The sequence below is a fragment of the Agelaius phoeniceus genome, chromosome 11, assembly GCF_051311805.1.
Source record: "Agelaius phoeniceus isolate bAgePho1 chromosome 11, bAgePho1.hap1, whole genome shotgun sequence".
In the NCBI taxonomy this organism is placed as follows: Eukaryota; Metazoa; Chordata; class Aves; order Passeriformes; family Icteridae; genus Agelaius; species Agelaius phoeniceus.
The window spans coordinates 10,268,096-10,724,686 of NC_135275.1; the positions used below are offsets into that span (position 1 = coordinate 10,268,096).

Genomic DNA, 456,591 nt, shown 5'->3' on the forward strand with positions numbered 1-456,591 from the left:
CAGAGCCCTCTGCTAAAACTGCAAATAGGAACAGGATTGGGCCAGCATTGCCACATCCACATTTTTGTATTCTTGCCTCAATTTTCCTCACCCTATTTTCAGAAAGAAAACCATGATTCATTTCTAATAGGTGCCCTAGTAAATAATTAAAAAGTGATAATGTAAAACAACCTCCCCCTATAAACACTGGTAAACAACAGTTTGCTCACTGCTGTAGTTCCTTACCATCCCAGGCAGCTGTAGAGGGGGAACTATTCAATATTCTTTCCTGTAGATTTTAAGGTCACTTTTTTCAGGAATCATGTGATTCATCAGCAGACCAGAAGTGTACCTGCAGGGACCACTGGAGCAAGTTTGCTTCTCCCAGGATAATTTATCTATTAAAAAAAAATAAATTAATAAAACTTACCCTCTGGGATCCTAGTCTATTCCCATCAACACAAGCCAAGTGAATTGCATCAGGATATTCCCACCATGGGATGGAGCTGAGAGAGGAGAGCTCCTACTGATTTTCTCCCTGTGGACTCCTAGAGCAGAATCACCTCCCTGGCAAACAGTCCCAGCCCCGAGCCTGCCCTGATGGACAGGGGGCTTTGATTAACACCATGAGCTGCTGACCCAGAACATCAGTGCCTCGAGGAGGATTCCAGCAAACATCTGGTACCATTAAAGATCTACACCCTGAGAGGGCCAGGGCTGAGGGATTGCATAGTTCCTCTCCTTGGCTGGAACAGCACACAGATTTGAATGTTAGTGGAGCAACATTTAAGGAAATCGACATCAGAATAAGGAATGAGGAATGTGAAGTTATTCATTTAGTGGTTTCTCTAATGCTTCTCCATTTAATATTTGCAAATTTAATATTTACACATGCAGGTCTTACAAAAATTATGTTACAAGAAACAGCTTCTGTACTTCTTATAATAAACAACCAACAAAAAATACACGGTATGCATAGCAGGGGGTTACAGCTGGGATCCTATATTACTTCTTAGAGTCACTTATCTAAGATCTAGTATCTATAAAAAGCCTCTCTGTTTGCTATTTACACAGGTGTCCTGGAGCATTATATAATCATGTAGCAGATCAACATAGCCTTAGGATCTCAAAGTATAATAAAAGTACATTAGGATCGTGACATAGAGGGAAAGAGTCGGCTACCATTTGACACTGGTCTTTTATTCCTCCCAGAAGTTCACCTGGGATGTCTTTAGTTCTTCATGAGAATAAGACAAAGGAAACATATCTTTTTGTAATCTTGCTTGCCTAGATTTTTAAAATATACAGTCAAGCTGGCTCCTCACATAAATGTTTAAATTTTGCCACTCTTATTTACACTATGTGGTTCCACTAAACTTGGCAAGAGATCTCCTACAGTAAGGTCCACAAGCCAGGGGTCTGGTAAGATCTCTACCTTCAAGAGTCAGACTGTAAAGAAGTAAAGCATAGTGACTTAAAGTATTCAAAATATACACCACCAAGGAGGACAACAAGACATGAGAGATGACAGAATCTACACAAGGCAAAGATGTTTCCATATATTCTCTAACCACAGGAAGGATCAGAAAATATATTACAAATTAAAGCAGATTCTATGATTAATTTAAAATGCCCTCCAGGAAAGGCATCTATCATCCCTTAAAAAAAAAAAAGAAAAAATAATGTGATGTATTATCCATAAAATCCTCCACAATAACTAATTTATCATTTTAGTCAGCAAAATCCTGAAGACAAGGTTTGAATCCTAACAAGATAACAACAAAATCCACTAGAATGTAAGAACAAGGGACATATTCAATCTAGAATGTAAGAACAAGGGACATATTCAATTCCTATTACATCTGGCTTCATTAGAGCTTATTCTGCTTTTAATCTGCTGTAATAAAGTCCTTAAGTTTGAGCAAAGATCTTAGACTTTGACATGCTCATATAGAAGTATACATTGCATGCAAATGACATGGCAAAGGCAACACAAGTACATCAGACCTTGTACTTGCTATGAATGAATTATGTCCTCCATTCATGAAGTCCTGCTCTCATTCTTGTCCAGAGCATCTGCTGTGCAGGATCAACACTGGCTCTTTACAAAAGACAACATCAGGAGGAATAAACTTCCACCTTCCATTCTCTAGGCTGTGTACAGCTGCTGCTGATGCCAAGACATTGCACCCTCACCCAGGATTTTTATCAGATATTCAGATTCACATATATATTAGAAGACTGTAGCAAAAAACCCCAAAAAATTAAAAATCCATTCATATATATAATTCAATGCAAATTGTCACACTTTTACAAACTTTTTAGAAAATCTTATCACCTATTTGCAAGTACAAGCATGTCATCATGCCTACTGAGGATTGCAGAGGTCACAAGGAACAAGCATTCCATATAATGCATGTAACTATCAAGGAATTGCTCCCAGACTCCTGCCATTGGATTTTGCCCACTTGAACATATATAAATCAACTGGCACTGTGGCTTAAAATGGACATCCTGTCCTTGACACCAGCAACCATTTCCTTGCTTGACAGCTCTGCAACACCAGCTCTTAAAACAAAGCATTTGTTTGCTGCATCTTGCACTGCTATTTTTCTCCATAGTGTTTTTTGGAGCTGATTCCTAGGTGATGGTTTTACTTCTAGTTCTTAAAGTCCTCAAACTTCATTTTTTTACAGGCCCTTTACCCACAAATGTACTATGCAAGATGAAAACATCAAGGAATTACTTTGATCCAGAAAACATAGACGCAGAAACACAGATATTCTCAATTTTATATGAATGGCAATCAACACCAATGGAGACTGCTAACTAAGTCAATGAATTTGCACACCATAAATTGGTCTTTTCCCCATTTTCTTCAAGTATTACTAGGTCACATCTCACTGAGTAGCAGCTTTCTTTTTCATGGTGTGAACCCTTTTGCCCAAAGAAAAGCACAAAAATACATCTGAACAGTATTTTATAGCATTAGTGACCTCAACCTCCCTGCCCCAGGTAATGGCCAGTTCAAGTTTGCTCAGGGATTACCCTTCACTCCTCCAAGGCTGCTGATTTACAAAGCAAAGAGATACTTGAGAAGCACTAGCACTATTTGCCTACTAAGCATTAGCTCTTCTGAGATCAATAGTCATGGAAAGTAAATCCCAGCCCAAACTTGGGAAAAGCTACGTAAAGTTGCAATGTTCTGTATGACAAACAACAGGAAAACCTACCAGGAGATAGGCTTGCTTGAGTGGGCAGAAAAAGAGACAGAAAGCAGCAGCAGAAAACAGCAGCCAAGACTTTTAATCATCTTTTAAGACTAACAGCTGCTGCACTCTGCTAACAACTGCCCAGGAGAAGCAGGAGGAAACCCTGAGGGATGGGTGGTTTCTGGAAGTGGTTCTTGCCATGGAACCTGTCACTGAGGTCTGTGAGTCACTGGAGGAATGGCACAGAAAGTGTCACCTTCTATTGAGGGAACCATATCCTTTGCTCAGGGTGTTCAAGAAAATTACTGGGGAAAAAAAAACAACAAACAAAACAAAAAAAACCAACAAAACAAAAAACCACCACTTTAAAAGAGATGGACGGTTGGTATGGAGTGCTTTATGAAAACAGAACAAAACCAAAAAAGAGCTGTGAGCCATGCTATGAACTCTAGTGTAGAGTTTGCATTTTTAAAATTCCTCGCAATGGATCTGGAATAAATCAGCAATGGGTCAAACTGGTTCAGAAAGTGTTTGAATAACTGCCCATGGAGTGGCCAGAGGTTCTCCGACAGCAGAGTATTTTGACTGCTGCTGTTCAATTACCATTTGAGAAAGCAGGACTGCTGGGAAAGACAACACAAGGTAAACCAACACTGGCTACAAAAGCAATCAGTGCACCAATATCCACAGTGCACAGCCTGGCCCTCAGAGACCTTCCCAAAGCAGCTTCACCTCGTGCTGCTCCGAGCCAGCAGCGCTCCACACAGCCAAGGTAAGGGGCTGTCAACAAATCACGGGAGCCCGAAATATCTCATTTTATCTCTATAATAGAAACTGTAATTGACAAATCATTATTTTACATTTATAAAATATATGATGAGGAACATACCACATGCATTCTAGACTTTCTGTCTGCACTGGAAATCAGCTGGGAAATTAGGAGGTATGGCGTAGAAACATCACTACGAATATACCGTATTACTGCTTTTGCAGCTGCAGCCCCAGAATTTGTTTCACAATAATTCAGTTACCCATGTTTAAACAACCAGCTAGCAGAAGAAAGGCTGATATATTTCATATGCATTCTCTTTGAGCAGGGGGGCCTTCACGTCTGGTCGAAAAATGTCAGGCTCATATGACACCAGCAGAGTCAGGAGAGATGCCTAACCATAACTAAAAGCAGAATTTGGCCAACACAATTGGAAAATACCAGCAGCGTATATACAAATGCACACACGCAATCTCATATAGGAGCAGAGCATGACAGATTGGATTTTTTAATCACACCTTTAAAGAAAACAACATTTCATGTACAAACCTCTCACTGCACTCCTACGTGGATCCTTTATCCCACTGCAACATAAACAGACATACCAGAGTCTGGAGTAGGGAAGAAAGATTTTTCTTTTTTTTCCCATTGAGGATTTTAAACACAATTTAAAAAGCAAAAGAACAGATCTGGCCTGCCTTCCAAACTGACTTCAATAATAGATAAACAGTTTTAAGACTACTACAGTCAGCAAGTACATACATAAGCTTTACATTAATACACTTACCTATATGTTTAGGTATACTATATATTATATTTCATTTTTCCTCATTGTTCTTGGTTTCCTCTAGCATATAGCCCACAAGAAAAAAAACTAGACATTTTTCCTGATTCACCAAAACCATGCTTTTACAATAAATAGCCTAATGGTTTAAATATTATTCCTCAAAACTTCTTATCCAAAGGAAAGCAGCCTTTCTGTCAGCTTCCATACCAATTCCTACAAGTTTTGTATCATCTTTCTAAGATCATTCAATCAAACTAATCCTTCAGAAAGGAAGGATTTTAGCTTGCATCCTGCATGCCGTGCCTGACTTGAAGCTGCCATTCTCTTCTTCAAGTCTCTTATCTCTGATGCACTTATTGGTAACACCTGAGGGCTTTGGTACTTTGCAAAAACAAAGTGGATCTCAGTACTGGCAAAGACATAACCAAACACAAACATTTGAAGTTATTACTAAAAAAACCAAGATTCTGAAACAGCATTTTTAACAAAATTAAACAGATAAACTTTGGTGCAAATTAAAAACAACTCTCTTGTATCTGAGCCCATAATGACTATTTTGAATACAGATTATTTACTGCTGGCAATAAAGAAGTTTTTTGGTAACTTTTCTGTTATTGGGAAAAGCTTGAATATAATCCAGTCAAAAAAAATGCTGACTTTCCTAAATAGGGGCTGTGTTTTTGCAATAAAGAATACTGGTCAATATACAAGTGGAGGAAAACTGAACCAGATGTCAGTAATAGGACCACAGAACGTTGCATTTGCCCAGAATTGCTATTTTAAACACATGATGTTGGTCTACTGGTTTGTGGGATAATACATTCTTGGCAGCCAGAAAGAGTTTCGATATGTTAGAAGGTTATCCTTCAGCAACAAAAAAAAAAAAAAAAAAAAGAAGAAGAAAAAAGGAGGAGGAGAAGTGAGGTAAAGAAAGGCCACTAATCCATCAAGGTACCTATAGCAAAAATAAATCATGACTTAAGAAATCAATTCAAAGACAAAAAGACAAGCCAGTGGGAAAACAGAAAGCTTGGGGTTCATAATAATTTTTGTTTTTTGCTTTACCTCCTTAATAGGAATACTTCATCCATCCTTCATTGCACTTTGCCTTCCTGGGTTTTTTTAAAGACTCTTCCCTTCATTTGTACTCAGTTTCTGGTGAGCTTCCACCTTGCAGCTCCATCCAGGGTGGTCACAGCGACGTGGGGAACCCAGCCCCATCCAGAGCACACAAACCCAGCACCGAGGGCTTTTTGGCTTTTCCTCCTGGAACCTTTGCTCACCCCAGGGTCCTGCTGCCCTCACTGGCATTGCTGAAGGCAGCTGCCCCAAAACCCCTGAAGGCAGCCCTGCAAGCCATAAGCACACAAGTAACAACCCAGGTCCCTGCCCACTGGCAATTTAGTAGTTGCCCATCTCTAAAATGCTGCCTAGCTCAGAGTCACAGTTTCTGAGTGGATTTTTGACATGTTTTTTGGTTTTGGGCTTTTTCCCCTTCTCCTGAAGAAGTCTTCCTCTTCTATCTGTAAGTCTTCTTAATATTGAAATAAAACTTCAACATGTACTTTGTATGTTTGGCCAACAAACACATCCCTGTTTTACCATGCAATAAATTTAAAAATCAACTCTGCTCATTGTCTTAACAAACCCTTCTCTGAAAGATAATTAAAACCACTTCCCAATATACAACCAAAGTTTTATTTTTATAGTCTATCTTCAATTATGGCATAATCCTTTCTTTTTTTTTAACCAGTGAAATATACAAATCACACAAGACAGAAATATGTACATTAAATGTACAGAACAGAGGAAAGGACATAGAAGTTTTACATATCTGAATGACAGGTAAAATATTTTACATTAAATAGGGTTTTAATAGCTAGGATCATGAGATTCAATTCTGCTCAGACAGAAGTCACTAAAAAGGAACATGAGGTGATTCAGCAAATGAAAAAAAAAAGATCATGGTTTTTGTACAATAAAAACCAAAGTGACATATTCAATGAATTAGTGCTTTATTTATTTCTCTTACTTTAAAGATATTCTTTTCAAACATCTGAAGATGAGGGGTAAATATGTCCTTGTACAATAAATTAAGAGCAATAAAGCGCCATTAAGAAGCTGATAAATGATCAAGATGAATTTAATGATACAGCTTAAAGGCTTGTGAAAAGTCAAGGCTTTAGTACAACTAGGCTAAAGTGAAAGGTTTTCTTCACTTGGTATCTTCAAAACCATTTTCTTTAACTTGTAGGATGGGACTGAGTTGGAAAGTGGCATCTGAACCCAAGATGAAATCCTGTGTAACTACACAGCATGGGGGGAACACATATTGTTTGACAAATAACAATTCTCTGTTCAAAAACTGAAAAGCAAGGGCTGAATGCAGCACATTTTGGAGTTGGAAGGTGTCTCCTTTCAGCAATAATCAATAATGCCCTTAATGTGAGAGTGGAGTAGAAGTGATCTCCAGACTGGTATCAATTCAAGTGCAGGGTGCTGCCTCTACCAACCACCCAAGGAAGTCCTGAAATTGGGAAGAGGCTTACTTCTTTGTGATTATCCTTAAAACTTCTGAACGTTACAAGTTCTTAAAAAAATAATAATTAAAAATAAAAACCCACCAAAAGCTTAGAATCAATCTAAACACCTGAAGAGATCTGAAAAAGAAAATAAGGGATGAACTGCCCCTTTAATTTAGATGTTTTATTTTTTTCTAAATCATTAAAATATATATGTACAAAAAGCTTTGAAGTATCAGACACCAGAGACCACAGCTCTCCCATATATATGTAACTGCTCGAGTATAGTCTGAACAGTTGTATAGTGTATATCTGCAGTATATTATCTAAAGCATGTGTATTAAAGACATAGGATGATAAATTTGGTATTGCTGCAACGTTTCATTGAACTATAATAGTCAGTTAATGTTATTAAAATATGAAACTACTGTCTCCTTGAGTGAAAGCGTTCCCAAAATCTGCGAAAAAAATAAAAATCAGTCATTCCAAGAGCGGATATCTAATGATTTATTTTCTCACATAAAATTAGAGGAGTTATTTGTCAAGCTGTGTTTTGAAAGACAGCCAGCTATTACACCATTTTAAGGCATTTTCAAATTTGGGGAACTCTCCTTTCAATGGGCTTTGCAGGCTGGGAAAGCAGAGCTGTCTGTGAGCATTGCCCAGCCCCAGTGCTGCGGGCAGCCTGCCCCGGGCTGCTCCACGCCCGCCAGGGAAGGGCGGCTGCGGCACACGAGACACTCGAATGTCACAATTAGCTATGAGGCCAAGCTCTGCCTTGAAGAATATCTTTATTATTCACCAAGGCAGATTTTTTTTTTTTTCCTGGGTTTTTTTTCCTGTCTTGCTCGGTTCTGGAACCAGCCCCGGTGACTCGGGGGTAGCGCAGTTGAAGCCTTTCTGATCCTTTGCTCTTTGCCCTCCGGTGACCCTTGGTGGGCAACCTACACCGCTCCTTGTGATGAACATACCCCTTATTTACAGAGCCCTACATGCACTGAACAGCTTTATACACCCTACTCTAGGAACTTCTAGTGTCTGAACCTAAAAGTCATGGACAGCTCTGTGTGTTCCTCACATCCATAAGGATGGTTCTAACATCCCAAGCACATTACGTGGTTGCTCTGTCTACTGCACGTGTATTACGTTCCATGGATCTAAATTAGGATATGTCGGCTTTTCCCCTCAAACTACTCTATTGTTTGTAAGAAAAGTCAATTATTTTTTTTAACTTTGTAAAATAAATATTCTCAGATTCTCCCCCATTATTGCCAAAAATATAAGCCTCACACAGTTCTGGGATGGACGCAGAGAGGGTTTCCAGGCACTTCTCTTTGCAACCTTTATATTTTTCTTTTTTCTTTCTTTTTTTTCCTTCCCCGCCCTTTTTTTTTATTTTCTTTTTTTTTTTTTTTTTTAATTTTCTTAAAAGAAGACGAAAACTCCTTGGACTCTATAAATAAAGTGGAGATAGTCCTGCGGAAAGGAAGAGGGGCCTGCACCCCTTGCTGGCAGGCGGCTGCAGTTCCTCCCACCTCGTCCGTGCCCTATTTGCACACAAACTGGTCCACGATCTCTGTGCACAACTTGCATTTCACGTAGCAGCACCAGTGGAACTTGCAGTGGCAGCGCTCCCGCTGCACCGTCTTGAACTGGTCGTAGCCCCGGCCGCAGCACATGAGTTCACAGCCGTCCATGCCCTCCGAGGTCTTATTGCACAGGCGGCCCTGGGTGCCCAGGGAGCCGGTGCTCTCGTTGCGCACGCAGTAGTCGGGGCTGGGGTCGATGTACACCAGGTCGTGGATGGTGGGGGCGTTGAAGCGGCTGTTCACCTGCACCAGCTTCCCCCGGCTGTTGAGCTTCATGGCGGCGGCGCTGTCGTATTTCTCCTTCAGGGCGTCGCCCACCTTGCGGAAGTCGGCGAGCTGCAGCCAGCAGGTCTTCAGGCTGCAGGAGCCGGAGACGCCGTGGCACTTACAGGCCACGTCAGCCAGGTTGTACACTGTCTGCAGAGTCAGGGAGAGAAGCAGGAACCGTGATCAAAGACTGTGAGAGTGTTTATACCCCTCATCTCCTGCCCTCTGTCCTAGCCCCTCCACAGTATTCACCTTAGCATCCTCTCCCCCCTCCTATTCAGTGAGAAGGACGAGTCAGCTGACACACCCATGCACTCCCAGCACCCCAAAGAGCCAGGAGGAGGAGGAGGAGGAGGAGAGGAGACTCTCACCAGCCTCTCCCCACAGCAGAGACAGCCACAACAGCACACACAGCCCAGACAGCAGCATCACTCAGGCTGCGCTCAAATTTTAGGAATTTGCTCTCACGCCAGCAAAGGATTTTGCTGTTTCATTGAGAAATGTAAAACATCTCCTTATTTTCTATCTGAGTTACTGTCCCTATTGATCTCTGCTTGAGGCTGCAATTAGGGAAAGAGTTAAGATTCCTCTTGCTCCTGGCTCAGCTGCAGCTGATTGTCTACTCTTGGCTCGGCATCCTCCTCCTATCCCAAACACTGCTCTGGAAGAGAGACTTCATCCAAGAAGAAACCCCCAAACACCTATGGGTGGGAGTCAGAGCTACATAGCAATATCCTCTTTACAAAGCTTTGGCAGGGAAACCTCAGTCATTTGCCCTGTACAAATAAAATAAGAGTCAGTGTTGACACTGCCCCAAAAATCCTGGGGTCTGACACATTAGATGATACTGTAGACAGCTTCCACCCAGCAGTTACAGAGTCTTAACACTGCCAAATGGCACTGCACAGATGAGGCTGAGGAAGGAAAAAACTCCTCAAGTCTCCGTAAGCAACTGTGAAAGTGTCATTTTTCTTCTTACTAATAGTAATTGGCCTGTCCATTGCTCTCAGACACCCTCCTCTTACATTTAAATACTATTAATTTTCAATTATCTTTCATCCTTCTTCACCTTAGAGCACAAGTGCAAAGTCTCAGCTGACTATTGCTGGCACTTCAAGCTCTAGGCAAATAATGATTTTGGCTCTTCATATTCAGACTATTAAAAAAAGTTTACACCCATTCATTTAAAGCATTTTTGAGATTAAAGAAACCATGAAAACATGTTCAACCACAGAAGGCCATGTTTTCTAATAGCAAAGAGAAGCTTTTCACATACTCTTAAACCAGGCAAAGAAAAAAAGTCAGAACAATCTTGTGGCACAATTCCAGCCTGGGAAGCCCAGCACACCCCTCTTCCTTCCAACACACACTGTCCTGGTTGGAAATACCAACTAATAAAATTCTGTTCTACAGAGAACCCACAGCGAGCCGGGCACTTTTCATGAAACAATACAGAGGGAAACTCAACACGCTTTGGTCCCAGCCTCCCCCGTGAGGAAAGCAACAGGACTGTCAGACAACCAAAGGCAACACCAACCCATGCACTCTCCACCCACCCACACCCCATGTTTGCCGTTTTCTCGTTTTGCGCGTCAACCAAAGACAAGCCACGGTAGCTGCTCTTTTCCCCCCTGAACCATGTTTTCCCCAAGAAGAAGGGATGAGGAGGAGCGTGGAGGGACACACGGTGGTGCAGACACTCACTCTTCTGCCGGCCTCGTTGTTGTGCAGGTTCATCATGATGCGGGCGCTCTCGTAGGAGCCTCGCTGGTAAACCCGCTCGCGCTCGCGCGCGTCCACGAACTCCTTGGCGAAGCGGTACCCGTACTCGATGTTGTCCCCGCAGCCGCCCCACAGCCAGTCCCGGGGCAGGTCCTTGGGCCGCGCGGCGCGGCTGCAGCCGCACGAGGACAGCTCGCCCTCCCGGCACGCGCGGCTCATGGCGTTGACCACGCCGGCCGCGCTCACCGCGTAGGTGAACGCCGTCTCCCGGCTGCCTGCACGGAGACACAAGCGAGGTTAGGGGACAGCACCATTCCCTCCCTTGTCCTCCCAGCCTGCTGCTGGGCCGGGAGGACCAAGGCTCTCCAGAGCCAACAAGTTCACTCGCATGGTAAAAGGGTAACCCTGAACCACGCTGCCCAAAACATTCTCACTCTGAAAGAACCAAGCCAACCCAAGCCATGTGAGCACACACAGTTTGTCAAGAGCAGAAATCACTTCTCTTTCATGCTGGTGAATGCCTGGATGAAAGTGCAGAGTGGAGGTGGGTCAGGGCCATGAGGCCAGCAGGGCCAAAGCAGCCATGCCAGCATGTGAGGGGAGGGAAGGCTCCCTGTCCTTCAGAAGAAAGAGATGTTAAATACAACTTTTTAAAGTCTGGTTCTTAAATTACTACTTTTCAAACGTGATTGATGCACTTCACCCACTTATTCCAATTTATTTAAAGTTCAGGCAATTTATGAAGTCTCCTAGTATCAAAAGAAACGCGCAGCAGAATAACACACAACTTTTCACCCTACACATTAGCCAGACACTTCTGGAGGAGACTATTTAAAACTAACAACAACCTGTGCTGGTTATTATCCACCACTTCAGCTCTTGTGAATATGGCAAGGAAGCCCATGGACAATCATTTTTACAAATTACAGGGAAGAAAAAACCCTTGGCACGAGGTGGCCTTGAAGGTTTTCTCCTGCATCTGGTGCCCTTAAATGGAAATGGAAAACCTCAAGTTTCCAGCTTTCGTTAAGAGAAAGTTACAATACCCATAATGTAAGACATGGCCACATACCATCCTATTGACAGTATCAGATCCCACCTCATTAAGTGTCTGACTTCCCCAATCACTTTTCCAAGGGTGCCACAAGCTCTGAGTACAACTAGCAAAGCTTGCACATAAACAAACACAAAACTTGCACCAGAAAGCAACACTTGAAGTTTGTTTTTCTCCTTAAGAGACAGCATCCCAATGGGTCATTTCCAAGAAAGATTCTTGGAATGACTAAGAATAGACTAAATATTTTTTTTTTCTGTTTATATGATTTAAGTTTTATTCCTAATCTTTAGTCTAATCAATAGATCAAGCTAGTTTTTAGTCTTGGTTTTACGTAATTTTTCTTAGGGAACATCATGGCCTTTGAAAAACTAAGATGTTAAGAGGCTTTGTTTTGGGCAAGTCACATATATTTAGACAGCAACATTTTAGGCAAAATCTCTTTGTACAAGATGTATCATGACAGGTCAAATCTAATAGGAGCTTTCAAGCACTTCTGAAACATAAATAATTTGAAGTCTGGTTCATATTTAACATCAAGATGACACCATGATCAGAGCAGCTTTGTTAATACAACAGCTGTCATCCACTGGATTAATTTTAGTAATAGATGCTAGGTTTAAATGGGAAAAATCAGAAATCTTATGTTAGGAAAGATGAGACTTAAGAAAGATCAGAAGCACTTTGCTACTTTACAATGGTCTATACTCACAGACACCTGCTCTTGGAAGTATCCACATGAATTGTGGGTATAAAGGGTTACAGGAGTAGCATTTTCAGTTAAAAAAACATTGGCTTTATGTGGTGACTTAAGCCTTGCATCTACTGCAAACTATAGCAGGGGGAACCTCATACAGATTTTAATGTTCCCATTTGCTCTGTAACACACATTTTTGGATTAATTCCTTAAGCAAAATTTCCACTATATTGAGAGGAAAGAAACGTGGTCTGCTTTGGACCACAGGACTCGCCTCCTCCATTCCATTTTTGTTCTTTTGCATGTTTAGTTAACTCATGCTTTCTCATGGTTAACTCTGCCCCTTACTGCGGGATTTAAACTCATAAAGCTGACTATTTTTGACTCGTTTTCATTATTAACCTGGAACAAATTTTAAAGAACTTACTCTCAGTGGGAAGGAGAAGGAAAGGCTTGGGTACAGGAAGGAGAGTTGCCCTGCAAGTTCCCTCCTTGAACATTTAGGCAAATTATAAAATAGCATCAGCTGCTGAAGTACACTTCAAGCCAACACTGCCTCAAGTCATTGACCCCAGGAACACATTAAGAGTGATGGCTCCACACGGATGAGTTACTCTGAGTTTTCTTTTTTTCCCTTCTTTTTTCAGTCTTTAGGCACAACTGTGCTTTCCTTCACTGTCAAACATATCTGTCTTTTCCCACAGTCCAGGATTTCTCTCTATTGTAGCCATGGCAAGCAAACACACATTCCAAACACGTTCGAGTCCCCTCTCTCCCATATATATAAAACATAGAAATGGAACTGTTCAATATACACACACTGTAGGAAGCCACCCACAGAGCAAGGCGCTGAGCTTTACACTCGATCTGAATAAGTCTGCAAGAACAGAACCTTTTTTTTTTTTTATACCTGAACATAAGATACAAAATGTTCTTTGTCTTGCATTTTAAAAGCATTCAACATCAGGCTGAAGGCAGAATAAGCTGGACCCCAACCACACGGAGCTGTAGGGGGAGGATCCAGCGATTTTGTTTCCTGTTAGCACTTAGCTGTGTGTGCAAAGCCCATGTGCAGCCTGCACAGGGCTGGCCACAAAGCCAGGAGATGGCAGCGAGCACCGTGGCCTGACCTGGGAACCAGCACCCAAGGAGAGCAGTGCAGAACACAGGCCCTAAAACTTTACAGTTCAATAAGCCACAGAGCAAGTTTCCAAACCCAAGGGCAGGTTTATTTGTACAGCTTTAGCTAACTGCAGGGTAAATCCTGGAAGAAAGACTGTCCATTGACACACGGGGCCGTGGCTGTGCCGGCGGGCAGTGCCATGCCCGGAACTCTCTGGGGCGCAACCAAGGGCACGTGGCAAAGCCTCCCAAACAATGTGCACTCAGAGCCTGCACCCTGCACAGCAAGGGGCATCTGACAGCCCATCACACACACCACGGCAGGCTGAAGCCAATGGAATCAGGCTCTGAAAATGTCCACTTTTCCCTCCACACAGAGGAACACCAACTGGTCATTATTAAGGGTCAGCGTGAAATTCTACAACTGCTACACCTCCTTCCTTGCTCTCACTGAATACACTCTTCATGCTCTAACTCCTGAATATGGCTATTAACCTTGCTTCCATCTGCAATTAGAATAAGTGGCTTAATTACATGATGAATTGCTGTGTAGACATCAGCTAATACAGTCATATTCAGCAAAAGGGTGCGGCAAAGTTATTTAACTTGAAAGGAACCACCTTTAAATAGATCTGTCATTCTTGGGGAGGGCAGAAATATCGATTCCAGAGACAGACACCACAAATCACGGGCCCCATCCTGTACACTCCTTCACACCAACAGTCCCCCTGAGCTAATTTTCACTTGCTTGGATAATAAATAAGGGCTGAAGGATGAAGGCCTAAATTTTAAACAGATTAATTTTCTGAGTTTTTTTTTATATTACTAGAACAGAGAGGTGTACAGAATAAGCTTGCTTTCATGTTTTTAGACTTTTGCTTGGGTAAGGAAAAAACCCCAATGGAGGGTTAATACTGTGCTTTAAAAAGCCTAAGGAAGGTTGTTTATCTAAAATCGAATGTTCCAACATGCAATAGATTTTTTTCTATTTGTCTGACAATCTCCAAATAAAAACTTCTTTTAACAAAAACTGAGACTAAATGTGAATTGATGCATTCCTTCAACTTTAACTGGAGTCAGCCCATTTACAGACGAACCCAGACTGAAACCAATTTTAAAACTTTTTCTTTTTCTAAAGCAGGACAGAAAAACACTGCCATAAAAGCTTTGCTTTACAACCCCAACTAAAAAGCAGTGCTGCATTTGCCAGTGTACTGCTCACTACTTAAAGCATCACAAGTGTCACCCAGAAAAGTAGGCATTTTCAGTTGATTACACAAAATCAGCAATCTGCCTTGAGAAAGTCAGAGGAAGGTTTCACCATGGACCCCATTCAACAACACTGGTTAAAATTTTGCCAAGGACTTTAAAATACTATGAGGTCCTTAAATGCTAATAAAGTCAGGCAGCACATGAGCAATGGAGAAGGCCAGAAGGCCATTTCAGAGAGGATCTGACAGGGGAAGGGCTGGGTGTCCACCAAATTGTGATAAGATGTTAAACAAGAATCTGTCTCTCACCATGGACGTGATTCCATTAAATGTCAGTTACAAGGACAATCACACACTTTACCATGATAGAACTGATCTCATGAAAATTACCCTGCTACAGTAATTTAAAAATAAATCTGTTTTCCTTAAAAAGAGAGAAAAAACCACTGTATCTGGAAATAAGCAAGGAGGAATTGCCTATAAACACTAATCGACAGAGCAGCAATTTTCAGTTAACGTCTGGACCAAGAGCGATTTATTATCCAGCTGCTAACTTTGGAACTAGACATGGACATCTTTAATTTTACAAGACGCTGCTGGTTTTAATTCTTGTAGGTTGCCTTCGTTTTGTCTCAGGTTTTCTAAAAAAGAGATTTCAGGGCCTCATTTTCCTTTCTCCCCTATTCCCATATGCAAATATATATTCCTACTTTGTTTTCCAAGACATATGGCTGGACAGTGGTGGGAAATCACCTCCAGCTAAAAATAATCCAGCTCCTTTGCCAACTTTTAGAAACACTTGATTGTATACAGTACTCAGTAAGAACCTGGCAAGAGATTCAAGTGCAGAACAGTGTGTGCCATACATATCCTCAGACAAGAGTTTAATCATAAAGATGTTGCTTCCTACCTATCTGCATGACTCTGCCAAAAACAGAGTTGTTGTCCACAGTGCTGCAATTCCATCTTCTATGTCTGAATTGATACTGGCACTCCTTAATGCCCGTCTTTGCACCCTCTCCAATGAACTGCATATGGTCCTGATACAACTGGCAGAGTTTCTTCTGTCCTTGGGAAAGCCCTGCTAGCTGGCTACATAGTGGCTGGGCTCCTATAATGTACACCTCTGACATCTGAACAGGGTTCATGGGGTTCATGGGATTCATCCCTAAAGACCTGCACAAAGAAAGATTTGCATTAATAAACAGAAGACTTCAAAATAAAATAAAGCAATTTTTAAAAATATCTATAAATCCCAGACACGTATCTTATACACGAGTATACAACTCCTGTTTTTGTTAACAAGTGAGGAAAAGCCCCAGACACTTAAATATGAAACTTTGTTTTAAGAACAGGACAGAAGTTACTAGTTTCCACCCATGTGGTTATCACCACACATTAGAGACTGAAGTACGACACAGACTTGGAAGACTTGCATCTAGGCAGTCTTTGACCAGCTTAAATTGACACAGTAAAAAAATCAGAAGCTCCAAACAATTGAAAGGCCAGGAAAATAAATAAAGCAAAAATGAAAAAAGCTCTCCAAATCCCAATTTATCTTAACACATATTTTATACTTAAGGCTGGGTTTTTCAATCTGATCTCTTATAAACAAATAGGGAAACCTTTAGCAAGCCAGAAGTTAGAAACTTGCAACAGACTACGTCTAGCTTCTTCCAAATGACAACACAGAGACATACAGGCAAGTATATTCATTCTAAACAAAATCAACTTTGTTTTCTTAATTTTTAAAGTGCTCTTCACATCATAGTTTTCAATTAAAAAGTAGCTATTAATCCAAAAGGCATCACTGGAAAGAGCAGAGAAACACCTATTTCAAGAACTCTCAACATTGTACACTATACAGATAATTTGCCAAAGCAGGAATTTAAACGTACTCCTTTGTAACTAAACATATTTGTAAACATTTCAGTTACAGAAAACTTCAAACTGAAACGTTAAGTTTTTCCTTGCAAATCAGCATTTTCTCTTGTACATGCAAAACTTCTAACGTAAGGGAGTTGAAACATGTCTTTTAAAAGAAAAACAATTATAGTGATTTAAAGATGATAAAACTCATAGACAATCCACCAGACAGCATTCTAAAAGCTGTGTTTTACAAGACGAGATGTTGCACATTTACCCTCACTCGACAGACCCGTTCCTTCTCCTACCCAACCTATTCCAACCAGCACACTTCTCCCCTGCTGCCTCGCTCCGGCCGCACTCCCGCAGAAACAAAGTACAGAAGAAGCACAGAGACATTGAAGCAAGCAAATCTTGACACCCCCTTTCGAAACCAAGTCGATACGAGATGCTTACCACCAAGAGCTGGCTTCTATTACAACCTGGGTAAAAGAGGAGAAAACGGCCAGAGCCACTACGAGGTACTGAGAAGCCATTGTACTGCCAACTGTCCCCACAGCACCTCCGTGGATTAATACTGCACTGGATTTCTAGAGGGGGGAGAAAAAGGATCAGATTGTTTATTGCTTCTCAGACCATTTTCGAGCATTCAAGTTTAAACAACGGAAGTCTCCGGGCCCCTTTTAACTTGACTCTGACTCGCCGGCCCTTCTCCCCGCCGCGGCTCTGGTGCCAGACACAGGCACGTCGCGGCTCCCGCTGCACCGGGCAGAGCCCACCCCGCCAGCCCCCACCCCCCCGCGGACGCCGCCTTCCCGGGGCGCCCGCCCGTCCCTCTGCCCCGGCCCCGCCGCTCCCGCACCCCGCCCGCCGCCGGACGGGACGGCACCAGGCGCAAGAGCCGCTCCGGACGCCGGACCCATCCCCGCTGCCCCGGGGCTGCAGCGACCCGCGGGCATTACCCCATCGCTGCCCGCGCCGGGGACACGAAAGGCTCACGGCTGGCTAAAGGCGGCTGCAGGTTTGCAAAGGGAGCCCGACAGGGAGGGGGCCGGTGCCTCGAGGGGTCGGTTCCGCAGGGGGCCCGAGGGCTCCCGCCCCGGGATGATGCGGCCGGTCCTTGCCCTTCTCCGTCGTCCCCTAAAACATCGCGGCGCAGCCTCGGGGCTCCCGCCCGCCGCGATCCCTGAGGCAGCCCCGAGCTCCGCGCTGGCACCGCGGTGACTGCCCCGACGGCAACCCCGGGGCCGGTACCAGTCCGGGGAGGTACCAGGAGCGACCCGGACCCTGCAACAACCGGGCTGCCGTCCTGGAAGTCAAACGCTTCCCCCGACAGGTCCCGCGATCACCGTCTGGTCCTCACACGGGACTCTCTCACTCCCTCCCTAGAGCCATTCCTGGGGTTGATTTCCCCTCCCCTCGGAAGGGAAAAAAAAAAAAAAAAAAAAAGAAGAAGAAAAAAAAAGGACATTTCGACACTTGGGGGCTCCCTATTCCCTATTCATTCTCCAAAGGCCCTTAACGCTGAATTGAAGGTGTTCTTAATTCTAATTTATTTCTGTTTGCGAAGGGCCGGGAGGAGCGGAGCGCTGGCAGCGGGGCCGGACACGGAACCTGCCCGGGCACATGCGGGGGAGCTGCCGCACCTCGGGGACCCCCGTGGGCCGCTCCCGACACTGCTCGGGGGCTGCAGCCCGGGGGCGAAGCCTCCCCGCGCCGTGCGGGTTAAACATCCATCCCCTGCCGCGGGAGATGAGCCCCTCACCTCCCCACTGCTGGGGGTGGGTAAACGGGGGCCGGTCTCCTGCAGCACAAAGAGCCCGCCCGTCCCACGGGGGCTCAGTCCCGCCAAAGGTGCGAACGCCGAGGGCGCGTTGAGCGAGGGACGAGGCGAAGCGAGGAGTGCGCGGGGCAAGCCGCGACACCCGACAGCGCGCAACGCGCTGGGCTCTTTTCATCTCGTAACTTCTTGAAACAATGACAGTAACAAAGGAGCGCCACGAAAGTGCCCGAGCCCAGCCTGAGGAGGTCGGAGACGCCGGTGCCCATGCGGGACGCCGACAGCTGCGCAGCTGCCCGGCCCAGCAGCCAGCCCGGGCACGCCGAGCTGCCCGGCGGGGCGGGCGGCCGCGGAGGGAGCGGGGCAGAGCCGGGAGCGGGGCGCTGTCCCCGCTGCAAGACGCGGCCGGCAGGGTCAAAGCGTTCTGTCCCCACAAGGCCCGGGCGCCCCCCGAGCTCGGAGCCCCCGGGCCGGCGGGCGGGGAGCGGTGGCGGCTCGCTCCCAACAGGGGGCGGCCTCGCTCGGCGCCTCTGCCCTTCCGACGGCACCTCCGCGCCGCTGCCATCGCCCCTGCGCTGCGCGCACTGCGCCGGGCTGCGAGGCTGCGGAGACACCTGCGCCCGGGGCCGCGGACAGCCCGGCCCTGACAGCCCGGCCCTTCTGCACGCAGCAGCCGACAAGGTACCACCAGAAACAACACACAATAAAAAGCCCACAGTAAAAAAAAAAAAAAAAAAAAAAAAAAAGAAAAAAAAAAAGAAAGAAAAAAAGAAAAAAAAAATAGACTGCCCAGCAGCACTGGAGATCGGGAGTGTGAGGCACCGTATTCAACTTTGTAGGGCCGCGGAGATTGGGTTTTGGTATTTAACGCACCCCATGCGGAGCCCGCGCTCCTTGCCGAGATGAAAAGAGAGGCTTTTACAGATCCTGCACCGCGGGATCGCCTCTGATCCTGTTTTACACGGGGTGTCTGGAAAGCCTGCGAAGGCATCTGGTTTTCTAGGAGCACTACCAGCGGGCAGGCGGCATCCAGAGCCCGGCTCCGGGGGGCTGTAAACCGCGGGAGGCGCAGCGGCTCCGCGGGGACCCCCCGGCCGCCTCCTGCTCCCCGCTGCGTCTTCACAGCCATTTGGAGGAGCCAGACCACGTCTCACGTTTGCAGGGAAAGGCACTGGTCGGGTCCCGGCCCAGCTCTCCCCACCGGAGGCGCAGAGGGGTTGTTTTCCCGGGGGTGAAGGCACATCGTGTCCTTCCCTCGGCGCCCGGGGACAGCCTCGCTCCTCGGCCCCGCTGAACTCCCCGTGACCCTCCGAGCGCAGCCCATTTACCATACAATTGACAATTAAAAACAAACAAACAACAAAAAGCCAACAGCCTTTCCAACATGGAGTCCTCGCAGCGCCAAGGGGACCCCGAGGAGCCGCGCTCCTCCGCGCTGACCCAGGCGGGACCCGCTGCAGATGCAGAGTGATAATCTCCAGAAACTGAGAATAAAATTAAATGGGGGGTGGGGGGGGGCTGACTCCGGGTCCTCTGCTGGCCCCCAGCCAGTTCTCCTTAAAGGTACAGGCCACCATTAGCGCCGACGTTGGGCTCCTCCATAGCGATCCTCCTCGGGAAACTTTGGGAAGTTTGGAAAGATGTCTTTAAACTCGCGTTAGGAGCCGCTGCCAGAAAGATGCACCGGGACGCGGCGGGCAGAGCGAGCCTAGCAAGTGTCCCTGCGGCGGGCAGCCTCTCTTCGGGGGGAAATTTAAAAAGAGAAGGGAAAGCAGAAAATACAAGAGCTTTTCCCAAGTGGGGAGCAGAACTCTCCGCGGTGGGTGAGAGCGGAGAGGCAGGAGCACCCGGCGCTAGCCGAGGAGGGCAGGAGAGGCCGCCCCGCGCCGGGGCCCCGCACCTCGCCGAGCGCAGCCCACCCTGCGCGCCCGCGGCCCCTGCGGCGCGGAGCCCCCGCGCCCCGCGCGGACTCACCTCCATCGCACGGGATCACTGAGCGGGAGCAGCCAAGTAATCCAAGCGGAGCGGGAGGAGAAACGGCGAGACGAAAGTAAAATCCTGGCTCGCAGGAGCCGGGCGGTATCGTCCCGAGCCGCGGCCGGGGGAGCGCGGGGGCCCGCGGAGCTGGCGGGGGGCGGCGGGCGAGCGGCCGCCCTGTCCGGCGCAAACCGAGCGTGTCCGACTGCGGAGCGGGGCACCAGTGCAGCCTTCTTTCCAAGGTCCATCAGCAATCGCAGTAATTAGGGCTTTCCACCAGCAGAAGAAGAAGGAGGTAAAAAAAAAAAAAAAAGCCAAAAAAAAAAAAGCCAAAAAAAAAAAAAAGCCAACCCAACACACGCACACAGCGCCCGTGGGCGTGATTGTGCGGAAGCAAATAAAAATCTTCACAAGCGGCAGCGAAAGCGCCGCGGGCGACGATCCGTCCCACCAGCCCAGGTGGTGCCGCCGCGGGGCTCCCCGCGCTCCCACCCGGCTCCGCCGGCGCTCGGGCCGCCGACCGCCCCCTCCGCAGCTCGGCGCGGACCGGCCCGCGAGAGGGGGACGATGGAGCCGAGCGGGTGCAGGGCTCCCCCCTGCCCGCCCCCCTTCACTTGCTTAAAGGCTGGGCGGTGCAGAGCCGGGGGTCCGCCGCTGCAGAGCCATCCCGGGGCCGGCTCCCTCCATTTTACACTGAGAAGAAAAAGCCCAAACAGAAGAAGAAGTTTCTGCACAAGCGGGAAGGGGGAGGGGGGCTGTGCACGCGTTTGCCTGTCTTACGGGGCGACTGATCCTGCAAGGCGAGCAGGGCCAGGGGGAGGGGAGCAGTCCGGGCTTCAGGAGCTGCGGCTCCCCCAATCCATCGGTGCCAGAGGCGCCCAGCGCCGGGGAGCGGGATACGCGGGAGAAGAGCCGGGAGAGCAAGCCGGGGCAGGCGGCGTCGCGGCAGCCGACCCTTCCTCCGTGGGGCTCTGCCCCCGCCCGCTGCAGCCGGCCCCGCTCCCCCCGCGTCTCTCCCTCGCTCCTCTTCACCCCGCTGCTTAAAACTGCGAAAGAGGGAGAAAAAAAAAAAAAAAAAAAGAAGGAAAAGGAAAAAAAAAGTTAAGAGAGCCAACGGCAGCTGGAAAACTTTCTCGGCAGCGCATGCGCCCAGGGCCGGCCTATTGCAGACGGGGCTGGATTTTAAAGCTGTACGGCAGCGAGCGGGACCCCGCGCGGCCCCGGGGCGGGCGGCGAGCGGGGAGCGCCCCCCGTGCGTGTGCCCGGCCCGGCCGCCGCGCTGGGTCCCGCATCACCGGGCCGGTCTCGCTGGGCAAGCTCGGGGTGAAGCCCCGTGAGGGCAAACTCCTCCTGCAAAGCAGTGCCCCGTGCGCCCATCCCGGCCGGCGGGGTGCGTGCGGGGGTGCACGGCCCCTCCAGCGCCGCCGGCTGCTCATCCCGGGCCGGGATGGGGGCACACCTACACCCTCGCAAACCCGTGTGCACCCACATACGCACATGTACACCCATGCACACCCCTACACACACCCGGGCTGTGCCGGGCCGGCCCCGCGGCGCTCCCCCTCGCACACATGTGCACACAATGTGCGGCGCACATGGCCGCGCCGAGCGGCTGCCCAGCATCCCTGCCGGCGGCCGGGGACGAGCCCTGCTTGTCGCATGCTCCGAGGCGCGGAGGCAGCCGCGTGTGCCGCCTGCCAGAGGGGGAACCGAGCGAGCTCGACGAGTTCCTCGTCCTGCAGCGGCTTTTTGGCGCTGTAAATTTGGCAAGTTGTTGACAAAACTGTTTGGATTAAATGAAGTAAGACCCAGTGAGAGCTACAGGGAAGAGGGGCTTCGCGGACCCTTTGCACCTCCCCGCTCTTTCCCTGCTCTGCAGCCCTCGGGTTTTTATTGCACCTCTCCCGTCCCGTGTACACCCAAGCACAGGAAATGGGAGCGTTCCCCCAGCCACGCCGTAACTCCGCAGTGTTTCCCCTGTATCCCTTCGGAGCTGCGGGTCCACGAGGGGATGCGGGGGAGGGGGCACATTATCAAAGCAGCCCTGGGAAATCCAGCCAGGCTGCGAGAACAGCTCCGCTATCAATAAATGCATTCACTCCCTCAAAGCCATTCCAGTGCTAACAAAATCCCTTCAGGAGGCCGATGGGGGACAAGTCACATCCCGGCCGGCCCGAGCCGCTGCCCACCTGCTCCCGAGCCAAGAGCTCGTCCGCCCCGCCGGGGCGCTGCCCGCCAGGTAAGCGCAGCTCGGGCGGCACCGGCCGGACGGGCCGCGATGGCCACGGCTCCCCCTCGGCCCTGCGCCCCCCGGGCCAACCCCTCTGCAGCTCTGGCGGGCCCCCGAGCCCGGCCGGGGGGAGCCGCGCTGCAGGGGCCGCCGAGAGGGGCGCGGCGCTGGGGCAGCGGCGGCAGCGCGGGGCGCGGAACGGGAGCGGAGCCCCTCGGGGCGGCAGGAACGGGAGCGGAGCCCCCTCAGGGCGGCTGGAACGGGAGCGGAGCCCCTCGGGCCGGCTGGAACGGGAGCGGAGCCCCCTCGGGGCGGCAGGAACGGGAGCGGAGCCCCCTCGGGGCACGGCGGGCAGGGGATCAGCCCCGCACTCTGCGACACCTGAGCGCCCCGGCGGGGCCCGAGGCCGCAGCATCGCTCCCGGCCGCTTTCTGTACTCTCTAATATCCAAAGAGCCTTTCCATTAGGAATCCTCACTGCCCGGGCTGCTGTTCATTCCTCGGGACGCCTGGTGAGGAATTTATAAATTAGGTGTAGCACCAGGTCCGGGGAGGGGGAAGGAATAAGGGGGCTGTTCGTTTCTTTAAGAAGACCAACCTTAGTTTTATGCCTAGTAAATAATATTTTATTGCCTTTGGTTTACTGTGGCATTTCAATTATCCCCTTTAGGAGTCTGCAAACTGCGCAGGTTAAAGGTCATTTCTCAAATCACTAGAATTAGTAAAGAATAGCAGAAAACTGTAAAAGGGGGAGGAGCTGCGCAGTAAAACAAGAAAGATCGCCTGGAATAAACTAATAAAAAGCCCCGAGCTGTTTACCTCTCGCATTTGTATTCCCGAACGATGTTTATCATCGTGTAATTGCATAATGTCATCGGGCACAGGAAAACGCCAAGCCCGGGATGATCCACACGGGCAGGGCTGAGCAGCAGCTTGGCAGTGGGGGAAGCCAACACCAGATCATTTTCTTTGCCGGGATTCCCAGTCGCTGCCTTTAAAAAGAGAACTGAAGAGGGAATTTATAAATCACAGGCAAATTTTCAAGCTGTGGCGCATATAAGTGGAAATAAAGGGCAGAAATCCAAACATCCTGCAAGGCTTTAAGAATTTTAATTTCTCCTCACTATTTAAAACAGCTGGGTGAAGCTAGAGGGGGCAGGAGGGAGAAGTACTGACAGTGTTACAGGCAATCATGCTGCCCAAGGTTTTGTTTTCCAGGTTTGTTAGTGATGGAGCTCTAAAGGTAACCAGACAGTTGATCTGTCTGGCTTTACTGCCAACACCGAAGAGTCTTCTGGAGAAAAAAAATTAAATTCTCAGAGTAATGTCATAAGAAATGTGATGATATCGTTGAATGCCTAAACAGCAAAACCTCAGAAAACAGCACTGCAGGATTTTAGAGATTTAGGTCTGTTAGAGCTGTGCAATTCTCTGTAGGGCAGAAGTAAATAATTTCTGGTCTTTTCAAAGTGTTTCTGCCATTTTTCTGCAGGGTAATGCATTTTAACAAAGGAGCGGTCACATCAAAACCTTGCACGCCTGTGTGGTGCTGTGTGATTTACATCTTCCCACCCTGGCCAATGGCAGGGTGTTCCTCATGAAGAACCCGCTTGGGAAACAGAACTTTCAAGGAAAGGAGGTGTTTTCCTATGTGTCTTTTTAGCTCATGATGGAATTTGAGTATATGGTGTGGGAATGATGACACATCTCACACTGAGCCATTGTGAAGGCACAGCCCATGTGCAGCTGCTTTGGTATCATTACAGTGAAGCTGCTTTTTTAGGTGAGGGTTGTACCCTAATGCTCATTCCACAGAGCAAAAATGTCACATCACAGTGAACATGTAACCTGCTCTCTGCCCACCAGACCATCTGCTCCAGGGATGACTTTACTTTAAACTCCCAGGGATTTAGATGTAACTGCCTTGAAATCACATACGTACTTTCTTTCCCAAAAACATGCTGTTGCTTTTTTTCTACAGACCACCCTGTCATCCAAAAGATGGCTAAACTACAAAAGAAATGCCAAAGATGATAATTTTATGCCAAATCTTGCAGTAAGTGTTATTTTCCTAATCCTCATCCAGTAGAGGCAAGAAACAGCATTTGAAACTCTTTTTAGACAATAATTCTGTATTTCTAGCTTGCCTAAATTCTGAACAGACTTTGACAAGTTGAGAGAAAAAGAAAAAGTATGGATGTTTGTCCATGTATGGATGTACCACCACCCTGTTCCTTTCCCATCTCTCAAATCCCAAATTCATGATGTTGAAAGATGCCAGCATATTTGGGAGCAGCAATAAACCACTATAGAGGAAGAAATAAGAGTCTAGATTAGCATTCATCTTTACCAGATGAAGACATAATTTAGATGCAGTGAGATGCAAATAAGAGGCAAGAGAGGGAAGTTTACAGGGTAATGAAGTGTGACAAATTCAGGTGAATACACCAAACCTGCAAAGGCTGTAGAAAAAAATATACTGCTTTACATTTAAATTGATGATAACTATAACAATTTATTATTACTAGTAATAAACTGCATGGCAAACAGCCCCAATTTGTCTGCATTATCAGCTGGAGAGAGACAGCTGTGGACTCATTTTTCATGTGCAAAACTCAGGTGGGTTCTTTCCATTTCCTTCTTATGAGGTCTAATAAACCCCAGTGCCACTGCAGAAACCACAGCCCAGGTACAAGACGTGTGCTGGGTCATGGAGGAAAATAAAGAGATGAGAAAATAATTTAAAAAAAAACCAAACCAGAAGTAACAAAAAGCTATTGAACCAGGATGCCAAGGGGAAGAATATCTATTGCAGCATGGGGCTCCACTGCTGTGAGCTCAGCCAGGTGGAAGATGGTCAGAAAATGCCCTCTCCCAAGAGCAGGGAAGGCTGTGTTTTGGTGCCCCACAGCAGTGAGTGCTGCCCTGGCAGACTGGTGCCACAGGCAGCAGCTTGTGCCCTGCCCTGGCTCTGGCACACTGAGCTCAGTGAGCTGAGGGGCAGGTGCTGGTGGCAGTGAAGGTGTCTGGAGGTGTCCAAGGAGGACATGAGTCCCCTGCAGGACGTGGGAAAGGTGTCTGGACCTCTGGAATTAGAGAGGCTGTGGGAGGGTTCTGACATTTTCAAATTTGATCTCTGGAGCAGCAAGGTTGCTGAAGGTAACTATCAAAGGATAAATTTACACCCCTAGAAGCATGTGCTGTTTTCTCTCCTGCCCCACCTCGTACCTTTGTCTCTGTGTGTGGGTCTTTATCTCGGGGATACCTCGCCCATCCACATCTCGGCCATCCCCCTGCTGCCACCATATGTCATTGGAATGTTTCAAGTAGTGAGTCTGGTTTACTTAAAGAATAGTGCTTTTAGAGGAATAATACTTTGCTTTGTTTCCATTAGGACCTTAAAAAAAAACGTTTATGGGAGGAAAAATAAACAATCCCACCACCGCTCCTTAACAACAGAGTACTTACCCTCTCCTAATGCTACCAGTTCCTTCTTTCACTGAGGCCAAAGGCACCTCCCATAAACTCTGGAGGGCTCTTACATGTTTCTTCTGAGTGCCCTGAACATAACTTTGCCCAGTACACACACACAAAGGCACACAGAGACTTCATTTTCCCGAGATGACCAGGCAGGGAGTTTTGTCACACACTGACTACAGCCCAGGTGTCCTGGTTCCTCCCCAGAGAGCTGCACAGGAGGTGGCACATGGAAGGCCATGGCTGCAGAGGGGTCAGCATGGGAGACAGTGGGACAAGGACAGCACAAGGCTCTTTCCCAGGGCCCATCTGCATCCATGGAACAGGCAGTCCTGCTCTCCATGCAGGTCTCTGCCTCGGGGCTGTGCTGCAGTTCCCAAGTGCAGAGGGCTGGAGGAGCAGCCCAGCAGGAGCTGTAGGGGTGAGGGATCACACTGGGATCTCTGCCCTTTGAACACACCCCCTTGGGCCTTAGGAGGAAGGACTCCTACCTTAGGAGGCTTTTAAATCCACTTTTTGCTGGCATATTTTGGTGGTGTTGGTGTGACTGCTGTGCTGCACTCATTCTCAGGATTCTCAGGAGATTGATTTTACTGACAGCAGAGGAGCAGACCATGAACTGGGAAGAAGGAGAAGAGAGGAAAGGGCTCCACAGACTTTTTATAGGCATGGAGCAGTCTGATACCCACTCCTGACATGGTCACAACCATGTGTCATTGCCTGGGGCCACACCTGCTCCTGAATAGCACTCCTTACCTCTGAGAAGATTAGAAGATTAGGCTGGAGTTTATAATTGTAGCAATATTAGATCCTCAAATTCCACATAGCTCAAGGAGGAATGTAGGTGGATGTTGTTTGAAGCTCTCACCTGAAATATCTCCAAGGATTTCTTTAGTGTATGTACACACACATGTCATCAGTAAAGTGTGTTTAAGAGTGAGAGAAGGGATCTTGGTTAGCCCCTATATGACACTTATCTTAAAGAGTACTTAGCTAATTCATCATTTCCTTAGGACTAAAGATATGTCATAACAGCTAAGCCAATGCATATTTGTCCATGACTGCTTAAAGCCAGTACCATTCTGAAGATAGCTAATAATCTAGGCACCATGAGCAAAACATCTGATGAATTTAACCCTATCTTTCAAGCTCCTTAGTAGTCTGTCAAATGACCTTGATTCTTCCAGTTTATTTAGAATATGACATTATTTAAAACTCATTTTAAAAGATATTTAAGGTTAAGATTAGTTTTGAGCTCTTCATTTTAAGCACTCGATCAGGCAAACCTTGTGACTTGTTGCCCTGGTGATATTATTGTCTTTACTTTTCATGATCAAGGTACTATTTCAGCTCTACATTATTTTCCTCAATTTAAATAAAAAATATGAAGACTTTTGAAAATGCTACTGACAGTGTGAATGTTTGCTCACAGTGAAGAACACAAGGATACACTGACAGCAGAGACATGGGACCAGGCAGAGGAATACGAACTAAGATTCTTTACAGAACAGGGGGAAAGGGCACTTGGTTCTTCTGCTAAAATCAGTAACTTGGAAATTGGTGTATTATGAACCACTTCTTATTCTCCTCTGCTCTTTAGAGCTTGTAGAGTGTCACCTTTTGAGGTGCAACCTGACAAAATACGTTTATGGTATAATCTTGGAAGAAACAAGGACCACAGCGGGGAAAAGTGCATTGTCCTTGCAGGCAGGACCTGGTGATGAGCTGAGGCCTTCACTGCCCTCCAAGCTCTCTTGGTCCAGGTGTCCAAGTCACAGCCTGAGTGTGTGTGACTCCTCTTGTTCTGCTCCTTCACCCAAAGGCAGAGAAGCTCCCTCTGAGCAGCTCCTGGGGCTGACAGTCCCATGGGGATGGAAGATGATCTTCTGTCCTTTATAAAGCCACAGAACACTGTAAGCATTTTCATCAAGTAGCTGCATTTTGCTTCTGGGAGAGCATGACAGGTACTCATTACTGCCCAGTGTGATGGTAATTGCCCAGCCCTGCCTTGCTGGCACCTGTCCTGGTGGCAGCATTTCTTCCACCCAGCCAGTAATAACCTGTAATTCAAAGCAGAGTGGTGACTCCATGATATCACTTTCAACAAAGCAGCCAAGCAAAGGAACAGCTACAGGAGTAGCCAGTTAATTGCTTGATAATAGTCATTGCACTTCAGTTTATCTAGTAGTCTTTATTACAGGTTGCCAGTTTTGCATTTTTTCCTTATTTAGTCAGTTGTTTTGCCAATATTTTCATGAAACGCTTCCTTCCAGATTATCTGAGGCATACAGGGGAGCTTACCCAGAGCAGAGGTGGATGTACTGATTGATCCTCTCCTGCTTGTGGTGAACTTCAGAGGAAAGCCAAACCTCATTCCTTTCTGTAAGGTTTTATACAGCACATCTATTCCATTCTCATGATCAGTTAGGTGTATTTCTACCACCTTTTTTTTTGACAATATGGTTATGATGTTACTGTGGAGGCTGCATTATCATGGGTAAGATATTCTGAGATATTTCCATAGAATCTGATAGCATTTCTTCACTATCCCACAGCATCAGCTTGTATTTGTTCAGAAAATATTCCCAAGATTTTCAGTATTTTCTTTGTGTATTTGTATTTTCCTCTGTGTCAAAAAGGTGCCTTAGTTGTAAGTCCCAGCTAGACTCTGTAAGAGAGTATAGAATATACATTGTAAAAGTCACTTAAATAGTTAAATGTATGTCACAGCAGGGCTTTTTGCCACTAAATGGGCAGGGCACTCCCCTTCCAAATGCTGGACTTTATACTTGCCATTTGCACTGCAATGCATATTGACAGTCCTGTCCCTGAGAGCAGAGCACTTTTGGGGAAAGCATTCCTTGTCTGAAGCACAATTTGAGCAGTATTTTATTATACTGTGACCCTGTGAGCATATATTCAGGAGGGACTTTTGGGGTTTATTTCAGCTGATTATGGAACACAGAGCAGAATACAGGCAGTGACCTCTGTAAATGATCACATATTTGACTTTTGGATAAGAAGTCATCTAGTCATAAATGATTTATCTAAAAGATTCTATCTGATCTGAGACTAAGCTTCACCCAGCTGCTTTAGGAAAGGAAAGCATGTAACAATTTATAAGTTTCACATACTGTAGTACTTTAGAAAATATATTTACGTTCTATATTCTTTACATATATCTGGACTGGATTTTGAAAGCTAACTCAAAGTAAAATCAGATTTTTGAAATGTTTGTTACAAAGCCCTTCCTAAAAGTCTGGTATTCATTTCAAGATGATATCCTGTATTTAATAAGAATTGTTAATATTGTCTGTGTAGCATAATTACAAAACTGTACTAAGATGTGGCACTCAAAAGAAGTGTCCTTTTCATCTTCATTCCTGCGGTGCAAGTAGGATGTGCATCACATCAAAACTATCTCTTCAATTGCCATTTTGTTTATAATACAGTCTTAGGCAGTGACTTTGAAATGAATATGCAAATAGGAAGAAATTTAGAAAAATAAAAACATCTGATTTTTTAAATTTGTCCTATTCCTCTGGTGCTTGACCTTCCTGGAAGTACTGGGCTATCACACATGAAGGCACCATTCCTTTCATATGAATTACTCAACTCAAATACATTTACTTTATTTTCAGGCTGCAGTTTAGTCTCTGTGTTGGTAAGTAATCTAAATTCTTCTCCAAACTTGCTCTGGTAGTAAGGCCAAAGAAACCAGGTGCAGAAAATGCCCCCCTAATGCAATTTCTCTCTAATCCCTCAGAGTTTACCAAATGTACATGCATCACAATTTGTATTTGGAATTTCAGATTTGAGAGGGAAAAATAATTGAGCCAGACTAGACAGATGAATTCTGAAAAAACATTTCTAAACAACCAATTTTGATATTTCCTGGTTCACCTGATTCCTTGGGACACTGATGATGGCAACGTAATATATATCAAGAAAGTTTTAGAATTTTTTTTTTGTATTTCAGTCTCTGTTGTGCCAGATGCTGATTATATTCAAATCCCACAGCAATCAAAGGGAGAAGGGTGTTTCACACTGCACAGGACACATGGGTGATCCAAGGCTGAAGCTTGTGTTTAATTTCAGCCAGTCTTACCTTAGGTGCCCCATGCCAAGTTCCCTGTGCACCCCCAGAGAAGATGGCAAAGCAGCTGAACAATCACAGGGCTCCTTCATGAAGAAGTTTTCAAAGACTGCATCTGGAACTTCTGTGTGAGGGAATTTAGAGCTAAAAAATGTGCAAAGCAGCGCAGGAAGTAGAAAAAGCATTGGAGAAGAGCAGCAATGCATAAACATTTCAACCCAAATCTTTCCCTTTCCCTATGTAAGGAACAGATGTGGACAAGGATTGCTGTGAAGAGGTACCAGTTTGACCACGAGCATTCACATTAACCCAAATGCATTTATAATTGATTTCAGGCTCTAAGTCCTGTAAAAATTTGCTCACATGAGTACTTGTATTCTTCTGTAAGCTATCTGACCAATTATAGCCCCAAATACCAACACTGATATCCCTCACTCACTGGAGAAGGACTGAGGGTAATTCCTTCTGACTCCAGTAGCGTGGGAACAAGGTGCCTCTCCTGCTTCCTGATTTTAAACTTGTAACCTGCTTCACAGACACTACTGAATATAATAACATTTATAGCCAGCTTAGGAAATGGTTCTCTGTATTTTAGCAGAATAACTATATCCAGTCTGCTATGCTTCACAGAGAAGGAAGATTGTAAGATATTTCAGTTATTTTAGCTATGAATTGCATTAACTGATGGTAAACTTGAAGAAAAATTAAAAATATCTGAAAAATAATCAGGTCTGAGGAAGAGGCTTCCTCTGAAATATTAATTTTCTTTTAACCAAGAAAAAAATTCTTATCATATGAGCTGGACAGGTCTTTTCCTGTAGTTTTCAGACTCTGATGTTTTATTGACCAAACTCCTTGCTTTAGACTTGAGCTCATGTTCTCTGAGGAAGTACAAGTGGTAATTATGCAAGTCTTTCCTTCCCTGTCATGGGCAACATTCACAGGGGAGATTTACAACCTCCAGCTTTCAGATCCAGAGACTGGGTGTTTAACTTCAGAGAGAACAACTCTGACATGGTGAATGGCATCAGAATGGGAACAAATCCTCTAGAAACTACATGGACAGTCCTGGGAGTTAATAATTTTGGAGGGGGGGGTTGCCTCTTCTTTCTCCTGAAGATCGCTCAGAATTTAATTTGTTTTAGAAAATGGACTCCTAAAAATGCATTTCACTCCTCTAGTCAATAGCAGACCTACCTTTAGCAATACCAAAGTAACCAATGGACTGAATAATATTTGTTAAATTGAAACAAATTCAATGAGATAAGTGATCATAATGTGAAGACACCACAAGGAAAGATTGTGTTAAGAGTTGGTAGGAGTTAAGTGCTGGCCTAGATACACAGGACAACTATAGACAAAATACACTGTAAATGAACTTCAGTAATGAGACCTAAGATCTATTTTCTTATCACAAAGCATTCAAAAAGTCAGGCAGTCTGTTCATCTGACTTACATTTAGCTGGAATTTTGATATCTAGAGGAAACAGTTTGGCCCTATGCTCCTGTAAATGTACACATTTGCTTCAGAAAGAAGAAAGTGGGTTATAATCAGAAATTTACTTTTAATCAATGGACTTTCATTTCACTTCAGTAAAGTTTGGATTAGCCCCTTAATGCACACGCTTATCATGACTGACAACAGTCCTGCCTTCACACATTTGGTTGATCTGAGCCTGGAGAAGGTGCAGAGGGCAGGAGAGCTGCACAAGGAATATGCCTGGTCTGTAATGGCTGCATTTTTGTGACCCTTTGTGGATTGTAATAAGGATTTTTTATTAAAACAAAACAAAACTGCCAGAGCTTGGGGGCAGAGCTGTGTTCTCTTTTGGCCTGTGTTAACCTCTAACCAAAATCTGGCCATTTAAAAAAAAAAAAAGTACTTCAGCTGTTTTTCTTTATTTTTGGAAGTTTAAAATTAAATATAAAGCCCATAATAAAATGCACATGAGGACATGAATCAATAGACATGAGAACTATGTTAAGAACTATGCAACCATAGAGATCTTCATTAACAAGGGTGTTCTACTTGTGAAATTCAGAAAATGCCCTTATTCACTTTTATGCATGTTGTTGTTTGTGTCATTATTTATTTCTATGGTAACCAAAACAGTAAAGCAGCAATATTAGACAACAATCAAGAGAAAAAAATACAACTTCATTGCAAAAGGAGACTACTAAGAGCCAAAACAGAGGTGTTTAGAGGATGGTGTAATTTGCTATAATAACTGTTTAACCACATATTTGGCAAGCCCTGGATAACTCACTTATGAGTAATGCATTTGTCCAAATTACATTCAAATAAAAAGTAGTTACCATGCTCCATTATCATGTGCTCTGCACAGATATTTCCTCCCTATCGATTTTCCCACGGCAAGAAGGCTTCTCACTGAGCCCAGGTTAGCTGTGCAGTGGTGCTGATTTCTCTTGTGCAGCCTCTGCCAAGCTGCTTAGGTGCTCTGGAGCCACATATCATCAGTCCAGTGCTATCTGGAGCTATCTGACTTCCTTGAGCAGCCTCCCACTCGCCTCTTCCCTGTCTGCTCCATCTGGAGGGAGCTTGGCTGCTCTCCTCCAGCCCCAGCTCCCCGAGTGCACGGCAGCTGCAGCTGCCAGAACATCTGCTGTCTCCTGGCCTTGCTGGGGTGAGCACCAAAAGCACAGCCCTTTGAAAGTTGGACACTGGCCTCCACTTGAAACTGGATGAGTTCAAAGTTCTCCTGTTAGTCCTGAGACTCAGAGCTTCGTGGGAATAGACAACTGTCTGTAACACAAATTCGAGCACGTGTTTCAAAGGGATGCAAGGCTTTGTCTTTAGGATGCACTGGCATTGTGCCTGCTCTTCCCCTGCATTTGTGGAGATTTGGGGTTAGAACTGTCTCATTCTGAAGGAAGAGTCACTTTCAAGAGCAAAGAGGGGAAGGAATGCAAACCCTAACAAAATTAGTCCTTGATTCTGCAACTGCATCCATCAAGGGTGGGCTTCCAGTGCACCAGTGCCTGCAGCCTCATACGAAAGCTGAAACAATGTGCCTGGGCTCTTCCTGATGAAGGCAGAGGTTGCCTCTTGTTTGAAAAGGTGCATTTGAAAAAGAGATACCTTATTTGGAAAGTTATGAGCATGAAATAACATCACAGTACTCTCACAGGAGGAAAGTCTGCACAGCAGCCCCTCATCAGCTCTACTTTTCATCTGTCAGGGTCAAATCATGCCCTGGCGACGTGCAGAGCTCCCACTGCCTTCATAATGGGAAATGCATTACTTACTTAGAGCTCACTTGGCTTTATGTAGAATGATTTAATACTTTGGTTATTAAAAGTTTCATGGTTTGGACAAGGAATATCAACAGGTGACACACCCTTCTTTGCCACTCTGTTCTGTACTTCCTGACAGGTTTCTGCACGGGCCAGACCCAGTGTGTGCTGGTGAGTGAGGCTCTTCCAGGAACAAATCCTGGACCTTGAGCACAGTGTGAACAACCTGGGATGCAGTAGGAGTTCAGCTTTGTCCAACTCCTGCTGGCATGGAGCTTTTGGGACTCTCAAAATGTGTCTTTATTGAGATGTTGGCTTGAAATGCAAGCTGACACAGCTTCATCCCCTGAGTGTCCCCCACTGCTTATACTTCAGCTTGCTCAAACCTGGAGCTACTCTGGCTCAAGTGAACAAACAGCCTCTCTGAGGAGGCAACCTCAAGCTCAGAAAAGCCTGATCCTTAATCAGATCCTTAATCAGGCTCTCTCAGAGCTGGAGGAGCTCTTGACTGTATGAACTCAAACTTCAACATTAGTGTGGATGCTCCTGCACCCAGAGTTGCCCTCTGGGGAGCTCCCCACCTCTGCAGCACCCACAGACACAAAAATGCTGGTCCTGCCCCTCCCCTGGGGCCCTCACAGCTGCTTTTTACAGAGGAAAGATGCTTACTGAAAACCATATTTCAGAAAATGGGCTGTAAGGGCCTTTGACAGTTTCCCCAAAGCCACTGTGGTCCCCTCCAGCTCCTCAGTAAGACACATTGGCATGTGCTGTCCTTGTCACCAGGTGGGGAAGCAGGAGCTGCCTTTAAAGTGATCAGTACTGAAAACAGAGTCAAAAATATGTCTCCAATGGGATGGGCAGCACCCTGATACAGACACCAGCAGAACACAGAACAAGCTGCACCAAATAATTGTGCAGGTCTGGAAAGAAGATAGAAGCTACTGCTAATCAATTTGTACCATTGCAGCTCAAAGCTAAGCAGGCATAAATAGAATACACAATAAATGTATATTTAGCTGTAGTTAAAAGTGAAACTTAATATCCTATGTTAGTGCATAGTAGTCTCTTACGAAAGAAAACTAATTTATAGGTAAAGAAACAGAGCTTAAAACTAAGAGACTGTGTGGTTTAAATAAGCTAAGTAAAATGCATACTTACTTACCTTTTATTCTCCTGCTGTGTGTGCCCTGAGCTGGTCCAGGGACTTCTATGAGGTAAGAAATTCCTGGTCAACAAAAGTTCCTTTTCTAAAAAAAGTGAACATAATGGAAACGGGGAACCACTTACCAGGCAGCTGAAAAAGGAGCTGACTGTGCAGAGAATTTCACACCTTATGGCTTTTGGTCAGTAAAGCACATAAACAAAATGTAATTTTCTATGCAATTACACAGGGTCACACAAGAATATTATGTTTTAGAAACCCACTCAAAAGCATATTGCTCTGTAAGAGCCCCATCCAGAAAATGGTTCCTCACTTTAGTAAAGTTGCTCATAAGCATTTCTGGGAGTGGGGCCTACGAGACATTTTCCTTTTTATGCTTTCTTAAACAGTTTATGTGATAGTAACAACAGGAAGATAAATTACTTTGAATGGTAGCAATTAGAGAAATAAGGAGTGTGATAGATTTACCATGTGGAAAACATCTCTCACACGTTTTCCTACAGTCATTAAACCTGCTTTTAATGACACAACACTGATTTCAGAAAGAAACAAAGTTTATTTGATGAAAATAAACAAGCTGATCAACACTAAATACTTCCCATACACATGATAACAATGTTATGAACTCTAAATACCTTGGTACTTTACACTTCTACAAGACATTAAATTACAATGACTGTCTAATACATGCCCACTGGTAATTTCTAGGAATTCCTTAGTTTCATATCAATGTCCTTAACCATATATCAATATCACAATCCAGAACATGCCACTCACTTGAAAAAATTATTACAAGAAGCACTATCAAATGAGGATCTAAGGTAAATAGGGGATACTGACCCATTGCTGCAGAACATCACATTCAAACGTCACCCTACACACACAAAAGAAACATTGCGGATATAGTTTGTGTCAACACATCTGAGGTCTTTTCATAAACACTGTTTAAAAAGGAAATTGAAACCCACTTTCAAATGAAAGTCAATGTGCAGGTACGTGCATACTGGATACACAAAATTCATTAAATACAAAATTCATACTGTACATTTAAATGAAAGAAAGAATGTGCAGTATAAGACTGATCTCACATTAAAATAATAACCATTATCTTAAATGTTAAGCAAAAGTTGGTTTGCTTCATTACACTCAGAGGAGGGGGGGAAAAAAATCTACCAAACATTGCTCAAATAAAATATTTTCCAACATCACAGTGTTTATTGTAAACCCCGAGATTCTATTTTAGGATATGAAAAGATTTTCTCCAAACATCATAGAATATCACATGAAATGAAAAGAAGGAGGGAAAAAAACCAACAAAAACAAAGCAAGAAGAAAAAAATCAATGTTAGACAAAATTTTCCTCTTTAGGGGCTAACTTTTAGGCCCTGATAAAAGTTTAGATCAATACTCATACCAACATGAGTGGAGCAAAAATGCCCCTAAAATAATATCTGTGACAAAATTGGCACATACATATAAATATCTAACTATACAGCTTTGTATCTGTGACCCTATTTCCCCCTAGTTTATATCCTACTTCAAGTATTCGGTTGCAGAGTTAAGGTAAAGACCTGATTGTAAGAGACACAGACGATTGTCCCCTACTGCGACAACAAATCTGTCATCAGAAACCTGTTTTGTTGTCTGAGTTTCCAAGTGCAACATTTGTCATATGTGCTAAATATACTCCCAAAAGCTTTGCTGTTTCAAAAACAAAGATCTAAAATGCCATTGATAGTTAAAGGACAAACTTTTTAAACATGAATGAAATTGGGATTATCTACGCTATGCTAATTCCATACATTTTATTCTATTTACTGAAGACAGTCACATCCAGCAGGACTCCTGCTCAAATAAATTGCTCCTTGATTGCACCGAGAATCATGGTACAAATAAATAAAATATCATTTCTAGACAATAATTTTCAGGGGATTACTATGTATGGCTCATGTAGGATGTTTAGGGTTAATCGCACCAGAGGTTCAAAAAATAATTTTTCTAAATTCAGTGCAAGACTTTAGGAGTATCCATTTAGATTTCTTTTTTTTTCTTTTTTTTTCTTTTTTTTTTTTTTAACAGCAGCAAAGAAAAACTACTAAGGATTAAGGCCACCCATGCTTAAATTTATTGTTTGTCCTTTAAAAATGCAGATATTCTATTTCCACTGCCATCAGCATGGAAGCATTTCTTCCATGGACAAAAAGATGCCTCAACAAAACAGCCAAACATTTGCACATGTTTGCCAGACTGACTGAAAATGTTTGTGGAGTCAGAAGGAACCTCTCCTTGAGAAGTGGTAGAGATCTGACTGTCAGTTAAGAGTCTCTCACTGAATGGAACGATTTCACATTTCTATTTTTCCTTGCATGTGCTTTAAATTTATTTTACTAGACGCATTTTGTTGACACAAACAGCCTTCAAGTGCTGTTTGTTCATTGGTATTTTCTTGAACATCTAAGATTCATTGGGGTCTGTGTTGGAGACTGTTTTTCAATGCAGAGAACAATAACAAACAGTTCCACATTTACAGGAGACCTAGTGCATATACTGTATTCACAGCAATCTTATCTTAATTTTTGTTTTTGTTTGTTTCTTTAAGAGTCCCAGCTTTTATTGTTGAAAACATGTATGCATTTGGATGGTAAAAGGTTGATACATCCTTGTGTACATGTCCATATATACACACACATATGTATTTATATACACTTCAAGCTTTTACCATCCAGGAATAGATACATCTTGTATATAATCATATATTTATGTTCAAATTAGATGTCCTATGCATTGTCAGAGACACACACCATATTTTCATAAAACTAAGCTTTGTCATCAGTTATTAGTACCAAAAATTGATTTCATTTCCAACCTGGCCCAGAGCTTAATACCAGTTATAGTATCAATATTTGGTTTTGGTTTGTTTTTAATTTATGTTATTTTATCAGTAGAGAAAAGAAAACAGAGGAGGGTAAAGGCTTGTTTTTATTTTTTGGAAAAGCCTGTATCTAACTGGGGGTAAAGTTAATGCCAACACCCTTATATAGCATTTTACTAATACCTCTTTGATAATCTAGTGCAATAGAAGTGATACTTTAGAATAGACTAGGTAAAATCAGCAAATGCAGATGCCACATCTAGGGAATCTGAATTACCTATTAAAATCAATATTAATTTACCAAAACTTTGCTAAATAACCTGTTTAACTGAACTTCATGAAACAACTATATTCTGAACAGATGGTTTCTTTGTAAAAACAGTAACTCACAAGACCCATTAAAGACAGAAATGAAGCTGTTATAATTTCTGCTTGAGTCTCCTTCATTACTTTCCAAAGTATCTAATTTCACAATAGACTACAAGAAATAATGGAGAAAATGCTAATTAATGCAGCATTTCATTAGATATCAACCTTAACATTCATTTTCTGCATCTGTGATCTTCTCCAGGATATCATGGTCATGTTTGGAGATCCAATGCAATAGATTATCATTGTTACCTTCCAGTGCTACAGTTTTTTCTTCCTTTTTCACTAGTCCTCTGACAACTGTAACAAGGGAAAAAAAATTCCAATTAACAACATGACTGAAGCATCCACAGCATCCTGGTTCTCATCTAATCAAGATTCTCATACGTATGAGTGGAGATAATGCTTTTCTAGGGACTGAGGATTAAGTAAGGCATTTAAATTCAATTTGAACCCACTTATGTTCATAGGGTGGCAATTAGTTTTATTGCTAATTTGTATGACACGCCTCCCCCTACATGGGAAATATTTTAAATTCCTAAGATGTCAAATTTTGTTGTGCTTGTGATTCTGTAAAGAGTGAGTTTTATGATCTTGTCTATAAGCACAGTAGCTTTGAAAGGGAAATGCTATTAATAAAATAAAATATTTTTCTGTGGGAACCATTGGTTTATTTCCACCCAGTTCCATGGCAGGTGGGAATGTGCAGCACCTCTACCAGCCTTCCAAAACTGAAGCACCATTTTCCTGTCATATTTTAAGCACTTTGAACTCACTTTAATTTGCAGAACAGCGGAGAAAGGTTTTATGGACCCAAGAAGCTCAGAGTTGCAGAAGTTAGAACACACAGCAATGTGTTAGGAGGTTTTCAGCCACACACCCACTAATCACAGGTGCCCTGCCTGGCTTGGCTGGCCCTGCTGAAACCCAGGGGACTGCAAGAGGGAGCTGCTGTCAGCACAGCTCAGCCAGTGGGAAGAATCTTCCTGCCTTCCACCAGCTTTGGATGAGACTCTGGCTGACTGGGACTACAGAGAGAGGCCTCAGTGATTTCTGTTGGTACTTTAGCTGTGCTGCAAGCAAACAGCAGGGTATGCTTGAGCAGAGAGCAGTGAATTGGTCTTATTCACATTATCTGTATATCAGATGAGTGGGAGGAATCAGATTATTCCTTTAGAGGGCAGTTGTTCATTTTTTCACCGACTTTGTTCCTAGAAAATTTGAAAGCATTATGCAGGGGATTCTCCATTACTGCCATTCCATTTATGTAACCCTAAAAGTTTCCAAAACATCCCATTTTTCAAAAAATAATTTGCCATACAATGCTTAGGGGTTTGTATACAGCTGAAAAGTTGGGGTTTTTTTTAAATAGAACTATTTGATTAAATTTCCCTTTTAAAAATTCAGAATCTAATATTTATCAGAAAAAATATTCTGTGAGTAAAGTGAAACACTGTTTACAGAATAAATTACCGTATTATTCTAAATCCCTATTTTCAACTTCACATCTTGCTGGAAAGCACACATAACAGTTTATGTCATACAAATGTAGATGAATTTTACTTCTGCAGTGAGGAGTTGGTACAATTCTTTTGGTCAGAACACTCAGGGATTAATCCAAAGCCCACTGAAACATGGAAAGGTTCCCACCGATTTTAACAAGTTTTGGATCTGGCCCTTGAACAGTCTAAAAATGACTTCTGCAGAGCTGGAAAGCCAGGGAGTTCCTAAAGTAGATCATGTTACTAGTTCTGGCACATAAAATCGTTGCAAACTTTTTATGAAAACTGTAAGTCAGCGTATGCATTACGTTGGTGAACTGTGCATAGCTCCCATTCTTTTGTGTGCTGAGAATTTCTTAATCATCATTCAAAGAGATACTGGGGCAGAGGAAGCACACCTGTAAATGAATGAGGAGAGCACATTCCAGAAACTGCAGCACAATAATGTCTAGGTTTTTAAAACTACAATGTAATCACAGCAAATCTTTAATGTAGTTGCTATTTTCCAAGCTGAAATTCCTCTGCAATTAACACTTTTATGCTTGGAAAAAATAAGAACCCAGAATAAAGTGTCCAATCTGAGGAACAGCAGCAAAGCACAAAATGCACTCCCTCTCCAGCCTTCTCCTCAGATTTTCATTGGGGTTTTACTGCAGAATGAAAGCCCCCAAATAAACCTCACCCACTTAATCAATCCATCCATTCATCAGGAAACCATATATGTATTGGAAGTGTAACAAAAACTTGTTGGCCACAGGTAGGAAATGCAAAGTATTTCTCAAGTAAGTCAAATAAATATATAAAAGGATATTGCTGTCAAATACCAACTGAGGTTGAGTAAATTAAATTTATATTTGTTTCTTCAATGCTGCACTTGGTAAAAGTCACTGAACCTCTAAAACAGAAATAAAGTTTGGTAACATGCATTGGGCCTGAATTCAGCAGTGCTCCAGCTGAAATTAATGTCATATGAGTTTGGCACCTCTGTCAGTCCATTAGATACTGGTCAATGAAAACAGCAGAAGGATGTGAAGATATAAAAGTGTAGTAGCCCACAAATATTTGTTCAGATTGTTTTTCCTTTGGATAAAGACACCTGCCTGATTAGTACTTTTTACCTCCAATCCTTTCCTCTCAGCAGTGATTTGCAGAAACAAGCTGGAGAGGGTGGGTAAACACAAAGGGGTTAAAGGGGAAACTGTTTAATAACAGTAGTAAAATGCAGGCTATTTTTGACATCTGGGTTAATGTCCATTATGCTCCATATGCTTTCCAAATGTTTGCAACAAGCACCCAGATACAAAAACAGATACCCATTCACATAGGCTTAAATTGCCCTCTCCTAACCTGTTACACATGGTACCTACATAAAAGGCCAACAACTGATATGGTAATTAGTGAGTAAGAAAGAGAGGGAATAGATACTTTATTGCAGGGAACTGGTATCTGACCAAATGTTAGCAGAGAAGGATATCATTAATGAAAACCTGTGAGGGCTATTTCTGTTCCCTAATCTACGACAAGGCCTCTGCACTATAATGTGACATCCTTGAAAAAGCTGTCAGGATGAATTCCTCAGTTTCCTTCTCCAGACTCATTCATCATTACTGCAATCAGAGTACCAACAAATGATGGGAAATTATTTCATTTTCTGGAAACAAATAATGAGACTGGAATAAGGCTATAACTCATAAAGTCTTTCTCAAGTGATGTCCTGGAATTTGCCTATGCCTCTTGCAACAACATCATGTAAATTATAGGAGGGAGAAAAAAAAAGCATTCTCAATTTTTACCTTTGTGCAAAACCATGAAAAGAATGACTCTATTAATTAAGAAAAAGCCCTGACACTCTAAATTCTGCCCCTGCTGCCAGTCTATTATGGGACTAAGGAAAAAGTAATATCATTTTTCTGTGCTTAACTTGCTCTCTGCTACAGCAGGCACAACATCAGGCTCCTCACAGGAATTTGCAAGGCTTAATGTTTGTAATGCGCCTAAAAAGTCTTGGATGAGTGCTAAGTATTATTATTTTTCAGTTCCTGCATTTGATTAAAACTGAAATAACACAGTAAAAATTAAATTAATATATTAAGTTACAAGTAAAGAGCAAGCATGTGGTTTGTGGAGCTACTTGTAACACTTTTAATACGAACATGTATTACAGAGTAGGTGATTCCCAAGGTCTGTACTGACATGTACCATGTGGGCATAACTTAACAACTGAAAAACCCCCCAGAAGTTTGATTCAGCCAAAAATCTGTTCGTGGCTTCTGTGTGAGCTCAGAGCTGGGGCCAGGGGGAGCCCTGTGGGCTGCTTTCCCTGCCCCTGAAGTGCAGTTGCAAACACAATCACAGCCCAGATATTTGCCACTCAGCACAAGCAACAAAACTGGGTAGCACAGATCTGCTGCAGGGCTCGCCGCTGCAGAGGTCCCTTAACACAGGATGTGACAATGGCACGACGTGAGCTGTTTGAACCTCCCTGTCACTACAGCCCAGCAATAAATGCTGGTTTTGCTACTTCCTCCTGGCCTAACTCTTGAGGAGAGAAAGAAAACCCACCTCTCACTTTCTAAAGAATACAGTAACCTGTTAAAGCCTGTTATATCGACATGGAAATCTCTAGTGAGGAGGGCCAAGAAGAAAAATAATTAAGGCATAAATTTGTATCCAATCTACGTAGAAAATTTTCAATGCTGAGATGCCAAAGACACCTAAGACACTTGTTGAGCAGAGTGAAAAGGTAAAATCTAGTTTAAATTTATAGCATTCCTTCAGTGTCCCTCTAGGAGTTTGGCTTTTTGCCAGTGTTCCTTGTTAAAAATTTGTTAAACGTGTTTGGCATTAATGCAAACACAAAGTGCTCATTTGTTACAAATTCTATTGGAATGCATTCATTTAAGGCAATGAAGTAGTTACCAGAAAAGAAAAAATGTTCATTAAGTACATTTTAAAAATACAATGATGTATGCGGTGCATAACTATGGCGCCCCAGTGGCTATATAAATATCTGACAGAATAACCACAAGTTGTGTTTGGTTTGAAATTGGAATCTCTTAAACAGAACCGATAGAACAAAAACTGGTTTTGTTTGTTGTCAAAACTGATGTTAGTCTTTCTTGTTTAGATCTAGTTATAATAACCAAAGTTTTGCCATACAATTATTTTTTTTTGCATCTCAAATCAATAAAGCCCACAAGTTAAAGTAATGCTCAAGGAAGTTCCTTGATTCTAAAGGTAAGTGCAGCACTGCACATTATCTGGAGAACACTGGACACAGAAAGTAAACACCCTGCTTGGAGGAGAACAAATTTTAGTCATTCTTAAAAACTCCACTTGAGGAAATGTTACCTGGGAGATCTGCAACTGTCTGACAACATTCAGGTTCACCTCAGCCAAAGGTGCTCTACATCTTTCCGAAAATAAAGAGCTCAGACCTAGTTAACAACATCCCAATACCAAATCCCTCTTTTATAATAATGTGAGATATCCCTGGTAATGATAACTCTTGATATTGAATAAGCAACTCTGAGGTCTGTTTCTTAGATGTTAGAAAATATCATCTTAGCTACACTGTAAAACTAAAACCATTTTTCTCTTTAGTTTTTCAGCTACTTACAAAAAAGTTTAAAAATGATAAACACATAAGTAGAACATATTCAAAAGAAAGATCCAGAAACTGTGTGATTTAATTAAATATTGAAGGATTCACAAAAAAACATCAGCATAAAAAGTTATTTATAAAGACAGAATTAACTTTGCTTCAATTCTGGCAAAGAAATTATTTATCCCATTTGTTGCTATTTATGTTTTAAATTCATTACCCAGTAAACTTCAGAAGGATCTGCAGCTGGTGGTAGAATCACTGCACGAATGTGATGAACTTTCCATATTGCTATAATGCCAGAATTGTTAATCTTAGTTAGGGATAAAAGCAGATACCATTGGGATGAATAAAATCAAATGGATTCAAGCCCTCTAGACAGTAAGAGTCCTTGAAAACTACTGTACAATTATATCATAAAATTAGATGAAGTTTATGAACCTTGAGACTATTTGGACAAGGATGCCTTCTCTACTGGGAATGTTTATAAATCAATATTAGACAAGTGCTATATGAGTTAAAAGACAGCTATTTCTTCTTAGAACCTTTTTCTTTTCATAAAACAAGTCCAGTCCAAATCAAAACTCTTCAGAAATAAGAGAAAACTCAATACATATCCTTCAATCTGTCACTTGGACACTGAATTAAAAAGGGGGAGTGTTAAGGATGGCTTCAGAGCAGGACTTTTCAAGGGGCTGAGCTGGAGTGAAGATGATGGAAGAGTTTCCATCGATTCCAGGAGACCCCGCAGCCGCCCAGGGAGGCGGCCGGAATTCAGCAGCGCGGGGCACCGGGCGCTTTGTCAAGACGTTTATGACTTCCTAAAGATAGAGCACATTAAGATCATTGTTACTTTTTGTTGTTGTTGTTATTTAAATCGAATTGAAGTGACAAGAAAAGAAGAATTCTTGGGTTTAAGTGCCTCAAACAGCGACGCTCCCATCGTGCTCCTGAAAGCGATCGATAGCAGGGATCACTCTACGAAATTGGAAGGTGCCTTTTCCATCGTGGCTGATGTGGAATGCCATTTATTCTCCTGCGCGGGATTAATTAGGGGCCTTTCTTTGGGTTTTTTTGAAGATCAAGGTTTCGCGCTCGCTGCTGCCTAATAACACGGTGTGCCTGCCCGCCACCTGGCCCGGCGCGGCTCGCCCGGCTCCGGCGGCGGCACCGCCTCGGGCCACGGCAAGTGCGGGCAGGAAACGCCGCCACGGCCGCGCTTAACCCGCGCTCTGCCGGCCCCGAGCCGGCCCCGCGACCGAGCGGCGACAGTGGTGCCGCCCGGAGCCAGGCCATGCCCCGGCGGGGGGACAGAGCTGCCCCGGGGCCGCGCCCCGCTCGGGGCCGCGCTCGGAGCGCGCTCCGCGGCCAACCCGCGCAGCGCCGGGAGCCCCGAGCGCGCACAGCGCCCGCGCCTGCAGCCTGGGAAAAGAAGTGGTTAAATAAACGCTGTGTCAAGCCCCCAATCTAATAAGTCATCTTATTAGGAAGTTGTGATGCCCTGTTTGCCCTCGCCTGTGGCTTGTCTGCTCCACTGAAAGGTCTCCTGCTGGGACCTTTGTGGCATTATACGAGGTAGAGAGGGCTGCTGCAATATATGAGCCTTGGTTTGGAGCAGCCAAAACAGCAGGAGAACTAAGCTGCAAAGAATTAAACATGTAACAACTTTGTAAAAGCACAGACAGTGATTGAGGTTGGCCCTTTTGCTGTTGACACATTCTGGCCCCTGTAGGTTGTGGTCACTAAGCCCATTAGAGCTGCAGTGTGGCAACATCTAGTTCAGCAAGTTCAATGTGTTTCTGGTTTATTTCTAAATACTGGATGCAAGCTGGCAGCGATAGGAGAGTGGAATATGGCACCAGAAATATGTCATAAACACAGTCGTCATTGTCAGGGATGTGAAATTACTTTTCAAACTATTTATTTTTGGCAGATGGAGGGCGGGTGTATTTTTGCACTTTGTTAACTGAAATTTAATTGCAACTTGCTGCATGTTTTGTTTAATCAAGAAAAAAAAAAAAAGAGACAGGAAACCTCAAGATACTGTTTTCTCTTAAGAGAGAAATTTTCTCTTACTGTTTTCTCTTAAAAGAGAAAATTTTCACTGGAGAGAGAAATCTTTGTTGCTAGAAATTCACTGCAAAGTAAAACCAGAAAAAAACAAACCAAATAAAATCTCAGCTTGGTTAAGTTTCACTTATGAGCATCCACTTATTTAAATAACTACTCCCCATTGTACTTTCCTTTCCATTTTTTAAAGATAAAATATACATTTAACTCAGATTTTAAAAATTAGGTTGTGAAATGGACAAGAAAGATTAATTAAATTAATGAAAGGAGGTATTACAGACATAATGAGGGGTAGATTTAAGTTCTAAACCCTAATATGCAGAATAGAATGCACCTTCCCATCTGCTTGTGGACCACACTTTTTCAGGGAACACTGCAAGGTTTCTGCTGCACATTGATGAGGATGCTCGTGGTCCCTCAGCTCTGAGGGCTCTGTTTGCCTCTCCAAACTGTGTTGTGGTCCCAGGTTTTAGGAGTCCCTGCAGATTCATCTCTGCCAAGAGCTACCAGCCTGTGGATAGGGAGCAAAGGATGAGTTGGGCTGAACACTCGTGCATGTGAAACATTTGTCTGTCCCTGGAGCCTGTTAGTGCTGCCCCTGCCCTCCTCCCCAGATGAGGCAAAGCTCATGTAAGAGGTGAAATGTGAAGAGAGGGATAAAAACAGGTCACAGCTGAAGGAGGAGGGGAGGGTTTGGCAATCTTCTGTTCTTTGTGTCTGCAGCACAGGCATTTCCCTGGTGCTGTCCCTGTTTTCTCCAGGGGCTTTTGCTCAGGTGTGGTCGCCCTTTGGGTGCCCCCAGCTCTGGCAGCACAGCTGAGCTCCAGCTTCTGCTGAGCCACAGAAATGACTGCCACTCCTTTTGGAGGGATGAAAATTATGTCAGGGGCAAAGCACATTCTTTCTTTGGCCACCAGTAATGAAGGAGCACTTCTTTTCTGTTCTTAAGAGTTTGCCTGAGCCAAACAAGGTCAGAGCTGTGGCTTTTCTCTGGATAAGGGAAATTTCTAGAATTTGTAGGAGGTGGGGTTTTTTTTCTGCCATCTTTTGAGATTTGCTGATAATTTGTGACTAGAAGGAAATTCTTAAAATCTCATACATATTTGTCTGGTTGTAGGGAGTATGATTGGGTTTTTACTTCATGCATCCTACCAGAGTCAGTCAATATTTAATAGCTAAAATTGGCTGGCTGTTGTGCTTGGATAACTCTAGTTACTGTGGCTGCTACCACACTGTTGTTAGAAGCATATTGGTTACTAGAATTTGTACCAGAGTAAATACTAACAAATTTGGTGGTTGTGGAGAGGAAGTTTAATCCAAAAGCATCCCAGCCAGTGAGGAGGCACACAAGGGCTGTACTCCTTCTTTTGATGCACCCAAAGGCTGGATGGAGTTGGGCAGAAGTGGTGAGGGCTGAGTGCAGTTTTGAGGTGTTTTCTGTGTGTACCTATTTCTGCCTTTAGGAAAGGGGTGGATCCTTGGCCAGGCCTGAAAAGTCTTCTTAGAAATGCTGGACATAAGCGTGGTGTCCTTCAGGCACATGACCAGTAGGTTATTGAAAGTTTGCTGGGGTTATTTTTTCCTTAACCAAGCAATAACAAGAAATTAAATAAAGATGCATTTCATGGCTTATACTTGCTTTCCCAATCACCTCACATTTCTCATCTTCTAAAGCTGAGAATAAACTTAAGAGCTTCAGGGTATTGCTGTGAATATCCTGGATCTGAATATCTGTACCAACAGCTGTATGTCCCACCTATACTTCATAATTTGGATAAACCATTAACATTCCATTTCCTTAGTTTGTTCTGCTAGTTAGTAACCCAATACTCACTGAAGTTATCCTATCAGGTATATCTAAATACTGATTGTTCTGTGGAAAGCGTTGTGAGGTATGCTTATTGTATTAATAATAACTATATAAAAGAAATCAATATGTCAATATAGTCAGAGTTCTATTGTACACAAAAAGTCTGTTTTACAGAACATGAAATATACTCACCTTCTTCCCCTCCAAAGGGTCCTAAATATATATTTTTTATTTTGCATAGCTCATGATACAAAACTGCTGATACAAATGGTGCCTGATAGTACAGTTGCATCTTTTAATGTTAAGAAGAAAGAGATACAACTAAGGCAAGTGTTAGTAGGTTTGGTCTGTTTGAAGACCAATGCTGGATCCATTTAAACTCCTTCAAATTGCTAAAGCATTACAATGACTGTGTGTGGCACTGGGAACAGGACCATACATGCTCAACAGCTACTTATTTTTTAAATACCCATCCAAGTAACACGCAGCATTTTGAAATCTAACTTGTGTGGTCTAATTATGCAATAATTTTTATAATTTAGGCCCCAATATTATGAGCTTCTCCACAATTATGGCTCTGCCCACGCATTTCTCAGTGCATGATAGGGAAGACATAGGGGCCAGCTCTGTTAAACATACAAACATATGCTTCAATTTTTAAATTTTTACTCTATGTGAGACTTAAAAATGCACTTAATATTAAGAAAAGGCTTAAGGTCCTGAAGGGGACCTTAGTGTCTTTCATTCAATTAAAGGCATACATATATAATTCCATGCAGACTGAGGACCCACATTTATCAGCATTCCAATGATAATGAGCATCACATAAAGGGAAATGATAAAATAGCAGTAAGGAAAAATTTGCTCCCTCCCAATCTTCAAACACCACCTTTATAATCACTGTACACTCAAAAACATATATGTGTGCAAGAGTTGGAGAGATCAGAAGCTTAGACTGCAAGATTTCCAAAGATACTCAAACCATCCATGCAAGTGTCAAATGACAGGTAAACTTGTACAACTAAAAATATGAACTTCATTATGAAATCATATAAAACTACAATGGTGACATTTGCTACTTGATGCTATTATAAAAAAAAATTATGTATTGCAATTAAACTGTTTAGCAAAACAAGACAAGGAAATTAATGAGCAAGAATAATCACCACAATCCATTGCTAAATACAATTTACACTGAGCAGTATTTTTTTCCAGACAACACCTATTTCTCTATGCCCATTTTCTTTCTCCTCTCAATCTCCCATTCCAGACCTTGTCTGAACTTCTCTATTTTTCTACTTGCTTAAACTTGATTTCTCCCTACTTTTTCTATTCCATTCTCTGCAGCAGAGCTCTTTCTGCCCTGTCACCAACCTCTGCCCAACTCTCTGCTGAGAGGTGGCACTGGACAACAGCTGGAAATGGTGTGACAGCACCACCCTCTATTTTCCCTGCAGTTCTTGCAGAGCAAGATAAAACATGACAAGAGTAGTTCATAAAAAGCAGGTTTGAGGACAGTAATTTGCTAATTAGAAACAGAAGATACTCTTGATGTGCATGCACAATTGTGTCAACCCCACTGAGGTAAAGGTAAAGCCCAGAGTGGAACTTAATTAATGGAAACAACTTGGAAAATAAGAACCATGATGGCAATGCATAAATTGTTCATTCCTCCATTAATTTTAGGGAGAGCAACAACTAAACAGATACTTATAAAAAAACTCTTCACACTAAAACAACTAGAAGAAAGACAAAATAGTTTTAGGGCTACTTTCCAAAAACTTTGTTCTTACCAACTCTCTAATTCAAGAGTGTAAAACCATATTTGACAGCATATCCTAATTTCTCATTAAACACTCTAAATGCAAACAAAATTATCTAACCCATTTAATTCTAATTTTCTGGATTTTTCTTTTCTTACACTTGCATATCCTGCCTCAATTTCTATAGGAACTTCAAGATATAATATATAGGTCACCACTTCCAGGTACACCTCTACATTCATATTTTTAAAGTCTGTAAATGAGACACAGTGGCCTGCAGAAAAAGCACAGCTGGATCATTATTTCATATCTGAATGCAGCATGTTGTATTATGAAAATGTGAGGATTAAGTCAAAGAATGCAGTTTCACTGCATTTTTTATGAGGAAATCTTGTTTTTACAAACATTTCCAGAGATCAAGCTAACTTTTTATTAATTTATCTAAGCTACTCGTTCTTTTGAACAAGTGAACAAGTGTTGGTTTTTTTTTTTTAGACTATACCTCAACTGTAATTTATCAATTCTTTTATCATCACAAGTCACTGTTTAATCCAGGAATAGCTTTTTAGCAGAGCTCAATGGTTAATCCTGCAAAAAACAAAACAAAGAAAAAACAAAACCCAAAAAAACCCAGTAATTTCTCATTCAAGTCACAAGTTCACAAACAGGGGATGTGAAAAAGGAGCAGAGGAGGAAGAGGGTCACCTGTGTCCTTTGCAGGTTTTTTTTTTCCAATAGAATATTTGGGGATATTTCATTTCATTAAATGAAATCTTACTTTGAATTCCCCAAGGTATGCACCTCCCATCATCAGGCATTATCACAGTAATGACCAGAAAATATTTTATAGGCTCATTGTAGAAAATGCAGTTTGTTCCAGCAATAATTTCTAATTTATCTGCCTTCCAAATTTCCAAGTGTGGGTCAGGAACAGTTCACACCTTCCAGTGTCCCTGTGCAGAAGGAAAGGGAATGAACCCTCCAGGCTCCCTGCAATGCAGGTGGCCCTGGGAGCTCAGGGCTCCTGCCAAACCCAGAACATGGCATTTAATGGTCCTCAGGAGGCCAATACCATCCAAAAACCACTTAGCACAGCTCCAGTTTCATTCATCCTCGTGGTCTCTGCAGCTGGCATGGCAAGCCTGGCCAACAGCTCCCTGATACCCAAGTCAGCATTGCTTGTGTTCTATCCAGAGCCAATGCCAGCCTGTTGCACCCAGTGTCCATATTGCAGGAAAATTTACCACTCAATTCATCTTCACCCCCTTTGGATTATTAATGATTTTACAGATTTATAATTTTTCTATTTCTTTCCCAAACTGAGTATTTGTATTGCAATAGTTTCTCTTTACATAGAAACAATTTTAAATCGCCTTTTTAAAATTTTTTTTTGCCTTTATTGTGCTCACTGCTCTTTCTCAGTGGCTTATCAAAAATGGGTAGAATAGCAAAGATGTGGGCAAGCCTTGAACAGGTAGAGGGGTTAAAATGGCTCTGTGTTTAAGTGACTTTTTCTTTTCTAACTATTTATTACATTGTTTTCCTTTCTTATTACTGCTGCAAATAAAGGTAAGCTTTTAGAGGACTGTGCACAGGAATTCCAACATCCCATCCTGAAGAGTAATTGCTAATATTATATTCTGATAATTACTATACAGTCTTGGGATTGCTTTTCTTCCATATGGTTCATTTTACATTTATCTAAAGGTAATTACATCTACCCAGTCCCTCAAGTCACTGCAACCTAGATTTTGCATTTTCAGAATTCCTTTAGTCCTGCAGAACAACAAAATAGATTTCAAAGCCATTTTGTGGGAAATTCCCATTAAATATATCTGGTTTCTCAAAAGAATGAGCTGAAACCTGCAGGGCAGCTGGGATGGAGGGAAGGCAACAGACACAGCTCCACTCTGTGCATAATTCAACAAAGTGCCAAGCCATGCTTGTGGAATCCTTTGCTGTGCTGGTGCTGCTGGCTGACACAGTGTCAGCATTTTTCAGCATTACACCACCATCAGCCTGCACTGGGACCCTTTAAAACAGCTGAAATAAAAGAACTCTTTCTGCATATTTATGCCATCCTGCTTTGAGCACTTCCTGTTGGCCCCAGTAAATCTCTGCTAAATTTCAATCGACTCTCGTGGTGTTCCAGCTGTTAGATAAACTTCCAAGGGTATTTTTGTGACAGGTACAAACCTAGACAGGAAATCTCAAGAAGAAATCCTAAATTAATTATATGTCAACATTCAAGCCACAAGAAGGAGCAATTGTCATAAATTTTGGGAAGTTAGAATCCAATTTTAGGTGTAAGTGCAAAAAAGTTCACTGACTCATTTGTGATTCAGTGCCAATAAAATAATATATTTTATATTCACTTTTACTAAACGTAGAAGGGAAGCTAAGAACAGTGAGCTGTATATTTAAATAACATAAAAAAATTCAGATGCAAACTAATAACAAATTGTAGATCGACAATTTATAATTCAGAATTTCTTAATCTTATCCCACCTTTTTGAAAACATATACTACATATAAACTAATTCTGTATTAAATAAAAACATCTTCACTACCTAAAAACCTGATAATGGTACCAAGAACATCTTTCTGCAATTCCCAACAGCACAGACTGCATCTCTCTTCTCTCTTCCAAACATTTTGGTTTTGTAAATGATGGGAAGGACAAGTAAGGAAGGGGTTGAGAGAGCAGAGGGTGCTCTAACAGTGCTAATCCAGAGCATTGCCCATGTTTCCTGGACTTTAGCATTGCTATGGAATTCCTGAGAGCTTTTCCCATCCCTCTGCAATGTGTCCCTGGAGAACCTCAGTGGTGTCTGGGGCACACATGGGTGAGGGAGCTCAGCAGCAGCACGGGCAGCGAAGCTGGCAGAGCTCCCACATCCACATCCAATATCCCAAACATTTTCCTGCAATGCCCTTGGGGTCCTTAACCCTTGCTGTGCTTTGCAGACGTGCTGCCCTAGCAGCAGTGTGGGTTCCTCTCCAGGTCCACCCCTGTTGCAGCCAGGGCAGAGCTCCCAACCCCAAGCAGCTGAAAAAGCCAAAAGCTGTGCACTGAGTCAGCTGCTCCAAAGCGACCTTGTGCTTGAACCTGGCAGGGGGCCCTTCCCAAACCTGTCTGCCTGAAAACAAAAGGGACAGTTTTGAGACACCTGTTGTCTCAGTACAGAGAAAAATGTGTCATGGCAGGGGGAGAGAGGGAGCAGGAGAAAATCCCATGAAGCTCTGCAGGCTGCACTGCTGGATGCAGCTTTGTGGCACATGTGGGAGATGCTTGTGGTCCTCGTCCTGGCACCAGGTCTGTCCCAAGCTCTGGCAAGCAGCCGAGCACAGGGCGCTCTTCCAAACCCTGCAGCCACTGCTCTGGCCCTCAGCAGAGCTCCTTGCATAGGGAGTGCAGGCAAGAATCTTTGCTCCACCTTCCCTAGGCAGAGGCAGGAGGAAGCAAGCAAGGCAGGGGATCTGCTTTGCAGCAGGGAGAGCTGCAGGTCGGAGGGAGAGCAGGATAGTTCAGGCTATTGACAGGAGAGGCAAGGAAACAGCGATCGCACACCATGGGCACGAGGCCACGGCTGAGTATTCTCCTCACAAACAATCTTCTTCCACACAATGCAGCTAACAGTCCCTGTGCTTTACTGAGTACTTTCTCTTCCCAGACACTAAAAGGATCCATCTTACAAATTATTTCAGTGGAGATACATCAAGTAGTCCCAGGTAGCAAACATTCAGAGCCCCATCTGCAGCCAAAACTGGGCCCACAGCACAAACACAAACACATCAGAAATCCTGCAAGGAACCAGCAGAAACATACTGCACTTAGCTGACCACCTTGATTCTGTGTCTCTCAAATACCGTGGATAAATAACTACTTATGTCACCCTGGGAGAAAAGGAATGTATGATATGGCTATGAAACCACCTGGATTTTTTATATATAAAAAGTGTTTTCACTACTTATGGAAAGCCAGACATGTAAATTACACTGCCCTTAGCAGGAAAAAATATGTGCCAAAGACCATGCCTAGGAGCAGAACTCGGGAAGAATGGGGGTATGGTCATGCCAGCTTTGCAATGTTTTCTTTTACAAGCCTGTTTTACTGCTGAGGTGGGGAAGACTAGTGTTATTGCTTCCTCAGAAAGCTGTTCTCACAGCTTTGACTATAGGTCATGAAAATCTTATAAGGTCAGACAATCCTGCAAGATTTTAACAAATTGAAGGTTTAAACGTGTTCCCAAGATTTTGGTTATGTCCGTTTCTAAGATGGAAAGTAATCCCCTTAACAATGTGCATCGCCTGGGAAACAAGAATTAAATAAAAGCAAATCTGGAGATCTGAATTCAGTACCTTTGAAAGTTTACACAAATTTGTTGTCAAATAATTTATCTACTTTCAGCCTTTCCACATGGACAGATAGAGGTGGCACTACCAGCAAAACTACACCTGCATGTTCAGTATATGGCAGTAAATGGACTTTGCCTGCTCCCTTGGTGCTGATTCTGTGAAGGTCATTCTGCAAGAGCAAGAAGATACAGCCACAGCAACCTATGCCATTAGAGGTCCCTTCAAGGCTGATTGTTAGCATTAGAACATTAGCACTCTGGGTATTTATCAAAATGTGGACACCAGAGTGGCTTGAAGTAGTTTCACTTCCTCTTAAATGATAATAAATTGGCAGTGTGAGTGTTGACTGCCTGCAATGCAACTTCATTACTTCAGAGGTTAATGGAGCAACCTCTCTCTGTTGATCTTCCTGTCACCATTGGCTACAAAAGACTCTCTGACACAGTGCAGTTTTCAGGAGAGGCACAAGTACAACAGAGATTAACCACATCAAAAAGAATACTGTCCCACTCCATTATATTCTGCAAAGCTGGTGTGCAGCAAATTGCAGTGGCCAGCAGTGTCATCTGCCTTGTCTGACAATGAAATCAGCATAAAAAAAGGTGATGATGCTGTATTAGAGACAAACACCTTTCAAACATCTTAAAAAATAAAAAAAGGGAAAAGAAAGAAAAAAAAAGGTGAAATAAAGTAAAAAGAAGGAAAAAATATATAGGAAAAAAGAAAAACAAAGAAATGAGGAGAGGATAAAATAAAATTTAAAAAAAAGAAAATTAAAAAGAAGATAATACTTTCATCATAATGTAAATTTTGGAGACGCTGACCTTGAGCTATTTTGCGCTAATTCTATAAAATTCCTCTTGTATTTCTTACAGAAAGCTACACAGTGAATTAACCTAGCTATTATCCTTTTGAATGCTGGATTTGTGATTTTGCAGGAGATGAAAACTGACAGGAATGGAGCAGGAGGTGGCCATGAGATTCAAAGAGGAGTACATTTAATGCTGGCTAAGTGAATAACCCTGTGAATGAAAATGTATTCATTTAGGGAAATGTGCCTCTTCTTGTTACAGGTTACTGCTCTGAAATGCCTGGCAGGCATGTTAACTTTCAATAATTCATATCTCCTGTTGTCACTAGCACAATGAACATGTCCCTCACAGCTCTGAACAGAGACCATTGCCCAGGGAAGCTGAACATTCTGTACATCCTATACACAAACACCTGGGAGTCACTTCCCAGAAGGGAGCTTACTCCTGTCCTCCCAGCAGCATCCACTCTGTCAGGAGCACAAACCCAAATTCACAGCACACCCAGGTTAGTTTTCTTTTTGTGACCATGTGCATGAAATACAATGGCTCACTGGAAATGTTACATTTTGTTCAATGTTTCTGTTCTCTTCAGCAGATTAGCAGATGAACAGGTAACTGAAAGTGCATCAGACATGCAATTACAGCACTGCAAATGCATGCACACATCCAGTAATTACATGTGTGGTTGTGCAAACCATTCAGGGGTGTTCCAGGTCACTCGTCTCCACTCTCCACTTTTCAACCCCACCAGTGTCTGGGATGGGACTTAGCCAGTCTGACAACAGCTCTACAGCAAATACATCAAATTCTTGTTGAACTCTTATCTTTTGGAAGTCTCAATTAGAAGTGAATACTTTTGAGCATGAAACTCATCAGCCTGAATGAAAGCATCAACTTTCTACACACACACAGTGGCAGGTACTTCTTGTTAGAAGAAACACTGATAATAAAGAGTGTCTGCTGATAGCAGAAGGGAGGAAGACCCTACTGGAAATTATAGGAGATAAGGAAGATTGAGATTTCTTGCTGGAGAAGCAAACAGAGGATCAGATTCCAGGATGGAACTCCTCCAAACACTAGGGCAAGTGTACCTTCTTCCCAGCCTGTCAACTAAATGTTGTGAACAAGACAGGATTCAGTGTTCAGCTCTGATTGTGTCAGTGGCTCCTTTTGAGACCCTGGGCAAGTTGCTTAATCTCCATCAAGATTTTCTCAATTGTAAAAACCAAAAAGCTGCTACTAAACCTGGAGAAGTCCCTTTCAAATTACAAATCAAAGCAGAATATCAATTCTACACTTATTTCTGCACTATTACACCATTTTCAGTTTCTTTAGGTTGATAAACATATGCAGTATTATCTGAATTCAGGCTGATAAGGAAACATGGCTTATATTTTAAAAGCATAAATTGTGGATCTGGATGGAAAATTTGAAAAAAAGTTAAACGTTTTACTTTCACAAAGTATTCAGTCTCTCCTTAACATCCTGAGATCTACCAGTTTGAAGTCAGGTTTTGAATAGCTGCTATGCAGCTGTAGAAAGACAACCCTTTACTGAAGGATTTATGTAAGAATTAGAAAGACACCTCATCCTTGGAAGTGTTCAAGGCCAGGTTGGATAGGGGCTTTGAGCCACTGGCCTAGTGGAAAGAGTCCCTGCCCATGGCAGGGGGTGGAACTGGATCAACTTTAAGGTCCCTTCTGACCCAAACCATTCTATGAGTCTATGAATTGCAAAAACCAAAAATTGGTAGTTCAGGGCCATGTTGGCTCCATGAATGTTAGAGCTGAGAGCATCTCTCCCATAAATATGCCAAAATCAAACCAGGCATTTAAGATTGTCATCTTAAATGTGCTGCAGTTCTGCAGCTTCTAAAAGTTCCCATTTCTAATAAATACCTCAAAAAGATAACTGTTCTACTGGAAAGAGTTTGAGAAATTACACAATGGCATACCAATATTAATTGAATATGAGAGTGTAAAACAACTCTTAAATATGGGAAAACTCCACCTCTGCATGCAAAGAATACCAGATGCAGCAATATACACTTCAAAGCTACATTGCTGCAGCCACAGCTTTCTTTGTAGACTTTCCTTTGAAGAAGGAACTTTATGGGTAAGTGGGTGCATAACCACTCACAGCTACACAAAGCTGTTCATCCTTACACCATAACCCTTCATTTTTGCTCCAGTCAAAAACAGCAGCTAAAGAGTGGCTGGTCTGTAAGTTAAGAAAATATTTTTGGATATCAGTGAGAATTTAATTCCAGCTTTTCTTCAATAACCACAGATTTTTTTTTTTTTGGTACTTATTTTTTTAAATCTCTAAATCAAGTTCAGCTCTACTGAAATGTTGTTGCTGCAATGCCAATATATATTATAATGCACTGCTAACATAATGTTCAAAATTGCATAATTCCATCCTGCATCACAATGAATACTGCTGTGGATACCTTTATATAAAAGCACTTCACCTGAGCAACCCAGAGGAAGAAAAAGCCAATTAGGTATTTCAGAATCTCTTCAGTACCACCACCTAACAAAACATGTGACCTTGGACAAAGGTAAGTTTTAAGAAATAAAAACTTGTATCAAAAATCCCAATACAACAGCAAGTTTTATGTTTTCTGACAAAGGAGATTATTACTGATATCAGGTGTCAGTTTTTATTGATGTTGTGATAAGATTCCTTATCCCCCAAAACTGAAGCACATCAGGCACTTTTATCTGAGAGGGTGCAGTTCCCATTCTCAGCACATCACTGGAGTTAAAACAACATCCTCAACTGCAGAAGTAACTGAGTATAGAGAGATTATAAAACAACTACTGTTAACTACACTTTAATTACATGTATGGTTCAAAAAATGTGTATGATTGGTAAAATAATTCTAAGTATTTTAAATATTTCACAGTAAGGAAATATTCTGGATCTTTAGAACAGACTCTGACTTTGCATTCTCAACTTTTTTCTCTAAAAACACTTCAGTTTTTTCTTAATTAGAATTTTTAACCACCAAAGGCAGGAAACTCAGAGGGAAATCTGTACTAATGTATTTTTCAATGAGAGGCAGACTGTGGAAGGATTTTCTTTGTAAAAAAGCAACACTTTTTTGATCTTTATCTCCATTTGCATGGTAGAAGTATTCAAAGGAGTGAAGTATTACAGTCATTAGTAAGTAAAAGAGATATCAAGTGTACTAAACTCCAAGATTATCCATCAGAAATGAAACAAAACCAAGACCATACAAGTATAAGATAGGCTCTTTTTCTGCTGGCTGAAATCTTTCATATGATATATAATGCTGGCAAAACAGAATTTTTCTATTCACCTTTTCCCTATTGAAAAGCAACTCACTCTTTATCTAACCTTTTCTAAACCACCATTGAAAATTATATTTTCTGACTCAAACAAAACATTGTTTTTCTTTCTGCCTCATATGGCTAATAATAAAGACTTGAGGTAAATCTCCCTACAGCTGCTTTCAGTTCATTTTAAGTCAATGAAACCTATATAATCCTGTAATACAGTCAATTGTTTCTTTTCCACTAGGCCTGAAGGGCTGCAAGCTTAGAAAGGGAAGAATTACTGTTTTGCTTTTAAGCACCTATTAATATTTTGCCCCTCCAGCAGTTCTTTTTTTCCCCTTTGAAGCCTTTTTCCCACTAAATTAATGTTTAACAATTAAATCAAGCTGAAGGAGATCTTAAAAGATCTAGACAATTACTGATTGGGTAGAAGAACAGGCCTTTAATTTAAATGGGAAACATCTCTGAAACGATGGTATGAGACCCCACAACTAATTACATAATTTTCTGCATCTGAGAAAACATGGGCTGAAAGAATTCAAATAGAGACACACATGGAATACCAGGAAGAAAAGCTGGAACTCTAACATCTTCCTATCATCTTTGAGAAGAGAGCAACTTGTAGAAAAACAAGCTTTGAGCTACTAGATGGAGTAAAAATATAACTTGAAAAAAAATATTCAAGGGATGGCATCTCTTTTTCAGGCAAATATTGCCAATACACCCAGAATGGCAATCCTAAGTCTCTATGTAAACATCACAAGCAGGCCTAAGAGCCCTTTCAAAAGTGTGTATTCTTTGTATATATAATATACTTTTGTGCACTTGTGAGATAGAAGTGTTCTGCGTTTCCTGCTTTCCTCCATAGCAATGTGTACGTTACCTTAAAAATATACCCACAGTAAGGTATGATAATGGAGGATTTCTCTTAGGCCTGGATAAACAGAGTTTGTTCTGAATGAAAATCCTTCAGCTGAACTCAAGAGCTGGCTAGTGGCCAACTCCTTTGTCAGAGCCCCAGAGCAGAGACCTGTCCTGCCCCTTGGTCCAGGCAGTTCTGTGGGCACTGAGACCTGCTCAGACCTCACAAGTCAATCCATGGGTGCTATGACCACAAACACTGCTCTTTTTCCCTCCTAGCCCAAGGAGAATACTGTGATTATCTTGCTTCTTAAAAGAGGCCAGACTGAACTATGGCCAGGGAGTGTTTGGACCAAATGTGCATTGCTGAGACCTAATTAACGTCAGTGACATTATCCTACATCCAACAGTGGTGCAGAAGCACCTAAGGGCACCTGCTGGGACATCCAAGAAAATGATGGATCGTGCCAGCAGGAACTGGATATGTCCATGGTGTGAAACTTCCCACACTGGATATGTGCCTTTTAAGTTTGTCCATCACACCAGCATTAGGGACAGACATTCAATGAACTGGACACCTAATTTCCCAACAGACCCTCTAAAGTATTTCCAAAGGAATCTGGCTCTCACTGATTCCAAATATACAAGAAAACAGCAGTTTTAAAGAGAGATACTTTATGTTGGTTCCAGTTAAAACAGAACAGCTGAACTCTCAGAGAACTTGAAGGTTTTGTTTGCAGTTTCAATGTTGACCAAACTATAGCTATTCTTTAAACATTTCAGAAATTGCACATTTTTCTCTGATGATCTCAAGTACTTCTTACTACAAGACAAGGCACAGACAAATGAATTAATAAAAATCCCAACAGATTTTCATGATTCAAATACGTGCTTAATATTTCAGATAGAGTTTTCTCTAATTTTACTCATCCCTAGATAGAATCAAAACATGATTTGAGGCAAAAAGTGTTATTCAGTTTTATGATTCATCAAATAATTTTGAAGCACTGAGCACATTTTAGCTCACCATCTGTTACATAACCTCAATACAAAGTAAAAAATATTCCGGTTTTGGCTACAAACCTGAATTCCATTTTCAGAAAAAGGTTGGGATGACAAACAGACACTATGAAGGACACATTCAGCCAACAAAAAAACTCTAGCACTTCCAGGAATTAAGCCTCTCATTCCTATAACAAAAACCATCACTAACATAAGAAGGTCATGTCCTTTCCCGCTTTTAATATTTTTTTTAATATAAATTCTTTAGTATCTTTCTATTACCCATTGTAAATGTTTCATTTCACCAAGCCAATTATATTCACAATATATTTCCCAATACAGACTGTAACTGATTCATGAATGTGTGTGTAGCAGAGGCATGTGCACTGAAAAGCAATCTCCAGTCAAATGCCTTCTTTTTGTCCACAGAAAGAACAACTAGGTGACCTCACATGTGTAATATACACAGCACACTGTTAAAAATCAACAAAACTGAGAATCACGTATATTATGCAAAACCACCAAAACCACGCACCCACACACACGCTCAGGAAGTTCTACAGTAACATTTCATTTACGTTCCTGAAAGGGATTGACTCTCTCAAGGAAATATAAACACTAAGGGCCACCACGAGCACCAGCCCCTCACAGACAGCTCAGCACAGGCCCTGCTCACAGCTTTGTCCCACTTGTCCCTGTCTGAAATCCTCTGTGTGAGAGGGGCTGGCATGGGTGACACCTCTGGGGCTGTGAGCAGCAGGAGGAGAAGACACAGTCAGGGAAATCAGGCTGGAGCTCAGGGCTCCCACCACCGCTGGCATCGGCTGGGTGCAGAATGTGTTGGCAGTAGCTCTGAAATGACAAATCTGGGGTGTGGCTGTAGGGCTCTTACTGAGCAACCAGCACTGATTTACCTGCTGCTGCTTCTTTCCCTTCTGAGTCAGGGTGCGTGCTGCCAGGAGCAGCTGTCCCACACAGGCAGCAGCCCAGCCCCAGGGTCTGCAGGGCTGCCCAAGCGCTGCTTCCCTGCCTGGGCTGCACACAGTCCCTGGGGGCAAAGCCAGCCTCAGGAAGGGTCACACAGGACAGAAGGTGCCAGGAAAAATGGCAATGCCAGCTCCCACCGAGCCTCAGACAGGCAGTGGCAAACCTGCGCTGTGCCCTCATGTCCTCACTCCTCTCCATTCCACGCCCCACGTAAATCTGATGAGGACACTGTCCTCTGACACCTCTGTTCCAGAGAAACTACAGAACAAGCAAAGATGTTGCTAACACTCCAAGAATGTGCTGAGCTGGGCAGCAAGTTTGCTAAGGATTGCCTGAGAAGGCAGAACCACCCTCCTGGGGCAATCTGAAGGGAGCACAGTATTAAACACTGTTTTTAAATCCATGAAGATAGGGTGGGTCAAGAAGACAGATGATGCAAAAGGCAGGAGAGGGATGAACAAAGGCACAGGCTTTGGGCCAAAGAATAAACCCTCCTTACTGAGTAATGGCAGAGGTGAAGGGGAGCTGGCTGGCAGCAAGAAACACAACAGGGGGACCGAAAGCTGTTCCTGACACAGGGAGAAAATAATGCAAGGACACCGAGATGTTTCTGTATTTTGGATTCAGCGTATTCTGAGCAATGTCAAAAGTTCAGTGCGAAAATTTCCATCTCAGCCTGAAGAAGAGCAGTGCAAATATTTGAGTTTTGTGCAAGCAGGGGGCTGTTCCTGGAGATGCTGTGTGCGTGCAGGCCCCGGCGGCAGCGGGAGCAGGCCCGAGCAGCCGGCGCAGCGAGCGGGGAAGGCCCCGAGCCAAAGGCAGCGCCGGGCCCTGCCCTGAGCCAGGGACACCGAGCCAGCACAGCCCTGGCCTGGTGGGACTGAGCTGGGGAGCCTATCCAGACACCTAGTAACAAATAAACAGCAAACAAAGATGTGCCGGCGACAACAATCGGCTTTAGAAGTTAACAGGAGAAACCTGGAAAGTGTAAAACGTATCTGTGTTGCTAGGCAAAGGCACTGAAACTAATTCTAGAGTAATGCTGTGTCAAGTAGAGTTTTGCACAGATGAATTCAAAGACCAGAAAACAAGGAAGATTAATTGTTATTTAAATTTCCAGACTTGGATCACTCCCATAAGCTTGACAATGAAAAATTAATAATACAGATTCATGAAGTTTGCAATAAAAAGAAAGAGGCCAATGTTATGTTCTTAACAGGCATTAGCTAAGGGGCATGGAAAGGTTTAAACTGTTACCATTCAGAGCAGTGATGATGAGTGAAAAGTGACACAGGAAACTTAAGGACTGTTTTTAATCACTCTTGCATAGCTGTTAAAGGCACAATAAAATGGCAACACGACATTATAAATAGAGCATGTAAAAGAGCCTTCTGTGACAGGCAGAACTGTGACAGACACCCTTATTAGACAGGTTGGCTTAAGCATTCACTCTGTCACCCTCCCCAGCTGCTCAAATGCTCTGCCCCATCTCAAAGCAAACTCAGCTTGTTCAGCTTTGCTTGGCCCATCTTTAGGTTAATATGAAAAGGGTGATTTATCAGACAGTTTAAAAAGCAAAGCAAGCACCAGCACAAATGTGTTAAGACTTTTTCAATTTCACAGGAAGGATGTCAGCTTTTTGTAAAAGCCTCATATGATGTGAAATACAATTTAAACAATCTGGGATGCTTGGAAGTAGATTTGTAGAAAAGAGACCATCTTCCCACGAAAACACTGGGAGAGGCTGGAGTTTCCTGGAGATTTCTGGTTGTGTCAGAACTGAATTTTGCACATCTGTCTGCAAACCACCCCACAAAAAGCATTTCACAACATTGTCTTTGCCCTGGTTTTCAAAGAATCGTAGTACCAATAATTCCCACTACAGTCATCAGGAACATGCAACCAGTGAAAGGAATCTGAACATTTATGTAATTTATGAAGAATAAATTATCATCAATCCATTTAGTCTTGAAATGTGGCCTGCAACCATATTAAATTCTAGATGTTATTCATAATTTACAGCAAGAATTTCAGCACAGAGCCTGAAAGCTAAAAAAAAAAAGGCAACTATTTCTGGTTTTTATAATTCATTTTGGGTTCTTATTTCCCTGCCAGATATGAACTGTAATATTGAACATAAAAAACAACTATCATTCAGAGTGAGCACTGAAGAATGACAAAGTTATTTCCAGCTGTTATTTCCTTTAGCTATTACATCACAGATGTGCACACATTTATTTTGCTAAAAACTTAATGCATTTAAGGCCACAGTTAAAGAAAATGGGGTCTCCTTCTAATGACTTGTTAGCAATACCTGCTCTTCATAATCACAGAAGAATATATAGCATGAAGCCCATAAAAAGGAATATTGGTGCTCATGCTATTTAAATCTTATTCTTCCTTCCTTTCCCCAAATGTGTACTGTATTCACCTAATCTCACTTGTCATTCTCAGAAATGTTTAAAATAATGAAAAGAAACTCCTTAAAGAAAAAGATGATTTCCCTTAAGGCTAGGCATAACTGAAGTATTCCAAGGAAATAATATCTATAGTGCTCAAACATGAAGGATCTTTCACAGGACCTACAGTTTTGGACATTTTTATTTACATTCTTCTTCCAAAGTGAGGAAGAATATCAATGATTAAGAACAATGAATTTTTGGTAGATCACCCAACGGAATTAAAAAAACCCCAAAACCAACAAATAATAAAAAGCTCACTAAAACCCTGAAAAGGAAATCAAACAGCAATTAAATAAATATGATTATATTTAAGTGTGCACTTAATACATGTAGTAAATCCTGCCAGTTTTTGTGAACAAATCAGAGTGCAAAGAAGAAGTTCACATACAAGTCACCTACCCTGCACTTCTGCAAACAGACTTGCCCCACCTCACCAGGAGGCAGCTGTGTGCACAGTAGACAAAACCTTTTATGTGTCATCTCCTAAGATTAAAAAGGAACACACAGCAGTATCTTACTTTTCTTATTATCTTTACTTTTTCAAGCTGTACATTTTTGTTCTGTTGCAAACTACCCCATTCTCATGGCTTAGAGGAGCTGCAGACAAGCCATAAAATTATGCCACTACTTCCCCGCCTTTTCCATTTTATTGTATTCAACTATTTTTAAAGGAAATACATTTTAAAGTCTTTTTTCCTCAACAAATATCTCCTCATATAAAGATTGTCTGTGAAATAATTAAGATTGTTTAGTGCTAACCTAGAAAAGGATTGCACAACACTGACAAATAACCCCCTAGACATAAGGACATGGCAAATGACAGGATGTCAAAAGCAAAAGGAGGGAGACACCTGCAAATTAATTCTGTCATCTTCTCCCTGCTCACCCACTCACATCACGTGGGGCTGAAGAATAAGAGACCTCACCTCAGCAGGGTGGTGAAAGGATCAGAAGAAAGAACAAAGCAGCAGCTGATCATAACAGTTACAATAGAAAATTGGAAAGAAAAAGCACAGGGAAAATTGAAAAACTCAATTTAAATACAGAGATGGAGGAAGAGAGAACAAATAAAACACCCCAGGCAATGAAAGAGGGAAGACTGCATTAGAAGAAAAGCAGGGGTTAGCCCAGCAGCAGACTTACACCTGAGGAACCCTCTGTGCCAGGGCACACTGAGGGGACTGAGGGGTGGCACTGCTGCTTCTGAGCCTGCAGAGCCATTCCCCAGTTCTGGAAGAGGAAGAAGGCAGGTACAGGCATGAGTGATATCCACCACCCCTGCTGAACTCCACTGGAAGGCTGCCAAGAAGTGAACACAGTTGAGGATTAATTAAACTATGAGCAAACTACCATTGCTGAGCAAATCCTTCCCTCCTCCCTGTGCCTGAGAAACTGGAAGAGGGAAGGAAGAGTGAAGTGCAGAGGTTGTGCAGGAGCACCCATCACCCTGAGCATGGCTTTGTGACTCTGAAGGATCCCCTGGGACATTTGCTGCTGCCTTCATGCAGGCAAACCACACTGCTCCTGCTGCACTGCAGGCTAAAACATCCAAAAATGGAGCAACTAGCAGGGAAATTGTCTGCATTTCTGGTAGGCTTTTTCCCATTAGTGTTAGAGCAGGTCCTAACTTCAGGACCTGGCTGAAAATGTGCAAAATTTACCTGACAGCATGCCTTTAAGGAAATATTTGTGTGGAGAAGGGCTACATTTGTGGGAACCTACCTTAGGGTATCCTTATCAATGCGCATTTGCTTTCCCTCCTTGGGAGCAGGTACCACTATCAGTGTAAAATGATAGCTTAATTGTTGGAGTACTTACATGGTTTTAATGAGTAGCTGCTTAAATGGTCCAGCAATTCCACACACAAATATTTGACCCCAGGGCTACAGTAATTTATGGACCTCCCAATTACAGAAAGTCCTCTTTTGTCTTTTGCTTTGCACTTGGACTGTTCCTTTTATTACTTACTCTACATCCTTTCCCACTGTTCCCCTATGGAGCTTCAGGTGATTGTGGGAAATGACAGAGGGAGATGTACATTACCCACACATCTGAGGGAAAAGGGTCTATTTATCTACAAACCTGGCAAACAAAATACAGAAATTGTGGAGAAGTTTATGTGTAAAAGTTCAAGGTAACTTTTTTCCCTCGAACAGGGCAAAAAGAGATATGAGCTAAAAAATGGGATCCAGAGCTAGAGGTTTAGTATAATATACGGATTTGCCCATAGCTACATGTTGAAATCCTGACCTTTTAGGTGTCAATAACTGCTGTAAATGTTTATGAGGGGAAAATGGAAATTCTCATCTAATTCAAGTCATGCCAGAAACATATTTTCATTGTCTACAGTGATACAGAAACTGTATCAAGCACAGCCTGATCATATTAAAATTTTTAATTACAAAATCCTATGCAACTATGAACAAAGTCTTTGGATGTTTCTTCATGAAGTCCAACTTAAGACACACATTCCAGTACTTAAAAACTCTTGCTGTTTATGGTAAGGGATTCATTAAAGTACTTTCAAAATATAAATTATGTATCTTTCATATAATATTTGCAAAATCTGCTTTAAATGTGTGTTTCTCAGTGCTGATAATACTAGAATAGAATTGGAAAAGAAGAAAGCCAAAAGTAATCTCTGTCTAATGAATAACAACATTTTCAACTATTTTGACGAGCTAAAAATACACAGCTTGGATGAGGAAGGATAGCTTTGAGCTAAAAATAGCAGAAGCAAAAATTATTTAAGACAAAACAAAAAAATCCCAAATCATTCTTAAGAATTTGTGCAGAGCTTTAATATTTATAACCTCTTTTCCCAAGCAGAGCTTCAAAACACAAAGAGGACGTGAAATTGATAACAAAGGAAAGACGCCAAGAATGTATAAAATAGAAAGAATTTCTGCATTCCTTCTGTGAACATGGAAGTCCTCCCTCTGAAGCAATTTATCTTGGCTGATGAGGGATTGGTGGGTGTGCCCAAGACAAAACTCGTCAGACAAAGACATGTTTGTTTGCTTTTCATTTATCTTGAAGTCAAAAGCACAATATGTGTCAGTGCCAATGTGGGCCTTTCCAGATCTTCACTCTGCAGTGGGATATGAGATGAAGAGAAATTTTCTTCCAAAGGGAGTATAGGCCCGTAACTAACTCCATGGTTATCATAAATTTGTATAATAAGTAGCCTTTGGAATGGCTGTACAAGCATAGTGAAAAGCATTCTAAACAGATAAGACAAATAAAGCCTGAACGCAGCATCAAAGACAGAGGTGACACAGTCTGTTCCACCTCCTACAGTAGAATAATCGCCCACTCATTGCTACAACTGTTGGACTACAGGGCCTTGCTCCCTGCAGTGATGTTCCACCCCAAAGAAATGTAGATCCTTAAATTAGCATAAATTAGTCACTCAGAACCCACTCCAGCTAAAAACTCAGGCCTAACTGGTAGACAAACGTCCTTATTTTATGTTTTTGATTCCAGTCTTGAACACACTAAAAATCTGTCTTTGAAAGTAAATCATTATCCAAAATCAATAGATTTGGGAACTTCTGCTGTCTTTCTGACAGCAGAAGTTGTTGCTTAGGAAGATGGAATGGGGGAACTGATAGACATAGTTTTTATAGTTTTTGATTTCAATTGTCCATGTTTCCATGTGGATAAAAAGTGACCTCAAAGGCTGCACTCCCAGTAAGATCAAATAGAGCACAATTAACTTTCTGTTTAGAACAAGATTAAAGATCTCTGGAAGACAGAGAGTCAATAACTTCCTTCAAAGACAGGTATGCAAATTTATTCTGACAAAAAAAACCCAATATAAACTGAAAAGTCATAAAAAATTGTCTTGGATCTCTACTAGCCAATATTGCTTTTCTCAAAATGGAAGTCAAGAGATCCATCATCAGAAATTCTTTGTAGATGAGCTACATGTTAAGTGACCAGTTCAAATTAATTTATCAATGCCACATCTGGATTTTCATGCATTACATCTGATATTATTTTATATTTTTAATTGCACCTTGTTTTAAGATGCAAATAGCATAGGATTAATGCACTGAACATTGATCTTCATTTTGCTTTGTACACAATCGCAAAGCAGAATTTCTGGAAATTGGGAAGTTTTGAAATCCTGAATTGTTGCTACACCACTCAGGGTTAAATTCTGCCTTGTCAGCTTTTGACCAATTGAAAACAAGAATAAAAATAGTACCATAATAATCTCTTCTCTTCGTGAAATTTGACTAATTCTAGTTACTTTTGTACCCTTATTAATCTCTTGGGATTACTAGTTTTAAGCTACGCAAAATAAAATGTATTATCTGATGTAATCATTTGATGAAATTAATGGGCTGAGTTATTACTACAGAAAATGAGTGTTCAGTACCCCAGGGAATGAGGGCCTAACAAGGGAATAGCAAAGCATTGCTTTTTTGTCCAAAATTGAATAGTTACATATTATTTACTGTTACCCACCCATGTATTAAGACACATAATGCAGTTGGTATTTAACTCGAATTTGTCTCATTCTCAGAATAGCCCACGGAGATTTTATTTACTTCCAAAGACAGTGAAGAAAGAAGATATCCACTGCCCTTGCATAATTCCTGGTCAAGACCCAGGGCTGGCTTTTAGGCTGTATGAGCTTTAGAGGACTCTCAGTCTCCCTGTTGGAATGTGCCAAATCCTACCAAAGCCTGAATTTTAGCCCTGCTATCCTCAATCCTGGATAGAATTCTATTGCAGTTTTTCAGTAAGAAAATCAGAGGGAATCCCTCTAACTCTGTGGCAATAAATGGCATTTGATAGTTTATCCATGGCCTATTTACCACAGGAAGAGCCCAAGAAGAGGGGTGAGGTCTGTGCCTTCCAGAAGCAAGGAGGGGAGAAAGGCTTCTGCCTAAAAAAGATGGTACAAGGCATTTATCATGAGTTTCAGAAGAAACAACAATACAGCTGGTTTTGTTACAATCCCTTTCTTCCTGCAATCAACCAGTTCTATCTCACATGCCTGTTACTCTAATATTCAAAGACCACTATAATGCCCCACACCACTACAAGAAGCATTTCTGTTTTCAGAGGAAGGTGAGCAACAGAACATTGTATATGAAATGTGGACTCTGTTACAATTTCTGACATTTATCTTTTAAGCAGACAGTGACTGCATGGCACAAAATAAATGCAATGAAGTGGCAAAACCCAGCAACAACAGGGTTAGAAAGGTTTGAACTGACTGCAGGGCAGCAAGTTATCTTTTTATACAGGTTTTACTCCTCAAGTACAGAAACCCTGGAAAAGTTATATCTTTTCATAAGATTAATATAAAATGCAAAACATTCATAAATATGGTTTTAAGCTACTTCAAATATAATGCTGTAAATCTTATTACAGACTTCAGATGTAATTGTTCTGCTGTTTGTCTCCTAACGCTGTGCCTCTTAACTTTATATGGTTACAAAGGGGATTAATTTTGCTTTAGTCCTTTGTTTTCTTTTGCTAATAAAGACCAGACTTGTTTACTCATTTTCTTTCAAGTACTTCTGTTTCTTATAGCATGAGCTCATACAGATGTAATATAGAAAATCAGTATAAAAGTCTAGATGGTTCAGGTAAAGTACAAAAATTTGGACAACTGAAGAATCATCAGAAGATCTGGGGATCATTCATTCTTTTTTTATTTCCTCTTATATTTCTCATATTTCCTCTTATATTTATCTATGTCTATATTTTCCTTTTATTTCAAACTAATAGAAACTTTTTTTCTCTCCTCCTAACTTCATATGCTTTTCCTCTCAGAATCCAATTTTCTCTTTCCAAAATATCCCCTACAACTGTGAGTACCTTGCTATTAAGGGCTTATAAGTCCATCTCCTTTAAAGGTCATCTTGACAAGAAGGATGTACATTTCCAGAAAAGCCCATCTGATCCTCCTGCCAGCTGAAAGCCCCTGTGGATGTGTAGATCTGGTATGAATGTGTAGGTGTATGGCAGATTTCCCATATGGCATATCTAGATCAGGTCTAACAATAATAACTTTATAGACTTTGAAAAAAAATTAAAAGACATTTTGTAAAGTAATAGAGTAAAAATGCCTTCAAAGTTTGAAAACAACATAAATATTAATTGAAATGATTTTGTATTGTGTGCCCCTAGCCTGTGCTATAAAACCTGAATAAAAAAGAATTATGAACTAAAAAAACAGCTTAGGTAATTGCCAAAATGAAATGAAAATGTGCAACTGAACTAAGTGTTACAATCACTACAGACTTTGGTACTCTCTTCTGTTGCAGAATTCCAAAATATTACAAATAGGAGCTACACAGTTTACCTTGACAACATCCCTTTATATTCTCTAGCTATAGTTCTATTTTAAGGAAGAAATACTGTTTTAAATAAAAGAATGATGAAAACAAGTCTTTTCATTGTATTCTTCTGACAACAGAGACGCCTCTGACCTGTAATTTCCTGGACTACAGCTTATGTGCCTATTAATGAAGCTCTCACTTATTACTGGCAAAAATTTTCCCTAACTTAATGAGAGATAAGCTCTTAGAATGCAAATACCAGAAATACCAGAAGGTTTACTTATGGATTTTTTTTTTTTTACCCATCTCATGCAGTTGTCTAAGGCAGGATGAACAAAACCCAAACATTGCTATGCTGCTTATCCAGACCTCCATACAGACTCTGTGACTTCATCTCGCCTTCCCCTCTAAATGCACCATGTCCTAAGCACTGTACATGCACTTGGTACTAACAAGTTTAAAGTAGGAAGTGATGGTGATGTGATAGCAAATGAATGTTGGCAAAATGTCAAATGTCCGGTGTAAAATTTTATGAGCATGCACATTCCAAATTAATGTGGACACAAGCCATCCACTGTAGTTCGTTTTGGCCAAAATATTGCAAAAATATGTAATTTTAGCATATATTACAATTCACTTGCAGATACTTAAAAACACATCCATCAGCCTCCCTAGGAAGGTCAAAGGAGCACATGGGCAGAGCACATACAAGAGGAACTGGTGCATCTGAAGACACTGTTGAAAACCAACACACAGACAGATGAATCACAGCTTTTGCACAGGTTCCTCAGAGCTGACTAGAAGGAAAAACACATCTAACATCAGGGAAATGTAGGTGAGCAGGGCTTTGCTGGTGCTACTGATGTTACTGCCAGCAGGCTGTGCACAGTCAGGGACTTCTGAACCAAATCTCTGCACCAGAGACTACATTACAGACACTCAAACACACCTCTGAAACATCTTTAGAAATATACTCAAGTCTACTCTGTGTAACATAGGCAACAAATAGTGGACACATATTGGGAAAAAAGCACAATAGATTTGAAAACTTTGTTAAATCATTTGAGCTAGTAGGTTTTGAAAAGAAGAAATCATTATATTACCTAATTTTATACTTCTAAATACACAGTCATTGGCAATTAGCAGTTTTCAGAATAGATGGAAATATACATCCAAAGAGTTATTACATTAACTCTTATTTATATAATCAATTCCAGCTCAGAAAAGGAAATGTGATATTTGCCACACCTGTGGTGTGCAGTGTTTCTTCATGTCCCAAAAATTAAATTCTTTAGTTGGCAGAAAACATCTGATACCTGGAAGAATTGACCTCTTGGAATATTCATCTCTAGACATTATTTAATCACAAAGCAATATAATATCTGTGAAAAAAGGGGAACCTAGCCAAGGCTTTGAGATCCTCTGCTATAACTTTCAAACCCACTAACTGTCAGACAAAATTCTTCTTATAAAAAATATTTCCCTCAAAGCTCTATCTGTCCAAGGCTCATTAGCAGTAAGTGATAAAAGACATTAACAAGGGAGATATTTTTAATGAGCTTGCACATTGTGTGTCTGCAGGCAGCCTGACTCCTTCTTGTGGCCCTTGGGCTCCTGTCTTACCAAAATACATTTGCCCTCGTGCAATTCTGCTCCTTTGGCTTTTGTCAGCACTTTACAAGCTTTTATGGAACAAGTAAACTAAAACCCAAATAAAATCCTGCTAAGTACCAGCTAAAGCATTTATTCTGGCTGCACAAGAGTGTCCAAACCCATCAAATTCAGGTCCCCCAGATAACAACAGGTAAAGTTGCTTGCACAGCAGAGGTCGTACCTCATGTGCAGAGAGTGTCCAACACCTGCTGCTAGTGACTGATCAATGGCAGGCAAAACCAGCCAATGGCCTTTACCAGCCTTTGTGTGGCCAGGATTATTCCCCAGCAGTGGGATCCTTAATAGTTGTGACTATAGAGGCCATGAGAAGTTAAGGAATGCCCTGCTGGATCACACACCCACAAAATGCCTTTCATAGGCTTTGGCTGGTCCATAGGGTCAGCTTCAGGCAGAAGCTAATGGAGAAGACCTCTAACTCTAGAGTGGAAATGGGAAAGTAACAGTGATTGTCAAAGGTGCCTTGGGAACACTGCCCAAGACACTTAAGAACCACCTCAATGACTTTTTCATTTGTCTCCAGAGTTTCCAGAAGTCTAGACTTACTATCTTAGAAATGTCAGTATCAGACAAATTTATGGTGAGAAGCAAAGTTCATGAGATAATGTGGGCAGGGAAAAGAGGATGTTGAGGGGAGAGAGAGGGAAGAGAGAGAGATAGTAAGTCTAGACTTTATTTTTCATATATCTTCCATTTTGTGACATCATCTTGACTTCTAAGGATCTGGTTGATCTTGAGCTCATGGGGAAATAAATCCAGTTCATAGACAATGGCATCAGTTCATTTGATTATGATACAAATTGATAAAAACATCAAGCCTTGATTTATCCAGTTTGAGCATCTAATGACCAGGGATTCATTGTGATGCACATACAGCTAATGCTGACTCAAAAAGTATCAATTCAGAGTTGCAGAGAAAGACTGCAAGCCAGGGTCACACAGAAATGCATAAAGATGATACTAAACTACCAGGATTTCCTTCAGTGAGTCCTTCAGTCAAAGCTGGGACTAAAGGTAATGTAGATGACAGCACTGCCCAAGGTTCCTTCCATTCTTAGCATTCATCAGTCGTTAATTCATGGTTGTGTTGAACTTCAGTTGCCCTGTACATATTGTACATATTCCTATTCAGCCTGAAAGCAATTAATGCTTAAAAATGTGCCCATTTCACCTGATGAACAGGCTGACCAGAATGAGTTCCCAACCTGTCTGGTTAAACAAAGAAGAAAGGCAAACCTGAAAACATTAAAGGCCTTAAACATTCCCTTTGATTGTCCTTAACTGATTTACATCTGGAAAAGGCATCAGAGAACATAATGTGACAAAACTAATAGGTTAAGATGTTTGCAGAACAAGAATAATCCTTATGCTATAGACAGGAAATATTCAACTCAGAATAAAGTTTAATGAGGGCAAAAAAAGCCTAGGCATGTGGAAATGCTCCTCTTTGAGGATATTCTTTATACCAATTGCTCTTCAAAGCTAATGCGTTAATGTTTTTGGCAAAAGATTACAATTAAATCACATGAATAGTTGCCAATGTTTTTGCATCTAATATGCTCAAAAATGTTCTTTTGCTCATATTATGAATCTGTCATCCTTGTATTTTATTTTGGTAATACATGTATATACTGATTTCAATTTTGTCAAGAATTTAAAAACTTGGCAGCCTATGAATCTAATTTTTATATGACAAATAAATAATTTGTTTTCATTATTGTTTTTTGTTTTCCAAGAATATCACATGGGGAGAAAAACTGCCAGTTAATTCCTACATAAGTGCTGTGTTCAGAATTAGTGTCAGGAGCCAATGTCCTGATGCTCCTACTCCCTTTTCCCATCACAGTCTTCAGCACTGAGGAGCCCTCCTTCATCCCTGGGCTTTAAAGTGCATCCTCAGCCAGAGATCCACACCCTATCACACACCCTTGAGGAATCTGATGTCATTTACCTTCTTAACTACTATACTCCTGTATAAGAGTAGAACAGAATTATAAATAGCTGTAGACATTTCAAACACTCAGGTCTTCTAGTAAAATTGCTGTAAATTTAGAAGAGGTTATTGGATGAAATGGCTTTAAAACATTTCTTCAGTGCCTGTTGCTGCTCTTCACCCCTTTTTGCTACAAAGTCTTTTGGACATTGCTGCAGTTCTTTGCTTTTACCTAAGGCAGAGGAGCCTACATTCCTGTTTAACCACTGTGGCCTGATGTGCCCAGCATTGTTTCCTGGGATATGGGGTGACCAAAAGCCTGAGGGTCACAGGTTAAACTTTCTGGGATACGTGCATACATTTCCAGCATTAATCCCGATTTTGATTTACAGGATATTCAAGAACTTGGAGGCTCAGCTGAAAGAAGTGTATTGTCCCATTATAGAAAAGGGGGGATGGGAGGGGGAAGGGTATAGAAAACAGTTTTCTGAAAGGCAGCCTCTTTTCTGCCAGAATAATTTCAAAATACCAGTTGAATTGCAAGTACAATTTCTGTTCCTTGCACCTCTAAGTGGACTTGACTGTGGATTCAAAAAAAATGTACCTGTTTATTCTCTAAGGGAAGACTATTTAGAATAAGTGTATGCTTACAATTATGGTAATGCTTAGAAACCTCAGTTATGAAAGGATTTGGTTTGGGTTTTTTTTTTTTGTATATAAGTTGCAGTGAAATCTAATGAATTGCATTGAAAATGCATGATTTTTGCATTCACATCACATTGCTCCTTCTCTGTTCACAAAGTCTCATAAATGTAACTAAGACAGATCAAGTTTCACTGAGAAAATTAGCCTAAGAAAAAAAGCAGAATTCCCTTCCACTACCACCCTTTCTGCTTCCCTCATACACTCATAAGAGAAAGACTAATATCAGCTGCACAGAGAAGGAAGAAGTTAGGTCCAAACTTGACATTTCATGCTACCTGTAGACTATGTATTTATGAGAGCTTTACATGTGCTCATATTTGTCAATAAAAATATGGCTCTACCTAAATTCACAGAAACTGTGAAACACACTGAACATTGCCTTTACTTTTTACTTATCCTCCAGATTTTGTCTCCATATGCAGAAGAATGAAGATTACCTGTCAAAATAAAATGCTGCAAGAATGAAATATACAGCATGTACTGTGGGAAAGTACTTGGTTTCCCTACAGATGCAGCAGCTGGTGTGCACTGCTTACAAGTGCTTATTTTATTCAGCCAGAAAAATAAAATAGTTTATGGCATATTTCAGTGAAGACATCTTGAATTTTTCACATGCTTAGTATTCACTATTTTTACTTTACTATTCATAGGTCTTCACCGAAAATTAGCACTCTTTGTACTATAAAAGGTTAATTTTTAACTCTTTTTCCCATTCAATGTAATATACTGTTACACAGGAAGGAAATCAAGATTCTTTTAAATCCAGCTTCAAGTATCTATACACTTCATATTAAGCTGCAATGCTTAATTTAATATCTGTACAGGACTGGTAAACATTTTACACAATGGATTATGTAGCCTAAGGGACAAAGCCACAGCATTCAGAAGGTGGTATAATAAGTTTGAAGGATGACTGTACACTTGAGAGGAGGCAGAAAAACCCAAAGCAAGGAAATCTTTACCACAATTGCCAGAAAATAATGTAGTCACTATGTGAGCACACCCTCTGGCACTCTCTTCTGTTAGGACAGGAGAGAAGTCTACAGTACTGTCATGGTCCACAGGCTACAAATGTTCCCAATGTAGCTTTGTATTCAAAGCTTTTGACAAAAAAGGTCAACAGCTGTGGTTCACTGAAAGTCTGGGGGCAATAATTCTGTGTTTTAATGACATAAATGACAATAGTTTTTCAACAAGAGAAAGAGCAGAGAGAGAGGAGAGACAGCAAAAATGGAAAATAAAATTAGTCTTATTTCATTTCCTTTCTACATTACTAGTTGGAATAAAACAGAAAATATTGTTCCAACTTCCCTCAAGTGCTTGAACTCATTCTTCAAAATGAAAAGCATTAATTACCTGCAGCAGTTATGTTCATCCAATGCTACAAGACTTCATTTAGCCTGTCCAACCTCAGAGCTGCTATTGGACTTTCATTTGGGCAGTGAAGGGAGGGCTTGCATGTTATTATGAAAAGACTCAATCCCAAATATGCAAATGAAAATTCCTCAAGGATCAAAGGAAATTAGATCATTAATATCATACTTGCACATGCATTTAAAATTTTATTGCTAAATATTGGCAGATAACAAAAGATTCTATAACTACTGCACATGACTCTGAAAATGCATACAGCAATTCCAGAAGTGATGTAAAAAAATAAGTGTCTGGGGAAGATAAAATGTTTCCTACATTATATTAATGTTATCATTTAGGATGAGCCAAAAAACATCCTTCTGCAGGTTCAATTAAACTGCTTGGGAAACTCAGGGATCAAAATATTTACTAGATACAGATGTTATGAATATAAAAACTAAAAAAACCCCAAACCTTTATAATCCTTCCTTCTACACTTCTACTGTTTTCCTGCCATTCCTACCATTTCGTGATGTGCTTGTGATTTTTCACAGGAGCTCAAAAGGTTCAGCTCAGCCAGGGAAGAAGCAATGGAGTAACTTTCAGCTCTCCTGTTCTCATAATCTCCTTTATCCCCAGAACACACCTCCCACCACTGGCCATGCGTGTCGGCTGTGTGATCCCTTTCTCCTTCACTGACACCAGCAGCCTGAGTGCCACAGTTTTGTCTCCAGTCTGATCCCTAGGAGCTAAATTCTCTGCTCCTAGTGCAGATTGTTGGGTTTGGCTTTTTTTTTTCCCTTCCTGCTCTGAGATTCATAACAAAGCCAATAAAAATGGAGGGTCTGCTCACAGAATCGGTTCCACACATACTTGTCTTATGGAGGTGAATAATCCTGATGATTTCAAAAGAATGACAAATGTGCATGAAGTTCAACATAAGTGTAACTGATTGCAGGCTCGTGGCCTGGATGCTGATCCCAGGATTTGGCTCCAGCAGCACAACCTTATGCAGCTTGTGCTGATAAGCCTTATTTTAATATTAGTAAAGGGGGTATGGCACAGAACGTGTCTGTTAAAAGGTTTAAAATACATATGTATTTTATTTAAGAAACGTTGAATTTCTGGGCAACCTCCCTAAATTCCTTTAGTTTGCTGAACAATTAGAATCAGCTTTGGCATTCTTGTGTAATGACGCAGCGGAGAATTAAATGACAGACCATATGTATATGAAATGTATGTAAATTCATACAAACAGGCAGTAAAGTTAGACATATTATAAGAGAAAAAAATGCAAAAGTATATGCTGGTTTGTGCACACAAGGTTTAACACTCTGGTAAAAAAACCTGCTGTGCTTGTCTATGAATTTATCTTAACTTGCCTCATCTATAGAACAAAACAAATGTTTAAAACTTTTCAAAAAACTCCCTTTTTCAGAGAAAGTGCACATCTGTTCACCAAGTCTGACCTGAATTTGCACACTGTATAGCATCCTTCAAAACTTTTCTTTGGAAACAAATTTCAATTTTTTCAACAAAAATGTTCCTAATTATCTCCACGTAAAGATAATTTTTATACACTACAAGACACTGAGGCCCAAACTAGCAACAAATACCAAGTCCTAGGAAAAAGAAGCAGATTTCTCTCTTATCTCTGTGCCCAGGCACTTTTCCACAAGAGTCTGAAAGCCACACACACACAGAGGTACTTGTGCAGGCAATCAGGGGCAGTGCTGAGGTACAACATTTTAGTCATGGTGTCACCCACACAGAACTCTTGGCTTACAGAATGTCACAAGTATTCTAACACCCACAGCAAGATGTCACACTGCTTACAAAGCAATCTCTCAGAAGCACAGGCCAACCTGATGATTAGCTTTCCATGGCTGCACTGGTGTTGCTTTTCTGACACTCCCGTGGGACACAGCCCTGCCTCACTCTCAGGGGAGCTGCCAGGGAAAGGGGAACCTGCATTTTCCTGCTGCTGCTCCATGGGCAAAAGGCAGCTCCAGCAACTGTGCAGCTCCTCCCGTGTCAGGACCCAGCACATCCCTCTGGCTGTCCTGAGCAGCCATGACCCCTGCCAGGGGTCTCAGAGACCCTGGCACAGAGCCCAAAATGCCTGTGGGTTTGATTATGACCCGTGGAGCAAATTACCAACCTTAGAAGAAGATCTGCAAGCCACAACAGTTTAGGTAGAATAATAGTGAAGTTATCACGGGGTGGAAAAGTAGATTTTAGGGTTTCTGGTGTGGGAGTTCAGGAGGCAAGATGGAGGGATCTGGGCCTGTCCAGCCTTTCTCCTTCTTCTTCTCGGCCTCCATCTTCTGCTGTGATGTTGGCACTTTTGGATTGGTTTAGAGTAGAAGCTCACTGTCTAACATAGGTGATGGGTATTGGAAAGTAACTGCAAACATTGTTTTTAGTATAAAGACATAACATCACCCCAAGGGCAGGCAGAGTGCCTCTGTCTGTCCTGCTGGGCAGACCTGGGCAGGACAGGAAAAAGAATTTTATAGATAAGATACACTAAACAACCTTGAGATCAAGAAACAAAGAGCTCTGACTCCTTCTTCAAGCACCAGGCTGGGAAAAGGGACTTTCCAACTTTTCTTGGGCTCACTCTGACCAGCTAGAGATCCCAACACTCCTGAGCACAGCAGCCTGAAGGAACCCTGCACTTCAGCAGGGCTGATGCTGCTGGGAAACAGAGGTGGAGAGAGGGGCTGTCACTGCACAGCCAGAGCACAGGGAGTGGCAGCTCCCACCATCAGGGGACAGCAGAGAAGGGACCAAGAGTGATCACCCAGAGCAGGCACCTCCTGGGCTCCCAGAAAAGCTGGAGCCCTGCAGCCCTGCTGCCCTGGAGTCTGCAGTTTGCACCTCACATGAGGGTCTCTGACACTGGTACCATACACCTTTTGTATGGGTAACTGCTGTTGGAAACAGGAATGGCACTATGGCATTTGTAATCTCATGGCTTAGTTGTTATGTTTTTACACAAATAATTTATAAAAGCTTTGCTTTCATGCACAGTGAATTTTGAAGTACATCAGTAGTTTAGCATAGAACTGGGAAAAAGAATCAGAAAGTTAACTTGAATTCTGAGAGAAACCACTAATCTGGAAGAAGAAAAGAGCACAGCAGATTTTGGAAACATTTCCCAAAATACTTCAGGCCAGAATTTCCACAGGGTTTCTGAACCACGATCACAGCATTTATGATGTATGTATGATGACTTATTACAGATTTCCATCTAGCCTAAGGCACTTACTTTCCTAATTTGTTACATATCATAACAAGAAGAAAGTGAAAATAGTTTGTAATGACCACCAATAAAGAAAGATTTGTAAAATACAGACCACATTGATCCAGGACAATAAGGAACAAGTTGAAAGTAATTCTCCCTCAAAGTGCTCAAATAACCCTTTCCTAATGCAGCATTGATTTATCATTCAAGAATAGGGAAATTTTAAAATAAAACCCCATCTCTATTCATCCATCCATCTGCTTTATACATCAATTAGGAAAAGAATACATCTGTATGGTCCATAACCTAGATATAAGCACCTGCTAAAATAGTTTTGTTAACAATTCTATAGTCATTTACTACACTTGTTATTTCAATTAAATTAATTGCTAATTACCTTTGCAACAGAAGAAATTCCTAACCAAGAAAAAAACCCAAGCAACCCAAATCCAGATATTAACACTGGCTGAACCCACTAGCCAAAACAGTCACACTTTTCACACTGTGAAAAATCCCTCATCGCTGTAGACAATCCTAACTGAGCAAGGAACATTTCCTTACTTGGTTAACTAAGGTAATCTCAAACTAATGTGTTTGTCCTTTGCATACCTTATTTCCCCATAAGCCAGTCCAAGCTCTCATCTGCTACTGCAGTTTCCAGCTGCTCTCAGAATTAGAACAGACTCCCTGAATTTATGAGTGTCTGTTCGGAAGCTGGACAACTTCCAGGACACAGGAGATGAACGTGACCCTCTGATCAGCACTCAGCAGTTCAATACTGCTCAAGGAAAGAACTTTCAGTGTTCAGTGGAAACAAAAACTTACTTACACTGAACACAGCCCTCTGTGCCCCCAAAATTCTGCCCAAAACAGTAGAGTTTGTGACCATACTTTCACACAGGGACTGGGAAATAGAGCTGACATCTGAAAATTACCTGGTAATAATACAAAGAATTTATAAGAATGGACATGGTTCCTGCTTCAGAGAATTTTATATCCATTAAAATGAAAGCTGAATCATAGAGATAAAAGAAATCACACTCCTATTCAAGCTAGAACACTAGGAATTCAGTAATTTTTCTGGCAATTACTTATGTCATATACACAGCAGTAATTTTTCTTCAAAATAAACTTGTTCTATGTTCATACAGGGATTGTTCTATCTTTGCTGCATGGATTGGTGATGACGAAACTAACGCTGGTCACAGATTTTTGCTGTAAAACTATTCAGTTTACCAAAAAGATAGGCAAAACTAACAATTTTGCTGTTTCACAGCATTTCCTAAACCAAAATAGAGCTTTTTTTTTTTTTACTTTCATAAAAAATGCCAAGTGGATTTTAAGCATGGAGCTTTATTCTTCAGCCAGATGCTATAGGTATACAGATGATCACTACAGAAAAACTCCACTGATGGCAGATCCCTTCATCACAGATATCGGTCCCTGCAAATTTACCAGTTTAATTATAGCATCCAAGAATGCTTGTGCAGTTGTTTTTGTCACTAACTACATATCCTGAGGTGGTGCTGAGTTAAAAGCTCTTGAAGGAACATCCTTTACTCACAGCTACCTGTCCAGCAGCTCCATCCCCACAGCACAGCAGAGCTGGTCATGCCTTTGGCACAGTGCTCATGGGGTCATACATGACTGGGCTTTGATAGTCATGCTGTGCCCTTCTACCCTGAAAGAAGGAATGCAACTCATGTACCAGTTAATTTCCTGTATTTTATAATTTAGATATTCTCTTAATGCTCAGTTTCATGCTGTAATATTAATAATTACTAACTGATTTATGAGGAATTAAAAAAATCAATCTGTAAGCTTCAAGAAACTTCAGATTTGCCATTGGATATTTCCAGACCTTCTATATCCAAACTGAGGGTATAGAGCAGGAATGCAGACTAGAAATTGAAAACAGATAATAAGTGCTTTCCTTGTGAAGGACACAAAAGCAGGGAAGGATTTAGATGGCTCTGTGATTGGCATTGTTTCAGTGCTACAATAAATCATTCCTGGTCTCATCCAAATTTAAAGTTGCCAAATGCTGTTTTTTATTTTTTAACTAGTATAGTATATTCTTAAGTCATGTTGGGAATGGATTTAGTAAATAATTAAGTGTAACTAAGGAATTCAGCAACTTCAGCCACCTTCAATTTTTTTTCTTTTCTGGTTGAAAGAAAAAACAATTACTATACTCTGTATAACTCCTGAATCTTAAAATTAATGTAATCTAAATTACTCAATGCTAAATAAATATAAATGCATTTCATGCATAGGCATTTTGTAGCAAATACATTTATAAACATTAAGTAACAATTATATTTCAAGTTTTTCATTGGTGATAAGTTCTAATTAATTGATGAAACAGTTACTCTAGAGAGCCCTTTAAATTTCCATTCATATTTCTTTATTAAAAGATGTGAAATACTTGGAATCTTGTAAGAGGCTTTTATCAAATCTCATGTACAGTGGGGGAGAAGGTCATATAAAATGGACCTTCTTTCAGCTATCAGCAAGATTCACTTTTTATTAACTATTTTATTTAAGGTATGCAAGTGAAAAGGCTTAAGTCTGACTGATGAAACATTTCTGTACATTCTGTATTGAATAAAGACTCATTACTGAAAACGTTGCCTGAAATTACACACATTGATTTTGTATGTTGGGTAGTGAGGAGTTGTCAGGAAGATGCAAGGCTTCAGTGATCAGAGAAATTCCTATAAGGGTGTATACGTGTAAAATGATTCTAAATTCTCTACAGGAACAGTAAATCTCTCAATATGAGGATAAGGGGAGGTGCTGAAGTTCTGACTGGCATAAATAACAGAAAGCAAAAACTGGAAAAAAACCCCTAAAAAATCCAGTAAAAATAAACGAGGGAAAAAAGATATTAAACACTAGGAAATATGAATATCTGACAAAAATCACGACAGGGCAAGCTTTGGATTAGACTTCTAGAAAGCCCAATTCAATCAAACAACAGTTGTCAAACTGGAAGCTGACACATCAGCCATGTCCTGTCCAATGCTGTCCATCATGGGAACGACTTTACCATTTTATAAAGCAGTGTGAAAAATTCCCTCAGTAAGGAACCATAGTGGAAATCTTGGCCCTCTCCTTTCCCCCCCATTTGTTATTTACATTAAAATAATGCCCAGAGGCTGTAAACAGGATTGGAACCTGGAAACGAGTTCTGACAGCTCTTTGCATGGTGTTGTCTAAGCTTGCTGAACTGGCATGTGTACACAAATGAACATGTTTGTGTACACACACCAACACAGCAGCCCTGCTCCCTGCACATGCTAACACACAGGCCTTCTTTGCATACCCATGACTTTACACTACCAACATCACAGAGAAAGACATTTTTTTGTATCCTATAAAATGCAATGACCTCTTGGTCCGTAGGTGGGCTGAGCAGACAATTATTTTATTTAAAAAGCAACCTAGCACAAAATCATCTGAAGCACTCTAGTTTTGTAAGCAAAGTCCACAGTACTCACAGGAATAGATATCACATACATTTTAGCATTAATTATTTTCCTCACTCTTCTCCATTTTATAAATTCATTATATATAAAGACAATATCAAATTACACTTCTTTGCTTATTATCTGACCAGTATTTTGAACATGGGATAAATTAGACATATTTTTCTGCTACTTTCTCATTGCTGAGCCCCCTGTAGCAAATACTTGATAAAGACTAAGGTAAAAATCCGATAAATAGGATTTTTTACTTACACCTCATGTGAGAAGACATGAATTCCCAGCAGCTCTGTTAACTAGGCACATAAGAATTCCCTCAGTTCTGTCCAGAATTACAGAGCATTATCTTCTGCTGTGGCTATCAAATCCATGGATATTCTTAGCCTGGACACACACTCCCTCTGTAAATCACTTTGCACCTTGTGACAATTTAAGTTTTATATCTGTGTCTGCAATCTGAAGGGGAGGGAAGGCAAAAAGATAAATCTATATTATATCTATCTTAGTTCCATGATGAGACCTCTGCTAATTAGGTCTTCCCCAATCATCACCTCCCTAATTGGCATTTTTCTAGTATCAGGAAGAGACACCCAAGATTTAGATGCCTGATGCTGCATAAAAAGGCCACCAATAATGCACAGCCCTGTGCCAGCAGGGCAGCATCTATTAACAGAATTTCCTCTTGTTTTAAAAACAATGTCTAAGCAATGAAGTACTTATAGTTTCAGAAGTGAAAAAAAATTGGGGGAAGAAAAGAAGCAGAAAAATTGTTACAGGTATTTTCTAAAAAGATAAATGTTCTCCAGTCAAATGGATGTCAGATTAGGAAGACAGAAAAATAAGTTTTGTACCAAGGGAAAACTCTGAGCCCAGACAACAAACACTTGTTATTCCATAGGCAGAATATTCCAAGATAATTTCTAGTTTAAGATGTATAGATTAAGATTTCAGAGTTACAATATACTTCAGCTTTCTGTAGGGTTTTTATTTTGGGGTGTCTTGGTTCTACAAGGACTAGGAAAATACATTTAAAACACTTCAGCATCTCTTTCCTTCTTTCTGTCTCTTGTTCTCTGCAATTTTTTTTCTAATCCTGTAATATTTGCCTCATGCTCCTTTTTCATTCTCTATGGAGCCATATCTTCTGGAAGAGCTTACCTGCTCGACCATTATTAAAAAAAATACTACAGAATTCAAAACAATATTTTTCAACTAGGTACTAATAGATTTATTTATGCATTCCTTCATTCCTTTCAAGCAAAATCTGATTTGGCCCTACATCTTATGTTTCTTAAAGATAAACAGGGCATTATTAAAAAAAGTTCTTGTTTAGGCATAAGCCAAATGCACCTTGGTGAATATGACAACAGTTCTTATTTATGCACAAGTAAATCAAGGCTGTATTTGCACTATACACTTTTAAAGGTTTTCTGACATCATGAGTTAAACTGATACTGTTAATTGTTTAGGAAAGATAAGAAATTTTCAGCTCTTTGATAATATTTTATGGTGAATGACATTAACTTACTGACTTTGATGGTTGTACCTCTTGTTCAAGATAAACATTTCTAAATATTTTTACTGAGAATGTGTTCTAAATAAATTTATCTAGCACTACATTTTATTCATCAATAGAAGTGTTAGGGATTAGAAGCTCATGATGTAGCCAATAGAACTGTTTGTCTAAAAATCTACCCATCTTGAATAGAGAAAGAAAGAATGAGGGCAGGATGGAACACTTTTTTGGTTATCTAGAACTGGATATATTTAAACTAAAGGGTTTTTTAATAGCTTCTCAGGCTTTGATTTATTTCACATTTAAGGGTTTTTTTCCCATACCAAATATGTCTGTTAAAGAAAAAGAAAGATTCTTGAAACCCTCCCCTGCAAGCTTTGGCTGAACACAATTTTCAATTTAGGAGCAGGTGACAGTGAGGTATCTCCCAAGGGCAGAGTATTTAGACTTCTACAGAACTAAACAACCCTGTTGTGATGAAAGCTGGACATTCCTCAGTGCTGGGATCAAATGAAAACATTGGTGTTTCACTAAACTTTGTGACTGACAATGTAAGAGTTTCACAAGAACCATTAAACATTTATCATCACATCCTGAAAATTACATTTAGACAAGGGAAAGAGTTACATAAAGCAAACAATCTTGCATAGAGTAAAAAAAAAAAAAAAAGCAGAAACTTCTTAAAAATGGATGGATATTAAAGAATGATGCCTCTTTGCAATAACCTGTCAGCAATAATGGGTTTCCATAAACAGGAAATGGTATTTTAAAAATAGGAACAGATTATTATCATTTCTGATGACAGAAACTGCATACTTTTTTTTCTTCTGATTATGTTCAGTGCAAAGTCCATCAAGCTGAGCACTTTCACAGACCAAATAACAGGAAACTGTAAGGTCAGAAGAGAACAGTGGAAGTTTCTGTAACACAACTGTGGCAGAAGTTGTGGCCACTGGAGATCGGTAGGAAAAGGCTGAAGAGGCAAGAGAAATGATGTAATCTGAGAGAGTGAGGTTTCAAGTTTGGAAAAAGAGGGTTTGAAGAGCCTGCAGTTACTAATGAGGAAAGAAGGGAAAAGATTGAAAAGAAACCAAATGAGCCTGAAACTCTGGAAGGAATATTGCAACTGGAATAGGCAGTCGAGGGAAAGGAGCTAAGAGAATGAAGAGTCACTAGAGGCTCTAAGAAAAGAGACACTGAAATCCTGAATACAAAATTTTAAAAGGGCAAATCTGGGAAAATAAGGATAAGGTGCTTCCTTGAATTAGGAAGACAAAGTTGAATATGAGCCATGTCCATGCAAGTGTTGAGATATTAGTAACTGGAATATTGGAACACTTTTCATTTAGAAAATTTCTCTTAATGACATGAGGCTGATTGCCTTTGACAGGAGGGGCTGGCAGACAAAAAGCTCTCGGTACTCAAGAGGAAAACTAGAAGACAAATTTGGGAGAGATAGCACAGCTCATGATTACTTGGATTTCAAGAGTGTAGAAATGATGAAAAAGAAAATAGAAAGTGATATACTTGTTCTCTAGACTTTCCTATAAAGTCTAGAACAGGAAGCTACTATATTTTAGAACAATGTCTTACACATCTTAGAGGTACTAAGCAATATGAAAATTAGCTAAAACAGATCAATTTTAGGAACATATGCCACTTTTTAAATTTGCATTTAACTGCCTAGAGAAACCCTTGCTATAAGAGGAATTGCCCTCATCTGTTTTGCAAAACACCTTTTCCAGAAGTGAAGCTTGGTCTCATTGAAACATAGATAAATATTTGTGTTCAGATGATGAATTCACTTGCTTGTTCAAAAGATTCATTATTTGATTTTGCATCTCTAAGAAAAACAAATTTGCACAAAGGTTTATCACTACTCCATTTCAATAGTGCACAGGAAACTGAAACTGTTGGAAATGCACAACTGTGCTTTATGCAACAAAAGCCTATTTATAAATTATGACTCTATACACAATATGCCTTGGGGATTGTTCCTGTTCTAATCAAATACTTTTGCAAATTTCTTGCCAAGAACTGAAAAAGTATTTACTTGTAATAGTAAGGTGAAAAAATGATACTATCAGGTAAAATTTGTTTTCACATACACTGTGGATGTTTTATTCACTCACTAGCCAGCTTCTAAAGGTTCCACAAAAAATTAAATCACATAGCTTAAATATTTGTCTGCAAATAACACTGGTTAAATAACTCTGCAACATCTGGTTTCCTTTTCTGTTTGCTATTTGAGAGCTTTTTCTGAGTATAATTAATCCTTATAAAATGGGAATAAAGCAAGTTATTGTCTTTTGGAAACTGATGAAGTACATTACAACTACAGAGAAAGGGACTGTACTTCATTCTGCACAGCAGAGTTAAGATGCCCACAAAGAGGAAAAAAAAGTTTATGTTCATGTGAAAATGGTACTTGGAGCTTAGAAGTCTAGATTCACTTAACAAATTTAGTAAAATGAAGTACTTAAAGTAACCACAAAGCTGAAGTGGAGAATTTCAGCAGAAGGACAGTTTGAAGAGTTGGAAAATAAAAGCACAGACACACATGACAGGACAGTTTCTGTCTGCCTTGATTTTCCAGGGCTCTGTGCCAACACAGACTGAATTTGTGGGCCAGTACAGATAATCAAAGTGGGAGAAAAAACCCAACATGTGAATGGTGCTTCTATGGGAGCTCTGGTAACGTACACAAGTATTTGCATGTTCATGACAGTATTGATCTAAGATCAAAAAAAAAAGGTTTTGTCCTCCCTGTATCTGTCTGTCTGCACAGGAGAACAAAGCCACACTCCTAAGAAATCATCTTTGAATTGAGGATTCATTACTGTAACACTTCAACCAGCAGACCTTGACAGGGCAGCTCCAAACCAAGCTGTTTAAAAAAAAATCTACATCAAAAAAAGTCTTTATTATGTTAATTACAGTAGGCAAAACTAACATATCCCAATCTTTCTTTTAGAAATCAAAAAAACTCTTGCCTTTGTTCTCCATAAACATAGGTTTTACACAAAAAGGTCAACCAGAGGCAGTGAATCTTGTTGAAAATACTGGTCTACCTCCTGTTCCTGTTACACATGAAAAAGAAAACCACTAAAGAAAAATTAGAAGCAAAATTAAATTTAGTAAAACAATCTTTCCTACTTGTGCAGTTGAGGCACTTGGTCCACACATAAAAATAAATTAATGAGTGGATTTTTTTCTCCCCTTTCAAATCAATTCTCTCACCTCATCAAAATCACCAAAGGAGATTCATATTAATCAGCTACTTACATATTCATAATGCATAATAAAATATTATCTACTTTACATTTCTGTTTTGGGGCTTGTTCTGATTTTGCTTTGTAAAAACAAAGTCCTACATTCATAACTTTCTTTGTGACCTTTTATAATCAAAGCTTATTTTACATTTCAACAAGATATTACCTACAAAAGGATTCAGACTTTATGGAAGAGGCTGGTCCAACCCCTTTGCCATCTACACAAGCAACAGCTTGAACCTCAGACTCCAAAACATAACAAAGAGCATGACCTTTTCAAGAAAACCTCAGCAGGACTCAGGATGTAACCTTGATATCGCTCAGCACCTCTGACTGTACACTGTACATGAAAGAAGAGTGGGTAAAGCACGTAGGAGTCACACAGTCATAACAGACAAAGCACAAATATTCACTGTTCATTGTATTCAGTCTAATAAAACTCTTATTTTGCAACACTCTTCATTGTATCTTTAGAATAGGATCTAGGCCTGCTGCATACCTAGACATGTATTGGACTTTGCTTGCTGGATCAAATTAAAACCATGAATTGGCATCACCAGTTTGGCCAAAATGTATTAACTACTCTAGGTACGCCACATTACACCGTTCCCAAGAATCAGTTTGCTAAAGGAAATCTTCCCAGTGAAAATGTGGGGTTTTTTCAATATGCTTCAAATTTCTGCATTTTTCTGCCTCAATTTGTTATGGAACTATCTTTCATATTATCCCTGCTTTTATTTTCCTTGGTGTTTGTTTTTAAGCAGAGTCATAAATGTATTTCCATTTCATGCTATTTCCAGTTAGGAATAAAATGACGGTACTTCCAAGAAAGAAAATTACCCGGGAATCTGTTCTGCATTTGTAGACAGGAGAGAGGCACTTTGAATGGAGAAGAAGAATTAAATTAGCCCCAGATATAGGGGCTGAATACTAGCCATGTGTTTTTGAAGTGAGTATCTGCAAACCCTTTCCTACAGATCCTTTATAGTCTGAACTTTATAACAATAAAGGTATAATCTGGTAAAAAGTTCGCTGCCCTACAGCAAGCACAAAACACTTTTTTTTTTTCCCCCTTCATCCAAAGGAACCGCTGATCTTTGAATAAAATATTTTTACCTTCCCCCACAGCCACCAGTTTAGAATGAAAGCATATTCCATGTTTAAGATTCTATATTTACTCAGTTTAAATATTTATGGGTGAGATGTATATACAGTATTGAATAAAACAGAAACCAGATTCATTCCTTAATGAGTGAGAAAGAATAAACTTCATATGGGGCAAAAAGTAGTGCTAGAAATTGTCACTGCTTTCAAGTCAGCAGCCACAAGAAATGCTGTCTTCTCAACTACTGTACAAAATAACAAAACCAAAAGCAAGCTTTAGCTTTCCTTCTACATTATCAGATTTTTATGACAAAGGTTAGAATGTTCAAAAATGTGTTTAAATTTATTCAGCTGTTCTCATAGTTTCGTGTTTCACTAGGCTGCTACACTGCATTATGTTCCCATATGACTAGATTAAAGCTATCTAACTTTATTAGAAGTTATTAGTCCAGCATCTGAATACTTGTTCAGAATTTTCTTCAGAAAGTATTGACAAGCTGAAAAAGTCAGACTGATTTTATTTGGGTTTTTTTCCAACAGGACATCCATAGTATTTGTCAGATCAGCACTTCTAAAGAGTGCTCTTCCTCCAAAGACTAAAAGTGGTGTTAAACCCAGTTGTAGGAAGACTGGGCAGCCCAAGGCAGAGGTAATGGGATACAGAGACTCTAACCTTTAGGTCATCAATTTAAATTCAGCTCAAGTTGATCATGACCAACACTTCCACATGATGAATGTTTGCTAGCCTGTGTAAAGAAATAGACACAATAAATATTGGTGGACACATTACCAAGGTAACTGATCCCTTTTGGTAATCTCAGAAGAATACCTACACTCTGACAGGCCACCAAACAGCCCTGATTCCTCTGGTTTCATGGAATCCCTCACCACTGCAGGCTCCAAAACAATGTCCTAACCACCATCAAATTACTTCCAACATGTTTTGGAATTTTTTTTTTCTTTCAATAAGTGGATATTTCAACCAGAAGTATCTTCAGCAGTGATCACAGAGTTAGCTTACCATAATAAAGTTGAATGTGCAAAGAATACAAAAGGCTATATTGAAAAATGGTGTTAAATTCATTGTTATAACCCAAGTGCTACTTTCAGGCAGATTTGGTTGAACTGTTAAAAGAATGGATATAGGAAAACCAGAAAAACCCAAGACAGCTGACAGGAATAACCAGAGGCATGGAAAGACAGTTCTATATGGAGTCTGAGATTGAGATTTAGTTTAGAGTCCAGATTAACAAATGTTGCCTGGTATGAACATATAAAATAATGATTATTACAGGCACTTCTTCAGAGCCTGGGGGTTATGAATAAAGCTAAGCACAAAGGTTCTTTACCAGCCTATAAGAATTCTGAAGATTCCAGAAAGGTCTTGTTAGTATTAGGACAAATCCTTTCACAATTTTCACAAAAGCAGAGATACCCAACCTATTACAGACAATAGTCCAGTAGTAAAGACAGTTGCCTTGGATGCATTAGATATTCAGCTGGATTTAAGTCTCTATTCAGCTGGATTCAGAAAAGGAAATTGAACCAAAGTCGCATGTCTTAAAGGATAATGCCCTAACTATTAGGCTCTGGGCATTGTAATGCAGATTTCTCTCAAGGTTTCTTTTTGAGCAGTTCAATTTCCAATAAATTATTTATTTGCTATTTGAAATTAAAGCTTTCTAAAGGAATTTTTTTTAAACTACCCTAGACATGAGAAAGGTTTTAGGTTTGATAAAGAAGCAATTTCTATCAAAAACTCTGTTAACTTGGAAAAATCCCTATTAGTTTAGTATTTCCAAGAGCAGATGCAAAAAATTTCAGACATTTGTACACAATCTTTTTCCTTTGTGGCAACACTAAAAAGAGGATAGCAAGACCATGCCATGAGATCTTTTCCTCACATATCAAGTGATTTAAGGCTGAGGAATCATTGCTACTAGTATACACAAATCAACCTCTCCCATTAAAAAAAAAACAAACAACAAAACCAAAGTATGTAATAAAATTAAAAATGTTTTCATGTAAAATTGATCAAGGGAAAACACAACAGCATTCACACTACTTTTTTTTTTTTTTTTACCTAACTCAGAACAAAGTTGACTATTTTTATAGCTGGGAGGATAAAGTCTTTAATGTGGGCTTTCACTAACATATGAGTCATATTTACAGTGATTTACTTTTACCCTTCCAATCTATAATCTTAGAAGAATGCTGTTCCCAAATGGAATAGCAATTTTCATGTGATTGGAACTATAAGTCTGTTTTTCTTAGCTTGTTCTTCTACAGCTGATCTTGCATTTGACTATTGCCTCCATCAAGATGCTTATTGATTACAACTTTCAGTTATTGTAGCTGCCTTATGCAGGGCTTCCCAAATTACAGTGATTGAAATCAACCAAAGTCATGTAATATAGTTTATCCATAGTTATGCAAAAATTTATTCATTTTTGAAGACCTCTACTCATCTCCCAAGTTTACCACTCCACAAATTCTGTGGCAATGTTTTTTCCTCCCCCCTCCTTCTCAGTTTTCCCATTCTGGCTTTCATCCAGTCCTCTCTACCTTTCTCTGTCATCATGTGGGTTACTGCAGTGTGTTTTTTAGCTATTTATCCCAAATTCATAACAGCAGTACCTAAAGATCCCCTTTAACACACCAACTCACACCCACTTTAAAGCAATTAACTCAACACCATGCTAAGCAGTTCCCTGCACCAATGCACACAGAGTCATTAGTATGATTACAGTCTTTATCAAATTAACTTCTGTTCACTGGGAAAGGAGAGACATTAATGTTACACTGAGCAAATGGTAGCCCTGCTAAAGCCAGATTATGGGACAGTGAAAGTCCTGTGTGTGGAACCAGAAATGCTGCCAAAGGAACTGCAGCTAAACCATGAACAACGGGGTACAGACTGCATCCTTCCTACTTCAGTGTTCTCCTACTACATAAAAAGTTCCCTTGCAATGAAAATAGACACTAGCACAGCAGAAAAAGACTTGTCTTTAAAACCAACCACCTGTCATGAATATAAGTTCCTATTCCCACCTCCACCATCCCTCTTTGTAATAGTATTACAAAGCAGAAATAGATCACGTTTGGATACTAAACTACATGATACATCTACTACCAGGAAAGTAATGTGTAATGAATCACATTATTTCTCCAGAGTTTTAAACAGGTAGAAACAACCATAGAGAAACTGCCAAGGAAATCTACAGCTCCAATTTTATAGTATCTGTAGATCTTCAGAGTAAAAATAACGCACAGATGTAATTTTCAAAATTAGCATTCCTATAAAAAGAAAACCAGACTCATCCTAGTTGATCTTAGACATTGACTTATTCACCAGAATAATTCCACTGAGGCAGATAAATACATTTGCATGAGTAAGGGCCCGCACTGCAGGATTTAATAAAAACATACATATGGGACAAAAAAAGAGCCTAGGAATTAAGTCAATAATTTTGACAAACTTTTGTTTCATAACTGCAATGCAGTCAACTTAGTTGGCTATTCCTAAGTTCAGATCTAATACACACTGCTCTGAACAGCATTAATGTCTTCAAAGCAATTTCACTTTTTAAGCTTCAAAACACACTGTTTGTCTCTGGCTCACAACTGTTGATGCACTTCTGAACCACAAATTCTTCTTGTCATCTTGCCTAATTATAACACATTCTTTAAAACTTAACTTTTGTTTGAAAAACAGGTTCATAAAATCTCTCAGTTCTACATTCAAAACAGCTGTTAAATTAAACTAATTAAAAGCCCAAAAATGTTGGAATTCAATGAGGAGAATTTAGACATGTGTAGCCAAAATGATGATCCTGGAGATGTTCCAAACTGGAGATGTCCTACCCCATCCTGGAGATGTTTCTGATGGCCATAAAGGTTTTGATGGTAACACAGGCCAGACCCAGCAGCTGCATCTCTGTTTCAGGCCAGAGTTTACCTGCTCAGCCAGGGTGCATCATCTCATGGCTCAGCTTGTGCCCAGTCCTGTGAGGAGCTGCACAGCTGATCTGAGTTTGACCCACCAGGCACTCTCAAAGCCAGACTAATAAACACCAACCAGGTGGGCTCCCTACAAAATGCTTCAGGTGCTATTTCTTTCCAAAACAGCACATGAGCACCAGTCATTCCCAGCCTGGCAGCAGCTCTGCTCATCCCAGGAGCCAAATCCCCTGGTCCCATTCCTTCCCCACCTCAAGACCCAGCAATGTCCTTTATCGGGATGGACAATTCTGCTCAATTTCAGATCAATCAGCTGGCTACAGGCTGCAGTAAATGCTAGGACAAGGAGAGGGAGATATCAAAGTTCTACCACTGAAGCTCTCTCATTGTACAGAAAATAATTCAAGATTCATTGGGCTGGAGAAAGAACACAAGAGGGAGCAAGAGTCTGTAGCCTAGTGATTTGGGCACTCAGCTGGGAAAAGGAGTCCTGGGCTCCTGGCCTGTGCTCTGTAGAAGGTTCATGCAATTTATCTAACAGCCTTTCAACAATCTAAGTCTTAGCTTAAATCTGGCCATGTTTTCCTTCCTGATCCAAGTCTATAAATAACACTTTGTTTGCAAACATCAACATATCTCCTGTATGCCCCTAATGATAAATTTTAAATAGGAAACATCAATAAAACTGAAATGTGCCAAAATCTGAAAGCTTATTTCATATTCACTTTCCTTTATAATACTTAAAATACAAACAAGAACTTATTTGTGATCAGGTTAAAAATACTATTAAAAATGCAAATACATGGTTTTACCTGTGTCAATAATGCTGCTTTGAACCACTAAATTGGAAGTTATTTTTTCATCTCATCTTTCTCAGGATGAGGTAAGATTTTTAAGAAGTTATAAAAATAGTAATAGCTTTCTAACATCTTTATTCTGCTCAGTTTCTGATTCTCACTTAACAGTATTTTCATTTGCTGGTTCTCATTCCCTAGAACAACAGTGCAATGTCATGCAGGCGACTTTAAATCCAAGCAAGGTTACCCTGAAATTCCCACTCCAACAATTTCATGGACATATTTCTGGTTTTGCTAAACATTCTTTTCATAATAGCTTCATTTTGGGCCTAAGCCTACATAACAGGGTCCCTTTAAATAATATTCCATGCCTTGAAACATATTACAAAAACTGTTATATCAAGGCGAGTTATGCAAGGGCTCTCTATGGTTTTAGCATATTTACTCTGTCACGCCATGTGTGAGACTGCAGCCTCCACAACAAAACCTTTACACACTGAAGTCATTATCTCTGTGAAGTCTGCAACTGGCATTTAAAACTTATTGATGGCCTGGGTATTGGTGGCTCAGTAGGCAGCACTCTTGCCGGAGGCCCAGGAGGTCAGGGGTTCACATTCTGCTCAGAGAACAAGTTGGACATGTTCCAGGTTTGTGTGTGGGCTGCGCTACGCTCCTGAAGGGGCAGTCCTTAGGACAGTAAGCGAAACCTTGGCTTTTTGGGGATATCAAAGTTCTCCCACAAAGGGAGGAGGAAGAGTAAGAAGAAAGTTTAACAAGTGAATGAACACGATCGCGCTGGCTGGGGACCTGGATTTGGTTGTGTGCTAAACACAGAACGGTCCAGCTAGAGTACACTGAACAGCTTTAAAGAAGCTGCCACATTTCAGTCTCTGTGGTCAGCACATGTTCAAGGGAGAGGTACAGACTCCAGGCATGCTCAGTATTAGCCAACTTCTCAACAGCAAACTGACTTTGGGTTCAATTTCACACCACAGAACTATGAAAAATGCATGTGCAGTTCAGCGAGTGAGCAGTCCAAACAAAAACACTTGAACACTGCAGCAACTTCCACCCATACTATACAATCACTGAAAAAATATCCAGCCAAATACCCAAGTCAAAACCAGCAACACATTTAGAGAATAATATAAATCAAGATTCGACCTGCTCTGGTGTTAAACTTTGATACTTGAATATCCCAGATGTCTCCCTCCTCCTCTTCTTCTTTATAGACAGGTAAAGATGGATCTCTTGAAGGAACTGGGGATCACACTCTAGGCAAAGGTTGGACAGGTGATCAATGTACAGCATGAGATTGTGCCGTGGCTATGTGCCTCCAACAGTGACTGGATCATCTGGTTTAGAAAAACAATTCAAAATTGTAATATTTTCTAAAGCACTTATAAGGGAAAAATTAGCAAAAGGGAGAACATGTAATTTTTATAACATGGAATATATCACAGAACATCTTTCCATAATTATATATTTAATTTCAAAAATCCATTTATTTCCTATTTAACATTTAGTTCATAAAATTTTCAATTCCTTAGAAGTCAGTCTTGAGAGGACTGTATCCCATTTCCACTGGCAGAATATGTCCAAAAGTTACCAGTGTGATACAAAGTTACTCTTATAAGTGTCAATATATATATTTTTGGCATCTAGATTTAGTCACAACCCTACAAAGTGCCAGGGCCAGGCCCAGCCCATTCCTTAATCAGGTTTTGGGGCAAGCCAGTATTTATCAGCCAACTGGGATTCTACTCTGCAGTGCTCTTCAGGAGGTAAGCACAGACGTTAATGTTTTGTTAATGAAGAGACATCTCCCAACACTCCCTTCTATGTCAATAGAATGAAAGAGCATTTTCTAAAGGACCATTCAGAGAATTTGAATGATACCTTTTCTTCCAGCATTTAGGAACACCATCTTTTATCTACCTATCTTTTACATGGTGCCTTTTTTCCTTTTTTTTTACCATCATGGAAAAACAAATACTGCCCTCCTTCCCAGAAATATCCATTAGTATAATGGATCTTTAGGTTTACATTTGGTGAAATCAACCTGTATTTACACACAGTAAAAGAGATAATTAATTACAAGCATCATGACATCTTTAGGCTGTCACACAATTGATGCATAAGCAACGAGCTGCTTAAATGAAACATATTGATGGCATTATTTCAAGTTCAGAAACAGAGGAACTCCTAATATAATCCCAGTGCAAATTTGCAAGGAACTATGTGTTCATTTTGTCACTAAAATATGAAAAGGAGCTATTTCAAGGAACGAAGGATGTCCTCTTAACCTGCAACAACAAATTTGTTTGGTTTTTTCTCTTCTCAGTAAGAAAGCAATTAGGATTTTTTCCAATAAAAATATCCTTGTCCATATATAAACACTCCTGGTAATCATGTAATTACCTTACCCAATCAGATTAAATTGCTGTCAGTTGAGTTCCCACTGTTGATTAACTTTTGTGTACTCTGAACCTAAATGAAGTCTTTGGTAAAGTTACTTAGTCATTTACAAAGGTGTCTCTATGATCCCAAAAAGGGTAACAGCAGTATATTATTTACTATAATCATCAAATATCCAAGGTCAAAGATAGATCACAGTGGACCCCTTTTTTAAAACCCAAAGAAACACAGAATTAAACTATGTTGCTTATTTTTGTGTTTCTTGCCATGACTTCTAAATGTAATAGTAACCTTTAACCCCCCCATATTAAACACCATAATTATGTAATTAAAACTAATTATGCAATTTAACATACATATTTTTGTCCTACAACAGGCAGGTCAATTACCTCACTCATTGACCTTGGAAGCTTTCACAGTTTAAACAAAACAATGAGGCTTTCAATTAATTTTAAAGTACAAACAGAGAAGGAGCAGCAGAACCGCAGGTCCTTGCACTGATACTGCTTGGAGGGATCACTTACAAACCTCTTCATTTTGGATTCCACAGATTAAATCCCTTGATAAAAGCTGTTAAACACCTTTCTTCCATGTTGCTATCATTAGAAATGTTAACACATTTGTGAACAAATCATAAATGCACATTATTTGCCAAATGCAGGAAAGGAGACCAAGTAATATGTTTGCTTTGTCCCACTTCTTTTCTTCAGTATTGTTTCCTCCGCTTCCTCCCATTCCCTGTATCCCTGTTTCACCACCTCTTTCTGAAGTCTCTTTCTTTCCCCTGTTTTCTTCATTATCTTCTCTGTTCCATTTCTAGCTGTAAAGTTTATCATTATATCAAACTGCTGTAGCTGTTGTCTTCTCCAGTTTCCATCCACATCCCTGACCCCATTCACAGGGTTTCTCAGCAGGTCTTGGCACCAGGTGCCTTCTGATGATGATGATGATGATCCAGCTGAGAGGGAACTAAAATTTAGCATTAAAAGCTACAGCTGAAGCAAACATGGTACATGCTCTAAAATGAATTTTCCAGAGAGGGAAGTTTGGTACAAGTGAGAGACAATTTATGAAAATGTTGAAATATGTTTCACCTCGATAATATCTTTTTTTCTCTTTAAACACTTAGGTAATCTCTATATACTGCGCTGAAGGTTTTCAAATTGTACAAGAGAGACTCATGTAATATTACATTGTGTCCAAAGAACTTGTTCAAAGAATAAAATTAGCATTATCATTTAACCACATGTTTATTCTTCAGTAAAGTAAATTCCATTCTCTAAAGAATAATTCTTAAAGCAAGTACAGGCCCAGGAGCTCGACATTAAAAAGGATCAAGTTCAGCTATCCTGCTTTTTCCAGTTGCTATATTGACCACAAATAGATCCAGCAGAGTTAATAAGCTTAGGTGTGAAGTAAAGGGACAGACCACAAATATATAAATACCCCCTATATATATATATATACACACCCTATGAAAATATATATATATATATATATATATCTATATATGCATACATACATACATACACCAATCATGCTTTAAGTTGTTTTCTCTAAGCCTTGTTTCATGTGGGGATCAGAAAATAGCTACTGGAAAAAACACATGAAAATCTTTCCTGACTTCTTGAAAGTATGGCAAAAATACCTAAAGTGCACTTTGTGCTTTGGTGTCGTTTCTAACACCATTTTTGGAGTCCTTTCAGTTCTCTGCTTTAATTAGGCCTGACTTGCACAAGGAGCTTGAAAAGATTTCAGTAAACCCTTGACATAATGGAAACAAGGAGCACTGAACTCTGAATGAGGAGTTACAACAGGAAAGAAACAATTTAAGATGGTAGCAGGCCTTATTGCAACATTAAACCTCAAATTGGATCTGATTTACACAAAGTAAACCAATATATTGAAATAGTGCCCCAAACTTCTGGACAAAAGTTTGAAGAAAAATAATACAGTGCATGTGTAGAAATTCTGTCCAAGGGACTGGAGGAGATTATTCCTTATATTCTCATTTAACAAAAAGGTTCCTTCTGTTTTGAACGGAACATTAAAATTCTAATTCAGCTCACAGAGCATCCCAAACACAGCAGCAAAAGAATCTGTGAAGGAGCCCAAATATGGTGCTATTGAAACAGAGTGGATTAGAGGAATTGGGATAGAATCCTACAAGTGGCTAAGCAGCAGCAGGAGGTCAGCTTCACAAACAGCAGGATGCTGCTCTTGCCAGACGTGAGTGACATAATACAGGCAAAACAATCAAGATTTCAGCTGATAAATGTATGCCTGAGGAAAAGGCCTCGCTGTAGAACTTTCATAAGCAACAAATATTTAAGCAAATTCTGTAGACCTAATTTACACAGGAGAGCATTTTTTTCTTATACAAACATGTCATGTTAACCACATAGACCAGAATTCTTTATAACATAAAGACAATAATTTTAAGAGCCTAAATGTAGAAAATATAGGGGTCTTTGCTCAATTATTCAGTCAATGGATTAAACAAAGAGCTTTCACAGGTTGATGCAGCTGCAAATGTGTCCCAAGCAATTCTGTGTGCATTAGGATAATACACATGAAAACATTAGCTCCAAATATCTAGGATACCCAGAAAGAATAACAGAATCCATGTAGCCCCATTGGTTATCTATAAATTGCATATATCAGTAGTGTTAGACAAGTTTCAAGTCTCTGAAGGGAACAGTGGCATTTATAAGGAGACATTGATATACTAAAGTAAGATGACCAATAAATCATTTTGGTTTCTAAATGTTATGGTATTATATTAAATCATACTTTAAACATCTATTTTTCACTTCTACTATTTTTAAAATATATTCTAAAAGGCTGAGATACCACTTATTTTCCATTTTATGCTATGAGCAATAAAAAGAAAATTTATTCAATTGCTTTTGCGCAAGGGAAGTGCAAAACATCACACATAAAACATTAATCTGTCTACCCCAAATTCTTCTCTGTCCTCCACAAAATATCCTTTTGGGCTAAATACTTTTGCAAGTCTGAAATAAATTGTAATTCTGAGGTCAGATTCCAGCCTGGAGCAGACACCAAACTTCCCCTAGACTCTTAGGACATTGCAAAATAAGAATTTCTACATGGTGCAGTTGATGGTTTTCATTCAGAAATCAGATTAAGAGGCAGTGGGGCCTTTGAGAACAGGAGCTACATGAGTGTTTAAGGAAGCAGGACAGAGAGAAGCCAACCAGGAGCACAAGGACACAGAGCTGCCCTGCCATGGCTTGAGGAATCACATAAGGCCACCATGGCACTGGCAGACAACACCTGAGGACACTGAACTTTCTCCACATGGCCAGAGCTCTCCTGTGATCTGACCACAAAGGGGGCATTTCATACCCCAGGGACCATGACAGAGCATGTCTGTATTTGTATTTTGCTAACTTGGTGGACATGGGAACAATCTATGGTCATTTCTGCTGGAGAAAGATCAGACTGCAGGGCAGGCCAAGCTTGTGCTCCCGGGCTCCAGTCTGTGGCTCTTGGAACAGGCTGGCCATCTGTGATCTCAAGGTGCTTGATTTCTGCACATCTTTCATAAAACCATACAATCAGGAGTTTGAAATGACCTGGAGGCTGGCCATCTGTGATCTCAAGGTGCTTGATTTCTGCACATCTTTCATAAAACCATACAATCAGGAGTTTGAAATGACCTGGAGGCAGCCGTGGCATTCAGCAGCTGCTGCTCAGCTGGAAAGGGAGGTGCTGCTGCTCCTCCCTCTCCCTCAGCTGTACCTGAAGCCCAGAGCCATCCTGTTCCCATCACCACAGGCAGGGGGACTTTGTTACATGCAGGGTGTGCTGCACATCCAAACCTGCTCGGCATGGAGCAGGGCAGCTCAGTAAAAGCTGATTAAGACGTGGTGCTGAGCTAAAAGCTTGGTGAATATCTGTGTTTTGGCCTTTCCCCAAATGTCTCCCTCCAACAAGTGAGAGAGGACAGCTGGAGCAGACAAACTTTCTGTATCCAAGAGATTGTTTTTCTTTCCTTTGAAGGTATTACTTGCCTGTTATTACATTTACATAAAGGACCTTTATTCTTTCCCATATATAGTGAATTGCACTCCTGTATGTGAACATTGTGTAGCCATTTCCGCCCAGATACAAAACAGAATTATCTTCACTGTCATTCAAGCCTTTCTTTTTCCCCCATTACAAAGAATTGATGCAAATCTATTTTTGTTTGGTCTGGTTTATGCTGACAGCAATTAATTCTAAAGCCTCAGCATAAAGACATACAAGAATCACATACGTTTTTAATCTACAAGCAAGTTATCCAATTATTTTAGGTAAACTTTATGATCACAACCATTCTTACCAACTCTGATATGATAGGCTATTTTCTTCTTAATGGCTTAAGACTAATATACACTGCTACAGGGAACATACTCTTCAACATTCCTCATGTTTTACCTCCTGATCTTGAAATAATAATATAGTCAATGACCACATTTTGTTTATACTTGTTAGTAAAAAGTCACTAAAAGCATTCTGGGAAATAATATTCCATGCCTTAGGACTCAAACAATTTCTCTTTATAAATAGAGCTTGTGTAAATCACAGACAAAGTTGACAAATTTCATGGATTAGTCATGGTGAAAATATCAGATTTAAAACAGATTAACAGGAAAATCATGTTACAATTCTGATTACCCAAATTCTGCATCTTGTTGAAGAATGAAATGAAAAAGCAGTGATAATTCTGGAGCCAATTCACTAAATTACACTTGCACTGAGTTGCATACAGAGGGTAAAGATTCCTCATTAACCTTGTAAAACCTCTGAAATCTATATTTAGCTACATTGGAATGAGAACATCACAATTTATAGAGATTATGGCACATTGAAGCTATTTCAGTGCATTTTTCCATCAAATTATGCTAGCATGAAATTATTTTGTCACCTCAGAGAAAAAGAAATTAAGGAAGAAACTGATTTGAAGTTAAAGCTCCTGTTTTCACAATTATCTGTATTTGGTGCATCCACTTAAAAATGAGGGAAATGATATTTGAAAGAAGTCCCACTTCAACAGAATATCCCATTATTCCTGGAAAAATATAAAATTCATAACTGTGAAGAACAACATTTGGAGTTAAGCAAAACGATCAGCTTTCACACAGAACTTCACGGCTTTTAAGTCTTTCATGATGATGTAATTTAAATTGAGGCCTTATTTAAAAGAGAGGTTACACACAACCATGTGATTCAAAGAGACTTGTTGACTACATAACAATTTGGCTTGATGCCTCCATGTCCTCCATTGAGCTGCACAGACCACTTGTCATCCTTGCATCTGAAGACAGCCAATTTGTCAGACATTTGCTTTAATTCTTTTTCTTTGTCTTCTTTACAGTATCCTTCATATGCATCCTGGTCATCAATATCATATATCTGACTGGAGGATGGAAATTCATCTGTGTTTCCGTCTTATTTTCTTTGCATGCAATCCTCCTGGGTCTTTTAGGATGTGCTTAATAAGAACCACATTATTCTGCTAAAGCAAGTCCTTTAGCAGACTTTGAGGAGCAGTACAGCAAATTAGTTTCAGAACGTGGAAGGTCAGGTTGGAAATAAAAAGCTGCAGTTATCTACTGTGTTTTCTGCAGTTCAGAAAGTAAGAAAAAGAGGCCTAACCTTCAAGAAAGGATTTGTTTAATGTTTTTCCTTCAGAAAGCTAGACTAATTTATGCCCAAACAATAAAGTGTTGAACATTAGCTGTAACTAATTAAAATTAGCTTTCAGTTAAATTCACATTTGTAAGAAATGAACAACCACACTTCTCTTCCAACTGCATTTAAATGTTTTTGTTTCCATAAACACAATGTTGTTTGCAACAAATTCTACACCATTCAAATATTTAAATTTAAAAGCGTGCTTGAGTTTGAACTTAAATAGCCCTCTGCTTGGGAATGCCAGGTTTATGGGTGTCCTTGCAACCTTAATTCTGCCCCCTGGTGTCTGTAAATTATGGCTATTTCTAACTAATGATCGCAGGTTATTTTTCACTCCAGGGTCTGTGTCACTCTGTCCACAGGACAAATGTTCCTCACACAGTGCAGCTGCTTTCAGCACTACCAAAGTTTTTAAAATGCAGCTTTTGCTAAGCATCTCCCTGGAGCTCTAGTGCTGCTGGCTTCCTGGGCTTGCCTGTGCTGCTCATCACCATATCTGGATCTCTCTAGAGCACTAAGAAGGCACTTTCTTCTTTGTGATAGGAGGAGAGCATTATTATCTGTGTGGGAAAAGACAGTGCACAGACACTGGGCACAGGTTCAAAAGTCTTTGTTGCAGATGTCTTGGTCATTTGCTCTGATGTATTAGGCTTGCTAGTGTAAAGTTCTTCAGTTTTTATAGCCCTTTTCATTTTTAAAACAGTTGCATAGACTTCAAGATGTTATATTCGACACATCTCTATAAAATAAAATTGTATTTTTTATTTTCCTCACTTTGTAGATGTGAAAAAATTGGTTTTTTCCTGGCAGGTCAGAAAACTGTCAGAGATGGCCTAAAGCTCAGAACCACTTCTGCTTCAGCTCTTGTTCTGCTTCTGATGACTCTTCCTGTCACCATGGCAGAGTTTTTATCACCCTGAAGTTGCTGAGGGTGCTCTCTGCATCTCAGACAGGCCCTGACTGAATTAAATAGGAGTCCACACCATACCCATTTTTTGGTCTACACAATTTTTTAGCACATAAGGAATCTGAAGAAAGAGCATGGGTAGGGCTAAGTTGCCCAATACCATAACTGCTTGTCTGTCCCACAGTTACTGTCCCAGTGAAAATACAGCTCAAGAATGGAGCCAGCAATGGGGAGCAAGCATGGACCAGCAGTGAGTGCTACAGAAAAGGCAGTAAATGGCTGAGCAACTGAAAAGTGCTGCAACATGTAACCAAAAGGACACCTAAAAAAATAATTATATGAGCTACTTTAAATCTGGCACTTGCCAATTTCCAGGTTTTCAATTTACACATGAATATCCATTTAATTAAAACATTGTCTTCCAATATGTATTTGCTACATTAAAAGATGAAAGTTACAGACAACTTTCATGATGGCTTGTGAGTATCAGAAGTAAAGCTTGAGTTTTTAACAGAGTTGAAATACATGTACACACCATTTAAAATAGACCTGCTGCTATTGGGGATCACCTTAAATCAGTGTTGTGCGCTGAAAGAAATTCTAACTTATATAGACCTGAGCAAATGAAGGCATTTTAAATTGCTTTGCTTATTGTTAAGGCACACTGCAGCATAAATCCATCACTTGCTCTCTGAACAAAATCTGAGTGCCCTCTGGAGCTGTCATGCAAACCAAAATATAGTGAAAATAGCACTTCTGATTCTTTAAATCTACCAGTTTTCCTTTCCTACTTTGAAAGAGATCTGACCCAAAAACCAGCTGGACTTCCAAGGAGCCTTTTTGCTGATTCCCCAGTGCAGATTGGAGCGATGCATTTGGTCAGGTTAAAATTTGCTTTTACCCTCTGGCTCTCAATCACACTCACAGACCTCAATGGATTTCTCATGATCTAACATCAGTAAATTAAAATCAGCTACAAAATTTAACTAAATAAATTTATTCATAGAAGCAATGAATGCATCACTAAGGTGCAATAATAGTCTCAGTCACATCTATCAAAAACTTTCTATTTTCTTTGGCAAGACCAGATTAAAACTGAAATGCTATGAAAAATCCAATTTACTCTCCAGTAGTGAGCTTATATGTCTTGTGTTTGTACTTCATTCTCCTCAGTCATGAACAATATTACAGTCAGGTTTTGGTTCTTAATACTTTGGGGTGCAAGAACTGCAAAAGACATGTTTGATTTTCTATTGACCCTGAAATGAGAAAAAAACCCCCAATGTTTACTTACAATTCTAAACCAACCAACCCCCCTCCAAAATAACAACAAAGAAAAATCCAAACAGAAAAAACAAAACAAAAAACAAAACCAAAACAACTTTGGACTACATTTGGTCAAAACTTTGACATAATAATCTATTTCCCACCTTCTCATATACTGGAAGAAATAAGTAATGCATGTTTGTGAAGTGTTTTAATGACCTCAGACAAAAATTACAGAAATGCAAAGCAAGAACGATTGTTGTTGTGATGATGAAAATGTCTTATTCTACTCACCATGTTCATTGCCTAAAGTAACACAGTGGGTAGCCTGTTATTACTAAGGAATAAACCTTTTCATCAAACACTCTTTATAAAAATATTTCCCTGGAAATGTAACACAGCATGTAGCAAGACTACTACAATTTTCCATCAACTATGAGTACAAGCAGCATAGGTACTGTTTTTAGATAATTTCACCCAAGCTTTTTGGCAATAGTTCCTCTCAAGGAAACCTACATTAACCAGAAATTTAGAGTCTGTTATCCCCAGGCCAGCTTCACTGGAATTTTTAATATGGCACTGTCTATTCAAGAGTTGTGTGTAAAATGCCAATAAAGTGGCCAGAAAAGAGCTGAAGGGCTAATTGCCTTTTAACTCCACTGTGATGATAAAGTCACGTAGAAAGAAAGGAAAAACTCCCACTGCTTTAACAAGTTTATCTGACTGCCACTTTAACATTCTCTGTCTGCATGCACTTTAGTGCATTCACCAATAAAAGGATAAAAGCATTCAAAATCCTGTACCCTCAGTAACTAAGAAGTCCAGATTCAAAACGTCTGCTCTGCTGGAATCAGCCCATTAGGTCAGCCAGCTTTTTGCCTGGTTCTTGATTTCAACTATACAGTATGTACCAGCAAAAACATTTCCTTTTGATGCAAAAGATTATAAATCCTTAGGAAACTGGAGTGAGAGAAGAAAAGGAAGGACACCATTTTGAAATAGTAATAAAAAGCAGAAACTGCTTCTCACAGATGAAGGGTGAAATAGTACCAATCAAGACAGTGGTGAAAATCCCATTGACCTTAAAAGGTCAAGGAATTAACTTTAAAAAATAAAATACAGGAAAATATAGCATAATCTATAAGCTGGATAAACATATAATTTTCAATTCTTCCCTGTTCCCTCAAATACATTTTATATTATTCCCTTCAATACTTTCCTTTTCAAAAATCCAGTTTTATAAATATGATTTGTTACATCTGAACAAGATTTTCTACCTAACTCTGCCTTTCTGCATTTCTTCATGGTGTAAGTGCTTATTAACCCATAATCAAAAGTAGACATTGAATAACATCACTTATGGAAGTCAGTGCTATAGACAAAAGGTGCATTTTCCTTTGCCAGCTGAGTGATGACCATCCTTGTGCCCCTTGATTCCACAAAATGAGACAGTTGCTAAAAAGACATTTCACAGAAAGATAGAAAAGAAGAAACTAGTGGTCATTTAATTTTTTGCTAGACCTGTGTTTTGACTTTCACCAGAGAGGGAACACAGTCAGCTCTGATAGTGAATTGACCTGTTCCACTTAATAAAGTAAGAGCAGCAGCAGGGGCATTGTGATTGCCAGCTGCAAACCACCGAGTGTTGGTTTTTTCTATTAAAAATCTCTTCCATGTTTTTCTTATTGTAACCTGGAAAGAGTACAAAATCCAAAATCCAATGGAATTTCTATCCAAAAGAATACTGTTAACACTGAAAGTTCCTCAAGAACTCACCCAAGCAAATGTTGTATCAGATTACAGTAAAATTTAAAAGCAGAAGTTCAAACTAAAATGAAGTGTCCTTCAAAACAGACTCATGTGCATCAGAGCTTATGCATTAATGCACTTATTTCCATACAGCTCTGCATTTCCCTTCTCCATCACTTTGTAATTTGTTCCAGATTTTGTTATTTCTTTCAAATTTGAAGGTACATTGTTCCACATTTGAGTGATGAAAGACTGAACTGGATGGAAGTACACTGAAATGTTAGAGGGAGAATGAAAACAAAAATGAAGTTAAATTTTTAATTCATAAGGTAGTAACAAGTGAAAGAAATAAAACAAAGAAACAAAGAAATATCTCCTAACAAATAAAGAAAATGTAGTGCTCAGGGAGACCCAGAGTGGTCATGTTCACAGTACAAAATAAATAACTTTGCTATCCTTACAAATTTAAAATGCCAATACCTAAGGGAAGCAATGAATTTCTCCCTAACAATACACTGCTTTTAGGTTGTCACTGCAGTTCAGGGGTATTCTTAAAGCTTAGATCTTTCTTACTAGATTAGAAGGCAGAGTAAACTAAAAGATCAAGCTAATCTAGGATAAACTTCTTTTCCACAGTTCAAAGGCATTGGCCTTTCCACAGGCTCAATTGCAGGTTTCTTTGAAGATGTGCCCCAAAGTTCATTAAAGAAATTTCACTGACTTGAACTGATTTCAACATTAAAAAGATAATGTGAGAGCTTCATTGCCATAAAGAACCTGACAGACTGACTTTGAAGCTTTTTTAGGTGGCATTACTTCTTCTATTCCTGGACTAAAAGCCTTATTTAAACATATCTTTATGTTTAAATCCTCATAAATACTTACAAAATTAATAGAAAAAAAAAACCCTTGGAAGCACAGATTTTTTTAAAATCCAGTTTAAAAAATCAGTAATTAATTATTTCAACTGAATTCAAAGTCACCATCACTGATGTTTTTCCCCCTCACTGACTGTACTTAATAACATTTCCAGTTGGTGCTGCACACAGTGCTAAGCAGCATCTAATCTGTGCAGAGAAGTTTGAAAATAATCATATGGCAAGAAGAACTGCAGGCTTTAACAATAGAAGATTTAGACAGATGTACTTAGCTTTAAAGCAGGTCCTACACAGCCTGTGACAACAGCAATGGGAAAAGGAAAACATTGCTGAAGGTTTTCTCAACCTCTGCTGAAATTCAGAGAGACACATTTCCTGATTTTAACTCCAGAATTATAGCTCCTGCTTAAGATAAACCTTTGGTTTCTTACATAAGGATAAATGCTCATCTCCTTATTCAGAAAAAAACCAAAAACAAAAAACCACAAAAACAACCCTACAAACATAACTTGCAGATTTATGAAATAGCTTGCAGTGTATTACACTTTATACCTCTTTTAGTGCACAACACTGCACTGATGACATGAAATTAATATTTCTGGGAATACACAGATTTCCCAAAGCAAGTGCAAGCACCTTGGCATCAGTTTTCTGAACAACCAGATACTCTCTAACTTTGCAGATGAGAAGCTGTGGTTCCTGGTTACTACAGATTTCAGACTTCTGCACCAGACTCCCAAAAAGGATTCTTGAATTCCCTTCCATTCCATCATGTTTACTCTATGCACCACCTTACTGACCAGATTCTGTCAAATAAAAACCCCATTGTGGAGTCTGACATCCACTGTTTTGTAAACATTGCTCATGCATGGACCTTGTCTTCTTGGACAATAAATTCTACATATTTAGATAAACTAAATACTTCCATCGCCTCAAAAAGTTGTCTACAGGAAAAGTCAGATATTCTGGCAGTACTCTATTCCATCTTTAAGTTTTTATACCTTGAACCTTTATGAGAAAATCCTAAACAGAGAACTGTCATATGTACTAAGGTTTATTTGCAGCACGTCATCCTCAGCTTTCTGATTTATCCCCTGTTACTGTTTCTCTTCACAAAAGCACACAGCTGTCTCTTTTAGCCTATTTGTTTTATTTACTTTGCTTTTCTGAGTTCAGGATTTTATGCTGTAGATATAAAAAAAAAAAGTGACAGAACAGTTTGCCAATGTTGACACATTTAGGTTCTGTAGAAAAAGCTGTCAGGCCATGCAGCTCACTGAAGGAAACTCTCTTAGCAGAACAGTGCAACTGATTACTAAATAATTATTAAAAATATTAGAAGCTGACTGATACAGAGATACATACTGAAGATGAAACACATTACAGCTTTTGTTAATTAGCAGATCTCTTGTTGTATATTTAACCTCTTGCAGGGATGAACAAGTGAATATTTTAACAATTAAAAAGATGTTGAAAAGTTGATCTTCCTTTCTACTGCCTACTTAATGTTAACTGCATAATACAATTAAAGCCTAGGCATTCATCACATTTTTCCATCTTGCATACAATCTACTTCATGTGTTCTCCCCACACAAGAAAAACTGCTATGGTATAACTACATTGTCAGCTTATGACTTGGAAAAAGCAAAATGTAAAAAATTTCCAGAACTGAGATAATCTCTTCAGTTTGAATTTTGAACCTTATTAGATATTAGTTATGATACAGCCATTAATTCTGCATGTTTTGTTTTTCCCCAGGACTCCTGCCTCAGTCAGTACACAGAAGAAACATCAGGCCTATGGCCAACTAGCCAAGATGTTTGATCCATGGTTTCTTCAAAGTGGTTAACTGAATGTTACCCAGAAACAAATGTCAAACACATCAATTTATTCATTCAGGCTTTTCTAGGGCATCCTTACTGTGACATTATTGAATCCATTTATCTGACTCACAATGTCCACTGTTTGGTCCACTTGCACTCATCCTCATCTCTCCAGACCCTTCAGTTTCTCCCATTAGGGATTTTGCTCTGTCAGTTCCAATGTTCCCTCCATCTTCAATCATTTTTTCCTCCAATTCCATCTCCCCACCCTCTCCTGCAGAGTTTAGCAGCTTCCTCCTTGTCTCCTGAAGGCCCAACCATTATTCCCACCTGTTTGCACAGGTACCTCAGCTCTAGCTCACCCCAAAGCTGAATTATCCTTTCATTCATATGCAGATGAATTCCCTAAGAATCTCACAGAAAGCCCAATTCTTCTAGAGTAATCAAATTTAACAAACATTTTCTTGGACAACAGAAAATATAACCATGAAATTAGTACCATGCAAGTGCTAACACTCAGGGCATAGTGTTGAAGCAACTGGATCAATCAATCCTTTAAAACAAGCATTATTTACAAGTCTGTTGGGGTCTTTTTTGTTTTTTGGTTTTTTTTTTTCCTTTATTCTCTGGGTTGGAAATAGCTGAGACTTTCCAGCTCAGCACCTGGAACCATTTGTGTAGAGTATAAACTCTTCAGACAGATACCTCACTTGGCAAGTGTCCCAAGTAATTTTATAAAATTATCAGCTAAAAGAAAGGATTTCTTTATGGGAAAGGTCAGACAACCTTTAAAAGAAGAAAGGATAACTAGGCAGGACTGTAAACTGGGAATATATAATGCAGACAAATAAACTTCATACTACTGCTTTACTGTAATGACTTATTTAATTTCTTTCTTTCTGCTGTCAGAAAGGAAATTCTGAAGTGCTGCAATTATAAAATAAAAAAGATGTGGAAAATCTTGTTTAGTAATGATGTCAAAGTAGCAGAAAAACTCTTCTAAAACTCAGCAGAACAATAAATATAGTTAAAATTCTTATTAACAAATTGTATTGATTATTAGGGTTTTTATATATTTTTCACATATTGATTTAAATTGCCATGTATTTATACAATTTTGATATTCTTCTTCCTAAGAATGATAGAAATAAAAAATTATTGCATCCTTCTATTCAGTAAAAGAAAAAAAAAAATAACACTTTCAAGCTACAGTATTGGCAGCTCATTAAATACCTCTAAATCTATCATAACAATGTTTTTTCTTCTAATATCTTGTACTAGATTAGTGTCCACGGTGAAATTAGGGACACAATTTGTCACAGACCAGGACAATACAAATAAATCAATAAATAAATACCAGATAACTTATATACAGGTCTTCATAATTCAATTTAAAAATTGAAATATAATTGCTCTTCCTTACAATTTATTATGTGAAGTTTAAATTTATTGAAAAGAGAACAAATTAATAGCAGCAATTAACACCAGATACTGATTCTGATTGAAGAAGCAATCAAAGTCCTCACAGAGGAACATAATGCATAAACTATCCCCCTAACACCTAAAAAGAATGGGCTGCTTGAACAACTTCAGCAGAGAAGGTAAAACTTGCTTTTATGGTTTGATGGAAAAGGTAATGGTTGACTCTCAGCTGACACTGATGGATTGGACAGGACACCCTCAAAGCCAGCTGGAGGAATTCCAGTTTTCATAGGTATATCACCTAGTGATATCACTATCACTGCCACACTCAAATAATTGACCAGTGACATCACACCCAAATTGTAACATTTTATTTGGAGGCCATGGGCTGCCATGTGTTTAATACTACAGTGGACCACGAGGGCCCTTAAAGCATTTCCTTTCCATTTTTTTCCCTCTGTTAGGTGGGTTATTAACTGTATTAGCAGCATTTCCTACTCTGCATCTAGGAAATACCTGCTCCTACCAGTAATACCTTGTCAAACTGTAAAAAAACTCGAAGGAAACTACCCACTATCCTACACTCCATAAATACATCAGGCTCTTAGGCACATAAAAGTGAGACCCTGCAATCCCTAGTTAATACCAGACAGATCTCTGTTACAGTAGTTTGGCTCCTTCTACACACACCCCCACCATTAAATTTGATTCAAATTAATCCTGCCTAAAATTAAAGTAATGCTATTATTTACTATATTGAATGTGAATTCTTACTATAAGAGAAAAACAACTAAGTAGAAGAAGTGACAGGAATTAGAGACATTTGAAATATAAATAGTTGTCATTTTTCAACATGTGATTTTAAGATTAAAATACAAGATATTTAAAAATCAGATTTATTTGCTAACAAAAAAAATGGTTGCGCACAATGTCTGTTGAACTCAGTAAGTGTATAATCTAATCTCTTATGACAAAGACAATTCACAAAAATACAAATATATTTCATCTTCCTTGGACTCCATTTTTTGTAAATTGCTTAGGCACAAGAGTTTTTCTAACTCCATGAATGAAGTAAAAACACAAAAGCCTTGGGTTTTCTCACTTCCAAGGTAAAAAGTCCAAGCTACATTTTAACCCATTTAGTTACACCTTGAGATCAACAGAGTCTGAAAGCCCAGCTAAGTCCACTGATATTCTGTATTTATTCAGTATTTGAAAGCTATGTCCTTATTTCTAAAAAGGTTACTTTTAAACAATAACAACTTTGAGAATTACTGTAGATATTGAGTTATATTTAGATTGTAAAGAACTTTCTCTTTTCTTTTTAGAGGACCATGGAGAACCACATACAGATAAAAACATTTTTATTTATTAAAATTTAGTCATCTCATTTCTGGTTTTTTGTACCACAAACAGATGCAGAAATGTATAATATTCAGTGTGTCTGAAAATGAAAGGCACCAGAGTATAAGCCAGAGTCAAATTCTTTCCCAGCATTAATTCCACCTTTTTTTTCTTCCACCATGCATTCTTGCCCCATCTACAACAAGCCTTGAAGTTTAGCAGCTTGAAATCATATGTCTGTCTGTTAAGCTGCTGGTATGTGGAAACAAAGTTTTTAGGAGACCCATAAAATCAAACAAGATCAGACTAAATTATCTGCTGCTGATCTGCACTGATACATTGCTGCTAGTCACTAAACCAGTAACTTAGGGTCCTCAAAAAAATTCAAGGGCGATGAACCATGATGTGCAACTTCATTGAAAGCTAGTTAAGCACATTATCAGACAGAAAAAGCATTTTGGACCCCCTCTGTTGTCACCCTGGCAAGCAGTAACAGTGATAATTACCTCCTCAGCTCTGGTGGGGACCAGCTGAAATATTACACCACCAAAGCCCCTTCATTCCACAAACTGATCTCCTACTGACTAGGAATGCATTCAACTATTTTTTAATTCTGGGACAGAAGTTATGCTCCCAAACTTGTGCAGAGGTCTACCTGGAGAAGAGAAGGCTGCACTTCAGTCCCCTTCTTCACAGTCATACCTGTGCAGGTCCCTTATCCTACACACCAAGGAGCTGAGATCAGATCAGATGGGGCTGCTGGGCTTCCACCACTGCTCCTTCTCCTTTGGGAGGCACGAGGCCAGACCTTCTCCACCTCCCACTGCAAAGCTGCAGCTGGGCAATGGAGTTTCCTCCTCACTCCTCTGCTCTTGCTCCTGTTTCACACACACAGAGTTTGTTTTGCTCTCAGGTTTATAATTTTTAAGATGAAAAAGGGACTGCATCAGTCATCTAAACATGGTGTTATGAACATTTTCAGATCACCTGCTGATTATAACTGAAATTAGAACTAACCATAAGTGTAAAATTGATCACATCTCCCTTATACTGGTATTAAAAACATGTATACCATGTTTTTATGAACAGGTATATAAAAACTAAGTATTGAGTATGTGTTTGTGCATGAGCTTCCAGAGGAAAGTCTTGATCCTGGAGGACAGCAGTGTGTGGGTGGCGAGCAAGCTCAATCCACTGTTCTTATAGCAAAATTAACACTTCTCCAGGTCCTGTGCCTCTGTGTAATTACCCTCATGGCTAAAGCCATGAGAAAAGCACTGATAAAGAATCTCCATGACATCATGCATCACATGTCTTCAAGTGATTCCTTCAACAGACACAGAATTTTTAGCTGGAACAGTCTATCTTAAGTGAAAGTTTCAGAATCCACTACAATTGTTTGATGCTCGATTCTTTCCTGTTGCAGATTTCTCTCTTATCTGCCCCAATAATTTTGTGTGTGTGTGAAATACATGCTGCAATCAGCTCCACTGCAGTTTTCCAGTCATCCTAAGTGGCAATTTTCAGTCCATGAATGTCATGACAGTGCTTCTGAGCATTTCATCCCCTATTTTCTTCTACAGACATGACTGATAGTTTTGTCTGATTTCTACTCTTCCTTCACTCCTCAGACTCCTTTAAATTCTGCTTCCTGCATGAGTGCATTTCTGATTTCCACATTCTCTGTTCCTGCTCTCACTTTGCAAAATATCACCGGAAAAAGCCCCCTGCCCCCTCCTGCCCCTGTAGCTTCCTCTGTTATAGTGCAGCAAAGAACAAAAAGGCCACTGGCATGCCCTGGTTATGTAGGGCTTATAATTTAAAATATGACAGTTTGTAGGTTAAAGGTATAGCTATGGTAGTTTTTAACCACATACCTAAACATGAATCTTGCAATCTGCCATCTCTCCTAATATTGAAATATCCACCCTTGTTATTAATATCCCAGCCTTTTTATGGACTCAGTTTAATTACCAACATTTGAAAAATGTTTTGGCTCCAATAAAATTAAATTTCTTTATTGTTGTTCCAAGAGATATATCCTCAAAGATTCCAAAACCATTGGCTATGAAAATAAGCATCTAAGTCTTTGATTCTTTGGATACTTATCTACTCTGAACACATCAAGGAAAATAAGCAAATAAATAAATAAATAAGCCAACTTTGAACTGGTATGTCTGAGACCTTCAGGCAGCAAACAACAATACTTGACTGAGGTATGTAAGAACACAAATATCACAGATAGGATACCATGGAAGTGCTTAGAACAGGGGAAATGAAAGCCACTATACACAGCAATACCATGTTTTTTAATTCTCTCTAAACACATGAAGCATCTTTTAAGTCAATATGATGCACATTAGATATATGCCCTCTTTTCTCATTCTGCTTTTGATCATTGGAATATCTTTTTTATTATTACTTCTAAATATAGGGTGAAAGCAAAAGCAACAATCACAGATTGGTTTACAAAGAAAATCATCAGCCAAGATCTGTGGAACCCTTTCATGAACTAACTTTCCCAAGGCCTTGTACTTGCTTGGTTAGTCCTCTGTATTTTCAGTGTTATTGTCAGCAGTTGTGAGGCAGGCATATACAAATTGGAAAAAAAAAATCAATTCCACTTCTTAATTCTAAATTCACTCCTAAATTCACTCCTAAGTGATGTGGGAGACATCACTTAGAGCAGGCACAAAATGATCCGGGACTAAGCAACATAATCTAATCTACACATTTACAGCTCTGCTAGGACTGCACAGGATTTACCTACAGGGCACACAGCAAAGCCAAGGCCTCATTAAATTGGGAATCTCAACTGACCAAGCTCAGCCTCTTGTTTCAAAAGCCCTTTCCTGAGTCCATGTTTTGCACTGAGAGGAATTATTCACCTACCTGTAAAAAGGACAGCTATGATTATAGTATTCCTCTGACATTTCAAAAATTAGTAGTCCTTCTATGGTTTATTAGATAAGAACTGACTTATCTTTTGTTGTGAGCAAACATTTAGGGTGCCCTACAATATACAAACTACAATGAACAAGTGAAAAAACTATCCCTCAGAGACAAAAGGCCTAAACAGCAAAACTAAGTGACTCCTAGCAAATTACACTTTTAGAAATACTACTATTTCTACACATGCATACAAAAAAATCAAGAAAACAAAAAAGGTGAAGTCCATTGGGTAATCATGGCTTCTGGAAGGGATATTCAGATGAAGCTTCTATTTGCCTCATGCAGCCAGAAGTAATAATTAAAACGCTTTAAGGAAGGTGGGAAATCATCTGCTTCAGAGCAGGAGAATGCAATGGCTCTAAGGGTGAGGATTAGCTTTCCCAGCTCTCCAAAGACTGTCACAGTCCTAAGATATTGTGGGGTAAAATTTCCCCTACCCTCTCTCCCCCCCACAAAAGGATCCACACAACAATGGGCAAGAACTGCTATTTTGTAGAATTACTTTCAATAAACTTCCCTGAGTGCACATCTCCTGATTTGTGCTGCCCTTTGATTTACTGAAAGTGAAAATTCAAAATCACACAGATCATAACATTCAGAATTAGTCATTTCCATTACAATTGTACCTATTATCCATTCAAGGACTTCAGTCCCTTTTGTCCACATTTTTACAACTTCAGATAAAATTATAAAGAAACAAAAAAGGTGAGATAAATAGGAGATACAGCCCTGATCTGAATATTTATCAGCTTTGCTCATCACCTGAGTCGCTTCAGTCAGACAGAAGTGAATAGCCTTTAAGGATAATTATTAGGGATTTAAAGGGAGACATGGTGGTGAGTTTACAGATTTGTACAGAGCTTCCCCTCACCTTGAAGAAATATGAGAGATAAAATGATGGTGTAATCTGCTAAACCATGGGGAATAAATGCTGACAAAACCAGGAGAGGACACCAAACAGATACAGCACTTCTACTTTCTTTCTCCTGCACTCAGGAAGCCAAGTTGTGTATATTAGAATACAGATAGGGGTCTGTAACAGAGGCAGGTCCCTATAAACTGTCTCTGTTCCCAGACTAGAGTGCATCAGGCCCCAAACATGAATAAGCTAAAAGTGAGTCATTGCATTAAACAGATTGGATATTCATAGCATCTCACTTTGAGGGAGATGGAAGAGCCATTGATATTGGAAGAGATCACCTCTTAAAGTTGTGGTAACAGGAGAAAATACCTTTGAAGAAGAAAAGCAGCTGCTTGTACTGCTGTGAAACCTTACATGCACATCTGGACTTTCATACCAAAATATTTTAATTGTATTTCACATGAAATATATTTTATTCCAAATTATTTACCTAATTTAGTAGGGACATGTATTCAATTATTATTTTGATTAAAGAAGTAATGAGGTGACTTAAAAGTATCAATTTAAAATTACACAGTTTGATTTTTGTAACATTTTTAAAAACACAGCTTGGACAAATGCACATGTAAGCAGCCTCCAAGCACATCCCAGTAACAGTCTCTGCCAAGTCTTATGTGCTAAACATGAAATTCATTCTTTTGACCTTGTCTCATGCTCTCCGGCTGCAAGGGCTCAAGCATTTACTGCACGGTGCTGCTTCTTCTCTCCAAGAAGGTTATGGTTATCCCCATAACCCGATGTGCTGCAGGAACTGTCAGCCAAGTTCATGCAGTGGGACATTGATGGCAGTGGGGAAGTGACAGGGGCAGCTCAGGCAGCTGAAAAAGCAAGGGCCTGCTGGGCTGGGCTGTGTCTGTCGTGGGAGAAACCCCCATCTCCCACTCACATGGCTCACGTGCTGGGATCCCAATAAACTGAGAGGACTGGGGCATGTAGGAGGGATTGACATGTGGAAAATCAAATATGGAGGGGAAACACTTCTTTTATGATGCACAAAACCCATTGGTGTGGTCAACAGATGGAATGCAGCCAGATGCTCATTACAGCAATGCTATTGACATTGCTACAATTAAGGTAAGAGTCACTGTTTCCACTGTAAACTCCTGTTTGCAAGACCTTATAAATTGGCCGTAAAACTTCACTTCAGGCAGAACCTTAACACACAAGGTCTCAGCATTAAAGTATGTTTCACATATATTAAAAAAAATGGTGTGCCTTTCAGATTACATGGTAGCTCAAAACAGGTTTCTCATTCTTGTTCTAGTATTCTCTGCACTCCTTGCACTCAGAAAAACCTTTGTGTCTACTGAGTAGAATGATGGAATTTTCCATTCTAATTACAATTTTCCATAGTTGGGAGCAGTTCCATTTCTTATTTTACTGTCGCATTAATAAGCTAAGTCGTTAGCACTGGAAAACTGGTTATCATCTTTTGAAACAGTATTTGTAATTCACAACAGCTCCTATATATGCATTTAACATAATCAAAAGGATGCATTATAGTTTTTGAGTCTATTTTCCTCACATAAACACTCTCCCTCAATGTAAAAAAAATCCTCTAGTTAATACAGTATGTTATCCTTTGTCCCTGAAGTAAGAGGGGAAAAATTTCCTTGGATTTCAACAGGAGCAGATCCAAGCTTTCAAAATACATGGGTGCATTACACTATAATTACTTCTTATTTATGGAGTGCTGACAGTAGGCTCAGGGCTGTGCAAACAAAAGAAGACATGGTCCCTGCCCCTTGGGGCTTGCAATCTGAAAACACAACAATTGAGGCACATAAAACATCAAGTGGTGATACAGTCCACAGTGGAACAGTAACGTGTTTGTTTTCCCATAAATAAATTGCTTTTGGGAGTGGAGGGAAAAGGGGCAGATAGTCTTCTTCAATTTGCTCTTTAAGAGAGGATTTGAAAGAATTAATTTTCCTAGCATCCTGACTTCCAAATTCCCCATCAAGCACGACTGTGAGAAAAACAATATATAATATGTAAGGACTTAGTAGGCGTTATCACAGAAAAAAATAAAGTTTGCATTCCCTTTAGAATGCAACTGCATGTTTGCACTGAAGAGCACACATCACCCTATTTGTGCACAGCATGGACCTGCCTTATTCACACACACACTGCACAACCTATCATGGCTGGGAGTCAGAGCAGACGAGGGACTTCTCAGTAGAGATTTTGTGCTCGTAAACTTGGATTGAGATACACAAACCCAGTGTACTTTGTCTTTAAAGAACAACTGCAGGCAGGTTTTCTAAAGCTCACGAATGACCCTGGTCTAAGTGCTCCAAGATAGGGCCCATTTCAGCAGCCCTCCAGGAGACAGAGAACATTTCATTCCATTCCTTCCAAGGCACATTCCAGGGACGTTCCCAGCAGACACAGACTCACCCTGTACTACAGAGCAAGTTCTTGGTTTAGAACAGTCATTTTAAACTTAACTTAATCAGACCAGCTTTAATTCAAACATTAGTGGAAGGCTAACCACTTCTTTCTCCTGATTTCGTCTCCTCTGGCCAGTGACAGCGATACCATGGGCCCTGTATGTCTTCCCACTGCCAAACTAAAATTAAAAATGTTGGAAACAGGAAGACATTTTGGCACATGCAACACAATCCCAACTAAAGTGCTGATGTTAATGCTTCTGGAGCACTCCCCAGTTGTGTATATAACAAAATCCAGTCAAAACTTTGTAAGAGCAAGATCCTGCAGCTTGTAAGCTCCACAGTGCAAGTGCCTGAGACTACGGCTTTGCATTCTTCACATAAACTTCTTATGACCTGTGGCTTATGGCTGGATCCAGTTTTTAAATTAATCCAGCCTTGGTTATTTATCATACTGGGTCAGTGACAAGTTTTTAAAAAACTATTTGTTAAATAAACATTTACACTGTTAACTTGTTAGACTGTAATGTCTTCACAGAATTATAGGGAGGTGGTTTTGTTGTTTTGTTGTGGGTTTGTTTTTTTTAAGACCGAGGGCTAAAATTTGACCTATCCTAGAAGTGATCCTCCTTTCCATTTATTTATTTTTTCTACCTGTCTGTCACTGGTGAAATCGAATTAATGAAAGGCAAGTGATATTAGTAACAAAAGAATTAATGTCTAGGGAGTAGCACAAGAAACCAAACATAAGAAGTAACAACTATAAAACAATATGAAATAATATGTAAGGTTATTTGTTTACTGAAATGACCCCCCCAAGAGGAATCCAGGAGCTTGGAAAATGAGCACGTGCAACTGAAGGGAAGGAGGTTGGTGGAGGGGAGATGACATCCCTGCCCATGGCAGAGGGACAAGGAATGACAAGGCCTTTGAGGGTTCCTTCCAACCCAAACCATCCTATGGTTCTGTGATGAAGCAGCTATAGCAGACTAACTCAAATTTGCAGGCTTTCTCATCCAAATAACAAAATAGTGTACGAAATAAACTTCAGTGTAATTACAGGAGGGATGAATATTTTACAAGACACAGTGGAAAATCAAGGGGGAGAAAAAGAAAATGAAGCAGCATTTAAATTTTGATCTCCCAACCACAGTGAAGTAGAATTTGTGCTGACTGCATTTTGCAAATAGAAATGTGAAAGAAAATGTAAGTGAACACTGTCCCTACATCTGCACTATAACACGTTTCTGAGAGTTCTTCCTCTGCTATCCCCCAATATTATGATTAAACCCACTTATGCTACTTAAGACATCCTTGCACTGTTACTACATTCAGAGGCAATGAAGAGTGTTATTTACACACTGATTGGAGGTGGATGTACATGGTGTCTAGAAATATAAACTGTCATGAGGGACTCTTAAGGATAAAAAATGAGATTTAAGTCAACACAGATAAGACTCTATCCAGACTTAACTACAACCCATTCACAAAGAAGTATTTGCAAGGTAGGTATGGATTGATTTTTACCTTGAAAATATTACAGAATACTTAAAGAGCTCAAACAGCAAAGAAAGAATGGGAAAGTACATGGTGGGACTGAAGGCACAGAAGATGCTTTGTGCCTTTTGAGTGCCTCTGCTATGGCTGGGCACACACTGCAACCCACAGCCAGGCACAGGAGCCACATGTGAGCCCTGCCCTGCCCCTGCTGGCCACTGTGCCCTGCTGGACAGAACCTGCCTCCTCCTGCTCCTCTGTGCTGGGGATGGAGGTCACTGCATTCTGCTGACCTTCTATGTTGTGATTTTTTCTTCCTCTACAAAAATTCTGTCTCTGTTGCATTCCTTGCAGACACTCCCTGTTAAAAACAGTTATTCATACATGCAATATACATAAATACAATTTAATACAAGCACTGGGGAAAGATTCATTAGCAAGCAAACAATGACTAAATCAAACCACTTGAAAAGAAAACCACAACAACCATTTGGTCATCTCTTGTAAGAACACATGTGATAATCTCATGCAAAATTCATGCCTACAGACTTGCCAAATACCATGAGCTGAGTGTTGGTTTCACACATCTAAGCAAAACAATTTAACTGCAATTCTCAAGACTATTTTTAAACCTCTAACATCAGACTAAATTCTGTCACATTAAGATAAAAGAATCAGTAAATAAAGAAATCTGTGTAAACTGCATTTTTTCCTAAAACATTTTTTATTATTTGGAAGACCTATAAAATTCAGTGTTGTAATGAAGCACTTGTGAGTTTTCATCATCTCAGATGTCTTTTTCTCTTCCATGTTAGGGGACTGTCATGGCAAGCTAGGGAGTTTGCTGTAAGCTCTATTGTTTGTATTGAGTTCTGCAGGACCAAGGCTTTAAACAGTAGGTCACCTTTTGGAATGTAAATTAGAGCAGACCAATGGCTGTCACTCATTTATATATTTTTAGCTTGTTTAAGTTTCAAATCCTCTTTTCTACAATTGGAATGGCCCATTATGTAGAACTAATTCTATTTCCCTCTACTTTGACACTTCACTCATTGTGTTGCTCAGTTCTCCCTGAAAAGTCTGTACATATTTATGATTGTGAAAACCAAAAAACTTCCTCTGTGTTTAAAATAATGGATACTTAAATCCAATCCTAGTTCAAGTGTAAGCATCTTTAATACATTTAAACTTTAAAATATTGAATGCATTTCTACTAAAGACATCTGTTGCCAGGGATTAATCTACCACTGAAAGAAATGTTTTATTAATGCCAACTGAAAAGCAATTGACTTAACTACCTGGAACAGGATACAAAACTCTCTTACAGAACTCCCCTTTTTGCTCCTTGCTGGGGTTGGCTCAGTCACAGGGAAAGGAGGAATCTTATCTTTTCTTTGATAAAAGGCTATTGCAGATACCCTTCTGATATCCAGGAAATATCATGTCTAATGAATAGGCACTTTGTTACTGAAGTTCAACTTCTGGTTAGAAATAATTTTTCAAGTGCTATATATAAGAAATGACAACTGAAATCTATCCAAAGAGAGACTAGTCTGAATGATTTACAGCTGGCAATGATGGGAAAAAGCCATTTTTGTTATGCTGAATCAGTAAAGACATGACAGGGTAAATTTGTATTTGACCTTTAAAGAATGGGTTATGTAGGTAAAATCCAAAGACCTAATGTTAGTGGACTGTTTACAGGAAACAAAACCCTCCTGACTGGTTGAACACATTAGAAATCCAAACTCCTTGGACTATTTTTTGTTTGTTTTAGCAGCATCTTCCTAAACCAGCACCAACATGCAGTAACTCTGAATATTTCACTGGATGCCAGTGGACACAGTTTTATAATTGCCTTCAGTTTATCTGCTCTTCTGCACAAGTGGACACCCTGCCTTCCTATGCCCCCTCCCCCTGAGCCTCCCATGCACAGACTGCAGTTCTCATCATTGACCTTTTTTGGCTTCAATGTACTTTTTGCAGCTGGTGAGCTGGATAAACTCATTGATTCAACACAGCAATCTTTTTAATTTTTTTGGTAAGGGTTATGTTCAGCCAGATCTGCAGGCTGAGCATGAGTACTAATAATGGCAAAAAGGACCCAGGAGTCAAGGAAAGGGCAGGAGCATCCTCCACAGAAGCACCAGTACACTTAGACCAGTTTGTACTTCCCATATACTATTCTGTTTCTCCTTTCTCATGCAAAATTTCTGCTTTTTTAGAGGCATTTTTTGGTTATTTATATCACATGGCTATAAAATAACAAGCTAAGATTAATTGGAATGTCTTACTCTCCTATAAAATATTAAAGAACCTTGCAAGTTCCTTTGATTTCTGTGGTATGAAGGTAGGAAAAGGGACAAGGCAGGCTATTGATTAAGGAATGTAAAGCTCTTCTTTAGGTAACAGATTCCAGTTGATAATTACTGCAAAATTGCTACAGCCCAATAACAGCCTTATAGCTGGATAACACTGAATTAGTTACTATCATCTGTGATCTGAGATCTTAGCAGACACTAAGGAGTCCTACAGAGTTGGTCAGTACAGTGTTATTAGAAATCTAAAGGGAAAAATCAAGGAGAGAAGACAAAATTCAGGGTTTGCAAATAGAGAAAAGAGGTTCATTCATGGGGTTCTTCTGACTTCTCTAATAAATTCACATCCCAGAGTGTATTAGCACTTGTGGCGTCACCAGGAAGTTCTGCGCAAAATTCCCTTCACAGCAGCTCAGTGTCACCTAGAAAAAGGGCATTTAATGATCTGTAGATATGCAAGATATACAGGTAAGAGTGATTCTTAAATTCCCTGTTCCTGACTGACTGCTGATGAACTAAAGTCTCTTTGATACAAGCCCCAAGTTCTCCTGCTGAGAAGACTCATTTAAATTTAACTTGTGATGCCAGCAAAGACCTTTCAGCTACATCTGGTACTTTATTATAACTTCTGAAACTTTGCTTCACCTTTGCTGGAATAGGCAGATAGAAAAATGCATAAAGTATTCCTACTTCTGTACTACCTGTCTATATGTGTCTATAAATTTAATTCACCATATACTCCGAGTTCTTGGTAAAATATCTCAGTCCAAACAAGCCTAATCTAACTCTGAAGTCAGCACTGCTTCAAGCAGGAATGTCATCTTAAGTAAAAATCTATTTATGCTAACATATAGTGGAAAATTTATACAAAAATATTAATTTCTGAGTTTTACATAAGATTTTGATTTATCCATGAAATCTGTCTGAATAGGAGTGAGTGCCACAGCACTACAGACATGAATCAAGTCTGGCTCAGGAAACATTTATTCCCCTTTGCCCATCAATGAACATGCTGTTAAAAGTGATCTGAGCTGCCACTTGGTTTTGAAGCACCCAGACATGAGGGTGGTTTATACACAACTGCCTATTCTCTGAGAACATAAACCAGCTGCAATTTTCTGATATTACTCTCTATGCACACATGCACAGTTCAAGAACATTATCTGAGGAATTCCCTGGAGCTGCTTTCTACCTGAGTGTAGTCAGCTTTCCCCCTGGAGCAGAGCTCCTCCTTTCCTGCAGCACCACCTGAACCATGCCTGCTCAAAACTGTCACTCCCATGTAACCTAATCCCAGCTAAAACTCCCATGCAAGATGTAATCTCAGCAAGCCCCTTGGAATCATCTCTGCCATGAGTAAAAGCCTGCATTCTTCCAAGGGAAGGAATCAATATGATAACAGTGTCTCAGATGGATGCCTAATCTGTCCACATGAGAACCTGCCAGGAGAACACTCACTCACAGTGTAAGATTAAACCACCTTTATAATCTGTCATTAGAAGGAAGAGGAATTCATTCATTTTCCAAAGCTTCTCTACGACTCTCAGTTAAACCTTTCACGTTTTCACGACTGTATGAAACTCCGAAAACAAAATGCATTGTAAAAAGTAAATAAAAAATCCAATTTTGCTCACAAATTTCTGTTTAGTTTTGTCTCTAAAAATCTACTTCCATTCATATCCTTCCTCTAGAACAAGTATGTAAGGTTTAACCACTAAAACAAGATATCAAAAGCTCCATTGTCTTTAAATTGTGACTACTTTTTCTTTTAAACTAACAAACACATATCTGAAAATACAACAGTCACCTTTGTGAACTAACACTGATCGTATGTCCAACTAATTATTGATATTAATACAGAAAACATTATATTTCCAAGACAAACTTCAGATCAGGAATTATTTTAAGGCAGGCCAGTTAAAGTTTCACATGAAACAGCACAAACTAACCAAATAGCCAACCATATCTTTAATCACTAAAAAGCAAGTGTTTCCAAGAAAATACTTCTACAGGTCAGTGTATCCAAAATTTTTATTTCATAATTTCTTCTGTAATAATTTTTTATCCAATTTTACTTTAGGAAATCCTTTGCACTGACATTTTTCTCATTACTCTTCTTTAAAGGTAAAGAATTTATGCCTTAAAAACTACCCTCAAAAACTACCTCCTGGGAAGCAGAGATCTCTACTTTGTCTCCCCATGGGAATAGGAGAGGTTACCAGTTAAGAATTAAAGAAAGACAAGTCAGTGGCTAAAAAAGGCTTTCTAGAGGAACTAAATATAAGCCAATTCTGACAGCTCTGCTAATCATTTGATTAATCACCTTCAGAAACAATATTAGGGCACATGACAGTAGTTTATCTTTGTAACATCTGTCATCCAGACAGGTATCCACCCACCCTTCAAACCAAGTATATATGAACCAAGACACAAGCCACACCTCATTTTGGGTAAAATCAACAAAAGTTAAATAAAACTATCAATGTGATTGAATAGTTAAGGAAAAAAAAATATTAAAACATAGTGACTCCAGCAAAAAATACAATGGAGACTTCTAAGTGAAGCAGAATATCAAGAAAATGACTGCCTTAGTTAGATTTGACCCTGAGGAGCAATACCTTCCTGAAAAACTGAAAATGGTGACATACTCAGTATGAGAGCAAACAACCTAACATATTATTTTGTCAGAAGCAGGGTTATCATCATGATTTCACAATGACTAAAGCAACATATTGGCATAAAAAGGAGCTGGCTTGAGCTCTCCATGGTCAGACCAGAGCAGCAGTAACCAGGCTGTCTCTCTCATCTCATGCATCCTTTACAGCACTGTGCAACCCTGGTGCTGTTTTACCATCACTGAACCCATAAAGGCAGCATTTTTTTGACTCACTAGGAAGCATCAAACTTTTCCTTTTATCTGTGACTCTTGCAGTCTGCACAGTACAGAAGTAGTGTCCCCTAGAATGCAATTCGGAAATTCCCTATCAAGGCGTGGGCTGCTGTAGGTATATAAGCATGGAGCTCTAATCCCCCAGAAACAATCTCTCCCCCAAACTATCTATGCCTTCTTCCAGCACAAAATACCATCCCCAGCTTCCACTCTGAGCCAAAGGCACACCCATGCAACATAAGGTAATGCCTTGCTTAATAAGGTATTAACCTACACCTGAATGTTTGGGCACCAGAAGCAGCACAGCTTTGCAACCTGACAAACATTTCAGGACAACTTGTCACAAAGTTTTGTCTCCATAAAGCATGAAATCCTTGAAATCCTTCATTAAATTCTGCTTTTGTTATGGAATCATAGTTTGTGAGCACTAACCTTGAGAATTACATAAATTCCATTCCAGTAAGAAGACAGAAATCAGTAACTTACTAGAAGAACAAATTGCTGTCACTCACTCCACCTTGGGGTAATTTTTTTCTGGTCATTATTTTCGGCAGCACAACAAAGCACACAGTAAGCATCTTTCCTTGCTCCAAGAAACACACTGAAATATCAGCACAATTTCATTAAGATTGAGTCTATGGGCATAGTGCAGATCCCCATGGCAGAGCCTACCTGGGAAAGTGGGCTCCAGGTAATACTTAAAGATGTCTCACTTATTCCAACAGAATGGGGACCAGTCCACAGTCTGCAGTCTGTGCAGCTGTATCAACTCCTAAATAAAATCCAGCAGGATGCTTTTTCTAAACCCTAAAATCAACAGTGTATCACTTTCCTCTAAGGATGCCTGTTATAACTTATCCATGATACATAAGGTTTCTTGTATTCTGACACACATCTGCTTCTAAGTTTTTTATCAGTCACTCCTCCATACTGTGCACTTTGTTAAATCATCAAAGAATCCCTGATTTGTGTTTCAAAGGAAGCACCATACTGCTTAAAAATTATGCTAAAAAATGAACATCATAGATGATCCTCCTAGAACGAACATATGCCTTTTTGATTCCCTGGACTTTTATTTTCACAGTTTAAGATGCAAATATTTTTGACCAGGGAAAAAGCAAATAGAAGGAAAGCAAATGAATATGATATCAGTGCTACTGAGAATAATTCTTTTTAAAAAGCACCACTATTACTTACAGTTTGGAAAATAAAAACCAGAGACCAACTGAGGTGTCAGTTTTTTAATTCACAGTATGACAAAATGATTACCAGGTGTCAATCCAAGTATGCAGTTGATGGGCTGCATTCAGAAATCAGGTGGGAATTTTTGCAAACTGTTTTCAGAAATTGAGATGGATTACTTTATCCCCATGAAGTGAAGTCCCACCAGAAAATGCTGCCCAGCCATAAATGCAACAAGGACGTGAAAATTGAGCCTTTCAAGACCAGGGTCACACCTAGGAGCAAAGCAGGGGCATGGGCCTAAACTGGGTGCAAAGTTACATACACAAAATTTCAAAATCACATTTCAACCTTAAATTCTAATACTGACTCAGCTTTGGAAATAGAAAATCAAACAGATATTTCTTAAAATAAGGTATGAATGCTACCAATAATAATATGAATTGCTTTTTACACTAAAATATGCAAAAATGTTATGGGACTTTTTTACTTACTTGGATAGAAAAATAGTAATTAAAAAACTTGATACCTTCTTTCCACCATACAATGGATTTAGGTACTCAGCCTAGCAATCTCCTTTCAATATTTGTAATTATTGGTATTATTTAATATTGAAATTTGAAAGAGAATTATTTATTATTGAAGAAGATTCAAACTCATTCAAATTTAATTTTTGCTTAAGAAAACTAAAAGGGGCACTTGCTCCATCTTAGCCCCCCACCTAGTAAATAAATAAATAAATAGAATTTTTATGTTTATGGCAAGTTGCCAATGCTTAAATTGGCCTCCTTGAGAGGCTGATAGAGCTGTTTAGTCACTACCACTTTGTTTGAAAAACTGAATGAAAACCAGGGAGGCTAAAAATGTCTTGGTTTACATTCACTAATACAAAAGAGAAAAGAAGAGTGATAATGGATACAGTGAGGGTAGCTATGCCTAAATACTTTAGAGTCAGTCTCCTTAAAAACAATGCAGGAGGGAAAAAAGAGTCTAAAACCTCATTGTTCTAATTGCTTTTCATGGGGCTAATTGGTTGGAAGTGACACTGGTGCTTCTCAAAAATGAACTACAGTCTCATTAAAATTGTAAAGGATTTAAAATAAAGCTTTTTTTTTTTATTTCATCCAAATTCATTGCAAATTCTTTGCTTTCCTGTAATGACCTCACACAGTATTTCACCAAACAACTCAGGATTTTCCCACTATGGGGACTCCAGTTCACTCCATCTTTTCATTCCCCTTAAAGCCTCTGCATAATATAAAGTTGTTTAATGATAACAGGCTCTGGGAGCCCCAGAAAGGAGCAGAAGGAAGAGCCTAGTGTAGAATGCTTGCTTCAGATCTCTTGTTTACTCCGTGCGGCTACTCACATTCTTGAGTGTACCGCAAATTTAAAATACCAAAAAATTATATATTTCTTATTTTAATTGCAATACAAAGATTAGAAACAGATCATCATGGAGAGAAACTAAACCCTACTGAAAACTAGTTTGTTGGTTTTTTTTAACTTTGACTGCAACTGAATATTAAGTTTTGTTATTTTGAAAATGTTTTCACATGTGTTGAATTAAAGCTGAAACAAAATTTCTAATGCAGTAAAACCTCATCTAGAGATGAATTGAAAAATTTACTGGTTCAATGCCATGGCAAGAAAATTTGGCAATGATACATATTTTCTGAAGTCATTAAAAAGCTGGGAGATTATTTTTTCACTCAATGTATTGTGTGGAAATGCACCTTACCAGAACCATTTATTCTTAATGCAATTTAAATGACATCCAGTGGATTTAAGCAGACACTAAAAGCAGTACTCCATATTTAAAAGAATGCTGTACACCATTGTATACAACCAAAAATCAAATGAGATCTGAAAAAAACAGTTCTAACCATTTCTTCAGTCCTACTTATATCCTAAAAATCCTCAGTATCTGCCAGAGCACTTTGGGGACATATCACCAAGAGATTATTGGCCACTCTACTTCAGAGCATTTAAAATTAAGAGACAAAGTTTCCTGTAAATTTTCGTGTTCCTTATCTTCATTAGTATTTCCTATCAGCAAAGCTTACATCCCATTGTGCAGAATACAGAGGCAAACTTGCTGTAAGTAATTGTTAATTACAAGTATCACAAAGTACAAAATGGTCTGTGAAAGAAGGGCTCCTTGGCAGCAACTGTGAAAACTGAACCAAGGTATTTGAGAATTAATCTGCTGCTGAATGTGGTCCTACAAGTGCAGCTTTGGAAATGAAGTTAAAAGAGGCTACTGCTGGCCAACCACAAATGACTTCAAATATAAAAATAAAGACCAATAAATCATCCAAAAGGCAAATCATAATCCTAAGGAATGACAAGAAAAAATCCTATTACTACCAAGGGTCAGATGAGGTCCCCTTATTCCATGCCTTTTATTTCACAATGACATGGGTGTATTTTGTCTCAAGCAGAGCTAAGTGAAGAAAAATTTCTTGAGGTTTACATGACTTACAAGATTTTAATTTAAACCAAGTACAAAGCTCAGTTTCAGCATCCCTTATTAGCAGCCATGTTACAAAGACCAGCAAATTGGGAGGTAAAGCTGCTTTAGCAGTGATGCTTATCTGACTTCAACACATCTTTCTTCATGTTTCAATCAAAGAACAGCTGCTGTCATCCTCCTGAGAAAACAGTGATAACAGAACATGGAGCCAGCCCTAAAACCTGCTAACACAGGAGCCTTTGTGGAAATAACTCATCTGCCCTTAAACTTCACACACAGCAAAGCTTGTGACGGAGGTGAAAGGATGGAGGAACTGGAACATTCTTTCAAAGCCCTGTTCTCCCTTTCCAGAAGGACTCAGATCCAAGACCTTGCTCTCCAGCTGCTGCACCTTGATCTCCAGATAACCACAGGGATGGTCTGTCAGCAGCCAGCCTGTCAGAATGATCACAAACTACCAAATCCATCAGAGCCCCAGCAAAAACCTTTAGGACAAAGCATGGGGTGTCTTAACATTGACAATCATATTAGCAAAAAGTTATTTTTTAAATAAACTATTAAACTGCTATTTGGAGGTTTTTTGTTTGTTTTGACTGATAACAGTTTGATGAGTTTGGGGATTTTTAATAGGTGTAGATATTAATTCTACTGTTCAGTGAATAATTTGGAGAAACATCTCCTTAAGAAAAGATTTAAACCCTAGTAGTTTCAGTAAAAATAACATTCTACAACAAATGCAGTAGTGAAAAGAAATCATTTTAATGGTAGGACAGTGCATTGAGACATCATGTCCTGGAGAAGGGAGGGAATTCCTTGGACTTACTGCCTTTAATAAGGATCATCTGTAGGTTTTTATTTGGTGCAGACAAGAAGAAAGTGAAAGTTTCATAAACATAACACTTCAATTGATCTAATTTTATTCAGTTCTTATATGAACGAGATCTGTGTACTTCTTACAACACAGTCCCACATCTTCCTTAATAAATGCAAAATATTAAAGTCCTCAAAAATTTTATAAAATTTACAACTAAGGAATGAATTAATTTTAGGAGGCTGAGTAACATTCTCCTCTCAAAGGAAGATAGGGAAAATGAAAAGTGAAAATCCTTCTAGGATTTCACATCATTCCTATAACTTCCAGGAAATAACTGCGAATACATAAAATCTCTAAAGATTTAAACAACAAACCACAAGCACCACCATATCGACCTTCAACCTAAAATAACTTTTACTGTATATTGACCTTCCTCATACAGTTGTTTCTTTGCCTTGATAAATAAAACAGCATATTAAGCACGCTGCATACTGTACCTTTGTTAACACAAGAAATTCCCACGAAGAAATGTGTGTGAGGAACACCTCAGAGCTGGATGTGCTCACCTTGCCAGTTGCTGACCACTTTGGTAAGTAAAACTTCCTGCCAATATGAACAACTGGATCCTTTGGGAGGGAAGGCTGGCGTGCTCTGCCTCACCAGCCACCCAGCAGCTAAAGGGACATTGAGCAGCACCTCCCCAGCACACACATGCACTGCCTGAGCCTGGGGGGAACCTGAGCTGGGGCTCTGCTCCTCACTGTGGCCTTTACAAGCCCTTCCTTCTTCCCCTGCCTCACAGAGGATGCTACTGGTCAAGCTGGTCTCACGAAATAATAAACACCATTTGACTGCGCCTGCAAGAAACATGCAACCCATACAGCTCAAAATGCAAATTTAATGGGATGGGTAAATGCCAGATGGATTTGCATTCATGTGGGTTCAGCTCAGGTATGAGTGATTGGAATGATTGACTCTGAAAGCTTCCAGTCACTCTGTGTAAATAAGGATGGATAAAAAAAAATTGGCATCACTGCTCAGTCCCTGAGAGAAGAGTCAAGCCAACTGGCCAAAGGAATTTAGATCTGGACTTCCTTGAACATGTTAGGATAATAAAATAGTCCATTAAAAATGTATCTTAATCACTAAAGAAAGAGCCATGACATGCATTCTTTCAATCTCAAATGTTGATAGATTTGTTTTTCAGTGCATGTCAAATTTTCAAGCTTTCAGAAAATAAAATAATTAGGAAATTGCTAATCTAATTGGTACAATATATGTACAATTTGGGCTTATAGTGTGCTTGCAAAAATAAGATAAACCAACAAAACACAGCACACACATCCAGGCAATTAATGTTTTCTTTGAAGTTGTTGTAAATAGGAATCAAATGCAAATATATCCCTATAGAACCAGGAAGTCATGCCAGGGGGCACCTTGTAATTTTTGAAATATTGTTTTAAATAAGCAGATTGACCAGTTGATTAATTTCCAGTGATGACACTGCAGGTATCTTGGGGTTTTTTTAGCTCAATGGCCATATTGTAATTTATTGAGTGCTAGATAACCTACCAGATTCCTACCTGGAAACTCAATAAACAGCACTGTTCTAACCACAAAACCAAAATAGCTGAGTTTATACTTTTAAGACTTCTGCTCAACAAGCTGCCTTTTTACTAAGTGGCAAACCCTTGGGAAAACACTACAGACCTGATCTGGAATCTGGTAGAGCTGATTTCTGCCCGGACATAAAGACAGCTTAAATCTGGTGAATCAAACCCACTCACAGTTTTTAGCATTGGGAATTCTTTGATGGTGCATGGGCATTTTGGTCATGTTCTTTACCATGATACAGCTCTTTCACCGCAGTAATGCAAATAGTGCACAATTCTGAGAAAATCAGAAGAAAAGGGAAATTTAGTAGATGTCAAATGGTAAAAAAGCAGCTATTAAAAGAGTATATAGGTTTTTACATAAGCATGAGATCCCTTCATCTGAGGTCAATGACAGTTTGTAAAAATAGCATTATAATAAATGTAAATGTACATGCTATAGTAATTTAAGGAAATCAATATTTTCAAACACAGATATAAAATTATGTTCACCAAATGTATTGATGCTTAACATACATTTGATTCCTTATTTCAATCTCCATGTGTGTACTGGCCTTTGTTCAGACAAGGGGGGAAAAAGGATTTGGACATGGAAGCCTTGGTGCACTACATCACACTGCACTCCAGTTTCACATTGAGATTTTTTATGACATGTTAATTTTGTTTTAAAATGGAATTCTTTCTGCTAAACCTGTAAAGCTTTTGATTATTGACTCCAAGCACAGAGATTTCACATTGTAAAGTTATTTCAACTATGTGCACACCCTACAGATTAGTAAGTGCCAAATTCTTCCATTGTTTCCAAATTTTTGTCCTGCTTGGATATCATACAAGCTGTCCTATACAATATAACATCTCTGCCAGAAATTGCTAAAGTGAGAACAAGTGTTCAGGACTCATTGCAGCAGTTGCCTTGGAAATTGGCAATAAGGATCCAAAATTCTTTCTCTACCACACACCCAAAGTTTTTACTCCTGATTTCATAGGAGTAAATTTATACTGTGCACTCTGTATTCACAGATTCTTTCCAAAATCTTTTCTTCGTGTTCTACAGGAAAACAGACAAAGAGAAATTAGGATGCATTGTTTGGAGGGAGAACGGTGAGATGGATTCCTATGGCTCAGCTGCCTTTGGAGTGGACTGGAAAGGCTCCAAGCAGCAGCCCTTGACTGTCTCTGGAGAGTGAAGAGTCCAGCAGACAAAGCCCTGGCCCTCAGAAATGAAAAGCAGAGTGTCAATGATGCTCCATCCACACTGAGGAGAAAAGTAATTTACTTTACCTTCTATACAACTTCCTACACCATTCCTGATTATTCTTGGCTCCTGAAAATTATTTAGAATATGCTAAATTCTGTGAAGGCCTTTCAAACTTTATTCTAACAATTGGAAAACAGGAGACAGGGTACTATTAACCTTAAAAGTTGAGGGGTTTAATTCAAAAACTCATTAAGTAATAAAAGTGAATCTCTAATGTCATTATGTTATATTTTATGTTGTATATCTAACTGTATTGTACATGTGTGTTTCTAAATCCATTATATATGTCAGAATTCTCCATCCATTAATGGACAATTCTTAAAAAAAAAAAAAACAAATTCAAAATCTAAATGCAGCCTGGCTATCTTATTGAATTTAGACATCTGACAAGAAAAATCAGTTAAGATGTTTTTTACAGTATAGTTTCAGTTAGATGTGGAGAACACAAGAACAATTTTTTAAACTTTCCTAAAGGGAGTAGAGCTTTTGCAAGAATTGACAAAAAGCCACAATGAAAGAAGAAAACTTCTAACTGCTCGTGTTATTGGTAGCTCACAAGAGCAAATAAAATCAGGAAATAAAATCATCTGAAACAAATAATATCAGTTACAATATTATTAATTCAATAGTTTGTTGTGGGTTTTTTGACTTAAAACTTGACCTGATCTTCAGCTATTTTTTTATATGCTCTGCTGTGTATGTGATTGAAGATAATTTAACTCACTGTGCCAATTATGACTCTTTCTTACTGCCCAAATGCTTTACCGTAGTAATGTAATCCATATAAATTGTCTAACTCAGCTGGAAGAGCCTTTCAGAAGATTTGTCTTTGGGCTGGCAAGATGCTGTGTATGCTACATCTCCATCCATACTAAATCCCAGGCAGTTTATTTTGTATTAAAGCTTCTGTGGAGAGTGACTCACCTAGAGTAGCAGACAGTTTATATGTGTTAGTTATTACCTTAAGCAATGAATAAAACAACAGTTTTCTATTCTGAAGTCAGTTTTCTAAAGGGGCTTTCATATTCATAGCCTGAAGTAATCACCAAAACAAAAGCTGCCTGAGCACAACACAGCCAAAATCAAAGGCAGAAGGAAAACCTCCTACTCCTTTGTGTTCTAGACCTCACCTCCTTCTCCTTTCCTGCCTTTAGCTTTCAGCTGTGTGCTGTTCATTCTACATACCTGCAAAAGTAAATTACAAACTGCAGTAATTTGACTATTTGGGGAATCTAACCAAATTAATTAAAACAAAAATTTGAAAAGTTAAATTATGAAATAAGGAAGCAGAAGCAAAAGGTAGATGATCTATTTTACATATATTTCCTTGAGTTATTTCCCTAATACCAAATATATAATAATATATATTTCCCTAATACCAAAGGTTGCAGTAGCCATGATTTTAATTTGGAGCAAACAAGCTGGATCTGGGGTAGGAATGCAGATTAAGAACTGTAGCAAAGCCACAGTAAATAAATTGTACTGTCAAGTGAGATTAGCCAAAGACAAGAGGGAAAAAACATAAGAAAAGGAAAATAGGAGAAAATGGAAACAAAAGGAATTCAAAAGAATGATGGAGAAAATCCACCAAAGAACAACTTGAAGAGTTGAAAGAAATTATGACTATTTTTCTCTCAGTCCTTTGCTGTTCTCCTTGTATCCTAATTCTACCCCTAATGCTCTTAGCACAGTTTACCTACCCCTCTCATTGGACAGAACCCAAATAACCTGTTTTGCCATTCACCTTTTCACTCCATCTCAGAAGTTCAATCCTGCCAAAACAAACTACGCCCTGCCCTCATGCTAAAGCTAACCCAGTCCTCCAGCTCCTTCCTGCCTCCCCCTGCTGAAAACACACCCGGGGCTGCAGCTCTGCCATTAATCACACACAACAATCACAGCTTTGGAGAGGGCTCTCTTCCTCATCTGCACTCCCACAAAGCCCATTCCCAACTTCACAACCCATCTCTTCCTTCTCGCTCCCATCTCACCAAGCCAAATCTTTCCTCCTCACCACTGGCAGTGGGAATGAAAAAGCAGCAGAAGAAAGCCAGGATATTATTTAGCCAAAATTGCTAAATCTGATCCAAGTACAACTGTATAGTTTTTTGATGAAGTTTCAGTTCCTTTATAAGAATGGCAAAACCAAAAAGAAATTATTATTCTATAAGGCAGGAAGAATATTTTCTGTCACCTCATCATTCTTCCTTTCAGTTCCTGGGAATAGCAGTGTCTTCCTGCAGTAATTTTCATTTAATGTCCACTACCTTACACAAGCTGTACCCTTGTCATAGGCATTGAAACATTTAATAATTTTGCAGAATCCACACAATTTTTCAGGACATTAATTACTACTAAGTTTTAAAAGATCATCTACTACCAGAAACTACATCTTACTATGTTACTCATATGGTCACCCTAGGAGCTAAATTAGCAAAATAAGCCAAAAAGTCAAACACCCAAAACAAGCAAAAAACCACAAACCATAAAGGGGGACAAAATTTTTTAAAATTAAAATGCAGATTCAATACCATATTGTAAAATAAATTTGAACACATCCCATATAAAAAAAGCACCAGTTGTAACAAGATACTCGGATCCTTCCTGTTTGTGGTTTAAAACTTTTTCCCCCTCCCCATTTTCATTCAGTATTTCAAAGCAGCATCTGGGTGAAACATGTTCTAAATATTGTGATTTATTTATTGCCTGCAACAATACTTGGCAATAGGAATATGCATGCAACAACCCAGACAACACTTGCAAAGACACTGAGAAAAGCAAGCTCTTGTAAAAGACAATTAGTTCCCTGAGCGAGTGGGCAAGCAGTGACATGCATCTTGAATGACACCTCTAAGTTTCGACAGCAGCTTGCAGGAAACATTTACATTTGAAAAATCCCTACTTTGACCTCTTTTTGCAGTTTGCTTGCTGGCAGATAGGAGTACATGACAAATGAAGCTAATTGAAATGGGCTGGATGCCAGAGAGCACCTGATGGTGCTTTAGGTGAGAGGTCAGCGACACTGAACACCAGCAGGTGTAATAACAACCTCGGGCTCTCTGTAAAGGAAATGCAAACAAGAACTCAGCCCCGGGATATTCAGGACAGAGCCGACCTGCGACTGGCAGCCAGGCAGCCTCAGGAGATGGGTGATGCTTTGTCATGACTGTATCGTGACATGGCTTTGAGCAGTGTGTCATCAAGTATGGAGTCTTGAGCTAAAATCATGAAGCAACATAAAAATGGGCTCTGAAGAAGAAAGCAGTTTTTCTACTATTAAAAAAAAAAGCCCCCAAAGACACAGAATAAGTTGTTCTGATGCTCAGCACATGTTTTTACCTTTATCTGTCAGCATTTAAAAATCACAGTGCTGGAACCTGACCATCAGTGTTGGAAATACTTGACAAGAGAGTAACCTGTTCTTGCAAATTCTGCACACTCTACCCACCACTTCTGGGAAGAATATAGAAAAACAATATGTAAATAACATTTTAAACTTATGTTCTTCCATCTTACTAAATTGGATTATTTCGTCAAACACCTCTCCTGCAGATTTGGAGGTTTTAAATTCCAGCTATTGCTTTTGATCTAAGGAAAAGTGATTGGCTGATAAACAATATTATTCCTGCTAAAGGCTTGCTAAAATTGCATTATAATACCAATAGCAATGCAAACAATTTGGACCAACCACAGTGCAGTCTTGCAACAAAGCCAATAACCAGCGCAGCTTTCATAGATTTTATATTATTTTCTAGAATACCATATTCACATTTGATTTTTTTTTAATATTTGCATCTTCTTTTGATTTTAGATGTATATATTCCATGTTGGTTTAGAATCTGGCAATGGATCTCTGTCCATTTCAAAAAAATTCCATCATGGCATTAAAAGAATGTAGGAGTTTTTGGGCAACAGGATAAATAAATAATTAGTGTTTGCAGGATCCCAGTAATAATTGTCTGTGTCATATGTGTACCTATATTTGATCTCACATGATAAAACTATGGAAAAAAAATACTGGGCTTCGTAATTAGCTGAGTGGTCTCTGAATGATGATATGTGGTAGATCCTGCTTGGTGAGACAGATGCTTTGATTTTCTTTCATATAAAAAATATCTATACTACAATTAATTATTAATACATTTTGTCCTAAGATGATAGTCCATCAGGCAATTCAAGTGCAGCCACTTATTAAAAAGACTCATTGATCAGATTTTTATATCATACCTGGAGTAGAATACAGCAAAGGTGTGTTATATTTAGATTTTGGTCACTGCATTCTGATTTATACCGCAAAGAGAATCAAAATCATAAAAATGAGAGTAGCATAGCTGACATTCTCTCCAACAATTCTGGTGTGAAATCTTGCCCTCAAAAAGTCATGGGACAATGACAGAATTTACTGACACCAATGTGCTGCTGTGTTGTAAATCCTCCAGGACAGTGGAAGCTTCATGTGCTATATTCTTCCTCTTCTACAAACATGTATTCAGCACTTAATAAATAAAATATGATGAAACCATGAGAAAATAAAGATTTCTAAACCCAGTATTATAGTTTCAGAAAAAAAAAAAAGAAAATTGAAACACCCACTGTCATTACTTTTGAAGTAAAAACAGTCTGTGGCTTTCAGATCTTCCAGCTGGTCAAGTCTGTTTCTGAGCAGCTTTTATGTATAAAACCATGTACCACCACACCCTGCAGGGCTGTTGCACCATACCCCAAATCCATGGTGCAGTTGACTATTGATGAATTTTTCTAAATATAGAAAGCATACACACATGAAAAATATATAACCACTTCCATGTGCAAAGAGCTTTTTTTTTCTGAAAATCAAAATGCAGTTTCATAAGGTGCTTAGCAATTCTTCCTTTAGAGAAGTTCCTATTCTAAGACAATTTAGTTGCACTTACATGCATCAGATCACATAAAACCATGAAACTGAATGCACAAAGACAGCATTTGAAATATTTCTAACATCAGTCATTAACTGAAGGTTGCTTTATGGGTGCTAAGCAGACACTCAGCTTTGTCCCTCCACCCAGTTGGGGGAGAATGTACTTACGTGTTAATCACCTGCTGGGTGGTGGTGGGGAATCTATCCTTTGATCAAAGGAGACATACTGGTTTTGCTTTACATCCTGTCTCTCTCGCTCTCAACTGGCCCATAGCTGGAGGGATTCATTTCAGGATTTTTCTTTATTCCAAGTATTCTGTTACTGGCTGCATACCACCACTCAAGGCATCAGGGCTAAAACCAAACACTCTCTGTGGTACACCCGTATGACAGACTTCAAAATGGAAACAATATTGAAGTTAAATCTGTAAGATCAAGTTCGCTGAAACCCTGCAACGCATGAGCTTTTGAACGCTTCAGCATCAGAGCATCAGATCAAAGTTTGACAGACTCAAGGAGAGAATCAGTACATTTAAACCTATCAATCCTCAAGGAAAAACAGAGCACATTGGTAAAAGTACAGCTGACAGTACTCATTTGGTCTTGGTGCTAACAGCAGTCAAATATAGCCAGAGAGCTCATGGGTTTTTCTCTGTACTGTATCTTTTTCTGTAACTAAGGCAAAGTTTTCTCACTCTGCTTGTTTAAAGTATATTTTGGAGCTACACTGCTTTTAAGAGGGAAAAACAGGGTATATTTCTCTTGAAGAATCACTTCCAGATAAAACTTTTCAAACTTCATTCAAGCAATAAGACTATCTGTGAAGGATTCATATACAAGTTCAGCAGTTTTCATACCAAGACCTCTCTTCCCCACAAAACCAAAAGAAAAGGTATCCTAAGACACTGCAGTTTTTAATAAGTTGTCTTCACTTGTTCTAATTAAACATTAGAAACTTACTAAGTAAAAGAGATAAATTAAAAAAAAAAAGGAATCAGTACTCTGAGCTCTTTTCTCACTTGCAATCAGTTGCAGGCTTTTTTGGTTGACAGGTTCAATTCAAAGAACTACTACTACTAGCAGATATTTTTGAGGATTATTCATTTTCCTAAAAATGAAGAGTCATTCTAATTCTAAACATGCTTCCACCTATTAATTACTCAATGGAAATAGATTATAGGCCTCAAGGTAAAGAGATTTGCAACACTGAAACAGTAAAATAGCTCATTTCAATTATAAAAGAGTTAACAATACAACAGTTTCTTATTAAAGTTTCTGCCACCGACTTTAGAAATTAGGAAAATTGACAAATGGAGAATAAGATCTCTTAGAAGATGAGTTGTGTAATAGATGGATTAAAAGCTGAATGTGGTCTGGTAAAGAAATCTGGCAAAGAAAAGCAGCTAGCAAACTTCAAGCAGTTTTACAAGTTCTTTTAAAAAATGTCCTATCATTCATAAATATATTACAAATGAATGCTGCAGGATCTACATAAATTTCTCAACAATTTTGTCAATCTCAACATAGTATGACTGTGGGTAAGTTAAATAAGGATGCTTTCATTAAATCTAACTACAGCTGCAACATAGAGTAAAGCACACAAGGGAATTTAGAAACTTGGTAAAAACACTCCTTCCAGCAGTAGAACATTGAAGGTAAGAAAACTTTATAATTTTTTTGCCCTGCAATTAATGTAAGTAAGGATATAATACTCAATTACTTAAAAAAAAAACAAACATAAAGGCAATCTTAGAGCACTTCCAATGCAAAAGGCTTGAACAGAGTTCAATCAGAATGTTGGGATCTGTTATTACTTACTCAGGTATAAATTCCTATTGGCCTGTAGAACCGAAGTCAGACCTAAAACCTCTAACTGCCATAATCAAAATCATCCTAACAGAATCCCTGAATCATTAAAAACTTACCTCAGGGTTTACATTCAACCCTCACCATATTCTTGGAGCTAAAATGAATGCTCATGAGAAGTTCACAAGCAGGCCAGTGCAGCAGATGGAAGACACAACACAAAGAATGCAACTGTGCTGCTTTGATGGCCCCAGCAAACTCAGACTGAGGCCTCAGCCATGTTGGGAACAGTAGCCAATTATAAGCTTCCAGATTTGTTTGAGATTTATCATCTAATTTCAAGGTCCTAGAACCACGTGTGACAAAATTAATCATATTATTAATATAATTGGCTCAGAAAAAGCTTGTTGCAAGATCTATCAAAAAATCCCAACAAAAAAAAATTTAGAAGAACTTGCTTTCCTAAAACGTGACACAGATTTACTCTCCAAAATTACAGCTCCATGGAAAATATCATTTATTACTGATCTCCATGCTTGCATCTGGTAGAAATATGTCTATCTGCAGAATGAACAAAGAGTTTCTGATTCTGATTAGTTAAACAAGAAAACTTCACTGGATAAATTTCTATTATTTTAATAACCTGATTACCTAAATTGGTGCTATAGCCTTTGAAGATAAAGTGATTTCCAGAAGGGTCCTTTTGTTTTTAAGTGATGGATATAATTCTCTTCCAGACTAAGCTTTTCCACTTGAAGATGTTAGTGCCAGTGGCTGCTGTGCCCCAGCATCAGCTGGATGTTATCACTGCTCCTCTGCTCCCTTATCCACACCAGGAGAGGACAGCCAGGCTGGCCTGGTGAATGGGCACTCACCACTACTGATGCTAACCTGGCTTCAAGTTGATAAGGGATTGATAAGGGATTGATTCCTTCTGCTGATGGATCTGGGGAGTTACAATCCCAGCAGAAAAAGAGCAGCAAGTGGATAATGGAGGATGGCAATAATCAATAATGTCCTCAGCTGGCACAGCTGCATGGCTTAGGCTGGGGACAGAGCTCCTCATTCATTCAGGTGTGCTGTGGAAGAATCCAGCTTCTCATCCCTCTCCCCTAGGGAACTGTGACCTCTTCAAACCCTTCAGGAACACTGTTCAAGTGAGTAGCTTGCTCATTTTAGTAAAAAAAGTTCTGGTTCAAAGTAAAGCTAGTACATAAACTGTGTAGCTAGCTTGGCTGGCTTTGGTAGAACTCAGAGCCAAGCTGAACAACAGCTCATGGCCTGGCCAGCCAGATGTGCTGAAAGGCTCCAGGAGGGAACCAGTGAAATCATCACAGCTCTCTGGAAAACAGATCTATACATATTTACATATTATACATGGTTAATTGTCGGTAAAGTAAAGCTCAATACAGGAACAAAATGAAACTGCAAGGTTCTGCCATTTCTGACATGCAGGGACATTCCATCACCACTGGAAATGAGCAATTAGCCCAAGAGATTTTGTGAACAAATAAAAACATTGATGCCAAAGCAGATGACTAATTAGAGTGGGACAGCATAGTGAAATCAGAAATATTAACAGGCATTTCTTAGCTATTTCTAATTCATCACATTGGTATTTACTACGAGAGCAAAATTATACAAATAGCTTAATATTGTCAAAACAATCCCAAGATGCAAATACTGAACTTAATTAAATCACACAAACCAGTATTTTCCATATCTTTCTGTGTTTTTACTCTCTGTTGTAGAATTATTTATAAATTATCATGCTTCAGCCACTGATTTGAGGCTCATTCTCAAGACAATCCTACCCTGCCCAAAGCCTTTACTCTGTCAGAAAAAGGACAGGAGTCTGCAAGGACTCCTGCTGGAACAGCCAAATCCTTTCATTTGTTTCTTTGTGCCTACACCACCCTCAGCTCAGCCTGAGCTCCAGCCACCACTCCCTGAAGATGTGCTCCATTATTGAAGGTGTATGATCTGAAAACCTGCTCCCATACAGAGCCAGGGCCAGAGGAGCAGAAAGCACAACAGAGAGTGTGGATGTGACTCCAAACTGGCCCCAGCCTCGTGGCTGGGGGCACTGGCTATCTCTGACAGCACTCAGCACCTCGCAGAGCCCTTCCTTGAGAAAACCAAGAGACAAATGCAATGACCACTGGTATTTCATTCATGTTAAGTAGGTCAGCACAGGGAGGTTTTCTTACTTTTTTTCTTATTTTTAAGATGGCATTACAGTATTGTAACTAAGAGAATATTAAAAATAGATATTAGAAGATTTTAATTAGGTATAAATTTTCCATCCTTTGATGAACATTTTCTCTTGTATTTTTTCATAAACTTCCTAGAAGAATTTATACAAATCTTGTTTATTCAATTTTTTTTTCATCTTTTAGTGTTCAATTGTAAAATCTTACATACAAAAGTTTATGTCATATGACCTTTGATTAGATGAGGAGGTACTTTTGCTTCCAAACAAACCAGAACCTTCCAATCAGAATGATCTGCAGGCAGTCCCACATTCACATACCCTAATATTCACCTAACAACCTTTGGAACTGTTTTCAAGACAAAGAAAAGAACAGTAATTTCACACATTTTCATGATAATTTGTAGATGTGAAATCCAACACAATGCAATTCATCACTGAAATCATATCTTTAAAGCAGATTTTTGCTACTTTTTTCAAGATGTCAACAGCTTCAGATTTGAAATAACAGCCAGATGATTTTATTACTTGTATGAAATCAGTAATTAACCATTCCATTTTACAGCAACTATAGCATTTCAAAACAAAGATGAAAGCTGTGAAAACACATACAGCCTTTTCTCACTTTCTAAAGTGTTTAAAGCTGCTCTAGTATGTTATTTATTTTTACTGTGGAAGATTATAAAAGAGCATGACTGATGATGATGGTAGGCCCCATGATTCTTGTCATCAGACTGACTACATCAAAAGCTTTCAAGTTCAGTTCATCAGCTACATTTTCTCTTTTTTGTACACCTTCTGCACCTGCAGTGAAAAAGCTGAGGCCAAAGTTCAGGCAGAATGGCCTGGCTCACACAGCTAAAATACAAGGAAGAGACAAAAAAACCTATTGAATTTATATCATTCATTTCTGCAGTTACACATGAGGGTGATTTGGTGCTTCATAAATACAATGCTTAAGATTAGATAAATGCCTGTCAAAGAACATCTAGTTCATACAAATAATTTTGAGAATACATTTGTGTATATGCACAGGTGCAATGAATACTCTGTATATGTGTGCTATGAATAGAACAATCAAAAGGAAGAAACTGCTCTGAGTAAAAACTGAACAGTACTAAAAGAAAATAATACAAATAACAGGGCTTTCATTAACTCCAATAGGCCCAGGGTTTCAACTTCCAGCCTTAACTCTCATGTCAAGTGATTGACATATTGCCAGTATATAATCAGTAAAAAATAACCAAATCCATACACCTAAACAAATCCCCACTTTTAATGAAAACCCTCTGTCTCCAGCAGTGAGCAATTAATATTTAAAAATACCAGCAGTAGTATTCTAATCTTTAAGAATAAAAGAAAGGTAACTTTTTAACTAATATAAAATGTCCCAATAAAAAGAAAAGCTATAAATGTCTTTCATTAAGAACAAGAGTACTTTAACAGGAATAAAGACTAGTCACAAATCTGTCTATGGTTTGGAAAACAAACAATTGCTTGGGAGGTTCCTCCTTTTGTTTAGTAAAAACTAAGTTACAGTAAAACAACAGTCATGCCTAAAAATTCACAAATCCAAAATGCCCTTCAGCTCCAGTCAATGTAGCAACACCCATTTATCTAATTAAGCATAGAGCTGGTATTCACACAATCAATGAGAAAATTAAAATGAACACTGCAAACAGTCATGCTCCTTATTTTTCCCTTGCCTTGCATGCTACTGATGCACATTTCAAAGCTAGCATGTTTTTTTCCAAAACAAGCCAAACAAAAAGAAAAATAAATTATTTACAAAAGTCCTAACTTGAAATAATGAAAACAAAAAGCAGAACAATAGCTAATAGTTAATGCCTTTAAACACATCCTTATATAGCAACATGACCAAATTCTGTTCTGCTTTGTACTGCTAGTTTTAGCAAGCACATCTTGCAAGAGAACTGTTCACCACATCTCAGCAAAGACAAATCTAGACACCACATTTGTTTTATGACAGTCTTCTCCTCCTTCTCCCTCAAGCATATGAAACACATCCAATAGTTTGAAGTGAACAGTGAATATTTGCCTGAGCAATATTCACTCATCCACATTGCAGACAATTTCTGTTTTGAAGGAGTTTTTTACTGCATGGCATTGATGCCTTGTGAAGAATGCCTACACAGTGTCTACCAAGGCTAAATTTTAAATTTACAGACTTTATGGGCTGCTCCTAAAACCAAATTTAGCAGTCTAGCTGTATGATCCTATTTCCAAAAGCATTAGCTATCAGCTGCTGCCAGGCACAGGCTTCAGTCACTCCCTGTTTCACGTGTGAAGGGAACCCTGAGGATGTCACAGACAATAAATTTGTCCAAACATCCGATCTACTTCACATCTGACACAGAGCAGAGTCTACAGTACTGTACAAACAAAGTACTGTACAAACAGGTTTTGTGCTGAGCTCTCTCTCACACATGGACAGCTTGTGGCAAAGCCTGAACTGTTTTTCCAGTGTCTGCTGCACTTCAGTGCTTGGAGCTGGAAAGGGAAAACAAGCACTTGTGTTCTACCTGCACCACAAAACATTTTCTGAGGGTCACATGGCTTCAGTTACCCATGACAGATTGCTATATAGGCTTAATTCTGAAAACTTATCATCACCTCATGATTTTCTTTCTTTTTTTTTTCCGCTGTAAGGGTGAGGAGAGGGGAAGAGATCCTGTTTCTAACAAGACTTGAGCACTGCAGCTGCATTGGCTACTAAATGGGCTGGCCAGGGAGATTTCCCTGAGCACTCTGCCAGCTCTCTACAACCTTACAGCACTTGCTCATCCTCAAGTTTAAAGGGACTGCACATTTTTTAAAACTAACTATGTTTTAAACATAATTAGAGGCCCAGCCTGCATTATCTTTACTGAGGCAGAGTCCCACCTCAGGGCCTCCAGAAAAGCTTTGATTGCATAAATCAATCATAACCATTAGTCTTGGAACAAAACAAGATCAGAAGTTAAATGTTTTGGTATATCAGGCACTTATGGTTTTGGTAGGGGAAAAAAATCCTCTTGAAGAAAAATCAACTACAATTCAAAAGCATACAATCTATTTTACACTGCTCTAATAGATGCTAAATAAATATTCCCTCAGTCTCTTGTCAGCCAACTTTCAAAATCATTGTATTCTTTATACACAGGTTTTCTTAAACCAAATCAAATGTGGTTTTAAGTCTCTAAAAGGGGAAAAAAAATGTTCCATGTTGCAATGGAAATGCAGTCACAGTTTAAATAATTTAAACTGTATAACTAAAAATTATGACAAATATACAAAGTACAAAATAGTAAGTTGAAGATTTTTTTCTAGAAACCCACATTCTTGCAGCTCAAATACTTTTAAAATTAAATTGTTTCTATTCTATTTTCCTCTCCAACATAAAATATATTCCTCGTGTTCATTCTCTAGTTTTCTTCATGTTCACAATTAGCTTTTGATAGATGTCTGCAGTAACAAAAAAAAATACATAGAAGCCTTTCTAAATAAGGTGGATATACACCCAATTTAATTTTATTAATGTTGTGTTTTAATATACATTCAGTTGACTGAGAGATTTGATTTCCCTCAGTCATACTACTTGTTATGAAAATCAGCAGAGTGTAAGAGGCAGAATGGTAAAATGCCAAAGGCAATGTAATGTGTGGAAGCTTTAATAAAACATTAATCTTTGCTTATGTGAGTAGATTTTACTCCTCTGAACAGACCCATTGAAGTAAATAAAATTGTTCCTGTAAGAAGTAGTGAGCAACATTTTCTACAAGCAATCCACCAAAGCCCGGTGTCCTCAGCAATGTTGAGACCACGGTGATTTTGAGCTACAAATTACCCACAGCTTCAAAGGCAAGCCCCAAACAAGTGGATATGCATCAACCAATACCTGACACACAATAATAGTACAATTTGAACATCATTTGGGAAACAAGCAATTCAAGCTGCACTTTGTACTCTGGAATATCACAAGGAAATTATTGTATGGATGTTATTCTATGATAATATTTCAGGCAAAGAGCATGTATTGCACAGAGAGATTATACTTCCCTTACTAAATATCTGCTGCTTGTTTTAAAGTTTCACTAAAACATTTCAGCTGAAGAGGTAGTCTCATGTTTTCCCATGCATATCATTAATTCTACTCTAGTAAAACTGCGTGCTTCATCTGTGGCAAAACTTCTTAAGTATCAAACTTTCATACACATTCTGCAAAGATATTACAGTGCTCTTACAGGGATTTTAGAAATGGTACAGCAAATTAATACAAGTTTAAAGAACTTACCTACTGAAAAAAAGGAATTTGTTTAGACAGATACAAATACATGCCTTTTAAAGTTCTGTACCCACCTACACCTTTAGCCACAATAATTTATGAAAAAACCAGAACCACTATACCATTGAACCATAAGACACAGTTTCTCATTTTTCACTGCATAGGAGAAAACATCCTTACAGCATTCACAAACACACTTGTCAAGCAACACACAGCTCCATGCAGTGTAAACGAAAACACAACAATTAGACTGCAACATAGCAAAGAGAGAAAAGAGAGTTTCTCACCCCTCAAAACAAAACTGGAACTTTGGTTTATAGGAACGGCTATGCCCATATACCCTCCTCATCATCCTGTGTGCCAGACATGAGGAGATGCACAGAGAAGGTGATGGCATTGGAATGAAAGAAAGAAAGAAAGGTTAGTTACTTTGGTGCATGTGAAATACAATTTTCTTGGCTTTTAACAACATGATTTTTTTTCTAATGAAATCCAGTGAACACACATGAACAAGCTTGTATTACATATACAAGAATCTGCATCTATAGCAACCAAAAAACAACAACAGTGATGTAAAATTTTTTCCTCCCCATTAAAACAGTGTGTAGGAAGATGATTATAAGATTAAATATTAAAAGATTACCTATTTTTTAATTGCACGCAATTCAAGCCAACATTGAGAGCAATGAAAAGGTCAAAACTTTAGGTAAGCAAAAAAATTAATCAAATTGTCTTACATTTTGTTAAAAGATACAAAACTGCTGAATAACCAAAAAATTTATCATTGGCAAAGTAAAAGTACACTTTTCTAAAATGCTATCAATTAAATTTATCTTTTCAACACATGTTAAACACTGCACATTTTTGGATGCTATTAAATAGTTCTTCCCGTTTTTTCCAGTTTTGAACCATTAGGTTTATTCATTTTGAGTTTTAGGGATAAATAACATTAATTACAAATACAAAAATTCATAACAATTTCTTAGTTTGTTTTTAAAGGGGATTAATTTACGGTAGATAAGTTGAAAGCAAAAAGTCTTTCTTCACATTTACTATAAACTTGAATTTAAGAATAAAATAAATTTGAATAAAATCTAAAAAATAAACATGAACTAAACCAGGAGATTGAAATGTTGTACCCCAGATACACTAAGATGGCAATTTTACAATGAATCTTTATCTACACACACACACACACACAGATGTGCTCGTGCACAGCTATCTCTAAACACAGTTCTACTGTGCCCAATGATGTGACACTCAGCTGCTAGAACTTAGAGGTGCACAGCACAATGTTTTTAATTTAACTCAGGATTTCAAAATCAAATAAAATCTTATTTTACTATCCTTAAAATCCAACCATTAATATCTTAGAAACATTAAAAAAACCCATTCAAAACCTTGAAAGTTAGCTTGTGTAACATATTGCTGGCACTTAATTAAATCCAAAAATCTAATAAAATGAATGGTAATTAATTATGATTGAAATGGACAGGAATTTTAGCCTGAAAGTATACACTGCCAGTATCACTACTGTTCCTAACCCATTCTTGGAATAAAAAAGAGCTCCCAGATGTCAACTGTTATTAAAAACCAGATGTTAAGATAGATGTCTTGCATGTTGCTGAATTAAGTAAAGAAATCTGACAGTCCACTATAAACTTAGCTATCATTTAACACAGAAGAAATGTGGGTAAATTTTTTACAGTTAACTTGGAACACATCTGAGTTATAATGTCTGCACAAATACACCACAAAGCAAAGGCAGAGTAAAGCCTGAATATCCTTATTTATTTTTGAAACAAAGGCACAGGTTCTGTAAAGCTTCCAATGAGCTGAGTTTGCCTCTGAAAACACAAGTTATTCCTCTGGATTCTGCAGGAGCCACTCCTGGTCCGGCCCACCAATGCTAATTGAACTGACTTCCAAGCTGACAAGAATTTTTGCCAGAGTAAAGGATGAAGAAAGAATGAAGGATTTCTTTTCCACTGAGTAGTTTGATCCTATTTCACTAACATAATGCATTAGGTTAATCTTTGGTGATATCCTTAAAAACAGCAAGAAATCAACAAAATGGACAAGACAACGGGTTTGCAAGTGACTCCTCCCCTAACTACACACAGCTGGTTTGCTGTTCAGAGTATTGCAATTCTTCAAACAGGCAGACATTCATTTTTACTTCAATTATTTGCGCCATCTCCTTTTGGCAGAATTCTAGAAGAGTTGAAAAATCAAATATTGTCAAATATTTGTAGAGAGTTTTATGGGAAATTAAAGACAAATATAGTTTGACACTGATCCCGATATACAAAAAGCAATAAATTAAAAGCTGGAGCTCAGTTAATGTCAATCAACATGGTTTTATTGAGCACCAGTACTGTCAAAATATAACTTTCTATCTTTACCAATTACAGAGGGACTCTTTTTTATAAGGTAAGTGCTTTGAAATAATATGCTGAGATTTCTGTAAGGCATTTGATTATGTGCCACATGACACAGTGTCAGAACAATTAGCTCTGTACTAAATGAATGTTTGCTGGAGAAGGAAGGGAACCCATAGATATCCTTCTCATCCCAAACTTGCTCCACATTCCCACGATCTGAAAGAAAAGCCTGACAGTCTTCTTGGAAAAGTGAACAGATGTGGAATTATCTGAATTAATGTTATCAGACATAGACACATATGCCTGAAATCAGGAATCCGCCATCATAATTGGAAAACATATAGGGCAGGCCCATAAGAAAGGGAACTGTTTCTGAAATCAAGGACATCAAAAAGGTCTTCACAGGTCATGGTTGAAATGAACACGTGGTACAATGTTGGATTTACCAAGACAAATACAGGCAGAGAAAGAAAACCCAGAACTTTTGCTACATCTCTAGACAGTAGCATAAGACCATTAAGAGAATTTCACATCTGGTCCTCATGTCACACTCTTGTGAATATTTGAAAGACTCTAAACAGCTCAGGAAACAGCTAGAAAATTATTGAAAAATAAACTTGGCAGTGAGAAACAGGAGACTCGACCTAAATGATTAAAAGATTTTCTGATCATTATTAAGTAACATAGAGAAAAGGAGACAGATCTTTTCTCTAGTAAAGACCATCTAGATAGAGATTTAGAGAATGTAGTTAAACTGCAAATACAGGACATATTTTTCAGTAATTTATCATTTCTGGATGATTTGAAGATTTCATGTCAAGTCTTAGACACTTTCTAAAAGATACAGTTAATTACATTCAAACCAATTTTTAAATTATAGATTTGATGAAGAAATTATTAAGTAGTCCACATTATGATCACAGTCCACTTAACCTTCAACAGCTACAATTAATAAAAATCCATCATTTTTTCCTCACATCTGTTTCAATGAAAATGTGTTCCATGATCCATCTTATCCTGTATATAAAAATTTACCACATATTTTGCAATTTTTTGATTAGCAATTTCATAAAATTAAGCACAGTGTTCTGTTTTGACATGAAACTGAATAAAAATAATTTTAAAAATCAAAAAAAACACCAAACAATAACATCACTGTATTTTAATCTTTTAATACTAAGAACAACCTCAAAACCAGTCTCAACTGGTATAAATCCTAACTTACAGTTACAAATTTTTCTGTATGGATAGGAACAAGTACCCAAAAACACTGGATAAAAAGCACATAAGAATCAGGACTGTAATTTTGACAGGTTCCATGAATAAAGTATTGTATCAAGAAGCTAAGGTTTGGTGCCTCACTGCAAACAGAAAATAAAATTCCCTACTTATTTCTGCATTCTTGACACACAGTGAAGCAAAATAAAAGCTGCAGTAATGCCTTATCATTTATTAATATTGGAACAGAGGATTCCAGAAGTAAGCTTAGTTTTTCCTATCAGTGTGTGTATCCTACAGAATCATTAATCTATGGCTCTTTCAAACAATAAACTGCAATCAAGCAATTTTTCATTAATGTTTGTGTACATTAACTGCTTTTTAAACTTGGATCTTTCATTGGTTTATAAGGTCAAGAATAGCAATTCAATGACAAAAACTGCAAAGCAAAATCTCAGTTACTGACAAGTGAAACAGGAAAACACCCAAAATTTGAGAGATACCATTTGACTTGAGAAATTAGTGTACACACTTGTCATAAAATTGTTAACAATTCCAAGTGTTTAAAATATTGAATGCCTTGTATTTTTAGGACAGACATCCCAGTACCTAATTTGGACCTGTATTTATAGTAAAGTGGAATAATCTCAAATACTATTGAGGCTTTTTACAAATCATTGATTTTATTTCATACTTTTTTTTTTTAAATTTCTGTGCTGCTGTTTACTATAATTGCCTACTGTCTTAAAAACAAGTATCTGCTATAACAAAAAGTGATTTACTGCTCTGATCCAATTGCCACAAAACCTCACATATGGCTTCAAAGTATCAAAATGAGGAAGCTAAAAAACAGTGCTTGGAAAACATTACACACAGATGTAGAAATGTACAGAGACATTTTCTGTTTTGCTGCTGGAGTATATCTCAATGCAAGCTTTGCAGGCAGATTTCTTAGCCATCAATTCTCTAAGGCTCATCAGGGTCAGCAGTAAATTGGAGACAGTGGCCTTCAGGTAACCTCACACAGCAGGTTAGAAACAGAGAACTCTAATTATGGTCTGCACAATTAGGTCTAGCTACAAAATTTTAATAATCAGATGCCAGAAATTGTCAGCCCAGTCATTGCCATTCTGCATGTAGCAAATTCTTGCTCACTGGTGAACATGGAGTAGCTGCAGGAGGTAATATTTGTGTCCAACAGCAACAAATCTACAGCTTCTACAATGGTCCTGAGAGTCACCTCTGTACAATACACCTGTCTTGGGGGGTATTCTGAATTAATCGTGCCCAGGACTGTCCCCTTTAGCAATCACACAGTGTTGGAGGACCTCCTGCAATGTATGTTTCATTTAAATTGAATCAAACAGGAACTTGGGGTGCCCAATCCAGCACCACATCTGGATATGAACCATATGCAAGAAGTGGGAACGACCAGGAGGATTTGATTTGAATCTGCATTCTTGATGAGAGCTAAAACCCTAAGGTAGGTGCACTCAAAGACAGCAAAAGACTGCATTTCAATGTGGCCACCTCATGAAAATATGTGTTAGAGCACAATCCCTTGCACTCCTGTGGCATGAAAGTATCTTTATAAAACTTATTGTTAAAGAAAAAAAAAAGTCCTGATCTCCTTCTAGCTTTCGCAATACAGGCAACATTAAAAACTTGATGACTTAAGCTTTTCTGGCTCTCTTCCCACAATAGGAGACCCTTCCTGACAAGGCTCATCACATTTCCCTTTCATGTTCTGCATGCTAAGAATTAATGTCTTAACTTGGGTTAAATAAATCTAGCAATAACCTGCTCATCTCTGCAACTAACTTTCTGATGACTGATTTACACTGCTCTCCTTATTATCTACGGCCTCTAATGGGTCATTAAACATGTAACTGCTGGCTCTGAACTGTGAAATTGTCCTACTTACAGCAAATACTCACATCTACAAATATTAATTTCCCCTTTTTACAAAGAAATCTACCTGCTATGCAATGGCATTTCTTTCAAATCAAGAACTTAGCCTAAAAATTAGGATCTTTTAGAGCTTAGAGAGACTTTCATCTGCTGCTCAGTTTCTGGGAGCAAACATAGCTGAGGACTAATCACATGAACTCTCCATGCACAGAACAATTGACTACAGAAGAGTTTTGTGCATGAATGATTTGAAGAACTGAGCCTTTAGCTAAAAAGTGGAAAGACTAAGAGTGGATTCATTAAAGTGTTTGGGGCATAGAGCTTTAAAAGGTCTTTATTTTATGTTTCATTTGTATATTCAAAAAGATGAATAAATCTTAAAAATTGCTTCAGCAATATGTATTTATGTCAGAGGTCTATTTTCAAAGTTATCCATAACAGAAGGGGTCACAAGTGACCATGCATCACCCAGTTATGAAAATGGCCTTAAATCCCATCTCACCATTTGTTCTATTTGTATATAGTTGGGTTAAAATCAATCACAAATACAGCCATGGGGGAAAGTGAAATGTTGTTTCTGACCATTTACTTTACAGCACCCAGACCAGTGTTCACATGAATAAGATGTTTCAGCAGATACTCATGCATTCTGAAGTTTTATCACTAGATGAAGCGGAAACTCAATGCTTCTTACAAGAACCGGTCCGTGAAATCAGATTTGCAATGCAAAAATTTATGGTCCCCTTTTTAGTGAAAGCCTGTGACATGTTATCTCACTTAAGTAACCAGTGCCAGATATGCAACTTTTGTTATCAAGTTACTGTCTCTCAGAAATGCATTTTTGGCTCTCTCAGTTGGTCTAAAGACCTATTTTAGACTATGATGGTGGCAGATAATTTTTCTGCTAAGAAATGTAAGATAAATGTAAACGTCTATATAAGTGTTGTATATTATAACACACACATTCAGGGGAAATGAAGGGGAGAGATTTCTATAGCTAAACATGATCTCAAAAAATTCTTCCATATGTGGAAAAGACTGGAAAGCTAACATATAAATATAGATATATATAAATATACACACTGCTCAGTGTGTATACATTTATATCACATTCATTAAACCTCAAAATATAAAATAAATTAATTTCTGTAAGCAAAGGAGAGGTATAACTTTTCAATGTGCAAAATATATCTCCCAAAGTATCAAAGACAGCAAAACCTATTTCCTACTTCTTGTTTTTAATAAAACTCCAGTTTAGATGGTCTTTTTGTAAATTAAAAATTTAATATCATTAAAAGATATTTAAAAAGCAGCCTGGCTACAGTATAATTGCAATTAAGAGGCAGGAATAACAAAAGCATTTATAAATATTCCAAATTTCCATTGGCTTTTATTTTCAAGTGAGAACTCTTGAGTAGCTCACAATGTTTTTAACTGCAAAATGTCAGCAAATCAAAACCAAGAACCAGAGTATTCTGAAAGACAAATTCAGATTCAGAGATACTCTTCCAAATTTCAAGGCTCTTTCTTTTCTTCCATCACAAGTACAACGTAACTCACAATGACCCCTAGGTTTGAAGCCAAACCTCAAAATGTGGGCAAGCCTCTGTGGAAAGCTATTTCAGTTTTCTTCTTAGCACAAAGTGGACAGAAATACCTAGATAGATGTCAGGCAAAATTTTCTATATCTACTGAAATAAGCACTTGATAAAACTCAAGTTTTGGGAAATGCTTAGACAGAAGTTACTTCCTCATTACAGGAGATTTGTCATTCAGTAGCTGCTTATAATAAACAATATCGCTATGAAAACTGCATGCAACTTAATTGGAAAATTGGTGTTTTCAAGGTGATCATGATACAAATAGGATTTTACTGCATTCAGTTCAACAAGTCTGAACAATGTGTGATATGAATCACAAGTTCTTTGTTCCAGAAGAATAATATGTGCAGCAAAGATGAAAAATTAGATGAAAGATTAAAAATCTGAAAGCATTTATCTGACTAATTTGCACTGCACTTCTGAGTTCTCAAAACACTAATTCAGCACAATACTAGTTATTTACAGTGGATATGTCTGAGATTGTTTATACTGAATGTACTGACAAGCAAACCTTGCCCTGCCCAAATTCCTAAATTAAATAAATCCATGTGACTCCGATGAGCTTAGTGCAGGCTCAACTCGGTGCTAATGCAATTGCGTGCTGCCCTGCAGCTTGAGGCACCAGCAGAACAAGTTCACATCCATTTGGGGAACAGACAAGAGCAAGCTCACACCTGCCTAAAAACAATGTGTAAACATACAGGATAAAGAAACACACAGAATATTAAACAAAATCTGGGTCAGGGAGGAAGGCAGTCATTCCAACTTAGTGCATTAGGCAGCTATATCATATCACTCCTTTTATATAGGACAATGTCATTGGTTTTCTCCTTCTTTTCTCTTTTCTTCTTTTTTCCTGAACAACTAAAAGACAAAGTTTCAATGATGCAGAAAAATCCCAAACAAGAGATTTCATTTTTCCAGGTACTAAACATCTGCTCTGACTGACATTTCTACTCACAGTCTAAAGAAATTTGAAGAATTTTATGCTTTTCAAATAACCATGGTTATTTGCATTAGCTGAACCACTCTGTTTTGTTTTATGTTTTTATGGCTGTTAGGTTTTGTTGTTTGGTTTTGTGTTGATTTTTTTTAAAGGAAAAATCTCAGTTTTGATATTCCTGAGGCCTGTTCAGGAGTTTGAGGTTGGCAATTTTCCAGGGTGGCCACAGAATACAAGGCATTATGCTAACGACCAGGACTGCCAAAATACACAAAGCAGCATGCTCTCCCTTCCCCTAAAATTACATATGGATCAATACAGTGATTTGTAGATCAGGATCCAGACACTAAAATAATAATCGTTGTTTGACTGTCCTGTGGTTCTGATTTCCAAGTCATCCACCTCAAACAAAATCCCATCTGACCTGTTCGGAGTTTTTCACATATCGTCTTTCAGCAACTCCAAGGATATTTAGCAGTTCCAGCTCATGAATAAAGACCTGTTGCCAAGACCAGTCACCACTTTACAAATCAATAAACACTTTTTTTTCAGAGCACATGGTCTTCTTCAAAAAGTTCGTTTTTAGTGGCACACACCTACTTGGCGACAGTCAGTTTGTTGTCAAGTTTCACACATCACTGCATGTGATTTCTTTTCTCAAAAGGAGAAAAGAATGCTGGAGTATGCTGGAGTTTACCAGCATACTTTTAAAAAGCCTCTTTAAAATGAGGCACATTTAATAGTAAGACAGTTACAGGCTCATTCTGGAACAGCTGGCCTTGTGACTGGAAGAAGGGAAGCTCCAGAGATGCACCCTGCCCCATTCTCTGTCCTGATAAGGAGGACTTTTCCTTTAGATAGGAGGATAGTGAAGAAACCTTGAACTACCTTTTAGGCCTCCTTGCTGAGATCTCAGAGGAACAGAAAACTTGTTGGTGAGTTTGTAACAAATTACTTCTAAACACTAAATCTTGTAGAAGAGCCATCAGAAATGTTTTAAGTAGGAAAAAAAATCTCTATGTAGTCAGACAGGATTAAAAGATGTAAAAGGACATCTTTTTACATGCTTAGGCACCATGTGACATTCCATCCTCAATTATAGCTTCTAAGAATAGGGCCAACTTTTTGGAAAGCATCCAATTCCTAAAGCACGCCCTGTGATATTCACATTTTTCTAAAAATCTGATTATTTTCTATGAGCACATAATCTTTCATAAAACAAAAATCAAAGTATATTTGTAGCCCTGGTGACCACAGAGTAAAGCATTCAGCTTTGAATCCACTACAGCTCAGGTATTCAGAAAACTCTTAGGAGATTAAGAACACTGTACATTTTATTTCTTTAAAAATCTCCAGTACTATGGGAAGTAAGAAGATTTGACAGTTGTTATAATCATCAGGATTGGCAATAAAATCTAAAGTATGAAAATTATTCAGATATTATACCTCCAGTCTTGCACTGTGCTAATGCAGAATCAAGTTCTTCCCTATGACCTCTCAAATAGCCTGATTTCCTATTAAGAATGCCATCAGACTAACTTAATCTGAGACATACTCGTGTCAGATTACCTACACTTCTTTTTTCCTGTAGAAATGCCACTTTTAATTTCATAATCAATTAAAAATTTTTACTAAGTAGTCCATAAGCAGAATCTTGAACTTAGAACCCTCAACCACATCTTAATGCTCTCAGAACCCTCCACCACATCTTAATGCTCTCATGAAGTTAAAGAAGACCTGGGTGATAAGCAAAGATTGCTGTTCATTATGTGGAGACCATCCTGGAGTTAGAGATTGGTCATACAAGTTGAGGACTGTAAGGACTTTGAACAGAGAGTGAAAAATGCCCAGAGAAATGAACAGTAAGTGAAGATGAGCCTCAAATTCAGAATAGGGAACAGACAGGGGGGGACTGAGAGGCTCCTGAGATTAGAAAACCAAAGGGAAGGAGAGGTCACAAACTGACCAGAATTGTGGCTAGCAGGGCAGAATTCTCTGCTGGCTGCTAACTCACAGGCCTGCTCCCATACTGAAAGGACAGAACTGACAGAAGGAGGGTGCCCAGTGAGGCACCTGTGGCAGGGAATACAAATGTGCTGCTTCCTAACAACTTCCAACAACAGCAATTTGCTTCAAGAGCACACAGTCACTGGTGTGACACAAAAACATTTTCCATAAAGGGAAAAAACTGAAAGATGATGTGGGCAACTGAGGCCAAGACAAAAGAGTTTTAAGGAAAAACAGTAAGGATGTAGAGGTGAGAATACAAGAGGCAGGGAGCTGGACAGCTGGGTTTGGGGGACATCTGTGCTGTGGGGCAAGATAGCTGTTAAATCTGGAAGTTCAAATTTATTCAGCCATGGGGGTTTTTGTTCCAGATAACTCCTGGATGCAACAATCCAGCGTAGATTACTGTAATGCACTCTACAAGGGACTACATACTACAACTCCTTGGAAACTGAAGGTAGAGCAAAATGCTTATTCAGCTCATTTTCATTCTAGGAGTATTACCCCCGCACTTCAGGATACACACTGACTGCCAAAATGTTTCCAGGTGGAAATTAAGAAAGATTGCCAACTCTCAAGCCAAAACTGAAGAGAATAAATTTAAGTTTTTGTGCAAAGCTGCAAAATTATCTTTTTTTTCCCTGTTTTTTTTAAAGACTAGTAAAAAATTGTTAATACATGTTACTGACATGGCAGCACTCAATCTCCTGAAATTTATTTGTGTCCAATAAAAATCAGATGTACAAAAATAACCAGAGATCACACCATGACCAACTGTAAAAAACCATGTCTATGGGAGATGAGAGAGTCTTCCTACTCTTTATGAAGTTTCCTTACAACTGGACCAGAGTTAGGTCTAGACAAGGATGGCAAAAAAAGGTCACCCATCTATGCCTCTCCCTAGAGAGCAAAAAAGAGGGAATAAAGGCTAAAAGTGTCTGGAAATTTGTCTTTGTTCTCTAGCAGCAGCCAGAAGACCAAAACACATCCATTGTATCTAAAAAAAGGTGCTCAACTAGTTCCTTCAAGAGAAGTCAGACATCCTGTTCTTCACTAAGACTGGAGTCATTCTGCTACATGCTGCCCGCAGCAGAATAGGAAATCAGGTAAGAGTTATAACAAAAACATAATCATTAAAAAAATCTCAGTGCCTGAAGAGGAAAGCTTCTCATAAATATTATGCCTATTTCAAACAGGATGTGCATCTTCCAAGGTCCTCCAAGAACCTCTGGGACACCTTTCTCTTTACAAAGGGTACAGAAATGTCTTATTCTTTGTTGCAAAAATGTACTCCACTGCCCAGGTACATACTTTACAGGCATAAAATAGCATGCATTTCTCTATATAAATGTGGCATGTGGATTAGAAAATCCAGTATTATCTACAGAAATGAAGAATGTTTCAAATTAACACTGTTCAACTGTCTCTGCCTCTCAAGAAGTCAGGAGAAAACTTTTAAAATCCCTCCCTAGCATTCACCAAACTAAAGAATATTTATGATACAACATGCACAACTTCTTCATCTCCTTAAAAAACTAAAAATTCCCTCTGATGATTTGCAGGCTTATTATTTTCCCACTTTATTCTGTGCTTTTAAACCACATGTTGGGTTACAGTCACATACCTAGAATCTGTGTGTAATGTTGAATGGGAAATGCAGGTTTCTATGGCACACAGCAATCAAATTGCTGCACAAATGAATGCTGTAAAGAGGGGTAAATAACAACACAAAAAGTAAAGAAAAAATTATTATCCATGATTGAAAAATGTAAGATAAAGCAATGTCTAGAGTTCACTCATTATTACCCTTGACTGTGCTGTTCTCAAAGGCTATTTCAGCAAGGATTTTGCTATGAATCTCCTATTTGCTTTCTTAACAAGTAAACATATGCTGGGCTAATCCATTGTTCACAGTGTGTGGAAATTTTGGGATGACAGCACTTCAGGAGAACACCTATTCTGAGTCCAACACAAGCTGAAACAAAGCTCTATTCATCTAACCTGTTCTTAGAAACCTCCAAGAAAGGACCTTCCATTACATGTATATGAAAGAATGTCCACATTTTGTTTCCACTTACAGATTCATTAGACTCACAGTGAAAGAGTTTTCTTTTTAAAAACTAACCTAGTTATTCCTGGCAAAATTAAATTTACTGCTCCTAGCCTTTCTCCATTGGGCACTGGAATATAATTGATCATCGTCTTTTTTACAACAACATTTTATGTATTAGAAGACTTATGTCTCCCCTTTGGTACTTTCTAGACTAAACAAACCATGTTCTTTAAGCCTTCCCCACAGGTCATGTTCTCTAAAACTTCTATCACTCTTGTTGCTCTCCTTCTGTCCCTTTCTACTTTGTCTATGTTTCCTAAAGCATGGAGATCAAAACTGTAAACAGCTTTTCAGATGAGCTCTCACCAGTGCTCCAAGGAACAGAATAATTGCTTCCTGCTTCTTCTTCAATATTATATCTATCCTGGAATTAGATCCAACTTCATTGCAATGGTATTCCACTGAGCAATTTAGATTCCTTTTTCCATGCAATTACCTCAATAGCATATGTGACTTCTCCCCTGTAAACAGACTTGCCTTTACCAAATTTCAAATTCCTTATTCTAGACTCTCTCCAGGTTATCAAGATTGGAGCAACTTATTGAGCAGTTTGACTGCTCCTGCTGTGCTTGGAGCTTCTTACACCTTTATTCATGATCAACAATAATAATAGCATTTCTATTTCACCACTGAAATAATCTCTACTCATCAGAATCAGATAAAGGACAGACCTCTTTGGAACCCTGCTGTAACTGGCCCTCCTGACTGAAAATATGCAATGGAAAATTTGTCTATTGGTTGCACACCCATCTCATGGCAATCTCATAATTATTTAAATTAAAAAATATATTTTTAATTAAAGCTTTTATTGTTGCAATTCATTTTACATTAGTTATTCATTACATTACAAAATTATGTATTTATTTGCATATTAAAAATTTCTGGTGGCCCAGTGTAAAACACCAGATGAATTAAGAGCTACCACTTTCTGCTTTAACCACAAAACCAGTTACCCTATCAAAGGAAATTAGAATTTGCTTGACTTAATTTTCCTTGGCAAATTCAAGCAGACTAGATAGGATGGGTATGCTAGACCTGCATTCTTCTTTAGAGAATGGCCCAAAACAATCACCTAGGAAAAAAGCTGAGTACAAGTACTAATAAATACTAGTAAATTAGCTACAATTTTATGTGCTCTGTCTTTAATCATGCACCTATTTCCACTATTCATATAACATCTTGATGTTCTTGAATATATTTTGATATTGACTTTCATTATGCTTCTTATCCGTTCTCCTCCCTGAATAAGCTGTTACCATGCATTGAAAAGCACTTGACTAAATGTTAGCTCTCTTACATTGTATTGTGCCTCAAATTTCTTTCACAGGTTCAGGCTTCTTAAATAAGTTGAAAACAGTGTCTGGGTTTCAGTAACACTGTGGTGGTTATTACCTGTTTTTTCACATCTCTTGCCTTCATTTTGGCTTTTTTTTCCTTCCGTTCCTTGCATAAAGCCAATTTTTTTTTTTATTTTACAGATATTTCCATACAAATTTTCCTTCTTTTATAAACTCAGCCAACTTATCTCTGTTAATCAGAAACAGAACCAAACCAAGACAGCAAGTCCTTAATTCCCTTCTCCTCTTTCTGACAGAAAAAGTTGTTCTTAACATGCTCCAAGAATTCAAAGGATTATGTATTATGTTGTTCACATTTATAGTTTGTGGTTTGGGGTTTTTTAATTTGCGTTAGTATCCAAGAAATCGTGTTTTCTCATTCTTACCTGCTCCTGACTAACACAATTCCATTGGTCACTGTGTAAAAAAAGTGTAATTTGCCTCTTAGCCTCCTTCTCCCAATTAAGTAGTCTATTATACATCCCCATTATATTTTCATCCCTGTTTTTCCCTTTTATTTCTACCCAGACATTATGAACTTATAACCTAGTTTAGTATCAAAAAATTATTTTTCATATAAAAGCAATGTTAAATTTTTCCTCAGGCTCCTTCATCTGAAAATAAGTTACTTGTTTCTACAGACTGTTTTTCTACTCCAGAAAAATAAGGCTCCCGACAAAAAGCCAAAATTTTAAACTATTTCAGGATGGAAATAAATACCAGGGCTATTAGCTTCAGTTCAAAGAACGCATCATGGCTTATTAGATCTTTGGAAAATTTATTTTATTCTGAAATAGCAAAATAACAAAGTTATAAAACTGAGGGTGAAGAAAGAGGTGACCAACCTGATCTGGAGAGGGTCTGTGGTTGTGTTGTGTCCTCCCAGGAGACCGATGGTGGTGGTGGTGGTGATGGTGGTGGTAGTGGTGATGGTCATCATCGTAGTTATCTGCCATCAGCTTCATTCTGTTTTGTGTCTGTTTAAAATGTAAAGCAAGACAATTTTATTGCATGTTGGAATGTATTATTCCGACAGTGTTTTAGGAATCTCTTGGCTCTGAGGGCTTTTCAGGAGTTTTTTTTTTTTGAGCTGAAGGATCTAAGAATAGAAATCCAGACTGCTGGCTCACAGAAAAGGAAAGAGAAATAGAGAAATCAAGTATGTGAACACATCCTCTGTTTCAGCTTTCACATCCATAGAATGACATGAAGAAGTCCGAAAAGTAAATGATGACAGATGATGTGTTTGAAGGGCAAAAGGCATTCAGCTTTTCTAAATGTATTATTTTAGAGCTCTTTCCTATTTTTCCAGTCTAACATTATGTCTTAGCAATCGACTTCTTAAATCTCACTGAAAGGAATATTAAGTGTACTTCAAACATTTACAGTTGGCTACCAAGGCATGTCAGCAACAACCATGAATAGCTCTAATAGTTCAGTTTTGGGTAATTTATTTCTAATTGTACACCAGGATCACCCTGCAAAACAATAAGTAAAACGAATCTGAAAACAAAGTGATAGAGACACAGGCACTTAGAGAAATAAGTGATTATGGAACTTGACACATTACTGAATGGAAGTAAGTTTAAGATATAGATCTTGAAAAAGAGATCAACACTTCAGCTACAGCTGTGTACAGATAATAAAATCTATGTCACCATGGGATAACAAGATACAATGCTGCTCCTTATCACTATTACAATTATTCCATACCATGAAATACATAGACTTGAATAATTCAAACCTTGCTCATAACACCAAAAATATCTTACTACCAATAGTCTGACACCAATAGATAGAGTCATTATTTTTTTGTGGTACCAGGAGTGAAGACTCTCTCAGGCAAACCTGTTAAACTGCAATCAAGTTTTAATTAATTTTGCACTTAAAAAAACCCAGAAAAAAATGGTGTCAACTCCTAAAGATCTCTTCCAAAATTAAAATAATCAGTTAGAGGCATATGCAATCAATACCACACAGATGACTGAAGGAAAGATAGCAGTCTTAGCTACCTTGATGTTTTGCTCCAAGGCAGCAGGATTCATGGTAACCCCCTTGAGGATGGGAGCTAAACACATTGCCCAGGACTGTGTCCAGATTAATGAGTTCCAAAGGACCAACATAAGCAGATGAATTTGAACACAACTCATTTGTTCAGTATGTTCCCATATTAACTGGTCTAACTGCCTTCCAATGCCAAGTGCCCATGAGATGTCATGTCCCATAGCTAGGATGTAGAAATTTACTTCCAGGACTGCTGTAATTTGATTTTCCTTCAACAACAATTCTATATGAAAGTGTCTGTTTGGAAAATTTCACTGGCAAGTATATTTTCATGTAAAACCCAGAGACTGCTATTAAATTCCCCAACTTTAATGTTTTTTGCTGAAGTTGAAAAGGGATTTGAAAAAAAACAAGCAAACTAAATATTCCTATTACATAATATTTCAAGTATAACACAGTCTAATGCCAGGACAACAGCCACAGAATCCCAGGAAGTCCTGATGTACCTTTTCAGCAATTAATTTTTTTCAGGTGTCACAATGTTTCTCAAGCACTTCAAATGATGTTCAATAGAAGATCAGAGAAAACTGATTTACAGGAGGAGAGCTGTAATCAGTTTCAGTAGAAACAACAACTAACCCAACCAAATCCTCAAGGTATTCACAACAAAAAAATAGAGAAAACATCAGAGGTCAGATGTGCACTGTCAGACTTTCTGAGCATCTCCATAGCACCGTAAGAGCATTTTCTCAGTATAGAGTGAGAAGAACCTGCACAATTGGAAATATTTTTTTCTCCCACCAAAATACAAAGATGGAAGCAAACAACTGAATGAATTTCAGTTGTGACTTTGTACTAATTTTGATAAAAAGATCATCTCAGTATGAATCATTATGGTTGTCTGTCTTTAGATTCAAAGAGGAAGGGCTTTTGAACAAAAGAGTGGAAAAGATGGAGAATTAATAGACAAATAATAAACCACTTACTATAAACACTGTCATACCCTGCCTCTTTGGGGAAGCTCCTAAAATTTTATTAGTTTATTTTCTTATCAATGAACAGCCTTAAATTTCCTACCTTTCAACTGTATTCCATAAAGAATGCAAAAGTTAAACAAGATGAGATATGCAATCCTAAAAGTGTCCTTTGTAATGAGGTGTTGGGGATTAGGCGTGTCATGGGATAAGAACTGTAAATGAATGATGTCATCTTTCTAATTTGGTGCTGAAATATAAATAAACTACTTCTTATGTTTCTTCCTTTTGCATGCCAGATTGCAGTAAAATGTGCACAAAGAAATGTTAATGCTCTAGTAGCCTTCCTTTAGTGTGCCTTTCTGGGAGCAAAATATACAAGAAATATGAAATGAGAATTTCTTTTCCATTCAAGTAACCATCAAACCATCTAAACTTCATCATGACTTGTAACTGCCATCAATTTCTTAAAATGATGCAACTTACCTGGCAAAAGAATACTTTTAAAAGCTTTTTGTTTTTATTTGTTAGCTCTTCAACTGATAGCAGACACAGTTTTAATGTTATATTTGTCTTTGCTTTAGCTAGTCCTAGTGCTGCACTTCCACACTGAAAATACCTGTATTTTCCAGGTATGCTTAGCTTTGGCTTAACAAGTACAAACACCTTATGATTTCAAACTTCTAAAAGCAAGATTTTTGAGGAGGACAAGCAGGAGGATTTCTGGAGAAGAACCAAAGTAAAGCTATCCTGAGGAACAACACAATCCTTGTCACATCCTTCTAAACAAAAATGTGTAACATCACTTCTGTTTTCTCCCTTTGCCAGCTTTTGATATTTAGCAGGCTTTGAAATGCCAACTATATTTTTATTTGAGGAAGGAATTAATAAACCACATTGGAATTTGTTCAGGACCCCAGGGCTTCACACCCCTACACCTACATCCAGGCACACAGCAAGGTGTGTACGTGTTGGGACACTGCTTTATCAGTCAGAGGAAAATCCTCATGGTCTGGGTGCCAGAGCAGCACATTCAGGGACTGCTCCAGGGCTGCCTGAGAGGGAAAATAGCACACAGTGACCTGGCAATGCCATCACTTCCTGCAACATCTTCAGCATCCCTGAAAAGTTCCTATTCAAGGACAGCCAAGACCTTTTCTTACATTTTTTTTAGAAAGCACAGGACATTACTCAATACTGACATTTCAGGATGATCAAGAAATTGAATTTTGAAATACACAATAAATGAAAATTAGAGTGGTGCTCACACATGCATTTAAACTGTGTAATATCTAATGTGCACCACTGGTTACTCTGCACCTTATCTGAAATTGTTATATTGCACAGGTCAAACTTGTATTCACATTCTCCTCTCAAACCTGAAAATGGGGCTTCAAAAAATTTACAGAACCACAGCTCAGCCAACAGTTCTTTTTGAATATGTCTAGAGAACAACAGGCCCACACCTGAGAAGGAACATGTTTTAATTTGGATTTATACTAGAAAAGAAAGACGTGAACTTGTAAAATGCAACAATTAATTAACTCTATCTCCTAAAGACTGTGTATGGCCTTATTAGTTCTAGCCTAAACAGTGTCCTCAGATGTTTTTTGCTCTTAATTTATTGACTAGATTCAAAAAGTACTGCGTCCATTTTGAAATAAAGGAATGATCAAGGAATTAAAAGCAGCTTAGATCTACTTGCACAGGTATATTAACCCTTAGGGCTTGAAACAGTTGTCTTTGATCATTCAATATCACTATTTGCTAAGCTGTCAAGGTCATGAATGGTATGTGGAACTGAATTTTTAACCCACTTACCAAAGAATTTATGACCTAGCACTGCAAGAAAACTGACAGATATTTCTTGTCCTCCTAAAAGTCTGTTGAGTTTAAGGAAGGATATACCAAAGTGAAATGAAAGTCTTTGATTGACTGGTAACAGACTAAATAGCTTAACAGCAATCTGTAACTGTAAAACTGTAATATTAAAACTGTCTTTTACAAAATATTTTAGCAAGGTGGCAATAGGGAACTATGCTTTCATCTGTCATCTGGATCAAGTTAACAACAAAACTCTCATGAATGAGGTTCAAATGAGGAAAAAAAGTAAGATTTGTTGCTCTGGGATATAGGTGTAATACAATTCAATAGCTATTACTTTCCTTTGGATTTTCTTCTCAGTCTCTCTTCATTTAATGGAATTTGAAATATTTCCAGAATATTCACTTTCAATAAGGTAGGATTTTTCCCTATATGAGAAGGAGGCAGATAAAAGGCCTGCAGGCTGTCCTGGAGCTATCCTGGGGTCTAATTCTTAAAGCACAAAATTTAAAATCTAGGGACCCACATTCTAGTTTTGATCCTGCAATGGCCTCTTGTTGTCTTCAATTACACAGAAACTCTTTTTCTTGCAATCTCACTGTTTGACAATAATTCCACATTCTAATTCCATTCTAATAATTCCACAAAAAAACTCTGAAAACTTTATGATGCAGGCATTTAGTTCTAGTCTTCATAATTTTTAATAACAGGTGATTTTATCCAAGCTTTTTTTCTCTGAGACAATATTTTAGAAAATGGCAATGATCTTAAAAACTTGCATTCTCCAGACTACAGAGTTCACCAAGTTTATCCAGAAGCTGCAGGAAGGAATTATTGGAAAGAATCTAGATTTAATGAAAGCATGTGCAACTGCAATTGATTTTCCTGTATGAATCTAGTGCTTCAAACCTGAGTTTCATTAACAGAGAATTAACAAAATGTTTGCTAATTAAGCCAGCTCTGGCTTTATGCTCTCAATAAAATCAGTTTTCACATTAGAACAATATTTTTGCACATTCTTTGAAAATTGCTGTCATCTGAATACAAGGGAAGAATTTCTTACCATTTCTACTGCTGCACAACTCAGAAATCACAAACTGCCATGGAATACAATTTATATTGGATTTGTTATGTGGCAAGTTACAATTCATTAAATTTTGGACAGCAAATGTTGTACTTGCACTCACACACCCCTAAAGTTCAAGAAATTATACTTGTCACTCACAATCTTTTAAGTGACTATAAAAGTTTACATAAAATCTTGACTTTATAAATATGGTGAATTTCCTTATTTAAAAAAATAAAATATTACAATAAAACAATGTAGATTACCACAGAGGAAGACAGTCTTGGAAAGTAGCAACAAAAGGCATTTGAGAAAGCACCACAGAATCCTGTGCTTGTAAGGAGCCCTTATAGTGACTTTTGATAACAAGAGTCATCACAAGAATTTCTTACAAAGAATTTTCCTACAAAGAAAACTAAAATTCCATGTAAAGCCTGTATTTTCAGAACTTAATAAAGTTCACTAATCCTTTTTTACTTTTTTTAAAAACCACCTTCAGCAAGTTTTCCTTTATTCCACTTCTGTTGTCTCATCTTAACTAAATATTTTTCTGAAATCAAAAATAACAAGTTCAACTTCCAACCTTGGAGCCTCTAAAAATCATCTTCAACTTCACTGTCATTGTTCCACCTGCTTTTAGCAGTTCAAGCCTATAGAGATACCTGCATCCTGCACAACTGATGTGAAAAGAAGCCAAAGAGTGAGATTAATTTGCCATCTAGAAAAGATACTTAGCAGAGATTCCTTTGCAATGTTTCAGTTTAAGCTTTTGATATACTTTGGGGCACTGTTTCACTCACTATCCAGCTGTAGAAGAAAAGAAAATTCCAAGGCTATTGCTAGAAAGCCAAACCTTGAGACTGCTTCATTTTTAAGGGCAGCACTTTTCTTGAATCCACACAATGAAATGAGACAAATTGTTAAAACACACCCACCAAGTATGGTTTTGACAGAAGGGTCCTTTTTCCACAAGCCAGAGGATCTGTTAACCTGTTATTGCTCTGAAGGATCTTGTGCCAGTATTAGAGCGGCATGGAAGAAGTGGACTTCATAGACTTCCAGAAATTGTGTTACTTTATGCTAATTATTCAGGCCACTTTTAACAGTGTAGTACTAACAACATCATGCTAATTATTTCCAAAATAAATTATACTCTCGTCTTCAATGAGTATAAATATACAATATTATTCCATTCAGGATTCTTTGTTGCTTATGCAGGGAGGTTTTAGACACCAAGAAAACTCCAGTGGAAAAAAATGATGTTAAGACTCTAAGGTTTGCAAGCACTCATCAGTAAGTGAAAGATAACAAAAACACTGCAGTATGTTAACAAACCAGCAACTGCAAATGCTAAATAAGTATGATAATCATAACCGTATGGGTGTTGGAATGCATCACCATGGGCCAGTGTTATGTTTTACTGAGTGCTTTAATTATGCATTTGCTTTTTATAACATCCCTGTAATGTAATCTGTTCTTATATTCTTACTCTTAACTACATTTTAACATGGGTTTGCTGCTTTGTTTCCTGCCTCCATTGAAGAACACAGATTTTTCCCTGTTAAAATTCCAAATGGGCTAATAAGCATGTTTTTCTTTTCCTGTTAGAGTGTATGACTTGTCTTGGAAAGTGTGAAAGACAGGATGCATGCAGGCTCAGAGTGTGCATGATAGCACACTGCAGAAAAGCTTGGCTACTCTGCATTTAACTCTTTTTAGGTTTTACTTCATTAAGAATAAGACTGTTCCATACAATGTAAGGAACACAGTCAAGTTTCCATGCTAAGAAAGTACACATATTTTTCTTCTTCACATCTATATTTACTTAACTCACATGATGGTTTTACATTTAAAACTTAGAATTCTTATAATCTGTAACATGTAACCCAGAGCAGTTGATGTTCAGGCCCTGTCTGCCCTCACAGGACAGAAAATAGGGATTAAGAGAAGGTACTGACTATTTTCCAAGTTTTCATTATATCCAAAATTCCACCCAGGGAAAATACAAAATCAATTGCCAGACAAATTAATACTCAGACTCTTCTGCAGCAGTGTAAAGCAATTTCTGTGTAAATCTTTTCAGAGACTCAGGTCTGGTACTTTAGTGTTGAACATGAGCACAGAAGCCTTAGAAACACTTCAGTTCTTTTTTTAATTAGAGCACTATTCAACTAGTATGAACAACCATTACACCTGCTGCTTTGCAAGATGACAAAATGTCACTGACTTACCCTGAAAGGAGCTAAAGCTCAGAGTAAGCCTCCCTCTTCACAAGCTGAAGGACAACAGCCTCCCAAACACCAGCTGGGATATTGGACACTTGGCAGACAGAGACAGGCAGCACTTCCAAGTGCCAAGCAGACACTTATCCAAAGTACTGAGGCCAAATTTCAACTTTTCTGACACTTGTGATTAAACAAAGCTACGCTGAATAGAACATGGACTGTCTGAATTTTTTTGTGCATTTAGAATTTGTGGTTTTGAAGTCTTTTAAAGCGCTGAGAATTAAAAGTATGGCTTGAAGCGCAGGAAATATCTTGTAATAATACAGCATACTCAGTAATGTATAGGCTCAAGTCATGCTAAAGGTATTTGTCTGAGTCCTACTACTAACCTGGGTAATTACATAGAAGTATGTAAGAACATAGACACAAAGAAGTGGGTTAAAAAGCATAATTAAAGCTCTGAAACTGTAGCTGCCTGAGGACATCTCAGGCCAGGTCCTACTAAAAACAGACAAGCAACGGAAGAAGGAAGGTTCTCTTTTTCCCTTTTTACAACAGGAAATAACTCATTACAAAGATGCTTCCCCATAATAATTATTTAAAACCAGACATGAATCAGAAACTTCAGCAGCTAAATAAGACCTTAGAAACTGCAAATCTCTGGTTAGTAGCGCTGGTCATTTTTCACCATCTCTAATGTCTGATTAGTGACTTTCAGCTGTAATTTTTACAATTTCAATACCAAGTCCAGGACTCCCATTTGTATCATATAGAAAATATAGCTTAAGTTGAAATTGCTGCATTCATTCCATTGTATGTAACAAAAATTGCTAAATAAAACCTACACTTTAATACACAGGTTGTATATTTCAGTATGGACTGAAATGGTGATAGCATCACATCACTGTCTCGATATGCTTAATAGAGACACCTTACATATAGCTAATTTCTTTTTGATGCTGGATTGTAAGAATTACCAGTTTTATCCACAATTACAGCATCAGAAATATCTGACACCCAGTTTTTACAGTTTTTTTACTATTTTTTTTTTAAATAGCTAATAGCTGGCTACTTAGCACTGCATTTGAGATCAAGTGTTAACTATATTTAGTCTTATTATCATGGGGTACATTACAGTAGAACATAAGGATTTGTTTAAAACATGTCACATGGAGAAAAATCCTTTTGGCTTGGGAGTTCAGACTGTTATAACAGAGATATTCACTATTCTTATTTGAGGTACTTAATAACCATTTTCACCTACCAAGCAAGCCAGATCCAGAATTACAAAAGTTCCAGTGTTAATATATATATTATTTTAGATCTGCATTACCTATTTTTTCCATTTAAGATTTTTCAGGCTCAGTGAAGTTAAAGCATTTGTCTGAATAAAATTGTAGGATAAGTTCAAGACCAGATTATCACCAGTGAAAAAAGGCTTAGGTTGTGACACAGATCCTTCAAGAATCAAAAAACTCTGAACAGAGAACAAACAGAAACAAATTTTAAAGGAGGAAAGGGCTCGTGTACCAAGCCTGTGGTGCTTTCAGAAGCTGACTGCTAAAGGCAAAAGAAGCCACTCTCATTGAGAAGGTTTGTGTAAAAATACCATGCAAAAGACTTTGGATTCCTGAGAGCATAAGGAGGAAAAAGTGATACCATATCCAGCTATGACCCAAGTCCATCAAATTTTATAATATAAATTGTCAAGTCTTGCTGAGAATATGTGAAAAGTGTTATGAGAGCACTGCCAAGATATTCAATATTTTTTCAAGTTGTTCAGGCAAATGCTTTTAGCTCCACTCACACATTGCCTTGCCTACCCTGTGCCCCTCCTGTATTAAGCTGCAGGGAAAAGTGGAGTCTGCACTTCCACCCCCACAGGAATCTCCACTGGGCAAAACTGGGATTCAATCCACTTGCAATGACTGTCAGGACCCATGTGCAAAAACACAGACTCAAAAATCAGGTTAAAAATTAGGAGAATAAAGCCAACGTTAAGACATGCAGAAATATTACTTTAGATATTTCTAATTAATAGAAAAGTATAAACAAAAAAGGTTTTTAGGACAGTAAGGCCACTGAATGCTTTGTATTGACATAAATGTGATCTGAATAGCGACATTTAAAATCAGAGAGTAAAAGTCGTTTTACTCTTTTAAGGAAAAAAAATAACCAGGCTGATTATAAAATTATTAGGACATCTATTCTAACCTGTCCAAAATAAACAAAGAACCTGTGTACCATAAGTGCAACAAAAATAAAACTATAACTTGAGGGTCTCAGACTTCTCTTTTGTTCACAATTAGGTGCTTAAAGCTTGAACAAGATCAATATTATGACTAATGGTAAACAACATAAACTGAAGAGGTAAAAAAGCAGCAGAGTGATCAATGATGTCTGCAGTAGCCATGTGAATGGCCCCCTAACATGGATTCTACTCGCTGTGCAGTAATGCTGCACAATTCAAGTGCACAATAAATGTCTGTCTGAAGCAGATCTGTGCAAAGAACAGCAGCAATACAATAACAACAGCAATAGCAACAAGAAGAGGAATAATAAAATTATGTGGTCCTATAATAGTCAACCTTGGAAATTCAAGGCAATCAGAAAATTAAATTGGTATAGCATCAGAAACTGAAGCAACAGTGCTTAGGAACCAACCCTAGAGTTGCTGCTGCTCACAAGTGCTGCAGATAACCCTGTCTGTAGTAACACTGTGAAAAAACTGCATGACTTTTCTGCTCCCACGCTTGTTGGACACATAGAGAGCTTAAATGCAATTAATTAATTAATTCCAAGTGCTGCAGAAAAATATTTTGGGCTGCCAGAATAATCACAATCGCAACAACTTCTAGTAATATTATTTTTCTCATACAGTAAAATAAACCCTTTCAATATCATAAAATACACAGTGCAATTAAGCTGGATTTCTCTATTAGGGAAAATGCAACTTGGGGTATTTTGTTGTTCTTGAATGCTTGATGTCACCACCATAATATCAGAGTAGCAAGGTTGCTGAAGTATTTAACTGGAACAGTATCTGTAATGCAACATGCTGCCTACAATTCCACTTTACTCTTTGCTGCTGAAAGATTTTTTAAATATTTACAAGGTAATTAGTAAGAATTAATTCTGTGTATTACATGCAAGAGAAAATATTGCTAGCTGTTAGTTTGCTGAGGAAGTGTGATTACACACATTTTTTAAATTCCATGATGGTTTCTCACCCTTTTTGCTGCATTAGCAATATGTTGATGTGATGAAATATAGAGCAGTGAACTAAAAAACTCTGCCAAACACCAGCTTTGCCTCTGGCCAGAGTATTCTGTACACCTGCAGCCCTGAAAGCACTGGAAAGGTTTCTAATTTCATGTTTTGAGAAGAAAAATAAAATGCTCTCAAGGAGTTAGAAGACCTTGCATTTTGGCCAACTGCACTTACATTTTTGGCACTATATCCTACAAGTGAAAAGAGACAACTGGGACATTTTCTCTCAGTATCCATGTTCAGGATGAATCAGTGACATACCAGTGTCTTCTGCTCTTCCCAAAATCTCTTGAGATGTTCTAAAAATTGACTTTTTAGCTAATCATTTCATGAAGGATTGCATCACTGTACAAATTTATCTAAAAATACCTTCTCAGAATTCTCAAAAGGAATCTTGGCCAGGGTGATTATGCACATTATGTAATCACTCAGCCAAACCCACATGGTAATTTTGTTTAATACTGTATTACTGAAAGGTTTATTTAAGGCCTACTACAAAGTTCTACAGCTCTCAAAATATAGCATTTGGTGTATGAATCAAAGGAATTCCAGTGGTTTTGCTTTGATGGGAGTGTATTACTATGTTTCCCAATTATTTAAGCAGTAAACAATAAATATTTAACTGACAGATTGCAGCTGCTAAATTGTATTTAAATCATTACAATTAAATGTTTGTTTCTTGTGAGAAAATGTGTTTGCAACACAGAGGTCAGAATTATTACAACTAATTTTACAGCTGAATACACTGTGGTACAAATAATTTTTCTAGGTTATCTAGGTTTTGACATAAAAACAATTCTCTTCTTCCAGCTTAAAAATAACAGAACTTTTACTTAAACTCACACAGTCACAAGCCATAAAAAGATGGCTCAACTCATTCATATAAATAACATTTTAATCTTTACAATATGATATGCCTATCTGTAGCTTTATTAAAATAAATCATAAATATTCCCATTTCCTGACAAAGGCAGAATATTTCATTTCTCTAAGATGCCTCTTTTTATTTTGCAGTGGGAAAAATTGTGACAAATTATTTTAAAATCAATGTCTTAATAGGGGTTTCCAATGTATTTGACATTCACAAAGGCCAGAAAATGTGGATATATATGAGAGGAATACAGATTTTATTTTTTTTTTATCATGGACCAGCATGCTATTTTGCCTCTCAAAGCAAAAATTCCTCTTACAATATAGAACAGGGATGAATTTAGGGCTTTCTGTTAATGTTTAGCATTATTTACTGATTCATCTTCTAATATTTATAAATATTTCTCCTTTGATGATCACATTAGGCTGGAGAAGTTGGGCTTTATTGAATTCTCTCTTTCAGCAGTGTAACAGCTGTGGAAATGGAGGATGGGACACATAAGAGCAGAAGAAAACAAGCAGTGCTGCAGCTGAACATTGACTGCGGCTCTCGAGAATCAGGAACAGCTCGAGAGGGAGCATCTCCCAAGGAAAGAGAGGAACTGAACCACACAGGGCAATCTGCCCCTGCCCAGCACAGGCAGAGCAAGCCTTTGTGCTGGATGCACACCAGAAACCTCTGGGGTAGGCAGTGGCTCTCCCCAGAGGGATTAAAGAAGTATGAGTGAAGTCTACAACCGCTATTATCAGATAATTCTTAGGTGTAATAAAGGGGTGACCTAGTTAAACCACATTCCTGTTCCTGGTGATTCTTTTTTTGTGGTGTCTGAGATAACAGGGAGATTATTTTGGCATCAATTTAATCTAGTTAAATAGCTTTACTGAAGATCTTTATCGCTATAAATAATGGAGGTATTTGAAGTATTTGGTTACAATTCTAACTGAAGTTCTCCAACACAATGCTTCTCTAGCAATCCTCTTCCTTCTCTCTGTCTGAAGACACCTATCAATGTTTTGAACACTTTCCAGCAATAGCTTAAAGGTACAACAGCAAAAACAAAACTAGCACAACAACAAAACAGTGGCTCAGATCTCTGATGAACATTTTTTAAAAATCCTTGATATTTAAAGGTATCATGGAACATGGCAAAGGGGTGTATTCATTTAGTCTTCAGTGACCTAAGATGAAGGTAAAAAAGGGAGGTGTCTAAAAAAGAAAATAAGCACCCTCTCTTTTCCAAAGCAAACAAAAACAAAAATCCCCAAAATCATTTGGAACTCAACATCATCTGCTCTGGTGCAGCCCAGTAGGATGATGTGATAAAAAGCATGAAGCATACCTGCCTATTTATCATATAGATTTTGATGAAAAGTATCCTGAGCAGCCGACTGACCTGGTGACAGTTGCATCATGGCCAGAACATATGTGATAATATCTGTTTCTAGAGGGTTTTTTAACTCAGTGCTTTTATTTAAACTTCAAATTACTTAGAGTGTTGGAGACACAGTGATGTTTACCCATTTGAGAATTATTTTATGGATAATCACAATTTCTAGATAACCTCTCAGAAAGCCTGAAACCTTCTGAAAAGACAATTATTTTACAACAGATAAGCAAATAACTGAACAAGAGTAGGTTAAAATGAGTCAAGAGAATGGACAGATCTTCCTTTAGGCAAAGAGCACCTGCTGTCCTCTTTCACAGAATTAAGAAGGCTGGAAACTGTATGAAGAGGCAAAACAAAATGCATTGGCTGCATATAATGTGAGCCAAGTAAATGTGCAGCTAATTCTTAACAACTCCAGAGAAGCAATAAACACTTAAATGGAGCACATCCTACCTTGTGCAACTGCTGACACAGGTCAGACCTGGCTCGAACACTTCCAAAAGGACATCAGCATAGAACAGTACAAATGAAAATAGTGCCAGTTGTCTGTGGCCATGAAAGTATGAAAAGTAAAGTCTCCCCACCTGCTGTTTTAACTGATGTACTAATCTGTCCTTCTCTCGTTTTAGAGCCATTACTTCATCTTGAGTCTTCTTTTTCTTTGAAGCAGACAGCTCAAGCAAGGCAATATTTGCATCTTTTTCACTAATTGCAGCAAGCAAAGCTTCCTGTCTGATAAAATAAATAAAATTAAAATTGTTAAATTCTCATTTAAAACAGAACATAAACTGCTATACCACACTATGTGAGATGTTTCTTTCAATCACTAGGAGAACAATCATCTACCTTCTGAACACTTTAAATAGCAAACACTGTCACATCTAACCAAATAATGAAATAAACTAATTAGCCAAAAATTTCTCTTTATAGACTTCCCATTATTTGCTTCATCAACCATTTATCTCAGTCTATTTTACTACAATATGATATCTGGCAATAGTTCTGTAAAATGCTTGCTTTTAAAAATCTTTGATTTTTTTTTTTGTAATTCACTTTCATGAATTCTAGAATACCTTACACAAATCTCTTTTGACTTATGCAGATCACAGAGATTGAATAAAAGAAAGCAAAGTGATAGAGATAAAACCAATTTTTTTATTATCCTGTTAACTTGGTACTCAAGGGCTCTCAGTGCAGGAATCTCTGGATGCCTTCCTCATATTACTTATATGTTTTCCTATGGATTTATTATTATTTGCTGTGTCAACACAAAAATACATTTCTAAAAGTAAAATTCTAGGTTTTTGATCTGATTGTTCATGAGAAATAATTTCCTTTGTAATCTTGACCTCTCAGTTTTAGAGAGCAAACAGAATCTTATAGCACTCAAATATGGGATAACACAGACACTCACAGGGGTGCATCACAAATAGTTTGTGAGGAGATAAGACAGAGGCAATTTTTTACAACATGCAGTTGAAAGCACAGATCTTGCAGTGTCTTATACCCTAAAATGCTCATGCTCTGGCAAGGCCATAATCTGTCCTTTAATTTCATAAATAAAAGAAATATATTCACCTTCTGCAATGTATTCGGGGACAGACTATCACTTATCAGCCAAAAAAGAGCACATAATACCTAATAGCTTTTAGAAAAGAATATGTTATGGCCTGTGCCTTTTCCCAGAACTATATAAGATCAATCATTAAAAAATAAACATGGATAAATGAATCATAAATTAACCTTAGGCTCCAACTGCTAATAAATGTAAGAATACGGCTCATGAACTTCATACAGTCAAGGTGAGCTAAAAGTTTGGAATTCTCACAGTCCTTTGCTTGCCAGCAAAAATGTCAAGAAAGTTATTTCACTTTTATTTCAAAGTTCCTAATGTATTAATATAAATATTTATAGGACAATATTTCTGATGGAGTCAAAGAAAAACAACCCATTTATTTAAGGTGAAGTTATGCGACATGGATCAATTTTAGATAAACAGTTGCATTTTATTCATACACTTTAATAGTCTCATTTATTATTCTGTCTTGTTCATTCAAATCCCAGTTAAATGATGTTTAAAAGAGAATGCTGTAAGACTCCAACAGTCTTAATTTAAATTACAGTTATTAATTATTTTAAATAATCAATATTACACAAAAAATATATATCCGAGCGCTGCATATCCATAATGCTAATTTGAAATGAAATATAGGTACATTGCTTTTCTATAAATCTCATAATAATGCATAAAAATTGCTGTGTAGTAATTTATAAAAGACTCTCAGTTTGTTTATGTGTTGTGTTCAAGTACCTATTCCATAACATTTTCATTAAAATATTAGATTTTTAATGCATCAAAATAGAAAGAAAAGGTGCTTTGCTACTCCATTTCCTCTGAACTTGTAGAAAGCAAGTAATTTATCATAAAATCATGGAATGGTTTGGAAGGACCTTAAAGCCCAGCCAGTGCCACCCCTGCCATGGCAGGGACACCTTCCACTGTCCCAGGGTGCCCCAAGCCCCAGAGTTCAACCTGGCCTTGGGCACTGCCAAGGATCCAAGGGCAGCCAGAGCTGCTCTGGGCACCCTGTGCCAGGGCCTCACCTTCCCCACAGATGTCAGGCAGGATAACACAAGTTCCCTGGCAGAAATAAAGGGATCCTGTGACTTTAAAGCCAAAGAAAAGGAACAGCATTTTGCATATAGGCATAGAATATGTTCCTCCAAATTAAATAAGGTTCACTCCTCTGAGAGCGAGTTTTCTGAGAGCATGCTGTCATAAAATTACTAAGAAAAGTTAGTTAGAAGTGTAACAATGTTCCAGTTATAACATCTCAATTCAACATTAATGCTACCATCACAAACCTACCTATTTTCATTGTGAATGTGTTAAAGAAACCTACATCTCAGAATTTCCAAGGTTTTAGAATATATTTAGGTTCATTCTTAAGTTGTATAGGTTAACTCCATGCCAGCCAACCCCAATATAATGTCTGCCCTCTAACAGCAAATTCCACAGTAAATACTTGTCACCCGTGAGGTTTTTAATGATATATATTTATTTCACACATATTACAACTGTAAAAAGCCAAAAATTGAATAAAAGGATTAAATTAAAGGTTGAAAAGGACATGAAGCTATATTGAAATTTTACTTCTTTGAGGTTTAGATCATGTCACTGCCTCTAAATTGGCAGTAAAAGCACAAACCTGACTAGTGAGGAAGAAGAAGAAGAATTACTGAATTATTTGCTATCATTTCAACATCTGATAATAGGATTCAGTCACATCCATATTTTCTGTACTGCCAGCCAAAATGATCACACATTCTTGGGACCTTAACTGCTCAGCTGTGCAACATTCTCCACTCCACTTTAAAGTAACAGATGAGGTGAAAGCTTTCATGGGAGAGGAGAGCCACTCAACATGCTTTAAAAAATATGCACTCTGGATTCTGCAGCCCCAAACCCACAAAATTTTGCAGACCCTAGCATGTATTTTCTCAGCTGATGGGGATTTTCCTATCTTGGGAAAATGCTTGGGAAAATATGTAACCAAACACTTGATTCCAGGAAATAATGACTCATATCAAGCACTTCCAGGAAATGATGGTTCATAGTCATGTGAAATAGCTGCTGTCAAATGACACCACAAGTGGTCCACTGAGACACTCCAAGATTTGAATCAAACCCACAGCACATATATGTTTAAACTTCCCCCCCTAAAATTATTGCCAACATATTTTTTAAATCTTTGTAGTTAATTTAAGTGGAGCTGGGAGGAGACGAGTGCGCGACACAAGGGTGGGGATTTCTGGGGAAGTGCTTCCCCAGCCACATGGAATGATGAACACAGCAAAAGCAAACTCACACTGCCAGCATTCTTGGAGCCACCCAAATTATTATTACTATTATTATACCCAAATATGTGCCAGCCTCTGTTGAGAAGCTGCAAAGCCTCAGCTATCAGAAGAGAAAAGGTGTTTCAGCTAGGGCACGGTGCCACACAAAGTGCTGATGGCTCCCAGACTGGGGCTGGCTCACATGGCCTGCCCAGGGTGGGCACCACACCTGTCTGCACTGACACATTCCTGGATGTGGCAGCAGATTATCCATGTTTATTATCATGGATAATCTCAACAGCAATAGCCTCAAATATAAGTGGCATTTGAGCAGGCATCCGGGTTAACAAGAGGTTGGCATAGCTGGTCTATCCTACCAAATGATAGGTCAGTTGCTTTAATTCTGGTTAATTAACTACTTCTCTTCAGAGGGAAGACAGAGAAGCCCAAATATTTCATTATTATTATTCTTCAGAGTACAAAATAAAGATGCAGGTTGTGACAGAGCACCTGAGGAAAGCCATGTCCTCCTTTACTCCTGCATGGCCTAGGATCCAGCCCCCACTAAGTCCCTGGAAGACAGAGGTGGAAAAAGATCTTGCCCACACTTCTGAGGCCCTGGAAGTGAAGAGATCCAAGCACTTATGAAGCTGCCTCTCAGAACAGATCAGGATGTCTATGTTATCATATCCTATTGATTACATATTGCACTCTAGTTCACCCACATCTCTGAAAGTTGTTATGCTGTCATCATACTTCAAGTTTCCAATGGAAGAACAAAACCTCATGGGCAGAAGCAATTTATTTTAGCTATTCAGTGACCTTTCTAAAAAATTAACTTCACTGTTTTTGCAGCAAACACTTGAAATGAGATTATCTGGCCACTAGGAACAAGGTTAAGATGCCAGCAAAGTGGCTGACCATAATGATTTTCTCACCTACAAACACAATGTAACTTCATTCAAAAATGTAAACTGGTGGCAAGGTCTTTACCTAAATCTCAGGTAAGTCATGCACTTCTACTTTGCTGCTAGAAAATGAAACTCATCATGAGTTTGAGTGCTAGAATTTTTGAAAATCAGGATCTGATTTGGCACCAAGAACAACATACAGTCTGATACACTCTCAGCTAACGTGCCTAAGAGTGTAAGCATAATTTATAATTCCTAATTATCTACTGTGTCAGGAAAAAAATGACTATCCAAACACAGTTCTACAAAGATGTTATCACTATTTGCAGCCAAAATGTCTCCTTATTGTTTAATAAATTATAGCAATAAAATACATTTTAAAATAATTTATTAGAGCAGTGGATTAAATGACATTCTTTAACAGTAATATTTATAAAGAGTAATCCCTTTTGTTATTAGTAGTTTTTCCTCTCTTTTTTTGGCAAACTAATCTGTTATATAAATAACAGGCTAGTATTTTTAACACCAAAAAAACCCACAAAACAAAGAGTCTAACTTTTTACAGTAAAAGTAAACCCTCAAATTAAAACAGATATATTAAACCTAACAGCAAATGCTCCACATTGGTAATTATTCTGTGCAATTTTCTTTCACCTGCATAAAGTAACTCCTAGGATTCCCAACTTCTATCTTCCACTATAATATGCTGCTTATTGCAAGGAGAGGATGGAAAACTTTTCCCTGGAAAAGCAAAACTTATGAAATGAAATTCTCCTCCCTGGCAAAGGCAGACTGCAACAACCCACAGCAACCTCAGGCCAAGTCTCCTTTACCCAGAGCCAGTGAATACAAGAGTCTCTAAATAAGCACACTCACAGCTAGGGGCTCTGGGCTGACAGTCCAAGTGCTTCCACTAAGAGGTACCAAGGAAATTTGCACAAAAATCTGATTATACCTAATGTCACTTCATATACAATACAAAAGAACAGAAGAAACACTATCACTCTGATGGTCAGGAATTTACACAAGTTCTGTTCTATCCGAAATTCCAGTTTGTATAATGGTTCCATTAACTAATGAGGAATGGACTAGGAAATCTATTTGTCACATTTCAATGAGGCTTCAGAATGGGGGGATTTTCATGTGCCATGAAGACAGGAATAAAATTGGTCTTTACAAACCAAAGATGCTGTCTAGAAGAGTAAGGAGAAACTCTGTCTTGGTGATCTGTTGTGAATAAGGCAAGTGTATTAAGAAGTAAAAAGAAAAATAGATTGTAAGGCAGAAGTGAGTCTTTTCATCTACAGAAAAAGTCTTTGCTGAAATACTGAATCCAGTACTCTGAAAAATGTGGGAAAAGGCAGAGAAATGACTGATGAGAAAACATCAGGAAAAACTACAATAAATAGTCTTTGAGTGACAACATGGTAATGAGAACCTAAAATGCTATATCAAATTGAAATAGAAATACTTTTTTCTATATTCATGGCACACAGAACAAGAAGAAATGTCCATAAATTGCAGAAGAAAGCAGCAAATTTTTTCCTCCTAATATCTAGCCAAGGTGTAACAATAATGGTCATTCCTCAGTGACAGTCAAATACAAAGAGTCCTTTCCTTGGAGGAATGATCAATTATTAGTCTGATAATAGAGATAGATTTCAAACAAACAGAAAGTATAAAATAATATAAATCTTTTAGTAAAGTCACTGGAAGTAGTGTCAAAGAAAAATCTGAATTAAAAAAAATACCTTACTTAGGATTAGAGAAAGCAGGTGATAGCAAAGTAACTCAATTATAAATGTTACGTAACACCTGAAAAATGCAATCTTAGGGATCTCTAGCAATACACATACAGAGTTTGCATTTGTGAAAGCATCTGTCCTGGAGTGAAAAAATTACTTAATATGAAAAGGAAGTCTTAGCATACTAGAAGGGAAGATAAGATAATGCAAGAAGAAATAAATCCATGAAAGTCTCTGTTGAATGCCAAACTGAAAAAGTATATTGTATACAGTATTTTATCAAACTTCAGTCTAAACAAATGTCAAATGGAATAATTTTTTTAACAAATATGGGCAACAACTGAGAAAAAAGGGTTGCTCACTAGCATATATTTAGTCAAGATTAACTAAGGATAAAAAAATGTACTAAGAACAGATTTAATAACCCTAAACTGTCATTCAGCTAGTAGGAGGTATTCAAGATACAGCTAATAAAACACAAAAAAATGGTTCTAACCACCCACAAAAAAATCTCAGTAGTATAAAACACTGAAGGATGACCACTAAGATAAATGCTTTCTTTTGAGAGCTGCCTTGCAGTTAACCTTCTTAAAGAGTCTCCCAGAAACCTCTAATCATAATACATTGCATTGCCACTTATCACAGTCAATTTAGAAGTGAGTTCTGTAAACACTCCTGCCTTACTCCCCACCTCTGTTAGTCTAAGAATAATTTTTTGAGCTTTAATAAAAGAACCCATGACAACTTTTTGGGAGGTGGGGTGAGTTCTTAGAAACAGTCCAACTGTAATCTAGCAGAATTCCAAGATTAAGATTTATAGAAATGAGACCTTCTAATGAGAACTTTTACTGCCTTTACTACTTAAGCTGTTCTCCACAAAATACAGAAATGCAATTTAAAAACTCACTATTAAAGCTAAATCAAGTCAGAAATGTTTGAACTAATGATATACAGTACAATACTCAGCCAGCTTCTTACATGCTAATCATGCTGAAGGACAAAAAAAAAAAAAACCAGTTCAATCAACTTTTTCACTTTAATTATTGTTTTCTTTCCCTCGTGACCCCCGGTATTCAACCTTAAGTTCAGTAGGAGGTGACTAGAGATAGACGGTGATGAGAGATCCTGTTTGAAACAGCTTCTCTCTGTCACTCCCAAAGCAAATAAATGGTTTGTTAAAACATGCTGTTAATCCATTATGGATGTGCATGCATCTTAGAAAATAAACTTCAGAATATTATTGGTATTTTAAAGCTTTTTCTGACAGAAAATTTATCTCTCCAGTTGCTTGACAAAAGCACATTTATGGATTACTCCTTTTAAATGAACAATTATCTTGCACTGTATTCAAAGAACAAACCCCTTTAAAATACTTTCAGAAGACAAAGACAGCATGAAATTGCATTTTGGTTGTCCTGGCTCCCTTAACAGCAAACACAGACAACTATTGATGCTCCACAGCCCAAACACACCAAGAAAGGGCTACTCCATTAAGCGTGGGACAGAAAATGGGGGACCTGCTCTTACATACCCATTCCACACTCCAACCCACCAAACATTTCCTCACATGATCCAAGTATCAAATCTTGAATTTTCCATCTGATCGAGTCTTCTGCTGGAAGCAGGTGTGAGCAATAAGTATCAGTGCTTACACTATGTGAGATGGACAACAAAGAGCCTCCATATGACGCCTGTATTCATTTTATATTAGATGTAGATTAGACTAAAATCAGGAAGAAAAGGGAAGATTCATCTGTTCCTAATATGAAATTTCAGAGTAAAAGGAAAAAAGCAAAAAGATGACCTGATTCTGAATAACCTCAAGGAGCTTGTTGACAAAGCAGCTTCCTTATCCATCTGTCCTTCTCCTCCATTCTACATCCCCAGAGCCACAGTTCATTACTCCCATTATCATACCTCTACTTACATCTCCCACATTGCCTTTAAATCAGCAATTTCAAATTATTATCACTTTTCTCCTCCTTAATGGCAACTTGAAATGTGCATATAGGTCCTTTGTCAAGAAAACAAAACTAATCCAGATTTTAAAAGGCAAAGAAGGAACTTCATGCCCATCTTTTGGGACTAGTTTTCAAGAAAGAAGTTGGGCACTCAACTGCCCTTTAAATTCTTGGAACTTTTTCAAGCCCTATAACACCGTACTCCTGATGTCTCCATAACTTACATTTTAGAAATGATAAGTAAAACAGATAAGTAAAGAACAGATAAGTTAAACAGATGGCCTAGAAAAGACATTGTGAAAGCAATTACATCAGAGTTTCACAGATCATGCTTCCTTAACTACTGCATTATCAATTCATTCAAACAGGTAGCTCACACAGAAGCAGACGTAACAACCTTCAAATTGTGTGAGAAACACAGAGGAAAAAAATAATTCACAGTCCTGTAAAGCATAGCAGAAGAAATGAGATGACAATTATTCCTGAGTTCTGCAGCTTTTTACTGGAACTGACTCCTGTTGCTCATTTGGCTTTGTTTGATTCTCCGCAGGAATGACACCAACACTTGGATGAAATCCCTCTGCCTGCTCTGTGCCACAGCCAAAGAAATGCAAAAATGGGGATTGCAGGGAAGAGCAATGGGATCTGAGCACATGGGATTGTGTTACAGCACAACATGGCACTGCACAGGGTCCACCTAAGTTAAACAGGAAAACAAAGCTACAGGTAATCTGTCATTGTCAGCCCCCTCATCCTTCAACACTGCTTTTTTTGTTTATAGAAGACAAAGATAAAAGTGCTTTGGAGGAGGAATGGTTTGATCTTTAGAATATAGTTCTTGGTAATGTTTTTGAACTGCCAAATAAAGGTTTAAGCAGGGAAAAATGTTACTATTAAGAGCTATTATGGTTTTAATGAATTTGCAGAGAACTCAAAATATTTGAGTCAAAGACATATAAAACTGAGATGCAGAAATGTGATATTAAAAAAAAAACAACCTTTGTTTTTTAATTGTAATCTGTCCTTAATATTGAGTTGAAAACACATTCCAAATAACCATTTGTTACAAAGTAGATGGTTATATTAAAGAATCAGTGGGGCTTTTTTCAGCTTTTAATAAATGTTGATCAAGAAAATTATCCATACAAACACAAAATACACAAAACTCCATTTCCTTCCTTTCCACTGGAAATTAAACAAAAATATTAATCTGGTTTTAAAAGAAGTCTTCCTTCTTAAGGTCTTCTTTCTAATTTTCACAATTCTACAAAGAACTGCCCTATGAACAACAAACATAAAACTCACAAAATCCAATGTAGATCACATTGAACTTTTCACATTGAAAATATGTCACAAACTGGCTCCATTTTGGAACAAAATATAGAAATCAGTATGAATATATTAGAATTCATGCCTTGAGTTTTACAGTGCATTAGAAAGCAATTTTGATAAATAAAACTGCCTGGGACCTAGAGAACTAACAGAATGCACTCTTTTGGCAGCATGATTCATATTTGATAACTGATCTCAGGGCACAGCTGAAATGCTCACTCACTAAACAGGGCATCAGACCAATGTAAACCAGCACCATGTAAATCCACCACTCACAAATACATGTCAGAGTGCACTCTGTATGTGAACCTGAAACCAAGAAACCCCTCAGATGCTTGAACACACACACCTGACACACACACACCCCAAGAAGGCTGATATTTTCCTATTTTAACTATTTAAATTTAGATCTGTAAAGTCGGAAACAAAATCTCTACTAACATGATGACCTCCATCACTTATTTCTACAAGTATGTGTGTTAAAAGTTACATAGCTTAACTTGATTGATACAGAAAATTCTACCAATTATTATAACTCAACATTTTTATTTTGTAAAATTATGTTTCTGTTAAACTTGCCTGGTTGATAAGGTATTGCTAGGCACAGAAGAAACTTTAACATATCATTTCTGACAATTACATTATATTTGAAACTACTCGAACAAGCCACAGAAAGCAAGTATTAACACCAATAATTACTGGAGCTAATATTAAAAAAAGTAAACAACTGGATAAAGAAGATAAGTTATTTTTATTTCTTCTCTAACTAGCAGGCCACAATTTCTTTAGGTGCATGATGTCTAAAGACCTAACTGCCTAAAAATGTTGTATCAGAGAATATTTATTCAAACCCTGCCCCATTACTTTATCTCAGTGCAAAAAAAAAAACCAAATTTAATTTTTAATAAAACACTGCACACCCAAAATACAGCATATGAAATGAATAACTATAAAATAGAAAAGTATTAGTAAAGACAATGAAAGCCTGGATTAGGAGCAAGATATTTTATTTATAAGGAGAGAGGAAATTAGGCAACAGCACACAAATATTTCTCTAATTAGTATCTTAAAAGATTGAGAATGAAAGAGATAGGATACCACATGATGTTATTTAATTATATGACTTCCCTGCTAATGGAGCTGTTCACAAGCATTGCCAGAAGCATGAAGACCTCACATGATTCAACTTTGCATAAAGAAGTTTCCTCATTGATCTTCTTTGGTGGGTTAACTGTTTGAAAATCTGTTTCTGACTAAGGAGACATTTTAGAAAATGCATATGTAGAGTCTTGGGGCTCTAAAACAACCCACCCTGGCTCACAGTGAAGACACTGTGTGCTGGCTTTCTCAAAGCAGACTAAAGAGGAATAAACCATGTCTGACCAGGTTTAGAGCCACAGGATGGATGTGGGAATGGCATTAAGGAGTCAGCACAGTAGAAATAACAGAACTGAGATAGCTTAAGTTCCATAAAGAATTGTAGGATGTTTAGTCTTCATAAAAAACTTCTTACTAAACTAACACATGAAGTCCCTCCATGAAGCTGATTTCAGTAACATTTCTGACAGTCTTTAGCAAAACTTCTTAACCTGAAGGACCTTTATTCCAGGAAAAAAGGCTCTGCTTTTGTGCTAAGATCAAGTTGGTTCAAATTCTACTACAAAAATGGATAATAAAATCACTTAATCCATAAACTACACTAGTTACTGAAAATCAGTACTAGATTATACCTTTGAAATTAAAATCAGTGAACTAGAATTAAAAAACTATATGGCTCTTAATGTTTGTTGGTTGGTCAAGCAAACTGGTGGTTTTTTCTTGTCAATATTTTATCTATCATCTCTCTCCATTGTTAGAACACTTCCTTCTCAAGCTATTAGCCAGGTATGTTTCAGAAACTGACTGGTCTAGTTGGGGTATTCTCTTTATATGTTAAAATAACCTAGGGGAATCTTCCTGGGAGGGTATTGAGATTGTTTCAGAAGCAGCTACCAAACACAGGTCAGATAGCAAAATCAGGTTTCCCCAGGGATAGTCCTACAAGAGGTATGCTTGCAAGAACATTTGAATTAATAAAAAATGCTGAATTTCTACAGTGGCTATGGTACAAAAATCTAGGAATTCCTTCCAAAACATAAGACATGGACTGTCCATCTAACAAAAATCAATAGTGCTTTTGAAATGAAAACCAAATTCAGCAATTAAAAAAAAAAAAAACCAAAAAAACCCCTCTTTAGAATCTTTAGAATCAAATAGAGGACATGTTCTGGAAGCTCTGTATGCCCATGATTAATTTTTTTTTTAACTATGTACAAATTCGCACTTACTGCAACCATGGATAAGCTCTAGAATCCATGACCAAAAGAAAAAAAATATATTTCTGAGCAGGATTTTGAACATTACCTGAATCAACAGCACATCTGGAAAGAATTGTGGCAGAATCAGCCTAAGAAGCAGTTGCTATGGAAAATGCAGGCTGAAATTGCTATCCGGGTGGCCTTGTGACTCACACAAATAATGTGATCCATTTTCAGATGAGCTGTCACTAGAAGGAGGAATGCTAATAGAAGTGCCATTGCCATGAGAAATAAAACAGCAGCTGTTAATTTCTGCAATGAGCCCAGATTCAGTACAGGTGGGAGGAAATAATGGCACCTCAGCTGCTCAAAGAAGCCAGAAGGAACCAAATCAAAGCCTAGGTACAATGGTAGGTGTAGGATTTTTTTCCTGCTGCACCAAAGGGATCTCCTTAGTCACTACAACTCAATTCTGCAGGCACCTCTGCTGCTGAATGTGCACTCCACTACAACAGAAAATGCATACTCTCAGAAATATTCTAGACATTACTTTAAAGCATATGAGAACCATGCTAGCTGGCTCCAACAATTCTTCCCCAAATAAGAAAGTAGCATAAAAACTTGCCAAAAAGACAATGAAAGAAAGAATGCAGCATTATCCTTTCTGGACTGGAAAATTAACCAAAAAACCAAAAATTTACATCAGGATTCAAAAAAAAAAGAGGAAAGCATGCAGGTTACTATTGTACTCATTACAAAACCCTGTGATTTAACAACAGAAAACAAAGTTCTAGTTAACAAAGAACTGAGGTATTTTTAAATCTAGGAAACACTATGTAAAATAAAAATATTTAAAACATTTAAACTATATTCAAGTATTAAAAACTTGGCAAAGACCTAGTTGGTTTGTTTCTTCTATTCATTTTAAAGCTACCTTTTCAACACTGCCCATGGTTCTACAGTTGACTTCAGCTTATCCTTAAGGCAGAGATTGGTAATATACAGAGTACAAAGGAACAAAGTATGTTTCTCCCCAAATTACTTCCATGCTTCTGAACATTAGTGGAAGTTACTCTGTAATGAACAATTACTAACAGCTACAATTGTTTGGGAGGAACAGAGTCCATATGATGTTTATAAAGGCTGACATATTCAGTTCACATTCACAGGAAGCAGAGTAGCTTGAAGCAAGAGAGCTGAGCAAGGAACTCATCACATCAGTGCTGACTACCTAAGTGAAAAGCAAATCAGCAAAGTGCATGGGAACACAGTTTCACGGGTGCTGAAAATACCTCCAAATATGTGTTCTGAGAAAACACTGTTTCAGACACTCATATAATAAAGAAAATTATTTTTATTTCTCTGTAATCACTACAGTGAATAAGGGACATGCAGAATATAATAAAAGGAGGAACTGCTAATAGGTATTTCCTCAATAGCTATTTTTTCAACAGGTAGAATAACTCTTACTGGTTATAATCAAATGCTGGTGTTAGCCAGTGAAATTTTGATGGATATATAGAGAATAATTTTTAAAATAGAGAATAATTTTTTAGTTCTTTCCATTTGCCTGTAAGCAGTGTCACTAGTTGCCAACCGTTTGCACCTGAAAATCTCTTAAGGAGCAATGTCCCACTGAGTGACCCAACTCGATGCCCTGCCTGTTCACAGCCCCATGCTGCACCCACCTCTCTTCTGTCTTAGCAGGTCCTGCTGCCTCTTCCACTTCATCTGAGTCCCAACAGCTCCTCTGCTCCCTGCAGCTGTGCCAGCACTGTCCCTTGGCCAGGAACGTGGCTGGCTTGGCATCTCTGCCCCATGCACCCCAACAGCCCCAGCTCCAGCCAGCTGATATACAGACAATTGGTGGACAAACTGCATAAAACTAAAACCTACCTGGCAGAACTTATCAGAGCAGTTTACTCTCTGTAGTGCCTCATCATTAAGTTTGTGTCATTATCTGTAACTAAACCAGCAGTCATAATGCAGTAAAATGAATAAATCAGAGCACTATCAAAATCTGCTGAAAACAATACCCAGAGTTTAAGAGTGTATTTAAAAATGATCAAGTCTTGAACTGAGAGATGGACAGAACCACAACTGTCTCCCCAACTCCTTTCCAGAAACACCTTAAATTCCTCCAAGAACACAAGCATATGTTTTGATTGTGGAGAGAGGCCTTAGCTTTTCAAGTAACAGAACAGACTCAGGAACTATTTCCAAGTCCACAAAGAAATGATTACTGACAATGACTACTGCCCCTCACTGGAAATTTGCTAAAGATCTTGATAAAAGTTAAAAAGATGTGGCATTCATTTTCTTAAGATCAATCTAATACAAATCACCTTAAATTAATATTCCAGCACTGAAACCCCAGTTGCTGCAGGAGAGGAGAGAAGCTACCAAAACAAAAAAGAGCATTTCCCAACATTTAATGACTCACAGATCAATTTTCAATTGTCACCTTCAAGGTGATCTACTGTTCTTTAATATACAATTGCAAACCCACCAATCTGAAATTGTTTCATAATGTACCTAGCAAAATATGTGCCTACATATTCTTAAAAAAACCTGTAACTTCAGCCTAATTGATTAAAGAAAAATTAAGTTATTGAAAAATATTCAATATATCCCACAGATCCTTTTTGCACAGAAACTGCATGGTGAGAAATCTACAAAGGACTATAAAACTCTTGGACTGAGTTTATTGTTGTTTATTCCAATCAGGTAAGACCACAGTTCAGGAAATCCTAATCAAGAAAATATTTAAGTAAATCTCATTAGTCATAGGCTGTGTCAGTGTCGAGCACAAAGTCACTGCCTCCAGGTATTGTGTGATTATATCCCAATAATGAACAAAACCATCTCTCTCAGGAGCCAGACCAGCTCACCTGAGCAGAATGTGCACACTGAAATGGAACAGGAGAGCTTGCTGGCAGGTTTTAGAGCAACAGGTAACACTCAAACACATTCACACATGAGAAACACAAGTCCTTTGCTCCTTGCTTGATGTATCAGTGGCCCATGGACCTGTGAAAATGCTCTCCTGCACCTTCATGAACCCTAATGTTCAGTAATGCACAAGCTACTCTAGTACTGCAGAACTTGAAGTAAGGATTCAGTTTCATGTTGCTCCTGCCAGGAATCCCCAGAAAAAATTAGCAGAATGTGTCTTCTGAGTATAATAAAATAGAGATATTGAGAATTCCAGGCATGGGGTTTTTTCCTATTCAATACAGACAAGCAATAGTATAGCTTACTAAACCACAGCAACCCTCCAGAGTAAAAACATCCAGCTGCTAGATTTGGTCCAAGTCTAACTCTGAAAAGGGACCCCAAGGACTCTAGTCCTCATAAGGTCACCATGTGGTATCAATTGGCCTAAAGTGCCTTTCCAAGCACCTTTTTTTGTCAAAGATTCCTGGTTCCCCATGCTCCATGCAGCCTGCACAGCTGGGGCACATTATTCTTCAGCTCATCCAGACTGGAGGCCTGGTTTTAACAAGGTCACAGGATCAGAGGGCACAGAAACTCTCTCCTATCCCATATATTCTAGAGTTTCCTTCCTGTGGAAGTTAAATGTAAAGGTGAGTTTATGGGATTACTTGCAGATCTCCTCCTGCCATCCTTCAGAGAATCTCCATTCACAGACTTTCAGCACTGTCCATCAACAAGAGATGCTCTTGGAGGAGTCCAAAGCTCTGTTTTAAGAAAACATGAATTGCCAGGTGCCAAGGAAATGCCCACATGTGTCCAATTCATCCCAGTTCTGGCTTTGTCCTTTCCTTGCAGACTCTCCATAGAAGGTGCACCTCCTGTGAAACTGGGAATTAGCAGTGTGTCCACCAACAGATCCTCTCCTACCAAGAGGTTCTCACTCTGGACAAGGTGAGTTTAAATAAAAAACACAGCCAGCCTATGGAGGACATCCGAGTGCATAAAGCCTAGGGACGGTGGAGATTTTGGCAATACAGCAGCAGAGGTGCCAGGGTCAGGGCTTAACTGTGAATCAAAGCAGCCCTAAGTCAAGCAGCTGCTTCAGATTAGCATCACCATGGGCATTATGTTATTTCAGAGTCCTTCCCTGATTTCTTTTGCATGGTGGGATGACATGGCCTAAATGATACATGTGAATAACCAGAACAACTCTATTATATTCATCAGGAAAAAGTGAACCCTATATTTAAAGGAAGAAATCCTTAGCTGTCCCAGCTACTAAAGACATTTGTTTAAAAATTAAATGTATTACACATAGAACAAATAGATATTTTCATTGAACCTCTCAGTAGTTTTACTTTCCAAATACCGCTTCCATTGTAGTCCCACTAGCAAATGTTTACACACCATATCTCAATCCAGAAAAACAACAGAGATTACAAAGAATTTCTCAGACATGGCTGCTATTCTCTCCCAATGTAGATTTGGCCAAACTTTCTGTATAAACTTGGTGTTATTCAGTTTTATTTCTTTCTAATTTTTTAAAAATTTTGAATCTGAGGAAGATTAAGTAATAATATTTATAGGCATTTATAAAATATGCAAATCCACATAAATTTAAAATGAGTGTGTAGGCTTTGATGACAATTATATTGAAAGAGTTAATTACAGCCCAAACCAAGGACTTCTGTAAGCTGCAAATTTACAGTTCCTTAGAAATGATGAGACTTACAACTGCAGTAGTGAAAATATTATTGCTTCTGTAAACTCCATGCTCAAGTATAAAGTAGATATGTAATCTTCAACTCCCTAAACACTCCAATTTGGCCACTAAAGATGCTGTTTTACATTTCCAAACATTTTCCCCTGTCACTACTTTTTATACTTCAGTTCTCAGGTTGTAAGTATTTGTTACTTGCAAAGCAACTCCTTTTGAACGCAGAATCATGGGAGGCATTTGTTACTAACTGCTAATGCAGCCTGCCAAACAAAAACTCCCTGCTGGTGACATGACCACCTAGTGACCTCTAAAAATGTTTTAACAATGTGAAAAATATCTCCCTCTTGTAGGAAACAGCAATTTTTTAAATTAAATGTACATTGAATGTTCGCTTACATACAGATAAATGGTATTCAGAGTCACCTTCTCTGTTTCCAATTTCAATCTTTTGAAACCCAGCCCAAACCTAAATAAATAAACGTTGATACTAAGAGGAAACTAAGAGCTCAAGAGCCTTGTGATTTCACAAACAGCTTTTTTCCATTTTCTAAAATCTAAACTTCGAGCCAGACATAGAACAGGTAATGAAAAGAAACAAGTTTGGCAGCTCCTATGTGGGTCTAAGCTGAAAATATGTCAGGCAAAAATAAGTGGCTATAATTTGGCAGATTTAAAGTCTTTAAAAGTTTGCAGCTTGCTGAACTGATTTTTTTTTAGTATGTAAAATTTGCAAATTGAAACACTATAACTGTGTTGAAAAGTGACTGTTACATAATGCCACCATAATCAAGATTTTAAACATCACTTTACCACTACCTATTCCTCACACAATAGCATCACAAAGATTAAAAACAAATTAGGATATCCACTAAAATGATAATGAACACCTAATGTTTAAATATGCTCTATTTCTTTAATATTCATTGAAGGTGTTTTTTTCAAGTTACCAGGACACTGACAGCTTTCAAGGAAGTACTTTTTAGATAGTTATGTGACCAAAGTCACAGCTCCTTCCAGGGCTTTGCCACAACTGCACCCAACTTCAAGGGTGACACAGAAATTCAAACCCTGTTTAAAAAAAAATTATCACCTTCTCCTATATTAAGAATGAAAAGTCAGAAAAGCTGAGGCACTAGAGCTGAACAGCTGAAATACTGTTAATAATACCTCAAATAATCCAGAGGAACTTCCCACAGATTTTGAGCACACGGAGTAAAGTCCCCGTTACACCAACAAGTTCCATCAGTGCACAAGGGCATCCATTTCCTGATGTGTGGCTTTCAAGAACCTGATACTGCACTAATTAGCAGTAACACCCATAAAGCATGGATAATTTGAATGCAGTCAGGAAGGACACTCTTTCTAGTACACTAAGAGAACTTTTTATCTAGATAAAACTCTCATTCTGCATACAACATAATCAGCAACCAAGACAAGTTTTACATGAAGCTAAAGTGTGCAGCTACTAACAGCTTTTAGGGGAAGAACTCCTATAAGGAGTTACTAAAACTTTTACTCCTAAACCTTATTCATAAGCTACAGTGTATGTCAGCTTGATTCTCCCTCTGTTCCAAAGGAAAAAGTGTAATTTACTCCTCTAGAATTGCAGGAACTGCCAAAAAGTAAAAGGATATGTTTCAGGTTCTGAGTACTAGCACAGAATGCTCATCACTAGAATAAGACCCAAGGCACTGAATTATTTCTCATCTTTCACCCTGACCAAATGCTGCTGTTATTTGGGAAGCCTTACACTGGTTCCACATGTGCCTGGCAGTGATCTGGAACAAGGTATTCTCCATTCTCAGCCAATATTCACTAACAGACATCTGATATAGACAGCAAGATAACTACACCTCATCTCCTGCAAATCTGATGCAAGACACACATGTGAAAAAAATCATAACCTAATTAAAAAAAGAAAGATAATCTTTGTATTTCATTACTTTTGCACCAATACAGAATCTTCTGATGTATGTCAAGTGATGCCCTTTTGATCCTCATACAAGAACACATTCCCAGAGCTAATTCTCACTTGTAATTTTGGTTAAAAACCTGTTATTGCTTTTGTAGGCAATGTGCAGAGGTTTCCATAACGTTCCTTGAATCAGATCTCCAGCTGGTACACATTTTGCACATTTCACTAAAAACACAGGGAATGTCCTAGTTCAAACTTATTGATCCAGTACAGAAACCTTGCACTGAGTCAAACTACCTTACATTAAAATTATAAACATGTTATGATGATTGTTGGGATTGTATTTATTGATGCAAAATTATAAAAATAAAGCATATTTGGATGGTTTTTTGTACTTACTAATATGTTTTATGCTTTTTTTTTCTCTTCAGTGTTTCTTTATGGGTTTCATAACAAACTGGGGGCAAGACATGTCTCAAATTCCATCTCCAAGTAACAGATTACTGACTCTCTGCTTAATACATTATACGGTTTTATTCAGCCTGCTACAACTACTGCACAGGAAAAGCTACTCAAAGTTTTCTTTCTTCTTTTTTCTTTTTTTTTTTTCCACAACAGTGGGAGACATGCCAGCTGGGACATTTTAAGTCTCTTTCATTAAAAAAAGGTTAAGGTCAAAATAAGTATGATAAACATGGTAGTTCATCTTCTCAAAACTCAAGATGAAAGACTAAACAGAAGAGAATATTTTAACCTCACTAACTGTAAAATGTATTTTTTTTCCTTAATGCATAATTAGAAGGAAAAAAACTTATTTTTTGCTGTGAACTTTTGTCTTTAAATGTATTCAGTAGTTAATTTAACAACTATATATTATATTTATTATGTGTTTTCAATTATCTAGATGACTGACATTTTCAAGTTTTATGGAGGATTATGAAGAATAAAATACTTAAAAAGAAATGCATTTTCCCATGGTAAATGGAAAAAAATTAAAAGAGAATCCACATTGTGTTTTAGTTAAATTTGTTGTCCACTGTGTAAAAATTTCTAAATGCTATGTCTTTGAGATCCTTTCTTGTAAGACTATATCAAAATAAAGTAAAACTATATCAAAATACAGTAAATCCATATACTTTGGTTTCTTCAACTAAACTACTTTGTTACAAGAACACTAAAATATGTTTTCACTCACTTTCTCAAAGAAAAAAACAGCCCAAAGGTTATCAGATGAATGGGGACAATAGATTAACTTCCAAAGAACTATATTCTGTTTCTTGTAAAAGAAAAGTAAATTTATAGCACACAAGCTTTTATTCCCAAGAGAATATAATAACTGGAATGTGAAAGTCTAAAACTGGCAACAAGTAAAGCTGGTCAAAGTATAAGTAATGAAACTTGAAACGAGGCAAAGAGATTTGAGAGGTTAAAGGGAGATAGGGTGGAAAGCTCACAAGGCAGACCTGTTCTCCCTCAAAACCTTAAGAAAAATCTTGAGTACAGCAAAAGCAGCATGGGTTGCATAAATTTGAAGTGACAGAGCCTTTTGGATTGTGGTGTTATTTAAAGAGGAAGAATCTTTTGGGGGTGGCAGGGACCCATGGAACACTACAGAGGGGCAGCTTTCTGCCCAGCATTAAGGGTTAAAATGAAAGGAGAAATGTCAAAAAGACCATATTAAAATAACTTTACCTCAAGGGCTGGTGCAGTGAATTACCCATGGAGAGACAGGGAGGAAAAAAGGCTCAACTTGCTATTTTCCAAAAGCACACTGCCACACAACTCCTCAGTTAACCCAACGTAGATTTTTCTTGGTACTTCTTTAAATCATTAAAAAAAATTGAAATCACAGAAGCTTTAACAGATCTACTGATTATTCTTAGTGGATAACACAAGTCATATGGCATCAGTGGGTACAATGTCCCAAACAGTTTATTTAAGAGGGGAAGGTGTCTAGTTAGTAGTTATAGAAAACAAGCAGCTCACAATGGTGCCAGCTCAACAACTAATATCTGATTTAGATACCAGATACCCTGGGATGGCTGGCACTGTAGAAAGTGTGAAGTCAGGTAAGAATTTAGTCTGAAGTGCCCTCTTGGGCTAATTCCTGTGATGGGCTCAACATGAGGCGGCTCCAGGGCTGATGCAAGGGGAGGGCTGAGCAAGTGCAGAAGCAGCAATCTATGTAGAAAATCATGTATTTTAGAAAAAGATCCTTACACCAATACTCTGTGACCTGTACTGGCTTCTGTTAACATCTGGGTGAAACTGAAAGTTCTGGTTTTGATCCACGAGGTCTTAAATGGCACTGCTCCCTTGGAAGATTCCCTCTGTCCCTTCCTTTGTGCTGGGCAGCTTCAGAGACCTGCTGTGAGTGCCCTGCCAATGGAAGTGTGAGGGCCTGGAGGCAGCAGGGAAAAAAGAGGAATAGGGACAAAGAAAGGAGGGAAAAACTGCACATCTTGATGTGAACCAGGCCATGAGGTTATACTGTGAGGACCATCACTTCACCTGAGTGCCTGATTTCCTAGTCATGACTGCTCAATGAACACTCTAACTACTGGCAAAAATTCAGCCTTTGACTTCATAAGTGTTGAAATTATTCTGAGGTTTTCTTTATTCCTTGGCTTCACTTACGGCATTTCCTTAAAAAATGATAAAAAAGGACTTTGAGTGGTGTGTAATTTTTTAAGCCATCATTACACAGCTAAATAACAAAAAATAATATCAAGGCCTTATATTTTCACATGGTGTCTTAAATCCATAGTAGAAGTCAAATGTATGTTATTAAAAATCCATATTTTAATCAGTGCTTAAAGCACACCTTACACCCAGTCCATTAAAGTCTCTGCATTTGGTGGTGCTGCTCTGAATTTGCTGCTCTAGGGCTGAAGCATTTAGTGTAAAGACAGACATTCAGATATAAAATAAATTACATAGCAACAATTTCCAGAGAAAGGCCATGTTCACAACAGCAATAAAAAAGGCTTACAGATTTTTGTAACAGAATGTTTGGAATGGTCAATGAGTAGAACACTGACGTTATGACTATTTGAAAGACACACATCCCATAATGCTTTTGCACTCTTGGCATTCAGCTTTTCCCTTGGCACAGAACAGTTCAAAGGTACCAAATCAGGATAAAGAAAATCAGCCATAAAATTCAGTAGTTATTCAGTATATGACTGTACTGTTTGCACATATTCCCTGAAGTAAACGAGAGCAGAACCCCGAGCTGTGCAGTCAGTACCCAGTCATGAGACTACTGCACTCGAGCAGGGGCCAAAGCCTGGGAGATGTCCCTCAGGAAACCCCTACTAAACACTCCTCTGTGATTTAATCTAGTTAGCCACAGGGTGTCAACACTGGTCCACACAGAGGCAGGCTCACTAAATTTGTATTTGCCAGTTCAAAAATAAATCTTAAATAAAACAATCTAGAAATAACAGTTTGAACAATTTGACACGTACAATAAACATATGGAATGACTTACAAGAGAGGGAGACTGAAGCACAGAGCAAAAGTGAGTTCAGGAGACACCCAGTCCTGTTACTTAAGCAAGCAGTGAAAAAGAAAACAATTCATTTTGCTTAATGCCAATGGGACCAGGTACATGTCTCAGACAAACAGGGCTTAGATAACAGGGGAAAAGGAAGATCAGGATAAATGGAAAAGAACATCAGGCATTTTCTTTCCCACTTATACTGGTGTTCTCCAGATTCTTTCCCCAATGACATCAAGAGCCCAGCTTTTTTTCTTTTTCAAAGCTGATCATGCTATTAAAATTGTACTGGCACAGCCTGTGTGCAGCTAATTAACCTGCAATGCAAAATCATCCAAAACAAAAGTTCTGTTTTACTGATCTCACACATGTAAGATGGCAGTACCCTCTTTACGCTTACCCTTTATTGAGCAAAACATCTACATTTAGCCAAATGCACTAAAAATAGCTGTTCACCTCCAAAGCTTATTAAATCTTCAGGTTTGCTTTATATACAGAACCTTTTTTCAAATCTATTGATTCTGTGCTATGAATTCATAATGCATTAACAAAGTATATATTTGCATATTCTACTTTAATGATAGAGAACAACTGTGATAAGCAAAAGTGCATTAGATAAAATGCAATCTTTATCACAAAAGTTATACTAACAACTTTTCTACTTCAAATGAATATTTTAAAATCAGTAATTCTAAGAAAGAAATTAAACATCACACAACTGAAACAGAATTAAGAGGTCCATCTAAAACCTGCGAACTATAAAAATGACTGCACTGATCAGGGGTTTTTCACCATGATCAAAGCTGCCAAAGTAATTTTCCTATCCAGAATTTCAACCCGTATGCAGAATTTCCATCACTTCCCTATTCTAGATTTTCTGGGTTATGGTTATTTCCTTGTGTAATATATTTGAAATACACTGATTAAACATGGTTTTCTCTACACCCCAAAAGTGAAGTCCCTCCCATACCCACTGTTAAACAAACAATGAAAATTTTCCATACAGTGGCACTGAGTTACAACAGAGCAAAAGAAATGCTTCAAATTCCTGAAGACACAGTTTATAAGGAAAGTGAGAATCACTGTAAAAGAGATACACACAAACAGAAGTCTGAACAGGAACAAGTGACTCGGAGTTCATTCAGCCAGGGGGTACAAAGATGAGGGCAAAATCCTGGACTCACCATTAGGGATTCTACTTCAAGTCTACAGAATACCTTTGAGAATTTTTTTATTGACTACTTGAAAGCCACAGAGTGATCTGCTCCTGTTCACTAAAGCATGTCAGGGCATGCTTTCTCACAAGCAAATCAGATGTGGATTCAGGAGAACTACCCACATGCTTCAGCTGAGGAAGTGCTTAAGTGCTTTGCTAGTCAGGAACAGCAAGATTGCTACTTGTAAGATCCTCCCTTAAATCCCATCCATTTGTGGTTGTAGGAGTTGGTAAAGGGTCACAAATATTCTTCAACAGTCTTCGTATTCCTCAGAATCTTATTTAATCCTCAGATAAGAACAACTATCAACTCTCTTAGCATCCTGATATCTCTATTCTGCTCCCTGACTAAAAAGTATATATCCAAAAAAAAAAAAATTTACCAGACTCTTTAAAAGAATAAACCTGTTCTTTTTAAAAGCTTAGTGGTCAAAAAATGGAATGAAGCAGCAGGTAAAGGAAAGGATACTTTAGAAAATTAAAATCCTTTGTAATCCTCCCTACTTCCATTGGCAAACGTCAACATTGGCAGGTAGACATGGCACTTCTGCCTTTTCCATAGTGGATGTTAATTCAGACCCATACAAGAGTCAGTCACTTGTCTGTGCTGCCCCCAGGAGAAAGGATCACTATCACTTTCAAAAATATGAGCAGACAGGAAGAGAAATATTGTTCCAAACTAGAATCATGGTGGTAGTGTTTGTAAGAGGTGATGAACACACACACTTAACACTGGTGATGCCTGACTGCTCTAAAAGGCAAGACACCTAAAGAAAACCAATTTTATATTTAAAAAAAGGCACCTTTTGATGTTGTGGCCAAAAGTTGATTTCAAGGAGTTTGGGATTTATTGGTACCTTAGACCAGTTACACTGCACTGGTCCTCACCTGGGCTTCACTTTATGTCCATCTTTAAAGACCAATACAAATCTACAATCCTAGCACCTTTAGAAACTTCTTTAGGTTACAGTAATTCCCTTTATTTCAATAGTTTTTAAATCTAGCAAGCTTTACACTAAGACCATTAATTCTAGACTGGAACAACACAACTGATTATTTGAAAGTGTCATCTTTCCAGGCTCCTTAAGCAACTGCACTTTATGCAAAACCTTCCTGCAAGAATGATCACCCAGTCTATGTGTCAGAGATCAGTATTTCCCTGCAGAGAGAATTTACAGAGAAGCAGTGAATCAATTTTAAGATCTTCTGCTAACAGACAGTGCTCTGCATGACCTTGCTCTTTGCTCTATCATGTTTACATTTTCTACTACAGTATGTCTCTAATCCCCAAAGTGTCCCTAAGGGAACTTCACTGTTTTTTAAGTCATGCTCGACTGCTGAACTTTGCAAAACACAGACAGGGAACCAAAAAAAAAAAAAAAAAAAAAGCCAAAACAAAACAAAAATTACATGAACTAGCAAAAAACTTGTTGTCTATCTTAATTTCCTCACAATTAAATATTAGAGGGTGGTTGTTTCTTAATTTAAAATATCTAGAATTCTGATAGTCGTTTGTTCTGTCTTTTCCTCTCAGGAAAAACTGCTTTCAAAAATATTCAGTGTCCTGTTATTTATAAATTCCTCACTATTATAAGTCATAAAGAACTGTGGCATAAAATTTGAGAAATAATTTTAATGCACAGTAGTAAGATGAAACATTTAGCTGTAGCTCACCACTTTTGGGACACAAATTTGACTAACTGGCCTGTAAGTATTTTGAATTTCAATAAACTCCTCCAAGCTGACTGTGGGATAGACTACTCTCATTAACATATGTATCTTGAAATGATCCCACATGAACTAACTCTTAAGGCAGTTTCATTATTAATATCTTAACACACCGCAAGGAAATTTTGTACTGATACCAGTGAAAATTTTAAAAATTAATACTCTCTCCATGTTGCAATTATAAAAATAATTCCACAAAAATCTGCCTAATATCTCTCATCTCCAATATTGCTGCATAAGTGAATGCTGTGTGAATAATTTGACATTATATAAGATTATATAGTTTTATACTTCTATGTTCTTATATCCCTGCCAACATATGCAAAAGAAATCTAGGCTACAATTATTGTCAACAGGCAATGCATTAGGCACTTCTGAAGGCAGATGATGAAAACAGGAAGATAATTCAGCACCTCTTGCCGTGCAGACATGGAATGCTGGAGAGGAGGTAATGAATCTTTGTTACTGCAAGCAGGGCTCTCCGAGAAAGATGAACTGCTAGCATAACATGCACAATATAATGGAGCTGCTATGTGCCTGTGGACACAAGGACTGAATATTGTCATACACCTTTGATGTCCTTACCTGCTCACAGCACTCTTAACAATCTCTCCAGACACAGCTTCACATTTTCGTGTCTAGTACTGACTAGTCCAGAACTAACATGCCCAGTACTAAGAGCCCAGTACAGTTACAGACTAGGCATGAGATAATGATGTGCCTTTTGCCTCTGTTCTAGGTTCTACAAATCACCTGGGTAAAGTTACTGAAAGAAAAAAAAGAGGAAAAAATACTTAATTTTTTTAAGGAAAAAAAAAATTGTATATAAATATTTAAAGGTATAGATAGAAACTCAACAGCATTTCTGAAAAATATACCCTGGTAAGTAGTAACCAATCCATGGCAAACAGAAGTTGCTACTTACATCTCAAATCTTCACCATCAGGGGAGCTGGAAACTCATGGGCTTTCAACACAGTGCTACACCTTGTTTGCACCTTTTCTACCAAACATTGCTGAGAGTTTGAATAATAAAGACACTTCTGTTCCAAAGGAAAGAAAAGAAGGCTACCTACTTCATGAAGCTCTCTTTTATATCTAGTGATAGATCTCCTATAGGAACTTGCTTACTACAGGTGACCCCAGGCATGAATGACAGAAGCTACTGCTCATCATACTTCTAGATCATGCCATGAAAAAGATTTCTATCACTGACCCTCTCATTTTAGAAAATACTGGAGATCTGTTTCTTAATTCTGTAGATATATACACAATTGTTCAAATCTGCTTATCTACTTCTACATCAATTTTAATCTACCTAATAAGAAATGCATTAGGAACATCACGAGTTACCTACACTGATGTTGTTATGACACTTAAATGTAAGCACAGCTGGGGGATATATGTATATAAAATAGAGATATTATGCCACCTAAAGCCTTTTTTTTCCTAAGGAAACACACCTTTAGTCCTCCCCCTATATCCAAAATATCCTGAGTTAAAAGTTGCACAAAGAGACTGAGTAATTTAGACTGCAATCTTTTCATGCTTACATGTGGTTCTGTAACTCAGCTTCAGCCCATTAAAGTCAGTGTTGGCTCCTCATACAGCAAAACCAGAAATATCAGACCTTGGCACTAAACATTATGCAACTGCAAAAACTTTATCATACTTGGAGAGCTTAGAAAATCTGGCTTTCACAAACCCCTACAAAGAAGGACTGATTGCAATGTAAGGCATTCAGATATCAAGGGATGCAAAAATATCCAAGTGCAAGTTCTTCTCTGTTTGCAGTTCTAGCTTAAGTGCTTGATTTTTTACACCACCTGGAATGAGCAATGGTAAGTTATGGTAACTTCTGCCAAAAGGCATGTAAAATCAGCATACATGTACACAGATCCACAGCATTTGGCTATATTCTGATACAAGGCATGGTGATGGCTTTGGGAGTTACAGTTGAGGAATGGGTGTTTTTATAAGCGATAAATGAATCCCTAGTGCCATTCTACTGATCTACCAGAAAAAAAAAACAGGGATTAATCTGGCCCAGGACACCAACTGTAATAGTAAAATTATTTTGTGGCTGCTTTTCCATGTAAATTTATTATCCCTCACTGTGCAGACATATATTGTCAATAAATAATGTCCCTGTTCACCTAGGAAAAGGCCTTTCCTCCTAAAAAGCTATATATGGCGTTTCTGTGTTTGAGCAGTTTCAATTTTTACAACATCATCTTCAACAGAGATTTCAAAGCTTCCTCTAGTAGCTTCACGAAACTCTGAACTGTGCTTTTCTTCTCAGAGACATATTAAACATAATTTTCTGCATTAATAATGAAGTTTAGAGCTCTCATTTGGGAACATCCAGAAGCTTTGATTCTGGCAGTGGTTACAAGTGTACATGACAAAAATCAGGGAAAGTATTTGCAACCTAAAAATCAAGCAATACTTAAACATTGGAAGGGGTGGATCATAATTTCATTCCATTAAAATTTTAAAAGAAAACCCAAAGGTATTTACTTACAACTATTTCTTAAGCACTTTCTTCTCTCACTTCTTTTTTTAGAGGAATGTAACGCAAAGGGAGAATAGAAAAATTAACTGATCTTTACTCAGGAGTACACTAACAGAATCTTTTCTCAGTTTCTACATGAATACGTATAGTATAACTTGATTTTGTTTGTTGGAGAAACAACAGTTCAAAGTTAATTTTGTACATGAAAAAGAAGCCACAATAAAATATTGGACAAAATCTTGAAATCATAAAAGCAGTGGTTTTAACATCAGGTAAGGAAGAATTTCTACTTTCAATATTTCAGATTTATTTTGATCACTATTTTTTTTCCCCAGGGATCAAAAAATTTGGAAAAAGTGCAATAGAGAATTTATACTGGGATGCCATAATTTTACTAAACAAACTTTCTCAAGAGGGATGTTATTTTCACTGCAGTTTGTCAAGTTTTCCTTTTCAGTCATCAATATATAATCATTTTTAAAAAAGGATATATTGTCCAGCTCCCAAGGAAAGTATAATCACATTACATTGCCCCGGAACATTGCCCTCAGCTTGATCTTGAAATGACTGCAAAGGAAGATAAATGATATTTCCATTGCAAAATCTCCAGAAATAGTTGTGTTTTAATAGTATATTCACCAGATATGCTTTTTCCTTAGCCTTTCAAAAGCTATAGAGTCAGGCAATATGATAAACACAGCAATATAAAGGTGAAATTGATTCTGTCAGTCAATATCCACAGGTAATGCAGGTAAAAAATAAGGCAAAGGCAAGAACAGCAGTGAGATCTGTCTTGCCTCACATGAGGTTGGCTGGCTCAAACAGCTTGTGTGCAGCCCTGACACAGCAGAAATTAAATAACTCCAAATATGAGGACTCCAGCTCCACTGGCTCAGAGCTGCATCCCAGCTAACGAGACCTGACAAGGTTAATTGCTTCAGATGCTGATGTACTGCTGCAGTTTCTAGAATTCCTAGAATTCAAACTCACACTGCTCTGTAGAACAGGAAGATCATCCTCAGTTAATAAGGGTGTTTCTGACACTGCATTCCTGCTAACCTTTCTAACAGCTTTCCATTAAAATTGAGTCAGCATTTGTAAAAATCACACACATCCATCTTCCACACCAGACTGCATAAAGCAAAATTTCTCAGGAGAAGATTGGTCTGAATTATTCATTATTATGTCAACTACCTTAATTCAAAAACCCCACCCTACAGAACCACCTACTTACAGGCCCTTTTTGTTGTTCCATATTAGCAATATTTCAACCCCATAGCAGAAGGCCCTTTCTGTACAGAATGAAATTTATTCTGCAGACTAAAACATTTTATGATATTTACTTGATAGCATTCAATGGACCTTGGATGGATGGTCCCAAAAGGCACAGCACTGTTTTCAAGGTCTGTCTCTTGATGGCCATGGACTTCTCAGAAAGGAACCAGGTGGACAAGCACACCTCCAGTCCTCCCCCACAGTTCCACACTCACAGCTGCTCATCTGTGGTGGTGGACAGGAAAGCAGCCAAATTCTCAAATATATCAAACAGCCAAAGGATGCCCACAGTAACACTAAAATCAGATTCCCTACACAGAATCTCACCTGTGCTGTTTTCCAGCATTTCTAGAGGGGCACATGTCAGAAAAGCAGAACCAAGGCAAGACAATGCAAGTTTCCCAATTCCCCCTATGAACTCCACTGAATTGGAAGCTGTCTTTGGACAGATTGCTTCCTCGTTTTGAACTTGTTTCTGGAATTTTCTTTCTTGTTGTTTATTCCTCTATCATCTTTGACAAAATGGCAAGGATTGCCCTGTCACCTCAGTTAAAACTTTAACAAACCCTGAGGATTATACTTCCTCCACTAGAAGTCAATTTTTTTTTTTATTTAATCTTCTTATATACATCTCAAAGAAAGCAATGATTAGCTTCAGCTCTGCTTTGAAACATGAGGGGTCCATAACAACAGCATTTTGCCCTTGACTTCCTTTATAAACCATGAAGTAAAAGGAAGCCAAATGTGGAAAAATAAAAGACAGAAATAATGTACAAGAATTTCTAGACACAGTAGTTTAGCTTTAATCTTTCTCTATTTAACAACAAAGATCAATCTGCTGAAAACTTTTTGCTTTCTAAAACGTATGTATTATTACAATTTCCAAATAAGTACAATTTAATCTGCATGGTATCATAAATCATATCTAAAATTAAGAGAACTCCATATGCTCATATAGTTGTTCACTAATCTTTTTTAGTAACAGAAAGAAAAACTGAGGTGTAGAATAGGATGCCAATCATCAGTACACTCTGTAGAATGATTTTTTCACTGAACACAATAGTTGTGTGCCAGGGGAATAGGAGATATATTTTTAAATTTTATTTATTTATGGGGTTTTTTTATGTTTTAGACTTGCCAAGCAAAATACAATAAAAGCATTATGGACAGCTTTATTTTCTGCTTCTTACCATTTATTAAGGTTTCTACACCCGTCAAGGGATGACAAAACATCAGAAAAAAACAGGAATGTGTTTTTATGCAACAACCACTATTATTAGCACTTAAAGTGCTGTACTTTCTCTCAAGACCCTCACCCACGATTGTGTATCTTATGTATCCATGCACATGGAAGCCATAAAATATATGTCAAACAAAATAAAGCAAGTTATTAAGTCAAAATAGACCCTAAATCTTAGTGGAAGTCAACAGATAAACATACTACAGGTCTAGCATAGCCTAAGTACACAATGCATAATTCAGAGCTGAACTAAGTTTATAACTTATTGCAATATTTCTTACTCAGAGAGAGGTCTGGTGTGTTAAAGTACTGTTCACTCACTAATTCAGCAAAACTCATGAGAAACGTCCTCTTTTTTTTAAGCCTCTACAATGTTATCTCTCCCATGGATAGGCATGCCTGGGAAGAAAAAAATGTGGTCTGAATCTGTGTATAATTAAACACAGAAATTTATTGCTGAATTATTTGTGCCCTGCTCTCACTGCCACATTCCTACATACATCGCTTTATGTCATTCCACTACGATTGTTTGCAAAGGCTTTTTCCCTTATCATTGGCTTTCCCAGGCATGCATCCTGCTGGGCACTGCCAGCTGAAATACAAACATCTTTATAAAAAAAGACCCATTCATCTCCAGAGGGCACAATATGAATACATCATGCAGAGTGCAAGGAGGTGACCAAGGTGTTAGGAGCCTACGAAGGAACAGTAGGATGTGGGAATCCAGTGAGAGGGACGAGGATGGTTGGGGTGGGGACAGAAGACTGCAATGTATTTCACACTCATCTCCAAATCTAAGCCAGGGGCTGTGGCTCCTGAGCAGTTCAAGCTTCTGCTGTCCAGCCAACATTCAGGGTTCAGCTCAGTTCAGGTACTTGCACCACGAATGCTTTGTGGGATGAAGAATTTGCTGCCAGTTGTGACAATTCCTCTATCTTCATAGGCCACACATTTAAAAGGAACTAAAATGACATTATTTTTAGATCATAACAATAGGATCACATGAGAAACAGTGACCTCACATATGATTCTTTATTGGTGACCCAAAGCTGTGAACTATGTTAAGACCCTGCAGTGAAACAACTTCCATGAGTATTTAACTGGTAAAATGCCACTCCATCAGTCCAGAGCACTGATGGGAAAAGACATGATTGTTACTTACAAAGTGTCCCTGAGGTGAAATTATCTGGTTTTAAAACATTTTACGTTAAAATAAGCACTTAGATCAAAACAGTGCTGCTCTTTAGTACTGACTCTCCTAATTGTTTTCCAGCATCTCTGTACTAACCTTGTTTTCTCTCCAGTATTTCCTCCCTGGTTCAGCTATATAATTAGTACTTCCATTTTCCATACAAATCACCAAGAATTTACTCACCCTAATCTTTTGCTTCTCTTCTCATTTTCTAACATTCTAAAACCACAGACTTATCAAAGAGCTATAGAATGGTTTGGACTAGAAGAGACCTTAAACACCTTGCTACTACCCTGCCACAGACAGGGACATGGTCCCCTAGCTACCTTTTTCCCAAAATTTACTCCACTTCCTAAATAAACTTAAATATTTTTAGTCATAAAACTTACAAAAATTCATTAGGTAAATTTTTTTATACAATTCTTGCCTCCTCAATTAATTATTGTGTGATAGAACTACTTCAGGTGTTCCAGCCATTTAAATTGAACAGCAGTGGTATTTCAATTGAATCATGAAATGCTTTGCATGTTTCTATATTTCTTCCAGCCTGTTTTTCAGAGTTCTGCTCATGAGCATAAAGTCAAGTACAGTTGCTTAGGATGATAAACACATGCTGTAAAGTACCTTTTATGAACTAAATTAAAGGATTTATAAAAGAAATATTTTCCTGGTTTTTTCCATTTTTAACATCTGAGATTCAGGATACAGGGAGCAGTTTCTAATCAAGCATCTCAAAAAGGATGCTACTTATTCATGCACACTTAAAGTTAATATTCCATTCTAAACTTCAGTTTAAAAAGCTGAAATTGAAAGAAGTACTAGTCTTCCTCTCCTTTAGTGTCATATTTCTTAATAAAAATTCCATGTTAAAAGAAAAAAAAGATTAATAAATGCATCACTCACAAGGCAAACCCAGGATATGACAAATTATGGAACAATACTTAATTTCATGCCAGTGCCCAAATGGCATATTTTCAGTGACAGGCTTGTCATCATTATTAAGAACTTCCCCTGTCCCCCAGTGATGAAGAAACACATTACAGACAAACACATTAATCTTTCCACACAGTACAATGTAAAACCTTAATTACAACCTCATGCTTCCCCCCACAAACACACAACACACCACAGACCCAAACCATACATATGTCAACCCTGAACATCTGCTGATATTCTTAAAATGGCAGCTAAGGCTTCATGTTGAACTGCGAGGGACATCACTATTATTGAGCACAGTATGCTTTTCCTCAATTAAAAGTTTAGAAAAGAACCCAGGAAATCCAGCCTGTCCTCATCAATTTGGGGCTGCAGGTTTGTGCACACATGCAGACTCCTAAAACAGAGAGGTTTCCAGCAGTAGACTAAATTCTCTTTTAAGTTAAAGGCAGGGCTCAACACAAAAGTGCAGTTCAGTGACAAAACCACAAAATTATAAAAGCAATGCACTCAAATGCCACTTGTGACCTGATTAGAGGCAACACCTTGTAGCAGCAACTAAACTCAGAACCTGAGTATCCCTGTTTTCCCAGCATCTTAGTCCAGTAGAAAGAAACTGGGACAAAAACTGACCGCAAATCAATCCAAAGAAAACAAAATAATATTTTTCATGAAAATAAAACAATTAGAGTAACTGAAAGATTAAAGTTAAATGGTTTGGGGTTTTTCTTTAAATTCACTGGTACAAGGATTGGAATCCAGGTGTCCCATAAACAGAGTGATATTTCTTTCTCTTTCCAAATGATTATTGCAAATGTATCAAGAGTGACTGACTGCCAGTCACCAGGTTAGAGCATTTTCCAGGCAGATGGAACATGTAGATTCAACCAGAAACTATAAATTAAAATTAAATCAGTACACTTCTTTGAGAACCTAAGCACTACCATTCTCTCTGCTACAACAACTGAAGGAGTGGAACAAAAAAATTCTTGCTTGTTTTGAGAAGAAATAAACCCCTTCCTCCCATCACTGGACAAACTGCAAAACAATTCTATAGATATAAATATGAAAGCTTATTTGATTAGTAAAATGTGGTCACACACTGACACTTCTATAAAAGAACTTTGATTCCTGCCTTTTGCTGAATTTGCTTGCACTTTACGACTCATTTTCCATTACTGCAAGCTTGTATTAGCCTTCTGCTGCTGAAAAATTGCAGGTCATCACTCCATTTGACCTCCATCCTGTATTATTGCAATGCTACGATTAAGGATTACCCAGGAGATCACTAAGACATGTCAGTCAGCACACTTCAACAGGGCAAGCAAGGATTCCCATGGTTTTGCTCACAAAAGTACAACTTAATAAATGAGACAATGGGCAAGGATTGGATAACAAAATTTGTCTGCACAATGTTCAATAGATGTAACAGGATATGCCTTTCACATACAAAATTGTAGCAGAGAACTCAGGGCATTACTTTATTCCCACTTGAGTGGGACTCATGCAGCTTGACTTTTTCTGCCTGTGTTCCTAATGTAACTACAAGATACAGTGCAAACACTGAAGTTTCTCAAGTCAGACAGAGACTGTCAGAACAAAGAAATGTTGATTTCTCAACTACCAAACACAGGTAAACACAGACTTCTCTACTAGCTCACACAGGTTTTAAAGAACAGCTGTAGATCATGCTGCAGCAGAACTTACTGCTTCTGTTTTATGGATACATGGCTATGAAAGGCAAAATACAGATCTTTATTAAATTTTCTAAAGTATTTTAAAATATTATAAGGGGACAGTAAAAAACCTGCTGGCCACAGTGCTATGCTGAGATTTCATGGTTTATCAAAACTTTCCAAAGAATGAATTAATTTCTTAGAAGAAATATATTCCCTCAAAACAATTCCAAGGCTTTATGGAATAAATGCAAAGTATAGATGTGTATCTGTGACTGCCCTTCAGCAAAACCATGTCCTGCAGGTCTTCTTCAGCACATCAGCCTCTATGAGATGAGACTGTGCTATCAGGTTCTGGTCATTTTTACAGGGTCTTAGGAAGACAGAGATCAAAAGAAATGTCTCTGGTCCTCTGTAGATTTACATCAGTTGAACTGCCAATATTTCTTAATTCGCAATGAAACTGCACAGGGCTCCCTTCATAAATATTTATCCAAAATGTTAGACAACTGAATTTTAGTAGTGTGCCAAGCTATAAAGTAACTGAAAGACTATTTGTTCTTCCAGGGAACAGACGTCAAGGTAGCCAACTTCCTCTTTGTGTAGCAAATCTACAGGCATATCACTTCCATATTTTTTTAGTAACTCATTACTTAGCTGAATGGTGATTATTTAGACTACTAAATGTGCTGGAATTCAGATTTTGTGGTAGACCCACTATTTGTATTGTTATAGGATAGACCTCAGTCTCTTCTTATACTTGCAAATTACATGTAATGAGTCATTTCCTTAATGGAAGATTGCTTTATAGAGCTATTTATCCATTATAGTAAGTTATTTTTAGTGATTATCTTAAGTGAAATAAAATTCCAAAAGAAACAGGAAAAATGCATATTCTACAATAGTTTATTTCCTTAAATATTCTGTAAGCATCATGCATTCAATAAAACCTGTCTTATTATCATAATCTACTTTGTGTCATATGAAATACCTAATCTTTAGTTCTCAGTTTATACTAAGCTCAAAGGTGAGTAATTCCAAATTAGGAAAAATGTCACTAATAGACTCTGTACACGTGTAAATGGTATTAAAAAGGTCAAAGAGACCAAAGTCTGGCTTTCATGAGGTCTCACAGCTACAAGGCATTTGTCTTTGTTGTTGGTGCCAGTTAAGGCATGTCTGGCTTATTTGATCCCCCAGATTAATACAAAGAAGATATCTGAACTGTGAAAAAAAAAACACAACAGGAAGCTTAAATGCAGCCATATGGACCATCTGATTCTTTCAACCTCTTAACAGATGAGGGTTGAAATAACTTCCTTTGCTTATTAGCTAATTAAATCATCCTAACAGTGTATAAAATGGCTATAATAAAAGTGAGTTTAACCATAACCTCCAGCAATGTTCCATTAAGTCTCACATTCTAGGTCATCTAACTGTACAGTGTACAACATACTGCTAAATGAAGTATGAATATATTTTTCTCAGCTTAAAGAAAACTCTCATTTTAAAAATAATACAGTTCACAAGAAGACAAGAAATATAAAATAATTTAGAATATCCATTAATATATATTTAAGATTTTTACCAAGATTAAATAATTACCTTTACATGGCCTTCAATAAAAGTCACTTATGTTTTTTCTCCTATTGAACATTCTATTTACAGTAGAACAGTTCTATTAAAATATCTGTAGTAACTAAAACAGTTTGTTCAGTTGGGGGGTTTTAATGTTTTCTTAACACAAGGAATACAGTGGACTCCACCATAGCAGGATTGAAATCTCTTTTAAAATAAAATGTGATTCAATATTGTGCATTACATGCATGCAGATACATTAACTCTTCTTGCTTTTCTAGTATGAAGTCTACTGCCCTTTTTATGATACACCTTTAAATGACTACATAAAAAACATGTCAGTGATTCTAATGCCTATGTATCACCATGAATCTTCCTTCTTCAGTTCTTCCTTTATCAAGTTCTGATGAATTTTAATTCATGCAGCTGGAAGGACTCTACAGAATTTATTTTCAGAACTAGAGCAAAGCCTATGACTCTTTCCAGAATGACTGAAAGCTCCTTTATATTCTCTTATCTCCAAATGATAACTGCACCTTTCAATGTATATTTATTTCTCCCAGATAGGAATAGCTAAAGTACATTTCCACAACATATGACTTCCATTAGAAGATGTGATGAATGACCCGCTCTCAACAGCCCAAGGAAAAGCTCATCTGTGCATACTGAAGTAATGAGACTACAATGAAATTTTTCCACACATTTCACCATATATTATCAATTGACATGCACTGTAATATTGCTAGAGATAGCTAGAGATACCATCCTGCCTAACAAGTAAAATTAATCTCCAAACTGCAGTTTTCAAGGGTGCTAAGTTTTTTATTGATGCTTTGAAACTCCTCATCTTTAGCATTTGAATGGCTTACATGCTTAATGCTGCCAAAAGTGTCCAGTAGCCTATGAACCAATTATCATTTGAAAGAAGAAAATTTTCCTTGTAATTGTCTAGAAAAGTTACATATTTTTTTCTCAGCTACACAGACTGATAGACACTGAGACATGAAGAATCAATTCAAAGCACCCTGGCTCACTTAGGCTTGCACTAACTTGCATTGACAAAGCTTCCATTTGGAAACTAGAGGGAGGTGCTTCCATATTTATTGCATGTCAGTGACTTAGGAGAATGTGGATGGAGCAAGGAGGTGCTATTTGAAAAAACATGAGCCTTTTGTGATCATGCCAAAAGAAACAAGACAGACAGTTGGTTATGGTAAATGAGGAAGTCATATCCCAGGGTTCAGGGAAAACTACTCTGGCTTAAAGTATTCCTGCAAATAAATAATCATCTAAAAATTACCAATTGCTCCCCTTCCTAGTGTGTGCCTCCTTCATCCTGCTAATCTATCCAAAACCCTAACCATCTTCTAACACTCTTCTGTATGCAGGAGGAAAAGATGAGTCCATCTGTGCTGCTGATGGTTGCCCACATTTTGTATTGGCAGAGCAGTCAGTATAAATAAATAATCAGCAAATACAGCGGTTTATCAGCTCATGGTTTTGTAACTCCAACCATAACTTCATTTCAAACATTCACATGAACACAGGCAGACCCACATATTGCAATAAATCCCTATTTTCTGCCAACTTTCACAGGTAGCTTCACTTGAGACAGCACTGAAGATCTTACAAAATGGAACTGCTCAATGGAACTGCTCCATTTTTCTAAACCTTAACTGCACAACTTCCCATAAGTATCATGTGGGGGAACATCCCCACCTCCTCAGATTTCACAGCAAAACAAGAAATGTAACTGTAAAGCTGTTTCTACCAAAACTATCTGGTTTAGGAAAATCATTCATTATTAAAGAATTTAACATAACTTTGATTATTTTGACAGAACTAGGATAGAAAGCAATTATAAGGACAAAGGATCACCACCACTAGCAGTGTATAAGCATGCAGTGCTGAACTCGAGGAGGCAATTCCATAACCAGATTCAGCTGCTGCCAGAACAGGGTGTATGAATGGAAGCTAAGACACACAGGATGCTTTAATCAATCATGAAAATTTACCAGCATTTTTACTCCACCCACTGAGATTACAGTACAAAGTTAAAAATGAAATCCATTGACTACTGCATTTTCAGACTAACTTAAAAACAAGCTACATTAAAAATAAACAAACCCCAACATGGATAAGATAAGCCATCTCTAAGAAAAAACACCAGTAAGTGTGTCCCTCTACTCCATTTTGGCAGTTTTATCATAATAATATTTCAGTTCTACTCCTCTGTTAGTACAAGGCTGTGCTGTCAACAAGTTGGAATTTATTCTGGGACAAATGTATAAAGAAACAGTAATGAAAAAACTATGCTATGGCCAGGAGGAGATTCCAGTGATGAAATAAGACTTCAGGAAATCAGCAAGAAAATTCTAAGCTGCAGTGACTTACTGTGACAGCCTGCAAGCAGCAGGATTGCACAAACTTTGTATTACTTGAATGAATTACGCTTCAGGGTTATCAATATAACATAGAAGAACATAAGAATAGTGAGTTTTCAACATCCAATCAAGTAATTTACTTCTTAGGTTACTATTTCCACGTTGCTGAGGTGCCATGTGCCCACAGGACAAAGTACCCACAGTCCCTAGTTCAAGGACCTTTCATTGCCAATCACCCAACACAAAGCTTAAGCAATTCTATTTGCAGTAGAGTCCAACGTAAACATCAGCAGCACCGTCTAAACAACCCTAACACAGAAGTTACATAATAATACTAAAAAGAATGAAATTTAATGAGATTAACTGAGCTATGTCCACAGTGACTACAGCACACACCTTTTCCAGTCCAAGCTACCTTTCCCCTTCACTCTCCTCCCTGACTTTTCCTTTTACCTTTGTGTCCCTGGTATGAAGTTGGTCTGTTCCAGTCAGGAGTCAAACTTAACCAACAGGATGGCAGAGTGGAGAAAAAATAATGCTTTGACTCCAACTGTCAAGATGACAAACCTTAAAAATCAAGATTAGAACCTTTAAAAGTCTCTACTAATCTAGTTGCCTCCTTTTTTGAGTACCCAACTTTACCTGCAGCTGCACACAATCAGCAGATGATAATATTTTTCTACTGAAAACCTCGGGTTGAAAAATTGTTATTAAACTGTGACTTCAAAATCTTGAGAAAGTTGTAGAAAAGTAGAGAACAGAACAAAAATATTCTAATCTTTATTCCAGTATCATAAATACTGTGTCAAGTTTTTGCTGTTCTTTTTTAGTCTTTTACCTTGGGCTAACTAATAACATTAGAAATGTACTCACACTTTAGATATTATTGAATTTAGAATACCACATGTACTGGTTAAAAATTTGGGGCACTGGCTAGTGTATATAACACCTAACCCCCCCAAGCAAAGCATTTTGTTCTTCACTGTTTATTATGCTCTTGTTACCATTCCCAGCTATTTCTAAATATACAATAATTTATACCAAGTTGTTTTGTGAAATACAGATGTAGCATAAATTCTATATAACAGAAGCCATATTCAGTGCTCACTTTATAATGTAAATACATACTACATCACAGCTATATACATTGTGAAATTCATACACATACAAAACAAAATCATTTAAGTGCAGATCTTCAAGTTTAAAAGTTATGAGAGTAGAGGGCACAAGTGTATACACACAGATCTGCTAAATCACAAGTATTTCAATTACAGATCAGCATTGTATTTCAGCATATTATATTTTTCTCCCTTTAACTCTGTTTTCCATGTTGACTCAAATTTTTTTTTTATTTGCTTGGTATATTGAACCCTGGCTTGGAATAAATGGATTCAAATAAACACAATTCAGTGCCAGAATTGCCACAGGCACATTTTTTTCTTTCAGTGGCCCTGGGAAGTGGTTTGTTAAGCTATTGTTCTCAATTAAAAACTCATGTGTTTGTTCAGTACAATATGGGTCGCTGCTTTGAGTGAAAGATTCCCTTGACATGGCAAAACCTCTAATTGTAACAAGTCCATGCCAAGTATGTTTAACCAGATGCAGCCCCGGGTTTGATTAGCAGCCACTGGCTTCCATGTACAATCAGATAATGATGGTTTTGCTTCTCTGCTGAGCAAACATCCTCAGCTTTTAATCAAATATGTCTGTGTATCTATAATGTATGGATGTATATGTGTATATATCTAAAAACCTCTATACACACAATTATGAGTGGCACAACTATTTTAAAACTACAGCTCATCTCAACTTATTTGACCTTTGACTGTTTAATCTTAGAAGGACCTGTGCAATACCAACTGCAAATAAATGGAATAAAATATTTATTTTGGCAGACACCATATAGATATAGTGAAGAGACATGTGGTGCATGGAAATTTTTTACCACACATGTAGACAGCAGAAAAGGCTCTGGAACACATTTTTGTTTTCCCACTTGTGGGATAGCATCTATTGGATAATGATGATATTAGAACTGCAAAGACACGTGCCATTTTGGAACAACATTCCAATACTTCTTAACTATGCCTGAGGGAAGGTGGTGAAGCTTGGTGTTTATTTTATATAAGAGAGGGTATTAGTTAAGTTTGCTAATATGACTTGAGGAATACTTTGGATTCTGCTATTTGCATTTTTTTAACTTGCATGTATTCAGTAAGGGTTTTTAGTGGAAGCTCATAAAACAAATTTCTATCCCCTTTTTAAAGCCTGGACATCTTTTATTTCAGAAATAAACACAGTATTATCTCAAATACCCAAAACAATCAACATAGTTTTTCACATAAAGAAATAAACGTCCTTTTTCCATACACTACACGCACAACCATCTTGAATTTTACCCCGCCCTGCACTGGTTTCTTTTTGTTCAAAAGTACAGAATTGAGTTCAAAGAAAAAGGCAGAAGAGAATTAAAAATAATAATAATGGCCAGTCTAAAAGTAAAACAAATTTAAAAAAAAACTAAATGAAGTGTATAAACTTTTGTTTTTCAAGTATTTTTCTTCCACAAACACCAACACATATTCTGCAGTTTTGTTAAATATATTTCCCTTTATGCTAACATATAAAAGCTTATTTATTTCTATATAAACTAGCAGTTACACTAAGAAGAATGTGTGCAAACTTAGCTACATGAAGTACATAAAAGTATTTAAAGAAACAAAACACTACATAACTACCTAAAAAAAAGGCATTATTTTTAAACTGACTTTCTGAAATTAATATATCTCAATTAGTCATCATTTCAAGGGTGTTGCATGTAAGTGTATTGGTGACCTGGCCTCTGTCACTCCCATTCATAACCAGTTGAGAGAGATAAGAAAAGTTACTTGCATGTACTTTCTACCACAGCCTTCAAACCACGGCTGGTTAAAATAGCACAGAAGACATTTCTAATTCTCCTCACTTAAGATTTTCCTTTTGCATTTTCACAGTGAAAACCAATGCAATGCACTATTCTAGACTACAGTTTCACATCAAGTTTTACAGGCATTTTAAGAGTAGCAGCATCTCCTTATCACAGGCTTCACAATGAATTTTCATCATGTAGATAAGCAGCTAAAAGGTGGTGGAAAACCACTCAAAAGTGAATACACATATTTTATCTTCTCCAGCTAAACTTCTTTCTTATGTTTACTTAGCAAAGTAGAAGATTTGGGGGCAGCAAGGAGGAATTGTCCTGCTTTGTATCTACATTACAGCACTTAGTACTGTGTTACACTCCTCTGTCATGCTACATCATAATCCTATGGATATGTATTAATTCCTCCATCACAGTTTTCTTCATTCACATTGAGTGTTGAGTACTGGTTCCTCTGTGTGGTCTTAATTTCCTAACACCCTGAAATAAACCATGACGTGAAATAAGTCATGTTATGTTTGATTTAGGAGCTCATGAATTGAAATATGTATAATAGTAGCAAATAAATGATGGCTATTGCAGATTTCACCTGGTCCTAAAAGAAACACTCAACTTTTTAGGAAAAAAGTTTCCAGAGACAACCTAGGAGAACAGTAACCCCTCCTCCATGAGGTTTGACAACAGGCTATAGCTGCAAGATAAATTCAGTCTTCTCTTTGCTGCTGCAACTGGTTGCTTGTAGTAGCTTGGTTATTTTTTTTTACAGTAACCTCAAGCGTTTTTGAAATGTTATCTTTAACACAGACATATTATATGGGTGTGGTACAGATGGGGAAAAGCATTGCAGAGCCATACCTGCAGAACAAAAATGAAGTCTTCCCATGTTTGGGAGATTAATTAAAGAAGCACCCTGGGAAATTGGGCAGTTGAACATAAGCTCTAGAATGCAGAACAGGAGAGCACATACATCCTGACATCCTAGGTCTCAGCAGTGTACAGCTCCTATGCAAAACTGAGATAATGTGCAACAATGACAAATTCCCATGGAAGAATAAGAGAAATCCTGACATTGCACTCCCTCAAGGGCTCTGTTAGTTGTGGGGAGCTGGCAAGACTGGCTGTACCCTCCTCATCCTCTGGCAAGACTGGCTGTACCCCTCCAGGACAACTCTTGTGATGCAGCACTGCATGCCAGTGGAACCATCAGCAAATGCTGCTGCCTGGGAAAGGAAATCGCCTGACACCATACCCTGAGGATAAAAAAACTTTGGCTTTGTTAAGCCATGTATGTGTCTGTGTAAGAGAATTCCACAGGCAACAGACCTCCAGTGAGAAAGCCCTGCCACCAGATGTTTAAATTGTTAGTGCACCAGCTGATCCCAATTGCTGCTGGTGGTAGTGGAGGCGCTTTTGGCTCTGTCCTTTGAATTGGGCTGTTGTCTCCCTAGGTGGGGCTGTCATTTTAATAATAGATCATTGTATTTCCCAGTAGGAGAGCTACTGTCATGGTCCCAAGGAGGATGGGGAGAATTAAGCTCCTGTTTAATATTTTGTTGTTATGTCATATCTCACAAATAGCATTGTTTAACTCTGTAGTCCACAGAGAGATCTCATGCTCAGGACTTATATGGAAGAAACAGCATTTTCAGATTTGCTTACACAGAAGAGTTAGCTTATGAGCCTGTGCATGCAAAACACAGAGCATTTAGGAACACTGCCAGAGATATGACATGTTACCAAAAAAAAAAAATAATAAAAATCAGTGCAGTGTATGTGTGGTCTAATGAACTGAATGAAGGTCTGGTAGCCAGGAACAATTCAATTCCTCTGCACTCAGCTCTACTGTGGGGCTAAATAAAACACTTGGGTCACAAGGCAGCTCTAATCCAAGAATCTTATCACCTATTTAATGGAGCTGAGAAAATCTCATTTATCTAAACAAATGTGTGATGAACACAGATGCAGATTTGCATTCCCAACACTGAGGTGTATTTCTGAAGAAATGCACAGGCAGCAATATAGGAAATGCACAGCCTGAAGCAATTTGCAATTAGTGCATTGCCTAATGCTCTCACTGAAAAAAACTCCAATAAAAAGTTTAATTTACATGAAAAAGAAGAAGCTTTATACCTCCAGTTATCTGTAGAGTAGAAACTGCAGAAGCACTACCCTCTACCATACCAGGATGCTTCAAGAATATGTCTATTATAGATCATTGGTGAACTATAAAAATATGCTCTATAAATAGGTAGGTGATGTTGCCTCAGATTCAGTGCTGCTCAATTCCCACAGATTGCTATTTTTAAACACAACCTTACCTGCAAAACATGACATTTTCAGGAATTTATAACATTAGCATGCGTTCCCTTCTGATATGTTGCCTCTACCTGTTCACCCATATTGACACCTCCAATGTAAATTGCAGCTGTCAGGGAACTCCATCATATGAACCATGTGCTGCAATGTTCCTGCTACACTTGGAGCACACAGTGCAAATTATGTAATTTTCAGGAATCAGGAACTAAGATTCTACCATAATGAAATCAAAGTTTAAAAAGTATGAATACCCTCACAACCAAAATGTTTTCAAATATTGGACAGTGATTAAAACATAACTCAATTTTTTTCTTCTATTAAGCATTGATAATCATTAATTCTATATTTATATATATAACTTGTTTTGCTCCATATTTGTTTAACATTCTTCATACACATATTTTTAGCTCACAAGTCAAAAGACAATAGAATTAAACAAATGAATGTATTATTTACAACACTTAGAAAACACTATTCATGGATTAAAATAAAGTATAACTTGTCCAAGAGGACTTAATCCATTAAAGACACAGGAAACCAGCTTAATTTGTCAGAATGGCAGCCATTAACTCTGCAAGGTTATGCAAATACAGCAGATGATTGAGAAAGTGCAGGCCCATCCCTACTGTGTCAAACATAAACAAACTCTGTATGAAACTGGCAGCCAACATCTTTGTTGTGCAGAAAAGGCAGGTAAGGAAACACAAATGCTTTTGTCCTTAAATAGGAATAATTTCAGTAATTCCATAGATGCTGTAAAGTTTGTGAAATTATACAACCACTTTTGTTCCAATTGGCCAATATGTTTCTTGGTCTCTGAGGCTCCCTAGAGGGAGCAAAGCTTTAGAATCTCTTGACACTTTATCTGCATGGAACTGGCATGTCAGCTGGTAATTACAGACCTATAGGAAGTACTTAAGCACAGGCTAAGGATAAATTTAGATAAATGAACAATTTTGCTAATGAATAATATGCCTGACATAGAAAACCTTGCATTTGAGAAGTATGTGATTTTCCTGACTCCATCAGGTCAATAAGTGCTTTTAAAAGCAGTAATTCCTGAACCTATTAGAGAGCAGAAGGAGGTTAAAGGGTCTTTCACATCACTGACAAACACAAAATGTATGTGTGTGCATGTATGTGTTTTATAGATGTAGACGAGCACGGAAAAATTGACAAAGATCTTGTAAAACTGAGTTAACAAAATTCAAAAGTGAATCATCCACGTTCACAAGTCAGTACATCACTGTAATAACTTCAAATGTGCCTCATTGCTTTCTATTGTTGTTGTCATCTGGGTCTTTCATGCCTGGAGGTCCTCTCCTCTAAACATGGCTGTGGATAAATACACAACCAAAGAACTTGGGAAGGGGCAATGTGTCTAGCTAGGAAAGGACAAGAAAACCTCTATAAGAGCTGCTGATAAGCATAAACTAGGTCATTAAAAGAAATACAGAAATATGCAAGTCCACAGGATTAGTCTTTATGAGGCAGAGGAGAAAAGGAGAGAAAGAAGCACCCAAATCAATTTGAACAAGAGTGCAACAGTCAGATAACCCAGACACACAGAAGATTACATTGTACAGAAATAAGATCATCATGATCTATTATGTAGCATTAGGGAAAGAGTCAGACATAAATTTCACTACACTAAACACATGTGCAACCAGTTTTACAATTCTGCTTTTTGGTTGTTTTGCCTGGAACAATTTTTATTCTAGCTTTTCAAAAAAAGCAGTTCATGTAACCAGCCTCATGATCCCAAATGATGACTACAAATAGCTTTGAGGTAATTGCTATATATTAGGGAGCATATGCAAACAAAAGGTCAAAGAAAAGATAAATTGTGAGAGAGTGCTTGGAGCAAACTCTAGCTTTCACTGGGCAATTTCAGAAGGAAGACAGAGGGAACAAAGTTGTTTACATCCTCTGGGGTTTTTCAGTGCTAGAAACCCCCTTAGCTAACTTTATCACTTCCAGTTATCACTACAATTGAACAACCCCTAATGTACCTCTTGACCAGTGACCTCCTCTTTCTACTTGTCCATCACACTTTTTTTTTCCACAACTACAGGAAAAGGAATCATTCTAAACCTGAATACTGGTGGATTTTTTTTCCTCAGCCTTCTCTACCCTTTTTTCTATTTTCAGCCTCTGGAAAGGGCATTTCCTCCCACCCCAACTGGCAACTTTGTTTTTCTTTCAACATTAAACACACAACTTACAGTTCATGAACTTTTCCATGCTGTCAGGAAAAGACATCCTTGGATCACCACTCCTTAGGTTGGCCCTAGCTGTGCATAACAGGAGAATTTGCTACCCTAATAGCTCAGAATGACCAGAATATCACATTATCTACTAATAGTGCTCTTAATGGGCTACAATAAAAATATGGTTTACCATACAAGACAGTCCATATCCAGTATACAAAAACCATTTATCAAATCTATTAATATCTTTTTCATCATTAAAACACTTAAATATACTGTTTACCAAAATAATTCAAGATAAACTCTTCTTTTTATTGATTTATTCCACTACTCTCTCTTCCCCTGCCACAAGAACTCAGTCTTCATACTTCTGACTAACAACTTTGCTTAAAAGGCAGAAAAAGATACAGAGCTATAGGAAATGCTTCTCTGAAGTTTCACTAATGAGGAAGCAGATCTTAAGGCTCTTGCTGCTATTGGGCTCATTTGTATTTTTTATGAGCTGATGTACTAGTGGGTAGAAAAGAGACAGACTCTCTCCTGGCAGATTAACCAGCCCCCTAAAGGTGCCTGCCATTAATTTCAGTTATTCATCTGCACATCTGTCTCTGCCCAACTGTGTCATGACTATTGCTTCTTGCAACTCACTTCATTTAACCAGGAGCTTTTCCCCACTGAAATCTGTCAGCCTGATTTGTTGCATTGCAAAATCTAAATTCTAGTTATAAATTAGCTGAAGATCAGATCCCTCATTTCCACTAGTGGAAAATAAAATCTAAAAAAAAATAATCTCTGATACCAGGAATTTTAGGGTAACAGTTAACAACCATGTTTATTCACTACACGTTACTGACATGACGGCTCCTAACAACAGCTGGTACCTCTATTATTTTCCTAAGAAAACATGCTTTGCTACCATCAGACTGTCCCAGCTCTGACTCTGAGGGAGCCAGCCACACTTTCAAAATCTCTGAAGGTCACACAGCTTAAACCCTTCAGAGCATTGAAATGACCTAGGCCATTCCCCTACCTTCCAATAGAGGAAAAACTAGCTTGTTCCAGATTTGAGACAAACATTTTTTCCTCACTGGAATGTGTTTCCTTTTGTTTTACCAAAGCTTTTCCCTCTTATACATCTTAATTTGTTAATGTTTTTACCTTCCTTTTCTTGACTTTCACTTCAACAACTGATTTTGACTGTTACTGCCACCTGCTTACAAAGTGCAGTTCATTAATGTTTCAGAAAGAATAAACAGTATATTACTATGCAGTTCATTGGAGTTCAGCTCTTGCCCCAATAGTCCTTCCTTAACTTAAGGAACTATAGAGTTTCCCAGGGTTTCCACAGATTTGGCAAGCAGAACTCTGGAACCTGCTCTTCTTCACCTGGAGCTTGCCTGTACAAACACAGGACTGATAACACATTCTCTGTTACCAATGCCTGCTTTGTTTTTTGGAGACCCCAAGCTGATTGCTTTGTGGTTCAACTGATTCAGAAACAAGTGCTGCTGCAGCACTGGGATTAGAACACATTAAATAGTCTCTGTATGCATTTATGTTGTTTTCATGTAAATTCTACATAGAAGAATTTATGGCGTTTCTCATCTACAAAATATGCTCCAACCACAATGGTTAGTGTCAAAAGAACCACTTGGTACAGAAATTAGTTCATTCCTTCATGAGGCAAGATATTTGCCCTCAACATGAATCTTTTACCTGGTAGTCAATTAATCTGCCACTGTTCTTACCAGTTTGAGGTTTAGTCACCTGAAGGAATATAAATGAAGAATATTTTCTTCCTCTCATAGTCTTAGCAGATTTACCACCATACTGAGTCTTTCAAATCAGGCTATTTTCCTTACACTTTCTTTAAAACAACTCCCTGCTTGCTTTATGATAACAGAATAACACAGAAAAAACCCACAACCATTGCTAGATTTTGCCTGTGGATTACCATGTATCTAACCTTTCAATATGTTTTTTCAATATATTTTTGTAATACCTAATAACTACTCAGTCAAATTTGATTATTTGCGCAGACCTGAATTCATCTACCCTAGGCAGAAGCAGGCACACTGGAAAGCTCTAACCATTAGCAGATTCCCACAAATCCTACCACACCACAGCTCTTCTGTGCCACAGCAAAAGGAGCCACTTTATTCTGAACAAGAGGTAAAACTGTCATTCTGCCCGGATGCACTGGATCACTCATAGGGCTGACTCACACAGGATCAAAGAAAATAAGCCACCATAGGTACACTTCTATTATCTCAAAACCTGCTTCTTCTAAAAAATGCAGGGTAGGAAAAAAGCTGTTTCTTATAAAAGTTGGCCTGGCTATCACCTGTGTCTGGGGTTTTTACATGCCTTTCCAGAGACTGGGGAGGACAACTTTAATAATCAAATTTCAGTCAAGGATGCACACATACATACAGTCACAGTATTTAAAACAAGCTAAAAATTTAGTGGGTCACTGAACACTTCCACAAGCAAACTCTTCTTACACTACTTATAGAAGGCAAACTCAAAGGTAACTGCAGATCAGCTGAGACAAATTTAGTGTAGACTGTTGCAAGTGTCTTATTTTAGTGAATATTAATTTAATTCTGAAGGTCTCAACAGATTCACTGCAACAAGATGTTAATATGAACAATCTTTCTGGAAAATATTTTTTCCCCTCCTAGTGTCTCTACTTGATTCAATAGCGATTACTGCAAACTGTGTGACGTGTGCAAGTGTTCAAGAGATCATTATTGCTTCATTTCCTTTGGTTTATTGGGCTTTTTAACCTGTTCAAACTCTACCTTCTGCTGAGTCAAAACATGTGATAAAGTATCACTTTCCAGTGGAAGAACAAACATCTGTAATTTTTCTAGGAAAGCCCCAGCTGGCACAGCTGTCACAGGAACTATCCTACTGACAGAGGATGCAGAGAACATTCTGGAGGCACACAGGAAATATTTTGGCTGCCTTGTGTTTCATCGATCACAGCTGCTACAGAATCCATCTGAAGATGTTACAAGATGCCCAAGCAATGGCAACCCAAGAGGGGTTTGAGTCAGGATTGCACCAGAAGTAACTCCAGACCTGGGAGCTTCTGGTAAAATCCTCAACTTAGGAGACAGCTCTGTGCTAAAGGAACAACATCCAAGTGTCACAGGTAGCTCATACTGGAACTCTCCTTTTACAGGGATGTTCTTTATATTACATTTCTGACAAATAAGTTAAAATCATGATAATAAATGAAAAATAAGCAGTTTCAGGCAATGCTGTATGACTACATTAATTACATGTATTTAGCTTGAAATAAAAATTAAATGGAATTCATATCATAGTCCAGTTTAGAATTCCTAGGGTAAGCATGCCTGGCCTTCACAGAATTCTTTATATATCCCTACATACTTTTGCAAATTCAAGTAGTGGCACTATGCCTTTCTAGGGTATCACATGGCCACAGGATGATAACAGTCCCCCCACTACATTTTCAGAAATCTAGAATAACAGAAGTGATGGGGTTCATTTTCTGACCAAAGCAAACTACTCTTGACATGTTTAATGGACATATATTGCCAGTCTGTATTTTCAAATGTGTAAAGAAGTTGTAAAATCTCAGAGAGATTAAAGCAGTTTTCATTAAAACAGCTTTAATTCACAAACCACCAACGATTGTGTGGAGCTAGTAAAAAGGTAAAAGAAGACAAATATTTCTCTTAGGGGAAAAGTCAGTAATACTGCTGCAACTTTTCTTCAATAAAAGCAATCATGGTTGCATTTCTAATTATAAAGCTTGCTATTTTCTAAAGATGGATAGACTTTCAATGTTAAAATAGGTATTGTTCAAAATCTCAGGGAAAAAATCCAGTGCTAACTCCAAAAGAATAAGTCATTTTTCTTTCTCACATGCTGACTGTGATCCACATGCACTTTGTCAGAATTTATCCTCACAAAACAGTAAAATCAATTTAAATACTGCAGTGAAATCACCTGCAATGGAGCAAAGAATGAATGCTGCTAATCTAAAGAAAATAAAAGATGGACTGGTTTTAGGAAGAAAAATCATCTTACATTTAAGTTAGCATTTTCTTAAGCTTATTTGTGTACAATTCTTGAAATTCAGTACACCATTTGTGTTCTAATACATTGAACAGAAATAAAGTCACTGTAATTTGGCTCTTGACAGCTAAATCCACCACATAATTTGAAGTCAGTAAATATGAAAGGCTATCACCTTAAGTAAAATGTGAGGTTGTGACATTACTACTGATTACTCCCTTCAGTACTTTTGAAAAAATTATTCTCAGAGTACTTGATATTGGTACCTATCTTTCTGCTTTGACTTTCCATAGCACCACTGAACCATTTGAGAGGCAATGAAATAACCAACATTTATTTTGATCAGTGAAATTCTACCCTTCACATTCATTTTATGATGGGCTCCTTAGATGCCCACATCAAGGGTTACGATAGATATTGTGCACACTTTCCCCAAAATGCCAAAATGTTGCATGTTCTCCATCAAATTCCTAAGCAACTCAGAAATAGCTCAAAAATATGCCTAAATTTTTATCATCAGACCTTCCTTCCCCAGAGCAATGACTACTGTGAAAAAAACAACTTTAATTCTTCTTACATTTAAAAAAACAGCCCTTTCCAAACAAAATCAACAACAACAAAAAGCACAGCTCCCCAGGGCTGCACTTCTGCAGCAGGGGGAATCAGCATGCATTACTTCACAGCAATATGTTCTGCCTGCTTAGCTCTTTAGTATATAAAGTCACTTCATCAACCCAATTATTTCTTTTTTTCCCTGTTTTTCCCCCAAAGTAACTCTAAACTACTTTAAAACACCTTCATTAGAGAAATGATTCAACAAGCACTGCTGCAAACCATGGAAATGTAAAAGCTGTTAAAAATGTATTAAATGCTGTCCATGCCACAAGGGTACTAGTGTAAAATGACCTTAAGTTTAAAGGCTCCCTATGAAGGCAGAACAGTATCTGCTCTGCTTCTCCTAATGAATAACAAATGGGCCTTCACAATTCATTTAGTTCAGTACAAGCTGCCATTACAACCCATTCTGTTTTTTTAACTTTGTGGTAATGTATCATCTTGCCTGACTCTATGTCATCTTCTTGAGGGTCACCAAAGGTATGTAACTCCACTCTCAATAATGAAAAAAAGGAGGAAGGAAAGAGAGATATGACAAATTTTGACAAAGCACCGACCAGTCCGTTCTGATATACAGTATCACACAGTGAGGCTCATACTTCCTACACAAAAATGCTTCCTGAACTGTAAAGAAAGTCAGAATTTCACTGACTTTTTGAAGTCTTCAAAAGAATACTGTTTTTCAATTAATAACTAAAATAAAACAATACCTGGAAAATAATTCTTTGGCCTTCTATTTACTTTCCCTTGATTTTTGTTATGCCCCAAAATATAATCTGAATCTGAGCATTTAAAAAGGAATTACAAGGCCACGAATATTTATCTTTATTTCACAGATATTTAGAAACACTCACTATGTTGCTATGGACAATTAGCCTTTTATCCAATTTTAGCTGGTAGTTTAACTCACTCACCCTAAGGTTTTAATTATCCCCTTACTCTGCATGCTCAGGCCTCAATTCATGCAGCTGGAAATCTGCCTCAGTGATGTTATAACCTTGTTAATGTAACAAAAGAGGAGTTTACTTAAAACTGTACTGACTGTGGACTTAAGCCAAATTTACTTGAAAGAGGAAAGAGACTGTCAAAAATCCTACAATAAACACAGAAATGCAGTTCTTTCATAACCTTCACCTTAATTCATACAGACAAGCAATTTACATGTAAGTGGATTCATATGGCCTGTGAGGGGCCTCCTCTCTGGAGCTGGACTATTCTCCATACCCTACCCTCCTCTTGAACAAAAAAAGCTCCAACAACTCACTTTACAAAAATGGCAGAGTATCTGCAATCTTTTTTAATCACAATAAAACATAATTAGGATAAACATTTATAAAGCTAGTCAGTATCAATAAAGGCAGCATAATTTCACAAAGCAAATTTCACATAAGTTCATCTAGTCCTTCGTTAAATACATATTTAAATCAATAAAGGTTTTATTTGAAAAGTGGAAACTTGTACTAATGAGGTAATAGCTACATTAACCTTAAGTGGAACTTGGTTGTCAGATACTGATATCCCCTATTAATTTAGTTGCTAAATTGCAGGAGGGATTTCCTATAGTCATCTGTTAATTAGATTCATTTTTAGACTAGATATTACCAAAAACCTACATTAGACTAAACAAAACATTACAGTATTGAAGTGTTGAAGGGAGATTATTCTGCGAGAAAAAATTTTAAATTCTATTTCTTAACAGAAGTGTGAAAATCCTGTAGGTAAATTTCCTTCCTGACTGGATCCTTGTAGTACTTTTATAAGAGAGCAGTGGGTACCTGGGTGGGATGCACAGACTCGAGAACAGGAACACTGGTTTCATTGCAGCAGTTGTCAGTTGTTGACAAAATAATCCAGGTGGGCATAAAGAGTAATGGGCACCCAAAACAAAACTGGAAAGCAATCAGGTTTGTTTCATGCCTGCTGCAAGTTTCAATATTTTTCATTAGGTTCCAAGTCTTTTCCTTTAAGCTCCTGAATGTCAGAGCACTTTCCACTCTGCTAGGAGGGTATCAGGTTGCTGCATGTTAGATGATGATCCACCCTGCTTCTTGGGCTGCTACTCTTTAGGTGTTAGACAGTAATCCCTGCTTTTTGCTACTGAATTCACACTAGTCCCAACACCAGCTCCTTTAAACCTCATCTGCTTAACTTTATTTACTGACCACACGGGAAACTTCTCAAGGTAGGCATGGAAGAGATGGATGAAGTTGTCCAGCTCATAAAAAAAAAAAAATACACAAGTTAACAAAATGACAGTATTCCCTATTTTGGGACTTTTAGAATGGGGGTAAAAGCTCCTTTTAGTTTAAAAGCTCTCCCTATCAACTGTGCTTAACCAGCCTCTGGGACACAGGTTACCATAACATGCAGACAGGTGACCACAACTACCACAAAGTCCCCTCACAAAAAAACCCCTTCCTTTGGCATTTTAGACTCAGTAACTATCTCTATTCCCTAACCATAATAAAGGCAAGGAGGTTGGAAACCAAAAGAACAAAGTAACACATTTAGACCAATCTACATTTCACCCTCCCACCTAGAAGATGAGAATCACGGAAGCTGGTTTTCAAACTATGCAAGAAGTTTTTTGGGAAGGAGAGAAGAATAATCCATCATAACTAGAATGATTTTAGCAATATGGTCATCGTCAGAGTCCTGTGTGGCCTAATTTTGGTCAGAGCTGAATGCAACAATGATAAACTACATGTTTGAGGTAGGAGTGGTTAGAAACTGGGAAGAATTTAACCACAAAAAAGTATTTTACATTTCTAATCTAAGCCGATAATTCATCACTTCCTCTTCGGTATCTGAACATTTACAAAACTGAAACTAGATGGATTTTGAGAAAATCATTATTTAATATGAGGGAAAAAATATATCAAACCTTTCATTTGCATCCCCCAATAAAACTTTTAGTATTAAAATATAACAAGATAAGCATAGTACTCCTACTAAAATTATGCAAGCTCCTCTACAAAAGTAACATTTCTATTTACCAACAACCATAAAATCTCTCACTAAAGATATTCTGTGTATGTTTGTACTGTCACCCAGCTTTTGTTTCACTGAAAAGTTTGTCTATTCAGTGGAAGCCACTTGACCCCAAGGAAGCAAGCCAAGGCATCCTTTTAAGGTGATGTTTATGCTGAACAAAACATCTTGACTACAGGACTTAGCACAGACTCATATAATGTACTCTCTTAAACAGGGGTTTTCTTTGCTGAGATACCTTGATACACTGCACAACAGCGTGGACTTAGCTTGTTCACAATCAGAGAAAATTGAGATGAGCTCATCCTGATTTTCACTGTCATCACATAATTCATGATCTGTTAGTCTCTGCTAAACAGCAACACAGCACTGAAAGGAGAGGTGCTGCTCCTTGAAAAGGTAGTGCTTTAGCATATTTTTGTGTGCTATGTCATATTTTACCAATTATATTTGAAAAATTCTCTTTTTGCTGCAATGTTTCTATATTCACATTGTTCAGATAGCGTTGACAGTCATAACGTCATGCATGCTTTTATTATTATCTTGTTTATTACTGATGGATGGGAACCCCTAATACCTGGCCCTGTATTGATAAAGGGCATGGATCAGCCTTGTCAGAGTCACAATCAGTAATCTAGACACAGTCCAGAGGGAGGGCACAAACACCACCACCACAAGTGTGTCTCCTCCTCCAAAAGGCAAATTTTTTACTCATTTCAAGAGAGAAGTACAGACCTCTAGGAGGATACAGTCTTACAGGTGTCACTATATATGTTAAATAAAAGAGTAAAAGTTACTAATGGCCTTGCAGGCAGAAGGGCTGCCCTGTGAGCTCACACCTTACAAAGCACAAGAGAAGAACTATCAGTGAACCCTCTTGGACAAGACAGCACAAAACTTCATGCACACCTTGCACCTTACTACACAAGAGAACACAACTAGAGGGAACTAAGGAATGGGAATTTAGATGGTTTTCCACAGCACAGAGAGAAGTACTTGATTTGCGGGGGGCATGGGGAGGACTGAGGAAGCACAGGAAGAAGGGAGCAGTGGATTTACTCCACAGCACCTTAGGCAGAGAAAGCCAATCAAACCTTTCCCTTCTGCTAATAGGAAAACTGCTCCTGTTTGATTGCTTCTGACTCTGCTCTCTCCTGACCTTATAAGACCTTTTACTTCTAGCAGAAAACATGCATTTCTAAGCACATTATCTATTTTGCATTTTTATACAATATTAAAGAATAATCCACCAGTTTAGTTTAAATGATCCAAACCTTTAATATTTCTTTGCTTCTCCATCTTCAAAGATCTGAGTTTACATTAAGTTCAGCATTATCCCACTGGGGACACCTTCAGCTCATAATTCCTATCATTGAATTGCATGGCCTGCATCTCAAGTATGCAAGATTTGCCACTTGAAAAAGAGAAAAAAAAACCACCAAAACCCTGACCCATCATATTTTGAGGTTTAAAATGCAGAAACATCTGCTAGAATCACACTGAGCTGGCCGAGGTTAGGACTATGGGAGCCTGCAGTTGATCAGTGCTGCCCTAGGTGTCACGGAGGCCAATGGGAATTACACTAAGAGGGTTTCAGTAGACAAGGGCGTAATTCAGTCAGCTTTAAAAAAATCCATGAAACAGAAGCCTAACTTCTTCTTACTTTTTTTTTTTTTACTTTCAGCCTCCTACTCCTTCCTTTCTGACTTTTGAGCCATTTGCTCTTTTGAGTGTATTATCAGAGGTGGAGGCCTCTACATTCCCATGCTGGCTGAACTTCCAAACAAATGCCATCCTATCTAATAATTTTTACCATCATTATTGTTTTACCTAAGAAAAGTATTTTTAAGGCCAGTTTAAAACACAGAATACACAGCTTTGTCAAGATCACTAATTACAGGGTACCATCTTTTCTATTCCTTATACTTTCTAGCATTGCAAATAAAGAAATTATGCAATACAAACCAGACAAAAAGTGTTTAATACTTAGTAGATAGCATATTCACGTTATCTTCTTTATCTAGAAGACTGCTAAACTGCTCAGTAATTTAAATTCAGATAAAAATAACAAGCTTCCTTAGAAAACTTTAACCCCTAACATACTTAAACATAAAAAAAAGTATTTTAAAGAGATTGATTTAAAAGGAAAAATAATGGGAGAAGAAAAGGTAATGATTTTCAACTGCAATTGTTTCTTCACATTTTCATTCACATTACAGAAGGCTAGAATACTCTGCATCTCCACATCCTTCAAGCAGTTTGAAACACCTGTAAACCTAAAACACTGTTAATCCTGGCTGTCTTCTAAGTGGTTAAATCACTAGAGAATGTCATGCAACTGTCATATCTCACTTATAACCTGTGCTTTAAACCAATCATTTTGTCACTTACATAATCTTGTAAATCCACTTATCCACTATACGGTAACAGAAGACGCAAAAAGCCATTCAAAGTGCGGCCATTGATTTTTCCATATTCTATTAGTGGCCTCAATATAACCCATTCTTAAAAGTTAAAATTAAAAGGGTTTCAAAATATTCTTATCACTGTGTGTGTTTCAGTGGAAGTGAGCAATGTGGGAGGAAAGAGCTGATACTGCAGATAGAAAATAAATTTTAGGAACAGAGGTCAAGAACAACAACCAAAGAGTATAAAGAAGTCCATAAAGAGCCAGCTCTTGTCTATGAATTTGTCTAGCCCCTTTTGGGATCAGCTGATGTCTCTGTGGAAGCAAGTTCCAGAAGGTCACCAAGCAACCACTCCACAAAGCAGAACTTCTCCCCTTCAAATCAATCACTGATTCACTTCAGCAAGTGCCTGATACTCCTCATGCTGGGAGATCTGGCTAAACTCTACACTGAGTTTATGCCTTCCTTTCTGACTCTTCAAACTTCAAACATATCCTCCCCCTGCTTTACCCTCCCCAGACTTAAAAGTCTTTTAAGTACCTCCCTCATAAAGCAGCTGCAGGATCCCCATGCTCCCTTTACCATTCAGGTCCTGTGGAAAGTACTAAACCAAAAGAAAAGTACTGTAAAATACTTTATTTTGGAAAATTGGATAAGTATTGTAGAATTTCCAATATAAAATGTTTGCTGGAGCACTGACTGCTAATTTTCTATTGAAGCAAGGTACCAGAATGGGTAAAGAACAACGGCAACACAACTGGAAAACAAAGTGCACTCCTAGGATATAGATTGGGAATGACTGCCAAATTCTCCTTCTGCCTGGCAGGTGCCTCAAATCATCTGGATCAAAGGAACCCAGAAGATCACTTGTACAACTAGAGACAAAATCCTTATGAAATGAAGAAAACAAGCCAGACTTATTGTCTAGCTCAGAAAACCATGCTTAATCATTAAAGCCATAATATGCATTGTCTGGAATATGTCTGAACTCCTGGTTTTCCCTCAGACAATGCCTCTGTGTCATAAGCACTGCTACCTTTCCATAAAAGAGAGGAAGACATTGTCTCCCTGGAAACACTTGGAAAATGTTGCTACTGCCCTCTCCCACTGTCTAAATGGGACAAGAAACAATGGGAAAGGATCCAACTTCCTTTATTTGAATATTGATATAAAAGGAGACAAAACATAGCATCTCATACTAGAGTTTGTAGAAATCCTAAACTGATCTTACTAACCTAGCAGGTGACAACCTATTTTGAAAGTAAATTATGACCTTAAAAAGAATAAAATTAAGAAAATAAATTTGTTTCCCATGCTGATGAAATTTCTAACATTTTGAATCGTGTAGAATAAAATCAAAGTATACTATCCCTTAATCTGAACATAGGAACCTAAGTAGGAACTTGGTGACACTCAGATGTCTTTATCAGAAGCACTGACAAGTTAACAGCTCACTCATTCTATTCTCACAGAGAGAAACATTTTACTGCTTCGAGCCCCTTCGTTGTTTACAAAAGAAAAACATCTTTTCATTTTAGTCAAGAAAGCTTCTGTTCCAGAGAACAAAGCCTTCATTTGGCCTTCTCTAATCTTTATGGTGTTTGCAAGTTGGTGTCAGAAATGTTAGTCAAGGCATGCTGTGTTACAGGTCTGTGGGGCAAAAACAGTCACAAGAGACTTTCCACCCAAGTTAGGAGACCACATTACCATTCTAACTACTTCCTATGGAAGTCACAGTTGTATCAACATCCTGCTGGTTTGTTTGTATTTAACTTGGGATATGACTCTCTACACTCTCAGCATGAATCCTACAATTAAATTGAAGCAGTCCACAGGTTACTAAAAAACAGCCTAGTGTTCTGCATTTGAAATGGCACAATTTTTGAGACAGTCAACTTGCTATCTGAACATGTTTATAGGATACATGACCACAGCTGCAACAAGTCAAAATAATCTTTCTAATAAAATTATTTTTAAAAGTCCATTTCTTCCTGAAAATTATTTTTTTACAGCTATTTATACACATTCTGTTATCTAACCTACTGAGTAAAGATATGTTAAAGAATTCACATTGAAGAATTTATCAGAGATATCCTTCTCTATATAGAAGCTGAAATACAGCGGGAAAAGTAGGAAAAAAAATTCTTCTTCCAAAATAATTCTTTATTAATGATATAAGAAATCTGAACCTTGTTGTGTTTGCTTGAGCTTCAAAAAGACTCATTTAATGTTCTGTAGCAACTACTGCTCATTCAGCCTGGAATTATTCCCAAGGTGTGTACTGGCTGGTTTTAGAATATACCAGCATTTCAAAAGGAGCAGAAACTAAGCAACTCTGCCCACATCTTTTAGTGAAACGCCTCAGGTTCTAGTGTAGGGAAAAGAACTGATTATCTTCCTTTCTGCTTTTCTTTTGGAAAGATGGGTGCAGGGGAATGTTCTGCCTGGCTGTAACAGAGAAAGCAGGCAGGTCTGTAGGGAAGCCATCCTTTCAAGTGGTTTAAAGAAGTGAGTTCCACACATTTCAAAGAGCAGCTCCAACTCAAAATCACTTTGCCAATTTCTCCTACCTTGCTATAGTCCTTTGCTCCTCTTTCATGTTGTATGGAAGAACCAAAAAAAAACGAAATTAACTTAAGGACTACATGCAAGTAGAGTCCATGCAATTTCATCAGGGATTTCCCTGTCAATGAGTGTCATGCCTCTGGCCTGTGCTTGCCCTGAACAGGTGAATTGCATACATAATTACTCTGAAACATTCCAGATGCACTGGATTTACTACTCACACAGAGATTTCAGAAGCCCTTTTCACTATTGCTGTACCCACAGCAATGAGGAAGAAACCACGCTCCTGTGGGTGTCAGAACCTCTCAGGGTTGAGCAATTAGGACATAAATAAAGGCAAACATGTTGAGTTCCCTCCCCAGGTGTCAGGTTCAGACGGTGATGGATGGAAATAGTAATTGGATAATGTAAGGCAGGGACATGAGCTGATTTGTCCAGGTGCTGGAAACACATCTAGATAGATTCTCTGGACATCCAAGGGCTCTTGTCAGAGCTGAAACTCCTGCTGAGCTGCTACACAGATGTGAAATCCTCAACTTCTACTCCAGTAAAATTTATAGATGGAAAAAAGGAGTATGTCTGCAGAGAACCAGATGGATGGTAAACTTCCTTATACTTCTGCCACAAGTACTTCATAAAGCATTTTGACTTCTGTACAAATTCTGACGTTTTAGTTTTACATTTTACACAGTCTTCCCCTTAGGCTGTGACCCCTGACTTCCAGAATCCCTTCAAAGACCCTCTTCATGCCTGCAATACCCTGAAAAGTCCACTTGAAGCCATTTGTGTGCTTTTCCATGCCTGAAGCTCTTGCTCTACCAGGCAGGAGGGCACCAGTCGGCCCTGGTGACAGACAAGGGGACAAAGCACATTCTCCTCCCGGCAGGACAAGCTCCCTCCTCACCCTGAGGAGCTGCTCCTACCCAAACCATGGTCCTGCACCCAAGACTGGCATCTAGTGGCAAATCCAAGTGTCCTCTCCTTCTCTGGCAGAGCAGCTGAACCACTGACCCAGCAGGCAAAGGGCACTGTGTGCTCAGCACCTGTGCTCAGAGTGGCAGCTGCTGGGACTGAATGCTTGGTGGAAAAAACATTTAATCCCCTTCTTCCCACAACTATTTCATCCCTGACTATACACAGGTGCTTTTAAATGAGTAAATCTATTGAAAACTAAAGATAAGCAATTTCCTTCTATTATTTTCAGTGAAAGAAATGGTGGCCATACTTAAAGGAAGGGATGTTTAATTTTATACTGTCACTGTAAGAAATTTTACTGCAAAATCTAATTTAAAGTATATTTTTTGGACAGCACAGTAATGTTCTGTTTTTGTTACTGAATAAAATAACTAGTAGCTGGGTTTTTCTTAGGAGCTCTTTAATGCTCCATTACTAACCATCCAATTTACTTCACATAAGGGAAAATACATTTTCTTCTGGAAATTTGTAGTGAATTTCAGGGCAAAGTCAATTCCAACAAAACTGATTTAGCAATACCCACAGGTGATGGCATGAACTCTATTTAAGGCAAGGAAATTGCCTTTCAAACTCTTGGCAAGAATTCTGAAAGTTTCAGAGCAGTGAGTATGCTGAGTTAACAGAGGAAATACTCAGTAATTAACAACTAAATCTCAAAAATTAAGACTTGTCAGATCTTCAGGTCAAAACATGAAGTTCTGTCTTTTGGGGGATTAATCACACGGCCACTCACCGAGTGCAGTGTTTGCCACATGTAACAAAGTCACTGAAAGATCATCAAATTAATGCAGAACCACAATGAAATATTTTCTAACCTTGTACTTAAACAATAAATAGAGTAAACATCACAGAAAGTTAACTTAAAGATTTTCAATCAAGAAAACACTTAATTTTGATAACAAAGGGGGGAGCTTGGGTGTTAGAGTTTTGTATTTTCTTTTTAACTTTAGAGGTTGCAGTTGAAGATAAAATGCATATAGTTTAAAACTTGAACTTACAAAAAGAGTGACAATCATTTTTATATCTTTTCCACCACATGTCATTAGACTTTCTTTTATGACTTTTGGCTCTCCAGGTCAAACTTTATATCTTCCAAAGGGAAAATAATTTCAACCATTTCTAAAAAGATGATCTGTCCCATGGAGCAAAACCCACTTTCCATGAGGGCAGGCATTTATTTCGCATACATATACATATAAGGCAATTTTAATATTATGTAAATACTCATTTATCTATCTATACAGCTACCTAATTTTGTTACAAGCAGGTTTATGAGTTTTGGAAGGAACCACCACACAGGAAAGGAGATCTGTATGAAAGCACTGTGGTCATGAAAGTATGCTCCACAAATATGGCATTTCTGAAACATCTGACAAACCTCCACCACATCATAGCACTCAAACTTCTCCTACCCTCAAGCTCTTCATGTTACAAAATGAATAAGCTTTTCTAGGCAAGCCTTGTGAAGTTCTCAGGAGGTTGTGCTCCTACTTGTGGACTCTCAGAAAACAAAAACAATGTCTGGAAAAAGCAGTCTTAGGATATATTTCTAACTACCATATTTAAAGCTCAGGCCAACTGAAATATTTCTATGGATGATAAATACATTTCTCTAAAAAAACATTACCATGGATATTGTCACACTATGTAACAGAGACTTTTTTGAAGTATCATTTACTAAAAAATAAAAAGTGCATTGATTTTTGCTTTATGCTCAGACATAGAAAGAGCACAAAGCAACAAGACAATTAGACAAAATGATGGATTTGAACACATGCTGCATTTTACTGTTAACATGTATGCATAACTTCCATTAATGTCACTATGAGTTATGTGTGCACTGCTAAAATAATATGACCATAGCAAAAATATTTCCTCCAGAACTAATATAGTAATATTTTTAATAGACATTTCAAAAAAAAAAAAGATTTGGAAATTAACATGCAACTGCAACTCCTTCTTACAACTTATACTTTCAAATTCTTTAAAATAAAATTTAAAATAAAAAAAAACTTAATTTTTTTTCACAAATTGGCATCAAGTTAAGAAAGAATTGATTTTATCAAACTACCTTTCATTTAATGGGTACTTAAGTTGTTTCCAGTTCATAAAAACCAACCAGATATAAACAAGATTAGGCTATTCCCCATTTTTATTCTAAACTTCCATAAATAACCAAATTTATTTGGGAACAAGAAATGACAAAAATTTGAAGAAGTTTTCTAAAACTGACAACTGATTGTGGCCAGTAAATTAAGATGGATCTTGACAATGACAGCCAGATGGGCCTAGAATGCAGAGTTATGGTTGGAACTTGAACATAACATAAGCATAGGAAATCATCATGAATGCTCTTAAACACACACTTCATGCCTATTTAACTGGAAACTCATAGCCAAAAACTGCAATCAGTCAAAACTGAATTTTTTAAACAATAAATAGAAATTATGGTCAATGCTTCCAATTAATAAGTTACCTTAAAAAAACTAGGATCTTTGCTGCTGAGTCTTTCACTTCTAATACCACTCACCCAGCCCTTCAGTCATAAAATAGAACAGCTTCTGTCAAAATGAGTTCTACCTCACCAGTTTTTGCCAATCTTATTTTCCAGATTGTTCTGTGAGGCTTTGCGTACCAAATTTAAAAATTTACATTAACAGAATTAGAGATTTTTCCTCTATTTTGATCAGCAATTGTTAATTGTGATTTAAAGAAAAATCTTATGATTAGGGCAAAAAAAAGGCACTTGAGGAAACAGACCAAAGCACTACACAGAAAATAAATAACTGGCACTGAGCATCTGAGTTATGATGGGGCAACTTAATATTTAAAAAAAACTTTTAAAATGTATCTATTAGAAAATATAATGCCCCATAGTATTCTAATATGTGATTCCATTTTTTGTATGGATGTAGACCTCATTAAAGTCAAAACCAGAAATTCTTTAGATATCTCTGGAAACCTTTGTGCTTCCATTACAGCATTTCTGCACCTGTATTACCTGGCAGACATTATTAAAATACACTTTTATAAAACCCTGCTGACTAAGTGACTCCATTTCAACTTTGCCTTATTTACAATAACATTATGAAAATCATTTTTTCTGATTATTTTCCTTCCTCTAAAATCAAGGATAACTGTAAAAATTGACCTGAAGTTATATATGGCTTCCTCCCTCAAAACAACTGTTCCAAAATTACAACTGCGATTTTTCTTTGTTGAATGTTAACCACATAATTATCAGCCTAGCCAAGTCATAGCAGGTTCACCCTTTTTGCCAGTTTTAAAGATCATTTCAGAGCTTTAATGTCCCATAATTATAGACACTTAGATTTAAATTATATGTCTATCTTCCTTTTTCATTCTGAACACATACACAGTGGTAGTGTATGCAAAAATTTTTTGTTAGTTTGGGGGTGTTTTTAAGCAATTCAAAGCAATAAGCTTTGCACCATCAACAGCAAGTCAATGACTTCCTTTCCTTGCATGTGGCACTGGCAGAGATTCCAGCACTGCACTCCCATTTTCAGTTTCTCACAGAAGTTATATAGTACTGATACTTTTACTTGCATGCAACAAAGGACAACTTACAAAAACTGTTGTGTACTTCTAAAATGAAGACTTTTGCACTCTGTGCTTTCAAAGGAATTTAAGTGTCTTAAAACTATTAGAAGTCCTTAGATTGAGACTTAAATATATGCAGAGAAAAACCAGAACACCAAAAGAAACTCATCAAAACTTTCTCCTATGGCAAAAGCAGTTATTTTCTTTTTTTTTTTTCCCTAGAAATTAGAGAAATCAAGGTACTTACTTCATTTCTAGAATTTCTTCAAGCTGTTTCCTTCGCTCTATTCTCAGGTTAGCCAGATGTGCTTCTTTTTCAGCCAAAGACTGCTGTGTTGAGGCAAGACGGGCTTTGGTAGAATCTAATTCTTGTCTGGTCTTCTCCAGTGCATTCATCAGCTCTTCTACCTGAGAGAGAGGACATTTTCAACTCCATATTCTTTACAACAAGAAAATATTAAATTAATATAAATACAGGGAGGAGAAAAACACAGTAAAGGAATTATTTTCTGTAAACGGCTGCTCAAATCGCTTTCTATCATAACTGTTTTAAAAACTGACAGTAGTGTTTCAAAACCAAAAGAAAACCCCTCAAAGTTTCTGTGAATCCATAAGCAATAAACAATATTTATACAAAATAGAGCTAAAACCAGAAACTTATTTAACCTGGGCCACTTCCACATACAGATACAATTTATAACTATGTCCTGCACCATTTTTATTATTTAAATTCAGGGCAGTGGTAACTCATCATAGAAGTTATTTCAAAAATTTTGAATGCAGCTATAGATGCATGTTTTGATATAAAAGTGTTAATGAAAACCCAACATTTTTCATGAAGAATGCACACCTTTGCAAAACAGGTTGCCCAGGGAAATTGTAAACGCTCCAGTCCTTCAGCATTTTAAGATTTTGATTGAATGAAGCCTAGAGAATCTGATCCAACTTTGAAGTTATTTCTGCTTTGAGTACAGTTTACAGTGCATTGCCTCTAGTGGTCCCTTCTAATCAAATTATTCTATCATCCTTAACTTTAAAGCTCTGTAACTGCTCCAATAACAACCAAGTTATTTTCCTCCTGATAACTGTGAGAAGCTCTGAAGCATGAAGTGTAGGAAAGTTGTGGCGATCCCATTTTGTCCTTAGTGTGGAGAAATGTCATGGGGAAACTTAAAGAATGGAGACAATATAATGACACCTGTCTGACAACAGAAGCTTTATTTGTGGGGTGAAGCATTTTCCATGAATGGCCTCCAGTAATCAGTATGACAGTGGGATTTCCCCTCTTCAAATGATACAGTTTACATAAAGTGAAATATGGGGTTTTTTTAGTGAGATATAGTGACTTGACTAATGAATGTCCTATTTCCTGTATGTTCTTTCTCACCTCCTTTGTCTAAATATAATTATTTTATAAACTAGAAAACACTTCAGGAAGAACCTCTAAATGAAATAAAATGGGAAAGAGGATATATTCCATTCATCCATGTTATGCAAAGCATTGAAAGGAGTTCAATTTTGCTGTGACTTGACAAGTCTGACCAAATTCCACAGTGCTCATATAATCAGTGTGGCTGCTTCTCCCAAGCTCATGCTTAACTGTTGCTCTCTAAAGCCTCCTAGCAGGCAATCAGTTCTTCTAAGCCATTTTTGTTTCAATTCCAATATAGATGGGCTTCCACATAAAAAGTTCAATAAATAATACAAATAAATAATAGTGTTGCCATGAATTATAATGAGGACTCACAGCCCATTTGCTAATGACACACTGATTACCCCTTCCACACCACCTCTACAAACACTCTAATCAGATCAATTAAATACTAGAACGTGTCTGATATGAATGCAGATCAGAATTACCAACAGTATTGAAACTACTCATGTTCAACCTTCCACTCAGAAAGTAAAAGCAGTGTAATGGTGATATCAATGAAATAGCAAGGAGTGCAACTCAGGAGTCTCTGCAGATGCAAGATTCCACTGAAGAAAGCAAGATGATGACTTGAGATACCTTGTAAAATGACTGTCTAGTTAATGTTCTTAGAATCAGCAAAGAGAACATGTACTTGAGGGAAATAAAGAAATAAAAAAGTTGGAATTGCACTTAAATCCCATGAAAAAAAGAATTAACAGGCCAGAAGGAAAGAGATCATATTTCTTTAAAAACAGATTCAATTTCTAATATAACACCAGGTACTTTATATTCTGCCTTAGTGCAAGAACATAAACCCATGCTGTCTACAACAATGACAAGACTCAACCACTAAAACATAGGATATTTCTAACTGTTTTCTGGGTGATTTCTTAGGCTTTTCCTTGTACCTTTTAAAAACTGCATCTAGTTTCTGCTGAGCATCCACTCTATCACTTAATTCCAGACAATAGGGCTTAATGGAAACTGTAGTAAGAATCAGAACAGGAAAGTCATTAATCCACACAGAATCCAGCTTTGAGACAGTATCTTTAAACACCAAGACATTCCCCACTTGCAGATTTGTTGGGCAAATGAGAAAGTAAAAAAGTAGAATTCTTGAACTTCTGTATTTTTAGTATCATTGTGCTCCCTTTCGATGTTCTCAATTTGGTACCCAACCTGATGAATGACCGAATCTTCACCCAACTTCATATCACATATATTATATAATTTACTTTTTAAAATATTTAAGAGAATTAAAGACTCATGGAAAGCAAAGCTGTGGATTTGTTAATGTCTATTAGTAGCATACTCTTACATTGCCAGACAAAAGAGATCAAAGTTTAAAACAAAAGGGAAAAAAACCTTCAAAACTTAAATCTGAAAACTTTTTCAAACCACAAATCATTAACATGTGTTGACTTGAAAGTTTTATTTGCATTTACACTTTCAACACAGTATTTGCCAGCTAGTTCTTCCTTCATTTTTCAAATATGACCTAAGTTTGTGGCTGCACGTTTTCCTAGTTAACTGTCCTACCAACACCTACAGCCAAATTCAACTGGCAGGCATGTGCACAAGAAACTGATTTTTTTTTTTTAAATCAACTCCTATCAAATGTAAACGTGTATGTTGCACAAACAGTCATCTTACCACACTAATTATATAGCTGCAGCAGATGTGTTACAATGGAAAATTAACTTTAACCACTGAAGGCAGTATTTTAGATGAAAATTTTGGTTTCAGGCAATCCCTGCCCCAGCCCAGCAGCACCACCTGGCAGGGGCAGAGGCACTGAGGGCAGTTCCCACCTGGAAGCTGCTCCCTTTTCCCAGCCCTATCCCTCAGTGTAAATGCTCCCAATCACAAACTCTGCATGTTTTGAATTCCCAGGAATACAAGTTTTGAAAGAGTTTATGGTGAGAACCTCAGCTCATGCATTTAGCTCAGGAATATTCTATGCCCTGAATATGTTATTAGCTGGGTTTTCTTCCCTTTTGCAAGACAATGGCCTCATTTTATCCTTTGCATTTTGTAATAAAAGCCCTTTTTTTTTTCATACTTTCAGAAAGAGCTTAACAGACCTCAGCACTCTGAGGATTTTATTAAAATCTGCACTAGAATTAAGTTTGCATTTCAGAATGGCAGAAACCCAGCAAACTAAACTACAGGAATTGTTTCTTAGTTTTGAGTCTCTTTCAGTGAACACTTTCTACTTGTTCTGCAGCTTCACATTTTTAAGTGCTATCAGCAGTGTTTCACACCAAGATAAGAAAAGAAAAAAATGAATGTGGCTGAAGAATACATCTGCGCTACCAGATTCTGCAAATTAAAGGAGGTTAGAGTTCAAATGAATGACAGTTTATTAAAAATGCCCTGGAGCATTCTTAATTCCAGATTGGATTCGGCTCAGTACAGCTCAGGCTAACATAATACTGCTCCAGTTTGTGGGAATGAAGAGGGGGAGGGACAGTTGCATGTTTTCTCAGTTCTAGTATAATATATTTCTGCAGGATGGCGAAGAGCTGGCAACATTCCAGCAGTCAAGGTTAGTATGGTTAGCACTACTACCTTGAAAGGGTTGGCACTTCATTTTGGCTACAATATTGGTGGTAAATACAAAAGAGTTTTGGATTTCCTTGACTTTTTCAAGTATCAGTAGCTACATAAGAATTTCATACCTATTTTATTTTAAAACCTAATCTTGTTTTAGCACACAGATCATTTATGAATTTTACATATTAAAAGGAAATAAAGAAATCTATCTATTTAGAGATTCTTTTACTTTAATATTAAAATATTAACCATTACATTTTTTTAAAAGTTTAACAAACAATTATATTCATTCAATAAAACTGGATGCATTTTGATAATAGGTCATTCAATGAAAGAATCCATCCAGTTGTTTTGAAAGGGTTTTTTTTTTCCATTTCCTAAGGAAATGCCTTTTTTTCTCTGCACCAAGTTACACACTATATAAATTTCAGTTATCTCCAGCTCTGTGAAGATTAATTTAATAAAAATTATATTTGGGGGTTTTCCCCTTAGATTAAGCATGAGATTGTAAAAAAGGAAAGACTATAATCCTCGAACTTTCTCTTTGTGGCTTTCCTACAGTTTTATTCTGTCACTGGCCTAAGAGGGCATAGAAAACACATTCACAGAGATGAGGGAAAAAGGAGGAAAGCTGGAGTTTGTACACACCAAATATCCACCTACCAGCTCTTTTGACTCTCAGCCTTTGCCATGAACACATTGCCTGTGCCTCACACAGTGAAGGTGAGTGCCAGGATGCTGTGCCAGCAGCTGCTGGCCATGCAGGGAACTACTTTATCTCATGGCTAATTCAATTATACACCTCCAGGAGGGCCAGCACCAGCCATGAGACCTACTGCTTTTAAAACTGCCCGTGCTGTCCTGCAGGTTGGTTTGTAAATACCTTGTTCCTTCCTGTTTCTAATACAAACTTCCCCAGTGGGCAACTGCCTCAACAGTTTCATTACAAAGGTGTTTTTCACAAAAGCAAACAGACATAGCAAAGTGTCATCCTGAGCTTTGCAAGACATGGAAATAAACTCTTTGTCACCCTCCCCTCTACTCTCTTCCCATCCCATTTGTCATCCATAGACAAATTCCTCACCTCTGACTTCCATCACAGTGCTTAACTTTGTTAGACCAGGAAACAGGTCTAACAAAACCAGGACAGTTATGGAGGCTGATGCTCCAGAGCCTTGCCAAACAAAGAAATTAGACACATGCTGTGTCTCACAACTTTGGAAATTGTCAGAGAAGAGAAAAGAAACCATACCGTAGAATACATAAAAGCTTTAAAATAAACATAATAAGTGAAGGATTTGACAGAATATTAAGCAGTATTTATAAGTTCCAGGTTGGTTTTCCAACTCATAAAAGACTAGACACATAGGGCCCAGTGACATCAGCCAGCAATGCAGTGGCAGTTCAACACAAGCACCAGAAGCACTGCAGCAGCCGTCCCCAGGGCAGGGCCATGTCCTTAGGAACACCACAGCACAATTCCCAAATGGGATGCTATGCTGCAGAATTTGACATGAAAAACCTCACTGAGATTACTTCATTACCAAAAGTAGGATTTCAAGTATTTTAATCCTCCTGCTAAAAGCTGTGTTAAGAACACACAAGGTTTTTGTTTCAATCAGGTAAAGAAGACACACAGCATAGAGAGGGCACATATTTCCCTTCCAGACCTGCAGGGACCACAGGCAGGGAGAGAAGGTTCTTGACTTTCCTATTACCTTGCTGGCTGTCACATGGTGGTTACCAGCCCTGTTAATTCATACAAGCACAGTGTTATGACAGAGACATACATCCATCTCTACACAGAATTATTCTGAAATGCAGTGGCTTCCCACAGCTCAAAGTAAATAGATATCTTAAGTGAAAGCATTACTACTGCTGTGGCCTTTATTAAGTTAATTTAAGATTTTGAAAGAAAGTTTTGGGAACTGTATAAAAGTGGTTTATTTTTCTGGTACAGGCAGTTAGAACATCAATCATCTTATTCTAAGCCTCAGTAATTCAAAAAAATATAGAACCACAACATCATTCTTTGATTCATTATCTGTGATTTGGTTTCCCAATTAATATGGTGATTTCACCTATAACTGAAAAACATAATGAAATAATTTTGGAAAATACTGGTCATAATTACTTAAATAGAGTGAATTTTTGAACCAGCTCAAAATGCTAAACCAAACCAAACAAACAACTAAAAGCAACACTTTTTTTTATTAAATCAAACAAAATTATGATCTAAATAATGGCAACCTCTGTGCTCTAGGGTCATGCTCTCAGACAGATGAAAACAAAAGCTATTCTCAAGTACAAAGAAAAAGGATGCTTCCCCTGCTGTCCCAGGAATACTCTCATCTATTTAAACACTTCATCTTGTGAAACATAACTAGCCCCCAGTTACAGTATTCAGCTAAAGTACACTGTACAACAACCCACTGAAAAAGTGTGAATGTGACCTCTAGGAAACCTGAACAGGATGGGCAAGAGAACAGACTACTACTCTCAGATGCAATGGGAATGTTTTGTCCCAAACAGAAGCTCCTTCATCAACAGCAAAACACTATTTTATATATGATGAAGTAAATAACATTACATTCTGATATTTCAAGGCTATATGTAAGAATCAGTCAAAAAACCAGTTTTTTTCCAAGGCAAATTTCATGCTGACAAGGCCTAGTTCTAATTCACACTTGGCCCCCTTCAACTCATTCACCCAGACATGCACCGTGATGGAAACAAGACCAAGCACCTGAGAAACTCTGCAAGTCCATTCTTAAAGAGAAGGAAAATAAGCATCTTTTCATTTTTGCTTTTACTTCGAAAATTAGTTATTTCACTGATATGCCTTGTTAATTTTCTCCCTTTTTCCACTGAGCTTCATCCAAGGAAGTCCATGATCTTTTTAATCAGCTGGTAGCCTTAGCTCTGCTCTTACACTTGCTTGATACTGACCAAACCTAATAACAAAGGTAGCATGAAAAATGTTTTAGAGCTGTGCAAGTGAAAGCAAATTTGATATAATGTATTGATAAATTACAGAGCTCAATCTAATGTTTTCAGAAGAATAAAAGTAAAGTAAATCAAGTTGGCTATTGAACATATGCCGATTTCAGTAGGACACTCAATTGTCCTGCAGGATATTGTATCTGGAAGAGAACCCTTATGGGCTGAAAACAATTAGGCTGTGTGATTTTGGTGTTGAGTCCTTTCAGATAAACCATGCAAGCAGAGCAGAGCAACTCTCTAGCTGGTGTTAGAGCCCAGCGCTGTCAGAGCGGCCTCCCTGGTTAATGTCAATAGCACTGCGTATAAAAGTGACTAAAGTGTGTACAAATGTTGATCTTTGGAGAAGGCATGCCTAGAATCATGCACACATCTACTATTTCATCCACCAGGTCAACTTCTGGGAGAGAGGGCAAATTGGGAGTTTTCTTGCCAAGAAAGTTGATTCGTAGCACGCTTGTTAGGTTACAGTGCACAAAAGCTGTTTCCCCACTGCTTTTAATCCATAATCCCAGTATATTATTAAAGTTAGAAATGCTTCCTTAGAATGTATCCAAACACAGCAGGGTTCACATGCTGTGTGTAAAGTCTTACTGCAAACATGTAGTTTATGTAAGTAAGAGATTTTCCAAAACCCTGAATCACTCTTACATATTGTGAAATAGCAAATAAAACTTATTAAAGTGAAAATATTATTGTATGAAAATACTTGAATAATTTTATGTGAGGAATCTCAGAAAAAACAATTTCCTAACAAGGCTTGACACAAGAAAAAGTAATAAATAATATTAACAGAGAACAATATAAAGATTCAGGTAACTGATTGGAAGATATAGCTTCTACAGCAAGAACTTCATGCCATCTTTAAAAGTTCCTGTGACTACTGAATGCCCAAGAAAGACACATCTGTGGTCTTCTCTTAAGACAGATAATATTGCTCTGTTTACTTAATCCTAGGGCATTTTTGCTATAAAATTATTTATGTAATCCTTTATTGGCTTGGCACACATAAAGAAGTCAGTGGCATGGACACGCTATCTCCTTAAAAACTAAAATTATCTCCTATTGTTTATAGTGCAATATCAACTACATCAATAACTTTAGGACAAGTCAAGTATGTCTGTCATGAAAGAGCCAAGTTTTAGCTCTGGCACACCCAGTTACAGGTAATTCTTAATAAGAAAAAATTTAATACTTGGTATATCAATTGATAGTTATAACCTGACTCAAATTTATTCAGAGCAATGGGGAAAGTACTGGAGAACACATGGAGCAGAAGTACAAACAGTTGACTAATCTAATTTTTTCAGATACAGAAAGAACACAAGCAACACAAGTTTACTCATAGGGTAATATAATAACTAAAAATTAAGCAATTAAAAACAGCTTTAGAGAGTCACTTCAGGAAGAGACCAGTCAATAGAAACAGAACTGAAGTGCTTGTGAGGCTGTGCAGGGTAGGGCAGCCCATGGGACAGTCAGGGAGGCCTGAGGGGACAACAAAATGTCTGACAACTGGACTCCATTATTAACACATGATAAGCCAGGAATGATCACGATGGAGCAAAAATATCAACCCAGAATTTGTCAACAGGAATTCCTCCATGAAGGCAGTTCACAATCAGCATGTCAATTTTTCAGAGCACTAAAGCGAAATCTTGCTCAAACTGTAGCTCCCTGTCCATGAAACTCTCTCCACAGCTACTGCACAGGAAAAATCTCTCAGGGTACATCAGTGCCAGACCACAGTGCCTCCCTCAACCAACATGGGAGAGAAAAATTCCCTGCAGGTGGGAGAAGCAGGGCTCCAGGGGCAGGATGCTGAGCTGAATTCAACAACAGCCCCAGCAAACAGAGCTTGTGTGAGAAGGGAGCTGGATGGGAGGTGGTGGCACAGGCTCAGCTGCCTCTGGAAGCAGCACTGCCAGCAATTGGCAAAAGCCACGGGCAGGAACAGAGCCCTTCGATGCCTCCACAGCACTGCAGCCACACCAGCTCAGGAGGAAACTGTGCAGCAACTGCTCAGGTCCTTACACACAACTGCACAGCCACACGAGTGCTGCAGAGGTGCAGAGAGACCCACTGTGCACAATTCTGCACACATGCATCACACAGAATAGAAACTCTGTAAGAATGGTTTGCTCTGATTACAGAGGTGGGAGAAGAAAATCAGGTGGGGGAGAGAACACTGACAAGTGTGGGAAGATAGCCCAAGAAATGCCATCCTTCCAAAACTGAACAAGAACTATTGGAAGCAAAAGGAAGTAAAAGATTTCAGAACAATGGTTTTACACCAGGTTAGCTACTGGAAAGTTCATCTCCATCTCTTTGGGAAAGCTGAGCAGTAGTTCACATTTTTGGGAAAAACAAAGATGCTGAATTATAGAACTTGCACTTTTCCAAGCCACACTGTCTAACTATTACTAAATCAAAACAAATTTCAGTGAGTATACCCCAGTGAAGAAAAATAACTACCATTTAAAACTTTGTCTCATCTACAAAGAAAACAAATATTTCAATTCTGCCACATAAGTTTGTGAGAATTTGGAGCAAGCATAAAAATGCAATACTGCAACTCAATGTTGTAAAAACTAAGTGGTTTTTGTCTCCTAGCTAATGATATACCAGCCAAATACACTTCCACTGAGTGATAGATTTTGTTTTGCTAGACTGTAAAAGGGGAGTGGAACTTCTCTTCACCTTATTACTGGGCTCTTCCATAGGATCTACCAGGTACAAGAAAATACCAGAAAGAGGCAGCAGGAAATGGTACTTCATTCTCTGAAAGTTGAAATATTCTAACAGATCTTTGTCACAGCAGGTGCAGCAGTCGAGAGGGCCACCATACACAGAGTATCTCCACACAATTTCAGAAGGCTTTAAGCATCCATCCATACACAGTCACACCTCACCTCATCAGAAGGCTTCAGGCATCTGCCCATGCAGAGTAAAATCCTACCAGTTCAGGAGGCTGCAGGGGTCTGCCCTCCTTGTTCTTCAGCCCAGCCTTTTATCCCCTCCTGTTGATGCCCTGCACCTGTGTGCCCTCTGCTCCCTTTGGTGGTTGGGCAGTGCCCCTGGGCACTCCATGGCTCATTGCTGGCAGTGCTGCTCACAGCTGTAGCTCATTGGGGATGATGAGGCTCAGCCCCACTGCCAATTACCACAAACTGTGTGCCTACAGATCTTCCCTATGGAAGTTCATTGATTTCCCACATCTTATGAAGCAGTTATTGCTCAGCCTGGGTTATATGCTCTAAACCTTGGGCAAGGCAGCTTTCCTCAGTGATTACAAGCATTTTTTGCAATGTGCTAGAGCAAATAGTGAAGAGGAGCAGTTATCAGTATGTAGGTTGAGCATTTGTGCTTCCTAAATTGCACTTTACAATACATTAGAAAGGGAAGCCTTATGAAAGGCAATCTTATAAGATGCAGGAATTCCTTATGAATAAATTTTCTTTAGAAATAAATTATGATTCAGTTAATAAGAAGAAACCCAAGAGAAATTGTATTCTAAAGCCTTGGCCTGAACCATAATAATTCTTCTGTGGAATTTACTAAAGGTTTTACTATTGTAACTCCTCTTGTATGGGCATTATTTAGACACCAAATTAATGGGCTTTATAAGTAAGGCTTATATAAAAATGTAAGTTTTATACAGCTATGTATTTTTTAGGCAAAATATATTAAACAAACTTTGATGAGAATAGTATTTCTCACCAGATGTAAAAAGGAAAAGTAGTCACAGAATCTAACTAACATAAACTGCCTTTTTTTCCTCATCTAAGTTTTGTTTTCCTTTTAAGTCTCTCAAGTCTCTTCCCACATGAAGCAAAATTCAGGAGAGTATAAACAGAAAACATACAGATCTACAAGTTGATATTATTCACTTGGTTTTGAGGCAAAATATTCAGACTGCAAGCTAAGTGGCAGGACTTACAAAATTGACAGATGGGAGGATTAAACTGGCCTTGATGAGAGCTTTATTTTGGATCTGTCTGGCCTTTCTTCTAAACTAACTCACTTTTCACTACTCATAGGCTGTATAATAACTCTCATCAGGACATATATTTTATTATTTTTATATCCCTCTCTAACAAAGGCAGGCTTGGTTTTGGAGAACAGAGATGACTACATACACATCAAGTTGTGCATTTGAAGGATTTTTTAAGATCTAGAGTCTTTATCCATGGAGCACACAATCCCACAAGTGAGGATACATTCTAACTACATTAGAGTGCATTTGCAAACATTCAAATTTAAACTGTATTTATAAACTAATGCTTCTTTTCTTTTCCAACTTTGTACAGGTCTTTGTCCCACAGAAAAGCTTTATTACAGAAGGCTCTGCTATACCCAGCAGTCCTTAAAGGACTCACATTCATATTTCACTTGTGCAAGCACAACTTCAAATAGAAACCCAAAAGATTCTTAGATTTATAATGCATTAAATAAGTAGCTATGCAGTATGAACTAAGATGTCAGTTTTTAAAGGCAGAGAAGCCTTTCCATCTATTTCAAGATGCCTGACACTGCATATATTCCATTTCAGATGGGCTATTCAGTCCCTCAAATTTGCCCCAGTACCCGCTACAGTAAACTAAATTTACATTGTACTGATGTGTTTGAAAAAATATTGTCTCCAAACTGTTCAGCAAAGAAAAGGTTATTCTTTCATCTACAGCCCAACAAAAGCAGTAACCCAAATAATATAACTGTGTGCTCACAACATACACTTTCAGTTAGAAAACTGCCTACAATGGCTGAAATTAAGCACACAGCACTATTAGAAGCATGTCATATAGTTATTTATTTTATTCTTTGTATTTCCAATCAGGCACAAATATTTTTAAAATTTTTGGGAATGAGGATAGTCTAAATATAATATATTTCTAGTGGAAATAACATTTGTTCCATTTAGGCCTCAGATACTGCAGATGGCAGAACAAGATTGGAATGTGTAGATAATTATCTTTCAGGCTAGTCAACAGCTAGAAGGCCTTCATAATATCACCTTTAAGATCAAGCCAAGACATTCCAGTCTGAATCAAGGTTTATTTATTAAAGGATTTAGCACTTTTAGATCCAATATTGGCTGGAAGACCACCAATTTCCATTTCCAAATATCTAATTTCTCCAGTTTCTTGGTGCATGCACAAGAGCTTCAAAAATCACTTCAGTGAGCACACACATATGCACATAAAGGACATCTAAATTCTTTCCCCTCTCTAAGATGAATTCCACAGGAAACACCTACTAAGCAAAATCTCCACAGAGAAAGAGCTATAGGAGCTTTCAATAATTCTCATTCCTTTAGGCAACACAGCTTAGACAACTGCAGGGTTATTTTAGTGAAAGATTTTGGATTTTTCTTGATCTTGATTGGTATAAGGGATACTAAGAAAAATAATGTTGCAAACATATAAGATATACTTTGAATATTTTCTTATCTAGGAAAAGAGCTTGACACTTAAAACTTAAGTATTTACTTCTTTTTCCTTTTAAGAAACACTGTTTACAATGAGTAAATAAAATTATTTTTCAAAAGTAAAGATCAGCAATTCTCTTGTTTTAAGTTGGCTTTTTCAGTCTGGGGTCTTTTTCTGCACTGGTGCCACTTATCTAAAATCTACTGTTCATGACAAGATCAAAAGTTACAGTTTATAATACAACATCTGTTCTGCAAATTCATAGCATAATCTTACAGAGGGTCTCTATAAATGAACAAAAAAGATATATAGCCTTTCTACATATAACAGATTTGGTCAACAAAAAGCCTAAATAATCACAGTATGATCCTGGTTATCCAAACTTCCCTGCTGTTCATGTCTTCCTGTCCAACAGTGACTCCTCATAATACAAACCCTGAGTCCCCCGGATAAATGGGGTGTGATACAAGTTGTTTGAATAAGTGCTCTCCTACTGTACTGCATTATGAATATAGTTTAATCTGTCCTGGTACTTGATGTAATGTTACACAACATTCCAACTCAAGAGCAGGGAAAATTAGCCATCACCAAAGAGCAACCCTCAGTGCTATAAATGCAAATTAACATGAGATAATAGAAATAATAATGCTATTGACTTACTATGTTATTCTAATACTACAAATCAGCTACTATTTCAGAGTCAAAAAGCCAAACTACTGGCAAAGAATGCTTAAAGAAGTTTGCTTTGGTTTGTTTTTTGAAGAAAGAAAAAATAAGAGCATCTACTTTTCAAAGACAGTATTTTTTGTATGTCTCTCCTTCACTTTAATTAAGCAGAGTTAGTAATTTAGCTGCCAAAGGGAGGCCCAGAAGATAAAAGACTTCCCAAACCAAATAACATAAGTTTCCTAAACATAGGAAAGAAGATTCAAGTTCCTTATCTAAAAGCAACCTTCCTCCCTGTCCCCTGCCTTCTCCAAACAGCATTTCCATTTTTCAAAAAGAAAAAATGACAATTAGATGCTCTGTGGGGAGGATATATTCTTCTCACTACCCGTTGCTTCAGCAGGACAGAAGCAGTAGGGTTAATAAGGACAGCAATTCACTATTATTTTTACTTCACACTTATTTTTACTATTATTTTTCATTGTAATTATAAACTAAAACCATTTTCCTACTCCCAGCACAAGCTTATGGTTAAAAGCCCACATGGTCCCATATACACTGTAATATCTAAAATGAAAGTCTTGAAAAAACAAAGAACTGAACCAAAGCTAAACCCATTGCTGTCTTTACCAGAGAAGTCAACTCAGAAATAAACACAACTGTTCATGAGAAAGATATTAGAAGCAATAAATTTTCTAGTGATGAGTGTTTTTAGGTGTATAATTTATGTGTGCACTCACTGGTGGCATGACCAGAAACACAGATACCACAGAACGAAAAGGAGAAAAAATATGGGAAAGTAGAAGATAGGGATATATGCTCTACTAGGCTGCTAAAAAAATAGCCAACTTATATGAAAGTCTAGATTGTGACATATTTTCACAAAAGCAAAAACGAGCGTTGTTGACTCAAGAATGAACGTTGGCAGGAAGCTGCCATTAGGTCTTCTATAGTTTACACTATATTTTTTCCTTCCAGACGCTGCCAGTGGGAGGTTTTAAAGCATAATGATATACTGAGAAACTTATGACAAGCATGTCCAAACAAAGTAAAACATATTTTTCACAAAACAGTAAACTCTGATAGCTTTAAATCCATGGAGCCAGAGGTAGCCTGAAGACTAATTACAGCAGAATTGTTAACTTGTAAAACCTGTTTAAGGTATTTAGGTACCCTTGACTTTTTTCCACAAAATACTCTTGTAGAGGAAGTTACTTATAAAAAAACAAAGTTGAAATAGGAAAGATGTTTTTCATATCCAAAAAAGCTTAATAGTAATAGGTTTAATAGCTTGATAGTAGCAAAAATAGCATCAATTAAAAATGTATCAGACATTACAGTAAAAAGAATTTTAAAGGATGGAGCAGGTGTAAAACTTGAATAGTTTTTTATTCCTGGAATCTGTCTTTTCTAAGTCATACTTAGAGTTTGTCATGTACCGATATCTGAGCATATTTAAATGTGTTGTGTAAATGGAGGTCACACATGCAGTCAGTGCCATAATTTTCATTGTACAACCACATGACTAAGCACCATAAAACTCTAAGAAGAGGAAAAACACTTTTCACATATTAAAACAAATTTATCTGAGCCTGCATAGAATAAAAAGATTGCTGAAGAAGAACCAAAAGTATGTTAAAATAATATGCGTGAGAAAGACAAATTTTTTCTTTCTTTTATTCCTATTAAAACACAAACTGGACCCCAGGAAAATAAGGTCAAATCAGTATCTTAAAAGTATCCTGACACTTTCAGACAGAGAAGATGAAGTATCAAACATTTCTCTGGATATATCATCCAGTCCCAAATCTATGCCATAGACTCTTAGCCACAACCATTGGTGCATGAGGAGGAGTGCTGACTATGTGCATTATGGTGATTTTCCCCCTTATTTCCTAATATAAGGAATTAATATTTCTTTAATTCTTATAGACCCCAAGAGGGAATTAAATAAGTCATAGGAATCATGATGTGGCTTTTTTTTTTTAGAGCTGTAATTCAATTCCCAGCAGCATCATGTGAGAACAAAGACAATGTCTGGGCATATTTACATGGCACTTGTAGTCACAAGCAGAAATTTAGTTGATTGTTCATGTTCTTCAGTGATCCTAAGGAAATAATGAACAGGTTCAGCAATACTCAGACACAACACATCTACTTTGCCTAATATCTAGTGCATAACTTCTCTCAGAAATAAAGGGGCATAGTAGAAGCCAGGGCCTTGAGATGGCTGGTTAAGGGATCAGGGGCACAAGTGGCTTGCTCCAGGGCTCCATATCAGTGCCAGTTCCATCAATGAACACGGTGAGGGGATCCAGGGCACCCTCAGTACATTCACAGATGGCTCCAAGCTGGGTGGGAGTGTTGATCTGCTGAGGGTAGCAGGGCTCTGCAGAGGGATCTGGACAGGCTGGATCCATGGGCCAAGGCCAGTGGTGTGAGGTTCAACAAGGTAAAATGATGGGTCCTGCACTTGGGTCACAACAGCCCCACACAGCACTCCAGGCTTGGGGACAGAGTGACTGGAAAGCTGCTCAGTGGAAAAGGACCTGGGGGTTTTGGTCAACAGCAGCTGAACATGAGCCCAGGTGAGCCCAGGTGGCCAAGAAGGCCAGTGGCATCCTGGCTGTATCAGCAGTAGTGTGGCCAGCAGGACCAGGGCAGTGATTGTCCCCCTGTTCTGGGCACTGCTGAGGCCACAGCTCAAATCCTGGGTTCAGTTTTGGGCCCCTCATTACACAAAGACATTGAGGGGCTGGAGTGTGTCCAGAGAAGGGCGAGGGAGCTGGGGAAGGGCTGGAGCACAAGTCTGATGAGGAGCAGCTGAGGGAGCTGGGGGTGTTTAGACTGGAGAAAAGAAGGCAAAAGGGAACCTTTTCACTCTACAACACCTGAAAGAAGATTGTAGTGAGGTGGGTCGGTCTCTCCTTTGAGTTAACAAGTGACAGGACAAGAGGAAACAGGAAAGGTTTCAACTGGATATTAGGAAGAAATTCTTCACCAAAAGCACTGTCAAGCACTGGGATGGGCTGCCCAGTGCAGTGGTGGAGTCACCCTCCCTGAGGGGTTTAAAACCATGTAGCTGTGGGGGCATGGGTCAGTGATGGCCTTGGCAGTGCTGGATACAGAGGTCTTTTCCAACCTAAATGATATTATGATTCTCTGATATTATATTCTCTGATATAGTCTTGATATGACAGCTGTAAAAGAATACCAGGATCAGCCATTGTTTTAGGTAATTAACTGTATTTTTCAGCTACTCCTCTCACACGTAGTCCTAAATGTACTGATGGCATAACACTCACATTCCACATGTATAATTCAGAGTTTAGTCCGTAAATTCCTCTGAAGTCATTCTTCTGCTATTACTGAAGTACTTTTTAAATACATATTGACTAATCTATGGTTTCATACATCAAGTAGACTATTTTTCATATACAGACTTAAATCTGGCTTTAAAAACTGTACGATGAATTGTAAAAACAGTTTAAAGTTATGATTGGCTGATAAAGTGAAACTCTACTCCATTTCACTTGGATTAGTGTGCAGCTGCAAGATATAAATTCTGTGTGAGAAACAGTACATTTTTTAATGCTCTTTGAATTATCATGTTTTTGCAAAATGAAAGACAACTGGTTTCATATGCAGGTAAGAAATATTGGCATAAGGAATCTTATTTGATTTTAACTGAGTCATGTTGCCAGAATGCATGAAACAGCTGCATGAGCTGTGTATCTGCCTGAGGCTACAACTATATTTCCCCCATCTTTTACCACCTGTCTGTGCAAAAGTTACTGGATGCTGGTAGATATCAAACTCCACTGGGATCATTAACTATCATAATTATGAAATGGATTCTCCACTATCCTATTCCCTTTTCATGTCCAAGTATTTTTTACTAGATGAGACAGTGTTATCCCTTTTATTTGAAAACTTTTAAAAGAATTTTGTGAATAAACTCACAAACAAAATTACTAAAGCTATAAGGAAAGGCTTGCCTCTATTAGGTTTACTCTCTTTGGCACATCTGTAAATTTATTAAATGATTATGCCAAGACCACCAAAAGGCTCTTCTACATCATTCTTTAGCCAAGGACAGCACTGATCCAATAGTACAATTAACACTGGGATGTTTTCATACTAGCTAGATATAAGCAATTTTGCCCTAGGAGTAGAAATGACTGACATAATCTCAGAGCTGTTGAAAACAAAAGTGCTTTTGAGAAGTCTTGGAGAACAATTGTGATACCAAAACACCAGGGAATGGAAAATATAATTTTGATTAAAAAAAAAAAAAAGTAAGACTGCAGAATTATGGATAAGTCAGTTTTGATTCTGAGACTCACAGGAACAAGTCATCTGCTTCAGACTGCTTTCAGACACCTAGAAGAATGAATATGGAGTTCCCAGGCAGCCATATCAAATTAATTTTTTTCATATGACAGAGATATTGATTTAATTGAGGAACAGGAATAGCAGTTACATGTGGTAAAAAATTTCAAGATATTCATATAACCGAACTAAAGAAAAATATAAGCCAAATGAAAACCACATAACATGGATGCCAAACTTGTTTGGAAGTTGTGGTGAGTCATCAACAGTTCACTGTTAAAAGAGAAAGACATTAAATAAAATGGAATTCTGCAGGACCATAATATTCGGGGTTATTTAGGAACTGAATATCCTAAGACTACAAAGTTGCAGTGAGAAAAAAAAACAAAGGGATCTTAAAGATAGAACTAAACAGGAGAAAAAAATCTGCTATTTAATAGGGAAAAAAGCAAGGTCATTCACTTCAGCAGAATTGATCAATTCCACAAATCCAGGAAGAGGAATAACTGATTAAGAATTTGTCATTTTCTACTAAAGAAAAGGATCAAGAGACACTAAGGTGGCAAGGCAACAGTGTCATGTTGTTGCAAAACACACACTATGGAGAGATGTCTATTTAGTAATAATCTTTCTATTTTCTTTGGCACTGACAAGATCTCAGCAGGAGAACTGGATCAAATTTTATCCACACAAAGATGTGAACAAACTGGAAAGACTACAAAGAAAAGCAACAAGGATAATAAGAAAATTAGAAAACAAAACCTCTATGGTAAGACTGAAAGAATTAGGGTCTATCAACTTCAAGAAGAGAAAACTAAGGAACAGGATATGCATTTGCACTTACAGGCCATCACAAAGGATGAGGGGAGTCAATTTATTACATCCAGTGTGGATAAAGCAAGAAATAACTGCTTGAAATTACAGAAAAAGAGACTAATGTAAGATAATAGAGAATCCTTTTTCATACCTGTGGAGTAAGAATAATAAACAAAGTTAATATATATGTCACTAAAACCAAGACAAACATCTCAGAAACAACAGTGGTATAACATACTCAGTACTATGGATGCACTAAAAGATACTGTCTCATCCCTTCTGGACTTGTTTTCTATGAAATTTCAATTTAAAATGTATACAAAGCCTGTTTATCTTATTTCCTAGAATGAAATACACAAAAGAATCACTAGACAAAACACTCCAGACCTGCCAAAAGTAATCTTAGAAGAATCTACTCTCCCAGTTAAGAAAGACAAAGCCATCTACAATGGGGAAAGGCAGACTGTCAACAGGACTTTTCACCATGGAAAATGCACTACTGAAAAAAGAAGCAAGAGACTATAAAATGCTATGGAAAAGGTGAACTGGGAACTATTGTTCACTGCTTCTCACAACTGAAGAATTATGGGCACCTAAGGACATCACTAGGCAACAGGCTTAAAAACCACATAAAAGGCAGAACTCTTAATATGACATTTTATATTGTTACAACTCAAGGATCTGGGGTGATTCTCAGCTCCAAAATAAGTGCCCAAAAGTTTTAAATGCTTTACTGATCCTAAGTCCTTTGGCTTCTAACCATGGCAATGTATGTGCTATTTCCAGCTCAAAAGGTCCCTAAAGCTACCCACTGGTAAACCTGAAACAGGATACTGAGGAAAAAACACTCTACCTAATCTTACTTTTTCTTATGCACCAATTCATGGATTTTTTTTTTTTCTGCTAACCAGGACAAAATAATTAAGCAGATGTATCTCTTATCGGATCCAGTTCTTATGCTGATGATTGCTTCTTTGAAATCACTGCTCCAACCAACACATTCCCAGTTCATCAGGAAGGCATATTTATCTAATACCCCCAGGGGTAGCTGTTATGCAAAATTACAGAACGAGTTTCCAAGCAGTGGGGACTGATCACAAAAACTGCAGATGTTAATTAAAATTACTGCTGTGCATGGCTTGGAGTCTAAGAGTCATTCTGGGGAAACACCTAAAACCACTCAGGTTTGTGACACAGGTTACATTATTCGGCCTCAGAGCCTTAGTAATATAATGTATGACCTTATATGGAATCAGGTTTAAAAATACATAAATAAAAAACCCACAAATGAACCCAAAACCACCCTGGGTAAAAAGTGCTTAGAGAAATACAAAAATATTCATATCTTGAAGAAAATCTTCACTCAATTTTTGCATGGAGTGAAGAAAACACTTTTGGCAAGACCATTACAGATCTTAATCAACTAAGTTTCCAAAACAGAAAAATAAGTGAAATCCCTTTATGTTTCTACCTAAAAATCAAGAAAGTATATCAAAGAGTTAATGATAGTAACTAGAATAAAAGTACAAAAAGTACTTTAGTTTCATGAAAAAAAATTAGGAAAGGACAGAATATATCATACATTTAAAAGGACTCACAAGTATGGAGAATAAAGTGGTTGGTACTGAACACCAACAGGCACAACAGGAGCTGGACGTTGGTGATCTCCCCACTAACCTGAAGAATGACATTTCTCCTACCCTTCAGGAAAACTTCACTTCTCAGTGGCCAACTTTGTCTATAAATCAAGTTGTTTATAGAAACGTGTATTAGTTGCTTAAATACAGCTGTGAGCAGATAGATAAGACCCAACAGATCCTCTTGGCCCTCTGGTATTCAGTAATGTGGATAGAAGTGCCCTACTGTAAATCACAGTATGTTACACTAATGCAATGCACATTTTTCCCTGACAACACTGGAATTTAAAATGTATATATACCATATCATTACATACACTATGACTTACTGAAGTGTAATGATTGTATGAAAATCTCAGGAAACCATTTTTCTCCAAAAGACTCTGTACCACAGCTCAGATGACTCATGAAACAGGGTCATTTGAGCTGCCATTTTGGATTCCTTCCTTGGAAAGTCAGACACCAGCTGGATTGATTATGGGCCTTGATGTCTAGAGTTTATTCTGGGATTTTACAAGCAATTGCTGATTTACATAATGCAGTTTTTTTCATGTTCAGGATATGGTTGGGGGGGTGGGGGAGAAAACCAGAAAATTACATCAATTCTTCTTGATGTTCAAAATGTAAGGCCTTTTGTTCAGATTTAAAAGTTTAAATAAAAAAATTTAAAAGCTCTATGAAAACTCAAGTTCTTTCACAGACTCTGAAAATTATTCAAGCATAATATTTTTAGGTTTTTCCTGCAGTCACAGATTTTCTAAAACATTTTTGTATGTATTTCCATAGTGTTTTAGACAGTATAGTGCTAACTGGTAGTATGCTCAAAGTTATAAAACAGGGGTCTTACATTTATTATATTAATCTTCTACTACCTAAGTCTGAAGTAATTGAGCAACAGACTCAATGTACTCATGAAGCAATTAAAGCAAATCCTCCTTACTTAGGCATTACCTGGGCACTGAACACCCCAGAAGTTCTGGGACAGGGCAGTACCATGTGCCTCCATTTCACTTTTGCAGCCTAAGAACACCTTTCCTTACATATTCCAATTCCTTTCCACATTTATAGCTTTTGCCTGATAATTCCCCTGCCTTCAACCAGTATCAATTTTAGGGTCCTGCAGAAAGAAATGGAACATCTTTTCAGTCTTGGGGTCATTCTATAAACAATCATTTTCCTGAATTTCATTAAAAAAGTTAATTTTACCTTTCTTACAGGTTATGAAAAATTCTCAACAATTATTTTGATGCAGATTTCCCCAAAATGCTGTATAAGAGTACCATTCCTTCTAGATCAGTTTTACTGCTGCTTCTTTTGTCACCAGATAATTTTTCATGTTAACATATTTCCTAGATGTTGCTATTTTGCGCAATAAAGGACCAATGAAATCAGTGTGTTGTGTTTTCATTTTAAAAGGAAAATTGCAATGGGTTCAAACATAGCTCAGCTAAGGTTCAGGTCCAAATGTGTGCTCATTGAGAGCAGGAGATGTTTAATTCTTTAGTTATAAGAGTTTCCTTGTTTGAGTTGACTGTCTTTAAAAGATTTATACATGCTTATTTTTTTTAACCTAAGGCAGATTTTGGCTGTATGTGAAACAGGTCTCCTGACTTTGACTCGAGCCACATCTATAGTGGATAGGTCAAATAAAGTTCCTGTGACCAGGTTTCATTACACAACTGATAACAGTACTTTGCAGTAGGAACACAGCTGGATAACCTGAATCCCTGGCTGGCAAGGAAAAGAACCAGTTAAAATGATGAGATTTAACTACATGCCTGTTCCATGGATAAAGCAGATTCATTCAGAGAACCCCTAGAGATGGAGTAATTTCCTAATTGGTAAACAAAACCAAAAGCCCATCTTCTACCTCCTCACTTTTGATATTCCAAGGTGTAAGTCATGTGGCTCTCATGCATATAATTTTTTGGTCCAAAGGTTTTGAGATTAAGGAATCCAGTCAGGTCTGGTATACAGTCTCACCCACCCCACAGACAAACATCTATCTCCTTTCTAACATACTATTGTAACTTTTACTAATAAGTACAATGAGAAAAAGTAAATAAATAATTGGAGAATTCTCTATGTTGGTAGCCTGATATTTCGTATCGCTCCCATGTATTTCTAGTATTCCATCTCTCCAGAAACTTTTATGCCACTTCCCCCAAAGCTACAGTACGACATGTCTGACTCTTTTTTTCCTGGGCAGTTTTCAGGGAGTGCCCTCACTGATGAAATGTCTATTAACAGGACCAAAAACTGTCCAAACACCCAAAGTGTCAGTACAAGAGTGCAGAAGCTTTTCACATGTTTATGAATCTACATAAAGGCCACATGCAGACAGAACCTTCTCTCTGCTGCCTGTCCATGGAGAAAAGGATGCTGTAAACAACATAAAATAAGGGGGAATACAATTTTTTACACACATTACACCTTCTAGAAGAATCTGTAACATCTTCATGGAAAGAAATAACTATACATACCACAAGTAACAAGCTTTACCCAGCCCTATTCTTGTTGCTTACAAACTGCACACAACTCACAATGAAAAATTATTCTAGAAAATAAAAGAGAGAGAGACATAGGGAACATAATTCCAGGTTTTTTATTCTTAGTTATAACAGAAACCTACTGAGCCATCCTGTACACACCCCCAAAATAAAAGAAAACAACAAAACAAGTGGGGGAAATCTGCAGTAAATACAGTTTTCAACCACAGACATTTAGCATGAAAGAGTCTCTACCCCTAACCTGTTTCAGTTATTGATTTATCATGGGAAGACAACACAAAAGTAGCTGCACTCTGATGCAGTCAGGACACAGTCCTGCTTTCCAAGTAGCACAAGGCTGATTATGCAGCATTAAGAGGAACAAAATCTCTTTCTCCCTCCCTGCGATTCCTGACACACTTTTCAAGAAGCTTTGTTTTCTAGTTCCTCCCCTCTTACCCACAGGTTCCTATTGCCATATTTTACTATGGTAAAGCTGCTTTTCCAATTTCTGTTTAATGAATTGAAGGTAAATTGTTGCTTAAGAAATAGAGTTCCAAGATTAATTGCAAACCTAATGTAAATTCACATTTCTTCGACAAACTACAGTTTTGGGAAACTCTTCAATAGAATAACTAATTTCAATCTTCTTTCTTTAAAGATGAAAATATTTTGCCATCTGAAAGTAAGTGAAAGATGTACAAAATTTATAATTTTTAAGATAAACATTTGATAGCTCAGCTGAGGATAATAAGTTGTTCCAGTCAAAAAGCCAAGACAAAAAAAGAAACTATCATGAAAGTGCACATATAGTCACCACACTGTCAGGTCTGAAACTATTTTTCCCAGATAACACCTTCACAATACACACAATAAAATTCTGGAAAACTAAGTTTTCAAAGTCAACCTTAAGCTCAGCTGTTTTGAGCTGTAATATTTGGCTAAGGTTACATGTGAACTTTTCAAAAGTGTAATTCAAAAATTGGCCGGACTCTGCAAGCTTCACAAACACTACCCACCCCCTTTCTTTTCTTTTTTTTAAATGACAACCTGAGTGTAACCAGGAAAATTTCTAGGCCAAAGAAAAGCTTAAAGCATGATCAGTTTTGTAACCTTATAAATGGGGCCACAAACATAACCCCTTAATAATGTGAAGAATAATATGTTTTTGATTCAACCATACAATGTAAAAAAAAATAACGGGATAGGAATTCGATAGTCTTAACTTCCCAAATCCCATATGGTATGTTTATCATTTACCATATGTGTAGTGTCTGATGTGCATATAAAGACTATGGATTTGAGACACTTCTCAGATCAGCAGCTTGAACGTATCGTATCCCACAGCTTCACGAGATCCAAATGAGATGCAGAACAGGCACCATTTACTGCACAGGCGTGTCTGTCTTCATGGAAAGCAGTATTTACATGACCAGATTTAAGAGATACTTGTTAATAAGTCATAAAAAGAAACAAAACTATATCCTTTTCTTAAACCCTTTAGTGTTTTGGATGTCTTAATTATGTCATTTTGTAATCTGAAACACACACAAGGAAGGCTAAGTATCTAACATTATCACTTCCACTAAAAAATATTCCCAAATGGATATGAGGACATCTTATCATTTCAGGTGTAACATTTTTGTTCAAATTCTGCTGTAATACAAAAAGAGAGACAAAACCTTCTGAGTTCTCCCTTCTCATCTCCTTATACATGGACTGTAAAAAGGCTTTTACTGGATACAGAGATTCCTATCCATTGAGACTCGGAAACAGAAAAGCAGCTCTAGAAAAAAGTGTAAAGAAACAAAGAAAAGGGAAAAAGGAAAATCAGAGTCGTGTGAAACTTGGCTGTTATGGAATGTATGGTTCATCCAAACCTTTTCTTTGGCATTGGTTCACATCCCAAATGTTTCTTTGACTTCTGGGCTTGAAGAAAGCCAAAACTCCAAGTGAAACATTGCCAAATCCAACATATTTTTGCAGGTTTAAGGTCAAAACCATGCAAACCCACAGAATTCCTCCTACCATCATAAATCAGCCTGAGTTTGCCAAAATGTTCTTTTCTTAAGAAAACCTTTTTCACTAAACTTTTCCCAGTGACATTTAAAATTTTAGCCATCAGTACTGCATTTAGTAACATGATTACATAGCTTCATATCATATTGTCTTTCTTATTCTATAACAGTTGTCATATTTGTTTTAACTTTCTCTTATGGGGTTTGTTTTTTAGATACGATCCAGTGCCCTGAGTTTGCAAGGAAGTACAACTAAAGAAGCGATCCTTGGTCTTCAAGTCAATGATGCTTTATTTCTTTAAACTATTCATTCTTTTCCAGGCATTTTAAAAACATGACAAAGTCTCAATGTCTATTCCTATGGGACTTCTGAAAAACCTAACGACTTGCAAACTTATGAGGAGGAATGACTTAATTTTTTTTTTGGAAAAGCACTGGGCTTCTCTACCAACATATTATATAGGTAAATTAGTTGGTCAAATGCCCACTAATTCTATTTTTTAAAAAACAATTTTTCTTGATTCTTCCAATAAGGATATCATATGTGGAGGTAGTTTTCCAAAACTAATATGGAACTCTTTTTAGAAAGAGATGTCACATTAGTCCAGTTCTTAGGCAAGTTAGAAATCCCCATATTTCACCTTTAAATTTCGAGGTTAGCATGAAAACTGCTTGGTATTGAAAGGAACTTGGCCTGACTGCAAACTTACCCTACATTTAATAAGAGTTTGAACTTGGAGGTACACCTTTGAACCTGAATTATCCTCAGATCCTATGATGACAGCATTGTTAATTTTAGTAATTGTTGTGCAGCGTCTTCTGCTGTCACCTCACTCTGAGATAGATCTTCCAATACTTCACCTGTAAAAAGAAGCTCTAGAAGCAGAACCTACCAAGTTCTTTTTATCTGAACAAAAGAAGAAGAAATATCTTTCATTTTTTTGACCTCATGACCCCATTTTCTGAAAGCACTCTTTATATGCCTCGATTATCTTTGGCTCTAGAGATTCTCTGGCTGGCTTCTGCCTTCTGGCATATTTGAAAATGACCAGTTTGAGTGCATTTCATTACTTATTCCTTATTGTTCTTCATGCATTTCATGGTCAGCCTATTTGGGCTTTTTTTACTTGCCAGGTTTTATGATTCTGTTTTTTTCAACTAGACAAATTTCAGTTTTGAGAAAGTTGGTTTTGTTTTTGTTTTTTGATAGCTTCCTTTATCCTGCTGTTTAATTGTGCTGGTTTCCGTTTGGTCTTATTAAAGCAGTTTATGATAGGTGGTATCCATTTCCTCTGAGCCAATATAATTTTCTTTAAATAGCCTTCATGATGCCTGTAAAGATTTTATTCCTTTGACTGTCTTTTTTAAACACTTTTTGACATGTAACAGCAATATGGATGCTGAACGTGACTGAGACTAAAAGTCTCAGAAAATGCATGTTCTCTTAAGCAGACTTCCATTGGTTCATATTTCAAATATTAATCCTGTGAAGTAGAGATACTTTCCAGAAACACACACACACTTTTACATTAACAGTAGTCTACATAATTTGTAAAATTCCTTCTGGATTCATAGTATAGCTGACATATTCATATTATGGCTAGATTTTGTTCAATTGTATTAAAAAAAGGTAGTGGAAAAGGGTTGTTTTTCTCCCTTGGGAATACATAATAGATGAATACATATTCAGTGTTAAATATCTCAAATTTTCATGCAAATACCAAGCTATATTACAGCATCCTAAAATTTCAAAAAACATTTACTCGCTCACTGAGTTTATTAGTGATTACACTTTCCTTTAAAGCACAAATGCTATAGTTACATTCTGCCTGATTTACTGGCTTTCAATCACTACTTGAAACATCTGGCCACCTGTTTTATACTCGAGAACTAGTTTGGGGAACAATAAAATTGAGGGGGAAAAATTAAGAAAACAGAAGACGAAACAGAACACAAACTCTATCAGACACACCAGGACCTTCAGAACCTTGCTAGATAACACAGGTTTATACTTGCTTTATCCATAACATAGAGAACAAATGAAGAAATGGTCACTGCATTTATGTTCTTCAAAAATCTTCACATGTCTCTTACCATGTCCTGGCTTCTCAAAGTACCGCAGCACAAAGTACAGGAGAATTACAATTTGTGAAATTATCCAGGACAACAATTACATGAAACTTTCCCTTTTAAGACACATTTTCAGGATGCAGGATACATTACTTGACTGTCCACTGTATAATTTGGGTTTTAATTTAACAGGTACTTCATAAACATTTCAATTACAGAATCACACAATCCCAAATATGCTGAGTTGGAAGGGACCCATAAGTATTGTCCAAACACCTCATGAACTCTGACAGCCTTGGGGCTGTGACCAGTGCCCTGAGGAGCCTGTTCAGCTCACAGCCAAGAACCTTTTTCTAATATCCAACTTAAACCTTCCCTGCCCATTCCCTCACATCCTGTCACTGCCCACCAGACAATACATAAGTTAGGTTATGTTACCCAGCTAAGCATAGCTTATCATTCATATCCACCAGAATGGATTTAGGATACCTGCATCCAGGTATCCATTTAATGTCTTCACAGCAAAGGTTTCAATGCAGGAATCTACTAGGTGATGTTTTATATGATAGATTTCTAGTATTCTTGTGGTGCACTTAGTTCAAACTGAGAAAAAAAGAGACCAAAGAGGAGTTCAAGTTGCTCGTTATCCTGCTTATGACACTAATTATTTTAGTGTTTATCAGTTTCATAAGAAAAAGGTTAACAAAGCCATCATGTATAAAAGATCAAAGCCTATGTTGAAAGCACAAGAGCCAGACAGCAACCTCTGAGCAATCTTTTCTAATGTCTGTATTAAGAGAAATAATTATATTTGCTTGGATTTGGCAGCCAAATGTTCTTATAAAAGAACACCCAGACAGAAAAGCCAATTTTGACAAGCCTTACAGCTGAAGGACTTTCTCACAAATTACAATTCCCATCAACAGATCAGATGCAAATGATGAATGACAATGGACTGTTTCCATTTTTACTTGAGATCTGCTTTCTCAATGACCTTTTAAGTTTATTTTTTGTCTGTACAGGGTTTTTTTAATTATTTTTTCTTCATGTGAGAAATCTTTGTCTGACAAGGCAGTGGCAAAAATTGCATTAACTTTAGTAGAGCAAGGAATTCACCCCATATGCAGGAACACACAAAATTCTTTCTTCAAAATGAAGAGACTATAGCACTCATGTGACACACTATTCACATTGTTATAATGTCCCTTTGAAGTCTAAAAAAACAAAGAGGAGGAGGGGATCACAAACACCTGGCTTTTATCTCTGAAGGAACTTCTAGATGGCTAAATTATGGTAGTTCTCAATATGACAAAGGTATGTGACAGTTAAAGAGGAGGTGTAAAATGCTTCTTTCATTATGCCAATATGCAACTGTGAAAAGAAACGTAAGTACCTAATGCCAAATAATACTGCTCAAAAAAACTTTACTCCACTAAAGAACAAATGAATTAGAAAAAGCATTTCTAATTCATGTCACTAAAATGTCATAGAAATACAAAGAATAACTCAAAATATACATTTTTAAAAGGCAATATGAAAAAAAATCTGTATTCTGTGCATAGTTGTGACTTTTCAGATCCAAAGTAACATTTTTATAGCTCATCTACCTTGGACTAATACTTTAAAATAAGTTCATTTTTTCCCTAGTTATAATTTTTAAAGGTGTCGTATGAAAAAAGCTCTAATTGTATTAAAACATTTATTTAGTGAAAAGATTAGTATTCAACAATCCCAAATCTGTCAAGCTTTATCCAAGGTGTTTGTAGAGGAATCTTTGTCAGATGCAGAAAACTGAACAGACTTTCCCAAGGAAAGGGATAAATGGAAAAATATAAACAGAAGTAATGGATCAAAGAAATGCTTGTTAAGGACCCTAGTTGTAACTTGAAAGAAAAACCTTCTATAAAATTTAATACACTGAACTGCAGTGTTTGTTGCTGAATTATCTGATTATCTTGACAATTCTGCTTAAAAAGATATCTGCCTCTAAACTGCAAGTATCAGTACTCTTCTATTTCTTCATGTGCAGCTGTTATTCACCATCCTCTGAGAATCAAGAGACTATTAAATTGCAAAATAACTAATATGGTATGTGGTTTTCCTTGTCTTTCATGTCCTAAACACAAACTTTTGATCTCTCACTGGACTAAAAACTATATTAACTTCACCTGCACTAAGTACCTCCATCAGGAACAATTCATTAGTAACATTTTTAGTATCATGAGTAAAATATTCTGAGTCAACAGTTCAGACAAGTAAAGGGAATATTGGACAGACAAAGTCTGTGCTCCTTAATTGTTCCATCACCCATCTGGGACACTTTGCACACAACCTTTATTTCTTATGCCTCAGTTTCATTCAATATACTACTGACAAGTCTATTCTTCAAGATGCTCTAAGATCCATTAATAAAGCTTTTTTTGTCAAGTTTGGAAGTTCTTAATTTAACATCAATATTTTTTTCTCTTTTTGTTTTTACCTCACAATGATATTTGGCCCTGGATTTTTCTACTGAGAGATTTTTCATCTCTCACAAAAAAGCTTCTCAGAGAAAAGAGGGGGTTACAATAAATAATAATAATTTCCAAGGTAGGACAAGACTGTATATGAAGGTGTTTTGCCTTCCTTCTCTTTCCAGTCTGTAGAGAGAGTCTGTAAGTAATAATGTATAAGGTTATTACAGAATACTTATAATGAGAGATAAATATAAATATCTGGCTTATTAACAACCAGCCAAAACAGTTCTACTTAGACTCACTCAAGCAGAACTTTTGTTGCTGACCAAATAGCAGACTTCAAAATTATCCATGGAGAGTGACAAACAGCAGCAGCTCGCACTGGTTACTAAGCAGGTAAATTCAAAACCAAATTATGGAACTAGGTAGAAATCTGAGCCTAATGCAGACCACAAGAAGGTTTTTGAAAACCTTTTTATATTTTCATCCAGCCTATCAAGCTTTCAGCAAAAATGTTATAGCTTGTGGTAAGCTACAAATATAAGGAAGTATGTGGAGGGAATTTGCACAGAAGTTAGATAATTGGTTGTACTTTTAGAACATATTTACCTTTTTTGGTTCTTTATATACAGGAAAACAGCTTTCTCTATAAATCTATAGGTAGCATTTTTAAACAATGCCTAAATTGGAAAATCTGTGCTAATACTAATTGCCATTACACTTCTCTTATATTACAGGGTTAAACATCCTATATTCATCTTATATTGAAAGCAGCTACACAAATAGGGTCAGACATTTTATTGCAATTTCACTTTGTAGAATTTCAATCTAAATCATTGCTTTTGTCATTGATTATAATTTATGTCATATAGAGTGTTTAAATACATAATTTAGTAACATATTAGATGAGCTGTAACTCAATGTAAAAGCTAAAAATGAGCTATATGTGGAATGTTATATTGGACAGTCATGTGCTGAAATACTAACATCTAATATAATGAGGTTATTGATGTAGAGTTGACATATAACTTGATTTGCAGATGCCCTACTGACTAACCTTTTGCAACTATATCTCAGTGTAAACCTGTGGTAATTATTGCTGGGTAGGGAGAGTTGGTTTAACTGAACTATTTCTTTTGATGCATGTGAATGCAATTGCCCCCTGGAGACTACAGGAGTCCTGCATGTGTGAGTTATTACATATTGAGGGGGAGAAAAGAAAGTCGTATCACATTAAATTTTTTCTGTTTCCTATTGTTGCAGTTTTGTTTTTTCCAACAACAACATTCCCTTCCAGTGCCTTGCCATATATGCCCTTTTCAACTAACAAAACATATTAAAGCACATAGTAGAAATAACTGATTTAATTTAAACATAAAGTACTTGTCAATAGTTGCAAGTTTCTAAGATTCTAACTGCAAATCAGGAAGTCCAGGTTTTATTCCTGGGTAACTAAAGCCAGGAAATTAACATTACATAGACAATACTGAAAAACATTAAGTTTCTGACTTAACTGTAGAAAGTGAGAAAAATGAGAAGGTCAGTATTCAGACTGATATGAGATGTCCTCTCTTTTTACAAAGATTACAAGTCTTAGTAATAATGCAAAAAATGTATTAAAAATTATACATAATATTCTATTATACTGTGTGCTTGCATAAAACCCCAAAATTAATAGATTGTGATATTTCTAAGAATAAAAATTATGTTCTTTTATACTTACTCATATAATGGAATACACTAGTCAAAAGACAGGATATGACAACTGCATAGAACAGTTTTGCTGATAATGCTTTGCCCACTACATTTTTTTTCGTATTATATGTGGTTAGATCAACACAGCACAGAACACTGCAGGATTTCTGTCAACCCACCACTTCTGACAACTCACCAATTATGACAAAGGGAAAAAAAAAGTTAAGAGGCTCTGATTCTAGTAGAAATTGGCCTGCAAGTGAGATTTTCACTTATTGTCTACAGGGACATTTTATAACAGGAGTGGTTTTGGCTTCTGAGGATTATACTGCACAATGAACACAAATGTCAAAGTAAATCCCCCCAAAAAACCCACTTCTGGTATTGATCCTCAGACCTACCAATCAACCTTCCTGCCCTCTGTACATTCTCAAGTATCATTCTTCATCTGAAGCCTTTTAGAAATATTTTCTTCAACATAATCTTAAACTACTGGCTGAAGTTCAACACACGTTTCAGCAACACATATGGAATTTATCCACAGCATAAGGAACTTCCACAGGCCAAGGAAGGAAAATTCCTAAATGTCCATCCATGTTTACAAATCTGAATTTATATTTATATTATGTTGGAAATCTAAAGATAAGCACGCTAGCTGTGTCTTCAATAGTCTTACATGTGTTTGAGTGGATTATCCTGAGATGTCTAAGCATACATTTCTAATCTGGTAATAATTTTTTAATACATTGTACTACAGCATCACAGCTTTACTCACTTTTTTCCTATTGCCTATCTCCATTACTACACTTGTGGGGTTTTTATAGATTCATTATCAATGAGTACAGAAAAGACTTTTGTTAAATGTCTATTAAATAAGTATGTTCAGCTCCACAAAAACAACCACTTCAAGAAAACGCAATTCCTGCCTTTTTCCTATATATTTACTAGGAAAAGAAAAAGGTTCCCTGAATTGTGTGAAGTTCATAATATGCTATATATTTTGCTGAAGGCTTGACATCTTAGTAGTTTCTACTACACTCTACCTGGGCAAAATCCACCAACAATTAAAGAAGCAGAGAATGCTGAAGTACCCATGAACACATCACCACTGCTCACAATTGTGCACTTGGCTGAGTTCTCCCTGTTTTCTAGTACAAAACTCTTCCTCTGTAAGGGTGAAGCTGATACATACATGAGCACTAATTTTCCTACGAACTGACTAAACTTCAGCTTAACCACTCAAATACAAAATGTTACAGTCCCCAAAGAAATTGAAGTTTAAAACATATATACAAGAGCATACAATACCACATGCTAGTTTTAAGGCTTTCTAATGAAGAGAAATACGTAGCTAAGTTAGAGAAAACAGGCATAATATACTGACTCACCTTGTTCCCCTCATCCTCTGCCCACAACAGAATGAGAGGTACCCAGTAATACTGCAATTCTACACATCAGAGCTAGACCACAACTTACAATTCACACATGGACATCACGGAAATCACAGGAGTGATGTAAACAGGTAAAATCCCTATCTTATCTCTGTTTGCCCCCCACAAAAATTACCAGCTTTTTAAAGACAGAAACATACAGAACCCTGAGAATTATTAAACACTGAGAATTATTAAAGCTGTCCAGAGAGGTATTGGTCCACCTTAAGACAGATGCTTAAATTAGAATTTACTTCTCATACAATAGCTCATGATTTTAACCTCTTTAAAGGTTCTGTTTTGTCACTGCATATGAATTTCAGTGGTAGTAATACAAAGCTGTGTGTTTATGCAATGAATTCTCTCCTGCCTTGTGTCAGCTCCATACACTAATGCCTGTCTGCATAGCAGTCAGGACTGCTTCCTCTGTCTCTGAGCTGATTACACTGCTCTGCTCATTTCTGTTTGCAAGGCTTCATCTCACTCCCTAGCTTCCTCTTTTTATTTATATTACAGTATCAAAGCTTTTGAGACAATGCAGTAGGAAATACACTGCATTAAGAGAAGTCATAGCAAATTCATAGTAAAGTCAGATATACCCCTTGTTTAGGCCATGCTGTTTTACATGACACAGAAATTACATACAGCATTGTGCAATGTCTTGGGTAAATTTTGTATTTTTAGAGCTGTTATGGAACTGAGGATTATATGGTAAAGCACACAGTGACAAATAAAGAAACAAATCCAGGGTTAAGGATTCATGCTGACTAGCTGTGAAACCTCTTGGGAGCTATTTTCAGTGATTAAGACATCATAGATATTCACATGGCAAGAATCAGAAAGCAGTAATATTAACTAGCCAGTTTTTTTATCTCTTTTGACAGGACTTCCTCCTGATCATGTTTTATTCATTACCTAAGACTAAATTTCCAGCCAGTACAGAGCTATTGGAAAATTGGAATGCTTGCCTTGCCTCACTACATCCCATGAAAAAGCATGACTGACAAGCTGAACTCTGCTTAAAAAGTGAGGTATTTACACCTGGAAAATGTACATGTGTACACAATCTGTTCTACAGTACTGCAGGCATAAACCATTGATCAAGCTGCCTGTATATGATATTTGAAATCAATGAGAACTACACATTGTCTCACTCAAAAACAATTCTGGTAGTGAAATATCTCTTTTCCGCATGTGGATTTCCAGCCAAAAAAAACCCAAGCTACCTCAAAGAGAATTGTGACAAATTAGCCAAACATTTAAAACATAAGGAGAGTCAAGAACTTTTTCCAGCAGATGAACTGGAAGAAACGGGGGAAACACCCAGAAGCTGCAGATCAGGGCAGAATAGGGTATTAAAATTATTAAACTTCTTCTCAGGTTCATCCCTGCACCTTTTTTTGTGACACATATGTATTGGAAAGTTTGCATAGAATTTCCACAAAGAAGTGTTTCTAGACTTAGATCACTTATTGATATATTACATCTATGAGAAGCACAACTAGACAACAGTGTATATTCAATTCCCTTTGAGGCTATGAGACACATGGGAATATTCTTATTGCACCCTTATTGCTTACTCTAGAGAAACAACAAGACTTTGTTGTTGTTATTACAGCAGATTTGAAAATCAGAATGAAAACCAAATGCATTTAAGTTCTCAATGTTATGCAAATGTTTCCTTTCCCAATCCTGCTGAGGTACCAGTGTTACTGGAAGAAACATGTTCCACACAAGAATCAAGAAAAAATTAATCTCAGGGAATAAACAAGTCTCACATCTCTAAGGTTTCAAGATCCTGTAGAGACTTGAAGAATTATGCACAAATCTACAACATGATATCTGTATATTTCTTAGCTCAGTGTTTCTCAAAAAGGCTTATCATTTTTTAGACAGACCAAAAAAAGAGAGAAAAATGAAGGCATGTTAGATACACCATTCTGAAAGAAATTCATGATAAAGTGTTCAAGGTCCAGCTCTCCTGCTGTGATGCTTTGTGTAATATATGACCATCATGTCTGGCAAGATTTGCAAAGGTCTGCCCTTGATTTGTGTTAGGGAAAAAACAGAAAACCTCATAACTATTCTTCATTCCCAAGAATTAATCTGGCCTCCTGATGTTTCCAATTTTACAGTGATCCAAAGAGCCCCTCAAAACCACACCTGAAGCATCACTCACAATTACAGGTGATAGCTGAGGCAGACAAAAGTGAATTCCCTCCCCAGGCATCCCAGAGCACTCTCCATCACAGCAAGTGATGTGGAGTGCTGTGAGATGGGGCCACAGAGACTCAAACTTGCCCTGCAAGCACTGACACTGGCACATGAACCAGCTCTGAGAGGCTTTTACCTGACAAGGTTGCTAAGAGTGTCACCAATGGTTACACATGGTGCTACAAGCCTCAGGAACGAGCACACACCATTGAAGCTTCCAAGAAGCTCCAGCCTCCTGAACCTCAGCAGAGCCATCAGAAAGAGCTGGATGGGTACAGCTCCAGCCCCTGTGGGAGCTGCACAGAAAGGGGACACATGATCACCTCAGTTTGCCCTGGGCATCCCCTGGATAGTCCATGGACAACCCTGCTCACCCTCTTATTTCATCTTTTCCACTACTTCTGCAAAAGGGACTGAGACTTGGCTGCAGTAAATGTAATTTGACCAGTCTGACTGCTCTTCAATTCTCAACTGAGCTTATCACAGCCAGCCAACAGCCAGCTTATCACAGCTAGCCAACAAATACAGTCATTACATCAGGCCAGAGAATTTTAGGATACACTTTTCCCCTAACAGCTCAATACATCATTCACAAATGTAACAAGTACACTGTAGACACAAGCACTTTGTGTTATAAATGCATATAAATGCAGAGTGTTTCCACTAAAAGCAGTAGAAGTTATTAAGAGCAGTAAGAAAAGGTGGTCCGGCCCCTATGGTTTACTAAGATGTTAATTAAACTGTTTTTAATTAGCAGATGCATAGTACTCCTAAAATTTTTTGTCAAAGTATATGTCACAGCATTTGTCTCCCCAAAAATGGCTGCCTCATTTAAATCCTTAGATCACTGCTGTTACTTTTTTACACAAGCAAGCTCCATGAAGGAGGAAAGGTTTTCTTAAATCATGAAAAAAATTTCCTTTCTATACCAAGGCTAAGTGATTGAAGCATGAGAATTTGTTTGGCTTTTCAACAAGCCAATCACCTACTTATCAGATTCATATAAGACTTGATGCTCTCACCTAGCATTTGTAATTACCTTACACATATAAAACAAATAAACTGTAGCAGTGAAAATACTTTCCTATCAGCAGAATAAGTGTACATAGGTCATGTCACCTGCACTGTGACTTGATTATTCAATGTCACAGCATTTACTTTATTTGCAAGACTCACTATATTTTTTTTTGTAGAGCAGCAAAACCTTGCAAAATCTTACAATCCCAGGGAAACTCAAGCTTCCATGCACTCTTCAGCACTTAACAATTTCAGTTAAAGAAATGCTTGAGAAGAAATAAGCCAAGGAAATTGGAAATCTTTGAGAAAATACAACTGTTTGTAGCAGCAAACTGATAACAGCAGCTGATGGCCTGTATGGCAGAGAAGGCAGGATTATCCCTACCAGCAATCCAGCAGCACAGACAACCAAGGCTCCTTTTTTCCTGCTGTTCTTGCAGCTACAGGGAATGTAATATATAACCTAATACATACATTACTGAAAGTATTATGCTGAAGGACATAATTTTAAAATATGGACATTTTAAAGCATAGCAACAAGAAATAAATGTTCTTGGTTAACTGGTTTTCAGAAACTGTTCCTAGTGTATAGATGCTTTACAGGAAGTGAATGGAACAGAAGAACTGTTCCAAACAGGTATTTTCTTTCTAAATTCAAGCCATTCAGCCACATCACCTCCATTTGCTAGACCCCATCTCATCTCACGAGTAGAAACCTCCAAGTATAGCAGTTACATCAAGGATCCTGAGAATGGCTTCTATTCTCCAGTCATCACCCCACTGAAATAGATTTCCAAAATACTGAAAAATAAGCTTAATTTATTCTCTTTACTGAACCACTAAAATTACAAGTAGCTGCTCAACACTGAAATTTAATTTTGATGTATCATATTGGCAGACCAAACCCTTCACAAGCTTTTATTGCTCTATCCTGTGCACTGGAATGCATGGTGATGCAATCAGTATGTAATGACCAAGGCTGTAAAGTAAACATAACACTGCACAGATGCATAAATAATGTATCATTTCCTGAACTTGATTCTGACATAAAGCTTCACCAACACAAGCCTAAAGAGAGATGTGGTGTTAATTTTTCCATTTTGCATATAGGAACACATGAGAAATACAACCATATGAAGCACGAGAGGGTCAAATTCCATCCACTGGAAATTTTCCAGAAACACATTATATTAACCAGATCAAGGCAAAATTGATATTTTGCACTGTAAATTGCCTATAAACACTGGGCATGGAGACATTGATGTTGTCAACAGAAATCAGCACTTCTCTTCGTGGTTTTTCACACTCAGATCTCAGAGAATACTTCTTAAGTCAAGCATCAAATTTGTGGCCTTGAATACAAGTTGCCTGGTATGTAATGTATCACTTAAACAGATCAGTTGAAGAACATTTATTTCTCAACCACCAAACTCAGTAACTTACAAACTGTAGAAATTCTCCAGATATAAGGCTCAAAGTCTATCTGAAACATAGAAGCTATATACTTGAACCTTTTCTTTCCAACTGTAAGAAAGAACAGTTGCTGATGTAGCAACTGTGCAGAGGTCCTCAAATTCTATTGGTTCTTTCCTTACCCTAAATAGTAAATATTTCACAGATACAACTGAGGTGAGCAGTGCATCCTCTGGTAGAAAAGGAAGGAACCATCAGCTCTTTGTGGGAACAGATTCATTACACACTGGAACACACACACTGGAACAGAAGCGTATTTTCTTAGATAGCTTTAAAAAAAAATTGAACAATAAACTCACTTGTAAATGTTGAGAGTTGTCAGTCATATTGTCCTCTCGCCTACGAACTTCTTCCAACAACTGTGCATTCTTCTTTTTCTCCAATTGCTGATTGTGCTTCAGATTGGCAACCTTCTTGTTTTGGTCCTTCATATGTCTAAGAATTGCACACACACACCCATTAGTGTTAATGACTGCAACCACTTCTTTTGCAATAGAGATTCATTTTGTGACTACAACACAGGGCATCAATTCTCCAACAGACACAAGTTTTCCAAGCATCAGTTGTAACAATAAAACTTCATCTTGTTTTCAAGATGGCATATCAAAACAGCTTTCAATTATAGAGTGGTAGAGCAATTATTTGGGCCGACAAGATTTCCCCCTTTTTATAATTTCCTTGCAAAAACACATAGATGTTCTGAGCTCTATGCAGAAAAATTGTTGAAAGAGGGAGGTTATCCAACAGTTCTTACACACCCTGCATTCAGAAACAATTTTAATAGGTGCTTCAAGTATTCATTTCAAAGGAAGCAGAAGGTGAAGGTGATGACTATTGTACGTTGTGAAATTATATTTTTTTAAACTTGGACTACAAATACAGTGTTTAGGTGGATTAAAGTGTGATGGAGTAGGTCAGGTCATAAATATGCCATGAAGAATAAAGGATGCCTTTACAAATAGCTTTGTACATGACAAAAACCTTTCTATCACTTTTATAATGGGAATTCTTTTTAAAAACAGTAATCAACAAACCAATTTATGAGCCATTCCTAAGGAAATTAAACAATCTTTGCCACCCTTACATGTTCTCTTTTGTTAAAATTGTATTAATAAAAAAGAATTGTTTCAATTTTAATTATCTTTTATTGTAGATTTTATTCATCAAGTTCCCAGAAGCATTTCTGAGACTTAGCATACACTTTTTTAAGAAAGGCAAACTAATTTTGTCTGTCAGATAATGAAAACATATCCTTGCAGTAATACTTCCTACCTCCTTGAATTCCTAGATATTATTTTCCAGGCTTTCTTTAACATGAAGGAATTTGCTCCCTTTTATCTATAAAAAAATAAAAGTCACGTGCAAATTCCTAATGAGATCTACTCACTAATCCTATTGTGGCAAATGAAGAGAATATTATTCAATGCCCAAAAGGATCACTGAAAATCCCTCCTTTGCCTCCACATCAGAAGCAGTGAAAAAAGTTATAGAATACATTTCTTGTATTACATGTATTACATTTTATTATGCTATAGAAACTGGGTCATTCAATATTTCCTTCTATCACTGGTTTCTTTGTTCTACCAGTGGTTTTTTCACTATTTATTAATGATCAAAAATTAACAATTAATTTGCAATCAATAAACGTGCCATGGTATTAAAAATTCTTAAAAGACACTTCATGTAAAAGTTTGTAAGTACAGCACATTAGAGAAAATCAATCAATTATAACTAAAAAAAAAGTACCATAAACTTTCCCAGGAAAAAAAAAATTGTGGACAACTAGTTCAAATATAGGTAATTTGCTTGCAGCTCCAAGGGAAAATCAGTTCCCTGCCATGAGTCTTCTGTCTCATAATTCTAAGCACAGACTTGCTCAGCATAAAACCAAAATGAATATTGGAAAAAAAACCACTTCCACAACTTCATATATAAATGCATTTGGCAGAAATTTTGGTGGTGCAATATGGCTTTGTGCTGTTAAAACATAAATTGGTTTCCAATCATGTTGAGTAAATGATAAATTCATTTGCATTTAATCTCTATGAGAAGTTCAATTTTATGCCAAGGCTAGCTGCTTCTTTCATCACCCATGCCTCACACAACTTCCCATTTCAGCTTCTCTAATACCACACTGAAAAGCAGAACATGGTAAAGCTGAAAAGGAAAAACATCTGGTGCCTGTGATAGGCAAAATCTTGAAGAGAGGGAAATAAAAGAAAGCTGTGTGGTAGACTCTCTTTATGCCACAACTGGCTACACACCTATGGAAATGAACAGAAAATGCTGCTGTTAAAAAGCCCAGCTGAGGATTTTTCTTCAGGTCTGCATTAAAAGTACTGGGGGAGTTCAATGCAGCGAATAAGTACAAAAACATATTTCCCACCAGCTTTTTTTTTTGTTTTTTTATAGCAAATATCAAATACAATCATTGGTTCAGTAGAATTTTTGACTTGCTTGCTCTGGTATGTTTTCATGTGGCTCTACTGTTTCTAAAATGCTTTTGAATAAAGTAGAAGATTAGGATAAGTGAAAAGTATGCATGAGAAATAGAAAAATATTTGGGAACAGTACTCAATCAGCATAAAATAGATGCCATGACCATAGAGGACATAGGATAAAAATATTCACGTAGCTTACTAGTAACAATGCTGATATGCACAGTTATGTCTACATTACTCTTTATCATATGGAATTCATTTCATTTGTTCTGCTACACTGCTTGAATTTAAAGCTCTAAGACCACAAAATTCATTAGACAAAATAAAATAAAGACTACTGCTAAAGACAGGTCTTATAAATCTGAAGTGTACATTTCATGGGTCTGCTCAGTAGAATTCCTCCCACCATCACAAGTTAATAATTTTCTGCTTATGGAGCATTTTCTGATAGTGTAATTGCCTCAGTGCAGGAAGATGAAATGCACAGCTCTCTCATTGTCCACATTGTTATACTTCATTTTGAGATTAGGCGTCTACTCTCTTTTAGTGTTAATTTTATTATTATTATTTATCTATTCTCTTTTAGTTTAATTCTTTAACCTCTGAGCCAGACATTACAGTCATCCCAAGCTAGTTAAAATCCACCATTCTGCTGCATTTGTGATTTTACAAACTTCACAGAACTGGAAAGCCAGGCTACAAACCAGTTCTGAAGCACTCAAGCCCACAGCACACTGAAATAGTGCCAACACTACACTTGGCTTAAAGAAATGATGTTCTGAGCTCATAAACATTTAAGAAACAAAGCAGACTTAAAAAGCAGCAGAGATGACTAACTCTCTGCACAGATGCTTAATCTTGGCCAAACATTAAAAAGTAGGATTGATGACAGTTTTTCAGATAACAAATATACATTTGTTTGTGTTCCTACGGTTAAAGCCAGTCAGCAACTGTTATAGAATATCTAGCAGCTTAGGAACAGAAAATAATTCAGAGTGAAACTAAACTGTCTTGAAAACAGAGCTAGAATATAAACATACCTTGAATAGTGTAAAATAATTTTTAAAAAAATTAAAAAAGGAAATTCTGTTCTGTTCCAGAATTATAAACTAAAGGATGATATCCTAGGCATCTCCTGACTCTTTTGATAATTCAGCATCAGAGATATGAGGATATGCAGTATCCAGCAAACACCCCATGCCACATAAATACAAGATACCCATAATAGTGAGAGTTAATAAATAAGAGATGAACACCAGGAAAAAGAAAATATTCTAAATAAAATCTTATTTTTTTTAGTACATTAGACTTGTCTCACTCCTAAAGAAGAGAAAAATATAACTCTTTTAGAAGCTACCTTACTACTCATTAAGTTTATTAATTTGTTATACCTAGTTTAACTGAATTAGATTACTTAGATTAACATTAGATTACCTAGATTGCCATTGATTAACATTCCAAATCTAGAATACCTACATTAACATTGCTCTTAACTGAATATTCATTCTCCTTAGATATGAGACTCCATAAAAATCAGCCTCTTCCTGAATCTTTCTGACTTGGGATAATTTTTATAATCTTTCTTAATCCACAGAATGCTCCACAGTAATCAACTTGCACCTCAACTGGGCACTAGATTTAAAATCAGGTATCTAAATGACACCAACGCCAACATCTCTGTTTTTCTCAGCATCCAACAATTTTTTGAGCAAAGTGGCCTCAGAATGCCAGTGCTGGAGTCAAGAGACTGCAGCAGGTCTGACTTCTCTGCTGCTGAAGAACCATCCTCTATGACTGTTAAATATTTAGATACACTCAGTGTATCACACATCCAAGCACGACAGGAGAAGACAAAACATCCTCAAAAAGCCCTTCAGCTTTATCTCTTATGACATCCAATCCAAAGGACTTAGAGCCCATCAATCTTCCTGAGCAAACAGCAAGATGCCCTTACCTCAAATGCACTTTTCATTCTATTTAATCTTTTAACTGAAATGCCTCTGGAGCAAACAGACATCAGTGCCATGGAGACCCAGACCCTGGGCCAGCAGGAAGTTAAACAGCAAACCAGGAGCACTACTGAGTTCCTGCTGGTATCAATAGAACTGTAATGACTACACTGAACCATGCTTGGGGCTTTTTCTTCTTCTGGAGTAGCACACAAATTGATCTCACAGTCTAACTACAGGACATTTAATTCCTTCAATTCAATTTTTTAAGACAAATATTAAACACTAAGCTTCTCCATATTCATGAGTAGCATTCAGATTTTATTTTACAGTAGTGTGTGTTGTCGAACCTCCAATGCTTTCATCTCTGATAGCTATAGAAAATCACACTATTTCATTAAATTCCCTGCTTTAATTAGCCACCTGGGTACCTTGGCCACAAAGCTGCTAATGTCAGCCAAAAATAAGTGTTACATGTTAGTATAGCCTCTACTCTATTTCATAAAGGTTTTTTCCTTCAAAGCATCCAAAAAATGCAGACATGCAAAATACTCCCAAGAGCAAAATCTGTAACATTTTCTAAAGGAATATGTCTCTGCAATAATTTTAATCACTTTAAACAGCATTGCAATGGGACCAGCTGTCTGCAAGTCAATCAAAATATTCTCCAGTGTGTTAGGAAGCTGCGCTCCTCAGCAAATAAAAGATTAAAAAATCAGAGTGCAATGAATGTTTTCAGGGAAACAACCAAAAAAAAAATCAACTCCAAACCAAGCAGATCTATTTTATGAAATACAATTTAGTCAAAACAATTAATCTATATAAAATAAGAAATTGTCCAAAATGTGTTTTAAAATTCAATATAGTACACTTATTTTAATTCAACAAACATCACCCAATGTTCTCAGCAGGCACTGGGTAGAATATTACCATCATTATTACCTGAAATTATCTCTTTCTCCTTTATAAATAGTCCACACTTTTACAAAGAATCATGAATGTGACCAATGAAACAAATCTTAACATGTTACTGGGCACTGTGGGTCTCAGCAGCTAGTCATGCAGAAGACCTGATCCTGTAAATCCCAACCATGTGAATGCCCATTCCAAATTACATTACTTCAGTAAGACTCAGTAGAAATATTCCTGGCAGTTCAGTTCTCACTGTCTTAAGAGTGAGAGTTTAGGCAGGTGCTTCACTGAGTCATGACTAAACCAGCATAAGGGTAAAGCTTCAAAATTTCTAATTTCACTGAAATCCAAAAGCTAGAATTTTATTAAGATATAAGCAACTTTAGTGTTGTTTCTAGCATTTCCATGGAATACAAATGCATTTGCTACTATCTATCTCTAAACCTGAGAAACAAAGCTGGGTTGGACTTGAGAGACCAAAATCACCACAAGAGGTGTTAAGAGGGGCACTGGCAGATGCATTCCTGACACAAATAAGGACACTGTTTATTCACTTACAGCCCAGAGATGGATTTTTCTGTAGAAAATAGATATTATCAGGACAAGAAAATCTCTACCTGTGACAGCATGAATTTTTGATATAACAAAGAAAACAAATCTCAAACAAAAGCAATTCTTTCTAAAAGAAAGCCCTCATGCTTGACTGCTGAATTGAGTTCATAAGCTAGACATAATCAGTAAGTTTTATAATATGATAATAAAAAACTAAGCAGTGCTAAAACTAACTCTGTGCTGTCATTTGCATTTAAAACTTTCATGTTGGTTTTTTTTAATCAAGATCGTGTAACCTAAAGAATTATTAGTGTCCAAGACATCTTTTAAAATCTTGGGTTTTTTTTGTTAACTAATACAATTATCACACTGATAGCAAATTAAATACCTTAAATGAATAAACAAAAGCAACTATCCCAACCATTAAGAAATTAATTTGTCTATCAAATTTAAACATTAAAATCAGAAATACTCCTAAAATACTCATTTAAAAAGCTGAAAGTTTAATACAGATCACTACATTGGCATGGGGGAGTGAAGTGTTTTGAATGGAAACTTCTTAAGGGAGAAATAAGTAATAAATAAATAAGTATTCCTTGGTTTTGTTAAACACACTCAAAAGGAAACAAGCAAAATTAAGAATGTTTTACATGTCTGTTGTCACTTTGGAGGAATACTTCATCCCAAATCTCAAGGAATTCCTTTCTTTGCATATCTGACTAATCTACTGCCATCCTATAAAAAAAAATCTAGCAGACCTTATTCCCTTCTCTTTTCTTTTTCTCCTTAAAAGAACTACATCTTCCCCTCTCTCTTTCCCACTGCAAAGGAGCAGGAGCAAGACTTCAACTCCCTTTACAATTGCTTAAACTCCTAACCTGTGTGACAACATAATCTATAACCCCACAAAATTTCATTTTTAAAATTGTGCTATTTGATCCTGCAACTAAAAAAAATCTATTCTACAGTGACATAAAGGGAAGTAGCTCAGCTTCCTTAGCAGATCTTTTATCATTTGGGATGAGAAAGCAAGCTCAAGTCGATGCCCCCTGGAGAGACAGAAAAATGTTATCAGCCTGTGCCTGGATCTCCCCTGCTGCCAGGAAGGCTAACGGGACATTAAGACTTTCCCATAGAAAAGAAGATTATGAAAACTGAATAAAATTTTGGTGCCTTTTGAGCATGAGAATTTGGAGGCAGGTAATTCTCTCTGGTTAACCTTGGCCAAACTGACTTTAGGCAATAAAGGCCACTATTTTCCACATGCCTGAGAAAATACTATCACAAGAAATTAATATTATCTCTGACTGCAGAAGGATGCTTGCTCTTCTTTCTGCCATTCACCTGATGCTGGGACTATGGCAAACTCCACATCACAGTTCATCTGCTCATCAGAACTGGCAGGTACCCCTCTGTGTTCTCTCCACAACTCTTTGATAGAAAGAACTGGAAACAAAATGACCAACACAAACATGGGACAAAAAAAAATCACCTAAACCAAGTAATATTAAAATAATTTTAAAATATCTAAAAAAAAAATTAATTCCTATATCCCTAATTCTCCAGTTGAATGCATCACAACCAGAATTAGGAGCTAAATAAGTGAATTTTAGTATATTCCATGTGTTCATTACATTCCCAGCTCCTGTTACAGACAGGTTACATAGCTATTTCAGTTCCACCCAAAGGAGCAGGCTTGTAGCCCGCAGAGACCTGTAGGTCTCAATAAAAACCAAAAAACCTTCTTCCCATCCCCTTACACTCCCCCCACTTTTAAATCTCATCATTTCAATTGCCTGAAGGCTGGCTTCAGGTTTCTTAATACTCATATCATGACAATTTTTCAGTGAGACATTGTTTTGCCCCCAAATGCACCACAAACCATTATTGTCCTGGGACAACCGAGAACTCTGCCTGGTAGAAATCAAGCAAGCGTCACAGAAGTCACTGAAACATTTCTCACCTCACAGGCAAAAATGTGGGAGGAAGGGTCTACCTAACACACACTCTGGGAAGTTTTCCAAAATCTTTATTTAAGAAGTGTTTAGTCTGACACAGTTCCCTCCAAAGCCCTGGAGAGATGCTGGAAATATCCACGTGAGGATAACGCATGAATGAAAGAGACGCACTAAAACCCTGTTCCAAACTACGGTTCATGTCACTCTGTTTCAAGGCAGATCTGCACTGCAACCACGGAAACTCCGACCCAGCACTGCTGTCTTCCTCAGCACATTCCTGCTGGATGACACTTTACATGAACATGTGTGAAATTCGTACCAGAAGACTCATCTGTCACACATCTCTCTCCTACACCCAGGATTGTCGTGCATTTTCTTCTGATGTTCTTCTTTAAAAAAAACCAAAAAGCACTGCTGATGACAGCACGCTAGATGAGAAGGATATTTGATCTGATTTAATATGGCAATTGCTTGCTCAGCTATTTTATTAATTGAGACCATTAGCAATAACTGTAACCAGTTACTGGAAATAATTTGTTGCCTGAAATTTGCAACCAAGAAGTTGCAGCCCTGCTACTGGTCCATCAGGTCTTTCCCAGCTGTAGTCCAGAAAAGTTTTTTTCTTCAAATTACCAAACTAACAAAGTATCTCCAGACAAACAAACAAACAAAACCAGAAAAAGCAGTTCTTGACTCTTTCCAGTTTTTCTCTGCATCCAACTGCTCGGCAGCATGTCCAGCCCAGCCTGACAGCAATCAGGATCACACCTCCTCTGCAGCACTCCACGTTTCACTGCAATTTCCTTCTGGATCAAATCTTTTGACTGCAACTCCTGGCTCACCCTAGAAGTTCTCAGGATCAATCCAGCCATTATCAACCAATGCATAAATCAAGCTTTCCATGCTTTTGTAGTAACTTCTTCAGACCTCCAAATAAATCAGGTACCCCTTGTATGATTCTTGTTTAGACATACAAATTTCCCCTTATTATAAATTCAGATCAGAGCACCATCACACTGCCCAGGCATGTTGCTCTTGCACTGGGAAAGCAAACAATATGAGTGGAAGGAGTGGTTCCACCAACAGCCCAATTCCTAAATTTAGTACCCCTGTCTCTTTTCAGTAACAGCTTTTTAAGGGCAAGCTGTGCTATGTCACAAAGATTCTTCACCACACACCCTCCACCGTGCACAGGGAATCCTGACAGCACGGAGCCCAGCAGTCACCAATATCCTCAGGGAGTGCTCTGGGGCTACTTCATGCACAGGTTAAAGTGGTAGAGAAATCTGCCCTCTGGATCTTGCCTCTGAGGAAAACTAATAGAGGCAGCAGGTCCGGAGAAGCATAGGAAATATTGATGTCTTAAATCAGTAATCATGCAAGGGAAGGGTAACAGCTCCTCCTGTTCTCTCTTTCCCAACATAGAGTTGTGATGTCACATGCACCCAAACCCAAAGTTGGTATTTTTCCTTCAGTGAGGTAGAGCTGTTTCCTCCTCATATCCACTTCATTCTGCATAACCATTTACTCTATGGAGTATTTACCCTCCAAATCAAATCTCAAAAAAAGCAAATCAAATTACAAAATATCCTTGCTTATTTAAATAATTCCTTTCTAATTTGACCTTTTCATGGCTTTCAGCAAACAGAAAGGAAAAGTCCAGAACAAGGCTAACAAGTTCAGTAGTGAGTGGGATGAAATTGAACAACAGTGCATCATCTTGTCCCAGGGCATTGTTTGTATCTTTACTGTTCATCTTTATGATTTCAGCTAATTTTGGAATAAAATATTTCCCTTTCTTCCCTTAAATTAAAATACCACAGAAATAAACTTTCTACTTTACTATTTCTTAAAAAATGAGATTTCCAGAAGTTTAAAACCACACATAAAATCAGCTAAATCTATATAGTCTTATCACAAAATGTCATCCCTTTCAAAACATTAAACTAAAGCTAAAACATTAGTTCTGCATATGTAGCAAACAGCCTAAAAGAGAATGACATGTCAGCAATCTGTCTGTTATCCAACGTGACAACTGTGTTTCTCACTCAGAATAACCAGTCTCTCAGAAGAGTGATGTACATCACAGATTCTCTCAGTTTGCAGTAGTACACTATCTCCATTTCTCCAGGGACATTATCTTTGAACAACATATCACTCTGCCCTTGGAACCATCAAACTGACATTTGACAAAACTGTGGACGGCTTGTAGGTTAAATTTAAAACTCCATTGAACCTTCCCTTGCACATCTCACTGAGCTCTGGCCTCCCATGGAAACAATTAGGAAGTCCAACATTAGAGCTGGTGGGAAACTTTCTAGCACTGGTCAGTACAATTCACATGGAAAAAATATCCATCTCCTGCTTATCTGCAGGAAGAAAAGTTTGGGGAGTAGATAACCTGCTGTAACCAAAAGGTGTGGGGATTTCACTGTACTGATGGTTATACTCAGAATTTTTTTATCTTGTACAGGCAGGTGCACATGAGGGCATTATGCCAATATATTTGATTTTCTTGTTTTTCATCAGTATCAATAGCCTACCACATTTTAAAACCAATGCAGCATTTTCCTAACCATAAAAACCTCCTAGGAGTATGGATGACTAAAATGACAGCTAAGAACACACTGATCAGCAGAAATTATGGAAATTAATAGATCTGTTTCTTAAATTAAGTTTTGACCTTAATGAAGATTCAAGCTGAGAAAACTTAACACTTCACTGAATACCCACAATAAATTCTAATCATACTCTACAACTTATCTGGGACTCTAGGGATGGGAGCTGGCAGGGTTATGCAGACAGTTTGCTTCAACAAGGTCAGTTGGCTTTTTAGGTCAATAAAACATAACAGAAATTGCACCTCCAACTGCTGAACAAATGTTTCCGCATACCAATCATTGAATTCCAGTGAAATCAACCATAATGACAACCACATAGCATAATACCTGTCTTTAGGCTCTCTTAAGCTAGAGAGATTTTCAATCAATGTTGAATATGCTCTGATAGAAATGCAAAGTGGTCACATTCAGACAATAATTTCATCATGGCCAACTCCATAATAAATGCATTTATTTAACTTCTGGAAGAAAGAAAGGTTCTGAAACTTAATTGTTGAAGTATTTTCACAATCTGGGTGTAACAATTGTCCCCTTAGGCACATAAAAATATACTTGAAGTAGATAGACAGTAAATTGAGCATTCATCCAATTCTTTACAGCAATCGATGAGCCCCAAATTTCAGAAACAAAACTTTTCAGCTGGAAAGTAACTTGTGATTGTGACATGCACTAAAGAACATCAGGAGGGAAAAAAAGTCTTGTCATCTTTTTGCAATGAGCCATCTTTAGCTGTGCAATTTGAAGACATTCCTGTAAGAGACTTCTCTGACATGTCTGAACTGTGAATTGTGCTTGGTCTTGACTATCCCAAGAGAAATCAAAAAGATGTTTTAAGACTAGGCTAACTTACAATTTACAACCACCCATAAGCATGAGAAAGAAAATTAACACCAGGGCCTACTAAGAGAAAAAAATGTCTAACAGATACTTTTTTGCTTCCAACAAGTACCACAAGGCATGGAATACTTGAAAAGTTTACTCAGAAGCAGTGTGCAGAGACAAATGCCAGCTAAACTAATTTACAACCTGGAAGAACTCAAAACACAGACCTAACTACATGAGGTTACATCCAAACACAGCCTAAAAACACATACAGACAACTCCTTTACAGTTATGTGCTGGTCCAGAATCTGGCCAGCAAAAACAGCTACAAGTTCCTGAACCACTGCAACTCCTCATATTCTGTTCATAAGCAGTAAAAGGGACAATGACAAAGTATTAAGAATAAGTCTCTGATCTTTGGTATAAACCTCTCTGTATACAATTGTCACTGTTCATTACCTGCTGGGTTCGGCTGTCTACCAAAAATTATTCCCCGTGTTAAACTCTCTAAATAAAAATAACATAAGCAAAACCAAAAGAAAAATCTTCACACAAAACAACATATGAATTGAATATGTTGTCAATAACCATTTTTTCTTATAGGCATTCAAGAAAAAGATTCATTTACTGGAAAGTTTCTGGTCTAGAAATGAAATGACCAAAAACTTCACAATAGGGACAAGCAGAATAAAAACAACAAAATACAAACATAAGTTAATAATGTGGAACCAAAACAACCAAATAAATGAAGCATCAATGAAAACCTTCATTGTGGAAGGAGCATTAAGTAGGAGAGCAGAAAATACTGACCTGGAAGTCAAGCTGGTTGGAGTAGGGATGAAAGCAGCAGTTTGGAGAAAAACAGATAGGGAGGAAGACAGCAAAAGAGAATAAAGGGAGGAACACATTAGTTCTTTAAAAATATAACAAGCAGATGTTATATTAGCAGATTATTAAAAAGAAAAAAATAAAAGAAAAGGAAAGGGAAGGGAAGGAAAAGCAGGAACTAAAATGAAATTTCTGCAGAGCTACATCCTTCCTGTGCACTGAAGAAAACAAATTTTAAATCAAAAGGGTATCTTGTCATTGGTGGACAGCAGAAAGACATCCATATTTATAACCATCCAAATTCCAAATTCATATACACACCAAATAGAACAAATAAATTGGATGAATATTGGTAGCACTTGCTGCCCCACAAACATCTTGTCATATTCCACAAAGTCTTTCATGTGAACTCTCATAGGCTGGTGACCCTCATTCATCAACTCTTCCCATGGCAGTCAAAGCAGCTAAACCATTTGGCAACTTGTTCAAAGATACTAAGAAGTTCACAAAGCACTGTAGCTAATAATCAAAGATGAAGATTTGACACCCCAAGCCACCCCAGAAATGCATCCCCTTCCAATGATGACAGCAAATTTTTAATTCAGTATGAAGTAGAGAATTAATACTTCAGCACTGAAAATACTCTGATTTTTGACTACTTTATTTGTTAAAAAAATACCTAACACACCCTTTTCAAAAAAGTAAGGCTAAAATAATCCCCACACAGCTAGACTAATCCTTAAATCTGTCCCCAACACACAGTATTTTGTGCTTTTTATGAAAAGGAGCATACTCAACAGCCATAAAAGTACATTTTTTAAAATGCAATTATTCCACATGCTGATGTTTTGTCTCTTGTGCAATGACTTGTCACTGCTGTGTAGACTTACCTTCATGAGAATTCAGATCCAAATTAATTCAGAATTAATTAATTAATTTTAGTCTGAATACCCCAAGAGCTTGAATACACAGCTATAGTGCTACATACCCACTGCATATTAGAAGTAGACAACAGAAACAAAAAACTTCTTGTTTAAGAACAAATAGGTTTGTCTCATAGTATAATATTTTAAAATGGACTTTTATATTGTTGCAATCTTTGCTGAGAAGCTACATTTAGCCTAGCAAATGACCAAGCATCTCTCATACCACTGGAGAAACATGGATCCAAGATTTTGTAATCTTCATTTACTTTCTCTTTTCAGTCTAAATTTACCAATGGATAATTTATATTGCATTATGTGCCAATGCTCTTTTACTGCAATCACACTGCTTTCCCCGCAGTGCTTACCCCTTCCCATATTTGCACAGAACAAGCATCCCTGCAGAGCTCTGTTTTGCCAGAGAAACAAACCACTGTTGCTTAGACTCCTCCTGTGTCATGAGCACTTCATTCCTTCTTACCAGCCCTCTCTGCACCTGTTGCCAGTTTTAATTCAACTTCCAGGCGTATGACTGATGAGAAGTACACAGCAGAGCGCCACACAGAGCCTTGCCAGCACCTGGTGACATTAATACCTTCCTATGCTTACTGCAGATATTTATTCTGACATATCAGGATTCACTCCTCATTATTTAGATCTCTGCTTCTTTATTTAGATGGCTCATAATGACACAGCCATAAGCAAATTCACCCCATCTTTCTTTTCCTGTATCAAGGAACTGTATCAAGGATTATCCTTAGTTTAGATCAGGCAACTTTACTGGTCCTAACTTCACAAACATGCATTTTATGCCACTGTATTTCACTTCATTTTGTGATTCAAACTCTCTATCACATTTCATAAACATACTTCTCATTCCAACACCATCAATAAAAGCTTTAAACAATACACTCCTTCAATCCTGACAGTTCTGTTTCAGCTGCAGCTCCCTCTCCTTGGTGAGGCTCTTGGCATTAAAACTTGAGCTGATCACTACCTTATCCAGTTTCATTTACATTAATTAAAAAAAACTCACAAAAATAAAAACCAAAAAAGCCTGAACCACATTTCATTCATCAAGAAAACCAAAGAAAAACAACAAGTTAAATTTAACAAAAGCACATTATACATTAAATGTAATATCTTGCATTTGATTTTAAACATTTTTTAACTATAAACAGATAAATTGTAATAACTTTTAGTACAATTTTCAAATAGCTTAAGTATAGAAGAAGGTGTAGTTTCTCCTATGTAGTAATAAGAAACTGTAAAATAAAAAGTTAATATAGGGAGAGTAATTAAAGAAACAGACCAACATGATTTCATATAAGTAATAATATTAATCTGAAGTGATGACGCTCAGGAGTGTGATAGTTTCTGAGCCAAGAAAATCACATTAAAACCAAAAGAATTACCATTCACATGAAAACTTCTTCATAATTATTAATAATGTTCATCTGCCAAGTAGCACACACTTATAAAATTAACTGCCCATATCTCAAAGCAGATAATTCTACCCCTGAGTATTTGACACTTCGTGTGTCAATACTTTCTGACTAGTAGAACGTTAATATTCATCTCCTTGTTTCAATTTTTGTTTGAATTTGTAAATGATAACTTTATTACAAGCATTTTTACTTTTTAAGCTTATTTATACAAGCCCACCACATTATGTTGAAGAATTCCTATGTGAATATAACAAATATTGTGAGGATACCACAGCTTGCAATAGTCTAGATTATCACTTCCTCAGCAATTTATGTTGATATATTTTGACAATTTATCTTGTTGCAATTATCTTGCAGTGTAAAGATGTTGGCATAGCAGTGAACGTGGATCCCAGCAAGCTATGAATGAATAAATGCATTTTAATGTCACATTCATTTTCCTACAGGACCCCAGAGATGCCCTTGCATCTGAAGTTTGAGGAAATGTCAAATATATGCTAAAGGTCCATAGCAAAGTTTAACCACTCCATCACATTCTAAGTACAGCACATTCTCTTCAAAAGTCTGTGTTCACTCAGCAGTACCACACGATTATTTTCTTAGAAGTTATTTCAGGGTTGACATCCTCATCAGCAATAGCAGACTAGAAATTAGTGCTCCAAGACTTCACTGCTAAGAGTATAATAAATTTGAAAAGAAAATGAATACAAAAATAGAAAATTCTCACCCACTACAGATTCTCAGACAATAGGAACATTGTATGCTGACAACGCTGTACCAGTATCTCTGGACCCCTTAGTTCCCTGTGTAAGAAGGTTCCAAGACCTATTTAATTACAAAGGGTATAAGACAAATCCCAAAACCCTCCTCTCTCCATTATGGAAAGCCTCAAGAACCTTTCCAGACACAAGACAATCACTATCTGGTCAAGATCAGAAAATATTCTTTTGAAGCAAACAAAGACTATGGGAACACCAAGAAACAGTTACAGCTATTATTAAATATTCATGGGATGGGTTAGTAATACTTACCAATACTTTTCAGACCTCTGAGAATAACTGATGATGCGCACACTTGAAGAAACATGTGAGGGCAGGTCTGATTCACAAGTTACTAAAAAGACAGGATTGTTCCCCAATACGTTTTTCTGGGGGGTTGTTGTGCCTGTAAATTGCATGTGACCTTTCCTATATACTCTTGATTTATGAAGAGTATTAAAAAATGGAAACCTTAAATTTTTCCAAAGTCAGCCAACAGGAGATGCAGTTCTTAAGTCGCCCTTTTTTGTTCTTTTACAAAGCATAACCAATATACTCTTAAAAAACATACTCCGCTTGTAACCTCTGCTTCTGAAATGAAGATCAAGTAAGCAAAAATGCTACTCAATGTAAGACAATACAAAAATTACCTTTCTAACTCAGCAATTTTCTTATCTTTGTCATTCTTCTCATTCTCTACTTCCTTGAGTATTTCTAGAAGTCTGTCAACCTCAGCCTGAGCTTTGCCACATTCTTCTCTATAGTACGAGGCCTCCTTGTCAAGCTGTTTCATTCTGTCTGCAAATTCTGGATTCATCCGTGCCTCCTCTTCAGCTTCATGAGCCTTCAGAATCAATATTTCAAAAAGATAAGGGTGACAATAACTTAAATAGCTTTAAAAGCTTTACTTCTTCAGTCTCGGAGCTCAAGTTTACATTAAAAAGGATTATGGGTATTCCTGTCTGATGCATTATAAAAATAAATGAAAACATCTACATAGTCAAACTCTATCATCCTGAAAGAGGAGGGGATTTAAGGGGGTTTTTACATATTAAAGTGACCCCACTTTAAAGGTGTTTTTCCAAATTTAACAAAAACTCACCTTGTAATTCATTAAACTCACATTAAGTTCAGTGTGTTTTGAATATATAGGCAATTTCTTAAAAAATCATGTCCTCTTTCCCTATACAGAAACACACACTTTGTCCATGTATAAATATACAAACACAGATACATATATATACATATTGTATATATCTGTATCACCAGATGTCTCAAATGCAGTTTGACACAAAGAATTTAAAGGAAAGAAATTGTTTTTAATGCAGAGGTGATTTTAAAAGATAAACCAATAAACTAAAGAAGCTGATTTCAGCAGACATCTTACCCAATAATCCTTTTTAGCCTACCATTAATACTTAGCCTGAAACATCAGAGGAACAAGCCTATTGGTGAAAACAGCACAAACCTGGCAAACACATGCATGGATGGGTGGGAGTTCCACAGACAAGAGAGAGCAATGAAAACAACAACAGTGCAGAGCCCAGGCCAGCTCCCATCAAACCTAATGGCAAAACCCCAATTAACGTCAATGGGAGCACGACCTGGCACCGAGTGCTTTCAACTTGGCTGCAATAATCACAGACAGATGGAAACAACGATGCACTGCAATGCTTAGCCTACCCCTTGCTTCCCATTATTCCTAATTGGCATCTTGAAAGAGCAGGCAAGGAAAAAAGAAGTAGTTTAAGGCAGTGCACATTAAACATAGAAAATTCAGGTAACATACAGGATTTTTTACAGAAACTCGTGGTATTTAGAACTGAAGGTCCTCCAACTATCTTAATACGCAGAGAAGACATGGACTTACTTATCCTTCTTAATTTCAGGGAATGGACAATGCAAGCAAGCAATGAAAGAAATGCAGATCAAAATGAAGCATGCATGTTTGGGAAAGAACTAATATAAACTACAGATACTAGAAGGTCCATATTCTTTGCAATGGTTAAAATGTTCTGTATAAATAAAGAACAAGTCTGAGTTTACTATAAATATAACAAAAAATTGAAATTAGTAGGGAAAAAACTTAGGAGGTTTGCATGTAACATATCATTTAAGCATGAGGATAATAAGAAAAAGATAGTAGATTTGAAGTGTTATTTATCCTATTTGGAGGTTTTTTATTCAGAAGAAATATTTCATCACCAAAAGAAGCCAAGGGAATGACATGAAGAGCCTAATAAACCTACTGACCTTGCTCTTCAAAATCTCTGTTTTGGTACATGCTCCAGTCCTGAATTCCATTCCATAGGACTTTTAAAACCCCTAACTTGTTTCAAGGTAACATTCAAGGAGTATCTTGATTTTACCTTTTGAGTGAGATGTCAGCAACAGATTCTTTTTCAGGCTCATAATCTTCCTTAATAATAAACTTGGATTTCTTTTATACCAGATGTTAATTGTATCAAGATATTTACTTTCAACTAGCTTTGAAATTTTTGAAGTCAATGTAATACTCAGACTCAAGACCACTTATCTGAGAAAACACTCTGATCGTCCATCAACCCTATTACAATATTATACAGTAATTTTGCAAGGAATAATTTAATTCCATAGGTGAATTCACTGTAGAAAAAGAAACATAACCCAACTCCTACCTTCAAGATACTAAGAAACTTATGCAAAAAGCATATTGTTCCCTATTCTTCAGATTTCTCCTCCTCTCCCAAGGGTAAATCCAGAATTTCACAGCTCCTCTCTAAAGGCTGTTGCTCTTTCATGCAACTCCCTGCCACCTTTCTGTCCTTTCCCTTTAGTTTGGCACAAAATTCATTATATACCAGCCTTTCTTCCATCATTTCATAGAGAGGAGAAATACCCACCTTCCTTCCTCTAACCAGTCTTCACTTTAGCATAAAGTCTCAGCTTCAGCCCAAACTTTTTTCCCCATGTACCTCCACCCTTCTCTTACCCCAGAGCAAGAAGCAATGCAGATGAGGGAGAGAAACCTGTCTCCTTTTTATGTTTCATTGCCACACTGCACTTTCTACAAGGAAATGCATAATTGGGCAAGAACGTAATAGCATCACCAACGCAGAGGTGCCAAATGTTCTGCTGCCATGGGTATTCCTGACACACAGCAGCTCTGAAAAGATTACCAACTGCACAGATGATAAACAAATCACCACATACAATAATAAATATATTCCTCAGTTTAGCCCTTTAAATCTTGGCTCAACAGCATGCTAAGGAAATCAACATTAAGGTGAAAAAGTATTTTCAGTTCTTTTTTTCTGTGGTACTCATGCCATTCCATATTTGTGGGATTTGTTTTTGGAAAGTTCTGCAGCACAAACTGGGTCACTGCATTTCCCCAACATGAACTGGAACTCTGAAGATATGATTAAATGTGATTAAGCATCCAACCAATGTCATACATAAATCAATGTAAGCATTAAGTTACTACAAGGTTGGTCTTAAAAAATAATCTAAAAATAAAATAAAGCCGGTATTGCACACCACCAACTGATCCAATTGCCTCTACTTTTCAAAGCACCTAGAGAATTTTTTTTTTTAATATTTTCAGGAACCAGATTTCTACAAGGGTATTGCCCAAATGAAGAAGTAAAGTCAGTTAAAAAGGGAGAGCAAGAACAAAAAACCAAATTTTTACAAAGGGCTCTCTGCAGGTGGTATTTTAACCTGCAATTCCCTTTAAGGGACTCTTCACATTGTAAACAAAGCTGCTGATACTAGAAAAGAGCAAAACACAATCCATCTGACAGGGCCAAGACAAAGGCACAGAATTACTTATAAGGCCCCATTTTATTTTACGGCTTTGAAAGATGTGTTTGGATCTGAACTAAGCACCTTTCTGAATTTGTTGTGTACAGATCAGGGGTGATTTGTTGACAGCTGGAACTTGACTCTTGAGGTCAAACAGTAGGCCCAAAGGAGTTAAAAGGCAGCTCAGTTGATATTGACCCTGCTCCTGCCAGGACAGGGCAGATTTCTTTGGCTTTTTTTAGGCTGTAGACTGCACTGTTGGATCTAGTTCTAGACAGAAGCTGCATGAATCACATGAATCAGAAAGTCTCTGCCTATTTCTGCTGTACTCTCCTTTTTCTGTTGAATTTCTGTCCCCTGTTTACTCCTTAAGTTCTCTCTTACCTTGGAAAACACATTTTCTGTTTCTATGGGGCTTTTATGGTAGGAGGGACTGGTCCATGTGTATTTTTCAGCTTTCTTAAATTGTATCTGCAAATTATAACGCTTTTGTGTACAGATTAGGTTAACTGCAAACAAATCCGCTCACTTTATGATGCTTTTTCTCCCAATATTATGACTGTGATTTTGTATGTTATTTTTACAACTGAGTAAAAATAGCATATCACTCTACCATTAGAATGTCACAAATTTTTACATTCTCATCTTTGCTTCATAAGCACTGTAAATGGTTTAGAAGAAAAGTAACATTTCCTTATGTAAACCACAAATTTCCTACAGAAATATCATAACAGTGTGGCACAGACATGCAACATGAATTATTTAGGCTATTAAAGTCTTATGCTACAGTCATGCATGTATTATTCTGCATAACAGAAATGGAGGGATAGATAAGTATTTCATTTTTAAAGCTTCAGACACAAACATACACAGAAATCAAGTGGGTACTTAAAATCAAAAAAAAGAAAAGGAACAGCAGAATTTACATGCAAGATATTTATTACTTTGTAAGATCCTTCAAATTTTATTACTTCCAAGAAAAGATGGGGGAAAAAAGATTGCTGTCACACAAATTTTCTTGTCTCCTTAAAACTCAGGAGGTTTTCATTTAACTTTAGGGACGGCTCTAAGTAATTTATAGTGTATTCTGCAAGTAGTTTAAATTTTAATCTGACATTTCTCTTATAGAAGATCTTGGAAAATGTAGTCTTTAATATTCAGAAAAAGGTTCACCTGAACTCAAACTCAATACAGCATGATATTTAAATGACAGGACAAAGGCAATAATGTAATTTCTTATAATCAATTTTGCACAAAATCTCATTGGGTATTTCAAAAAATTCACCATTAAAGCATGAAGAAATGTATGTCCAATTCTATTTACAACTTATTCTCATATATGAGGAGAAGAAAGAAAGCGAGCAAGAGAAGTTTATTTTTAAAAAATCATCTTGTGGGTATAGTACGATTGCTGCCTGGTGCCAAAGGAAAAGGATCTTGCATCCATTGCTTTGCAACTTCCAACAGGCTGTCCTTTTGAAAATTAACCACATAAAGGCAGAAAAAACAGTTAAGGACTGACTTTGGAATACTGCACACAAACAGATTAGAAAGTAACAAATTAATTGTATACAGCAGAATCACTAATATTGATCTAATGACTGGCCAGTATTTATGCAAACCAAGCTAAAAACCAACAGTAAAAAGACTCCAGTCTGAAAAGACAAGCACAGGAGCAGTGCAAATGACATGAATAGAAACATAACTACCACAAAAGTGACCCAAGATGATACAGAAAAAAAAGGGGTTTATCATTGAAAGGGACAAGCTCTTTCTCCAGCACTGTGCTGGAGGGTAGAGGTGATAATATCGGGTTTTATGCTATTGTGCTACAATTTATGACTAAATTCTAAACAAGGTAACCAATAACTTCAAAAGTAAATAGAGCAGATTGTGTGGGAATCTCTTTTCCCATACACAAGTCATGACATATGCATGACATGGCTGGAGCTACAAAACCTAACCATAACTAACCTAACCATAACAGATTCCAAAGCTGGAATCCTGGTCCATGGACACCCATGGCAAAGCTCCCCCTGACTCCAGTGATGGCAATACCTCCTCTAATGTGCAGTATCACATTACTTCATATACAAACCCACTTCATCTATATATACACTATCCAAATTACATAGCAATTCTGACTAGGATTACTATGTAAACCATAGCTTTTAAATTGCTCTTACAGTTACATCATTTTTCTGTCCTGTGATGCTCACAGCACATGAAATGTAACAGTCTCAGCCAAAAAGATTGAAACTCCTCTCTCTAGAGAAAAGGTTTGTTGCTGCTCTTCCTCAAATTGAAGGAGTCAAGTTAAAAGAGATATTGTGCAATTAAGCAGGCATTTGTGAGAATATTAATGCTAAACAAGCCAAAGCAATGCTGTGCTTTTCCAAAGACTGCCTTTTGCATTTATCATTTTATATTTCAGTATTTTCTTCACTTAAATACAAATTTTCCATGTTCCTAATGTGTGTATGCTAAATGTATAAACTCTTTCATGAGCAGAACTGATCTATTTTAGTCATATGGACTTTTGAAAATACTGCCAGTCATTTCCTAGATATTACTATTCATCTAATTAACTCAGTCACTGAAGATAAACTGAATAAATTAGGAGTTATATAAGTTTGAAGGATCAAATAAAGTACTGTACAAGGAGGAATTAAAAAGCAAAGCAAAAGGAAAAAAATTTCTGCATGCATTTTCTAATGGAGAAGTTGAGGACCTAAAGGACATTTGTTTTCTCAGAAACACAGTCTGTACCTATTTAATACATTTCAGATTCTTAAACAGGCCTTCAAGTCCACAAAGTTCATTTTTTGGATATAATGGATACAGCAGAGTGAGCACCAGGAGTGTTCTGCAAAGCTCCACAGAGGAAGAGCACAACACAGTAAGGGAATGGATCCTCATGCTTCCATATGTTACAGCGGGCATTTTAAACATGAACTTACTGGATTGTACATCTGATTGAACAACTGCTCAGCTTGCTACATTGCAAAGTTGGTAGGGAGTGAAGCACAGACAGGAAAAGAAGGAAAGATCCAGGAAAACAGCATTAGCTCAACAAAACCAGTGCATTTGCACAGAAGAACATGTCATTAAAAAAAAAAAAAAAGAAAAAAAAAAGGTAGAAATTTAAGATTCTAAACATTCCTTGGTGAAAGTGAGAGGCACTGGGGAAACATAAATGTTGACTTTGGCTCCTAAAAAAGAATAGCTGGAGTAAGAAACTTAAGGTTTGTGTTACTTTCCCTTTCTCAAGTTAAATAACCCATGAAATAAAGAGAGGTGTCCACTTTTGATGATACATTAAGTGCTGGTCTCAAGCAATGAATCACAAGAAGTGCTTTTGGCTGAGGCTGCAATTTATCACCAAAGCTTCAAAGACAGTAATAATAAAAGATTAATTAAATAGTATCATTAAATTTATTACTTTCCTTTTGTTTAATACAATACTGAATTTTCTATGCAGAATGACTTTCAAACAGTACAGCTTAGCAAATAGTACTTTAGCAACTGCAAATATGTCAGTAAGCAAGTAAATTTAGGATCATAAAAAACAACAAAAGGAGGAAATTCTGGAGTGGATAATAAAGATTATATATACATACATATATATAAAACACTTTGCTACCTCTTAGGTAATTCTCCTGCTGTTCTTTCACAAGTAGCAATACAAACTAAGTCAACAAAAATCTATGGAATTTTGGGAAAAACGCATTGACCATTCTCTGGTATTTAGAATTATTTCTTTTAAAATTTTTCATGTATTTCAATCCATAATATTCGTCAAAAAATGTACAATAAGCATGTCTATAATTTAAAACATTAATTTTAAAACCCAAATGTAGCAGTCACATGAATAATTACTTGGTACAAATATCCTCTTCATTATTTTTTAAATGTGCCTACTGTGTGAAATCATGGGTTTAGAATCAGCATATTTCTTCTTGCCGAAATGTAAAAAATCCAGTTATGTAGCACTAAAAAATATTTGGATCTAATCAGAGCCAATAAAATCCATCTTTATTATCAATAAATGAATCCTATTGTCTCCAAAAAAACCCCAGAAAGCAGAAAAAGCTGGGGAGGAGAAAGGCCAGAAGTTGCTTTGGTGTTTTTTATTTACAGTTTTAGTTTGGACTTGCCCCTTGTGCACATTTTCCTTCAGATATAGCACTTACCACCGTTAGTGCTCATGCAAGACTAACTCCCAGCAAGCGTGCACAGGGTACTATCTTCACATTTCTTACTTTAATTCATTAAAACTTATAAATCAACATTGAACTATAATTATTTTACAGCAGCATAACAAAGTACCTCTTCCATGATATTTTTAGAGAGGAGTACTGTGTAAGCTACTTGGAATTTTTTCAGGGAGACAGCCCCTTGGAGTGGGTTTGGAAAGAGAGAAGCGAACTGTGCCAGATGCCTCTGCTCCTGCAGGGGTTGATGCTCACACGTGAGCACACTCATGGGACACGTGGGCTCATTTATGACCCTGCTGCTGTCCCCTCCTCCTCTGAGCCAGACATGTGCAAGAGTGACCCAGGTTTCTGTTTCACTCACTTTCCTGAGGAGTGAGAACACGGTGCAGGTATTTTTCTGGGGACCAATTACTTTTAATGCAGAGTATTTACAGGTTTGAACATAAAGTATTTCATTAAAGAAAATGTGAATTGAAAATGACTGTTTGGAGTCTACTGTCATTAACAGTCACTGTTTCTGTTCAATTAAGCATGCCCAGAAAGAAGGTTGTAACTGCATTTTATTGTGGAAATACCTGGTCTCCTACAAATGGTGGGTGAATTTCCATTGGGGCTTTATGCTACATTTATGATATAATAAAACTATTATGTTTTCAACTTTCATTCAATAATTGTTTGTATTTAGGAAACATGTTCCCTTTTTATACAAAAGACACCCCAGACACTCTCTGACTTTTCTAAGTGCTTGTTTTTCCATTACTGTATGATGTGCTTAAATATGCAGTCATAAACAATTCACTTAGGATTTCAAGTCCTTCAAGAGGATTTTGATGAGGGTTGTTAAGTGATCTGTGCTTCCAGGGCTCTTTTAACTATATTTTTTAAATGAAGAAAAAAATACATATCAGATTGTAATGAGGTATCTGTTGAAGTGGTGTGCAAAGTAAACAAACATTTTTTCTAACAAACTAAAGCAAACTAAATTACTTCCCAGATAAACCTTTTTTTGGAGATTTTAATTCTACCCTCAATAGCATTTTTAAGGTATCAGACATTTAAATTATTTGTGTTTCCATTTGTATATGTTTATTGAAAAAAGCTTCCCTTCCTCTCAACTAAAGATCTAATGCGGGCACCTAATTGCACATATTTATTCTGAATTAAGACAGAATACAAGTGTAAGGTTTACACGCTGGTATCCTTAATAATTTGCAATACCTTCTTCACAGGTCAGGCTATTGAAACAATGCTTAATCTGAGCAGGATACTACTCAACCTGGGTAAAAAAGAGTGTCAGAATATTATGCTAACAGCGATAACATTCACAGAAAAAATATTAATTACCAGAAAATGAAAAACTATATCAGTATTAAAAAAAAAAGGAAAACAACACTTGATGTACACTTAGTCATGAATTGCAGAAGGCAAACGTAATGCCTGACCCCATCAAATACGTAATGAGAACAATGAGAGCAGACATTACTACAACACAGAGAAAGGCCAAAGAAACAATGGTATCAAAACACTTGCAAATCATTTAAGCAAAATCTAGTTTATTGCAGCAACTTAAGTAAAACCATGTAATAAAATACAGGGTTTGTACATTTTCCTTTAAATGCTTGCTTTCACTTCTTGCTGAAGAGAAATACTGAATTGCCAGCTGATATAAACTTTTGAATATTTTGCTTAATTATCACAAACATGTGTTCACCAACAAAGCCAAAAATACATCAAAATAAAACCTAGCTAGAGTTTTCATTTTAGAAGCTGATTTTAGCTGAATTTTAATTAGGAATTCCAGCATTTCTTAGACAAGCTTTTAATTTTTTTTCTCATCCTGCAAACATTTCAGTTTACTTCTAAAAGTGGTGTTAATTCACACACAAATTCCTGGTTTGATAATTCCTTTCTGCCCTTTTCCCTCCAATGCCCTGCTCTCAGTTCATCTATTTTGTTGCAGCTTCTCAGAATTCCCTCACAGAGCTACTGAGGACAATTTCTGAGTGGCTTTGGTACAAACCAGTGGCTTTGGTACAAACCTCTTGAGAAAAAGCAGTACTTGATGCAAGCATCAGCAAACAGCATAAGATGGGTAGATTCTAGATTTACTCCAGAAGAGTAAATAAGCTCATCATTTCAAAATGAAGGTATGGGATGCTGATTTTTGTTTTGCTGATTGTTTGTTTAAGACGGAACTTACCTTTTTCAACTGTGCTTCCAACTTACTACACTCTTCTTTCTTTTGTTCTATGGCTATTTCTAAAGACTTAAGTTTGGAGTCTCTTTTCAGCCCTGCTGATGCCAATGAAGATGCATGTTCTTTGAGATCGATTAAACTAGACTGGAAAACGACCAAGAGTAAAAAGTTAATTCCTAGTCACCAGGACACTAACTCATTGCCAACTTAGCAATCACTCGGATCCTGTTCCCCCTCCCCCAAAAAGAACTGACTCCAAGATAAGCATTGATAGCAAAAGACGCCATTTTGTGCATACAACTGGAACCACAGGAGCTGGCATGCAGTGAAACACAAACATTCATAGTACAGACGAGCTCATGTCATATTCTGGAGGTACAAACACACTGAAAACTATTTCTCTAACTGACAAACAAAAACAGGAGCAGCAATTGAATATTTGAGCCTAGTGGAAGCTTAGGTAAAGGACAAAGAGATAACAATGCACAACTATGTAAAAACTGAAGCAATATTTTATGTACAAATGTGGACTGTGAAGAATGCTTAAGAAAACTGCAATTCTGAAGCTGAACACTGAAGTGGCAGAATTTCAGTACTTGACACGACTCAAGAGTAATCCTATGCACTTTCTTTCATCATAATGACATGGATAGAAGAGCAGAGTTTTTAAGAAAAGACTGACCTCTTTTTCTGTCAGTTCAGCTTGTAAAGCATTAACCTTCTCCTTCAGGTCCTTGTTTTCTTTTTTATAAGATTCAATTTCTTCAAGTCTTTCTCTGTCATCTCGATCCCTTTGCTCCTTCAGACGCTCTATTATTCTTTCCTAACAAGGGAAAGAATTGCAAAACAGAAAAGTTAGAAATAATTTTAATAAAACACAGCATTAAGTTTGTTTGCATTATGTAGCACTTATTAAAAAAACTGCAGAAGCAGAGGATGATTGAGTTAATAGTATTAAAGTCAATGCAAGACTTCTCTAGATTTCAAAATCATAAGATCAAGTTTTTAAATATTTGATAAGAGTAACACAGTACAGGAACTTCATTAAAGAGGTATACTGATACAAGTATGTTCAGTTTTGTGATAGATGTGGAAAGATATTCACTTCAATAATGCATTTCCTGTATTCATAATTGATGGAAGTCTTGAAAATAAGTTTAAAACTAGCCATGAATAATTTCCTCAGAGGCCATGACCAGTTTACTCAACTTCAATTTTGTTATTAGTCTACAGTGCTTGCAATAAGATGTCAAAGTTCCAGATCTAATCAGCCACTTGCTATCAGCAATTTACAGTTTACACATATCATATTTTGAGATGTCAAAAAAACAGTTGTCCAAGACACAGAAAAAGTACCCTGATATGAATTAAGAACTGCAAAGGAAGATTTTTCTCTGTCTAATTAACAGTAATCCTACAGGCATTAAAACTCAGCCATGTTTCTGCATATTTTGCTGATCTCCAATAACTATTTCAAGATTTGCTGACAATCACCAGTCATTGATTGGGTGATTAATTCAAAGGGCAAAATGGAAAAAGCAAACAGAGTAGTATGGCTTCGTTAAGTTCTGATTATGTTCTAGAAAATTACATTTCATCAATACTTGGAGGATGCAAGTACCAATCAGAGAAAAATACTTCGGGTACAATGAAACAACCACTAGAACTGCATTCCAACTGGGAGCAGGTCCTTAAGCAGAGTATCAGGAGAACCACTGGGATCATTGGGTGGTGGCAGTCAGGGGGCACAGAGGTAATATCATTTAGGTCCTGCACTTGGCTCAGGGCGATCCCAGGCTGGGCAGATAACAGACAGAGCAGCCCAGAGGAGGACTTGGCTGTGTACAGTGACAGAAAACTCAACATGACTCAGCCATGAGCACTCAGAGCCCAGAGCACCACCTGTATTCCTGGGCTGCATCCAAAGCCGCGTGGCCAGCAGGTCAGGGGAGGTGACTCTGCACTCCTGCCCTGCTGACACCCACCTGGGGCAGAACTGCTCCAGCTCTGGGCCCCCACACAAGGACACAGACGTGCTGGAGAGGCTCCTGAGGAGCCCAGGAAGATCTGAGGGCTGAAACAACCTGGTTTAATGGAAGGTGTCCCTGCCCACGGCAAGGGGGTTGGAACTAGGTGATGATCTTTAACATCTTTCCAATCTAAACTTATGACACTAAATAACTTCAGGTTTATTCCAAATCACAATGTAAATTCTTAATACTTTGAATATTAAGATGCCAACCTCCATAAAGTAGAATTATTTAATAATCATAAACATTCAGATTCCACCTGGTTATATTCAGAATTGATTTTTTACCAATTCCTTCTTGAAGATTTATTTACCCAAATGATTTTTTCATCTACAAGAAATTAAACATAACACTATTTCATCTTTTTAATGAACAGTGTATTTTTTTCTCAGTCAATCACAAAAGAAGACTAATTTATCTGTCAGCTGCATAAGGCCAAATGTCAAAAATGTGTTAAAAGGCCCTAATAAACCATGTTTTGCTTGATTAACAGCTAACTTGCAGAAATCCCAACAATGTGTTCTTGTTTCAGTCTTGTTTGCATTGGGCAGCTTTCCTTATGCACTAATCTGGGACCTCACAGGTCTAATCTATTTGCACTTTATCACAGAAGCAGGAACTGAATTGCCCCAGCATATAGCTCCATTATCAGACATACTCCATTGCTTATCTGCTGTATGCTGCTACAGTAGGACCAACTTTATAAATATCAGCTTCATGAAAGCAACCTCTTGAGCTGCTTTGGGCCAGTCCAAGAGCTGAGATATTCTTTGAAAAGTTTCTTGTTATAACATCAAGGCAGCTGATAGCACTTTTGCAGTCTGATTTTCAAACCTTTCTTTTTTAATTGCAATATAATCCTTATTACTGCTGTTACAAATTCTCAGTGCTCAGAAGCTCTGAAATTAGGGATAAATACTTGAATGAATATGTTTTGCAGCTTAGTTCCGAAATGAACTCAAATGCAACTGAAGTTGATTTGTTTCCGATTCCCAACAAGAGGAAAAATCACACCAGCAACATCATCAGAAAAATTATAAGATTAAAAGAGGGAAAACTTGACATTGTTTTATTATATCTACATTAATTTCTCATTTAGTCTTCCCAAGATACCTAATCACTAAATACAAAAGAAAATCAAGAGACAGATACTTGGAAAAATCTATTTCCATAAAGAATAAGGAGACACATTTTCTAATTCAGAGCCAAAATCTTAATCTGTGTATTTTCAAGAAAACTGCAGGAAAACATTTGAGGTTTTGGACTTTAAAAATGGCTTTATAATTCATTAATATCATATGATCATGTTTTAATTTGTTTTTTTTTTCTTCCTGTAGATGCTAAGAAAAGCAACTCAATTGGATTCCAGTAAATTGTGGTTAGCTAAACTTGTATGAATACATTTTATTTCTATTTCAAAAGATCTTCCCATGACAGTCCTGAAGTATTTTATTCATTACTTTTTAATTAAAATTCTAAAAACCATTGAATGGACAAAGAATTAATTTAATGCAAAAAAACAGCCTAATCTCAGAGTACAAACCCAAAATTATATAGTTGAAAAGTAGGTCTGATACAATTTCTAGAAAGAAAAAGCATGCAAACCAAGCATTCTTAAATGAAAGCATCATCCTTTCTTGACAGCATTACATGCTGAATTAATAAAAGCACTTCTACTGATGCACTTGTTAATAAACAACTCACTAAGGGTTCCTGTTTTGTCCCACTTGGACAAACCTCTATTCCAGATTTCTACCAGTACTCCCAATGGAAATATTTAACAACTCTTGATAAAGCCTGTAGGTCTGAAGAATGCTGCTGCATAAGAAAGTTACTGAGAGCAGTCAGGAGGAATTGGGAAGCTGGACACAAAGGAATGAGGCACATGTGTAAACAGACACTGTCAAAGCATTTAGCTGCCAGAAGACAGAAGAAAGCCAGGTGTAATTGTCCATTTGGAATTTCTAGAGGATGGCAACTGGCTTCTTTCAGTGTGTAACTTCATCCCAGAAATCACCCTTGACTTCGAAAAATCTGCCCTTCCAAGTGTGGCCTTCAAGGGACTCCCAATGGAAAAGAAATTGAGGGTGATTTCCCTGTACAGCAATCAAAATCCTACAGAGAGATGCATTTACCTTGGAAACTTTCTCCTCATTGTGGCTCATGCTCTCACACCAAGCACCCCATGGTTCAAAGCTAATCTGAATCCTAACTCGGCAGTGGTGCTTGCCCCCTACTCCTATGCAAGTCTCCTGCTCTATGCAAGTCACTCTGCTTCCCAAAGGACTGTTTTAAAAAACCCTCAGCTGCCTCTATGGACATTTTGGGAAAGTGACTAATCCAGAAAATATCGTTTACAAGAGAGAAAACAGATTTAAAAGTACTTTCTGACACTTTTTATTAACGTGCTGTGAAATTGGTGAACACTGTGTCGAGATTAGCAGTGAAAGATTACAGAAATGTAGAATTTTTCTGTATAAATAAATGCTTATCCACATGAATCAATACCAATAAGAACTTTTTTCACTGTTGTTGACCAAGCAAATGCAAGAAAATCAATTAAACACACAAGAAACAAAAAAAATCTGACATTAACATTGTATGTGTCAGTGCCAACACAACTGCAGCATTTTCAAGTCATATGCAGTCATAAATACCTTCATAGGATTACACACTGCAGAATGGCATATATTACTTTACTGTTCACATTTAAGTAGTATATATTAAGATCTGTGAGCAGAAAAATGTGGGAATTTGTACTAATTTTTTTTGGCATATAAATTCACTTGCATTACCTCGTATTCAAAGGGAACCAAAAGAAAAAACTTGACCTCACTGAAACTGGTAGGAATGTTGCCACTCATTTAAACAGTCCAGATTTATCCCTTCTCCTAGGTATTTTCAAAATAAAGGCATAGAGCTTGTAAAAGAAAAAAAAGGTATGCTCAATATTTTTTTTTAATGAAGCAATTTCCCTTAAAAATGAAGTGTAGGAAGCCAATAGTGCTCAGAGAAAGCCAAGGTAACAGTTGGTACAGCCAACTGTTAATGGGAAAAATAACAGGATAATCAAGATCACAAAGACAGAAAAATGCCGAAAACTCTACCTTCTTAAAGTCAGGTGTCCAGTGCCTTTCAGTTCTTTCAGGGAATAACCACTCACCTCATCGACGAAGGCAAAATCTTCCCATGTCCTGGGCCATTTTCTCCGGAAGCATTCAAAGGACATCACTAGTTCCCCTCCAAGTTCTGTGTCAGTTCATCCCCTGACAGTCATTCCTGCTCATCCTACCACAACAGGGCCACCTGCTTCCCTGACAAGGCCCCCAGCCTTTGGGAGAGCTGTCAGGCCAACTTAGAAGCACATTTTCTGCACACACTTCACCCACAAGAGCAGCACACAGAGGTTTTCAAGAGAAAACTTTACCTTTTCTGATAGGGCTTCCTCTAAGGTTGCCAGTGCTGTGTCTGTATTACTGGAGTCCGTCTGCAGCGACTTCACTCTGTCTTTTAGATTAGTTAGTTGTTTGTCTTTGTCCCTAAGTTGCTCCTGTAGATTTTCAATCTGTAAAAAAAAAATTACACTAATCATTGACCTTGTCACAATGTTCCAATGCTGAGTGCATACAGATCACACATATGATACACATGCCCCATTATACTGCCAGGTGTGTAACTGCAAATACCATCAACAGTTTTAAACTTCAGTCATCTCCCTTTTGTTTTCTTTTGCTGAAGCAGTATAATTTTCAAACAAAATAAAGGGAAAATCTCACTACAGTCAGGTATTTTATTATTTAAATATTTTCTGATATTAATCACTCTAAGGTAGTGCATTATCTCAGTAATTCAAAGTATGTCTGGAATTACCCCTTTAGATTATTCTAGTTCAATAAGAAGGACAAAAAAAGGGTGAGGCAAACCAATTTGAGTGAGCCTTAAAATGAGGAAGAAGAAAGATTATAACCTGCCTATCTAAAAATCTCTTCTTCCATGATGCCTTGCTGTAAGTAAAACTAAGCTGGGCACAGATGAGGATGTTTATTTTTAAAAAGGCCAAACCTACAAACAACCAAACAAAAAATCTCAAGGGGCACCACTTCCATTCACTTTCTTCACCTCCGTGAATATTTCAAGTATGTCACTCTATTTTGGATATTTAATTTCTTTAAATAAAACTGGTTCCTCATCTAGAAAGTATTTGAACATATTGCTCAAGTACCTACAAGCACACTGTCATGATTTATAGTGGTTAATTCAGGAAGAGTTAAACCACAAGGGTTTTGCACAAGAAGTTGTCCACAAAGCAATGTGGACTTTGGAAGCAAATGTGAATAAAAGCACTCAGCTGCTGATTGTGATGGCAATCCCCTTCTGTGGCTGTAAGGCACTGTGACCTCTGGGCAGAATGCGGGGGGGGGGTGTGGTGTCAGATGCGTAAAATTTCATTAATTGTCTGTTGGAAGAATTCCCCTCCCTCCATCCTGCACCCTCAGTGCCACTCATTATTATGCACCAACTGGCACAAACCCAAGATTTGTTACTTAAGACTTCATACAAATAAATAGTAACAAGAAAATTAACTGGTCTGTTATTTTAGTATGCCACTTGAGATAATATAAGAAAATATGACAAAATCCATGAAGTATCATTTGCTCAAAACTGGTTTTAAATACATTGTCAACATAAGACAAATTATTACTGTCAACAGATATTTAAACTCTTACTTTCATCAGTGATTTTTTCAGTTTGGATCACGTTCTCTTGCTACTGAAACGAATTCAGTTTTCCAGTTCATTTTATAATGATTTTTTTTTCACATAGCCAATATCTTTCCCTTTAAAACAACTCAGATTTTAAGAGAAGCAGAAGCCTTTACAGTTACTTTAAAGATTTCTTTACAAACCTGAAGTTGAATTCAATGCATGTGCAGCTCTGCAGAAATCAACAGTTACATCAATAAAAATTTGATCTCCATATGCAAGAACATACCACCATAATCAAATACACTTTAATTTGGGGCACACCTAGGTAAAAAATTCTCCTAATACATTATACAAGTGTGGGAGAAAAAATCCTGAAGTTTTGACATCATATATATCTACAATTAACAAGTCATAAAATCCACAGTACAGCTGTGTGCACTGCATAAAGTGTGTTTCCAAAAAATTAAATTTTAAAAGAATTTAAATAAAAATTAAAACAAAATTTGAAAGTAAATTTGAAGGAGCACAATTCAATTAGAAATTCTTTATAGTATGTCAAGTACAAGTCTTGTACCTTTTTTTCTTTTTCTTTTTTTTTTTAATATATACATCACTTGGTATATCAGATTACTGCTATGAGCCAAAGATTCCACTTGCTGTGTAAACTATAAAATACTAAGGAATATATAGAAAGGTCTTTTTGGGAAGACCTGACATAGAATAGCTTACTCTTGTGAATGACCTCTTGCAATATTTTTCTCCGTGTGTATATTTTATACAGATACAGAAACATGATACACGTGTTAATGAGTTAAGAACTTTTTATTTTATGGCATGTGTATTAGTCACATCTAAAATTACATTAACTGGCATTCAGAGGACTGCACACTATGTTTCTTTCTTTACTTCATCCAAGTATTAATGATTCCAACAACTGCCTCATGACACCCAGTGGAATACTTCAGCAATTGCACATTTCAGCTTCACCAAAACAAATTCTCAAGTAAAAGGGAAATAAAACAGGAGAGTGAATATTGATTACATGTTCTTTGAAACAAAGTTAAGATCTGCTCCTTTACTATCATCAGCTTGACCTACCAATTCTAGGCACCCTAAATTAAAGTACTTATTTCCTATGCACAGTGCTTATCTGAATTCCACAGCATTTACACGATTTCCTTCCTCTTAAAACTAATTGAAAATATGAGCCAACCCTTAACCAAGAAAACATGTTCTAAAATTATTCAGCATTTACAAAATTCTTTCCTCAGAGGTAAAAGAGAACAGGCAGCAAATTAAAAACATCCCCATTGAATCACAACTGCTTTAAAATAAGTCACTCAATGCATACTCCATAGATAAAATAAGAGGCAAGGATCTAATTATTCTTCTATTTGTGCTATATAAACCTGCAGGAAATACTTTGATGGGAACAGGACCACACTGGGTATGCTAAAGCAGAATCAGTACCACAGAGTATTTGTTCTTTGGGATGGGCACAGGATTAGCCAAGACCTACTGATGCAGACAGGACTTTGTGACCAGTTAATCACAGAGTTCTCTCAACAAGATTACAGGAGACAAAGAGATTGAGAGGTCTCACATGCTAAAATCTTGGAACATAAGATATGACTTAGTTTTTCCTGAGATTTTTAAATCCAGAAACAACAAACCCTCTGGTAACCTATGTCATTCTCCAACACACGAATCTATTTGGGTACAAGCATTTATGTAAGAATACAATTCTATTACTGAATAATGACTTCTGAGCATGCCTGAATTCAGTTTGTGGCAAAGACTTCAAGACCATCTTAATCCTCAAGTTCTTATTTTTTCCCATAGGAAACTAGTTACTGTGAAGTTTTGTCAACATCTATTTCTTACCCCTGTAAACTGCTATTCCCTGTGCCAGGATGAAAAGAAAGTGCTCTATTCTTTCTGCATTTCAGAAAGTGTGTATATTCCCAGGGCTTAACCCAGACTTTATTCCTTCTTTTAAAACAATACCCTTACAGATAAATGTCTTTCCTATGAGGCATCCTGTCAATAAACCTCAAGTGCTAATCTTGTCACCTTTTGGCGACAGTCTCAGGAATGCTTATTAAATACTCAAGGGATTAAATTAAATCTCACCCCCAGACAGGCTTTACAAGTCTCCAGCAACCCAAGTTCACAAAAGAAAACTCCTTTCATTGTCAAAATTAAGGTACTGTACTATAGAACTTACAAGAAAATTATACAATCAAAGAAAATGTTCCATGATGTAACAATTTGCCTTCAGAGATATGCATTAAAGTATAAGAGAATATACTTTTATTATATATCCAGGTTTAAGAATGTGGAAGAGAGACATTATCTAAGACTTCTTGGTCCCAGCTAATGAAACCATAAAGCCATATATTTAAACTTAGCAGCAAGTATTTCCCTCTCTTCTTTCTATTTGAGTTTAAATATCTCAGACAATAAGTATTTTGTAACAATGGGGTTTTTTACTCCAAAAGTTCATTTTGCCCTATTCTAAATTTCTATAGGCAGAAGTCTTCAAGATTTGTTTCATATTGAAGCACAGACTATGTCAATTCCAGTGAAGTAAATCAATACCATATGTTTAGTTTTATATAAATTTAAAATTGACACCTAGGAGAGAAGACAGAACTTTTGTATGTATCATTTCCATTAATTACAAAAAAATCTTTGTATTTTAGGAAATTAAATCCTACTAAACAATTTTCCAAGTACTGTTACAATCTACTTGAAACAAGAAAAAGGGATTTTAATAAGCAGCACTCATCCAACATGAGCACTATCTATGACTACTTTAAAACTTAGTATTCATTTTCAGACTTTAGCTTCTGCCTTATAGACATAGATAGAAAAAGACAAAAGTAATGTAGCTATTAATCAAAACAGAAAAAAAAGGCATAGTTCAAACATAAAACTAAATGGCTACTTACACATAATTTATTTTTATTAGTAAGACTCATGGTAAATGTTCTGGCTCATATGGTCCTTTTCAGAAACATCTCAGGATGTCCCAGAACATGAAACCAACTTTGGTAGTGACTCGGCAAAACAGATGTCTACAGACATCCCAACATCTCCTTCTGGTGTCTGTGAATGTGTTCATGTTTAATTTGTCATGAAACAACGAAAAAAAATGAAAATACTTTACCATGACTGTAAGAATATTACTGTCTGAGTAGTAATAGTAGACTTTATATAGAGATATAGGTTTTGGAGAGCACTACTGAATTTTAGCAATTTTTTTTACCAAATGGTAAAAAGTTATTAATGGTACAGTTATTGAATATCATATCAGGCACAATATTTGAAAATTAACATGCTCTACAGCTGCTATTTAGAGTTTCAGCCTATGGAGTGAGAGGGGAAATTTTCCTTAGAGTCATGATCCTACCTAAGTGCAATTCTTCGTTTAAGTAGAACTTCCAATAATAAAATGAGCCCACTGAAGGAGAATTTCTGCTTCAACAGTTTGACATTGCAGATTGCCTTTGGGCTTGAGAGAGACTGCCCCAAAAGTGCTTCCTCAACCAGTGCCAGTAACTTTCACTTGTTCTTCATTTTAAGTAGATGGACAAGCATTAACTAGGAATATTCCTTCAAAAGCAAAGTATCAGATACTTTGAGATTCCAAAAATTAAAATAAATTTTATGTTAAAAAATTGTCCCATAATACAAAACTACTTAAAATATTATAAAATAGGGGGTTGCTGCTTGCAGCTGAATATGTTCATTAAAGTGTAAGATTTGTACTGATCTTTTGCCTGATTAATGTAACTGGAAAAAAACTTGTTAATCTTATAATGACATGATAAAATACTCTTGGATTCCACAAGCAGATCCAATATCCACTAAAGTGCTTGATTATGTCTCAAAAGAATAACATTTCTTCCTGATAGCTGCCTATTATGTAATATGTTCTCAATTTAAAATATTTCCAAAGTGCCTTCCTATTACTACCTTGCAAATTTATACTTTCCAAATTGAAGTAATACAGCAGCATTTTACTTGCTTCAGATTACAACAGTAATCATGGTTCAATAATACTTTTTAGCTTTATATTCTTGTGTTATTTACCTAAATAGAAAATACATATACCAAATAATTTCAGAGAGAGGAAAAAGAATATATAAAAAGAAGGAAAAGAATCTATGACCTATTGATCAGTAGGGAAAAATCTATGTCATTTACTGGAATATGCAGTAATATTCTTTGGTCAGTACCTATTATGTGTGACTTGTAAAAATTTGTCTTTATTCCATAATTGGAAACATCAATCTACTGTCTCATGTACACATGGAAACTGAGAGCATCCTATTGCATCAATAAATAGAAGCAAATACAACTAAAACTGGAGATCAAAAGTGATAACTATCTTTTCCTATTCTTCTTCCAAAACAAGCATGTATGTTTGTTTTATTGTGTAGTCACTGAAGGAAATAATTCATCCACTTTTACTTACTGTAAGACTCTAGATCCTTCCATAATACAGGATTCAAAGTCCAGGTACAGGAAGGATTCAGAGGAATCAACAAGCATTAAGAAAAAAGAGGTGTGTGCTGAGTTTTCATACAGAGAGCAGAAGGAAACTCCCCCAGGGCTGCTTAGGGAAGAGCTCTGCCCTCAAGTCAGCTGATACTTTTACAGGGCTATAAAAGCAGGTCAGTGGGCAAACCAGCCAAGAGAGGAGAAGGCTGTCACACAGAAAGGAGCTCCTGGACTCAGAGCCTGGCTTCTGTTGCCAGACTCAAGCTGAGAAAGAGCTGGAACTTAACGCTAAAATTAACCTTCCCCAGGAAGCTGGCCAAAAGAAGCCTGGGCTGATAATATCCACTTGTGTATCTGGAAATACTCAGTCTCTGTCTCCTTCTCCTCAGGGGCCAATAAATACTCTGAACAAAACAGCTTGACTCTTGGACTCTTCTAAGCAGGACTCACAATCTTGTGAGACATCCATTGAAAAGCTTTTGCTCTCATTGTATGTATTTACTGTGATGTAATTTAGAATGCAAGAGGTATTTTCCAGATAGTATATAAAGAAATACAAAATAAACTAACACATAATTCCATTTATGACAAGAGAATGCAGACATTCATTCTTAAGCTAATGCTTCTTATAAAGTCTGTCTGCATATATGAGGGCCAGATTTTCAAGCTGGGATGGTTGGGTACCTACATCTCACAGTATTTTATGAGTTACAAGCTGATTACTGAAATTTTTTGAAGTCTAGCCCAATTTGCATGCTGAGAGCACCTGACTACTAGTCAAAGTTAACCATGAAAAATACTACCCTCCTGCTGCTTGAAAACATCTGGTGATATTCTACTCATGGCCAGTTTTGTACTATTTGGTGTATATCCCTATAAAATAGGCTACATTGGCTTACACCAAAATTATTAAAGACTATTTTGCATTAAAAACTATTACACTATGTCATATGCCAGTGAGAGAAGTACATCTACCTTAATATACTGTAATGTAAATTCACATGGAGGAAAAAAAGAAAGCTGCTTCGATATTCTATACTTTTAATACAGATCATTGAAGTTGAAAGTGATTTTCTGGTGTATCTTGTCATTCCTACTATTTATATTTTGAATACAGATCATTGAAGTTTAATGTGATTTTCAGTGTCTATCTTGTCATTCCTGCTATGTCTGCATCAACTGGGAAGACTCGGGGGCCTCTGTCCAGATTGAAAAGTTACAGCACATATCATATAAAAGTTAACAGATGGTGAGAAGGGAGAGACATCTGACAAGTTGTACAGACAAGTGTTGGGCAACAGGGAACACTGAAAAGGAAAGCTTCAAAAGAAATAGAGTAAGAATAGGCACCTCAAGAGGCTGCAGAAAGAGAGCAGAAGCCAGTTCAACAGTAGCTTGGGAACTTTTCCAGAGCAATGAACACAGAGAAATCAAAAGGCTGGACAAGAACAGGGAGTAACAAAAGGTGTGTGGTGTGTGCTGTGCTTTACAATACAGAAATATATAAAGGGAAATAGATGTAATAGAAAAGGAAGAACATAAGTTGGGCAATAGATGATCAGTCTGTTCTGAAAGCAGATTTCTTTTGGATATCCAAAGTATTACAAGGAAAACACTAAAAAGCATATTACCTTTCTTTTAATTTAAATTGTTTCACTTTATAACATGTTATTAAAATAAATACAGTTATTAAAGAGCAATATAGTAATTTTATATCCTTAAGAAAATTATTAAGATAGGAAAACAGAGAGACATCCAGATAAAAAGATTTCCATTACAGAAAAGAGCCATAACCTTGAGTACTGACTAACAGGCAGAAACCTTACAAACTGCTTCATTTCAAAGTGAAAAGGTTGAGCAGGTTGTGATGTGGAAAGGCTCGAAGTCTGACTTAATCCCTAGAGAAAAAAATGTTTTCATTCACTGTAAGAATCTCCTTCAAATCCTGCTTGTGGGCAGTGGAACATACTGTAATACCCTAAGATCCTTTCCAGGACTGCCTATGTTACCCACAATGAAAAACCTATGATAATTGAATTTCCTTTCCCATTTGAAGGCTATCCAATCACTTAATAGATGACCTTGTCAATCTGATTTCATGCTACTCATTTTCTAAGATTTACACTGTCCAAAATAATTTATCCTCATTTGTGATATTTATACCTTCAGAATGTTGAAATAAAAAAACTAAGCTCTACTGACTTTAGACAGATACCCAAACCCAACAGGTTTTGACCATTCTTCTTGTCTGACACTTCCATATTTCCATCCTTCTTTTGACCACAAGATGTCTGAAATCACACATGGTTTTTCAGGTGGGATGACACAAAAGCCATTTAGAGAGCAGTTATCTTTTGCTCCACTAGCCATTATTTCTGCAGACAGAATATTGGCAATTTTCACTACCACATCCCATCTGAAATACTTTTCAAAACTGTATTAATCATTGCTTTCAGCCTCCTGGCATTAACACTCCAATTTCTTTTTGGCTAGTCATCATCTCCTTTTCTTCATCTGCTTTCAAAGATGTTTGGGATTTTTTTTTCTCCCCTAACTGAAACAGTGAAGAATATTTTCTAAATGAAAATGCTGAATAAAGTTATGAGATAAAAGTCATTCTGACTCCAAATAAGTCCCTCTCATCTTAACTGCAGTGGCTTTTCTTCTTTTTGATCACTCTTCAATCAACTCCAATAATTTTTTTTATTACCTTAAGTATTTTTTTCACTTGTATTCTTCCTCTCTTGTATTATTTTTTCCTATTCAATCCAGAATTATGATTTATAATAAAATATTTCAAATCTAGAAAGTCACTGCTCCACTAAAATACATATACTTGATGTTAGCAATCCAGTTAAGGAATCGACACCTTTTTATTTAAACTAGCATAATTTGCAGTATCCCAATTTTTCTTGCCTATTTTTCATATTTCAGTTTATGCACATGTGCACTGTAATACTTTAAAAATATCTGTTTTATTTTTACTAACACCACTGTATATTTCTATTGATGGCTTAAGGTTACTCTTTAAATCACCAGCCTGAGTGAAAGAAAAGAATACTTTTATTTCCTTTCCTGGAAAGTTTAAAGAGATATTTAACATGCTTTGTAAGGTTTGAATTTGAAACTCAATACATTTCCCATTTAAACAACTCCTGTAGTTTTGATTCCAATGCAAAGCTATAAAAGATACAAGAGTCTAGACAAAAGCAAAATAAATGCACATTCAAACATCATCACACTGTTCCAAAGGCAAAGGACAGTGTAACTCAAATCACACACAATTCCAAAAATAGCAAATGCCTAATCCCAACATGCTACAACTAATTCTGTCAGAAGATCTGGCCATTAATTACATTATAACCATAATTTCATCTCCTTATATGAACAGTCTCACAACATCCCTTTCACACAGAACTATGTGACAAAATCAAACATATTTGGTACAAAGACTTCAAAAGTACAGACAGATAATTCACTCAACAGATCACGTTAGTTGTACTTGATTGGTTCAGAGAAATCCCAGGATATTTCATTAATTGAGAAGCTTTCAGATATGCATACTGCTCCTAATTTGAAACAATAAATTAATTGCATAGAACTTATATCTGTAAATAACAGATATTTTACACCTGAAGGGAAAAACATTGCAATTATGGTCCTTTAAAAATGCTCAATCCTATTTAGTTCTTAATTACATATCTCTTTCCACGCTCTTACAAATTTTCTTGAGGTTTCCCATATTCTCTATTTTCCAGTTTTCTTATAAAATATTGGACTTAATAATATAATACATCATCAACAGACGAAAAGTATTAAACTTTAGACTATTTTATTCTCAAATTAAGGCATAAAGGGGCAGAAAGGTTGAAAAGGGAGGAGGGATGCCCTAAAAATTGAAATTAATTTTAGATTAACAATTTTTTTTTAAATTTGTAATGGCAAAAAAATTTACATTGAAAGTAAAAATAACAGCCCTGTCCCCTCACTACTATAAATAATGGATATAGGAATTTAATACATCTATGTTTATTTCTACTATAAGAACACCCTGGCCTTCGAAATCACATTTAAAACGTTGTAATGGAGAATCCAGTTCCACATAGTATCATTTTATATGAGTTTCCTGAAGTACCAGTGGTAAAAAGTAGGAAAAAACCCCAGAGTAGCAAAGCTGAAGTGGTTAGGCAGCAATTAATCAGAAATAATAATATTCTTCCAATTGGAAAGTTTCCTTTTAGCTCCCTGGTTACAGAAACCACCTATATTCACATATAAGAGATAGGGGAATACATTTACATGAAAGGAAAGCTTTTGCAGAAGGATAACAGATCCCTGCCCCCTTATTTAGAGATGCCTTTTCTAAATCATTCTAAATTAACATATGGTCAATGTACATAGGTTTAGACCCATTAAGAGTTGAAGTGTTCAAAAGGTTCATCAGAGAACTCAGATTCTTGTTACTATGAGATGTAATTTAATATTCTCACTATAGCTGCAGCAAAGACAATGCACAGATTGAGTTTCACCATTAGTTACTGCAGGCCAGGCACAGTCTTTAGACATATAAACTATCAAAGCACCACTAAACTTAAACTGAAATGTTAAACGCATCAACTTGGATGTCTTTAATCAACATCTGCTGAACAGTTTAGTTTCTCTAGAGCAGAAAAGGTAAGACAGCAATGCTTTTATGGAAATGTCTGAATAGGAAGTAATCTGTAATCTGATATGGTTTTGTGTTTAAGATAGTTTGCTTTTGGTATGAAAAATGTCTTTTAAAAAGTAAAATGATTGAATTTCCTTTATCTTGTATCGCCTCAAACCAGCAGGTTGGTATGTGAAACTTAGCCTCACTCTAATACCATCAACTACACAAAAATAAAGGAAACTTTTTATAAATTACACCTATGATAGAAATACTTTTCTCTCTGAATCAGTTTTCATTAGGACTTTGATGCCTACAATTTGTAAATCAATTTATTCATCCTTATCCATTTTGCTTCCTCCCATTTTTTTTTAATTTATTGTAAAAGCTTTGATGAAAGGGTCTATGAACACTCACTGTCCCTTTTGCAACTACAGGAAAATCCTGAAGATGCATTTGAAGGTAACCTGCTGCTGCAATGTCAGTGACACTGACATCCTATACCAAAATATGTCTTTTATTTTTCCTCTGATTTATGTTTCTTTGCTGGACAATGAGAAGTTTCAGCAGCTGTCAGATGCAGCTCTCTCCCACCGAGCTTCACGTTCACTCTGTGAGCCATGTACCCTTCTGCATGGTGGGGTTTGACACTGGATAAAACCCTCACAAGAGGGGCGAGTGAGGAGCTTCAAGTTGAGAAGAAGGACTTGGAAGTTCTTTAGAGATGATGTCTAAATCAATGTATTACAGGCTGTATCAATATATTACACAGATTGACTATCTCTTCACTTCTGCAAGCAAGAGAATTATTACCAATCCATTTTTGTCAGGCTTTCTCTTCAAGAACGTGCACATAATTTTAACTGTAAAATTCTCCAAAAAACTTGAGCATCACTTAGCAATGAAAAAAAACCATGGAAGCTGCAATAGTCTGATAGCAACTCCATTTTCAGTGTCTCCCATTCAGATGGCAGATACCACTGACAGTCTGGATTGAATGATGCTACAAGTTCAATGCTACAGAACAGAGACAGCAAAGTGCTACCTGTCCATGGAGGTATCTTCTTCCCCCTCCCCCAAGGAGAGGATTTATAAGGATTGATGGAAAGTGTTGCAACCCAAAAATTTCAAGACAGAGGATGAATTATATTACATTTCATAAGTGGACATGCATAGAAATCAGTAACAGTTAAAGTGAGCAAACAATGAGAACTGATGAACACAAAATGTCATGGAAGAAATTATTGCAAATCTAATTATTGTAATTCTAACACAACAAGACAAGCTCCCAAGGATCATTTACAGGGGTGACCTCTTTTGCAACTAAATTAACAAACTCCTGTTTTCTATTACTATATTCTAATTCTGTACTTTGAAGTTCTTCCCATTAGATCAACTGTTTACTATCCTCCCAACATTCAAAGAATCTCAAAAGTCATGGATTTATATTAAATAAACATTCAAATCAAACTATTTATGGTTCCCATGACAGCCACAACAAAATATTCAGACTTAACCATGAATGAAGAATTCAGGATAGGACACAGCAGGTACTTCACTCAAATTTAAATTATGCTTTAACACCCTCCCTATCCTGTCCATCAACAAGCTTTAAGATGAAAACTTGACAGATTCCTGTGGGCTTTTAGCAGCTTCTCCCTCAAGATCAGCAGAAGGCTCCACAGAGAGGAGCATGCAGAGGTTCCCATGGTGTACAGTCACTTTGGCATGGGGTCAAGCACAGAGCAATAAAAGACTCTGTGCCTTTCTGGGGACATTAATGTAGATTTCTGCTGTCAAATTAAGGTATCTCTTAGCCAATAAATGTAGTGGGCCTGATTTTTCTCCCTGTTAAGGGGGGTTTCTGGCATAATTACCTTTAGCAAATTTACTGCAGATTTATTCTTAAGTGAACGGTAAATAAGGTAAATATTTCTGTCATATATGTAAGATTACACAATGTTATGCCATTTTTATTTTTTACTTCCCAAGAATTGCTTTACTCTCTCCTCTTTGTCTCGCTTTGATCTCAGCACTGTGCCTGGCTGGGCGTTAAAAATTGAAGTCAAGTGTGTTAGAAGGAAGTGAATTAGATTCAGATTCCATTCTAAAGTTGGACTTATTCTACTCATATTCAAACATACCACTGCAGATTCTCCCACCAAGAAATACATACTGCTTGGCAACAAGAAAATTATCAAAGCAATCTGACCAAATTGGCACGACTAGCTCCAGCCACATCTGGTAACAATAATATCAAGGGAGAAGTATGAAGATAACAATTCTCATTTATTGTTACCATTAAACTTATCTGCATGCATACTCCTGAGTCTTTGAACTTCATGATTTCATAAAGCCAGTAACAGCTCCACTCAAAGGTGAAGGGTGATGCTTCTCCAAACGTGATTAAATACCCAGTTTTTACTGAGATATTAGTATCTCTAGTCCCAGAGTGCTCAGTCAGGGGAACAGCAATGGAATACCACCAGCAAAGCACAACTGCCAACATCAAGGAGCTCTAGCAATGTGTAAATTAGGCTGGTTGATTCCATGCCAACAGAAGAGTAGAGTTTTAATATACTACAAAAATGCTAAAACCCAACTGCTAATGCATAACCCTGCTTTTTATGTTTAGTAGGAAATGTTTCTTTTTCACTCCCAGATATAACAAACTTGGATATACATTAGGTAAAGCTACATTAGGTAAAGATCAAGTGTAACTGCCTACCCTAGCAAGTAGGTGAACAAGGGCAGTGGGATCTATTTATTTCAGGATGAGGCAAGAATGGTTTATCCTGATTAATGTTATTCAGTCACTGTATTGCTGAATATTTCACACATCAGACTATAAATAAATCTCAGATGAAATTATACATAAAATGTATCATTTCTGAGTCACTTCAGATTTAAAACTGTCTTCTCATAATACTGCATATAATTAACAAGCTGATTCATTCATTTTCCTAAGGAACATTTTATAAAATTATGATTTGAGATTTGCCTATCCCTGTGAATCCCCCTCATCCATGTCTCTGTCAGTCACTGAAGGTGAGAAGCCACCCAGCCTCCTTCCTCCCTGCCATAAATCACTCACCTGGAGCACGGACCTTGAAAGCTTCCAAGAAAAACATCAGCATGTAATCAGACATACAAGCCTTTTGGGCTTGTGCAATACTTTGTTCCACTCGCTGCTTCTTGGGGGATCTGATTTTGTGTCATTTCAATGAGTTGTCAAAGATTCAGTGCTAAACTGCTGGCAGGTACAAAACCAGCTGAGTCTGTCATGTTGAGACAGTGGGGAAATAGCCAGGCTGCCACTCAAAGATGCAGTTCCAAGAGCAGGGAATTACATGAATACACTCTCAGTCAGCAGCTAAAACTTCTAAGTGAGTCATGACAGCAGGATACCTCCATGTAAAATTATTCTATTACACTTATAAAACTTTCCCTTATAATTTTTAATTCAAATTAGTAGACTTCTAGTACATTTTTTTGGAGAGAAATTTCATTTCTTCCAAGAAAAATATTTTTCTCCTGACCAATTCTGATTTTCCCTGATTCTTTTTCAGATATATAGGTAGCCATCAATTTCCCTAAATAATTCTTTTATGGTCTACTGAACCTCCAAAACATGACAACTTCCCCTTCCCTTTTGCCCAGTCACACTACACATAATTGAGCTCTTTCACACTTCAAAAGAAATTTCCCCCAACTCTATTAAATAGAAAATATTACTCTTCACACAGCTTAAAATTCCCAGCATGTGAGTTGGCTGTTTTCTCAGCATGAATAAAACTTAATATCATATTTAAAGATAACTTTGTTAATTAGTATTGACATTTCAGAGCTGAAGGGCAGCTTCCTTCCCTCCCAGCAGCACTAGTGTCACACCAGCAGTGTGAAACCCTTATGTAAGTCTCATTAGGCTCAGTCCCACTTTGCAGATGTCACACTGTGTGTAGGAGCACTTGTGTCTGCTATGAACAACCTGAGGGTTCAACAATCCCATTCTCTTCATCATCTGAGGGATCCTCTCCAAACCAGATTGCATAACTTGATCTACAATAAATTATTATTGTAGTGTAGACAATTGCAGTCAGTATTTCTTCTTACTTGAGAGTCTTGAGACTTACAATACACCTGATACTCAAAAATTGCCATGCTTACAGTACTGGCATCACATTAAAGTTTTTAAATTTCCTAACTCATGAAACTCTGTTTGAGCAATTTGTGATTTTCTCCTACAGAGGTAAGTGCTTATTTTCCAACAGGCCAGTAAGCAGAAGTGTGTAATGCATCTCTTCTCCTTTTAAAGTGTAGGCTTGAAAAAGAACAGCAGCAGCAAGTAGGTCATGGAGCACAGAGGAGGGGAGGACAACAAAATTCTGGACTTCTAACCTCAGTGGGTCCCAAATTCATTGGAAAGGACAATCCATTCAAGCAAAGGCTGGAAAAGTTTATAACGATCCTGAATTTCAATGTTCAAGGACCTAGACTCATAACTACGGTTTTAGACTGGATGAAAATTCAGGCTGGCTTCACTAAGTGAATGTATATTGGATCACATATTTCTAGTGATCTTTTATAAACTGTAAAAATTTAGTACCATAATGTGTTACAAAGAATGGAAAATTAGGCTAAAGAAAAATGAAAATGATCCCTGCTTCTGATCTTAATGACATTGTTCTCAGTGTCTGTTCACACGTTGAGAGCATCCCAACAGTTGCTCTGGTTAGGCTTAAGGGGGATTTGTGGTTACCCAACAGGCCCAAAGTTGCATTTGATTGTGCAGAATCCTTGAGGACACATTTTTCTGATAATGTATTTGGATCAGTAACACCACCACCCTGGATGAACAATTGACTATACTTATTTCAATTTCACTTTCAGACTGTTCTGAAAAACATACCATGATTTGGCAAAGCTACAAGCCTTAGCAGCCAGCAAAGTACAATTTTTTTATCCTCACTACACTAAACACTGTACTCTTAAAATGGACATATACTATTAAAGATTCAATTCTTAAATAATATAAAAGTTAATACTCACCATAGCAGTTTTGCAACATCAAAACTTTTATGCCACACCAGAAAGACTTCCTTATTACATTTTTTCCAACACCTAATTCTATGGTCAGAATATTGCTCTATTTTGCAGAACAACTCATTCAGAATTTATCATCTGACTCCAGAATTACAATAGATCTCTGATCTGTGACTGCAAAATGCCAGCTCACATAATAGCCTATTTACAGTGTCTTGATAGAATTTGACATAGCCAATATAAAATGTCCTTTGTCATGCCCTGACCCCTTCCTGGAAATATGAAAACGTGCTCCCAGCGGATTAAGCTGTGAAAAAAAAAATTCCAGAGGCATCTTCTATCGGCTTGCTCGTTCTACTTGTAGCCTGCATCAAGCAATAATACTGGTGCAAATTTCTCAGCCCAAGAGTAGGACTCCTTTGTTTACACTAATCAGTCCTAACCTGACCACACGTACATTTCCCTTTTTTAAGAAGACAGCCAACAGCAATGCATCCAATTAATTGTGCAAAACAGTTTAACACAAACTGGACAATGTCACCTCAAATGCATGGTCCAGCCACTCCAGGTACAGATTGCAATTATTACATGAGAACTAAGACTTTATGACATTTCCTACAAGTGCTAATTAGCTGGTAGGGTAAGGCCCTTAGTCATGTAGCACTTCATCAATCACAAAGATTAAACTATTAAAGATGGAAACTGTAACATTTTACATGAAAAGTTACGCAGCAAGTCAAGGCAGAGTATTATATTAGCCCCCTTTAGCTGGTGTTCTTTTATGATAGTCCTCACAAAAGAATTTCCACAAGCTGTTGTCCTAATATGATCCAGGTCTACATCCTGTACACTGCTGTTGTCTCAATAGCTACTGTTTTCATCACTGAGACTCCTACTTCAGAGTATGTAACTGGAGTTTTTCAAGAATCTGTAGATTCCTAGAGGACAAAACACTCCACTTCTCCCTCCTGTACCAAAGGTGAAATTTGGGAGCAGAGGGACGTCATCCAGCTCAGCACTTTTGCCCTCCAGCCTACAACTCGGCCACATTCATAGAACTGGAACGTTCTGGTAAGAAATACATAAAGATTTCTGAGGTCTGCCCCTCTGCATGCTAAACTGACAGATATGAGGTGTAAGACTAGCTTTGCCAGGTTAAACAAGGCTATTAAAACAGCATACCCAACTTTACTGGCACTAAAATGGAACAGTGGTGCCAAAGGTTCTAAAAGAAAGAAATATTAAGTAATATTGCACCTCTGACATTGACATAAGTTTATTATTACTCCATGCCAATCTACCTTGATCCAAATCCTCTAAACACATGCTGCTCCAGTACTGGGCCTCCCTTAAGCCTGCAAATTATACTGAATAGTGCAGCAGTTTTTCAATTTGGTCAAAAATTACACCCAAATCTCTGCACAGAAGGACAATGCACCATCAGATCCTTATCTAGCCCATCAATTTTTCTGCATCTTGTTACCCTGTGTTCATTTCTATGGCTTCCCATGGGCCTCACCACAGCTGGTTTGGGTTTGATTCTTCCCTGCCTTTGGTAGGGAGCACTCAACAGAACCTGTCCTTCCCTCCCAGTGAGACAGCTATCCAGAAAAGAGAAGGAACTGCTCCACTTTCCAAAGAGAGTTTTTCAGTGTTTGGTTTCATCTCCTTTGTAATTTTTTTCCATCCAGCAGATAATTCATATGAGAAGGAATACAGATTAGAAATTGCATATTTCCAAGTTACATATTCCTTCCTACTCACTTACAGGTTATTACTGACAGAAATATTTTTAGGCACTATACACAAATTCTTCCTTCTTCAGTTACTTGAATACAACCATTAAAACAAATGTTATTTTAGGCTGAGTGAGGTACTTCAGGCTAAGTGCAGAGAGATGTAGCCATCTATCTTGCATCAACAACTGAAGGCAGGAGCACAACTGGTTATTCACAAGTCTCATATCAAAAGTAAACAAAAATACAAGGGTATAAAATTGGGTCCTGAGTAGAAAGAAGAAAATGGAGGCAAGCATTAAAATATTACAGTCAGAATCTGATGTCCAGAGAGAACCACAGAAGAACTAGAAGCACTTCCTTCATCTTCAGAGGGGCTTTCAGGAGAGTGAGCAGAACCAGAGCAGTCCTGGATGAGGGAGGGTATGTAAACATAGGGCAATCCACTGTGAGGCCCAGTCATTGTTCCACCTCCTGAGCATCACTGAAATGGCCCATCCTGCTTTCCACTTCCTGAATTCTCCACATGTATGTGCACAATGAGAACAAGTTTCTAAATGCTCCACACAGACATGTCTGGCTGCCATCCCAAAGTGAAATCAATACTGCAAGATGTGACCAAAAGTTCACACAATGAGCAAAAACTGGAGGAAAGCAAAAGTCACGTGCAATCCAGAAAGGAGTAAAAGATAAAATTATCATTAGATTAAAATAAAGGATAAAATAAGTATAATTAGGATAGATTAAATCCTTTTCTATCTTATTTATGCTTGCAATTAGAAAGGCATATTGTCAAAACTGGAAAGAAAACAGGTATTTTGGACAATCTTTTTCTTAAAGCGCAGCATCCACTGCTACACTCTCTGAAAACCCCTGAAAAGGGCCTGTTCAAAAATACTGCAATAACAAATATTATAGTACTAGGAATTAGTACTATACACAGTCCAACATACTTCTGAAATAACACATGACCCATCTGCCTGAGCTCCAAAAGGAGCTGTGCTCCCTTTGCCAGAACACGTGGACTGTCCAAGGTATGAATGCCTGGGACACAACTTCATCTGCTGAGGGTAAAGTCATCTACAACTTAAAGGCACCAGTGCCCAGAAACCTTCTTGAAAAAAAAAAAATTCCCCAGAACACCTTCCCTTCTGCATACAAGTATTGTGAGCCAGAGATGAGATTTCATCTGCTGCCAAGGACACTGGAATGCTCAAGGACCCTAAACAAGAGAAGCCATGATCTAACAAGCACTGCCAAAATGAAGCTGAACACTTGGCTTAGCCAGACAAGGAGATTGTTTTGCTCTTTTTTTTTTTCCAGGTGAATGTAAAAGCCTGAGTTTGCATTGGTGACATACAGTATTTTCTACTTCAGAACAGTACACCAGGCACATGAAAAGTAAACCCTGAAAGCATCATTTAAAGCATCATGCTCTAGATTTACTCAAATGAGGGGTGAGCAGAGCAGGACAATATTTCAATCAAATTTCTCTTTAGTCAAATGATCTGTGAGTGAATACTGGAAGAGAAACACAAGCTGAAAATGTGACCTAAGGGTAATTTTTAAAATGTATTTTCCAAATACAACGTACTTCTGCTATAAATAAAATAATGGTATTATGAAAATCTGGCATTAGTATTTTTCAGCATCTACACATTAGAAGAATGTGGTTATAAAGAATGCTTCAGAGAAGCAAATCTACACATAACTTTTGTGCTATAAACGTAATACTTTTTGCTTCTTTAAAAAATAATCGTCAAAATTCATCCTTCTCTAAGTGAACCCAGTATTCAGCCTACAGCAGAAAAACTAAACTTCACAAGTCCCCTAATGAAAGGAAATAAAACCTCCAAGACAGAAAATGCTACTGGAAGTGCTACTTCCAGTTTTAAAAAGATCAGTTCAGTACTAGCTCCAATTTTCCACCCAGCCATTAGCAGGATTTATCTCTTGGTATAATAAAGCTCATGAGGCCATGGCATATTTTATTCCATGATCTAGTGAGGAGAGAGAGAGCAGTTTGAGAATGATTATGTCCATTAAGAAGCAAGTGCAAAAGAGGCAAAACCACCTGCACACCCTAATAAAATGGCCATGATTTCTTAAAAACAGGAAAAGTGTTTTTCTGCAGATTTCTGAGGCCAAAGCCATGACAGATAGTGCTGATAGCTCTGTGATAGTTACTCATCACAAAAATTTCATCACTGAATACACATTCCTCTTACTGAACCATTTCCTCAAGATGTAAGTACAAGAGAAATTGTAAATTGTTGTTCAGGGGTTTGGGATTTTTTTAGAATGCAAACAATAAGAAAATATGCATTCCATTCTTCAGAATGCTCGAGAAATGTCCAAAACTAGTTGGCATTCAGCATAAAAGCCCTGAAGTTTGCTTGCTTTCTTTTACATGATCAGCACTGCTAACAAGGCAAATATTCAGAAATTGGATTAAAGTGGATGAGTATACTTATATTCCACCTTTGATAGGCCTTACTTCCCAGTAAAAAAAGAGCAGCCCTCTCAGCTTCTGGAAAATAAGAAATTGGCTTTTTAAATTTGGTACTTAAGCAACTGCAGACAGAAGCACAACTAGACCATGTGAACCCTGTATGAATCCTGGAGGAAAACCACAGTAACATGAACTACCTACATAATAATAGAGTAAGGAGGAGTAGACATTCTTTGAGTGGCTGTAAAAGGAGGGGAGAAGAGTAAAATATAGATGATGCCAGAAACTTTTTCTCCATTTCTCTGTATGGTCCCAAGTGCATCTCTATATGGTAAACAGTGACACACAGGACACAAACAGTACACACCTGGTAGCATAAATATTTTAGTGAGTGTGAGAAAAAGGATCTGGAAATGAACACTCTACTGCTGTCTGCAGAACCCTTGTAGAGCTGCCTCTACAGGAAATTCCCTCCCCACTCCCCCAGGTGAAAACTATAATAGATTGAATCCCACTTCCAAAGAGAGCAAATGCAGTTAGTTCAATTTGTGGAAAATTAGAATTAAGATAATTTGGCCGTTTGGAAGAGCCGCCTTTCTTAATGTCTTTAGTCCATTAGGAAAGCTGATAACTGACTTAATTTAGGTTCCTTTTCCATTCTCCTCCTCTCCACCCTAAAAAGAAAGTCCTTCAGACTAAAAACACAGTATCCTGATCCTTTAGCAGGCCCACACATTTTATTTAGATTATTTGGAAAGAGTAGTAATCAGTGTTCATAAGGATACTGGAATCCCTTATGTTGAGGGATAAGAAGTTTTATCAGGATTTTTAGTACTTTTCTTTAACGCCAACAATTTTGTGACAACTGCAGCATCTAATATTTTTCTGATATAATATATATTATATAATACTATTAAAAATGTACCCACAGATAAAAGCAAGATATTTTCTATTAGAAAATTATACTATTACAGACTCTCTGCATCTTTTTTAATATATTAATAGTAATACACTTTAAGAAACAGCAGTATTTCCTTTAAATGTACCTCAAAAGTTGTACAACATATCCTTTCATCAGTGATCTTACCTTTTTCTGAAGGACATTAATTTTTCTTTCTTTTACTTCCAACATGTCTTTCATATCTCGAATTTCTCCAGCAAGGGTTCCCTTCTCTTCTGTGAGGTCTTGAAGTTGTTTTGTTTTTTTATTCAGAAAGGTTTCTTTTTCTTCTAACCGTAACCGCAAGGCATCAACCTACAGTAAGTAAATCAAACATATTTAGGGTTCAATAGAAATCATTAGCATATTTTTTCTAATACTCTTTTATTCACACTTAAGAAATGTTTTTTTTTCTCTTTTATGTAATTTTCCAAACTGAACTCTAAGACATTATTTTACTTGTTACACTTTTCTCCAGTGTTTATTTCAAAAGTCTCTTACCAAACAGGTCTGACTACTTCTCTACAGTAATCACAAATCCCCATCAAACAAAATAAGGGATATTCAAGGATTTTCCTAAGCAAAAAGACAATTTTTTGCAAGCAAGCAAAAGCTCTGCATAAATCACTGGTGAGGTTTTTTTAAGATACTAAAAAGAAGAAAAACCAAAACCCAGAATTGTCAGGAAGATGGTGGAGGCACAACCAACACCAAAGAAGGCTTCAAGCATCTTCAGCCCAGCCTTTTATCCCCTCCTGTTGATGCCCTGCACCTGTGTGCCCTCTGCTCCCTTTGGTGGTTGGTCAGTGCCCCTGGGCACTCCATGGCTCATTGCTGCCAGTGCTGCTCACCTGCTGCTCACAGCTGTAGCCCACTGGGGATGATGAGGCTCAGCCACAGCCCCACTCCCAATTACCACAAACCATGCATCTACAACACAAAGGAATTGCAACAGCCCAGAATGTGTAAGAAACCTTGATTTTCTCATTTCTTGCTGTGCAAATATTCAAGGATGCAAATTTGTTTTTCTCTTAATGCAATTCAAACAGTAATAAAATAGCAGAGATCTCAACTCATTAAAGAAAGAGAATATGTTTGGCTTTAACCATCATTACTACAAGAATCACACTGGCTATGTATTGGTGCCTTCAGCAACACTTCCACTGTTTACATATTCTGGTTCAGAAAAGCAGCTACAAATGAATTGCTGAGCAGCTCTCAGCATAAAATACTGGGGGGTGGGAAATATTTGAGAGAAAAGAACAGATTTCATCATATATGAAGTTTCTGAAAACCAAGACTTTTTGTTTCACTGTGAGTTTCATATTATTGAAAGCTGGTTTGCAAATAAAATAGTACAAGAAAACGCATACCCATGAAATTCAGTCAGTGCTAATAAACATCATGGGAAGTAGAGAACTAAGATAAAGGGAGTGCAGTCATTTATTGTTACAGAGACAGGTTTCCTTGAGCAGAGGCTTTTTCTGCACCTCTGAACCATGAGGTGTTCACATTAAGTGGACTCACAGGCTTTCTTTGGCTGCAAGACTCACCACTGAGAAGTCAAGCTTTGGATTGAAAATGTATGATGTGGCAATTTAAAATAATTCTCCATCTACAGGACAACTGCAGGCAGTCAGGCAAGTGAGAAATATTTGATTCATTAATCCAAATTTCAAACATAGAAATTTTAGAAAATAAAGAACAAGAGTTTAAAGTTTGTATTTCCTAGAAATGCATAAGGTTAATTCATAATAAAAAACTAGATGGAAGAAACTGAAAGGGCATAAATGGAAGCTTAGCATTTTTTAGTTCTGCAGATGGAACAGTCAGAAAGGGTCTCCTCTATTAAGCAATTTGTTCTCTAGTTAATCAGAATACTATCAAAGTGCAAAACAATCATCAAATCTATATTTATGTATATTCTGAGTTTTGTAACACTAAATTTATTCAAAGCAAAAGTATTTTCAATGCCACTTTAAAACTTGGTTTGGGACCAATTTAGATGATCTATTGGATCTCAAAATGCATGTTCTTCCTGCTTTTAAAATGGCTCATTGCCTTTCTATACACTGGAAAAAAGATTTATATTCCACTAGATTTATTTTATTTTTAAGACTTTTTTTACAATATTACAGTAACAGGATCTCTCAGTTTGTAAGCAGCATGCAGTGAGGGATTCAAAGATGACTTTTTCAATTAGAAAACAAGAAATAATAGTAGCAGTAAGCTTTCAGACCTCTTTCTATAAACATAAAAGACCTCATCTGAATCTCATTACCACATCTTCTTTATACTTAATCACTTCTTTGCTTCACAGCTGAAAGCAATCCCTGAAGTCAAATCACAGAAACCTTTGCTGGGCCTTCCAGCTGCATCTGAGGAGCTCGTCAGGACCTTGGAGCAGCTCTCCAAAAGCAGCTCTCCCCATCAGCCACTGCCAGGCTCATTCCCAGCTGCCACCAGGCAGGAGTCTCAAGCTTCAAGTCAAGGGAGCTGGAGGTGATTGGATCCCCAGACAAACAGAGCTCTGACACCATTCCCCCGTGGCTGGGATAACTCAGCAGCTTCCACAGGTCTGATGCAGCTTGTCCTGCTTGGCTGAACCCAGCAGTGTCCCAGTCAATAATCCTTTATGCTCTGCCCATCCAGACCCAGCCCCAAGGGCCAAGGAGACAGTTCTCACTCACTCTTCTTCACAAATTTCTTCCCACATACCATGTGAGCAAGGCTCTCTAAATTCAGCTGAGGAATGGGGGGGGATTTTAGGCAATAAAACTTGGGATCACACAAGGAGGGTGCAGAAGATGAGCAAATGGCTCTGAATGCCCAGTGACAACCTGTGTGGGAAACAGGAGCAGAGTTCCTGTCCACTCCAGCTTCTCAGACTCAAATCCTGCTTTAGCTTCAAATAAAGTCTTTAAAGCATAACCAAAGTGCAGCTTCAATTGCACTGAGAAACAGCCAAAGAGTCTTAATCCTTTCAACACCAATTCACACAAGGACAGTGCAAGAGTTGGGAAGGAAAGAGCACAGTATGTCCACCACAGCCTTGGGTGGCAGAAAAAAATCTGTCAAACACATATGTAGTTTCTTACAGCTCCTCACCTTGAGACTGATACAGCAGAGCCCTTTAATTCAAAAATCCACCTGCACAATGAAGTATTTTGATGGAATAAGTCTATCATCCCCAAACTAACATTCACAGCAAGGAGCCATTCTGAAAGTGGAGGCAGAACCAGAGCCAGCCTGGGAGAGGGAACAGACAACTCATACTGTGGGTGGTCTTGGGTGTGCAGATTGATTTTCTATTCACAGGAGTGCCATGTGGAGGTTTAGGAGAACATCAGTTATGCCAGTCATTTTCTCCTTCCCTAAAATTGTCTTTTTGCCTCTAGCAACCACAAACCAAGATTTTTACATTTCTCCCAATAGGAAACAAAACTACCTCAGCCTGAACTGCAGGCGACCTTTCCCTATCTGTTCAGCCCGAAGCGTGTATGACATCATCTCATAAGTCAAATAAGAACCTCCAGAGGGCAGAAAACCAAAATGCTCTTAAGTCAAGTCCTCATCTTGTGGACAACCAGAAGCAAAATATACTACTTCATTTTTGGCCAGGGTCAATTTGCCAATGTAAGAAATTGTCTCTTCCCTGAAATGGTACTGTGAAATCACATCTCCCAAAAATAACACAACAATGAAGTACTCTAGATGGAGCATGCAGCACACCATGAGGAATGCCTGCCATTTTGTTACTGCCTCTTTTCCAGCTAAAGCATCTAAAATATGATTTGAAAGGAAATTAAATTCGGGTCATTTTACAGCAACAGATATATATATGTGTATATATATATGTATGTGTATATATATGTATATATATATATTTGAAAGGATAAGGGTTTCTTGTACACAAAACCTCTCTCTTTGGCTTTTCACTCAACACTATCTAATTTTAAGAGTACTTCACTTATTTTTTCCAAGCTCTTGCAGTATATTTACTAGTAAAACTTGGCAGTCTGAAAAACACCATAATGTTCAAGAAAAATAAAGCAAAACCAGATCTGATAGCTAACACATTAAGTATTTTAAAGACCTCTCTCCAAGTGAATTACTTTTTAATTTTGTCTAGCTTCTTTTTCCTCAGCAGCTACTTATTTCTACTATTTAATACAATAAACTCTGTCACTTGCTCTGGAAATATACAACACACTGTAAAAACTTTAGAATTGGGTTATACTTTTGGAAAAAAAGAGTTCATGTAAGTGGCAAAAATTGCCAAATTTCAAGTCAAACTTTATTAATCTTCCTGTCATCACCCGCCACTCATGACCAACTTCAGCAGTGATGTCTATTCCTTGAAGTTCCTTACTGTTAACTGTTTAACTTAGATGCCATATTACATATATCATTTACTAAAGTGGTTTAGTGCTAAGGAGCTCTATGAGGAAGTAAAACATGAAGCAGCACTACTGTGTTTCACTGTGAAGAATTATTTTCTTTACCATCCTAAACAGATACATTTAAAGCACATGTTTGACTGTATTTTTTTAAACTACACCTGAAGGTCCTGCTGAAGTCCTAAGGGTGCTGCAGTACCACAGCAGGGGTAATGAGAAAAAACTGCAACCCAATGTTAATCCCCTCCTGAGCCAGCCCTGTTCCTGCACACACTGCAGCCAATATTCAACACCGTGCCCAAGAGTCCTGCTCCTCCCTTCTGCACCATCATTCTCTCCCTTCCTCATCATCACTAAAGGCTCCACAGCCCTGTAGGCATTTTCTGGGCTATTATTTGCTCTTTTAGTATATCATGCAGCCATCTTTTGAGGAAATCTTCAGTTAATAACAAAACCTGAATTTCTATTAAAGATCTTAGTGCCTGTGTTTATGCACCCACATATATCTTGGGGAAGTTCTAAGCTGTTACTATGAAAACCAATTTAAACCAAGAATAAAAGAGCTGTCACTCTGATTTTCCATACAGATCTACTGAATTATTAGTACAGACAGCATACTCTCACATGGGTCCTTTTGCAAATATGAGAACTGAACTACAAGTATAGAAAGGATATCATGTATCCCAATTGTACCCTCCAGAGCCATTAAAAAAAAAAGCCAAAAAAACCCTATTCTAAAATAATAAAACATAATGAAAACTACCTCTTCATCATATTTGTCCCTCATTTCTTAGTCTGATGTGATAAAGATTATCTTTTTCAAAGCAACAGCTGTACCTGGCAAGCCATACATTCATTTCTATTAAAAACATCTGATGTATGTCAAATTCAAGTCAGAAAAGGCAGAACATTTTGAAGCTGCAGACACCTGAATTTTGTACAGTTAATATCCTTTATACTCTGTTCCAAATTGAAACTCTAGTAGGCTTGCTAGCTTTTTCACTTCACAGAAGAAAATTCCACTTTCAGGCATTATCTCAAACAACATTCTCACCCCTCTACTGCTCTAAGTTGCTCTAGTTCACATTTTAAGTCAGCTGATAGTTTACAGGCTTTATGTTCTTTAAAGCATAATCTAGTTTACTGCTTTATTTCTAAAACTTCTACTGCTCTAAGTTGTTCTAGTTCACATTTTAACTCAGCTGATAGTTTACAGGCTTTATGTTCTTTAAAGCATAATCTAGTTTACTGTTTTATTTCGACAACTTCAGTATTTAAGAACTGACACAAAGGGAGGACTTTGTAGTCCAGGGAAACAGTGAGCAACAGAGATGTTTTGCTAACACAGGCCAGGGTTAGCTGCTCCCATCAGGAGAACAAACTCCTGCCATTTCCCTGACAGAATCCCTGTCACAAGCTCCTTCAGTACAAGGGCAGGAGAAGCACCCAGTGCTGGAACACCTCAAAATCACTTTACTCAATCCTTGAAGATGACACCAACAATTTTCATAAACTTCCCAGCCTCCATCCTCAACAGTTTTGGCAGCTCTACTAATCAATCTTTATTTTTTCTTACATTCTTCTTATCCAGCAGTCCAGATTATGCTGCTCTTTAAAAGAGAACATTGGTAAACTGATGGGTCAAACCACACCAGGAAAGGTTTCAGCTGAACCAGAGACTGTAAACAACATATTAATGGTTCCTTCAGGCAGTAGGGAGCTTGTCCTTGTGGAGCATCCTATGCCACAAGGAATTCTGACCTGTGCACCTTATCAATGCAGCCAGCTGCCCACCAGCTGTTTATTCTAATTTATATCTTGCTTATTCTTACCACTAAAATTAAGTGCTTTAAAGCAACTAGTCCAAAGTTCAGAATTTAGTATTCAGTTTAGTTCCAGCAAATTTTGGAAAACACATGGGAACTGTAACTCATGTGCTAATACTTACAGTTTTTGTTAATAAAACTTCCAGCACTAACCTTACCTCATTGAATTTACCTCACTGGTTTTTATGCTCACTATAAAACTATAGCTATCATAATACCTTTGAATTACTGCAAAAGGAAGTCAGTCATTCCAGATTCAATGTTATTTAGCAACATAATGATAGTTATAAATTCAAAATACTTAAAATCAATTTACAAAACTACCAATCTTGGAAGCTTTTAACTTTAGAAATTTCTGTCTTCAGTAACATTCAAATTTTATTATACTGTAACAGGTTAATAGGAAGTTAATTAGAAAGCCATGGTGTTCTTTTTTAAAGTCAAGCCAATGTGTTTAACTGCTTCCTGAAAAAAAAAAGTGTAGAATTCCATGAAAGAATCATCAGTAAATATCCATTAATTGGAAATATGGTAAAAATAGAGTTTTTAGTTGAACTGCTTTTCTGTTTAACTTTTTTTCCTAGTAGGATTCAGTAATTAAAAATAGTTGACACAGCAATGAATGTGTGATTTTCAAAAAGTACATTTATGTTTGTAACCTACTCAGAATAAAGGAGGTGCCTGTAGGTAAAACCTCTCTCCAGCTGATCCTCAGAGCCTGTGCTGTGGCTTCTAGGGATGAGCTGTGTCCTCAACCTCTCTCTCAATTCCACATCTTTTGAGTGACACATCTCACAGAGGAGAATCTCCTGATTGACCCTGTTCTGACACTGGAGCACCTGGTTGTGTCAGCTACTGGAATATCAGACATTCCCACAGCAGCAGGTCCAGCTGGAATCTGCTCAACTACAGACTTATCTTCCAGAATCTACAGCCAGCTCACAGAGTGACATAAAACAACTTGGGCACTATTTTCATTTCTTCATAAGAATATGGCAAACAGAGGGAAGGCTAAAATAATACACTAAACGTATATTGCTTATTTTGAATACAACACAGCATTTTCTCCATTAAATATGACATTTTGACTCTTGTATCTCTCCTGCTCACATTCTTCCAGAAACCAGGTTACAGCCATTTCTTTGAAAACTGCTGCATTTTTCACAAGAGGGAATAAGACTCAAATACTTGTAATCCCTCCAATTAAAAATTCACTTCTAAAAGTTCCCAAATACAACAGCTGAGAGTGAAGTCCTCTCTCTCTCTCTCTCAAGAGGCCAGGCTCCATGATCTCCTGGACAGCAGGAAACATCAGCTGGTTTGATAAGGACCTTGAGTACCAGGCACATTTACAGGGCTGCTTCCTTCCATGACACATCCTCAAGCCAAACCTTCAGTCCTCTGGGCCCTTCTAGAACTCAGAACTTTCCCACTGGCTCTGGCTTTTGAGCCATGCAAGGCAAAGCAAGGCAGCCCTCTTGCTTATTTCCCCTGCATATGTGAGCAGGATGAAATTCAGGGATATTCTCAGCCCTTTAAGTAATTGCTCTGTGAAATAATCTATCACATCTATTAATTTATTTATTAAAATGGCAAGGCTTGATATTTTCTTAACATGAAGCACCTCAACCAAAAAGGAGACTGTTCTCCTACTAAAACAAAAGTGCAACTGTTCTGGCCATCCTAGACACTGCAAAAATATTTCCTTCTTTATGCTGAAAACAGAATTCCAAACTAGTTTCCAGAGATTGTGCTGGCTTGTGATAAGAATTCCAGACAAGGAAAGACTACTTAGATCATGAGAGGCTTCTGCTTCTGTCAGAAGACTGAAAGGACTGTTTGAGATTCCAAACTGGTAACTCCTTACTTATTTCACCCTTGCAGTAACATTTTTTAGGTATTTTAGGTAGAACTGGAGAAGGCATTTTACTCTAAAGAACTTCAATAATCACAGGAATTATAGACCTTCACCTCATATTTTAAATGTTTGAACAGTTTAAGGCAAGTAATAGGACCCAAACAATACTGCAAAACAGTGCATGAGATTGGAACTAGGGAAATAAAAATAACAATTTCATTCTTTTCATAAATACAGTGATATCAATAGAGATTAAATGGTAAATTAAAATAAAAAGATATGCAGGAATTAAATCAGACAAGTTTCAGTTGCAGGCTGCCTAACTTTCTAACAGAGATTACCTTGCCAAATATTTTTACTGAATCCAGTCTGCCAGATCATCTAGCAGAAAGTCAGAGACATGACAAGATCTGATCTTGCATTTATTTATTGTTCATCTGGAAGCTATAGGTTTACTAGTTTACCACAATTATATTCCATCTGGGACTAAGTTCCTCAGGACAGAATAGCATCTGCATGAGCAAGATAAAGCAAAACTGATAAGTTCTGCTTCCCTCACAGCCTTGACACTAAACAAGCCATGTGAAGTCAGATATGAAAACAATCCCTATCACAGCAATGGTCTTACACTGTCAGATATGTAAGGGATGCTTTCAGGAAAAGAATCAGCAGTGAAATAACTCCCAAAAACCACTTTCAGAGAAAGAGCCATGCAACTTCCAAGAATCAAGAGTGAGAGCCAAGATATGGGGACTAAATGAATAAAGTGTCCTCAACTGAGCTGAACACAGGCCAAGTCTGGCTCTTCCCAACAAAATCTTCCACCCACAGCTCTCTCAAGTAATTTCCAAGACCCTCTAAGTCCTGCAGAGGCTTTTTTTATCTACTTGATTCAATGTACCATCTGCTAAAAGGAAGAATATGCTGAAGAAATAAAACTATTATTTTATATCATAATGAGGAAACAGAAACAATCAGTGGGGAAGTGAGGGAACTATTTAGCTGCAAGAAAACAACATTTTGTTAACACATTTGAAAAGTGTTTTTATGCAAGAAGCCAGAGGAGCACCATGCCACAAAGGCACAAAAAATAAATAGTTTGATGGAGTGTAGAGCCAGAACAAGAGGAAACTTCAGCAATTTCTGGAAAAACCTTTAGGAGCAAGATCTCTTGCAAAAATTCCCAAGGAAACACCCATAGTCCTATAATGACAATTGTCCCACAGAAACTTGTCAAGTATTTTTAAGATTTCTGATAAACAATAAAGAACTGCTATTATAATTTATAATAGCAGGTTGGAAGGGAACCTGCAATATGATGTGCAGCATACATAGAGCAGACCAACTTCTGTTGGTATTATTATAAAGATTATGCAAAAAATCTCATCAATGCCCCTAGGAAGTGCAGTGTACTCCTACTCAGGTAGCCTGTGAAGTTTCCCATATTCAAAAGCTCAAAGCAGAAGTTGAACTGAGCAAAAAAAAAAAAAAAATTAAAAATGGACATTTCAAATATTTTCTATCAGAATGAAACATTTCCTTCTCTTAGTTTCCTCAAAAAAGCAAATGTGAGGAAAACATGAACAAAACTCTAATGTAAAAATAAACAGATTGCATTTTTAAGGGGAAAGGAGAAAGGAACCTCTACATATTTTTGTGCACAAAACAAACTCAAATTGTTGAAATACCAGAGTATGACATCTAAATAACACTAAATTGTCATGTAACATTTAAGCTACAAGATGCTGAGCATAAACTGACAATTCTACCTTGGTAAAAAATAAGATTTTTTTTAAAGTGTTTTAGAGTCCAGTCAGATTACCTCATGTAAACAATCAAAGTTGTTTAAAAACTTGTTCATCCTTGAACTGGAAATTACTATTCCTTAGCCAATATATCATAGCTGAAAGAAAGAAGAATGTCACCAGTTCACAATAGTGATAAGCAAAATGAATTGGCTGCAATGATTCCTGCAAATGAAACCACAGAGCAATGATAGATTGGAGCCTTTTTAGCATCATAAGAAGGTTATTTTATTTTCCTGATCATCCCCCTAACCTTCCTCTTCCTCTCTGCTATCTGGAATTCATCTTTCTTGAAGCTGGATGACTGCATTTCAGATGAGATCTCAGAGAGTACATAAAAATATTCCCCAATTTCTGTAACAAATCTCTCTCCTGATACATTTTAGTATCAGATTTTCTACAGCCACATTTTATTGGTGACTAACAGAATCCTCTAACACACTATTATTACATTACCTAAACCTTTATATTAAAAAGTTCTGGGTTTTTTTGTCCAGAGGGGCATAATCCTGCATTTTGTACTACCCTAGCTCATCCATTTTTCTCACTTCAGAATTCAGGATCATCACCAGGGACCCCAATCTCAGGCGTGTGCCTCCAAATTCTGGCAAGCTGAGCAATGGCAATATGAAATAAGCCTCATTGCAGTATCAGATCTTGAGATGTTTCACCAAGATTTTTGCCAACCTGGTCTTCCCTCTCCCTGCTGTCTCCACTGCTCCTCTGTTAGCCAATATTTCACCACTTCTACCACTCTTGGACTGAAGCATGTCCCACTTTAAACACCTGAACATGGTAGAGCATGGAAAGCTCTCCTAACATTCAGCTAAATTAGGCATTATGTATGTCTGTTATTTAAAGGTTAGTAGTCTTATCAAAAAAAGATACTGCTTTAGCCCAATTTAGCTACATTCATAACCAAAATGGATGCACATTGGTTCTCTAAAACAGAAAAGGTTTTTTCTGACACCAGAGAAATAATCTTTTATAGCAAATCCAAAGGGGAATAATCAGAATATGGTTTTGCTTTAGACATAAATGGATTTTTACAATTTGTTCAAGCTTGCTATCCTGTCTGGGAATGGGAGTGGTAAAATTCAGTTCTAAATCCTATGTTAACAATGAAGTTGCAAACTTTGGATTTTGCTCCAAAAATATCACCAGAATTCCTGCTTTTTCAATTGATTATGTTCAAAATACTCCTGTTGAAAGTTTCTGGACTTGAAAGCGTGTCTTTGAAATACTTCTAGGATTGAATCTTCTAGGATTTCAACCCTTTCAACAGAATTTATCCTTAAGTATAAAGACACAAACAATAGTGGAAATTATTTTCCGAATGTGTTGCAGAAAACATGGAAGAAAAATTCATTTAAAAAATACTCCTTAATCATTCCTAGCATTCTTTTTTGTGTATATAGTAGATACATTTTAAGTTTATTATTTTTAGTCCATATATAAATATGGACTATATATAAATAGTACATATGTGAACACATATATATATTCATGTATATGCATATTCATGTATAAAAATCTTACTGCTAAAAAAATCAGGGTATAAATAATTTAACACAGAAGGAGAGGCTACATGAAATCAGATTTACTAGTCACAGGAATGAAACCTGAGTATGAAAATTCATTCCCCAATCTCTGACAGCTGACATTAACATGGAGCCTTATAAATCTGCCCTTTAAGAAAATTCTAAAAGTAAATAAATAAATAAAGTACTATTCCTCATCTGTTTTTCTTTTCCTGGAAAGCATTCTGAAAGTAATCTTTTTCCCAGACGTGGATAATTCTGCACATGGGTGAAATTCTGCTCCTTTTTTCAATCTCCTCAAAAGACTGAGAAAACAAAGATACATTTCAAGAAACAAGACAATGCCAGGACACAAAAGGAATCTTAATGTAAAGTTTAGCATATGTTAACTACATTGGATCCTGCACTGCACTATGCAAAGTTAATTGTATTTATCAACATATAAGAGTATCACGATACCATCTCTCAAGTGGAAACAAAGCAAAAAAACAAAACCAAAACCAACCCCCCAGAAAACCCTCACCTTTCAAACCAGTAAGTGATAAAAGACATGTGAAAGAAGTCCTAATACTTTTTTCTGCAGCTGCCAAAGTGTCTTCAAGAATTTAGTGTCCAAGTACCCCTTTAGTAAGGACGTTTTCTAAGAAGTGAAGAGCAGTTGGCTGGCAAATAACAGCAACTATGTAAAATCTAATGAATTTATTAAATTTACATCTACTTAACATTGCATTACAAAAGCATATCTTTGAATACATAGGTGTATTAGCCTCTTTGATTTCTACTTCTATAAAAAACAGGGGGGTTTATCCCTATCATTCCTGAAAATGAAATTCAGGACAGCAAAGTCAGCCTTTGTTCTTCCTGCATGTGTTATACCCTCAGTAATACCTCACCAGGCTGGCTGTAAACTTGTGCAGATGCAATTAAGTGCCTCTGTAACTGAAGCTTTCTAAACCTTTGTATTATTTATGCAAGAAGAAACATAACCTTCTACCCTCATTCATCTCTGTACTGGACTGCAAGACCTAACAGAGGACTGAAAAAATTATTTAGTGAATTATATATAGATGTTATTTTGTATGTCAACCAAGTATGAAATTGATAGCACAGGGATAAAATAAAGCAGTCTCCACACTTTCTTGTGATTTATTTACATATACATACAAATTTTTAGATTTTATATACACATATGTATAAATATTTAATTTCTTCAGCAACTGAAATTATACCATTAAGTATGCTCTTAACTGGATGGTTTTCCATTTTCTACATCTTAATTCCAAGTACCTGTCTAAAGATCTAAATTGGCATAATTATCCTAGGAACATGTAAGACTAAATGAACCTAGGAATAATAAAATGCCTTGACCTTAACAGGCCTCCTGTATCAAAAACATTTAAAAGTGTACAAAAGATTGACTTCAGGTAATCCCACTCTTTAACATAATCTACTATTTTAGATATGAATAAGGGTTCTTTTTCAGCACAACTGCTAGTTACAATTAATAATAGTAAATTATGCTGGTTTTTATATTCATATTTCTCCTGTGAGTAAAACAACATTAAGCATGAAAGGAACACAAAAATACTCTTAATTAGCCTAGAAGGTCACATACTATAAAAATCATTAAGCCACTGAAAAAGAGGAAATTTTGAAACAAAGGCAGGACCGTGAGTTTGCAGGTACAGTTCTAGAAAAAGGAAAATGTACATCATATATCAAACCTCACTGTACAGAATACAGCCTTTAAATAACAGCAGCAGCCTTGCCCTGGTCAAGTTTTCAACACTGGCCTATAACTTTACTGTCTTATTTTGAAAGAAATTAATTCAGGATTTCTCTCAAGCATGACACTGGTTGAGAGAGCAAGTCAGAAAATTGTACATCACAAAAAATTTCCAGTCTTTCTCTTTTAGCTTTTAATGGCAGGTACCTGATTATGACACTACAACAAATATCTTTGAAGTGTTTAACTTACTTTGAAGTGTTTAACTTACTAACACAGTTAAAGGAAAAGAAAAACAAAATCCTAAATATGCAATTCATAAAGCAGCATATTTTCCTTAATTAACTTTCTCAACATTTACAATATCTTTACTAATTCTCAGTAACTGGATATATTCTGGATATATTCTGGATTCTCAGAGAATCTGTGTAGAATAAACATTTGAAACATCTTAAAGGCTAACTAAAACCATCTTTCTACTACACTGCAAGGCAAATGATTTTTGAATGTTTTGCATTTTTATGCTAAATAGTGCAGCTGCAATTGATAAAAACCAATCAAGCTAATTTAAGTCAATCATGTCCAGGAGGTTCTCATCACTTGTGTAAAAATGCTCTCACACTCACTCAAAGACTTTACCACAGCAAGTACCTCCCCCACACTCAAATTTTGATACCTTAAAGTCCCCTCTGCATCTTATGCAAAAAGAAAAGAAAATACAATTCTTATGGAATAAGCATATTTATAGTTTTACACTACAAATCAAACTTCTATGTTTCATTTGAATATAAACTTAGATTGTTAGAACCACCTGAGCACAAATGTGACCCATCCCACTGCAGCACCACTGTACCTTTAGTGCACATCAAGGCACTGGGTCAAAGGCAAAGTAAACTTCTACACTGAGAATGCACAACTGTTACCCTCTAATACATAATCTGGATCACATTACTGAGATCATATGTTTTGAATTTAGTTTTTGATTTATCAATATGGCACATCACAGCTGCCATCCTGAGTTCCCTCTCAGCTGCTGGATTTGACATTTTAAATGATGATAGTTTATATTTTTAAATTTTGCACTATTGCCACTACATTTTAAACCTATGAAACTATAACAACCATGCAAGAACTCTTTCCTAGATGGGCAAAATCCAACATTACAGATCTGAAATCTGTGCTTGATTCTTATCCATTTGGCCAACCCCCACGTGCAAGTGACTGCAGACACTTTTCAGCCAGCTCAAAAATAATGAAATAAATAGAGGAGTATGCCATGTCCTTATTCCTGTTCCCTTGGAGACGATTATGGGGTTCTGGCAGTATCTGGAGATGGAAGCAGAGAATCACATCAGCCTGCCCTGGATCTCTTTCTCCTCCACGAAGAGGTGAAACCAGGTGACAGCAGGTGCTATGAGATTGACATAAACTGCTGCCACAACTTCTTTGCATGTTCTTTTTGAGAAGCTGCTCACAAAAACTATTTGCTCACTGTTCCAACAGAAGCAAACAAGGAAAATACAACAACCTCAAGAAAATTAATCTACCAGTAATCCTGGTAGACAGGGTTTGACCAAGACAGGGCTTGAAAAACAATCCCTCATCTTCAAATCATATAAAACTACATCTATCTTTGTGGAGAAAGAAAATTTCCCAATTATATTTGTCCTACAGTTGTGAAAAGGTTTTTTGTTGGTTAGGAAAGGTTCTTTTTTTATTGACAGACTATGTCAGGGTTTTTTTAATACACTGAACTGTTAAATACCACGTCAAATACTAAGATAAGCTTTTCATCAAACTGTTTATCTTAGAACAGTAAGTGGATAATAGTTTTTGGACTTATGTATGACTAATAATAACTACTGAAATTAATAACACATTGCCACTCCAAACACATGTTCTAGAAATGCTTCTTTTGGTTATGTATCAGAAGACAAAATGCTTCACAACAATAGCTAAGCCATCAGGAAACAAAGCCAGCTAACTGAACAGGCAGCACATGCCTTGGGGATGTGGAGCCAGCCTCTGGAACACCCTCAGAGCCCAGCTTAGACTTGGTGTATCTCCAGCTGAAGGGCCCACCTGGATGGTTGGGAACTGACACACAGAATGTACCTGCAGAGGCTGAGCCCCAGTCTGTGCACCCTGACAAAAAAGCCACAGCAAGATCTCAGTGCTGTCTTCAATTCTTACTGAGTGGAAGGGCACGAGAAGGCAGGGCCAGACTCTTCTCAAGGGAGCACTAGGCAGGGATGAGACAAGTGGAACATGGAAATTCCACCTTGACATTTTTGGTTTGGTCTTTGTTATTTTTTTTACCACAAGCTTGGTTCAACTAGTGAAGCAGATATCTAAATAGGTTATGGAAAATCCATCCCTAAGGTATCCAAAACTCAGGATGGATGCCATCCTAAGAAACCTGCAGTAACTAAAACCTACTTAGATCAGAAGCTTGGGCTAGACAACCTCTAAGCAGGCCTGACATCACCCTGTGAAGCACCCAGAGCCCAGTCCTCCCTGAGGATTTCCCCATGGGCACACAGCAAGTGGGTGGATTGAGGATGAAATGCACACAGAAGAGAGAATTAGAAGGTCCCAGAAGTCCAGCTATCCTGTAGTTTTGTTCATAAGGTAAGTGGTGAGAATTTTTTGCATATCTGAGCTTTTAGCATCCTTTACACAATGAAGTTGAACAAAGATGATCTCTCAAGGCTTCTACTTGCAGGAGAACAGATTTCAAATCAAACTATCAGCAACCCATCAAAAATACAGCTTTTCTTGGGGAAAAATTACCAGAAATTCATAAATCCACACCAGTTACTACAAATCACCTTCTTGTCTGTCATGTATCTGGAAATGGCCTCCAGGATTAATCCTTCTTCATTATGACCTTTCCAGGGATCAATATAATCAATGGAGTTCCCTGCATCCTCCTTCTTGCCTTTTGTAAGACATTGGCTTGCTCCCAGTTCTCAGAAACCTCTCCCAGTTCCCACCACTTTCCAAGGATAACTGACACAATGCCACCAGCCCTTGCAGGTGCATTCCAGCAGGGCCAAGGGACTTGTGTGTGTCTGGGTTCTTTAAATATCCCCTGAGCTGATCCTCTTCATCAAGGATAAGTTTACCTGGCACTGGACTTCTGCAGTGGTTTCAGAGACCTGGGGTTGCTGAAGGTTGGTTTTTGCAGTAGTGATCAAGGTGAACAAAGCACTCCGTATCTGGACTGTCTCCATCTCCTTTAGGATCAGATCTGCCCTCCTATGAGTGACCCCATATTTTCCTTAGTCTTCTGCTATTGCTGTGCCTGTAGAAACCTTTCCTGTCCTTTCTATCTCCTGTTACATTCAAGTCCAGATGGGCTTTGTCTTTCTAAGCCCTAAACCTGATTCTCAGAGAGGGTCTCCCTGCTCCTTCCAGACATTTGTGCCTGCTCCCACCTCCCTGTGTCATTCATTTTCATTCAGCTGCATAATTAGAGAAGTACAAGTACTGATTTTGATTATACAAAACTGTTCATTTATAAAAATGCATGGTAACAAAATATTCTCCTCTATTTTTAACAATTCCTGAAAGCATTCTTTATCCAGGAAAAGCATACATAATTTAAGCTTATCCTCTCACTAGGTATGTGACAGCACACTTCAAACTTTATGACAGAAGATGACACAAAGTAGAACGGATCCTGCTGCCAGACTGGTGGCACACAGAATCCCTCTGGAAGAGAAAAAGGTAACAGAGGCCACTGCACCTCAGTGCAGAGAGGCCTGGACTCGTGTTTGGCTCAGAAGCCAACTCAGCTGCAGGGCTGGGCACAGCCATGAGCCACCAATGCACATGGGTCTAGGTCAGGTCTGGCAAAGATTTCCTGCCTGATTTAAAATGAGTTTATTTGGTCCAATGGCACTTTTCCTGGGAATGGAGGGCAGGTTGACCACAGATGTGCCTGTCTTTATTTGTGGCCTGACACTTGGCTGGATAAACTTCATTATATTTTTGGTTATGCTTAAGAAAAGTACTGTCAATTGTTTCCAGTCTGTTGCAAACATAAACCTCCAAGCTGTATTAAATACGTACTATTGTATTTACCACAATGCTATGAAATCATGCATAAAATGCTAAAATGGAATAAAATAAAGGGAATGTGTCTTCCCCTCCTCCCCAAATTCTGGCAACATTTCAAAATAAACAAGGAACCAAACCAAGGCTTCTATTGAAAGGTCAACCAGCACCTGAGTCAAGGGAAGATAAAACTGGCCTAAAACAAAAATAAACATATTATTTAGTAAGTGGAAAGCGATTTTCTCTTATATCACATATGGAGAAAGATTAAACAGCCCCAAAATGCAGTATCTTAGTAATTACCTGTGCTTATTAAGCAAGAAAATGGAATTCTTTTGGCAGAAAGAGTAAAACAAAATTTAAACTTGACTAAAAAATTAAATCAATAGAAAAATAAAAGGTTATCTTATTGTAACTCAAATAATGTGCAACTGATTATCTATTGAGGAGAATTAAGATTTTCATCTTTTATTCCCACACATTCTCATCTCAGGAACTTTATTGCTCCTGACATAAAGCAGAGAAATTTAGCTATAGATATTCAAAGACAGAAAAGAATGTGGAACCATGGCACAAAAATACATATTCTGTTTGAAATTCAGTGTAACAGGGAGTCCTTTAACTGTGCACTATGTTATGTTTTAGAGTTCCAAAAGATGTAAAAGATCAGTGAAGTGCACTCTGGAGCTCAAATAGACCTGAGCACATCTTTCTCTACAGTTTCCTGCCTTGCCCAGTAAGGTCTCTGCTTATTTGTACGTGATTTTGCTATTTATCTAAATTTAAAGGTGAAAGATGAGCCTCCAGTATGAATCTTTCCAGCAGTAATCCATCCTCCATGCAAGCCCCTGACCGAAGAATTACTTCTGTTACACTGGATATGGCACACAGGCATCATGAATACTTGTAGAAAATAAAGAAAAAAGAATCTTAGCAAATCCTATTGCTGTTGGTAGTAATTGCTACTGACAATTTTCTGATTTTATTATTTCTCCTAAGTTTTAAGGCAAAATTTTTGTCCTCCATGCAGAATATTTCAATGACAACGTTCCTCCAAATTTACTACTGAAAAACACTAAATATTTTGGAATAGAAAGTAACTTTCTCTGGCCTAGCTACAAAAATGTTTTCATTTCAACCACAAAGAGTACCTATATTTTGAAAACAGAAAAATATTATTTATGCAAAAGATTAGGAATCTATAGAAATAGGCAGATATAATAGATAGGGATTTTAATTTCAATTAGGAATTATAGAAAAACTCTCTATTTATAAATACTATAATCTTTTCCAGAATCCAAACTAGTGTTGTTCCAACAACGTTCAGAACAATGAGTAAGTGATTCAGCATAAAAGTAATTAACTAATGGAAAGTATTTTAAGTATTTTCTTGGAACTTCAACAGTTTAAACGCTTGAAAGGGGAAAACAGGCATGCAGTGAATGTGAGCCTGAACTGTTTTTATTTACACACTCCTCAGTCTTTACCATCCTGTACTGATCTTATGCCTGATCTCACAGCACAGGGCAGCTGGAAGAAAGCAGTCTTTATAGATAAGAAACAGCTGTTATGCTTGTTTGACCTGAGGAAGAATTTGAAAAATAAAAGTAAAAGGACATGAGAATGAAATGAGTCCTCATAAAGCAATACTTGCAGAATTGCTCCAGCCTATTTCCAGCCAGCCCTGCTAACAGCATCTGACGTGCACCTTGCTTGTATCAAACTTACCTCCACTGAAAGGCAGAAAAAAGGGGATTGAGCAAAGGAAATACTGGTTCACAAGCCCTTTATGAATGTCTACAAAATCAACATTTTTTAAAGGAAAGTTGTTACTCAGCAGGGGGGGAGGAGGGACCAACACCACACATTTTAAAATGTCAGAATTAAGATTTGCCTCTACAAATACAGTCTGACTTCTTATGTTAAAGCAGGCAGCCAGATGAATACCACAATAACACAAATCAAAGCATCCTTATCCATTTTATTCCATCTTCTGATCTCCATCTACCTCTCAATCCAACTTGACGCAAGTACCAACCTTTTCAAAACTCTAAATACTTGACCTGTAAACCCCAGATTTTACCTTGTTAGGTCTTAGTTTTACAATACTTAGACACATTTCTAACACAAATTGTGTTAGCAGAACTCTACTGATTCAGACAATGTTTAAGCAGCTCTGTACATGAGCACAGATGTTCCTGTCCCAGTGCTCTTACGTAACAGCATCTTCTACAACCCCCCCTCCACAATTTCATGCTCTTTTTTCACTTATTTCCTACTGATTTAGTAGAATGCCTCTTTTTCTTCTTTAGATTTATTCTTAATGCTTGACAAAAATGTCCTCTTGCTTCCTTGTAAATACTTTTTACCTACAACAATGACAAATCTTTCAAAAATTTTCACAGACTGCATTACTTGATTTTAAGTGTGGAAAGTACTGGAGAAATGTAAAATATTATGTAATTATATCATGTTATCACTTGGGACATGAAGTGTAGAAGTTCTGTTTGTCTGAGCTGATCTTATATGAACACTGCTCTAAATATTAGCAGGTTACTTCTGAAACCCCTAATCTTTCAGAAGCTCAGATCCTTATACTTTTATTGTACACTGTGATACCAAGAACTAGAAAATTCTTTCCTTTTAAAAGTTAAACAAGGGGAAAAGGAAGAAAACAAACAACCCACATCACAAAGCCAGAAAGGAAAATATTATTCAGAATCCTACCAAGAAAATAATCAAAAAGCCATATGAGGTCTACTGTCAGTATAAGCATATCTAAAGATTTCTGGATGACCACAGCTGCAGAAGCTTTTTCATTCCAAATGGACCATATTCCTATTTTAAACTATACTTCTGCTCTTAGCATGTTTTTTTTTTTTCCTCTGCAGAGACAGAAGAAGGCTGAGAATCCATCTTTGCACCTTCTACACTTTGAGTGTTTGGGTTAAGAGCAATTGTGAGTTAAGGACTGTTACCTGTGTTAGGAAGAGGACATTCTGAAAAATGAAATCACAAATTTAAGAAGTGTAAGTGGTTGTAGTCTTTTCTCCCCAGTCGTCTCCTAAGCAGAAGACTCAAAAATTATGCAAAATTACTTCAATAACTTCTCCATTCACTTCATCACTATAGAAATAAGTGCAAATCATTAACTGTTTCAGACTGGTTGTTGTTATATCTACCAGTTATTCTCCTAATTACAACATCTCTGTGTTCCCCTTGGGTCTGCATCCACTGGTAAAATTCCAACGCTGTTTTGAAGTGTATTTTTCTTTGCATTTCTTGTATATGGTGCCACTACACCAGGATCATAACTAGGCCCCTTTAGATCAATCACAACTGAAGCAATAGTTAGGCTATGCAAAGAATCATTTTTGAAGCAATCCTACCCAAGTTCCTCTTCAAATATCTCCAGTTAGAGCAAAGCATTTAGATTAGTAGCTAAGAGTACTAATATTTTTCTAATAATTTCCATCCACTAGTGACTTATCAGAGTAAATCTTGCTCAGTTATAAAAGCCCCATAAAGTCATCTAACTGAATATTGTTTTCAATGGCAACAAGAAAAAAAACATAAAACTATAAAACTAAGAACTGGGGTGTGGGCAGGAGGGAACTACACTTTAATTTTCTCTTTAATTCAATAAAATAGATGAAAATGAGAAGTCTTTTGACACCAAGATAAATCTAACATTCATCAAACTATTTGTGCCAAATGAGTTGCATGAATTCTTTACACACCAAATACACAGTCCATTCTTTCTACTTGCCCATTTTCTCTTTAACTTTGTTCTCCTGCCTCTGGGCACTACTTTCTACAGGCCCTGCAAATGGAACTCTCTACTCTTTCAGCCACCTTGCTCACAGAAAATTCTGTTTCAATTTCTTTGAAATTAAAATAATGGTGCTCCCATAACAAAGAAAGAATATTCAAAACAATAATGAAGAAGGGATTCAGTCAAGGGGGATGGGGTTGTGTGTATAAGATGTATCAGGTATTTGTGAGAGCTTAATTTGTGAACCATAAAGCCACTGGAATGGGTCTCAGGAGGTCACAAGTGCAACATCCAACTCAAAGCACAGGGATCTAGAAATCAGACCAGGCCATTTGATGTGCCTCTGAACAGTCTTGAAATCAGAATCCAATAAGCAGATTGACACCAAAGGAAAAAACAAAAATGAAAAGCCTCCCATATTCCTTCACACTTTACTTCTGTTTAGATACAGCATTTTGCTAACCTGTGTGTTCTTTCAGCTTAACTCTGAATTTACTGCTCTGCCACTACACTCCTCTCTGAACAGTCATAGGGCGTACAAAATGTGTCTGCTGCACAGCAACTGAAATGTCTGGCACGCTCCACCTGAGACAAAGCTGCACTTGAAATGTGGAACCCTTTGTCAAGAGAGCAGTGGGCAGCTGCAGAGGGACAGAGAGCACAGGGTAGCCTGGTGTCCAGAACAGTGCTTTGTGCCACGGGTGATCCTCCCTTTGCACGCACAGCACGTCCACCAGAACAATGCCCTGGCAGCACAGCAAAGAGACCACACTGAAAGATCTGGCCCAGCCTGATTTGAAACAAGAAAAATCACAAAACAATAGAAAAACACAATTTCAAAGTAAAACTCTAACTGAGAAAAATAAAAATGTGAGAGTGAAATAACCATACTTATACCATTATTGTTGTAAAATTAAAAGCAGATTTACATTTCAAGAAATATCAAATATCAACATTGTAACAGAAAGAAAAATAAAGCTTTTTTAGTCTTGTTCCAAGTATTTTGTGCTGTCTGCTTTTATTTGCTCTTTATGCAAACTAAGAACTGCCAAGTAGTCAATAATTTCACAACCCTTCTTTATGAACAAATTTGTTTAAACAAAAAAAGCAGATTGCAATAAATAACTACTATAATCACCCTTCCTCTCCATTTTTATTAGGCTTTCTATATTAATATGTGTATGCTGAACACATCAGTTATTCAGTTACAGTACAGACTTTACCTATTTTTCTAATCCATTTCCTCCATTGACAGGACTATGCTTACAATTCACAAAACTTCTTTGTAGACATTTACTTATTTCACAGTTCATTAACCTTCAAACAGCACACCTGCCAGTTTGCAGGTGTGTTATCTAAAGCAATGATACACTAAGTGCTAAAGTATGTTCGTGTCAGAAATGCTTATGAAATGAATGTTTTTCTCCACTGAGCTACCCAGCTGAGTTGAATTTATTTGCATCAATTTATAATAAGTTTTTTTCCTAATGGTAAGTGTAGTAGTTAAGCACCAGTCACTGCAAAAAAGAATCAAACTGTACTGTCTACTACTTCTTAAAGTATACAAATGGCCATGTTTAATCTTTTTAAATAATTGAAAAGGATTATTCACTCTTTAACTTCTTTCCTTCTGCAGTAACACTATAAGGCTTCATTTAAAAATTAACATCTTTTGACAGCTTTTTCACACAGCAGGGAAAAACCTCATCAAGTGTCGTATTCTTCCCTTTCACAGTTCTCTGTGGAGCACAGTGACATTTTCAGTTTTCTGTGGCTGGACTAGCCTTACATTGGCTCATTTTCATCTGACCTCAGGGTTTTCACATCATTAATAAAGAGATAATCAAAACAAAGGGTATATACATTAGGGTAGGAAAATTTTGCATAGTTTGGCACTATTATCATATATGACCTTAAAAATGGAACAAAATGAAATGCATATAGCAGAGGTGGTGAACCTTCTAAGGACTGCTTCCAAACATTTTTCCTACTGGCAGCAAACCATTTTCAGACCTCCCAACTCTGGCCACCGTGATAGTTACTGCTGTACAGGGTTTATTTCTTTTTGTTTCAGCTGTCAAAAAAAACTTCAAGTGATCGCTTTGTAAGTCAACTAAACATATTGAAATCAAAACAAAACACTGACATCACTGGGACGACAGAAACACTGCTCAAAAAGAACATTGTGTTTAGATTCTAGGCTTGTTTACCAATGGTTTTAACTTCTTTCACGTTATGTCACAAAGGGCCATTGCACCTGAAACCTGATCAAAAACTCATCAAAAAAATTCAAGTGTCCTCTCATTTCTGATGATCTGGTACAACACATGTCAACCAACTAAACCTGCTAGTCATTCCTCAATAATAGTCAGTATTCTTCAGGATGAAGATCATCATAACTCTGCTTACACTTCATTTCTTACTGTTGAAACCAACTGCACAAGCTAGAGCTCAAACTTAAACTACACTTTAAAGTAGTAAAATTTTTCTGAGCTAAATTTGCTAAGATATCATTAAAATTCCAAACATGAAATTATACCCCAAAAAAATCCATTCTACTGAATAACAAACACTGGCAGAATTTGCCAACAAATAGAGTGAAACCAATGAACTTCCAGGGATACATGAACTACAAAAAAACTTTTACAATAACATGTTACTTCTAAGCTTCATGCCCTACCACACCTGGCTTGTAAGAACCACGTGGGTAGGTGGAGGGCTGGCTATCAAGTGGAATCAGGACACTCCAGCAGAACCAGCACTGCATCCCAGGGGCTAATACTGCATGGAGTCCTGTTCCATGGCTTCATTCATGAGCTGGGCAATGGGGTAGGGTGCAGCCTTAGCAAGTGCACTGGTGGAAAAAATGTGGAAAGGGCAACTGATACACCAGAGGGTCGTGCGGCAGTTCAGAGGGATTTTGACAAGCTGGAGAAATGTGCTGACATGAACCTCATGGAGTTCAGGGAAAGGAAAGGTAAAGTCCTGAACCAGGAGACAAACAACACCAGGCACCTGCATGTGCTGGAGTTCACTCAGCTGGAAAGCAGCTTTGCAGAAAAGGACCTTGGGGTCCTGATGGCCATGATGGTGAACACCAGCAATGTGGCCCTGCAGGGACACACTAACAGCATCCTGGGCTCATTAGGGGTTTATGGAGGTGATCCTTCTCCTCTACCAGTCAGGAGTCTCAGGCCACACCTGAGATATCATGTCCAGCCCTGGGCATACTGAAGACAGCCCAGTGAAAGGCCATAAAGAAACTAAAGGATTAATTAAGGGCTTTACTAAAGCATTGGAGTATCTCTCATATCACAAAGCCTGAGAGAGCTGAGCTGTTTAGCCTAGAAAAGTGAATGGGGCATCTTATCACTGTGTATAAATATCTGAAGGAAGGCTGTAAAGATGGAGCCAGACTTCAATGGTGCCCAGTGAGAGGACAAGATGCAATGGGCACAAACTGAAACCCAGGGGTTTCCCTATGAACATTGGAGACATTCACACTGACCCATGTGGCCCAAAGAGGTTGGAGAGTCTCATGCCTTGAGATATTCAAGAGACATCTGGATATGGTCCTGGACAGCTGGCTCTACGTGGCCCTGCTCAAGCAGGGGGGTTGGACCAGATGAGCTCCAGAGATCCCTTCCCTTCAACTATGACATATTCTGTGAATCACATCCCCTTGCATCATACACAGCTGCTTCAGCAAAACGTTAAGATAACCTGCAGACTACCATTAAGCTAAATAATCATAAAAGGCTTCTTATGAAATAACTGAGAGCCTGTGGAGGGTTTCTTTTATTACAGGATTTACTATGCTAATTTAATTACAACAAGGTGATTACAAAGTAATCCTATTTAGGCAGGAAGTTGACACTGCAACTCTGAACACCTTACTCAGCACTGGATTAGAAGTGCCTTTTGGTGGTTACTTTCACCTCCAGAAAGAAGCACTTCAAGGCAAGTTATGAATATGTTTAAGGACACAAGATTGTACAAAAACTGTTCTACAAATAGACAGTGTAGACACGTAGAAATAAAGGTGTGTGGCTTAATTCAGGCCAAAATGTTATTAGCTTTCCTCATCTGGGAATGACCAACAATAGTTTGTACAATACAAAATTTCTTCCCTAATGACTTCCACCTGCTGGAGAGCTGCCATTTGCCCAGCATCTCCCTGCAGCTGCTTTCCCATCTGCTGCTGGAAGCAATTGCCCTCCCTTTGGAGAAGACCTGAGGCCTGGAGATGGATCATACAGTTGCACTAAGCAACCAAAACTCTTTTCCCAGTTCCCAGAGACCCAGACCTGCTGTGTCTAGAAGCACTGTTGGATTGCTACCACAGCACAGTCTAGGCCTGATCATGTAAAAGGTTCAAGCTCATCAGCCTTGTGCAGAAACTGAGAAGAGGAATTAGATTCCTGTCAGAAGCCAATTGTTTCTCCACCAGGATTGCAGAATCCCAGCAGCTCCTCATCAAAAACACTGTAATTCATTTTTGTACCACTGCCCATCAGCCAGCCAGATTGTAATAGACTGAATGCAAACCAGTGTGGTAAGGGATTAGGAATTCCAATCGGTGGAGAACCAATGGAATTCATCACCATCCTCAGCAGTATGACAGGTCATACAAGCCTTGCAAAAGAGATTTGCACAGCCCAGGATTGAAAATACTCAATTTTTGCTACTCAAATGCTAGATTTGGATCATTTAAATTGCTGGCTTCTTTATCCTTGTTTTGTTATGATTACTTTGCATTATACACATATGATAGCCCATAAAACACAGGCTGGAAATGCCAAATTTCATCTGCAAAAAGGGGTAATCAGAATCTTAGAAATATTTACTTCCTGTTTCCACAAGAAGGATGAGTTTAAGCCATTTTTCTTCCTAGAGTTTTGCTACCTAGACATTTGAAACATTCTATAAAATCCTACCTTAAATAATATATTTCTCTGAATAGAAACTATTTGCTCTGTATGACTAAATTCCAACTAAACAAACAGGTATTTATTTCCTGAAAAAACAAACACAAAATAATGAAGTTTTAATAGCAATCAATCTAATCAGTATTGTGTACTCCAAGCCTATGAAGTTTTTTAAAACACCAGGAAAACAGTTAATGAACATATTAAACACTGGATTTACATATTCCCTTAAAATGTGACAACCATCTCAAATGGGTATTCCATTTTTTATCCATATTTTTATGTTCTGATTTTGTAGATATATAAATAATTAATACGCTGGTCTGTTTTAAATTCCTCATAGTTTAAAATAAATGTTGACTGCACTTGAAAAAAATAACCAGAGATGAATAATATGCACCTTTCAACAGATCCCTTAAAAATACTTCAATGGCTTCATCCTTCAGAACAGAAATACACAGAAGTAAGGGAGCATCAACCAGAGCAACCGAAAGAGAAAGTCAGATGAGGAATCAGGTCATTGAATCACAGCAATCAAGTCATTAAGGTCCACCTCCTCCCACTGAAGCCAATGAGAATTAGACACAAACATTTTCTTAAAAGGCAATCATAAGCACTTTTAAAAAGTTCTAGAATGAGAGCTGGTGTACTACCAAAATTATATATACACCAAATACATTGGCATTTAAATTGTTTTAGATTATTCATTATTCTTTAACAACTTTCCTGCCACACAGACTTGAATCAAACACATCAAAACCTTGATACTGGCCATGAACTCACCATTTCTATTGCATTTCATGATTAGGAAATACAATACCTCTGTCTGAAGTATGGCAGCTCTCTGTTCTTTGGCAGTAAGGGACTCTTTAAGCACTTCAATGTGTTGCTTGCAATCTGAATTCTGATTGCTAAGGGTTTCAAGCTTAGTTTGTAAGGCAAGAAGTTCTGATTCTTTCTTTGAGAGTTCTTGTTTCAGTTGATCAATCTGCAGTGGGGGGAAAAAAATTGGGTCATTAATTTTGTCTCCAATTCACAGCTCCACTGGAAATCTGAAAGGTGTGAATGACCATGATATGACAAATCAGACACCTGGAAGAGAATTAAGGTTCAGACTTTTTACACTCACACCTTCAATTGTGTTTCTTGCAATTTAATGCATTCTGTCTAAGAATGAATGCACTGTTGTTGCAGAAGTTAAAAGGAAAATCTTAAAGATTATTTAGCCTATAAATTCACCACGGACCTCACTTAAGTTCAAAGGCATTTATCCCATGTGAGGCAAGTCTGGCAGGACAGCAAAAATGCACAGGAAAAAAAGTGTTCATAAAAGCATAAATTCAGTTCTTCCAACAGCATGATTCCCCTGACTTATCATTGGCCAGAATGAATCAGGAATTTTTTAGGAGTCCGATAAAGAAAAACCAGCATCTTAGGAGAGGAAAACAGAAAAGTGGACTTTTAACCTTACTCCTCTTCATGCAAATTTGTTGCTGCCCACCATCTCCACCTCCTATTTTTCTCCCTGGCAGTTCACATGGAATTCTCAGGTAGTAGAAAAGCCAAGCCAAGAAGACTAACTTAAGAGAAGTCTGGGGAAAACATTATACAAAATTCCACACAATGAAAGGGCTCCAAGATTATAAAAGCTTATCCCAGAGGAAACAGCAGAAACACAATACTAAGACAGGGCTTCTGAATTTAAGTGAATTTAAGGTTCATCAGTAAATGTCATGGAATTATGATTACTCTCCTCTTTCCACAATGATAAATAGGAAGAATAGCCAAATAACACAAAATTGTGGTGGATTTAGAATATATGAATCAGAGCAAAGCACTGGACTACATACAGAATGAAAGGATGGTGAATTAGGTGGCACATAACTGCTCCTAAATTCCTGTGGTATAACACTGGTCACCAGCTGAATCCAGATGCATCACCTCATGAGGATTATTTGAAATAAAATGCCTCAGTGCATCTGCATAACTCAGAGAAATCACTTCCTTTATATGAAGAGCTCTTTTCCATGTCCCAACAGACACTTGGGATGCAAGAAATCTAGAAGTGGTAGGTAGAAGATGATTCAAAAATCCCCAGGGAAAAAAAAAAAAGAATATCCACAGATCCACAGGTTGATCCTACTCAACCATATTCCAAAGATCCATATACTAAAACATTTCATAAATTCAGCATTCTATGGTACTGGAAATAGCCACTGCTGATCAAAATGCTTCTATTTTGTTTTACATTGCAAGTGCATATTTAAAAATTAAATTCAAAAGCAGTGATTCTTCCAACTACAGTCCATATGCATGTCTCAATATATTTATTCCTTATTTCTTTTTATAAATCTTTTTAGAATATGTTTGCATCATTGCTTAAGGTGTTCATATAGTCACCCATGAGCTACTGTATAGAATCAATAATCAACCCTGGCACTAAAAATAAAAAAAAAAATATCACCTTAAAGTCTGAAAATATCAAAATAAAAATAAAGAGGCATACAAAAACCAGACATGAGGAAAGAATGCAATTAAAAGCTGCTAGAGAAAGCTTTCTCTGGAAAGCAAACCACCTTCCTCCATCCCTTGCCAGAGCATATAAGCAAGTATGGCAACCAAGAGAAAATGGATAGAAAATGAACAATGGGAAAATCTGTCTGCAAGATACAAAGCGTGGATCTGCAGCCAATCTGAATTACATCACAGGCTTTATATGAGATGCATGTGAACATCACAGATGCTTAATCTCTTCTAGAAACTCTTCCCCTTCTCACCATGACACAACCCACACCCTGAGAAATAATAAAAAAAAATTTTAAAAGGCTTTGTTTTCATTGCAGGTATGTTCTTTGTGTTTTAGAAACAGAATCTGTTTAGTGTAAAGTTCTGGCTACAAGATCTACAAATTGTCAGGAGTTTAAAAATGTGTTACAGCTCTCAAAAAAATATTAAGAGTTCAAACACAAACCAAATGCACAGAGATTTTGAATAAATATGCTGATGTCTTTTAAAAATAAATTATCATGGTGGAAATGTACTAAGATCTCCATTTTAAAAATTGCCACAAAAATAAAGAGTTATAATAAAAACCTATAAAACTTATATTGAGAAATTTTAGGCATGGGTATATTCACTTTTTTAAAGTTCTGCAGTACCTCAGCGTGTAAAAAAAACTAATTAAACAGGACATGAAATAGATCGTTGCCTCCAGCAGATATACAAATATTTTTGCTGTATCTGAAGTGATGTGGAAGACCAACTGCCATGATTCAATGAAACCTCATGATCTCATATAATACAACAAAACATTTTTATACTTTATAAGGACTAAAAAGAAGATAACTTACAAGTCTGGACGTAAGTGCTGTAGCACCAAAAACCTCCAAGTTTGTCCTCTGACCCTGACCTTCCCACTATCTCACATATTTCATGTGTGTAATTTGCCTGTCACCACTTTTTCAACATTGCCCAATATGATCTTGCTTCACCTCCTTTCCTGAAACCCTAATTCCTTTTTTCTTCCTTCTCAATTTACGATTCTGTCACCTCCTGTAATTTCAATTCTTTAGAACCCATTAATTTTCCATTTCCAGAAAACCATTATGGGTGTTCTTCTGTTATTTTTTTCACACCAAATTCTTATGTGACATTATGCAGAGTAACCAGAAAACAAAGAGGAAAAAATCCAAGCTTTACTTATGATTTTTTCCATATTAAAATCAATGGGTTAAATATTTAAATAAATACTTCCATTAAATGAAACTATGCTGATTAACACATCATAGGATTTGTTCTGATGCAACAAATGACAACTGCTTTTTGAAGTGAAGGATTTAAGAAAGGGAGTAGCAATGCAAATCATGTGCCTGCATACAGTAGACCCTAAAAGTCTATCAGTAGATTCTACAGGTTATGATGAGAAAGGTCTGGTTTTAAACTGGCTGTTAAATTTCCAGGCCTACCCACACAAAAATAAAATTCTGTGGTTCTTTCCCTGTTTTGTTGGTTTTTTTTTTCCTCGAGGATCTCCTAGAACTTGCATGCTTCCTTCATCCAGTATGGAAAGCTCTTACATGCAGACATGAATCACAGAGCACCTTATTACTGCTTTGTCAATATTTAAACCTCATCTTACTGGTAATTTCCTGAAATTGCACTAATCCACTGGATTTTCATACCCAGTGGATAGCATAAGAGTTCTAATACTCAAAGGAGTACTTATATGCCAAGTGCAAACTCACACCTGAAAAAAAAAGAAAGACAAAAAAAAGCATCTGTGTTCATTTAAATATGCAGCTGACAGCCAAAGGATGAACCCTAGTAAGGGAAGAAAGTCTTCCAGAGCAGATATTATTATTAAAAGTACATATCATCCTATATGTTTTATTTATATTCTCAATTAAGATATTTGAAGGTGTAGTTCTCTTGGCCATATGAACTTTAAGACCCGTTTTAACAACTTCTGTATTATGTGAGTAATGACAAGTTTTCTACCTTCAAAAACTGAGCAAGGAGAGGCCTTATCAAGCAGGAAAGAAAAAGAAATCTGAGCAAGTTTTCTTCCTCATTTTTCCAATTTTTATTTAACTGCAAGTTACAATTAAAGCCTATACATTTGGAAGGAGTGAATATTACTAAAATAGTTAAGAAAAGAAACACTTCCAAACATTCTCTGCCACTCATGTAAAAAAATGTTCAATATTTGCCTTCATCTAACACCTTCCCATTTATTTAAATCAAGAACAGATTGAAAACAGATTGAAGTTATACTTCAAGAACAAATTAAAACTATTAAGAGCTTCAAGCACCTCAGAAGAGTTTTGTACTGTTCTTTGCCATCAATCCTGTTTATCAGAATTTATCAAGGATCTCAGGTTCAACAGATCAGGTACAGCAAGATCTATTTGCTGACAGCTCCACAAATACTTTTCCACCTTGAAATGTTCTCAGATGAGTGATAAAAATAACATCATCTGCTGTAAATCTTAATTTTAAGTGGAAGAAAAAGACTAGTGAAAGAAAACAGACAAAGTTTCATCAGAATGTGGCATTTATCAAAGATCAGAAGGCTGTGACAAAACAATGCATATTTAATACTCTTCTCATTCATCTGCTTCCTGTGCTACAGAAATATACTGAAGCTTTTCCTCACAAAAACATCAGGAGAGTGTTAAGGTTCTAGGCTTTGTACCTTATTTTTATATCAACAGGTTTCAGGCTGACATGCATTGGGAGTTTTGCTGTAAGTGACTAAAAGTGAATTGCTTTGAAATTAATGATGTTTAGGTTAACAAAATAATTTTCCTGATGACAATGCTACTTTAGGAGCTTTAGTTATTTTTCAGTAGTTTAAGAGCTACTTTTGTCCAACAGAGTAGATATGATGATCATTATTTTTTCTTAATAAATCTGGATTAATTCCACATGGGCACTGACACTTTGATATCTTCTGTAGCAAAACCCCCCAAACAATGAACAAGCAATAACATTTTGTGAGTTTGAAACCAGGAAATGTGTCACATCACTTCATATTTACTACCTGCCTGTGGTCAGCTCCTAACAGTCTATGTGCAGTAATTTGGAGTCATTAAATTGCTAGTCTTGAAAATATAAGCAGAGTACAATTTGTTATCACCTATGAAACAGAAGTCCTTTCTGCAAAATGACATCAAAATCTAAAAACAAATAATTTTCATTTATCCAAAATGTTTCACTCCTTCACATCTACTGATTATTACACAGTAGAGATTTACCAAAAGGAGACATGCAGCTTCTTGCATTGGAAATGGTCACATTAAACCTTTTCTTTCCATTATTTAAACAGTCTTAATGTCTTTTTTAAATAGACCCTACCTTATTTTTCATGAACTTTGAGTGACTCTTGTAAACTTCTATTTGTTTGATTTCTTCTTCTCTGTCCTCTGTATTCAGAACTCCATTTGTCTTTAACATCTGTATTTCATCTTCAAGATCTCTTATATTGCGCTCAAGTGAAGCTATTTTTGTATCCTAAGTTACAAAAAAAGAAAGTATTGAAAATTATATGAGACATATATTAAAGAGTAACAGAAGCATATCTGTACTTGAGTGAGTATCAAATAATGAGACAGCAAAAATAGATGGTACAAATAGAGAATCCAAATAAACCAGAAATAATTCTATCAGTTTTAGCTTAAAGAAATGCAGAATTCAGACCAGATCTCTTTCACCATAGTTGCACAGTCTGCAGAGAATACATTCTGGTCCAAATTCCATTTAATTCCTACACAGAGATGAAGGGAGAATGGCAGATGCCCTATTTTTCTACACATGGATGATAACAAACCTTGTTATCATTAGTAACCACCTAGGCCTGGCCACTCTTCCAAGCCCTCAAGCACCAAGTTGAGCCTGGAGGGCCCAGCCCATGTCTCACAAAGGCAGAGCCATTGATTGTGTGGCTCAGCCTGAGGCTCAGGGGCTCTGTCTCTCTGGAGCTCTGCCTGCTCTCAAAAGGTTGTGTCCTCAGATATTTTTCCTTGCCTAATCCAGCCACATCACTAAGAGGGGATTTAGCACTTTTTATTGTGAGTCCCAAGATAAACAAAACCACAACCACGAAAAATTTCTACATCCCAGCCAACAGCTGCCATGTGTGCCAGCACCACACTGGAAAACAGTGATAATTTTTTGTTATTTCCAGTCACTTGGGAATTGGCTAAGTCCCTTTTGTGAGAGTTAGAAAGATGAACAAAAGTGATTACACAAACTTCTCACAAATTTGATTTGTGAGAAGTTGATTCACTAAGACCAGGTTATTAAGTAAGAAAGCTAATTTGGGAAAAAATACAAATGGAATTGACCCTTTAACAGGGACAAACTAAGCTCAAATCACTGCAGCTTTGTTTCTGTTGCTTTCTTTAGATTGCCTAAAAACAAGCAAAAACCCCAACTCTGGCAATAACTTCCTTCCTACCAAAGCTAGGCACACATAGCACTTTAAGATACAGAGGAGTCTGGATGAAGTACCAAAAAGCATCTGAATTTTTGGTACTGAAGTGAAAAAGAATCTCAGATTGTTTTTGAAGGCCACTCTTATAAATCCATATAGAATGATAGCTAAGGACTAAGCAATGTCATTTAGATAGCCCACTGTCATTCCTCTAACATTTTTGCTTTTATCTTTATAGTCAACAATAAATCTCAAACTGAGAGAAGTTTTTTTTATTATTTTCTTATTCCAACAAAAATTAATTTTAAAATTAATTTCAATTCTAAAACAGGAAGTATTGATATAGAATGAAAAAAGGGAAGAATTCTCATTGAATCTTATCATTTAAAGAAGTTGCACAAAAAGAAAAATACTGCAGGAAAAGATACAGAACTCTTTAAAAACTCTCCAGACTTAAACACAACACAAAAATAATTGTAGATCACACAGACGCTATAAACAAATTCAGCCTGCTCCATTAGACTTCATTTCAGAAATATTTTCATCCTATTTTTGAAGATAAAAGCAAAACCTAAGCTTCACTACACTTTGAAATGATTTTGCAATGAAATATATTAATACTTACATGACCTGCTGTGACATGACATCTGGGAATAGTCTTCATCAAATCTGCCCAGCTAAGTCTATAAGAGTCTGCTTTTTTGTACTGCCTTTGTATTTTAAGTGTTTGCAAATATAATATGGCAGAAACAATTTTAGCACAGCCTACTACACTCTTTAGAAGGTTTATACATCACAGAATAACATTTAAGCTTTATGAGAAATATCTAAAGTAACTTGTGGAAGCATTTTCTGTACTTCTGCTTCATCATAAAATTCAAATCTCTGAGGAAAAGTTTATTTTTAATATATCTTTGCATGCTGTGATTAGAAATGTGCAAAAGCTATTTTCCTATGTCTTGAAAAATTGTCACTAAATTCTACATTAGCTTTTTATTGAAACAGAAGCCAGAAATTTCACAAGTTTTGTGAAACTCAAAGGTACTGTTCCCTACTGCATGCTGGCTTGCCCAGGAAACCTTAGGGGTTGGACAACTGCTGGCAAGTGAAAAACCTCATAGGTGAAAGATAAAACAGAGAGCCCAGAACCCCCAGTGGTACTGCCACAAGGGAGCTGGGCTGGCATACAGCATGCACAGAAAGTTAGGGAGCTTTGCATTTGTCACAAGTTCTGACACATTCCCATGAAACCTCCTGATTCAGCTGAATCAGCATTTTCCCACAGAAAATTTCAACTGGAAAACTTTCAATCAGTCTTGTTGGGCAGAGGGTCCAGCAAGCTTTCAGGAACTGAAATGGGAACAGATGCAATATTTCCTTCCAACCTCTAAGATTTATCCCCACTAGCAACATGCTAAAAAACTACATAGGTCTGTCCTGAATCACAACAAAGATTCCTTTGCAATATTAAGGAAGCAGCTTAGAATTAAATGGTACTAATAACATCATCTGAGTTCTAAAACAATACAGTATTTGTTCTGATTTTTTTCAGTCAGGCCCTCTACATCTGTTAAAAGACATAAGATTCTGTAGCAGGATTTGTGACAGAGATCGGGGCACTCACCCTGATCTATCCCCTCCTTCCAGCAGTAACCAATACTTCTTCCTTATCTCCTGTATTAGAATAGTGTTGCAGATATTCTGTGAGAGGTTAGGGCTATTCAGGTTTCTGCTGGCTGGACCTAGCAGAAGCCCACCTCTTTTGGAATGTGAAAAAAATTAGTATGTGTCCTGATGCTGAAGAAAACAATATTTCACAATGGAAGAAGTCTAACAAGTGAGTTTCCACAATGATGTTTCAAGAATGATATCAGTGCTTACAAGACTCCCATAGAACATTTCCTGAAAACTGAGGGGCAGGAAAAGGGAAAACATTTGTAAATAACCACAGAATCACAGAATATTCTGAGTTGGAAGGGACCCACAAGGATCATCAAGTCCAACCCTATATAATACAGCATTCCAGGCTCTCTTATTCTGAAAGGAAAAGTAATGAAATACTACTGCTCATCACTTGAGATACTTGATAAATGTAAATTATGTCTGCAAAATTTTGCTTGTAGGGAATTCAACAAGCAATCAGAAGGAAATATTTGAAACTTCATGTTTAATAAAGCTTGAATTTAAACACACTTATGTGCATGGACTGCCAACAGACCATACACAATTACCCTTACTGTATGAATTTCTACCTTGTAAATTTAATGCAGAGAATATTCAGGTTTATCTTTGAAGATAAGGGAAGAGAAAGTTCATGCAATCTTAGCAATAGAGTATGTTGCACTGCAAACACACACACACTGCTCTAGAACCAAACCCATACCTGAAATATCACAGCTGGATCAATACATAAAGATGGCTCTTTCTGCAAGTAAGGTACACCACAAATACGTTCATTTACTTTACAGCTTACATTTATAAAGACTTTATAGTTGCTAGACTCCACATATTTTTCAATATCCTATCCTTAAGGAGAGTTCTAGGCCATATTTGTAGGCAATTTCTGATTTTCTCTCTCAAGTACTATCACGTGATGATAGTGATGATAGAATTAGATCTTAGCAACACGAAATGGCTGGGTTGGAAGCAGCATTTAAAGGTGTCATCTAATCCAACCCCCTGCCATGGGCAGGGACACCTTCCACGATCCCAGGCTGCTCCAAGCCCCATCCAGCCTGGTCAGGAACACCTTCAGGGAAAGGACATCCACAGCTTCTCTGGGCAACCTGTGCCAGGGCCCCACCACATTCATCATAAAATTCTGTTTCTTCATATGTCCAGTATAAATTTATCCTTTTTCAAGGTCAGGGCATAGGATGTGAATTTACCATCTTTTTTTTGTTTGCCTTTTTTTATTTTGCATGAATATACAGGAGATAAACACTGGTGAACAAGATAGCAGTTATGCAGAAAATGCAATTGCTGTAAGGAGAAGCAACTACTTGCAGAGCTTCAGAGAGAAATGAAGAAGATGACAGGACACATAGGACAGAAGATGTCAGAGACGAATACACAAGAGAGGAGAGGTAGGAGAAATGGGTATCCTTGACTGGATGAAAGGGAATACAGACTGAGAAAAGGGACAGAAAGAATTCAGCAGTGGCAAGGGACAGAAGAAAACCACAGAGAGAACAGAGGGATTTATGAAGGAGGGAAAGTTGTAACCTGGCAGAGCCTGGGGGAGCCATGGAAGGCACTCAGACAAATAAGTGGTGAGGGGCTGGAAGGGGGTGGGTGTGGTGAAGAGAAATATAAACTGCTTGGAGTCTCTGCATGGGGGAGTGGATGGCCTGAGACTGCCACATTACAGCTAATCCTCTCCCTCCTTCTACCCTCAACATTGTAGGGAAACAATTCCTTCAATGCTTGATCATTCAAAACAAATGTTCCACATTTTTTCAAAACAAATGCTGTCTGGATTAAGACAATTTAAATTTACTTGAAAACATTCCATATCTGGAACTTGTAATGAAAACTGCTGTTTAATCATGTGGATTTCAACATCTTACATTTGTCCCTTTTTCTTTTCAATATTAGGCCTATTTTAGACAGAGGCAACCCCAAAGGGGCATGTATTCATAGGGACAGAAAGAACTGTGTGCCTCAGAGGCAAAGAGCAGCTTTGCATCAGAACTCCAGAAACAGGATTGCAGCCTCACTCACAATAAATGAAAGCTCTCCCTATTAAGATCTGATTTTTAAAAAGTGGAACATCGCAGCACACCCACCTCTCCTGGGAGTCAAACAGAAAACACTTCAGTGTCCTCAGGGACAGACACTGTCAGGAGTAGCGACAGCCATCACATGTGTCCTGTACCCCCCATCCCTGATCTTTTCACACTTTTGGTACAGTAAGAGGAACTGAAAATTAACTTCAACATGTCCTTCACATTGTTATATAACCCACATGAAAGATTATACATTATTCTAACACATTGCTTTTGTATCCGAGAACTTTTACATTTATAATTCTGAATATTAATAGTAAAACCAAGTTTCTCAGCCAGTATCTTACTTTCCCATTTACTTAGGGTAGTGAGTTACTGCAAAAACATAGATTTCATACAAAGACTTCTGAACTAATGTCCAAAGCAAATATATATCCTAAAATCAAATTCTGTAATCAATATATCTTCTTTGTTACCCATATAATCCAAACTAATTATTACCTATTGAAAGATAGATACTGTATTGACAAAGTCCTGCTGTTGTTTTAACTGTGTGTTTACCACCATGTTCAGACATGCTGAACTCATTTGCTCACAACAGAAGTCACTGGTAAAATGAGGCCTTTAATTTGCACTTCCTTTTAAGAATGAAATGAAAGACCATCATTAATGAATTTCAGGCAGCATTGCCAACTCACAAATTATCTCAAGTCTCATGGTATTTCTCTTAAAGATGAACAATCCAGACTCACAGAATTAGCCAAAAGTATCAGTTTTCACTTTTTAAATTACAATTTTTATTCCTTGTTATTGTGGAGGGGAAAGCCATAACACTTTAGTAATATTATGTAACAAAAAGAAAAACTATAGTCAGGACTAAGAGAGCTGTTTCATCAAATTTTGTCATACCTGCTGATGCAACTAATATTTCCCTTAGGTTGGCAGGAAAATTATGGCCGAATAACAACTAACAGAAGAACTAGTTTAAAGGTTTGAGGAGGAAAACATTTTACATTAGCCATTTTATTCCATGTACTTTGGATCTCCTGCACACACCCCCTAGTCTTTTTAAAAAGCAATATTCTGTTCTCATTTTTCAGCAGTGCTACACTTGAGTTTTTAAATTTTTTTTAGAAAACAGACCAGGAGAAATAAGTACTAATTATTCCTAGCTACATAACAAAATTAGTTGACATGGTAAAGAAAGCATTCAGTAAATAACAAGTCATAAATCAACACTTGCTAGGCAGCTGTTACAGCTGCTTGTTCACTCCCCTTCAGTGGGATGGGTGAGAGAGCCAGAGAGCAGAAGTGGGAAAACCCATTGTTTGAGATAAAGCTGGTGTAATATGTAAGGCAAAGCCGTGCATGCAAGCCAAGCAACACATGGAATTCATGCACTGCTTCCCATGGGCAGGAGGATGCCTGACTGTTTTCAGTAGAGCTCATCAGGCACAGGAGTTATTTGGGAACACAAATGCCTGACTCTGAAGGTCCTCCCTTCAGTGTGTGGAGGCTGAGCATGACATGACAGTATGGATTATCCCTGTGGTGAATTTGGGTCAGCTGTCCTCACTGTGCTCCCTCCCAGCCTCTCCCTGCTTGCAGGGTGAGAGCAGAGTGAGAAACTGGGAAAGCTTTTTGTGTAAGCCCTGTTGGACAACAGCTAAAACATCACCATGTTATCAACACTGCTCTCAGTCTGAAATTCAAAACACAGGACCAGACAGGTTGCTATGGGGAAAATTACCTCCATCCCAGCCATACCCAGTACATGAGTTCATGCTGCAGAAATTACATACAGGGAAAGATGCAAAGACCATACCTTCATCTCGATGACTGTTTGCAGAGCCTTCGTCTTTGCTGGCTCAGGCTGAAGTTGGGTTCTTCTGTGCAGTTCCTGTGGAGGGACACGATAGAAATAAGCTTGACGACTCATCTTCCCATTATTCTAACCGCCCACATGAACTCATTGCAACAAAATAAAAGTCTGATGGCAAGAAGCAGGTAACTCCAAGTGCTACAGGTGCTGCCCTGGCTGTATCCCCTCTGCCACCACTGCACTCCCTGTCTTGTGTTACTGCCAACTCTGACAGCACATGCGCTATTTCTGAAACCCCTTATCAATAATTAACGGCAGGCGTGACAAGCCAGCAAGGAATTTCTTAGTCCAGATACAATGCTGCTGCTGCTGCTTAAACAACAAAACTTTATTTAATTCTGTTACTACTTCAAATACTGGTAAGTGTTAATTTTTTTACTGCAGTTTCTTCCTAATTTTTCCTCTATTGTCTGAAATAAGCAATTTAAACCCATTATATTCAAATTTGACATTTTAAGGATAATAATTATGTAGTGGGCTGATGCAGCACACGCTACAATAGCATTAACATTTCAGTTTTCACATTTTCATACTCGTTTTTATGCATCTTAATCCACAAGCAAAAGAAAAATGGATTGCATTAGTTAGGACAAAGTTAACAGTACCAATCCATACTGGTCTTTATAAAAACAATAACTTAACAAAAACCCACAAGAGTATGAAGACAGCAGCACTCAGTCTCATGAAACCAGAGTTGCATCTTGGTATGACATATCCTGATAAAAATCTCCCATAACTACCTGGAAAAAATGTAGTCAAGGTGTGACAAAACACTTTCATTTGAGAATTTGGTGACGCTTATTCCCTTCCCATAAACCATCTGAGAAGTTTATTAATAAAAAAAACCTGAAACGGGACAGATATTGTCCCATTTCTGCTCCTTTGGAGTCCTTCTGCTCTATAGGACAGAGTGCCATCCATGATGTCTTTATGTCCTAGTTCTTTCTCTTTCAGTGCTTCACAGACTCCTGAACTAACCTTGTAGCCATGAAAAAGATGCTTACGCTTGAGGCCAAGGAGACAAGGTCTTGCCTCCCTTATAACCCACAAGTTTAAAAGTCATTTTTTTGTATCACAAACTATCAATCAGTTTCTTCTTCTGTGTAGCAACATATGGGTTATCCGTAACTGTGAGAAACTGCTCTCAAAGACTAATTACTGTATGTTATTAAACTGAAGTCTACTGCTAATAAGCATCTTTATAAAATATATTTAAAAATGTGCAGCTTAATGTAGTAAAATAACTGCAAGAGACATATTAGTATACTCAACACTAAGTCTGAACAGTTTTTTATTACATTAAATATACTGCAGGTACATATACATATATTTAAACTACCTTTAACAGATAACAGTCAACTTATAATTTTGATTCTATGCATTTTTCAAATGCTTTGGAATTAATGAAATTCTTCCTGCATTTATGAAATAGTATATCTGATTGGACCTTTTTCCTTGTGGTTTTTGTAATTTAAATGCAACTCTCCATATTATAAAAAGAAAGAAATCTTTGCAAATCACCTATGCAAGGAATCACTCAATCACCACCAGCTGTTTTTCTTAGATAAAATAAGTACCTTCACTGCACAAATGTTTTAAAAAATAAGAGTACGTAATGAATTTGTCATACAGTTACACAAAAGAATAGTTGGCCAGTCATACCACTATCAGATCAGCAAAAATTACAGCTAATTCTAAGACCAGACTTTGCTCCCCAGGGCCATATAAACTGAGCTGGAATATAAACAGGATTCCACACATTGCCCAGGGAGACAAACCAGAGTTTCCACCCCCTTAGCCAGAGATGTATAGACTGCCAAAGATGCGTACTCCGAGATGTCTATCATAGCATGAAGCCTTGCCTCATAATGCTTTTCCTGTTTGCTTTATGAATCAATCTGATGCTGGCTGACTTAAAAGCTTTTCTTCTCTATCCCTGATGGTAAAATGAAGCAGACTTTAGGATTCTGGAGAAGATCAGAAAATGACTCCCACTTTATTTTGTGTGGGTTTTCTTCCAATCAGATTCAAATGTTTGGAGACTCCCACAAGGCTCAGTTCTTGAATTTACGTTGTTCTATGTATGTGTTTTTTCATTTGGGGTGCCTGATTCAGGGATATACTTTTGGGTACTAATTTAAGGATACACTTTATGTGCATGATACCTTACCCTGATTGTTTTACTGTCTGAGGTCATCTGGAGGCTTTCAAATTTGCCTGAACAGCTAAGCAAGAGATATTCTAGAGATTTCAGAAAGTCCTCATAGCCTAAGGAAACCAGGTTTTTATCCATTACATCATTTCTAGAATGATGTCCATTTCTTGTTTTCAATTATTTTAATAAAAAGCCCAGGGAGACAAATAAGAAAATTTTGGGGGGAAAAAAATCAAAAACTTACTAGGGATAGTTTATTTTAACCTAAACTGTATTGACGGGAACTCTTGATTCTTATATCCATGGAAAAATTCTTGTGTCATCATCTCTGCAACAATCAAAGCCTATACTAAAAATAGCGCAGAGATGCAATCATTTATAAAATTAGATTTTCTTTATACCCCTCTATATGACACCTGATTCTGAGTAACCACTTTGCACTTGCAAATTAATTATAATTAATTATAACTAATGTGTTACCAAATGCCCACACCTCGTATTTCCTGATGATGCTTAGTTGTCAAGGTGATTAATGCACCCACACAAAACTAGCAAGTACTCAGATCTCCTTCACATTAAATTTACTTTAATAGTCTTTGCTTTTAAACTAAAATGAGCTTCAATCCAAACTTGGTCATTGCTTTCTCCTTCCACAATATTAGGTTAGCATCTTGTATAGGCCTCAGAAGTAACTTTAGCACACAATCTTAACACCAACTTAAACACAAAAAAAAAAAAATCCAAAGGGGAGACAGATTATAAATATAATCTTAAAATACTGGTGGAATATGAATTCTACCCTTTTATACAGAATTTGGTAAGAAGATATTGCAAGATTTTGTCATAAATCACTGGTGCTGAAAATCCCCACTACCTAGCATAATCTGAACCTTATACTAATTACCCAAATAAAACTGTGGTTTTATCCCACTTATATTAAAAGACACTTCATCCCTTGGCTGCAGGAAAGTCAAGGTGCTGCAAACTGATCTTTCTTTACTCTGTTTCTGAAGTATTTTATTAACGTTCCCAAGACATCACTGACTGTGTTGTTCTCATTCAATGATACCAACACTGTCAATGTAGCTCAAGGTTCTACATTTATTTATATAAAACTGCCTAAAAAATGACACAAAGTGCTAGAAAAGAAATTTAAAAACCAGAAAAATATGCAATTTAGAGATGGTGTGAAACTGTGTCTGCATTAGAAGAAGAAAGAAAAACTATTAAAGAAGGCAGTATAAAAACTGGCATGAGCAACCATCGTGTCAGCAAATGCAGCTTTTTGCCTTCACAGACAAAATGTACAAATCTGCAAATCACAGCAGACAATGGCATAAGAGCTGCTAGTTCTCTCAAACACCTCCAAGCACACTGGTTCCATTCCTCTGGAAAAGAAAGCCTTGGTAGTTCTTCTCCAGAATCAGCTTGTCTGAACTTTAAAATTTAGATCAGCAGTATTTCAATATTTCAAGCAATTATTTAGGTAAAAGCACAGCACTTACCAAAAGTATCTAAACAGTCGTGTTTCCTTAGCCAAAAATACCATAAGAAACACTGATCAAATTCAATTTAACAAGAATACTAGAAAAATGGAACATAGAGAAATTGATTCCTTCTTAACATACAGATTTTTCTGCTGTTTTCTAACTCTTCACAACTACCCCCAGCCAAAACAGCCTCACACTAATTAAAATAGATTTAAGAAATCCTGATCAAACTTTGTCTTTCTGGAAACCATAAACTGACTACACAAAATTCCCATGTCTGTCTCCAGTGTGCAGGAAAAAGGAGCCCTTTTATTGGAAGGTATTCTAAAAATCATGTTACCATTAACTCTCTTTTAAAAATTCACCATTATAGGTATTTGAACTCTGGGAGAACCTGTTAAAGAAGTTTTCTCAAATTCCAACAAAGCTTGAAGAAATGAAAATATATATATAAGAACATGAAAGGAAAAATTAGAGGAAATGTGAAGTGCTGATAGCTACAAAAGTTCTGCAGAGATTTTCTTTGTAAATTAGGGGCATTAAAATTTGTTAAGTTCTCAGAGTTAAGCAAAATACTCAGATGCATGCCTAATTCTCTCTCCATTTTTCATTTTAAATAAACAGATATGAATTTTGATAAATATGAAAGAAATTGCATTAATCAGGGATGACCACCAAAGTATAAAACAAAGGTCAGTAGTACATCATGACAAATCCAGCAATAATCTCAGTGGCCTCAGTACTACTCTTGAACAATGAGTCTAGCACAATACCTGGCACACATTTAAAAAATTGGAGGTGTAAAGAAGAGTATGAGGGAGAAAGGAGGAGTTTTTAGACCAGTTGAAAACCACCATATTGAATCACGAGCCAAAGTATTTCTTTGCAATGATCAGACTTCCATTTATTCCTGAACTCATGCATATAAGATGGGCTTATGAAGTTTTACTAACATACCTAAGGACAGACTTTGAGGAAAAATAATCCAAGATTTTAAAAACTCAGCTTTTCTTTGACCTGTATGTCAAAAACACCTCAAGCAACCACATGCGTTGTCATACTGGAAGTTTGTACTCTGGCAAGAGACCACATACAAAAAGTTGCAAGTGAAAACAAGGTTTGTATATGGAGCTTGAAATGCATGTGGGACGATTTAGTTTGTAATTGAAAGCACATAGAGTGTTTTCTGAAAGGAGCTACTGAAACCCCACTTTTACCAGAATTCTTGAAAATTTATTTCTTTTCATTGTAGAAAGAATAAAACTCCTAGGGGATCATTTCTGTTTTGCAGAGTATCATTAATCTCTTGTCCTCTTAACAAAATTACTTCCCCAATTTTAAAAAAAGGGAAGAGTTATTGCTTTACACATATTTTCAGAAAAAGAAACTTTGACAATAAAATTTTCTCCCTTTTCACCATTTTCTTTAAGAATGCATACTGAAATGCTTCAGTGTCTGCAGTAAAGGAAGGCCATATATTTGTTTTCAGGTGTAGTCCATTAGAATCAGTAAACAGATATTCCAACAGCTGCGTATGCTTCTGTAAAGCAAATATACTCTAGAAACATCTTGGCTAAAAATTTTTCTCTTTTCAGTGCATATGAAGCTTTTAAACTGCATGGAAAAATATGCCTTTTCTTTAAAAGCTAGATGTTTAAATAGTCATTTACTAGTAACTCAGGTGCACTAAAAAGAGTCACTTAATTTGCAGTAAGACACATAAATGAAACATTGTTGGGAGTTATAAACCAGGATTTTTAGGTATTTGGTTTTGGGTGTGGGGATCTTTTTTTAGAATACTATCTTTTATTAAAATCACATCTTCAGATTCTTAAAATGCAAAATCCTTGTTACAAATCCTTTGTGTAATCCATAGAGTTTAAAAAATCCTTATCCAACAAATCCATTATTTTAAAGACTTATTTCCAGTACTTCCCTCCCATTTAGAAGCTTGAGCACACAAAGAACTTTTTAATAAGGCTAAAAAAGAAAGCAATATCCCATCAGTTTTAGAAAAGTGTAACACTAACCATGGAGTAATAATGGAATTCCACCTTAGGGTGTAACTAAGAATAGACTTCCCTTGCTCCTGCCATCAAAAGCATACAGGCAATGCTTCAAAGGGTAAAGTCACAGCAAAATTACTAAATACAATCCCAAGATCCAGAACACACAGCAGAGACGTTGCTGTGTGCCAGCTCCACTCTTCATAAATAATAAAAAACCAAAGCCATCTAAACATGGACAGTACTGTGAGATAGGATGTTACCAGCAGTGCCAACACACAGTGCTTGTGGTATTTCTACAGCCACTTCATCTAAATAGAGGAAAGCAGTTTTCCAACAGTTCTTTCCATACTCACACAGCTAACCTCCTGATAGCTTCCTTAAACAAGCTGAAAGCTAAGGGTTCTGTCCTAGAAAAACAAAAAGACAAAGGGTGATACCCTGTTAAGTGCTTTCCCCACCTTCCAACCTATGCACATACCCAGTAAAACTTGTTTATTTTCTGCTCTGCACCAGTGCTCCTCTTCAGCCTGACTGCAGATGCAAAACCAATTTAAATTATTAAATTAAGAACTTAGTTTTCAAATGGCAGCAAAATAGCCCTGCCAAAACCAGGCTCACACTCAACAACTCGAAGCCAGAAATACTACATATTTCACACACTTGCTGCACAGAGTTCTTAAGGTTACTGCAGAATGTGTTAGCTGGTGTTAGTATGCACAGAACTTCAAACATGTGTTCACTTTTCTGGTAGAAATCCTTTTATAAACCTCACATTGAGCAAACATCAATCACTGTAAACAGCCTGAGCCAACCCAGGGGAGTGCTAGCCCACCCCCATGTTGCACTAATACTTCAAATTTATTAGCCTGGGATTTTTTAATTTTGAAAAGCATAGTTCTATCTACTAATGTCCAGACTTATTAATGGATATACTCTTTTATTATTACCTTTTCTAGCCTTTGTTTTCATGTCTCTTTGCCCTTCATGTGGACTTGGTGAAATCACTAGCTAAAATAACTTATGGGTTTGATTTTCAGTTCCCTAATTCTCCAGGAAGTGCTTTTCTAAATATGGGTGGGTTTTACTTACATGCATTTAAAATTACTGCTGGCTTAGGCTATTTAGTATTTAAACTTAATCAGCAAAGCCAGCAAACATCGGAGTTAATAAGACTTCAAATGTGTAAGTTCATTGGCTCTGTGGTATATCAAGTTTTTTAAAAATGCAAATTAAGTTTTGTGACAATATTTGTGGCATCCAAGGGCCCATATTGAGATAAATACTATCAATACCTGGATCAATGGCATTGAGCACAGCCTCAGCAAGCTCACAGATGGCACCAGCTGAGCAGTGTTGGTTGGGAAGGGATGGGTGAGAGGGGCAGGACAGGCTGCAGGAATGTGCTCCTGGGAACCCTCAAGGGCCAGGTCCTGCACCTGGGTGGGGGCAATGCCAGTATCAGAACAGGCTGGGTGATGAGAGCATGGAGAGCAGTGCTGGAGAACAGAAGTGGAGATAGTGGTGGATGAAAACTTAAGATATTATTTTCTAACAAAGATTACAGTTATCATATCATCATGTAACAGAATGTCAAAGCTCTCAGTTAACAACATTATCTCCCCTAGATGTTCAGGGAAATGTCATCCCTATATTCCCAAGTGTTCTGCACAGCTGTTAGTTTATGCAAATGTAGAGCTGAGAGGGACATGAGAGCAGTACCCTAAAGAAATAAGACACAGATAATTTTTCACACAATTTGAGTGCTTTGGCGGGTGGGCATTTTGGTTTGGTTTTAAAAAAAAAAACAAAAACTTGTAAATAGCATGCTTTTTAACCTAAAGCTAAAATGTTATGCTTGTCAAAAGAACTCACCACACTACAATCTCACTAAAAAAAGAAAGGAAGAAATTAGCTTGCATTGGCTTTTTTTTTTTTAAATCCTATTTTTGGATCTGCCAGAAACTGAATTTAAGGCACCCACCAATTCAATACAGCTCTGCCTATCAGTTGAGATTTGCCAACCAAGTCAGTCTTTCTCAAGAGGGAAGAAGTGGGGGTAATGTCTAAACATTTGGAATGCAGAACACTTATTTCACTCTGAAATTACAGGAACACATTAAAATCAGAAAAATAGAGTTAATTGTATATGAGAATATTGGAGTGAAGGAAACAACACCAATGTCCTCTACAACAGCCTTGCTGCACAAACTGTGTTCTACCACAAGAACTGTTTTCTACAGAAAAGAACTGTTCAAGTCATATAGGAAACAACCTGCCCAGGGAGTTTACTGAATATTTATTTATATTCTATGAAGTTTTTCAAGAATCTCTTAAAGTGAAGCTCATACATCAGGTCACAATAATAAATGAAAAAAAAAAGGAATAAAATCCACTTAGCACCTGCTCTGACTCTTTTTCCATTGCCTGGGAAACTAAGTGTTGCTTGGTAACTCAAATCCATCTGTTCAAATTTCCTCTTCCATTTTTATCAGAACAGAAAAAGAAAAACCCACACATGAACTGAAAATATGACCAGAAAAAAAAACTATTTTATCACTGCATAAAAGATACAAGAGTTCCTTATCTGTTTTTAAATTATGCCAAAGTGAAAAGTGTCTGCTGTTGTCTCTTAGGAACAACAACACTTCATATCACAGATAACTTTTAAGAATGGGAAAAGAAATTCTTTATTTTATTCCTTTTCCTTACCTCAGGGCAACACAAGGAGCAAGACACCACTTCCTCACACAGTTCAGACTTGACCTTTCCTGTATCTATATGCTGCCATGAATACCTATAGACCAGGGGCTGAGGGACAGTTTAAAAACTACTTCCCTTTGCATCAGTACTCAAAATAAATGCTGAATGCAGAGATACTATAAATATATGCAAATGTTTCAGTTTTTTCCAGAGATGTAAATGAAAAGAATCTTGACCAAAATTACTGCTATTCTGTTGTGATTAAAAACAGACCCTAAAGGAGAATTTTCAAAACTTTGTGAGTCCATGTAATGATGCTTGCATAAGTTAAGACTGGAAAACTGGCAAATAGAAAAAATCTGCATGTTGACATAGTATACTAAATTCTATACAGAAGGCATGATCACATGTTTTTAAAAAAATCCACCATGTTCCAAACAGAAGTGGCAGCAATAACAAACCACTGTTATCTATGCTTTCCATGTTTTACATCTTTTTTTAGGCACAAAACTTACCTCAGTATAGGTATGGGGTTTGGTTTGTTTTGATAACTTTTGAAGTCACTATTACAGAAGGCCTGAATACAGCAGGTACAAATAAAACTGCCTTAATATACTGAGAGAAAAAAAAATACATGCTATGTATTATCTGATTTCTAGATCTTCTTTAACTCAAAAACGTGGAATTACTGCTATTATAAATATCTTTTGTCATATTTGTTTAAAAACAGAGGCAGAGTCAGCTCAAGGCTTTTCAGAGTAATACGTTGTTTCAGGATAACTTTATAAAGAAGATGGTTCAATGTTTTCTTCTCTCAGCCAGACTGTCCTTCTGAAGAACACCTTCTCTCTTTTATGTGGAGCATAGGACAATGTAATGCTCATGACCAGCCCAGAGCTACTGCAGGGACCTCAATTCATACTCAAGAAGGAGCTTTCTCTTTTTTATAAATTCTTCTTTGCCTGGTGCATTGAAATTAGAGCTTAATTTAACTCAGTCTAAAGCAAGTATGGGATGCATAGACAGGACACCATCAACCCTTTCAAGCTCTGGTTCATAGACTGAAGAATATATAAAAAGCAGAGGGGTTACAGCAGCCAAAAGTTTCAATTTAAGTGGTGTTGAACTTCTAGAATAAAAAAGTCTATATATTAATTCCTCCTCCCTTGCAGGATTAGCACATATTGATCAGCAGCATTATTAAATAGACATCAACACGGACCTTTACGTACCTGTATACATTTCATACAATGTCAAGTATAGATATCACAGCATCAGTTGCTATTTCACAAAATGGTCATTTTTAATCCTCAAAGTGGCAAACTTCCCACTCCATGTGGGAAACCAGAATAATTAAGTCAGCCCACAGCCTCTTCCTTTCGCTCACTGAAGAGTTATGCCAGGCTAAACACCTCTACCATTTTCATTAAAAACTTGCAACTGACCACTAATCAAAAGACCAAAAGCACATTCATTTTATGTGTAAAAATACAGACATTTCCCACCCTTAAGCAGACAGATCCTGTCACCAAGTTATTCCAACAGCATTTTGATCATCCATTATAGCTACTTCTCATTTTAAGGTGGGAAGGAAGGTGAGAACACATGTTCAGTGTTTCATGCAGAGCTACCCCATCCACCCAGCCTGACGATTGCACAACCCCAGCAGTCCCACTCAAGAACTGTTTCCTCATCAGGACAGGGAAAGACAACTCATGGGACACCTTATGTGCCAGAAGGAATCAGGATCCACAGTTTTAGGAATCCACAGTGGTGCCTCCTTCCAGGATCAGGAAAGCACGCACAGTGCGCTCCCCTTCAGCTCTGAGCAGCACAGGGATACACTGCACTGCTTCTCAGGGGAGTACTTATGGCAATAGATTGCTTTTATTTATACCAGCTGGATGAACAAGTCTAACTCATTACTTTTGAAAATACTTCTGAACTAGAGAAATTATTCTGATTCCATTTTGATTCAATTAGCTTGTGATCCCCACAACAGGCAAAAGTCTCATTGGTAAGCAGAGATATGTGGAATAGAAACAGAATTCTCAACATGCTAGAAGACTCTTGTTAAAGTCATTGCAGTCAATAAGACATTTCTTCAAGGTTTCTTTTACACTAAAGATGTTCTCTAGTACAACTACAAGCTAAAATTACACTTCAGAACGCTTTTTGCCCCCCACAAATGCCAAAAACATAAAATACTAGCAACAGAAATGAGAAAGGATATGCAATAATATAAGCAAAATGACCAATAAAACTGTTGGCTTACTTCTCCATTCTAACTACATGAAAAAGAATGGTTGTATACAACTGTAAAACTACCTTTAGTTTGACAAGGAAATTTGCAACAGCACGGGTTGGCAGAAGAATCTACTGTTACTATGGAGATTTGATTTGTAGTTTCACTTCTAAAGAGCAATTCTCTTTGAAAAGAACGCTGCTAAAGAATCCTTAGCCATAATGAGAAAAGCCAATCTAAAAAAAATCTTGATCTCTATTTAGCACTTAATAAATGCACTAAGACTTCACAGTCTATATACTGTTGACAAAATTAGCATAATGAAAACTTGCAGGTAAGTGTATACCAAATGAATTCTTTTCAGAATATTCTATGACCTAAAAGTCATTTAGTCTGTGTGCAGACACATGGATTGTGATATGCATAACAAAGGAGAACCAACCTTTTCCTGACTTTTACACACATTTCAAAAAACACCTCACAGACATATTAATAATGTAGTTCTGAAATAGCCGAGCAAAAAATGCTAAATAAGTGAAAAGTACAAAATTTCATTCAACAGTTCCTTGCCAAGTCTCCACCTTAAAGACTACTATATTTTAGGGATGAAATCATTTTCTTTCATCATTTAGTCTTAAGCCTAGTTATTAGAACATAAATGTTAATGCTGTAAACTTGGTGATTATCAAGTTAACAGAAAATTTCAGCGCATTGAGGCTGCAATGAGCTATTCCCCCTCACTTAAATATATTTATGGCTCACCCATCTATCAATTTTACACTTTTCTTCTGATACTTCTGTTAGGAGTTAGGCATCTGTAAATGCTGACACTTCTCTTTAGAGATTCTGTAACTCATACTGAGTATTCTTTTCTTTCCACTCACTCTGCACACTACAGAGCAACAACTCTTAACCTCAGTAACACCTGAAATGTTTGATTTCACATTTATTTCATATTTCTTTCTGAAATTTTTTATAGCCTTAGACAAGGTCAGTGCTAACAATTCTTTCAAATGTGGCAGTTTGTTTTCTATGCCTTCCCAAACATCCCTGTGAGGAATTTGATCTAGGCCTTCTGTAAATCACTAGGGAGTTTGAATCTGACACTGGTTTAAGCACACAGGACTCACTGAACATGCCAAATCTTCAGTCTAGATAGAAATGCCATTCATACACATTCCACAGTCTCAATTCACTGCTTAAGCTACATTTAGAAGTTCTCAACAAGTACCAATCTAACAAATTGTCACTAAATGACAAAAAAATCTGCTAAATTACCCAGTAAGTCTATAAATTGGCAGATTTTCCTTAATTTAAATATAGCAGTAAGCTGATAATAACCATTACCCAAGCTCCACTGGCATCAGATAAAAAAGCTTATAAAAAAGACATTTTGGCACAAGACAATTCAAAACAAAGAGTTCCAGATAATTTAAGGGTTAAAAACTATAAGAGGCAGGTTAAACTGTAAAAAGAAGAGAAAAACTGTGTGGAATAAGAACAGAAACCTAGAGAAAAAAATTAGCTGGTGGAAAATTGCCAACTACATAACTCTGTTGACATATTACAGAAACAATTTATTCCATAGTTTACTTACTGCATTACTTCTTGGTTAAATACTATCTGGTTATTTACAGCTCTCTATGGACTCTCACAATAGAGTCAGGCAGATTTTTAGGCCCCTATATCTTACCACACAGCCTCCATTTTCAAAATCACTTCTTCACATATCCTGCCAATTGATGGAACTATCCCACAAATGTCAAAAATTCTTGGCATCAACTCCTACCTACCAGCAATATCTTCAGGAACAGGTCCACAGTCAGTACCTCAGCATGCCAAAGGCTCCCTTTACAGGCATTATTCATTTTCTATCTGGATATTGCTCTGTGCCTTTTTTCAGAAGGCTGGATTTCAGGGCTGAACTCTGGCTCTCAGCAGGTCTCTGTGAACCAATGGTTTGACTCTTTCCTTATTTACATCAGCACAAGTGTAATTCTAGTCAGTGACATCACTGCAGCAAAGTCATCGCAGACTAAATCATGTGCAAGCCTGTTAAGTATAACCATGAATATGAGGATCTTACTATATTTTAGAGGCAATAAAAATGAAATGTAGCATTTTCATTTAGCAGCAAACATGTCAACAATAAAGCATCATTCTACGTTAGATCTTACTTGCACTTGTCTCTTTCACTGCTCAAGTCCTCCACACTCCGTATCTCTGTAAACACAGCTTTGGAAGTGTATTATTCTATGAAAAACCTAACAGCAAAGTTTCTTTTCAATTTTAATAAAAACATACTTTAAAATAACTACGTTTTATATACTTTTATTGAAAGTTTTCTTATTGCATTTGGATGACAGCATTTTCTTTAGAACAGTTTACAACATAAGGACATTTTTGTAGAAAAAATGAGTGCAATCGAATCCTTCTTTTCACAGGCTTCTTCTAATCCTCTTATTTTTCATGTTTTCTCTGAGGAAAATGATGGCACACAGGGCGAGCTCATCACAGGGTGACCTAAGAGAAAGAATGGTACAGTGATAGTTGAATTTATTTTATTTTACAGAGCAATTAGGTAAAATGATTGTGATTCTGTACTTCATTAATATCTATCATGTAGCATTCTAAGAAGCAGCTACTATATAGGCCTCATCTCAAATGGCCAGAATTACAAGGCAAGGAACTGCATCATTACCTGTCTCCATTTAGTCTTTCAAGTTGGGATCATCAATTCCTTTTTCTGACCTTCCTCATATGCAATGCATTTCCTACCAGATGTTAAGAATCTGGAAGACAAGAAAAGGGAAAAAGAACCCTAAATTGATCTGTAGCTCCTATCATTATCCAACCCCTTAAAACAAAAAAAAAGTAAACAGAGAAAATAAAATATAATGATAAAGCAAATTTAATTGAAAAATTAGAAAAGAAAAATATTCCCAGATACATGCACAAACTGTTATTTCTGTGATCACAAACATAAACATGAGTGTGACTGACAATAATTCATTCACTGGAGCAAACTTACCACAGAAAGGCTGGTAGGACTTCTGTGGTTCACCGGGAAGAATGGGCCACTCTGAGGGCCCCCCTTTAGTTCTTCTGCTACACCCTGATGTTCTCCTCATCTGCAAATGTATGCATACAGGACAATCCCCATACACAGGATAAGTACCATTTTATGGGGTTCTTCTGAATTAATCAATGACTGGTTCACAAAATGAGAAATGGTCAAGTTAATGAGGGTTTTCTGGCTCAGGAACCAGACCTGAATATGGCTGAAAAATGTCACTTGTGGGTTCTCTTACCTATCTATAGGAAGAGGAACTCAATCTCAATATCTTTCTCTCTTTTCTTGAGCATATTAATGTTACCAAATTTCTGTTAGAACAGCTTTTAAAAACAGTTCTTGGAAATTCAACTCAATTATCACAACTTATCAGGTTGTAAACAAGTAATCTGTTTATTCACAATAAACAATACTTCAGAGGTTAAAATTAAAGAATTTTTCACACATGGATGTTTTGCTTATGCATTTCTCAGAGGGTTGACTGTTATATTGGTTTGGGATGCATTTTTTTTCAATAATTAAGACTCATATGAATTATTTTTACCTTAGATTACTCAACAGCTTTACTCATGAGGCAATGACTTCCTGATAGTCATATGGGTCTTCAATACTTGCAAACCAAATATTCTAGTCACAGTGTTTAAACATGGTCATGCTCAATTGCCAACATCTAAATACAGATGTTTATATCCATATTTGGCTGTTAGTGATTATTTACCTATACTCACCTGAATTGTCAAAGTTTACTTTATCGGCAAATACCAGGTAAGAAAAAGTGGACTCTGTACTTCTATTATTAGATTATAAGGTCATTAAATTTGAGGTGACAGTAGACCAGATCTTTCACGCCTGAGAAGAGAATTTGCCTCAGGGAAAGGCCTAAAGAACACAGCAAGAACTACTGAGACACAGCAGCAATAGCTGGAGAGAGAGTAAATTGTTTTCTAGATAACACAACTTCTGCAATTAACCTCATGCACTTTCCTTACTCTTTAAAGACCTGTGACTTCAGAATCTGAGATACCCAAACCAAAACCAAACAGTCTGAATAGTCTCATGGCTGGAAGGTGGGATATCTCAAAAGTAAGTCTCAAAGACTTAATTGTAATTTTTAGGTATAGGTACTCAGAAGAAAATATTTACATTAAAACGTCTTTGCAACAGTGGAAGGAACTGCAGGCGTCCATCACTTCCTTTCTGCATGTGTTTAGAATGTCTCTAATACTGCCAGCACTAAGAAACAAATTGTTTGCTGAAAATTGAAATATATCTGAATTACAGAACATTCTTTGTCTTTCTCTTGGGACTCAGTTTAATGAAGACATTCAGAGTGTGTTCTGTCCTTCCATTCTCAAGTAGCTCAGCTCAGTACACTTGTACTGACTACCTTCACTAGGGCTGGACATCCTCAAATATCCACCTGGGAAACACGAGACTGCCATGAATACAGAGCTTCTGTCAACTGCTGCAAAGCTACCGAGTCTTCTTTCCAGTAATTCTGAAAAATGCCAAGGTACTATGGAAAAAGCATTTACCATTTAAGTAGAGTTTGAGGACTAGAAGTTTCATGGTATATTAAAGTATCACAAAGAAAAGTCCCCCCTTTGTTTTTGCAGATTTTAAGAGTTTCCACATCTTTTAAGCACAAATTCTGTATTTTCACATGAATACATATAAAACTCACTGGGCTTCAAATGTCCAGGCCCTGAAAAGATCTTGTGCAGTCTTTATTTTCTAAAATTTATTCCTCAAATTTTGCTCAGTGTCCTTCAGCCATAAAGAAATTAAGATCATATCCTATTAAGTTCCAAGTATCCTAAAATACCAGCAGAACCTATTCAAAGAAGCCAAGCAAAATCTGGAACAGGTACATCTCACTGCTACTGCTCAGACCACTTCTCTAGTGATATTACATGAAAAAAAACATCTTAAATATTCTATGTTATGAAATTAGATTTTGTCAAGACTTTAAGCAAATTCATAAAAACAGTTGTTCAAAGGATTTGCCTTCATCAGAAAAAAAAAAAAAAAAGCTGAGATTTTAATGCCAGTAATTTCCAACAGAGAACATTTAACAGAAAGCAGTCTGGGCACTGCTCAGGTTACATGTGAATGTATTTTATACTGAAGCTTTTGCATCACCATAACACATTATCTCATATAATTAGATTTTTCCAAAACCTCTAGAAAATGAACTTTCCACATGCTCTGGATTTTTGTTTATTGCCTAAACATGGTGTGCATGAACTAAACAATGCATTGTGGTAATAGGAGTTATCAAAGAGCAACACTACAGCCTAATGGCCTGTAGAAACAGTTCTGTAAAATCATCATTATCTCTAACACAATATGTCTTAAACATATCACAGACTTTTAGTTCTGATCTTTATATCAAAAAGGGCAGAGATCAAAAAAACCCACCTAAATATAAATCCCCCAAAATATCCTTAGTACTAAATTCCTTAGCTCCAAAATATTCTATTCTACTATTCCTTAGCTCCAAAATATTCTATTCTACTATTCTGCTGCTGCTATGATAATGTACACACAGTCTAAAAGTCAGTGAAGAAATTGTATTTTTCACATGCCACCCACCAAGCTGCAGTATAAGATTTTTCTCAGTTAATTTCTGATATTTTTGCCTTTCCTATTTTCTTGCTATTTAGCAATGAACAGACGGCCTACTAAAAAATAAATAAATAAATCACAGCCCATACTGTAACAGTCCATGAGCTACTAAAAAAAACTAGTTTAACACCATCTTTTAATTCAGTGCTATTTTATCTTAACACTAAGCAAGACAGGCTTTCACTAAAAAGTCAAAGAATTGCTTGCTCATTTAACCCCAACCGAGAAAACAAACAAAAAAGTTAGATTTGATTTCTCAGTGCATTAAATTAGGCAAGATTAACAGATTCATATATAAGCACACTATATTTTGGCTCAGCTGTTATGGTACAATGACATCTAAAATAGCTTTTGACATGTGCTTTCAAGACAAAGCAATATATTGCTTCCAGTTATCACCTGTAGTGTTGACAATTATGAAAAATTAACAACACCTCATTATTTTCCCTCCTTCCTCGATGATCAATCATTACCTCAGTTCCTTTTCAAGAAATCCCCAACCAGTCCCTGAAAAATCCCAAAGAACTTTGTTCTTTACAGGTCATTTCCTGCTTTTTTATCTTGCTGGTTTCCAGGTTAGGTGAGACTCTGTCTCAGTGTGACAACATCGAAAACCTCATGTCCTTCAGGAACTTGCCAGCAACAAGAAATACAAGTGTAATGTAATAACGACTTCCAGTTCTGTCATCACATTGAACAATCCCAATACAAATTACTTTGTTCAGGTACCAGAGTGCATAAATCCACTCTTAATATACTGGTTTAACACAGCTGAGAATACAATGAGTACTTTTAAATATATTTCCTTTTCCTAGCAAGCTTTTGATAGGCTGTTCACTCAAGAAAGCATTGGAAAAACTATTTTCTGAAGTACATCTCTATAACTGCCAGGTGTTCTGTAAGACTCCACAGTTAGAACATGCTCACTGTATGCACTGCCTCTCTCCTTCACAGGAAGTGTCATTTTTTAAAATTTATTTTAACACCAAGAAGCATGATGTATAGTGCTTCAAATCTTTAATGTTGGAAGGTACAATTTAGACAACCAGAGCTCTGAAGGCATGCAAAAGACAGAATTAGTGCAAAATATAGACAGTTCAATTTTATTTCTGAAAACAAAAAAGGTGTTCTATAGTGAATTACATTCCTACACTCAAAACCTCACCATTATCTTCTTTCCAACATTTATATAAACTTTATTGTGACACTAAAGAAAAGTTACTTTTGCATTTGGAAACGTTCATGACAGAAGCATTGGTATTATCACTATCTCAGAATTATTAGAACACTTAAGGATGCAGTAAGCAAGGTTGAATTTACACTGGAGAAAAAATAAAATACTTGTCCAAAAGATCTTTAAAAGATTATTTGTCTGTCTTCAGAATCCATCTTTTTCATGAGACATTTCACCTAGTTCTCCTATCATGCAAGAGAACTAATATAAATCATCCCCCAAAACATTTCTACAGACCCATTAATAGCACAAAGATCACTTGATCTAAGATGCTATATATGGTCTATTACTTACATGGAATACTGTATTCCTGCAGCCAGGAAATGCACTCAGAAAAGCAAGATTCAGAGTGTGTACATTGACACGGATTTTGTGTATGCTGTTTGTATTTATCTAGATGCAGCTGCCATTCCCAAACAATTGCTTTAACAGGAGGTTGGGAAATAAGTGAAGTCCAAGCTGTGCAGCAGGCAGGTGTGAGAGCCAGGCAGGCACACAAAGTCACTGCTGTGCTGCACACACCTGGAACAGAGCTGGGAAACAGCTGCACCTGACTGTGCACCTGCACCAGGGCTACACTCCCTGCATGAGAGAGGGAAGAACAAGGCATGACTGCTGCTGATCTTTGGGCCCCAGGTACAGATGAGAGTGGAGGAGGGTGTGAAGTTGAATACAGAAAGGGTCAAAACATCCCAAAGAAATCCAGAGGACAGACAAACTGGTAAACTTTACTTCTTCCAAGTTGCTTGTCCTGGTGTTTCCCTCTCAGTGAACCCCAAGCACTATGTAACACTTCAGGAAAGAAAATTTCTGAATATATTCAGAGACAGACACTTAACAGTAATTCAGAGGGTATTCACAGAGACAGTAACATTTTTAAGCTGTCCTTGGGACTAACAGTTCAGGGAAGAAGGGCTCCAAACCTTCAAACAAAAAGGCTTTTCTGATATCTTAGAGTACCAAGTAGTTTTCTCATTATTTCAATGTGCCTCAAAAGAAATACCGGTTAGCCTGTAACCTGATTCAATGTTTAATTCTGAAACTTGTCTTGGGCAAAAATTCTGAGTATGGCTTCATCACAATCACCCAATGATGAGATACAGTAAACACCAAAGCAAGCCCAAAGTTTCACGGAAAAGGCTCAATTGTTTCAGCCTGATACTGGCTGATACTGTTATTACTGAATTCCTCCTTCAAAGTGAAATGGAAAAGGGATGGTAGACAAAACCTTAAAACATTAGATCTGGAATATTTAACTCAGCTCTGAAAAAGAAGGGGAGGACGTTCTCATGGAAAGAGAATTCTTGCAGCTCTTTCATAAAGCTGTGAGTTGCTGCAACCTCAAGTTGCAGCAGTCCAGGGAAAGACCAGGAGCACCAATGACTGCCAAGTCTGCAATACATAATTGTGACCTGGGCAAAACACAGTCAAATAAATTTAGCTGTCATAATGGCAAATGCAATTGTTCAAATCATGTATAAAACCCATTTCAATCCGACAAAACAAGCTTTCTTCATAAATTCATTCATGTTGGAAATTGCCTAAATTTTACTTTCCTGTAGTAAGTATCTATCCAAAAAAAGTGCATAACTCTTACAGCTGGCAAGCTAAATATGTTAAGCCAGCTCTTTTGCTCCTCTTCCCAGGAGAGTTTCTGCTCAAAGTGTCAGCATTTTGTATATAACTAGTAAGCATTTTACAAACATCACAATATCATGATGCACATACCAGTTCCAAACCCTGCTCGGCAGCATTTGTAATTTTACAGCCTACACTTTGCCTCCCTTATGGAGTTCATCTCTGTCATTCTGCTCAATGATTCTAGAAGGAAAGGATCATAGGCAATATTCAAACACATTTGACATTAGACCTAAAGCCCCACAAAACTGAATAAAAGATGCTTGTGGAAGTTCAACAACCATAAATTGTTGAACTTCATATACTTCATATACTGGGAACATTCAGCCTGCTAATAATGCACTCATAATTTGTTTATTTCCAAAGAAATAAAAGGGAAGCCTTTATGAAAATTTCTAATGCTATTTTTTCTATCAGACACAAAAAACACTCAGGTTTTCTGGATGTTTAAGTCATTATTTTTTTAGACTGCTGGAAAGCAAGCCATTCAGGAAAAAATGGTTAATAAATTAAATAAAAGTTTTGGATGTGGCACCTGGCTTCCAGATACATGTGATAGAGGCAATAAACCCCTCCTGCTGAAGGACACAGCAGAAACAAATGATCAAAGTAGCCCTAGTTTGGAATCCTTCCAGAAGCTCCATCTTACCATCCTGAAGCCCACTATTGTTTTGATAAATTCTATTATCTGAGTTGGTGTTAAAAATGAACTTTTTTTTTTCCTTGGGGCCTATGCTTGTCTGTTCCCAATCTCTTGGTAAGAATTCCTTTTTCTGGCCAATCATGCTGTGCCTTAATGGTGCAGATGGGGAGGAAGCACTGCCAAGACCTCTGTAAACACTCACAATACTGTTGAGAGGCTGAAAGGTAACATTATTTTGATAATGGTTTCTGAAACTTGTTATCAGCAGAAAATCTTTTCTCTGCCACATGTCCTCCTATGTGAAAATATGCCATCTGCAAGTTGAGAGCTGAAAATTACTCTTTCCAGGCAGAGTAGGAACAAGTGAGAACAAACTGATTGCTCTGACTGAAGCATGCAGGTGTTCAGTCCACTGAGGCTCTGAAACAGACCAACATTTTTGTTGGGATAAGAATCCATCTGCAATAAAAATCTTTCCTCCTGTGCTACAATGGTACATTTTTAAACAGAATTTAGATTCTACTTCCTTTGTGAGAAAGTTCTACAAGGAAAAAAAATTGTGGCATGTATGTATAAAGGCACTACAAAACCAGAAAAATTGTCTAGCACATATTTGTTCATCATTATGTAGCTCAAGCTACGAAAACCTGCACAAGCATCTTTCATTTGAGGTAGAAAAAAAAATTTAAAAGTTTTAAATATTTTTTTAAAAAGAGAGAGTGAATGAATGCCACATCTTATGGAACTATCAGAATGGTAACTCCCCAAGAATACTCTAACTCTTCATCAAAACAGATGTTTAATAGATGACAGCAAAGACAATTAAGCAGATAGTATATTGGGTGTTCTCATCTATTTGGCACCTGCACAATCACTCATGAAATAGCAAATAGCAGCAAGCTTAATTTGTTGTAGCTGGGGACAGAAAACTTCCTCAGCAATGACATTGCCCATGATTCTTAAGATGTGGCAGAGAAATGTGCTTTCTCCATGAAAACACTGCTCTTCTGAATAGCAGCTTCTTCCTCCAGATATTGAAACAAGGAATGCTGGAGCCATGGGAGTGCCCAGCGTCTCACAGGTGCCCCAAGCTGAGAGAGGCTGTGGTTTAATTCAGCACTGCTCAAAACTTGCTAGCACCTGAAATGAGCCCTGCTGGTTCCCCAATGTGCTTCCAGATGTGTTGCAGTATCAGAGCAGATGTGGTGAGACTCCAACCCATTCAAAGAGGAAAATGACCCCTTAGTTTGCTCTTTAAATTTTGTAAATCAACTTAAATTCCTTGACTAACACAGTGGGACCAAATTCCAGCAATCTCTTCAGGCTGCATTCCTGATTTTCTGTAGAAAGCTGCACTATCCTTTTCAGTCTCCTTGCTTTGGATCTCAGACTTAGCTGTTTTTAAACTGCATTCAGATCACAGACTCAAATAAAATCTGTGTGGAATTACCTTTGCATTGACTCCCACTCTAAAATGAGCAATGAAAAATAACAAATAGGGTGAGATTGTCTGTGAAAACAAGGCTGAAACACAAACCTCGTTCAAGAGAGCCATCTAGTGCCTTCATGCTCTATGTGAAGGATGCAAATCTTCAAGTTAGCTGTTGGCTGATTTTTAAGGATTATTTAGAGCCTCATATTTTTTCCCCATACTTTCAAATACCTAGTAACCAATGCACTGTTTCTTGCTCAGCATCTTAAGACTACTGCTCTAGTTAATAAAGCTTGCAAAAATTCAGCAGATAATGAAAAAGTAGAAATTTAATTAAGTCAGTATTTGCAGGAACTTGCTGAAAGGATCTCATGAACTGAGAAATTTCCAAAGTTCTCCTTCTAAAGATTATTCATTAGAGAAATATTTTTCCAGTGTTTAGTTTTGAGTCAAATAATGAGCAAAAGAAAATAAAATCCCATATTTTAGCATGTATTCGTTGTTATAAATCTAAAATCTAAGGCCTATGTACTTTTATGAATAAATTTATATTCAGGGAACTAAACGTGTAAGAGTCAAAATCAATTAAAGCAGTGTGACTATAAAAAATAGATAACTAGATGTTAATTATCTATTAGCAAATGAAAATAAAGCATTCTCCACATGCATACTTAAAGGAAAAAGGTGTGTGAAGCTCATTGCCTTTAATAAATGGCCCTTTATTAGCCCCATTTAGAATTTTTTCCCAAAAAGTACTGGTCTGAATGCAATTAGGAAGGAGACAACACTGCAGAGCAATGGCAGGATAAGAACCTTGTTAATGGAGCACAGCAGCCAGTGGAACACCACTAAGAACCTGTTTGCAGTTACCAAGTACAGCCATCAGCTGACTGAGCATCACTCTAACAATTATTACGTTATTTTTCTTTTTTTTTTTAATTAATATCAGTGGAACTTGGACTACATAAAAAAATCTTCCATTATCACAGGTCTCTAGGAAAGAACACAAATTGTATATTTAGAAAGAACACATTCAAGTGAATTCCATAAAAAGCAGGGCAATGAAGAACATACAGAGCCAGTAACTACCCTAAATACGCTCATTAGACATAAATGGCTCTAAAACATGTGGGTTGTTTTGTTTTTTAAAGGGTTATGCTTCAGGGAGAAGATGATGTGCTGATATATGGAAATAAACCAAGCAGGTGAAGACATTAACTCCACCTACAGAAAAGCTACAGCAAACTATTCCCTTCCAACAGTGCAGCCTACCAGTAACCAAGTCTGGATTCATTTATTCTCTCAAATCTAATCCTATTCCCCTTAAATCAGTCAATCCCACTGACCTCATCTGACTCCAAATTAATAAATAAATAAATAAACAAACAGAATTTTGTCCTCAGTGCTTTCAAACATATCCACATTTTTGGTGGATATATCTTTCAGAGCATTATTTTAGCCAAATATTTATAGGGAGAGGAAATATATTAATAGCCATTATGAAATTTTATTTTGTGCATAAATATATTGAGAGCATTATAATCATGTTGGAATGCCTCAAACTGTTAACAACCAAAAAAATTTTCCTATTAGGAGGATTGCCTCACAAGCCAATAACTACATCTATAAAATTAGGATATGATCATCTATTCACTAAATCAGAAATATTGTTTTGTTAAACAGTTTAATCTAACATTATACTGTTCCTTCATTAAGCAGAGTTTTAGGTGAAACTTTAGAAAGGGTTTACATTATTAGCTGTGTTCTATTACCTACAATAAAACTTCCACTTCCATTACTAAAATAAGCCAGCACATACCAAGGCAAAATTCATTTTCTTACACAGAGTTTAAGACTTGTACAAGGAAAAAATTTAGCAAATGAAAAACTTATTTTTTAGCAGACTAAGGGGTAGAAGAGGGAGGAGGTTGCTTTTAAAGATGAGAAAACATTTTCTTCTTTTGAATCTTTGCATCCTTGCACGGGAAAAAATGTGCTCATACATATATATGTATATATACAGAAATAGACTCTGGCAGGAGATTGGCCTGCTGCAGTTTTCTGCAACTCCAGCTGGGTGACAATACAGGGAATTCCAGTCCAGGTAAAAGGCTGAGTGTTTCCTAAGACAAAGGAATTTCAACTCAGCTAACAGAGAGGGTCTAAATCAGAGAAGTGTACACTGGAATTTGAGGGTGGCCAACTCTCCCCTTCCCTGGAAATTCAGTTCTGATTCTGAGAAAATACATTAACATCTCAGAGCTGTGAGTCACCTCCATGAGCTACAGTCATTCATACAAAAAAGGAAGACGGAGCTAGAGAAAGTTAATTACATTTTAGAAAAATGAAGTTATTGGCACAGAAATGAGTAGCAGTACATTTACAGAACAGGGAGTATGAAAGGAACCAAAATTGATCATTTTTCTCTACTTCATTGTGGCTTGTCTCCAAAAGCTTAACATGCAGCCAGGAAGTAGTAAATGTGTGAACTGTGCAAAGAGCCTTGCAAAGACAGTATTTTATGTCTGGGGACAACACTTGAATCACAGCAATTTAAGCCAGTCTCCAGATTGCCTTCTAAAGGATGCACTTTCCAGGAATGCTAGCAGGATCAATACTGATCACCTCCACACATAGAAAGGCACAGAAATCCAGCTTAGTTATGAATCTGGTTTTTCCCTCTTCCAAAAAATAATTTTTTTAGTTGTTAGGATGAGACATGGCAGTTGCAAACTGACAGCTTTCTCTCATATGAGATTCCAAACTACTGGTGATGGTGTCATGGAGGTCAATCCTGTTTTTAAAGAAAGTGATTTCTAAATTAACAAAGCTTTCCAATCCTTCACGGACTTATAAAAACTATTGCAACCAAGCACCCTGGCAAGAATATCACAGGGCACAGCAAAATCTGCATGGGCTATGTTAGAAGTAACAACTCTTCTCTAGAGCATAATCAGGTTCTGTCTATTTTCTCATGTCTCCAGCAACTGCCAACACTGCAGAGTCCTTCTGTATATTTAAGGGGTCACCTTAAAAACACATATTACTATTGATATTTTGATAAAAAGCAATTGTCTTTAGAGCAAATAAGATTAATATTTTGAGTTGAGGCAGGAGAAATAAAAGGAAAGAGGTACTAATGAACCTAATAAAAAAGCTCAGTCTAGAATGGTGGTTAATCTGTGTAAGCAACTTCAGGGAAGAAACGTTTGGTGTCGATAAAGCATTTCCTTAGTAAATTACTACTGGCTCCAGTGTAAGACATTTACAGTAAACACCAAAAGTCTGCAAGGCATCTGTTCTATTCACAGTGGAAGAAGGAACTTTGCTCCATTAATAACTTTAAAAACATGCAATAACTAATTCATGATGGCAGTTCAAATCCTATCAGCAGCCTTCATTATTTGACCAAGCTGAGTTCAAAGATAGAGCAAAGTTTTAAAAAGCCCCCTGAAAGTTTAGAAGTACACTTTAAATTATTATAAAGATGTGTTGTTCTTCTTTTCTACTAAATACAAAAAATCTGTAACTTTAAACCATGAGCAACAACATTATTTTAAGAATACATGCAAGATAAGAGTTAAAAAGTGTATATAAAATCCTATATGATCTCAGAATTTGTTTTAGTGAAATTGTATGTTGTACAGAGAGGGCATGTGTAATATACGTGTATGTATATATAATAAAATACTTGCTGGAATTTTAACATTTGACTTCACTAGAGACTTAGTGGGACTTTGCCTTAGGCAAGTTTTTAATAGCAATAATAAAAAAATACTTAATGGTACTTAGGGTAAATAATGTGTGGTCACTATGTTTAAAAAAAAGTAATACCAAACATCTGTGCTAGATTTCCACATGATAAAATCCCCATATTACCTACAGTTCTCCCAAAGTTATAGAGAAATAAATGTTTATTTAAAATTCTAGAAGAGACATGTGATAACCAATTTAAGAACTTTAAGGCAGGCATCTTGTGTTTTCTGACAAGAATGTATATTTAGTGATCTTTATGATATTTCATTCTGAACATGAAGAGAGTCATAGTATGACGTTATGGCTTCAAGACAGATTTTCAATCACTAACAAACCAAGAGCATCCTTTTCCTTAAATCTACTTGCAAAGACAACTATGTTCCACACAGGATACATTAATTTTCTTATCATAGCAAAAAGCTATTTTTTTTTTCAGAAAACAAGAATAAAGTTCATCTACCTTTGAAAAACACTAACAAAAATACTTGAGTGAATTTAGTTAGTTAAAGGCATAGGATTCAGTCTAACAGTGATGGAAAACCAAGTGCAATCTGGGCAGAAATCCTCAGAAAGCATGAAATGGAGCTCAACACTCTCTTAAGAGGCTCCATCTCTCAAACAGCAGCAGCAACACATGCTCACACTGTTTCTCAGAGCTACATTTGTTCTTTCTTGCTTTGTGAATCAGGACCTAAGAAAACCTTTGCTATAACTCTCTCCAAGCTGGGAATCCTGCTATCCCTGTGAAAGCTTATTGCCTAGATTTTAAATTCTTTGATAGAGGAAAGAAATCTAACCCCATTTTTTACACAGCTCATTTCCCAAAATTTTAGTGAACCTTGCCGACATTGACATTCTTTGCTATTCCTGTAAAAGAGCAGGATTCCAACTTCAGCTTTGTTCTCCTTCTCCTGCTCTATAATGAACCTCACATTTGCCACTGGTAAGGCCCTCAAACACAAAACTTGAGTGAAACTGTCATCACAAGTTTGCTTTTGTGAAACAAAGTTGAAAAATGCATGGATTGCACACTGCAGAAAGGTACAATCTTTGAGGGCCACCAAGTCAACACCTCACAGCTAGCCTGCATCTCCTAAAAGGATATGAAAGCAAATGAGGGGAAAAAAAATTGTTTTATTTTCTGGAGTTATTTCTCTGCCTCTAGTACACCAGCCAATTCCATTACTCTCGCCTGTACTTTCTCTAAGAAATACCATCTAAGGCCTGGAGAACTTCCAGATCTTTGAAGGCAGCTATAATTATCAAATTCTGCTGAGGCTACTCGGGAGGGTGGGTGGGGGAAGGGCAAGAAGAAATCAAGGGCTTAAAACCAAGAAATTTCTGCATGATTCTTGGATAACCAGCCAATCAGAATAGTAGGATATTTATTTCTGATAATGTGCATTCTTGTGTGAAATTGCCAGAAAATTAATAATTGACAAGGTGGTAGAGTCTGACAGATTACAAGAAGTTATTTCTCTCTACCTAGTTAAGTGAAAAAGTTACCAGCTAGACAAAATCAGCTGTGGAGTAACAAAGAACATCTCCCTTACTATTCAATTCCTTGTAGGATCAGTGCTCAGGAGGTGCAGATCAAGGAGAGAGAACTGACATTCATTTGAAATACAGGTGTGTTCAAGAGGCTGTCCTTAATTCCCAATGTTTCAAGACCACTTGCTTCAGTTTCTCTCACAACATGAGAGTTTAATTCTCTGGTTTAGTCAAAACATCATCCACCAGTGATTATTAACAGCTTTCTACACCAGCATGTTGAATCATCTAAAAGATGAACAGAATTAATGAAAAGAAGAAATTCCAGCTTTGCACTGTTTTAAAGCACTAAGAAATGAACAGCATAAGAGAGAAAATTATGGTTGCATTAGGGGAAAACCATAGTCAAAAGCTCAACATGTAAGACTTGACCTTCTTCTAGCCAGGTTGGTACACAATTAGATTTCATGAACTGAAAAATTCAGATTGAAAGTAATTTTAAATTAAATACCAGCAGCAAAGGGCTTCTGAGAAGTCCATATCTACATTTACATTTCAATGTAATGTTGAGGCTGTATAAAATCAGCTGTCTTCAGTTAATTTTTTCCATATTCAACTTCATTTGCACCATGTTAACTTTTTTCCACAGACAGCACTCTTCTGCTGGAAACTACAGCAGAATCTATCATTGTAAAGGTAAACTGACACAAACAAACCCTATTTGTTGAATAACTTCATGTGATGCTACACAGAATTTTATCATCCTTGTTTCACAGAATCACCAAGTCATTAAGGTTGGAAAAGACATCCAAGACCATCAAGTCTAAACTCTTGGAAAAACTCCACCTTGTCAATGAGACCAAGGCACTGAGTGTCAAACCCAGTCATTTCTTGAACACCTTCAGGGATGGTGACCCCATCACTTCCCCAGGCTGTCCATTCCAGCATTTAGCAACCCTTTCCATGAAGGACTCCCTGAATCTCCCCTGGCACAGACAATTTCAAGTGCAGCAGCAGAAATAAAAGAGCAAAACTAATTCAAAAGAAGAAACAGCCATCCAGGATTTCATCAAACAGAACATGACACATGGCCCAATACTAGTTGCTCAGAAATACACTCAACACTTGAGCTATACTCCAACCTGTAAAAATAAAGAAAGCAGAATATTTTAGAATATGTTCTAAAATGACAGATATTTTGTTAAGGGTATAGAAAGATTAACACAATTTGAGTGAATTCTAAATAATTCATGAACGAAAGTCATTAAGAATGTATGTAAGTTCTAGCTTATTTCTAAAGCATTCCCAGGAGGAAAAACAAATGTTCAATAACTCTGCCAGGTGATTTACACAGGATGAAAAACTACAAACACCAGTTATGGAAAAAAAATATTAATCCACTGGGGAGGCTGCTGCAGAAGATTCAACCTAGTAACCTCTGTTTTATCATACTGAGAACCTGTATTGTACAGCGTGAAGACTAAAAGCAGAGACAGAAATTCAAATGAGCACTGCAGAACAAGGATTTACCAAGTTACACATAAAGATCAAAGGTTGATCTATTTGGAATTTTAACAAATATGTAATACTTTTAAACTAGACATAATGTCTGATGTTACTTCAAAGCATGCAGACAACTTTCCATAACAAGAAAGCAAAAGAAAAAATTTGAACCTCAGTACATTTTCCAAGAAGCAGAACAATAAAATCCAGAGTCCTGGATAAACAAACAGGCACCTACTAAAACATTTTGTTTCTAAAGAGTTCCTACAGCCTGCACATCATACTTCCAAGCTCCCTACAGCTTCAAATATGCAGAAACTTAAAAATAAATAAAAATAAAACCTATAAATACTATGTGCAACAGAAAGAGAGCTGGAGAGAGAGACTGCACCCAAAGCCTTGAATTCTTATAAAAACAATGAAATCGTGAGCCAAAATGTCCAAAACATTAGACAGTTCCTGCCAATCTGGCTGGGACAGATTCCAAGCAACAAATGCAGTAAAATTTTAAACCTTGATCACTTACCAAGGTATATCAGCATGTCATGAGCAGTAAATCCCATTTTACACTTGCAGCACTCCAGACAAAAGACAACCTCTATAATTTCATATAAACTGAGGGAGAAACAACACTTTTCCCTGCCCCTGAGAACAACTGGGGGGAACATCAAATCAATTCAGTATAAATACAGGAGAAACATGCACAGTCTATAGGTAGCCCTAATATCTCCTCTCAGCATGTCTTGGACTAATCAGTAAACTGGATGCCAATTGGACTTTACTTGGAGGTTTACATTTCATCTATTTTTCGAGCTCAATTTAGTTCTACTTCTCACTGTCCTTGATAACCATTCTCATCACAAACTTTCTTCAAATTTCCTCATGTCCCATATATAGCCAAATTAGGGCTCACAAACTTAATTGGCACTGATACAACAGATGAAATAAAATCACACAATCACCTGTCTTTGAAAACAGTGTACGCAGACCTAAATCCAGAAACTTGTCTGCTAGTTTATAGAACTTATTCCACAACCCTTCCTCATCACAAATTCAGTATCATTAGCTCCTTATGCAATTCCTTTCAGAATCCATTAATGCATTACATCATTTTTAATTAAAATTCTGCCTGTGAAAATATTCAGGATCCACATCTCCACAAGAAAACTTTACTGAAGGATATCATGACATTTTCCACTTTCTAAGCTTCAAATGGGCAGCAGAAACTACTGAGTCCTCAATGCATATTCTACGTTAGAGAGGAACACAGGCTAAACATAAAATAATTTGTCCACAGCAAAGAAAATATTTTGCCAACAGTCTCTAGATGTAAATAGCTGTTCTTAATCTCAGGCTTAATTCTTAAGCTCTTGCACTAATTTCATTTGTGTTTGAGCCGTCAGGCAAACTGGTGTTGTCAGTGACCACACTGCTGCTGAGTTTCTCAGTGAACAGAATGTTTATCCTGACTTCCCTTGCTGTGTGCAGTTGTCCACAACCTCCCTGCAAATTTTCACCCTCCTTAGCAGGGTCTTGGTGAGGAAGACTGGGCCTGCCTTGTTTGCCTGACAGAGTCACATGGGAACACTGCTGGAATCTAAAGGGGCAGATGGGCTTGACACCAGGCCAGATTTTCTTTCAATTGTATTAATCCAATCATCCAAATCCAGTCCCAAAAATGCATTTACAAGTGATGTAGGCAGCTGGTGCAGGTGGGCTTGGGATCAAATTTAGGTTTTCTCAAAGTAGAGCACAGTCAGCAGCACAGTGTTTTTATGTGACATTACAGTATATTTATGTAAAAAGTTGGAGTATCCCCACATGAAAATATAGTAGAAATACACATAGGCAGAAGCCTTTGTTTATATGGAAGGAAAATTATTTTAAAACACTCTTTTCAAACACTAGAGGCATAAAAACCCAACACAAAGATAGCATGCACTCATGACTCCTTAGTTAGAGCAGCAGCAGGTGTCACTTCCCTCTTCAGTAGGTCTAGTCTTCACTTGCCAGATATCACTTCATCAAAATGAAAGGATAAAGAAACTTTGCAAAGCAACATTTCAGAAACAATAAGCCCAAATATACCTACTTCTCTTCCATACTTTCTTATTCTTGCTTTCAAATATCATACAGTCCTACTGAGTACTAATTACAGATGTAACACAAATGCATGCTATCCTTTTCATCCAAAAATTAGAGCACAAAAAGAAAACACTTAAATATTCTAATTATATTTCTAAAACTGTAACAAGTTCCATGACTATTTTTAACAAAAATATGTACTTTGAATAAATAAATGAGTTTTTAATTACCTCTCTAAGATGCATGTTTTCCTTCTCCTTTTGATCTAAAATCACTTCTAAATGATTAACCTGAGATTCAGCCTCTGCCATCCTTCGAGTTCTCTCATTGTCATCTTCCATTCCTTTAGAAGGCAAACCTTTACTTTGCAACATCTCTAGAAGCTTTTTTATTGATTCATCTCTGGCATTTAGTGTTTGCTTTTGTGTTTCAATCCTAAGCTCCATTTCTTCTAGAGTTTTTCTCAACAGGAAGAGCTCTTTAGCTTGTCTATCATGCTCTGCCTGAAGTCTTCGAAAATTCTCCTCCGTGAGCTCAATGGTAAAATGCTCAGCCCCTCGGTTCCCACTTTCTTGCTGGAGAAGATGGTTAAGGTCTCTCTGGGTTCTAAGCTCATCTTGAAGTGCCTGGATTGTCATTTGCAGATGCTGCAATAAAGACAAAAGAGAAAAAATTAGCTTAGGATCTGATTATAGAATTAGTATTTGATTCAAGTTATCTTGTATGCTGTTACAAAAAGTCATCAGAATTAGTAATGAAAGTATACCAAATGATCTTATATAATATCAAATGCAGGTGACAATATTTGTAATGATATCTTTCAAGTGCTTCTAGAAAGAAAAGAGAAGACAACATACACAGACACAAAATAATGCCAGCTACAGATAAAATTAATAGCAACAAATGCAAACACTAGGCAGTGACACATCCATTAGAACAATCAATGTACCTACAAAGCTCAACGACTCAGTATTCCATGTTTTCTAAATTACCTCATAGACTAAAGATAAATCTGCTCTTCAGGGTGCCCAACAGTACTGCTGTTCATAAAGTCAATCAAAGCCCTCACTACAATTAAAGGGGACTTTGGGGAGGGGCTGAGTTGGGGCCAGTCAGTTTCATTTTTTCATTTTGGAAGCTAAAGCTATGAAAAGTTTAGTAAACAGGATTACTGTATCTCTAAAAAGCAAACAAAAAAAAAAACACAATAAGCAATACTGAATTTTGAAAACTAAATTTACTGCAAGTAGTGGACAAACCTTTGTTCTTCTGGCATCCAAAAACTGAACAGCATGGTAAACGAAAAAATGAAGCAAAATCAACAGAAATAAAGGTCAGATGCAAGCAAAGGAGTTTCAACAGAAAGAACTGAATTCAACAAAAAGTATCTTCAACAGAAAAAAATAATTTTATTGAGTTATACAGAAAGGCAACAATAAATTCACAGTACTCAAACATATAAACTTATAGACAGACTTCACTCAATAGAGGTGACAAAGAAAAGCATAATTGAAATAATCAGTCCCGTGATAAATTACAACATTCCTATTGGACATTGCTGTTCTTTTACACTTTTAGGTTTTTCAGAACACTAACTTGTCCTAAAATATTATATTACATCTGAGTACAGGGATCTGTCTCTGTTCCAGAGGTGTGTCTTGCACTCCCTTACTCAACGCAGATCAAAATCAAAATGGATTTTTCCCATGTTAGGGTTGAAGTACAGATAATTAGCCTAAATTGCTACAGCTTATGAAGCTCATTTCAGATTAATATCCTCATCTGAATTTGTTTTTCTTCTCATTTTTCCCTCTACTCATTGCTTACACAGCATACTGAGCTTTTAGAAATATGAAATCCTGAACAGGCTGACAGTCTGTACTAAAAGACATTTAACTGCAGGAATTAGGGGACTTAAATGCATGTCATCAGATCTTTTAGGTTTAATTGATGTTCTGCAACTCCACATTCTAAAAAACAAAACAGAAACCACACCAAAAAAAAACCAAAACAGCAACAACACAGACACCAATCAGACAACAAAACATTTCATTTGATACTACCTTCATGTTTTACACAAGTACATGTAAATCTGTTGTGTTTTAGCAATGATTTAAACTAAAGGAAAAATTCTAAACCTTTTAAAATCACCTTAAGAAAACAACCTTTTGAAATAATGTCTTTTATCAGTTATTTCAAATGGAAAAGAAGTATTGCCAGTGGTAGAATTCAGTAAGACACTTTGAATCTCTTCTATCATTAAATAAGCACTACTTTAATCTAGGTACAGATCTTAATTCTCTTAGTATCTGCATCTTACTAGGCACACACTCAGTTGAGAACATACACATGTAAGCCACTCATTTACAGCCCTGCTTTTATTTAATGGCAACTCATCTTTTCTTAATCTCACCATCTTTTAACTAGCTATAATAAGCTTTAAAACTCCAGTAAACTTTAAAATCCTTTAGAAGTAAAAACTTCCCCACTTTGAATCTACTAATGTGCCAACTGCTTGTGACCCCAAGACTGACTACACCTTCTGGCTTCTAAAATTATTTCACTGTCCTACTTCTCACACCTGACCAAGAACCTTCCCTGTACTACCAGGCTACATCTAAGCAACAGCAATATTCAGTAACTACCAGCACCCCAGAAATAGTCAAAATTATTTCCCTGATCTGAATAATGATTTAAGATGCATCCACCTAATGTTAAATCAGACAATATTTGTTACTTCATGCTACAACCTATTTACAAACGAATGTTTTTCCAAAGTCAAGTAGTTCCTATATATAAAATGTCCATATGTCTATAGAAATCTAGCTAAGCAAAAGAAAACATTCTAAAATACCATATTCTAACCCACAAATGAAAATAAACTTGACATTGATAACACACAAACCTTCTGAATGTAAGCTCTAAATACCAAAAATTGTTGGATCAACACAAAAATAATTAGAAATCAGAACTCAAGCAACAATTCTGGTTAAGATAAATGAGACAAGTTCCTTTTCTGCCCCCAGCAGCCTGTGCATGCTCTCCTTAGGCTCCACCCAGGCCCACGTTCATCACTAAGCATGACAGTAGTTCTGGCTGCTTCTCTGTCATTACCTTAAAACTAACAGCCTCAACTGTGGCAGACTACTGCTACTTTAACATAGAAGAATCCATTTTTGTACACCTTCAAGACTAAGAACATGGCGGACCAGATTTAGACTTCTGCTGGCACAGATTTTTGTATCTGCAGCTTGCTAAGGAAAGGAAAGAACAAATGGTGTGAGGGTGGAAAGAAATTGTATAATTAGCTGCAGGGGAAGGAATGTAGGAGTGCTGTGAATATCTGTCACATGGTTGTCATTACAGACACAGAACTTTACAGGATTTTTTTTTAAAAACATGTAAAATCTATCGCATTTTTTATAATTTCTATTAAAAATGGACCAGTTGACCAGAAATATTTCCATGCCAATTTCTTGACAATATATAAATAGTTGTCTCAGAACTTTTTCAATCCTTCTTTACAGCCCAGCTCCAAGAAGCGATCCATGGAACTGTGAATTGCCCCATAAACTGAAACAAAACTATAAAAGGAAGATTAACTAACAGCTCTTCCCAGACTTCAATTCATGTTCTACACAAGGAAGATCCTCTAGTCTATGCCAACTAACTACACCCAAAAGAATTGCCTGCTGAGAACTCGCCTGCCTCAGTGTGACCTGGGCCATAGAAACACTTCCAGAGCATCCTAAAGCCACAGATGTGGGGAACAGCAGAGGGGAATGAACTCACAAGGAGACTTGCTGATTTCAAATTGCTGGTCCACCTACAGAAGCACACAGCTTCTCAAGCTTTGCACCATCACAGGGCCACCAAAAGCCAAGAACACATTCAAGAACCCAGTCAACTGGATTTTAGCTCCTGATTCTGTTTCTTTCCCACCCCAGTTAACAGAGAACTGGCAGGGCTGAATCTGCTGACACAGTCTAGTCTCTTGGCAGTGGCAAATATAAAATTATACGGAAGACTTTGCAAAAAAATCATCCTGTGTAATTGTATGCTATAGAAAGCTACAGCTATACCTGAAGAATACACCTCAACAAATATAACAGCAAATTATCCTGTCAGCCATACTCTCATTCTCTAAAATCAAACTTCCTTATTTATTCCATAATCTATTACTGTTCTATTTTATTTCTCCACAGTATGAGGCTCTATCATTAAGAGGAAACAGACTACTGAAAGCTTTCTTATGAACTGCATCTAAATCAATTTGTACGTTAAATTTACTTGTGCTACTGAAATAAGTACAAGCATTACACTTGCAAATATTTGTAACTAAGTATTTTTAAAGAAAAACATGCAAATCCTAATTTTCTTCTTTAAAGAAAAAAAGAAGGGGAATTGGAGACATTTGCTTCATTACCATAAATTAAGAAATTAATTCTCTCATGCATTTCCTCATCTGCCTATTACAATTCATAAATCTGGTCTCCAAAAAAACCCACTGAAAATCCGTTGACTAGAATTTTGCCTGAGTAAGACAGGACTGACAGAAAGAGTTGGAAGGAAAAGACAAATCTAATTTGGGAGGAATAGCAAGAGATTCTGACCACACACGATGAATCTTCAGCATTAAAATTTCTGAGCGTGAGATGTGAGAGAGCTTTTGCATAACACTGTTTGCTGATATAACCACACATTTGAAAAGAGAGAATTCTTGTCTGACTTTCCTCACTTTTTCTTTCTTTATGCCTTTAAATTTGGTGTCTTGTCAAGTTCTATAAAGCTTGCCCTTACAAGTGTGCTTTGCAAGTTTGGTAAGGAATCTTGTCACATACTCTTAAATCTGCATTTCTTGCCACAGATGTGGTGGGCTGAGCTTGGCAGGAGGCCAGGACTCCCTCAAGCCACCCCATCACTCCCCTCCTCAGCAGGACTGGGAGCAGGAGGGGAAGAAGATGAAATAACCTCATGGGTCAAGGTAAAGGCAGTTTAATAAAACAAAAGCAAAGGCCATGCACAGAAGCAAAAGAAAGCACAAGATTCACTCTCCATGTTCCATGAGCAGCCCATACCCAGGCACTTCCTGGCCAGTAGGGTTTCAGTACAATTGCTCCAGAGAACAAACACTGATAAAGAACACCCCCCTCCATCAGCTTCTTGTTCAAACCTTTCCTCCTTTTCCTCCTCCATTAATAATCAAGGGCCCAACAAGGCGCTCTATCATTCCCTTAAGATTGCCCCTCATCCTGGGCTTTGCAAGTTAAATAAGCAATCTGGTCATACACATTTACATCTTTTTTTTTCCATGGAATGGAGCTCAGTTCCCTGTGACAAATGCAGGTCTTAATTCACACACAATCCTGCCTCTAAAGTAAATACTCTCATTAAGTGCATTTTGTTTTAATTTCTTGGCCCACTCTGATCATCACTAAACGTAATTTTCTCCTCAGGTCCCAAACCAGCAGTGAGGAATGCTGATCCTATGGCTTTCCACTACTGTTTTAAAACACCTTCAAATAATTATGTAGTCCCTAGAGTTCTCTGAGAGTAAAAACTGCCCTCCAATACATCAGTAATCTATTCTGGAATCTGACAGGGCAGTGCTGGCATATTTAATCTGAAGTATCAGACTTCACTACTATTCAGTCAGCTTCTCCAGATCATCTCACATAAGCATTTTGGCAAAAAAACAAGTATTGCCTGAAGACTTGAGGTCACTGAACAAAAATGCATCCCCATACAGGCTAAAAAGCTTTAGTACTGCAAATTCAGAGCAGCTTTGCACCTATTTTTTAAGGAACAACCTGTAAATTTACTTCTTTCCTAATTCCCTTTTTTGCTGTGGGCTGACAGATGTTGGTGTGCCAAATCTTGTAGCCTGTAATCACAAGAACCAGAAGGTCAAGAGGAAGAGACTTTTAGAAATGTAACAGGTCAAACAGACTTGAGAGGAATAATCTGCAAAGATATATTTTGGGGGGGGGGGGGGGGGGGGGGAAACAATTTCTTTAGTTATTGAAAAGAGGTTTAATTAAAACCTTTGTCATCAGTATCATAGCAAAATGCAGGGGTTTGTATTTAGGTGATCCTTACCATGACAACTTTTAAGTAGTACAATTATGCTGCTATGACAACACTGACCTCCTTTTTTTCACCTCTTCCCTTTCAAGAAATAGAGTTAGTAGTGCCAGAGTCATTAAATAGTATATTTACAATTTACAGGGGGAAATATAAAATACTTTTTAACAAGGCATGGAAATCAATGTCAGTTTAAGAACAGCAGATTATTATTTGTTTCCCAGTAGTTCTGTCTGAACATTAACTACACAGCTAAGAACAATGCAGGGTTTAGAAGTCCTGGATACTCAAAGAAAAATCTTAGGCATTCATGTTTTAAAATTATTCTCGACAGATAAAGTAACTATGTACTGTGAGAAATCCTCCATCCCCTCACCAACTCCAGTTCCTCTGAAACTCTTTTATTGCCTGCATAAAAAGTTTCTCCTTTTTTTCAGGATTGAAGCACTTAAGGTTCCCCAAGGAAGCTTTTAAACCATTTGGGATGATAAACCTCTACCCTCCCCACACAAAACGTCCCTCATGGCCTTGGCTCTACATAATCAATGCTTGTGATTTGTATTCTGTCTGCCAATTGTTTACCAAAGATGAGCAGCATTCCTGTCCTACAGCTAATCCCAGGAGTAACTGCAATCACTGAACAGAAACATGGTCTGAGTTTCCCATCACCAGAGCTCAAGTCTAGCAAAGTGAGAAAACACTCAAGGCCTTCTCCAAACAAAAAAGAAAATTCAACTCCCCCACTGATCTCACCCACAAACCCCACTGATAACAAATAGATACAAGAGGGGAAAAAAAAAAGTACAAGAGCATATCATTCCCAGTTCTCTATTTCTCATGAAATAGACTTCCAGTTATCTCCTCTGCCTTTTATCTAGAGGAACAGTAAGGTTTCAATTCTGCTGATGCACTGTCTGGTACCTTCTGGAAGCCTTTGTTTCTGAGATTGCCTTCTCTGCTGTTAAAGCTTTCCAGTGAAGAAAGATTTAACACAATAAATATACCCCTAAAGTAATAATCACAAGTTTTCAGAAGGTAACAGTACATTATCAAGGGTTTTCAATGTGTTCAATTTAGACAAGATATTTGCCAACATACACAAAGCTCTCAAAACATGGTGGAAACAATTCTTATAACTGAATAAGTGCTGTTCACTAACAAAACATTGCACTGTATATTTATTATATAATTGTTTCTATTGTTTCTATTAAATATTGTTTCTATTTTACTTCAAAAAATAATAATAATTGGAGGAAATAAAAAACAAAATCTCGCTGATCTCCAAGTTCAAGTCTCCACACACAAAGCAGATTTTTTTTTCCCAGCATAAAGATGTTCAATGTCAAGCTTTTTATCAAATAGTATTCTATTAATCTTTTATTATAATTAGTGGGATATTATGTTATCAATGTCCAGTACAGAATCGACCATATCCAGATTAGGTCAGCAAGTCACAAACAGGTAACTAAAAACTGGTAAAATATTATTTGTCTCAGCCCCACCAAGCTATAGCTCTTTAGTTCATTTTCACTCCATAAAATTGGTTACATATTTGTTATCAACACAGGAACTGATTAATCAAACGTTGGGAGAAGCTAAGAGCATGTTTTTGTTTTGGGGGTATTATCAGGGTTTTTAAAGAAAAAAAAATGCAGAGCTCCCCTGAAAGTGAAATCACCTATGTCCCCAGTGGACCAGGAACAGACTGAGCACTGCCCTGTCAGATTCCAGAATAGATTACTGATGTATTGGAGGGCAGTTTTTACTCTCAGAAAACTCTAGGGACTACATAATTACTTGGAGTTTTTTTAAACAGTAGTAAAATGCCATAGGATCAGCATTCCTCACTGCTGGTTTAGGGCCTGAGGAGAAAATTACATTTAGTGATGATCAGAGTGGGCCAAGAAATTAAACAAAATGCACACATTTAATTTAGAAGCAGGATTGTGTGTGAATTAAGATCTGCATTTGTCACAGGGAACTGAGCTCTATTCCTACTTCCATGGCCACGTACAACTGAAATGCACCTGCCCAAAAACCTGGGAATATTTGTCTTCTTACTTTCATATCCATGGGATTATATTCTTTAAGTGTGAACCATCATGCAAATTGCAGTTAATGAAGAACAGAAAGTTAAGAATTTGTTGTTACTACTTGCCAGCTTTAAAAAAAGCCCTGATAATCAACAAAAATATTTGGCAAGTACTTTCTTCTTTATTTTTGGACAGTAGAATGTATTGTGCAGCCTGCTGATTCAGTCAAAATAACAGCATAGCAAAAACCTTGGATGCTAAACAGGCCTGTTACTTTCTTATTTCTCAAGAACTGTGGTCGGCGTACATTAAAGGAATTTTTTTCAGGCACCAAGTCAAGAAATTGCTTACAAAAGGAGAGCATTGAGAGCAAACAAGGTCACATTTCAAACGCTGAAAAACTTGTGGTATTTGATCTTCAGACCCTCCCTTTATCTGCTTAAACTTTTGCTACAGAGTTTCTCCTTCTGGCAGAGAACTCACTATTACCTTGGAAAAAAAAGGAATAAAATGAATCCTTTTCCCAGATTTAAAAAAAAAACAAACTGGGCTCTATTTTCCTATTTTTTAATCTGCCTCTAATGAAACATCCCACTCCTTTTATTAAAGAAATAAAATCTGAGGAAGGAGATTTTTGAGGACAAAGCGCAGGTTCTGCTGAAGCTACCAAGGAGAAATGCAGATAAAAGAAAAACTAAAGAGGTGTCCAAATAGTGCTTCCAATTATCAAGTCATTACAGAACAGAACAGAAATGGTTCCTACAGTCAGTAAACAGCAAGCCACAAAACACTGAGTCATGTTAGAAAATGAAAACAAGTATTCACATAATATGCAGTATGGGCTTGTTTCTCAGAGGACTTTTTTTAATCCCTGACACACTGTAAAAGTTCACATTCTATACATCATATCTAAGAAGCAATACAGGGAACTCCAACAGACTGAGAGCCTGCCAGTCTGTCCAGTGGTAATTTTGGTGATTATTTTACACTATTTTGAAAGACACAGAAGAGGAAAGTTAGAAGACCAAACAAAACCTCAGCACTGTATTGCAAACCTTGATGTTTAATTCACATGTGAACTGGGGGCTTGAAGTTTCTATACAGGAAGTCTCCATTGACAGAAGAGGCAAATGCAGAGCAACACTGAAAGTTGTGGGAATGGGACATTTTATTATTTTTGCTGACCTCCTTACCCTTGCCACCTTTCCATTTTGTAACTTTCTAACTATGTATTCTCAAATGCAGCCACTACAAAAATCATATGAATACAAATTATTCACATGACAATTTCAAGCACAGCTTTTAGTAAGCCAGGAATACAAGTTCCAATTTCAACCTCCCCCTGGTCTATTTTAATCAGCAAAATACATAAAAGAGCACTCTTCAGCTTTCAATTCTTTTTCACTACTAGGAATAGTACTGTGAGTTGATTAACCATAATACATAATCATTGCCCATTGAAACAATCTGAAAAGGAGCCTTAGAACTATGTGTTCTGATACAGCAAAAGAAAAATGAAAAAAAATCGATATAGGGATTCAGTGGCTCCACTCAAAACAGTTGTTAGATCCAACAGTGACAAATGATGCATCACAAAGCAGGGATGACCATCTGGGAAGACATTTCATCCTGGTTTACTAAAGAAGTGCAGATATGCAGGAAAGAAATGATCAGGGCTCAAAAAGATCCCTGCAGCTAACAAATATAGGCTTTCACAAGTTGGGAGAACTTGGGTTTTGCGGTGAACTTTGTTAAATCTGGATTTATTCTTGTCAGATTTCATAGGAGTCTGTTCATGGCCTAAAGGAATCCAGGACAAGCCCATAAAAAATCTGCAGCTCTGGAGTGTTCCCACAAGGTGGCACTAAATCCCCAGCCGCAGAAAATCCTGACGGAGCGCAGAAACGCGAGGGCAAAAACCCACGGCCACCTACACAACATAGAAAAAGAGAGTACGGCCACGTTCATCGGATAAATAAGACTATTTAAGGATTAGAAATTACAGGATAGAAAAAAATAGCAGCCTAAATCAGATATTTTAGAAGAGATTGTAATTTTCCCCTCATAATTCAATAGCTGTAGTGGGAGGCACACAGACACATATACCACATGCGTGTATAAATATATATATATATATATATATAAATATATATACACACACACACATTCAGCGTATACATTGACTTACAGTCAGCACTTATCAAGAAATCAAGCTGAACTCCTTGTTCGCCTCTTGCTTCCAAGTTCTGATACAGAACCAGTATTTCTGATGTAGTTCTGATTTCCCTGCCCTGGTGACAGCTTGGGCAGTGCTGACTCCCAGCTCTCTGGGCACTGCAAGCACCAACAGTCAGATACAAACCTGTACTCACATGCAGTCAAGATTCCATTTTCAACTACTTGATTTTTTTTTTATCCCTCATCCTTTCCTTGTCTGTTGGTGAAGTCTTTTCACCCCTGGTGCATTGCATAACCTTAATTACTGAAATAGTAGTGTACCCATATGCTGGGCTAATTTTTAGTGGTGTTCAAATTCCTGAAGTGTCCAGAAGCCTTCAGGGGGCCCTTTGTTGCCAACTTCAATTAAATAAACAGGTACTGGGTCATTTCAGGCCAAATGCATTCCATAGTGATGAATTTTCAATTGTTAGCACTATCTACTTTTCCTCCAACAGTTTATTGGTTTTTTCCTCATTTTTCACACTACTTTAAGTAAGCATGCTTGTAAGAACATTCAATTTTACAGGTATTAAGAAAGAAAGAAAGGAGTTATTAAATCTCTGCAACTACTTTTCAACCATATGGAAAAGAAAACAATTTTTAAGGTAACAACAGATAAAGCAATTTGATGATCAGCTCTGTGCTCCAAGCACTACATTCACACAAAAAACCATGCTAAGTTCCACAAGCACACCACTACTATTGATTTTCTCTCCACCACCCACCTTAAGGATAAGACACCAAAAGATCCAGGAGTGGGTAAGGGATTTTAGAGCCACCTTGAAGTACAAAATGTTTATTTAATTGTAACTGCCAGGCGTTTTTTCTGCACATCACACGCTTACACATCTGTTGGCTATATAATGTAAACTCATTGCAATTTAAGTACAGATTTGTGACCAGAATGAATATCCCCTTCAACATATCCTGCCTTAATCCCCAGTTTTTGCACTGTATGACCAGAGAGGATTTGTTCTATTCTGTATAAAAGGAAGTGAGAGTATAGAATCAATACTCCTCTTGTCATCCAAACACTGCATGCATCCTGCTCAGCTAATATCCATTTCTGTCAATAACTGAGTAAAACATGTAGGCGCTTTTCTTTGTAAAAAGCTAGATCATGTTATATCTTTCTACTTTTCCACTCATGCTCAGGCACATCTTATATTTGACTTAGAAAATTCCATGATCCTTTATTATGCTTACTTTCTGCTGTTGCAAAGATGTACAAGTTTTGCTGTTTCTGCTGTACAGGTGCTCAAAGACTGCACTGACAATAATTTAGTGAGACAGCTGTTCCTAGAGGTGATTCTCAAGGAAAGCATTTCAGTGTTTTCTCAGCTCTGTTTCACCACATTGATTAGAATTTGTATCCTGACTTTCATGAAACCCTTAAGATCAACTAGCAAACTCATAATCACACATTGCTGCACTTAATCTCTCAGAAGGCAAACTACACCTAGGGTCAGTACACTGCTCTTGATTCATGTTCTTATCTCACCTAGTTATTGTAAGATAAATAATTCTATTGGTGGACACCATTCAGATTCCATCCTAGAATTTTAGGAGAGTTCTAGCAAAAATCACACTTCTTACAGCACAGGTTACTTAAATAATAATCTGGTAAACTGAAGAACAGTATTAAAAAGTCAGATAATCAAAGGAAAATTAATTTCAATGTAAAGTTTATTAATAAGCACTTGTATATAAGGACTAAGGGAAACAAAGCATCATCCAATTCCTGCTCTGGCCACTATTTGTTGATCTTTAAGAGCAAAGGTGTTGGAAAACACAAGTGCTCTGCCTCCAAGCCTGAGAGCCTATATGGCAATGAGAGCACTACCACTGAAGGCTGAGTGTGACAAGCAATATGATCTTTGCAATTGTTACTTGGTTTTCCCACATTTCAAACTACTCTTCATAATGCCTTCTCTCAGCCCAGCTATTACTGTCACCAGTCCTTGGTATTCTTGCATCAAATCCAGGAGAGCTGATGCCAACCCTCCACATGAGATTCTTCCTCTAACAAACAAGAGAATCATCACTCTACAAAGTGTTATTTTCACACCACATTCTTAGTAACAAACAGTATATTCCACTTTTTTGAACAGTTTTATGCACACTAATTGCACAGAAAAATTAATATTGATGATATTTCAAACAACTGCACTGCTTCCAGAGGTAATAAAATATTGAATTATTGTTCTCTAATTCAGGGCCATCTAAGCACTAAGAATTGGAAGAGATCCTGCTCTGAAATAATCTAATGCTGTACAGATGAGATCATTTGTAGCAGCAAAGGATTAGTTGCAAGGGAATTGCTTGCTACTATTTTACATGCTGCAGCTCCCAGAATTTCCAGTTTGCCTTCTCACTCAATCTATAAAGAAGCAAATGCACTTACATCACACCTCTGAAGTAAACAGTACTGCAAGATGCTCCTTCAGGTGTAAAATCTGCCCCAGAATTCTCTAGATCAAACCTGTATGCTACTCAACAAATGAGAAAGCCCCGTGCAAAGGAAGTTCTTAGACAGGATACAATCCACCATAAATGACAACTTCTATCAGCTATTATAAATGCATTTAGAAGCCTGCATCTTAAGCTACTAAATGCAATTATACTTATGAAGAAAACTGCATTCATTTTTTCAACTGAAAAGGGGGGAAATCAAATTTTATTCTGTATTGTCTAACATCTCTACAGTCAAATCTATTAGCCCAAGAAGCCAAGCTTGTGTATAACCCTACATTCAAAATATGTCAAACAGAAGAGTCTGTTAATTAAACATTAGCATCACTCCAATCAAGAGACATTTTATTAGAGATGCACAGAGAAATTAGCATTAAACACAACACTCTTCAGTGCTCCAGAGCAGACATTCTTACTTGCAGCCTGTAGATCAATTTGCTGGTGAAATAAGTGGATTGATGATCACAGGATAATTTACTTACTTCAAATTTACTCTACAGGGGGAAGATATAGTTGCTAACAACAACAGGAAGCTACCCCAGGCACATTTATTAAAAATTATTTCTACACAGAAGAAAAATAATTAAAGCCTTTTCTCTAAGGAATGATGCCACACTCAGTGGTGTGGAACTGTCACCAATGAGGCAGAGGTACAAAAAGTGTAACAGCCTGACTGGGTTCAAAGACATGGAGGAGAAGAGGACTAGACATCAAAAACTGTGATCATGGAGTTCATGAAAGAGATTAGAAGTCCTAGAAATGAGAATAAAATGGAACTTCAAAGGAATTACACTACCTTTTATCCCTAACAAGAACACTTGCCAGAATGGTAGCAGTAAAAACTGCATTACAGGCTTTATTTTTTTCTTATGATCATTTTTTGTATTTCATACAAAGATGTTACACGATGAGTGAAGCAAACAGGTGGTCAATGGAACACTCACCTTTTGTCAAGTCAAACCATTATCTCAGACAACACAGGATATGAATTCTACAACTTTTTTCCTTCTCTTCCTGCAATTCCTCTATATTATCACTTATCTTATTCTATTAAAAAAACCCCAAAGATGAAAAGCAAGCCTGCGGCATTAAAACTGCAATTGCGCTCACAAACAGGACATACTGATCTCACTGATGTTTGCAGGAGTGAATCAGACAGCCTTAGCTCAAAGGCCTATTTCATACTTTTTATTTAATATAACTTTACTCCTAATTCAAAATTCAGGTGAATAATGAACCACTTGCTATCATTTCTAACAAAAAACGCAGCACATTCAGTCTGTTCAAGCCATGTCAAAGGTACTCACTGGGGGTTTTTTTACCTCTCCCAGCTGTCTTTTACTGAAATAACCCTGATCAGCTCCATGATTCATCTGTTACTTTGACCCTCTCTTCCATATTCTCAGTTGTATTGGAAACACAAGTTCGGTCCCAGATATTGAATTTTATCTATTAAGAGAAAGAAGTCTAGGCCACTTGTACTCTGAAACTTGGAGCACAAAAGCTTTTATAGGAAAGTGTACCTTAAAATAGCACACTGCCATTTCTACAGCCAAAAACCTTAGTAAAACATATTATACTTTTTAGAGAGGATTAGAGGATTTTTTTTCCTTTGATACACAGAGCCTGTAGAAATCCTGAGTGTTATCCATATTCAATAAGAATCAAGTATCTGGATATGATAATGTGAGTAACCATTCCATTTTCCTCCTTTCCTCATAAATATTTATCGACAAACCAGAATCTAAAATATCTCAAGCACTTTTTTTAATTATTGATTACTTTAAAAGATAAAGACTGTCCATTCCAAACCCCACATTTTAGACCTGTATGCACAATTATATACAAAAAGGTTGTTAGTTGCAGTCAAATGTAAACATGTACTGGGATTAGCCCTATTCCTTTTCATCTCACAGTTCACCAGATCACAGAAGCTGCCAAGATGCTACAGAGTAATCTGTGCTGATTCCTTGTGCTTGCATGGGGAGAACTTGCTGTTCTTCTTCAGGTATTTTCAGACAAAAATGGAGGGAGATACCCACATAACCCACTGGTCAAAAAATTCCCCTGGAAAGGACAACAGGACATGCTGTAATCACTGTAGGGCTCTACTGGTTCTCTTCAGTTTCAAAGGAAAAATAACCCTCAGGGCAAAGTGCTTGGAGGGGCCTATCTAGCTTGCCATGCTTTGCTCTCTATGAGTTTAAACTGCTTTAGGTGTTTCTCCTCTTTATTTCTTTTTTATTTGTATCTCACTTTCACCCTTCCAATGCTCTCCCAGGGGAATGAGTGTGTGGGGCTCAGGTGCCAGCTGGGCTTAAACCACAAGCCAGATAACTGCCAATTAAATAATAAAATAATCAATGCATATTTTAAAGTAACTGTTCTGTGATGATTCTCTATTGTGTTTAACAAAAAATAGTATTAAAAAGGGAGCAAATATAAATTACATTTGCATTGTCCTAAACTTCAATTACTCAGTAGCAATTTTCTTGGTTTAAGAGGTGTGCTTCCTTTTCTTCCAGTGCCACAGGAGGCTTAATCAAGCTGGACCGTAAAAAACAAATTCCAGGAATGATGAAATGCAAAATATCCTGACCTCCTTGGAGAGTAATACTGTTTACCTGCCAAGTGAAAAGCTTTCAGCCAGCTGGATCATTTATTTTTAACTGTCACTAAATAGAAGGGAAAATGGCTCCAGGCACTTCAGAAAACAAAGGAAATTAAACATTTAATTGCCCTTGTAATGAAATAGACTTACATTACTACTTTGTTCTGTAGAATCTTTTATCACCTCTTTCCCTAATAATATCCAGAATGGAAATGCTAGAGTCTTTTTAAGTTCAGAGCAAAGAGTTCAGTAATTTCTTCCTTGGGTAACCTGACAAGACCCCAAGGACCTGGTGTAACACCTCTCTTCAGCTAAATGTGCTAAGCCTAACCAAGAATTTCAGAATAAATCCTAATAATCAAGCACCTCTACTCAGACTTATTGTGCAACTTCATTTGTATACTCTTCTATACTAAATCCTCTTTTCAAAAGTTTCTTCAAAATGAAACTGTTCTGGAAGTTAACCCAGCAACAAAAGATTGATAACTACATGCCTACCTACAAAAGAAAGTATGCTCATAGTTTTTATTGTATTAAATTCAATTGTATGAGACAAAATACCAGCAGGCTGTTATTACTGATGTACAGATACATTTTTTGGTCCTGCAGCCTGATTCAATTCAAGCATCTGATAAAACCATTCAATAAATAAATCTATGCACTGTAGACAGTTATAAATAATACCCAAATGTATCATACTTCCACTAGCCAGAATTCAAATTTCATTTCAGCAAAAATAACAGAAGTATTCGCAATAGCTTCAGCTAATTATGACTTCTTGGCATATTGATAGTTTTCCTGGCTCTTACTCTGAGAAGCAGTAAAACCAAAATTTTCATGACATACAAAGGAAACATCAAAATGTGCTTACTTATAAGTTACAGGAAAAGGAAGCACTTTTAGATTTTGATTTTAAACTTCACAACCTTTTTGACAGTCTTCATCCCTCTGTACTCAGATTTATTTTCTTAATTCAAATTTATATGGTAAAATGGAACCATTTCTAGTGCTTTATATCTGGTGCCTTGGATTTTGAAAGCTTTCCAAACTTAATGGCACCCACTTCAAGGAAGTTTTGTCTATAAAGGTCAGACTAGTCCTGATCAGATGGTAAACCTCAACACTTCTGTTATCCCTAATAAAATGTTGCCTTTACTAAACATAAATGCATTGTCTCCTAAAATATCCTGTAATTAACGTGGAGTTTTGATATTTTGCCTGTATTGCATAGAATTTGATCTATCCTGTTGAGAGATCAACATCCTACAGTGTTTAAACAGCTTTTGTGAAGTGAGTTACCACAACCTGCCTGTGAACAGGAGTGTTTGCTCTGGGTTTGCCAGCAATTAATTTAAGTTCATTGTGGGCATGGCTCCAGATGGAGGTGCCCTTCTGGCACTTCTCCCCTGATTTGGAGACAGATTCCCTGGGTGAGAGAACCAGGATGAAAGAATGTCTGGAACACAGACTGATGTATTTGCCTGGATGATGTCATCATTTATGATGTGAGCACCCTGCTGTTATTAAGGGAGGGGTTTGGAATACAAAGCAGGTCCACAGAGGTAATTCATCTTTTAAACTTCCAGGGAGAGGTAGAGTATGAATGCAGTTCAAACACAAGCTGAGTGCTGTATTTTACAGAAAAGATTGTAATTGAATTATTTAATCAATGTCTAACAAATCAAAAAAAAAGGAAAAAGGGAAAAAAACCCCAAAACCTTCCTAGATAATGGGTCTCAGTTGCTAACCTAGCATTTAACAGTTTAAATAACTGGAACAACTGAAATACCAGTAACCTGAGATGAACTGGGAAAGCATAGGCCCAGCTCACTCTTAGGTGATAATAGGAACTAGCACACAAGAAAAGCCATCACAAAGTTTTACCTCTGGCTATAAAAGTATTTATTCTCCCAATACAGATCAAAAAGCACAAGAGCCCAAAAAATAAATCAAGGATCAAAGCAGAAGTCTCTGCTGTTCTCAAAAACTGGTCCAGATGCAATATAAGAAATTAAATCATTATTATAAAGCTCGAGGTTTTGTATTTTCTATTTTATTGTGTCAATCAGCACAGCAGCTACATCGTGGAATGTGTGCATGTATAAAAAAGCACATATAATGGAAATCTTTTAAGCACATCAAAATTCAGACCTCTTCAGATAACAAATTAAGGACCTCTTGGTACTCCTAAGGGGATAGCTCCTAAGGGGTTTTCTATAATGGCCTCATTTTTACCCATTAAAACATACATCTCAGAAAATAGCATTTTAGTCTATTCAATGCAGAGCCTTTAACTCCACTCTTTGGTAAATGCTCTTAACAAAAGAGATGAGCTCCCTTTTACTTGCTTTCTGTAAAATTCTCTCTGATCTAAAGGTACTACAGAACATCTACAATAATATTATAATGCAAACTTCATATGTTCAAAAAATCTAAAGTTGAGTCATTGCTCTTAGCATAGAACCAACTTATACAGAAAAACTATATTGCAAACACCACAAAGAATACAGACAGATCATTGATGGGTATCAAGTTTTGCCCATGTGAATAAGATTTTGTGCCCTTGTTAAAACACAAGATGTCACAAAATTTAACTTAGTTATACAAGAAATTCCTAGAGGTATAGTGGTATCATTATTAACAGGTACTTTGCACACATTTCAGATTATGTCTCCCATCATTTCACAGCAAAGTTCTCTTCATCAAGTTAAACACTGAAGGAACTTCAAGATCACTCTGCAGGCTGGCATATTCACCTGAAGCTACAATATGAACAGCAAATGAAGCTCTTTCAATATTATTTCAGTAAAAATTACAGAAGTGCAATACCTTGCATATATGAAACTGGAAGGCACATATTGCACAAGTTATTTGACTCATGCATAAAAATAATGTGGGTGCTTCACAAATTACTGTGACACAGATCATAAAATTAAGACAGAACAAGAAAAATCATTATGCTGATGACATTATTTAACATGTTTCTAATCTGCTATTTAATATATTTACAATTTCTAATACACAGAGGGCTAAACTCTATGGAATAACTCAAAACTCAATTCTCTTTTCTGTGGAGCTTTCTAGGATCTTTGGGGCTGTAGAGGGAAAGCTGTGGACATTTCCTTGCTTTTACAGGTGGAAAATGTCCTGAAGACTTCACAAAAGATTCTTATTTTCAGACAAACTCAGACACCTTAGAAACTGCCACAGAAATCCACAGTGCCTTCATTTCTCACCAGTGGATCAGTTTGCAATAATTACCAAACCACTATTTTTATTTTTTTTTTAATTCCAGGTAGGAGGTGACAAAATACCAATAAATATACACTGTAATCCAAGTCATTCCTACATGTAAACCTTAAAAGTAACACACATCCATTTTCTACCCTTTGCTATGGTAAAATAACTGGAGGCTGCCAGAAACAGCAGGGAAATCTCAGCACATCTGTCCACTTTCCAGTACATAAAAGCCATATAGGCCTTCTAAACTCCATTATATCCCCAAGAACACCTAGGGGAGGTATTAGTGTGGGATACAAGTACATTTGATAAATTCTTCACCTAAAAGTCTGCTCCCTCTTACAAAAATATTTATGCCAGCTTTTGAGGGCATCTGAGGCCCATTTCAGGTCTTCCCAATTGCCAAAAAAGCACACAGAAAAAAGTGCAAAAAAACCCTGCTGTCAATGATTATAATACAGTAAACTATGCTAAAGGTAGTTCTTCTGAATGAATCAAATATAAATTTGGGGCTTTCCCCAACCCTTGAAAAAATAAATCAAATATACTTTTTTTTAGTATACACTTATTCTCGCATGCCTCATGGTTTTATTATAGAAAACAAGTGCACAGTAACATATGGTACATCTGTTTCATATTTTGTCTTTCTGCTGTCGTGCTGTTTCTCTCAACATTCAGTAACACACACTTCTGTTGGCTCATAATAATTATTTTTAAGCTGCATATGAAACACAGCCCACCTCCACTGTCACTCCAGGGACATGATATTCCTCCCTCCTTCCCTCCTCCTACAAATGCAGAGTGGAATATAAAGATAGCAGAACCAAAACTAAGACAAGAGAAACCAGGAGTCATTATCAAACACTTTACATTCCTTCACTTCCATAAGTTTGGTTTTGCAAACACTCCTACACCGCAATTCACAGATGAAGTGGTGGCAATGGAAAGGAGATGGTACCAGCAGAAATAATAGTTAAAACTCATTTAAGCAAACCCTAATACTTGCTCAAATGTGTACAAAGACATATTCTCCAAGTGAATAGGCAACCTCAGGCACAACAGCCATGTGGAAACATCTGTGAGGCAAAAAGCAGGACAAGAGCTGTGAGAGAGCACTGAGAAAAGAATGGTGAGGAACTGAAACCATTGGAACATGGCATGAGCCAGCAAAAGGAACAAGGGGGAAAAGAGAGGATGAAAAGAGGTATTATCCATAGGGTGAGCTGTTAGATTGAAGCTGAGAAATAATAAAACTGGCAGCAAAGAATGTGTAATCTGTAGAAAAATTGGACCCAGAAAGGGGCAATGAAAGCACAGCAGGGAAGGTGAGATGCAAATAGTCAAGGTAACTTGGAGCACAACATCACAGAGAGAATTTTTTACACATGCATACATATAGAATAGCCTGTGTCTCAAAAAAGAGAAGATGTGGGGAAAATATAGAGAGAAAGTAAAAGTAGCAATCTTTTGTGTTTCTAATATTGGAAGTTGATGGTGCTGGCATTGCATTAAAAACGCAGCAATAAATATAACCAAAAAAAACTTAATTTGTCAAAAATTTGCCTCCAGTCTGTCCAAGAAAATCTAAATACTTCTTTGCATCTGTCTATTCCTATGGGCTTGAAGTCACACTTCACAATGGGACACTGATTGGCAAACCTGAATGCCACTTTGTTAAACAAATAAACATGCAATAAAAATAATACAGCACTGCTGCTGAAATGCCAACTTCAATTGCAGGACTTCAAGCCTCCCCATTTCTTCGGGAAGCAGATGGGAATTTTGCTGGAAAGCAAAGGACTGGAGGTAGTTGCATTTGGCACATTGAAAATTGGCACCAGAATTTGAAAAGGTTCCATTCCAATTTTGTCACAGGGAAAGATGAATCTATGAATTAGGTCATAAACAGTGAAGTAGAAGCTAAAGGAGCTTTTAACTCTCCAGCCGCTTCACCATTAAAGAGTCTGAATAGTTTCCTCTTTTTACACACTTTACAGTATGCTGTAAATACATTAAATTAATAAATTATTCCAGCTCTAACCTGAGGGCCTCTTACTGTTTTTCTTCCCTGTTCTTTGTGCATAACCACCAAAATAACTGCACCTTAATAAAAAGTTGACATGTCTATATTAAAAAAAGGCAAATTATTCTCATCAAGAAAGGTGTTTCAGGCACATGTTGAGCAAATACAGCATTATTTACTGGAAGGAAAGGGTTTTTAGACATTCATTGATCCAACTGATAACACTGACATGAGATCATCTATCATATTTCAAAAGAACATATGGCTTTCAGTAGATTCTTTTATGAATTGGACTGCTGACAAAAAAAAAGCTTTCCAGATATGCCATTAGCACTACACTAAACTGAAATATTATTATATTCCCACACACCAATATAACAATATCAATATGCTTCCTAGCTGTATGGAAAGTCCTTTATGCATAAAGATATGTGTTTATAAATATCTAATCAGAAAATACAAAGTCCTGTGGATTTTTTCCTACAGGATGATTCAGGATTCCAGCAGAAAGTGTACAGTAGAATATTTAAAGAAAGCTATAGAAAGAAAAACTAAAAAAAAACCCTGGATTTTTACAGATAGTACTTCAGAAAGTTTTATTTTTCACTCATAAAAGGAGAGCTAGGTCATACTTTCTCGGTATTTTAATAGCAAGTAAACAGGGGATTAGTAATACACAAAATACAATTCATTACCAACTTTGTTCATCCTGGTTACTTGGCAGTCCTGAAGATACAGCAGTGTAAGGCTATAGGGTGTGTATTGCATCACTTGTTCAAAACTTATGTTTTACTTTAGGATGGGATTTTGCAAGACCTTAAAAGAATTTCACAGCATGAATTCAATAGCTAAATTTAGCGAGATCTGCTCCCAATTTCCCCAGGCATTTTTCACAACCTTCCTTCAAAGCATTAAGTACAAGCTTGCACAAACTTTAAAAAGAACATTCTTCTCTATCTCAAGAGAAGATACATGAAAATACATTGCTTATCTCAAAAGTGGCATTGTTTGGGTAACATTCACTCCAATTCAAGGAAGGAAAACAAAGGAACGAACAGGGTCCTTGTACATCCCTGTTTCCTTCAAGTGTCAAGACTATGTTCCCACTCCTGATGTACTCAGAAGTTCCCCTCCTATCTGCTATTAGATTTGGGGGTTTTCCTTATTAAAGTACAAGCAGCAGCATTTACCAAAAAGAAACTAGAAAAAACACATTTACAATTTTTCAATTCACTCTCATTTTTATTACCATGTATTTATAGTTCCACCAATATTTTTATTCCATAGCCCTCATCTCTCACCACATATTCATTCAGTGCTGACAGACATGTTATTCCTTAACCATATATGTATTTATGCCACCAACTTCAGTGCACAGTAAGGAGGATATAAACGGTCTAAGGGCAGAGTAAATTCAATTATAGGCATGCAGCTAAAATATAACACAGCATACCTAATGAAACTCTTTCATTTCTCATTTAAATTTTTCAAATTAAACATTCCTGCAATCATGTTATGAACATTTTTAAATTAAGACAACCTTAAAATGATCAGTAAATACTTTTTTTATTTTAGATGGGTCATATCCTGCCAATTTTTTTGGTAAGCTACTGCCTTCTTTTTGCCATGGCTCCACAATACCCAGAGGATGTCAGAACGAAGCAGACAAAATCCAGCCCTCCTGGTGAAGCCAGCTCCACAGATGCCACAAGCCCTGAGCTGACACTCAGCTGCTGCTCCAGGGCTGCTCACCCTCCAGCACAGCCTTGGCCACCACAGTGCCTCAGCTACAGAGGCACCAGCCAAGCACCCAGGTGCTCACAGCACAGCAGAGCTGGCAGCTGGGAGGTGACAAATGTTCAGGTGATAAAATTTCTTAGTGGTAGACATGACCTCACCCAAGAAAAAATGGTTGAGACCAAGGGATTTGACCCATCAAATACACACTTCTTTCTCCACCTAATGAAATGTTCAAATGAACGCTCTAGTAGTACTCTAATATGTTGGAAAAAGTCAGTTTTGTACACGTTAAAAAATAAATCAAACAGAATTAATATTTTGTAAAAAGATAGATTAGCATGCAAGATATAAAGCTAAATTTGCAGAAACATTCCCTATTTCATGCTATAGAAGGAATTACTCTAGGGATTAATTTATGTTCTTATTCACAACCATTTTTCTAATCCAGTCATTAAATTCTGTTTTATGAATCACTGTTCTCATCTGGGCTAAAGCAATTAAGTTCTCAAGACAGAACAGTAGGTGTGCTGGTGCTAATTAATGCTCCCCTGAGGTGAGCCTAGAGCTTGCCTGTATCTCCAGTACACCTGAGGTTGGCATTAATCAAGATAACAATTCTTTCCTGGCATCTCTCTGAAGGAACAAACTGGGCATTTAGGACCAAATTTCTTTCCTTGTGCTCCCCCCCTCCCCAACAGGCTCTCCCTGCTCTAGTCCTGAGATGTGGTGCTACCCCCACTTGTAACCAGGATTTCACCCACATGCTGCAGTGCTTCCTACCTAATCCACCTTAAGGAATCCATACAACATGATTTGAGCAATTTCAGCTGACTACTGATTGGGTAAAATCTGATAACACAGGAAAAAACAGCCTGTACATGTGGCACTAAAGGCAACACCTAAGACATAAGGAAGATGTTTCTGAGTTCATACCAAGCCCCCCAAGTGCAGTTCTGGCTGTTTCTCTATGTCAGCTATATTTTTCCTCCCTTCTATTGCCTTATTATCCCATTGCTCCACTGACAAAACAGAAACAAAAACAAATCAAAAAAAAACAAACACAAAAAACCCTCAAAAACTTTCTTGAATACTTCACTATGTCAGCCTCTTCCATGAAGCAGGCCAAGAAATTCCTCTTTTCTGTTCTCCCTACAAGTGGTTGGTGAGTTTTTTGTAAAAAACATTTTGGTTGTGCTTCAAAAAGAGTTCTATGTTTTCCAGTTATGCTATTGATGGATGTACTGTATGTAAATACAGACATTTCTGTTTCTCCTGTTGTTTAATATTTTTTATGTTAGTTTATTCTTATTGTGTGCAAAGCTCTATACCTGTGTGCACTGTTAGCAAGGTATACTAACAGAGTTTCTAATCCTTCTCTGTTATATTAACAGCCAGAAAATACTAACTGTCCTAATTTTTAAGTCTTAAGATTTGGCTCTAGTTCATTAATTCAAAGCTATCAGGAAAAATATACAACTTTTAAAAATACTACTAAGCACTCTTGCACAAAATTGGAAAATCTTGGACGTTTCAATAAAAGTTCTTCCATCTCATAACAGTTTATGGAATAAAAGAGAGATGCCACACAAGGTGGGGGGAATCAAACAAACAAAAAAAAAAAAAAAAAACCAAAAAACAAAAGCCCCTGAGACTGCCGAGTTTCCCAGTACAGGGAAGGCAGTCAGTCTTGAAAGGAGCTTTGTGTGTCAAGATATTTTTAGTCTCACAAAGAAGGATGCTGGAATTGCCAAAGGCTGCCAACCATCTAATGGAAGCAAAGAACACTAAAGAGATGTAAGAGTCAATGTAAAACTGGATTTCAATAAATGGACTTCTGTAAAGTCCTTTCATACTTCTAGGGTACTCTGAGAAGTGTCAGAAGAAATATCTCATTACATTGGTCCACTTCATTGCAAATAATGTCACTCAGTCTTAAACACATTCATAGTTCAGCTTACAGAACAGGGGCTCACTATGAAAAGTCACAGAGATGCTGCAAGGGCAGTGAAAAGGCATCCCATATGCTAAACACACAACGTGCTAGGTGCCAGCACCTATTCCAGACATTTGTGCATTTTTTTTATTCACAATAATTCTATTAGCAAGGGAAAAGCTACTTAGGCTCAGGAATACCTGAAAAGTTAGTCAAGGTATACCAAGAGCATAGAAAAGATAGTCTTCATTTAGAATATTACTCTGCAGATTCCAGATCATCAATTACAAGTAGAAAAAAAAAAAAAGGCAAATTAAATTCACAGTAAGGAATCTGACAGACCAAAAAGAAAGCCTCTCCTGTATCCCTTTAGGCATAATCACTGTTCTGATGTCCTACTGATATGAAGCCTCCCAGTTTATATTTTAGTAATCAATTACTATAAAGAGATAAATTTCAATACAGAATAATATTAGGAAAAGATTAATGAGAATATTTATTTCATAAAACTTACAGTGGTCTTAAAGGCCAGATTTGGGTTCAGTTTTGGTAAGGTTCAATCATGAAATCCCTTACAGCACAGCAAGGGACCACGCAACTAAAATAGTGAGAACCAGTCTGAGCTGATGGAAAGCTGCTGTGATATTTCACACCAGAAAAATCAAAGCCTCAGTCACTGGACTATAAAAATACTTTTTCGTGATTGATGAAGGCAAATTAAGTTATTTGATGGCAGAGATCCATATTCAAAAGCAATGCAGGAATTAAAATCACATGCTTGGATGCTATGAAATCTTTGCCAATAGGGTCTCTGAACATCAAGTTTTACACTAGATCCAAGAGGCTAAATCCAAAAAAGAATGTATTTATCCAGTGAGTAAGTATTCCCAGATGCACAGACAGGACAGAGCATGAACTCCTTCAGCTGCTGTACAGGGTTTTTTGTTTCTGAAATTAAACCTCCACAATTTATTTCTCAAATACAGACACTTCTAAAGCATTTGTTCCTCAAATACTCAGTACAGCACAGCTGAATTATTTTAAAGATTCTGTACAAAGAACTGAACACTCCACTTTCAACAGGAAATGTTGCTAAGGCCTCTTGGTTTGCTGTGTCATTCAGGTTTTGCCCAGCTTAAAGGATATTGTAAACCAAAATAGAATAGCTCTACCAAATTGATGAGACTGTGTTCAGATTCACTTATTTCATTACTTAGATACTAGACAGTTAGATTAAAAGAGTAAACTGCTGAAGCAAAAGAATCCACAAGAAAAAAGAAAAGATAAACATCAGAAAATGGAAAGGCATTAAAAGAAAAAGCTGTAACATCTTAACAACAGAGACAGATCAGGAGAGCTACTTCATATTCAAGAATAATCAATTTAAAATGTAAAGTTCAACAGCATAGCTTATGCACAGACAGAATTTAAAAATACCAGTACAGCAAATGTGCACATGTATATTTATTCTTTCTAGCATTTATCACAATTTGCTCTGTTTTCCTTCAGATTCTTATCTGGCAGCCTGGAATTGTCAAGTGCAGAAGTCTGTACAGTTCCCTACCCTGGCAAACTATGGAAAGTGCTGCTACATTTGTTGAGCATTACAATGCAAATTGTCAAAGCTACTGCTGGGTTCTCCTGCCTTTCTTCTTTCAGCTATTTTACATGTGTTCCTAGAAGTAAATATTTCAGCATAATTTCTTGAAATGCAAAAAATAGTAACATCTTATTTGAAATAAAGCTTCATCTATACTTGATATTACAGGAAATTTCCTCTCTGAAACAACCTGAACTTGTAATTTATCCCATGCTTTAACTCCAGAGTAGCAGGAATTGTGACACATATTGGCCCAAAAACAATCAACCTCTAACATTTAACAGGAAAGCAAAAGCAAGTGACTTTATACAACAACCTATTAGTTAAGTTAACCACCCTAAACTATGAAGTTCTCTTTAATTTTATATTGGTCTGCACTGGTTTTAGGTATCCAACAACTGCAAAGGTATTGATCTGAAGTTCATTCCCTGCCTGTGTAGGTGACATGAGAATATTCACCTTCCCTATTCTCCTATAAGAGCTGTAGGAAAGGCAGTTCACCCCCAAAGACAGAATCACTTCTTAATCTGAAAAACAAACTACTTCTTTACCTGTTCTGTTTGGGCTTTCTTGCTTCACAGCTAAAGCATTAGGTTTCACAGTTCCAGAATAATTTTATAATACCAAAGCCCATCTGATCATTCTGCTTGGAGTCTTTTCGCAACTGCACTTCTTAGTGCTTTAAATCAAGGAACATTTCAAACCATGGTTATTTTATGTAACAGTTCTCTTTTGGACTGTTGGTGGGGTCTTGCTTTTTTAAAAGTTCTAAGAGTAGCCTATTCTTTCCAGAATTTGCACCAAAATTTTTTCCTTCATCTACAGCTTAAGAACTGCAAATTTTAAGTTTTTTTTCATCCAAAAACCTGATGCTTGATTGAGTACTCAAATCATCTGTATACATCTGTGGCAAGTTCAACAGCTTGAACTGATATTATCTATTTTCCCATATTCATTTATTAGACAAAGTAAATCTACTCAGAAGAACTTGTTGCAGACTATAAGGATGTTGCTCTTCCCTGAACTGTGAAGAGAGCAGGATGACCCCATTTGATGGTTGTCAATATAAAGGTTTAGCAATATCTACAAACTCTTCCCCTGTGTCCACAGCCATGCTCCCAAGTGACAGCGAGTTTCAGCTCAAGTGCAGGTCCTGCAGCACAGCTCTTCCCTCCATGGCCTCACTGCTGGGCAGGCAGCATGGGAAAAGGGAAGGACAAACCCTGGGGACAGGAACATGGCCTTCCTTCCTGCCTCCTACATCTGAGCTTTTCATCCTCTCACATGTGGGTGATGCCTGCTACAGTGAAACAGGAGGGAGCACTGCTTTTAATGATCACACAACACAAAGCACTGATGAACAGGAAAGAGTTACTTTGGAGTTTGGGAAAAGGAGGTGAGTAGCCACACTGTCCTAGAGAATTACTACCTCAAGACAGCAGACTTTAGGAGTCAAAGAAAATGCATAGCCAAAGCTGAACAGCACAACAGAGGAGAGGGAGATAACACTGAACGTGCAAGATGTGTAAATGGTATAAATAAGGAGTTTATACAAATTGACTCACTCTTCTTAATCACACATAATCCTGCCAGTAGCCTTTTGCCAGCTGAATTAAAAACAAAAACAGCAGCAAGTCTCATTATGTGTTTTCCTGAATTTTCTACCATCTGGCAAAAATGAGGTAATCAATAAAATGAAAGGAAATTCATAGCAAAATAGATTTACTGTAGTTTTTGCAGTAAAATCTGTTTGTTTCTGCACATTTTAGAATTCCTTATCTGTTAAGTTTATTATTAAAAACAGATGATTACTTAATTCTACAAAAAAAATGTATGATGAAAGTAGGTCTTGAAGAGTGAAGTTTTTTGCAGACACTATTAAGGCAGGATTAGGAAAAAAAACAAAAAAACCAACATATTTCCACAGTAGTAGGAAAAGATTGATCTTAATTAAGACACTGAAAAAAAATAAAGCACAACCCTTCAGATCATATAAAGATAGAATTTAAAAAAATATATTTATGGACATTTGAAAATAAAGTGTCCAGGGCAAAAACCAAACACACTATTAGAGCTAAAACACACTACTGACCTGCCAAAGAGAGTAACTCAATGGCAAATTGTGTTGGTCACTGCACTCACAGTATCAGCAGTGTCCAACAGTGTCATGAAGCAGCAATGCAAGTGTGAAACACCTGCAGTACCCCAAATGTGACACTGACTTAGGAAAAACAGCAGAAGAACGTGAGCAATTGCTGGTTGGCACAGAAATAAAGTGAGGGAGAAGTAGAGGGGAGAAAGGCACCTGCAAAAAATAATTGTAGAAGTTGGGACCAATTCAGTCAGAAGCAAAGGTGTCTTCCTATACTCAAACTACTCTACTTTTTCGAGTGGCTTTTAATTAAGATATGTTAAAATACCTCAAATATTAATAATGCAACACTGTAACAAAATTTGCCATAAAATATTTACATTAATATTTCAATTAGTTAATGGCACTAATTTTTTAATCTATTTAATCTCCAAATTATCTCGAACTAAGCTTTTGGACTATCAAATAAAGAGTAGATTCTACCTCACATATTTGGTAACTATTCAACTGGACACAGGTGGGAAATGAACACCTAGAAAAACTTGGGAACAAAATTGGGTTTTCAAATAAAGTTTCCAACTGGATCGAGTTACCATTTTCTTCTGAGACTACTGTGACACAAAAACAGAGACCCTCTAGATGAAACAACTAGGAAAAATATATTCCTAAAGATAATTTCATTTTTTGTAAATCTGCATAACCTTTCCTCTAATACTTGATTCTATGTTTAGCCATCAAGGCACAGTGAGGCAATGCTTTATACAAGACCTAAACTGGATAATGGCCTCACCCTGTTTAACACAGGATCACTGGTGCCTTCAATTCATGTTTTATTGTTACATCTATATATGTCTTTAAGAAAAAAAAAAATCTCTTCTCTAAAATGTTACACACAAATATTTTTCCTTGGAGTTCGCCTGAACAGCGCTGCTTGTTAATTCCGCAGTCCTGCAGCCAGGACAGCGCAGCGCACTCAGGTGGAAAAGCCTATCACCAGTGTCCTCATCTCATTGCTCAAACCCTCAGCCTGACAGCTCTCCCTCTTCAGGGGATGAGTTGCCTGAACAGGATGAAGAATGCCTGGTTTTGCCTTCTTCAGCAAATTCTGTGTTTTCTACTCCTTAGCTCTCTCCTCCCTTCCTTTACTGCACCAGGGAATCTGAAGACAAAAATATCTCTCAAGTGTAAGGAAAGTACCAGAGCGTTCATACACAATCATGCAGCTCATTCATTCCCTTATTTCAACCAAACTAAGAATGTACAAGTTATGTTATAAACAGAAAAATAAATATACTAAAAATCTATTTTAGTTTTATATTATTGTTATTTTAGTACATTTATCTATAGAAGGTGACACAGGAAGCAGTGGTTGTTAATCAGTGATGAAAAAACACGCCAAATCACTCTTGCTAGCAAAACTTACACCAGCATACAACCCAATGCTCTTCTGAAAACAAATTTTTAGGAAAAACTTCAGATTTCCAGAGTATTGTACTATCATTCCAGTGGTATAATGTGATTTTCATTACAGTGTTAATTATCAGAAATATTAAAGGTTGTGGGTTTATTTTGGATTTTTCACAATATCTATTAAAACAGATAAGACAATATAATACATACCTAAATGTATTCATGTTCACATCAAACTCACTATAAACCTCAGTAATTTTTCAATAGGTAGCACATACTCCATAGCCCAGAGAGCTGTGCTGACAAAAAGGTACATTTTCAGGATGATGTGGAAAGAATTTTGGCTTCCAAATAAAGGGTAATTGACAATTTTTATTTCCCCCAAGGTACAGTTTAGTTTCTGTCACTCAGGTAAGAAATTTAGTGACATTGAATACAAAATAGTCTGATTATCACAACTTATAATTTCTTAATCTACACATGTGCATAATTACATATACACATCAATAGAACAGCAGGCTTTATTACAGATATGTTGATTGCAAACAGTGATTCTTCAAGTTTGGATTGACATATCTTATTTATGCTTTGGTTTATCAGGATTTAAATATAACCCACTAGAGTTCATCTCCACCCTCCGGAGTACCCAAATATGATTGCATTTCTTGACTGATTTAGTTAAGACCATTATGCTTCACCAGTAACCAGGTAGCTGGAAGTTAATGCTACACACAAGAAAAAGTTCACACTAACAGGACTATTCTTTCAGCCTTTCTACCTACAAATTGCAAAAGCTATGTCTATTTACACAGTTTAAATCAAAACACAGAGAAAAGATCTAATGTTCAAAGCACAGCTCCCTGTTTCTTTCTGTGATTCTCTCAATTGAAATGCAGGCTTTTGCAGTGAGACTTGGACTGTGCACAATTAATGCTGCAGTCAATTAAATGGGAACTTGAGTGAGCTCAAAAAGCAGGCCTTGTTTTAGGGTTTGCTGCTGCTCTGAAGCCACACCCCAACGTGTGTTATGCTTTTCCTACTGACCTTGGCTTTTCTTCCACAGCAATGTCTGTGATGGGGCCCCACCCTCTCATTCAATTATAGATGAGAATGGAATCCAGACCTTAGAGATGCAGAGAATGCTAAGGTCTTGTAACACTGAAATATTCACATTGATTTGCCTCAGGATTTTCCTTTTGGCAAATCCATCATTTATTCCTTTTCCTTTGGGGCACAAAGAGTATTTACATGAAATCTACTGCTTTGTTTTAACATGTGTTTTGTTAGCTTTTTTGTCATCTTCCAACACCAAGAGTAATAGCAACAACTATCCTGTGGCAGATGCTTAAGGAAATTCAGCAAGTAAATATTTTCCCTATCCCACAGGGATATTCTAAAATTAGTAGATTCAAAAGACTTATTTGCTCCTGCCACGAGCAATCCAACTTGAACCAAAGTTATCCTTTATAAAATATGCCAAGGGTTCCTGAATCCTGGTTTCTTTACTACCTCAGCTGACAGATACTCCAGCAATAAATTCAAGTAACAAATATTATCTTGCAGCTGACAGCTTTAACAAGTGACTCACTAGCACCAGGGAATACACAGTTCCATAGTCAGGAATGCCAGACACCTTCAACAGAGGAAATGACAAACTGCCCAAATCTGACCCTGCATGGCATTAACCAAGCAGAATTCCCAGACATGCAAAAACTCAAGAAAATTGAATCAATGACCAACAGGTTAAGGTACCCTCACACATTGCCCTTACCCTGACAACAATCTGAAATGCATCTTAGGAATTCAGGAATAAAACAGAAAAGAGGAAGGTTAGGAAGTGTCAAGCAAGTTTATCTTTAAATTATATGCATATATAAAATAAATAAATATAACACACTGCAGCACAGCCAAAAGGGTTGTGTTTCTCAGAAACAGCCCAGAGGAAGAGTTCCATACTGCAGGCTAATTGAGTGTGGCATTATCAATTGCCTGTTAGACGATTTGGGGACAACTGGCAAAAAATACAAGATGAAGGACCAAAAGAAAGGAAAACATCTGAAATTTTACTAATAAAGACTAAAAATGCAAAATGAGAAAGAAATTACTCTTTTTTTCAGTACTTCTTTCCTTTTCTGTCTTCCACTTTAGATGATGGAAAAAATTCTGAAAAAATATTTCCAGCATTTTTTTCAGATTAAGTCTAAGACCTCAAGGAAGGAAGCCATTTTAGAGACTCTAACAGAGAAATGAAAATATGTTTTTTTTAAAAATAGTCCATGAACTACTGGCTCCATCACAGTCAGTGGAAAAGAAATTCACCAAGGATAACATTTGATGTATTATCTATGATACCTGTGAGAAACTGCATAATTGATGAGATTAAAGGTTTAATTAACATCTCCAGGAGACTTCATTTATGTTTTGTAACACTTGCTTTCCAAACAAATTCTTGCATTATGAACCCATTTATGGTTAATGTGATGTATCCAACACCACCCAATTCCAACAAAATTCAAAATGGCTTATATACAATTACTTCTCTTCTAACTTCCTTGAGTCATTCTGACAGCATAAATTACCTACCAGGATAGAATTGAAGTTGGACTTGCCTAATTTAAGACAGGAGGGGGCAAAAAGCAGTAGGTGCTGAAGGAGCACCTTCAAGCAGAGCTGCAAGCCTAAAGGGTGACTTTAAGGTAGTTTTATCCTAACTAATATTCTACTAGAAAAACCTATGTTTCTTCTGAAGCAGTCATTTCTGAGACCCTGTCATAATCCTGGCTTCTGTTACAGGGTTTTACCCACACAGCAACAACAACAATCACCACTGAACAACAGAACAAAGTGCATCAGATTGGGGAACAGAGAATGCAGTACCCATCTGATGTTGCAAGGGAATTTTAACAGGATGAAATTACTAAATTCAGCTGAAATATCTTCAACAACAAATAATAAACCTATAGCCTTTCAGAAAACTCCTCATGTGATACTTGAGTTTTAAGATGATCACCACCATGACAGGACAAAAAATCCACAACAAACAGCAGCAGGTTCCGAAGTGTTTTGGAGTGAACCATCAAATACCAGTTAAGGAAGTGACTATGTTCAAAGCTGGTGAGATCTCAGTTTCAAGTCCCAGAGCCTCACACAGTTCCAACCATGTTTCATTTCAAAGACCTGTCTGCTATAGAGTCAATCCATCCTCTCAGAATGTTACTGGTCTTGTCTATTCTTTTTTATGAAGAACACTCACTGACACGCCTTATTTGACACTCATTCTAAGACTTCAAGATGCAAATGAAATTTCATGCTAGAACTTCAACACTGGATAACTGAGAATGACCCATATCCTGAATTTAGTAGGTATTTTGCAATATTCAGTAACTTTTAGTTTCCAACATGATGAATAAAGTCCCTTTTGTTCTAAATAAAACAGTACTCTTTCAGTTGACAGCTACACAGACTGCATTGTAAAGACTACAAATCATGGTCCTTATCTTTTTTGAAATACTGGGGACAACAGAACAAAACCAAAAACTACTTTCCTCAGATCTCTTTGTACCTCAAAAATGCCCAAAAGGGCATAACTTACTATTACTATCCTTTCCAATTTACCACTAACATGTGATACAGTTTTCATACAGCTTAAACTACCAGTTCCTACTTTTTAATGAATACATGAATACTACTGTCTAAACCAGAACAGCACCAAAAAGCTTCAGCTTACAGAGTCACATTCCTATAATTCATTTTCCTAGCTCAATACTTACCCAACTTTTTGAGACAGAGGGTCTCAAAAAGTTAAAAAAGTAACTAAATTCCCTCATTCACCCTCAAGCACTTTCAGGTCATTACTCCACCAAAATTTCCTTGGTTATCTGTAGTATCATGGCCCCCTCCTTAGGAAATTCTACTCCCACCAGAGCCAAGAGCCTTTGCTCCTCATCAGTAACAACACCAGAAGGCAACACACACCCTTGAGGCGCAGCTTATTCACTGTTCCTCACCCATTACACACCACCCCTCCTCAGCAGAACAGTCCTGCTGCTTCAGCCTCCTCCCATTTCACAGACATGATTATTTTGAATATAAGATGAAATCCACTGATTTCATTCTACTTTGCTATTCAGATTATGACCATTTGATCTACTCCACGTGGTTAAATGCTTAAGCACTTTGCTGCATTTAATAAACAAAGTAAAGAAGAATATTTTGCACTTACCTAAATTGCCATCAATGTACATGAGTTTAAATGAAGAAAACAGTGGAAACATGCAAAATAAAGTTAAAGTCAACAAGTATGCATGCAGCTCAAGACAAATATTTTTTAAAAAGCAGAAGAAAGCAGAATACAACAGTACAGTGAAAAACAGAAAACAAGGTGAATGGGTGTGATGAACCTACCAGCTTTACAGAATTACCCTAAAACACCTTAAGAAGCTTTCACAGGATGTAAATACTATATTAAAATTTGATGTTGGAAGTGTTTTTTCTTGAAAGTCTCATTTAGTAAAAATACAGCCAATTTCTTTTTAAGATTATTAATATGAAAATATACCTCAGGTAGTACAGTAAACCATAAGCACAACATTTCCATTCCTCAGATTCCTAGCTTTGAGTTGTGTAACCATGTACTTCATTAATATTCACAATAAGCTTCAAAATCCCTGCTGTTTCAGACATTCACAGAATAAGATGGGCTGAAAAATATTTATACCCAAAAAATCCTCCTCTGACCACAACTGGTATTAACAAACAATGAAAGGTCCTTTCCAACCAGTAATCAAATGCACACTTGGACCCATTAAGGAAGGCAATGCCCATCTATGAACTCACACTAAATACTCAAGTGCTGGCAACTGCCTGCATATTCCACTACAGTGAACCTACAAGAATTTCAAAGGGCATAAATAAAATATCTAAAAAAAAATTTTTAATGTACACCTTAGCCTAATCAATATTTTATTAGGAACAAATTTTAATTAGTACAGAGAAGAGAAATGCCATTTCAGAATATTTGTCAGTGTATTTTCTGTTATTGTTCTTTTTAGATTCTTGTCATGAATCAAAGTGAAAATGAAGAGCACATTGTGAAATAACATTGAGTAGCTACTCACAGTTGTAAATTCATGAATACACATTCCCTTCTGTACTGATTATTTTATCAGCTCTATTCTGCTAATTGCAGCATCTGAGTTATTCACATTGCTACAGATGGACAAAAGTTACTTGGAGAAACTATTTCAAGAGAATTTTTTATTCAGAACCATAAATCTCAGAGGAACTGCTCACTATCCTTTTTATCTTCTCTCCATCTCATTAATCACAAGTAAATTCCTGCAGTATCAGGATAGGAACTAAACTTCAAAAGATCAAAATCCGTAATGTGTTCTCAAAGAACACATTAAGTCAATTAAAATTACCTGGTTTTTTTTTTAAGGGAAAAAAGGATCATACTCACCCATTTATTTCCAATACAACCATGCCATGCCTGTAAATGAGCCACTGTTCATGGCACACAGTGTCCATTTTGTATTAATTATGTATTAAATAATTACATTTTTAAGTAAGCAAAAGTGGCTTATTTTGTGCAACAGGACTCAATATGCATTTTAAAAATATCACAGTGATTCAGTTTTTGCAATGCCATAAAAGCAGCATATAAACTGATAAACATTCATGTATTGTATTAGAAGCAGCTAATCCAAAGCAATAAATTAGTTTTCCCTCTTGGCAGGCAACAACCTTGGAAATTAATATTGCTGAATAAGGTCTTGTGTCTTCCCAGCACTTCCCACCTCATGGCCTTCTGTTGTCCACTGAAACCTTCCACACTAACTCTCCTGTACATTGCACACAATTAGAAGCTTCTCATCAAGCCAGATTAGAGAGAATAACTATCTACCTAGGGGAAAAAGGCAAAATCTCTGTTTGGGACGTTGTAAATGGATGACTCCAAAATGAAGAACTACTTAAAATAGTTAAAAACATGTAGAGTACTTCCTGCCCCTATGTATAAAATATGTATACACATCTATAAAATAATTCCAGTTATGCTGTGAGAAAATATCACAAAGAACATGAAGAACAAAAGCCAACTAAATATGGGCTGTGATATCAAAGTTCAGGTGCTGAAAGCATACACTTTCAGAAATAGAACAATTTTCAAAAGAAAAACAGCAATGTCCAAGTTGCTGTCCATAAACTTCCTCATGGATCCCCCTCTGCTTCCAAAAGTTAAATTTTATCAATTTTCCTGTTGAAACAGATCCTACCATTTCAAACTAATTCATTTATTTGGCAAATTTATTTTCATTTATAATCCTCCTTTCCAGGATGGTTTTAAGCCTTCCCGATCTTGCCATTATTTGGATGCATAACACATCCATCCTTTAGGACACTGATGAAAGCCTCAAGCACGTGACTGATCCCTACCAGATCCTCCTGGAAACCTTTCCAATTCCACCATGAATCACTGATAATTACCCTTGGACACAGGCTTCCAATCAAATACTTCTCCATGTAGCAGCAATTTCCTGTCATGTGCTTCCCACCACTCACTAAAGGGAAAGCTTTTGAGACAAAGTTTTTTAACATCAATAGGTTGCTGTTCTTCCATTATGACTAAGGGTGTTTTCCTGTCATACAAGAAAAATCAGATGTCTTGGACATAATTTTTGATACATCCATTGTGGGTGTTACTGTATTTTTTTATTTTCCCTCTCTATATTTAGAAATAGCTGATGATTTTTTAAAATACAGCTTTGAAATAATTCTTTGAGTTTTGCAATATTTTTTCAGAAACCACTATAAAAATATGAAACATTTTACTCATTCCCTCATTTCACTTCTTTTTTGGCAGGCAGATTTGCCCTTCTCCAGCTCCAGGGAGCTCCCAAACTTTGTTAGGAGACCCAGAAATCCAGGCAGGGTCACTTCCATCATGGACAGCCAATGTGAAAACACTTTTTAGTGTTTCAGTGTGAAACAACTCCTTTTTTAAGCAAGTTTTATAAGCCAGGAAACCTCAGACACACAAGGACAGACTGATCACTTCTAGGATAGATGTGATAGAGCACATCACCTTTTTTGTTCTTTAAAACTACAGCTTTTTTGATCATTCTGATTTAAATCAGTTGTTGGCAAGAATCAATAGCCTCCTGAATAAGAGTGACAAACAAGCTGACACAGCCAGCTTGGGCTTCCAAAGCCATTCCTTCAGAAAGGCTCCTCTCCAAATGCTTACAAGAAAAGTGAGCAGCAATTACATAAGAGCATGGGTACTTTTATACCCAAATATTTGATTGCAAGAAAGGAAATAGCAGAAACACATGGTTGACTCCTAAAACCAAGAGAAGGTCCCTGGAGTTCTGCTGGAACCTGTGGCTGGGCTTTGTGCTGACTGACACTTCCTGAGCAGCCCAAAGAACAGGGTGATCAGTAAGATGATGACTAATTTCCCTCATGGTGTTTGGGTATTCAGGGCAGTAAAGACAAAAGCCAAATGCAAAGAAGAATTTCATAAGACTAAGAAAATAGTCAGAGGCTGGCAGATGAAATTCAGGGAGATAAAAGTGGCACACAAGTGAAAATAATCCTACCTTTAAGCATAACAAGCTGGGATCTAAACTGGTTAGAATGAATGGTGAGGCTTTTTCAGCTATGATAAATATTTCCATTAAGATATTAGCTTAGTACTCAGTAGCAGCAAAAATAAAGGGATCCAAAACTGGAAAGAACAAACTAATTGTTGGGAATTTCTGTGAGAGAAATACAGAATAAAAGGGCAAACACTTCAACATCAACACCACTCATTTTACACCTTATCAAACACTTAAGATGTTTTGGTTCCCTTGCCTCAAAAAAAAATCCCAAATATTTAACAGGTCTGAAAAACATCATGTTACAGTTTCACAAGGAATTATCACACATGGTAAGATGCTGCTGTCTGGAAAAGAGCTGAGGGAGGGATGTGAGGATGGCACTGTAAAGTCCTGAGTGGCACTGAGACTGGCACCAGACATCAATTATTTACTGCTTCTTTCAGTACAAGGAGCAGGAAATCCTTGCAAAAGCAGCCAAAGTCTAGTGAAAAACCAAATGAAACCAGTGGTTCCTCACAGGTATGTTAGGCTGTAAGAGCCTGTGGACACTGGCATTTTCAACAGGTCCAAAAGAAAATGGTTGAATTTAAAGTTCACTGAGTTATTAAGCACAAAGAAACAGCAGCTGGATCACAAGAAGCACTTGCTGGGGACACCACTGTGTACTTGGCCTCTTCTGTGAATGCCTGGACACTCAGCAATGGTATAGAGCTACCCAATCTCTGTGTATTACAGAGGGAGGATTCATGTTAGATGTACACACAGAGCAAAATACATGGCTTTTGTCAGGCTTGCCATTACAAGAAAATAGGAGTTTGTCAAAAAGATACAACATCAATGAACTCATAACTGAGTTACTAGTTTACTTTCCCTCAAGATAAGCAAAACTAGATTTCAGGGGGAAAACCCAAAACAGAATTGTCATTGGTGTGTGACAAAGTCTCTAAACACCAGATTCAAATTCCAAAAGTCAGTATAAGATATTAATGTGACATTTCCATAAGAAACACATCAGAGTCTATTAGAATAATTCTCCCTTTAAGGTGACACCAACTACCACAACTAAAGTACCTAACCAACAAAGTTGTTGAGAAACAGAACCTCCACCATGCATCTTTTTTGTTAATATTGGTTCTAGCAGCATCCTAGTGCATCTGCTATAAATAAATAATCAGCAACTACTATCATCAGTCTGGATACAAAAGTTATACAAGACAGTAATAAATGAATTCATTGCACTGAATTCCAGATAACAACTCAGCCAGTTTCCCACTGAACTAACTAGTAACAGACTTGCCAGCTCTGTAGATATTGAGGTTCATGACATGCCTAAAGGTGGAAAGTTTGCTGAGAAGCTCTAATTCATCACAAACTTGGAAGTAAATTAAAAATCTCAGTTGTTGCTGCCTGCCAGCATAGAAGTTTAGAGTTGGAATCTGGAAGTGAGAGAAACACAGGACTGTGTTTTTGTCTGGAGAAAGTTAACAGATGGTCTAAAAAGGAGCAGCTTTAAAATAAGACCAGAAGCCAAAAAGTGTGTGGAGAAAGGAAGAATAATTTTTTTATCTATTTTGTGCTGCTGTTTTGTATAGCTTTGTATATGTAGCTGTATATTTGGATACAGCAAAGTCTCAAATTTTGACTTCACAGATTTATCTATCCAGACTAAAATATTTGAATCTTTCTATAACTTCAGGAAAAGAATGTAACAATGCAAATAGAAGTATTTGAAATACATATTTACAAGATACTCATTTACTACAATGCAGGTCTCTGAAATTTTACTGAAAACTTCACTTCATTCTGTAATGCAGAAGTACAGAAAGCTGAATATGAGGATTTATCTTCTTTTAACTTTAAAACTGTTAACTCCCTGCACAGCTTAAACAAAATAAGCCTCTGGATATTTATTTACACTTTTTCAAAAAGGGCTCATTTACCTCTTCGGAAAATGTTGCCAAGACAACATTTAGACAGTTGCAAAAAAAACCCTAGGGAAAGTTTCAAACATAAGAGAAAGGGTAACAACAATTATTTTATCCATCTAAAATGTGAAGGGATGCTGCACAAAGGAAATTATAATCTGCATTTGGATTCTTATTATTCTTCCCTGCAGTTTAGCAGTCAGAAGCAGATATACCAAGGCATAAAATTCTTGTGGAAAATATCAAACTTGTGCCAGCACTGGATACAGTACCAACAGCAAAACATCAAGCACTTGGTTGTAAATCAACACAAAGAAACTTACATAATTACTTACCTGATTTTCTTCATGGGAAACTCTCATCTGTTCTTTAAGAACTGACATTCTGGCTGCTTCTTCTTTCCTCAATACTCTCTCTTTCTTTAGCTCAGGACTCCAGAAAGTTTTGATGCTGTTCATAGAGGACCCCAGCTTGCTGTCCTTAATGTCAAGTTCTTTTCTGAGAAGGTCATTCTCCCTCTGTAGATCCTTAAGCTGAGCCTGCAGATCTAACATGGTGCTATCCCTAACCTGTCTCAGCATGGAAGGAACCTGGTGGTGGTGGTGGTGTGAGGATGCGGTCAGCCCTCCGTGCTGGTCGGCGTAGGAAAGGACATCTGTGTGTGAGAGCCCAGCAGAAGCGATATTGGGGCTGCTCCCCATGGCTGTGACTCGGCCACCATACACAGCTCGATTTGTAGCCCTTCCAAGAGTCATGGTGCCCTTTGGGAAAGTGGTGGAAGCCACACCCTCGTGGTCACTCAGGTACATTGGTCCGGATGTTGCATAGGCTGCGTTAAGGGACTGGATGTTCTCCATGGACAGCGTCTTGCCTGCCCCGCCTCCCCCGCTGCTGGTTCTCCTGTGGCCCAGCCGGGGGGACCTCGGCAGGCGGGGGGACCGGGCGGGACTTCCTTCCAAGTTGCTGATTGTTCTCGCACTTCCATACATTTTTCTTCTACTTTGAGGTACTATTTAGTAAGAAACTAGTAGCACTGAAGTTGAATGTTAAATTAAGAATTCCAGCTAAAAATACTGGCAGTTTCACCGCATTCTTCCAGTAGGCAAAATCTGGTTTTCCTCCCAAGAGAGACCTGAAAAAGAAATTATCAAATTAAGCTTTAACATTAAAATTAAATTTTCATTTTGGAAAATAAAAGTAATCACCATATATAAGAAAAACCAACTTCCCAGAGTAATAACTACAAAAATAAAATCTGCTATACATTTTTTATTTAGGATGATTAGTTAAAAATGCATTTGCAAACTAATTTCAATCAAAATAAAAATCCTCATTTCTTTCTTGCTAGAAAACTCTGAGTTAAAGCTTGCTAAACTAAGCTGGAATGAAGAACATGGGCCCAATAACATACCATACCTTACCTTGTCACTTAAATGACTGACAATATGAAATTTATCTAAAGAAAAATATTTATTATTGGCATAAAGAACTACTCTCTTAAAGCCTCCAGAATTCATTCCCAAGTCACACCGATATGAAGCAATCTTGTTGATTTACTTTTTCAATTTTTAGCATTTTAACACCACTGTCCAAATGTGCCCCTCTTTTCAGCTGTCATGCAGCATTCAAGAGATGACCCACAGCTTGTTCCACCACAAGAACCTGCACAGCTTTTCTGCTGTCTCAACTTCAAAATATTGACCAATTAAAAAAAAAATTTCCTCTAATTCTCAAGTGCCAGTCATCCTCTGGCCAAGTAACTCATCAACCCTCTGAGAAATCCATCCCTGTATCTTTCCAGTTGCCTAAAACAGTTCCATAGCTCCTTCATAGGCAAATCTCCCATGAGACCAGAACTGAAGATCACTTTGCTTCCACTGCTCCTGGCAGATGCTGAGCAAAAGCAACAACAAATCTTCGGAATTGACAGAATTGACCCCACCCTCTTGCTCACTCAATAAAAAAACACAAACAAAACAAACAGTCCATTAAAAAAATACATTTGAGTCTGGTGAAAAAACAACACTGCTAGCAGGAAATGCCAGTGTCAACTTAAACTGCACACAATAAAATATTTTTAGATACAGCAGATATGATACATGGCCAGGTGGTGAGGTTGGGTATAAATTTGTTCATCCTCAGAAGCAGAGGTACAGAATATTTTATCTTCTATCATGTCCATACTGTTTTTCCTTTTCAGTGTGATAAATCAGTACATTTTTTGCTTAGAGTCACTTTACTTTCTTAGCCTTCTGTTTATGTCTCTGATAAGTATTTTTAGGTACTTGTTTTGCCTTTTAGAGCTTATTAGTTGTGGTCTTCTCTCAACTTGTGTGAATTTTTGGAAGTTCTTATATCACAGGACACTCATCTTGCTTAGCACTCCAGTGCTTACCAGTGAGCTCTACTGAAAAAAGAACCCTCATTCCTTACCCGAAGTGAGGCTAACTTCTCACTGAGCTTCTTCAACAATGTTCCAATGCTAATTGAACATTGTAGCTTCCATAAGCTTGGGAAAATTCTGAAAGCAACAGGAAAAGAAGCAAACCACCACCAACCAGTGTTATTCCCTCCACAGCATTTTCAATTTCTCTTTTTTTTCCCTAGAAGTATTCTAATCAAAACAGAGACCTCTGTGTTGTGAACACAAACACACTGATGATATGCTTGATTTTCTTACTTTAACAGGCTATTAAGGACAGCTCACACACCAAAAGCTGAAAACCCTGACTTTGCAAATAAAAATGGAGAAACCCTAAGAACATTTTTAGTTTGTTACCTTCTACAACCTGAATTATACAGACTGGCTTCCTGCAAACACCTCAGAAAAAGGCAAGCACACAAAAATATGCTTTTTCAACGTGTGTACTTCTTAAGGATAAAACTGGAGCCTTCCTTTATCACTGTGATACTCAGATACAGCAGAAGCCAGACACCATTGCTTTATCAAAGTGGAAAGAAAAAGCACCTACATCATTTTCTGCTCTTTACTGTTTCTACATGGAGCCTTCCTAGCTTCAGGAAGATTTACTGTGTGTCTGAACACATCAGGAATTGGAGACATGAAGAAGCAATACCAGCCTCAGGACCTCAACAATTGCCACACAGATCACCCTCTACTGCCTGGAGAAAAAGAGAGAGGAGAGATCCCATCTTCCCACAGAACCAGCTGGCAGAGCCATCCCAGTTGAACTTAGAGTGGACAGGTGAGATATAGACAGTTCTATTTTGAAAGGCAATTTTATTTTATATCGCTATTTTAATTGGACAGGGAGGAAGGAATACTAATACTCTCAAGTAATAATTCTTGACTAAAGCTGTAGGTGTTGCAGTAGCCAGGACAAAGGAGTCACAAAGGTCATATCCCCCTAAAACATTCTCTGAGAAAAGTCACCCAGCTCCATCCAGTCTGGTAGGGACAGACTGCAGACTCACTACACACATTTTCCTATAAGAGTTGAGTTTTAAAATCCAAATTAGCTTACTATTAGACAAAAAACCCAGATGCTCACCTGCTTGGGTCAGTATTTTCTTATTTTACAGAAATGCCTTTAATGTACATGATGTAAAATTAACCATTATAATCATGAGTTTATTGTTCTGCATTGCAAACAAAACTATATTTTATGTGGATCCTTTTAGGATACAGAAAATTAAGCATGCATTCTCAGCTGGGGGCAGGAAGGCAGGCACTAAACACTTTGCCCCACGCTCTCACCATCCTTGAAAACCTCAGCAGACCTGATACCATTCATGCCAAAGTGCCCCCAACACCTGTTTCAACTGCAGCTTGCCTCCTTCTCCACATTGCTGCCCCACCTGATCTCCTGCACTCTGCACACAGCAACATCACAGGCTCCTGTTTCCCACGTGGCACAGGTCTGACAACTCACTTGATTTGTCTTACAGCTTTCTATTTTTTGAGAAACCTGGAGCACAGGATTCTGATATGGATGCTACTAGAAGATCTCACTCAATTTAGTTTCCAAATCCTTCCTTCTGCATTTACATAATTACAGAGTTTGCTTGCAATGCTGTATACACAGTACCCCCTAAGCTCTGATTTTCACTGGTTACACACTTACATGCTGAGGGATGATTTCAGCTTTTAGTGCCCCTCCTGTGGCCTGAATCACCTAGTCAGCAGGAAGTTTGGGTATCAGCCAAATACTTAATAGCTTTGCACAACTACTTGCCAATATTAACCTTGAGCCAAGAGCTCAAACATTTGTAAAAGTACCAAAAGCTTCAAGGAAACTTCTGTAGAGTTTACCTCCCCAAACAATATATGGTGACAGTTAAGTGCAGAAATTATCAATCCAATTCCACACTCTCTATAACTGTTTAGTACTATACAATTCCGCAGTATAAGCCAAAAGAAGCAAAATAGGAAAGAAAAAAAAAAAGGTGATGTAGAACACAATGCTCGTATTTTCTCTGCCAGGACTGCACTTTGAGGCACCACAAAAAGAGGGAGATTGACAGAAAAAAGTCTGTTCCATAAAAACATGTCCTAGCAAACAATGATTTCTTTATTTTGAAAACATCTTTTAAATACTCTCATTTAAAACACAGCCTCTCCATACACAGAAGACCAGGAGCACATGTGTATTAAAAGTAGTGACTAAGAGTCAGAAATATTTCCAGCACTTGCTTTTGCTTTGCATATGTTTTCTACTGCTTTCATAGTGGCACAATACATTCTCACAGCAGAGAATATTCTTTTCTTCATATGTTTTTACTATCACAGCTGATGTGAAAGAAAAAAAAATGCAGCAAGCTGATATAAACTAGATACAGAGAACCCAAATCTGTTGTAGAGGAACCTGCCTTTCTCCACTAATCTGAGCAGGCAGCCTGGAATATCTTCTTTTAATAAAATAAAGGAAAAAAAGATAAATACAATGCTCTTTATATGGTGTTATTACAAGACCAGTATTGTTTCTATTAAAAGGACAAAGTACATTCTTTTCCTACTTACCAGGCTGACCAAATAACTTCTTCTCCCTCACCTTTTTTTAATCCAAAAAAGAAAATAATCCATTTCTTTCTGCTACTCTACTATTCCTTACAAGTTTGAAAAACAAAGCATATATGACAACTTCAAAAGCAACATTTTCATTTAGGTTCCTGAATCTGCATTTCTTATGTAAATTGAAGTTTTACTACAGTCTGCACACTACATTTCTTTTTACTAGTTAACAGACATTAATTCATCCCCTCTCTTGTAGCTTGCTGTAAAAATTACACATAGTTGTAAATAAAGTTGGTTCCAAAGCCTGTTTTAATCTTGAGAGCTGCTCATGCCCCTGAGCTCCCATCATGTGCCACCTCCTAGGAGCAGGTCCCATCAGGTCTGCCTGCCTTTGCTCTCCCTTTCCCACAGAGGAAAATATGAAGGCAAAGGTAGGAGGGGCTGCTTAATATGCATCTAATGACATATATGGAAAATAAAGCTGTCAGGGATTCTAAAGCCATCAGGTGCAGTGACAGCAATGAATACTTGTCATGCAATCACAAAACTCCACCAATTGAAATATTTGCTCAAAATGCCATATTAAAAATCTTGAAAAGCAAGCAATTCTGACACCATTATCAGGATTGTCAATTATATTACTCTCAAATATACTTAAGTGAAGGGTCAACAATTAATTTTTAACTCTTATACAAGCTTCATGGGTTTAAAACAAGCCCAGTGTTCAAGAAAGATTATTTCTTTCAAAGAATTTTACTCTTTATTACAATGTTTGAGACGTCATAATTGTTATAAAACATTGTAATAGTTAGAAGTAGGCTTTAAATAATATAAATAATATTTAAACTCCACCAGTTGACACCTCCATTATTTTATAACTTTTAAGTCAGGTCTCTGTTGCTCAAACTCCAATTCTTAATGTTTTACCTCTAACACTTCCATTAAAATAATTATTTCCTACAGTCTTGCATGTGACAAGTATCCTGGGGTTTCTAAGACACCTAAGGAAGGTGAGAAATTTCAAATTTGTTTCATTTTATTTTTCTGATGTTATGCAAAATACTAAAGACCTCAAAATGGAACATTAAAAAAAGGGCTCCTACAGCCAAGCAGAGGCAGAACCATCACATCTAATTTTAATTGTTATGCCAGAGAACACCCTGTATCTTTATAAAAAGCTATAGGGCAGCCAATCTGCCAAGTCTGGGCAAACACAACCACGTACAGCCTGGAAAAGTTACCTGCCAGTGCTGAGCCTTGCTCACTCTCCAGTCCCCTCTGATTCAACAGGGATATTTAGGGTTACCCTTTGTTTACACTACAAAGCACCGAGAGGGGTGTGAAGAGTTCCAGAGGCGCAGGGTGAAGCACCTCAGCTGTAACTGACTGCAGCTCCAGTCCCACACTCACTCTGTCATTGTTTTGCTGCCCATCTGCTCTCTGCAGCTCTGAACATGGGGATTCTATTTTTTATTGACGGGTGGGAGGGTGGGTGGTGTGAATCACAAGCAAAAAGGGACAGAAACCCAAATTCCAAAACACTGCTTGTCCCTGCTCAGTTTTCTGGTTCTCAGCTTCCCTGCACCATAATGACCTTCCCAGGACACACAGATATTCCTGAAGAGCTGGCAAGCTTTTGGTTTTCCAGATAAATATTTCCTAACATTTCAATCCTTGCAGGTATGCAGGTGTCTTGTATGCTAAATTCTGCACCCTAGTCTGTATTCATCATGCCTTCCATCCTGCAATTGTTATTCACTTGCCTTTTATTCCCTTCTCAATAAGAACTCTCATTTATCAATGCAAGCCTGCATTTATAAGCTCCAGTATTTTGTGGAGGATTATTCTAAGGCACTGGGTAAATCAGGCAAACAGTACGTTTCATTTAATAACTATTAAAGAAAAACAACAACAACAACCATGTGTTTTGAGTTTTTACTAAAATAGTCTCCTCTGGGGAAAAAAATAATCGAATGTAGAAGTACACAACCTTTTTCAGGATTACTTGAAAGTTATGCCTAATTATTAGCACAGTTATGCTTTGCTTTTGCCAGCATTTACCTAACTTGAATGACTAAATAATTTACAGAAACACAGTTATAGACTGAATTATCCTTTGAGAAGGTAGAGCTTAAAAATAAGCATGACTTAAGAAAACCTAAAAGTTTTCCTGGAAAAGTCTGAAAGACCAGACTTGTTCTGTCATTCCTATACTGTCAGCATTTACACAAATTCTGAAACAAAAGGCTCTTCAGCTGGTTATATATATATTAAATGCATATTAAAGACTACATTCCTTTTAGAAAATAACCTAAGAAGTGACAATAGTGTAAAAGGAAACTGACCGAGTTTAGAGTTTGACCTGTAAATTTGCCTATTTCCACATTAAGTATGCTTTAAAATAGTCATTTACAATTATAAATGCATCTTAAAAGTCTGACATAATTCCTAATGGTTTAGAAACCAACAGAGATACTCCCACACAATGGAGCACTTTCAATTTAATTCAATACAGCTACTCCCATGCATGTTACTAAACACACGCTTACACATTTGCAAGATAAAGCTATATTTCTCCTTTTTTGCTACAAAGCTTCCATTCTCTGGAAAAAGGCAACAAAATAGTCACAGGATCAGCTATTAAGACTACCTATGCAGCCTCCAGCAGTTTCTTAGAATACTTAAATACTGGGATATTTAGCAAGCCTAAATACCCATTCTGCAGTTGACATTTATTTGATTCTAGAATAGCAAGATGCCTGCTCCAACTGCAAAACAAGAAGCATATTGGTGCATTCAGCTTGCTTTGAAACCATCACAATGTACAAACCTGTAGAACATCCCTCTTCTGTTGTCTTTGCCCAGACACAAGAGCATGCACGTTTCAGGACCATGCCAAAGAACAACTGGCTGGGCTTCAGCCACATCAGATCAAAGCTGTCCAAGGAACTTACAGGCTCTGTAAGCAACGCAAGTGATTTAGCAGATTAGCTTTCAATTCATCATAGAATCAGCATCCTGGAACCATTAGAAGACCTTGCACTTCAGGAATTGCCTTTTCATTTATTTATTTATTTATTCACCAAAGAGTGGAAGAGTTCCACAAGCACTCGGTGGCTGGCTCATAATTTCACAGCACAGCCCAATCTGCCCCCTTTGTGCTCACACTCAGCTAAGCACAACCACACCAGTTCAAAAGTGCAATTTTTAAGTCCTCACAGGCATCTGCCTTAACATTTGAAGTTGATGACAGACGTTATTGTAACTGTTTCCTTAAGGAAAAACAAATGGCTTGAGCAGATTTCAAACGAGGTCTATAAATGAAAGCTGAGGTGCATCATGACTGCCAAGACTCAGCCATCAAAAATAAACTTGCTGTACACAGCAAACTGTCTTCCAGAGAAGCCCCTGAGAGTACCCATTTCTTCCACTATTATTGGACATAGGTAAACAAAAGGAACTGTGCTTTATTTACTAGGTCATATTTGTCCACTAATCTGAATTGTTCAAAGAACATAAGTGGTAAGAACTGCATTTCAGCAATATATTTTGAGGAAAAGAATGCACTGCAGAAAGCTGTTTAAGTCAAAAACCTCACCATCACAGAAAGAACACAGACCTGTGCTGTTTTATAAATTAATTAAATAATTCAGACACTGCATGTGCCAAGAGATAATGAAATATATATCTGAGCAGATTACCAGTAAATTAATTTTACCAACCATGAAAAGTGTTTAGATGACAACACTGAAAACTGAAGAGGCAGCAGCAAAATTTCTAACAGGACTCAACTCATATTTGACAAAGAAAAATCAGTTCCTGAGAATTCCATTACTATGGCCTCCAAGTCCTGCAATGAAACAATCCAAACATCCCAAGCAGTGTAACCACATGCACAGACACACTAAACCTCCATGAGGCATTGGAATGAAGGGACCAAGCTGTGCTCTGTAAACCTCTCAATGTATGGAGAAGGTGATGTCCCATTAGTCAGCATCCCAAGGGATCTGATTTGTTCACTTGCAGGGAAACTGCCCCACACGTTACCAATGCTCTGTGCAAAATGCAGAAATGGCAGAGATTTCTTACATTTCTTTCACTTCCTTCAAAATAAATTGTACATTATATCCAACTAAGCCATCACTACAGACAAGGCTTTCTCCAGTGCCTTCCACCCCAGCTCCACAGTGATTCCTGAAACTACAGCACATCATTCCCACATACACCTATATATTTATATATACACACACCATTTCCAGTCCTTTTACTTCAATGTCCCGTGTAATTTCTCACACAATTAGAGTTTAGTGTTAAATCACTTTGAAAATCTCCCAATTTTCAATTTTTGTAGAATTTAGCTGCTAGATTCTACATCTGCACTGTGAATTAAGTTAGAGGAATAGGATAATGAGCAGGACAAACAGTGGGAAATATTTAAAAAAAACAAACCAAACAGTATTTGCTGCAAGTGGGATATTCTAACCAAATAAGTACATTGATCATTAGTCACGTGGTAGCTAGCCTGAAACATTTCCAGTGAATGCCAGTCTGCAAGACTGTCCTAGAATGAGTTTTTAAGATAGTCAGAAAGCAAATATCACCTTTCAAAAACCTAATCTTAAAATTCACAGAAATGCTCTGGCTTTGCTAAACATCCAAAATGTTAAAGACTCCCACACATCCAATCACAACTTCAAACTGACATACACCTCAAACTCTTGGACACATTTGTCTGCTTTCCTGAAAGCACAGAAATTCCAGCTCTACACATCTCCCTCATTATTCTCATTTTCAAGTAAAGGAACGGCACATCACTTGCCCATTGCAAAGTCTAAATTTCTAATATCACAAAAGAATTCCAAGTTTCTGTAAATAGAAATGGTGCAGCAGTAATGGAGCCTTATCCAGAGAAGCGCTGAAACATCTTTGCTCCTCCTCTCTCTTTGGCAGAGCTCAGCACCTGACAGACTGTCCCTGAAAGGAGATGTGGCTCCTAGTAGTTGCCATTACTCCAAAACAAATCCTGGCTACTTAAGATACTCCAAAGCTGGGAATCTAAAAGCCACCATCACTAAATTAATCATAAAAATCCCTGAAATCAACTGCCAAGAAAGCAACAACAAAACTTAAATTCCACAATGCTAACTCATCAGACACCCACATTTTGACATACAACCATCGGATATCCATGCTTAGAAAAGTCCTTGGACCTCTACAAGCAGTCAACTGCTGCTTGCCAAGGAAACAGGTTGGGGGTTTGTGTGCATCTTGCATACAAGCAGTAACAAACCAACATAAGTCAGTTTCACTTGATTTCAGAAAGACTGGAAGAGATGGTTTCTTTCTATAAACTACATCTTTAAAAATGGAATAAAACCAAAATACTCCAGAACAACATTTAAATGATGTTTCTGCTGATATGCCTTTGTATTTTCTTAGTGTCAAGGTACCACTCAGAAGAAGCAGCACTACAGAGTTCATTTTCAGAATTTAGTTTCAACTATGACCCTGAAAAAGAAATTACAAAGTCATTTTATTTTCAAATAGCTCCTACCCTTTTGCCAGCACTTAACAGAAAATAAAAGCTAGTGTTAGCGCTGCAAAATATAAGTAAATTGAGGCAAGCTCATCATTCCTAAATACATATGAGATCATTCAAAAACTAAGACTTAAATCACAAAAAAATTTTAACACAATCCTAAACCAAGCAAATAAAATATCACAGATAAGAAAGGTCACATAATAATTAAAAAAAAAAAATCAGTATCAGAGTAATATTTCCTAGGTGGATCTAAGCTCCTCTGCGCATATATATACACATATATCTCCCAGGCATTAAAAACTAAATTAAGCAGATGATAACAAATGCATCATAGTGGATAAAAATATAATAAACACCCTAAGAAATACAGGTGGGGGAACATATGTGGTCTTTGGAAGCAATACACAGGCTGGTGGCCTCACTCTCTTTGAGGGGTGAACAACCCACTCTTTTTTCTTAGTCATCCTTCAAAGGTCAGTAACAATCATCTTTCTAAAGCAAAAGGAAAAATATCACCTTGAGCATGCTTACACAAAAACACATACTGAATAAGTAACTCTCTAAGTATCACATATATTTGACATTCTAAAATGGTTGCATGTGTTCTTTTGGTATTTGGCTGCTAAGGATAAGGCCCACACCTTTCTACAGCCTTCAGAGCAGGCAAGGAACAGCAGGAGGGGCTGGCATGGAGGCTGGATCTCACACTACCATCCACCAGAATTTAACTAGCAATAGATTAGGAGGAGTTGAAGAAGCACCCACAGGATAAGAGGCCATGAGATGGGTCTTGTCCAAATGCTGGCAAACCACAAGAGCAAGGACAATGAGTACAATAAGGCACCCACACACTAACCAAGAAATTTTTCAATGTTTAATTTTAAGATCTACCCCACCCTGGGCATGCTCATAAACACCTCATGGGGTTTTTCTCCATAGTTCAGAGGTGTAGTTCCAACCTGAGCTGGACTGCCCTTATCTCAATGAGCCTACAGAAGAAATCATGTTCACTCACTGGATAGAAAGTCTCTCCTTCCTCCCACATTCCTCTAGGAAAAGTGAAAATGCTAACTCACCTTGATGCCTTTGAAAACCATTTTACACAGAGCCTCAAAACAAAAATAACAGCAGTAAAAATGCTTCCTTTAAGGCACTGAGGAGATGTGGAGGCACTTTCACACACAGCCCTTAACACAGTCACCCACAGAGCCAAGGCTTGGACTGCAAGTTTCTTCCATCAAGAAACTAAGAAATCTTTTCCCACAGAAACATATTTCTTAAGGGACTTGGATATACCATTATACACTCTGTGTGCAGGAACAGACACCTAAAAAAAAAAAAAAAAAAAAAAAGGACCCTTTTCCTCCTTCTGCTGGGAGAAAGGAACTACGGGGGGAATGCACTGCTCCGGCACAGGGACCGTGAGGGGACTGCGGCTGAGGGGTTTTATGGCTGGTGTTTGCTTCACCTGAGCTGTGGGAGCGTTCGCCATCCCCCGCCCTTCAGGGGGGGACAGTCCGAGGAAATCCCCCCGGCTGAGGGATTGGTTTGGGGTCCCGGTGGGAACGGGCAGCTCTGACACGGCCGCTGCGCGGAGCCGGGCCGGGCAGGCGGCCGGGCTCCCTCAGCCCCGCTGCCGAGCAGCAGGCTGGGAGGGCAGTGCCCGATGTTCCCCCGCACTGAGCTGGGGAAGGGCCGCAGGAGGGCTCTGCGCCCCCATCCAGGCTGTGGAGCTCTGCGATTCCCGGGGGAGGGAGGAACGGAGGAAGGGAGGAGGGCGGCAGCGCATCCCCAGCATCTCCCCTCAGGGCAGGGCGGCGGGGCTGACACGGGGAATCCGCTCCGTCCTCGGCTTGGCGACGGGAAAAACCAAGTGCCAGGGCCGAAGCGACTTGATGGAGAGGAACCTCCCTCCCTTCCCCGCCCTCCGAGGAGGGGGAGCCGGAGCGGGGCCTGCGCCCGGGCTGCTGCCGGGAAGGGGCCGCGTTCGAGGCGGCCGCCCTGGACACGCACGTGGGGCTGGAGGGCCAGGGATGGGAATAAAAACAAATCCCGAACGACAACAGCTAAGTGAAACCACTGATTTAGAAAGCCGACCAGAAAACTAACCCTGGCAAGTAGGATTTGCCCACCCCTTGGCTGCACTTATTGGCCGCGCTCGTGTGCAACGAGCTCGTGTCTGCCAATGCCAGTGGTCGGCCCGCGTGTCCATCACCACGGGAAGAGCAATTCGCCGCTAAGGGAATAGATTCCCATCCATCCATCCATCACAAGGCTTAGCAGGTAGCCGCCTAGAAATCAATCACACACTAATAAAAAAAAAAAAAAAATCCTTCTTCATCAAATTACTACCGTAGTGCTCCCAGGAAAATATCTATGTATCTTTGGTGAACATAGGCGTGGACATCATCACATTCATCACTTGTCCAGCCTAAAATGAGCTTTTCTCAAAAAAAAAAAAAAAATAAACCCCAGCATCATAAATGAGGGACCCCTGTAAGTATTCATTAATTATATAACTGAAAAATAATACCCTGTTAGCGTCTGTTTCCATTTGCCAGCCACTAGAAAGGAACAGAAATCTCCCACCTTTTTTCCTGACACGGTTTTTAAAACACCAAACATTACCCATTATTTAGGTATAAAGGTAGGAATTTCAAACACCCATCAATTCTGTTCTAGAAAACTTTAACAACAAGAATAATATTTTTAAACACTAGGCACCAAAAAAAAGATTTAAAAACATTAAAAAATAGAGTCCTATGGCTGCTTTTAATAGAAATTGCAAGAGAGGCTTCTGGTTGACGATTCTGTAGGGAGAGGCACTCTGTTACCAGAATAAGATGTGCACTTGGTCCCATTTATTACGATGTATTTCCAAAGCAATATAAAAAGCCTATTCTGCAAATTCATCTCCAGATTCAGCTACCAGACAGTTGTGAAAAGCAATATCCAGCATTTCCTCAATCACAGAAAATTTACAGTCATGCATCCCAGCCATATTCTTGTTCAAGCTTCTCACCTTTCAATTGCATCTGCCTTTCGTCCTCACATGGATTTTACAACATCACGTTTAGCTGGCATCCCATTTGCGCGGAGGAGGGAGGCAGCAGGGCGAGCCGGAGCCGCGGAATACCTGCGAGGGGCCGACGAGAAGGAACCTGCTGCGGTCGGGGGAGGCTCGTGTGCCCCTGTCCCTCGTCTTTCCGTCCCTCAGCGAGTCTCCCTCAGTCAGCTGCGAGCCCGGCTGTCTGGGTTGCCAGTCCCTGACTCAACATTCCCAGCATTCCCGAGGAGCCGGGGCTCCAGCGGCGCGGCGCGGAGCCGCCGGGGGCAGCAGCAGCGGCAGCACACGCACCGCAGCCCGTGATCCCTGCGAGCGGCTGGCTCTGGCCATTCACCGGCAGCCCGCGGGTTCCAGTCCCCACCCAGCCATCGGCTGCGAGCGCCTTACTCACTGGGAAACAGCCTAAAAATACACCTAGGTCTGCGTAAAACTGCAGAGGATAGATTGCTTTCTCGCCCCTGTTCGCTGAAGGCCAGAAATGTTCAAAGGCAGGTGCTTCAGAGCATCATGTCTAAAAAGCCATTGCTATATGCGTGTATTTACAGAAACAGAACAAACACAGAAATCTCAATCTGTGTTTGGGCTTAAGTGTCAAAGAAATTAAGACGACATCTCTACTTATTTGTGGGTTTTTTTCAAAAAACAGTATGCAGGGGGAAAAAACCACAGGATTAGCTGCTACACAAAGCCTGAAAGCCTTTTCCATAAGAAAACTGCAAACTGCATTACAAATTATTCCTTAGACTTTATTGTTTTTATTAACAGGAGTGAAAGAAACTTCTCTAAACATCACTGGCATCCTAAGAACAGAGGGTTTGTTCCTTTTCTATTTTTCCCCTCTTCTCAATTCTTGTTAGTTTAATCAATTTGCATACAATTATAAGTGATCACCTTTGGTCTTTAGCATCAATGCACCTTCATACCTTACCCTACACAAAATTCCACAAACATATTTTATCAGTCTCCTCCTGATCTCATTGCCATAACAATGATTTTAAGAACAATTTCAGATTTGTAGTTGCTTTAATATAATATCTATTTTATTTCTCTCTTGCCCACATAGGCATCTATAAATACCACTGTTAAACAGCATTGAGAACAACAACTCTTACAGAATTTCTGTTTAAAACTATGTCAAATCAAATTGATTTCAACCAATTGTACTTAAAATTAGTGTAACACTTTATTGCAGTATCTGAATTATCCAAAGCCAGCTGAAATAATTGGCTGTCATAGGTATTTATTTGGAGATGCTAGAATGTCATTCGCAGAAGGAGCATAGCAGGTTTCTATTTCCCTAAGAAAGGGACACAATCTTACAGTACCCACCTATTTTAGCTATAATTGCAATAGAGGGCAAATACTTTTTCTGAGTTCAAAGTAATGGAATAACCATGATTAAAATGCTGACTTCAATTGCTTTTAAACCTGCATACTTATTTGAAGATATTTCTGTTCAAGTAGTTTCAAAACCATGAAAAATATGGACAGAGAAAATCTGTTCCTGAAGAAATTGACAAGAAGGGACATGGTTTTGTATACAAATAATTTCACTTGATCTGAAAAGCAAAGTATTCCTCAAGAGTTAGCAAGACTATCTGTAAGAAAACGGACAAGCACTACAAAATGTGGGTCACTACACTGAATGATTCAGAGCACAAGAAGTGCCCATTTTCAGCTTAGCCCTTAATTTGGATTCAGTGTGAAATAAGAACCTCTTCTAGACCTGTCTCAATATTGCTAAATCCAATTCTGTCTCAGTATTGTTAATGAGGACAGGACTTTTGTTCTAAGAGGTGTCAGCTGCTGGCAGTTTTTTAAACAACATGTCACACCATTCCTGTCTATATGAAAAGACAAGGAACATCAGGTCCTGCCTTATCTTTTTTGTGACTCATTCACTGGCAAAGACTGAGGGCCTTGTGATAGCCAGCAAAAGCCAGTAGTGTCCTGACAGGGGACCAGTAGCCCAAGAATCTTCTTTCCAAGGAATAATCACTGTGGGAAGACAGAGCTGCCATAGGGCTGCAACAACACTGCAATGAATCAAGCTTGCTGTCACTGAATAAACTTTATAGCAGAGTTCATCACAGCCCATCCCAGAGCTGCAGACCCTCTGCAGGAGGGTGCCAGTGCCAAAGAACAGAACATACCCACCATGGATAAGACCATTGGAGATCTTTGTGTGAAAAAAATATTTTGCCAAACTGTACTCAAAAAGACTTGTTAGAAAAATGTGCAGTTCAAGAGAAGGAGGGGAAAAGTAATCAGAATTTTACAGCTAATCTACTTATTGTATTAGTAGAAACAACATCCATGCAAAGAACCTCAGGGTCACATAATCCAAACCCTTCAATAATATTCATTCCTTATGTTCAAGACCATGCTAGAGTCCAGATCCAAAGGGTAGGATAATAACAATTGTGACCTTAAGGCTGAATTCTTTGCAGCTGATGAAAGTTCTCATTTCAGTCTAATCACAGGACCATCTGTGTTGTCCTCAGTGCCATGATGCAGGTGGGTGCCATTAAGCACAAAAAAAGCCAGATCATATAAGTAAGCTACCACAATTTTTTCTTTTTTTTTATTGTAAGAGGTTCCCATTAACTACTAGAAATATCTTTCAACCAACTGTTAGAGGAAAGCAGTCTGTTGTAAAACTTAAACCACTATTTATATTATAAGGTGCCATGTGATGCAGTGTCTAATGTTTGCACTTGTCAACAGTTTCCATCTTCAAATAGATTTTTGGCTAGCAGACTTCAGTTTATTTGTTTTCTACCTTAAAAATGCAGTATATTCACAGTTCTTTCTGCTTTCACGTCAGGAGCTATGGAAACCCCACTGAAATTAATAGTGGTTTGGTATTTTGTTTTTTTTTTTTTTAATTTCAATTAGCCCACATTAAGGCCCTAACCAAGTAAAGTAAATATGAAATACAGATTTTTCAAATCTCTTATTTTCCTTCATCTATGCTATACTGATCTTGGAAGCAGAAGAGTATAAAACATTACAACTATTCTGTTTACTTATTCAAAGTATAAATAACTCAAAATAACATATAATGTAGACATTATTATATATATACACAACATATATATAATACATAATGTATATAATATAAAATGTTATTATAGACACACACAACATATAATGTAATGTTAGTTACTCTCTTCAATTCCTGTGCATCCCTTCATCCTTCCCAATGCTTTCTCCTCACCTGTGGTACTAAGACTTTAGCAGCAGCTAGCTCCCGTTCATGTTGTGGTGAAGATGGATATTATTTAGTGCTTAATTTCTTTAAAAACGGAAATACAAATAGAAGCTTGGTCCCTGCTGCATAATTCCTAGCAAGCAACCCCAGGTGTGTGCTTTAAAAACTCAGGAAAATGTATTTCAGCTTTAGTCATTGAACCTGGCCCCACCCAATTCCTCTGTGCTTCCCTAACTTGATTTACACTGAAATTTACAGAACTAAAAAAAAAATTGCCTTTACCATGATGTGGTGATCAGATTTCAAGTAAGCACTTGACCCGAAAGAAACAAAAAGCTCCAAACAAACAAAGTAATTGAAATAAAATTCAATTTCCTGTTGATTTCAGAAGGAGGCCCTATTAGTCAAGTCCACAGAGATGGTGCATTTATCAGTCATTAACTATGAACTGTTCTTTCCTCTTTATCAGTTTCTCACCTACAGATACCTCTCAAACCAAATTACAAAATAGCTTCCACTACATGTTAAGCTTCTGTTTTGCTTTCCTCATGACATACCACCAAAGACTGCTATAGTGGTTTTAAAAATTATCAATATAATTTACTTACTATTAATTGACATGATCACATGTTTTCCAAAGGATAGAAAAGTGTTACTTGAATATACCTGAACACACAAGAGGCCATTGAGAAATTCATTATAATGTATTATAATGCAAAAACAGACAAGGAAAATATACTCATTTGTAACTACATAATTTAGCAGTTTATTGTGTAGTACACAGCCTATATCTGTTCAGGATAGAAATAGAGCTACTCTAGCAGATACTATTAACATCATAGCTAGAAACAGAGCAAAAATATAAAAATAATTTAATAGTAAAAATACCCATCCACAGAAGATCTCCAGCTTCCACATCTCAAAACAGGGCTATTAATAGGCTTTTGCACCAACTCTACAAAATATTTCAGAGAGTTAAAAATAATCCTTAGGAAAACTCAAACTCCAGGAATTTCTAACAGTATGTAGCAAAGACAGCTTAAACATCTTGAATTAGGTTTAACATTTTAAATTTCATCAATGGTCCTTTATTTCCCTGGTTGGAAACCCAGTGTTACTGCTCCCACCATTGTACACATGAATATGCACAGTGTCTGTAACAAAGAACAGCTGCTAAATGAGCACTAACAAACTCTCAGATGCTGGTTTGGGTTTTTAAATCATTTCAGAGCTAATATCCAACTAAGTTTTCAGTAAGAATTAAGCTTTCAAATGCCAACCTCACTCCTGAAAAGTAAACCTAGATACCAAAACTTTACTTACAAGTGTCAGTATGAGGCACTTCATCTGAAGGCAGCTGAGGCTCTCCTCTCAGTTCTCAAGCTGCAGAAAACACATCTCCTTCCCTACTTGTGATCTCCACGCCCACAGCAAACCTGGCCCATACAAACACTGGCATTGAAGGACCATTCACCCCTGCCCATCACGTTTTCCCAGCAGACCTACAGGGCAGTTAGTCAGTGAGGGAACCTTTTATTGGCAGCACAATCTCCTCCAATTTTAAACAGCTGAGTACTGAAGCCTGAGGCACTGCCTTAATCACATGCACATGGTGGGAGGGCAGAACAAAACTACCTGAGCTGGGGGAGCTAAATTCTGTCCACCACAGCAGTCCCCAATGGAAGCAAATTTCTACAGTGAGCATGGCCCTATTAAATAACCAAATCCAGGAATAATGTGAAAATAATAAAACCAGTAGCCCTGTATGGCTGCTTTGAAAGTGACACTGAGTCTACAGCTGCTTCCCTCCTTTGTGCTCCTTGTGGATTCTGTCGAGTATCCAACTGAATAATCAGAAATACAAAACACCTGACCATGGATGGCAACTCCAGCTCCCACAAAGGCTCATTATTAGCTAATAACTGACATTACATAGCAGGTGTGAGCTTCACACTACTGTTACATTTATAATAAGGTGACTTGATAGTGTTCCATCTGTTACTCTATATAGACACACTGAGCCAATTTCTAGACTGTTCTGAGAGGGTAACACATTATATCCACTTTATAATACTTCATAGGATTACACAAAGTACATTTATGGGGAATTAGGTTGGATTTATTTTATATATTAATTTACAACATGGTTTTATAGGTGTTTTTACACATGCATTAATACTCTGCATGCAAACATGAAAAAGCCTCCACAAATTCCACAGTAAAAAAAAAATCTGTGATACAAAGGTTCAGGTTGTCTCAATCTTGAAATCTTCTTCACTCCAAAGTCACAGAGCCTTTAAGAAGAAAGCACTTTTCCTGCTTCTGTGGTTCATCCCAAACTTTTGTGGTACTATGCAAAAAAAAAAAAAAACAATCTAGATAACACAAGAACATTAGATTTCTACCTTTACTAATGTAGTTTTTGTTTCATGCACAACCTAAGGTTAGACAAGGCTAGACATTTCAGTAACCAGACAGTTGGCACATACTCCATTATCTTCACTGAAGTTACTTTAACTTTGTTGTCCCATTTTACTCACAACAGGATCTCATAACCATTGGATATCCATTTTGTCATTGAGATTGTCAGTGCTGTGACACAGAATAACAAATAGCACAAACAATTCTGACTACTTCATTTAAGTTCTGGTCTTTAAAATTGAAGAAATAGAAAATATAAACTTTAAAATGGAAAAAAGATTAAATATAGACTTTAAAATAAAGGCTTTAAAACATCCTTTAATCAGTATTTCTACGTCAATCATCTACTAGCCTGACTTTGTGAAATATCAGGACTTCTCCCACATTTGAGCAAAACTTGCCCACTACTTGAGGATCTGACTTCAAGAGGTTATGTCCCCCTATTGTACCAATTCTAGAACTAAAAAGAGATGATGTTCTTTTTCTCATTTTTTTTATCACTTAGAACCAGCCCTGTAAACCATATGGATGCAAGCACATGTCATTAAATTTTTGTAGAACAACTCCCTAGTATAAAGAAGAAATGGCTTAGCATTATCTTGATTTGTGCCTCTGGACTCTCTCAACTCCCAAAATAGCATATTGCCATGAAGAATTCCAGTTGAGGATATGCACAAACTTATGCCAGTTTCCAAACATGCATGAGAACTGGGCTGGAGGGAGTTTGTCTAGTCCAAAACATGTTTTTTCTAACAATTCAAGAGTTCAGTTTCCGTGCCAAGAAGTGTTTCCTGAACCTGTTTAATTTACTAGCAGAGATGTAACTGTAGGTGAAGTTCCTTCTCTCTGGATGATTGTCTGACTACAAAAGCATTTAATGAATAAGTTCCCCTCAGAACATGCAATGTGCCTTTAAAGAAAGCCTGTTCAGTACTGATGATTGCAGATGAAGCACTTTCCTTAGGGGAGGCTTTAGATCCAGGATTCAACTTGGCAGTGCCTTTTTCCATTCCTCCCCTGAGAGTTTCTGCTTTCTTCATTGCTCCAATCCCACTTTTACATCCTATTCCACTCATAAAGTTTGCTGATTATTTTTCTAACTAAGAGCAATCTGTGACTTCAGTGATAGAAACACAATCACACATTCTAACAGAAGAACTTATGTGCATACCAATAATGGAGGTTGACACTAAATAAACTGAATACTTTTTATTTCTTTATTAAGCTATATAGAAAAAAAATGAGAAGACTCACAAGTTAAAATAAAAAGGGAGAAATTCTTTTAATTGTCAGCTTTAAATTATATAACATTTCCCTACAGCTGGGTATGAAATGGCTGCTAAAGTACAGGAATTCCTCCCTGCCAGTCTGGCACTTCTATTTCTTGTGGGCTGCAAGACTCAGGGTGTGCAGATCGTGAGCATGACTGTGCCTGAGGTGTAACTGAGCCATGGGGGAGAAGGTGGCTCTCATAATAAAGTTCTTGCAAATTCAAGGATTTCTTTTTTTTGTCACCACTTTATCAAGTAGTGCTTAGAGAAGAAAAAAAAATCCATTACTACTAATTTGGATTATTACTAATTATTACTAATTGGTTTGATTATTACTAATTTGGTTTGTCCATTTTTGTGAACTTTCTCACTGTTTAGTTGACTTTATTGGGAGAGTCCAACTGAAAAATGACAAACAAACAAAAACACCACAGGAAAGTGTCAAACTTTAAGCTTGGTAGAAATAAATAATAATCTGGGGGGGTTGTTTCCAACCAGTTCTGGATATGGATTAAATATACCATAGCAACTTTCATCTCCCCGTGATTTTTCTGTCCATTTAGACATAATCTTGGGAAGAAAACTTACTTGAATCAGCTGAAAAATTATACACTCTGAAATCACAGGAAGAAAAATGAAGCCTATAAACAATTGTTACTCTATCCTTCACTCACCTGTAAGGGCGAAGAAATATAGATGCTCCTGTCAATGCATTGGTATTGAGGATTCTTTTGACAGATGTGAAAAAAACCAGAAGAAAACCATAATCTATGCTGAAGCAATGGAGAAATGATGAGAAGCAGATTTAGAACTCCCAGAAAAAGCCAGGCAATAGAACCAAATGGAAGTATTGGTAAAACTTTTTGTTAAATTACAAGCTAGAGGAAGCAATGCAATGCAAAATTTCACTACATTTATCAGCCACAGAGAAGGTAAGAGAAAAGCAATGGAAAACCTCACAAATACAGCTTATTTCCATTTTTTGCTCCTTCAGGATGTCAGACACCTATATACAAGTGAACTATTGACTGTAAACAAAAAGATTTTCATGTTGGGGAAAGCAGTATTTTGCCATGCAGTACTGAATTTATTCTGAAATCTTCAGGGCAATCAGAAAGCAAATACGTGTAGCAAAGAGAGACAGGCAAACCATATTTTACAGCAGCAGCCTGTGAAGGGAAGGATAAATGCATTAATCACTTGAGTATAGCTCAGTTAAAAAGATTTTTATAAACCATGAAAGATCAGACCACAATACAGAGCATGATTTCTTGATCCCTGAGCAGACTGTGATGCTACTGCTGTGGGAGAGCTGTATATGACCATCTTTAACATGAATTAGGAACCAAAGAGACCTTGGGATAAAATAGGAGGCAGAAGTAACAGCAGCAGTATTTTAAATAACATTTCTCTGCATCTTATTTACACTTACTTAAATTGCTCTACTCCTTATTTAAATGTATTTTCAATTTTCAAATATATATTTTTATTTCCTGCATTAAATCTCTTTTAATACCTTGACCACGCAGCCATGAAGAGGAGTACATTTGAAAATTAGTAGAAATATTTTGCAGCTACAGCAATTGGTCTAAGAAAACATATTACCTCTCTGCACAAACCTTATCTCACTGGAAATATTTTGTTCTGCTTCTTTTATGCAGTTAATTGGATTCATGGTTTTGGTGTTAAGGTTCAGCTGCAATTTTAGGATCCTAAACATTTCCATGGCCTGTGCTTGACAGACAGAAGGGTTAATTTAGAAATAAAAGGTAATGTAAAGAGTTTGTGGTTTTTAATGAGAAGAAAAGTTGGGAACATGGGAGCATAACTAGAGAAAACTACGTATTTTGGACGTTAACAGTTATTTAATTTATAACAGTTTACAGTTTTATTAATTGAGTGAAATAGCACTTCTGTAGTATCATTACAGAGCAGAGATTATGGTGATTCACAATGTATTATAAGGAACACAAGTGAAGAAAGAAGATCAGGCTTATGAAGGATTTAGTTTGGTACAGCAGCAGGTACTCAGGAGTAAGGTGAGTTCAGGTTGTGAGCACATAAACCCCCCAGATCTCCAAGCCCTTGCACAGTTCCTGCCCAGCACACCCAGTACTGAACTTTCCTATCATACCTGCCAACACAGAAGGTTGGTAGGCAAGGAAAAATACCTGGCAGAAATATTCTGATTACACTTTTTCTTGCAGGGCTCCTACCTGCATTCAATTTTCACCAGCTCTCTGTAAAGCAGATTAGGCTGCCCAAAGGCTCTGAGTCTTGGTTTCAGGCCCTTCTCAGACCCTGCTTGCACTGTAGCACAGGTTTTCTTTTTCTTGCCAGGTTACTTTCTTTGCTTCTTAAGAAGCTGCAGATTGTTGGTTTTTTTACAGCCCTCTTCTTCCTCCTCATTTTTTTGATAAACACAACCCAGCAGCAAAGGCAGCTGTGGAACTAAAGGATGGTGTCTGACAGGTAGCTCCTGGTGAGACGAAGCCAGCAGGGGTATAAGAGCCCAAAAGCATGCCTTTGAAAGAAGAGTCATGTTCCTAAATATTGAGAAGTGATTCTCTTAAGATAATACTTGCAATCAGCACTCAGCATGTGCAGCAGCCACGTCTGCAAGACAAAACTGGCTGCTTCAGAGAGTTCAGCAAAAAGCAGACGGTTGGGGTACTGCAGTTCTCCTACACTGAGTTATTAAAAGACAAATCCTGTACGTTGCTGAAGCTCAAACTGAGGTGTTCCAAAATCATGCAGTTCTGATATAGAACAGAAAATATTCAAGATCTGCATATTGCCATTTGAAATTTAAGCTGTGGTCACCAAAGCCACCCATGTAATTAGCGTGGATCTTAGAGATGCTTTGCCAGAGCAGCTGGGAGTGTAGAATGCTTTCAGAGGTGTAGAAATGACTAAGACATAAGTAGAGCAAAAAAGCCTAAGGAAGATATGAATAAGAGAGGTGGGGGAAAGATCAGAATAAAGTACTGCAATCATTAGAATTTTTATTTGTAGAAGAAAAAAACTCCATGTTGCAATGGAATTGTGGCTGTGATTATGGACTAGATACCAGAAGAATTAGTGGAAGTTACAGAGTTACTGATGAAGTACTTTTTATTAGCACAGGTGCAGCAATGGTCAGCACCTCAGTACAGGGATGGTGATGCCTACACCAATGACCTCTGGTGGTGAGGTTTTGATGGAATTTAGGATACAGTGTTATCCCTGAGACTAAAATTTTCTTCTTACTGTAGAACCCACGGTGGACCAGTATCCCTGAGTTTGCACAGTTCTTATACTCAAAATCCAGATTGTTTCCTAGCACTATTCTAGCACTATCAGTGCTATTTTTTATTGCAAAAACATAAACTAAAGATTCATTTGTTTTACTCAATCTCTCAACATTATATGCCCCCTTTTCAGCAGACATGGTCTTTTCATGGTCTGATTTTGAAGGAAAGCTATCGAAAAACCCATAAATTGTTGAAACATTATTTTCTTTTTTATATGCTGTTCCCTCTGCTGCTCTCCTGATGCAATCATATTTCATAGGAACACAGTAAGGATACTTCTGAGCTACTTTTATCTTTCCCAAGTTATTCATTTGCAGTTTCAACTTGTTTGTTGGTCATAATTTGAGTAAGCATATATCTAAATTATTGTTTATATTAAATACATATCTCTCTAGGAAAAACGAACATTATTATCTTTAAAGTGCTGACACACACTTGACTGGATAAATTTATAATAGATCAAATAGCATTTTTAAATCTAAAATAAATGCTTGTGTAATTTTAGTTAAAAATCCCATTTGTGTCAAATTAAAGATTCATCAAAGGCTACAGAGCATCTATATGTTATATACAATAACAGACATTTGGCTTTGTCATCAGAGGAAAAAAAAATCTATTTATTGATAAGCCTGAGTTCTATTTTAGGAAGTGTTACCATTCTGGTCACTCAGTTGTTTCCAGACATCCTTTGGACAATATGTTATTATTCAGAGGTGGTGTGTCCTAAGGACAGTAGAGTGCAACTGTGCTTTTTCTTAGTTATTTTGTGATAAGCATTAGAGACCAGAATTTAACAACTCCAAGAACAAAAATGGCCTCTTGTAACAGGGGCATTCCTGCCAAGTGAAATCCATGGGTCCCACAGCTTCTGTCACATGCAGCCTGTTGGTTGTTTAGTTTGCAAATACAAACACTGCATAAATCAGGAACACTTTCAATCTAAACAGGGATAAGGTATGACAGATGGCTGTAGAACACAGATGGAAGGAGGGAAGAGAAAGTCTTCATTGCTGTATCATACTTATTAGGAAGACAGAAATAGCTGTTTCTGAAGCACCTGCATTTTGAGCTTGGAACTCTCATAAATCAGTTCCTCACAAACTGCTCAGCAGCTTCAGCCCTTTAGGCACTCAACAGTCCCACTGCCCCTATTTTTCTCCCTTTTTTAAAATTTTGCATGACATAAAGTTCTAGTTGTCACAGACATCATCTTTTTATTCACCAAACCAAGAGTTAAATGTGCAAGCATTTTATGATCTCCCAAGTGGCCTTAAAATTTAGTTTAATCCCATGGTGGTGTTATTTGGCTTATTCAAACTTCACAGGTATAGAAAGGTCATTCAGAAAGATCTCAAGTGTTCTATGTTGTTGATTTCCTTAGCATGAGAAAACACAGTAACTCCTTTTTTTAAGGAAAGACATGGAAGTGAAAAAGACACAGGCAACAGGTCCCTTCTATCTAACAGGTCCCTCTCTCTCTCTCTGTGTATACATATATATATATATATATATACACACACACACAGAGAAAGGGAGTGATCATTCAGACAACCACCCCTCCTATACTGCAGCTATGTATATGATATGTATATGTATGTATATGATATGTATATGTATACATATGATATGTATATGTATATGATATGTGATATATATACAGCAAGTTCTGTGTAAGGAAGGGGAGCTTTTATGCAAAGCTTCACTCCTGCCAATTATTTAAATCATTTATGAAATATTATATATCATACACATGAAGAGCCATGTAGCCTTTCTCATACTATTATTTTCAGTATTTTACTTCTCCCTGAGACTGAACAAAAGAATTCATTTACCTGGAAAAAAATTAAATTACAATTTTTCAAAAGTCACATTGCATAATGCCACGTAGCCATAGAGATGAGATGAAACTGCAATTTTCTGTGTTACTGGAAACAAGAGCAGTGTACATGCTATGAAAGGGAGATGCCATTTAGAGTACAATCTAACATATTTGAAGAAAGACCTTATCAAATTCTTTATTAATGCTGGTCTCTTTTGCAAAAGGAAAAGTGAAGTAGGGAGGGAAGAGGTTACACCCCAATTATCCAGGAAGAGCAAGCAGAGTGTTTGAGCTCCTGGCCATAGGGCAGTTTCAGGGCTATCTTTGGAAATTCCATTTGGGCATTTCTGACAGGATAGTAGCAGCACACAGTATATCCAGCTCTGTAATTTAACTCCCAAAATATAAGTCAAAAAGCACTCACAGACATACAATTGGCTAAGAATAATCATCCAAAATCCCAGGGAAAATATTTGTAATGACTGTTAGAAACATAAATGGTCATTACTGTGTCAGTGTGCAGCCTCTACACGTGCAGCTTTCCAGATACAGATTCCTTTTCTGAAACATTCATTGGTTTGGCAATAATCCTTTTAGACCCCAGTTATTTTCAACTTGGTGTAGATGAAAGAGACAGAATTCAGGTCATTCTTATGATTATGATCCAATAATGTACACTTCTGAATTACCCATGTTATGAAAGCATACTCAGTTAAAAACCCAGAAATGACACAGCACTACAGAACTCCCTTTCAGAAACTGGTAACTTTTTAATAACCCATAAAGATTTGTCCAAGTATGAAGCAATTTCTTGTATATACTGGAATAATGGCTGGCAGATTTCATTTGTTCCAGAATATAATACAGCAGCACTATCAGATGTGCACTTGCTTACAGCAGGACAGAAAAGGAACTCCCTGCAGAAGGAACTCCAGCCTGACCTGAGCTGCAGCAAGAACACGATGGTTCCATGTCACACTTGTCATCACCACATTCAGGCTTGTCCTGTAGTAGCCAGATAAGTGTTTTTTCTTTGAAGAGAATGTCAGTTATATCTGGGAATAATTGTTTTGCAGAAGCACAGAACATTTTTGAAAGCCATGGCACAACAGTTTTATCTCCTTTTCTTAATAAAGCTCCTTTGCCTATTCAAAAAGAATATCCTGAATTACTGGTGTCCCAATCTCTTTCTATTCAAGCTTATCTAATTCAACAGTGTGAAGCTTTCAGAATGAGCAGAAAAGAAATACAGTAAATACTTACATTTTTGGGGTAAGTATGCTTATAAGAACTCCATATATTTATATATATTTAATATATGTATGCATGTGTATACACACCCCCACATATATAAAGCTTTCATTGTAAAAACAAAACAGTTGGCAGAGCTTACTCATGAAGTGGGATTGAATCACAAACCGTCAAAGAGATCCAGGCTGATTTCCCAATTTTCTGCAAAACAATTATTGCCAGATATAATTAACATTCTCTTCAAAGACTGATAAGGACTACAACTAAATTTATTTACATGCTCAGAAATTCTAAAGCACTAATGAAAATGATAATACTCAGCAAGTAGCATTTGTTGAGATTTATTTAAATTATTTTGAAATATATCCAAGATCAAGCCTAACTTGGTTTAAGAAGCAAGTTACAGTTAAAGAGCTTTGCTTAGAAAACTTGACAAAATGGGACACTCATACAAAAGATGACAGAAAGCATTACATAGCATAGGTCATTCTTTCCTTTTTTGTTAAATCTCTATTATGCTGCATTTTCTGTTTCAGCTATACCTAAGGTTTGGGCAGGTTAAAAACAAGGCATAAGCATAAAAGCAAAATATTTCCAATTCTAAAAGCCTTTTTCTGTTGTTAAATTTAACAGGCAGGAGGATTCAGTGTAGTTGATGGTTTTTAACCAAATCAATTTCTGCAATTATTTCTTCTACTCAGAGCTGAATCTGCAATTACTGTTATCTTTTACATGCATGATTTAGGCAGGCAAAGATCTCCACAGGCTCATTTTTGCCTGTGGCCCATGGATGTGTTTCCCTACCTTTATCAGACAAATAAACTTTAAGTAGATTGATGATCTCAACAAAACTTTTAAATACACAAAATAGTCCCATATTCCCTAAACATCACAAGGGTATATTAATTATTTTCCTAAGTCATGTTACAATAAAGCGTAATATTTGTACTTACTACATCTTCACTGACCCACTTTAACATGCACAGCATTTCTGTAGTGACCCCCCAATCAGCATGTAAACATCCATTTTTGAAGAAAAAATATTTGTTTTACATACTGCCAGGGCTCCATTTATTTCCTGCACAAAAAGAAGCCCCTTTATATCCACCCTCACTTCCCATGTAGAGGGAGCTCTGCAACTCAGTGCTGAGTCCACCCTAAAATCCCTGGAAAATCTGGCTTTAGAAATGGAACAGAAGAAGCCCCAGGAGCTCAGAACACACCTTTCACTTTTCAGATATGATCCATTACAGTGTGAACACATGGTTTTACTTTCCCTCAGGGCTTCTTTTGAACAGTCCCTTTGCCCAAGTTCTAACAATCAGAATGGTTCAGACTAAATAAGTTCAATCTTATCCCAAGAAGACAAACAATATAATACAAAGTGATGGAAATATAATTACTAGCATTCATTTGCCAAAGCTATAAT

At 37.6% G+C, this 456,591-nt stretch overlaps 2 protein-coding genes across 12 annotated transcripts; both read right to left on the reverse strand.

Annotated features, from left to right (window-relative positions):
• Positions 1 to 6,422: 6,422 nt before the first annotated feature.
• On the reverse strand, positions 6,423 to 21,709 carry WNT5A (Wnt family member 5A). 2 transcript variants are annotated; one of them, XM_077184635.1, is made up of 5 exons: positions 20,552 to 21,709; positions 17,254 to 17,387; positions 15,842 to 16,107; positions 10,830 to 11,122; positions 6,423 to 9,275 (listed from the first exon to the last, which is right to left on the reverse strand). In XM_077184635.1, exons 1-5 carry the CDS (start codon positions 20,555 to 20,557, stop codon positions 8,817 to 8,819), a joined length of 1,158 nt encoding a protein of 385 aa, XP_077040750.1. In that variant the 5' UTR covers positions 20,558 to 21,709; the 3' UTR covers positions 6,423 to 8,816. The 2 variants fall into 2 exon arrangements, with proteins under 2 accessions (XP_077040750.1, XP_077040751.1); XM_077184636.1 differs by lacking the exon at positions 20,552 to 21,709 and adding an exon at positions 17,760 to 18,216.
• Positions 21,710 to 35,312: 13,603 nt separating this feature from the next.
• On the reverse strand, positions 35,313 to 429,437 carry ERC2 (ELKS/RAB6-interacting/CAST family member 2). 10 transcript variants are annotated; one of them, XM_077184340.1, is made up of 20 exons: positions 428,645 to 429,437; positions 389,553 to 389,969; positions 359,184 to 359,258; positions 352,553 to 352,708; positions 347,517 to 347,684; positions 320,923 to 321,090; positions 300,169 to 300,306; positions 295,394 to 295,534; positions 294,715 to 294,855; positions 291,258 to 291,293; positions 286,195 to 286,224; positions 285,162 to 285,355; positions 281,365 to 281,376; positions 269,599 to 269,734; positions 232,835 to 232,995; positions 170,656 to 170,803; positions 157,296 to 157,427; positions 143,224 to 143,289; positions 93,073 to 93,263; positions 35,313 to 38,317 (listed from the first exon to the last, which is right to left on the reverse strand). In XM_077184340.1, exons 1-18 carry the CDS (start codon positions 429,296 to 429,298, stop codon positions 143,263 to 143,265), a joined length of 2,934 nt encoding a protein of 977 aa, XP_077040455.1. In that variant the 5' UTR covers positions 429,299 to 429,437; the 3' UTR covers positions 35,313 to 38,317; positions 93,073 to 93,263; positions 143,224 to 143,262. The 10 variants fall into 10 exon arrangements, with proteins under 10 accessions (XP_077040455.1, XP_077040462.1, XP_077040459.1 ...); XM_077184347.1 differs by lacking the exon at positions 294,715 to 294,855; XM_077184344.1 differs by lacking the exon at positions 286,195 to 286,224.
• Positions 429,438 to 456,591: the final 27,154 nt, after the last annotated feature.

Excerpts from the sequence above, each read along its gene's own strand:
- WNT5A (XM_077184635.1), bottom strand. Across the intron at positions 16,108-17,253 it reads ATAGAAGCCAGCTCTTGGTG|GTCTTTAGGGATGAATCCCA; the intron begins GTAAGCATCTCG and ends TTCTTTGTGCAG. Across the intron at positions 9,276-10,829 it reads ACAACGAGGCCGGCAGAAGA|ACAGTGTACAACCTGGCTGA; the intron begins GTGAGTGTCTGC and ends CTGACTCTGCAG.
- ERC2 (XM_077184340.1), bottom strand. The coding sequence starts at position 429,298 with ATGTATGGAAGTGCGAGAACAATCAGCAACTTGGAAGGAAGTCCCGCC. Across the intron at positions 321,091-347,516 it reads CTGCCATACTTCAGACAGAG|GTTGATGCCTTGCGGTTACG; the intron begins GTATTGTATTTC and ends TACTTACTGTAG. Across the intron at positions 295,535-300,168 it reads AGGAAGCCCTATCAGAAAAG|GAAAGAATAATAGAGCGTCT; the intron begins GTAAAGTTTTCT and ends TTCCCTTGTTAG.